Source organism: Arvicanthis niloticus, chromosome 2 (assembly GCF_011762505.2).
Source record: "Arvicanthis niloticus isolate mArvNil1 chromosome 2, mArvNil1.pat.X, whole genome shotgun sequence".
Taxonomy (NCBI): Eukaryota; Metazoa; Chordata; class Mammalia; order Rodentia; family Muridae; genus Arvicanthis; species Arvicanthis niloticus.
Window position 1 is genome coordinate 10,195,019 of NC_047659.1, and position 536,091 is coordinate 10,731,109.

The 536,091-nt window shown below is 46.9% G+C and overlaps 5 protein-coding genes, 1 non-coding gene and 1 pseudogene across 31 annotated transcripts in view; 1 reads left to right on the forward strand and 6 right to left on the reverse strand.

Moving 5' to 3' along the window:
* Positions 1-104,578, reverse strand: part of Garnl3 (GTPase activating Rap/RanGAP domain like 3) — a 144,364-nt gene extending 39,786 nt beyond the window's left edge. The window contains exons 1-15 of one of the 8 annotated variants that reach the window (XM_076928519.1): positions 104,442-104,578; positions 81,436-81,606; positions 62,438-62,507; positions 41,701-41,775; positions 33,387-33,486; positions 31,547-31,665; positions 25,582-25,646; positions 24,483-24,546; positions 20,741-20,767; positions 15,059-15,134; positions 14,343-14,441; positions 10,853-10,956; positions 7,074-7,182; positions 4,385-4,430; positions 3,545-3,651 (exon numbers count right to left, since the gene is read on the reverse strand). In XM_076928519.1, coding sequence (XP_076784634.1) covers positions 3,545-3,651; positions 4,385-4,430; positions 7,074-7,182; positions 10,853-10,956; positions 14,343-14,441; positions 15,059-15,134; positions 20,741-20,767; positions 24,483-24,546; positions 25,582-25,646; positions 31,547-31,665; positions 33,387-33,486; positions 41,701-41,775; positions 62,438-62,507; positions 81,436-81,578 — 1,204 coding nt within the window. In that variant the 5' untranslated portion in view covers positions 81,579-81,606; positions 104,442-104,578. Of the gene's footprint in view, positions 1-3,544; positions 3,652-4,384; positions 4,431-7,073; positions 7,183-10,852; positions 10,957-14,342; positions 14,442-15,058; positions 15,135-20,740; positions 20,768-24,482; positions 24,547-25,581; positions 25,647-31,546; positions 31,666-33,386; positions 33,487-41,700; positions 41,776-62,437; positions 62,508-63,576; positions 63,683-81,431; positions 81,607-102,785; positions 102,898-103,094; positions 103,318-104,365; positions 104,390-104,436 lie in introns of those variants that run through there. The other 7 variants (XM_076928524.1, XM_076928520.1, XM_076928525.1 and 4 more) reach the window with 7 other exon arrangements.
* Positions 104,579-106,228: 1,650 nt separating this feature from the next.
* On the reverse strand, positions 106,229-358,410 carry Ralgps1 (Ral GEF with PH domain and SH3 binding motif 1). 13 transcript variants are annotated; one of them, XM_034496560.2, is made up of 20 exons: positions 358,184-358,409; positions 317,117-317,237; positions 312,407-312,514; positions 300,911-300,961; positions 258,259-258,342; positions 249,587-249,676; positions 246,956-247,048; positions 233,046-233,172; positions 146,288-146,425; positions 144,323-144,416; positions 140,133-140,200; positions 130,964-131,090; positions 129,816-129,973; positions 127,697-127,748; positions 119,270-119,353; positions 118,053-118,158; positions 115,956-116,048; positions 115,686-115,791; positions 113,785-113,876; positions 106,229-110,584 (listed from the first exon to the last, which is right to left on the reverse strand). In XM_034496560.2, the coding sequence occupies exons 2-20, from the start codon at positions 317,171-317,173 to the stop codon at positions 110,555-110,557; spliced, it is 1,758 nt and encodes a 585-aa protein (XP_034352451.1). In that variant the 5' UTR covers positions 317,174-317,237; positions 358,184-358,409; the 3' UTR covers positions 106,229-110,554. The 13 variants fall into 13 exon arrangements, with proteins under 13 accessions (XP_034352451.1, XP_076784645.1, XP_076784641.1 ...); XM_076928530.1 differs by having other exon boundaries at positions 119,270-119,350; positions 358,172-358,409; XM_076928526.1 differs by having other exon boundaries at positions 358,172-358,409.
* LOC117704755 (small nucleolar RNA SNORA48) lies at positions 184,085-184,225 on the reverse strand. Its single transcript, XR_004606288.1, has one exon. It is a non-coding gene; the product is annotated as a small nucleolar RNA SNORA48 (small nucleolar RNA).
* On the forward strand, positions 188,433-219,766 carry Angptl2 (angiopoietin like 2). 2 transcript variants are annotated; one of them, XM_034496564.2, is made up of 6 exons: positions 188,433-188,890; positions 200,630-200,704; positions 200,781-201,646; positions 214,217-214,410; positions 215,681-215,951; positions 218,101-219,766. In XM_034496564.2, exons 3-6 carry the CDS (start codon positions 200,830-200,832, stop codon positions 218,298-218,300), a joined length of 1,482 nt encoding a protein of 493 aa, XP_034352455.1. In that variant the 5' UTR covers positions 188,433-188,890; positions 200,630-200,704; positions 200,781-200,829; the 3' UTR covers positions 218,301-219,766. The 2 variants fall into 2 exon arrangements, with proteins under 2 accessions (XP_034352455.1, XP_034352454.1); XM_034496563.2 differs by lacking the exon at positions 200,630-200,704 and having other exon boundaries at positions 188,434-188,890.
* Positions 358,411-388,097: 29,687 nt separating the features above from the next.
* On the reverse strand, positions 388,098-410,721 carry Zbtb34 (zinc finger and BTB domain containing 34). Of its 3 annotated transcripts, XM_034496297.2 has the most exons (3): positions 410,599-410,702; positions 407,564-407,683; positions 388,098-394,446 (listed from the first exon to the last, which is right to left on the reverse strand). In XM_034496297.2, exons 2-3 carry the CDS (start codon positions 407,593-407,595, stop codon positions 392,922-392,924), a joined length of 1,557 nt encoding a protein of 518 aa, XP_034352188.1. In that variant the 5' UTR covers positions 407,596-407,683; positions 410,599-410,702; the 3' UTR covers positions 388,098-392,921. The 3 variants fall into 3 exon arrangements, with proteins under 3 accessions (XP_034352188.1, XP_034352189.1, XP_076784654.1); XM_034496298.2 differs by lacking the exon at positions 407,564-407,683 and having other exon boundaries at positions 410,599-410,721; XM_076928539.1 differs by lacking the exons at positions 407,564-407,683; positions 410,599-410,702 and adding an exon at positions 410,242-410,577.
* An 18,906-nt stretch (positions 410,722-429,627) lies between these two features.
* Positions 429,628-450,263, reverse strand: Zbtb43 (zinc finger and BTB domain containing 43). Of its 4 annotated transcripts, XM_076928540.1 has the most exons (4): positions 450,075-450,263; positions 446,093-446,153; positions 443,322-443,383; positions 429,628-433,674 (listed from the first exon to the last, which is right to left on the reverse strand). In XM_076928540.1, exons 3-4 carry the CDS (start codon positions 443,377-443,379, stop codon positions 432,248-432,250), a joined length of 1,485 nt encoding a protein of 494 aa, XP_076784655.1. In that variant the 5' UTR covers positions 443,380-443,383; positions 446,093-446,153; positions 450,075-450,263; the 3' UTR covers positions 429,628-432,247. The 4 variants fall into 4 exon arrangements, with proteins under 4 accessions (XP_076784655.1, XP_034351893.1, XP_076784656.1 ...); XM_034496002.2 differs by lacking the exon at positions 443,322-443,383 and having other exon boundaries at positions 450,075-450,225; XM_076928541.1 differs by lacking the exon at positions 443,322-443,383 and having other exon boundaries at positions 446,093-446,216; positions 450,075-450,205.
* Positions 450,264-533,053: 82,790 nt separating this feature from the next.
* Positions 533,054-533,181, reverse strand: LOC117704758 (small nucleolar RNA SNORA48; annotated as a pseudogene).
* Positions 533,182-536,091: the final 2,910 nt, after the last annotated feature.

Genomic DNA, 536,091 nt, shown 5'->3' on the forward strand with positions numbered 1-536,091 from the left:
TGTCATTGATCTAACCTCCTTTCATGGGAGAGTGCTTCCAGCTTAAATTCCCAAGTCTGGATTTATGGATTTCTATGACTGTAGGCATGTTTACCTTCCTGTTCTTGTGGGACAGTAAGCTTCCAGAGCAGAGAACATATCTGACCTTTTCTTTCCCTCTAGACAGGGTTTCTCTGTGTAGTCCTGGCTATCCTAGAACTCACTCTGTAGACCAAGCTGGCCTTTAACTCAGAGATCTGTCTGCCTCTGCCTCCCAAATGCTGGGATCCAAGGTGTGCATCACCACTGCCTGGTAGCTGTGGAGTCTTGAGCAGTTTTGTTCTACCTTTCTGGGGCTTCAGTTTTTCTACCTTACACAATGTGTACGATCCTACTTTTATAGAGGGCCGCTGTCGTTTAAGTGAGATAATGCATACACACAGTACAGTGCTAGGCACATTGAACTGGGTAAGTTTTCGCATACAGAGGTCCAATGGGAAGGTCTGTTAACAGACTGAAAAATAGAACTTGTTGGGAACAAGGCATTCCCTAGATACATTCATTCTGTCTGCTGGGGCCAAGTTGCCATGTGTATTTCATGGCATCTCTTAGGAGTTTTTGAAGTGTGCATGCCAAGTTGTTTTCTTTTTCTCTCTTAAAGATTTTCCCCATTAGTATCTCAGAAAACTACATTTCCCCGTTCTTCCTTTCTTTCTCTCTCTCTCTCTCTCTCTCTCTCTCTCTCTCTCTCTCTCTCTCTCTTTCTTTCTTTGAGATAGGCTCTCTCTCTATTTCCCTTGCTGTCCTGGAATTCACAAATTTCCACTTGCTTCTGCCTTGTCTGGCCACAAAACTATATTTTAAGTAACCAATTTTGACAGAAGGAAAAGACCTGAGTTTTAAATTGAACTATTTAGAGCTATTTTGGATTTTTTTACCTGGCTGGCTTCCTCCACTCTGCTAAACCCACTGTGGAATTCAAATAGCCTTCTAGTCTCAGGCTTCCATTGTGTTGTTGGCTGTGTAGCCCATTGGTCCTACAGACCTGTGCTCCAGCACTGCAGAGCCTCCTCTGTCAGACCCGTGCTCCAGCACTGTAGAGCCTCCTCTGTCAGACCCGTGTTCCAGCACTGCAGAGCCTCCTCTGTCAGTCAGACCCATGCTCCAGCACTGCAGAGCCTCCTCTGTCAGACCTGTGCCCCAGCACTGCAGAGCCTCCTCTGTCAGACCCGAGCTCCAGCACTGCAGAGCCTCCTCTGTCAGACCCGTGCTCCAGCACTGCAGAGCCTCCTCTGTCAGACCCGTGCTCCAGCACTGCAGAGCCTCCTCTGTCAGACCCAAGCTCCAGCACTGCAGAGCCTCCTCTGTAACCTGGGCTCCTTGCACTCATGATTCTCAACTTAGATATATTTTTAAGACAGCATTTCACAATGTAGCCTGGCTGACTTCAAACTCAAGAGATCCTTCTGCTTTTGCCTTCAGCTTACTAGGAATAAAAGCACTGCTACTATACCCAGCCCCCTAAAAGCTTTACCATCAGGTCAACTGAATCCCACTTTCATTTCTCCCTAAGATGCTGAGGGTGCTGATGTGCCACTCCTAGGCCTACTTTTGCTATTCCATCTTAATGTATGGATTCCACTTACAAGTGGGTCCCCACTGTTGTCCTCTAAATATTCTGGGGTTAAAGCACTACAGGCCTGGGGCCCCAGCTGTGCTGTCACTACCCCATAGCACACTTATCACTGTGTCTGGCTCTTTTGTTCCCTTTGGCTGATAACTGCTATAACTGCTTCCTGTTTGTTTCTTGCTTCCTATTTGATGCCCTGGGCTTGAACCACATGAAAATTTCCAAGTCTGGATGTTTTGAAAATGCAGAAAGGAGCAGAATCACCTTTGCCAAATGGTTTGCAGTCTGCTGCTTCTCATGCTGGGGACAGAGCTTTTCCCCTAGACCCTGCTGTGGCCAAAACTGGGAGCTGACAGTGGGGTTGGCACACAGCCACACACCCTTAATGGCTTCTTCCACCTCGGGAGAGGGTTGGGAAGCATGTGGAGACCTCTACAGGGGTTCCCAGAGGGATTAACACTGTCAGCCAGCTTGGCCGAGAGTGGAATGTATCTGGTGACTGGAGTTAAGTGACATTTATCCCTTCAAGTGCAACTGAGATGGGTAGATAAGACATGGAGGAAGGGGAGGTGGCTCAGGGCCGAAGAAGCACTTGCTGCAAGTGGCCCACACTTTTAATTCCAGCACGAAGGTGGCAGAAGCAGGCAGATCAGTGAGTTCAAGGCCAGGCTGGTTTACATAGTGAATTCAAGTTAGCCATAGTTACATAATGTGACTTTGACTCAAAAAACAAAACAAAACAAAACAAACAAACAAACAAAACCCATTTCCTGCTCTAGTAGAGGATCTGGGCTTCATCATCAGTACCCACATTGGGCAGCTCATTACTTCAGTTCTAGGGAAATAATCCAGTGCCTTCTCTCTGGCCTCCATGGCACCTGCATACATGTGCACATACATCTGCTCAAGTGTACACACATCCACATAAAATTAACCTTTATGAGAGAATACAAAGGAAAGATACTATGTCATCCAGCACCTGACTGGCCTGCAGCATTAGTTTTGGCCAATTTTGAAGGAGACTGAAAACTAGAAGCTGAGTAGTGTGAATTGTTGTGGGATTCTGTCAGGTTCTGGGCTCAAGTGATGCCACCTTGGGGCCGGGTGACCAAAATGGACTCAATGAGAGGACAGGAGCGTTTCTAAATCTGTCAAACTACATGGCAACAGTGACAGAATTAGGCACTGTGTGTGTGTGGGTGTGAGGGACAGGTGGATGCCTGCAAAGCAGCTGCAACCCCTACTGTCTGGCAGGAGACTGGAGCTGGCTGCAGAGGGCAAAGACTGAGTAGTACTGCCAGAACTCCAGGGCTGACAGACTAGGCTTCTATGAAGAGACTGCAGTGGATGAAGTGACTTGATTCTGATCAGTAGGTCCTGATGGGTCCAAGCATGCTCTGAGGAGGGTGTGGCTCATGTCTGTCATACAGAAGATGAAAGCCCAGAGGCAGGCCCTGGGAGTCATCAGTGAGCTGAGGTGCATTTGCTCTGGCTTGCTGGCTCTTGCGGCCTGGGATGGTCCTACTCACTCCATGAACAAACCCACCTGCCTGCACACTCATACAACCCAACAGCTCTCTGTCCCTAAGCGTGAATCATGACCATAGATAGTTCCCTAGCTTTTCTCAAAGACAGATATACAATGATGGAGACTCAGAATGATGGCATCAGAACTCAGGGCACACAGGCAGATTAGGGGCCTCTGGCACCGGGCATGGTGAAGGGATAAGCTGCAAAGCTGTGGGCAGGATGTGAGGAGCGGCTGAGAACCTGGAAGAAAGCCTACCTAATGTTACCAGAAACTAAACATGGGTAATGGGTGTACTCGAATGTGAATGGCCTAACAACACTTCCCTATGCAGTGGCCTGGGAGAGTACGGAGAACACATTCTTATATGGAACAACCGACAGAAGCATTTCAAAATGAGAACTTACATTTCACAAGCAAAAAGTCCCTGAATTCCTGGTGGTCTGTAAACACCGGAGGGGATGGCAAGGGTGGGCCAAAAAGTGGCACACTTTCTTCTGAAAATATTTTCAGCCTATGTAGAAAACATTCCAGAATTAGTTGGTGCTCTTCTTCAAAGATCAGTAACATTTTTGCAAGTCAATATGTTCAAAAACATATGTAATAAGTGAGAAAGATTCTTCCCAGAGGAGACTATGTCATCTCTGAGTACTCTCTCCTAGGAGAGAGGCCAAGTCTTTAGGGTCTAATCCACCAACCCATGGATAGGCTGAACAACAGCAACGGTGCCCTGAACAGCTGCCGCATAGCAGGCAGGGTGTTCTGGATTTCAAAGCTTGCTGAACATGCCAGAGGTCACTGTGTTCTTATTCTACACCAGGCTCAAGGTGCCTGGGGGATAGCCATATTCACAAACCCTCAAAGTCAGTAAGTGACTGAGCTGAGGTTGACCCCACTTCCCCTAAATGGTGGGAATTGACATTACTTTCACAACATCCTTCTAATAGATTCATTTTGAGAAACAGAAGGACAAGTGGGCAAGAGGCACCCTGACCAAGGTCAAATATAGACAATTTCCTCTCTAAAGTACAAATACCAAACTAATCCTGACCGCTGGGCCTACTGTACATAGCAATACTACATGGAGCAAAAACTTTCCCTGAAGAGAAAGACAGAATATTCTAGAAGGTGAGAGTGTGTCTAATGAACCCCATAGGAAAGCACATCAGGGTCATCTGAGGGCCAATACCAACTGGTGATACAAATTTTAGACTTAGAGCAACAACAGAGATGAGGTCATCACGTACCTGTAATTGTCATTTTGCTGGTCATACCTCACTAAGGCAAAAATATCTGTGGGGACAGTCAAGGCAACTCATCAATACCCTTGATGCTCACACCTGACAGCTGTGCCTGACAATCCTTCCTGCAGAAGTGTTCTTGAGCAGACCTCCCTGTGGCTAGGCACCTACTGCTCTCAAGTTGGGACAAAACTCTGCCTCTTTACAAGGGACAGACACACAGGGGAGCCCAGCACCTAGTGTTAGCATCTTGTGGTCTTATACTGGGAAAATGTTAGGTGAATCCTCCACGGCTGTCAGAGGAGTTCATAAGGAAATCCGTGGAAAAGCCAAGCAGCCAGCAGAACCAGAGGAGCAGTTCCTGACACGGGTTACTCATCTATGTCATCACACGTTGTAAAATGGGGAAACAATCTAAATGTTTCTGCTGTACACCTTCCCTCTCCTCCTGCCTCTGGTAGACAAAACAGACCAAGCCAATGTGGCTGCTGGCAGCTTCTGAGCAGAGGCGCCGGTGCTTGGGATGAAGCCTGAAGTGTCCAGAATAGCTCAACTTCTCGGGGTGTGGACCAGTGGCGGGCAAAGCACTTGACAAACACGTGAGAGGCCTGGCTTCCACCAGCGTTTAAGAAAAAAAGGATAAATGACACATTCTGGGGCTTTAATCTCAATCAAACTCTTTAAAAATAATCAAATAGCTCAACTACCTGCACTCAGTAGTGCTCCTCTGGCCTGCCCTCATGTCTCACTGGCAACCCAGGTGCTGACTGGGGCTGAAGGCAGCAACTGTCAGGGGCACCCACTCCTGTACTCTGCAGGATTAACTCACACCGACCACCTTTAGGTTCTCTTCAGAAACCCACATGCCCAGGCCAGTGTGGAGAATGTCTAATAGGGAGCACCCTAAAGTGTCTCTAGCTATCCAGCCACCTTGTCTTCTGGGGCTCCACTCAGAGAAGCCGGCTGTCACCATGAAAAGGTGACAGAATATTAGTGCCACAGCCCAATTAACAGGGGACATTTTGCTCTAAGTAGGATGAGCAAAGGAGATGTTTTCACCTTAATTATGATCCCCTTCCCCTTGTGGAAGGAATTTGGCCATTTCAACTTTTTTTTTTTTTTTTTTTTTTCGAGACAGGGTTTCTCTGTGTAGCCCTGGATGTCCTGGAACTCACTCTGTAGCCACCACCGCCCAGCCCATTTCAACTTTTAAACACTTCCTTCGAGCTCTGTTGTCTGGCTTCAGGAGACAAGTCAGTTTCACTGGCAGGCACCTGATGCACAGTGATCTGTCTCCCAGTATTTTACTGGGGTCTTGGGAACCGGAGCAGCGAGACTTCATTCTGAGAATGCCCACTAGATGTGCTTTACTTACTGTGGCCAACCTTCAGGGCTGCTGCCTTGAGTTTGGCTCTCAGGGTCTGTAACCATGGCAAGTGGGCCTTGGCTGAGGTCTGGCAGGCAGGATGAACACATGCCCTGGGGTTGTCTGGGTCAGCACTGTTGAGGCTAGCCCCACCCCCAGCATCTACAGACAGTGAGCTGAGCAGGGTTAGGGTACATGAGTAACACTGTTAATGTTACCATGCCCCATACTTCTATTTAGCTAGATTATCAGAACAATTTCCCACGGTGACCTCCTGCCTCAGCCTCTCCAGTGCTGCCATTACAGATTATCAGTCTACATGCCCAGATATATATTTTTTCCATGTTTGAGAGAAGGTATGTAGCCCCAGCTGGCCTCCAATCTGTGATCCTCCTGCCCAGGCCTTCAGTGTGTTGGAACTACAGGCATGCAGCAACAGATTTTATATTTGACATCAGCTTCCCACTCATTCATTACCAGCGCATAACGGGAAGCTCTCCTCATTTCACAGACTTCCTGAGGAAAGAGAAGGCATTCTGAAAATCAAAGCTGGGTGTGGTGGCATGCACTTGTAATTTTAGCACCCAGGGGTCTGAGGCAGCAGGGCTTTAGTTAGCTGTGAAACACAGTCTTCTGACCTGTAAACTCACAGCCACAGTGCCCTGTACTCTCCTAGCCATGGACATCCCACAGTGGGATGTCAAGGGGCTCCTGAGGCCCCTCCTGCAGGGGTACAAAGAGTAATTTTCAGGCTGGAGAGATGGTTCAGTGGTTAAGAGCACTGACTGCTCTTTCAGAGGCCCTGAGGTCAATTCCCAGCAACCACATGGTGGCTCACAACTATCTGTGATGGGGTCTGATGCACTTTTCCAGTGTGTCTGAAGACAACTACAGTGTACTCACATAAATAAAATAAATATTTTTTTTTAAAAAAGAGTTGTTTTCTCAGTGGTGTAGTCACTAGTAAGTTGCCTTTACTCAAATAAATGACCATTTGCCCCAGTTTTTAAAGTATCCCTCGTTAGATACAGGTGAGAAAGCAGAGAGGCCTTGTTGAAAAGAAGGGGTGATCAGGAGAGGGAGAATGCTAGGAGGGTAATGGAGGTGTGGTGAAGGAACCCTGTATGTGTATAAATTGAGAAACACAGTCAAACAGTCCCTAAGAATTCCTACCCACTGCCTCAGAGGCGGGGAAGATGGGAAAACACAGCGCTTGGGCAAAACTGCCCAATGTGGGCGCCAGCCTAGCTGCTCAGGACCTGCCTAGTCCATGTCCTGTGAGGCCCTGTGAGACTGTTGAGCTGGGGCATTTATGAAGACCCAGGATACGTGTAAAATGGGAGCGGATCATGGAAGGCTTAAAGGCGGGAGAGGACTCCTCTCCTTCCTGGAACACAATGGTGACAATATCGTTTCCAATGTGGCGCTTCCTTTCCACCTGTGAGGACGAGAAATGACATGGTGAGAAGAGCTGCTCTGACAAGGAACACTCAGTCAAGACACTGTAGCAAATGGCCACAGCCCAACAGCCTGACAGCCCGACCCCTATGTGGCCTTGACAAGCCACTGGGTTCCTCTCCTAGTGCAGGCCTCATTTCCTCTCATCAACCCTTTAACTAAAACCCCCTCACCAGCCTGAAGGCCTGTGTTCCCTCCACCAGAAGACTGTAAGTGGATACTTCTCCAGAGACGACATGTCAACTGTAATGACCACAGGAGAAGACACTCAGTCTCACTAGTTACTGGAGACGTGCAAGCCAAGCCAAGCGGCCATGCAAACCAGTAGGACGAGAGTATAAAATAACACACTGGTGCAAGGAGAGACCAGCCCTTTGTGTACTACTGATGGGAATGTGACATGGTGTGGCCCTCTGTGTATTACTGATGGGAATGTGACATGGTGTGGCCCTCTGTGTATTACTGATGGGAATGTGACATGGTGTGGCCCTCTGTGTATTACTGATGAGAATGTGACATGGTGTGACCCTTCTGGAAATGATGCAGTGGTTCCTCAAAGAATTAGATGTAGATTTACCAGCCCAGAGAAATGGCTCAGTGTCTAAGAGGACTTACTGAGTTTGCAGAGGACCTGAGTTTGATTCCCAGCACTCACGTCAGGTAGCTCATGACTGCCTGTTGCTCCAGTTCCAGGGGATCTGATGCTTTCTTCTTGCCTCTGAGGGCACTGCATACATGTAGTGCACATATACATGCAGGCAAACACCCATACACATGAAACATTTAGAAAGTAACGAAGCACTCTAGCACTCTGGAGGTGGGAAGGGGGATCAGGAGTTCAAGGCCAGTCTGAGTTACTTGAGGTAGTATCTCTAAAAACAAAAACAACAAGGATGGAGAGATATCTCAGAGGTTAAGTGGGCATTCTGCTCTTACAGAGGAGCCACGTTCGGTTCTCAGCACCAACGTCTGTGGCTTATAAAAACCTGCATTTCCATCTCCAGGGGATCTGATGCTCTCTTCTGGCCTCTCTGTACTGTACTCATGTGTATGCACACATAATTAAAAACAAACAAGCTAACAAACAAACAGAATCAGCTCTACACTACAATGCAAACCCTTGAAAACAAGCCAACCACTAGATGTCAGTTTCTAAGGACCATTGGGGCTAGAAAGATGGTTCAGTGGTTAAAAGCACCGACTGCCCTAGCAGTTTAATTCCTAGCACCTACATGGTGGCTAACAACCATCTGTCACGTCAGTTCAGTGGATCTGTTGCCTCTTCTGACCTTTGTGGACTCCCTAGTGCACACAGAACACTTACATACACACAGGCACACACATGAATACACACATGAATAAAAATTAAATATTGAAGAGATTATGTATTACAGTACATAATTAATCCGTGTGTACCTACTGCTCCATCTGTCATGTGGTGTGGGCAGTGTTGGAGACCGCTGAGAGTTGGAGAGAGGATTGTAAGGCATTCCATTGGAGTCAGTGTATCTGCTGTGTGTAGGGTGCTGGCATTGATGCTTGAACCCAGCACCTCACATGTTAGACAAACACTCCGTACTTGAACCCCAACCCCAGTGTAAGTTTTCTGATGCCACTGTTGACATGTACGAGGTCAAGAACATTGAGGATGGAAGAGAAGATGGTGTGGTCTATCCTCTGCAATGAAGAGGCCTAGCAGCAGAGACATGTGTCTTTCCAACCAAACAGAGAAGACATCTTATACACAGCAAGTCTCAGCTACATGTGCTTCCCTGTTTCAATAGACCTGACCAGAGTTCTAAAACAAGGACAAGTTCAATGCTTTCATGGTCCTCATAGTAGCCCATGAGACCCCCCCCATCAGCTACTTTTTCCAGTCAGACCATAGAACAGCACGTCCTATTTCATCCTTCCTTGCACGTTCTCTCCAGAGCGCCTCTACATCACAGAACTGCAGAATCACCCCCGGTACTTATCTGCTGTATGCTTTACCCCTTTATTAGAATCATTATTTTACATGTTCAGTGAAAAACCTTTCTGGCCCCTTTTAAGTTTGTATTTCTTTGCTGAACAATTGCTCATTTATGTCAGTGACATTTATTCATGGAGATGCCTTCTCTCAGTGCATAAAAAGGTGGTAAGAGTCTTATACAAGCTAAGCATAACTCTCCAACTCTGTCAAGACCCAGTAGCTGGGCCTGGGGAGATGGCTTGGCAGTTAAAAGCACCTGTTACTCTTAGAGAGGATCTGGATTCAATTCCCATGTACTCACATGGTGGCTCACAACCTTCCCTCACTTTAGCTCCAAGGGGCTGCTCCAATCTCTATGTAAACACTGCAGTGCAGTATAGACACAGGCAGAACACTTACATACATTAAAACTAAGACAAATCCAGCAGCCCATATTTGTTGTACCTAAATTCTAACAGGTTGGATTTTTTTTTCTCCTAAAAAATGGCCAATCTCAGGATTGGGAAAGGAGAACTCTGGGGGGACATTCCCAGCATGGCCAGACCATGTAGACAGTCATGGTTAACTTCAACATCAATCTGAAAACTGTTCCTAATACCACACAACCATCTGTCTTAGGATTTCTCTTGGTGTGATAAAACAAAATCAACCAAAATCAACATGTGGAGAAAAAGCTTTATTTCAGCCCTCAACTATTGCACTTCGTCATCTGAGGAAGTCACAGTAGGAGCTGATGCAGAGGCCACAGAGGGGTGCTGCTCACTGGCTTGCTCCCCATGCCTTGGTCAGCCTGTGTTCTTATAGCACAAAGGACCACCAGCCTCCACATCAATTATCAATAAAGAAAATGCACCACAGGCCCATCTGGTGAAGCTCCCTCCTCTCAAATGGCTCTAGTTTATGTCAAGTCGATATAAAACTATCTAGTATACGAACATATCTCATGTTCTAGACTCCTATTCTGACAAGGCCAAAGGCACACTGAGAGAAGTTACAGGGAGAAGACTTGTTCAATACAGAACAGTCTGCAAGGTGTCTCCTTATGGTTTGAGCAGGTCTCTCAGTGCTGGAAGTCTGACTCCAAACATGGAGTTGCTAAGGGATGGGGGCCTTTAAGTGAGATGGTGAGGTTGGGGGCAGTTAACAAGTTTCTAATGGAAGTTCATTCTTGCTTAGTTAGGTCTGTCTGTAACCTAACCTGGATTTCTCATGCTTCCTCTATGCCATGTGATCTCTTCTATGTCTGTATCACATGCTAACCACTGTGAGGGCCTCACTAGAGTTCAGAATACCAGCTCTTGAAACAACATGACTTTGAGCTACATAAACTTCTCTATAATGTTCCCAGGCTCCAGGTATTTTGTTATGACAACACAGCATAGACGTGTAGTCTTTAAAATCATAGTTACACATGTACAAGTACATACATGTGTACACCCACAGGCTCACTACTATCTCTGATCCAGTCTTAAAGAGGCAGAGGCAGAAACAACAGGCTTCCTACACCTTGTTTGCAGTTCACACAGACTATAAAGAAGTGCATTGAATTGGTAGCTGGTAACTGACATGGAGCTCACTGTAACACACCTCATCTCTACTCGTATAAAGCACTGCAGTGCTCAGCCACATTCAGTCACATCATGGTTTGTGTTCTCAAAGAGCCAGAGGTCACACATACCTGTTGTCTGTTCTCTTTGGAATATGGCAACATGGTGGAAACATGAAACATGACCTCATGCCCTTGGTACACAGTATAGACTGAGTTGATCCCTGTGGTGTTATCTGTAAAACACAAGAACATAGTCAGTGGGCAGAGTTTTACATGGGAATGCAGATTGTTGTGGATTGATTGCTGTCTGTTTTTCTGCCCTGTACCCCATGCCTGTACTTAGGTGAGGTCAGGTGAAATCTTAATTAGTTAGATAAGGCTACAGCCTGTGATTGGGCAGTGGAAGGGAAGGTGAAGCTGAAAGTTTTAGAGAGGGGACATTGAGAGAAAGAGAAGGAGAAGGAGAAAGAAAGAAAGAAAGAGAAGGAGGAGGAGGAGGAAGAGGAAGAGGAGGAGGAAGAGGAGGAGGAGGAGAAGGAGAAGGAGAAAGAGAGACAGAGACAGAGAAAGACAGAGAGACAGAGACAGAGAGACAGAGACAGAAATGGGAGAGACAAGATGTTACCTGAAGGAGAGGATGAAGAACCAGAACCATGTGGTCCTAGGAGCCATAAGTACCTTAGATTTCTTAGATAGCTGATTGAATAATGTAGGGCACATCTGTCCAATCCAGGTGTGCAGCTTGTATCTACATCAATTGAGTTGAGTTCTTTGTGTGGGCATTTTGGGGGTTGAAGATTTAAATTTGTTATAAATCTGGCTGGTAAATTACAAGCCTCTGGAGTTTTCATTTTACCTGGAAGAGCCAGTGGCAGCCAGTTTCAGCAGGCTAGCCTGGGGTGGATGGCTTGGGAAGTGAAAGCCTTTGCTGGTGCCTAGCCAGCCATAGTGTGGATTGTTTTTTAAACTACACACTACAACAGATGGAGGCATACAGTTCCCAGTACTCTCTCAAAGACCTGGGTTTATCAGCTGTTGTGAGCAGGAGAGGATCACCTGAGGTAAACTCTTCCCACAAGGCTCCTACTCATACTACAATCCCTCCACTTCCTGTGATAACAGGGTAAGGATACAGTAAGCTGTGATGCTCACAAAATCAAAGTGAGGTTTCTGAAGAACTTTGTGGTGATTAAGGCACAGGCTCTGGAGGTAGCTGGACCAGCCTGAGTTCTCACTGGCTAGGTTACTCCTTTCCCTCCTCAAATGTAAGGGCTTTATCATTTTTTGTAATTTAATTTTTAAAGCTTTGTTACTTAGTGTTTGCATGTGTGCACAAGTGTGGTGAGCCTCGGGTCTATATACAGTGATTTCTTCTGTTGCTCTCCACCTGATTTTTTCTTCAAGTTTGGCTGTTGGGTTTAAAGCAATATATTAGTTATATATTGTTGTGTAAGTTATTCCAAAGCTTGGTGGATTGAACCAAGGCCTAATACATTTTTTAAAGATTTATTTATTTTTATTTTATGTGTTGGAGTGTTTTGTCTGCATGTATGTCTGTGTACCACGTGTATGCAATGCCCATGGAACCCAAAAGAGGGCATTAGATTCCCTAGAACTGGAGTTACAGATAGTTGTGAGCTGCCATGTGGGTGCTGGGACTTGAACCCAGGTCCTCTGGAAGAACAGCCAATGCTGTTAATCAGTGAGCCATTTCTCCAGCCCCCTCTATATTTGTTTATTTGTTTGTTTGTTATTTATTTACTTGAGATTGAGTATCTCACTGAACCTGAAGTTCACTGATTTGGCTTGAGTGGCTGGCTAGTATGCCCCAGTAATCCTCCTGTCTCCATCTCCCTAGTATTGGGATTACAAGCATGTACCCCAACCTGGCCTTTAAAAAGGAGTGCTGGAATTACCTCAAGACCTCATGCTTACATGGACAGCACTTTACCAGTGGAGCCATCTCCCTGACCCCCATGCTACTTTTGATAAGTCTCCCCACTTTTTCTTATCCCATTTCTTAATTTGAAAATCAACACAGAGAAGACAGCAAGACGGTCCTTGCAAAGCGCTTAACATGGCAGAAGAGCTGGTAATCAGAGGGCTCGGGAAATGGTACTCAGGGCCCCTACAGTGAGGCTGAGAGCGATGGTGATGAGCTCACAGGTGCTCAGGAACACATCACATACACGACAAAGTATGTCAAGGGGAAGCTGGTAACCAAGGCCTTTCCATAGCTGTCCTCACATGGCTGTCAAGCTCTGAATCTGTGTGCACTGCCAGGAAGAGAGGCTGTCAGGCAGTCAGGCTACCTGGACAGGAAGTCTGTCACATTTAGGCTACAGGAGCCTTGTACCACCTGCCTGACTTTCTTTGCAGCTTGACTGAAGATCAAACAAAACGACAAACACAGAAACACAAGGTGCTGTCAGTGTTCCTCTGCTGGAAGCTGATCTAGAGGCGCAAGCCTGAGCTTGCCGCCTAGTCCCCTCCGACCACCTCCTAGCTTCCCCGGCCTCCCCTTCCACACCCAGATCTCCACCAGCTACTTAAGGCCAGAGACTCAGAGACTCCGTGAGATCCTTCTTCCTCTTATCTCCACTTTCTAGTATCACGGAATCGTGGGCCTTCTACCTCAGAGCTGGGATTTGTACACTTGTCTCCCTGCCAGCCTGCCATGACAGCCGCCTCCCCACCCCCATTTAGACTGTGGAATCTGGTTCTCTAGGGGCCCCCTGGCTCCCCTGGCCTGCTCCCTCTAGATTATCTTCCCTGCAGATCTGCCCTAAGGGGACCTAGCTGCTTTCCTACTCAGTGACAGGGAAAGGGGGCTTCAAACTCCCTGCAGGGCCACCCCTCCCCTTCTTTAGTCTATATTGCAACCTTCTTAGTCCCTCAGCTCCTTCCAGCCAGAAAGACATTCTCTTACTTTCTAGAACATGCCATGTTCTTTCAGCCTCAGGGACTCCGCAGATGCTCCCTATTTGAAATTCTTTTCTCAAGACTATCCAACTGTTCCCACTCATCACCCCCATGTTCCCCCAGAGAAGTCTTCTCTAATCCCCAGAGTCGGCAAAGCGCCCGTGGGCACTCTCTGTGCCTCCTCAATCCTGTAAGCACCAACTGCCAAGCTATTTCATAACCATCACACGTGTGACGCCTGTGCTATCCAGGGGACTATAGGCTGCTTGCAAGGCAGGGATCATGTTGAGCCCAGCCCAGTCCTGGCATACAGATGGTGCTCGTTGGTAAAGGCAGCTATGAAACAATGGAGACTTGTGTTGTAAGGCAACTTTATCGTGTGGCTCTCACTAGGACAAACTGCACTAGTGACTATGTTACCAGGCTCTATGACCTCATGCGATCCATAACAGACGTGGTCCTTTGCTGATGGAAATGTCACTCATTTGTATATTGGTTGTTTGTATCTCCTGCTGCTTCCTGTGGGTTCCAAGGTCTGATTAGTCTTAATGAAAGGAGTTAATGCCCATGCCTGGTGATTCATGATTCATGTCATACTGGGGATAATCCCCAGTCTCTCCACTTTCTGGCTTACATGTTCACCTCTCTTGGGTATAAGTAACAGAATTTTACTAATTTTGACAAGGGATATGCTTACTTTTGGTGTCCAGACCACCACGGTAGCCTGTCCAGCCCTTTAGAGTAATGGTGTCACCGAGGAGATTTATAAACTTTTGAAAAGCTTCACTTCCAGTTTCTGTAAGAAAAGGAACAGATGTCAACCACTGGTCCTCATTTTCTAACCATAAAGAAATCACAGATAATGAGGTGCTGCTGATAAGTATAGTATCAAAGGATGAGGTCACCTCGCCTTCTACCCAAGGGCTATAAGGAAGTCTTGTAATTTTCAGGAACCCAAGGGAAGGCAAAACAGAATCAGATGAACCAGACCTGGGGCATGCAGTATTGTGGGTGCTATTGTTGCTCTGCCCAATGATAAACAGGGCTGTAACATGAAAGACACAAATTCAGGAAGAGGATACTATCTTTATATTCACTCAACCAGAAGCAGCAAGGAAAGATCTTGTACTCTGTAGAACCAGATTTTCTAAATTTTCCAAAATTTTCTAAATTTTCTCATGTGTGTTCCCCACACCCATGTGTGCTCTCCAGTGCCCATTGCAGGGACTAGTAGGTGTTACGTGATCAGTAAAATACTTAGCGAATGAATGAAGCTGGTCAAGAACCACCTTATAAAATTCTATAAACTGCTTCCTGGTATTGGAGATTCCAACGCAACCAGACATTTGGTTTCAGTGGTGGGAAAGGCAGAGGCAGGGGTGCCCTTGGCAGGGGTGCAGAGGGGATGCTTACCATTGCTGAACATCTCATCATCCGTGAGCTGCCCGTCTTTGGCAAAAAGAACCCCAAATTTGAAATTCACAGAGCCCTTACAATGAGACAGCAAAAGACATACCAGTCAGTTTCTTCACTAAGGCACATCTAGTTATAAGCTACAGTGTTTGCCATTAAGGATCACTGTGGTCAGCAGAGTGGATACTTGGGGGATTCTTTCCTCACCCACTGGCCCCAGTACTGACCAATGTTAACAAGTCACTCATTTGTTTTTTGTAGGTTACAAATAGCAAAGAGATGAGGTGATCCATGTTTGTATCAGTGAACCCACTTGTAACTTCATTACTGATGGGATCAGGAAGATGCTAGGTCCATGCAGGGGCATCGTGGTGCTTCTGACAAATGGCCACAGGCACCCATGGGTCTGGCACCATGTTCTCATCTACACATCAGTAACAGTTCCCAGAAGAGCATAGGAGCTAACTGTAACCAAGAGCCAAACATAACAATCTTAGGCTGACGTCTGGTAGGCTCTTCTAGAAATAGATATGGAAATTGTGGGCAATTTATACGAAAAGCTCGCTCCCCTATTCCTGAAGATATTTAATCTGAACAAATTCAGATGTGCGAATGAAAGACAAAGCAAGCCAAGCAAGCAGTGGCTATTCCTAGTCTGAGCTTATAATTCTCAGCTATGCAGACGGCTGTAACAATCTGACCCTGAGGAAATAGCAAGCACCAATGTTTGATGGAAGCTGCTTCAGGAAAGAGCGGAAGACAGAGGGATGGAGTCAGGGAGCAGGAAGTAGGGTCTCAAACTGTTACTTTTCGAAGACTTAGTTATTACTTATGTGTCTGTATTGCTATAATTCATTATAATGCTGTATTATGTGGTGGTTATAGTCATTATATAAGTGCAGGTACCCTCGGAGGCCAGAAGACAGTTTTAGATCCCTTGGAACTAGAGTTTCAGGCAGTTATGAATTATTGGATGTGAGTGCTGGGATCCTAATCTGGGTTCTCAGCAAGAGCAGTACATGTTCTTAATTGCCTAGGCATCACTCTAGCCCCTCAACTCTAGGTTTTTAATGATCTTGCCCTTAACCTGGGCAGGAGATTTATAAATTATTTTCTATACTTTGTGTATGCCTAAATTACTTAATAATCAAAGAGTCCATTGTTGGAAGAATATCAATACCACATGGCTGTCTGACCCACCACTAAATGAAGGGTTCTGGATGTTGGTAGTCAAGGTGTGGGTGGTGAGTGGGGACAGAGGTGAGAGGTCAAGGCAGGGTGCTGGAATTCAGACGTGGAATGGCAAAAGTAAGAGTCTGAAAGTTCAGCCTGAGCTGGTGGCTCAGTGACTAAAGTGCTCACCACACGTCCAGAGAACTGGAATTCAGATCCCCAGAACCCACAGAAATGCCTGGTAAGTTTGGTAAGGTGCCTGCCATTCTAGTTCAGGAAGGCAGGGGGTGGGAGGTATTCACAGAACAAGCTGGCTAACAAAAGTGGATATATCAGGGAGCTTGGCATTTGATTAGGAGATCCTGCCTCAGTGATTAAGGTAGAAGAGGGATAATGGAAGAGTCCTGACATCAACATAAGGCATCCATATGTGTGTATACATGAACCCACACATACACACATGGCATATGCACACACTTATGAAAAGAAGACTCTGAAACTCAGGTCTGAGGTTTGTGCTTCTAAACTTTCCTCTGTCCCAGTACACCTTCTGTAACAGCGGCTTTCTAGATAGACACATAAACAGGGAGGGCTGGAGGTGTTGGATCCCCTGAAGCTGGAGTAATAGGAACTGCTGGGAATGTAACTCGGGTCCTGTGAGGACAGCATATTGCACTTAACCCCAAGCTATCTCTCCAGCCCCAGTCTCTGTAGTTTTGTCAGGACTTTGACTTCTTTTGAGTTTCTATGGCCATGATGTTTCTTCTTTTTTTGGAGTAATGACAGCAGTCACATATCTCTAAGATGCTGGCACCTCTTCTGTTCCTGAACCCTCATAAAAAGAAGCCTTGGCAATGTGTAGTCTAGCAGAAGACTGAAGCAGTGAAACAGTGGCCCTCTATACTTTGGTGTCCAGGCTGACAGTATCAGGAGTCCTGGAGGGGTTGCTAGGAGATGACTGGCTCCCAGCCCAGTGTTCCAAGCTCAGTAGGTCTGGCATCTGGCTTGGAAGAAGTTTGCATCAAAAAGATTTCCCTGAGATGTTTTCACTGCTGGTCCAGGAAACAGACTCTAAGAATCAGTGAACAAAAGGAACTAACTGGGAGGCTTCCAGGAAGCCTGGAATTGGGTCCAACTGAGCCAACAGACAGTAAACATAGGGCAGAAGGATTAGGGATACTAGCAGCTCAGAACCAGAAAGAACCCACAGGCCACAGACAGGGAAGTCCAGGAACAAGAGATTTGGCCAAGGCTGGTCATAAGTGAACAGCAGGCAGACCTGGGATCTAGGTTTTTTGACTCTTTTCCATAGTATTCCAGGACAGGTCTGCACTGAGCAAAGATGAGAGCACAGGCAGAGATGTCTGTGGCCAAAACTTTATGAAACTTCACAGGGATATTCTGCGACTGGCAGCATGCTACCAGTACCCCAGCTGAGGCCTTGGAGGGGATGGAGTTGTGAAATATGTTATCAGGTCACGCTAAAGCACTACAAAGTCACTGGGCAAGGAGGATGCAGGATGGGGATTGTCTAGTTACCCTGGAATGACAGATAAGATTTTCATCCTTTAAGGTCATGTACAGGGAAAGGACCATGATTCCAGGTTTGCCATGATGAACCTGGCCTGCATTTCTTTTTCCTGATGTCCAGCTGCTATTAATACTCCCCTAAGGAGCCCCAGTTTAAATGAGAAATTATGTAGAAGCTTCTGCTTCAGGTGGACATTTCAGGAATGTTGTCTTGGGGCTCAATAGTGGTTTAAATATGCTTGGTCCAGGGAGTGGCATTATTAGGAAGTGTGGCCCTGTTGGAGTAAATGAGTCACTGTGGCTTTGAGACTCTCCTCCTGGCTGCCTGAGGATCTAGTCTTCTCCTAGTTGTAGCTGGATCAAGGTGTAGAACTCTCAGTTCCTTCTCACCATGCCTGCCTGGATGCTGCCATGCTTCCATGCCTGGCATGATGATAATGGACTGAACCACTGACACTGTAAGCCAGTTTCAATTAAATGTTGTCCCAATATGAGCTCATCTCTTCACAGCAATGGAAACCCTAGCTAAGACAGGATCTATTGAAATAACCTGCTGTCTAAGGCTTCTCAGCTGATGCCCATGATGAACAGAAAGCATTCATCTGTTTTCAGAAACCAAGGTGTCGGTCACCATAAGGAGCTGTCTCATACTTTAGGAGAGGCAGTTTGATCTGGGACTACCTGATCATAACAGATCATTTTTTGAGTTGTTATCTTCTGGCACTGAGAACCGAACCCAGGGCTCCACCATGCATGCTAGGCATGTGCTCTACCACTGAGCTCTAACTCCCAATGGACCCCACTTTGGAATAAGTCACTAAACACATCAGTGCTTCATGAGCACTGGATTTGGAGGGATGCAGGGAGCTTTCTTGGCCCCATGTTCAGTCTGCACTACTGCAGGAAGCTGCCTATTGGAGAGTTAAGGTACTGATTTCCTCAGGACCCAGTCCTTGCTCAGACACACAAACTGACCACATTTGTCATTTCTATTTGTTTAAAAGTTAAAATATTTATTTTATATGTATATTTGTTTGCCTGCATGTATGTGTACTACATGTGTGTTTAGTGCCTGTGGAGGCCAGAAGAGGGTATTGGAGTCCCTGGAACTGGATTTACAGATGGTTGTAAGTCACTGTGTGAGTGCTAGGAATTGTGGACTCAAGTTTTCTGTAAGAACAGCCAGTGCTCTTAACCGCTGACCCACCTCTCCAGCCCCTAGTTCTAATTTTATCTATGGAATTAATACTCCAAATTATATTCCTTCTTAGAAAAGTGAAATCTGAGCAGAAAGTCCCAATGAATCCAGAAGAATCATTGGAACTGAGGAAGGATGGCCTTATTTAAACAGCATGGCTGATTCCTTGATTCTGTTGCTTGGACAGTGTCCTGGCTAGGATTATGCTAATTTGACACATCCAGAGTCACCTGAAAGGAGGAACCCTCATTGAGAAAGTATTTCCATAAGATTTGGCTATAAGTCATTTTCTTCATTAGTGATTGTGGGTGGTGGCCCATCTCACTGTGAGTGGGGACATCCCTGGGCTGGTAGTCCTGGGTTCTAGAAGAAAGCAGGCTGAGCAAGCCAGTAATAAACAGCACCCCTCCATGGCTTCTGCATCAGCTCCTGCCTCCAGGTTCCTGCCCTCTCTGAGTTCCTGTCCTGACTTCCTTCAGTGATGAGCAGTGATGTACAAGCATGAGCCAGATAAACCCTTTCCTTCCCAACTCTTGGTCATTGCGTCTATCACTAAGACAGACAGCCTTCTGTATTTATAGGGCTCTGCTTGTTCGCAGTTTACTGGTTCCACCAGTGTGTACTACAGCACAGGACATTAATCTCTTGTGGAGACACCAGTCTGTGTAGTCATGAACATATAAAACATGGGTATCACATCTCCAACTTCACTTTACTGAGCAGCTAATCTTTCAGGAACATCACCTTCTTCGGTCTTTTTTCCCTGACCATCATTACAACTACTCATAGTTTATCACTAGGATGGATAGAGTCAAGGCAAATGTACCAATTGATTCTAACTGTGGGATTAAATGGGAATGCTTGGGCCACTCATCTCTCAGAAAGCTCTCATGGATGATGACCTCTGCTCACCCCTTCCCAAGTTATCAACAAAGGACGTTTTCCTCTTCAAGCAAACAGCCCCTTAGTAAAGAGACAAGATTGAGAAATAGAGATCTGGCCTGTACAGTGTAGGCCAGGAACAAAGTGGGTGCTGCCACCGCACTGCAGTGCTCATAACAGATGCACGGAGACACATTTGAATTCAGGACATTTTATAAAGATGTGTCAGCTAGGTGAGGTGATAGACTAGGCTTGGGGTATCAGGGAAATGGAGGAGTTAGGATTTTACTGAGTTTGGCCCAAGCAACTAGATATATGATATATGATATATGATATATGATATATGATATATGATATATGATATATGATATATGATATATGATATATGATATTTCTATTTCTGCTATGTGTAATATGCACAAACCATCATCATCTCCCTACTCAGTTATCTGGTGATAACATGCTGTATATTTCTCTCTCTCTCTCTCTCTCTCTCTCTCTCTCTCTCTCTCTCTCTCACACACACACACACACACACACACACACACACGTGCACAGCCACATACACACACCCACTCACACCCACTTAAAATGGGGGTAACAGAATGAAGCCTGCAGACATCTTGGGCATCTGGAATATTAAGAGAGTGTGGCTGACGCACAGACATCCTATTTGAATGGCAATGAGCAGCTCTTTACAATGTATTCACAGATGTATGCAGATTTAAGCATATTTGTCTATTTATAGATAGCTGTATGGAAAATTCTGCAGGAGACCTTGGACAGCCCCTTTAGTTAAGCCTCTTTGTGAGAACGAGCTCACACTGCAAATGCACCGAAGTCTGACTCGGGGAAGGCTGTGCTCACAGTGAAGGGGACAGAACAAATACACCACTTACCTCTTGCTCTTCCAGAACCAGCAAGTCCTGTCAAGCAAAGATTCAGGAAGTTATGTTTATATGTCATGGTAATTAGTGGATTTTGGTTTTCTGTGAGAGCCAAGCATTACATAGTCACACAATTTGATGTTATGACGTTTTGGAAATAATTGAAATTGGTTATGGGATCTTTCTTTAAGGGAAATGAAAACAAAAGTAATCAACAACAGAAAACAAAACTCTGGCTGGACTACACACCCCTCAGGGAACTCTCTGACAGACAGTGGTGCTCATCCCTCCCTAAACCAAGCAAACTTCCTTTAATAAGGAGATAAGATTGAGAAACAGAGAGCTCAACATGGGTGTCAAAGGCTGAGAGCCAAGGTCAAGATGCAGGCTCACATATATCCTATTGCTTGACCAACACTAAGTCAGCTGCCTGAAGAGACCCTCGCCTGAGATCAGCATGGGCCAGTGGTGACCCTAGTGAAGCCTGGCTTTGAGTCCTTGCTCTGCTACCTGCAGCTGTTTTGGGGTACAGATTATTTTGCTTGTGTCTATTCCTTCCTTACTCATGGTTCAAGGATAAACACTATTTTGCCCTGTGCAGGTCACTATGGAGAATGACAGGGTGAGCACGTGTGGGGGATGCCTTTCATACGACCTCAGGCCCCCGTCCCTTATCATGCCCAGTTACTTCCCAGTAAACTTCTGAAGAAGCTGGGAAGCAGATACCAAAGGCTCTACAGGGGTCACTGAGTAAGTGCAGGTGGGGAAGGTGGATCCTAGGAAGCCATGGCTACTGGTGAGAACAGAGAGGAAGAGACCCAGGAGAGGTGGACAAGGCTAAGGGACCCTCAGCCTCCATCTCAACTGGGGAGCTGACAACTTCTAAAGAAGTATGCAAGTCACATAAAATCTCCCATCTTTTGTAACAGAAGGACTCTTTTGTTCAAAGTTCAGCCATCTGAATCCCAGGGAAACCCAAGCGTGCTCTGTGTCTTATGCTTTGGGACACACTTCACTGCAGGAGACTCTCTTCCATAATTCCCTTTGATTGCAACCACCTGGCCATGGAGCCCATCATTCCAGAACTACAGGTAAGGAATAGGAGACTCAGTGGGGCCTGGGTAAGGTCACATGGCCTGGTTCTTCTGACACCTTCAAGGGCACAGTGAATAAGACATGAGGGGCTTCCCGACTGCCTTTAGTCCAGCAAGTCTCAGAACTGGGGCATTTAGCTATAGCCCCTGGCCCGGTGACAGGGCTTTCCTCAGTGACCAGGCTGTGGGAGAAACCTTGCAACAGGAGTCCTCAGGGTCTCAACATTCAGCCCTGGTGGCAGGAGGGATGTCACAGGCTGCCAGGTCACACTTCTTTTTGCAGAAATTTTTGTTTTGGATTCTATCTGCTTAGAAGTGGGTACTCCTGCCAGGCATCGTGGTCTACCAATGTTCTACTTGACAGCATTCAGAATTTTAAAAAACTCTCATTTCTGGATTTGTGGGTACCAACTAGGTCTCTTCTTGTTGTTTTTCCATTTGTAATTTCAGCCTGGAAGGTCTATTTTGTACCAGTAATGGTGTTTCTTAAAATAGTCCGATTATTTTTCTTTGTGTCTGTTTATATATGTCTGTGTATGTATGTAGACATGTATTTTCCCGTCTCTGCCTTTCATCTTGCTGCAGGAGGGCCACAATGAAGGATGCCGGCTACTGCTCTAAGTGGGCTCTGGGGATCTGAAATCAGTCTTCAAACTTGTGCCAGCTCCTGGTATTGTTTTTATGGAATTTTGATTTTGATCATTAGTTTGTTGCTAATAGTAAGTTTAAAAAATCCAAAATATTAGATTTAAGAATGCATGATTTTCTAGGCAGTGGTGCTGCACACCTTTAATCTCAGCACTCAAGGGGCAGAGACTGGTGGATTTCTGAGTTCGAGGCCAGCCTGGTCTACAGAGTGAGTTCCAGGAAAGCCAGGGCTACACAGAGAAACCCTGTTTCAAAAAACAGAAACAAAACCAACCAACCAAAAAAGAGTGAATGATTTCACATGGACTTAAAAAAACCAAGAAATGCTTTAAACATTGAGATTCATTCTGTTGATTTTTATAGATTCCATGGTCATCAGGAAAGTTAGTACAACTATCGAGACGCAAACGTGATGGTGAGGGGCAGGAAGGCAGCCAGCATACATATGCACACTTCTCCAAAGCCAACTTAATCACACACATTGCTTCTGGAAGGATTTGGGTCAAGAAAAATGTAACTGCATCCTAGCAAGGAGAGGCAGAGGGACAGCAGTCTTCTGCTCACACTGAGGCTGGTTCAGCTTCTGCTCACCCTGTGAGTCCTGTGACTGACAGGGCTTCTAACAGAAATGTGTAGATGATGGGTGGCAGCTTTGAAAGCATGACTGTCATGAGAGAAAGATACCCCTGGGCAGCTCCTCCAGGACTCTGGGGCGGGGCCTTTGGGATGGGCTAGTCATGATCAGAAGGAATGAACTAAGAATCTGGTCTCATAGCCCAGTGTGGGAGTACATTCCTGCTCCCCAGTCTTCCAGAGGCTAAGAAGGAAGGACATGAGCTTGAGGTCACTCTGAATTATGAGTGAGTTCTAGGGTACCATGGGCCATATGGTAAGACACTGTATTTAAATAATCCAAGTTGTATTATGAAGTACTAAAGGCACATTGCTACTGATATAATTTATAATTATAAATTTATAATTCTAATTTGTTTTTAAGGTTGCCATAGTTACTTTACGCATAGCACAACTTAATTTGCTTAGACTAACACACTAAATTTTGCCTGAGTTTATTCTAGCAGGGTAAAAATACTATTTGTGTTTTGTTTTGTTTGGGGGGTGTGTGTGTGCGCGCGCGTGTGCGTCTTGCAGCATAGAGGACAATCAGGACAACTTATGGGAGTCAGTTCTCTCTTTCTACCATGCCAGTCCCCATGGTTGAAGAAATAGTATTTTACAATTTAAATGAAAGCAAAGGCATGAGAATATTCAACTCTGTATGTTTGGGTTAAGCTAAGTTGAAAGGTAATGAGTGGTCTCAGTTTGAAAGCTCACCTTAAAGGCATACAGAAAAAAAAAAAAAAACTGTATCCATTCTGATCAGTCCTCCACAGCCCACTTGAGTTATTTCCCCACAAATGAACTCATTTTCCTTACTCAGCACAGGCCCCTGTTGCCTCCTGGACACAACTCCAGGCTGCCTCTCCAGCTTCTTCCTTGTCTCGTCTCGTCTCGTCTCGTCTCGTCTCGTCTCGTCTCTTCTCTTTCTTTTTCTTTTCTTTTTTTTTTTTTGGTTTTTTGAGACAGGGTTTCTCTGTATAGTCTTGGCTGTCCTGGAACTCACTCTGTAGACCAGGCTGGCCTTGAACTCAAGAAATCCACCTGCCTCTGCCTCCCAGGTGCTGGGATTAAAGGTGTGCGCCACCACTGCCTGGCTCTTCCTTATCATCTAGCTCTGGGGCAACTCACCTCCTTGAAGCTCAGCTTTGCTCTGTTGACAAGCATCCTAGTGAGGATGGCTACAGTTTTAGATTTCAGAGTTAAATTGATTACAGCTGCATGATGAAGGTACAATTGATATATATGTAAAACATTATTTAAACCTGACAACCTGACCCCAATTATGACACCACATCTCCTTCTCCCTGGGCAGGCTAGCCTGCCCTACCGTCCTGGCAAGGTAAGATAGAGTCTATGCAAGTTATGAAGTCATGAAGTCCCAAGGCTTCCTTTACCTTTTGTATCTCGGGATGAAAAATTTCCCTAGGTCCTTTCTCGAACTTTTCTAGGTTCATGGCACTGAAACAGAGCAGACAGAGTGAGCCAGTGAGACAGGGACTAAAGCAATAGAGAGTAAGGCATAGTTCTCTGGATAGCTGATATTATTGAGAAAAACCATGGTAAATTCTCTGAAGGGCCTGTCACACTGGAAATGCAGATCAGCAAGTGAGGAGAGAATGAGCGAATCCACAAACTTCACCAATTGCTTCGTGTAACTGTCCCCCTGGGCACTCATCAGTTAGAAGCAGTCATCAGGGACTCCTCGCTGTTCTCCCAGATTGCTATTGACTTATTTATTGTCTGTCATTGGCGATTTCATATAATATATGATACTCTTTACCTCTGAACTGCAGAGTCATAGAGACCTAGGTCTAAACCTTGTAGTTTCCTAGCTCTGCAGAGTCCCTCCTGCTCCTTGATGCCCTGACTCCTCATAGGAGAGTGGAGACAACTTAGGTCAACTTTGTGCTGTGGAGTTAGAGTCACTGAGAAAATGCTGGAAAAGCAGCAGTGTCTGACAAAGAAGCTACTGTCACTAGGATGTAATATCTTAGCTGGGGACAGAGTGACAGGCTCCATCTGAGTGATAGCCATGCCCGGGAGAGAGATGAGAGGGAGGTGGGAAGCCAGGGGCAGCAGCCAGATGTGGCAATCCTTTCACTCACTGTTCAGTGAAGAATAAAGCATATACCCCAGGGAGCCGTTGCTGGCATCTGGGTTTCTATTGCAAAGTATAAAAAAAACCTGAAAATGATTTCTTGATTTTTTTTAAAACCTGAAGTATCCAAGTGAACACAAGAAAAAAAATAGTGGGCAAAGAATGCAGCCTAGAGAGATGCTCAGAAGCCAGGACCAGGTAGGTGTGCAAGGTGTTGGCTCTGAGGTCCCTCTTTGAACCTTCGTTTTATCACCTGTAACACTGACAGTCCTGCTATCTGGGGAAGACTCTAGAAGCCTGGCATGTCAATCAAGGAAAGCTATGCACAAGGATCCTAGGAACAGGCCATCCATACAGGCCTCCAGGTTGTGTGGCCTCTGTCTGTGGATACTCACCTTAGGATGGACTTCACAGACAGCGTTTTTGTGGGGCTGTAGGGGAGGCATAGTTTTTGCGTACCCTGGAAGAATCAAAGTACCAATGAGTGATGAATCTAGCACCCTTCACCTCTGAAGAGCCTCACCTGCTCACTGAGGTGTGACCATGCCTGTGCGCTCACATTCTTAAGGGTGGGTGTGGAAATAAACATTCTACATAGGGAAAAGAAAACCCTGCTCCAGCTGATCACACCCCTCCCTCTGGTTACACATTTTGGGTCCTGAGTAGAACTCTTCAACACATCAGGCCTTGGTATCTTGGTACCATAGTAGACAGCTAAACCATCTGCTACAGTTTTGATATAAAACACACAACTGCCCATGTGTTGAGGACTGTGTCTCTAGTCTGTGGCACTATTAGAAGGTGCTAGAAGCTTTAAGAGCTGGATCTAGTGGGAAGTCTCAGGTCACTGGGGTGATGTGCTCTCAGAGGTGGGTGTAGAACCCTGATCTCTTGGTTCCCAGCTGCCATGAGATGAACAGCATCCTCCAGCTGTAAGGACCCTGCTCTGAAGTGTCGCCTCATTACCTGCCCCAGAGCATGGACAGCTGGTTAAGGTCTGATGCTTCCATAGCTGTGAGCCAACACAGACCTTTCCTTTTTCCATGTCTGTAGTCATCTTGGCTTAACAGAAACCCATGAACCACACCATCCAATGTTGGGAGCTGACTTTTAGCAGAAAGCGGCTATCAGCTTTGCAGCCATCTTGAGCCATATACCCTGATGTGAGACTTGTTTTTCAACAGCCTACAACAGCTGAAGCACACTCTGATATCCAACATATTTTGTTTTGCTGTTTACTGCCCCCAGCTGCAAGGCGCACATGGTAGCCACGCCTGCAAGGCATGCAGTTCACGTGCTGTCCACGTGCTATCCATGCCATACATGCCTATAAGGTGCACGTGGTATCCACGCCTGTAAGGCTTATATCAACACCTGCAAGGCACGTGGTATCCACGCGCCTACAAGGCACGTGGCAAAAGCGTATAAATAACCCAGATTTCCCTTCAATAAACGAGACTAGAGACTTGATCAAAATCTCTGTCTTGTCTCCATTCTTCGCCTCTTCCCCTTTATTCCCCCCCCACCCTCTCTTGTTAGACCCTGACCCGCAGACCGGAGCGGAGCGGCAGCTTGGGCCGGAAAACAGTGGCCGCCAAGCGTGGAGTGGAGAGGAGAGGGCCGCAGCAATCCAAATCTGCCGAAAGGGGATTTGTTTGGTCTCTGAGCTAAAAGTCAGTTATGGTCAAAGTTTTAAAAAAACAAAACAAAACAAAACAAAACAAAGTCTTTTGTTCAATGAGACTCAAGTACCATGTCACTAGGTCAAAGACCTTTAACTAGGAATCACTCAAATCTTCCAGCAAGGTTTTAATAATGTGCCCATTGCAGAATTACTTAAGTCATTTATTCATTTAATGAGAATGCACTGTGACTAACTCGTAGGAAGGGCTGGATAAATTCTTATCTATTGAACAGGACCAAGGAGCTGGCTGAGTATCCTGGGTCCAGACCACCCAGACCAGATGATCTGGTCCTGTCTTCTCTCCCTGCCACTTACACAGGAGTTCCACAGAGAGCAGATGAGGTTATCAAACAGAACCCACTCAAAAGGCTTCTTGGTAATTCTGGCAAATCATAAAACTGGCATCACTAACAACCAGGGGAGGGTTGAGACGTCTTTCCAGGAAATGAACAAAGAAGTAAATACTTGTCCTGTGGGTTGAGGGACACTTCAATCAGCTTCTCTGTCCAAGCCAGGATCAAGGGCCTGGGAATAGAGTTCCTTTTCCTTTTTCCAGCCTGTGATCTCTGTTAGTAAAGAAACCAATGTACAAGAGACCTGACTCTCATCTCGCCACTGGCCATGAACAATTGTCCCCATGCAGGGCCCTCAGCTCTCTTCCTGGGTTCTTCACTGGACTAAACTTGCCTTTTTGGTACAAATTAGAAACACTGTCACACTCAAAACCATGATGATAGTAGCTTCCTTTTTAAACTTCCCAGGTCCCAATATCAGGAGCTGGGCCCTTCCTGTGGTGTCGCTGTGCACTGGCCCCAGCCTGCACTGTGTTCAGCTACATAAGAGGCTAACCTGCTCAAGATGGCCTCAGCTCTGTGCCTCTGCTTAGCCCCCTCTGTACCATCTTCTCTTCTCAGCAAACATACCAGATATGACTCTAAAGACAAGCCCAGAACAGCTTGTATTAGGTGACAGTGACACCTTCATGAGTAACTATATGGACAGGAGCCTGAGCCTTGCAGACTCTGGCCTTGTGGTTTTCCTCACTACACCCTGGCAGAACTCTCCCTTCCCATTTCCTGTTTTCAGCTTTCTAGAGTCAGTACTCAAATAAAACCACTCTATTTTCTGGTGCAAATATCAAATGCCATAAGTAGAAGCCTGTGTCAGTACATATCAGGCACCAGAGGTGAGCACTGTGCAGATTCAGAAGAACAAGTTGGACATTACCTGGTTCGTGCAATACATGTATACACACGCATGCCTTCATGTGTACATGTGAGTACATGTGCCTTCACATACCTATGTGCACTTGTAGAGACTCCCAGAAGCGTGCTATGATAGGCTGAGCAGACAGATTTTGATCCTCCTCTGTTCACCTGCTCTATTGTCTGGATGGAGTTTCTACAGTGAGTTTGAGTTGTTTCTATATTCAAATCATCACCATGTGCTTAGATTGAGCCCAGCTTTACCCTGCTGGGCTTTACCCTGGTTCTTTTCCCAACACCTAAAAACCCAAGCATAGACACACGAAAGGACTGCTTACAGTAGGGTTATAATACATTCTGCTGTTCTAACTGCATTTAACCTGAAACCGCATGAACCTGTGTGCACAGGGGCTGGGCAGAACCTATTGTACTTCCCACAACCCCTAGTGCTAGCTTCCAGTTCCTGGAATTTGGTAACTGGTTTCTGTCAACATTCTGACCTTATTCTTCTCACCTCCCTTTGATGTATCCATTTGTAGCTAGGAGCCAGCACTGTTAGCCCACAAGTTCAGCACCTACAGGAGAGGCTTTGGATGAAGGCATAGGCACTTCTCAGTGGAAGACGCTAATATTCCTGATGGCCAGCCCTGCGCTGCTTTCACAGTGGTCTGGGGACTTGAACCTAACCCTCACACTTCTCTAAGAGTGGTCAAGAGTAGCCCTACAAAAGACTATTGTTTGTTAATTCTGACTCCTTCTTCCTGAAATACTCCCATCTCCCTTTCTCCTTTGCCAGTGCCTACAGCCTTTATCCTTCCGATCCCCATGTGCAAGCTCTCCCTGACTTCATCTGCAGGGTCTCAGCATCTTCATTAGCTTTGTTCCCTACAAGGTGGTGACCACAGTCGATATTAACACAGACAACTGCTTCAGAAATAGAAATAAGTCAGCTTTCCCCTGTACTTGTCCTGCCTGCCCATCCTGAATACCCAGCAAACATCTAAGATAAGGACACAGGTGATATCAAGAAGAAAGAAGATAGGGTGTCAAATAAGTTCACTCTAGAAAGGCAGAAGAGGTGGGAAAGAAAGAAGGAAAAGAGGCAGGCTATGCGGTTAGATGCCAGGCCATAAGAGCATGGCAAAACTGCATTTTTCCCTATAGTGACACCTAAGTGAGCCCTGTAGGCAACACGGCACTGGAGCAAGAGGCTTCTTTCTAGGCAGGACCTCCACAGGAGTCTGAAGCCCATGTGGCCCCTGTGGAGACATGGTGAAGGGCAGAAGCTGCCAGCATGGATGATTGGCAAGATACAGATATGGACCAAAGGCCATGGCTTGCAGGGGTGAGCCCTGGGTGAGTTATAGAGCTGAGGCCCAGAGGAGGCAGAGACCTGAGACTGCCAAAGAGGAGCTTCATAAGGGTCAAACAGCAAGACCCACAGACTTCAGCAAACAAGCTTTCCCAGAACCTGAGACACCGGAAGGGACCAACCAGTTCTATACCAGGGTTCATGGAGTGGGGCATGCATCTCACTGTACATAATTAATTCTATATGTAAACTTCTTACTCAAATGTGTTCTGCTCTCATGGGCTCTCAGCTCTCTTCTCATATACCTAAAGATCAATTGTTAGAGGAACAGCAAAAGGGAAAGTCCAATTATCTGCCCAAAACTACAGTCTTCCTGAAGAGGACCCTGAAAGCAGAAGGGTCTCGAATGTTGTAATAAGTAAGTAAATAAATACATAGATAAATAAATAAATAAATAAATAACAGAACCAGAAAAACCAGAAAAAAACCAGAAGTCACCTGCCTGGTGTAGAAGATAAGGGGCTGGATGAAGGCACAGTAGTTCTTCACTAGGAGAACCACGGGCACCCACTTGCACGTATACCCCACTCCTACTCACATGGGGCTCCTAGAGCATTGATGGCTCTGCTTGTCACATAGGTGTGCTGGAAGCAAGATTATGGCCCCATTTATGGTGGTGATATGGGGAGGAGATGTGTTGGTCCTTCCAAATCTTTTGAGTCATTGGAAAGCACCTGTCCCTGTAAGCCTTGGTCCCACTATAGTCCCTTGTTGTGAACATGCCTCTTATGGAAATAAGTTCATGAGAAACACCAAAAAAGAGTTTGACTCTGAATTTGCTTCATAAAAAAAAAAAACAATTTCTGAAAATACTATAAAAGTTTACTTAAATGGGGCAGCAGCAGCCAGAGCTGTTAAGGTGGGCCAGCAGCCAGAGCTGTTAAGCTGGGCCCTGGAGTTATCTATTCATTCAACACATACTCCTGGAGCTGTGCTGCTGTGTCAGGCATTGTGATACATGGGGAGGACACTGAGGGAGACATGAGTGTACTTTTGAGTGAGAAGACACGGAATCAAAGATTTGGTCTCTGGGAGTTCTGGAGTATACTTGGTCTGTCATCTACATGGAGGGACTTTTGCCAGGCCATTTAATTTTTGTAATTGCAATAGCAGTGAGTGAGATTTGGGTAGTTAAGAAAATAGCTAGTGGTTCTCAACCTGTGGGGTCACCTAAGACCATCAGTAAACACAGATGTTTATGTTATGATTCAACAGTAGCAACATTACAGTTATGAAGTAGCAACAAAAATAATTTTATGGTTGGGGGGGGGTCACCACAACACAGGGAACTGTATTAAAGGGTCGCAGCATTGGGAAGGTTGAGAACCACTGGTCTAGCATATAGTAAGTGCATAATAAATGTTAGTTTTTATTCTTATTATTATTTTAGCTCAGTATTTTAGAAGTACCTAATCATAATTTGTTGAATTAGTAGTGGTTTCTAGAAATTTTTCCTATTTTTTTTCTTTGTGAGATAGTCTCATATTTGGGGAAATGACATCAAACTTGCTATGTAAGTGGCCTTGAAACTCCTGATTCTCTTGCTTCCAATCCCCAAGTGTTGGGAGCACAGGTGTGTGCCATCACAACTGGTTTATGCAGTGCGTGGATTGAACACAGGATTTCATGCAAGCTAAGCAAATCCTATCAACAAAGCCCTATCCTCAGCCCGTCTTTCTAGGTTACTTAAAGTTGTTACTTTATTGCTATACATTTATGTGTACATGTTGGTGTGTAGGGGTGCGAGTGTGTATGTTTTAGGACAGCCAAGGTTACACAGAGAAACCCGGTCTCAAACAATAACAACAAACCCAAAAGTTATAGCTAAGACTAATGAAGCAATATGTTCTATGAAACATACTGCCATTTCCCAGTTGCCAAGACTTATGAAGTGGCTGTGTCTGAGCATGGCTTAAAGATGGGGAGAAGCTGAGCTTGGAGGCCCCAGCACAGAACAGTGGGATTCTTCCATCTACAGTGAGAGGAATCACCTGACTGACAAGGCACTAACTGAACTGAGGTGGGGTGAACTGCAAGGCCCTCCCAGCATGGGTGCTGACCAGGCAACACCAGCGTACAAACACAAGTCAGGTACTCACTGTTTTCCGCCATAGAATCGCACGATACTGAGGGACACGCTGATTATTCTGGTCAGAAAGGGTGACAGACAAGAAGAAGGGGCTCTTCTCTGCATCATTTCCAATGTAATTCTGATGGACTAGAGAAGAGACAGTCGGTGAGGACCCAGCTGGTTCCTTCAGACAGAAGTGGCCAGCCCTCATATGCTATCCCAAGACTGGCTTGGGTAGGACTGACCACTAATCGTGCACCCACTTCCCTCTACCAGCAAGTGGCTCAGAAGTGAACACGTGATTCATGGCGGCTGAAGCAGGATGAGAAATCTGCCGAGAGCCTTATGGAAGATAACATCCCCTTCTTCTGGATGTTGTAGAGTCAGATGATGTCTGGAGCTACTGCAGCCATTGTATGGTCATAAGGCGGGCAAAGCCATCACACTGGATGCTGGTGGCATTCAAACTCACAGCGACCCTTTGCTGTGGAGCCAATGCTGTGGGCACTCCATGCACAGTCACAGGAAGATGACTGGTATAGTTCTGTCTTGGTAAATGCTTCTGTATCTCCCACCCACCTAAGTAACCCTGCCTGGCCACACTGAACCTTTTAGAATAATACTGTAACAGTTTTCCTTGTTTTTTTATGTGCAGCACATTGGTGTGTGTGTGTTGCACAAACGTGGATGTGTGGGTGTGCATGCCTGTCTGCACACTTAGGAAGCCAAGAGAGGATACTGGGTGTCTTCCTTCAGTGCTCTCAGCTTTACTGCCTTGCGACAGAATCTCTCACTTAACTGGATAGTCTCCATTTTGGCCAGGTTGCCTGGCCAGTGAACTCCTAGTATCTACCTATGTTTGTCTTTACAGTGTTGTATTGCAGGCATGCTCAGCCATGCCCAGAGTTTTTACACAGGGCTGGGGATTTGAACTCAGGTTGTCATATAGCAGTGCAATTGCTCTTGCCATCTGAGCCCCGTAACTGGTTTTTAAAAAGACATCACTCTCATTTCCTGGCTTGAACATCAAGTTCCACAATGGATACCCCATGGCACATCTCTGACATTTCAAATTTCATCAGTTCCTCTTTCTCCATCCCCAGTTCTGCTCTCATCAGTGACACATCTACCCTCCATCTTTCCATGTGCTCTCTCTAAACGTAGCCTAAAACTGTGAGTGACAGAGCTCTCGGTGTGAGTTAGGCACCAAGTTTTGTGTGATTCTTGGAAATCTCATTGGAAACTTTGTTTACACCTATAGGGACGGACTAGAAACAACCCCACTTTACAGATAGAGAAGCCAAGTCCAAGTCCCAAGGCTAATGAGAGCAGAACCAAGTTGCAAACCTGGTCTATAAGCTCCGTGAGGGCAGGGGGCATGGTTCACTTTGCACTGCCCCTCACAGCTATATATACTGTCCACCAGACAAATACTTGTCATTGGTGAGTGAATGTGACAGAGCCCGCAGTCTTATGGCCAAGAGGTTGCTCAGGAAACCATTGTTCTCCTTCAGGTCTCAAATGAGATGTTTAACACTTATGCAGATAGGGTACTGACCTTGCTAAGTTGAAGCCTTTTTTCCATCCTGAAAATTCTTATCTCATTCCTATGAGCTAATTCCTTCTTAAGCAGGAATTAAAACAGCATCAAAACCCCACCCCCACAGCACTCCTCACAACAGACCAACCCACAATCAAGAAAGCTCTGATTGAAGCTTTTAGCCCACGCAGCTCACTCTTGACCTTACTGTGCAGTGCTCTGACGCTGTTGTCCTGAATTATTTCATTCTACTCATACACGGTGTTTGAAATTATTATGCAGGTTTTAACATCATTTTTTCCCCCAGTCACCACAAGGACATAATTACCTTGTCCTAAAAAGTACTTGAAATACCACCGGGTGTGGTACTCTGGGTTTTCTAAGTGCACGTCTGTCCTTCGCCAAGTGCCTGGCAGAGCAGCTGCGTTCTGTATGGAACAAAGCAGAGCTGTGTCATTAAAATGTGCACTCAGAAAGTGAGCATGAAGCTAGCAATAAACCAGAAACTCAAGAACCAGGGTAAAGAAAGTCAGCATTAAAAGCACACACATAAGGGCTGTAACCACATGTTCTCACCAGCAATGGTGCCCAGCGCAAAGTCATGTCACAGAAACAGTCTAGAAATCTTCAGGGTGCAGGAGTAAAAATGAGGGAACTAGTTCTAACAGGTGTAAAGTTTTCTCTTCTCTGGTGTATGGCCTCTGAATACCTGGGAATTGGTGTCCCCTAGGCACCAATTCTTGCTCCCCTATTGCCAGCACATTTCATCCAGAGGACATTTGTTAGCATCTTACTCATGTTCATTTGCTTTCTAGAATGTGGAAACGCAGCTTAACAATTACCTAGTTGGTGTGTAAGATATGAACAAACAGAATGAATAACTCTATTAAAACACAGTCATTATTAATGCTTTGCATGTGTGATGATTAATCCTGGTTGCCAACCTGACTGGATCTGAAATCAACTAAGAGGAACGCCATTGGGCACATCTGTAAGAGGTTTTCTTGATTAGGTTGTCTGAAGTGGGAAGAACCACCCATAAATGTGGGTCATACTTTCTGGTGGAGGCCTGAAAAAAGGAGGTCTGAGGAAAAAGGCCTTTTATACTTTGCTATCAGATCAACTACCTTGTTGCTGCCCCCACTGCCGCTGCTGCCTCGGTTATTCTTTGCTGATATTAGAACACGGAAGACCAGTGGATCTCCAGGAATCCTCCAGGCCTTCAGCATCTGACTGGGACTGATTGAGGTATCCATCCTTGTGGACCAGGTAGCTATTGGATTCTCAGCCTTTCCAGTAGGAAGACAGCCATCACTGGAGTATTAGATCATACTGTGTAAGCTGAGCTAACAGATCTCCTTTTAACAGACACTCATTCCATCACTTCTCTTGCTTTAGAGAACTCCAATTGACAGCTGAACTGCCCCCACCATCCACACACAGCTATTTGTTCTTTCTTTATCTCTCTCCCCACTGTTTTTCAAGACTGGGTTTCTCTGTGTAGCCCTGGCTGTCCTGCATTCATTCTGTAGACCAGGCTGGCCTTGAACTCAGAGATCTGCCTGCCTCTGCCTCCAGAGTGCTGGGATTAAAGATGTGCACAAACACCTGGCTTGTTTTTTTTTTTTTTTAAACAACATGGAATCATAACAAATCATGCAGTTTGAAGGATTTACTTTCCACTTAATATGTTTTTACACACACATAGAGAGATGGGGGAAGGAGAGAGAGAGAGAAAAAGAGAGAGAGAGAGAGAGAGAGAGAGAGAGAGAGAGAGAGAGAGAAAGAGAGATAGATAGATAGATAGATAGATAGATAGATAGATAGATAGATAGATATCAGGGTTTTTCTTGTTTGAGATGGGGTCCTGGAACTCATTATGTAGACCAGGCTGGTGCCCTGAACTCACTGAACTCCTCCTACCTCTGTCTCCCAAGTACTGGGTTAAAGGTATGTGCAACCACACCTGACTATCAGTTTTTAAATGGAAATGATGTTTATCTACCTATTAGATAAAGGAACACAAATATAAACACATTAAGATTACATTTTTGCTATTAAATTGTTAAGAAGGAATGCCAAGGTCTAGGGACACCAGTGTGTGTGTGTGTGTGTGTGTGTGTGTGTACACAGATACATAGGTGAGCCAAGGGGCATCTTACGATGTTCTTTCCTATCACCTCTAACTATTCTTCTGAGGAAGGATCTCTCCCTGAACGTGCCTGCACTGCTCATCTAGGCTGCAAGTCAGCCGCCCCAGTGACCTCCTGTCATCCATAGGTGCTGAGATCCAAACCGTGGTCATCATGATTGTGCAGCAGATACTCTTAAACCACTGAGCCATCCCTCCTTTCCCATTCATTTTAGTTGTGTGCTTTGTGTATGTGTGTGGAAGCATATGCCATTGAACACATGTGGAAGTCATGACAACTTGCTCTACACACCATGTGAGTTCTGATGGACTCTGGTTGTCAGGCTGTCAGGTAGCATCCTTACCCTGAGACATCTCACTGCTCACAGATAGCATCATTGCCCTGAGACATCTCACTGCCCACAGATAGCATCCTTACCCCGAGACGCCTACCCTGAGATGTCTCACTGACCACAGATAGCATCCTTACCCTGAGATATCTCACTGCCCACAGATAGCATCCTTACCCTGAGACATCTCACTGCCCACAGATAGCATCCTTACCCTGAGACATCTCACTGCCCACAGATAGCATCCTTACCCCTTAGACGCCTCACTGACCACAGATAGCATCCTTACCCTGAGATGTCTCACTGACCACAGATAGCATCCTTACCCTGAGATGTCTCACTGACCACAGATAGCATCCTTACCCCGAGATGTCCCACTGCCCACTTCTCTAGGTTGAACCCACTCCTTTATTTGGTGCTCACTCCCTTAAGAATTAACCTACTCGCCGGGTGGTGGTTGCGCACGCCTTTAATCCCAGCACTTGGGAGGCAGAGGCAGGCGGATTTTTGAGTTCGTGGCCAGCCTGGTCTACAGAATGAGTTCCAGGATAGGCAGGGCTATACAGAGAAACCCTGTCTCAAAAAACCAAAAACCAAAAATAAATAAATAAATAAATAAATAAATAACCTGCTCAAATGATAATGGCCTTAATCCTATTTCTTCATATTTATTGGTCATTTATGATTTTTTTATTTTGCGGGATACCTGTTACATCTTTTGTTTCCCTAAGCATTGTGTAGTATTTTTAAAATAATTTTTGAAGCCTTTGAAACACAGTGCAAATCATTTCTTCTAATTAAATTTTTACTCCAAACTTGTTTATGGCAATTTTGGCCTCAGGGATGTTCTAAACTTCTCAGCTTTGCACCAAGTGACTCTAGTGTGTTAGTGTTGTATTAGAAAGACGTCCCCGTCCCCATATCATTATCAATCAAGCTGCTCATATTGATATGATAAAACATTATCAATAAAGTTATACCATGTTTTACATGTTCTCTCATACTTCACTGTCATCAGTTGGATATATATTATTAAAGATCAATTTCCACTAACACTTTGTCAACTAATCCAGATCTAATTATTGAACAGTCTGTCACTTCTTATTTTATTTTTAAAAGGATTCATTTGTTTTTTATTTGTGTGTGTGTGTATGTGTGTGTGTGTGTGAAGTTGTGTGCATCATGTGAGCACAGATGCTCACAGTGGTCAGAGGAGTCCATAAGCTCTCCTGGAGCTGGAGTTACAAGTAGTTGTGAGCTGCCATGTAGGTACCAGGAACTGGAGCTGGGTCCTCACCAAGAGCAGTGAGTGCTCTTAACCTCTGAGCCATCTCTCCAGCTCCTCTTTTCCTATCTTCATGAGACAGTAAATCTTACCGTGAACATGTGAGTCTTGATGCCAGGCTGAGACTGTGTTAAAAGTTATTGGAGAGAAGCTCTATGGAGTTTACATAGTGCCATGCATGGAAAACAGACCATCCAGGACATGTGTTGTGATTCTGTGACATGTGACATATGACATGCTTCCGTGACTTTCTAGATGGTTGTGATCAATTCATACCATGTTGAAGTTTTCTTCAATTTTGAATTTACAAAGAGGCTTTCAATTTTTTTCTTTGCCAGATCTTTGTAGACTAGATTAAATGGAGGAGAGGGCACACTGCAATAGCTCTTCTGATGGTGAATGGTTTTTAGATTGCTGGACCTCCCTATTAGGTTATAATATATTCTCTAAACTGACCACTGGACTTTTAAAAGGATGGGTGTGTTGGAGTTGTTGCTAAGGGGATCTGCTGGCCTCTTCCCTCCGTGTGTTTCTGCCATGCTTTCAGGCTCACACTACCTTATGAGGTGAATGAGGAAGCTGTCTGTGCCATGGCTCTGGGCATGCTGACATCTGCCAAGTGCTCTAAACTCCAAGTTGCATGCAGAACCTTCCAGCTGCCTTTGTCTGGAATCACTATAAACAGGTTTATGAGGAAACCGAATGCTGCCCAAGCTTGTGCTGCTGACCAGCAGATCTGGGGCTGAAACTCTTCCAGGCATACGTGGGTTTTGCTTGGTTTTAAAATCTTACTTATTGCATTATTGTTTGTGTCCTTAAAAAAAATAACCTGGGTTTTTAACTCACTAGGGAATAAAACTGAAGGTTAAAGTTTGTTTTTTTTTTTTTTCAGAGACAGGGTTTCTGTATATAGTTCTGGCTGTCCTGCAACTTGCTGTGTAGACCAGGCTGGCCTTGAACTCAGAAATCACCCAGCCTCTGTTTCCTGAGTACTGGGATTAAAGGCGTGCACCACCACCATCCAGTTAAAGTTTCTTATTTTGTCTTAAGATTTTTTCTTGATTTTCCTCAAAAGCTATGTTTATACATATATAAATTAGTTATATGGAAGTAATTTTAAGCTTACCTAAAAGCTATAAGATAACAGGTGTATGCGTATATGCGGAAGTCCGAGGCTGATGTTACCTGGTCTCTCATTGAACCTGAAGCTCACTGATTGGCAAGGATTTCCAGACAGTAAGTTCCAGGGATCCATCTGTCTCTAAACCCCATACCACTGCTGGGATTTTCTGTGCCTGTTGCTGCGCCTGGCTCTTTACATGGGTACAGGGGGCTGAGCTCAGGTCCTCACATTTGTACAGGTATTCTGCTGACAGAGCCATCCATCCAGAACACACACTTCTCCCTGAGCCACTGAAGACTCAATTGCACAAGTAAAAGCTCTTTATCCCTAAAAATGTCAGTATATAGTTCTCAGGAAAAGGGGTCTTTTCTTGTATAACTAGAACATAGTCTTTTTACTGGTGCTGGAGTTTGAACCTTGATCCTTCTATATGCTAGGTAGGCAGGCACTCAGCCATTGAGCCAAAGCACCAGGCCTGCAATTCAGCTTTATCAGTTCTGAAAGTTAACATCTATGTAATATACCATCATCTGTATTCCACACTTGTCAACATACTCAGTGCTGACAAAAGCCCCCGGCTTCAGCACATGATCATTTTGTTGCTGGGTCTCATTTAGATTCTCTTCATAACACTTCAGATTTTTGTCTTCTGTGACACTGGCATTTTGAAGCACATCGTGTCCTCCCTTCCTTGCTTTTTTGGTAGAGCACTCTCTATCTCATGGCTGTCTGATGCTTCTTCACAAACAGATCCAGGGTCTTCGACCCCAGCCAGAACACCATGTGGGTAAGACTTGTCCTCAGCTCATCTAGATAAACCTACTTGAGCTGCCTATGTGCTCCCTGTTGGAGAGGTGAAGTGTGAGCACCTTATGGTGTTTCCTCTTCGCTTTGACCTTTTGGGGTGACTCAGGAGCAGCAGTGACTTGGCTTATGTTCCTTGGAGGATTTCTGCGTGATTCATTAGCTGCAGTCACTTGTCTTTCACCATGAGTCCTGGCAGCACTCCTGCTCCACAAAGCCTTCCATTATGCAACCAGGTCCATGCAGCTAAGGCATGATCCTGGGGAACACTGGCCAGGGAGCTGGCTTCAGCCACTCAGACTCCAGAGAGGTTGGTGTCATGGTTTCAAGGCTCTAGACCCTAGAGATCGCCAAGAGAGCTTTGAGAGAACTCTGGGACCCCAGCACAGCCTTCTGGACCTTCCAGGCCCCAGGTGCAGAAAGCAGAGAGGCTTTTTGGAGCAGAGCCTTAGCTCAGTGCTCCTCAAATGCACTGCAATGTGTGCTTCTGACTCTGGCCAACACGCTTCCCCAGAGCTCTCTAGGTGGAGTCTGTGACTCTTCTCCATTTTCCTTCCTTTTCTCTTTGTTCTCTCTCTCTCTCTCTCTCTCTCTCTCTCTCTCTCTCTCTCTCTCTCTGTTTCTCTCTCTGTCTCTCTCTCTTCTTCCCCTCTTTCTCTCCTCCCTCCCTTCAGCACTGAGGACCAAAGCCATGTCCTCCTGCATTTGAACAAGCATGCAGGTAATTTTGGTAACAATGACCTTTGGTCTATAGACAATGTTCTAGACCAGGGATTTAACACCACAGAGTTTATGAAACCCGATGCTGGGTCAGCTCTCTAATGTAGTAAAAATCCTATGTATCTGTACTATAAATTATGTTTAAAATGTTTTCCCCTTATCATCGTCTATGTTTTATACTTGTAAAAATAAAACTCTGAGAGGGGCTTACATGCTTAACTGTAGAACCTTTGAAGTTCCTGCCTTGGAGCACACATGCCCTCCCTGGGTACCCCAGGGCTGAACATGGCAACTGCAGAACAGAAGAATCCAGGGAGAGGCAGGGCTGAGAGCAATGACATATTGTGTGCCTCTACTGAGTCAGCTGGTAACGGTGAGGTTGTTTTTAAGGACTAAAAAGTTATTTCACATGTATCTTCACTGAATACCTAACTGAAATTGGGAGGGGGGACCCTAGCATCCAAAAGTTGTGTGTCTCACGGGACCAGACACCTTCTCTCCCTTGTTAAATGCACACAATGAGAAGAGACACGAGTGTACATAAGAACTGACAAAGAAATGGAGAACAAAGCAGCCTCTGTCCTCTAATGCTGGAGCAACAGGCACCTGCAGCCATGGCTTTGGTGTGGGTGTTTGGGATTGGGACTTGGGTTCATGTTTGCAGAGAAAGTGCTCTTACCCCCTGAGCACTTCTAGTTCAACTGCATCCTATCTAGTAGAATACAATTCTGCAGTAAGCATTCCAGTGTGCAGCTGGACTGTAACTCGCAATCAGTCTCCAGGATAGAAATTAGGGTTGTTCTGGGTCTTCCCCTATTTTAAATATTGCCATAATACCCCAAGAGGAATTGCTAGGCAGATGGTACATTCGTTGTTATTAACTGCTCTTCCCCCAAATTGGGTTTTCACATCCCCCAAACGGTAGACAGCCTTCTTGTGCTGACAAGGGTAAGCGTATGAAGAGCTAGAAGGCTGTCTCCTCTGTTTTGCCGTCAACTAATTGACATAAGTGGGATGGGGGGAGTCTCCTGTGGTCCACCCAGGGCAATGCTCATTTTAATTAATAATTGGAACGAGCACACAGATGGCAGGACAAACTCATCTGAAGGAGCTGTAAAGCTGCTCAGTGGGGGAGCTAATAGGACAGGTGACAGAATCAAGATGTCACAAAACTCCTGACAATTCATACTGTGGGATGTGTTAATGAGATTACACTCAGTGTGGACCATGCAAAACCTTGTGCTTAAGTATAAAACCCAAACCACTCGCGGTGAGACCAGGTGCCGCAGAGCAGGGCCATCTCTACCCTACTCAGCAGAAAACTGACTCAGACAGGAAGTCACATTAGTGATAGGCTAAGATTTAAATCCTAAAGCCATCTCAACCACACTCTGATGCTGCCTTGAGTCTCAGCAACAGTCTCCTGAGCTTGACTGTCAGACAGAGGAGGCTTGCAGTTCTCAGAGGATCTCTTGTAAGGAACAATTGGGCCCCTTCTTCTACGGCTCTGTGGGGCAGACCCAGTGTCCTGCATTAAGTCTTCTACGGCTCTGTGGGGCAGACCCAGTGTCCTGCATTAAGCTGTGAGGACTTAAGTTTAAAGGCTCTGGGTCATGAGAACAGCGTAATGGTATAGCACTTTCCTAGAACGAATGAGGCCCTGGGATTGTTCTCAGCACTGAAAAGAGACTGTAATAAAATAAAATGTCTATTTGGATGTGCTAATTGCCCTCATTTGATAACTCCATGAGATATATATGTATTGAAAGTTTACATTGTGTGACTCGGGATGTAGCTCAGGCAAAGAGCTTGCTTAATATGCATGAAACCCTGAGTTCGATACCCAGCACTGCATGAACTGTCATAGTGGTGCATGCATGCCTGTAATCCCAGCGTTCTGAGGACATGTAGGCCGGAGGAATCTTCCTTAGAGAAACCAAGATTGATTAAAGAGGCTGTGGGTCCCCATTTAGGCTGCTGGGGGCAGAGCAGTCCCATGTGTCTACTTGACTTTACCATGATTTTTTGAAAAAATATGTAAAATTACCAGCACCTTCTGTGACCCCATTGATGGTATTACCCCTTCACGTCTGCTTTGTGCAAAGCTCTGGAAAATTCTTATTTGTCCCTTCCAGGGCTTAGTTTAGGTAACTCATCTGCACCCATGGGGTTTCTGTCCACTGCCACAGCTGAGCACTAGGTGGTGATAGAGGAACTGGGCATCCTTACCTCATCTGTAGAGCCATTTTCCACCCGGAATCTTCCTGCTCTTTGGATGGCTCCATCAGCATCACTAGAGATGAGCTGGGGGGAAAGAACATTCAGTTAGGTAGCTGGGCCTCCATTTGAGAAGTTCCTGAGTCTCCCTCCTCGAAGCGGCCCCATCTACCAACACTAACTGGTGGACCCAACCTACAAACAGACTCTCTGGGACCCTCAGGGCCTTAGGAGTCTGAGAGAAAGTCCCACCTAGAGGGAACATTTTCCTAAACTGAAAAACATTAAAACTGTGATCCATGGACAAACAGTCTTGATCCACATCACATGTGGACAAATAGCAGCTCACAGATGGCAGACGCCAAAGCCAAGCCCCAAGCTCAGCCACCTTCCCAGGAAAGCCTAGAGAACAATTAGTGGCTGGCACAAACTCAAGGCGTAACCATCAGAGAAAGCTCTTGGGCTTCATTCAGTTTTAAACAGTTTCTGGAAGGCCAATGTGGCCCTTTTAAGGCCAGCTGTGTGCAGCTTGCCAGTAGACTGTCTTTAGGGAGCTCGGTGCTAGAAAGCGGTGAGCAGAAAGGAGGCTGGAGCTTGGCCTGGTCGTCCTTAAGCTGCTCTCAAGACATCTTCCTTCCAGCCTTCTCAGAAGCAACATGGAAAAATGGTGCATATATGGTTTTCAACTGTTAGAATCTCCCTGCAGTTCATAGCAAAGGTCTGCCAACAATGTCCACATCCAAATGTATCAGAACACACTTGCTGCCACCACAGGGTCCTTCTCCCCGCTAACTCATGCTCTCTCTCACACCAGAATATAACCTCTTATGACTGACTGCTACTTCATACTTCCACCTTTGCTTAAAAGACATGAAGGTGGGAAATAAAGAATACATTTTCAGAACCACCCACACAAGCAAATTTTACCATATTAAAGGATCTGAAAAAAAAGATTGGAATACTTTTCTCATGGTAAATATGAAAATAGAAGGCACGGGGATCTTTGAGTTCAAGGTCTACATAGAGAGTTCCAGGTTAGCCAGGTATGTATGAGATTCTGTTTCAAAAGACAAAGGGGGTGGGGTGGGGTGGGGTGGGGTGGGGTGGGGTGGTATGCTAGAGAGATGGCTCAGCAGTTAAGAGCACTTGTGGCTCTTGTACAGGACCTGGGTTCAATTCCAAGCACCTACATGATAGCTCACTATCAAATGTGATTCTAGTTTCAAGAGATCTGATGCATTCCTCTGTCCTCCACAGATACTAGGTATTCACATGGTACACAATACACAAACTAAAATCTAAATGTTAAAAACAAAGAGGACATGAAAGATGGCCCTGATGCTTAGATCACTTTTTTCTTTTTTAGAGGACCCAAGTTCAGTTTCCAGCACACACATGGTGGCTCACAAATGCCTGTAACTCCAGTTCCAGGGGATCCAGCCTGTTCTAGCTTCTGTGTGCACCAGGTACGTATGTGGTGCACACACATACATGCAGGCAAAACACTTATATGCATTAAATAAATAAACCCCCCCAAAATGAAATTGTATCCAGTTTTCCTTTATTGTATGCTCCTATATACCATGTATTCTTAGCCCCTAACACACACATTCTCATTTACCTTATGTAAGAACACAAAGTAGGTACTAGTATTAATCTTAGTTTTAGTGAAGAAAGAACATCACAACTAAGTTATATGACTAGTTGACAGAGCAGAGCTTAGATGTGACAGTGGCAGCTGGGCCTCAGAAGCTGGCAGCTGCTCTCCAAGCTTTATCTCAAGAAGGTCCAAACAAGTCAGGACTTACTATTAATCCTCTGCCTGCAAAGTAACCTCTGGTCACACATGGCAGGTGTCTATGTCAGTGGCTGGCTATTGGCAGTGTATAATCCCACATTGTCTTAAGGCAGAACGTGGGCAATGGAATTTCACCTTGTCCAAACAGGTCTGAGCCCTCTTGAGTGACAGTGAATGTCTCTTTCCTCAAAAGCTTTAAGTCATACTGGCAAGTAATGTGTAGTTGATGGTAGGGTTTAGGTCATACATGTTAGCTTCCCTCTAGAAGGACTGAGGGCTAAGGTCATCCATGTGATCAAATCCACCAGGAAGCCAGCCAGTCACTCTGCCAGTGCTCTGTGTGTCACAGCCAGCCCAAGCCAGGGTTCCACTGGAGAGGACATTTGGAAGCTCTATGTGGAGACTCACATGGATTCTTCTTATGCTGCCTGTGTCCTTTTGGCCATCACAAACCTAAGTGTGCTAACAGCTCTATCAATGAGTTCCATGAGCCTTCTAGCAAACTGTAAAAATGGAGGGCACTCAGGGCACAAGCTGTGCGGATGGGGTCAGAAGGAAGGAAGAGTCTGAGCACTGACGTTCTCTGAGGCCAGTTCTGAACTGTGAGTGAAAGGGCCTGAGAGATGGCTCAGTGGGGAGACCCATTTACTGAGCCAGCCTGGCAACCTGAGATTGATTCCCAGAAGGTACAAAAGGGAGAAAAGGAGATTCTACAGCGTTGTTGTCTAGTCTCCTGCCCACACATATACATCAAGGCACGTGTCTCCATACACAAACACACAAGTGAAGTACAAGTGAAAGACAAGGTTAGGTCTTCAGGGACAGCGGACACCCACTCACTGTTAAAAGTACAGGGAACAGCAGAGAGGCCACGAGTATGGAGATGCTGCTGCAGGCTGTAGCAGGGCCTTGGGATGAAGTATCTGGGGGTGGGGTGGGGGGTCACACCAGGACACGGAAGGAGCAGAGTGCCACAGTCAGTTAGTTCACAATGTCTCTCACGGTGAGAAGAAGGAAATCTAAGTTGGTAAAGTCCTGGCCACGTGAACCTCATGGTAGACGGGAGAAGAGCTGCTGCCATTCATGATTCACCCATACGTCCAAGAATGAACATGAACCATATTTCCCACTACATCCCCAACACTGCCAAGCATGAGCAACTGTGTACTTTCCCTTTGCTGTGATTAGAACAAGCATAAAGCTTGTCTCAGTTCGAGAAGTCTGAGAAGAAAGGAAGAACACACTTCACAATTTAATAGCTGGGAAAGAGTTAGTTCCCTCTGAACTCAGGGTTATGAAATCCAGAAAGAGACTTGACTCAGATCTCAGACTACGACTCTTGCACCCCTACTTGCATGGCTGCGGCTGCCTCTTAACCAACACAGACTCATACACCCCTGCTTCCTTCCAACCCTGCTTCCATGCAGTGGCTGGTGGATCTAGTAAATCCCAAGAGTTTGTGGCCCACAGTCCCACCTCTCTGTTGTCTCTCCTCTTCCCTGATTTACAAGCTACTGCTCTCGACCTAGATGGCTCTGGCCCTCCTTCTGATCTACCCAAGTGCCTCTTGTTTCAAGATGCCTTCCCTGACCTCTTGCCTGGGCAAAGGACCACTCAGCAAAGCTGCACTTTATACTCTTCCCTATGATTACCTGATTCTCTGGGTCTCTCTTTGGGCACACCCTTTGTTCCTTAATAAGCTCCACGAGCTGATTCATCTGTGGTCACCACAGCATCTGCAGAGTTGAGCCCTCTGTGTGCTGCAGAGTAGGGGTTTATTGAACATCTGTAAACAATAGATGAAGGCTGAGATTCTATGGGAAATGGGGCTGGTCCCTGGAAGGCTTGTTAATCATGTGAAAAATGTCATCTAGTGGTTGATCACACAGGAAAGAACAAAGAGAAGGAAGAGCCAAGCAGCCCAAACCATGAGTGCAGGGTGAAGTCAGCCTGGAGAATCCCTAACAGACTCTTGTGGGCTTAAACAAATGCCACTGAGCATGTTCTAGAGGGGCTTCCCAGACAGACCGAGGTGGAGCACTAGCTGGGAAGGAGGTTGTTCTAGTGACATGCAGGCTAGATGCACAGTGGCAGTCCCAGTGAGACTTACCCTGTCCCCATTCTATAGCTGTCTAGGGCCTATAAAGACTGTCACACTGGATAATAAAGAGCAGAGTGCCCCAGATAACTAAAGGACCAAACCCCCAACATTACAGAAAAAAAATCTTTTACCACAGAAGAAATGCTGTTGCCAGGTAGCCTTCCTTATCTAATTACGCCTCACAGACATCTGCTCTGGCCTATTAAAAGCACAGAAAACCTGGCTGGCACAGAAAATCAACACTAAGCATTTTGTTAAAAGATTGGACTCAGTATCCCCCAGAACCCATTAGAATGTCCACAGAACAAACCCATAAGTCCTCTCTTCCAATCCATCTCAGGGGCACAGTGGTCTATGTGCTATAAGGTCCACTTTCTTCCAAAATGCCATAGTCGTATTTGAACACAAGGCTGGACTTCATTTCCCATGAGGTAGCTCATCACCTGACTTGATTGTCTCCATCAGCAGGTGTGTAGAAGCCCTATGTGGCATGTACAGAAGTGTTTCTGTACCCTCAAGAGGGGTATGCCTTTCCCTGGCCCCTTTCCTTGACTCTAACAATAACCCTAGAGATCAGAGAGGCCACAGAATCTCATACAAAGATGAGAGAATCATCCTGGGTCTGAGTGTGGGGAGCATGGCCACCAGTCACTCACAGTAGCTAGCTGTGTGTGAGGGAGAATGAACTCATCAGATCTTGCTTTACTGTTCTTCTGTCTGTAAGGGAGAAATCACCCCCTTCAATAAGTTCACCATTCAAAACATGGAAACTGACCTGAAGCATCAGAACATGTGTATTTAAAGAATTAAGAGCATAATGGGCTTTGCTATGTAGCCCAAGCTATCTCTGAATTTATGATCCTCCTGCCTCAACCATGTGAGTGCCAGGACTACAAGTATGTACCTCTACAGCTGCTCATAAGTGTACAACTTCTCAATGCATTTATTCAGCTTTAAAATATGAAGCTAATATTGAACAATCCTATAAAGTACCATATAAGAAAAAAACTCTGGAAGCTCCTATAAAACTGTATAGACCCTATTTCAGTATAATGCAACTGAAGAAGAGCTTCCGTTTAAAGAGTAAAGCAACTGGAAATTCAACACCTACACTGGAGGAATAGCAAACCTGCGAACTACTTAAACAGTGAGGACAACGAGGGCAGCCACAACACGCGGTGCCACAGATGTCTTCATTATAAGAGAACTCACGTTCCAAAGCGACTGAACAGGAAGAATGAGAGCGGGGACTTAGGCATTTGCTTCTGCAAGATATGAGAACAAATGGCAGAGCACAGCCAGGGAAGGGAGGACAGGGACAGGAAAAGGTCAGAGAGCAAACTGCAGGATGAGAAGGAAGAGAAGTGACAGCTTAAGGTGACCATTACAAAGCCAAGGGCTGGTGAGGCAGGATACTCCTACATCCCAGCTTGGAAACTGAGGCAGGATGACCGAGGCACCATCCTCAACTACAGTAACTCCTGCTTAAAAAGGAAGACAGAAGTGCCCCTCCGAAGTGAAGAGAATACAATCACCAAAAAGAAAGGCTAAGTTTAATGAGATGGACAGTTATCTAGGTGAACAGTGAAAATCAAGAGGAGAAAGAAATTCCAATATGTCAATAACTGTAAAAACGAAAGACGCAGCTGTCAGGACACTACTACAGAGATGGTTTGGCTCTTATGAGGAGAAGCCTAGTGCCCACACACTTTAGTGACACAGCTGGGTCAGGGCATGTCAATGACACAGAAAGCAGGAAGCTTTCTTAGGAAAGAGCTTGCGGATCAGGGTAAGTGAGTCAATGCATTTATTACATGTTTGATTTCAGAAAGAGTCCATCTAAACAATATCCATTTGCAAAATTAAAAAAATTAATTTAAAAGAAAATAAAACAGAAAATATTATTAACTACCATTTAATAAAAATGTTATTAGTTTTATATTAAAGGCAATTAAATGACAACCTTCTTAAAAATTAATGCAAATATGTACTTCCTCAAAACCAGATTCCTTTCCGTTTTGCTTAGCTGCTCTGAGTCTCTGGGCTGTGGGTGGCTTCTGTTCCCCAGCAGCTCTGTTGGCCTGCACTGTGCCCTTGGCATTCAAGTGTACAACCGTAGGAACACGTTACACTCCGAAAAAAACAAATTTCCAAAAGGTTATGTAAAGAACATCTTTAAAAATAGTGTTTCATCTTTCCCCTCCGTTCTTTGCCCAGGCTGACCAGCTCAAATCCAAGTTTCATATTTGCTGGTTCTGTACCTGAGGGCGGGGTGGGGGGGTCCATCTGGGGTCTACATCTCTAAAGCAAAGACAACAAAAGCTAGAGGCAAGAGATTCAAGTTCAAGGTCAGCCTGGGCTACATGGAGGGTTTGGAACCAGCCTGGGCTACTTAGAGAGACTTTAAAAAAAAGTACTGTGTCTGAGTAAAACAGATGAAGATTCTATCTGCATCTAAGTGTGCAGAGAGAATTCAATAGTGTAAAATGTGTAATGAGCCCAGAATCGTCCCTGGACATCGTAGGCATGCGGCAAATTCTAGTCTACTATATTACATGCTATTGTGATAATGGTTAATATAAGATCTTCTGATCGCTATTAAAGCACTAATTATTGTATTGCTGATGAAATTGTCTTAATGCTCCATTCAAAATCTTGGACAATCTGTTTAAACATTGGTATATTTGGCAGAAAGAAATGGCGAGAGCACATTTTCAGGACCTGTACTGATGGATACATTAACAAAGATAAATGCAGCCTGGTTCTTGCTCTAGAGGACCCCGATGCTATGGTGATATGAGAGGGACAAAGGTGTATAAACAGATAAATCACAACTCAACCTGGTTAAATGCCATAACAACAGAAGCCAGCATAGGGTGCTGTCTGGAGGAGGTCAGAGGAAATGGAGACCAGCTCTGCCTGAGGGAGCTTTGAAAGGTTCCAGTGCTATAATGCAATTTATTCTGCAGTTCTAATGCAATTTATTCTAGTACAGGATCTCTGAGAAATGATTTTCAATATACGCAGGCTTATAAAACTGTAAATATTGGTCTAGAAAGCAGACTCCTTTGAAGTTTTATATGCAAATCACACATACCCTACACACATACCTTGCTGAGAACGTATTCAGAAGGGAACAAAGTTTTAGCTCTGTATCAATAGAAGAGTAGAGGCTGCAGTGTAGCCCAGTCCGGGGTCTGTCCCCAGCGGTGCCAATAAACATAAATGAAAAGGGTGGGGACAGGCAGGAAGGTGGCCAGATGGAGCCATGCTGCAGCTGTGCGTGGTGCTGTGTGGCTCATGTCCTGATCTGTTGTGTCTCATTTCCAGTGTGTGTACATTGCATGCAGAGAGGGGTAAAGGGCATGCTCTGGGGTGGAGGGGTCCCCTCTGGCTGTCTCCTTGCTGTTGGTCCTGTTCCACTGGGACAAGAGACAAGGCAGCAGCAATGTGGGAAGCCTGGCAGCCAGGGAGCTCAACATCTTGGTGTTTCACTAAGGCATCCTTGAATCTATGGAGAGATTCCAGGGAGACAAAAGAATCACCGGGAAGCTCACAGGCCAGCTAGCCTGGAACTCACAGTACAGTGGCAAAAACCAAGGAGGCAGCCTCAACATGCTTGCTGTGTCCGTATACATATACTTAAAAAGCTAGGGGTGATCTTTTAATTACATTCTTACTTACTAGCACTTCTGTTTTTTTTTTTCAAGAAAACAGCAGGCAAGATGGGGAGAGGGCTCTTTTCTAACTACTTACAAAGAGAACTTGGAAGAACAGTAAAGGGATTCTGCAGAACTGAGGGTCAAGAGCCTGAGAAAGAAGTCTGCCCAGAGGATGATGTTTTGAGAAGCAAGTAGGAAGCTACTCTGTGCAGAACCCAGCTCCACTACCGGCAGGAGTAGAGCAAGCAGGCCAAAGTGAGATTCAGCAGGCTGGAATGGAGGATACCTTGGTACCCACTATGTACTTGTAGAATTCAAATCACATCAGATACTGGGGCCTAAGGTTGTGGAGGAAAGGTGTGAGCCCAAAGGTCTGACAGAAGTCAGAGCTTCATGGCCTTGGTTATCTCCTTGATGGTGCTTTGTCAGGCTCAACAGATCCTCAGTTAATATGCCTAGGGCCAACAGATCATCTATTGCTTAGGGAACTTACTCCTGAAGTCACATTCACAGACTAGCTATCTGTGTGATCACAGACTCTTTCAAGGGCCATTTGCCTTGAGACACAAATGGCTTGATGATTTGATCACCTAGTTAACACAGCACAATCTGCATGAGGGTCAGGTGCTGGAGGCATCCGCTGCTCGAGAATGTTCCAAAGAAGGAAATAAGGAGTCAGGACTAAGAAAGGACTACTGTGTTACCAGAGATGGTGACAAGGATGAGCAGGTCAACAAGCTTATCAGGGGATGAACTAAGGAGTCATGAGGTCTCTCTGGAATATGGCTAGTTAATGAACAGTGACTACTCAAGCTGAAAAGAAAACAATAGAAAAGTGGCTTTCCATCGCTGGCATTTTCTCAAGCTTTTGTAGGGAGCTGAGCAAACACTACTTCTATACTCCTCTTCCAACCAAAGCCCCTGCTCCATGTGATTTCCAGAGCCGCTGGATGAGATGAGCACAGAAGGCCCTGCCTGCCCCCACCCCACTGCAGACCGCTACAGGACAAATACCAGCTAGCTGCTGGAAGTTATGAGGAAGCTTTGTGTAAGCTGTCTGCGCAGCTGCTTGGATCAGAGAAGCTCCAGTCCAAGAGGCCAGTGATGTCTGAGGGCTGGGTGGATATTCTGAATGCAGAAGATACAAGGTTTGAAGAGCTGCTTTGTTTTGCTTGAGGGTTGTAGGAAGAAAAACAATACAACAACCCTGTAACAGAGCCATGAAGACACGTGACCTCCAATCCTAAAATGAAATGGAAGCATGTGTGCCTTAACTAGTCTTTACTATAAAACTGTAGCGAAGCAGTCATTCCCTGAGGCAGACAGAGGACATGCTCTCTTTATAACAGCATGCGTGGTGGCACACAGAGCCCACGCTCATGGATAGGGCCGGAGGCTGCAGTGACCTCAGTGGATGATGAAGGGCTTTCCTGGGGAAAGGAAACAGAACAGGTTTTAAAACCTAAGCAGCAAATCTAGGAGCAATTGTGCTTGCTTGTATCGCCACATGGGAGGGCAGGGCTGGAGGGGCAGGAGTTTGAGATCAGCTTGGGCAATACAGTGAGACCCTGTTCCTTAAAAGTAAGAGAAAAGTGAAGCAGGGGTGAGCCTCAATTTAGATGCTGAGCAGAACATGAAAAGGGACAGATTGAACTAGAAGCTGGGAGAAAGGAAAGCTGCGTGAGCCCAGGGGATGGGAAATGCCGCTCTCTTTTTTTAACTCTGGGAATGGAACACAGGACCTTGTAATTATGCAGCAAGCACTTTATGAAGTTATTTCCCTGGCACCTTGATTCTTATTGTAAAGGTCACAGCCAACAAATGAAATTAGACATAAATAAGAAATAAGAGATCTAGAGAGGAGATAATGCTGTTGGTGGAAGAGTGTCCATTATTCAAAAGATGACACTTGTTTTTAAGTACAGAAGAAGAATAAAATACAAAAGCCTATTTTGTATGTTAATGTAATTGCTAAAGAGACACACACTAAGTCTTCGCAGTGACTACCGTAGGCTACCGTAGGATGATAAAGATGGACTTCACTGTCCTCTCTGTGCTTTCAGTTATTTCAAACTCTCCTATAGCCAGCATATATTCGTTTCCGAACCATAGAAGAATATTAAGAAGTATATCCACTTTTTATGCCCATATGCATATACACAAAAGTAAAAAATACTATTAAATGTAACTGAAAGAAATCACCAGACACTGGATTTTTAGCAGAACTCTAGCCACCATATGGACATTTGGCAGCGAGCTTGGAGCTTGCTGTAGGTACAATGAAAAAGTAGTCCCCATGCTAAGCAAGTCAAAGAATATCTGCAAATAATTACAAGGCAAAATATGACCAGCATCCTGGAGAAGTGCATAGACATATAAGGTTCCAGAGAGTGGAAGATGAGTGGTCCATTGAGGCAGACAGGGAAGGATGCATGACAGAGGCTTGGCAGAGGCACACGGAGAAGAACATTCTAGAAGGATGGGAGAGTATGAGGAGATCTGAGAGGCTGTAATAGTCACAGGTAGAGGACTGTTTGTTGGATCTTGGGCCCATGACCTAAGGCTCAATGATGGATAAGAGCAGGTTGTAGAGTCCCTGGAACATAAACTTTATTGCCTAGGACCATGACATTAAGGGACTGATGCTGGTCCCTGTTTGGCCAAAAGCACCAGGATCTTGCTAGAACTGTACAAGGGCAAGCACCCTGTACAGCAATAAGGAAATCAAAGCCCCACACTTCCTGTTAATTCCAGCTGAGGGTGCAGTCAAACTAGATTTTATCTAATCCAGAACCTTTGAATAGAATCTTTTAAGTCAGGGGAGCCAGAAAAAAAAAAAAAAAAAAAAAAAAAAAAAAAAAGCCAGGCCAAAGAAAGAGGAAATGAAACAGATGGCACCCAAAAAGGAGTGTGAGAAGCACGTCTCTGTCTGCTCTTACCCTACCCCTGCCGGAGAGCAGGCAAGACATAGCAAGGAAGTAATGTCATTTTCAAAATGGACTCTCCTAAAAATGCCCGTCTACTCCAGACACAGTGAATTGGGATACAGAGCTGAAGCACATTGTTGTTAGGTATTATAAAGTTTAGGGGGTACTGGGACAAGGTAAGATCACAGTATTTTGTCTTTTATTAAAGATCTTGGCTTACTGGCACTAAGTCCCAAGATACCTGCCAGAGGCCAGTTAACAGACGCGCACAGTTCTGAGAGCCCACAGCTCTATTTTCAGAGTCCATGTGAAGACAGGTTGACAGAAGACATCTTTTGTCACCCATTTTTAACAGCACCATATGAAGTAAGAGAGCAGTCATCACTCTCATGTCCATGGCACATTGTCAAGTTCTATGGATTTGACAGCAGACACACATGAACTCAGAAGAGAACATGGGGCTTTTCTGAAACTTTCAGAACTGAAAACACTTTCTTCCCATCAGAGCAGTGCGCAAGGCAATCACATATTTCTGCCAAGACAAAGATCTGCTTTTAGGGGCTACAGAGACAGCTCAGTGATTAAGAGCACTTTCTGCACTTGCAGAGGACCAGGGTTTGAGTCCCAGCACCCACATAGGGCAGCTCACAACCACCTGTAACTCCAGTTTCAGGGCACTGGACATCCTCTCTAGCTTCTGGAGGCTACTACATGCATATAGTGCAGACAAGTAGGCACACACACGTACATAAAAATCATATTTTAAAAATTGCTTATGGGGCTGGAGAGATGGCTCAGTGCTTAAGAGCACTGACTGCTCTTCCAAGAGGTCCTGAGTTCAATTCCCAGCAACCACATGGTGGCTCACAACCACCTGTAATGGAATCAGATGCCCTCTTCTGGTGTGTCTAAAGACAGCTACAGTGTATTCATATAAATAAAATAAATAAATCTTTTAAAATTGATTATGGTCACAACTGATGGTCCACACTACTAAACCCTGGCCACAGATCTACAAGCAGACACAGGCACGCGGTGGGCATGTAAAGGACAGAACACACCAGGGCACATGATGGGGGAGGCCACGGCTACAACCAAACAGACATTAGAAGAGACTGTGTTCAGAGACACATGAGAACTTTGCCACAATCCAAGTGGGAAGCTGTTCTATTCCATTTCTTATACTGAAGAATTAAACAAATAATCAAAGTGTTTGCAGTCCCTATCTCGGGTTATAAAATATAAACTTGGACACACAGATCATGATTTCAAAGTGTCTCTCAAGGTAGAGCAGGGCACCATAGCCTACCACTGGAAAGGCCACAATGCCAAAGAACACCATGAAGCTGAACGAGCCAGAGACAGGGATGAGCCAAGGTGTCTTGGGGAGCAGACAATGATGCAGAGGCTCAGATCAGAGAGCATGGCCTGAGGAGGGAATCGGAGCACATAGGAGAGATCTGTGGCCTAGGGGAGAGCGTGAGTGACACTCAGACCACAGAGGCAGGGAGCAGGGAGAGTGGCGATCATATTGCCTGGACCTGCTGGCGTGGGGGTGACAGTCTTGAGGTTGGCATCATCTGGTATTCTTACATGGTGTGTGTGCAGCTCTGGTAGTCTTGTGCCCCAGTGATCCATGTCACTAACCAGGCCTTGGTGCTCAAGATGATCAGGTGGTATGCTAAATCTCATGTTTTGTTGGCCCTGGAAAAATGAGTCACACAATTGTACTGTAGAGAAAAGTAGGGCGGCAGCAAGAGTCAAAGCCATCTTATACACCAGATAGGTGTTAGTGGGAGACAGAAAGACTACGCTGTTCAGGGCTAGATAAAGAAAATGCAGTTTTGTTTACATCTCACTTCATGTTTTAAAGAGGGTTTGAGGAAGCTTATGGAAATACATCTTACACGAAGGATAAAATTAGATACACAGCACAAGAGGGTAAGATTAGCATGTGTGTTATAGAAGGCAAGACACAAAAGATAAAGCTCTAAGCTTCCTGGAAGCCACTGCAGAGAAACCCCTTTAATATGCGCCGCATATATGCAGTGCCCAGAGAGGCCAGAAGAGAGCGTTAGAGCCTTGGGACCTGAAATAACAATTGCTGTCAGAATGTGAGCTGTAGCCTAAGACACAGACCTGGGTTTAAATGTTACTTCTGCCATGTATTAGCTGTGGGTCCTCAGACCAGTCATGCATGGGACCCATTCAGGACTCACACATGTTTTCTAGGCATCTATAGGATGAAGCACAGCCAAGCAACACCTACCTCATCTGGTTGTCTGTGAACATTCATTATGCAACTGCATCTCCATGTTCAGCATAGCACATGGTAAGCATCCAATAAATGTTAAAACTAGTAATAACTAAGTAAAGTCATAGCCACAACAGAAGACATCTGAAGGCCCCTCCAGTACTATTCTCATAATTGAGGTCCCTCAGGGAGCTGACCTGCTGCATAAGGCTCAGACACAAGCCAGATACACTGGAGAGCATCTGCTCAGACGGGGATTTTAGTTGTAGAATGTTTAATTCTTGATATTCCTGAGGGAAATATGCTGCTATCTTCTCTAATCTCTCAGTTTGGTCATGCTACGTGGAATATGATTTTGCTCATAAAATTCTCACAATTTCCCCATAAACAGAAGGCATCATCAGCTCCAAACGGAGAACAAAATTGCTCTGTTGGGGATGCTGAACCAGCAGCTAAGTTCCTCATTAGCAAAGGATCGTCTCCGGAGAACAGTTCCCTGAGTTGTAGTTTATATTTGTGCCTGAGCAAAAATACAAATGGCTCCTCACCAAAATTTGAGGGCGGGTTGTGTGATAGCTTGGCCAGAAAGGTGCTTTCTAAGCAAGCATGGGGATCTGAGTTTGCTCCCCAGAAGCCATGTTCAAAAAGCAAGGCACCCAACTAGATGTCTTATGTCACCAAGTATGTCTCCAGTGCTGACAATGGGTTACATCTTGCTGAGTCATTGGACGAAAGGGTCCCACAGACACCCACACCCCAAACACTATTGTTGAGGGTATTAGTTTTTCTCTCCACAATCTGGTGGTAAAGTTCTATCGCTGAAGACATTACTTAGTTATGTCTTTGAAGATGGAGAAACTGAGCTGGTGCCCAACTAAAGGCTGAATCCCTGCTGATAGTATTTGTAGGACTGGAAGGTACTTTACACACTACTGGAGGGAGGGGAAAGTAATCATTAGTGTCACATAGCTGTGATCCATCTGACCTATGAGAGCAAGCAGTTCACAGGCTATACCAGTATAGCAGTGGTATATGGTATGGGCCTGACCAACCACTGTGTATGTTTAATATTGGATGTAAGGCCCACTTTGTGAGATGCAACCCATACCTGAATGGAGAATCCAAGACTAGATAGGTCATGGGCCTAGGGAAAACCTACTACTGTTACCGTGCTCAAGGAACAGTGATAAAATGAGAGATATACAATTGTACAATGTGCAGAGTGAGGGGCTTCTTGGACTTAAATGTATGTCTATCAAACCTCTCCCCTCAGGGCCAAGAAATATATACGGGAAAGGATAGAGGATTGAAAGAGTCAGAGGCAATGGGCGACTCCAAGGAGCCAGTGTCTTCCAGACACGACAAGTTTGGGTGAAGCATATGTGACCTTACAGAGGCTGTGACTGTGTGCAAAAGACCTGCACAGATCCAAACCAGACAAAAACCCAGCACTGAGATGCAGACACAAAGTCCCACCCTTAACCAAGAAACTACTTGCAACTGATATCTGCGGCAAAGGGAAGTGCGCGTGCACACACACACACACACACACACACACACACACACACACGTGTGCTCTCTGTTTTTTTTTGGTATATTTTGTCTTACTGAGGTTTTCACTTTAATTTTCACTTTTTGTTTTTTGCTTTCTGACAGAAAAAGAAATAAAAAACATGATGTTGGTAGGCGAGGAAATGGGGAGAATCTGGGAGGAATTGGGGCACAGGAAATATGCTCAAAATTCGTTTTCTGAAATTTTTATAACAACAACAGTAATAAAAGCTGAGTACAGTGATGTGTGCTTGTGTTCATTCCCACTTCTGAAGACACATAGGTGGGAGGAATATGGGGGCTTCCTGGTCAGGCAGGCTAGCCTACTTGTTGAGTTCCAGGACAAGTGAGAATCACTGTCTTAAAGAGCAGTGTGGAACCTGAGGAATGCCACCTGATGTTGACCTCTGGCCTCTATACATGCATACACATATGCACACACACACACACACACACACACACACACACTTAAACAACAATAAACTCTGAGGATCTTCTAATATGAAAGTCTGCAGAGATTTGGAACGGGTTCATTGTCAACTATTCAGACAGCACACATGCCAGACATCTTTTGAGGCCACTCATATAAAACCCTGCCACCTTTGGAGAGAAGCATCTCTCTGCTTCATTCTTGCACAGCAGAGCAGCATGCATACTTACAGAGAGTGTGAGCTCACTCACTAAGACACAATGCCAAAAGGAATGGACAAAATTCGTATTTATGTGAATCTAAAACCACTTGCAGATGGTGACTTCCTGGCAGCATCAAGAGGCAGGGGTGCATGACAGTCTGCAGCTGGACTGCATTGGGCAGAGGTCTATATTGCATTCATATCATTTATCTCTTCTACCACATCAGTTTCCTGTCTATCCAGTCAAAGGCCAAGAACAGATCAATAAAAGCTACAAACAATCTTTTGCTGCCCCTGACAGATTTCGATAGGAGGTGATGAGAGATGGCTGATGCTGTTCTAGCTGTGCCTTGCTTGGACTGTTGCCAGGAGAGACTGGAGTTGCAATCCATCAGAAAGAAAAATGGCATCTGTTGAGGCAGGATGGCCAGCAAGCTAATGAGTCTACCTGTGTTGGTGGTAGTCAGAGGGGCTTGGTTTCTTTTCTCATGAGTTAGACTGCTCTCCAGTTTCTCTCAAGCTAGAACTCTCATTCTTCAACCAGTGTTATTGAGACTAATGCTGCTCCATGCTTAGTACAGGGTTATATGAACAAACAAAGGGCTAGGGTTCCTACCTGGAGAGGCTTTCTGATCTGCATCCTTACTTACAAGACCAATGAAAGTGGCAGGGCCTACGAGTCCACTAGCAGGGGAAGAAAGTTTCATGAGATGCTTTTAAACAATCCACTGCATGAAAGAATTCCGTGTGTACCGTGTGTGTGTGTGTGCAACCTGTGTATGAATGCATGCATAGAGGTCGGAGGTGGGCATCGGTGTCTTCCTTTGCTCTTCACCACCTGATTCTTTGAGATGGGAGTCTCACTGAACTTGGACCATTGACTGGCTAGATTGGCTGGCTAGAGAGCCCTCAGGTCCCACCTGTAACTGTTTTTCAGGGCTAAGGTTAACAAGTGTGTGCTGCCACACCTGCTATGGGGCGCAAAGGATCTGAACTTAGATCCTTAGCTGAAAGCACTCTCCCTGCTAAGCTCCCTCCGCAGGCCACTACCACTCAAGTTTAAGCTGTCCTCCTTGGAGATAGCCTGCCCTCACCACAAACTCTGTTGAGGGAACGGTTCTAGAGGCTCACTTGTATCAAATGACCCTACTACCCTGATACATACCCAATCTAAGGGGGATTAATCTATAATTTTCTTTTTGAAATTTAAAACTCAAATTCAAAAAATGAAGAGACTATGGTGGGAATTAAGAGTTGGAACCTATGTGATCCAGGGAGGTTGGGAAACTGACACCAGATTGAATAATAAAAAAAAAAAATATGAAAAATAGTATATACCAGTCTAGTGTCAGGCTCTAGAAATACAACAACAGTAAAGAAGACAGACATGGCTCCCCCCTCACTTGCAATGGATGGGAGAGTAGTGGCTAAGTCAACTGCTGCCAAGTTAAGGAGCAGAGGGGGTTGGTGTGGATCTCGAGGGGTGAGCTTGGGAAGACAGCATTAAGCTCAGGCACGAGAAGCACTAGGGAAGTCCTTGCAGAAAGCAAGTGCAGAGGCTTTGGAGCATGGAAAAACTGAGGCTGTTCTAGAGACCAGTGAGGTCAGAAGTCAAAGCATGGTGAGTAAGGGCAGGAGACTAGAAAGGGCAAGGTGGAGTAAGGGTCACAAGGGTCACAGGGTCATAAGAATGATAAGGGTCAATAGTCCAAAATGAACCACAAAGGCAATCAAGAAGGAAAGGGTTGCACATTCGCAACATTTTAGACTATCACTGTGCCGGAAGACAGGCTTATAGACCAGTGAGGTAGAAGACAGAGCCCCCATATTAACCCACATATATGGCCAACCAATGCTTTTGAAGAGTGCTGTGACCTATCATGAGAGGAAAGGACAGTCTTCATCATATGGTGCCAGGAAAGCCCAGCACGCATTGTATGCATGTGTAAAAGAGTGTAAAAAAAGTTCTCCACTTACACATATACAGAAGCTAACTCAAATGAATCAAGATATGTAACTATAAAACTCTTAAGAGAAAGGGAGCCGGAGAGGTGATGGTTTGGAGAGAGTGGGACAGACAAGGAGAGGAGAGGAGAGGATGAGGCATCATGTGACCTGAGGAGAAACAGCACTCCTGTTCCTGGAGGCCCAGTTGTGTGTTCAGTGCTTTTTTCCAGTGAGACTTGCCCAGACACATCCAGCAAGTTACTCCATAGTGGAGCCAGACTGAATGCCTGCTGCTCAACCCACATGCTTCTTGAAAGGAAACAAGCTCTGGGTACCACAAGGGGCACCGCTGAGATCCAGGTGGTTCGCAGGCTCGGGACAGGACACAGAGAGGCAGCTGCTTTCTGACAGTTGACAGGCCCGACTTATCTCTCCACTCTCCCTGAGAACCCAGCATGGTACCTGCCACATGGTAGGTCTTCAAAAACTCGAGAGAAGGCTAGAGAACCCTGTCCTTAGTCTACAGAGATCTGGGCTTCTTATGACATTCATGGCTGACCGACACCTGTGGAGTGAAGTTCCAAGTCTACTCCCATTACTGAGGTGAATGGCCATGCTTAGCTCTGCCCAAAGATTTCTATAGCTATGTTTTTTAAAGGCAACATTTATGATAATTTTTTTCCTGGCACTGTTCTCTGAAGTCTGAGTTCTGTGGTTCTCAATAGTCTTTCTCATCCCAGGTTAAGAAAAACTAGACTCATTTCCCGATGAACAGAGAATATACATCTCATCTGGGTTTGTTTTGTTTTGTTTTTAACCAGACAGTAGGTCATCACACATGGACATTTCACAACAGGAGATCCAGCCAACTGCATGGAAAATATTAGGGGAAAACTGTCTTTTATGAACATGTGTGAACTGTTTTCTTGCTTTCCTCTAACACACAATAACCACTGGTTCTATGGCATGTACATTGTGTTAGGCATTGTAAGTCCCCAGGGGTGACTTAGTGTAAGGGGCATATGTGTCAGACATATGCAAAGATGCTACTTTATGTCAGGAGCTTTAGCAGCCTTGGCTTTTGGTACCCAAGGGAGACCTGGAGCCGATCCATCCATAGATACCACTGTACTGTATTACAGTACAGTGGCACAATTGAGGCACAATTCTTAGGTCCTGAAGCTGGATTTCTGTTCATTCCAGCCATCAGTGTAGATGCCATTTCATATATATATATATTAGGCACAGTGTAATTTTACAAAAGGAAGGGAACTGCTACACAGAGAATGGTTCATCGTTAAGTTGGACTGCCATATCCAAATCAAAATGGTGACTCTGCAGATAACATGCAAAGAAGATACTTACAAAACAGTTAAATGGATAAAAGGATAATGCAAAATTCATTGGATAATTTTATTACAACCACGTAAAAGTAAAATGTATAGCTTTAAAGAGCAGAGGGGCTGAAGAGAAATGAAAACACTTGCTACAAGGTAATGAGGCTGTCCATCGAATTTTAAAATATATTTAAATTTAATTAAAATATTTATTTATTTATTTATTTATTTATTTATTTTTATGTGTGTGACTGTTTTGCCTGTATGTATGGCTATGTGTGTGGGGGTCAGCAGAGGGAGTTAGATTCCCTGAAGCAAGAGTTACGGTCGACTGTGAGCCACCATATGGGTACTGGAATTTAAAACTGGATCCTAATAACAGCAAATACTCTTAATTGCTGAACCATCTCTCAGCCCTATTTAAATGTTATGTTATAATATTTGTAGAGGACACACACACACACACACACACACACACACACACACACACACAGAGCTCCAGAGGAAAATCATGAACAAATGGATGAGGAGCTTTCTGTCCATTGGCATCACGTTCCAGTCAGGGCTGACTGGTGACTCCTCAGCTGTGAACACTGGCTCTCCAGGTGTGGCCCTGGGGCCAACAGCATGAATTGCAGTCTGGGAACTTGTCAGAAACTCAGACTATGAGTTAACTCCAGTGCTACGTTTGTAACTCAGCTTTCCCGCTGACTCTGATGTCTGCTTAGCTCATCTGCGGCTCTCAGGGAACATTCTGGTATTCTGTGCTTTGCACACATCTGCGGAGTTCATCTCTCACACCCAAGGTGCTTCCCTAAGCACCACCCTCAGTGTGCACGAGGGCTCCGGACCACTTCTTGGACCCAGTCCGGTCTTCATCTGACTATGGCAGTTCTACCTCTGCTACTGAATTTCAGTTTCACTACTGAGGCAGGTTAACATGGAAGATGCTAAGGGCTAGGTGCCATTGTCTTATCTCATCCTCACAGCAAAGCTATAGAAGAAAATGTTAATATCCCTATTCTGTGGATGAGAAAACTGAGGACAAGAGATGCTCAAGATCATGTCTATAGCAAATGGTGAAACAAGAAAGACTTCAGAGCACACACTGAGAAATCACACCATTTTACTGATGCCTGGTGACAGAAGTCTGTGGAGGAGTGGAGACACGAACCGAAGCCTGCTTGCTGTGTCACCACTACTTCCTGTGGCCTCACCTCTGCCAGGCAGGCCATTTGTTCACTGCTCTCGTGAAACATCATTGCCATGCATGTCTGCTCTCTATTCTTTGCCACCCTCCCATATCCTACCACCTTCGTCCTTCAGGAGGCCTTCCAAGTCACCTCCCTGAAGTTCCCTTGTAGGGTGGGTGACTCCCTCCTTTCATGCTCCTGTCATGTCACCTCTGTATCTCTCTCTATTTGCCTTCCTACTCTGAATTATACTCTTGCCCAGGCTCCTTGAGGAGAGCAGTGGTCTGAGTCAGTGCGTAAGGGGTTAAGGAAGACTTAGAACAGGCACTAAATCAGCTGATGTATTTTTGATGTGGCTATACTCATTCTTTAGATGACACACTGAACCTGCTCAGCTGAGGGACAGGAAGCCCCTGAGAACAGGGACCAAACCTTTCACTTATTTTAAACTTGCAAGATGTTCAGCCCTGGGTCAGGCGCACAGTCCAGTCTGTTATACGCGCTTAGAATCAAGCAGAGGGCCACTAGCGCTCGACTTGTGTAAGCTGCTCTTCCGGTTAAAGCCTGTAAAGGTACAGCTTGCATCGACAGTAGGAATCTGGCTACTGAGCTAGGAGACAGAAACAACTCATTCTTCATTGACAGAAGAGTAGAGTTAATGACCAGTAATAACTAGTACAGTTTATAAGCACATTTTCTGAAATTGGTTCAGATCCCATGCAGTTGGAAAACTAAATCACTATCTATCTTAAAACCCAAGTCTATCAATGCTTTCATTTTATTTCCCCTCTTTCATGAGGAATATATACTCTAAAAATCATATCACAAACTCTAATGTCTCTTGTTATAAAAAATTAGATATTTTAATTTCAGACATTTATCATCTGTCACAGATACTGATCTGGTCCAACTAATAAGCTTATAAAAGGAAAATACCTCATACATTCTAACCTCTGTCCCACACCCAGAAAGCAAAGATAGAATCAGAATGTCAATGGTCATTACACTTTTAAAACTAGATCTGTAAACTTTCAGGAACAAGATAATATAAAAATGAAATGTTACCTTTCTTCATTTACAGATTATTTAATTCTATGCACTGCTTAGTAGAGAAAAATACCAAGCCATAACATATTTTTTTTAACAAACTGGAAGATTAAAAGCAATGACAATGTAAAGGAATAAGGGTGACCAAATGACCATAACCTTTCGTCATTAATGATTCAAATGAAATCTCGACACAGCACACAGTCTAATAGGAAATATACAACAAAGGGTCGATAAGCTTGGCGATCGCCTCTAAGTCTGAATCAGTGCACTACTACTGAGCAGACAGCATTAACTTACCAGCTCCACAGATCCATAGTGTTTCCTACTGAAATCCCCACGTCTACAGCCTAGGTCTTCTGAGACAGAGCTGGAACAAAAATGCTTCATCAGTATTATACATAGCGAGCTGGCTACACACCTTCTGAGAAAGAGAAAAGGAAAAGAAAGAAAGAAAGAAAAAGAAGAAGAAGGCTGCTATGGAACAGGTCTGCAGTGCCCCGGCGCCTCACTGCAGGGGAGCAGCCTTGCAACAGACACTGGCTCCAGCAGCCATTGCAGAGTCAGGCTTCTATGAAGCCCTCAGTCAAAAGAAAAATGTCCAAGTCATCCCTAGAAGTATAGGGAATGACTGAATTAAATATTTAGTTCATTTGGAATCAATTGAAATTCCCAAAGCTATTGGCGGCTTATGATCTCCCTCGGTATTACCGAAGAGGGTGGCAGCCCTGCAGGAACTTGAGGCAAGGGACAAAGCTGCTGAACCAGATCGTGCAATTATCTTTTGCTTAAAAGAGTAGAGTCTCTTTGTCCCAAATATACAACATAAAAATAACCAGCATCATTTAAAGCTGTATTTTAAGGAGGAGACAAAAATTCCCAAATCCTCATAGGCTCCCCTCCCTTCCCCCAGCTTTTAATTTAAGCTTTTTTTTTTTTTTTTACGTGTTAACATGAGAGGAGAGAGAGAGAGAGAGAGAGAGAGAGAGAGAGAGAGAGAGAGAGAGAGAGAGAGAGAAACTAACAGAAAATATAAAATCTAACATCTGAATATATTTATTTTTGAAATGGCAGCAACTAATACTTCCCACCCTCCCCTTCCTCCCCACCCAAACAGGCTTAAATCAGATAAGCAAACTCACATGCCATGGTCCAAGAACAATTAAAACAAGGATGCAAATTCTTACTGCGTTTGCACTGCATGCATAGCTCCCCTCTCCGAAGGCACATATCTAATTGGCTACTTAGTCTACCTAGGACTGCACACAGTAGCCATGAACCCACAGACAGCCCCCCAGTACCAACAGTTTTTGTAAGTTTGGCTTGACCATGTCATGCAAACAGTTCTAATAAAACAAAAAATAAGATTCTGCAAGAATCATGTTTCACCAGTTCTAACTGGTCGGACTATCGCATGCAGAGACAGGTGCACTCGGTACCTTTTCATCCTTCCTTACAAGGTAGCTACATTTTCTAAATTACAGCCCTCCTGGCACATTCGGCAAGAGACTGACTCTGATGTTCAGCATCCACAGAGCTGACTCTCTGCCAGGACACTATTTGATAGGCTCCAAGAAAGACAGCATGAGAGAAATGAGATTAGAGTCTAATGGTATTCTGCCTCCACCATTTCACAGAGATGGCTGAATTAATCTTATATGAGAAATTTAACCTTTTCTTGCCCTCACTCCTTTAGCTTAAACTGTGTGGCATATCAATGACAGCAGTCTGGGAGGGGGTGTCTAGGCTACCTTCCTGCTTGGATGGGTACGCTTTATGCCCCTCACTCAAAACACACACGCAAAATCTTTAAGAGAGACTAAAACAATTTTCTTCTGTGGTCTATTCCAGTCTGGCCTCCCTGGTCAGAAAACACTCTTGGAGGCACTGTCCTTGTTTTGCATTTTGGTTCCAAGGTCCTTTCCTGTAAGGCTGGGTCACCATGGGACAGAAGATGTTCTTGAGAGCTGGGTCTCTGCACAGCAAAGACCAGGCAGAATGAATGCTCTGCCCAGACTGCAGCCCTGGCTACCGTCTCAGTCAGGACCACAGTGAACTCAACCTCAGTGGCAGGTCAGACTCAACAACCCCTAACATGAAGAAAGCAAAGATAGGGGTTCTGAGCCCCTCCCGGGGCCATCTTCAGTACCACTGAAGGGGTTCTAGACATGGTGCCAGCTCCTTATCTTTGTAAACAACCACAGCAAAGATGGCAGCTCTCAGTCCCACAACCACATGCTGCTCTAGAGTCCCTAGATGTCTCTTAGAGGGGAAACAGCATCCCAGGAAACAACCAAGGAAGCCACAGCTGTAGGACACCTGCTCCTGGCTGCCCTTCCCTCCCTCTATCACACTCCATCTGACGTGAGCTTGCTCATGGTAAGAACCAGGCCTAGGCCACGTATCATGAACTGTAAGAGGCATTCAAAGTCGCTGTGTCAGAAATCCCAGGGTGGATATGCAATAAGCATGCACGCATGATGTATATACACCCCAGATAGATCTTCCTGGCTAGTGCCTGACAGCATGCCTTATACATACTAAGACAGGTTGCCTGGTGCCCTTCTTCCTGATGGGCCTTTTCAGTCTCTCCATTTAGGAAGGGCTGGCCTACAAGGTAGACACTGCTGTGTACACTAGATTGACAAACCTACTTCCTTTTTTAGACTCACTGTTGGACTATATTTGTTTTTTCTTGTGATGAGACCATGTGATCTAGCTCTGGTCAAGACAGGATAGGACGAAAGTGGCATATACTGTTTGAAGACCCATTCCTTGGAAGGTACAGTGTGCAATAGCCTCTCTGGTATAGTGGGGACAAGAGACTTAAGGTCTGCAGCAGGGCAGAGCTTCAAGATAAAGAATCTAGGACTCTGTGTGCCTGTGTGGATGGCATCAGAGGTAGATGAAAGGCACATTTACAGAAGAGTCTTACGTTGAGTGCTATGACAGAATCATGTACTATGTGGCCCAGATTTAGTGGACAGACAGAAATAAAGACTCTAATCTTGGGGGCTAGAAAGGCAGTGATCTGCCTTACACACAGCAAAATATCTGGCAAAAGTGAGATCAACAGCAACTTTCAGAAGGTGGACCACATACCTTCTGAAGCAGCTACTCCTGGAAATAACCCGACAGAATTAAGAGTGAAGTCATGTGCTGGCTCATGCTGGCTTCTTCACAGGGAAGAGAGCAGGTTCTAGAAAGACCTACATGGCTGTTCTGGTGTGTTTTCGTTATTAGCTTAACACAACACAAGAGCTGCCTCAATCAGACTAGCCTGATTGTGGCCATGCCTGTGAGAGACCGTCTTCACTGATGATTGATGTGGGGGGGCACCACCCATAGGAGCCTGGGCTGTATAAGCCAGCTAGCTGAGAATCAGCCACGAGCAAGCCAGCAAGCAGCACTCCTCTATTCCTGATTCAAGTCTGTCTGGGTTCCTGTATTGACTTCTCTCAACCATAGCCCACCACCTGGAATGGTAAGCTGAAATAAGCCCTTTCCTCTCTTAAGTTGCTGTGGTTAGAGTGGTTTTTACCATAGCTACATAAAAACAAGCTAGAATAATGGATTTAAGTAAAGATAGAAATACAGTGCTCTACCACTGAGCTATATACCGTGTGTGTGTGTGTGTGTGTGTGTGTGTGTGTGTGTGTGTGTGTATTGTGTGTATTAATTTTCTATTTTGGAATAGAGTCTTTTTAAGTTACCGAGACTGGCTTTGAACTTGGATCTTCCTCCCTCAGCCTCCAAAATAGCTGAATAACAGGCCTGTACCACTGGTCTCACCATAATAAGTAACGTTTTGTGTGGAATGCCTGGAGAGGAGGGGCTTTCCGACATAGCTGCTTTGAATGATCCACTACAACCTAAGCAATAGGATTCATGCCCAGTTCCCACCATGAGCAAGCTCGGCAGCTAGCAAGAAGTGTAAAGTAACTTCTGTAGAGGGGGATGGAGAAGATGCACAGACCAGGATGACTCTATGTCAGGATAGCAATCCACTGTCTGCTTTGAAAGCAGTTTTCTTGGAATACAGCCACACCCACGGGTTACGGACTGTCCATCTGCTGTGGCATTACAGCAGTGGACTTAAGTAGTTCCAACAGACACCCTGATGGCTTATAAAACTCCAGCTTTACTAAGTGGCTCTTGAAAGAAAACAAACAAAAGCCACACTGTCATCCCTTGTAGTGGTCTCATGAATCCCTACAGTTGGTCTCAGGGCCTTAATATCTACAAAACACTCAACCTGACTTCCCTGGAAAGCTCTGCAGTAATGCAGATTCCTGGTCCTGGTCCCAGAAACCAGGTCTCTGAACACAGAGAATCATGTTCAGCCCATCTGCCAGCCAAGCAAGCAGCCTAGGGAATTCCATTGCAGGTGGCCACAGGGGATGCTTTGAAAACTGCTCTTCCAGATGCTTCTGGAATCCCTGGGAAACCTGGTAACCATGCTATAGTATGTTCATAAGGAAGCACCAGGCCTAGGTTCCTGTCGATGGGAGAAGGTGGGTGTTCTCCCTCCAAGCACTGCTGCAGCCACAGACCTGGGCTCCTAGCCTTTCTGGACATCAGTTCCCTCATCTTTGAATTGTGGGTGAAAATATCCTGATGAAGAGGATTACAAAGACTCCATAAGGACGAGCAGCCAATATGCTAAGTTACACTACATGAACGCTCATCTGAGTGCTTGCTATTATTATCGCCTCAATTATTAATCTCAGTTTCTCTCAGGTGTTTAGAGAGATCCAAGAAGAGGAACTTGGCATAAATAATTAATCTTTAAAAGACTTTTAAATAAACTCCTTCCCTCATGCATCAGTAGGAAGAGAGCCTGGTCCGAGTGGCAGGTTTCCTGGGACTAGACTAAGGGGAATGTATCCATGTTGGCACCTATCTCCTCCTTAAGAGTGTTGGCCTAGCAGGGTGACTTCAGTTAGAAAATACTCAAGACCTACTGTTGCCATGACAGGAGAAAAGACAAGTGAAGCCTGGTTAGAATGGGCCACCAGAACTAGGCAGGTGCAGACAGGAACCAGGAAGCTTCCAACTCCTTATGTGCCATGCTGTCCAGGCTCTAAATAGAAACCCTTCTGTTTCAGAAAATTGATGTGTAAGGATGCTGGATCACACTTTGGAAGCTTGAACAGTGTGGAGGACCTCCATGGTAAGTCTCTACATATGGCCTAGGATGGAAGCAAAGCCTTCTGCTCCACACCCAGGCTAGAGCAGCTGCTATTATGTAAGTCAGATTCCTGGAAAGCAGGATCAGGCCCTCTGCAGAGTCAAGAGCTGCTAAGACTGAGTAAGAAGACAAGGGGAGATGGGTCATTCCCAAGGGGAAGCTCCCCACAACCCCTGCTGGCCCTGAGATCAGTACCAACCCTCACAACTGCTCAAACCCATGCAGCCACAGGAACTGGGTCTCAGACCCAGTTAATGATTAAAATCATCAGCATCAATAAATACTCTCTCTAGGTCAGTGATGAGACTTTGTGAGGAACACCAGGCAGTTTTCTGAAGTTCACCAGTAGGAGAGTTCACTGCCGAGAGCTTCAACATAGGCCTTAGCCCCCGACAAACACATGGCAGGACACAGATGGAAAGGCTCCCCCACTGAAGGCCAAGTAAACTTTTTAATGGTGCCAGACTACAGACTGAGGCTTGGAAGGAATCCAGGGTTCCTACCAACAGGTACCAAAATAGCATGGTATATAAAAGACCAGTTGTCTTGCTTTCTGAAATATAATAGCAGACACAGAAAAGCAGAGATGTGATTGTACATTAATTTCTAATGATGACATACAAGACTTCTAGTGAAGGCCTGGGATATATCAGAAAGTAGGAAGCAAGGAGGAAGGTTTCTGGAGTGAATGCATCCCCCAACTCAGGGCCCTTTGATTATTTTATTTTTAATTTTTATTTTTTAGTGTGCATGGGTGTTTTTTTACACATACATGTATGTGTATCACATGTGTGCATTCCCTAAGAGGCTAGAAGAGGACATTGGGTACTCTGGACTGGAGTTATAGATGACCATGAGATGCCATGTGGGTGCTGGGAATTGAACTCTGGTCCTCTAGAAGAGCAGACTGTGCTCTTAACTGTTGAGCCATCTCTCCAGCTTGCTAATCCCCTTTTTTCCCCTTGAACACTTTGAAATACATTCTCCACATAATATTTATGTATCCACTAAGTTCTGAGAAAGGCATGTACCCAGAGTTCCTTTGAACTCTGGTTCCTTAGCATAAAGAGGCCTGTAATAGACAAAATACTGTCGACTGATTATATCTGCCAAGACAGAGTAATCAGCCCTTAATATTCTGCATCACTAGGTCTGTCAGATGATCCTGGGCCAGAAGGCTGAAGATCAGATGCTCCAACATTCTGTAGTATAGGGACTGTCCAGGTGTTCAGCGGTCTCTATAAATTGGCTATGTTTTAGAAGCTATGCTTTGTGCTTCCCATAATCTCAGTTAACTCAGTCATTCTGGATTTCTGATGAGGTTGAAAATTTATAGTCCCATAGCCAATCCTTGCTATTTACTTTCAGAGAAAAGATTTGAGAGGATAGTTTTCAGCTGACATTCATTCTAAAGCCAAGAAAAAAAAAAAAAAGCCAGGTTCAGAACTAAGTCTTTTATTTAGGAGAGATGACAGAGGTTCTGCTTAGTCAACAAAATGATGGACTGGGTATTAGGTCTATCTTGCACCTTACTGACATAAATTAGTATAGTTATGCTCTAGCTGTATTTTGAGAGAAAGTTTTATTTTAACAGGAAGGGTGATATGTAGGAGGAGTTAAGGTGGGAGGAGTACAGAGAGAAGGAGTAAGGAGAGGAGGAAGAGAAGGAGAGGAGGAGCTAGGTGATGAGAGAGAAAGAGAGAGGGGGGCCAGACATGGAGGCAGATGCTCACATGTCTCTGCCAGTCAAAGATAGTTGATATATCTAGGTTGGGTATTAGGTTACACTTCTGATTGATATTGAGCATTAACAAACTTATAAAGCCTTTGGTTGACATTTAAAAAATTGTATAAAAGCAAAAAGGAGAAGGGGGTATGGGATAGGGGTTTTCTAGGGAGGGGAAATGGGGAAAGGGGATGGCATCTGAAATGTAAATAAAATATCCAATTAAAAAAAGTGGGAAAAAAAGAGGCCTGTAATAAATCACTGCACAGACCTCCTCGCTAACAGCCTCTACCAGTCTTTAAAACTGCTGATCTGGAATGAAAAGTGGTGACCACCACCAATTCTGCAGAAGGTGTGAAGAGGCTTCCACACCTGCTCACTGCAGCAGAGGCCATTTTTGGTTAAATGAGATATGCAGCTACCATATGATCCTGCAATTATACTGGGGGCATTTATTCCAGAAGAATGAAAATATTATACACACAAAACCTGTATGAAACACATTCAGTTTATGTTTATTAATAATAGCTTCAAACTAGAGACAATCCAGATGTCTTCCTAGAGGCAAAGAATAAAACAATCTGTAACATAGCTACACCTTGGAATACTATTTACCAATTCAAAGGACTAAATCCACTGTGCACAACAATGTGGGTGACTGTTTAGAGAGCTATGGTGAGTGGATTTAGCCACTCCCAAAGGTTTCACTCACTACAATTATACTTACATTTTTCTTTGTTTGTTACCGTGCCTTATATAGCCCATGCTTGTCTTGAACTCACTATGTAGCTAAGGATAACATTGAATTCTTGGTCCTTCTGTCTCCACTCTTGAGTCCTGGGAGTATACCTATGCACCCCTAATCCTGGCTTTATTTAGCATCCTTGAAATGACAGGGTTCTGGTTATCACAGCCCCACCATGGGGATGGAACTATCCTGCTTCTTATCTGTGGTGCTGGATACAGTCCTTTAACCATGAGATCAAACTGCATGTAGAACTGGGGTGGTTTAAGCAAAACCAGTAGGTTCCATCTCTGTTTCCTGCCTGAGATGCTGTATAATGCTGTACTTTATAGTCATGCAAGATGTTTCCAACAGCATTCTCTGTGTTAGTTCTCACAGCTGAATACAAATCTGATTATACGACAAAACAGTTTAACTAAAACTATTGGGTACAGTGAGACACAGCCATAGCTCTAGCTTCCTGGTAGGCTGGGCAATCAGAATGCTGGAGGTCAGCAGTTCAAGGCCAGTGCAAAATCCCACTTCAAAGAAAAAGAACAGTTTAATAAAACAAAACAAAAACACTGTAGTGCTGGAGACATAGCTTAGTGGCTAAGAATGTTCGCTGTTCTTCCAGAAGACCCAAGTTTGGTTCCCAACACCCCCATAAGTGGCTCATGACCACCTGTAACCCCAGTTCCAGGGAATCTGACACTTTTTTCTAGCCTCAAAAGGCACCCATGGATATGCCTCCCCCCATCTCTTTCTCTCTATGAGTTTGAGGGCAGCCTGGTCTACATAGCAAGGATCAGGCCAGACAAGGCTACATAGGGAGACCCTGTCTCAAAAAGAGATCATCATTACAACACAACACAACAACAAAAGAAACAAAACCCCTGTATCTGACACTGGAGGGCACGAGCTCAGTGGGTAAAGTGCTTGCCACACAAGTATGAGAACTTACATTCACCCATGTTAAAACCTAGCACAGCTGCACACATCTGTAACCCAGCACATGAAAACCTAGCATAGTAATACACATCTGTAACCCAGCGCTGCAAGGGTAGAGACGGGTGGATCCCCAGAGCTCACTGGTCAGCTAGGTTTAGTGAGAGACTCTGCCTTTAAAAAAAAAAAAAAAAGACAACCACCATCAGAGGAAGACAACTTATATTGACTTCTGGCATCCACACTCATGTGCACATATACAAGCATGCATGTGCACGCACATGTGCGCGTGTGTGCACGCACACACAACCTCAGAGTCTACAGCCCATAGGACTTCCAAGGATGCTTGCCAAGTGCCTGTCACTAGCACATCCACTCTGTTACACACTCCTCAGCTCAAGACCCAACTTTTCAATGACAATGTTGGCTTATGTGAAGTCAAGACCAGAGGGCTTTTTGGCTCAGAGTATAGTATGTTTGGAAGAAACATTGTTCCACTCTGGCATCTATACACTCTATGACCAAGTGTTAATATAAAAACTATAATCAGCCAACATCTATGTTGCTAACCACCTCCCTTAGCTGCCTGAATCTTTGAGAAAATACCTCTGTTCTGGTTAGTTTTCACTGTCAACTTGACACAATTCAGAGTCACCTGGGAAGGGGAAACCTCAACTAGAAACTGCCTCAGTGAGACTGCCTGCAGCCATGCCTGTGAGAGTCTGTCTTCACTGATGACTGATGTGGGAAGGGCTAGCCTGCCATGGGCAGCACCATCGCCAGGGCCTGGGCTGTGTGAGAAAGATAGTTGAGCATCCAGTGAGCAAGTCAGTCAGCAGCACAGCAGCTCACGGTTTCTACTTTGCTTCCTGCCTCCAGGTTCCTTCCCTGATGTCCATCACTGACGGACCATGACTTGGATGTGTAAGCCAAAGAAAATCATTCCATTTGTGCTTGGTCTCTTCATTAATCAGGTTGAAAAAGATCTCAAAAGTGAACCTAGATATTTTTAATCTCTTCCATTATGGTCTTAATTTTTCTAACATATAAAATGCACCACCATGATGTGCAGTCTCACTCTTTCCTTGCAAAAGTTTTAAAGTTTGCTCTAAGAGTATTTTTTTGCTTAAATATAGAAATGCCCAGTTTGCAATGCCAGCTCTTTGATATGCAGCTTCAGGAGTGGGATCTTACGCACCTGCAACTTTAACAAAAATATATTCCATCCACGATGCTATTACAGCCTGCACAACACTGACAGCCGCCTTTCTCACCCACTGGATGCCAGCACAAGGCATTTCTCTATGAAACCCCACAAACCACCCCTCTCTGTCTCCTTTTCTTGGGTGGGATGGAGGGGTTGAATTCCAGAGATTCCCAGGTCCAGAGACTTAGGCACCATCTGGCGTCCACCCCAGTGTCTGCGATTGAGTGATCCTTACCAGCTACTTCAAAAAGCTCTGTTTACCCACACTCTGGCCCGAGGGTCTCCATTCTTCCTGTTAAACAGGTTTTCTCTACATCAAGTTGAAATGCATTGCAGCTTAATTTCCGCCAGCTGGTCCTAAATCTACACCCTTTCATTTTTCCTAAACTTCCTCGCCATCACTGACGCCCCCAGCCACCTGTCTAGTCTGGCTCTGCTCCCCTCTCCCTCCAGCCCTCCAGCCACACAGCCTTCCTCCCTTTCTTAAACTTGCTGAGTTTCTTCTTGCCTTAGGGTACCTAGAGAGTCCTCTCCAAACTTTGCCTTCTCCATACCCCTTTCCCTAGGCTAGAAATTACAAAAAGAGATTTGATTAACATCTGTCTCTCCACCAGAATTTTATCTTGCTTTTGTTCAAGGCTGAATCCTTAGCATTTGACATAAACCTGGCAGAGTTGTCCCTTAGTAGGGGTTTTGTTTATTTGTTTTAATAATGGTTGAGTGGGTCAATGAATGAATGTGTGCATGCAGGACAGCCAGTCCTTTGAGGTTGCACAAAACAAATTAAGGTCACTTTTATGGCAGTCTTTCTCATACATGAAAGCTGCCATGCCCTGGAGGTTTCTCCTGCATGGGAGGTTGGGAGTAACACTGGAGACAGGTCAACCACACTGCAGAAATGACTAAGGATGGGACAGGACAGACCCACAGAGCATTTCAGAGCCCTCTCTATAGAGTCAGAGCCCATCCCTGTGCTCATGACTCCACAGATCGTTGGAGGGAGCTGAGTTACACAGTGTAGACATGAAATTTTATTTTGAATCAGACATGAAAATATTATAAGTGCCTCAGATTAATCAAAACAAAAGCATTTCAGATGTTAATACCAGACCAGTAGTGTGACTGAACAAAGAACAGACAGTGTGAGCTATCACAATGGCCAAATGTCACTTCACCAAATAAAGCTGGTGTTGGGACTGGTGGCTTTCCTAAGAGGCAATGCACCTGATACAACACTAGGAATTCAATAACCTGCAACATCAGAATGAACCCAGCTGATCTGCTTCAGAATCTTGTGTTTTTCCTGGGCAGTGGTGGTAGTCCTTTAGTCCCAGCACTCAGGAGGCAGAAGTAGGTGGATCTCTGAGTTTGAGGGCCAGCCTGGTCTACAGAGTAAATCCAGGACAGCCAGGGCTACACAGAGAAACCCTGACTGGGGGTGGGGGCCAGTTCTTAGGTTTCATACATATAAATTATAGCTTAATGAAAAATCTAAAGTCATGCAAACAAAACAGAACTAGGAAACAAGACTTAAATGAACTAGTATCTATACATTTGGAGGCATTATATACTCATAAAGGTTGCCTGATAATATTTATCTCTGTCTAGTCCACAAGTAACTAATGCCATGACCTTTGGCAAGAAACAGCCACTTCATGGGCACCAGTAATGACAACAGATTTGATCAATGAACTAATTTAACAAGTGTTGATCACAACATTTTCTGTTGAATTTAATGAGAAGATGCATATGAAAGAACTTATGATGGTGTCATAGTTTGTGGAAAATGTAGGAAAGTTAAAATTTATATACAGATGGTCACTTTGGGAAAGTCCCTAGATGTCAGGGAGGACATTTTTCTTTCTCACTCTGTATGTTCTCTACCTGATGCCTGCAAATTGAACTGGCCAAAGCTAGAGTAAGGGATTAGCAGAGGCAAACACAGCCACTTTTAATTCTATACAAATGGAGGCTTGAAAGAAAGGAAAGGAAGAAAGCCCAAAGAAATGATTAGATCTGGGAACCTATTATCACTTTTAACATAGTGTGGTGAGGAGACAAAACGAGAGAGGTTTGACACTTCCATGTGGACACTGGTGAGCATGTAGAAAACGGATGGTGGGCTGGGCTCTTTGGTGAGGCTTGTTTATGCAGACTCATTTTCAGTCTCCATTTTGAGAACAGCCGTCCTCTCGGCTCAGGAGAGAGGAGGGGCAGTTTCACATGGGGAGATAAAGGCCCTGCTTTCCTTAGAGACAGGGAGAGAGCTTCCTACATTTGTTTTTTTCTCAGTTACCTTCAGCTCAAATTATTCCTTATGTCAAAGTGGCATTGTGACCCCTCTGTGGTCAATCCCAATATGTCAAAATGTAGTCTCAAACATAACACAGTTTGCTGAACTGACATGAATCTTGCCTTGAGTAACTGAGGAGAGAGATGGCCCTAGACTACCTTTCAAAATGGTTTTGGTATTGTATTTTGGGTGTGTGGACTGGATTAGATCTACTGCATGCTGATCTATGCTCAGTTTCCCTCTAGGCACGCCCAGACCACGCTGTGGGGAAAGCGGCTCTTTCTTGGTGCTTTTACAGATCACATGTGAGCCTAAAATGCTTTCCATAGCACTTGCTCTTTAGGCTGCTCTGTCCCAGGGACTCTGAAGAAAATGAAACTAGAAAACTCACAGCACAGGGTGTTTGGGAGAAGAGAGGATGTTCTTCAGAGTAAACAGATAAATTGATCACACAGAAAGACAGGAGACAGAAGTAAGTATTAGAACTAAGAACATACACTGCTTTAAGAGACAACAAGAAACAGCAAGCCACTCCCTAAGGTCAAAGCAAGATTTACAGAAATAAATGCTGTAAGGTGAATTTTGGGTGGGGCCACTGACATAAAAAGGCACACTACTGCGTGATCAGTATTCACACTATGTCCTTATGATGTTCTGGTTCTGTACTGACAGCACCCCAAGTGGGTTTCTGGTCCTTATGGAGTATAAAACTGAAAAGGGCGTGACTTGAATAGTCAAAGGAGTGCCATTCTTAGCAGTGGTATAACCTCCTTAGGGAGAAATGGTAGCTTTTGGAGGTTATTCCTGCAGGGGCTGCAGAGCTCAGTCCTGAGCTCTGGGCATCCAGAAAGGGGCCAGGTTGTCCTCACAGAGAGCAAGGCCATCTTCTTGCCTGTTTTTAGGTCACACAAAGCAGTATCAAGTGAGTCCTTTCTGTGGGTTTCAGTCAGCAGCATCTTTAACTCCATGTCAGTGACTTGCCTTCCCACTTCAACTCAGGCCACTTCCCTCCCTCCCTCCCTGTGCACTTCATCACCTCTGGGCCTACAAATGTGACCTCAGTGCTAATGTAACTCCTCACAGCAAAACCGAGCTCAGATCTTTCCATCTGCAAACTATAACTTTCAACTGCTAAACACAGGTCAACACATACCCTAGCAGCCCCTCTGAACATAGCACACCCTAAATCAGACTCTGTCCTGATCTCATGAGCCAGACTACTACGTATGTCCTGCCACCTGAGGTCTCTTCTTTCCTATCAGCATGGAGCTAGTTCCCTCTGCAGCATCAACTTTTCAAAACCATGTGCTAGTATCTGTGTATATGGATTTTGTTCTTCAAAGGGGCAGTATGTGCACCTTCTTCAAATCTCAGCAACACACAGATGAGAGCAGAAAAGCCTCCCTTCCCCTGCCCCATCTGCCCTGCCCACAGCAACATGGATGGCTGCTCATCTTATTGCCAGACATCCTGCTGTCCACACTCACAAAGAAGAGAAATACAAATCCACCTTCTTTTACTTCCTTCTAATTTATCATGGCTGTGTGTTTTGGTATGTTTGAGGGGTAATGTGTGGAGGCCAGATGAAACTTTGTGGACTTGGCTTTCCCCTTCCGTTTTTATGTGGATCCTGAGGATGGAATCCATGTGCTGCCAGGCTTGCACAGCAAAAGTGTTACTCACTGAGCAATTCCACCTGTCCTTCCACCTCTTGTTCTGCATATGTGGTGCATGTACAAGTTCACATGTGTGTGGATGTGTATACACATGCGAGTACTTGTGTGTGGGCATGCCTGTGGAGACCAGAGGTTTACATCAGGTATCTTCTTCAACCACTCTCCATATTATATATCAAAGCAAAGCCTCTCAGTTGAACCCAGAGCTCACTGATTTGTCTATTTTAGCCAGTTTGCTCCAGGAATCTTCTGTCTCCACTTTATGAGTACGGGGTTATAAGCAAGCCACCATGCTTACCTCTGAAGTACACTTGTGTGGCAAGTGCTTTTCCCACTAAACCATCTGCCAGCCCACTCTTTCCTCCTCTTGGCACAAATGGCAGCACAGTCCAACTAGCTTCTGCACGTACAGGTTCACATCTATTCAACCAAATGTGGGTTGAAAATATCTATGATCCCTACCCCAAATTGTCTCAGCATCAGTACTGAACATGGACAGACCCCTTTCTCATTTTCTAAATAATACAGCACACATTTACACAGCATTTACATAGGGTTTATGAGTGGTGTCGGGAAGACATGATGAACAAGGAAGGAGATACATACGTTATAAGCAAACTATGCCCATACATGCAAAGATTTTGCTGTCTGCAGGAGCCCAAGTTTCCTACGAGCATCTTCCATGGAAAACAAGTCATAAGTGCATACACCACACTCCTTATAACCTTGTTGGAGTTTGACTTGGTGTACCTTGGTGGTTTTTCCTAATCCAGTAAGTCTCCTGCATTATTATGACTGTGTAGTACTCCATTGAATCAAAGTGTCCTATTTTATCCAGTCACTCCTCTGGTTACTTGGCTTCTGGTATTTTAGGACTATGGATGAGGCATCGGCATACTCCTGTGGACCCCTGCGGTCCCCCCCCCCCCCAGTCTTGCCTTCCCTCTGTTATTTCCATTGTGTCTCTTATTTCCTTTAGCATAGACCCACATTGTTATGAAGCCCCTCAACTGGCCTCTTTGCTTCCTCTTAACTGTCACCTCATAAATGTTAGTGGCTACTTGCATGTGCAGGGACTCAATGCAGATAAGTCAATTGAATAAGACACAGGAGAAAGTTGGCTGGAAACCACCCTGGCCTTTCTCTTCTCCATGACTGCAGTCAGAAAGGTAGTGACGGCAGTCAGGCAGATAGAAAAATGCACATTTCCTTCTTGTCAGTATTTTGCTGGCAAAAAATAGGCCAAGTTCTACAGCCAAACAGGTTCCTTCTGCTTCCCCTCAAGATCAGACTCTGATCAACCCTGGGGGGGGAGATGCACACGCAGAGGGACAGATGGTTGCTCGGGTAGTGGCCGAGAGAGCTGTTGTCTCATGACTGTCAAGCTCCTGCAGGGAACAGATAGACAGACCTCTATACAAACCTCTAGAAGACTCAGGTGGGTTTTCTGGAATGGAAACAGGAGGCAAAGTACAAGTCCCACCAGCAGCCGCAGATCCAAGAGACAGTGGGCAACTAGAGGGGTCTCGTGAGCAGCCCAGTCCCTTCCTGTAGTTGGAAGGATTTAAAGGTGATAAACTCTTCACCCAAAAATTCCTCAGTGACATGTTCAGTGGGCACCCTTGCAGCCCCAGACATAAAACACTCAAGTCAGACTCTCCCCTGCCTCTACTACAGGATTCCTAGACTCTGTCTTGTCATTCAGTTTAGGGCCATCTCCTATATCCTCTTTCCTGTAAAAACACACACAAAAAATAGACTACCTAACTGTCAACCAAAGCTTATCACCCAGCACTGTGTTTTAAGATGAAGTGGCTTTTCATTAGGAACATGTGTGGTCTTTCAAAGCATTTGAAAGCTATTTTTTAATGCATGCATTAAAAAAAAACAGTGCTCAGTAGTATGTATTGGTGACAAACTTTCAAATACATGGTACTTTTCTTCAGAAGATCAAAGGTAAACTATCACTGAGTCCTGGGAGAGAACTGAGTCTGAATTACAGACTTCTCAGAACTGCACCATTACCCCAATGGGGAAGACTACCTGGCAAACAAGAGCTGGAAACAGAGGGACATCCAAATCCAACCTCTTCCCTCATGACTAACATCCTTTTAGGAAGCACAGCCCAGAATGGCCATCCTGCTGACAATTTCCTTTGTTGTCTCCCCATAGATTGAGCTATAACACCTCTGTGAAGAAATTTTATCTCATGATCTGATTAATCATAGACTGGAAAAGAGAAGAACCCCAGAAAGTTGCACCCCTGCATTCCCAGTATGCCTTGCTTCTCAGAAATGTGTCATGGCTTCCTGATCAACATAATCAACCAGTTCTCACTGCTAAGACTTCTGATGCATGTATCACCTTTGCCCAGATTCCCGGCTCCTAGCTCTAGGAATTCTCAGTAAGCAGACACCACCATCTATGTTTTTGACCAAACCTCCCCAGTGATGTTTGTGGTGAGCCACACTACCTCTCTTCTACCACCAGCTTTCATGACCTAGTTGCATCTTGTCTTCTTGCCTCCTGGCCTCTCCTTTTCTTCTTCAAGGCTGCTCTGTTTGCCAAGGCTATCACACTGACCCTTAATGAGGGACACTCCCTGGGAGACCAGGAAGAACCTGTGACCCAGGCTGGATAACTAGAGCCCTTCCCCAGAGTCTTCTAACTGGAGAGAAATGTTCTCCCCTGAGTCCCAAAGCTATAAAGATAATCTGGGCTGCCTGGGGTCACATGGCAGGTGTCAGGTGAGAACACATGGGTGAAGGAGTTAGAGCTGGGATGAGGGGTGAAGGCAGGGGCGGGAAAGTAAAGGAAAGCCATCCTGACAACAGCGCTGCAGTCCCTGGATCTCCTTATGCCAGAAGCCACACACCAGATCTGCTGCTGTCATCAGCCTGGCTATATGAGGCTTTCTGCCCCCTTTCCTGCTTAAGCTAATCCAAGTCAGGTTTCTGTGACTTAAACTAGCTGACAGCCCCCTCAAGTCAATCTTTTACCAGCCTTCTGACTTCCTCTTTGAACACCCTTGGGATGTGACTAGTCTCTCTCTCTCTCTCTCTCTCTCTCTCTCTCTCTCTCTCTCTCTCTCTTTTCTCTCTCTCTCACACACACACCTTAAACAATTACTTGTTCTCCTTAAGACCCACTCAGAGCCTCACAGTGCTCCTAAAATTCAGTCACCATCTCCCAGTGAGTCCCTCTCTGACTCTGCAGACTTCCTATTACTCTTTGACAGCTGAGCTAGCCAGAACACATCATTCCTCAAACATACTCCAGGAGCATCCTGCCTGAGCCTTGCCAGTGCTGACACTGCCTTCTAGAACACCCCTATACACCTCTGCCTATTTAATTCTACTGAAGAGAGAAAGTGGGGGCTCCTACTGCCTTGCAAGGTCCATTTCACATTCCCCAAGTCTTTCCTAAGTAGGCCCAATGTCTATATATGCATGGATCTTCAGCTTGATAGCACTTGCCTCATGCTCTCGGTTTGGTTCTATCTTAGGCTCTGTGTTGTCACATCTTAGGGCCCAGAGTCAGAACTCTGAGGCTCACCTCCCTGCTACCCATGCATATTCAGGTCCATCCTAACCTTCCTCTAAAACACTTCTGAGCTCAAATACTTCTTCCTCAAAACACTTGCTTTCCAGCAGAATTCAGCCACCCCACTAGCAATGTAGTCCACTGGGTAGCAGCTAACATCCCACCTCCAAATAGGCCCTGATCCTTACTGTATTAGCCAGTCCCCACCCCCTACCCCTGAGCTGCCAGCTTGGGTGGCTACTTCATTTAGTTTTCTGACTGTCCAACCACCTTCACCCATCCCTTCATATGTTACTAAATGGTGCATTGTGGAACTTGTAGTCTATAAAGGAGACCTCTCAGGCCCTGCTTACTAACTAACTCACATGAGCTCTGTTGCTGGATGGTTTTGGATTACCTTCATGCCCAATTCCCTGCCCTTATAGAAAAATGGGGGTAGGAGGCCCAACCCTATTTCTTTGGGCACTGTTGGTAGCTGAGGCCCTGGGTGAATTGTGTATTAAAGTACAACTTAAAGCTCTATTTCAATCGAGGTAACAATAAATTTTCAATTGCCAAAGAAGTAAATTAATGGTGCTATGGGTGTGGCTTTGAATGGCAGTGGTGACTCAACTCAGTTTCCCTTTGGATACACTAGAAACTGGAAATCAGGAAGTTCTCTCTGCATATTGTCTTTCACATTTCCTCTGAAGATTCTGGAAGCTATCAATGGCTCCTACTGCCTAACAGTGGGTTTAGATTCCTCAGCGGGGCATGCAGGGGCTTCAGGATTGATCTATGCCTATTTCATCATGGTGGCTACAATTGTCTCAATGTTAGTCACAGATGAGAATCATCTGGAGCTTATGACCAATTCTAGACATCAGCACTTTGGAGGGACAGTGGAGACTTCTGTAGATTCTCCATAGGTGACTGTCATGCACAGGCCAGGCTAACAATGGCTAATTTATCACATGTGGACAATGCTGAGATGCACTTTCCTAGATGCTAGCCTTTTCTGTGCACTTGCCAATGTTCAAAGTAGCCTTGGTGCTCATCTTCTGACCACGCTCCTCCCACAACACTGAGCTCCCCTCCCCTCCCCAACAATACTCACTTCCTAGTACCTTGTCTGATGTTCCCCTACAGCTTGCTTCTCTGGCTCCTTCCATATGTTGTGAGTTCCTTGGAGGCAGGTACCTGAAAGTGTCCCCTTTCATCCCCTCCAGGTCCACAGAGCCCCTAGGGGTAGATCTCAGACCCAAGTTGTTTCTTACACTTCCTGGATCCATGCCCTTCCACCTGCTCCTGACTGCCCTGACACCCTGGGTGCAGCAAACATGACAATTATGTGTTGGATGGACCATGCATTTCCCCTGTCTTGAAGTCAGTCGTCACATCACTGTAACTCAGTGCCACTGATTCCCGTGAAGAGCTAAGCTTCCCTTTCCTGTAACACCTTCATTCAACCTTCATCTGAAAAAATATCACATCCTATGGCAAAGGCCTTGGAGCATACAGGAAAGCATAGGGCAACCCCAAGGCATTTAGAAGTCTCCTGATGTAGTAGGTATTTTACAGTTAGTATTAATGTTTCTTCTGTGTTGAAGTTATTTTTTTTCTTTCCACAGACAATCTGATATGGATGGGTAGAGAAGATAACTGCTCTTCTACACAAGGCTACTGCAGACACACAGAAACTTTCCTGCATAGTTACTGAGTCAGACAGTCCATTTCATGGCACTTTCCCTAGCCTGTTAGGACTCTCCTTTGCAACAACACACGTGAGTGACTATCTGCCTATGAGCTATAAGTCCCCCAAGGCAGGAACGGGCCACTCTCCTCATCATGCCCCATACAAAGCTTGGCTAAAGGAGGTGCCCAGTGAATATTGCCGAATATGTAAGGAAGACACCTCAGAAGCAGAATGTTCTCCCAAGTCCCACCCCTACCCATGTGAAGAGACGGTGAACAAGGGCCACAGCAAGACACTCCTCTTTTACTTACTTACAGGTTGACCTGGGACTCTAGTTCAGGATCTTTCGTTGGCCAAGTCTGAAGGGGCTGGATGCCGAAAGAGAGAGATGACTTCGCTTTCCAAAGGAGGGTTTGTGCCAGCTGACTCCCACAGGACCCCTTGGTCAGCGGATCCATCAGTGGGCCTGGAGGCTGAGGTGCTGTGCTGAGAGAAGGAGAGGGTTATGGTGCTGAGACTCAGAGAAGAGGGCAGCCCCACCATAGCCCAAGAACGACAGCCCTATTGGTTTAGGAGAACATCAAGGCACAGTAAACCCTCAGGTACCAATCGAGGCTACATCATGACCTGTTTGTGGTGTTTCTCAGCCACCTGTTTATGGAGGAACTGCCTAGGATCATTCAAATCCCAACTCAACTATGATCACATCACCCATAAAGATAAGTCAAAATGATCTTTCTATGATTTGGATGTAATCTGAGTGTCCTTAAAGGGTTGGTACATTGAAATTTAATCTCCACTGTGAGTATTAAGAATTTAATCCCCACTGTGAGACATTCTGGCTATAGCATGCAAAGGTAGAACCTTTGGGAAGTGGTTAGGATTAGATGAGGTCACTGATGTTGGCTGGGCCCTCATAAGTGAATCTTGGTTGCCTTAGAGAACAAGCTCAGAGGTATGTATGTACACACACACACACACACACACACACACACACACACCCTGCATAATCTCAGAATTCTTTCAGAAAAAGTATCACCATGTGGCCCCTCCTACGTTAACTGTGTCTAGTTAGGGTTTCCATTGCTGTGAAGAGACACCATGACCATGATAACTCTTTGTTTTGTTTTTCAAGACAGGGTTTCTCTGTGTAGCCCTGCTGTCCTGAAACCCACTCTGTAGACCAGGCTGGCCTTGAACTCAGAAATCTGTCTGCCTCTGCCTCCCAAGTGCTGGGATTGAAGGTGTGCACCACCACTGCTGGACGACCATGACAACTCTTACAAAAGAAAATCATTTCATTGGGGCTGGCTTACAGTTTCAGAGGTTTAGTCCATTATCATCATGGCGGGAAGCATGGCAATGTGCAGGCAGACATGGGGCTGGGGAAAAAGCTGAGAGTTCTACATCTTCATCTGAAGGCAGCAGGAGACTGTGTTGCACACTGGGCAGAGTTTGAGCATAGGAGACCTCAGAGCCTGCCTCCGGAGTAACACACTTCCTCCAACAAGGCCACACCTACTCCAATAAGGCCACACCTCCTAATAGTGCCACTCCCTATGGGCCAAGCTTTCAGACACATGAGTCTATGAAGGCCATACCTATTCAAACACACACTCAAACATCCACTCCCTGGCCCCCACAGCCACTCATAGCATAATGCAAACTGCATTTACTCCAACATCAAAAAGTCCCCATAGTCTATCATAGTCTCAACAATGTTTAAGAATCTAAAGTTCAAAGTCTCTTTTGAGATTCATGAAATCTCTAAACTATAATCCCCTATAAAATCAAAATAAAAAAAGCAGATCATATACTTCCAATATATCATGGCACAGGATATACATTACCATTATAAAATGTAATGGAAGCACAGTGAGGAAATACTGGACCAAAGCAAGACCAAAAACCAGCTGGGTAAATTCCAAACTCTGCATCTCAGTATCTTTTGTCAAAGTGCTCTTCAGATCTCCAACTTCTTTTATCTTTGTTAGCTGAAACACACTTCTTTCTCTTGAGCTGTTCCTCTCCCTGTTAGCAGTTTTTTTTTCAGCAGGTATCCCATGGCTCTGGTATCTCTAACCTCTTGGGTCTCCAAGGCAATCCAGGCTTCACCTTTACAGCTTCATACGATGGCCTCTCTAGACCTCTATGCAGGGGCACCCTGCCACATACCAGGCCCCAGTGGCTTTCTTTAGTTGTAGAGGGAGATTCCATAACCCCTTTCTTCTATTCTCAACTCTAAAGCCAGAACCTGGTGACCAAAGCTGCCAAGTTCTGCAGCTTGCTGGGGCTGGAACATGGCCCCCTCATTCAATACATCTTCACCAGCTTTCTGTTTTTGATAGTTCCCTTCACTGCCTAAGCTTGGCTGTTTTGGAACTTGCTCTGTAGACCAGGCTGACCTTGAACTCTGAGATCTGCATGCCTCTGTCTCCTGAACACTAGGGTTAAAGGCTCCTTCTGCTGGGGAGTAAAGTCATGTACCACCACTCTTGGACCTAAACTTTTCTTTAATCCCTTTTCACAAGATGAAAGCTTAGCCGGGTGACATCTTGCCCTGAGGTCACCACTTTCTTAATTCCATTTAATACCTTTAATCTGTTTATCTCCTTGAACACAAAATTTGGCTCCCGATGCCCCTTTAATCCTTGAACCATACATTTTGTATTTTTCCTTGCTCAGTTTGCTAAAACATTAGTTACTATGGAAAGAGTATATTCTAGGTTATTTTGAAATTTCCTTTGCCAATACAATTAATCAAAAACTCTTCACTTTAGCCTCAGGAAAAACTTTTTGGACAAGGGCAAAAGCAGCCACATTCTTCACCAAAATATCACAAGAGTTATCTCTAGGCAACATATTAAACATCTTTTCCCCTGAAACCTATTAAGCCAGGCCTACACAGTTCACAGCACCACTGTCTTCCATGTTCCTACTAGTGGCCCAGTAAGCCCCACTTAAAACATTCCATTACTTTCCTAATCCAAAATTTGAAAAATCCACATCCCTCCAAATGAAAGCATGGTCAGGCAGGCCTATCACGGCAATACCCCAGTCCCTGGTACCAACTTCTGTCTTAGGTTTTTCATTGCTGTGAAGAGACACCATGGCCATGACAACTTCTATAAAAGAAAACACTTAACTGAGGATGGCATACAGTTTCAGAAGTTTAGCCCATTATCATCATGGCAGGAAGCATGACAGACACCATGCAGGCAGACACAGTGCTGGAGAGTTGAGAGTTCTAATCTTAATCCACAGGCATCAGAAAGAGACTGTAATTCCACACTGGGCGTAGCTCAAGCATACACTTCCTACAGTAAGGCTCCACCTCCTAATAATGCTACTCCCTATGGGTCAAGCATTCAAATACAGGAGTTTATGAGGGTCATACTTATTCAAACTACCACAGATTGGAACTGAGAACCAAAATAAACCACATTTCTTTTATAAAGTTACCCAGCCATCAGTATTTTGTTATGGTAATGAATACTTTATATCTAAAGATCCAGTGGGCGTTTTTAAAAAAAATCACCAGCTCACGTATATAAAAGGCAATACGACCGAGCAAGGAAAGCTATGTCTCCAATGCTTTGTGAGACTCGCAAGGGTGGGGTCTAATGCCATCAGTCCCATTGTCCAGCAGTACTCTTGGTTCATCTAATGTCAAGTTTAAACAGCCATGAGGGATAGAGAAATGGCCCAGTGGTTAAGAGTACACGCTACTCTTGCAGAGAACTTGGATTCTATTCCCAGCCCCCACATGGTGGCTCACAACCACTTGTCACTTTAGGAAATCTAGTGCCCTCTTCTGAATCAGGAACACAAGTGGTGCATAGACACATATTCAGGCAAAACATTCATATACATAAATTAAATGATTCTAAAAAAAAGTTCTAAAGCCACGACTAGCCATAAAAAGACTCAAGACACACGGACCTGAAGCCCTCTTCAGGAGTAACAGTATCTAGTATGTAAACAGCGCATGTCTGTTGACATGACAAATGGATTGTGCATAGCAATATGCACTGAGAAGGTGCCTGTTCTTTTTCAGACAGCACACAGAGGGACGTGGTATAGGCAGTTCAGGGAAGGAGCGGCTGGTCTGCTAGGAAGACAGCAGTCATGTTCTCTCTGGTTGGAATGATTTCCACTGGCAGCATCTTTGCTCACCTCAACCTCACATGAAAGACAACGGAATCCAACTATTGAGAAATGGAAAAATAAAAAGGAGTGAGAACATGTCACTCAGGTACCTTGTAGCCTTGTTCCAGGGCCATGGTCACTCGTGTTTGGTTCAAAATAAACCATTTTCTTAATCTCTTTGGAAAAAAAAAAGGAGCAATCTTTAAGAGCATTTGGTCAAGAGATGCTTTTTAAACTGAATTTTTCTGGAAAGACTGTGGCAAGGGAGTAGGCGGGAGGGTCAAGGCAGTGTCACCTGTGAGGGATCTACACTGGGAGTAACATGCCTGGAGGCCCAGGAAAGCACCTCCTCTGGGTATTTGGAATCAGACAGGCATTGTCCACTCTGAGCTGCTCCAGAAAGTTCTAATAAGGTCCCAGACTGAAACATGCTTTTTAAAAAAAAAAAAAAAAAAAAAAAAAAGTCATTCTAGACCCATGCCTAATGCAGAAGGAATCCACATCCACCTGTGCCCCTCATGTCCCTCTGACTGTTCTCTTGCTAAGACCCTCTGGTGTTCTTTCTTCGTGAGGGATGATCCAGCTCTTCCCATCACCTTTTCTGGCTTAGCGAAGCCACCTGCTGTACAGCTGTCACTAGCCTCCCCTGTTTACCTTACAGCAGCTAAGCAGATGCAAAGGTTCAAGCCTCTCACCTGTGGCAAAAGGTAAAGAGCTATTCTGGTACATGAATAGTTCTTGTGTGTGTGTGTGTGTGTGTGTGTGTGTGTGTGTGTGTGTGCATGCTTGCATGGTGTGTGTATGTGTATACATTTGCATGTATACAGGACTGTGTGGAGGCCAGAGGCTGACATCAGGTATCTTCCTTAGTTTCTCTATATCCCTTTAAAGAGTTATTTATGTGTATGACTGATTTGCCTGCATGTATATATGGGCACCATGTGTATGACTAGTGACTGCATTTGTGAGCCACCATGTGCTGGATGCTGGGAACCAAACCTAGGCCTTCTGGAGAAACTCTTAACTGCTAATCCATTTCTCCAGTCCCTACATTGTATGCTTCAAGCCAGGGTCTCTTACTGAATCTGGAGCTCACTGAATGCCTGCACTGGATGGCCAGGAAGATCCAAGGATCCTCCCGTCTCCGCCTTCCCAGTCCTAGGGTTACAGGCATATACTATAAATGGCTGCTGCAAATGTGAACTTGGGTCCTCGAGCTTGCACAGCAAGAAGTTCTCTGAGCCAGCCCTGCCTCTGGGGCTCAAGGTCACCAGAGTTTGTTGTTGCTTTGGCACTAAAACAATAAATAAATAAATAAATAAATAAATAAATAAATAAATACATACATACATAAGGTAGAGCTTCAAAACAAGGGGCACATTTTCTTCTCAACACTTGAGATTTCTTTCCATTACAAAGATCAAACTTGCATGCAGAAGGCTGACAATGTGCTCTCCAAGCCAAGCAAGGGGTAGAGGAGCATCAGGAAACTGAGTGAGGCTTCAGGTTCAAGCAAAGTCCTATAAAGGGACAGCTGGCTGAAGCTGTGCTGCTCATCTTGCTGGCCACGTTGACCACAAATGGCTACTAAACAGCTGAAATGGGGACAGTCCAAAGGGGGCTGGATAGGTGTAATGTTTGCATACAGTGGTTCTGGAAGACTTAGGACAACTGACACACACAAAGCATCTCACTGGTAATTTCTCACACTGACTACATGTTGAGTTCTCTGCGTTACATCTATACACGCGCAGCCCAGAGGTTAACGTTGGATGTCTTCCTCTGTTGTTCTCTACCTTATGTTTTGAGACAGAGTCTCTCACTTAACCTGGACCTCAGTGATTTGGCAAGACTAGATAGCCAAAAAGCCCTGGAATCATCCTGTCTCTACCTCTCAGAGCTAGGATTACAGGTAAGTCCTGCCGTGCTCACCTGGCTTCTTATATGGGTACTGGAAATCTGACCTCAGGTCCTCATTTTTGCATATCAAATACGTTATTGACTGAGCCATTTCCCCAGCCCTAGGATTCTTTTTAATGTGGCTAGTAGAAAATGTAAAATTCCATATGTGACTCATTTTCTCTTTCAGACAGTGCTGCTCAAGGAGAAATGGTGCCTTAAAGTTTTCTCTATCAGAGATAAGGAGCTGGTGATCATTGTCCTGCAGCGTCAGTCCTTGGCTGAGGACCACTTTCTTATTAGGGTTTCTGTAGCTGTGACAGAACACTATCACCAAAAATAAATTGGGGAGTAAAGTGTTTACTTCTTCTTACAGGTTGCAGCCCATTGTCTAGGGAAGTCAGGGCAGAAATGCAGGCAGGAGGTGATGCAGAGGAGTGCTGCTTACTGGCTTACTCATCATTGCTTGCTCAGCCTGCTTTCTTATAGCACCCAGGACCACCAGCCCAGGGATGGCTCTACCCACAATGGCTGGACCTTCCCATATCAATCACTAATTATGAACACGCACTATAGACTTGCCTCCAGGCAAATCTTACAAAGGTATTTTCTAAATGGACTCTACCCAAATGACTCTAGCTTGTGTTGATTTGGCATAAAACTTGAAAGGATAAGAGACCCCTGCTAACCTGACACACCAATGCATTATTAAACAATAACCTTTCCTTTCCTTTTATGTTAATCCCCAAGATCACATAATAATATCACACTATAAATACAGTATAACTTTAAAAGTCCCACAGTCTTTTGTTTTTTGGTTTTTTTTTTTTTTTTTTTTTTTTTTTTCGAGACAGGGTTTCTCTATAGCCCTGGCTGTCCTGAAACTCACTCTGTAGACCAGGCTGACCTTGAACTCAGAAATCCGCCTGCCTCTGCCTCCCAAGTGCTGGGATTAAAGGCATGAGCCACCACTGCCTGGCTCCCACAGTCTTTAAATTCTTAATACTTTAAATTCTTAATACTTTAATCCTAGCACTTTGGAGACAGAGGCAGGCAGGATCTCTGTGAGTGTGAGGCTAGCCTGGTCTACATAGTATGTTTCAGGACAGCCAGAGCTACATAGTGATGTCATGCCAAAAGTAAAACAAAACAAAGCAGAACAAAACAAATACTTCAAAGTTCAGTCTCTTAAAATATCCAGTCTTTCAAAGTTAAAGCATCTCTAAAATATCTGTAGACTTTTTAAAATATCTAAAGTCTCTCTGAAACTCCAAAGTCTCTCCAAAACTCCAAAATCTCTAAAATTTCAGTCTTTTATCTGTGGAATCCAGTACGATAAAAAAGTAAGTTAAATACCTTCTTATTCCAAGAGTGAAGAAACAGGGCAGTTACAATCTTCAACAGTGTGAATATCAGTCTTTGTGGTCTGGGACTCACTCAGGATCCTCTGGACTACCAACATCTTTGGTATAACTCCGTTTCTCTAGCTCTGCCATCCACAGTACATTCAGGCAAGCTCCACTCCAGAGCTGCTGTCATCTTTGTACCATGGTACTGTTATCCCCAAAATGTTGGGGTCTCTGCTGCAATTAGGCTGTATTTTCACCAAGCCCCTCCTGGGCTCTTGTAAGGGACTCTAAGCCTGTTACATGATACCAAGGTTCAACTTCAACTTCTTTCCATGACTGTCAATTCTGGAGCGTCAACTGTTACTGAAACTGTACATTCACCAATGGCCTCTCTCAATACCAAGTTCCAACTGCTCTCCATGACCCTTTCATGCCTTCAAAAACTGAGAGACTCTTACACATAACCAAGTTCGGCTGCCAGCATGAGATGCAGCCCTGCCCTATCTGGACCACAAATATTCCCAAATTTACAATCCTAGATGACACTGGTCTCTTCATAATCACTGCTGATTTCTCAGCTTCAGCTAACCACTATCAACTGTGCCCATAAATTGGGCACTTCAATCCTGCTTGTCTCTTGTTAATTACAGCTGACTCTTAAGCTCCAGCTAATTGGACACCATAGTATCTAACACAAAATATCAAATGGTCCCTATAGTCTTTAAGCAACTCTTCAACTTCCCTCTGAAATTTCACAGCATGGTCTTCATCATCTGTATCCCTCAGTATTATCTTTTATGTTTCTACAGAGGTTCAATTAGCTCTCAACACTCAAATGCTTCCCCAGCCCAGACTTCTAGTCTTTCGCAATCCTCCCTGAAACATGGTCATTCTGTTATAGCATTGCCCCACTTCTGGTACCAATTTCTGTATCTGCTGGTGCTCCTAATTCTGTGACAAATACAACTTTGGGAATATAGGATTTATTTCATCTTATAGCTTATAATCCATCACCCAAGGCAGGAATCAAAGCAAGAACTGATACAGAGGCCTTGGAGGAGTGCTGCTTACTGGCTTGCTAAGCCTGCTTCATTATACACTCCAAGATCACCTCCCCTGGACCTTCCCACATCAATCACTAATTTAAAAAACTCACTACAAACTTGCCTACAGGCAATCTTATGCAGGCATTTTCTCAATTGAAAATCTCTTTTTCCTAATGACTCTAGCTTGTGTCAAGTTGACATAAAACTAGCCAGGACAGCTACAGCTAGCAGTGATCTAACACTCTGGTGCTCAGAGCTCTCTGGCAAGTAGGCAAGGCAGCTGCAGGTGTGAGAATGTGCTCTTGTGGATGGTGGAGCTGTGTTGAGAAGGTAGAGGTGGGTGTGGAGAACACAAAAATGGTAGACGGTTCTAGGTCCACTTGAAAGACTGAGAACATTGATGGCATTCTCTTTAGCTGACAGTTTGCTTTCCTTAGTGGAATCTCTGATCTTTACCCGATGATCTCTGATATTCTGGGACTACTGTTTTTATTTACTCTATTTGTTTTGCTATTCACACCCAACATCTTAGACATCAATGCAGATACGGAATGATACAGAAAGAGTTAAAATACTACATGAATATTTTCTTAGCTTTTAAATTTTATAATACTGGGAACATTCCAACACACTACTTTCTACTCCTTAAATATTTTACTTTAAAGACCTGACAACAATATCTCTTTGAAAGCCACTGTTTTCATTTTGACCTAGCTTTACCCACATGGGTTCCACCGTTTCCATTTTGACCTAGCTTTACCCATATGGGGCCCCTTTTGTGCTGTGATTCTCTTCCATACTGTTTGGATTCTGTCTTGTCACTGTTCATTTTCATCTGCTCATTCATTTCTTTTCATAACTTTTTAATTTTAAAAAGTAGGTTTCCTTATCCCTGGAGTATAATTTGTCTTTATTGTCTATGTAAAATATTCACTCAAAGAACTTGTAAGGAAATGGGATGAACTCACAAAAATAGGCAAAATTGTTCAATAAAAGAAAATTTATCAAAAGTAAGAGAATGGCCAAAGTCCACAATGCGACTCTGGAGTTTGCTGGTGGTGTGTGTGGACACAGGGAAAGAGACAAGGAAATTCCCCATCTTATGTAATGTGAGGGAAATAAGCAAGAGTAGTTTGTGGGCCTAACCTGCTCACAGTTGACTTAAAGGGACAAGGACTGGCAGGTGGCTCAGGCAAGACTGTCTAGGAGGCATCTTCTTTATACTACCCACCTGACTAATGAGAAGAAGTAACTTCATCTGAGAAATGGCTGAGTGAAGGATAAGCACAGCTTAGATCTGAACTTCTTGAAAGGTTGTAAAAGTTCATGTGAACCCGCCCATAAAAGGACCCACCAAGTCATGGCAAATCTCCAGAGAGCCTCCGTGATGGGGCTGGCTGCCTTATGTATATAGAGAGGAGGATATCAATAAAGCTGGGCAGAGGGTCAGATGTGCTATCTTCAAATCTACCCGCCATTTATTCAGTGATAGTCCGGACTGTTCTCTTCATCCAGATGGTATTCATAGCTAGACAGGCATGGCCAGGCCTGCTGAGATCTCATGATGTATACAGTTTGCCATCACAGAAAAACCATAACCTCAGCACAGGAGGCATCTCCACTGGCAGGAAGCAGGCGTGACAGCACAGAACAGGAAGCTCAGCCTCAGCTCTGCCCTCCAGCCTGGCACATGCCTCGCCACGCTCATCACTGGCTGTCAGCCATGTTTCACTAAGAACCAGTGGTGGCTACTCCTAGTTTGTCAACTTGATTGTATTTGGAATGAACTACAATCCAGAAATGGAGGGCACACCTGTGATCCAGATCTTGAGGCTGGAAGACAGGTTTCTGACCTGGATCTTGACAGAGAGATCTTGAGGCATAGTGGCCATTAAAATCTTAGGCCCAGGCAAGGTAGTACACATCTTTAATTCCAGGAGACTGAGGCAAGCAGATTTCTGAATTCAAAGTCAGTCTGGAATAAAGCAAGTTTTAGACCCAGGCGTGGTGGTACACACCTCTAATCTGGGCTATACCTTCTGCTGGAGGCCTACATAAGGACGTTAGAAGAAGGAAGATTCTTCCTTTGACTGCTTGCACTTGCTTGCCAGCACATCTATTGGAATCTACATCTACAGAGGACCAGCTAAAACAACCAGTCTTGTGGACTGAGCAACTACTAGATTCTTGGACTTCCCATTCACAGCTGCCCATTGTTGTGGTAGTTGGACTACAGACTGTAAGTCATCCCAATAAATCCCCTTAATATATACATTCCATAAGTTCTGTGACTCTAGAGAACCCTAAGACAGAGCCTGAGGAATAGAGGGAGGCACACCCACCCACAAGCATCTGTGATCTCCCACACTGCTTGTGCTGACCATTCACTGAGGAAAACCTTACCGAATGTCAATCAGGATTTGTGCTCATCTTCAAACCAAGCTTTTGATGTCTGGGCTGACAGCCATCCAGTGAGAAGTATTCCCTAAAGAGCTAGCTGCAGCAGCTGCGGATGAAACATCCGTGGACCTCAGCCAAGTCCCTCCATTCCCACCACAGTCACTCATCTCAGAGCCTTTTTATACTTCATGATGATGAACTACTCCGGTCATGCACTGGCTTACCAGCATGTGGTCTATCTCATGGTACTAGGATGTCAGCTCCATAAGGGAAGGAACCCTATCTGCCTGTTCACAACATTTCTACACACCTAGCACACAGAGGGACTGTGTGAACAATTTGTCTGATGAATCAATGCCTAGGTAGATGCCAAGAGCACAAAAAAAATTTTTATTTGGAGGAGGAAAAACATCCCAGGAAGCTTGGGCCTTTCAAATCTCTTTGAAAGAGATTAGCCATGTCTTTGGTCAGGCGGCTCCACTGTCTCAGTAGTCTCTTAACAGAGAGCTGCTTTGCTAGGACTGAGCTGGATGCACAGAGCAAAGGCAGTCCACTAGTGGCACATTGATCCAAGCTTAACGAGTGGAAGAGATGTGAGGATATACTTATTGCCTGGCAATGCCTCTCTCTGGTCAGAAAATCAACAGATGTTTTAACACAATGTCAGGCAAGTTATCAACAGCAAGAGCAAAGTGTGCTCCCTCACAGTGACCTGGGAAGTCTGTGCTCATGTGCTCAGTTCCATCTGTGCTATGCCATCACTTTTTATGCCTAGAGAGCCCAAGTCAGTTGTCTATCTGAATCTGGGGTACAACTGGCTTTCCAAGCTGTTGTTGCAATAGCCGAAGAGAGATGCTGCCTCCAACTCACTGTAATGTGACCCGCATCATGCCCTCGTCCTTACATTGCAAGAGTTCAAACTGCAACTTCCCCTTTTTCTGTGGTGAGAGTCAGGCATGATTCAGATTCTATAGACCAGAGGGGTTTCAGAGAGGCTCTGAAATGAAGCCAGAATGAGAAAGACAGGCATCACTCTGCTCTGCAGAGGGCAAAAGGGGCTCTGTGAATAAGGATTCAGCTGCTTTTTTGATTCCAGAGTTTTCTGAAACTGCAGTAACAATGGTGGAGGTCAAGGCAGAGTGGGCAGTAAAGTTCTGTAGTTAGTGACAGCAGTAGCAGAAGTTTACAACGTCTTGACTTAGCTTTCTATGTCACTCAGTATTTCTGGTGCCAGAAAGCAAATCCAGAAGTGTGCATATTCTTGGAGAACTTTCTATCCTGCCCTCTAGCCCCAGTTCTTTCCCTACTGGTTTCTTGTTATGAAGTGGAATCTTTCTTTCCTGATGACTGCAAAGCATCAGGAGAGTACAAACTAATCAGCCCTCTGCTTCTTCCGGGACACTATAAACAGTTCATTCTTTGTGTCCTTATTAACCCCCTCTGCTTATACTGAGAAGGGCGGATTCTGTTATCTGCAACAGATTACTGTTCCTTTGGCCTTTAGAGTGTTTGTCTGATTGGATTGTTACAGTTTGTCAAATTGGCTTAATAACAGACAGAACTCTATGTGGGGTAGGACAGGGTTCAGATTTCTTCTAATTGGAACAATGTTCAAAGTCCATGAGCAGCAGAAAAAGATGGTGTACTTTTATTGAAACACATAGGAGTGCAGCCCTGAAGTAGAAGAGGAACTTTGCTTCAAGCACTAAGTACTTCCCTAGCAGGAAGAAGTGCTAGAGGACAACCAGGACACAGTACACAGACTTCCCAGGTCACTGTGAGGGAGCACACTTTGTTCTCGCTGTTGACAACTTGCCTGACATTGTGTTAAGTTGTCTGTTGAAAACTGTGTGATCCAAAAGTGTGCTGAAAAGGTAAAATGGCTGAAAAATCTGCATCTAGCTGGCAATGTGCTGACATGTCCAACGACAGAAACTGAACCACATCTTAAAGCCACTCTAGGCACTGGGTATTAGTGAGCCCTTATACACTGAGTTCTCTCTGCTTTATTAATCTCATGCCCACTGTGATGGTAGATGGAGCTCAGGGTCACACACCCTGTCAGCCCCATTCCTTTATCATATAACACTCTTTCAATGTGGAAAGGCCACCATTATCTCTTTGTGAATTTTTGTATTATTTTTTTTCTTTTCTTTTCCTTCCTTCCTTCTTTCCTTCCTCTCTTTCTTTCTTTCTCCCTCTTTCTTTCTCCCTCCCTTTCCTTCCTTCCTTCCTTCCTTCCTTCCTTCCTTCCTTCCTTCCTTCCTTCCTTCTTTCTAACAGATGAAACACTTTCCCATCCCAAAAGCCTTCCCTTTACAGGATAATCTATCCAGTATAAACATCTTTACAAAAGCCCAAGTCAACATAAACGAAACATGAGTTTTCCAACACATCCTGACACTCCTGCAGAGGTGACTAGTGGTTGTTTCCAATCATCTCCTGTCATCATCTCCTCCCTATTCCAAAATAGTCTTGCCAAAGGCCAGCAATGACCCACAGGAGTTCACGTGGTGGTTACTTCTTACATGATTTGGTTTGACTAAAAAAACCCCAACACTCCTCTTTGCATAAACTATGACTTTTTACTTATATGTGTATATTAATTACATAAACATGGTGCATATGGATATACTGTCTGCATCTGTGGGGTGCACATATATGTATGGGTGTGTGCATACACGTGTGTATGTGGCAGTCAAGACTGATGTGAGGTATCTTTGATTTCTTGCCACTTTATATATTGAGGTAGGGTCTCTCCACAGGATCCAGACATTGACAATCTGGCTAGTGGGCTAGCCAGCCTCTTCTGGGTGGAGGTGGGCCGCCATACCACTGGAGATCTAAATGCGGGTCCTCATAGTCGCATTGCTAGCAAGTACTTTTTCTACTGAATGATCTTCAGCCATATATATTGTTTTCCTTAAGATCTTCTAAAAACTTTTCAATCATATTACATATTCCTTATACAAAAGTGTCCTAAAGTCTGTTATCCCTTAATTCCACATTTTAACCTTTCTTTATTCCAGTAATTCCAATCAAATGAAATCAAATGAAAGGTCAAACAAAAACCAAAACCTTGCTACATTCTTTCAAATACTTATTACCCAAAGACCCAACTCTACGTCACTTTATCAGGCAAACACCAAGCTCATGGGACTGGTAAGCTAGTGGGCAGGGCAGGGCAGGGCAGGGCAGGGCAGGGCAGGGCAGGGCAGGGCAGGGCGTTGGAGGTGGGGGTGGGGGTTGTAAAGAGATCAGCTGTCAAACTCAATGACCTGAGTTCAAGCCCTAGATGTACTTGACAGAAGGGGAGAACCAACTCCTTACCAGTCATCCTCTGATCTGTACATGTGCACTGTGCTGTGCACATGCACGTGTACAACTACAAGTGTGCACACAACTCCACACTAAATAAACAAAATGTTAAAGAAAGTACACTAAATTTTAATTGGTCCAAACTGAGATGTGCTCTAAGTTAAAATACACATTAGGGTTTGAATGAAAAAAAAAAGTAAACTATCTTGGTATTCTAAAATATTTGCTACATGTTAAAATGATAATATTTTTGACATACTGGGTCAAATAAAAGAGTCAAATCAGTTTCGTTTATTTTTGTTTTCAACAGTATGGCCACTAGAAAAAAATAACTTCATATGTAACTTTACACACTGGTTGTTTCTCAAAGAAGCAATCTGCAACTTTTCACTGAAAGAAATACATATTCTAGATAGCTTTCCAAACCAGAAGCACAGGTTGACAGTGGTTCCCTCTACCGATTCAAGATGTTCTGATACAGTTCTGGTAGACAGTTTTCTCTCTCAACTTTTGTCAGTCTGAATGTTTGTGCACTCTCCTGAGTCTCTCCAATTCACGTGCTGAAATTTAACCCTGGCCTGATTAGTATGGAGAGAGGACCATCGGGGGCTTAGTCAGGCATGAGAGCTCTCCTTGTGCAACTCCTAAAACAGACAAAGCTTGTTGGCTTCAGTTAAGTCTCTGCCACGTGACCACACTTCTAGCAGGCTCTGTCTCTGAGAAACAAGCACTCGTCAGTTACAAAATCAAGTGGTGACCTAAGTTTGGATTTTACAGCCTTGGGAACTGTGAAAGCATATATCTGTGGGCTACAAATGACTGATAATGTACTCTAAATGGTCTATGCCAGCAAGCAGCTCCACACAGGACAGCCTTCTACTTAAGTCTCTTTGGAGTCCGGCTCCTATCTGCTCTGTCCTCTCAGTCCCTAAGGTTTAGGTACAACCCGATGTGTTCCCCCACCCCCACTCCTGCTGCTGCCCCCATATGTATGAACACTGCTTTAGTGTTTCCCAGCAAGTCTTGCTTCAGAGGACTCAGCTCTCTCATCTGCCTACAATATTGCTTGTCAGGCTTCATCTCTCTTCAGATCTTCAGTTCTGGAAACCAGACGACCAAACCTAATTTTTCATATTAACCTTCTACAGCAAAACTAATTTAACTATTGTCTTCCTCCAAGAAAGGAAGCTGGTTTGCATTAATTTAAAATCTTAGTGAATAATGAAGGTTGGTTTTGCTTCCCCTGCCCTTAGGAAAACAGATATGATATGAAAATTAATTTTTCTTCTGTTGGCCCTTGGAGCCCATTATGTTGGCCCGATGCAAGATGGCTTTTCATAGTCTTCCCTAAGAAGACTGCTGTTTATCCAAAAGAAAACTGTCAGTAGCAGATTTATTTATGATTAAACACTTAAGGCCTAGACACAAACAAAAGAACAATGATGTAATACCGAGGAACTAAGGACTTCAAAGGCAGTGCCATGTAAGTGTTCATTACCAAAGCCACCCCAAACCCAGAAGGACCCTACAAAAGTGACAACAAGACCCAGAAGTCAGAAGAAACATATGGAAAGAGGAGAAGGCGGCTGCATGCATAATGGATAACTGCTTGTTTCAGAACCCAGTTTGGCCTGGAAAGCAACAGGAACAAGAAAGCATTTGTCTTGGCATCAGATTTGCTCTTGAAGATGTGGGCTTTCTACATGACTAATGAGGAGGCCGTCATGTACGGAGCAATATTTGGAAAAGCATAAAATATGTTTTCCACTCATAATTCAAACTCTTCTGTCTAGTGGGGGCCTTGCAGCCACTGTGGCTACACTTAGCAACTGTAATGTAATCACGGAGTTAAGAGTCTTTTAGAACAAGAACTAAGTCATAGCACCAACCTGATTGTGGCTATGGACAGCACCCTGACGCCTGGATTTTAAGAAGGCTTCCTATATCTAACAGCACTCTGGTCAACCCCATACCTACTTCCTTCTGAAAAGAGCACTGTGCTTTTTTCCTAGGAAGTCACTACCTCTTAGTCTCTATGAATGGAAATTATTTACCCATCAGTTCTGAGTTAAGTACACGATCCAGGTCTGACCATTTGGTTCAAGGATATTCCGTAGCCAGTAAAGGTCACTTCATACAAGTACTGAGAATAAAGCAGTATCTTTCTAGACTAGAAAAGGAAAACTACAGTAATTAACTTTCTTTGCCTATCTTGAGAATAAAGTTGAGCTGGTTAGCTTTTGTCAACTTGACACAAGTTATCTTCAAAAAAAAAAAAACCTCAGTTGAAAAAATTCTTCCATCAGAGTTGCCTTTACAAATGGGATGTTTTCTTGATTGATGGCTGATGTGTGAGGGCCGGCCCACTGTGGGTGGTGTCAAACCCTAGGAAGGTGGGCCTTGGCTGTATTAAAAAGAAAGCTGAGCAAGCCCTTAGAAGCGAGCCAGTAAGCAGCATTCCTCCATGGTCTCTACTTTAGTTCCTGCTTACAGGTTCCTATCCCATTTTCTTTCAATGATGGACTATGATGTAGAAATGTAAGATAAACCATTTCTATCCCATGGTGCTTTGGGTCATGGTATATATCACAACAATAGAAAGTAAACTAGGATAAAAGTCAATGCAGAAAACAAAGATGCAGACGACATTATTGAAACACCTGGACCACCTACCTACTCCCAAAGCTTGATCCTACCCAGTGTTATTGCAACTGCATGAACCAAAGCTGCTCTTTTGCTTGCCATTTGTAGCCTTTGATGATATTTTAAAATGTACTCATAAGGCATGGATGCAAGCCAATCAGAAATGATGACGGTGTGTTATTAGTCTTGGGTAGATTTCAGTGTAGATTACAGTTGAATAGCCAGGAGTGAGAAGGACCTAATCTAAGCCATTATCTTTCATCTTGAATTCAGACCATGGAAATGATACTGGCACTATAAGACACATAGAAATATGAGTGATAAGCAGCAAGGATGAGGCAGGCTTCAACAATGCTCTTAGGAAAGGAACATAGTTGCTCACTAATAATGTGCTTTAAATTAGGCCTAGAGAAATGTATTGGTAAAGTGCTTGTTGTGTTAGCATGAGGTCCACAGTTCAATGCCCAGAATCCATGTAAGAAAGCTGGATGAGATAGCATGTGCTTGTAAGTGCTGGGAAGATGGAGACAGGTGGAAAGTTCCTAGGCCTCACTGGTCAGCTAACAAAGCCTAACTGGTGACCTCGTCACCTCCTGGTAAATGAGAGACCCTGAGTTAAAAGAATAATGTGGATGGCTACTGCTATTGCTGCTGCTACACTAAACACAAGGGCACACACACATGCATGTATGTGTGCACTAACCTGGGCCCATGGCCAAAGAGTATACATGGGCTAGACCTAGGCCCCCTACACAAAAGTAGCAGATGTGCAGTTTTGTCTTCATGTGGATTCCCTAACAATTGGAGTGGGGGCTGTCTCTGACTCTAACTCCGTTCCCTGCCTTTGGATCCCTTTCTCCTAAGTTAGGCTGCCTTGTCTGGCCTCAGTGGGAGAGGATGTGCCTAGTTCTGCTGCAACTTGATGTGCCAGGGCAGGGGGGTACCATTCTCTGAGGAGAAGGGGAGAAGAGAAGGGAGGGAGGGGTTGTGAGGGTGGGACTGGGAGGAGAGGAGGGAGGGGCTGCAATTGGGATGTAACGTGAGTAAACAAACTAATTAATGAAAATAAATAAATGACCTTATACGGAACATGAAGAACATGAAGAACATCTAGGTGACCAGCTACAGAGGTTGCTGGGAAAAAGTTTCTTGCGTTACCATGGAGGACTGGCTTTCAAAGAGGGAGGGACTGAGGAGGGGGCGTTGAGAGGAGCTGGAGGAGAATATGATCAAAATACATTATATGAAGTTATCAAAAAAATTTTAAAAAATTAACGAAAACAATTCCCTTGGTAAACTTGACCCTGACAGGTAGGTAACCTGCTAACGCTGCGGCTCACCCAAAGCTCAGCCCACGTGACACAGCTCAGCAAGCGAAGAATATTTAACATAACACAACTTCATTACTTGTCTTTCTCGATGGTTAGAAGTGGGTGCAAAAAAAAAGCAACAGAATCTTAAAATACCATGTACCTGCCTATTAGTGTCTTACACAAAATAGATGTGGCTGAGAGCTTTCATCAGAAAGTTAATCATTCTGTCCACAACTGTCAGTCCCAATGTTTCCCCGACTCCTGGAAGGAGCACTTGACACACGTTAGGTCATTTAAAGCTCACATCAATACAAGTTGCTTAAAAATGCGTTAATCAAGATTCACAGAGGGCTAAGCAACTTTCCTAGATCACATGCTTGACTGAAAAAGGCACAGACTTGAGCGCAGGTCCTTGGGCATGAACACCAGCTGATATGCCTGTCTATAAAATCATGGTAAACACACTCTGGGCAGGTTGTTTAACAGAGCAGTGTCTTCTCTGAGGCCTCCAAGTATACAAAGCTAGTCTTTCTTATTACTACCAGCCCGATGCCCAATGCCTGGGCCATTTCTTGCTCCTTCACTTTCCTTAGCTTGCTGTGTTTGCACACCAGTTATCAGAACCGACACAGGATATTTAGTAAAGAGAACTGCCAAACTGTTAATGCTGCACAAGTGCACACTCATGTAGACACACACATCCACACGCAAAGATAAGAAGATGATTAGGTAAATATGGTTAAAAGTCATTCTCAAAGTGCCTAACCATGAGGTAAGGGTGTTTAAACTTCATACGGTTGGCCATGAGAAGTAAGAGGCACACAGATGTGGCAAGGCTTTCCCTCCTGGTTGTGTTTCAAAAGCAGCCGACAAGCTCTCAGACAGCCGCAGGCCTCTAGATCAATGGGCTTGGTATAAGGAGCCATGCACCCATTTGGTTAAGATGCAGACAAGAGGTTCTGATACCCGGCCAGGATCGTGAGGTCATTTGGATTACTACTGAATTAAGAAAGTTGTTTTTAGAACAACAAAGATAATGGAGAATTACTTTATATGCTAACTTTATAATTTAATTAAACATGGAGAAACTGTAAATGAATATTTATCTATTTTAAACTAAGGGATTCTTTTACACGAGCATAAACAAGAGGAAGAAATCAGTGGATCTAAAGTTCAAGATAATAGTCTACACACATACACTGGAAAACCACCACACAGAAAGTGAAAAGGCAAATAACTACATGGAAAAAATATCTGCTACATATTTACCCCGAATTTCCCCTTAAATAAAAAGAGCTTCAATTCTATAAGGAAAGGATAAATGTTCCAAAGGAAAATTATGATTATGTATACAAATATCTTAAAATAAGTAAAAAATATGATTTATGAGAAAAAACTTTATTGCTAAATAAAGAAATTCAAATTAAAACAAGGTATCTCTTTGGCAACTCTAAGGACAATGCCTGGAGTACACTCTGGAATCTTGCTTGAGAAGACTTTAAGAGGCTTCTTTGTTCTGACCCATAATTCCTGTCACTTTCATGATCTTATCTTATGGACCAGTGATGTCTTCACACAGAAATGACTACACATAGGTTAACTGCATCTCTAGGAAGAGTGAAAATAGTAAAAGATGGGCTAAAAATAGTTATACATCCATACAGTAGGAGATCACACAGCAACTGAAATTTTTTCTTAAGGAATATGTAAGGATTTCTTCCATTGTTTATGATATGCTGAGTGAAAAGTCAATTAAAATGATAAATATTCATGGAGAAAAGGCCAATTATATCTATAGTAGGATTACGAATCAATAAACTATCTACTGGGTGTGGTGGGCTTTAATCCCAGCACTTGAGGGACAGAGGCAGGCAGGTCTCAGTGAGTTCAAGGCCAGCCTGGTTTACATAGTGAATTTTAGCCCAACCAGGGCTATATGCAACCTGTCTCAAAAACAATAAAGCAATCAAGCAAAAAACAATAAAACACTACCACCAACACCACCATCAAAATATTGTAATTATCCTGTATATATTTTTCATGCATTTTCAAATTTCATTTAATAAATTATTTTTTTAGAAGACAAAACTAATCCTAATTATCTTACTAGCTACTAGATAATGTCACAGTGTATCGGAGAACAAAAACACCTGGAGGCTTGGAAGTCATTTAGTCCTTGAAGAATCTGGTCATGAAGACAAAGGGGAAGGAAATCTAATTTCTATGCCAGCACTGTCCACTGTGGTTCGAATTTCTCAGTCCTCCTCACACTCTTATCAGAACTACTGGAGCAGGTGTGTCAAGGACTGAGCCTGAGGAAGCCAATTAATGCTGATGCAAATCTTGCCGAGGTGGTAGTGCTGGGATCAAGGTGGTTTCTTACATTCATTGAAGGCTAAGCACAACTCAACACTCAGGTGACTTATGGAAGTATTTCCCACAGCCACAGGTGTGTGGCTCCCGGACTGCATGGGCTGCATTACATTCTTTCATCTCCAAAAGTTCTGTAGCAGCACTGTCCTAAGCACTCTGCCTCAGACCTGAGAGATTCTCTTTGCTCCAATCTCTTGGTATACCTATTCCTATTCTTCATGTTCAAGCCAAAGAGATTGTTAGCTGCCTGGGTCTCTTATCTAAGGGAAATGTTCCACGCAGGTCACCACACAAATATTTAGAACGTTCTGATCACACGAAACTAAGCCTAGAGTTCAAGAAAGACTTTCAAAAAGAATGATGAGCAGTTCTACAGCCTGAGGCAGGAGTGACCAAGCCCTTCAGAATTTGTGATGGACCAGGCCTGAGCCAGCTGTGGTGATAGAACAGCAGCTAGGACAGCCTTGGTATCTGTCCTCACCACACAGCATCAGAACTGCTGGAGCAGTGTGTTAAGGTCTGAGAAAGGCCAATTAAGGGCATCACACCTTCCTTTAAGGATCTTGGCTAGTTTGCTTTGTGCCTTAGCAAATGAACTCTCTTTCCCACCTCAGTGGAGGTTAGAGTCCCACATCTTTTTCTTCTCCTTGTCCCTACCCATGCATGCTATGGCAATGAAAAACTCCTCAGGGGTGCAAGCAGCAGTAGGCTAGGGGGAAAGGGGTTGGCCTCAGGATACCCTTCCTAAGGCCATTACAGAATACTGATGAAAATCTGGCCAGGATGGTGGTGCTGGAGTCATCCTGAAAGGAAGGAGTCCACCTGGAAGCAGGACCCATTTCAAGTTACAAGGAATGCCTTGGAGGTGGGAGTAAGCAGGGCACAGGCATTGGCATCAGCTGCAAAGGGAAGGGCGTGTCCGGCAGCAGCCAAGCTTCACCTAAGGCCAGGCTGACTCCTCAGGAGGGCGCCAGTTAAGGAAGGTAAGTCCGGGAGGGGCACGGACAGCCTGGGAAAGAGAAAGGACCTAGGAAGTATGCAGGGTGGCCCCCACCCCAACCACAGATGGGCGGGGCCATCGGCAGCAGGTGTCCAGGCACCCGGGGTGCGAGGATGGATTATAGAAAGCAAGAGGAGCCTAAAGGGTGTCCTTTTGGGGGTTGAGGGGTTCCGACCTTGTCCTTGAGCATTTAGAAGCAGGCAGGTCGCGTTCTCCACAGCCCAAGACCTCCCTGAGCCGTGGTATGCAGGGTCTGTCACAGGGCCGAGGCTTGGGACGTCCACAGCATCTGCTGGCCGGACACAGGTCCCCAGCCTCCCGCTGGGCACTCCCTCAGCGTGGCCCGGCCGCTCTACCGGGCTCTGTGCCGACTCCCTCCCACGCCGCGGCCTCGCCACGCTCTGTCCCCTCACACCGCCACCCCCCACGTGGCCTACTCCCCTCTCCCGCCCCTAGAGGCTGCACCCCTCAGGGGCAACGGTACCTGGGACTCTCAAAGCTGCACCCCCTGCGCCGCAGCGCCGCCCTCTTCTGCCGCAGGAGCGCAGCGGCAGCCCCGCCGGGTTCCTGCTCCATCGCCCCGGGCGGGGGCCGACGGCTCGGGCACACTCGGGTGGGCTCGGGCCTCGGCGGTGTTCGGCCGGACGCTCAGCTAGAGCGCCGCAGCCCACGCCCCGCCCCGCACCACTCACCGGACCCAAGCCCCGCCTCTGTCCCGCCCCAAACTCCAGCCCAGCCCCGGGACCTCAGGCCCCGCCCCGAACTCCAGTTTAACCACTCCCTCATACTCTCCGCAGGGTCTAGGTCCCGCCCCTACCCTATCAGGTCCCCTTAACCCTCCTCAGGCTTTAGGCCCCGCCCCTACTCTAGCAGCCTAACCACTCCTTAGGCTTTATGTCCCGCCTCCCAGCAGCCTAACCACGCCTCAGGCTTTATGCCCCGCCCCTACTCCAGCAGGTTCCCACCACCACTACCATGCCTCTGGTTTTAGGCCTGCCTCACCTCTGCCCCGCCCCCATTCTAGCAGGCACGCCTCTACCGGACCGCCGGCTTTAAGCCCTGCCCCTAGCCTAGCCAAGTCCGCCTCATCTCTCCAGAGCTAGTCTCAGGCACCGCCCTGATCTCCTACCGTATCCACACCCTTAGGCCCTTTTCGAGGCCTTGGCCCTTCCCCTGCCTCGCCCCTAATCTAGCAGATCCTCCCTCACCACTCAGTTGGGTTTAGGCCCCGCCCACTGTCCACCTCCAACCCAGCCTATCTGAATTAGGTTCAGGTCCCGCCCCTGTCCGCCTTTGCCCCGCCCCAATAAGGCAGGTCCCTTCTCAGCTCTGCTCAGGCTCCACCCATGCTCCGCCCCAAGTACCAATCCCTTACCTTTTAGTGGACTCAGGCCCCACCCCAAACCCTTATCTAGTCAGTCCCTTTGCCCTTCAGTTTTGCCAAGGCCCCGCCCCATCTCCTAGCCAAACCCACTTCACGCCCTAGTCGGAGCACAGGCCACGCCCTGAGTTTCTGATCTCCGATTCCCTGGCCCTTCTCAGACCAGTGCAGGCCCCACCCTACCTCACCCCAAGCTCCAGGCACGCCCCTTCCGAGCCAGCCTCACCAAGATCTTCTACCCGCCCTCTCTCCGCGCTTCTGTGTAGCGCACGCAGGCCCCCAACAGCCACCGGGCCCACAACTTCGTCGGGTCCACGGCCCACCACTCCTGCTCCTCACCAAGATTCCCAAAGATCTAGGCCCTGCCCACCTACCCCTCCACCACAGAGCGCTCTATCGGCCCTCCACACCACAGTTCTGCTTGCTGGCTTCGCTGCTGACCCACCTCACCTCAGCACCTCTGGTCCTTTCTATCGTAGCACCGCCTTCTTTTGGGGGCCGCCTTTCTCCACGTCCCGCCCACAGGCATGGCCCCCGACTCCGGAGCTCCGCCTCTTCTCCCTTGAAGCTGAGGTCTGTACTTGGAGTAATTCTGCGTCTTTCTAGTCCCTTGGCTATTTTGCCCCAAGAGCCCTCCAGCTTCCCCGCCTACACTACAAGCTCCGCCTATCTAGCCCCGCCCATGTCACCTCTTCCTCACTTCAGGGGTGCCTGGATGGTGTGGGTCTTCCTGGCCGAACTACGGTCTACTATGAGATTTGCGCTACCTCAGGATATAACCGGTCAGCAAAAGGAGGTACTGCTGTCTCCTGGTGGCTGTTTGTGGTGTCTGACACAGTGAGGCTGAGGGGAGTTTTGGCTGGCTACCAGTTGTGGGTTCAGGTTTTCATTCATAACCTTCCAATTTTGTGATATACCCACCCTCCATCCCTCATTTCCTCCCGAGTCAAACGCATCATCTCAGAGTCCTTTAACATTGCACTACGGTTGGGTGTGTAAACTCATCTGAGTGAATGTTAAGGATGGCTTTGCCATCTATTGCCAGTTCGGTTTCTGTTGCTGTGATCAAAACAATGACCAAAAGCAACCTAGGGAAGAAAGGCTTTATTTGGCTTACAGGTTACAGCCCCATCATCTGGGAATTTAGAGCAGGAACTCAAGATCCAAAGCAGAAACTGAGGTCTGTACTTGGAACAATTCTGCGTTTCTTGTCCCTTGGCTATTCTGCCCCAAGAGCCCTCTAGCTCCTCCGTCTACACAAATCCCCGCCCACGCCCATTTAGTCCCCCCTTGTCAGGTCTTCCTCACTTCTGGGGTGCCTGAATGATGCGGGTCTTCCTGGCTGAACTGGGGTCCACCATGAGGTACTCAAGTTTGGAGCTGGAAGAATGACGAACTCAAGAACTGAATCAGGACTTACAGATCGTCCTCTGGCTTGCTCATCTACTTTCCTTATTCAGCCAAGTCCCACCTGCCCCAGGGTACTACCACCTACAGTGGGCTGGACCCTTCACAGCACCCTCCCCCCCACTACCAAAAGCCCTCACAAACTGGTCTACAGGCTAATCTGACGGAGGAAACTGCTTAATTGAGAGTTCCTCTTCCCAGGTAAGTGTAGGTGTGTGTTAATTTGTGCAGCAGGGCTCTTTCATTGTGGCCATGAGGTTCTGGTCTCCCTTGATGCTGCACATTCAAGCAGAGACTGGAGCAAGAATGGGTGTGTATGCCTGGGAGCTGCCACTGGGATCCCCAACGAGCGAGTTCTCTTCGTTCATGTGCTCCGCTCAATGGCGCTTGCTCCCCCCACCCCGACCTCCAGCGTTATTTCATACCCTTCCCTTTACCTCTAATCAAACGATGCTTTTTGCATCAAGACTTCCTCCCCGACGTATCTTTTCAGATATCACGCTGACTGGAATTCTCACTCAGTAATCTCTGGTTGCCTGCTTTTCCCTATGTGCATCCTGTCCTCTCTGGCTCCCTGACCCCCGCTGTGCCCGCTCCTACTGCCAGCCTCCTTAATGCTCTGCAGCTTCTGATCTGAAAACTCTCAAGGCCCCCTCTGTCTTCCTCTCCAAGAGACCCACAATACTGTCCTTGTCCTCTCCATCCTATGTGTTTACACACTAGTTACTCTCAGCTGAGCCCTGGGCAGTCCATGCCTCCTCCACGTCTGCATGTAGTACAGCAGCTGCCTGCCAAAATGACTGCATGTGACGCTAATAAATGGAACGATATTCATTGGAAAACACATTTAATTTCAAAGTAAACAAAGATGTATATACATTAAAGTATTTAATTAGTGAAACAATTATCAGTGTAACAAGCTGAAAAATACAGCAACTTGATACAAGACTGAGGTAACAAAATACTTCACCAAAAATCTAAAGAATCCCAAGGAGGGATGATGTTCAGTGGTTATTGCAGATGAGACAATTTACAATGTTAGAGAAAAGTACTCACACAACTGCATGCAGGGTCTGTTGGGAAAGAAAAGACAGCTTGGGGAGGTGCAGCAGATTTAACAAGAAACAAAGTAAGATGTAAGAACTCATTTTCAGTTTACTTGGAAGAACACGTAAGAATTTGAAAACTACTCTCTATACAACATATTGAATGCTAAGTGGGAAACCATGCATTTTGGCACGAAATTTATTAAAGAGTATACCTCACTAATAAATGAATCACTATTATTTCATTTCTGAATTATCACAGTCCTTCCAAAATGGCAGATGATCTTGCTGCTATGAGTGGTAATTTGGGGCTGTCCACAGGACACACACTTGTGCAGCAGCAGGTTACAAGGTGGACCAAAGTCCAAGTCCTCGGCTCCCAGGGACACCCAGCTCCCACTCATACTGTATTTGAATGTAACACTGAAGTTACAGATTAAACGGGCAGGAGGAGGGGCTGTGCATATGGCAAGCACTCAGACCCTACTCTCTCATTCTGCCTTTGGCATCCTCCCTGTAACCCCTGGTTACTCTTGAACACAGATCTGTATCTGGCTGCTCAGAGCCAGCCAGTCTCCAGTGTCAGGACTCCCACTAGTCCTCAATGCAACTTACTCTCCCAACATTCCCATTCAGTCTGAAATCTTCCTGGAAGAACCACTGCACAAGATTTGTATTCAGGGGTAGGGGAGAGGCAGGGCCTTGTGAAAGTTGGTGTGTGGGGTGATTATTTGATCACTGACTGGGAAGTTCTACAAAGGCCAAAATTGGATTTGTCTTGTTTCTAGCCATTTTCTGTCTGGGTAGAGCCTGGTGTGTAAGAAGTATTCACTTGAGATATGAATAAATGTTTATGGAATAAATACACTTTCAAAAGGGCTTTGTGCAGGTAGGGTTTTTTTGTTGTTGTTTTATAACATGAAATCACCCAACATATCAATATGACATACGGCCAGTTTAAGGGTCACACAAGAGAAGCTGTGCTTTTGGCAATATTCAATAGAGGTTGCAAAGCTTTGGATCCCACATGCAGATTAAAGCAGCCTTGGCTTATAAATGGCTTCCCAGTTTTACAGATCATTTTCCATCTGAAAATTGATATTAAAAAATAAACAAGACAAACAAACAAACAAAACCAGCACACCTTTCTTAGGCTCAAGAGGCAAGAGTAAACTGATGGACTTGAAACACTGGCCATCTTGCTAAGAAGGAGAAATACAGAGAGCCTGCTGGCAAGACACAAATGTGTCTACCTGCTCAGCGTCTTGGTCCAACAAGTACGCAAAGCATCTGGTTAGGCAAGGGGAAGACCGAACTCTCCTGCTGGCTTGTGTAGGAGAGTGTTTCTGGTGCTTCCCACCAAGTCCAGTATCTATAAGGTATCTTGCTTGCCAGCAGACACTTGGCTGACTTTGAGTTACAAAACTTGTACACTGGAGAGGGACAGTTACTCCTATCGTGAGTGGGCTTTTCTTGGGACTTCATAATACTACCGGCTGCCCATCCCAGTTTCTAAATGGCGTTCTACAAGCCTCAGTTTGGGGCGCCATGGTCTGTCTTCGAGGCAGTAGCTGGCACCACCACCCACAGTTTCACAGTATTTGTGTGCTATGGATAGTGGAACAAAAGTGCAGAACAGCTTCCTTTCCAGGCTAAGAATCTACCAAAAGATTTCTGTCTCCGTCACATGACCTGGCCACCTCCCCTGCAGCCTTGTGTGACAAGCCAGCACTGGGGACGTCAGCACTGAGCTTGTATGCTTGGCCTAAGGCCCTGCTTGAAGAGCCAAGTATCTTTTAACTCCATCTACAGGGTTCTCCTGCCCCCTTCAAGGCTCACAGGAGTCCTACAAGGCTTTTCACTAATCAAGTGCAAGTAGTTGTCTTCAAGAGTCCATGGTAAGAATGCTTGTGGGAGGGGAGTTTGGCTTCAATTAGGGAGATTAAACACTTTGAAAATAATTGTGATTGTGCTCTTTCAGATTAGGCCTGGAAGAAAACACTTGTGTCTCATAAGACAAATCTGTAAAGGGCAAAAAGTTACCTTAGTGGGATGGAAGTTCTGGGGCTTTTGATGTCTGACATTGCACATGTGAGAACCCAAACATGAGCTCAAGGACAGATGCCTAGAGGAGACAGGCAGCTGATGGTCTGGCTTTCTAGGAGTTAACAGGCAGGCTCGGGGTTGGTATAGGTTAAAGTGTGACTGCACATGGCTCTGCTCGGAGTGTCTGACCCCCTCATTCATCTTCTGGATTCTAACTGGAGCAGATGTTGGTAGAATCCGGTGCACACACCTGGACCCCTGGTGGGGTGGATGTGCAAGGCAGCTGTGGTCAAGGTTTGATGCCATCGACTTTACCACACAGAGTTTCTCTCGGCATGAACATATTCAGGCTCTGCCCATAGGACGGTTAGCTTCAGAGTACAGCGAGGCTTACCAAAACATACTACCATGGCGACAACTACTTGCCCCACCAAGTCATCCATGTTTTTAGAGAAGTGTCACCATTTATTTATAATACAGAGCTTTCTGGTGGTAAGTTCATGGTTATGGTGTTGTCTGCAGCTTCTCCATTATTGTGTGGGACGGTTTCATGATTGGTTACTGTGTAAAACTATGATACCCACAGGGACCCAGAAATTCAGCCTTTTCCAAAAAACTGAGATTTTCTTCTCAGGGTTAGGGTACCCAGATTCAAGGAGGAAGAGGGATAGAGAGAATCAGTGATGACAAAGGGCAATATACTTGAGTTAAAATGTGCAAAGTGAAAATCACCTTATTTATGACAACAGGTGACAGATAAAGGTCCTTGTTCATGAATGCAGAGGCTGGACATCTCACTCTCTAGGGTTTGGCTCTCTTGTCACCTGGTCATCAACACCTGGGCCCTTGAACTTGGATGAGAACTTGCTGGTGACTACATTTAGGGGCAAGACTGAGGGGGCTTAAGGCCTCCGTGTCACTCAGCTCCCTGTGTGATCAGGAATCAGTGTGGCTGGCCCTGGCAGTGGTGGCAAGGGTGAGAAGACAGGAGCACAATTCTGCCCTGTGGGAAAATGCAGGGTGGCATAGCTTCTGACCACCGAACACTGTAGGGGCCTCCAAGCTGCTGAGAGAAAAGGCCCCAGCTTCCCACACCAGCATGGCAGGAGTGGGTGAGATAAAAAGGGCCCAGAGGCCCATCAGGAAAGCTCATGGAGGGAACAAGCAGGCCAGTGCCCAGGACACGGTCCTGAAACGGATTCTGCCTCAGGCGGGCTGACAACAAGACCCAGGAGGCCCTGGGGCCCAGGGAACAGGCCATCCAGATGAATAGCACCCATAGGAACAGAAAACAAGACGCAATTTAAGGCATTGTTCGTTTACAGTAAAAGAACTCAAGGGACCCTTAACACGGAGCTTCTGGACTCCCTTCAGACTTTTCTTAGAGGACAAGGCTGTAACTAAAGCTTTAAGCAGGGCCTCAAAGCCAATAAGTGTGTGATGTCACAAGTCTTGTGCCAAAATGTATGTTTCTCAGAGAGTTGACACTCATTCGCACAAGCGCGTGCGCGCGCGCACGCGCGCGCACACACACACACACACACACACACACACGTAGAGTACACACACACACACACAGAGGATGCTTTGGGGGTATACAAAATCTGAGGCGGCCCTGTGGGCAAGTGGCCTGTGCACTTGGGGTGTAACAAGCCTGTCCAGCAGCTCATCTCTGCTCTCCAGACCTCTCGAAGATTAACGCCATCCACTCTGTGTGCAGCAGAAAGCATGGAGAACCCAACATGGGTCAAATGCTCCCCTGATGCAGAAGCAGCTGGTGGACAGACGATGGCCCAGAGAGGGAGCATAGGGGTGCAGTTTGGGGTCTGACAACCACCTGGTGGGGTGCTGCTGCAGGATGATTCATGAGAGTTGCTGTGGGTTGACAGGTGGATCTCACACTGGGAAGCCATCCAGGACTGTAAGGCCACAGCCATATTCCTCGAGTCCAGCTATGAGACTCCAGTGCCTTGGCCCACAGCTTATGCCCAGAGCTGCTCTCTTCCACCAGACCTTGTCTAGGCTCTCAGAAGCCTTTGCAGTCACACCACGTCCTGCAGATACTCATTCAAATGACATAAGGTTTGCAGGTACCTAGAAGAGAAAGCTCACTCTTTTGTCAAAGTTTCAATCCACAGAAATGAACAGGGGTAGGGTAGTTCCTACAGTTAGGGCCATGCAAGTATGGGGAGGAAAGGACATGGCAATAATAGCTTCCACTGGGGAGTGACTGCATGTGCCAGGCATTTCTCTGACTACTTCATATGCACTGTTTCTGGAGCCCTCACTTGAACTCTATCAGGCAGATGCTAGAAAGGTTGCCATACTGAAGACGAGGAAACTGGGGCTTATACAGGCCAAACAGAGAGTTAGAGCCAGGGCTGAGACACTCTTCACCACTAGCCTCTGAGCCAAAGACAACTAACTGGGTTTGGGGTGTGGAGGATAGGCCCTGCTGAAGTAGGGTGAATGTATCTGGAGGGGAAACTAGCCTAGAAGGTGGGGGATGTCTTAAGGGATGGCAGGGAGCAGCACAGGAGGAGGAAGTCTGGGGAAATCATGAACTCCAATACCTTCCCCCAGCCTACCAGCCCCACTGTAGTACTTCCCTGCCCTCATAGTCGCCTCCAGACCCCCAGCTCTGAACTTCCTCCCTTGCCATTACTTTGGTGTTCTAGTTGGTACGATTAGACATTATTTCATAAAACAAACAAACAAACAAACAAAATAAACCCATCTTGGTGTCCGTTTCACAAAATGAGAAATCAGAACAAGATGCAGTTGCAAGAATGCTCACAGCCTCAAAACAGGGAATCAGTTCTGAGATGACAGGCAGAGCTGACAGAGAAGTGCAGCAGTGCCCTGCAGCCACATGTGCCAGCATTGTGGTGCAGAGGAGCAGGGAGCAGCAGGGAGCACACAGCATGGCTGTTATTAACTGAGGTTTTTAAATTGTAAATGAGGGCTGGAGCATAGATCAGTGGTAGCACTGGCCTAGCAGCTGAGCCCTGGGTTTCCTCCTCAGGACAGGGAAGGAACACACATCAGAAGAGGGAAGTCAAGGGAGGGAGAAACCGACTTTAGGGGGAGGGGAAGGTCTCAGGACCTGTTGGGGTTTCTAGGTTTGGGCTGAGGTGAGTATATGGTTGTTTCTCTACCGCTGTTTTTGGCTGTTGTCTTCTCTGGTTGTTTGTAGCCCAGGCTAGCCTCATGATCTTCCTGCCTCAGCCTCCTGAGTGTTGCCACAGCTAGCTCTACTGCTGTTGCTTCTTACACATACATTATAAATAAGCATACATAGATTCAGTGCAAACAGAAACAGTCTTCACTGCAGACTCTATGTGGAAGGCCACACTTCTGCAATCCTGTTCTCCAGAGGTTTCCTCTCTCAGGTGCATAAGGACTGATTAAGTACGCCTCTATTCTCCCATTGAGTAATGAGATTGTCCCCATGTTTTATACATCACAGTATAAAAGCAAGTTAGTAAAAAGCAAATTGGAAATGTAAAAGAAACAAAGTATAAAAAGAAAATTCTTCTTTCCCTAGGTCTGAAAACTAGAGACAAACACATGGCAGGACTTTGCCATGGCATGATGTATTGTCATACTGTACTGGCATACCATATCAGCCAGTGCATGAAATCCCACTTAGGAGTCTTCTGGACAACATGAAAGTCTGCCGCATGAGTTTGCTGCACTTTCTGGTTGCTGTTATTCCTCTGAGTGTGAACTCACTCAGGGCTCCCCTTTCTGCTCCTGGCTGAGACTGTCTTGTTTCCTGGCCAGGTGCCTACCACAATGTTGTCAGGCAGACCTAGAACCACATGGCCTCTTGCATACAGGTCCTGGGGCTGCCCATGAACAGCTGGTGAGCTTCAGTTTGCTGTGATAGCTCAGGGAAAGTAAGGGAGCCCAGAGCTGATGAGACTGGAATGGAAGATGCAGGTTTTCCTCTTAATGCATCTTCAGCAGCAACCTTGTTCAAGCCCTGAGATGGCAGTGGGCCCAAATCACAGGTATTCCCATCACAGAGATGGGCAGTGACACTGATGTGCAGATATAAGTAAGCTGGGCCGGGAGTGTATCTCTGTGGCAGACCAACTACCTAGCATGCTTGAGGCCCAGGGTTCAACTTCAGCACCACTGAAAAAGACTTTGTCTGTCTATCTGCTCATCTATCTCACAGGTAAGCACTCTAAAATTATAGAATTATAGTTTCTTATATATCACTGTAGAGATTTTACATGAATATGCTCACATACATATTGTAAATATTCACATACATTTAAAAGCACATGAGATCACCCTCCAGTGCCTTTTGGGCCTCCTTAGACCTGCCACCATCTTACTGATAGCTATCTGGTGTTGCTCAGGGATCTCAGACAGGCTGGAGGTTTCTGGTGTTCTTCTACCATGGACAGTGCCACAACGAGCATGCTTTGCTATTTGGTCTTGAGGACAGAGTGTGCACACCTGCAGTCCCACAGGTCAGTGTGCTCCAGGGTAGTTTACTTTGGGCTTCCTGTGGCATCAATGCTGCCCATGTGGCATGCAGGGAGCAGGACGATGGAGGCTGCCATTCCTGTCACAGGCCTGTCCAGCAGGGGCTGTACTCCTGGCTCTCTCTCTGTCTAGTACAATGACAGGGACTCTCAGTCAGGAGCTACAAAGTCAGAGTTAGGGATCAGGTGGACTGAGTTGGATTCCAGCTCCACTACTTACTCACTAAGGGATCTTGCACAGTTGTCCTTCACTTCTGAGCTTCAGGCTCCTCAGTGTACAATGGAAGAGAGTAGGAGAACTCACATCATAGAGACATGGGAACACTCTGCCAATGGGTGCATGTAAAGCCATGGATGTCAAGGAGAGGGGTGGGAACAGCAGAGGAAGAGGCTAGACCAGGACCTAGGTCCAGTAGCCTTGCCTGGCACATGGATGTCCCTAAATATTTTAGATGTTACTAGGACACTCCCCAGTAGTAGGCAGAGAAACAGACCTATTGGTCAGTTTTCTGTTTTCCAATGAATTCAGCTCTGGGGGACAAACTAAATAGATGCTAGAGCTGGAACACTGGGTAATATCACATTTGCCACCTCACTGTCCCCTAATGGGTATGTGGAAAAGATAGAACATTCTGCTTTAAGCCAGGCTTCATTCGTGCAAAGGTTGCCTTGACTCATGAGAAAAATCTTAAAGAGGGGTGCCTGGGAGCAGCCCTAGTGGGCTCTGAAGGAAAAAAGGGAGACCTTCTTTCTAAAGGTTTCCGGTGACACATAAGATCTGAGGGATGTTACCTGAGGCCTGTTGCTTTTACACGCATCATCCAAATGCTTGTGCCACAGTATCGCGTGGAAACGGGAGCCCGTCTGGAACTTGTAAACATTGCCTGATGGGGAAAGGAGTCCCTGGTTAGGAAGGACACACAGGAGGGCTGGCCCGAGTGTGCTGTGGGAGCATGAGTCTGGATGAGTAAGGAAAAGCTGCCATAGGCTAGGGTGAGCCAGCACTGGCAGGTCAGGTATCTTTGGACTAAGACCCTTAACAACCAGGTTCCCAGCAGTTCTCAAACCAATGTTTTCAAGCATATGAAATAAAATAGAAAGAAAATCACCGATACCGAGACTCAGTACTAAACTACCTAAACAGTGTGATGTGATGTGAGTCTGTCTGTGTGTCTGTATGTATATCCTAGAGCTGGTCTAACACCATGCTGGAATTTCAAGAAGAGCACCAATGAGGTCCTGAGAGGTCTGCAGCTATGCTTGCTGTGGAAACGCCTGTAATTTCTCTTGGGGACACAACCCACAGCACTTCTGGAATTCTTACCACATGATGCTTGTATTCATAAAGAAAGGAAGACATTACTTGTTACTGAAGACCAAGATATAATTTTTCATATATAGTTTATAGACCCTTTAATTCTATCAGTGGTATTGCTCACTGACCTCATGTCACATTCCCCCTGTGTGGGGACACTGCTTTCCTCTAGGCCAGCAGGTCTCAGCCTGTGGGTTGTGAACCCTTTGGGGTTGCATATCAGATATTTACATTATGATTCATATAGTTTTTCAGTAGAAAAACTATAGCTATGAAGTAGCAACAAAATAATTTTATGGCTGGGGGATCACTATAACATTCAAAACTGTATTAAGGGTCATAGCATTAGCAAGGTCGAGAACCACTGGCTCAAACAGGAGTGGCCTGTGGTCCCCACTGCCACCAGGGCTCACGGAGCTTCCGTGGGCAAAACTTTACTTCTAATGAAAACCTCATTGGTCCTGGCCAAGGCCACTGGGGAAGTGGCATGAGAGTAAGAACACCTGTGTATGTAGCTGACACACATTCAGTCACCCCGATACAGAGCAGAGGCCCTGGCAGTCTACTGCCTCGCTACCTGCAGGGATCCTTGAGGTGGTTGGGCACCTGTATTTCTCAGCTGCAACCACGAGAACATGACACTTATAGTCCCCTGGACTGTACCCCCATCATCCGTCCCAGGGAACTTGCTAGAAATGCATAGTCTTGGGTCTCTAGTCATATCTGCAGACCCCAAAGACAAACTTTAATTAGCATGATTCCCCAGATGACTTGTCTGTGCTTGAACTCTGTACTCGAAAGTTCTGATTACTGTATGAGCATGTGTAAGCTTCTAACCGAGTGGCTGCTGCTGTTTGATTTTTGTTCTGTAACTTGGAATACCAAGGAAGTTGGATATGGACTGCTGGGCCTGTCAGTGAAGACACGGTTCCTGGGCAGGATGAGACGAGGCCATTTCCCTCCTTTTAGCAGGGACTGAGAGGGAAGCAGGGAAGATCAGCCTGGAGCTTTTGGAAGTTACATGGGTTCTGAGTTGCCACTGGACCTGGACACTCCAGTCTTATAATAAAGCTATGTCGGGAGTCCCTGAAAGCCAGGAGCCAAGACCCTTCTGGTCCCAAGGTTTTGCCTCATCTCACATTGGTTGCTATTTACTCCAAGACCTTAGGCTACAGACTGAGGGAGGACAGACCCATTAAGTCAGAGGCAAGGCCGCTCTCACTGCTCAATGGAAGCACTAGCCAGAGTCTAAGCAGCAAGAAGGACTAGACTGGGTGCTGTGCAAACCTAGGGTAAAGGGAAAATAATGATGTCAGAGCTTCAGGGTGCACATCTGGTCAGAGAGGGAACAGAGGCTCCAGCCCAGTTTGCTACCCACCTTTGTCAGGGTTATTCAGCTGGAAGATATCTGGGTGCTCGGGATCATCAGGCAGCTGTACCATCCAGCCTGTGATGGAGACCTTCTTGCCAGGTGTAGATTTATACTAAAAAAGAGCAACAGTCAGCTGGGAGGCCTGGGCCACACCCTGCCCTCAGCAAGGGAGACTAGCATGGACCAGACAAATGTCCTGCCCACCCTAGCCCTTGCAGCCACAGCGGTCACTCCCACTAGAGGAATTCCAGCACGGGCAGTCTTCAGGGGACTTACATGTTTTCTGTCTGTGCCCCGCAAGGACTTGGCTCCATAGTAAAGGAGGGTGGATCCTGAGAGTACAACCCAGTACCTGGTCCACGAAGACAGCTGCAGAAGGACAGGCAGAGTGGTAATACTGGGGAAGGGAGTGGCCTCGGACTGCCAGATGGTGGACATGGCCATCCCGACTCATGCCAGCCCAGGCCTCCTCTTCTTTGGCCCTCTGCCATCCTTGACAGTGCCAGCTCTACCCGGTTCCGGGAGATATTCTCTCCTCTCCAACTCCTTCCTTTCTTCCCCTTGTGGAAGGTGCCTCAGGGCATAAACCCTGTGTTTGGGGAGCTTGACCCAATGGTATACCAGAAAAACAGACACCCAAAGTTCTGCCTAGAAATGGAATGCTTGTCATGGGCTGCGCTGACAGACCGAGGCCTTCAGTGGTGCTTGCAGGTCTGCAATGTCAATGTAAGCACCCCAGTCTGGAAGGAAAGGACCACACCTCCCAGGAGCAGGTTAGCCAGAATCATGATATAGTCCTCTTCCTAGTGGGAACAGCTGTCTTCCAGCCTTTCTCTGACACCACAGGATGCACAGCTACAGACACATGCTCAACTGAAAAAGGCTCACATCTTTGCGTATCTTTTTTTTTTTTTTTTTTTTTTTTTTTTGGTTTTTCGAGACAGGGTTTCTCTGTATAGCCCTGGCTGTGGAACTCACTCTGTAGACCAGGCTGGCCTCGAACTCAGAAATCCGCCTGCCTCTGCCTCCCAAGTGCTGGGATTAAAGGTGTGTGCCACCACCGCCCGCTTTTACTTATCTTTAAACACTTATCTTTACTGTTTGTAAAGAAGGCAGACATTTTCCATTCTCTTCCATTTTTACTTTAAAAAAATGCTAGTCCCTGGCTGTTGAGATGGCTTAGTGGGCAAAGGTACTTGTCCCCTACTCCAAAAGTGTTATTTATCCCTGGGACTCAACTGTAAAGCCAACACTTTCGGTCTGTCCTGTGACCACTACGTACGTGTGGTGTGGTATGAAGAGGGAAGAAGTCCTTCCCATGGGTTTGACATGGGGCCTCATGCTGTAGGAAGCTCTGGCTTTTAGAGAGCAATTCCAGCCAGCGCTGGGGTGTAAGCTCTCCACCTTATCCATCGCCCAGCCATCTAACTGGCAACTAGAGACAAGGACTCTCAGAAGACCTGCAGAGGGCAGGTGACAGGACCCTGGCATCCTCACAGCAGCTGGAGTCTCTAGACAACTCTGTAGATAGGAGTCAGACAGAGCAGATACGATGAGGACAGGCAGCTTGAGGATGAGACTGTCACCCAAGGAGCTGAGGCTGTCATGTGGAGTCACGGTGGCTGTGGCATCCCAGTCTGAAATGAATCCTGGTGGCAGGCATGATGATCCTCCTGATGCCTTGTCTCTGTGCTTTCCCTGCTGTAGCTTGCATGCTAGGGAGTCTACATGGGAGCACCACATAGTGGGCCACACTGCCTCCTGGAGCTGAGTGTCCAGGCATTGTCTACCCTCTAGATTATCACCATGGCTCTGACTTGCCCATGTACCCACAGGCTGGCTCTCTGCCACAGATGGCCCCCAGGAGGAAATGGAGTATCATTCTAAGTCACAGAGAAACGGAGGCCTTTCCCTGCCCAATGGTTACAGCTAGAGGTAGGAGCCTGAATGGAAGGTGTGGTGGTCTGAATAGGAATAGCCCCCATAGACTCACATGTTTGAATGCTTTCCCATACATAGGGAGTGGCACTGCTAGGAGGTGTGGCCTTGTTGGAGGAACTGTGTCATTGTGGACTTGAGCTGTGAAGTCTCGTATGCTTAAGCTAGGCGTAAGTGGGGCAGTTCCTGCTGCCTGTGGATCGAGGTGTAGCACTCCCAGCGCCTTCTCCGCACCGTGTCTGCCTGCATGCTGCCATTTCTCCCACTATGACAATAATGGACTACACTTCTGAAACTATAAGCCAGTCCCAATTAAATGTCTTCCTTTATAAGAGTTGTCATGGTATTCTTCACAGCAACAGAAACCCAAACTAAGACCACAGGTCTCTAGACCACCTGAGCCCACACTGCCTATGAGGAATGCATGTGACTTACTGCAGGCTTCCGGCCTTCCTTGAGCAGGGTTTTCCGTCTCAGAGGCCCCTCCATAGTGGGCACAGTGGCTGAGCTTCCCACAGTACAGGTGCAAGGGCTTGTGGGGCTAAAGGGAGACTCTCAGTTAGATACAGCCCCAGAGCAGCTGAAACCTGGGACCTTCCCACTCATCGTGCCTCCCGGGATAGTCTATGATGTTCCCATAGTCAGAGGACTCTTGGGGTTGGGCCAAAGCCACCAAAGAAAGAGTAGGGTAGGCTTCCTTAGAAAGCTCTCACCAAGCCCTTCACTTCCTTCTGCCTGCTCCCTGTGCTCATGCCTAAGGTTTATACCCTGCAGCCCAGCTCTGCCAGGCCCTCCTCATGTTAGCAGGAGGGTGCAAAGGTGTCAGGTACAGTGGAAAGGAGGAACAGAAGCCCCGCATTACCAGCCTGCTCTCCTTTCCTCCTGGCTTTCCTTTCACCCACTTCACTGAGATCAGGCACTGTCTTTGTGACAATGTCTAAGTCTTGTCCCATGCTTTAGAGTCTTGTGCTCCTGCTTATTGGATGTCCACAGGCACCTGGCTTAACCAAGCTGGTCACCAAGCCAGTAGTGAGGCCAGACTTGGGGAAGTCTCTTCCCTTACTCATGACCTGCCACTTAGTTCCAAGGATGTTGTGGTCCTAGGTCCTAATCATGTCTGGTTGTCCATCCCACCTCTCCACCAAAGCCACTGTATTTCCTTTTAGATGACAACCCAATACTGTCTCCAGTTCCTGCTTCCATTCCTGCTGCCCCTCTCCCATAGCCTCTCCACCCACACAGTTCTCATTCTCCACTAAGCCTCCCTGGGTCCCACGGTGGTTCCAGGCAGGCAATATCCTTGCTCCTGCAGATGTGGCTCTGCCCGCCTCCCCAGCCGCAGAGAGGAAACCCGTCTCTGGTTTCCTACACTTATCCTCACTGAGCTCTCTAGCCCTGATGCCTCACAGCCCTAGGTCTATCCTGCTGGGAGCTCTGGCCCTAAGAATCCCTCTCTAGTCATCTGGCTAATTCCCATCATTCTTCCAGCACTGTTTTCTCTGATGGTCCCCTCCTCTCTCCCAGAGAGAACCATACCTCTCTGGAGCAATCAGAGCACCAGAGATAGTGTTATGATACATCTGGCACAGAGCCTTTCCCTCACTGAACATCCCCAAACCATCTGTCAAATGAGAAAATAAACAAATGTATACCTGTAGACACAGCTCCGAGTTCTGGGAGAATTCCGAACTGGAACCCGCCAGTTAGGCCCCAGTGTGGCATAAAGACGTCCCCTGCTTCAGAGGAAAGGGGGTAAATTTTAGTCAGTCTGGAAAACCCAGCTGATTCTTAAGGAGGCAAGAACATCCCAGGCAGTGTAGGTCAGCCCAGCCCCTCCCCTCTTCCTCCTTGTTTCCTTGCTTCCACTACAGCACATCTGGGACATATCTGGAAGCACCTGGCCAGGGAAAACTCATCCCACCAAATCTCCATCCAAGAAAACACGAGGGTCTCACTGGACAATTTCATGAACATTTTGACTGTTTACCCTTCTCCCAGATTCTCCATTGAGAATCTGAGGTGAGCCGTTTATCAGAAATGCCATGTTGTCCACAGGTTCCGAGACAAAAGCACGCACGGCACAGAATGCTGAGCAATTTTGCACATCTGGCCAGGTCTGGTGCAGTGACATTCACTAGGATGCTTCTGGATCCCACTGCTACACTTGACCTCTGTGAGTCTTGGCTGACTCCAGTGTCCCTGAAATTGCCTCTGGAACTTGATGGCCTCCAAGGGCTCTGGCTCCAGGGCCTCCCTGTGGGCTTGACCTAGCTTCTCTCTCTCCCCTGTTCCTTTTTTTTTTTTTTTTTTTTTTTTTTTGGTTTTTCGAGACAGGGTTTCTCTGTGTAGTCCTGGCTGTCCTGGAACTTTCTCTGTAGACCAGGCTGGCCTCGAACTCAGAAATCCACCTGCCTCTGCCTCCCAAGTGCTGGGATTAAAGGCGTGCGCCACTGCCCGGCTCTCTCCCCTGTTCCTTAATCAGGGGAATGTACCACTTCAGTCCCACTCCTTTGGGGTGGGAGGCAGGCATTGCCTTGCCCTGTCTTTCCTGGTTCTGAGGGATACTCTATCCCCACCTACAGCTTCTCTGCCTGATGGCCAGCGGATGACAGAATTGACTGTATAAAACCAGATAAAGTCTCTCCTTCTTGTCCAAATATGTTCTCGTTGCCCAAAGTTACCCTGGGCTGCTGGTTATTGCCAGTGACTCTAGCTTGTGTGTGGCCTGAGGACAGCCTGTCATTGCAGCATGACTATCACACGTGACTTGGTATCTGTCCTCCAACTAAGAAGACATTTCTGATGGCCATCTTGGGTCTACTGTTCAGGAGCCCAAATTCAGGGCTGGTCATCTGTGTTGGTGGCTCCAGGATCCTCCTCTTCTGTCCTTCAGCTCCTCCTTGTTAAGTGCTGGTTAACCGAAGGCCTTGAGATAGCAGGTCTCTAGGCAGTCACAGGCTGACCCTGCTCTGCCCCCTTCTCCTCCATCCACAGAAGGCTGGGAACATGCCGATACACTCTTCCTTGAGACCCATTCATCTGCTGTAATTGCCAGTGGGTGGAACATGTAGATATCACCACTTCCTGTCCCTGACGTATGTCCAGCCCTGAACCACAGCTGCTTTTAGCCCTTGCCGAACAGCTGCTCTCCTAGGTGACTGTCCTCCCCAGCCATTGGCAGGAATGTCAGAGCCAGCTCTGACAATGGCTTTCTGAAGTGCTGTCTCTCTGTGTTTAAGATCTCTACTCCTTCCTCCGCTCATCAGCACTCGCACTTGGAGCTGCAGCTTCCTCTCTACCATCCTCTTGGAGTCTCCTCCCTATGGCTCTAAGGTGGTTTAGGAAGCCAAGACTGTCTGAAGTTGCCAAGGTGGCGAGCAGGAGGCATTGCCTGTTCTGAATGAGACCTGGGTCTGCATTCTTGACAGATGTTGTTAGAATGGACATCTGTCAGAGAGCAACCTGAGATCCCCTTCTTCCAAGCAGTCTCGAGACTGGTAGGCAGGCCCTTTTCAGGGGTGTCCAGTGTGAGGGACTACACATGAACAGAGACACCGAGATGCCTCACTCACTGAGGTCACAGAGACAGACCAGAGGCTAAAGTGGTGGTGTGCTCATGTATGGCCTCTGTGTTCACTCTCACTGTGCTAGTCCAAACAGCATCATATTATCCTTCCTGTGCTGGGCCAAGCACCGCTACATTATCCTTCCCAAAGGGAGAAACTGAGGCTCAGCAAGCAATGAGGATCTACTTGTCCCAGGTCTAAGCCTCATAAACAAAGATTTGGATAAAGGTCTGCCAGGAGACATGACCTTTTATAGCGGAGAGGCAGGGGCTGAGACACGGGGCCCACTCTGGGCACTGGGTCCACCCTAACTCTGTGTCAGTCCTTGCTAGCATTCCACTCTCCACGTGCTGCCACTGAGTGTCACAGATCCCACAGGTCTGTGTCCATGTCCACAAGGCTAAGTGGCCAGGAAATTCTTAGGTCTGAGGATCTTCTCAGATCGGGTGGGGCACGTCTTTAGTCTGTGCTCTGCATGGGGCTGTCCAGTACTGCGCCGCTGCTGTCTTGTCAGAGTCCTACAATGTGCCATCCACATGCTTTCAAGAACACACCCAGTCCACCCTACAGAAGGAGTGCTGCTCTCGCGTCAAATTAAGATGAAGACACTGAGGCCAGAGGAGATGCTGGCCTGCTGTTGAGATGGAGATGCAAGCATCCACAGGTAAGGCCTGCTTCCAACATGGGATGAAGGGCTTCACTGTCCCACAGGGAGAGTGGACACCACAGCCTGCCCTTGGAACCATGTGGCAATCCCAGGTGTGAAAGGGCAGCATAATGCTGGCCAACTTGGAGCAGCCAGGATCTTCTACCCCAGGAACCAGACAGCCTGTCCTTACTGTACTAAACTACCACAAAATGCAGAACAAATGGGCAATAGTATTTAATAAGGCCCATAGTCATGGGCTCTCTCATTGGGCCCCCAACTCCAGAGCCATAGGAATCTTTCCTAGGATCATTCTGAGAACATGTAGCTGAACACACATTCTCAGACTCCCTCCACTTCAGGATGGATTTACTGTATACCAGACCAGAGGCTCATGGGACATTTGCTCTAGGGAAGATGTAGGCAAGCAACCAAACAGAACAGCTTATCCCACAGGGTTCATAAGACAATGACAATGATGATGATGGTGATTAGATGAGATGATGGCTGCTGCTGGCCTAGAGAGGAGGTGGGGAGGAGGATGGGAGTGAGGAGGAGACGGGGCGGGCAGGCAGTGCGTTCAGCAGCACTCACTGCCTCACTTAACCACAGAGCCCTACTAGGCAGGCACTGCTCCTGGCCCTGCCTCAGAGATAACTCTGAGGCCTGTAGGTGGGGAGTCACTTTGCCCAAGGCCACAACCCTGCAAGAGGAAGCCCAGGTGGAAGCAGCCTGTACCACCAGCCTCATGAGCACCTGGGCTGAACAAGGCATTGGCTCCTAGGTTTGCACCAGGTTGTGGGTGTCTTGAAGTTGAAATTCATGAGGCAGCTGCTCATATAGGAGGTAGAGGAACAGGAGACGTCTCAGATGACAACCAAGCCCTTGGAATCTTGGTCCTAGCAAAAAGTTACCCTCCTACACCACTCTCTTGTCTCAAATTCCCAAAACTGCACTGGAGTGATGTGTGGAAAGGCCCACGTGGTTCTGCGCACTAACTGTGCTGACTTCCCTGGTGGCTCGCAGAAGCTGCCAGTCCCACAGGGTCACTTACAGGTGAGTCTCTCTCATTCACGGGCAAGAAATGCCAGCCTGACTCCTTCGGAGCCCCATCTGAAGGACCTCGCTCTCCTTGTGCACATGGGTAATGTCCTAGAGTCACTAAATAGTGCCTAGAAACCATACTGGTAAACGCTGCATGTTTCCCTGAGTGGCTGAGGGTAAATCGAAGCCAGATTTCTCTCCTGGCCATCGGGACTGAGTCAGGCTGGAAATCTGGCTCAGTGGCTGGACAAAAGCACTGCATGTGCCTAGGCATCGTGAGGCATCTAACACCCTCTGGAGAGGTTCAGAAACGTGGGGTACAGTGTGAATAGCAAGCACCCCAGAGAAGTAGCAGGAAGGACAGGCAGACAGAAGGATGGCCTATGCATTTCCAGACAGTGGCTCTGAAGGAGTCAGAACGAGAAGGTGTAGGCTCCCCGTGAAGAGGCTGCTGACAGGACCCAGCCTTGATTACCATGGCTGAGGTCAAGCTCCAGGCCCAGACCCCTATGCCCAGTCTTCTCCAGAGGAGTCTGCCAGGAGCCTCACTCACCTCTAAGGAAGTAAAGCAAGATATGCTGTCTTTAGGGAACCATAATTAACCCAACTGGGCTGCCAACCTGTAAGCCTGGGCAGGGAAGCTCAATCCATGCATATGGGCAAACCTATAAATGCCAGAAGCCAGGGAGCCTCAATGAGGGCTGAGATCCTGGGCTCTGTCACTCAGAGGTGGGCTACAGCGGAGGGAACCGCCTGCTCCAGAACTGGGCCTAATTCTCTCCAAACACTGCAAAACTTGGGGTTTGGGAGACTTGACACATCCTGGAGTCCTCTGACCATAAGATGCGTGTCTGAAACCATGCTGGGCGGCAGACCTGGCACTCTGTTGCTACCATGATTCCCCTTGTTGGTTCTCTTGTAAGAATAGTGGGTGATTCCACTCACCAAGATCAACAGGAAACCTCACCCAGGGCAGAGACTGCGTCAACCACCTTCCAAGGACCCTCCCCAGACTAGTGCTACCATAGAAGCCAGCAGTGGTTGGTGGAAACCGCCTTCATTCCAGTCCATACAGTCTATGAATGACAACCTGTGTGCTCCCCACTCTGGCCCTTGTCTCTGGCAGCTTTCTTGTTGGGCAGAAGCACCCACTACAGCACACGGCTAACAGTCTACACCAATCCCTCCTGCGGCAGCTCTATGCTTGGGCTAAGTGTTGATCATGCATATCTCTATTGTACAACCAAGGAACTTAGACTCAGATAAACCAAGGGCTCTGGTCTCAAGATAGCAGAACATATTATAGAGAACCTTCTCCTGAAACCCTGAGCATTCACAGGCCACCTCCCCCCCCGCCCCCCCCAGGTCATGACCTAGAACCCACTTTCATACTTATACCCCAGGACCATCACAAAGGCTCACCAGGGTTCTCTTCAGTAAACTCCTTCAAGCCTGTTATCTACCAACTCCTCAAGAAGCTGCTTGAACCTGCAGCTGATGTGGGTCACCCCACTGGACAACCACTGTGCGTGGGGTGTTGAACTCTGTGTCCCCACCCCCTGTAGGGGGGGAAGACAACCCTCTACTGTAGAGAGCTGTACTGCCCCTTCCTCTCTTCCACTAAAGGGGCTCACTCCCTGGAGGGTCCTCCTCTCCTAGCCTGCTACTGCTCACCACTGCCCACCTCCATTGCCCACTTATGCCCACCTGACAATGTCCGTCTGGGAAGAGGATTGGGGAGAATTTGTGATGACTTCTGACACACTTGCTATGTCACTTCTTCAGAAACAATCAGTGATCATTTCTGATGACATCTTTAGGAATGCCAAACGCCAATTATTTTTCTGAGTAGAAAAGATAGACTGACACATTGTCACACGAGGGTGGCAAGCCTGGGAAGCAGAGATAACGAGGGCCAAGGACAGTGCGTGTTTCCGCATTTCTGTCTCTATTCACCCCGTAACCCATTTCATTCCTCCTTTAAAAGTAGCTTTTTGAAAGACTTTGGCCCTAAGGGTAATGTTTCTCTTTTCATCTTTGAGCCCACACTTGCCTTTCAAACTGAGTATAAAAGTGGCTGTTGGCCAAGCCCTGAGGCTGCCTGGTCTCTGGGGCCCGAGGCTGGCTAGAACCCAGCCTGGTGCTTACCTCCAGCCCTACTCTCCAGTCCATTGAGTGCTGCTCTGTTATGTATCTATGAAGCACAACACACTATAGGCTGGCAGGGCCGTCTCCTCAGGGAAGTGGTGTACAGTGAGGTTTCCTTCTACCTGTGCCCCTGCGTCAGGGCTGTCTGATAAAATCACACAAGACTGGGCACACCCTCACTCTACTCCCTGTTCTGCCATCTCTCTGCCATTTACATTGGTGTCTGGCTCTGTTCCACCCTGGCTTGGATAGAGCTCACAACCAGGGCTTGGGGCGGTGGGCTATGGGTCAGGGGCTAGCCAGTTAACGACTATAGCTTCTGGACTCTATCGAACACTAGCTACGCCCCCACCCCTCTTCATACCTTCATTCCTTTGAGGGGGGCCAGCTCCCTTCTGCACCCTCATCCCCCATCTTCTGCCTTTGCTCTAGCAAACACTACACCTTAAAGTATCAGTGGGGATCTGGTAGAGAGGCTCTTTCTGGCAGGTGCTGCTGGCCTCTGGGACCAGTCAGGGGGAGACCTAGAGTCCACTCCTCTATGAAGAGAAGGAACACATGGTCTGGAGGAGACCTGGGAGTGCAGAGGATCCAGTGGGGCTGAGCATTGGCTGCCTGACGGTTAGGATGAAGGGGGCTCAGGAAGTGACAAGATGGTGACTGAGCTGTGAAGAGACAGAGTGGTGCTCTTCTGTATGCCCAGTTTATAGGAAGGCCCAGACTGCTCACAATCCTGTGAGGAGCAGACTCTTTGAAGCAGGCACAAGAGCAGATACATGGTAGGAGCAGACTTCTAGTTGGACCCCTGGTAAGGGTCAGCTAGCTTCTAGCTCCTCTGGCCTGCTTGGGACTGGGTTCTGATGAGACATAATCATAGCCCCACTGGTATCTCCTCAGCCAAGAAACAGTAGGCCAAGATCCCCTCTGTGCAGAGTAGATGAAAGGCTGCTGGGCAGGGCTGTTCAAGGGCTGGGCATATGCATAGAAGAGCCAGAAGGAAGTCGGTGCTCAGAGGACAGTTTACTTGAGAGCATCTGCTCCGGACATTCAGTGACCTAGATCATACAAAACACTGCTGCCTGCAGTGGTCATGACAGCATATGACATCATCTCCACTGTACAACAAATGCTCCCTTGCCACCCTCTCTCCTGCTGGACCCACTCACAGTCAGCACTAATAGGGCCCACAGAGCCTGCCTGCGTGGCTCCCATGCAGACATCAGTGCTAACTAAGCAGCTCCTGAGTGACTGATGAGTGAGGAGGAATGGATGAGTGAAAGGACAAACAACGGAGAAAACACACAGGTGTACTGCTGTGGGTCTCGGCACCATGCCTAAGCGTGCCACTGGAGTGGCCAGTGGAGGTGCTGGGCTGCCTGTGGCCTTCTTTTACAGGGTGGCCCCAGGAATCCCCACCTGGACCAAGAGTTTTGGAGTCTGTCCCATGGGGCCTGTGGGGTTCTCCTTTTGCAGCTATGAGGCTGCAGGCACTCTATGCATGGCAGTGCCTAGACCCTATGCACAGGGAACACTTAGCCTGGGCCACCAATGAGCTTCTCTGCCCTGTAGGAAGTGTGCAGATAGGACGATTTCTTCTGGACACTTTTCAATTACAAGCACTGACGCTTTAACTTAGAAAACGAGTGCACACACACAGAGCTGCATGTGTGTATGCTCTGTGTGGTGTAATGCATACCACACACATGTGAATGCAGACACTCAGATAATCAGGAGTATATGAATGAATTAAGGATGGGTCTGCCTGTGTGCATGCGTAAGTGTGAGATTTGTGTTTAGTGTAGCACACAGAGGTGTGACAGTGAAATTATACATATGTAACTGGGTATAAGCACAGTGTATATGCATGTGAATGTGTGAATATGTGTGAGAAATTGTGCATATGTATGTGTGAGAATCTGTAACTGTATGCATGTGCACACATAAGACTGTGTAACGATGGCCACGTCATAGATAGACTGTATGTTACTTTGTGCATATGTACTTGTAGGAGTCACAGATGTACTGGAGGAGGACCCATCCTGAAGGACAATGGAAACCTGCAACTTTGGAACCCTTTTCATCACTAGTTTTTTCCGTGTGTCCTCAGACCTCTAGTCACCACCTGCAGTGACAAGTCTTCCTGGATTGCTGATGGTGGCCCAAGAAGAACTGGGACATGGAGTACATGCTGCAGGTGAATTCCTGATGACAGCCTGAGGGGAGCATGGATACTTGGGACAGAGAGCTGATGGGAATCACAACCACACATGGCAGCAGGGTTCAAAACGTCCAAGGTCTGAGGCTGCACTGGTGCAATACTCTTAGATATCACTAGATGGAGCCACGTGCCCATCTCAAGACTTCCAACAGGACTCAGGCTTAGAGGTCCAGGACTCACTGCAGGCCAAGCCGGCTCCCAGGTCTCCTCTAGCTGGCTTGGACGAGGGAGCAGGCGGAGAGCACTTTCTAAGCCTGTGTATGCATCCACAAATGCATGAGTGTGTAAGTGAATTATAAATGTGTCCACCTGTGTGCATGTGTAAGTGTGAGATTAGTGTTTAGTGTGCACACAGAGGCGTGACTGTGTAATTATGTGTATGTTATGTATGGGTAGGGCAGGGGCCCCTGACTCCAGCTCCCTGGGCCCTGAGAGGCCTTTCTGAGGCCACACTCACCTTTCCAGCCCTGCAGACATTTCTTCACTAAACTCTGAGCTCTCACTACTGCCTGGAAAAGGAACACAGATCAGTGAGCATGGCAGCCTCCAAGAGAGGGGCCTGTTCTCCTGGGCTCCCAGTCACTGGGCCCCAGTCCCCAAGCTCACAGCATTCTGACCCTGTGGGTCACATAAGGACTTGAGTTTCTATTGTTATGTCTGTCTCTTCTCTGGGGAGGTTCAAAGACCATTCAGGCCCACCATTCTCAAGAGCACCCTCCACTCCCTTCCCACTACCTACCCTCTGGCTTGTAAGGCCAGGGTCTTCACATTTGTCTGCACTGCAGTCTGCCTGCTGCCCCAGGGCCTCTCCTGAGGGTATAGGCAGGGTGAGCACTTCTGAGATAGAGACAGGTAGATGGATCTGCCTGCACAGAAGATGCAGGGAGATTGCAAGGAAGGGTCAGCGCAGTCCCCTGCCCACAGAGTCACTGCTAAGGCCTAAGTTAGGATCCTCTGCCTTCCTATTCTCTTCCAGGCCCATATTCTGGAGCTGCGCATGGTCTGCTGGGCCTGAGTGGTACACCCTGGCTCACTAGGCCTGGTGTTAAGTGAGCAGCACACTGCTTCCCTCCTGGCATGTGCATCTGTGAGCCTGACCTCTGTACTGTCTTAGACTTTGTAGGCTCTAAAGTTCAGAACCCTGCCAGAAAGATCTCAGGACTGGGTAGTGGGAAAGGGTAAAGAAAGCACCTGGCCTGAGGGGAAGCCTTATTCCTGCTGTATGGGGGTGTGGGGGGGCCAGGGTAGGGGCAGCCTAGCATGACCTCCACCAGGGCACACGCTCTGCCACTCTCTCAGAGCTCTCAGCTCAAGCAGAAAATGTCTAGAGTTCCATGACTTAATGAGCCAGAGCCAAACAATCTTGTGATCTCCCCTGGATGCTGGACAGCACAGCACCTGACTCACTCTCGAGAGCAGCAGCCCAGACTCAGGCACAGCTCAGAGTTTCCTGGATGTCAAACAGCTGCTCTGAGCTCAACTGCGCACTCATGGAGCCTCCTAAGAACCCAGGTCCCATCCTAAACTCTAAGACGAGGTCCATGAGTGGAGCCTACAAGGCTGAGGGATCAGTGCCCAGGAGCACAGTAAAGGGCCCGGAAGAAGCCTGATTACCATTCCCTAGCTCAGGAGCCTGGACCACTTCTCTCAAGCCGTAACTATGAGCCTAAAATGCAATGTCCACACTTCCTACACTTTGCCTGGGTCCAAACAGGATGACCTCTTCTTAAGACATAAGGCAGATATTACACTTGTCACAAAATTTCTAAGCGGCATCTGCCTTGTGCTAAAACTGTCCCTGACTCCCAGGACTGGCCTGACTTCCCAGGACATGTGGTATGAGACACCCACCTGGTGCTCTTGCTGCCTAGTTCTCCGAGCTCCTGGCCCTCTGCCCGCTGTCTTCACCAGATCAAATACCAGCCCACCACCACTGCTAGGAGGACTCTGCTACTTAAAGCAGACAAACACAGGCACACTGGAAGGCGAAGGCCATCAAGAGAGCACTGGGCTGGTGACAGCAATCATAGGATAGTGTCACCTGTCACAGATGACCCGAGATCTCTGAATGCAATTCCGTGCTAGCCTCAGCCCTAATATCAACATTTCTGTGCTGGCAACAGCAGCCCTGTCTCTGTAACTCCGTGGAACATGCTCTTTTCCTGCTGCTGTCCAGTAGGGTAATGCCATCCCTGAAGCTCACATCTTTGTCTCCCCTTCTACCTCCTCTGGGTAAAGATAAGCACTCAACAGGAAGCAATGGGCCACCCACTCACCTACTGCTCCAAGCAAGCTCTGGACTCCCTCTGGGACATAAATGCCACCAAGGTAGCATCTGGCCTCAGGAGGTTGAGGTGGACTCAAGTCTAGCATCCTTCTTCAACCTGACTATCTATCTGGGGACCACCAGAAGGAGAAGGCCAACCCAGGGCTCTTCCTGCAGCAGAAGACTCTTGTAGGGAGCCATTCTTTAAGGGTGAGGGGCCACTGGGCACAGTACAGTGACACAGAGACAGACACAGAGCACAAACTGGGCCTGCTGCCCCTGCCTGTGTGCACAGGCCAGCGACGCTTACCTAGGGAGAGTCCGTTGGTGATGGCGGTGGAGGAGGTGTGGGTGAGGCCCCTGCGGGGGCTGCGGGACTCTAGGACACTGTCGTCCAGCAGGTGCCTGGCCTTCTCCGATGGGAATGTTGCACTCTTACTTTCAACTACACTCAACTGACACATCAGACTGGAAAACGGAGAGGAAGAGAGAAGCAGAGCTCCTTATCCTGGGAGCACAGTGGCGCGGTGGCCCCGGAAGCCAGAGCCAGGGACTTACTGCTGGAGACATCTCTGCCCAGAGCCCACTGGTGGACCAGTCTCAGCTCCTTCTTATGGTGTGACCTTGGGCAAGTCACATCCTTTTTCTGAGCCTCAACTTCGCTCTCTGTTAGTGGAGACTAATGCTGCTTGCCCTGCCTGTGTCCCAGAATGAAGGTGAGATTTGTGAGATGAGGCCAAAGCGACAGGCCAGTCGGCCATCCTGAGGCGTGTCAGAGCTTTGTGACCTCTGCTAGACCTACAGTGAGCATGGCAGCAGCTGCTCAGAGGTTGCATGGCTCAGTTGAGAAGGTGACCATGGGTGTGCGGCAATGTCTAAAGAGGAAGCACCTGGGACCCAAAGCACTTTGTTCTGCTCGTGGCTTTGAGCTCCACAAGGACCAGCCAAAAGAAATGGCATTTGTGCCTTAGTGCTAGAATGCAGGTGGAAGGAAGGATGGAAGGAAGGGAGGGAGGGAGGGAGGGAGGAGGGGGAAGGACAAAGGGTGCCCCTTATTTGGGAACCTGTAACCAATGCCCAAGGGATACAGGCATAGCTTTCCCCAGCCATGGCCCCATGGCTGAGGACCTATATGTGTCCCAGCTGTGGACCTCAAAGGGCCAGTGAATCAGCAGGTACTGAGACACCCCTGCTGCCCTGAGGATAGTCTCTGGTGTCTGCTGGATTCAGTTCTTCCTAAATAAGCTGTCGACCAGGTTCAGGCACATTTCTTTACTAGCTAATGAGCCCAGGTCCCTGCTGGTGGCACACAGACTGTAGCCTGTCGCCCCTCTGCATTCCCAGGCTCATACCAGCCTTAGGAGAGCGTGTATACCAAGAACATCAAGAGCTTCCAAATGAGGATGGGGAAGGACCCAGCCTTCCTTCACCCAAGAAGAGAGTTTCTCAGTCACCCACTTGTTGCCCAGGCTGTGGCTCTTCCTGTGTCTGGGGACTGGCGGTGTGGGGAGGCTGCTGGCCACAGATGCATCTGGACAGGTGGGTCTTCGGCGGAACCTGGCTGAGCTAGAGCCGGCAGAGGGGCCTATGGAAAGAGCAGAGAAAGAGAGAGTTAGCAGGAGGTGTGGGGGTGAGGATGGGGCAGAGGCTCAGGGGAACTGGGTTCCAAGTTTGTAACATGGACCTTTCTCCAGTTGTTCTGTGTAAGACAAGGCTCACGTGAAGCCTACAGCAGCTCCCCACCCATCAGGTACTAACCCTTCCCTCCTAACATCATCAACTCCCAGACTGAAGGCCTGAGGTGCCCAGGTCCAGCTGCTGGGCAGCTCTGCCAGGTGGCCGGCTGATAACCCATCCATAAGAACAGAACCAGAAGCACAACCTTAAGTCCTTCCTGGACTTTGCAAGCCCAGAGAGGTATACGGGGGGTCTTGAGTTGGGCCTGCTGGAACTGTACCGATGCCTCTGTCCACACTCTTGTCCCTGGCCAGGACCTGCATGTTGGCATTGGCTGCTCTGAGGTTCTGCCTCTCCATCACAGGTCTGCCCTGAAGAGTGGGCCATCCTTCGAGGCTGTGCCTGTGTGGTCACCAATGCCCAGGCTCTCAGTTGGCCCTGCAATGCCCTGAGGAGGATCCTCTGGCCTACATTCTGGGACACAGGATGCCTCTGCTCCTGAGGAAACAGCTGCTGTACAGAGCAAGAGAGGAATGAGCAGCACGAGGCTTTGTTTTGCTTCTGCCCTAAGAGAAAATTCCAGAGGGTGGAGCCCTTGTTTATCAGCAAGCATAGGAGGGTGACGGGGCCCCACTGCCTGAGTCACTGTGCTCCCACCCTGCCCCTGCTCTCTAAAGGTCAAATCCCAAGGATCCTCTGCAGGAGGCCTGGAGTAGAAGCTCAGAGGTCCTGGTGTTGAAGCAGAAATGACTGCGGTGATAGTCAGGGCCGGCCCCTGCACCACTGGCACGGTGTTTTGGGGCTGTGCTGCGAATCTTGAGGTATGACCCTTGTTTGCCCCGTCGGATGAGGAGAAGGCAGGCTTATAGATCTACTCCACACTGGAGGAGGATCCTAACCCAAGTATGCAGCAGGCCTGTAGGCTGGGGAGGAATGTCAGGGGTTCAGAGACAAGTGCTGGGCACATGTCCTTGCGAGAGGACACCCACTATGTATGGGTTGTGAGCAGCACTCACAACATTCATGGCCAGCTTGCAGACTCCAGCACACTTGGTATCAGGACGTGGGGAGCCCTAGAGCTGCAGCCAAGGTCGTACCATAAGAAGCGGCTGAGCTTGCCTGTAAGCAGCCACATGGCCATAGTAGGCTGCCGCCTCCCTTGGCCACTCTGACGATGCTCACTCTCACTTGGCTCCATGGAGCTCTTGCCTTCCAGCTCTGCCCATGCTTCGAGTTATCACAGCCTTTCAGAGTTGCCTTGGCTGCTTCCACTCAACTCTGGATTCTCTCTCCAAGGCTAGGCCCGGATGCAACCCTTTCCTTTCTGCTTTGGAGCCCTGGGAGGCATGCCTGGCCTCAAATGCCCCTGAACCGGCTGGGGAGAGTGGGTGGGGGGCCCAGCGGAAAAGCCTTGGCCTCTTGGGCCTATGTCAGGGCTGCTGTTGCTCTCTGGGCTCAAGGTCTCAGCCCCCTCCTCCCCCACATTCTCCTAGCATTGTTGACCAACAGCCTAGGTCTGACGTGCAAACAGAAGAATTTCCATTCGGCTGGGACCCAGATGAGGGGCCTCTGCCAGTAAGTGACACCCTCTGCTACCCAAAAGGTCTCATGTTCCTGCCCCTCCAAGCCTGGGGTGGCGCCCAAGTGCCAGTGCCAGGACACGTGCCTTCTGAGCTGGGTGGCCAGCACGCTTGTTGGTCCTGTCTTCAGGCAGGGGAGGGGTGGTGGCGAGCTGGAGCTCTGGTCTACACAGCAGAGGAGATATGGCACAGACAGCTGGAAAACCTGACCATGTGGCTTGACTATCTCAAGGGCTGCTCTATTTTCCCTCAGCATAAGTTTTCCATGAATAATCTTTAAAGCTCTTTAAGTGGCTGTTTCTTCAGCAGTTTTATGGACCATATGAGAATTGACAGTTTCTGTAGGCAGCCAGATATGCTGAAAAAAAAAATCTGGTTTTCATCACAAGAAACCAACATACTGCCCAACAGACCACTCATTGATTGGAATAGGAAACAAAACAAAACAAAACAAACGCCCTTCTACTGACTGCCTTGGAGCGGCCAGGATCCCAGATAGTGTATGGTAACAGAAAGGGACTCTGGTCCTGGAGGCAGGGAAGCCTGGGCTCTCATCTGTGTCTGTGCTTACAGGCTGAATGGCCTTGGGAGGCCACTCTAAGCCCTGGATCTACATGAGGGATAAGCCTGGTCCTTGATGCTTCCCTACAAAGAGTTAAACATACAGTGTCTCTCTTTTTGCCACCAATGTTTAGGAAGCCCAGACTTTGGGGCCGCCCCAGGCCCAATACTAGAGCCATGTCACAAACAGGAAAACTCATGACGCTCTACCTGCACAGGAGTAACAGTCAGCAGTCAAGAGGGAAGAGGGGGCAACCAGGGAGCTTCACTCAGCAGGAACACACTCTGACGGGAGGATAATCATGGTCAATACTGCAAAAGCACCACTTCCACTAACAGCAAGACAGGATCAAAGATGCGGATAATGATACCCTCTAACATTGACCTAGCATCTGCTCCCTGCCAGAACTAACAGTACACACTTTGTCCACTTGACATGTAAGTCTCACAATATCACAGAGCTTTTGGGAACATAGGGGAGGGATCAGACAAGACTTCTGCAAGATTTGACATCCTGCCTGGTAAGAGCCTGGCACGGGCAATGACACAGGTAGAAAGAACAGTGTGTGCAAAGGCTCAGAGAGAAGATAGCAGGGCCCCAGCAGAGACTTGATCCCACAAAGTAAGGTCTGGTGATGTGCTCAGACTCACATGTTAGGAGGAGTAACTGGATGTAGTCATGACTGGAAGCTGTAGGTTTTGAGGGAGAGATATGTACAAGAAGTGTCTGGGTGTTGGCCAGGCACGGAGGGAACTGAGAGTAACCCTCCATGTAGAGTAATGTGCACTTGGGGCACAGATCTGGGGGTACATGGAGAAGTCCAGTGTGGGGCCAACATCTGGAGGCCACTGGGCAGATGGGAAAGGCTGAGAGGAGAGCCCACACTATGGGCAAAGAAACCTCTTCTCAAGGATTTCTGGCCAGGCTCTGCTCTGGGCTAGCACTGTTCCATTCCAGCTGGCCTTTCCAAATCTCACACATTGGAAAGTAATGGGAGGCAGCTGTGGCATAGGGGAAAGTAGTAACTTGAAGTCACAAAACTTGGGTTCCAGTCCCAACCCTAGCCCCAGCTGGACAGGGGCTCCTGCCATCTCTTCCTTGGTGTGTTTTCCCTAGGCACTGCCATTGTGCCATCTGGATCTCTAGTCAGTGTGACTCTGAGCCTCTAGAGGCCAGGCTGGGCTGTCACCCAACTCAAGGGTTCTGTGTTCTCTGCTTCCCACCTGCTCCTGTGGATATCCCTCCTTTGAGAGCCGGAACTCAGCCCTTTTGGATCTGCCAGAGCCCTACAGCTCTTGGGCCACCTGGCCTTTACAGTCTTTGTGTGGAAACTGCTATAACCATGTCTCTGGCGGAGCCTGGGAGCCACTCATTTCTGTGCTCACACATGTTCTGCTTCTCACATGCAGCTCCTGTGGGTCTCACTGGGAGCCAGGATCTGTCTCTATGTACACAATCCAGATCATTTCCTTTGGAGAAACACCGCTCTCATCTCTGGGCTGAAGTGGCACAGTGCTCTCCTCACAGCCTCACAGGACACAGAGAGGGAACTTCGAGTGATTGGAAGCTCTTGGCACTTGAGGTGCTCAGGCATCTGCAGAGCTATAGAACCAGACAGATCAGGCTGGAGTCTTGTGCCACTGGCTTCTAGTCCTTGAGCTCTCTCAGAGGACCCTATTCTGAGCATGAGAAAGGTTTGCAGAGGAAGGGTGTTAGAGGGAGGGAGGCCTCACCTCTTGCCTAGGCTCTCTTTTCATCAAGTATTTCAATGGTGCGACCACACATACCACAAGAGCCTTGAAAGATGTCTTCACACTAGGGCCAGGGCACTGTGAATTAGTGTCTCATTCAGCCCTGAGAATGTGAGGGTGACAGCAAGCTAGGGCAGCGGTGGCCACAGGATGGTAAGCTGCACTCTCAGGTGTGCTAGAATGGGGGGCGGGTTGCCTTGGCCTCCTGTGGTTGAGATGCTCTAGTAAGAAGACTTGTACAGCATGGAGGATTTGAGTAGATCTTAGCAGGAAGCTGCTGGTGGGAAGGTGGCTCTGAGGGGGGCTTCCAGAAGTATATTTGTATCTGCCAAGGTTGAGGACATTCATGCATGTGTCCTGGAGAAAGGACAGCTTTATAACTGCCCACTGTTACAAGTGGGGCTGTGAGTAGCCAGTTGAGGGATCTAGAGAACTGTTCAGTGAGAAAGAAGGCCATGCCGCTGCTCTGTTGCCACAGACAGCCAGGCCGGAAGCAGCCCAGTTGGATGTGGCAAGGGGACCGGACACAAGGTAAAGTTTGAGGTTCTGATTCCTACAAACACCTGTGTGACAAGGTATCTATAGGAAACTGGGTATGATGACCTATCTACAGACCCAGCACTTGGGGAGAGAGGAGGAAGAACAGGAGTTCAAAGCCATTCCAGACTACACAGGCGCAATATTATGAGTGCGTGCATGCGTGCACACACACACACACACACACACACACACACACACACAGAGAGAGAGAGAGAGAGAGAGAGAGAGAGAGAGAGAGAGAGAGAGAGAGAGAACCCTACTTATAGGAAAGGCAGAGACATGCAGGTCTATTGTCCACGGCAGGTCTTAATGCCCTGAACAAGTAGACAGGATAACAGGAACAGAGCCAGGCCTTATTGTACCCTTCATGCTCCATGTGTTAGACAGAGGTGACAGACCTGTCCTGACCCCCAACCCATCAGCTGGCTCTGCCACTTCCGTGATGTGTGAGCCTGGGTGAGCCCTCCAGGATCTCTGCCTACAGTCTGGGGTGGAATAAGAGTAGCAAAGGGCACCCGTCTGCTGGGAGGACCCGGGACTCGCCAGGCAGCCCTGGGTTCACTCCAGCGAGCACACAGGCAGACTTGGAAAGGTGCTCCGTCCAGGTCAGCTACGGTGAAGCTGACAGACAGAGGGATTTCCTTATGCAAACTGCCTAGCATGCTTCACAAAAGTCCTTGGCTGCTCCAGGGAATGGCAGGGCCTCTGACCATCTCTCCTTGGACATGGGCCAGCCTCAGAGGAAGGCTGAGGTGAGACTGCCTGGCTTTGGAGGCTGGTTCATGGAGAAGTTACTTCCCAGTTTTCTAGCTGCCCTCCCATTGTCTGCTCTGGGGACAGTCAGATGCCAAGCACAAGCCTGCTGTCCTCTGGAGAAGCCTGGGCCACTTTAAGAGGCTGCAGCTGTGTGCTGCTGCTGCTGCTGCTGCTGTTCCACAACAGGTACCAGGCATGTGAGTAACAACCCCTCCAAGTAACTCCAGTCCCAGCCCTGCCTCCCCTGATGCTGACACACTGAACATAGTGGTATGTTCTGCCCTAAGTTCTAAGATGGCACTGGAGCTTGGACTAGATGGGTCCTGGAGCTCAGGTCTTTGGGTCCTGGAGCTCAGGTGGCAGACTCACACTGTCTCTCATTTAGATGGCATCAGAGCCTGCCTGAGAGGGCCAGGAACTAACATTCCCAAGAGGCATTGTGCTGGTAGCAGCATTTTTGGCATAGCAGTTTCTGGAGCTCTTGCCAAAGCCCTGTGATATGAGCCGGCCTGAAGACTTCCTGTGCCAACAGCTCAGAGATGCTGCAGCCAGGCTCTGCGTATAGGTCTGCTGGCCTGGCAGTTGAGCCCTTGCCACCAGGTAGTAAACATGGAGACAAAAAAGTGTGCAGGAGATCAACCTTTAGGTTGAGAGGACAGAGACAGAGGCCAGGGTCGGGATTTTCCTGGGCTAAAGCATGGCTCTGGAACCTTCAGAGGAAACCTGTCCCCAGGGGAAGATGTGTGTGGGAAGCCTGCAAGGTCTGGAACTGTCTTCACTAGCTCCAAGACATACACAAACATCACTTGCCCTTGGGGGCTGGGGTGGGCGACATTATGAACATTACATGTGATTTTTTTCTCTCCAGGAAAATATTAGTTCATTTATATAAACAGCATCCCACGGAGAGGGAAACTGGAAACGTGGCATCCCTGGCCATTTTTTTTTTTCTCCACAGATCAAAAACAGAGTTAGTTTCCTCTGTTTCCTTTCTCACTGCCTTCTTGTGGGGACAGACTGCCCACATGGCCATTTCCCCAGAGCAAAATGGGGGCAGCTCTTGGCAGGGTTCTGGGGCCGTCAGAGGCCAAAAGAACAGCTGTAGCTCAGGCTGCTACTGATGTTAATCAGGTTCCTGAGAAGGCCATGGCTGCTGCTACCTGTGCAGGGTTAAGCTCTCCCAGTCCTTGGAGGAAGCTGGTTAGAGAACAGTCATAAATTGCCCCTCCCCCCCCACCAATGTGGTCTGTTCACACTGGCTTCTTTTTGGCTCCAAACATGCCTGTCCTTGCCTACTTGTCTTTTGCAGCCTGTCTCCCCAAGTAAGACACAAGCTCCAGGAGGCTGAGGCCCCTGTCAGGTACCCAGTTCATAGCAAGTGCTTGTTACCCACAGACCTGCAGCCTAAGAGCTCTGCGTAAATGAAGGTACGCCTCTAAAGGCTTTTCCTTGGCAAGTGTGGAGGTATCTAACTGCTGGGCACAGCTCTGAGCTGGAGCCCAGCCCCTCCTGAGGAGCAGAGGGAGGCCACGTTCCTCCCATTCTTGGGACTGCAAGAGGCACATTCCTGTCCCTCAGTCCTGTGGAGTTCCCGCCACGTAGCTCAGTCTAAGTGCCAAAGTCCAGAAGGCTCTCTTGGAGCTGAGCCTCCGACCACCCTCTGTGGGAACCCTGATATGCCACGACCCACGCTGCAGCAGGGCTTCTTATCTTTCCTCTGATACTTCAAGGGGGAAACCTGAGTCACTGAATGGCTATGAGCTTTCTAGAAAGTCACTGGCTCTCTGGTGATCAACATAAACCCTGACATCCTGCTTTGGGGCTAAAGCCAGGGATTTGGAAAGTTGGTGGAAAACACTCCTGTGAGCAGAGCTCCCTCTGCAGTGCAGGAACTGCTGGGCTCAGCACTTTTCTGGAAGGTTGTGCAGAGTCAGCAGCCAGCCCACACTGGAGCTGCCCTCAAGGACAGGTGCCCACAGGGCCCAACAAGAAACTCTGAGGCTAGGGTTGAATGGGTGGCATTGGAGTCACCTAGAAGTCTGTATGCCAGGCTCTAGGAATTCCACACCCAGCTCTGTCTCTCAGGGAGAAGACAGTGAGTACACAGGTGACTGAGGGTTAGGCCATGCTGGCTACTACCACATAAGGGTATGATGTAGGGCCTACATCCCAAGAACACACTCCACAGCTGCACACATAGGCAAATACAGGAACATGTGGCCATATGTCATCCTACACAGAAACCGGGTGGGTCTGTTTGGGGTCCAGAGCTTGCTGGCCCAGTGAAATCAGACCCAACTGGGGTCTTGGGCAGTATTACCGTGGAGGCTAGTTCAGTGATGGAATCACATTGACAACCACAACATCATCACAACTCGCCAATGAGAGGGGTCTGGGCTAGACTCTGCACAAGTGTCAGCAGCAGCCCTGTGAGTAGCATATATACTGCACCCATTTTACAGGTAAGAGTGTGCAGGGCTGAGCATCTCAGAGAGCAGTTTGCTTGGGGAAGAGTTCTAGAATAGTGACAGATCAGAAAGTAGAAACCTGGCCAGAACCATAGCTCTCTGAACCACCATTGTTGATGGCCATTTACCAGGGAAGAGACAGTAGGCATTTGAGGAGACAGTAGGAGATACTTAACACAGGGGTCTAGAAGATGCCATAAACATACAACCGTAGATAGCACTAACTCAGCAGCCCCGGTGGTTCCAAGGGCTGCACCTTTCAAGGCTCTTGAGAAGAGGTACAAAGAACTCTAGCTTATCACCCAGAGATAGCAGAGGCTGGCACAGAAAAAAAGCCAAGGGCATATCCCAGAGACAGGGCAGAGGCTACGCAGCAGGAAGCAGGGCTGGAAGGAAGCTGCCACAGAGTTTCTTGAGAGTTCTGTGGGCCTAGTCCTACCAACACACACCCCAGCCTGAAGTATGCAGAGGCGACCTGAGTAGGCCGAGGTGGAGGGATGGCTGACGCCGGGCACTAGCTCCCACCTACTTCTTACACTGAGCACTTGAACAGGGACGAAGGGTTCGGTATCTCCATTTTATACACAAGGAAAACATGGCGCAGAGGGACAAGCTGCTTGGCTAAGGTACAGCGGCTCAGAAGCCAGGTCGGAGTGATGGAGAGCTACAAGCAGGGGGTTGTGCTGCCAGAGGTCCCTCTAGCCTCTCCCCAGACAGCGGTGCTGATCAGACCTAAGAGCTGGGTGCACAATGACTGAGGGCCACTGTTATGACACTAACAACCAAGCAGCTGACACCAAGCATATTCTGACAGTGGACAGGTGTGAACAGAGCACAAGACTGGCCTGTGCTCACCCCAGCATCAATAAGGCTACGGAGGACCAGAAAGACAGGCAAAGCTAGAGCCTCGATTTGATGGCAGATTCCTAGGATCCCACTGCTGGTGACACAGTGCATTTCCCTCAGAGATGATAAATCTAATGTATCTGGTACATCCTGGCTACCTCCCCCCCCCCCTTGGGGCATATAATTCCAAGAGTTGGAGCAGGCTAAAGGACAAGGGTTAAGGTGGTCTAGGGGAAGATCACCTTGTACATGCTTCTAGTTGGGGAGCTAATCTCTTGGGGTCCCACATTATCAGGAGTCTGGCAGGGTGGTGGAAGATGCTGTAAACAGGGAGAGTTGAGCCTGCCATGCAGTGAACCCAACTGTGTTCTTGGACTCCATGTAGGGCCTATCTTGGCACCTGTCTAGGCTGTGAGCAGTTCTGTACCATTTGAGGAGCTATGATACCTGCAAGATCTTCCTTGGAAGAGACTAGTCTTGGAGAGCTGCTTCCTGGTTCGATTCTGAGTGACAACCTGAAACCAAAGACGTTCACAAAGTCAGAGAGGCCCAGGTCTACCATGGGATGGGGGAGGGATGTTCAAGAGTATATTGGTCAGAGAACTCAGGAATACAGTGAAATCTGCTTCCGGTCACAGCTCTTCCTCCTACTGATGCCTCCCAAAGCCCTTGCTTGTTTACCCACAACTCTGTGACTGAAGCATGTTATTGAGCCTAGGAAAGCAAGGAGAAAGGCCATGCAGCTTCCTCAGCCAAATTCATGGCACTGCTGGGTGGCAGGCAGGGATGCTAAGATAGAAATAGGCTCCAAAGGGTCAGACTGGTAATGTGAGAGTATCCTTTTGTGGCATGGAGATGGCCCAGGGAGATGAAGGGAACCTCCTACCTCCTTGTGGGAAAGGGAATGCTAGGTGATCCTGGACCTTCCAGCCAGCAGGAGAGGAACCAACCTCCTCAGCTCCTCCGCATATGTGGAAGGAGAGCTAGTGAAGAATCTCTCAAATGGTATCAAAACAGTGGTCCAGCAACACCTCAGACCTTGTCTCACTGGAGGGAAGAGAAAAGGAGTGACCCCATAGGTCACCTCAGGAGGTGGCCTCTGAGCAGAGGAGGGGCCTATAAGAACATGAACTGAGTTCAACAGAACCTGAACATTAAGGTGATGAGACAGAGGAAGCAGACGAAATGGGAAATTGTGACATGGAACCAAATCAGAAATGGAAACCAGAGCAGGCTGGCTGAACATCTCACAGGAAACAGACAACTTGGGGAGTACCGGAGTTGAGGAGCCAATCACAACTGCTGGGAAGCAGCTCGAGGAGGAGGAGGAGGAAGAAGAGGAGGAGGAGGAGGAAGAAGAAGAGGAAGAGGAGGAGGAGGAGGAGGAAGGCAGAATGGGTGTGGAAGAACTTGAAGGTTTAACCAGCAGGGGCTGGTCTGCACTGGGAAAGGCACGCTGTGGGGTCTGGGCGAGCTGGGAAAGGCCATTCTCTTGGAGGCTTTCTCATTGAGCTTCTGAATTTCATGGACTTCAGCACCCACCTGGCAAAGCAAGAGGGGAAAACCCAGGCAGGCATAGAATTCTAAAGCAGAAGACCAAGCTCAGCTCTCCAGGGGGAGGGAGGATCCCAGCTAAGCAAGGGATAGATTTCAAACAATGGCTTGACGGGACAACAGGTGGTAAGAATGGAATTACAAACAGAATTGCAGGGATTATGGATCCTGAGCATGGTTTCCATGTTATGTACTCAGAGGGTGGCGTCCAAACATAACACAACTAAAACCTGGAGGCTGGTGAAGCCCAGGTGGGGGAAGGGCCATCCTCTTTATAATCTGAGGCAGCTGGCAGTCACAGTAATGACCTGGTCACAGGAAACACCCAGACTCAGGCCTCTTCATGGTTTTCCTAGTTCATTTTATGAGTCTTAAAAAAGCTGTTTTAGGAAATATATTTTTTTTATTTTAACTTTTAATTATGTGCATGTGTGTGTAGGTGGCCAAGCAGGCCAGGAGAGGTTGTTGGACTCTCTGGAGCTGGAATTACAGGGAGATGTGAGCTGGCTGATGTGGGTGCTGGGAACTGTACCCTGTGTCTTATGTCAACTTGACACAAGCTAGAGTTATCTGAAAGGAGGGAACCGCAATTCAGAAAATCCCTCCATAAGATCCAGATGTAAGAAATTTCCTTAATTAGTGATTGATGGGGGAGGGTCCAGCCCACTGTGGGTGAGGCCATCTTTGGGCTGGTAGAACTAAGTTCTATAAGAAGGCATGCCGAGCAAGCCATGGGAAGCAAGCCAGTAAGCAGCATCCCACCATGGCCTCTGCATCAGCTCCTGCCTCCTGGTTCTGTGTGAGTTCCTGCCCTGCCTTCCTTTGGTGATGGACAGCAATGTGGAAGTGTGAGCTGAATGTGAGTGTGTGAAGTGTGAGAAACCCTGTCCTCCCCAGCTTGCTTCTCAGTCATGGTATTTCACTGCAGTAATAGAAACCCTGAATAAGACAGATCCCCTGAAAGAGGAGTAGGCCTCTTAATCACTGAGCTCTCTCTGCAGCCCCAGGAAGTAGGATTTCTTGCAGTAACTAAATATTAATGTAAAGAGTGATCATTCCTTCCCTTTTATTTAGTTTCCTTTTGTCTGGTTGAATTAAATGTAAGATGTTTAATTACAAATAGCAAGGAGAATAGTATGATCCAACCAAGTAAATTCTGTCCTTGCATCCCTTCATTTACTCACCCTTCTCTATGTATAAAGCTCCCATGCACAGTCAAATATTCAAACTCCTTCATGATGGCGGTGCATTCTAAGTGGTGGGATTGGGTCATTTTCCTAAAGCTGATGCCAGACTAACATAGAGAAAGAGACGACACTGGCTGGGCCTCTTGGTAGAGAACCGACAAGGCAGATGCTGGCCAGGTATGGGAAGAGCAGGGTCACCGATGTCCTCAGGTCTTGCATCCTTGGCATCTCACCTCTAGGTGAGAGCTGGCCACAGTGCTCAGTGCTCTGGCAGAACCGCACACCCTGCCCTTGTCCTGCCACTCAGAAACAGGGCCTCCTCAGAAAGAGGGCCTTCCATGCTGGGGCGGGAAGGCCGCCCTCCTCCCTAGGTCTGCCCAGTTTGGTCCAACAAAGAGCCTTTATGAGCACCAGGCTGGCTGTTGTTTAGCACAGAGGGGTGGGGGTGGGGGCGGTGCTCCACTTCTTCAGAATGGAAGGAGTAATTACTCATAATCTGCAGCTTGTCCAAAGATTGTCTCATGTTCACAAGTATTTATAGGCCATTTTTCTCCTTAAAGTGTATTAGTGTTAATGAAAAACTACTGTCTCTTTAATGGCAAAATTGGAACATGAATGGAAAACATTATACTAGAACCTAAGTGGGAATAATTTTGCACTCCAGGCCACTCTTCAGGAACAGCAAACGCTTTGTAAATAAAATGAGCTCTGTCTGTGATCGACGCAGATTGAGCGTGACCTCTGGCCTGCATCTGTGCTCCCATCACATGAGCTAGCGCACACCTCTGCACTGGTCTTCATTTTGATGGATGCTGGGACAGCAACAGCGAGGGCAGGATGTCTGTTTCCAAAGATGACTGGAGCCTCGAGTAAAGTGCTAAGAGAGGCCAGTCTCCAGGCCCCACCCCATGACCTGGATCCCAGCTAGAGCTCGGAGCCACTGCTGTTGCACTGGCCAGGTGGGGATGCCTGAACAACTGTTCCCAAATCTGTTAAGCGACTGGTGGCCATGGTTCTGGGTCACTTTCACATGCTGAGATGACACAAGATCAGGCTTTCAACACAAAGCTGCGAGGGATTAAGCAGTTCTAGCTAAGAGGAGTCAGGAAGCACAGCAGACAGAAGCAGCCAGTGAGAAGGCAAGTGAAAGAGATTCTGTGACAGTGACATTTGGGTGGCCAATGATCAATCACAAAATGGCTGACATTTGTCTTGATGTAGGTCAGAGAAAGCACTGAGAAGAGAGTATGTCCAGCTAAGATGGGCAGCCAGAGTTGACTTAAACCCCACTCAGATCCTGAGCCATGCAGGATGCACACTCAGGTGCCACCAATGAAGGGAGAACTGCAGGCCAGAGCAGGGTAGACAGAGATGCATTGGGCCTTGGGGTTTTTTCTGAGAAGTACATCTATTCATAGAAGCATGGAGACTGTGCTTGGGGCCCTTGGCTAGTCCTGCAGCGAGCTGAGAGACCCAAGGACTACCTGTGTCATCCAGCTGTGAAACAGGACCTTGGAGAACACTGGCCTAAAGATATGACCAGCTGACCTTCTATCTAGTGCCAAGGGTCCTCTTGAGAGCCTGCATCATGCATGGCTATGGAGCCCACATGGGTTTCCCAGGCCACATGGGAAGGTGGGGCGTGAGGGCTGTATAGACAACACTGTTCTGGGGCCTGGAAACTCTCAGGCCACTTCCCAGTTGAAGTAAGCCCACATGGGTTTCCCAGGCCACATGGGAAGGTGGGGCGTGAGGGTTGTATAGACAACACTGTTCTGGGGCCTGGAAACTCTCAGGCCACTTCCCAGTTGAAGTAAGGACCAGGTCACCTGCAGGCGCCTGGGTGCTAAAGACAGCAGTGGATGGGCAGGCTACTCAGGACGGTCGAGGACTTACTTGTAATTATCATCTTCTACAAACTTCTGGAGCTCCTCGATGTAGCGCACAGACTTCAGGTACTTTTGCACATGTGGCAGGGTAGTGAGGTGATCTGCAAAAGTCGGAACAGAACTCAGAGGCCTGACTGCCCCAGCCCAGGGAACACGGATACAGACACACCTGGGATCTGGAGGCTGCTCCACTGTCCTTGGGGCCAGGACCTAAAGGAAGGTCAGGTTTGAATACTGCCCTTGTGGAGAGTGACCTCAGCATTTGGCTGAGAGAAAGAGAGAGATGCTAAGGCTGGGAAAAGATAAAGCCCTAGCCTTCAGAATACACCAGAATCACGTGTCTGTGCCCAAATAGACTTCCAGTGATAGCGCTGGGTTGTCTCCATCTGTGTGCCATGAATGCATGGCCACCCAGCCAGTACGCAAGTCCATCCCAGAAGGGAGGCTCTGCGCTAAGTGACAGACATCTGTTCCAGCCTTCACTTTGGCCTGTGTTGGACAAAGGCTGCTCCCACCATACAAGATGGCAGCAGTGGGCGAAGGTCCTGTCACTGACAGGAGGCAAGGCAAGGTTCTACTCAAGCCTGTGAGGCTGTGTCACGGCTTCCTGGAGCGACTAGGCCTAGCCACTTTACTCTCCTTAGCCACTTCCCTGTCACTGCACTCCTGAGAATAGGGGCAGCCATGAAAGGAGAGAGGCTGTGGGGAGGGAGAAGTCCTGGTGAACAGCAGGGGCCTTAATCTTCAGGTTCCTCTAAGTCCTTCTTGCTGTCATCACCTCTGACATGAGGACAATGACACCTGTGTCTGAACTGGTGACAGCTCACACAAGTCCAGAGCACTGTGACACAAGTGCACTTCTAGGTATGGCTTTGTTTTCATGTGTGAGCAATCCGTGGGGAAGAGGAAGCGACCTTTCAAGACAAAATGGGCACTTAGACTTGCTCCCTGGTGTGACTCCAAGGCTGAGTCTGTGGCTGCTCTGCTGGTCTACAGACAACGGTGAGGGTGTGTGAAGGGAGAAAAGCTGCCTTACGTTGTGGACCTATCTTGCCCTGAGATGTGGTGGTGACCCATGGCTTTCCTGTGTTCCTCCCAAGCAGAAGTGGCTGGCTGTCTTACACCGTGTGACAGACAGGACTCTCTTTTCTCACCCCCATCTGGTACACTCAGACTTTTCTTCCTTTACCCTGCTGTGAGAGCCTGCTTACAGCTCTGCTCCTCACTTTCCCTGTCACTGCAAACCTGTGCCCGGATCGAGTTGATGTTCCTTCTCACAAAGTACGAGGGCACCTGACTTACAGTCTTGTGTAAAATCGGTGCTGTGGACAGCATTCTGACTTCCAGCTATAGGAAGTCTCCAGTGAGCCACTCTATGCATTCCAGGCACCTACTGTCCTGCTCCCCCTCTGCCATCTGGCCATATGCAGTAAAGCCTGGACAGTTGCTTACCAAATCATTACCCCATTCCATTTAGGCCCACAGATAGATTACATGGCCCAACCTCCTGTGGCAGAAGTGATGGCAAGTCTGGCTCACAAACCACCCTTGCCTGCTTCTTTCTTCTCATCTCTGCCAGCCTAGTACAGAGCTTATGGGGGGTGGGGGGGGACTCAAATGAAGAGCCACAAGTAGAACAAGTAGAAGAAATCTGGACCCAAATCCACTTGAAGAAGAGCTGTCCGAGAGCTCCCCACCAGGCTCCTGGTGGACAAATAACTCAGAGGCAGCCAGACCTGAGACATGCCACTCACTGGACAGTCAAACTGTGTTCCTCATGTGTAACTACGGAACAGAGGTATCTAGTTTGCAGTTGTTGGAAATGCATAACAGGCCTAGTCCAGGTCTAAAGCTCAAGATATCCCACTGGGGCTTTGTGGGGCTAACCTGATTCTTGAAACTTTCTGGCCAACAGGCTGGATCCAGACTGCAACAATGCAAGCTTTTACAATCCTAGCAGGAAGGTACTAACCATAGCTGCAGGAAACTTGTAAATCGGCGATGATTCGGAGGATGTTGTTCATCTGGTTGGATCTTTGTTCGTTTTCCATGATGCTGCCAGAGGCAGGGTATGCAGAATCAATGTAGATCAAGTCCAGAAGGTAGATTCCTAGGATTAAAGAAGACACTGAGTTATGGTAGGGTACATTACAACCCTAGAGTTAAATAGTCTCCTCAGCAAGAAGGTATTAAGGGCAACGTGTAGAAATGGAACATACTATTTGGACTTGAATTCTAACTAACTCATTCTTTGTGCTCAACTATACATCAAACATTTGAGCAATAACCGAAATGGATAAGATTCTGGCAGACTCCAGCCTGTCTAATTTGCATAATCTTCAACAAGGTTTTGTACCTATAATCCAAATGGAAAATAACAGCCTATTTTTTTAATGACTGGTGAAATTTAATAACCAAGCCTAAGCTGCCATGCCCAGCAGAATGGCTTTTGTGGATTTTAGTTATTTACTAGCTATGTGTCTAGCTGCCCCTGCACATGTGTATACATTCATACAATTGTAAATAAGGAACAGAAGAAGTTAAGAATGAGATATTTCTCTATATAAGCAAAACAAAAACCAAAAAATAGTGGTTGGCAGATTTCTTCTGAGATGTTTACCAAGAAATAAGATGTGATGCAAAACAGGAACTCTGCTGGCAGGTGATGAGCAGGGAGGGGTTGGGAATGGGAGTTCCCAGACAATTCAGTTGGGGGAGAATGTGGAAGGGCAGGGCCTGGCTCTTTGGGCTGAGCCTCTACATGGGTACCCACTGCCTGACTGCAAAGCTGCACTATAGACTATCTGGAGATAGTAAAGAGAAGTGAATGGCGTGCCCTTCAGGGAGCCCTCCAAGAGCAGCTCCGATGTATAATGCATGAGGGCCTGGGCAGGAGAAGCCATGCACAGTACAACTGAAGACAGAAGATGATCAGCACAAGGAGAAATGGCTGGTGTGGATGAAGACATACCAATGCAGAAGATGCAATGATTCCAAAGCTCTATGCATGAAACACCACCACATTTGAACACATAAAGCAAGAAACCACCAGGGATAAAAAGAGAATTTATAAAATGCTTCAACTCCCCCAGCAGTGGTGCACACCTTTAATCCCAGCACTTGGGAGGCAGAGGCAGGTGGGTCTCTGAATTCAAGGCCAGCCTGGTCTACAGAGTGAGTTCCAGGACAGTTGGAGCTGCACAGGGAAACTCTGTCTCAAAAACAAATGAAAACAAAACCAAACAAAACAGACAAACAAAACCAGCTATGTCTTGTGGCATGCTACAAACCATACAGAAAGCCCAGTGAGTTAAAAAACTCAGTACCACGCTATCCACATCCTCCAACCTTACAATGTCCACCTAGGAATGAAGTACAGAAGCCCCACCATTGGAAAGTGTGCACACATAAGAAACTTCTAGGTTAAAAATAGATCTAAAGTTAAAACAATCTGTCTGCACAACGTTAACAACTTAAACAAAAACAAGACTTCTCTGAACCGCAGCGCTGCCAGAGCTCTGCGCTTGAGTCAGCAGCCTGCAGATGGGCATCTGATGGCCTCCACATCCACATCCATGTCCACAGACCAAGATTTCCAGGTTCTCCCTTACTCTCAGATTCTCTGGGGCTGGAGAGATGGTGCGAGCATGCACTACTCTTGCAGAGAACCTGAGTTTGGTTTCCAGCCTATGACAGGCAGGTTGTAATTGCCTATAACTCTGGCTCCAGGGGGTCTGGTGCCTCTGGCTTCTGCAGGCACATGTCCCAACATGTATACACATACATCTAATTTAATATGACAAAAATAAATCTTTGAAAAATGGAAGATTTCTACATTTGATGACTTTAAATGTAGTAAATCTTAAAGAGACCTTCATTAACAGAAAATGTTAGCTTTAGAATATCTAACTTTGCTATGATTGTATAGTAAATCCTGACCAATGTCAAATATTACAAATGGCAAATGTAATGCCGTATAGTTATATTTTACATTCACTGTATATATTTTTATATATTACATTAATTGTGATGTAAGACAGTTTGAAGAAACAATAAGAATATTTTTTTTTTGTTTGTTTTGTTTTATTTTTTCGAGACAGGGTTTTACTATGTAGACCGGGCTGTCCTGGAACAAGCCTATAGACTAGGTTGAACTCGAACTCACAAAGATTCGCGTGCCTCTACCTCCCGAGTGCTGAGATCAAAAGTGTGCGCCACCATGCCAGGCACATGGCTGCTTTTTTATTTATCCTTCCAAACTCCCACTCTGTAAAGGAGGAAATCCAAGCTCAGAGAGGATGTGAAATTGGCTTAAGGTCACACAGCTGCTAAGTTACAGAGATGGGAATGGAACCTCGGCTTCCTCCTCCATCTCAGGCTTCCTGCCACCAGGGAGGACCTCGGGTGCTGGATACAATGAGTCACTCGTCTGCTTTTAAAATAGCTTCAATTGTTCCGGGAAACCATTAAATCACAGAAGCATCTGCTAGTTCCTCACAGGCCTCTGTCCATTTCCTTTCCTTCTGATGGTACTGTTTTCCAAATTTTAATAATTAACAATAATTTCCCTTGAATAAACATTCTAAATGTGGTGGGTTTGAATTCACAGATTTATTCTTTCTCTTGAACTTAGTTTTTCTTGCTCTTAAAAAAAAAAAAAAAAAAAAGAGTAACTCAGTTGCTTCCTTGAGGATTCATGGCTATACTGAAAATCCCATTATGGCTGAGACCACCAAAACAAGCAGCATCCCTCAGTGCTTGTGTAGGGGTGGAGGGATGTGGGCCATGGGGTGGGGTGGTTCCAGATGCAGTGTGCAGACTCCAGCTTGGCTGACTCAGAGGCCAGCCAGCCAGCAGCTCAGCCCAGGAGCAGGGCAGGAGGTGGGAACTGAGGTTTCCTAGGGTCTGCTGGGAAGCCCTGTCCCTTCCTAGACCAGCACCTCTGGAAGAAGGAGACTGAAGAGATGAAGGGCTGCACACAGTCTCACTACTGTGTACTAAGATCTACAAGAGCTCTGCAGGGATGTGGCTCCCACATTCATCCTACTGGCCTCCAGAGCAGAGTGGCCCTTGCTCAGACACAGCTCTACTTGGAGACTCCCTTGTGTTGCACCAAAGGGACAGTGGCCCAAGCCTCATTCCTGAGCAGTGCTCTACAAACCAAGGCCAGAGGAGTTCCCCAACATACCCTGGGGAGGGGCAGGGCTTCATTACTGTATGACAGTCAGTTCCTGAATCCCTTTTGTTAAACTCCCAGACTCTAGCACCTGCCTGTACCTCAGACCCTGAGTTGTTAGACTCATGTTATAGTGGTGAGTGACTGGGGACTGAGTCTTGTAAAGCTAGGCAGGGAGACATCCACAATTTTGTACTCCCTCAACAAACATGCTATAGAAATGGTACACTGTTGTGAACAGTGCACAGATCCAGGGAAGCCTTTTCTGTGTTGTACTAGTCAACCACAGGAGATACTTCTATGCCCACAACATAAACCAAATGCTTGTTTGTGTCCTTTGAATCCTGATGGCTGACCACTCCCTGACAGGGCTCTGGCTTGAGTCCCCAGAGCAAAGCACACAGAGCTGCCTGGTGAACATGAGGAGAAAAGAAGACTGTGAGAATGGGTGTGTGTGTGTGTGTGTGTGTGTGTGTGTGTGTGTGTGTGTCTGTGTTAACCCAGACAACAACCTGATGAGATGCTTCTCATCACTCTTATAGTTGAGGAAAGGTATCAACTCAAGAGATGACCAGAATGGGGGCTAAGGCTGCAGCTGCAGCTCAGTGGGTAGAGAGCTTGCCTAGCCCGCACAAAGCTCTAACTTTGTTCATCCATGTTTCATAGTGAGACTCTGTCAAAAAAAAAAAAAAAAAAAGGTCTTGACTCAGGATTACTAAGCACTTACTATATCCTGGTCCTAAACTGAAGATGCCGTCAGACTGTTGTGTAAGGATAACATGGCCACCAGGAAACCATGGTCCTGTGTCTACGAAGGAACAGAGGCTACAAGAGGCTGCATTACTTTCTTGAGGCCACACAGTAGGAAAGTGGACAAGGCAGGATCCACATACAGCTCTGTCTGGCTGCCATATTGTTAGTCTCTGTTACACTGCACCAGGCCACCTGGAGTACCTGGAAGCAGGACGGGGACATATAACAGCTGAACCAGGGCATGGGTACCCAGGCTCTGGCTCTTTCTCCTCATTTCTACTTTGGGATTAACATTGTCCAGAGGGTCTTAAAGGAAGGCTGTGGCTCCTTCCTCCTGTTATACATCCTAGGCCTGCCTGAGCACATGGGTCTCAGGTCTTACATCAGTGGCCCACCCAGACCTGGGGGCCTTGCCAGCTCTGCCACATAGACCCGCCAGGAGTAGCAGAGGGATGGCCATGGGAATGATGGTCTGGCTACAACTGCCATAACCATAGAAGGTAGGTACCCAGACACCAGCCGTGTGGGACCACCCAGTAGCTGGACCAGTGCTGGGAGCCCATCTGGTCGGGATAGTACAGCTCCTGTTCCTATTTAGACAGTGACTACAGCAGATGACACTTTGCTATTGGCTTACTACCACAGACAGTTATTGGACCAGCCATTGGCTTTGGCTGCAGTGGGAATGGGTGATGCCAAGGGACTGGGCTAGACTGTGAGGTACTGACACAGTGAGGGAGGCTTAGGTGATGGGAACAGTCTTTGTCATGTAGGCGGGGGAGGGGACATGTTGCTGGTCTCAGGATTCCTTTACTCTCATTGTCCACATGCTATATGTTAAGAAACTGAGGCTCAGGAGGAAAAAGGAGTAGGACAGATCCCCAGCTTCCAAGAAGATGGGGTGGAAACTCAGGTCTATCTTGGACAGAAGTGCTAGGGGTGGGACTGGGAGGCATGGGCTAGCCCAAGGAAGAGGGTCCTAGCTTGAGCTGGAGGTGGGAGAAATGTGACTGTGGCCTCTCACCTGGGGGCACCATCACACAACCATGCCCACTTGCAGAACAGCCCTCCTTTGAGGCAAACGGTTCCCCCAACCTTGCCTGTGCCACCTTTGTGCCCGCTGACAAAGGAGATGCCTTCAGAGAAGACCCCTGCTTGGTGGTGTGCAGAGGCTTCTGCAAGCCAGGAGCGGGCAGTCCAGCTGGGCCAAGGTCCACGGCTGGCCCGGCGCCTCACAAGCCCAGGGAAGACTCACTGTACCCTTGTTCTTCCTGGCCACTCTGTCTCACTTCCAGGCCCAGTCTGGTTTTGGTTTTTCTCACACCGCTATCTTTTCAATATGGAAAATTCTGCTGTGTGAGGGGAAAAGAAACCTGCCCGGCAGGAGAACACGCCACTTTTCCATTTTACCACTTTCTATTTTCTCTTTCAAAATCGGAGATGAAAGACTTTTTTCCACACTCTTTTTGCTCTGTCTGAAAAGATGACTTTCGGAATTCAGAAATGAGGAGCTGGCACCCAGAGCTACACTTGTGTGGTTCCACCCCATAAACCATCCTGGTAAATACCAAATGAAATAACAGAGGGCCTGCTCATTAGAGCTTGCGTGGTTTGCTTTGGTCTTTAAGACAGCACCAAGCAGACCCACTGTCTGCGGGCAGCCCTGGCTCTCTGAGAGGACGGATATGATTGTATTAATTAATGCCTGTCAATTAACATCTGTCATGCAATGTGGGAACTTCAGAATGAATCCTTACTTAAGTCTAGGCCTTATGGAAAGTTTGTGTCTCTCTGACTGCCAGAGAGACAAATGTTTCCCAGGCCTTCAACACAGGGCAGTCACGTGTCAGGTGGGGAGAAGCCATGGTCTCTGGTTTGAGCACATGGCCTTGTTAGAGATTGCAAATGCCCGTGGGCCAAGTCCTGTAGCCGGGACAGAACCCCAGAGTGCAGGAGAGTCTCATCCCCTCCAGACTTCCTAGGTGAAATGAGGGCATAGCCTCAGGTTTCCTCAGGAGAGCTACAGGTGAGAGCAGATGAGGGCTGAGCCAGAAGCCCCGCAGCGAGCCCTGAGGCAGAGCACATCAGAAGTGTGTGAGCTCAGGAGGCATCCATCTGTTTACTGTTACTGGGCTTGTTTTGCGCTGGACACTGTGCTGTGCAAAAAACTCTCACTTGATCCTTCAATAACTTTATTGGCAAAAGTAAAGAAGCTAACACGTTGGTCTGCCCAACACCCTACTCCCCACTCTTGGAAACAGCCTGGTTTTCCTTTGGGAGAAATCATACCTCCCACACTCAGAACCCATGTGCTTGGTGGGTCTGGAGCAGTTCCATCCCCTCCTCTGCCCTGGGAGTGAAAACAAATTTTATAAAATAACCATACTGAAAAGAGGGGAAAAAAATCAACAAATTGTTCAGAGAAGAAAAAAATAAAACTGTAAACTATCCACATATGATGTAAAGTTGTGTAACTGAGGGAAAAGAAATGTGGCTACAAATACTTACATTAACACTTTAGATAAAAAGGAAACTATTTATAGAAATAGAAAAACAAAAGGAGCACAAATAAAAACACAAAAGCAGGGATAACTCTAAAAATTTAGATTACATTTATGTATTGCTGCCTGCGTGTGCACATGCACACTCTAACAATGCACATGTGGAAGTCAGAAGATAGCTCACAGAAGTAGGCTCTCACCTCCTGCCTCACGGGGTCTGAGATGGAACTCAGGTGGTCAGCCTTAGTGGCAAGTGCCTTTCCTCACTGAGCCATCTTGTTGGCCCATAACATTTCTTAAATCAGAAGTGACAAATAAGGTGACATTTAATTCCTGAAAAAAAAAAAAAAAATGGTGGTGGCCTATACCCTTAGTCCCAGCAGAAAGCAGAGGCAGGCAGGTCTCCGAGTTTGAGGCCACATTTTAGAACAGCCGGGACTACACAGAGAAACCTTGTTTTAGAAAGCCAAAAAATAGAAAAATAAAAAAATAAAAAATAAAGCAGTCAAGTCTTTAATATATGTGATTAAGGGGGAGAATAAACTTATAAAAGACTGGCATATAAGCAGGGACGAGAAGGGAATGATTCCAAGTATGCAGGGAAGTTAAGAAGTTATGCTCTCTAAATACCTACGTTTCCACCCATAGATCTGGGCTACTCTCAAAAAGCTTCCTTTTTGAGGAGGGCAGGCATCCCTGGAAAGATGAAACCGGCCAAGTGCTGAGAATAAGGCATTACACACTTGCACTTGTTGGGGGCCGACTTTTAGCAGAAAGCGGCTATCAGCTTTGCAGCCATCTTGAGCCATATACCCTGACATGAGACTTGGATTACAATAGCCTACAACAGCTGAGCACACTCTGATAATCTTGGTTTAGATACCTTGAGTGTGTGAGATTAAAGGTGTGTGAGATTAAAGGTGTGTGACTTAAGAGTATGACTTAGAGATCAGATTTAGAGACAAGACCTAAGGGCATGATTAAAGGTGTGACCAAAAGGCATGGCTTAGAAGTGAGATATATAAAAGGCAGAGGCAGACAGAGATGAGAATCAGACACACAGACAGAGGAGACACTTTTAGGAGACACTTAGAGGAAGAGAGACTGAAGAATAAAAGGGATTGAAACACACTCTGTCTGGTCTCCATTCTTCGAGTCTGCCCTCACCCTCTCTCTTGCTGAACCCCGACCTGTGGACCAGAGCCACAGCTTGGACCAGGATACAGTGGCCACCAAACGTGGGGCAGCCCGGGCCTGAACATTTTGCTCCGGCCGCAACATTTTTTGGCCACCCGAACGTTGGGCTAGTGCAGCTTCCAACATTTTTTGGCGCCCAAAGTGGGGCAGCCTAGGCCCCAACATTTTTGGCGCCCGAACAGGGACTCCAGCTTAGGCCTCAACATGCACTAAGTACGTGATGTAAGAGGCCTGCACTGCTTCTGAGGCCATGCTGATGTCTGTGGTCCATGCTGCTGCTGGGGCCATGTCTGGGTCCACAATCCTGCTGCTGCTGGTTGTGCTGATGTCCGTGACCTGTATTACCACTGAAGGCTGTAAAGATGTCCTTGGTCTGTGTTGCCACCTGAAACCATGTTCATGTCCCTGGGCTGTGCTACTGCTGGGGACTCTGTTGGTGTCCATGACCCATCCTACCACAGGAGACCATGCTGAGGTCTGTGGCATGTGCTGACACTGGAGGCCAGGTGGATATCTGTGGTCAGTGCTATGACCAGAAACCATGTAGAAGTCCATGAACCATGCTCCTGCTGACTATAAAGGACAAGGAAGCTTCTTTCTGCAGTGGTGTTGATGACTGAAGACTCACATTTGAGAGAAACAGAAGGCTTCTGTGACAACACCCCCATATGTGCGCACGTGTGCGAGTACACACACACAACCTAGAAGGAAACCATGGAGGAGAACTCGTACAAACTGTAGTGAAGAGGCTGGAGTGTGGCGCTCCACAGTAGATGGCTCTGGCAGGGATGCAGGTGGTGGGAAGGGCTCACTTTTAAGGGCTGATCACCAGGAGTGTGACCTTGCTTCAGTTACTGTACAGACAGCACAAACTGGACTTGGCAGGTTTTTGTTTTGTTTAATTCTTTTGAGCCACAGTGTTGAGGGGCAGACTTGGAAGGACTAGGAAGTAAGGGTGATCAGGGTGCATTGTATAAAATTCCCAAATAATCAATACAAATACATTTCTAAAAGAGAGAGACTGAGTACTCAGCCCTCAGCAAGACATCTGTATCTGTTCCCTCCCTCATCTCTTCTCCAGCTCAGGGCACACTGTTGAGAGGGGTGGAGAGAATGGTAGGTGTGAGAGGACAGAGAGGAACACTGTGCTACACTGTCTTCTGACATACATGGCTATACCATGCTGTCTTCTGACATAGCTGGGTACAGCTATGGCACATGAACTCACAGCAGCTTAAGGTATCTACAACATAAGATCAAGCCAGCCAAAATCCTGGCACAGATGGAAGATGACCTGCAGGCTCCACACCACACTGGGGAGGGAATATTTATCTCCTGAGGATGTTGTCTCTGTAGCTCCCATGCTCCAGTGGATGGCCTACCCACTCACCCCTGGGCAGCTCCACATGGCCTTGGTGGGTTACTTTTAAAAACTTGCATGAAATTGGAAGGAGCTATGGAGGGGAACAAAAGGAGGAAGTGAAGGCAGGAGATGGGGTAGCTGTGATCATCTTTCATTGTATATATGCTAAGGAAAAAATTAACAAGATAGATGAAATGAATGTCTGATAGAAACAGCTGTCTTCTTGAAGTTGTGTAAAGAAGACACAGGAAACTTTTTAATAACCAAAAAACTCTTTCAATAACTAAAAAAAAAAAAAAAAAGAAAGAAAGAAAACATTGAGAAAGTTGCTAAAATTGAGAAGCATGATGTCGACTTGATTCATAAAACTCATCCACAAAGCCTCACGAGGAACTCGGACACTATCCCAACAGTTTTAGAGCACAGAGGAAGCCAGAACTATCGGCAGTTCTTTTTTTAGGACTGGTATGTCTGTTGTAGTAAAACCTGGCAGATTTGGCACAACAAGGAGACCACCTGAAGAATGCAAAGAGACCAGATGATAACATTCCCCACAGAGCCATAGACCATCACAGAAACCCCAGCACCAGCTATGAGAAGCCCTCTTTTGAGCTGCTAGTCAGGGATGTCCAAGAGACTCCCAAAATATTGCAGACTACTGCTGTTACATTTGGTTGCCCCTCAGAGGTAAAAGGAGAGTCCCTATTGTTGAAAACACTCTGGACACAGGATCCAGAGGACTCAAGCTGGCTCTTACTAAAGCCTCCTCCCTGAGGACTAGCTTTCCTGGTACCAGAAGGTACATACAAGCTTCCAAAGAAGCAAGCAACCAATGGTCCTGCCCAGCTGTTACTTATGAACCACAACAGTGAGCATCATGGCATGATAAGCCTAGGGGTGCAGCAGCAGACTCACACCTTAGTGTTAACCAATAGCTCTCTAGCTGCTCTGAAGACAGGCTCAACAAGAGGGAAGTCACACCTGGTTCCAGAAACTTCCCTGGGGCTAAGTCATGGTTCTTGTTCTTAGAGGAGAATCCGCCACAACTTTACTAAAACCACCTTTCTGCCCTCTCCTTTGAGATGACCCCTGAGCTTTGGAAGGAGGGTCTAATACAGCTTTGCCACTTAGGGCTGAGCACTCTGTCGTGTCTGTAGTGTCTTACTCTCTTCATGGTGACAAATTGTGGGTCTCTGTTAGTTTTGATTTTAATCATGAAAGTTTTGTGTTCTTACCTAGTAAGTCAGACAGAGGGAGACAGAAAAGACAGAGGGAACACACACCTATCACTCAGCATGTGCACACCGATCATATGGAGCTCAGAGGACAGCTGTCAGCCACTGTTATTTCTCTTCTACTGTGTGGTCCCAGAGATGGAACTCAGGCTTGGTAACAAGCATCTTTACCTTTACTTTACACACCTCTACCTTTACTTCAATAAAATGGATTACTCAAAAGAGGAGTAATAAGCTTGACATTTTTCACATTTAATTTTAATAATGTAGTATAATTTTTCTATCTACTGTTTATATTCATGGATCTACTGGGTTCTTTTTGAGTTTACTTCCAAATGTTTGATGGTTTGTGCTGATCTGTTTTTCCATTACATTCTCCACATAATGAGTGTTGGCATGTATGGTACTGGTGTCTTAGTTTGAAGTTAACTCTATTATTAGGACTAATGGTTCTTCAGTTGGTTATCCTAAGTTGTGTCATTGCATAACTGTTATAGTAGCTGATCATGTTCTCTGTAAACAGGAGCTGTGCTGTGTGTGCCTTCATTACTCCACATGTGCTTTATCTCATCCCACTGCCTTGTTCGCCTGACGTGCAGACATGCTACACTGCTCCACCTACTCAGACTTCAGTATCAGTGAGACGTTTAGTTTTCTCTCTCTCTCTCTCTCTCTCTCTCTCTCTCTCTCACCTTCTTTACCATCCCCTCTTTTGTTACAGCATGGATACCACACCACAGGTCAAGACTATGTGCAGCCTGGCTCTACAATCTTCAGATCCACCACTGAGGTGCACAGAATAGGGCTCAGAGAATTGGATCCAACTGGAGCCAAAGTTGAGGCTTTATTTGCATGCCTGACCCTTAACTTCTACTGTGGGGTGGAAGAGACTAGTTGCCCCTGGCAGCACCCTACTCCACAGCCACCCTGTGGGGGCAGCACTGGCATGTCATCTCCAAGCTAACCACCCTTCTTTCTCTGAGTTCCATAAAGAGTATCCAGAGGTGCAAACGTCATCAAAGGAAATGGAAGATGACTCCCAAAGTGAAAGGCTCGGAAACCTGCGCCTCCATTGGGTAGAACGGCGTCTGCCACGTGCCAAGCAAAACACTCCCAAGCTTGTCTTTCCAGTGCTGGCTCTGGGATCTGCTACTGTGCACAGAAAGGCTCCCTGAACGTCCCAGGCCATCAGGATTTCAGCCAGGGAGTGAGCTCATAGACGGCTGCTTTAATCGCCAAAGTATTTTCCATTTCCCCTAATACACTCACAGATCTGTGGCCACTTGGTACCTAGTCTTTAAGTACACCAAAATAACAAAGCTGCCGCCTTTATTCATGACTCAATGGAGACTGTAACGGACCCCATGTTCTGGGCCTCCATCATCAATTTCCCTGCATTCTCTGGGGAATGAGCAACAGATTTTTTGCAGGTCTAGGTAGATGAACACTGATCTCTACTTTCTCAGAGTGGATCTTCTGTTCTCTCAGTGAAGGTCTCTTCTACATACACTCACTTATTTGTGGTTGTCAGGCTTAGAGGGTTGGAGTCCTCCATTTTTGTTCACAGTGAACGGATACATGCAAATCCTCCCCAGGAAGTTTTAGGAAAGCCATTTTTAGTGGTTGTGGGTACAGTACAGCAGGGCCATCTCCATGAGTCCCACTCTTCTCCCACTATGGACTGAGCCTGATGCTCATCCAGGTCTAGACTGCCCAGGCCTGACCTCGGCTTCCCAGCCCACTCCTATGGCAGGACTGCAACCCAACCAGCAGAGGGAGCCCAAAGAAACTAGTGTTGTGGCTGTTCTGCAAGTGGGCCAGCACTGGCTAGGCTAGGTCAGGCTGCAGATTGGAAGGCCTAGCCACATCTGTACCCCTTGTGTACCAGAACTCAATTTTCTTAGACAGTGACCCAAGACACTTGAACCCTGGGCTCTGCCTCCTAGGTACCTCCTTGAAATCTATACTGTTTGTCTATTTATCCAGCAGCACGTTTATCCTGTTCTACCTCCCTTCCTAACAGCGCACTGCTGTCCCAGTAGGATTTGCTGTTCACGCTGATCATCAGGATACCCTTGCTACACAATCAGAGGATGCTCTGGGGTGAGGCAAGCAGCCACAATAGCAGGGAAACATGGCTGCTCACCACCTGAAAAAGCCAAGTGCCTAAGGGTAAGGGACAGGCCTCTGTGGAGAGGGAAGGCTGCAAGGACACAGCTCAGTTGGTTATGTCCACTGTCACTGGTCAAGGGTATTGATACTACAGATATTCACAGAGTGCCTCCCATAACTTAGTCATAGGGGTGGAGCACCAGACAGGGCATGGCCCCTGATCCCAATAGCCTGATGAAGAAAGGCATTTGAAAGAGGCACAAAACATATGAAGCATTAATGTCCTTAGATGAGACAAAAAAATGGGTTAGTTGTGTCCTTGACATCTGCGGTGTTTGCTAAGGTGTTCTTCCTTACCTCCACCTCTCTTTAACTCCAGAGGGCGGCCTGCTTCAGGTCACTGGCCGCACAGGATTCCAATGAAGGAACCTGATGGCTGCAGTTATGTCTGATGCTCATAATTCCACACGCACACTGGAGGGAAGCTATGGGGGCGCCAGACATCTGTGCTCAAGATCCAGCATTCTAATTTATGACTGATTTGGTTGCTGCCCATAGCTCACAGGCCTTCATGGAGACTAAGAGGCTGCCAGAGTATCTGAACAGAGTGGACATTCAGTAAAGCTACTTGAAAAACAACAGCAGAAAGAACTTGGGAGGGGATGGGGATGTGTAACTGACCCTCACAGGTCCTCCCTCAGTTTAGTTGTCACTAAAATTCCTGAGGATAAGAGACAGAAGGCCTCTCATTCACTGGACTAGGGTGAGGGTGGGGGTGTGTTTTTGCTACAATCTATAAATAAACTCAACACACTTGAGGGTAGATGTGCAGGACGGACACCGAGCAACTGAGCACTGGGCCTTGTCTCTCTAAAGGGCTTGCCCTTACTCTGAGAGGTTCAGAGCTAGAAGACTAAGACGCTTGGGTAGTAGTGCCTGTGGGCTGCTGGGCAGGAGCTGACCTGGGCCTCTGGCGTTCTTTGTGCTCCCTCTGCTCACATGCACTTGCGGTTGCTACTGGCAGGGGAGGATGGGAGTGTGCCCAGAGGGAAACCCAAATGCCTGTCTGCTGATAAACCTCAAAGCCCCATAGATTTCACCACATCCAAGGATACAGTCCATGGAAAGAAAACCCAACAAAGGGACATGGAAAGTTACCACTAAGTCATAGGCTGCAGAGTACAAGGCCACAGAAGCAGCTGCTTTGTCCCCTCACGAGCTTGGTCCAGGCTCTGGGACACAGTATTAGAAATACTGCTCAAGAAGACAAGGCTCCGGAATAGCTCGCTGGCAGAGGTGAGGCTGTAAGATGGGGACTGGGGGATAACAAGTTAGAGCACACGTAAGAGCAAGGCAGGGCCAGCTCGGGGCTTGCCTCACACACGAAGCCTAGGCTTAGATCCCTATCCCTAGCATTACAAAAACAAACAAAAAAGCCAAAACTACCTTGGAGCCGAAACAACATCAAAGGCAACAAGAAGCCAAATGGGCATCGTGGGAAGTTGCGTGGTGGACGTGGAAGGCCAGCCTGGCAAGTCACACCAGTGCCATGGAAAGGGACAAGGGAAGGAACCTGTATGAGGAAATGGGGGGCCTGGAAACAGCCAGGGCACAGCCTGTCCCCCAAAAGAACTCAGCGTGTTCCAGGAAAGAGCCCTGTTCCTAGACACATCCTAGCTAAACATCTAAACTAAAATAAAACCAAACGTGAACAAACAAGTCCAGAGAAAGGGAAAACCCTGAACCTATGGAGGTGAGCCCTGGCCCTCCAAGCAAGATTTGGGCTCTCTTTGGCCTGCTTCTACTGAACCTCATATTCCACCAGACTGGCTGAGAAATTAAAAAACTCATGCTGGTCCTTCCAGCTACTTCCTGCGTAAGGAGAATGCAGGAAGAAGAGTTCATCTACAAAATGTTAGTACATGTTGGGTGATCACCAATTGCTTTAATTCTTTGGTTTATTTCTATGCTTGTTTGTTTGTTTTGAGATAGGGTCTCATATAGCCCAAGCTGTGTTACAGATAGTGACCTCGAATTACTGACATGCCTGCTTCCATATCCCAGGTCCTGAGATTATAAGCCTGTGCTACCGTAACTCCTGGCTTGTTTTTTTTTTTTTAGAAGAAAAATATTTTCCCTTACTAATTATGGTGCTTAGGTATAAAGACCCAAAGAAGTACTGTGTGATTTCCGATAGCATAAAATGTGGGCAATGCTCATTTTTTCCATATAAATTCATGGAAGTGCATAATTCATTGCAGACCAAGGCAGCTGACATCAGTTCTGAATTTGCCATTAGTGGGTCACATCTGAGGTGTACAGCCTTGTCAGAGGTCTGTGAAGGCTGGCAGGATGCCCACACCACTGGGTCATAGAGCAAGCACTCAGGAGGCTTTGAGGGTTGCACGTGACCTGGGTGATAATGGTAAGCTGGCTCTGAGGATGGATGCTGCTGACATATAAGGTAGGCCATTGCTGTGAAGACCAGTTTCTTCTTCAGGGGCAACGGTGCTTTGTGCCTACTTCCTATGTGTAGAGCAAGGGTGGGAAGCAAGAGTACCCACTGCTGCCTACTCTCTCTACATCTATCTCAGCATCTATCGAGGCTGACAACAGTGCGGGATCAGTGCATGGCCTAGGGCTGCCACTGAGGAGATTCTCATGGTGAGGGACGAGTAACTGGCTGCAGGGGACACTGAGCTGGAAAGACCACAGTCTACACGCAGAGACCTTGGGAGGGTCAGGGCTCAAAGGAAGCTCCTGTACCAAGAGCCCAGCCTCAGTACAGGGAGGAAGCATGGCTACAGGATAGTAGAAGCTCGGGCTGCTGATGGACACCACTGAGCTTGGAGCCGAGACCTACACCTGCACTGTCTCATGGAGTCCTGATTCTTACAGAATGAAAACTGAGGCTCCGAGGGTCTAGGCGGCTAGTCTAAGGGCACGGAGTGGGTGTGCAGCACCAAGACTGTCCTTAGGTCTGATTATGCAGTGTAAGAGCTGATCCACTGGTACCCCTGTTTATTCTGCTTTGTTATGGCCCTCTGTGACACATAGCCCTGTGCCATTGGAAGACTGACCCTGAACCAGATCCTGGGCCTCAGAGAATTGTTTCTTTAGCTGACCTACCTACAGCCTGCAAGGGAAACATCATTTCTCTCACTGACCCTGTGAAGGACACAGACTTGGAAAGGCAGGAGAGCTTTCCAACGTCTCCCTAGCTAAGCAGTCAGAGGAGCCATGCTTTGGTTCAGGCTAGCTGCAGTCCTGCTTTCAGCCAGCCAACCAGGGCTAGTAGCTTCAGGACTGCTTTTCAGTCCTGAACTTTCAGTTTCACATCGATGCCAGGTACAGGGTCCTGTGGTCCTTGACCTGTGTGACTGAGAGTTTAGTTCTGAAGAGTGGAGCCACAGAAGACTGATATCCTTCTGGGGACTAGAACTGTCTCTGGCCAGCACAGGTCCTATGACTCAGTTCCAAGTGTGTATGTAAGCAAAAGCTCAGAAGCCAGAGCTGAACTATAGCTGCTGTTGGCTTCTGGGGCCTGGCCCCTCTGGGTTGCTGGGCACAGGTATTCAGAACTAAAGGCTTTCTTTAAGAAGAACATCCACTTGACCAGCACTGCCTTGCATGGACCTCACAGCCCAGCCCTAGGAGCTCTCTCATCTCAGGCACTAGAAGTCAACAGTAAGACACCAGTAGGGACCAGTGAACAGGCTAGGCTTGGGAGTGGAAGGCCAGCCAGGCTCATGAAGGACAGCAGCTGCTCCAGGATCAAGTGTCCTGTAGGAAGCCAACCTAGAATGGGTGGGGCCCTGGAGCCAAGAGGTCTATGAGGAGAGCCAGCTCCCTTGGCTTGTTCCCAGTGACCTTAGGACACTTCACCAGCCCTCTGACCATGTTTTGGCCTTGGAAGCAAAAAATCAGAGATGAGGGTTTCTTTCCTGCAAGGCAAGCATGAAATGAAGCAAGGCGTGGATCTCCCCAGCACTGCACAGCTCAGTAATACCCGAGCACTGCTGGTGACATCAGTAGAAACAAAGGGCCTGAGTTGCAAGGAATGGATGCGTGCCTTAGCTTCTGTTCCTACACCATAACCCCCTTTCTGTGGCCCCACATTTTGCTGTGTCCATAAAAAGGTCCAACTTGACATGCCTGCCTCGAGAGCAGCTTGCTCCTCCCTGCCCCGCCCCGAAATGCACCAAAACCAGGCTGTGACAAACCCAATAGTCCCAGGAAGAGGAGGTCCCTGTGGCTAGGAGCTCTCTATTCTTCAGGGCAGCACAAGGAGCAGGGAGACCAGGCTGGCTCGAGATAACCTCACCCCTCTGTGCATCATCTGTGTCTGTGCTCTGCTCTGCTCCTAGTACATTCTGGGCATGAAATGGAATAATCCCAGTAAGCTTTTAGGGTATTTGCCATATGGCATTTTGTTCATTCAGTAATATATTAAATTTTTCATTCACCAAGCAGTTGGTTGAACCAAGCAGACTCCATTCACCAAGTCTCTACTTAGTTCTATCCCAGCTTATACACAATAGTGAAGGCCACCAGACACACCACCACTTCCGTCTGTCACTGGCTGAGCACCGATGACATGCCTGTATGTATTATTTCTCCCTCCCATGAAAGCCCCACAGCCAGCAGGGAGTTGGACCCTTGGGAATGTGCATAAAGTGACCCTGGTGGGTCACAGCTGGGGCATTCTATTTCATCAGAACTGAAAATTCTAGTCTTGTAAGCAAGAGAAACTCTGCCTACACCAAACCTAAGTAAGAACTGTTCCACCCCCCACAAACGTGCTTGTTTCTAAGACACAGACTCTCAGAAAGTATCCTATCATTAGTGGCCCGGTTCCTGGTGGGCTTGTTCCTCTGAAGTGGCTTGGGCAGTGATGAGCTGGTAACCAGTGTTTAAATGCACTGTTACAAACCGGAGTCTCTGTGCTCAGCACTTGGAGAATGAACATCCCAACTTTAGAAGGCTATTCTGAGAGTCAGGGCTACCTTATGAAAGTTTTCAACAAATCAATAATAATGAAAAACAACAGCTGCCACTGCAGCTACTGCAGCATCAGGGAACATCCCTTAGCGTTTCCTAGTTCCCAAACATTGTGCTAAAAGCCTTTCCATTCTTTAGTCAACAAGTATGTCTTGAGGAGCCCACTGTGTTCCTCAGGCCAGCATAACCCCCGCAGGGCCACAGAGGTGCCAGGTAGTAAATAATGGCATGGCATGGCATAACCAAACTATCATGGTAACAAGGGGAGGCCAGCCCATGCTTTGCTCCAATCTCTGCCATTACATATATTTTCCAATTGGGGAAACAAGGGTTGGGAGGTTATATAACATGTCTGAAAGCCAGACCCTGGCAAGTGGCAGAGCCAGGTCCCAGATCGCATTCTGAGCCACTATGCCAATGGCTGAATCAGAGATCAAGGGCACCCACAGAGGGCCGACAGACCAGTCATCGAACAAGGCAAACATGGGCCTAGACGGTGATGTCTGAGCTGAGATGGGGTGTAGCTCAGTTAACAGAATGCCTGCCTAGCATGCAAAAGACTTCAGATTCAATCCCCAGCATCCCAGATACCAGGCATGGTGAGAAAAGTCCATAATCCTACAATTCTAGAAGATAAGAGATCAAAAGTTCAAGGTCACCCTTTGGCTCCACAATGACAGTGAGACCAGCCTGGCATACATCAGAGTCTGCCTGAGAGCAGCAAGAATACTATCACTCTATGCTGCCCTCCTGGCTGAATCAGAAAGCTGGAGAGCCTGTTTACTTATGGTCACCTCACCCTGGAAGCAGACATCAAGAGGATGGAGGAGGTCTCTGCAGCCTTTAAAAGCAGGCAAATGAATTTAGAAAACTTACTGCCCATTTATGGAAGACACTCCCAACAGGGTGTCTTGGAGGAAGCCTGGGTGCCAGATGCGGGGTATCACAGGGCTTAGTGGGTGAGTGTCGTCCCGGCTCTCAGGTCAACTTTGTGGTCTGTGAAATAGTGAGAGCAAAGTCTGTTGGGAGGCTACCAGGAGACCATACAGACAAAGCACTTTATGTAGTTAGTGCTGGGCATGAAGCAGGTGTTCTGAAGGTCACGGTGGTCCTCTCCAGAACAATCAGAGTTACAGGCACAAACTGAAGCATCTGGAGCAGAAGGTGGATTCTGAATTCAATTTGTGTTACTATTTCTGCTTCCATCATGTGTAGATTCCTCCATGGCTTTTAGCAACATAGCACCCTGCATAACTGTATTCTTTAAAAACGTTTTTAGATTACTATATGTGTATGAGTGTTTTGCTCTCATGTATGTCTGTGCATCAGATGTGTGCCTACTGCCCATGGAGGTCAGAAGGAAAGTTGGATTTCCTGAAACTAGTTACAGAGGATGGCGAGTCACTATGTGGGTCCTGGGAATCAAACCCTGGTCCTCTGCAAGAACAGGAAGTATTCATAACCTTTGAGCTGTCTTATCCAGCCCCCAATTATTGTATTCTTAATAGAGGCAACACACACACACACACACACACACACACACACACACACTTCATAAAACTCACCATTAGTGGCATTTAGTTCGTCCAAACAGCTGGGTGTTTCCATGCTTCATATACTATGAATGCCATGAGCAAATTATTTGTGTTTTTGTTCAAATACCTGTGTTTTTGATTCTTTGGGGGATATACTAGGGTTGAATTGTTGACTCAAGCTACTACTGCCTTAGTTTTTCTCTATGACATTGTGGATTTGCCATGATAATCACATTAAGAGAAACAGGTATCAAAGTAAGAGAGCTTGCAATGTCACCTAAGATCATCAGGACAAGAATCACGTAGGTGTGCACCCTGGGAAGCTCAGTAGGGGTGCTCCTGTGCTGCCCATTCACGTGGGATCTTGCTGGGCTGAGGCTACCTGAAGATCAAAAGCTCTTTTGACAGGGAGAGACCAACTTCTAGTCACAAGGGGACAGAGGTGGCATGAAAGAAGTAAGGCTCCTGTCCCAGGACTTGGGAATGGAGAGCCCTGGACATGACCAGGGTGAGACCAGAGCCAGCTCCCTGGGAGGACTAATAAGCAAGAGACTTTGTCTATCAGGGGCCCCAGTGTGGAGGGGCTCCATCTTGATAATTAGGGAGTGCCTAGGAAGAAAAGAGCTGGTTTTGGTGTGGTTTTCTATCTCTGTCTTGCATCATACATCCTGTTAACTTTGATGTGCTCTAGAATTCAATTGAGATGTAAACACTTCCCTGGAGTCTGCATCCACACTGGAACCACCTTGACCAAATAAGAGATGTCTCCAAATCTATTTATAGTTTAAACATCTTTCAACTGTCTTTCTTTTTAAATGTGTGTTGTAGCTTCCACCCAAACAAGGAAGAATGTCCATCGCTATTAAGGGCTCCATGATAGGGGTATCAAGGGCACCATGGTATGTGGCTGGGGGTGGGACAGGGTGGGAGATACAGCAACTCTGAGCAGAGTGAGAGAAAGAGAGATGCAAATGGAAAACTATAACCCGCCATGTAAAAGCCATTACATCATTAATTGAAAACCAGCCCAAGCTGGAGAGCTAAGGCAGCTGTGGAGAAACTGGGACACAGATCCAGCAGCATGAGAGGGGAGGGCTTTGGGGAAAGTTCTAGGGATTCCAAAGCCAGAAAGAAACAGTATCTTTTGACTAAGTAATCCCACCCCTTGGAATTTATTCTGAGGAAGTAATTCTGAAAAGAGATGGGGGCAGGGGAGAGGAGAAGAAAGCATCTTAGACACAAAGTAATTTAGTGTATGAGAATTTACCACCAACAACAAAAAAATAGAAACTAGAGATGTTTTGATGTCAAACAGCAAGAAAACAGCTAAGAAAATTAAAGCATATGACAGAATGTAGGAACACCAGATTCTGGGGGTGGGGGTGGGTGGGTGGAATTTTAAGTACTTTAAAATTTCTACAACACTGGTACACAGCTGTGTGTGAATTTACAAACTGAATTCATCTTTAAGATGAACCTGTTTGTAGTCACTGATATTTACTGACCAGGCATAAGAATAATTCTCATCAGGCTGACATCTCCCCCCCCCCCCTCTCTCCCATATACACTCACGCACACTCATACACACACATGGATAGTACTCATGCACACTCATGCTTACACACACACACACACACACACACACACACACACTCACATGCACCATGTTAACAAAGAGTCTAAAGGCTGTGAACAACAGTGGTTTTCTCCCAGAATATGAGACTCCCAGAATAATAGGGACTGCCACGCCTTCTGATCTGTTACTGACCTGGCTGGCTATCACGTTCCTAAAGCGCCTGTGGCTCATGGGTGTGTAGATGGGCCCCACCCTACCCTCCAGAACACTGTGTAGTGCCCTCTGTCCATCCTGTCTCTTTCCAACATGCTCCCCTCCCAAGTGTTTTAGCCCCATCACCTGAACAGTTCAGTGGTTCTCCTGAGCCCTGCTCTGAGGCCTGTGGGTCCATCTCTGCAGTCCATGAGCCCTCGGTGATGGACGTGCTGGACAGGAGATGGTCGCCAACTCTTTGACCCTACACCCAGAGCTTGGAACCCATGTGCCCAGGCTGCTCAGTCAGGACAGCTGACAGTCTGTCTACTCCCTCTTGGAGGCACCCCATTCCATATCAGTGGGGATCTGCTCTTCTGCTCACACCCACAAACACCCCAGCCCATTAGCCTGACCCCTAACTCTCCCTAACCTGTGTGCCCCAGGCTGTGGGCTGCAGACACTGAGGGTGACTCCAGGCTGAGGGTGACTCTAGGCTGGCCTTTACAGACAACTGAGACAACCCAGGCATCGAGTGGGCTGTGACTGGGCATCAAACGGCAAATTTGGATGAACAGGTTTCACTCCAAGGTAAACATGGAGAAAATTTATGTTGGATTTTTCTATATTTAAAATATTTTTAGGGCTGCCAAGATGGCTCAGAGGGTAAAGAGCTTGCTATATAAGCCTAGCTACCTAAACTCAATCCCCAAAGCCTTGGGAGGTTTGGAAAGAGACCTGATACCGAAAATCTGTCCTGACACCATGTGCTTCTGTCGGCGCTCCTGTCCTCTCTTAACAAAGAAAGTAAAACAAACATTTTTGAAATACATTAAGAAAACAACTTTAAAATGTGGTAATAAATGGCTGTCAATTATCCTCACAGCGGCTTGGGGGCTAAGGGAACATAATTTTCATATTATGTCCTGTTTACATTCTGGTATCCCTTTCTCCAGGAAATGATGCTGAGAGTTGGCAAAAGCAAAAAACAACAACAACAAAAAAAAACAAAACAAACAGACAGACAACCAATCAACCAACAAACAACAACAAAACCAAAAATCAAACCAAAACAATAACAAAAAATAAAAAACCAAAAAACCTGGTAGCCTCTTGAAAGTCCCCAAAGTTTCTTGATAAAGTTTCTCTCACCGGCCCATGAAACTCTGGGGCCCTGGCCTGTGGTCACGCACGGCTCTCTAGGCAGCAGGCAGGGTGCTGGATGGCACAAGGCAAGCAAGAGCTGGAAACCCTTAAGGGCTGTTGAGCAAAGAGGCACGACAGCAAGGGAGGGAGGCAGTTTTGCATGGCTATTGGCTGGACAATACTGTAAAGTTGAAAACATTTCTCCAGCTAAGTTAGTGATTTTAGTCTGGATGGAATCTCAGGCTTGTCATCATTTCCTCATTTTTCCAGTAGAGCTTAGGAATTATGGCAGGTTTGTCACCCGAATCCCAATCCAACTGTCACCTTTAAACCTGGGCACTTCTGTGCTGGTACCAGTCAGGAAAGCCCCATTGTGTGTCCATCACAGGGGGCATCATCCAGCTGCTACACAGAGTGCCAGGGCAGCAGGAAGAAACAGCTAGTGTAGAACCTGGCTCTCCTCAGTGGGGCCCATAGTCCACAGCACAAGCTGCCTTTCTGCCTCCTTACCGCCTTGACAGAGCTGCTTGTCCCTGTACCTGTGTCCACCCATCCCAGCTGTTGTCTTCATAGGTGCCTGCCTTCCTCACACATGGTCTGGGCTCTGGCCCCTACTGTCTGTACCCTACTCTCCCATGCCACTGCCTGCCTCTGCCCCTCACACCACACTACTCCTGCTTGTCTATTTCAATGTCTAGATCACATATTTTTAAAGAACGTTTTTTGATGAAATGGGAAAATTATGATCATTCCAGAAAATAGAGTATAGTGAGGCCACGTGTCATTGTATCTCTAAGGACTACTCAGTCTCGGGATTTGAGCAGTCCTACACGTGGCTATATAAATGCTCTTTGTGGTCCCTGGGGATGTGAGAGGGTACCAGCCTGGGTGGGCATAGCAGCATAGGGAAGGCCCAGGAAGTGGACCTGGATTATAGGGTCTAGACAGGACCAGAGCCTGGAGACAGATAATCGCTGCTGAGCACCTGTCCGTCAGGGACTCACCTGCCTCCCTGCCTTCAAGATGCTCCAAAGCCAACTCTTGAAGCAGGAAGAAAAGAGAAAGAACAGGGCTGGCCTCGGTGAGAAGGAAGGGAGAGGTAGAGAAAGCCTTCCTCTGCTCCTGTGGACTCTGTGCCATGACAGTAATGACAGTAATAATAACTGTGGTGACCAGTGTGTGGAGTCACTATGCCAAAATGGGGCCAAACCTTCAATGTGTGCGTGCATCCCAGGAAGGTGGAAGGGAAATGTGGACTCCTGTCTATTTTAATATGCACTTTAAAACCCAATAGTTCATCAGTTCCTGAACAGATAGCAGTAGCACAGACTTCAGGAGAAAGTTACCAGAAATCACGAGGATGGCTATGAATGTGGTCTTGAATACACTGTGCTCTTACTGACCCAACTCACAAGCTGCTCTGCCTGGGAGTAGGCCAGAGAGCTCAAGGCTTAGCGCAGCAAACCTGGTGCCAAGCCTGCAAATGGAAATGGTGAGCAGGGCCTGCTCGGTGCTAGCATTTGGGTCTCCGCTTTCCAGGTCCCTGTGGAAAGAGGCAGGGCCGTCTTTCCTTCTCCGTTGCCTGTTCTCTGCTAATCCACACATCTTAGCCCATCTACCAGTCACACGTAGTCCACAAAAGATGCCCTGACACTGAGTCAGGCCACTAGCCATTACACTCTCTCCTGGCTTGCCTGCTGGCCCTGTTGCTCTCAGTACCTGCAGGTCATGCAGCACAGTTGCTTGTGTAGAGGTTGGGCTCAGGGGTGTTTGTACAACTGCTAGTAGGGTTCTTGCCTGAGAAGGGGCCTAGGTAACAAGGCACCAGAGTGTAGGCTTGGCCCTGGCCCTGAAAACAACAGCCTAGAAATGGCAGCTTGGCCACCTCTTAAGGCCATAGGCTATGTCAACAGCTGCCTGAGCACAGGAGCAAGGACTGACTTGTTAATTCTTGCCTGCTCAGTCTGCTTCATGTCATCAGAGGACAGTGTGACCCACCTCCTGGCCAAACTTTCCTGAGAGGCAGGGCAAGCCCAGACAACATACTGCTGGCCCTGAGGTCTGGCCTCAGTCTTCAGGGAAAGATCGTCTCCCATCTTTGTGGGAACACAGTGCTGAGATGCAGGGTGAGATTTCGTAGGAAATTATAGGAAGGACAGAGGGACCTGGGAGCCTACAAATCAACAACTGGGGGGGATCTCACACAAGCCCAGGACCAAGCCAAAGATGAAAACATTGACTCGAGATCGCATCAAGCTTGTAGTTGCTGTAACGGCTTTCCAGCAATGCTCACTGACAACATGAGCAATGGGCTCCCGAGGGGACCTACAGTGGCAGAGCTCCTGCTAGCTTCTATACTGAGCACAGCCTGCAACCGTGAGGGCCACTAGTTCTCATGTGGCCCTCTGAGGAAGGTGAGTCACACATGTGGACCTGCTGGTGTGCGGCAGGTCACACAATGAGTAAAGTGTGGAGACGCAGACCCAGCTTCTCTGTTCTTAGCTGACTAACTGCTATGGGACACTATAGCTCTAGAGCTGGCACAAAGGACTGTCTTTCCAGGTGCATCTACTATCAGAGAATGGCTACTCCGTGGCTCATCTGTGGACCATTCCCTGGGGGATCTGTGTCTTCTTCACTAGCACTGTGGTTACTAGTGGTGGCTTGATGGCCGATTTTTGTTTTAGATACATTTACTTATTTTATGTATGAGTACACTGTAGCTGTCTTCAGACACACCAGAAGAGGGCACTGGATCCCATTATAGATGGTTGTGAGCCACCATGTGGTTGCTGGGAATTGAACTCAGGACCTCTGGAAGAGCAATCAGTGCTCTTAACTGCTGAGCCATCTTTCCACCCCCCACTGATGGCATTCTTAATCATATACAGAGCTGTACAGGATTTGGTTCTGGCTTCTTGCTTCAACTTTACCCCCACAGACAATGCAACCAGGTACACATCCTTACTTTGATTCATGGCTTGTGTGATGGTTTGTATATTCTTTGCCCAGGGACTGACACTATTTAGAAGATGTGGCCCTGTTGGAGTAGGTGTGCCACTGTGGGTGTGTTTTTTAAGACCTTCATCCTAGCTGCCTGGAAGCCAGTATTCTGCTAGCAGCCTTCCGATGAAGATGTAGAACTCTCAGCTCCTCCTGTACCATGCCTGCCTGGATGCTTCCATGTTCCCGCCTTGATGGTAATTGACTGAACCTATAAGCCAGCCCCGATTGAATGTTATCCTTATAAGAGTTGCCTTGGTCATGGTGTCTGTTCAGAGCAGTAAAACCCAAACTGAGACAGCTGGGCTTGCTTGTTGGTAAAGGGCACCTTCTACTTGGTCTAACATTCAAGAATGTACTAGAGACTAGTACTAACACTAGTGTGTTACACCACAGAGAGTTTCTATTCATGAAAGAAGCACACTCTCTATGTCAGTGGTCCCTCTACCTGAGCCAGGCCTCCTCGCTCTTCAGGTCAAGGCCCTGAGCAGCCCTGCAGAACTCTCATACCTTGACACTGGGTTAGCATGATCATTGGAAGCTCCTGGCATCTTCCCTCTCCTTTGTGATACTCAACCACTGTATGATTAAGAAATCTGTTCTTAATGCACTAGTGACTATTGACCTCTGGGAGCCATGTGTGAGCTGATATCATTATCCCATGATTCCTTTAGGAGGCCCCTGTTCGTGGAAAGATCTGGGGTCCAGAAATGAAACAACTTGCTTAAGGTCAAAGGTCTGATGGTGGCAGAGGGGACTGAAGGCCACATCTATTCAATCCCTTTACTCTCTCCACTGCTTATTCAACACCTGCCCTAACTGGGCATCAAGCACAACAGAGTCCAGCCCTCCGCTGATCACAGCATCTCCTCAGCACCCAGCCCAGACAGAGTTTGCTAAAAGGTCTCAGGAAATGTTTCTTCAATGACAGAAGACACACAGGGTAGAATCCTTTTCTGCAACTGATGGACATCATCTGGAAGCTGCCAACTCGGGAGAAAGGGTCTGTCTGAACCCTGGGTGACCCACAAGACCAGAGACAGCACCACAGAAATCAGGAGCCAACAACTCTGGTGGTGAGCAACAAGAAAGCTGACAGCTGGCTGCCTGCACTCTCCACACTGCTGTGCCTCACAGGATTGGCTTCTTCCTCATTCACACACATTCCATGTCACCGAGGCCATACAAGTGACATCTGTAATGTTATGTCCCCAGAGCTCTATAACGAAGGACAGGCAGCCTCTCTCTCCCTTGGCTTTGGGCTAGTTGAAAATTTGTACACATCCTAAAACTGAAGCAAAAATGTCCTAGCAATCAGGCATAAGAGCTTGTGCCTATATCCCAGACACAGGAAGCTGAAGTACTGGGGCCTAGGAACTCAAGACCAACCTGGGTAACGTACAGATGCCCTGACTATATGCTATTGCTATGGCTATCGATTCCCATAGCCAACCACTGAGGTTGTCCTCAACTTTGGAGTCTACTGGTTTCTACTTCAAAAGTTACCACTTCTTCCCCCATGGAGGATGACCAGAGGATGGAATGCCGTGTAAGAACACAGGAACCAACAGTTCATGATATACCTTGTCTGCCAGGTGCAGGGAAGGGCAAGACAGACTTTCCTACAATAAAAGATCCCTCACTTGGACAAACAGCTTCTCTAGACAACTCAGGAGACGGTGAAGGGGAACACTCACACATATGAAGTCTCTTGGGGACCAAGCAAGCTCAGCATTCCCCACACTCTCTTGCTTGCATCTGATGGTCACTTCCTATCTCCTGGGGACTGTTTTATCACTGCTCCCCAAGCAGGCAGTGAGGCTGGGAAGGCTGGAGTACTTCCTACCATAACACTTGCAGTGAGCCAGAAAGGAGTGAGGAGGAGGAGGTCTGAGAAGGGTCCCAGCAGTGGGCCAGAAAGAGGGTGGCTGAGAACTGCCCAGACACTCAGGCTTCCAGCCAGGGTTTCCTACACTGCCATCCTTCCTACAGCAAGGCATCTACACTGCTCAGGACCTCCCTGCTGGCAAGGCTGGGGGTGGGGATGGGGCTCTCTAATTCATTTGGGTATTACTGTTGGGTAGAAGTTCTTTTTTGGCACCTAGCTGGCAGAAGCTCTCTTGGACAACTGCAGGCCTCTAGACAGCTGTGAGACGTTCAGGAGGCCAGACCAGGTATTCCCAACCTGGGAGTCAGGGAGAATGATCTAGGTCATCACAAGTTTAGTTTATATCCACTGGGAGTGTGGACAGGAAATAACTGGTTCTTTCTAAGCACACACCTCAGCTGTGCTGTGTAGTCAGTGTCCTCTCTTCAGTTCTAGGCAGCAGATCCCTAAATGAAATGTAGGCTGCATTCTGTAACTTTGCAGTCACTTTCTGGTATCTTAAGAGTCTTATGGCAAAACTTCAAAATGTAAGGCTTGATTCTGTTTATTTGAAAACTTGACCCAAATTCAACCCAAAGTTCATCTCCCTTCACCTTTTGTCCCCTCCTCCCACCTGCCATCTATTTATAGCCTAGTAACCAAGGGGGCTGGGATGGGGTTGGAGCTGAGAAAAAAAAAAAAAGCCTCTGTCCTTCACCAAGTCTCCTGCCCTGGGTTTTTGGACCTTCCCAGTCCCTTCAGACTCATGCTCTTGTTGCAGGTGGCCTTGCCCCATCAGGGATCCACACAGGAAGTGATCCAGGTCTCCTAAGGCTGCACTGGAGTTTGTCCTGGCTCCTCTATCACCAAAGGCTAGCCCAGTGTCCTTGCCTTTCCACTCATGGGGCAGGTTCCAATCCTTTCTCTGGCCTGGGGTGGGATCCCTCAGCTCCTGCCCCTCTGCCGTCTCTGTACCCCTCATACAGAGCTATAGTACCTTCTGGGGTGGATCTTGGTCTCCTGGCAAGACCACAAAGAATTAGACAGTGCATATGGAGCCCACCTCTTCCCAGCTGCCCATGTCCATCCAAGTCCACTTTCTTACAGGCTTCCAAAAATATCTACAGCAGAAACAGAATAGTGTCTATGCTCAGTAAGACCCAAGGTACCAGCTGCCTGCCTCTTCATCCTTCCCATCATGAAGGAGGACTAGAGAAAGGACATGGATACACAATGCCCTGCTTCTCAGAAGCTCTCTGTGATGGTCCATTATAAGAGTCACCTTGACAGAATCTAGACCACCTGGGAGACACGATTCTGGGCATGTTGGGGTGGGGAGGTTACATTAAATGAGATGGGAGAATTCCCTACTGTAGGTGTCACAATTCTTTAGCTGGGATCCTGGGGTGTATAAGAAAGAGAGTGAACTGAGCATGCATCCTGAACTCTGTTTCAGGAGTATGGATGTCATGTGACCAGATGCTTCAAGCTTTTGATGGACTTGAACTGAGCCAGAGTAACTCCTTCTGGTCAGCTGGGGGTCTATGCAGGACAGAATACTATGGCTTTGTTGTGACAAGCATATAGTCTCAGCTGTTCAGAAGCTCTGGCTAGTTTCTTCATTAACACAAGCAGCACAGGTTTTAAGAGGGAGGGTGTATTACAAGGATAAAGTAGTGAGGGTCTGAGTTGGTTCTGGTAGCTAGATGACACCTATGACCTCAGTAGACTTCCGAGGTTCCCAGGCTCATTTTCTTCAAAGTGGGGATTAGAATAAGCACACTCACACCAGGAAAGGACAGAGCTTCCCCTTCCACCTGGCGCAGGCTACCATCAACTGCATGGTTGCGTGGCTGTTACTGTAACTCACAGGCAAGCTTAGGAAAAGTGACAGTTCACTCTAATTGTCAACTTAACTGGGATGGAATCTAGGAGTGGCAGCTCTTGGAGTGTCTGAGGGAGGGAGTTTTCAGAGAGAAAACTGAGAAAGGATGAGCATGGTGACTGTGGATAGCATCACTGCACTGGCTGCTGTCCGGTCTCAGCAGAAAGGAGAAAGCAGGAAGACCTGAGCACCAGACTGAGCCACCTAACAGTCCACTACCACATGCCCTCCCACCACGAGGTGCCGTCTCAGCTCCGGTGTCTACTGTGATGAAACACCATGGCCAGAGCTTCTTGGGGAGGCAGGGTTTATCGGGCTCAGCTTCCAGATCACAGTTCATTGTCAAAAAAGTCAGGACAGGAACTCAAACAGGGAGCGAACTGACGCAGGAGGCAGGAGTTGATGCAGAGGCCATAGAAGGCGCTGCCTGCTTGGCTTGCTCAGTCCACATGGCTGTGTGTCTCTATTAGTCTTCCGTTGCACAGGAATCCAGAAGAGGTAGGTTCTATGCCAGTGAAGGAATGGACTTTCTTGCAAGGTGAAGGCCAGCAGGCAGACAGCAAACGCTTCCTAGTCCCACATCCTTGTGTACAGGGTTCCAGCAGTGCAGTGGTGTGGCAGAGATTAGAGCTCTGTCCTTCTGATATGTCTTTACCCAGCTCAAAATTCCAGACTACAGGCATGTCTTCCTCTCCAGAATACAAGTAGATATTCCTACTTCAAATTCAACAAAACTCCCTCACAGGTATGCTTTCCACCTTCAGATTTTAGTTAATTCCATGTTTCAAGTTGCAATCAGGTTGACAACCAAGAATAGCCATCAAAGACTATAATCTCTCAATCTGTGAGCCAAAATAAACTCCTCCTTCCTCAGTCTGCATTTGCCAGGTGTTTTATTAGAGCATGAAAAGAAGAACAAGAAGAGTCTTAGGAAGGATGAGGATCCAAAACCCTGCGGCGTCATGTCCTCGAGCTGGCCCCACTCCATACATCAACATACGTTCTGCTGAACAGATAGTCTTTTTTTTGTTTTTTTTTTTTTTTTTTGGTTTTTCGAGACAGGGTTTCTCTGTGTAGCCCTGGCTGTCCTGGAACTCACTCTGTAGACCAGGCTAGCCTTGAACTCAGAAATCCGCCTGCCTCTGCCTCCCAAGTGCTGGGATTAAAGGCATGCGCCACCACTGCCCGGACTGTTTTAATTCCAAGATTTAGTTGATACTTATTATTAATGAGGTGTTCTGAACACAGATTTAAGTTGCATTTAATCCAGCAACCAAAAGAGAACATGGAACTTGAGAGAGAGAGAGAGAGAGAGAGAGAGAGAGAGAGAGAGAGAGACCCCCATGTATGCATGTATGGAGGTGGGGGCAGAGGCGGGGTGTAGCCACCATCCCTGAGGGGCAGCTGGCTAGCAGGAAACTGTTGCTTCAGACGCCTGGCAGAACTGAATAAGCTACACGGCAGTGTGAATGCTTTCTTTCTTGAGTGAAGTTTCTCTGTGTGTGCTGAATCACAGTATTCACAGGGGCACAGGACAAGAACACTAAGTGGATCCTAGGCCTAAGACATGGGTGGGGTAGGGGTGGAGGCAAGGAGGCCTGGCTAGGCCAACACTCAGATAGGAAAGGAACCTGAAACCAGCTTTGTCAGTCCTTAAAGTCTGTAGTGGGTACTGGAGTATGGGGGTGGTGGGGATGATGAGTGCTCTGACCACAGACCTCAGCCAGGGAGAAACCAGGCCCAAAATAGGCTGGAGCCTCTGGGCGTCAGCTGGGATTCACCCCTTCCAGCAAGTCACAGCTCAAGCATTCTGTTTACCAAATGCTTCTGCACACACAGAAACGGGGGAAGGTCTGGGTTCTGTGTAAAAGGGGGTGGCGAGGGTCTCAAAGGGCGGATTTCAAGGTGTTGGAATCTTATCCGAAACTCTGTGCCAGAGCAGGCAGCTCAGGGCCAAGCTGGCAGAGGAGAAAGGAAAGGGCACTGTGGAGCCTGCCCCTAAATGGTCTATCATGCTGGGATACTTCCAGCCTGGCAGGTAGCAAAACAGGGGGGAACACCTGCAGGGGTGCCGCCTCAGCAGGCATCTGAGCTCCCGTGAGTGTGCGGACACCCTGCTCTTGCCAGGGCTTTGTGGAGGAAGGCAGCAGATTCTGGGGAATCATTGCCCCCAGGGCCACACCCAGTTACGCTGCTCTTCTTTCTGCAAGGAAGGGGCTAAGGGTAAGGCAGGGAGAAAGGAGGCTTTCCTGGGGTACTCAGGACCCTCTTCTGCCCTCTCCCTGAAGCTTTCTCCCCATGGGCTCCTTCCTGCCTTCTCTGTAGATCTATGGAGGGGGTGGAGTCAATGTCACCGAAGCCCAGCCACAGTGAAGCACCTGGCAAGCACAAGTCCCCAGTGGCCAGGCTTGTAAGCTGGTGCCCCTCGTCCCACCTTACAGAGGACATGGAAAGATGAAGAGGTGACAGGAAGAAGGGTGGGCAGCCTGTCAATGGTAGAGCTTGGGTCCAAGAAGTTACACTCTATACAGCATGCTAGCCTGCCTGGCAGGACACAATACTGGCTATCAGGACAAGAAAGAGAGAAAAGCCACTGCACAGGCACTTCAGCTACCCATCTTCTGTCATGTTGGTCACACGCCAGCCCCGAACAACACAGGTGCCATTTCCACCCCTTGGTTTGGAGAGAGAGAAATGGAGACCCATGCGTTAAGCTACTTGCTCAGGGCCATTCAGTTGGCCATTCAGTTGGCAAGAATGAACCCAGGGTTCAAACCTGGCTCCCTATGACTCTAGTGCCCAACACTGTTCCACCAAGCCCTGTATTCCTTTGCCCATCAATGTATGTTATGCTTTGGGCGGGACACTGGGCCCTTACAGAGGGAACTAGGTGGCCCATCTGTCCCTCCCAGTGCAGGTGCTGGGAAAGGAAGTACACATGCTTACCGTCATGACCAAATGCTCCCTCTGAAGCTGACATGCACCAGCTGAGCTGTGCTTCAGAAGGTATTATTTGGTTAATTGGCAAAAGTGATTCCTATGCACAGTCACTTTTTCCAGCTCCTTTTCTTTCCTAGTGTGTACCAGGAAGATCACTGGAAATCAGGAACAAATGACAAAATCAGTCACATGAATTCTGGTTCATAGGCCAGTTATTACCATATGTCTTACATGCTAGGTTTCATCTTAGAGTCAATGACATCAGAAGATGAAAAGCCAGCTCCTAGGAACTATTGGGAGAAACCAAGCAGTGCCCTTCCTGTTTGGTGCTGGACCAGTTCTGCATCGGAAACAACGTTCAGCAGCAGGGCAAGGGCACTGCCTGGCCAGCCCTAGCTCATGGGTGCTCCTGTGAATTTGCCGAAACTAAATGTGAATTTTGGGTCACATTCCAGATCTACTGAGTCACAGTGTCTGTGGTAGGCCCATCAAACTGTGTTCATGGCTCAGTGAAGTCTGAACCATTTGAGGAACACTAATCTTAAGCTCACTAAAGTCATAAGCACAAAGGATCTAACATCAGTCGAGCCACTGTGTGTGTCAGCCACACATTTCAACCTTGGCACGAACTCTGGGCATTACAAGTATTACTCTACTTGGGTATGGTGGCACACTCCTATAATTCCAGCACTCAGAGGGATGAAGCAGAAAGCATAAATTCTAGACCAACCTGGCTACACAGCAAGTTCCAAAGCAACCTGAGCTACACAGGGCCCTGTCTCAAACAAGAGCAACAAGAAAAACAAACAGCTATTCTACAGAAAGACAAATTAGGGAGTCAGGAGCAGCCTTAGGTTGCCCCACATTACCTTGATGGAAACATCTGTCTGGAATGTAGACTTTGGGTCTCCAGGGGCCCAGATCTAAACTCTGGCTTGGTCACTACTGACTATATGATTTCACCCCCCAAACCTCACTGAGCTAAGCCTCCTCAGCAGGGACTATGGGAGATAATGGAGAGACCCTTTCCTGAAAGAGCTTGTTCTAAGGATGCAGTGGGCTCATCCATGTGGAAGGCCTTCCAGCAGGCCAGGCCCACATGAGCATGACACAGAATGCAGCCTTCACGTAAGAACAGAGATGCTCTAGGCACTGTACCCTGGAGCTCTCACAGGACAGTCTTTCAGACTAAGATAGAGGCACTCAGAAAGCACTACCAGGAGGCTGGTGCCTCAGGTGGTGAGAAATGAGAAGCTGGCTGGGGGGTTGGGAAGAGAAGACATTGTTAACTAGGGAGAGTGAGCATAGCAACACCAAACACAGCTGCCTGGGTTTATGGGGCTCCTGGACAGAGGCCTCCCCGAAGAGTCACACCAACACTAGTCTGCTGAACATGACTGAGTCACCCAGTTAGATCAGTAGGGTTGGCCACAGAGCACATGCATCTGTGCATCTGGCTCTGTGCAGAAGGCCTTACAAGAAGGGATGAAAACTGTAAAATACTGGATGTTTAAAGAGACAACCTTGTCATTTTCTATCCAATTGATTAATTATCCACAAGAGCTTGCTCCTTGGTCCCAGCAACCAAGGCTTCTCTGGCAAAAGCAGATCATCTAGAAGCTGCAGTGCAGGCTCTGTGACAATCACTCATGCGCAGCACTGGCCACCATGGGACCACTCTCACTCCTGGGATGCCTTCATTATCAGGCTTTTTCTAGAAACCCTCATTTGTCTGCCCATCTGCCTCTGATGTCCCAGGAAGGTTAACAAGGTTAGAAGGAGCTGACTGTCCTCCATAACAAGGATTTTAGCGGTACCAGTAGGAGGGTTGTAGCGGCTCCCCAACACCACCCATCACACCTTTCCCTGGAGGGCCTGTCCCAGACTAGAATCCAAAAGTTTACACTGTATGGGAACAACTTTAATCAGATTTGGAAAATGTCTATGAGGTTGTGACTGTAAGGAAACAAAACTGTAGGAGTTTACTTCCAGTGGACCTCAGTTTCCCTGTAGGGACAGGATGCAGGTCTGTCACACAGTAGGACAGAGCTTGGGTTCCAGAGGTAAGCATTCCTGAACAATATTGTTCTGAGATAAACTGAAAGCCAATCAATGGAGAGTCTTGGCAAACTGCCTCGAGGTTGACAGGTCACCAATCTCTGGCACTCAGAGGATACTTAATCAGCATTTGTTGATTAAATAACAAACATGCTTGATATCTGGGTGGTGTCCTCCTCAGGAAAACTTGCTGCTTTGACTCTGTCCCTGGACAAGTGGATGGAGAAGTCAGGAATGAACTGGGTGCATCTGAGCGGCTTCACACCAAGTGCAGCCCCTTCTGGTGGCTGAATACACACGTCTGGCCAGTGTTTAAGAGATACCGTATCCTAAGAGTTCTCTGTGGTGCCTGGATGCCCTCGGCAACACTGGACAAAGCTCTGCCATGAACACTCCTGCAGACCAAGTCTTCAGACTGTGTTCACTGGAGCCAGAGAACATGGAGCTCCCTGTTGGACTCAGGGCAGCGAGTCACAGGACTGACACAGGCCTTCAGGAGGGGAGGGAGCAGCTGGCTTGTGTCAGCTATTTTATTAGATCTGGGTGGATGGAGGCTGCAAGCATTCCACCAGCTTCCTGAAGCTCGGACACTCCTCTGAGTCTGCCTAAGCCCAGCTGACCAGGACAGGAGGAGGGGCAATGCCTTTTCATCCCCAATCAGTGAAGCCTCAGCTCCTAAAACTGCCACACTTTCTTCTGCCTGCCAAGTCTTCAGTGTTAAAAATGTGCCATGCGCTAGTAAGAAACAAACGGTTTAAAAGAAAGAAAGAATGAAAGGATGAAAGGGAAAAAGAATGAAAGGTAGAAAGGGAGGGAGGGAAGAAGGAAAAAAGGGAGTGAGGGAAGGATGGAGGAAGGGAGGGAGGGAGGAAGGGTAGCCAGACAAATATTTTGGGGAAACAAAGAGAGGTATGGTGGCACACACCTTTAACCCCAGCACTTGGGAGGCAGAGGCAGGTCAGTCTCAGAGTTCGAGGCCAGCCTGGTCTACAGAGTGAGTCCCAGGACAGCCCAGGCTATACAGAGAAACCTTGTCTTAAAAACAAAACAAAACAACAACAACAAATAAACCACACAAAATGGTTCTGCAAAGGGAACAGTTGCATCTGCTGCCAGGCCAATGGGCTCCTCATGGCCATGCAGGCTCAGGCTCAGCTCCACTGCTTCAGGGCCAAGGACACCACTTTGCCAAGTTCCAGTCTGCTTATCAGTAAAGTGGACCTGATCTATGTCCGTCTTTTCAGGTTTCAGAGATTCCTGTTGCTATGACATGACAGCTGAGACGATCAACTTATCAGCAGGAGAGGTTCATTCAAGCTTACAGACTCACTGAACACAGTTGCTCGCCTTGTTGCTGTAGGTCAGCACCAAGGCTGCAGAGGACAGGGCAGTGGGGGTGGAGGGGTTGGGGGGGGGGAGAACACTGTGGAAGAGCCCTGGTTACATCACGGTGGCCTGGAAACACAGAAAGAGAAGATGGCAGTACTTACTTGGATGGAAAAATGACCTAACTTCCTCCCATTAGGCTGCACCTATATAGGTTCCAATAGCACCATACACTGGTGAGCAGTCAAGGTCTAAACTATAATAAAACAAGAAAGGGAACGATCTCTGGAATGCACAGCTTGATGCTCTAACGAACCATAAGAAGACAGCCCAGTTTCCTTTTCTTAATGTTCAGGTGGTACTATGAGGAAGACTACTCCCAAGAGCTTGGCCTGACCAAGAGCACAGAGGCAGGCCCTGCCGGAGATGCACCACGTGACTGCATTTATGATGGGCACCAGCGTGGCTGGGAGGATCCTAACAGCTGTAGCGCTGGAGAGGACATTTGAAACAACTGTCAGAAGCCTCAGGAACAACACTGAGGGACTGGGCAAGAAAGTTACATACACGGAAGCCCTAAGATTGCTGCACAAATTCCCCTCCAAAACTTAGTTTGCCCTAAATCACACATGTCTCATGTGGGGAGACTCTTAGGGATCATACGTTAAAATTGTAGCTGGAAGAAAGAGATTTCAGCCATTTGTTGGAAGGTGGAATTTGGAGTTTAAGTCCTACCAAAAGCCGTTTGTTAACAAGGCTTTTTGACACCCCAAAGGTGACATCCTACATTAAGCCCACAAGATAAAGATAGGGACAAAACCAAAATAAACCCTAAGATAGTCAGGTGTACTCACTACCAGCTATGACAACGCACACATTCTCACAGAGGATACACTCTCTTCAACACGCCAAACATAGTGAACAGCTACAGACACACAAAGAAGCAGGAAAATGAGACACATGGGAAAGAAAGCAAGCAAGCAAGCAAGCAAGCAAGCAAGCCCTCCTGTCCCATCCCCAACCTGAGTCAATAAACCCAGACTTGAAAATAGCTATTATAAACATATACAAGAGTTTCAGAAAATAAAGGCCAGAACCCAGGTGCTCTCAGAAGAGAACCTGTAACCACGCAGAGACTGCAGCAGCATGTGCCCCTGCCGGGTTCTGGGACTCCTGAGTATAGGTGTGATGTCACCTCAAATACCACAGTTGGCAAAGTTGGCACTGCTGGGCAGAGGGCCCCTTACAGACGGGCGGGGCATTGTCTGACCACTCCCTCTGATATAGGGAACAGAAGCTTTGCTTGCCTTGTCCAGACAAGGCTAGAGATTTTTTTTTTTGTGATGTGGAGAAAATGTGGTTTCATTCCCTCCAGGGGATACTTGGAAGCCAAAGGCAGGTGTGACAGGCCTGAGCATCGTGTACTGACAGACCTTCAGTGATAAGGCTATCTGGAGTTCTGTCTTCTGGAGACCAGCTGACTCCTGCTTGTCTGACCCTCAGGGTATGCCCCCACCCCTGCCCAGCACTGTTCTGGCCAGGCCACCCAATGTTGCTATCAGGCAGGTCAGCTCTCCTGTTCTCATGGCCTTGGGGCCAGCTCACCTATACCCACACCTCCAGAGCCAGCTCCACTGTGCTGCCCAGTCAAGGTGTGGGGTCCACTCTCCTGAGTGCTGCACCCCCAACTCAGGCCACTTATGGCAGAGTACGGAGTAGCAGGACCAGCTTGCTCACACACTTCAGCTGGCTCACTGCTTAACCATCACCACCAGGGTCAGCTCTACTGTGCTGCTCAGGCAAGGTGCAGGGCCTACTCTCCCAAGTGCTGTAGCCAACAAGTGGGCAGGGCCAGCCCTCCCACTCTCAGGACCCAGGGGCCAGCTCTCCCCACTGGCACAGGGGTTGACGGGTAAGGGGGGCATCATCCCCACACCCAGGCCACCTCATGGCAGACCAATGATTGGCAGGGCCAAATCTCTTATGCTTTCAGCCTCAGGGCTGGCTCACCTGTGGTGCTGCCTCCCCCCGCACCCCCCTACCACCACCAGAGTTAACTCTGCTGTACTGTCCAGGCAAAGTGCAGGGTCTACTTTCCCAAGTGCTGTAGCTGGTGAGGGGCAGGGCCAGCTCTACAGAGCTCATGACCTGTGGGCAGCTTTTCCAACTGCCAGAGGTGGTGAGGGTGGGGGTAAGGGAGCACCGTCTCTGTGCCAGCAGATGAGTGGTATGGTCAGCTTTCCCACACTTGTGCCCATGGGGCTGGCTCACCCATACTCTTGCCATAAGGGCCAGCTCCACTGTGCTGCCTGGATGAAGCACATGGCCTGCAGGTGAGAGAGAGGGCCAGTTCTACATAGTGCCACATCCAGTGAGGGGCAGGGCCAATCATACACAGCCTTTGGACACCCACATGGTCCCCTGATGCCCCAACCAGGGACATCCCCATGTTCTCTACTGGTAATATGAGCCATGCACACGGATACTGACCCCTGCCTCTGCATAGCCATGGACTCAGACATGGCCCTCAGAGGCAGCTTGGGCTGGACTTTACCATGGCCCCAGATGGTGGGGCTTGTCGTTCACAACAGGCTCCTCCCCTCCACCCTCGAGTCTCCAGTTCCATCTCTCTCGGTGATGCTCAAGCCACTCCACATCTCTTTCTCTCCCATCTGACACCACATGCGTGCACACTATGGTGGCTCCTGCCACAGGCTGGCCACATGGCTGCTGAGCCCCTGGGTGATATCCTCTGTTGGTGCTTTGTGGCATAGCAGCAAGTGGGTATCTATGGGCTGCCTGCACTGTGCACTAGTGGGGAGGTCTGTGGGTGGCATGGTGGTCCACAGGTCTCTGTCTGTCTTCCTCCTCCTTCACTGCACTGCCTGGATTTGATTTGACTTTTCTGAGTCCTAGGCATAAGACAGCTTTGTCCACCCAGCCAGGCATCAAGCTAGGATGAGCAAAGGACTGCCAACTGCTCTGCCCCTGACTGATATAAGAACACCACCAACAAAGTGTCTCTTTGCCCACTGCCAGGGGTTTATCCTCTAGTTTTTGTTTGCTTGTTTTAAATCTAGCTGTTGTGATAGTGTACATCTTTAATACCATTACCGAGGAAGCAAAGGCAGGAGGATCTCTGTGAGTTTTAAGGCCAACCGGAGCTACTCCAGAGTTTTAGTTGGCTAGAGCTAAACAGCCAGGATCTGACTTTAAAAAAAAAAAAAAAATCCAAGCTGGGCAGAGGCAGGCGGATTTCTGAGTTTGAGGCCATTCTGGTCTATAGAGTGGGTTCCAGGACAGCCAGGGCTACACAGAGAACCCTGTCTTGAAAAACATCAATCAATCAATCAATCAATCAATCAATCAATCAAGTGAAAATTATAGAATAAAAAGTACAATACTTAACAAAATGTTTCACTTGAAATTAATAGATTGATACATAGAAGAAAGGTCAGGTCAGCAAAGCAGGAACTAGAGAAAAGATCCAAACTACATGGGGGGTGTGGGACATACAGACAGATGCCCAGTGACAGCTGTGCAGATGGGGCTGAAGGAGGAGGGGAGAAAATGCTGCAGGAGAACATTTAAGAAACAAAGCTCCTCTCCTAGATAGAGTGAGAGGGGAAGCAGCCATGGTCCAGTAGCCTCAGTGAGCACCACGAGGAACCAATGCTAAGAATATCACGTCTAATCACATCACAATCAAACTTCGAGGAGCCACAGAGAAGAGAAAAACTTCAAAGAACACAGAGGAAAAAATAAGGTCAGCTGTAGCCAAATGTGATGGTCTCTGCCTGCCATCTCAACACTCAGGCTGAGGCAAGGGCTCTTATGATCCAAGCCAGCCTGGGCTACACAGGGAGACCCTGTCTGAAACAACAACCAAGGCTGGAGTGGTGGCTTGGCAGAGAGCTTGTCTTGCATGCAAGAATCAATGGGTTTGATCCCTAGCACCACATGAACCAGATGTAGCAAGGCACACCTGTGAGTTCCAGCACTCAGGAGCTGGAGATGGGAAGACGGGAAGTTCAAGGTCATCCTCGACTACACAGCTAGGTCAGTCATTTTAGGATACAAGAGACCCTGTATCAAAACCAAAAGCAGATGAGGAAACGTCTACACAGGTACTGATCTCCCAGTTAAGGAGGCACCAGTAATTATTGCAGCCAGCATTTACAGGTTGTACACAGCCAGAGTGTCTTAAACTAATGTGTTACAGCTCATTTAATGTTTTAAAAATGTTTTTATTTTATGTGTGTGAGTGTTTTGCCTCTATGTGTGTCTGTGCTCCAGTGAGTTCCTGGTCCCCAGGGAGACCAGAAGAAGGTGCTGGATCTCTGGACCTAGAGTTGCAGATGGTTGTGAGCCATTACTTGGGTGCTGAGAGTCACACTCAGATCCTCTAGAAGGCAGCGAGCACTCCTGCAGCCAAGCCGTTTCTTCTGCCCCTTGTTTAATTTTATAATAGCTCTCTGAGGTAGACTCCCACACTATCCCCATTTTACAGGTGAGGGAAAGCGAGGTTCAGAGGTACTTAGTAGGAAAAGTAGAAATTGGCTCTGAAGCTTGAGCCAATCCCCAGAATTGGTACCTGGTTGCTTTGGGCCACCAAAAGGGCAAGGGTTGTGCAAAGATGAGTGGGACAAGGCCACTCTGGTGCTTTTGAAATTGTAGAAGCTTTGAATTATGCAAACAGCAATACCATGATAATCCACATGCAGTCCTGGAGACTCCTTTTGCCATCACCTAAGTTCTATGGCCCACAATCTGTATTTCTCACCAAATAGCTACAACCACAGCCTCCAGCTTCTGATGCCCAGCCTGTGGTTCCAGGAGCGGACCCCTCAACATTGGCCTTTTACAGAGACGATGCCAGCCAGGTACTGCTAAAAGCCTGTTACTTGATCCTTGGGATTTAACCCCACCTGTCTAACAGAGCCTCATCTCTCCTCAACCAAAATGCTCTTCTCTCGGCTCCACTGAAAGAACACCTACCTCATGGTTGGGCATGGCGGTGCATGTCCATAATTTCAGCACTAAGGAGGCTTAGGTAGGAGGATTTTGAGTTTGAGGCCAGTCTACGTAATAGTATCCAGACTCAAACAAAGCGAAATACAAGAGCACCATATAAGAGCGCCTGCTCTTGTCCAGGGTCTTCTCCAGTTACTTCTGTGGTCTAACAAATGACATCAAATGCAGTAGTCTGTAACTATTCCATTAAGCCGCAAGCCAGGAATTCAGATGTGGCTGAAAACAGTGGAACAGTGTTTTCTCTCTCCTTTACAACCAGGACCCAACAGGGAGACTGCATGGTTGAGTGTAAAGTACAGGTGAGGTAATTCGGTAGTTAGGGGCAGGAATCATCTGGAGGCAACATTCCACATGTGCCAGTAGAGGCAGTACTATCTGTCATGTGCTGTGAACCCTGAATTTCTCAGGCTCTGGCTTGCTCAAGGATCTGTGAGAGAGTGTCCCAGTGGACAGAGCAGATGTCACTTGGCCTTTAACCAAACACCTGTTCTCTGGCCTTGGACATCAGGTCCCTTCACTTCATGCTACTGGTGTTACCAGTATAAACTGGTACCACACATAGACTTGTAAGGATGGAGAATGGATACCACCTCTCAATGGGAGGAGTGTCAGAATCGCCTGGTAATCTGGAGGATGCTGGGACTATCTTTGAAGAAGCAACCATAGTATCTTTACCCATTCCTCCTAGCCCTGACTGTCCCCCCTCTACCTCAATTGCCTATTGGGTCTGAGCCATCCTATGGGATTGGGCTTAGAGACTTCATCTGGCAGCTGGCCCTGGCCGCTGCATCTCCCTGTAAGATGTACCCCCAGCACGCAGCAGTTTTCTCACAGCCCAAGTATTTGCTGTCAGAGGACAAGGGCTTTGGCTAACAGCAGCATCTTCATAAACACATCCTAGAAGTAAGAGGGGGCAGCCCCTCAATGTGCTATGTGACTCACGCTGCAAAATAGGACTCATCTACCAAAGGAATGGTGTTCAGCTACAGGACCTGGGCAGAAAGCAGAGCAGGTGACATCTTCATCCCCTGGTAGAAAAGGACTTCCTGCCTAGCCCAGCTCAGCTCTCTGGCTAATGGTGTCCTGTAAGGTCTGTAGTTTCTTCTAGAAAGAAAAGAAATTGACAGAAAAAGGGAGGGGCTAGGTAGGCTGAGAAGAAGCAGAAAATAGAATTTGTTTCCTGAACAAAAGGGTGGCAGTCTAGGGAGAAGGAACCACAATGGGTGTGTCTTTCTAGAGACTAGGAATATATCCCATGGTACCTTGCCGTAAGAGAGGGCCACTGAAGTTTCCTCCTAGTTTGTACCCAAATGTTACCACCACCACTAACACTTTTCAAAGAAGAGTCATCAGTGGGTGAGCCTGTGCATGGGACTTGGGGTCTCCCCCTCTCTGTACCCCTGCAGGATGCCAGTGGCCTTCCACTGACCAGCTCGACAGATGTGATACAGCTGAAGGGTGTTGGCCTGGCATCAATGGCAACCTTCTCCATCAGTCTGAGCGATCCACTCACTTGGCCAGTCACAGCTGACAGCTCCCAGGGACTCCACCTGTGTTTCCTGAACAGTCCCCCAAGTCGCAGCAGAGAACTGAGGCTGGCAGGGTCACATAGGGGCTTAGGATTCAAGTCCAGTCTACCTGACCACCCAGTACACAGAGTCCTTGACCCTGTAACCGGACTTTCCCAGGTGACCCTAGTAAACCCTGCTGTGCTATTGGAATGTGGCTCACTTATGCTGCAGGGAAGGAAGTTCGGACTCAGGGAGTGGGTAACAGCTTTCCTCTAGTTTGGTCCCCAACCCAGCATGGTACTTTCACTGTCCTAATCCACTACCACATCTCCTTTCCAAACCACTTCATCTCTGCCTTCTGCAGAGATGAAGTGGTTTGGAAAGGAGAGTGTGAGGAGAAGGATGCTGAGAGCTTAGTAGGGCAAACAGTAAGCAGGGCTCCCTGGACTCCCAAGCAGCCACTTGCACATGCGAGCACAAGCGCTTTGCCTACACAGGGCACCCCAGTAACATCAGGCTCCAGGGAGTGGAGCAGGCTGGTGAGCCAGGAACAGAACTGGCCAGTCTTCCTAAGCCAAAGAAGGAGGGGGCCCGCCCAGGCCGCCAAAGCCGGCAGGAGGGGCTGGGCCAGCTGGGGCTGGAGCTGGTGTGACATCACCAGGCGGCCCGCCCCTGTCTGGAGCTGAGGGGAGGCCCAGAGCTTTTCTGGGGCCTGGGGGATCCTCTTGCACTGGTGGGCGGAGAGAAGTGCCTGCAGCCAACCAGGGTCAGGCTGTGCTCACAGTTTCCTCTGGCGGCATGTAAAGGCTCCACAAAGGACCTGGGAGTTCAACTGAGGCTGCTGCTGTCGGCCTGGGGATGGACCCTAAGCCCTGAGTGGTGCTGTTGGACCCAGGACCTACAAGGACAATGCACTAAGGCAGCTGAGGACCACACTGTGAGAGAGCAGATTGGGAGCAGCCCCAGTGACACCAGAGGCAGCCTCATCCCTAAGAGCTTCCGAGAGCAGAGACTGCTGCCAGCTGAGGCCAGTAAGGCAGGACGGCTCGGCAACCAGTCCAGCCTGAGACTCGGGACCTCTCGGGAGGCCACGGCCAGGCTGCCCCACTGATGGCACCGTGAAGCATGTGAAGCACTGCTCCAGGGCCAAGCAAGAGAGAAGAGGTAAGGGGCCAGCTCTCAACTGCAGCAGCCAGGGGAAGAGGGGCTTGAGATGGGCAACTCTGACTCCTCCAGCTTCGTTGTGCAGCTGGACCCCACAGGGGTCATACCTTGCTTTTGCTGGGAGTCCAATCAAGCATCTGAAGAGGCAGAGAACTGTGCATACTTGGGCAGGGTGGTGTAGAGGCACAAGCACATTGGGCTGGGATGTTAAGGACTTCATTGGTGAGCCCCACTCACCTCTTTCAGACAAAGAGCTTCTGGGGTGAGCCGGTGTGGCTGTTGGACACAGGGAGGTAGCTGGGTATGTGCATGTGTATAGGTGCGTCTTTGAAAGGGCAGCAGGCTGAGAGCTGCAGGGGAGTGGAAGACTGCGTAAGTTGTGTTCATGCTCAGGACTCCTGCACACCCAGGCTAGAGAATGTGCTGCGGCAGAAGCAGACGTAATGCAGACCTGAGGCAGTGGGAGCCTCTGCTCAGAAAGTGCCCTGGGCCAGGCTGCCAGCGTGCCAGGAGCAGAGGCGTCCTTTGCGGGACAGAACATGTCACCCACAAGTTTCTGTCAGTAGGACTGGGGCAAAGTGCTGCCCTGACTTTCCCTCAGGATACAAGAGATGGACCCTAGGTCTCCAACCAGCAGGATGTGGCTGAGAAACTGGAGGACATGCTTTCCTAGCAGCCTAGTGAGGGGACACGGCATGCACCACATACGGAGTCCCTTGAAAGTGCTCAGCATTGAGATAACATTTCCAAACAGAAATTCTCTGCTGAGCCCTTCCCTCTCCCTGTGACATCTGTGTCACGGGTCAGCTACTGCCTCTGCTGTAGGATTAGGAGAGTTCCCAGAGGCCAGTGTTGTTACTCAGAAAAAGATCCCTTTTCATAGGGGTGGGAAGACAGAGAACACAAGTTCCAAAGCTAGCTCAATGCTCTCTCTCCACATGGGTTCTTCTGAGCACATACAGGCCTAGTATGGCAGAGATTGTGCGCTGGCTCCTTGTCTGAGCACTGTTAAGTGGCAGATCACAGCTTTTCTAAACCTCAGTTTCCTGATCTGTGAAAAGGAGAGCTGAGAGCAACAGCTAAGCAGGCACCTGCAGCTACCCCACAACACACACCTAACTACCGCTGTCTCACAGGGCCACTTCAAGTCACACATCACTGCTCTCTAGGGGTGGCCCATGACACCTTAGTTCTCAGCCCAGTGCCTGTGTACAGAGTCTCTAAAAATCTAGTTACCAGTTATTGAAAGCCCAACTGTCAAAACTGCCCAGAGGGGAGAACAAGTACCCCACTTCTTTCCCTGGCCTGGATACAGTCTCTAAAGCAGTGGCTCTCAACTTGTGGGCTGCAACCACACCAGATATCCTACACATCAGACATCTGCATTACAACTCATAACAGTGGCAAAATTACAGTTAGAAGTAGCAATGAAATAGCTTTATGATTAGGGGGTCACCACAACATGAGAACTGTATTAAAGGGTATTAAAATACCTTTACTTTATATTTTATTTATCATATATATTATTCATATATTTATATTTTAAATATAAAATAATAAGGGTATTAAAATGTATTAAAGATACTTTGCATCTAGGGCTGGGCTTTGGGGCTACCTGTAGCATTCCTGCATCTTAGAAGTACACTGTAAGAAAACATACAACTAGACCAAAACTTCTAACATCACTCTCACAGGCAGGATGCTATCCTGCATCACCCTTGGGTGACACTGATCTGCCTACTGGCATCCCTGTCACAGCCACAGGGATAGGAAAACGGAGCTTCCTTGGTCCCACAAGAGGACCACCGGCTGCACCTGTCTTGAAGTTATAGCGGGACAAGCAGAGAACAGACTCCAACAAGCCTGGCCATGGTGACTACTGCCACACAACACTAGTGTATCTGAGTCCAGGGACAGAGGGCTCCTGGGTTCTCAGAGGCATTTGGAAAGCGGCTGTGAAGTACATGCTTCCAGCCCAGGCTTCTGGCATGGGTGACACTGAAGGTTTCCTACTGTAGTGTGGACTTGGTGGCTTTCTGGCCTCTGCAAAGGTTCTGACTGACTTTGTGAACCTGGCTAAGACAAAAAGATTACCACTGGGCAAGGGGAACACAGTGGAAAGAGATAGGTGGACAGCATGTATGATTCTGGAGACTCTTGCCCAGCATGGCTATGGGCTCACAGGCAAGAACCCCACAAAAGTTGCCTTCTGGGCTTAGCGAGCCTTACTCCATCTTTACCCCCACCCTAGAAAATGAGTTCCTGTTTTAGCACCCCCTTTTCAGATGAAAGAATGAGGAAAGCTAACTTGCCCAAGCTAACAGTCATGTGATCCATGGGCTTTGAACCTAGCACTGTGGTTCCAAAGCCCACTCCTCTTCCGTCCTGCTCCACTACTCCACACAGTATCCTAACCTCTCTGTCCTGATGCTGCCCTGTGACCCTGGTAGTCAAGTCTGCTTTTGCTGACCTTAATCCCTTCGAGAACAGTGTGCTTCCCTGGTTTCCATGGTGCCTTCTGTGTGGGGTCCACATCTGCAGCACTGGAAGCAGAGTTGCACGTCCACACTGTTCCCAAACCTGACACCATCCTCTACACCCTGCATGTGGAGGACAGGGCAGTACCTTGGGTTCTTCCACCTGACAAGATAGGCATTCTGGCAGGCATTCTCTCGTCACTACTCGGGGGAATCCTTTGGAGCTGCTGTGTGGGAGCTTAGCATCTACCCTGGGCCACACCTAACAGCTCCTGAGGAAGCATCAGGCATCTGGAAACAAACAAAACAGACAGAAGGTCTCCCAGAAGGGCAGGTATATTCAGCCTCTGGCCTCTCACTGAATCATGGCCTACTTTATCTGGAATGTTCTCAACTTAAGAGAGCACATGGTAGAACTATTGTATAGAACCCAAGCACACTAGGATGTGGCAGGCAGACTGTAAACAATCCCACAAATCCCAGCAGATGGCATGAGTCATAAGAGGTGGCCCGGGGAGCTGAGAGGGTTCCCCAAGGATACAGAAATAGAAACTGAGGCTCAGGAACACAGTCCATCTTCCATGATCTCTCCATCAGTGGCCCAGCTCACAGCTCACAGGGGAAGAATCCCAGCTCTAACCTGTCCCTCCAGCCCAGCTCACAGTCTGGTACAATCATGCAGCAGAGATCTCTGTGAAGAACTGATGTATAGAGAAGCGAGTCTTTCTTGTAAACTTACGGAAAACACCAAAGAGGTTACTCAAGCTCAGGCAGCCTGGAGTTTGTGGTGATAGACAGTGCACATCAGAATCCTTATTTGGGGGAAGTTTCTATAGCTAAGCTGTATGCTGCTCCTGACAGGAGCAGGGGGTGGGGGTAGGGTGAGGGTGTTACAGCATCCGCTTCCATGTACACATCACCGTGAGACACATTCTGATCACAGGAATGCTAAGATGCTGGGTGTGGAGCCAGGCCTCTGACAATTGAGCCATTGTGCAGGTCCACTCCCTGGTGAAACTGGCCTGTCTTGAGGCCAGCAGCCCTAGAGACGTGGCCTCTGTCACTCAGTCCTCAAACAGGCAGATGGAGACCACCACAGAAACGCCCAGAAGATTCCCAGTTTCCAGAAGGCCCAAGCCTGCCAGGGTGGATACTCCAACCTCTGCCGTGGAAGGTTGTATTGCCTTTGCCCTGCTGAATGATTCTCCAGAATCCACCCTAAACAGCAGAGGAAATCTGCAGAGTGGATGAGTCCATGAGCAATGAGACAAACCTTAGGCACTTCCCCTCCCCCTATATCCACTACCTCTAGTCCCCATCCTGGTTGGGTCATGGGGCCCCTTGGCTCTCCTGAGTGCTGCCACTTGAGACAGAAACGCCTGCTGCTGTGGGCCCCTGGAGCGCAGGGCCCTCATCTCTTTTTTCCTGATCTGTCTCTTATGAGTAGCCAGGAGAATATGAGGAACAAACACAGTCCTTGGCGTCTAGTCACCGAGGTACTGCACTAGCATTCTGAGGTGACTCTAAGAAGCTCACACTCTGGGGCAGCCAGCCAGCCAGTACAGTCTGAGCTCTGGGTGCTGGGTGGAGATACCTGTTCTTGCAAGCTAGAATAGAGAGGAGACTTCTTCACACAGAAAGTAGCCTTAAGATGTCACCTTAGGAAGAAAGACAGATGCATACCAGGTAGGATTGTGGGAAAAGGTTCTCCAGGCAGAAAGCATGTGAAGCTACTAAGATGTGTGTAAGGGAGCTGACTTGATGCCATGTGAGCTTTACTTAGACCTGAAAGTGCATATGGAGTGAATTATAGGGTAGTGTATTGGCCTAACACACCAAGTGACCTGGGCTTAATTGTCTAACACTCACTTAAACTGGGCTCTGGCACACAGAGGCTGACAGAGGATCTGAAGTCTCGTGGGCATACCAGCCTTGGCCAGCCCCTGGTCCACTTGGACTACATGAGCCTCTGTCTCATACCCACCCAGATGCAGGGAGTCACTTAGGAGCGTATGGGTAAGAAAGCTGGCCGGGAGTCCACCCCTACCATCTGGCAGCTCTGGCTCCATGTGTTCATCTCTGAGCTGGGGATGGCCACAGTCCCTACTTACAGAGTGTCTGTGCTGGTGAAGGAGGCATCTCTGCTGGCTGAGGTGACCTTTTGTGTCAGCTACTCAGCTGGGCTCAGAGGAGAAGCTCCAGGCAATGCCCAGGATTTCCAGGAAGCTGCCTGGGGCAGTGGTGTGTAGCCAGCCTCAGACACCTCCCACCCTGGCCCCCAGTCCAGGGCTCCAGAGCACACTAGGCACTACAGGAAGTGCAGCAGCCAACTCAGAAGCTGGACTCTCAAATGGCTTCTCCAGACACTCCCTGCTTCTGCTTTGCTCTCTGTGACTCCTGGCACAGAGGGTTTGGTGTGTGGACTTTGGGGGAAATCTCAAAATGGTTCCCAAGTAACACAGCAAGAAAAAGTAACAGCAGTATCCTCATCGCCCTGGCACAGGCACCCAGCTCCCTGGGCCTACCCACATCCCCTATGATCTCACGGCGTGACCACAGTCTGCCTCTACACATTCAGCTTTCCCTGGAAGCCAACGGCTCACCCGTGGCATGTACATGAGCCTGGGCCTTCAGGCTTGCCCCACCCCATCTCCATCACTCCTGCAAGCACAGCTGGAGGATATAATCCTATCCTCTCTGCTTCTCTGGTCTGTGCCTCTCTGCTCAAGTCGCCTAAAACAGAGCTGACCCAGGATGGAGCCAGCCTGATAGATGGGAAGGCTCAATGGAGAGGGACTTATATAAAGGTCTGGCAGTTACTAAGCTGAGGAAATGAGGAGCTGGCTGCAGGCTCCCTGGGGCCCTCATGGTCTCTGGTGAGGGATGATTCACAGGATCCCGGGCTAAGAAGGGTGGCAGTTGGAGACTAGTTATTCCCACCCTGGCCTCCAGGCTTGGGGTGAATCATGGAGGACAAATGATACACAGTTCCTTCTCCAGGTTGCCCAAGGTGAGTCTACCACTGTTCGTCTGGGATGCCCATTCTGGGGTCGTTCCACTCACAGGATGAAGAAGCTCTTTCTAACATCCAACAAGACTCACCCTTGTACTGACTTGAAAGACAAGTCTGCTCAACAGTAAGAAGCAACTGCATCCTGGCCATTAGACAAACAAACAAACAGGAGTCTTTTATTCATCCTGGTGGAGAGGTGACCTTGCAGTGAGGGCATGGGGCTGGCACTGATCATCAAATATGGTTCTGGTGTTTACTCCAGGCGACCTAACATCTTGGAGCCTGGGCTTTCCTTGCTGCTCAATGCAGGTGTGATCTGCACCCTAGGTCAGGAGTCAGTACTGTGTTTCCTGGGTGCTAGTAATAATCACGTAGTACCTGAAGCCATCTACGCACAGAGCTGGGAAAGACAACAAGACAGAGCGGGGTACATGCATGAGAACATGGGGGTAAACACATGAGACTACTGGGGTACACACATTAGAGTATGGGAGTACACACATGAGAGCATAGGGTACACACATTGAGAGCGTGGGGTACACACATGAGAGCGTGGGGTGCACACATGAGAGGGTGGGGTACACACATGAGAGCGTGGGGTACACACATGAGAGCGTGGGGTACACACATGAGCGTGGGGTACACACGAGAGTGTGGGGCACACACATGTACAACAAAGCAGACAGCCAGTATCCACACTACTACTGCCACACTCCTACCCAATGGCTCTGTTAGAAACTCACTCTGCAGCTGGTTCCTTCCCCATCTTGGGTCAGCAGCGGGCTTGGGAATCGCTCTACAGGCATGCCAGGTCTCCCAGCAGCTTTTATAGTGACAACCATTTGCTGCTGCTCAAGTTTTTGCTGGGCTCTCTGCTGTCCTGATCTTGGACTTGCCATCTCCATTCATGCTCTGACTCTTCAGACTCACTCAAGCACAGACGCTGAAGGGGAGGGCCAGCCAAACACACACGGGCCTTGTGGCCTTGGCAAAGGTCACGTCTTAGGTCTCCAGTGTGGCTGGGATGCTGTGCTCACAGCTGACAATGAAGTGCTAAGCTGGGGTAGAGCAGGGTACTCTTCCAGAACACAACCCGCACTGACCAGGAGAGCTCCCAAGAGCCAGTCCTGCAGACCCCAAGAGCACCTCTAGCCTCCTCCTGCCTAGAGGATCAGAAGGCTTGGGGTTTCCTGTCATACTGGCGCCTTTCACAGAAGGCCTACTTTGGTGTTCTGATGTACCTGCTGCCTGGTTCTGCTACTTCACAGTTCCATGACTTAGGCCAACAAGTCATGGTCTTCAGTCTCAGCAGTGCCTCCCGCCCCACACCCTTAGCCTTGAATGCATCTCTGTGGTAATTAGATAGATGTGCCAGGGCTGTGGATATCTATGGCTCAGCAGGCAGAGTGCTGGCCTAGTTCTCACTAATCCACAGCACTGCATAAATGGGGCAGTAAGACATGCCTCCAGTCCCAGCACTTCACACAGAGCTGAGAGCCGGCCTGAGGCATGTGTGACCCTAGCTAAGAAAAAAGGAAAGAACGCTAGAAATACACAAGCTCACAAAGACCATGAGTGTGAGAGCTCACCAGCAAAGTTCCTGAGCATTTCAGGGGGAATTGCCCTGCTGTTGCTTAGGATGCAAGTGTGTGCCCCAGCACCTGGCCACATGGCTGTCCTGAAGCAATGGGCCCGTCCCAGTGGGCTGCTTAGAAGATTCAGTGACATGATATAGACAAAGTACCTGGTTCCCAGAACTAATTGGCTGGAGTTATTTTTATTATTTGAACTTTACTCATTTCAAATCTTTGTGATAAGAACTCAAAAGGATATGCCAAGCCAGTAGCTTCTGCCGCTGGGCAGAAGACAGCTCTGTATTACCAAAATGATACTTCATCCCATGAAGTAGTCCAATGCCCAGGCTACAGTGCTGTGATGGCCAGAGGGATGCAGACGCGCAGTGTGTGGCCCCATCACACAGGCCGAATGGGGACACTCAGACAGACCACAGGAGGCTGGGTGAGACCCAAGCCCAGGGAGCCTTCCCCACGTGCAAAGGCTGTCCTGCCACGTGGTCACTGTAGCCTTGCTGCCAGGGAGAGGGAAGCCTGGCACAATGGAAACTCCTCACCACACAATGTGGAAAAGCGATTCCGATTGGTGTTTTTATTTTAATTTCTAAGCCAAGGAAAACAGTTGGGTTTGCTTTTCTTTGTTGGTCATGGGGAGAAAGCAAGGAGGGGCACTTTGCCTAGAGTTGAGCTAGCCTCCAGCCGTAATGCTGGGGGGTTACTTCTCTTGGGATGCAATTAGCTGAATAAATATCAAGAAAGCAAAGTAAACAGACTCATTACTGCCCATTCAGAACTGCCAAACTAGCAAAAGATGGTCTTAGGGAAAACAAATGCTTGCTATGGAGGCTGAGGGATGCACCAGAGCACAGCCCGGTTAAATCCCTTGGTGGTCCAACTTGGACCTGGGTGCCTAGGCAGGACACCCTGTCTGCCGGGATGTTAAGTGTCTCCCTCCATTGGTCACTAACACTGCTGACTTACTTAGAATGAGGATGTCAGCCCCCAGAGGGGACTCAGTTCCTTGAATTCCTTTCTGTAAGGCACCAGACTCCAAATAACCCTACCAAGCACAGGCTCATGTAGATGTCCAGATTCTTCCAGGACACTTGGTGACTATCATGACTTTCTAAACTTTCACTTCCTTATCTGTAAGTCAGGTACAATACAAATACTGGATTCTGGCTTTGAAATGATCGGAACATGTGTGAGCAGCACTTACCGAGTTTGGTTTGCTTTTTAGTCTAATGATGGCAAGCTACGTTCTTGTAGGAAAAGGGGTTCAGTGATCATGTCTCCAGCCAGCCGCCAAGTGGCAGCACTGGCAGCTGCCCAGGATCAGAACTTGGTCTGAGCAGCTTTGTGACTTAGACCTGGGTTCTCTATGAACTGGGTCATTAGTGGCCTTTCCTCCAAGAGGACAATAGCATCCAATCCACTATCTGTGCTCCTCAGTGGTGCTTTGCTGTGCTTGTTAGCACGTAGCCATCACAACATGCTACCCTCATGTTTCTCTATCCAGTGTGCAATGGGAGCTGAACTACCCCATTCCACAAAGGAGGCCAAAGGCACGAGCAGTGAGGACCCACAGTTGAAAGGGACAGAACCCACCATAAACAGGACAGCACATCCTCCAGGTGTGGATGCCCAGGGATGTTTAGAAATCAAGTTTTCTCTCTGGTGCCAAGCTGCCTCCATGGCATTCTGACAGCTTCTTGGCCACAGCACAGAGGTGTTTGTCACCAAGTAGGCAGGTGAGTTGCCCACAGAAGGTGTGGCAGGAGGGCCAACCCTAGCCTGGAGCCCAGCTTCTCTCCATTCTTCTACAATGGGGGCGTGACCAGCAGCTCCCAAGGAACCAAAGCTTTGGAAACCAGGCAAACATTGTCAAGCCATCCTGTTTCCACTGAAGCCCCACCTCTCCACAGAGCTGCTCTCCATTAAATACCCTCCTTGCCTGGCCCAACAGGCCTTCTCTCACTGTTGGAACCAAACATGGGCTCTGGACTTCAGTAGAAAACAGCCAGTAGAGCCCCATGGAGAACAGGTCTGTTCTGCAGCTGCCCACTGGCTGGTTCATAGTACAGCTTGCAGCCTAGGATTCCCAGAAGAAGCTTCCATGGGTTCCTGTAGCACAGCCAGTATCCAGTAGATATGAATATGAAATGTACACATGATGATGCTGGTGGCTTTCAACTGCCATCAGCCATCAGCACAGGGCTGAGTTCTAGTTGTGTCACCTTCCAGCCTTGTGATCTTGAGAGTTGAAAACCAAGTCCCAGTCTCCTACCCTGTGATATGGGATTAAGAATATCTAGGTCTGGTGAGATGGGCCAGTGGGTGAGAGTTCTTGCCACCAAGCCTGATGATCTGAGGTTGATGCCCAAGATAGACATGATAGAAGGAGAGAACTGACTCCTGCAAATTGTCCTCTAACCTCTGCAAGTGTGTATGGCACTTGTGCCCCTACATGTATACATGCAAATAAATATGTTGTAAAAATTAAGAAGCAGAGCAGCTGCCATCAAGGACACTGAAAGAACACAGAGAAGAAGCCCCAGGTCAGGCACGTGATGACATTCAATCCACGAATGCTATGGATGTTACCAGTGAATCTGACCCATGACCTGCACTGCACAGGCTGTTCACCTCTGTCCCACACGGGCTCTCTGCTTGCTAGTTTTGTCTCCACAGCTCTCCACTGCACTGCAGCTCTTGCTGACGGTCTCTTCACACACCCACCTACCACCACCACACATTGACCAAGTGTCTCTACTCTGGGTCAGGCTGTAGACATTACAAATGGTACAGGTACCAAAACTGACTCCCCAGAAGCACTGACAGTTGAGGAGAGGGACAGCACAAACCTGGTGACAAGGACTCTGAGGGGAAGTGGGGGTCACAAACTTAGGTTAGTTTTGGAGGTGGGAGAGAACATGTCATTGAGAAGGTGAGCTCTGAGCAAAGGCATGAAGGAGAACGGAAGTGAGCGACAAACAAACAGGGAGAGGTGGATCAAGAGCGGAGTCTTTAGTGTACCCGAGAGCCTGAGGGACAGCCAGGTGGCCTTAGTGTACCTGAGAGCCTGAGGGACAGCCAGCGGCCTTAGTGCACCTGAGAGCCTGAGGGAAAGCCAGCTGGCCAGAGTAGCTGCAGGAAGTGACTAAGCAGGGAATGGACCAGAGATGAAATCTAGGAGGGAACAGAAGCTGGGCCAGGGAGTGGGGGGCCAAGAGTCCTCACCTTTCTCTTTAAGGTGAGAAGCTGCTGGAGATTTTGCACTGAAGAGACTCCAGACTCCATTGGACTTTTATAAAGAATCCCTCTGGTTGTCAGGAGGCAGGGACAGGGTTGCAAGTTAGGGGGCAGCTGCAATAATCCAGGTACACAGTGAAGGCAAGGAGAATAGGTGACAATGGGGAATGCCTGAGGACAGCAAGGGCATTGGGGAGCCCTTCTAAGCTATGGCTACCACAGCTCTGTGGTGCATCAGAGGCTGCAGTTAGAGACAGAAAGGAGCTAAGGAGCCCAAGTGACTAGAACAGTTGCTATTTGCTAACAGGAAAAAAATTGGTGGGTGTGGGGTAGGGGTCGGGGGAGAGCAGGCTGGGAGGGAGGTATGGGGAGGAAGAAGACCTCCCACAAAGACCCCTGAAAAATGGGCAGAAGGCAGGGACTGATGGGGTCAGGAAGGGGAGAAGCTGTCTGAGAACTGAGTATGGGCAAGTCTCTGAAGGGTTTTGCCAAAGAGAGAGGAAGACAAATAGAAGAGTAGCTGGAGAGAGGCAGAGAGAGAGAAAGAGAGAGAGAGGGAGAGAGGGAGAGAGGGAGAGAGGGAGGGAGGGAGGGAGGGAAGGAGGGAAGGAGGGAGAGAGGCAGGGGTATAGGAAAACCAGACTGGGAGACTGCTGGGGCGGTGCCCTTCGGGGGCCTGGAGGAGGGCTGCACACATCAGAGCATCCCTCTTGGCCTGTCTAGCCCCTACTCATCCCTCAAGAGACAGTACAAAGTTCACTTTCTCAGGGAAGTGCTCCTGACCCCTCTATTGGGTCAGGGCCCTGTCATAACCTTTCACAACACATGACTGCTCCTTCTTATAGTTCTTGGGAACTCTGGTGACGTGGAAGCCCCGTGAGCCTGGCAGCCATATTCCCAGCATCCAGTAAGCATACTGCCTGGCACACATTTATGTCCGAGCATATGGGGAAGGGATATATTGTCCAAGAAACAAGCCAGAGACATGTGCCTAACTGAATCACTCTGTGATGATCAGGACCCTGAAGACACTGGCTGTTACAAGAATTTGGGTTTGGAAGTTGTCAGATTACTCCTGTTTGGGGCGCTACAGATAAAACAGAGACACAGCCTTCTTCTGACACTGTGCACTACTGAGTGAGCACATCCCACTCTGTGTCTGGCAGCTCATTCATTTAGCTGAAAAGCCTTCTCAATGCTACACTCTAGAGACAGGAGATTAAGAGAGACCCTGTATCTGCCCGTACAGAACTTAGATCCAGAAAAGCTGAGGTCAGACAGCTGGTGGGCAGAACATGGGGGAAGGTCAGAAGGTCCCAGGGCAGGGGAGGAGGACTGGACACTCCTCCAAGCCCCACCATGCCCATTGCCAAATTCCTGGGCTCTGGGTATGGCAGACCTCTTTTCCTCTCTACCTCTGCAGGGCCCCGCCATCTATCGATATTTCCACAACTGTTCTCTCTGACTGCAGTGGAGTGGAATGTAGCCTCCCCAACAGGTATTTGGGGAATGTCCTACCCTGCACAAGCCACTGGCAGATGGGGCTGTCACTGACCTTATTTCTCCACTCTCAGGCTTTCAGAGACCTCGTTCATAAAGACCAACCAGCACACCGCAAGGACCATGAGGCCACTGTGTATAGCCTACTGGTGGCTTGGACTGCTGGCCACTGTTGGAGCTGCTACAGGCCCAGAGGCTGATGTTGAGGGCGCAGAGGATGGTTCACAGAGAGAGTACATTTACCTCAACAGGTACAAGCGGGCAGGTGAGTCCCCGGACAAGTGCACCTACACTTTCATTGTGCCCCAGCAGCGGGTCACAGGTGCCATCTGTGTCAACTCCAAGGAGCCTGAGGTGCACCTGGAGAACCGTGTGCACAAGCAGGAGCTGGAGCTGCTCAACAGTGAGCTGCTCAAGCAGAAGCGGCAGATCGAGACGCTGCAGCAGCTGGTGGAGGTGGACGGCGGCATCGTGAGCGAGGTGAAGCTGCTGCGCAAGGAGAGCCGCAACATGAACTCCCGCGTCACGCAGCTGTACATGCAGCTCCTGCACGAGATCATCCGCAAGCGGGACAGTGCGCTGGAGCTCTCCCAGCTGGAGAACAGGATCCTGAACCAGACGGCCGACATGCTGCAGCTGGCCAGCAAGTACAAGGACCTGGAGCACAAGTTCCAGCACCTGGCTATGCTGGCGCACAACCAGTCAGAGGTCATCGCCCAGCTGGAAGAGCACTGTCAACGTGTACCTGCAGCCAGGCCTGTGCCCCAGCCACCCCCAGCCACTCCACCTCGGCTCTACCAACCACCCACCTACAACCGCATCATCAACCAGATTTCCACCAATGAGATCCAGAGTGACCAGAATCTGAAGGTGCTGCCGCCCTCCCTGCCTACCATGCCTGCCCTTACCAGTCTCCCATCTTCCACTGATAAGCCATCAGGTAAGTCCTTTGGGGAGCCCAGCTCACATGGGACTCTGAGCCCCTCAGCCTGGGGATACAAGTGGCCATGTGAGTCCCAAGACAGTTGTATAATCCTCTAGCAATCCCTTGGGATGGGCTGATGGGAGCAAGGGATGGCACTGCTCCAATAAGGTGGTAGAAGGAAGAACCCGGAAGCTAGAAGCTATGGGGGGTATGTGTCGGCTTTGGTCTCTGAGAGGAAAGAACCCAGTCCTGGATATTCTGAGGCTTTGCACTCGCCCTGCCTTAGTGGCTAGGTGTATCACCTATGAGCTCATATGCCTGTGTTAGCCCAGAGCTAACTGTCTGGAAATGTCACATTGTAAACACCAGGCCAGTGGAAGAGTTCTATTAGGTTCAAAGTTAATGCTTCACGGGGACTAGGGGACCAGAAGGAAGTTTCCTTTGGCTAGTTGAGGTCTAGTTTTCAATAAGGCCTCCATACACTCTCAGCACACACGTTGTGGGATTCTCCGGACACTGTTATGAAAGAATAGGGTCCTTGGGAGCAAACCCTGGGAAGTGTAACCAAGACACTGCACTGGGATTTTCCTGAGGGTCACTTGATTAGGCCTGCAGCTCCTTAGGGACAGGATGACTAACCTGTTCGTGGGCTGAAGATGCTCAGGTGGAACTGGGCCTCTGCTCCAGACACACGGAAACAGTTACAGCTTCACAGGAGGACGTCATGAAAATACAATGTGCTATGATGTCGCTAGGGAGCTGCCAATATTGCCTGTACCCTCCACTGACTTGGTGAAAACTCTGGTCCCTGGTCTCCAGGGACCCAGTGTGGGGAGGTGGCAGATGTGTGAGGACTCTAGCAAATCCTCAGTGTAGGGGAGCAGGCTGGAAGATTCCTCTCCAGGGCCCAGCTCCTGGAGTTAGGCTTCTCCTTTATCTAGGCAGTGTTATTTTCCACATGTACCAACCGAATTCATCTCTGAAAACATTAACCTAAGACTGTGCATGGGGTACCAACTTCTTTGTTGGCAGGGAGATATTTTTACTGAAAAGATCCTTTGTGCCTATTTCACACTTTAAAAAAATAAACCAGTATGGAACTGAACCTGTGTGTATGAGGGTGGCCAGTGGGCAGATAAAAGATGAGCAGGCCAGTGGGGGCAGGGGAAGCTAGGCTCATGACACAGCATCTGTCACAGAACCTTGGAAGAAACACTTGGACTAGGTGTAAGTGGAGAGCAGGTGTGAGGAGTGGATCATCCTGGATTGAAATCTTGCTTCTTTTATTGGTGAGGTCTGGGCAGGAGGCAACTCACCCTGTCTCTGGGTTCCTCATCTAAGTCAATGAGTAGGCTTTATTTCAGTCTGTTCCCAGCTGACAGTTTTAGGACATGAAATACTGCAGAATGTGTGCATGGCACTGGGCCCAAGGTAAACTGAGCCTCTTTTGATTACAGTCTTCGCATCTTAACACAAGGAGACTGGAGTGAACAGTCTGTCTTCAGCTCTGTGTTCAGTGCCTGATACACATGCCATCTGCGCCCACACCTGGTTTACAGCAGAGGTCAAAGGCAGGGGGAGTCCGTTCTGTGTTCTGACAGAATACCCAGTGTCATGTGGACACTGCCCTTCGGCACCACATGAAGGCTCAGATGTGCTTACAGCCAGGCTAGTGTCACAGTCACCAAGACCTCCTTTCAACCTGGGATCTCTGGTCCCTAACTCAACCATCTCATGACATTCCTGAGCTGGAACATTTGGGGATAAACACCTGGATCTGCCATGGCCGTCCTTCCTTCTTCCCTATTTGCTCAGGAGAAAGCTATTTAAATTGGCTGAAGTGCAGCTCAGTTGATAGTGTCTGCCCAGCACACTCGAAGCACTGAGTTCAATCCCTGGTAACGCAACAAACCAGGCATGATGCCATGTGTATGTAAGCTTAGAACTCAGAGGAGCAGAAGTTCAAAGTCGTCCTTGAACTTCTCTACATATGGAATTCAAAAACAAATGTACAATAGTTATTTGTTTGTTTTGTTTTAAACTCTTCTGAGCCTTAACTTTCTTCATGTGAGGAGACAGGAACAGAGTTACAGCTTCACAGGAGGACGTCATGAAAATACAATGTGCTATGATGTCACTGGGGGCTGCCAATATTGCCTGTGCCCTCCACTGACTTGGTGAAAACTCTGGTCTCCAGGAACCCAGTATGGGGTGGCTGGAGGTGTGTTAAAGTGTCTAGAATCTGCCCTTCATCCAATTACATCTATTCCTCAAATTCTGCATAGCAGGTCTGACGAGATTTCTCTGGAAGAACCCAAATTTCTGGAACACTAAGAATTTATGAAGCCAGCATACCAAAATACCAAGAATACAATGAGCATTGTCTGGCCACTATGCAGAACACTCCAATGTGCTCAGTGTCCAACAGAAAGGCAGATGAAGGACTATGGAGTCACTGAGGTAGTGTAACCAAGTCCTGCTGGACAGCGCAAATGACTCAGAGATGAAACTTCTGTCTTGCATCTTGAAGGCTTTGTAAGTTTACCAGGTGAACCTGGGAGTAGGGACACCAAGTTACTAGTTGGGCCCTGATGGAAATGGATCTGTCCAAAGTCCCAAGGGCATAGCCCTGCTCCTAGCCTCTCAAATGGTCCTGGCACAGCTGTTGATAACCCAGAACAGGCTGTGGCACCTAAGGCAGACCCCTGTGAGTACCCATGCTCATTCACAGAGCATGAGAGATGACCTGTGTGTACTGTAACATCTCTCTCTTTCTCTTTATGTTCACCTCAATGCTGAGTGTCCACACAAGGGCAGACAGAGTGGGGAGGGGGGTGACAATGGAAAGGCCCTACCTTTCCTGGGTTTGGACTAATCTATTAGGAAAAAGAAGATGGTCTCCAGTACTGAGCCTTGGTCCGACCAATGGGCAGACGGTGCTTATCAGCCCTCTTCCAGCTCAGGCAGGTCTGGTCCTGAAAGACAAAACCCCTCTGTGTTTTCCACAGAGAGCCTTGGCTTGCTGCCACCACTCAGCCAGAAACATCTTTCCAATCAAACACCTTGCACTCAGCCACCACAGCCCTTGGCTTCCCTCTAGGAAGTTCAGAGCCATCAGTCTTTTGTTCCGTTGTTGTGGCTGCCCAGGAATCAGCACACCCTTCTCTAGAAGGCCAAGGCAACCACAGCCCCTCATCTGAAGCTGAACTCATGACTTGTTCCCAGCCACAGCCAGATAGCAACAGGCTGGCCTGGAGCCAGGCAGTACCTGCTAAGGTCTAGGATGAGGGCTCCAGGAAGGTCCTAGCCTAGCCTCCCTGGCTTGACACCTAGGTCCTACCTCACTCGGGACTGCTCAAACTAGGAATATTTTGGTTTGAATGGTGCTTATACTACTGCCTGAGCCAATGGCCAGCCCATAGCCCTCTGCTGTTAGAGGACAGCTTCAGAGGTCATTCTCTAAGAAGCACAGTACTGCCAGCCACCAGTAGTACAGCATGGCTTTCCTAGAAAGATGTCTTTTAAAACCAACAGGGGCTGTGGAGACTGAGAGGAAGCCCACCTGGTCTCCACCTCTGGACTGTGTGTTCTTTCCCCTGTATTGTACTTGCTTTTTCCTAAAATGTTTTCTTAAATGAGTTAAGATTTCCAAAATTCATGATGGCAGACATTTCAAAGAACATTCCTTGTTAGCGTCTGCCTAAACAAAAGCCACTTGAGGCAGGCGGTTCCAGGGCCACCTTCCTTACATCCCCACCCCCAGAGGTCTGCTGAATTGTTCACAAAGGCCCTTCAAGTGTGGCTCATAGCTATCCTTCCACCCCTCAGGCCACATTCCAAGGATGACAGTGGCTGAAAGCCCTGGCTATTTGCAGAGATAAACTATCAACTTTGTGACTGTTAGAAGTTGGGCATCTGGCATCTCAGGGCCTGGAAATCCCAACAGTTTGGCATTTGGCAAGCCAGAAGTAATCGAGAAAATCCTGGAGATTGGGCATCTGTGGCCAGCTTGCTAGCTACACAAATGGATCACTGTGGTGAATTTATTTGGTTGACTGTACAGTACAGTCACAGCAGGCCGCCAAATCATTTCTGAAAAGAGAAAGCAGAACTGAGCTAGCAAGTACTGCCCCGCTGGGTGTCTAAACCATCATGTCCACTGAGCCTGATGGCCAAGGCTTGTGATGAAGATAATGACACTCATTAAGGAGGGCTGCAGGGACCTGCTCACGGGACACTGGAGAGGATCCCTTCCTGACTGCCCATCAGCTTCAGTCTCCCTGGGGTGACTGGATCCAGATTGCCTAGGCAACGGCTGAATCTCAGAGGAGATGGAGTGCTGAGCCCAAGCGCGATGGCATCCATGCTCTCTTTAGGTTATCCCTGCCTTCTTTAGACACAAAATTTTTAAATTTTGTATACATAGAATAAATTGATAAGAAAATCAAATATTATTTTAAATGACAAAGACAGTAATTAATTTTTTCCTTTTATGTTGAGATTGAGTGGCCTATGTGATTTTCTTAAGGGTAGTTTCTTAAAGACCAGCAAAGGCAGCATGTGGTACAGGGCCTCCGTTACACGTGGTCTGCTCCAGACATCCCCACAGAAATGATTTCATTTTTAAGATTTGGTTTGGGTACAGATGACCATCTGCCATGGAGGTCTCTTTTTTTCAGGTTCTCAAGCTGAAAAGTGACAAAGAGATGTAGCTTACTACATTCCTGTGAAGATGGGACAGGTGGTGGCAGGTAGACCAGGGAAGGCCTTTTACCTGTCTGCTTAACACAGACTCAATGTCCTAAGAAGTACCTGCTCCCACAGGAGCCCACCACCATCTACTGGGGGGACAGATCCCAAACAACCCTGACCGTGTAGAAGGAGGAGCCTGGGGCCAGAGTCAGCTCTTAGCACCAGTCCCAGACCTCTGACTCAGGGGCTCTGAGGAAAGGACAAACTGGCATAGGAGACAGATGTCTGGTTAGCTGGTGACAGGCTCTCTGAGATGTGGTAGCAGGCGCTCGTACTATACTCCAACAGAAATATATACAAAGGTTTTTAGGAAGCCTAGGCAGGATGAAGAAGTCTTTGGGAGCTGAAAAAGGCTTTCTAGAGGTGACAAGGGCCTGCAGGGCTGAGGCCCTGGAAATCTGCTCTCAGCCATGGTAAGCAACTGTCAGGGAACCATAAAGACCAGGCTCAGGGCTAGGCAAATGTCCTGTTTCAGACAGAGAAAAAGGCCAAAATGCCACAAATTACATACCAAGTGGCTTGTGGTCCAGCCCCAGGATAAAATGGCAGGACAGAGGATAAAGAGAACCTTGTGAGCATGTGAGAGATAAAAAGTGACAGGGAAAGCCAACACAGGATCCTTAAGAAGAGCCAATGAAGCAACCCCTTCCTCAGAAAGTGTCCGTAGACTGGCTGACCACAGGACCATCAGCCACTTGTTCAGCATTTGTGGATTCAGAGTCCTGGGTCTGATCAATTCTTCCATGGTGTGTCCGCACTCAACTGTGAGCCCCTCACATCCAATGCCTACCTCATCCAGGCAGCCGTGGAGGTTACCAACAGCAACACCAGGGAAGGCAGCCTCCGTCCCAACCCCCAGAGCACAGAGGGCTGCTCACCTCTACACAGTGTGGCTTCCAGGACCCTGCTAACCTGAACATTGTTCTCTTTCTCTCTTTTGCCCCCCTATGGTGTGGGTGGTTGAACCCAGGGCCCAAAGAATGACAAACACAAGCTCTGTCACAGAGTTCCACCCCAGCCCCAGCCCTTTCCTATGCTATTTTAAACTCCCATCTCCATTTTAGACCCAGCTGCCTGCTGGAAACCTGAGTGGGCACGTGCTTCTCAGCCTGCAACTAACACTCAACATTTCAGTAGAGCAGTATTATTTATTTTGAGGTCAAACAGGCTGGAGCCCCTGCAAACTCTTCATGAGCCCTAAGAGCTCTGGGAGACCTGGAGCTGTATCAGATGCACTCAAGTGCACTCACCTCACACAGCCAATATAATTTTTACTGTAACAATTCTGAAAGGGGTTGAATAATTCTGCCTTTGAAATTATTTGGCCAGCAGTAACTCAATTAATTTATGGTTGGCTCCAATTTCTCAGCAAATATCAGGCGTGCTCAGGAATTCTTGGGAAGTGAGAAAAAATCTAACCTACAAATTGTTTCCCAAAGTAATAACATCTTTTATAGAGGTGAAAGTTACCAATCAGTGAATCTGACAGATGGCAGATACACTTTGTAGAAATTTAATCATAAGCTAATAAATTTTTATTTTGTACTTTTCTTTTCATATCTGAGAACCAGTGAGATTTTTTTTTTCTTCAAACAGTTAGTGAAGCCCTCTAAACTCTCTGCCTGAGGCCCTCAATGCTAAGGACAGAGTGAGTTCATGTGCATCCCCACTGCAAGGAAGAGACAACACACACACCGCCAGCACTGACAACCTGCAAACTAACTAGTCCTGCAGTCAGGTCACTGCTTGCACTCTGCTTCACCGAAAGGTAGCCATTGACATGGACAATAATTTTGCCAAACTTCTTGAAAAATGAAACTCAAGAATTATTAGACAAAATTGTTCCTCATGTCCTTTACAGGATGTGACTTCAGGCCTGCTTGTTGAGGACACCCAGAGACCTGGGTATGTCTCACGCCTATGAAGTACATTTGCCCTGGCATTAAATGGGTAAATTTGAGTAGGGCATTTTAGATCCATTTTTACTATCTAGTCATTTCTGTTGGCAAAGAGAATTCATGGGCGCAGACCATCAATGAGAACTGAACATCTCACAGAGTCCTCACACAAGGAAGGTGTCTTGGTGTCTAGGGGGACATGAGAACTAAAGCATTCTCAGGAACACTTCCAAGGACACCTCCACAGGTCCCAGGGCCCTCTATTCAGCCTCAGGCCATCAGGTCCTTAAGAGAAGAGCCATCACCTGCTAGCCAGCTCTGGAAGGCTCTGCTCCTTAACTCACCCTTCAGGTGTGCTGCTGCTGTAGGTGCTGCACTGTGCCTGGTCAGGACCACTGCACCAGCTACAGGGCCTGGGTCAATCCAGCTGAAGCTGGTCATCCTCACGTTACAGAGAGGACACAGAAGATAATAGTACACTTGAGTCTAGCCTGGCTGCCAGCCTCAACTTGCTTTTACCAGAAAGACAACCAATGAAGTACTCCCTGTTTTTCATGGTGGCTATGTGCCTTGTATCTGTGATGTCTCCATCAGGAATGCCAGAGACAAGAAGTGGACTACCACCCCAATCACCCCTAGGTGATTGCTGAGAAACCAGAGCCAACCATAAATTGATTGTGTTACTCCAGGCCAAATAATTTCAAAATTCCCAGGGCTGATCCCAGGGTACCAAGGCTGAAGGCCTGCATATCTTGTGTTCCAGGTAGCCAGCATTCCTCCCCCATCCCCCATCCTCAGCCTCAATCTTGTGCTTTTCCTGCACTGCTGCCTCTCTCTAGGGAACCACATAGATCTGCTTGCCATGGTAGCCGCACTGCTCTTCATGTGGAACATTCCGACTATGGTGTAAATATGGTCTTTATGGAGGTGAGCCTGGGTGCCGCCGAGTTAGTGTTGGCCTGGTGCTGCGGGCAGAGCTGCTTCTCAGAAGGGAAGCCAATGCAAACACCGCTGTGCACTCGCTCTGCGCCAGAAGATGCTTCGCCCATTGCACTTTGAACATTCATTCAGCTGTACTCAACAAAAACATATTCTCATTTTCTACTGCAGCGCAGCTCTGTAGCCTCCACTGATTCTGACTTCTAAAGTGTGCCTAGTGGAATACTTATTAATAGACATAGACACACAGATACATAGAGACACACACACATGCACGCCTGCGTGTGTGTGTGTGTGTTACAATATATATACTTAGTTTTGGAAATTCAAGAGCAAGCAGCATGTATGTCTCAAGGAAGGGGGGTTGACCCACTTCCAACATGTCACACTTGTATCTAAGGAGAGAGACTATCGAGCCCCTGACCTGAGATCCACAGGATGGCTGGTTTTCTTTCCCTGTGTCACAGCAGTAAAACTAAGGCAGGAACCTGCCTGGAGTCACACTGTAAGAAAAGTCACCAAGATCCGACTCCAGCGTCTCCAACACAAGCATCAGTAGTCTTTCTCCAACCACACACTACTCCAGCCCCAGACTCTTTACCAAAACCTGAGTGCTCTGCTTGGCCCTTTGTGGCATCATCCCAGTGCAATACTAACAGGTTTGTCACCAAGTTATTTATATGCTGCCGTGTTGAATCCTCACTGCATTATTTATATGCCTCACAGATCAGTCGCTGCTCCATCCCTGTTACACAAAGGCTTCTCATCACAGCAGGGTGTTGGTGCCACGTTTTCTTTTTTCTTTTTTAAACATTTATTTATATAAGTACATTGGAGCTGTCTTCAGACACACCAGAAGAGGGCATCAGATCCCATTACAGATGGTTGTGAGCCACCATGTGGATGCTGGGAATTGAACTTAGGACCTCTGGAAAGGCAGTTGGTGCTCTTAACCACTGAGCCATCTCTCCAGCCCAGTGCTGCCTTTTTCAATGCAGTCTATACTTTGAACTGATTTTCACTTGCTGTTTATGCTGATAATTTTCCCTCTTGCTTACGTTAACTAAGCAAAGGGGATGTGTTTGAGTGTGGAGATCTGCCAGGCTTCCAAGAGAGCCTCAGCTATTTAACGATGGCCTGAGTGTTGTTGGCATTCTGTCTAAACTCCACTCCCACAGTTACCTAGCAACAGCTAGGTAGTCCTGGCCCACTATAAAAGGGGCTGCTTGCCCCTTCCTCTCTCTCTTGCTCCTCCACCTCTTGCTTCTCCCAGTCCTCTCGCCCCTTCCCTTCCCCCTCTCTCCATGTGCTCATGGACAGCCTCTACTTCTACTTCTCTCTCTCTCTCTCTCTCTCTCTCTCTCTCTCTCTCTCTCTCTCTCTCTCTCTCTCTCTGCCTCTACTGCCCTCTTAACTCCCCTCCCCATGCCCTGAATAAACTCTATTCTATACTATACTGGTGTGTGGCTGGTCCCTCAGGAGGAAGAGATGTCTCGGTGGGCCCTTTCTGAGACATCCCCTTCCCCCATACCTCTCCACACACCCACAGAACATATTCTATATCTCTTTATCTTTTTATAAATACATCAAGTGTTATACAAACTGCAGGGTATGTGCAAGGCAGAAAACATGAGTGCTTCTACATAATTTCAAACTATTCCACGATTCTAGAAGGCCTTACACAATGACCAGATTTGCTACATACACACAAAGGAAACTTCAACATCATAGGACACCAAATAGGCAAAAGACAAAGTAAGCAAATGTAGGGGAGAAAAATAAGACAAAACCCAAATTATCAACAAAGACAAAAATAAAGGGGTTTAACAACCTGACAGATATATAGTCATTAGTATGCCAAGATCAGAGCCAGGCCTCTAGTCTCAAGTCCCCTCTGGTTGGGGAGAAAGAATGGTGCATCAGAGTGAACACATTCCTAAACAGATCATTTGAGGTCTTAGACTGCCATGTCTCCAAGGGCCATGTAGCCTTGGGGTGTCCCCTAAGGTCTCTAGGCTCTGATTTTCTCATTTGTAAATGAGGCAGTTATAACTACCTAATAGGAGCATGAAAAGAATCAGCAGTGTAAATACCTAGGCAAGGCCTGCAACAGACTGAGGCCACAGCAAAAGCCATGCTTAGGCTCCAATGCCAAACTGTTACTACTGCTTCTCCAGACAGGCCTTTCTTAGAGTGAGGTGTTCTTACCGGGCCTCAAGAGTCTACTTACCTTCTGAAGCATGTCCAAAATCTGTATAAGCCTGCATTTTTCTTCAATAAATTATTTATTGTATATGTGTGTATGTATATGGGTGATATTTGTTGTCTTGTATATATGCATGGTTTTGTATTATGTGTGTGAAATTTATATGTATTTACACATGTGGGTATGGGTGTATGAGTGTCACGGCATGCATGTGGTAGTCAGATGACATGCTAACACACTGCCTGAGACAGGTCTCTCTTGTCTGTCACTCTGGATGCCAGGCTAGCTAGTCCCCAAGCTTAAGGGGCCTCTCCAGTCTTTATCTCCCATTTTGCCGTAGGAGCACTGAGATCCCAGGCGCATGCCACCACAATGCTCTGCAACGGTTCTGGGGCCTGAATCAGGTCCTCATGCTGCACAACAAGCCCTTTACCTTCTGAGCCATCTCCCAGGCCTTTCTACAAAAATATTACTACTTAAAAGATTTTACTACTAAAGACCTCAAATCATTCTAAAATACTAATCTTAAAAAAATAAAATTAAAATTAAAAAAAAATTTTAAGCTCATTTTCAAGAATGCCAGAGGCAAAGCTAAACTGTGGAAGGCAGCACAGATTTGCAGCTGTGATACCAGCCTATCACCTTCCCAGTGACCTCCAGGGCCTACCTATATTGTACCCCTTCAAGAACAGCCTCTGCATCCAGCCACCCCCAGGAGCTGGGTGGCTGTGCAGGAAGAAACCTGGCTGCTGGCTTTGGTGGGGTTATTCTGTAGTCTCCCTTGCCTTCTGTCCTCTGTCCCAGCATGCTCACTAAGTCCTCCCTGTCCTGCTGACCTGGTAGAAAGCTGGGAGGCCTCCCATGCCACCGGCGCTGCTCCAGCTGTCAGGGACAGACTCTCATTCTCTGTCTCAGTCCCTGGAGCTTGGGCCAAAAATAACGATCTTTTTCTCTTTTTTGAATGTTCCTCCTGAAGATCTGGCTTCCCCTTCCCCAGGACGGAAAGTGGGGGCAAGCAAAAGCAGGATGTGGCATCAGGGAATAAAGGAGGGGAGGGAGGGGAAAAAAGAAGGGAGAAAGAAAGGGAGGGAGGGAAGAAGGAAGGAAGGAAGGAAGGAAGGAAGGAAGGAAGGAAGAAAGGAAAGGAAGGAAGTGCTTGTGTGCCATACATTCTGTAAAGGCTGGGTACCTGGGCACAGGCTGGGTACTTGGGGAACCTGCTTATCATGTGTGTAGAGAAAAGGCAGAGGTGTAAGAAGTCCCTAGAGAATGAAGAAAGAAGAGCACTGACTGTCAGCCCAGCTGAACTTGTACAGAGACTGACAAAGAAGCAGATGGTTCCTGTTCCCAACAGGTACTCCACACTGCTTGCAAGGCCCAGGAAGGTTCCCAAATCTAAGCTTTAGCCCACAAAATAGGCTAGCTCAAACCAAGTGCCAGCCTCCAGGAAGCTGCAAAGCTAGGGCTGTTTGGGAAAAGCTGGGTGAACCTACCACCCACCGGGGGCTACCTCCTCACCCATGGAAAGAGGAAGAGAGGATCACCAGAATCATAGCTAGGAGTGCTGGTGAAGCCTGGCCACCAGAGACAGCCAACACTGGCCTGAGCCTGGAGAACTCAGTGTTGAAGTGTTGGAGTCTTACTCTGTAAGGACTCCAACCTGGAGTGTTGGAGTCCTTACAGAGTAGGACTCAATGAATAGCTGCCTTTATTGTTGTTTTATCCTTGTTTCCTGAGACAGGGTCTCATTACTAAGGCTGGCTCAGAACTCACTTTGTGGCAGATGCCGACCTTGAACTTCTGATCCTTCTGACACACCAAGTGCTAGAATGACAGGTGTGCACCACTACAGCCATTTATTAAATGGTTATAGAACGAACACACAAAGTAGGAAGCAAGTCACATGTCCTAGCACATTTCATCTTAACCACTCTTGGTCTGAAAGATGTTCTGAGAAGCACGCAGCAAAGTATCATGACAATTTTAAACTACGTAGTCCACTAGGTAGGTATTGAAACCTCCAGAAGTCGTCTCCAATCACTGTGGAAGACCCCAGCTTGACTAGACTGGATGACTCAAGTGTGTACCTTCTTGTAGTGTGAATAATCTCAAAACATAGGATATCACTGGAGGACAGAGCTGTGCTCAGGGGCTGAAAGACACATGGCATCTATAGGCTCCTGGAATGATTTTAGTTTCGCCTGCTAAGGAGAGCCACAGATTGGATTTGGCAAAGCATTGCACTGAGCCCACATGACACTGAAGAGGTTGCCATGATCTTAGGCACACATCTCAGTGCACCAATGGGAATGACTTCTTTAAAAATCACTCAAAGAGGAGTTGGAGAGATGGCTCAGTGGTTAAGAGCACTGGCTGCTCTGCCAGAGGTCCTGAGTTCAATTCTCAGCAACCATGTGGTGGCTCACAACCATCTGTAATGGGATCTGATGCCCTCTTCTGGTGTGTCTGAAGACAGTGACACTGAATTCACTTAACAGCTCTGAATGAGAAAAACAATGACTCATCTACAAAGAAAGACACCAGGGGCGAGAAGCCATGAAGTGTTCTCATGGGGGAGCGAGAGCAGGAGTGGGGCTTGCATCCAGGCCTCCTGATGCTTGGCCTGGGCTCCTGTTTTTATAGTAGATGACTTCTCAAGCTTAAAAAATAAAGACCTGCCCCTTCAATATGTGTTCCTTAGCTCTCTGTTGGAGTATATGCCTGTCTAGAGTATAGCTAGGGTGTAGCCTGAAAGCAGACGGTTATAACATATACATACTGTGTCTACAGGGCCATGGAGAGATTGCCTGCAGGCCCTGGAGGATGGTCACAGCACCAGCTCCATCTACCTGGTGAAGCCTGAGAATACCAACCGCCTTATGCAGGTGTGGTGTGACCAGAGACATGACCCTGGAGGTTGGACTGTCATCCAGAGACGCCTGGATGGCTCTGTCAACTTCTTCAGGAACTGGGAAACCTATAAGGTGAGACCACTGGGCCTGTATGCATTGCCTGCAAGGTGACTGCACAGGACAAGGACAGGACCATTTCTGCAAAGCTATCTGAGTGGTAAGGCCAGGCCTCTCCTTGTCTGCTGTTCAGGAGAGGATGGAGTAGAGACAGCATCTTACTCCCAGCCAGGGCCTCTATAAGGTGGATCTGCTCTTGAGATCCAGAAGGGGAAGGTCCCAAGGCTCCAAGGGCCTGAGAAGCTCTCTAAAAGCCACGTGTAGGGACCTCTGACAATAAGTGGGTCCGTTCTCTGGGACTCCCAGTTCCCAGGATATTGAATGCTTCTCCTTGTAAGTCAAGTGCAAGGGATCCCCCACACCTCCCACCCTGCTCTGAACCAAGAGTAAGGATGGTATGAACAGCTCAGGCCAATGGACACATGTCCTGTGTCAAGGACTGTAACTATGCCCTGGAAGAAGGTATTGCTCTAAAGTCACCTTACAGGTGAGAAGGGAGAGCATGCTGCGCGTGGCTTACAGCCACAGCGTGGTAAAGCAGCAATGGCAGCCAAGGGCTCCCATCAGCCCCGATGCCTCTGTGTGGAGTCCTGCTACAGCTTCTCCAGTCTCCTCCATCCTGGCTAGCCCTGGGTAGCCTGTGGACTTCCTGCTTGTCCATCCTCCGAAGCCTAGCCCTGAGTTCCTCCTTGTATTTTTCCATTCTCTCAAGGAGACAGTGAAGCACAGCAAGTGCTCATGGGCCCTATGGAGGCTGACAGTGCTGGGCTCTGAAAACCACTCCAAAGACTTTGGGGGCCACTGCTCAGCTGGTGCCCCAAAGCACAAATCAAATGAGTTTCAAACCTAGAAGGGCCAGGTGGATGCCACATGCCTACCACAACTCTTAGCCCTGATAGTCTATGCTAGAGCTTTTGTATAACCGCACACATAACCCATCTCCAGAGAAGGCAACCAAGGCATGGGGGAGGCACTGGCTCTTGTCTAAGCAATGCTGGCTGCATACCTCCTGGGTGCCAGGCTCTCAAGTGACCACATCTTCCTGCCTTTGAGAAGTTACAGAATCCTCAGGCAAGGACAAGAAACAGGCTCACATGATGGCAGGGAAAAGGTGTGCTCCTCCGATGTGTGAATGGCACAGATTGACAGTTAGAAAGGTTCAGTAACTCACCCAGACACAGAACCCTATACGCAGATAGCAGGGATTGGAGCCCGGGCCTGCCTTATGCTCTGACTATTCCCGGGACACAAACTCCTCACTCGTGCTCTCCTGGGTCTTCCTCAGCAAGGGTTTGGGAACATCGATGGAGAATACTGGCTGGGCCTGGAGAACATCTACTGGCTGACAAACCAAGGCAACTACAAACTGCTTGTAACCATGGAGGACTGGTCTGGCCGCAAGGTCTTTGCAGAGTATGCTAGCTTCCGACTGGAGCCAGAAAGCGAGTACTACAAGCTGCGGCTGGGGCGTTATCATGGCAACGCAGGCGACTCCTTTACCTGGCACAACGGCAAACAGTTCACCACCCTGGACAGGGACCATGATGTCTACACAGGTAGGAAAAATAGAACCAAACCTAGGTGTTGAACAGGGATGAGAGATCCAGTAACACTAGAGGCCCTGACTCCAGGGCCTGGGGCAAAAAGATGCCATTGTGACAGGCAGCTTCAAAGTCCCTCTCTTCTTCCCACTGCCCTCAGTCAAGTGACACTTACAAAAATGGGAGCAGAGGTGCACAGATCTCACAGATGAGGGCTACTCTGGGCCAAGGCACCCATGCTTCAGGCTTCTCAACTCCTTCTGAGAACGCATGTTCACAGTCCACTGAGTCTGTCATGTGTTCCATATTCCAAGGCTGGCGCCATCACCTCAGCCATGTATCCTCAGTATGCTGCATACTCTTGAATCCGGAAGTAAGGACAATGCCCCCTAGGTCAGGGAATCGTACGAGAACACTTGTCTCAGTATCTGGTTAGGATGCAGCATGCAGTAAGGAATCTGCATGGTGACTCTCTTACTGGCTACCTGTAATGTGAATGCCATACTGTAAGAAAGCCACCAAGAGGAAACCAGGTAGTAGAGAAGTCATTTGTCCATATTAGATCCTCAAAGCCAGGTCTTGATTAACCAAGAAACAAAGAAGAATACAGAAAAATCCAAGATGCCCAAGTAGGCTTAGTCCTAAGTATAAACACCCCACAACCATGTTGTCTATTCTAGCTTATGGCTTTGAAGCCTATCACCCAGGAACATTTTGTGAGGTGCAGAGGCCCTGTGGGTTAGCTAGTCAGCAAGGCTCAGGGCTCCAGAAGCCAACACTACCTCTGGACTGAGTCTTCCTCTGTTTCCTAGGCAGGCCTAGCCCATCCTGCCTAGCTACCCACTATGTTCTGGGACCTTGTCCCTTTGAGGAGTGAGCTCTGGAGGCTGTCTCAGAAACAGCTTGTGCTTCAAGCAATCCCTGACACTTGCATATTAAGTCAGAGGAAACTCATCCCAGGTCCCTAAGGCAGCCACACTGTAATGGACAGTTTGCACAAACTTCAAGGGCCAGGTGGAACAGGACCTGCCTGTCCTCATACCACAGAGATCTAGCTGTTTATTTTGTCACTGAACTAACTCTGCTGTAAGGATCACAGAAAAGCAGGCATTGCTTTGTAGTATGTGTGTGGGGTGGGGGTGGGGGTGGTGTCCTCTGAGCCAAAATTACAAAAGCTTTCAGCAGAGGCAGAAGGATGGTCTTCATGTCTGATACTGGGCCATGGCCCTATAGCACGCACTTGGAAGCTATCATAGGGAGGAAGGAAACGGTCAGACGGGTTCAACAGTCCACAGGGCTGAGGCCAGGTGTGGATAGGGAGAATGCTGGGAGCTCTCCCGTCTGCCCAACGCAGTACTGCCACTTGGTCCTAGTGGTGTTAGGACATGGCCTAGCAGAAGCCAGAAAAAGTCTGGGAAATAAGCGATGGCTGGGGTTAAGGCCCACACTTCAGCTGAAAGCTGCCTGCAAACTCCTCACCCCTCCTCCCATGGGACACAGCGCCTCCTTGAGGAAGGGGTGACTCTTAGGACCAGACCCCAACTATGTCCAAGTGATTGGACTCTTCTTGTCCTCCCTCTGTGGGGTACCATGCCCCTGCATGCCTGCTTGCACCTTGCCCATACTTCTTATTGAACTGCTTGTCCTTGGCAGCAGAATGCGGTACAATGTGATAATGCCAAGGGGGTCATGGAAATATCCCTCTTTTACGAAATAACACAAAAAGTTATCTGGATGGAATTCAGGCTGGGGAGGCCAAGAAGGGCATTTCATCTTGAACACTTTCCTCATCATTCTGAAAGAGTCTTTTCCAGCCCTTTCAGCTCTTAAGAAACTGTCAGAGAGAACCGCGTCTCCCCTTCCTGGCCCACAGCATGCCACTTCCATTTTCACCCGAGTGGAACCCAGGCCAAGGGCTAAGCATGGCCCTTGTTTATCCTCGCAGCAGTCCTGTGTGGTGGGCATTATTTTTGTCCTTTTACTGTGGAAAACAGAGACTGGGAGAGGCTGAGCTGCCTATCTGTAACCACAGCAGCTCATCATAGGACTAAGCTGCAGAGGCAGGCCTCCTACTGAGGGTTCTGTGAAGACCCGGAGCACACACACCACAGACAGGGCAAACCCACTTCCTTCTAAACAATCCTGATACCATTCTCTCCTACAGGAAACTGTGCCCACTATCAGAAGGGAGGATGGTGGTATAATGCCTGTGCTCACTCCAACCTCAATGGAGTCTGGTACCGTGGGGGCCATTACCGAAGCCGATACCAGGATGGGGTCTACTGGGCTGAGTTCCGAGGAGGATCTTACTCGCTCAAGAAGGTGGTGATGATGATTCGGCCCAACCCCAACACCTTCCACTAAGCTCTCCCTGGCCACTAACACCATCACCTGAAGCCATCCCAGCCGTGCGACCTCAGCACAGCTCTTTGCTGGCCCAACTCAGCCTGGGAGGACAGAGTGTTGGACTCTGCTTTCCAATGTGGCTCTGTCAGATGATGGAAATGAACTGTGTTCTCGGTCCCTCCTGCCTTCTTTTACACCCAGCCGCTCCTCGTACTCTAGGACAGGACAGAACTGCAGTCTTCCAATCAGTTAAGTTCCTTTAATAAAAACACAACTGCCAATACTGCCAGATATGACAGACATGCACACGAGCCACCACGTGTATGCTCTTAGACACACATCACACGTGGGATGTCTAGACACACATATGGATTTCCACATATACTTAACTTTTCCATGCTCAGTTCTTAGGGGCTTACCCCAGCACCACAGCTTTCCGCTTAAGACAAAGTACACCTCATTGTCTAAGGACAGAACAGGCCACGTAGCCCTGATTTCGAAAACTAGTCCTTGGTACTGCCTGGATTGTTTCCAGAATGTCTGCAAGCTCATCTCTCACAGAGGGGTTCCTGGCCTTCTCTCTATTGAACCCCCTTGGGCATGTGATCAACCACCTCCCCTCCTACTGTTGTATGTTCCCCTCTCAGGATGGCTCAGCACCGTTCCATCCAGTTACCCCTCAGCCTGCACCTCCTGTGCCTTAGTCTCTGGATGCCCACTGGAAGTCAAGGGTCCTCTTCTCTCTTCTCCCCCGGCCTCTCCTTTTCTGCCACACAGACCTTTATTTCTGGCACAATTCATTGGCCTCTGGGCAGGAAACAGTCTAGGCTCAGGTTCTGGCTGGGAACGGGAAAGAAGGCCAGGCCAAAAACCACAGTGGCAGCCGCAGAGACCTGTATTTAGTCTTGCACCTTCCATTCATACTTTAGCCTCTACAGAATTTTAACCTCTACACAAACAGTGCCCTGCTTTGCCAGAGATACTCCATTGGAGAGAAGTCACTGCCAATAGGTTGGGACCCCAGACGGCTGCAGATTTGAGGTCCTGTGCTCATGGGGAACAGTCTTCACCCTGTCACCAAGTTACATCTCCTCAGAAGATGAGGCCACAGAAGGAAAAACTGACTACTTTCCATGAGTTGCAATGCTCTCAGGAGCGCCTGATACACTGCAGCAGGGTGACTTCCTGAGTCCCACTTAGAGTTACCAGATGACTGCCATGCCAGGGGCAACAGATAACTCAAGAAGGTGAGACCCTCCCAGTGGGTGCGTGTGCCGGGTGTGTGAGGTGCAGGGCATTTGGTACTGTCCAAATCTGGGTGCACTGCCCTATTACCTCAGCATTTCTCCCAGTGTACCATGTAGCATGTTCTCTGTATATATAAAAGGGAGGTTTTGTTTTGATTTTGTTTTTTAAAATATATTGCCAGACTATCCTTGTAATGACACAAATCTGCAATAAAAGCCATCAGTGTTGTGTGGATACACCTGCACTGTGTGTTGCTCTTCTAGAATGCCCTCCTGGGGCTTCTGTTAGTAAAAGCAAGAGATGCAGTAGCTAGCACACATAAGGCCATCAAGACCACACCCTCCTACCTGCCCCATCAGGTCCCCACACCAGGGCACCTCTGGCCAGTGTGGCTCTCTGCAGCAAAGCTTCGATTTCTGGCTAAGTCTCAAATGCCAAGTAGATCCTCCCTCACAGGCTAAGCAGTTAACACCAGGGGCTTCTCAGAGCTGTTCCTGTGTACCCAACTATGGCTCAGGCCTTCCCTTACCCAGCCTCCCCTGGCCAAAGCTACTCTATCATCTAGGCCAAACCTTCTTAAAGACTAGTGCAGGCAACAGGCTCCCACGCTGCCTGCCAGAACTGTCTCCTTGTAAAACAGACTAGGGAGGGAAACTCTAGGATGATGAGCAGCTCTAAAACCATAAAGGAAGAAATCAAGGGCAAAAATGATCAAGACTGATATCAAACAAGAGAAGCCTCTGAGCTACACACTACTATGTATATTAACTCCAGATACAGAATTAATATTCATACCATAGCCAAACTCAGATGCAGAAGGTATAAGCACTATGGCAGAAAACTTAGTAACATTTATGAGTGACTTAGATATCACAAGTGGTTGATAGGTAAGAAAAATGCCAGTAAGAACAAGGGCAGTACCCTAAATAAAGAATATGACAGCACATGCTGCCTCTTGGGTTTGCAAAGATGGAAAGAAATTCATGTTGATAAGACATGGAGAAGTATCTTCTGGTTTATGGACAGAACTAAAATGTGACTCAAGTACAATGGCTTACATGGCCATCCTTACCTGCCGTGAGAATGCTCCTCCGAGCGAGGTCGGGGTAGTGATCAAGTGTTTCCTGAAAGCCAGAGCCTTGAAGCGGCCTTGCTGCTTTCTTAGACAGTGGAGAGGGAGGCCAGCATTCCTACCTTACAGAAGAACAAGAACCGATCCTACAGAAACTGCCCAGAAGGTACGAGATGACGGGCACTCAACACAAATTCCTAACTTGTTCCCATCTCCTGTAGTTGTTGGGGTGACTGTGGAAGCTGGACACTACCTGAGGACAATGTCCCAACCTTGGTGCAGATGCCAGCCACACCTCCCACATATATGGAGCTGGAGTGAGGAAACAGGGCTGAGGAAAACAAGGCTCATCCCTCCAGATCCCTGGTCTTGGGGCCAAATCCCCAAACAGTTTTGGTCTGGAAAGCCAGGCTGAGCAGTGTGAAGCAGCTTCTCCCCAACCTCACCCCAAAGCATCTGAAATTCAAATGAAACTGACACCAACTGTTTTTCCCAAACCTTACCCCAGCACTCACATCCCAGTTTGTATGTGTACACATGTATGCATACATGATGTTGTGTGGTGTGTGAAGAGGTCAGGAAAGGGTGTTAAGTGCCTTCCTCTATCTGAAGCTCACTGTTTTGTTAGATTAACTAGCCACGAGCTCCTGGGATCTACCTGTCTCCAACCCCCAGCACTGGGGTTATAGGGACTTGTAGCCACCACACTTAGCTTTTATGTGGGTACTAGGGATTTGAACTCAGGCCCTCCTGCTTTCACAACAACTCCTCTTACCCACTGAGTAACCTCCCTAGTGTCCAACCCTAGTCTTACTCAAATCTTACGGTGGGTATGTGATGTTTGCAGAGATAGATACACAGCCTGTTCTCCTAAGGGGGAGGAGAGGTCAACTCAGTAGTAGCAAATTGGAGCCTGGAGAAGGGGCTGTGCTCAGGATCTTGAATGTAAGTTCACATACATAGCCAGGCAGCCTCCTGGGCTCTGCCTGCCAGAGAGTAATACTCTGACCTTCTTCACCAGGAACATTGCAGACCCACAATCACACAAGTTCCAACAGCACCAAGTTCTCTCTCCTTAGCGGGCTCACCTGTCTGAAGCTATGGATAAAAAGCAAGAGTCTACTTTCCTCCTTCCTGTCCCTCAGTGTCAATCTCAGCCACTCTCTGGAACAGCAATGCTGAGTGGTACCAAGAAGCCCTCCCCCCATAGGCTGCTGCTTTGAGCAACACTGAAAACATCCTTCAAGCTTCTGGATGCAATGGTGGTGTGAGTGCACATGTCCTCAGTGTTTGGGTCCCCACTCCCATCTTCCATCTCTGTCCTATCCCAGGCTTGCTAAAGTAAGAGAACTGAGAGGAGGCAGAGGGCACTGTTACATGTGCAAAAGGTGCCCAACTGTGGTGGTTTCACCTGAGAGCCCACAGACTACAGAGACAGCGACAGCTACTGAGGGTCACCCACTCCAGAGCAAGAGAGCACTCTGCAAGATAGTGCCTGGAAACAGCTTCTGCAGCTTTAGCCAATGCCCTCCTATGATCTGTGCATTCAGTGACAGGAAAAGACCCTAGAGGAGGGAGTGTCCTCTAGCACTTCAGAGAGGGTAGGTGGCCCCTCACCCCAAGCCAAGCAGCAAGAAATACCAGGATGAATGGGCTCACCATTCTCAGAATAGATCCCAAGTCTAAGGACCCAGGCACCAAAGCAAGGAGGGGAGTCCAGGCCCAGAGTTTAGCCTGGTGGGGCAGGGGCAAGGCAGAAACCTAGGGCATAGCGGGGAAGCAGCATTTCTCCTTCAAGGACAGGAGCTGGGGTAAACAGAAGGAAAGCCAAATACCACCGAGAGGGGAGGGGATGAGCAAGCTGAGTTTTTGAACTCAGCACAAGCACTGGACGAAAACCAGGTAACTGCAGAAGACACCTCTGCACCCCCATCCCAAGCCCAGAGCACACCGGGCTGGTGGGAGAGGCAGTGGAACTAGCAAAGCAAAAACCCAGCAAAGAAGCCCACCTTGTATCCTGCCAGGCTCCAGGCATCCAGACCAGATCTCTACACAGAACCACCTGGAATAGGGTACAGTTCAAAGGGACTGGGTTTTCTCATTGAAGAGACTAAAGGGCCTGTGTAGTCTCAGCTTCATCTGGGGACAGGGTTGAATGAGAAAAACAAAAATAAAATAAAATAAAATAAAATAAAATAAAATATCCACAGAGAAGGCTTGAAAGGTACACAGAGGAAAAATGAGGTTGGTTTCTTCTTACACCTGGCTGAGTCCAGCTCACTTAATAAGTGGGTCACATGAGGACATGAGGTATTTCAAAAGGGTCCGGAACCAGAAACTGCCTGGAACATCTTCAAGAAACAAGGAACAGCCATCTGTGCTCCAGTTCCCTCCCTTCCTGTGGGTCTCTCTCTGGGTTTCTCACTGGGGATTCATCTACAGTCCATGCACACTACCTGTCGGAACCATAGTGCCAAGCAACCCTCCTGAGCACAGGGGTCCCTCCTGGCTGAGTGTCAGCATCTCCATTCCAATGCAACTCCTGGACAGAGGAGCCAACTGGCTAGCCTGATCTACACCAATCCTACCTCAGAGCCAGCTGGGTGGAATGAATACTGATGTTAGGGATGAGAGGCAAGGGGCATCCTCAAGTTCTCAGGAGAGGAGGAAGAATCACAGGCAGAGTGTACATCAATAAAACTGTTCAGGTACACTCCAGCTGTTACTAGTCCCCACTCCCTCCAGGATACCAGCTCAATAGACGCCATGCTGCTACTCATCAGATGGGGTCCTAGTCTTCAGGCCCGCTGCTGACTCTTACCTCTCCTGAAATGAACACCCACCCTTCCAGGCCTGGTTGAGTCATTGAACATGACCTCTAGTAGTGTCCTAAGGGCCTCAGCCTGCTCTTTATGGGTCTCTCTGGATACAAAAGCAATGTCCCCACTGCTGGGGTCTTCCTAGCCATATTTTGTTCTGGCTAAGGCTCATGCCATCTCCCACCTATTGCATACTTTCTATATCAGAACTACCATGGAGTTCTGATATACATACATGATAGTGTATGTCTCTCAATGTTCCCAACTAGAGGAGGTGGTCTATATATAAGTACCCTCTCTTCAGCACAGAAATCTGAGGCTCACAGATGAAGGTGATATGTAGCCGGAGACACTCAGAATTTGAGTACACAAGTCAGTCTGATTCCTGACTCAGGCCTACAGCCAGGGAGGAGGGAGAGCCCTGTGGTTCCTATTGTCTCATCTCCAGTGTGCACCAGAACAGGAGTGGCAGCTGGCCAGGTATTGGGAAGCCAGGGCACAGATATCTGCATAGCTTACCTTGGCATAACAGGCACAGAGTAACAGGGGGCAGTGACACAAGAAATTTTACTGTTCCTTGGGCACTCTGCCAGGGTGAAAGCCACTGGGCCCTGTTTTTCTCTTTTCTTCCATCAGAATCAAGAGCCAATTGTCCTACACCCTACAGACTCAGCAGTCCTGACCTTTGGCACTATTTACAGCTGGCCTCCATCAGCTAGTAACTGGATAGTGGTCAAGCTAGTTGATCTGGCCACCACTACCAAACGGTCTGCTACCCACAGTCTCAGATCCCAGAACTAAGCTAGAACCAACCCTTACCCAGGATGCTGCTCTTTATGGATACATACCTTGCTATAGAACCAGTCAAGTCCCCTGTCTTCTGGAGCTGGAATATCCTGACCTAATTTAGCCCAGATACAGAGCATTGTTCTAATCTGTACTGGCTCCCAAAACACTTCCACTGGGATCCTTCCCCCCATATCCCAGCTGGCTGAACTCCATGATAGTTCTGATGAAACTGGCTTCACAAGCTCATTAGGATATGCTCCCTTCCCTCTGCTTCAGTGTGTACTGAAGCTAAGGGACATTCCATGATAGGAGAGGGTACCTTGGTCACATCTGCCTGGGGACTTTGCAAAGCTGGCAGAGGTCAGAATCTGGGAGGTGGCTCATGTGGAGGAAGCTGTATAATGACAGAGGCCTGCAATCTCATCTCAGTGACAGAAGGGTGACATCTCAGTGTCACCCTTTTAAAGTATGGAATGCTGAGCAGGCTCCAGGCAAACATTTAGGCCAGCCTGTTCTCCATGGGCAATGCATACAGGGAGAGGGGGCTGGGAAAGATAGCCAGAAAGCAAACATGGGGTTAGTAATACCTGTTGGAGAATTCAGAAACACCTACACTCTAGGCTGGAGACTGAACATCTGAGAATACTGCGGTGCATAGGGGACTGAGAGAGAAGGCTCTGAGAAGGACAATGTATAAAGAGTGAGAAAGAAGGCTGTGGGCGGCAGACCATGGGGCCTTCTCAGAGGGTGTCTGGACAGCAGCTGTCTCCATCCTAGAGTTCCCCGTGTTTATGAATACTCCACTGGGCAAAGAAGGGCACAGATGACCAGGTGCCCCACTGTGTTACCTGAAAACAGGGAAGCAGAAACATCACAGCTTCTCAAATGAACTATCACCCAAGTAGCTGAGCAAGAATCATAGTGTATACATCTGCAGTCATTAAAAAGGATCCATGACACTGGGTGGGGAGAACATGTAAGGACAAACAAGATGCATGAGAAGCTCCCATCTGGTTAAAAATTAGCTCAGGGTTGGAGCATGGTGTGACCCGCTGATAGGGAGCACAGTGTGACCCGTTGATGGCTGTGGGCCGTGTGGATGGGTGCACACTCCAGCTTCCAGCAATGGTGCCTTTGGGAGGAGCAGAGCAGCGTTCACAGTTTACTTCCTAGACTTCTTTGTACTGTGGATGATCTTCAGAGCAAGCAATAATTTTTAACAACTTTTAAGAGTGGGTATACCTGCCGGGCAGTGGTGGCGCACGCCTTTAATCCCAGCACTTGGGAGGCAGAGGCAGGCGGATTTCTGAGTTTGAGCCCAGCCTGGTCTACAGAGTGAGTTCCAGGACAGCCAGGGCTACACAGAGAAACCGTGTCTCACCACCCCCCCAAAAAAGAGTGGGTACCCAGTGCCATCTCAGAGCACAGCCTTTCTGGGTGGTCACATAGGAAGGAATGGAGTCTCCCTCATATGCCCAGAGCCCAGGGCATACTTGTCTGCAGACACAACCCTCCTCAAAGGCAACCTTCCAGGCCTTTCCAGACCCTAGTGATCATCCCTAGAAACCTTCATTCTTACAGAGCTGCAGTGGTAAGCACTGTAGAACATCTTCCTGCACGTCAGCTTTGGGGAGGAACTGAGCTTTGTCACTGCATAGTTCCCCACAAGCACACAGTGACAGTTCATTCTTCATTCCCATAAAGATGGAGCAACAAAGAACATCATCAGAGTGAGGTACAGACCAGCTACTTCATCTTCTCAGTGTGCTTCAAAATACCCCAAAACTACCTTATCATCTAATAGTTTCTATGCAGTGGGAATATAGGCATGTCTGAGGCAGATGCCTCTGCCTTCAGCTGTAAGACATCAGTCAAGCTGCAGGCTGGGGCTGAAGTCTCATGTGCAGGCTCAGCTCTCGGACAGAATCTGCTTCTCTGCCTCTGGGGCTTCTCCATAGGACTGCAGAGCGTAGGCTGGAGTCCTGTAGGATGGATAACCCCGGAGTAAGAAGGAACGGGCATAGTATTTTATCAGATCTCTGAGTCACTCCATCATTGACTTTATTCATACCCTACAGCTGCAAAATAAGCTAAAAATAGTGCCTCAGAGCAAGGGGTTGGGAGCTGGGTGACTCAGCACCTGTCTCATGAATTATGTGACTACTATTAATGTTACTTTCTCATTAGAGAGACAAAGGCTAAAGGAAGTCAGAGGAATAGGTTCACCATGATGTTGAGTGACATGAAGCACCAGTCACACAAATTATGTGACTACTATTAATGTTACTTTCTCACTAGAGAGCCAAAGGCTAAAGGAAGTCAGGGGGATGGGTTCCCCAGTGAGAACCCAGGTCCCTGCTATGAGAATGTTCTCTAGTGCACAGCAGCATGCTTAAGCCCTTACCTCATTTTGTAGGCCTAGACAAAACCTGACCCAGAGCAAAGCTGAAGGCAGTTCTATCTCCCATCCCAGCCAGGCTGGGAGTCAACATGCCCTGAGGGCTCCTCTCCTGGCCACTGTTTTCCTCCCTCTGTTTATCTCCATGGAAACAGAGGTGGTGAACTAAGGATCTTTAGGCTAGGTGGAACCCTAGCCCCAGCATGAGCTCAGTTAAACTTGGTATTCATCTGGCCTATGGTTGTGTAAACAAGTGGTCAAATTTACAAATTGGGGGTATTTGATAATATCCACTGGCCCCTTGCAATGTCCTGGAGAAATTTAATTTTTAAGGTAACAAATCTAGAGGCTGTACAACTAAAAGTAATTTTCTCCCTTCTGGGAGAAAGCAATATGCAGCTTACCATAAAATCATGGGAAAGTATCTTTGAAATCACTTGTCTGGTTGAGCTTGGGCTGAGAGGGAAGTACCTTCCTGCTTGCTGGATCTCAGGAGGGCTTGGATGGCTGCCTTGAGGAAGAAGAAACATGTCTAAACAGTCTCTCAGCTAGAGAAGGACCGCAGTCAGCCCTGACAGGACTGTGGGCACAGTGGCAGGGACGAGAATGCAAGGCACACCCATCACCCGTCCTGGGACCCAGCTTAGACATTCTCAGTGGCACTGATATCCCCGTTCCATTCTTAAGCCCCAGCCAAGCAAGAAGATTCCCAACTAGAAAGCCAGGCTGGGACAGTAGGAGGCAATTAGACAGAAGAATGGGAGGAGTCAGAGAACAGACCAGGTTCGCAAGGGGAACAGCAACTGTTGGGCAGGAGCTATGGAACAAGTGAGTGTTTCTGGGGGATCCTCCGAACACATGGGGTGAGGACTGAAAAAAGACAGGGCTCCTTCGAGTAGGTGGGTTCTTCTCTGCTGTACATTAAAGGAAGAGATTTCCCAGTGCTGGTCAATTTGGGGTCATCTTCATTACTCCACAATATGGATGTGCTGCTGTTGGATTTAGTCTGGGGCAAGGTGGCCGGCCCCCACTGGGTAACAGCTATTCAGATAGAAGTCTCTAAGGACAGTATGCCTCAGCCCTGCTGGCACTGGCTGCATCCCCTGCATATACAAATTCTGCCCTGTCCCATGCTCACTCTTTCAACTCCATGATAAGAGGAACCACAGTCAAAAGCACACCTGAATTCTCAAAGCCAAGACCAGGCTGGGTGTGGGTCTCCATCAGGTGACAGGGCTACGTTCATTTGGCCTTGGGTCTTTCTAAGGCTTTGCTCTGGGATGGATGAGTCGTCTCTGAAGGCCTTTCCCTCCCCCTGGTCCTCTGAACTGCAGTGACTCATCATACACTCACACAAGACCCCTGGCAGGTCTTCTCTCCTCCATCCAGCATTCCTGGAAGCCACTCAGTGTGCTATAGTCACAATGATGTATGTAAAATGCAAACCCAGCAGTGGCTTTGCTTAAAGCTTTCATGTCCCCACTGGCTCTAGCCAGCCAGGTCACAGCCTGGGCTCCCTACTCTTAGTGTCTAGCCCCTCAGGGATATGTTGCTCTCGTCCCATCCAGCCTCGACCTCTGACACACTCCCTCTCCATCATTCTTGACTCTCTAGCCAGTTTTTCTGCCAAACATGATTTCTCAACTCACTGCGACCCAGACAAGGTGTGCTCTCAGCTTCTCCCTTCCCAATGTTCAGCTTACTTCTCATTCCTTGCACACAACCAGGGCTCAGGGCCAGTCTGTGGGATGTGACTGACCCCACACAGTATCCACTGAGGTGTTCATTTACTGTTCTGGGAGATCCTGAGCATCCAAGTGTACAGGTTGGTTGGTTGACAGGTTGGTTGGTTGGTTGATAGGTTGGTTGGTTGGTTGACAGGTTGGTTAGTTGGTTGGTTGATAGGTTGGTTGGTTGACAGGTTGGTTGGCTGGCTGGCTGGCTGGCTAGTTTTTTAAGGTTCTTTAATTTCTGGCAGTTTGACCCAGCTGCTGGCAAAGAACTCACCTCTGTTCTAAACTTCAAATTTTGTATTTAAGAATAAATGCTTTAATTTCCAAATGGAAGGGTTTGCTTGTCTGACTTTCCTTCACACACTCAAGGTCTGGGTAAGTTTCCCAGAAACTTGTTTGTATCCTCCTGCTATTTAGGGCTGTCAGGAGGCCTGGTTCTTTGCTCCTTGAGACATTACAATTTTCCACACTGCTATGGTACTTTGAGATTGGCACAAAAGCATTTCGAATCCATCACATTCCTAATTTTATTTAGCTATTTCCTGTAAGAAATAGTGAGGAGTGAAAAACCAAATACCTCTAGATCAAAACAGTAGCTCAGAAGGGAGAGGTGGAGCTGATCCCCCTACCACCTCCATCAGAAGCGGGTGCATCAGAAGGGAGGGGCTGTCACACTGACTCAGGGACAAACAAATAGTCTATTTCCCTGTATTATTTCACATTCTGGAAGGAACTAATATGAAGTCTGGTTTTGCTTTTAATATTTTTTTCTCTCGATGTTTTATTTTAATTTTTAAATTTATTTTATGTGTTTTGCCAACCTTTGCACTATGTGTGTGGGTATGGAACCTCAGAGGCCAGAAGAGGAAGCTGGATCCCTGGAACTGGAGCTATAGGTGTTTGTGAGCTACCATGTAGGTGCTGGGAATCAAACCTTTATTCTCTACGAGAGCTATCAATCCAGGCCCACAGAGTTTTTTAAATCATGCTTTACAGGGTACTCGGGATACTAAAGTGTGGCCAGCTGTCTCTGAAGTCTGGAGGAGTGAAGGAGCAGGGTCAGGCTAGGGACAGCTGTGAGGACCTGTAAAGCCATCTTGGTACATGCACACTCCCAGGGACAGGTTAGCAGAAACCTACCCTTGTGGATAGAGATGGACCCCTGCTGCAGCAGAGAGCAGATATTATCAGTGGGGCCTGGAGCATCAGGGACTGGCCAAGCATTTCTCCTCCCACCCTGGAAGACATCTGTAATGAGATCTGTGGGGGTCGGGGGTGGGGGACATTTTGTTCCTGTATCTTCCTTTCCAGGCATTACATAACTGCTCCCATTTAGATAAACATATCCACCCTAGAAAGGTTGTGTTTTCAAAAGGATCCAAGAGGCAGGACTGGAGCACGGCAGTCAGACAGCAGATGGAGACCCAGCCCCATCAGGACAGATAGAGGATCTTATTTCATGTTCTCTTATGCACACATGACAACGTGCCTGTCATCCTGAGAATGAGAAGCAGTGGGCACAGGCACACCCTATTCCTCCCCTCTGACTCTTCTGAGCTAGGGTTGCTCTGCTTCAAGACGAGAAGTATAACTTAACTGTGTCAGGAGGAAGGAAGCCACCTGAAGGCTGAAGGGGCAGGAACATGGCCACTTGAGGGGCTCACACAGAGCCAAAGCAGGCAATCAGAGGACTTGGGGATCCTCTGTGAAGCACCTACTAGAGAAAGGCGATCCAGGGCAAGGTGGGCTATTTCTATCCAGATATGCCAAGCGGCAAAGGTCCCAGAGGCCAGAGCAGACTGCCTGATGACCCAGGAAACCCCAAGACTTATCACAGGAAGAGCCACAATCCACAGAGACCCAACAGGTAACTTGTTAAGGGACAGGTAGGAAAATGATGACCTGAATTGTAGAGCTGGGGAAGGGCAGTGTCAGCTTTTAGAGCTGTGGCCTGTCCATGTGCACCAGCCTTGGCTCTGCTACTGCCCACTTACATGACCACCGGCAACCTCAGTGTCTTAGCTACTGAGATCATACAAAGAGACAATGCAGCTAAAGGGCTAGGCATGGAAGGTAAGAGACACACAACAGCTCTCACAATCATTCCTAGAAAAAATGCCCCTTGGGGAATAGAGGTAAGAAGATGGAGGTAGGCAGTAGTTCATGACCACTCTTGGCTACATAATGACTTCAAGGCCAGCCTAAAATATATGAAACCATGTCTCAGAAAAAATAGAGAATTGGGGGAAAAACATACCATTCTTGATGACATTATAGCACTTACTGTGCCTGAACACACTGCACCCATCGTCCCTCCCCTCCCCGGCACCTTCGTACCAATCCCTTTCCTACATGACAGTCTTGTCATCTACAGGGCTGTGCACATGAGTATGCACTCTCTCGGGACAGCCACCAAACGCACACACATGACAGCTTACAGCAAGGCAGAAGAAGAGAATGCGAAAGGAGATGATCACACTGGGGGAGAGGAAGAGAAAGGAAAAGGGAGAGAATAAAAGCAGGCCTCTCACACTGAGTAAAGCCAGGGAAACAGAAACAACTTAAAATAAATCCAAACCATGGTCAAAGACTTATGGATGGATGGATGGATGGATGGATGGATGGATATATATATATATATATCCTTACACCATCAAATTAGAATGTCACTGACTATAGATAGGTATATCTATATATCACCAAGAATATTACTGCCAATTAAAAACATAACAATTGCTTTATCATCAATTTCAGAGGAGTTAAAATGTGGAAAAAACCCACACTGTATATTAATTAAATGCAGTAAATTCAAAAGCAGAAAAATAATGTGGCAAATTCTGAAAATCCAAAATGTAAACTTTAATTATTTGGGAAGATCAACAGACTGTAACAGGGCATATGAGAAGAGGAGAGGAGAGGAGAGGAGAGGTGAGGAGAGGAGAGGAGAGGAGAGGAGAGGAGAGGGCAGGGGAGTGGAGAAGAGAAGAGAAGAGAAGAGAAGAGAAGAGAAGAGAAGAGAAGAGAAGAAAAAAGTAGGGAGGGGCAGCAAAATAAACTAACAAGGACAAATATACCTGTGATCCCAGCATCAGGAAGGCAGAGGCAGGCAGATCTCTGTGAGTTTGAGGCCAGCCTGATCTACACCTTGAGTTTCTAGGCAGCCAGAGCTACACAGTGATTGATACACACAGACACACAGACACACAGACACAGACACACACACACACACACACACACACACACACACACACACAAAGATTCCCTCTTCTGGTGTCTGTGAAAATAGAGTACTTATATACATAAAATAAATAAATTTAAAAAAATCATAAAATAGATAAGTTTCCTATTTAAGAATAAAAAAACCATGCAAAGAATGCTTACAGATGCTGCTTCAGACGCTGCTGATGTCTATGTAAACTGTACTAGCCTGAAGCATAAAGGGTCTCTTCTAGAAAAGCCTTTCCTTCCCTGGTTATTAAAACTGTTTCAGATCAGAACAAGATTGGCTTTCTCCTGAAGATCAAACTACATACAGCATTTTTCATATATCCAAACTGGCAATATGAAAAGGAAAGAAAAATAGATTTGAAATGAAAATGTCTACCAGGTAGTGTTGGTACACGCCTTTATCCCAGCACTCAGGAGGCAGAGGCATCTCTGAGTTTGATCTGACTGGATCTCTGAGGACAACCTGGTCTACAGAGTGAGTTCCAGGATAGCCAGGGCTACACAGAGAAACTCTGTCTTTAAAAAGAAGAAAGGAAGCAGCAGTAGCAGTGGCAACAACAGCAGTGACAATAGCAGTAACAGCAGCAGCAGCAGCAGCAGTAGCAGTGGCACGACCTTGTCTTGCTTCAAAACAACAATCTTTAAGGTGTACTCTGAACACATATGTTGAACTAGTTACCTGCACTTCCAAGAAGCCATGACAAAGCAATAGTCATACGCACTATAGTCACACAAGTTTTTATAGCACAAGGCCGTTCATTTACCAAAGACAACAGTGTAAACAGTGTAAACAGCAGCAGAGAAGAGCAGGACTGAGCCTGACAAACCCAACTGACAGCACAGAGCCACAGTACAGACACAGACAGCAGGAGGCGTCTGACGTGAGTAAACACATCTTTACATATGCCAAGAGGAGTGAGATACAAAGCAAAATATCTTTTAGTGGATAACTAAAGAAACTTTCTACTTCTCCCAATTCCAATAATGAACACAGTATTTTATAACTGGAAATTTTAGCAATTGTTACTAGAATTTCTTTTGCTGAATTTTATGAGACATATAAATAATGACCAGAAAACGAGAACAGAAGGCTTATGCCTAGGTCCCCCAGTTTGGAAGGATCTGAATGAACCGGCAAGATATCATGACCTGCTGACCTCATGATCCATCTGGGGTACAGCCTGGAAGCCTGGGGCTCTCACAGTGTGGGAGGCAAGGCCCTCAGAGTCCAGGTACATAAGACAGAGTCACCTTGTTTCCACCTCACTAGTGTTCCTATCCTGGGAAACATCAACAGCCTAGAAGCGTCAACAGCCTGCTCCAACCAAGGAGCCAACCAAATCACCTCTTTATCCATGATCCCTGCTGCTTCCTGGAAACATCTCAACTAGAAACTGTAAAAACATCTTATTTGGCCCTGAGCATGTTATGTTGCCTGGAAAGTTAATAATATAATACGCCAACTGAGACTCATACCTAGATAGGGAATGCTGGGCACCATCTTCAGACTTCGGATGTAGTCCCGAGTTCGCTTGTAGTTGTCTTCTTTGGACATCAGGTAGTCCAGTTTCTCAAAAGTGGTCTTGTCTTTGCGATTCAAAAGCTGAGATAAAAAGAAATTATCTGAGAGGGGGGAAAAATCAGAAAAACTGATAAAACAGGGCTGTGACAAATGGCAAAAACAAAACAAAAACCACCTGAATGTGTGTCCACAATATATCAAACCCTGATGGAAGTCAAGATGCTAAAAGGCCTTGAAGCTGCCTTGTCCACAGGCCACAGGATATTCACCAATATACATCCAACACTGATCTCTGTGGGGGCAAATACTGTACAATAGCACAGGAGTCATTCTAAAGCTCTAGCCTGCCTCTTCCCCCAAAGCCTCATGCTGAAAGATGCCATCAACTACCACATGAATCAAGTGGATGTGCCATGAGGACATGATAGTGTTGCAACTCGGGGCTCTCCTCCAGATTCCCCCCACATCCTGTGTCATAGTTCCCTGGGCATGATGTTTCACATAAAGAACCTTCTTTTGTTTAAGCAGCCATTTGCAGAGCCACTGGTTAAGAGACTCAATGTGAGCAAGGATATAAGAAACGAGACACAAGCTCTGTGATGACCGAGTGCTTGGCATGTGAAACTACTGATCTGGGAGAGAGGATGGCTCAGTGTACACACTGAACCTTCCAGAAAGGGGTGGAGACCTTGACTCCTGGAGTCTAAACCCGATGCTGAGGACTTACATACAGTATAGCTATTTGTCACATGCCAAGTCAAAGACATGCATCTTCAAAAGCAATGGCTTTGAGGAAAGAAGTTTAGAAGCCAAGCTTGAAAAGAGGGGCTGGGGTAGGGCCACCAGGATGTGTGGTTTGGGCATAACATGAAACTAAGTGGGGTGTTCTCCCAATTCCAGCTCCTGAGACTGATGAACAACGGTTAATGGCTAAGGGCAGGAGTGTAAATGAAGAAGACTTTAGACCTGGTATGTCCTTGCCAAACTTAGTCCTGAGATTCCAATGGTCTATGTAAGGACATCAACCAATAGAACTGCCATGTCCATCAGACTGAAGCAGGCCACAGAAGCAGGCCCTGTCCAGCAGCCCGTGCAGCAGAGAAAAGTGGAACAGGGGCTATCAGCACCAGGAAAGCAAAGACAGCAGTGCAGCTCCTGGGACCTCAGCCTGCAGGACCAAACCTTGGGTGCAGGTGCCTGGTGCTCAAGAGAGCCCCAGCCTGCTTTGGGAAGGCTCTGTCAGATCCCTCCATCCTCAGTCTCTGGAGCCAACAATGATTTAGCCATGGGAGAGCCCACTGAGTTTGGGTAGTGACAGCCCAGGTACAGCACAGGGGAGGCAGATATATTTTAGAGGGAAGCCTCCAGGGCTGAAGCAGCCAGAGACTAAGGAATGAGCTTTTATTTTTCTACAAAGACGTTTCGGACACACAAGGACAGGGACACTATACAGATGCTAGGAGCAACTCTGCTTAACTGGCTTGTTTCAGGCTATTCATCACAGTAACAAGTGGGCAGGAAATGATGCCGTCCTCTACTGGCTGTGTGGAAGCACTGTAGTATACAACTCAGCAGACCTCTGTGAAACCAAAGGCAAAAAGAAGCCGGGGCTGTTGCCTGTACTTGAGGTTCACCATCACTAGAACTGGGTGGCTTGTCCAGATATCTCTGGGACCCATGGTTCAGTGGAGAGCTGGACAGACACATGGTCTAGCAGCACAGCAGGTGAGTGAGTAGAAGGTGACAGAGCAGTGAGTAGTCACCTATCAAACAGAGACGTCCCATCAAGAAGAGCTATACAGGGGCTGGAGAGCTGCTCAGTGGATAAGAGCACTTGCAGAGGACCCAGATTTGATTGCCAGCACCCACATGGCAGCTCACAACCATCTGCAACTCCAGCCACAGGGGACTCCAATGCCCTCTTCTGGGCTCTCAGGACACCACAAATGCAAGTGGTGTACAGACATACATGCAGATAAAACACCCATACACATAAATTAAATAATACCTTTAATGTTGAAAAAAGGCATATATAGAAACATCATTTGATTTTGTTTTGGTTTGTTTTTTTATTTCAAGACAGGGTTTCTCTATGCAACCAGAGCCCTGGAACTCGCTCTGTAGACCAGGCTGGCCTCAAATTCACAGAGACCTGCCTGCCTCTGCCTCCTGAGTGCTGGGATAAAGGTGTGCACCACTGTTACTTGTAGCTTTACGCTACCGCTTTTACTATGGGAGGTAACTGCAATACTAGCCCCTCCCAGCTTCCTTTGAATCTGTGGATAAAAGACACACACACACACACACACACACACACACACACACACACACACACACAGTTTGTTCCTTCTCAACTTGCTTTAGAACACAATTGCTGGGCGTTACTATCTCTCACCTGGAAAAGCATGCCCTTAATATTTTTATCTCCACTTCTCCCACCAGCCCTAAACTTCAGTGGCTAGTCCCACCTAGCCCCTACCACATATCCATAACCATCTGCCTGTAGCAGTGGCCCCAGGCCCCAGCTCTTCCTGAGACCTCACATGGCTGCTGGCTTCTTCTCCCTCCAAACTGTGACAAAAAAAAAAAAAAAAAGCTCCTCCTTTCCTTCCTTGAATCTGCGTTTTCCTCCTGGGACCCAGAAGTCCCACCTGTACGCTCTGCCTAGCAATTAGCCCTCAGCTTTCTTTACTGACATGTCAAGAACCAATTGGGGGAACAGGGCCTTGGCATCAGAACCACCCCTTTCACAGCACCACACCTGGCTTTTTCTTTTTTTAACTGATATATGACAACTAAAACATCACTGACTTCTTTGAATCATCTACATTCATCCAGTTGTCATACAAATCCTGCTGCCTTCACTCAGACTAAGGCTGAGCCATTTGGACAGCCACACAGCTAGCTCTCTGGTCCCAGCTGAGCCACTGCCTATGTTCTCCACCACGTCCAGTCCACCTACCAGGAATTCGACCCCTGTATGAGCAGCACCTCAGATTGCTGGGTGCTTAGACTGTAGGTCTGTCACCTCTGTCCTCCCTGGACACACACACCCAGAAAGGCTGGATTTTGTGAACCTCTTAAATGGCTCCATTCTGTACTTACAGAGGAAATCGGGTCATGATCTGATGTCAAGAATAATTAATAAGTTGCTTCAAGAAGAAACTTAGCAGATTTTCCCATGATGTGTTTGACAACCAACTGAGAATTTCCTCTATTAAACTGAAGGAATTAATCAGATAAAAGAGGACATAGGACACAAGAGTTGGGAGGTCCTACTCAGTAACAGTAAAAGGGATTCTGGGACACTTGATGAGATGCAGGTCTTAGAAACAACTGGTCCACATGGAACAGCTCAGAAGAACACCTGCCTGGTAGCACATCTGTGACACAAGGGATGGTTTATGCAATAAAAATAAACAACTTTAAGATTATATAAGTCTGGGGAATGGTGGCTAATATGGGAAGGGAACTTTTACAGTTATCTATCTGTGTGAAGACAATGCGTGTGTCTACGAAATGAGCTTCTGGGACTGAACTCAGATCACCAGGCTCAGGCGAAAGTGTCCTTTTCTGCTGAGCCAACTCACTGTCCTGAACTTTTTTAAAAAGAGAATTGGAATGACCAGGTAAACTACTCAAGAAAGCACAGAGAACTCCTTTTTCACCTTCTGACTGAACAGTGAACTGAACAGTGTACTCACACACTGTTAGCCACTAGGACCCTGACTACTCATTGAACAAAGATGGCTGAACTATTGTGATGGAGAAATGTGGAGGCTGGACCTAGAAAACTAAGCTACTATGTCTATATGTTGCCTAAAGTAGGTGAATCAAGAAACCATAGTAAATGCTCATAGGTGGAGCTGTGGCACAGACTCCAAGAAGAAACCACCAAGCTGGAAAGCTTCCCTCTAAAGAGGGAAGGAGTGGGAGGGGCCGGGTGGAGAAGCAGGAGGATTGGGGGTGTCAATGAGCCTTTCAGTACTTGGCAATCTTTCTAAATTAATGTGCATGTATTATGCTGATAAAAATTCTTTTCAGATCTAAGCTTTTAGCTTATTCAGAAAATAGTAGATTTCACATTTTAAACTTTTACTACAGGTGTAGAGTCAGCAACTGTGACCCTCACATGAACTGACGGTTTCTCAGATTTCAGCATTTATATATATAAAAAAAAAAAAAACCTCAGGAAAAGGCCATCAGAACTACATGTAAGGAAATCCAGCCCTTGCTCAACCAGAGTCAGACATATGCTCAGGGAACAAGGTAAGAAAATGACATTATGAAAAACCTCAGCCTGGGACAGCCAGAGGACTCAGGAGCTCAGTGTGGAATAAGTAAGGAACAAAATGGGGCATTTTAGAGTATTTTTCATCTCTTTGGCTATATAATATCAGTCGAGAAAAAAAATCTACACCCCAACTCTAATGGCAGCTTCCTGCTGTGCTGGAGAACACTGTCTACAAAGCGCGCTATCATCCCAACTTCCTGCAACGCGAGGCCGGCTGCTTTCGTGTCTCACTTGGCAAATGACGCCTATGAGGGAACAGTGGTGCTGGTCTAGCTTGCTCTCCTCTCCCTTCCCTCCCCACAGAAGGAATCAGCTGGAAGGCAGTCACAGGACAGAGCAACAGACGGACGAAACATCACAATGACTGGGAACCAGGTATGTTAGACACGTCTAAGCCTCAATAATCCTTAGAACATAAAGGAAAGAAAAGGCTATGGATTGTTGACAAGACGTACTTGAGCTCATAGCAGGCTGAACCATTATTAGCAGAAATCTATATTGAAAGGAAAATCTATGCTGACAAAAAATACTTATAATTAAACAAAGATATACCAATTAAATGAGCTGAACATTCCAATCAAGAGGCTAGAAAAGTGGGGAGCAGGAACACCTTAAAAGGCAAACTGAGAAATTGGTGAGTTAAAAAAAAAGAATGCTGACCCCTACACTTCCGGCAGGGACCAGACCCCAGAGCCATTTTATAAAATGTCAATAAGACAGAGTGAAAACAGAAAGGCAGGAGCAGTTACCTACTGTTAGCACTGAGACAAGTCCAGACCACACTGTCAACGTGAACTCCAATTACAAGGTAAGAACGGAGTCCCGAGTAGTTCATTTTCACAGTGCCTGGTGACCCCTCCAAAGGACAACTGAGACTGAAAGGCACAAAGGCCCCAGGAGGATCCAGGCCGGAGAGATGCCCCGGGCATGAGCTGCTCTCCTCAGGCTTCCAGGGCTACAAGTGGGCACCTGCTATTTGACACCCATGAGCTCCTCCCTGGTCTGAGAAAGTAGCTTAAATGTGGAGCTTACACAAAAGAAAAGTCCCTTCAATTCCAACTTATGAGGACACTGGCCTTGTGTTCCTTTGCCTTGAGGGGGGGAAAATACCATTTCCTCATACGTGGGTCTGTTTCCAACAAAGGGCCTGTTGCTCCAGATATATTTTTTAAAAACTGGCTCCAAATCTTACTTCAGTTCCAGCATCCGCTGCTGGCTGGTGCGGAAGGGATGCTCAGTCCTGGTGGGTGCAGGGGTACAGTGTGGAATCTGCATGGAACTAAACTGGGGTACTTTTCTAAAGTAATTCTTTTAAACCTCTGTCTATTTAGTGCCTGTTTCTGAAAGACAAAAAGGCTGCCAAGTCCCATCCCAGTGCCACACATCAACCGCAATGGACAGCATTTATGGCAAAGCTGGTACTTTGAATTTTAGTAGTATTTGGGCTGTTTGCCTTTGTCTACAGCTATTCTAAATCCATACAGGCAGGGTTTTTTGTTTCGTTTTGTTTTGTTTTTTGGGTTTTTTTTTTTTTTTTTTTTTTTTTTGGTTTTTTGAGACAGGGTTTCTCTGTAGTCCTGGCTGTCCTGGAACTCACTCTGTAGACCAGGCTGGCCTCGAACTCAGAAATCTACCTGCCTCTGCCTCCCAAGTGCTGGGATTAAAGGCGTGCACCACCACTGCCCGGCTTATACAGGCAGAAATTAACTTATAGAAAATAGTCATATAAACAAATTTCTGCCCATAAGCAAAAGGTTTTGTCTCATGGATATGTATCACTGACAATAATCTTGGGAATCCTGATCCTGATTAATTTGATATCCATGTTAGAGAGGATTGTGGCACTTCCGACTTGGGGGTGGGGTGGGCTGTGACACTGTGGTAGTCTATGTTAGAGATGGCTGTGACAGTGTGGCAGTCTATGTTAGAGATGGCTGTGACAGTGTGGCAGTCTATGTTAGAGACGGCTGTGACAGTGTGGCAGTCTATGTTAGAGATGGCTGTGGCACTTCCGACTTGGGGTGGTGGTGGGCTGTGACACTGTGGTAGTCTATGTTAGAGATGGCTGTGGCACTTCCGACTTGGGGTGGTGGTGGGCTGTGACAGTGTGGCAGTCTATGTTAGAGACGGCTGTGACAGTGTGGCAGTCTATGTTAGAGATGGCTGTGACAGTGTGGCAGTCTATGTTAGAGACGGCTGTGACAGTGTGGCAGTCTATGTTAGAGACGGCTGTGACAGTGTGGCAGTCTATGTTAGAGATGGCTGTGACAGTGTGGCAGTCTATGTTAGAGATGGCTGTGACAGTGTGGCAGTCTATGTTAGAGATGGCTGTGACAGTGTGGCAGTCTATGTTAGAGATGGCTGTGACAGTGTGGCAGTCTATGTTAGAGATGGCTGTGACAGTGTAGTATCTGCCTCTGTGATGCACTTACTGCACCCTATGGTTAGCAAATCTTGGCAAGTACTCATTCTGTATTTCTAAGAACCAGAATTCCATCTTTAAAGCAACCCTTTAACAGTTGCATGGAGCCGGGCAGTGGTGGCGCACGCCTTTAATCCCAGCACTTGGGAGGCAGAGGCAGGTGGATTTCTGAGTTCGAGGCCAGCCTGGTCTACAGAGTGAGTTCCAGGACAGCCAGGGCTACACAGAGAAACCCTGTCTCGAAACAAAAACAAAATAAAACAAAAAAACAGTTGCATGGACATACAGACACACCTACAGGCACATTTACATACACATTCTGCTTACACTTTCATGGGACAATTTTCATCATGTATTTCACTTATTATTCATTTACTCTATTCCACTCCTGGCAATTTCAGGAGACAGACCCTAAAGAACTTCCAATTCTACACCTGGGAGGCAATGATCTGTTTCCTAACACACACTGGCCAAGGGCTCACCTGAGGCACAGTTCTGCTATGTGAGTGGGCAGGCATTCTATCTATGTTCAGCTGAGCACTGTAGAGGGCCCAAGATGCAAGGAAGCTACTGAACACTTCATGAGGCGTCAGTCAGGAGGAAGTGAACAAAACCATTCTGAGGTGGGGAACCTTTAGCATAGAGGCGTCTTGAGAGGCACCAGAGGCCACAGAAGGCAGGGAGAGTGGTCTGGAGGTAGGAGGACTGAGGGGTGTTTGAGGGAACAACAGTTTGGCTAAAATACAGCAAGTATTGCTTTCGATAAGAACATAGAGGTAAGAAAGGGAGGGAAACTTGCCTTTTGGCAGTCTGGTATTAATATGGCCATGGTTATGGCCATGCCAGGTCACATGACTACCATTTTGCCAGCTTATTCTATTTTCTCAGCTACTTCAGCTCAACTTGCAAACAGGGTACCAATCACAAGCCAAGAAACATGATCACTGAATACTTGTCAAGAGTGGGAGAGTGCACTGACAGCGGCTGTGTTAACAGGGCATTCCTCTGGCCAGCTCTCCTTTGTAGCAATACATGACTTGGGGCTCTGAATGGCCATGTAGCTGGGGGAACTAGATGATGAGTTGGCAAAGGCTGGTTTACATCAGATGGGTATGAAGTGTGGGTAAAACTGTTTAGTGTTTGGATTCACTGTAAAAAAAAAAAAAAAAAAAAAAAAAAAGCCTCTATTAGGTTCTTTGTGCTCAGTAAAACACTCAGTGCCCATGAGTGGCACACCCCAGGTGTATCACCCATGAGCACATACCAACCCTCTAATTCAAGATTAGAATCTTCTCTTTATTCAAAAGCATAACTGAAAAAGAGGGCTGGGTGTGTAAATGGTTAGATTGGCTGTATGAGAGCATCGGCACGCACTGGAGCTGCTTTGCAGGAGCAGTGAGATGTGGGATCAAGCAAGGTCAGGCAGTGAGCAGGGCAGGACAAGAAAAACAAACTCGAGCTCTCTTTAACGAGGTGTCCAAACCCTAGAGCTGTGTATAGAGGGGAGATCACTCCAGCATGTTATGAGAACAGACTGGTAAGACCAGAAGCAAAGAGATTGATGGAAGTCAATGATAGTCCAGGTCATACATACAGGGTCTGCTTTCAGGGATGGCAGCTTCTGCAACCCATTTAAGAACAGCCAAGGAAAGCTGAAAATAAAGCTATATGCTGGGCAGAGTGCTGAACACTTCTCACTCATCTACTTTAATCCTCACCATCAGTTGGAGGCTGAGTGTGGCTCCTTCTTAGTTTCCAGGCCTCTCATTTCTTCTCTGTAGCCTTGACCTCTCACACCTATAAAGCTGCATGCATTCAGACCCCAAAGCACAGCCAAATGAGGCTGGATAAAGATTATCATAGTTGTCTTCCCTCCCTTTGGATCGTCTTGACTGCATAGTTTCTGTTGAGGTAGTATGACAACAGATGGCTGTACACAGCACATTTGTAGCACCCCTGTGGTGAGGCCTGAAGCTGGACCTCTCCCCTCCAAGTCTGGGCCCCAGCACCAAAGGCCTAGCCACACTGGATCATCTTAACAGCTGGAGGCCCAGACTCTGGGACACAGTTCACATTTTATTTTTAGCCTATGGTGACTTCTCTTTCTTGGCTTACTGAGTGACTCTGCTTGTTGTATTAATGTGGCTGTATTTTATGCAGCATTACTGCATTCACATGGTGTAGCAGAAGACAGGGAAGGAATGCCTTATCCCTCATCATCTCAGCCTGCTACTTGCCCAAAGGTCCAAAACACAATTTGTGAAGATAGTGTCCTAGCTTCTGTCTCTGTCCTGGAGTCATGGTCAGATTTCAGACATGCAGCATAGATGAGGTGAAAGGAGAACACATGGAGGGCTGGGACTGGCTGGAGCAGGCATCACAGCAGGACTGGGGCTCATGAGAGAGGTCTGGCATCAGAGGACACAGTGATGGTTGAAGCCCTCGAAGCAGGTGTGCACTGCTTGCCAAGGAAAGAAACATCAAGGCGAGGACCAAGGTCAGAACCTTATAGAAACTGCACATCCAGTCACATAAGTCAGCTGTCAGAAGTGTGGAAGAAGAGCTAGCCTGGGGAAAAAAGGCTTCCAGGAGGTGGAGGATGGGCAGTGTCCAATGCTATAGCACTGGAAGGCAAAGGGCGAAACACTGGCTTCCCCAGTCACAGTGTGCAACTTTTGAGGAGCAGCTCTGGGCTGGCTCCTGCTCAATGACAGGAGCAGTGGCCTGGGGCTTCTACCATTGTCTTCCTTGGCCTACCATCCCCCCATCTGCCTCATCTGGCTCAGCTTCCACCTAGACCAAGGCTCAGAGCCATCTGAGACTGGCAGCCCAGGCTTCCCCCAGCCTCCTCTATTGTGCCACAGGAGAGCTGCCAATGGTGCTGCTGAAGACACAGGGAGCAGCAGTGCTTCCTGGATAGTGGGTCTCAGATACAAAGCATAGGAATGCCACACATCTGCCAGCCTTGGTGTCTGCTCTTGCTCTTGTATTGTGACTTTCTAGGTCCCACCCAGCAGCCAGGCCACCGCCCATCAGTGCTGATCTCCACGCCAAGGACTTCAGTTTTCACTCTGCTGCTGTATGTGAGTCAAACTCTGGACCAATTCAGTAGGAAAGAGAGGGTCACTCTGGGCACGTGCATGTGGCACATGGAATCTAATAGGTGATTGCTCTACATTCACAAATTCCATGGCCTAGATCTCTCAGGAATAAGCTAGCCTCCTCCAGGATTATTCTGGTTACAAAGAGAATCTTGGTAGCTTACCAGCTGCTAGGGTTCAAACCAAGGGATTCCCCTTTCCTCACCCCACAACAATCGAGTCACAGGGACTCCTGGAGGCCTCTCCTCAGAACACTCTGCATCTCTCTACTCTCTGATCCCCGTTCTACCCACTTAGCTCCTAGACTCTGCTCTCACCACTCACTGGTCGCCTGGTTTCTAGTCTTGGTCTCCATTTCTCCTAAGTTGTTTTCTATGCATTAGTGTAGTGATTAAAAACACAAAAAACAACACTCAACGAGATTATGTCCACCTCCTGTTCAAAGCCTTTCTGTACACTTAGAATGGTACCCTCTGTCCTAGGCTGATCCCAGCCACACTGACCTGTAGGTCCCTAGTGACCAAAGCTCTTCTCACTACACGTCTGGGCACCAGCTATCCCCACCCCTCACCTTCTGTAATTGCTCCTGCTCTTGTCATCAGAGCCTTGGCATGAAGGCCACATTGGGGGAGGGCTCCCCGGAGCACTCACACAGAAGCTGCCCTCCTCCATCCACACCCCCTAAAGTCTGCTTCCACTCCTGCCACACTGCTCCTTGCTCATTACTTATACATTCAACCAACATTCCTTGATCACTCTGTGCCAGCCAGGGAAGCACATGTTAATTTCCAAGAACAGTATGCATCTTCCCAGATTATAGGAAAGCAAGAGCACAACGCCTGAGCCCTGGAACCTGGCTAGGAGCACACATTCAATAGGTATTTGATCTGTAGAATGAATGAGAGCCACAAGGGCATGTATGCTCAGGAAACCAGAATTGGCTAGTATAGTTTCTTGCTTAGGCTTCATGGCTTTGAAGAGGCAGTCTTCCAGAACGGCCCCACCTCTGGAACAACAGTGCTTGTGTTTTTCCAGGCCGACCATAACTCCCTGTTTATAGATCCAGTCGCCATTTATTCAGATCCTATTGTGTGCAGGCCTGTGCTCAGTTTCAGTCAGTTCTGGCCATGGGCAAGCTCACTGGCTACTGTGACCTAGCTAGTGTCTGACCGACCAGTACTAAAGGTCACCCAGAGTTTAGCCAGGCTACTGGCCTCCTCCCTTCCTGTGCCTGGACACCGTCACCTTCTATATAGGTCTTCCAGATATCCAGGGTTTCAAAGCATACCAAAGGACAACACTCAGAGGCAAAACCTGCTCAGTGGCCCAGTCATGTGCAGTGGGCCAAGCACATTTCTTATCCCCACTTTCTAAGGAGGGTATAGTCCTATCTGCACTGTCCTGATGTCCGTATACCGTCTACCATCACAGGAGCCCACATGGGGGCAACCAGATTATAGGGTCCAACAGGACCAGGCTGTGTCCCATTGGTGCTGGCACTTACTACTCAGAGATCTTTGACTACCCTACCTGTTAGAACTCAGTTTCTTCTTTTGCAAACAAGAACTATGAAAGCACCAGCCACTTGGGCTCCTGGAACCCCTTGTTCCTACATGCCCTGTGGGCCCATAAAGTCTCAGGGGTCCGAGCTTGAGGAACACAAGAAAGAAGAAGCAACATTTGTGTGGCCAATCTCATCACCAGACATTAATGGCAAAAGAATACAATTAAGGATGACAAGTAGTTCAGAAAGTATGTGCTGGGGGGTCCCAGAGATTGAAGAACAGAGGAAGAAGCAGACAAGGTGGCAGAGAACATGGCTGCTCTACCATGTGTAGTGACAGAGCATCATCCTTTCCACAGGGCCTGGGGACGATAGCTGAGAGGGGAAGAGGATGACTTTGGGCCCCACTATTCACCAATGCTCTGTACCAAGGCTGATCTTGAATTAACAAGGCAGCTGAGTGGCAGGGGAACAGGTCTGAATCTGTAGCTGACCCAGTGGCTTGGAATCCTGAGGCTATAATCCACACAGTGAGCACAACCTCCTCTCCCTGACACTTCTATTCCCTAGAATATTGTGTCTTTCACCTTCTGCCTTGGCAAGTAGTCTTCTATAGCCAGGGAAGCAGCCTGGCTGGCAGCCCTTGGATATAGTAGGAAGGGTTTTTAGGAAAAGAGAGAAGACTACATCCCCCAAATCTCCTGATTATTGGTAAGATAGAACCACAGTTCCCTACATTCTGTCAGCCACATGCCCCAAGGTGCCAGAGACAGCAGTCCTGTGTGAATGCTTGGTCCAGGCTCCTCTAGACACTGTAGGGGGTCACTTTCATTACAGCATAGACCCAAAACTGCAGTGCAAGGACATCCCAGTGAGCCGTAATTGACAAACTTCATGGTCCTAATGCTACTCTGACCTGACACTCTCCATAGCCCCAGCAGCAGGCAGAACCCTCTGGGTATACAGAAGCTTCCCTGTGGGTCCTGCTTGTCCTGAGTAGATCACCCTTCTGAATAAGCTGAATATAGCCCCAGCTGCTCCTATCATTTGACTCACTTGGCCCTCCCCCAGGAGGTCCTATGAGTACAGCATTGCCCACAGTCAGGCTACGCACACCAGCAGAGCCAAAGCTCGGGCCTCTAGGTGCCTGCATGAGTCCAGCAGCCCAGTAAACAGTAAGCACCTTGACCATGGAAAAGTTATTTTAAAAAGAGTCTCCAAAAACTTCTGAAAAAAAAGCCTCCTTGCTCAGATGGCCTTAGAATTGCAGGGCTGGCAGCAACTGCAGAGACAGAAGCTTCTACATTTGCTCTGACCTCCAAAACTACCACTCATCCACAACTTACCCAGAAGCCCCAGATGCAAATGGGCTGCTCTGGTGGAGGTTGGGTCAACTGCTTGGTACCCTCCCTTCTCTTTCAGCTCTAGATGGTCCGTAAGACAACTCTAAGGGCCCCTAGGGTCCCTAGGGCCCCACAAAGCACTGACAGAAACCCACTACTCCAAGCCAACTGTCAAGAGCAGAGATGAGGAAGGAGGCCCAGGTCCTGAATGGCATATGAACAAAAACCTAGTTTCCAGACTCTAGGCTGACACATCTCACTTCACTCTACTACAGCCAGGCATCTACAGGATTAATTATCCTTACGCATCTTAAAGACCCCTGAGCCAGCCAAGTAGGAAACAAGAGTCCAGCCCAAGGCTGGCAGAGAGAAGGTCGGAAATGAGTTGAAGAAACATGTCTAGCAACTCTGTAGAGTTCTGTCAGTCCCTGGGACATAACAGGTCTTGAGAGGCCCAGGCTGTGGCCCTGGGAGACTCTGGACCAGGCAGGCCAGGGGGTAAAAGCTAATGAGCTATAGAAACAGTGAAACTTCCCCCACGTCAGGCCCTGTGCCAGCTAAGAAGGATAAAGAGGTCTGAGATATTTTTAAAGTATTTTTGCAGCAGAAAAACTTTCCTACAGACTCAATTATATAACTATCAGACTCCACCTCTGAGCTGAAATTATCCAAGGCCTCAGGATAAAAAAAAAAAAAAAAGAAAGAAAGAAAGAAAGAAAGAAAGAAAGAAAAGAAAAGAAAGAAAAGAATTTTTTTTTCTATATGAGGGTCATAGACTTCTCCAGAGAACTCTGAAGTACATGACCAGTGACCCAGGGCAGCTGCAAGCCATCAATCCCCAGACCTTCTTAAGGGCACTTTGGAACTTGCCAGAGATGAAAGACTGGCCAAGCCAAGGGCAGAAGTCACGTGCTGAGCCCAGCCCGTATAGATGATGTTGACAGGCCCAGGAAGATCTGTTAAGGGCTTCCAAACCCAGCCACATCAGCACCCTCCCCATTCCCTGGAATCAAATGGGGGCTGGGATCACTGATTCCATGGGGGATGTCTAGAGAATATCTCTCTAGTTCCCAGTGACTGTCCTGCCCTTAGCAAAGCACACAGGTAAGTGAGAGAAAGCCTGGTGTTTAAGCCCTGCAGACATTCAGCAAGAACAAGACAGCCAAAATCAAAGGGACAGACTGAGGGAAGTTAACTTACAGCCCAGGTTTTTGTCAGCCTGAAGATGGGAGCACTTTGTAATGCTGACACCACAGACATGAGAGAATGAAGGTTGTTGAGTTCTAGAAGTTTCTGGGGAGAAAAAAAGATATGGAATACATTATTTTGCTGCCATAGACAACAGAACCAAAAACATGCTTGAGTGTTGCCAAATGTTGTTATATTTATGCAATTCAGTTGCACTTAAAATATCTCACATAGAAAATATAGTGTAGGAAGTTCATAGGAAACATATGCTTGTTTTCTCCCATTTTTTTCAGAAGGTGCATCTCCAGTTTTCATGATCTGACTTGTTTGACTGCTGGACAGAATCATGGCTCAAGCCCAGACAATCCCTGTTTTTATAGCTGACTCTGAATCTCCCTCAACAGGCTCCTGTGCCAAGGCCCCAGTGTGGCAGCAGCACCGGCAGCATATACAGCGAATACCTTAACCCTGGATGAGAGAGGGGCCGGGAAGATGTTATCAATCTGCATAATGGTTCTCCTCTGGGAAGGCAATGCTGGGGGTACCCAGGCCCTTGACCATGAGCCTTTGAACCAGGCACCATGAGTGAGGACACATGGTGTCACTTCCGTCTCAGTCAAGTTCTTACCATAGAGAGAAGGCTACAGACTGAGACACAGCAGAGTCAGGCCAGAAAAACATAGTTTCTCCATTCTTGCTTCTTAGGCTTGAGCATCCTTGCATCCTTGCTCATGGGATAGGTCCCATTGTTTGGTTGGTTGGTTGGTTTTTGGTTTTTTTTTTTTGATTTTTTTGAGACAGGATTTCTCTGTGTAGCCCTGGCTGTCCTAGAACTCACTCTGTAGACCAGGCTGGCCTCGAACTCAGAAATCCGCCTGCCTCTGCCTCCCAAGTGCTGGGATTAAAGGCTTGCGCCACCACCGCCTGGCCTACTTGCACTTCCTTTGGCAAGTTACCCAGGCTTTCTACATTTCAGTAATCTCAGAGTTAAGCTGAGCATGGTGACTATAGTTTCTGTGCCACCTGAGATGGAACATGTCTCATGCCAGGCAGGTCTCTGTCTTCTTTACCTGGAAGGCTCATCTCCACTCCCTCACTACTTGTCCTGGGTACTTTCAGCCTCAGGAGGCCCTTCCTCTACCATGTCTTTCCTAAACATGTTCTCAAAGGTCTGTGCTGACATGTGTCCTCTGAGTGTATGGATGAAGTATTATCTACCACCCTGCACCTGGACCTTGCACAAAGCCCAGCTCAGTAAGCAAGATAAATAGATAAAAGCCTTTGAGCCTGGCCCCACAGTTCTGCTTCTACTTGGAAATATGGCTCTGACCAGACAAAATCAATGCTTCACTTAAACATCTTGTAACACTCTGACTGCTTCCTGTAAGAACAGATGTTCCCAGGGAGGCTTCAGTTGAGCATCTGACTTGCAGTGTCTGCCACAGACTCTCCTCCCAGAGTGGCAAAGCCTCTAGGGCATTATCTAACCATTCCTTTCTCTTTTAGAGACTAGAAAACCAACACTCAGGGAGGGAGGGAACCTAACCAGGACACACACGGTGCACAACCAACATGATGATTGTCAGTAAGGTAAAAGGCAGAGGTTAAAGAGGGTCATTGTGGGCTCCTTGGGTGGAGACATCGCTCATTTCCAAACAGAGGCCCCACGAGCACTGAAGCATGTGCAACATCCTCTTCTGACCCAGCCACAAGCAGCACAAAACCAGTACCAAATGTTTCCAGAGAATCTAGGACAGTGACCTCTGTCCCCGACAGTGAGACTGCTACCCTTAACTTTGGGGGGGGGGGGGGGGGACGACAGCAACTGGGCTGAGGCTGTACATAGTGGAGAGTTCTGTTCTGCTGGCTAGAGCCCTCAGCTTGTACCTGTCACCTCTCTTTACTGCCCCTTCCTACTGTGCAAATAGAATGATACCCTGTATACAGTGACTTCCACCACATTGGCACAGCAGCTGCCACAGAACCCAGCACCGAAGGCCCTGAGTCCAGGGCAGCTCTGGTCTAGGATGCTGGTAGGAAGATAACACATGTGTACTTGAAGGGATCTATGAACTAGGTATGAACAACATGCCAAGGACACTCTGGTAGACCCAGGTAGTGGGAGCAGGGTACTATCACTGAGTATGACAGTGTCCAGGAGAGCCACCACATGACAGCCTGACAGGCAGAGATGAGGAGAGAGGAGAAGGAGGGCCTGACTCAAAGAATGAACAGAGCCTATCAGAACAGAGGCAGCAGGGACAAATGGTTCAGCCCTTTTCTCAGAATGCGTGTGGGGATGCTGTGGAGGTAACTGCAGGACATACCTAGGTCAAAGGCACTGGGCCTAACTACAATACATCAGCCCCCAGCACTGGCAAATCCCAAAGGGGATGGATGAACTCCAGGGAATCACTGGGCCACAAGCGGAGACCAGAGTCTAAGTAAGGGGACTAACTGACCACAGAATTGTAGGCTGAGAAGGGGCACATTTCTAAGGCACCAGCAGCCAGGTGGATCTCACAGCCGGCTCTGCCTAGGGAGGTCAGGCCACAGCCTCCCACCTCTGTCTGGCAGGCTCAAGGTAAAATGTCTGCCAAAGTTCTGAGAAAACATATTTTGAGAAATAAATAAACAGCTTACCTTGGCTATTTTCACAAAATGGCTCAGGATTTCTGCCCTTATTTTTAAAGTCTGTGCTGTTAGAATTTCTCGTACGACCCAAAAACTGACCTGTAGAGTTAAACACACACATACACACACACACACAAGAGAAGTGGTTAGATGCCAGGCTGCTCATATGACCCTTCGCCCACCACCATCGTAGGATTTCCAAGAGGCCAGGCAGCTTTGAGAGCATGGCCTAAAGTCACACGAGGTAGATAGTTCCATGTGGCACCTAATTCCAGGTGGGCCCCATCCTCCCGCCCTGCCTCCTGGAGCATAACACAGTGGAGATAGACACTCTCCTTAACACCGAGAGCAGTGCTGGGCCCCAACACAGGTCAGGGTCTCTGCAGCTACCTCAGAAAATAGTGAGATGAGACAGCCTTGACTCTGCTCAGAAGGATCCAGATGTGGGGAGAAGATGGAATAAAGAATGGATGAACAGATGAAGGACAGACAGATGTTCAGACAAAGGGAACTGTCTATTTAGTACACCTTCCATAAATTCACATCCCCAGCCAAGCCCAACACAAGGAGGATTTGCTGATATTTGCATAGCTGCAACACTTCACTTTGGTTTTCTGTCTGTTTGGTTTTGGCTTTTGGTTTTTTGAGACAGGGTTTCTCTGTGTAGCCCTGGCTGTCCTGAAACTCACTCTGAGTTATAGACCAGGCTGGCCTATAACTCAGAAATCCGCCTGCCCCTGCCTCTGGAGTGATAGGGTTAACGCCACTGCCCAGCTCAAAGTTCACTTTCTAAAAGAGGCTTGTCACTGATAAAAGATGTAAAGTCCTACTAGGCCTGAGGGGTTCGGCTCTTCTGGAGGTGGCACAGACCAGGCATGAAGGTAACTTTGGTGTACAGCTTCATTTATAGCTGGCCTCTCACTTAAAGCCTGTTAGTGGCAACAAGAAAGTTGTCTATCAACATGACGCTGACTTACAAGCACAACAAGGAAACACAGAAAGCAGCCAGCAAAAGAATGTTGGGAAGTACTCAGTGCTTCTCATTTATGCCTTATTAGAATCAGGACAGTGAAGCCTGGGAGTAACAGGACATCTTGGCAAAAAAAAAGGGATGTACAGACAGAAGGTGCATGGTGGGAAAGGAGGTGAGATGTGGCAGCCCCTCACCTGATAAGGAAAGAGAGTGAAGGACAGCCTGATATTAACAAAGACGCTGAGCAAGAACCCACCTTCTTCTGACTGAACTACTGCCGCTTTACAAAGGAAAGCGAGAGATGCTGAGAATCAGCACCAGGCCCTTTACATAAAGCAGGAACATCACAGAGATGCTGCCTTGGTGTAATTAGTCATGGCTGCCTGGAGGCCACGCCTAGGTTTCCATAAAACCATTTTTTCCAAGGAGTTGTCAAAATTAAGTTCAGACTCAAATGCTTACCAGTTGTTTCTGAAAAGAGTTATTCTGAGCACCAAACAGAAGCTTGTAAAACTTGTATTTAACATGTGCAGTTTCTATACCACATAATCTCAAGTATGATACCAAAGTATCATACAAATATGTGTAATTCAACAGATTCCTGTGTGGCAAATCTCACACGTTTTCCTGGCATGGTTCTGGAAGGGACAGGGCAGAGTAGGGACCCACACACATAGTGTGCAGAGGTTCTTAGGCAACAGGCAATTCAACAGAGCTGCACAAAGCCCTACTGTGTGTAGAATCCAGGCACTGTAAGTCCATATCTGGCCTGCCATGGAAGAAACCAAAGGAGATCAAGCCTGACATTATTCTGAGCTGGAAGGTAGTTGTAGTAACTTTTGTGCACATACATGTATTACCCATGTATACATTCATGGCTATATTTCTCAATGTAAATAAAATTGGGGGAGGGTGTTTGAGACAGGGTTTCTCTGTGTAGCCATAGCTGCTGTGGAACTCACTCTGTAGACCAGGCTGGCCTTGAACTCAGAAATCCGCCTGCCTCTGCTTCCTGAGTGTAGGGATTAAAGGTGTGTGCCACCACCACTTGACTGTACGTTAACTAAAACTCATGTGAATTCATACTGTTGTTCGCAACTCTAAGCCATTAGCGTATGGAGTGTCGGTTTTTCACTTGTCTGCCTGTAATTCCCACATCAGAGAGAAGGTGGTTCCCAGGGCCTGCCACCCACACCTCAGCTGTGCAATGCCAGCACACACCCGTCAGCACTACTTCAGAATTCTCATCCAGCTTCAAGAGCATCTACTCTAGGAGCCCTCCAGCTATAAGATGAAATTTCTAGGGTGAGTGCGTTGAGGGCTTGGTGCTATAATGTTCTGTGGGCTGTCATAAAGACACTGTCATATATCCACCATTACCATAGACGGAATTATCTCATCCTCTTAAACATACAGATCTGGGCTGGAGGTGCAGTTCACTGACAAAGCTCTTGCTTGGCAAGCAAAAGTCTCTGAATTCAATCCCTGGCACTGCAAAGAAAAAAACTGCCAACAGAAACTCCTTTGTGCTCCACCTACTCAGACCTCGCTCCTTCTCAACCATCTGACAACTATGGCTCTAGTCTCTACAGTTTTACCTTTTCCAGAATATCTAAGAAAGAAAACAGAAAGCAATAGGGAACCGTCTACACTGGCTTTCACCTTGATGCACACAGTGGCAAGTCCCGTGTCTACATGACATCACAGCTCATTCTAATTCTTAAGTAAACACTATCCCATGTGTTTGCCCACACCCTGCGGAAGGACATCTCACATCCTTCATCTTTGACAACTATTAACAAATTAACAAGCTGCCATGAATACTGCTATGCTGCTCGCTCTTGCTCTCTCACTCTTTTGTGCTCTGTCTCTCTCTCTCCTCTCCCTCTCCCTCTCCCTCTCTCTGTGTGTGTGTGTGTGTGTGTGTGTGTGTGTGTGTGTGTGTGCCACATGCCCCAGGTCCTCTGCAGCTTCACTGTGATTCAGACACAGTGGGAGACATTGCTGTTCTGTGCCCCACCCCCGCCCCCATGATGATGGACCCTGAACATCTCATACTTATTTGCTGCTGCTGTGTCTCCTCCTCCTTAGTGATGCTGGTGAATCTTCAAACTATATTTTTTCAAACAGGTACTTTGCATACATGGCTCCCAGTCTGTGTTTGTCTTTAGGATTTCTTTTAACCATGTCTTTTCCACAATGGAAAAATCTTAGTCTTTTGTTTTGTTTTGTTTTGTTTTGTTTTTCAAGACAGGGTTTCTCTGTGTAGCCCTGTCTGTCCTGGAACTCACTCTGTAGATTAGGCTGGCCTCGAACTCAGAAATCCGCCTGCCTCAGCCTCCCAAGTGCTAGGATTAAAGGCGTGCACCACTACTATCCGAATCTTAGTCTCAATAAATTGCCAACTTACTGATTTTTTTCTCACAGATCATCTTTTGGTTTCTAATAGCTACATCAAACCCACAGGCACAAAGACTCCCTGCTGTGTCTTCTCCTAAAAGTTTACATCTGAGTATCTTATCTATTTTGAGTAAATTTTATGAAAGGCTTAAAGTCTGTATCTAAATTAATTTCAACAGAGACATACAGAGAGACAGACAGATAGACAGAACTCTTCAGCTGTCGCAGCACAGATGGAGTCTACATTCTGCCCCATTGGCCTGGGTGGCCCTGCTCTTCTGTCATCAGTGAATCTGTAATGTTCATCTCTTTCTCCCAGCACACACTGATTATTCTAGGTCTCTGTCTTCCTCACAACCTTCAGAATGAGTTTGTTGGGTTGAACAAGCAGCAATTATTCTAAATGTCAAGTGGGAACTGACATCTTAATGACACGGAGTCTTCATCCATAAAGATGAAGCAAGCCCCTCCCTACTGCCCCTCCCTATTTCCTAACATCTGCTCCAATTACTTACATCAGTGCTTTGTAGCTTTTGTAAAAATAAACACCTAAGTCTGTTTGAGTCCTGGTGTTATTACAAACAGTGCTTCCAACCTTCAGGTCCCAATCTTTCATTGCTTAGCACAACAAAAGCAACCCGTTATGTGCAATGAATGCCCTTGTACCCCTTGCTTATGCATTAGTGCCAGGAGAGTTTGTAAAACTGATTTATTTTTAAATTTTTCTATAGACAGTCATGTCAACTGAGAATAAAGACACCTCAATTTCTTTCTCTTTTAGACAAATATCTTTTATTGTTCTTGTCTTATTGTGTGTGCCAGAATACCACATAGATCTCAGGGGACATGACCAGTGTCTTCCTATTAAAGATCACCTGGGATTAAGGATGCTATGGATTCTTCTAGAAAGTCAAAGAAGTTCCCCTGTGTTACTTTTTCATAATCATAAACATTGAATTTTCTTCCTCCTTCTCCTCCTCCTTCTGCCTGTTAATACAGTGCTTACACTAAATTTTTGAAAACTAGAAAAGGCTATACATACATGGAATAGCCACCATATGGTCATGGAACAAAATAAGCTTTTATATCTACAGACTATTGTTTAATACATAAAACTATCACTGATGTAACTTATTGTTTTGATGGCATAGCTAGTACTCGGAGCTGTGTGGGTGCACAAGACGTCTCTTGGGAAATGCCATAGCAGTATTACAGATGAACAGAGAAGAATGGTTGTGGGTCCAAAACACTTTATTCAGTTAGTCATACACAAGTAAAAAACAAACAAAACAAAAAGCAAATGGGGAGAGAAAAGGAAAAGCCTAGATTTTAAAATAGTGGGCTGGGGAGATGGCTTAGTGGTAATAATGTTAGCTGTGTAGGCAAGATGACCTGAGTTCAAGTCCCTAGCACCCACATAAAAAGCTAGGAACAGCTGTGAAGAGCTGAGATAGGAGGATTGCTGGAACTTACTGACCAACCTACTTGGTGAGTTTCAGGCCAGTGAATGGTCTCAAGGGGGTGGGAGAGAAAGAGAGAGAGAGAGAGAGAGAGAGAGAGAGAGAGAGAGAGAGAGAGAGAGAGAGAGAGAGAGAGAGAGAGAGAAAAGAGAGAGAGGTGGACTCCACCCAAACAATGGCACCTGAGAGCAACCTCTGGCCTCCACGTGCACACACATACACAATGGGTCTTCCTCGTCACCAAATTTTACCTGTCTCCTTCAGCAACTATGACATCTCTGCAGATGAACATGGCCTTCCACCCCTTTGCCTCTCTGACTGCAGTAACTATCACCCCCAGCCCCTTCTGTCACCTCCTTCCTCACCTATGTTCTCACTTCAAACCCAAAACCTCAAGTCTCCAAGTCCTTACTCTCCTTTTCCATGTTCAGTCCCCTGGAGCTCTTTCTCCTCTAAGGTAGATTGTTCTTGCCATTTGTCACTCACTCTAGCCCCTTCTTTGAGAAGTCCCTTGCCCCTCAATCCTTTCAGCTGTGTGCATGGACAGATGGCCCACATGTCCTCCCATGCTCCCACAAGCAGGCTACAAATGGAATAGAAGATACTTAAATGCCGTGTGCTCTCACCTGGGCCACTCTCAGTGCTTGGGGCTCTCTCACGGTCTGGAACAGTCAGCACGCTGCCCACCGCATGCCCCTTTGTCTCCATTCTTCTAGATGATCAGCCACAGGTCTCATTCTGTACCTCTAGGCTGCCTACAGTGGCGTCTCCCTTATGACAGCTCCCAGGACTTCACTTTCCCATCTCATCTAGGCCTCTGTCACACAGACCCTGGCTCTCCTCACCTTTGGCTTTCCCTGGCATCCTGGCCCCTCTGCCCTCCCTCATCTGCAGAGCTGCTGTGGCCGCATCACCTACTCCTGTTCTAGCATATGTGCTCTGCTTTGCTGTGTACCTATGGTTAGGACCCATGGGCTCTCTAGATCTCTTCTCAGGTTGCCCAAGCCCTCCTTCACTCCTCAAGTGCACTTCCAGATTCTGCCCTTCTGTCAAGTTCTTCCTACTCTTAGATCCCCTTACCCAGCAACATCCTTCGCACACCTAACTCTCTGCCCATGACAAATGTCAGCAGTCCTCGGTTCTCAAGTCCCCTCGAACACACTGTGGCCCTGACACTCTGAAGCCTTACCTTCCTTTACCCAGGTGCCTTGAGCCACAGCACTTTCTCTCTGAAGCTAAAGAATCATTTCCTCTGGGTTGAATATAGTTTCTCCATTTCATCTTCAAAACCCACATGGGATGATCCCCGAGGAAGATGAGTGAAGAAGCCAGAAGCCGGTCCAATATCCCACAGCTATCAAGCCATGCCTAAGGCTTACATCCAGCTGTGTCCCTTCACACACTTCAGAGCAGCTCTGAGCCCCCAAATCTAATGCAAGTGCATGTACGTGTACTTCCAGATGTGCTACTGTCAGATCCTCTCAGTATCATAAAGACCAGGGTAAACTCTATGGCATAGGGACACATCGAAGACCTTGGAGGAACCTGGCTAAGTTCTAACATCCTGCTTCTGTATGAGAAAAGCCTGAGGCATTCAGATCCCACAGAGGAGCAGGCAGGCTACGCCTCTCATTGCCACTGGGTTTCTGGTTTGGTCCCAGAATCCCAAATGCTCCAGCAGTTTCCTTCTAGCCTTCTGACCTCCAGGCTTTCCGTGTAGCCTCTGAACCGTCTGCAGCCCATTCTCTGCCAGATACCACTCTCTGTTACACTTACAGCAGCTCCTTAAAGTCGGTGTTGTTGATATTCCTAGGTACCTCTAAGAGCTCAGAAGCTACTAGCTCGTCTCTGGAGTCTAATAAGGTGTCTTGTCTTCATGTGGCTCAGTTCTACCCATAAGAAGACCAATGAGCTCATCCAAAGAGAGCAGTCCCAGCAGTGGGCCAAGGCTGGCCTCTGGCCAGTTTTCAAGCCAGAGCTCCCAGGCTGTGTCCAGAAGCTGCTGGCTCTCTATGAGCCTGCATTTCCTTGAGCATGTTTGAGAAAACATGGCTTGACTGCTGGCTCACTGCACCACTCGATCTGGGATGGACACAATACAACTGTTTGCCACATGGGTTGTACTGTCTTTGCCAAGCTGACCTGGCACCCCTGTGTAAAGCAGATTACAGAGTCCCCAAGAACCCATCCTCTGTGAGTTCCATTGCTGGCCCAAGGTAGGGGATAGGTTGGCTCTCAATCAAAAATTTTTGTTAAAAAAAACTATGAATCTGACAGTGTATACATATCTGGCTTTTTCTTCTCCTCTTCTTCTTCTTCCTCCTCCTCCCCCTCCCCTTCTTCCTCCTCCCCCATTCATCTTGTTGTGTGTGTGTGTTTTGTTTTGCTTTTAAGACAAGGTTTCTCCATGTAGCCTCGACTGTCCTAGAACTTGCTCTGTAGACCAGGGTGGTCTTGAACTCAGAGGTCCACCTGCCTCTGCCTGCCAAGTGCTGGGATCAAAGGTGTGCACCACTACACTGGGCTTTTTTTTTCTCTCTCTCTCTCTCTCTCTTTTTTTTTTTTAAGAGTAAGGTCAGTTTGATAGGAAAAGATTTACAATATAAAGAGAAATCACTTCTCTATTCAAACAGACTGTGCAGCCCTCCCAACACAGAGGCAGTTATGCTGTGCTCGGCTCTTATCGGGCCTCCTCAAACAAACAAACAAACAAACAAAGCATGCCCACCCCAGCCTTGATCTCAAATTATAAGCCAGTGCTTGTCCCAGACTCCTGCTGCCCATGGATGGATGCAGAGGCACAGAAGGCTAAGAGGTTGAAAAACAGTGATGTACAGGGTCAGGCATTTCCGAGAGGGAAGGCCCAGATGAAACCAAGACTCCAAGGGAATGTGGGCCCCAGAACCCAGAAGGCCAGTCACACAATTATGCAACCTTTAGGTCACTGTCCTCACTGGAAACCAGAAAAACAAAGGAAAAAAAAAAACTGAGAAGAATCCTGTGTGGAGGTCTGGTTTGTGCAAAGGGAACCATGAGACGGTTTACTATCAAAGCATAGCACAGGAGGTTCTGGGGGAGAAAGCAGAAGCACTGGCCCCTTCAGTTGGTCCATTTGCCTCTGAGCTTCTCATTTGTTCCCATGAGCCTAAATCTTTACACTGCAGGAGAAGGAGGCTCTTCATACTTGAAGCCAGAGTTCTGGCAGGACCAAGTCAGACTGCAGCACGTGGGCCAGGTGGGTCAGAATACGAGGAAGTACACTTCAAGCAGTGTCTTCTAAGCTCCCACTCACTGCTTCACGCGTGGTTACTGAGGGTCCTTTACATAGGAACCTGACACTGACGAGATGGCAGGCTTGATGATGAATTGGACAGACAAGTCCTCACAGAGAACACAGAACACACAAACACATACAATTAAACTGGGGACTACACGGAGAAAAACAAAAATGGTTGCAATGATGTGTTTGATGGGTGCTCCTGCAGAAGTGATACAGGAGTTAAACAGGAAGGAAGAGTCCTGGGCCAAGAGTACAGGACACGGGACAGAGGTATGGCAGAGAGGGCAGACCCTGGGACTGGAGCCTGGAGAAAAAAGGAGGCAGAGAAGCGAGGCAAGTGGGAAAGCCATGGCTAGATCCCCTGCCCAATCAAGCAGAACCTGAGCTCCTGTGGAGTGGCTGCAGCACAGAAGAGTCTGCCTCACTCACTTTGTAAACTACACTGAACAGCAGTGGGCAGTCAGGAAAGAGAAGTGGGACCCAGGGCCAGGAGGCTGGGATTGGCCCCTGAAGGGCTTCCGGCACAGTGGGCTGCCATGAGGACAGACACTCCAGGGACACTGCTTACCTGGTTGAACCTCCGGGTAAAGGCCACGACGTTCGGGGCAAGACTGTGTTTCTCCTTTTTACTCCATCCGCAGCTGGCCAATTCCTGGGAAGCAGAGTCAACAGAATTCAGTCAGGATGCAAAGCCAAAGGGCATGTGCCTGTCCTGTGAGCACAGAGGTGGGCAGTGCTGCCACCCTGGCTATGCCCAAGCTCACTGGGGAGGGGAGAGGCCACGTCTGCAGGTGACGGTGCAGCAGCCCACTAAGAGAAAAGGCAGAAACACAGAGTACTCTCCCCCACCGTTGTACCCCATTTCCCAAGATTTCTCTGCCAAAATATTTACTATTGTCACTCTGCCAGCCTCTCTGGGATGAAGATACTTTGTACAGTACAAATTGTCTGAGGGGGGTGTCAATGCTTAAACCAGCAGGACTCGCCCATCCTGGACATGGCTCCAGGGCTCCAGGCTTGAAATGAAGATCCAGCTGAGGAATCTCGGATTTTATTGTCACACAACAGCTTTCATTCTCGCAATCAAGCAACTAAAGATGCCCCCGGGACTACCTGGATTCCTTCCTGAAGCTACCCTCCCATTTTTTATACAGAGACAAGACAGAAAAGTACCACCAGTGCAGGAGCATGTGTCCAATCTCCCAGAAGGCTTGGCAGTATGATTTGATAAGTCAAAGTAGCTAAGTTCTACCTCTCAGCAAAGATGGCTCCTGTTTGGATGACAGAAGCCATCATGTGGGGGTCCTGTCAAGGCAGGCAAGCACAGGGTCTAGTTTATCAACGTCAGTCTCTATTTGACACGGGTTGTATACATGCCCCTCTTCTAATACTGCGCATGAGACACCTCAAAACTGCATTGCTGTACACATACTCTTCTCTGACCAAACCACCTAGATGCCTGTTAGCAAGCCAGAATGACCACCTCTACTGAGCTAAAAGCATTCCCCTTTTAGAACAATGGAGTTAAGTTTCTCCTGCCATTTAATGACCATTAGACAGAGAGATTCTATTAGATCACACTTCAATTATATCCAGGCATAAGGCTGGGGGCCCAATCCAGCCTAAATTTGTTTAAGTACCTAAACAATAAGGCAAGCTGTATCCTTGGAGTGAACTTTTGGGGAGAATCCCTTATTTACCATCCCATGCCTGTACATACTAGGCATGCACATGACTAAAACCAAATGCATCATGAGAAAGGACGCGCACAGACAGCGTGAGTTCAAGGACAGCCAGGGCTATACAGAGAAACCCTGTTTTGAAAAACAAAACAAAAACAAAAAAAAAAGAAGAAAAACAAAGTTTACTCATGTGGCCGCTACCACTCTTGGCATCGTGTTTCTTCCTGACATCCACTATTACTTTGCTCTACATAAAGTTTTCTGGCCGCTTTGCAATCTGTGAATAAGAGGCCAAGAACCTAGGAACCAGCACAACAATTCAGAGGCTATAAGAAGATCAAGGCAAGGCCATCAAAGGCCCAGCATCCCCAGCCTGTGCTGTGGGGTGTCCTGACAGAGAAGAGGGGAGAAACATTCTCTAGCTAGACTTCTAAGACCTGCTGGTTCCAGCCAGGCCTCCACCATATTAGCCACTTTTAAAAAGTATACACGCAGAACATTTTAAGATCTTCAGTGAGAATCAGCTGCCAATGAGCTGGAACAAACATGGAAGCTGGGGTTGGAAGAGTAGAAACAGAAAAAGAAAACAATTTGCTGGCTGAACAGTTATATTTGAAGCAAATGCTCATCAGGGCATCTCAGGACCCAGCGATGAGTCCCAGCAGGCACACGTGGGAAGTTAGCTAGAGCCAAATTGTAGCCTGTGTGACTGAAAAATGAACTGCCTGGACATGGGCATACATGAAGACCAGTCAAGAGCTGAGATACACCTCTTCCTGGCTGTCTCACATAGGCAAACAACCACTGTCACCCCCACAAGGACGAGTCAGGACCTGGTCAAGTCTTTCTCAACTTCACAATTTTAGATCCCAAGTCTGACAACAACATCAACTAAGACTAGCATTTGACAGATGCCACTGGAGTAGATGCGTAGGTAGTGCCTACCCAGGCAGTACCCCCACAGGCAGTCCACACACAGGCCCTTCATGCAGGTTTTCTCATAAAAAACCATCACTTCCTATTTTAATTGGTGATAAGTATTCATTCTCCTGAATGAATGCCATGACTCTACTTCTCAAAATTACACCTAAATGAATCTCTTGGTGCCATAGGGTTTACCTGTTTGCTGTCTGCACCTTATCTGAAATGTGTACCTGGATTCATTTCCAGTGCACAGTTCATCTGCCTCAATGACATTTACTTCCACTGTGCGGCACATACCATTAAGCACACTGTAGAGGGATTTTAATTCAGCAGCATGGCTGCTCTGGCAAAGGATCATATCCAAAGACCTTCTAGGTCCATGAGATCTGGCTGGAATGCAGACATGTTCTGGATTACAGTATGATCTGCCTGGAATACAGACAAACTCTTAGTATACACCATTAATCCCTAACAATAAAGGTAAGGCTATATAAGGAAGCAGCAATGTTTGAAAGTGACATCTAATAAAGAGGCAGACAGAGTTATGAGTCAGAGGAAAAATTGACAGAATGAGTCAAGAGAAAGATGAGTCAAGATATGCCCAACTCACACAACAATAGCAGGAAGAAGGACTAATTAACAGCAAGGAGAGAGGAAAAGGGGTGGTATGGTATACGGTGTGTGTACATGGCAGTTTTACCAGGACAGTTTTACGGAGACAGGACAGAAAGAACAAACTAGAAACAGGTGAAGGCAGAACAAGCCAGAGAATGAGAAGAAACCTGAAGATTAGAACATATTGCCAAAGTTAGTATGAGGCCAGCAGAGCAATTCAGTCAGAAGCCAAGAGAAGCTGAACTGAATCAGTCAGCTTGGAGAGTTGTTTCAGCCAGAACAGCTGAGTTAAACCAGCCAGCCAGAGTTCAGAAAGATCTAAAAAGGGAGAGCTCATTCAGCAGTAAACATCTGAGATGACAATTCCATCTGGCAAATAAAAGTTACTTTTACAGCACATATTATATTACTGCCCTGCTACATTCCTGGGAACCCCAGTCAATGCTGAGAAACTGCAGATTTTAATCAAATATAAAACTTGTGCATTTAAACAATGTTCAGGAATTAGACTGCTTAGTGTCTAATCTCTGATGTGTTTCTCTCCATGTGTTCCTGTATTCAAAACTAAACAGCAGTAGCAGTAAGTGTGTGCATGCCTGGCAAGGCTGTATGTGAATACGCATAGGTATGTGTGTGTTTAATTCTGACTCCATGTTCTTATTTCTGCACCATGACAATCTGGGAAGACACCTGGAAGGGAGGTAGTACAGAACTAGCCCTGATCCTGGCTGTCCATACCACAGTGACACGGATATCTTCCCCAGGGGTGGGGTACATACCACAGTGAGGGTAGCAGGAACTCTGCTCAGCACCAGCTCCAACACCAAGTGCTTCCTTCCCTCTCCGCTCCCATTACTGTTTTGAAATGGCTTCTATTTCTCTTTTCACCTATGTCATACAGGCAATAGTCAAGGAGAGTACTTTCACATCTACTATGAATTGATTCTGTTTGAATATCTCTGAGGCCTTGATTTGAACACTGGTGTTTGGTGGAGAGGGTGGGGTAATCTGGCAGTTCTCTAGGAAGCCTTGTGCAACAGGAGACAGGATACCTTTCAGATTAAAACCTCATGGGGCTGGAAAGATGGCTCAGTGGTTAAGAGCACTGGCTGCTTTTCCAGAGTTCTTGAGTTCAATTCCCAGCAACAATATGGTGGATCCCAACCATCTGTAATGGGATCTGATGCCCTCTTCTGGCATTCAGGTGTACATGCAGACAGCACTCATACATAAAACAAATAAATAAATCTTTTTTTAAAAAGTTTAAAACCTCCACTGTGTCTGAGAGGCACTTTGACAGCCTGCACTGAGCAAAACTGTCAAGTAGAAAGGCCTTACTCTGAATCCCAGCCTAGCATCCTGAACCAGAGTCCTGAGCATTGGTTCCATCCCTGAGGATGATGTGGATGTTGGCAATCTCCCTGAGCTGTAGAGGGGAGAGCAGGAGGAAGATTCTGGAGCAGGGTGGTGGCATACTGGGCATGCGCCTGGACTACAGCATGTATTTCAGTGTCTTTTGAGGAGATGAGGTCTGAGAGCTCCTTGGCACTGAAGCCTCCCAACTTCAGCACAGAAAGATTTATCAAGATGTCAGACAGAATCAGCCCATTCTATCTACACTAAGCCACTCTCTGGGCCAACCTCCTTGGCACTCTTTCTCTTATATGTTTGGCCTTACAGGATTACAAGAGATTCCATCTGTATAAAGTGTGGTTGGAAAATGTGAAGAAACAGAACAAAACTGTTCCAGTGACCAAGGCCTAAAAGGGCCCATGCTACAGAACTGATTTGACTGTGATCAAGCTAACACTGACCAAAGGAGACAAAACTGGCTCTAACAAAAAAGGGGATCTGGGTTGAGGCTGGGAAGGTCTGGCAGCTCTAAATCCTGGATGAGCCAGGGTTGGCATGGTCCTCCCAATGCCCTAGATCTACAGAGCATCTAGACCAGCTAGATCTGACCCTGGGCTGAGGTCAAGAGGCATGAAAGGAGGCTAAGAGTCTCTGAGTCTTGCCTTCTGTCATGTGATTCCCTGAGTCCACCGGAAAATGGAAGCTGAGAGGAGGAGCTGTGTACCACTGCAGGGCTCCCTCCCAGAGGCCACACAAGCTGGCCCCATCCCAATTCAGCCTTCCCAGAGACCTCCTCTTCTTTCTCTCCTTCCTGCTGCATGTTGTGTGCATTAAGCCTCACTCACTAATAATAATATCAGATGTTTGGCACACCCCACCTATCTCCTTCAGCCCCCTTCCTTCTCCTCCACAGTAGACTCTCCTGAACTGCCTTCCCTCTCCCTCCTACCATCCTCATGCCCTGATCTCCTGCCACTGGTCTCTTGTCTAGCAATGTCAACTCCTGACTGGGACACCACAGCCCTGCACTGTCCCATGAATTCCTCTATGCCATGTCTTTGCCTGACTGTCCTTGTCCTCCGTCCCATCTTCCAGGCACTCTTTTCTGATGCAGGTCCCCAGCCCCGCCTGGATCTGTTCATGCATGCCTTCTACATCCTGCTGCTTGCTTGGCGATCACACATGTGCCATAGGCTTCAGCCCTGTGCTGGCCATGTTCCTGTCCTGAGCTCAACGAAGACTCCATGTTCCTTGTTGGATACACCTCCCTTGGTTCCCACAAAGCACCTCAGTTTCTGCAGGCCTAGATCCAAAAGGCGTGTCTACAGAGCTGCCATATACAAAAATCTCAGCAACATGGGATTCATTTACACATTCTTTTTGCCAGTGAAAGGCAAATGTTTATTACTAGCACTGCCTATGGAAAGATCTCTAACTGGCACAAAAGCACTTTCCTTGTAACATTCTCACCTAGTGCATTCTTAGGCAACAGTAACAGCCAACATTGGTCTTAGCTCATCTGACATAGCATCTCTGAGCCCCACAGTCAGAAGGTGAGCCCCACCAGATTTGTGCTTAGGGCTCTGTAAGTCAGACACCATGACTGCCCTAAGAAAGGAATAATTCTGAGCATAGAGCAATGAGGTAATCTCTGAAAGAGGAGTCTTTGGGAAGGGTGACATCCTTGACAACCCTCCCCCCATGGCATCTCAGCCTCCAAGCCATAGGAAGCTAGGATCAACATGTGGCCTTCCAACTGTGGCTTAATTCCAATGTCAGGCTTCTCCAATGCATGCACTCTCAGCATATCCACATGGAAAACATGTCACCTAAGAAAGAGTCACTGGCTCAGACCTCCAGGACCACCATGAATCTGGCACCAGTCACAGGCACCATGTTACGTCTGTGAGCCACTACAAGCTTTATCCTGCCTCCTCCCACCCCACCTTCTGACAGAAGGAAAACAAAGACCACAGAGACAAAGAGAAAAACTGCCAGGTTCATTCATGGAGTTTTCAGAGGAGCTGGCAGACAAAAGCCAGGAGGCCACTGAGAAGTTGGAGCAGGGCCAGTGTAGACAGGAATGGGGTCTGACTGAGTAAAGGGAGTATTAGAGCCCTCTGATAGAGGGCTAAGAGTGGGTTCATGAGACAGACAAGCAATAGAGGGACCAGCAAGTCCCTGAGGGATATACAAGCCTTGCTGCCCACAGGAAGTCATCTTCGAAGAGGTGTACAGATAAGGAATGACAAGCTCCCAGGAGACATTCCGACAGATGTCTGGCAGAGAGCTGCCCTTACTCTCAGGAGTAAGTGCTGAAAGCATGTGCACCACAGAAAGGCTGGCGAATAGTGGTTAGAGAGTCAACCGTACCTGCTGACACCTTCCCTCTTTAGCCTAAGACAAGTCATTAAGTCTCCATGACTGTCTTTACTTAGTCATCTGTAAATGGCCCTGAATCTATGGCTATTGTATCCTGAACAAGCCAGACCTCATCTGAAAACAGCCTTGACAGCAGCACTTACCACAGGTCTAGATGAGCCAGCATTTGTATGTGCTTGGAACAAAGACTAAATTAGTAAGACAACACTCCCAAGAACAGGAGCAATGGACAGGCAGAAGCAGGACCAAGACCCTAGATTAAAAGTCATTGGGGTTCTAGAACTCCCTGGTACCTAAGAGGGCCCACGTCAGCCAGCACGAGCTGCAGGGTTCCCTAGGCACTCACTGTAGGCCCACAGATGTGCTTGATGTCAACTCTGCATCTTGCAACTGCTCTCGATCATCAAGCACATCATCATCCTCACTCAACCTTCACCTCTGGACCTCTGATCTCTAAAGAGAAAACAGACAACAAGCAGGCAAATGACCTGTCCAGGCAGCAGACAGGCAGGGTAGCAAGACTCCATCCTTACCTAAGCCCAGGGAGGGCTACTGGACTCCACAGGGGCTCCAGCAAGTATGGGTCAATAGGGCTGTCACCCCCTAGAAAACAGGACAGTCACTTTGGCTATTCTGTGCCCTAATGACTTTATTTTGTAAAACAGAGGTTTTCTCCATTTTGAGTTCAACTGTCAAGGTAGTTTGACCTCACATCTGGTTTGCACAAGAAACAAACCACTAACTGCCCAGCAGCAACAACAGGGTACAGACTTATTTATATAAAATATTACCACCTACCAATATATTAAATTGTCAGCAATACATGGACCTGTCAAAACCTTTCAGAAATCAGACCTGTGAACTTACCAAAACATGATGCAATCCCTTGTCCTGGGTCATATCAAAGGGTCATAGAACACTGGATCTAACTGTTCATCTTTCATGGGAACCTGACTGGCTTAGCTCCTCCTAGACTGGACAATGTCTGTAGTGGGTGTTTCCAGAGGTTTAACAGAGATAAGAAAGCCCATACCAACATGGGCTCAAGTCCTAGAGTAAACAGAAGGGAAAAGGAAGAGAGCCAGCCAAGTATCACTTCTCAGCTTCTTGACTGACTGACGGCATTGAACAGGCCACTCCCACTACCATACCTTCCCACCACAATAAATGGAACTCTTTTAAACTGTAATACAGAATAAATCTGTCCTCCTGTGGTCACACCACCACCTGACCATCGGGTGCCTGCATCATATAACCAATAGACAGTGCACTCCCAACTCTGTCCCCAGGGCTTCAACTTGATGCGACAGCATATCCCTGCCTGAGTTGGCTCACTAAATGCACCCACAGCCCTGCACCTCTCACTCTAAGACTAGGTCATGCCTTCTCTGATCCACTGGCAACTACTCCTCTTGTCTGTGGCTGCTGTCTACGTCTGCCTTAAGGAAGGCCTTTTTGACTCTTGTGTAGTCTATCTCTGTCTGTGTCTGTGTGTGTCTCTCTGTCTCTTTCTCTGTCTCTCTGTCTGTCTCTGTCTCTGTCTCTCTGTCTGTCTCTGTCTGTCTCTCTCTCTCTCTCTCTCTCTCTCTCTCTCTCTCACACACACACACACACACACACGACAAACATGTGACCTGAGAGTTAGTAATTAAGATTGGAATAGAAGAGCTATGCTTGCCAGTGGCCATGTCTGCCAAGTGAATCAGTAGTTTTTAGTGAACTGAAGACAATGGAATTGGTGTCACCTGTGATTTTTCTTGTGACTCAATAAATTCTGCTATTATGGAAAGACACAAACATGTTCACCATTTCCAACAAAATATACTTATGACAAGGTGCCATTCAGACACCCAGACAGGCCATAACTTACCATGGCAGTGCCTAGGCAAGAGCTTCTAGGGGTCTCAGCATGCATCAGAGCTGACTTAGGGATCTACCAAGCCAGAAAGGGCTATGTGGCCTCTGGCTGCAAAGGCTGAATATAAAAGATAAAAGGGATTTTAGCCATGAGCTAACAGCTCTCCCAGGAGCAGAGATTCAGTGCAAACAGCAGCATTTACTGTGTGCCAAATGCCCCACGGGCTCTGGCAGGCATATCTCCATGTTACCCATGGGCTCTGGCAGGCACATCTGCATGTTACCCATGGGCTCTGGCAGGCACATCTGCATGTTACCCATGGGCTCTGGCAGGCACATCTGCATGTTACCCATGGGCTCTGGCAGGCACATCTGCATGTTACCCATGGGCTCTGGCAGGCACATCTGTGTGTAACTTGCTAAGTCTACATAGTGACATGGGTTACGCGTCATCTCCACTTGGTTAGACAAGGCTCAAAGAGACTGCCACTTACCTAAGGTCACAGCTAGTAGGAAGTGAAACTGGTCCTCGCCAGGTCCCCATCTACTGAGAGGGCACATCCAGAGCTATATGCCCTCCCTAGATCTGAACATAGTAGGAACAGTTAGTTATGTACATGTGCTACTGTTCACATAAGTCTGAGTCTTTCTCAGCTGTCATGGTCACTGAGACTAGCTGTAGTCAAGCGTGGGAGAGCAACTGGCTTGGTCTGTCACTGAAATTGGGTTTCTGCCCATCACCCATCCTTATGACAAACCCCCAAACCACCGACAGATACTGCTACTCTGAATCCAAAGCAGGCAACACATGTGAGTGACTCATTGCTCCTACAAGGCCTAGTATATCCCAGGAGGAAAAGCTCACAGGAAAGATAAACTCAAGCTACCAAGAGAGTCGGGGTGGAAGGGCCCTAACCATCAATGAGTGACTCCACAGGATCTCTGGAAATCAGCATGTGTGTGTGTGTGTGTGTGTGTGTGTGTGTGTGTGTGTGTGTTTAACCTGGAAACAGAGCCCCTAGGTAGACTGTGGGAGGAGAGGCTGCAGAGGTGGTGGGGTGCACTGGCACTGTGATGTGGGGAGTGGGGGGAGGGGCAGGCTCAAATAGGGTCCTAGTTACCTTACCAGGAGCAAGAGGAAGATGAAACTTGGGCAGAGGACAGGGCTCAGACAGCAAACTTGTCAGGGGAAACAGGGTGGAAAAGTTGAGGTTTCCCTCTGGCACTCCAGAATAAATCTCCACACTTGCCAGAGTCTGAGGTTCTACACCCTGCAAGTCCATCAATCTGACCTAGCTTCATGCAGGAGGGGTACAGTTCAGTGTCCTGCCCTGGCCACACAGAAGGGAAAGAATACACACAGCTTCAAGCCACCAGATACAGGAGTGAATCCACAGCAGCGAAGCTAAAGACCAGGGCAATGGAAACTTAACCACAAAGCAGAGGGGGTATTCAAAGATGATATGCCACTATAAGAAAACACAGCTGGGCACTAGTGGTGCATACCTTTAATCCCAGCACTCAGCAGGCAGAGGCAGGCAGATCTATTTGACTTTGAGGTCAGCCTGGTCTACAGAGTGAGTTCCAGGACAACCAGGTCTACACAGAGAAACCCTGTCTAGAAAAAAACAGAAAGAAAGAAAAGAAAACATAAAGGACTAAAAACATTAAAAAAAAAAAAACATTTTAAATTTGGTAATATTTTAAAAAAAATAAGGACACACACAATATACAAAAAAAAAAAAAAAAAGTTACAACTCAATAATAAGAAAACCAGCCTCAAAAAATGGCTCAGCAGCTAAGAGCACTGACTGCTCTTCCAGAGGTCCTGGGTTCAATTCCTAACAACTACATGGTGGCTCACAACCATCTGCAATGGGATCTGATGCCTTCTTATGGCACACAGGTGTACATGCAGATAGAGCACTCATATACATAAGATAAATATAAAAATCTTGAAGAAAGATGAGAAGATCATTCAATTTTCTATAAAAAAGAAAAATAAGCATTTCTGATTTTTGAGAACCTTTGCCTAAGAGGATGTATGGAGGACAGGTAACACACAAACTGATCCCATACCTAGTGTGTGCTTTTATAGTCACAGATCATCTGTGAGTGTCAAGTCATGCAGCCATTTGGGAAGGCGACTGGACGCCAGTGACCCCTACTAGTAGGTAGGTGTGCACCCACTGAGGTCCTCTATCTACCTCACATCATGTGCGCCTTCATGGCATCCACATCCTCTACTTCAACCAGCCAGTGAGGGGCTAAACAATCCTAGGCTACTCATGAAACCAAAACCACTCAGGCAAAATACAGTAGCAGTGCACACATCCAGCTGCTTTAGGCTAAGGAAAGGAACCAGCACACAGAAGTGTCCCATGATCTCAGTCCTGAAGACAGTCTGAAAAGTTACAAGGGTAAGGGTAAGGTTGAGTCGCTGGCTACAGGGACACAGGACACTGACGACGAAGCCACAGAAGGGAGCTGTGGCAGGCAAGTGTTTCTCCTGTGGCTATGCAGTAGCTGACAGGACAACATTCATCTCTCAAACTGCAAGAAATTAAGCCTCCCTCTCTAAGCACAGGGAAGCTTGAGAAAGTCCCACAATGGCAGCTAGGCAAAGGGCTGAGGAGCAGTGAGTTCGCCCTAGAGCAGGAGAGCAAAATCCAGAGCAATGAAAACATGATATGAATGGAATTAAGACAGAAAGCTTAGACATGTCTTAAAGACTTGATGAAGGCAAATAACAATAGACAGAAGATGATTATAAACTCAAAACCAAGGAATTCCTCACTGTATATATTTGAATATTATACAGATCATTTACTATTTCTGTATACACACAGTAATTGAGCATGGTATATTTTAATATTTGTACCCTTAGGTACATGTGCATATACCCATCACTGAGAAATTAACAGACAGAAAGAAGACAGCTGTGGGCCCCAGAGAACTGTACACCCAAGGCCCACTCTCTTTAGAATGGCCTCAAGTCATCAAACAACAAAACACAACCCAGGCTCATCACTCACTGGACACCAAGGAACAGGTGCCATCCGTAGTGTCAGTGGTGCTGTCTGTGTCTCTGCTGCAGTGACAGTGTCGGTTAGTTTACCATTTTTCAGGTCTACCTAAGGGAGGCATGGTGTTCTGAATGGGAAATTCAAGGCTTGGTCAATGGGAAGGTGAGCTGTCCAACAATTCCAGAAAGCAGGGGGTAATGAAAAGAGGAGAAATAAGAGAGAATAAAACAGGAAACCCAGGTATCAGTGAGTTAAAACTCCAACATGGCCAGGAAAGAAAGCAGTTTGGTTTTAGGTTTTCTTCTACAGTTTGGAAGGGAAAATGATGCATGGCATCCTACCTTTAAAATTAAGTTTACTCCAAAATACACAATGCTACCATAAAATCACATCCTTGTGGTCATACATTGTCTTAGGGTTTTACTGCTGCGAACAGACACCATGACCAAGGCAACTCTTATAAGGACATTTAATTGGGGCTGGCTTGCAGGTTCAGAGGTTCAGTCCATTATCATCAAGGCAGGAACATGGCAGCACCCAGGCAGGCACAGTACAGGAGAAGCTGAGAGTTCTACATCTTCTTCTGAAGGCTGCTAGCAGAATACTGGCTTCCAGGGAGCTAGGATGAGGGTCTTAAAGCCCACACCCACAGTGCCACGCCTACTCCAAAATGGCCACACCTACTCAAACAGGGCCATACCTTCTAATAGTGCCTCTCCCTGGGCCGAGCATATACAATCCATCACAATCCTCCCTGGCCCCATAGGCTTGTTCAAACATATGAGTCTATGGGGGCCATACCTAAACATAGCATAATGCAAAATACATTTAGTCCCACTTCCAAAGTCCCCACAGTCTCAACAACGATGAAGTCCAAAGTTCAAAGATTCTTCTGAGATTCATCCAATCACTTAACTGTAATCCCTAAAGCAAGACAGGAAACCAGCTGGGCAAACTCCAAACTCTGCATCTCCATGTCTGATGTCAATGTGCTCTTCACATCTCCAACTCCTTTTTCATCTTTGTTGACTGCAACAAACTTCTTTCTCTGGGGCTGGTTCCACTCCCTGTTAGCAGCTTTCCTCAGCAGACAGACCATGGCTCTGGCATCTAGAACATTTTGGAGTATCCAAGGCAACTTCAATGTCACAACTTCTTGTTTCAATGTTTGGGCTCTACACATGATCTTCTAGGATTCTCCAAAGGGTTGGTGTCACTTCTCCAGCTCTGCCCTCTGTAGCACTCTAAGCTCAGGTTGGTCCACTCCACTGCTGCTGCTGTCCTTGGTGATCATCCCATGGTACTGGCATCTCCAGTACACTGGGGTCTTCCGCTGCAACTAGGCTTCAGCAATAGCCTCTCATAGGCTCTCTTCATGGTGCCATGCCTCAGCTCCTTTACATGACCCCTTCAGTCCTGGGCCATCAAGTGCAACTCCCCTCCCCTCCCCTCCCCTCCCCTCCCCTCCCCTCCCCTCCCCTCCCCTCCCCTCCCCTCCCCTCCCCTCCCCTCCCCTCCCCTCTCTTCTCCTTCTCTCCTCTTCTCTCCTCCCCTCCCCTCCCCTCCCCTCCGCCCTCCCTCCCTCCCTCTCTCTCTCTTTCTCTCTCTCCCCCCCCTCATCTTTCTAGGAGGAGGAAGAGGGAAAGGGAAGAAGGGAGAAAAAAGATATGAACAAGATAAAGAAAAAAAGGAGGATACTAGTGTTAGGCAGATGTGAGAGGGTTCTATTTTCACTCATTCCAGACTTAGAGTAGGTCAAGGAAATACAGAAATGGAAGCTTCATATACACTCATGCCCATGGATCGTAGAAGGAAGAGAGAAGACCTCTGTAGTAAATAGGGAAAAGGTAAGTTTTTTGGGGAAAACTTTGTCCAGGATGAAGGAGAGGGATATCTGTCTCCAGGGGCCTGCCTGGTAAACTGGCCTAGCACAAAGGTTGGAAGCAATGGGGGTCATGCCCTGCAACTATGCAGTGGAAGAGGATCCAGGCAGCAGGAAGGGCACACACAGAGGCCAAGTTAGGAGCCCCTCAGCATGGCTGAGGATATCCAGAGCCCATGTGACCGAGGAAGAAGATGGGACAGTAGAGGAGTGAAGAGGAGACAGAAAGCCCCAGACCAAGCAGGCATGGAATCATCTCTTGAGGGGAAGCCTCACCTGAGTGTTAGGTGAGCTATACTGAGATAACAAAAGCAAGAACAACAGCAGGGTAGGTCAGGCACACTGGCTATTTCTGCTGTGCCCACACTTGGCTGGTTACACAGCAAGGGGTACACATACTGTTTCCTGGAGGAGTAACTCTTCAGCCATTTGAAACAAACACCTGCTGGAAGTGGATAAGGAAGGAGACAGCGTCCAAGAGAAGGCAGCATGCTGGCTTCAGGACTCTTGCCAGGCACATCCCACAGGGTAAGAGGACAGCCAGCAGGGACAGAGTTGGGTGTATGCATGGGAATAGTCACTGAATGAGCAGAAGCCATCTGTCTTTCAGTCCTTGGCTTTCAGTCCTGTTCATTCTATAGAATAACAACTCATTTCCAGCTACTACTGTTTCTGCAAATCCTTAACTACTGTCTGCTGGAAAGCATGCACTAGATTTAGGGTCACAATGATGCAGATTTCCCAAAACATTCCCTCTGCAGTCCTTGTCTGCACGGCTCTGCACAATTAGATCCAGCTGTCAGTGCCCTGGCAGTCAAGAGCAGCCCTGCAGTCTCTGGTTCAAGTGACTGAGGAGGGGCCCCAATTAACAGAATTTAGCACAGCAACCAGCAGGCCACAAACCAATGAGCCCACAGGAAGCCCACAGGGCTACATGTCTATTTTCACCCTACCACTGGGGACAGGATGGGACATAACATCTTTTACATGTTCTCTTTAAAAAAAAAAAACAACATTTAGTTCTCTTGCTTAGAGCCTCAGTAGGTGTTCACTAGGAAAACAGTGAACAACACAGAGCACCCTTCAAATAACCAACCATCCAATCACCATCCAATTGAATGGCTCACACTTTTATCCACTGCCCTCACAAGAAGCCATGAGACAGGCTCCATTACTGCCCCACTTCACAGAAATCTGCTCACACCCCCATTTGTAGCTAATGTGAGACTCAGAATTAAGCCAAGTGTGCTGGCTGCTGAAGCCAGAGCCCACAGTGACAAGAACTTCCATCTCAAATGTGTGTGCACAGGACACCCACTGCTGCTCCAACTCACTGCATCTGTGCTTTCCACAAGCCTCTGTCCTTAAAGCATTACAACAAGAACTTTCTCATAACTCCACTCTTTTTCAGAATCCTGATGCCCAACAGTTTCAAGAACGTTCTTGTACAGAACCAGGCCATATCTATTCTGCTTCTTCTAAGGTTCCAATGGAAAACCATCACTCAATTCTACTGAAGTTCTCCCTGGAAAACCAATTTATTTGCTGGACAGTTACAGAGCATGGTGAGGGGTTACTAACAGGACTGTGGGCCCCTGAAGTAGGCACACTGGAAAGACTTCCTGTTACACAGATGATGGCTCTCCCATAACCACATGGATGGGGCTCCCTCTCCCTGATCTTCTCCAGCCCTCCCACAAACCATAAGACCAGTATAAACTAGGGCAAACTTTAATTAAAGAGGCTAGATGCACAAGTGAGAGTCTAGTGACTCTCCCACGTCCTCCTAGAGTGATGGTTCTCAACATGTGGGTCTCAACCTCTTTGGTAAACTTCTATCTCCAAAAATATTTACATTACAATTCATTACAGTAGCAAAATTACAGCTATGAAGTAGCAATGAAATCATTCCATGTGGGTGGGGTGGGGGGGCACCACAACATGAGGCACTGTGTTAAAGGCTGAGAGCCACTGGGAGGTCCAACAATCAACAAGCCCACCTATTGAAAATCTTTTGAAAATCAGACCCATCTGATCTTATGAAGATGGCGGCTGCCCTGGTCAGAGAGTGATGCTGCAGAACAGCATCCGACCGACATGTTTTAAGTGTTTGTGGCTGTTTGGCCTACGTGCATGCCTGGTGCCAGGAAGACCAGAAGAAGGCACTGAATCCCTTAGAAATGGAGTTACAGACAGCTATGAGTTGCCATGAGGCTACCAGGACTCAAACCCAGGTCCTTCCTCTGGAAGAACAGCCAGTGCTCTTCCCCAGTGGGCCTTCTCTCAGACTCTTCACCTTTCCTCTGAGCATCAGGAGGAAATGTTAGTCTCCTAACTGACTGCTCTGAGTTTTGGCAATATCTAATTTGTGTCTCCCTGTTCCCAGGGGAATTTCAGCCTGGTCAGCATACTTTTCTGCACAAAGGCATTGTGTCCTCGTTGTCACATACTGTGGGAAACACTTAACATCAGGGAGAACATAAAGTATTCTCTGGCATCATGTGCTTCTGAGGAAGCTGTGGTTCTTCATGTGGCCTTCTGTGTTGGTCCAGATGAGACTTTGCTAGTTGATTAGTGTGCTAAAACCACATAAGAAAAGGAGGGAATTAACCCTGTGGTTCACAGTCATGTGACTTTCTAAGTGCACTTTCTAACCCTTTTCTAGAACATATAATTCATGCTAACAGGCTTACTCAGTACGGAAAGTCATGGGCAGACTCTTTAAGCTCAACAAGTCTGTCTCAGAAACTTAATCCTTTGAAACCTGAAGGGACAAAAAAGACGCCAAGCCTGGTCTGAGTTTCATGTCTCAAATTCACATGGTAGAAGAAAACTGACTCCTACAGTTTTCCTCTTGACTTCCACACGTGCTGTGGTCTGTGCCCCTCCCCCACAGTAGACACATGTTTAAAAGATGAAGAACACTTATAAGCTCAGTGAACTCTATGTTGGGCTAGCAGCCACCACTTCCCAACGGAAACAACATGAAGCCAACAGGCACCTCTTTACTGAGCCCAGTGCTCACCCTGCTCCCCACCCAGCTCACCCTCAAGCCACCACAGCAGTTTCTGTCTCCAATGGTTGTGCAGACAGACAGAAAAGCAAGGGGAAAAGGAAAAAAGGAGGCAGGATAAGGAAGAAGTAGACTTTACTATTTATTGTGCTTTGTGGGAGAGAAAGCTAAGATTCACAGAGAACAATTTAATATATGCAAATTAATCAAGGTAGGTAGCATTGACTGGAGGAAGTCTACTGGGGTATGATGGGGCGTAAAGAGACTTCACTTGGAAGAAAAAGTGCCTGCACAACACAACACAGCCAGAGGTGGCACGGGGACTAAAGGCTGGTCAGTCTCTAGCGCCATCCCCAAAGCCCTGCAGCAATCAAGCACGGCTGGCAGCTGCAGGACGCACTGCAGGACTAGTCAGTATTGCCCAAGATAAGTTTCACTGAGCACCTCACACTAAAAGAATCCTCTCCCACCCCAGGACCATGCCTTTGGATCACAGCTGCAGTCCCAGCTAGAAGAGGATTTCTGGAAGTTATGCCAGGCTTTTGATGAGTTCCAGCAACGGCTGCACACCACCACACCCACAAGGGTGCGAGGCTGTCTTGATGAGTGTACTGTTTGACAATGACCATGGAAGGAAGGCCCTGTCTTACAGACCAGCAGGAATGGCTCTTTCAGAAAAGCCATTTCCTCCCTAAAAGCAAGAGGGAAAACCAGCCCTTCAGATGTTTGCTCTACACAGGAACACTCATTCAGAAGAGTATGGAAACCTTTCAGGTGCTGGAGCCATCAGCCTGCCCTGGTGTGAAACCGCTGTTTACATGACAGGGAATGAGACCTCAGCCTCATTTCCAAGCACAGGCCCAGCCTGCTGTCCCTATTCTCGGTCACCTCTGGCCAGAAGCAGGCAGCCTGCACATCTTGGGGGCTGCTTGCCTTCAATGAGGAAAACAGACATCAATTCTGGACACAGTTTCAGTGTGGTCAGAGGTTATAATGGGACTGGGGAAGCAAGCATGATGGACAGCTAGAATACAGGCCTAAGGGAAATCAAGAGCCTGGGAGGAGGAGCAGCAGGGAAAACACAGAGGACCAGGAAAGCACCCTCATGTGGCCTGCACGTGCATCTTAGAGATCTGGGGTTGAGCTACACCCGTCAGGAAACTACTACAAAGTTGAAATACACATGCATGGAAACATTAAAGCTACTGGTGACGAGACATTAGGGAAGAAAGAGTAAATGTGGGTGCAGAAATATACTCTGAAAAATAAATGTCAAAGCCCAAGGTGGGAAGAGAAGAGTCGAGCCAGGAAGGCACACTAAGGTACAGGTAGAAGGGGGAGACAGGAAAAGAACAAATAAGGAACACATAAGGTGACAGGCAGGTGTCCCACTGCTAGCATGACCAGCATGTGCCACAGAAGAGGTGGAAGACATTACAAGTCCAAGGAAACAAAGCGCCTTGGGCTTGCTCTGGGTCCTGCTGAGGAGAGCTAGATGCCTGTCCAGCTGCAAGAAAGCTCGGCTCCCAGGAACTGCCAGCTCCAGCACCAGCCAGCCACTCACAGTAAGCCTCCTCCCACCAGTCTTGTTTCAGACAATGCCCGATCCACCCATTGCCCCTGACCTTTCCTCTCCTTCATTACTGTGTTCCAGCTACTCCATTTCCCCAGGACACCCCTTCTTTCTGTTTTTCCACATTACAACAGTTCTCTGGGCTACAGACAAATGGGACCCCTCAAGGATGTTCTGCCAATTGCCCAGCAAGGAGTGCTGGCTCCTCTCCCAGGTGGACCTCAACTTATCTTCTTTTAACGTGGCCTCTATAGCCACATAGGTAAATTTCTTACCATTCCCTTAGACCATCGATTCCTTGCTCAATCCTGGACCCCTAGCACAGCAGGCAGAGAGCCTGACAAGCGGTCTGTATCTTGTCCATGTGTGCTGAGAAACCAAATGGTAAGCATGAGACTCACTACCCCACATGCCCCAGGAGTGCCTAAGCCAACACAGGAAGTTAGTGATTACATCCCAATCTCTAACTCCACCCCAAGACCCCAGACATCTGGATATGTGCACACTGGCTTCCTCCAAATGTCACTCAGACTTCAATTTGCTGAAGGCCTGACCTCAGCAAATCTAATGTCAAGACTAGTCAAGCCTCTCTGTCTACTCATACATCAGAGACAGCTGACCCAGAGACCCTCACAGGCCCCACAGACACCTTGGGGTCATGGTGACGTGACAGCCACAGCCTAGGTGGGCCCCAAGTGTTGTGGGTCCAAAAGTCGAGGAAAAGGTATAGAAACAGCTGTGTTCTGAGCAGGGGTCAGGACAAAATGGCTCAAACTCTGCTGCACAGTGAAAACCAGGGTATAACTAATCTCCCTTCAAGAGTGAGTGTTATGCAAAGGGGAAAAACTCAAGCAAAACACAACCGGTCCTATGAGTAGGATCCAGGAAGTCACACTTTCCACCAAGGAAAGCTGACTTGAGTTCACAGCACCTATGCTCAGGAGCAAAAAACAATTTCCAGCCATAAACTGAAGCTTTGCTTGAAACTGCACTTGCAGACAGGCCAGGGCTTTGGAGCTCTGCATGCCCTCAAATTGGGCCCTGCCAGCAGCTGTCTAGTCAGAAGGCAAACAACACAGGCTATCTTTAATGACAAGCAAACACCAATGAATTTCGGAGCATGTCTGGTGCTTGCTTTTATAGATCATAAAATTATCTGGCTGCTTCCTGCCCAGGCTGACAGGCCAGTGAGGCAAGCCCAAGTATTTCCAGGCATCAGGCTCTGCCAGGACCATTCTACAGAGGTGGGCTGTGGAATGGGGATAGGGAACAGCCTTCCCCTTCCACACAAACCAATTTGTGTGAGCTAAAAATTGTAGTGCTAAGTATTTGTTCTTTAAGCTTCTTGTGGTTAAAAGACGGAGTAAACTTTGTTGTCCCAAATTGAGTCCAGGTACAAATTTATTCAAAAGTTACCAAAATGGCTTTTTATGTGTTAACCAGATCTGAACAAAGGATTGAAACACAATTCCTCTGTTAAACATAAACACTGTCTTCACACTTATGGAATTCTGAAGTCCGTAAGAAGACTGTTCCTTATCTGTACTACTGATAACTGTCCTGACTTCCAGACCATACCCTTCCCTATCCTCAGAGCTGTCATGGCCACCTGTAGGAAGGGTCTCCGTCCACTTCTAAGGCATCTAAGGAATACTTGTCAGAATCCAGATGAGCCAGCTGTAGGCAGCTGGGACCCTACAGGGGCTGCTCACACCACCTAAAGCCAGCACTCAGGGCACTCATAGAGAGCAGGGGGAATCCCAGAGAAGGGCCTCTCCTAATCTCAAGGAGCTTGGGAAACGTCACTTCTGGACAGCCAAGTGTCTCCAGGATACCTAAGCCCCATAAAACCAAAGGCTTTGTTAGTAACTGGGATGACTGGGAGGCTACTAATCTGCAGGGGTCTCACTCAGCAGTGAGCTCAATCACAGCAGCCCTGAGCCACCTCCCAGCCCCTACGCAGAACTCTCCATATAAGGAAAGTGAAAGGTACTGTCTGAAACAGACAAGGTCTCAGAGCCCCATGTCTCCAAAATGTAGACTGCCTATTAGGTTCAGGGAGTCCTCCCTGGAGGACACCAGCTCCCAGTGCTAGCTCTTCTCTGGAACCTGCCCCTCACCTGGATCCCACCACAGTGTGGAAAGTGGACAGCCATTCTAAATGACACATGCCATACCACAGTGGGTGATCACTAGCTCTGGCTGGAAGAATGAGAAATTTAGGTGGAAGGAACAGAAGGAACTGGCCATCAGGACATCACCCAGCCTGAAGAGCCGGCTTCCAGCACTAAGGGATTGTAGATTCTCATGGTATTCTTGGTGCACAGCTTGGCTTCCCTGCTAATAAAGTCAGGGCTGTGGGCTAATTAATTGCCCATGGATGTGAAGAGGGAGGGAGGATTTTAGGTAGGTTCCTATCCCCAAAGCACAATGAGGAAATGTTTCCAGGCTTTGAAGTGGGGTGGCAGCTTGAAAGAAGAAAAAAGCCACCCTGAACCCTGAAGCACAGGGATTGGAGGATCTGATACAAATTGTCCATGACTGCACAGCAGCAAGGTCATAAGGCCCATGTCCCAAGCTAGGGAAGCCTGAGGAGGAAACATGCTCCCAACATGGCAGCTGGCAGGTCAGAGGAAGACATGTGATCATTCTAGCAGAAATATTAGAGCTGGGCAGTGGTGGTGCACGCCTTTAATCCCAGCACTTGGGAGGCAGAGGCAGGCTGATTTCTGAGTTCAAGGCCAGCCTGGTCTACAGAGTGAGTTCCAGGACAGCCAGGGCTACACAGAGAAACCCTGCCTCAACCCCCCCCCCCAAAAAAAATTAGAATTGGACCCCACTATCAAAGGAGTTACAGACACCCATAACCATCTATGAAGGGTAGTGTTGTTTCCTGAGCTCCCTCAGGGATCAGAGGACACAACCAGGGCAATGGGCATGGGGGAACCTGAGCTGCTACCACAGAGAAGAAAATCAGGTACACTAAGGCAGAGGAGAGGCCAACAGCATTGGGAAAGCAGGATGTGGTGGTCTGAATAAGACTGTCCCCATAGGCTCATAGACTTGAATGCTTAGTCACCAGGGAGAGAAACTGTCTGAAGATTACAAAGATCAGGAGGTGTGGCCTTGTTGGAGGAGTTATATTACTGGGGGTGGGCTGTGAGGTTTCAAAAGGCCAAGCCAGATCCAGTCTCAACCCCTCCTTCCTTCCCTCCCTCCCTCCCTCTTCTTCCTCCTCTTCCTCCTTCTCCTCTTGTTCCTCCTCCTCTTCCTTCTCCTTCTCTTCTTCTTCCTCCTCCTCTTCTTCCTCCTCTTCCTCCTCCTTCTCCTCTTCTTCCTCCTTCTCTTCTTCTTCTTCCTCCTCCTCCTTCTCTTCTTCTTCCTCCTCCTCTTCCTCCTCCTTCTCTTCTTCCTCCTCCTCCTTCTCTTCTTCTTCCTCCTCCTCCTTCTCTTCTTCTTCCTCTTCTTCCTCTTCTTCCTCCTCTTCCTCTTCCTCCTCCTCCTCCTCCTCCTCCTCCTCCTCCTCTTCCTCCTCCTCCTCCTCCTCCTTCTTCTTCTTCTTCTTCTTCCTCTCTCTCTCTCTCTCTCTCTCTCTCTCTCTCTCTCTCTCTCTCTCTGCTTCTCACTCTGTCTGTTTCTGTCTCTGGCTCCATCTCTCTTCTCTTTCCCCCCGACCCCCTTTCTCTCTCTGCCTTCAGATTGGGATGCGGACCTCAACTACCTCTCTAGCCCCATGCCTGCCATGCCTACCTTGCCTGCTGCCATGCTTCCCATATGATAATCACGAACTAATCCTCTAAAACTGTAAGCAAGCCCCAAATTAAATGTTTTCCTTCATAATAGTTGCCCTGGCCATGATGTCTCTTCAACAGCAAGAGAACAATAACTAAGACATGGAACAAGGCTGACCAGGGAGCAGCGCACAGGACAAAGCACCCAGTGGCTGTTTCAGAAACCTTAGGTGAGGTTTATGGTGCCTCTCAGTGGAGTCCATCTGGCTGTCTAACACCGGTGGGTCTTCTGGGAGGGGCCTGCAGGGGTCCACAACACTATGTAACCCCCCCTCCCCCAGCACAATCAGCTTTCGTGACAGAAGTGCTCCCTGAGGGAACTTGCTGAGAACTGGAATGCGAGGCCCTGGCCTTCCTAAACTCAGACCTGAGACAAGTCTTATGTGTACATTTTTGCCTGGGTGATGATGACAGACACCAGAAAGAGAAGTAAGGTGGGAAAGGAGCCTTAACAGTAGCCACTCACTGTGTGTCCCAGCTGGGGTTGGGGGATGGGGACCCACTCCCAGCACCTCAGGAGGTTAAGTCTGCTAATGGACATACGTTGTACGGAGATGCTAATGAAGATTTAGATTTTCCCTAACCTGCCCTGGCTGACACCACTAGCTTGTAGTGGAACAGGGCCTCAAAGCCAGCTCAGCCTGTACCATAATCCATGCTGCAAACATACACAGCACAATTTCCCTAAAAAAAAAGATGCTGGAGACCCTTCCTTCCTTGACTGTTCTGGGAAGCAGGTCATCTTAGCACATCCCAGCGGCTACCAGTGGCACTTCTCTCCAGGCTGAGCTCCCAGGCTCCCAACTTCTCTCATTTGAGGCACTACAAAGCTACAACAGCAAGCAGCCCCTCAGGACCCACCTGGATGGAAAATTTGAATGAAATAACATTTCTCCCATCATAATCATTTGCCCGCCTCTTCCTCTCTCTTCCATATGCAAAAGTCATTTATCAACTTTCTGAAAAGAATCAAAAGAAACTCAAATTGTGACAATAAAATTGACAAACAACCTACAATGCAGAGCACAGCTGTTACATGGGGCCTGCAGCTGGTCACCTGACCAGCCCTATGTCACATGGAGCCTGCGGCCAGTCACCTTTACCAGTCCTACGACCACAACCCCTCTACACTTCATTCAACCTCCTCATTCAAAAAAAGGGATAAGATTTTCTAACTCCTGAGAATGTTGGAAATGTTCAATGGATGGATTTTATGTGAAAGTCATTATAACAGAACTGCTCAAACAATTACAAGGGCCATTCCTATCAATTATGAAGTTGAAAGCTAGCAAGATGGCTCAGAATATTAATGTACTTACTGCCAAGTCCTATAACCCTAGATCTGTCCCCAAGACCCACGTGGTTGATTTCAGGAGAGAAGCAGTTCTTTCAAGTTATCTTCTGCTCTCCACATACTTGCTCTGACACAGAACTGTCTCCCCCTCAACCAAACAAACAAACATGTGTGGAAGCTGGTATCAATTGAGAAAAAACAGCTACATTTCCTCAGAAGAGTATTTTGGAAAATAAAGACTCTATCCCAAAGCTACTGTCCCAGTGACTGAAAACTGGATCCCATGAACTCCAACGGCAACAGAGACCTGAGGACGGACATCACAGGGCAAAAGAGCCACCAGCTGCAGAGTACAGGACAAAAGAGAAGTGAGTAGTTCATCAGGAGAACACCCACTGCTGTTTCACCCTTCCACAAGATGGATTTCTGGCAAAGATGCAAACAGCTGACATGCCGCCCACAGGAATGGACACAGGCGACAGCTCTGCTGAGGAGAGGCTGAGCAAAGCTCATAATGAAGGTATCTGGGGCCTTTCCTCTGCTAAACTATTCCAGACAAGGCCAGAGACCCTCAGTAAAGGGCACTGGCCACTCAGGCAGAGGACCCACAGAGCAGCCAGCAGTACCTGTCACCCCAGTTCCAGGAGATCCAACGCCCTCTTCTGGCCCCTGAGAGCACCTGTACACATGTGGTATGCACACATACATGCAAGCAAAACACTGATATGCACAAAATAAAAATAAATAAACCTTTAAAAAATGTTTTCTTTCTTTTAAAACCCTTTCTAGAACAATGCAGCATATCACCCTCCATGGCATCGTCCAAAGAAGTGAACATCTCATGTGCACACGAAAACCTGGAGATGAATATTCATAAGATCTTTCTCCACAATTGTCCAGACTGGGTAGTAACAAGACATAAGGGAGAAAGTCTGGTACAGCCAGACAAAGAGGACGAATTCTAAGAAGAGAATGAGCACTGGTATCACTGAGTTTAAGAAGCAACCAGGTTGAAAGATGTCCTGCAGAGGCCAACATCTGCCACTGTAAAGGGATCAGTTAGTGCAGGAGAGAGGGAGGGTGGTGTGGAGAGTGTGGAGGACTTTCAGGGCACTATGCTTGTTTGCTATGACTCACGTGTGTGTGTGTGTGTGTGTGTGTGTGTGTGTGTGTGTGTGCTGTCACACATTTACCACAGTAGATGCTGATGTGTCAAAACTGGTTCACTGATTCTAACTCATATGCTGAAATAGTTGGGTGTGGGGTGCCAGGCAGGAACTGAATGGACCTTGTGCTCAGTTTTGCTGTGAACTGGAAACTTAAAAAATATATAGTTTGAGATTTTATGTGTATGATTGTCTGAATGTATGCCACGCATCACATGCATGCAGTATCCTCAGAGGCTAGAAGAGGACATTATACCCCCAGTAGAGTAACTATAAGTGGTTGCAAACTGCCATGTGGATACAGGCAATTGAACCCAGGTCTTCTGGAAGAATAGCCAAAGCTCTTGACAGTTGTGCCATCTCTCCAGCCCCAGCTTCTTTTATTATTATTATTATTATTATTATTATTATTATTATTATTATTACTTTATTTATTTATGTCCCAAATGATGTTCCATTCCAAGTCCTCCTCACAGAGTTCTCCCCCCATCTTCCCTCCCCTTTGCCTCTGAGAGGGTGCCCCTCCCTAGGGCAAGTCTCTATAGGATTACAGCCTCAGTGTCTTAAAAATAAATTCTATTTAAAAAGGAAAAGTTGGACTGGAGAAATGGCTCAGCGGTTAAGAGCATTGGCTGCTCTTCCAGAGGTTCCGAGTTCAATTCCCAGCAACCACATGGTGGCTCACAACCATCTGTAATGGGATCCAATGCCCTCCTCTGGTGTATCTGAAGACATTGACAGTGTACTCATATACATAAAAATAAATCTTTTTTTTTAAAGAAAAAGTTAATGAAATTTGTATAAAGAAAACTTATGCCCAAGTGGTTCTAGAGTGAAGTCTGTAAAATATTTAAGCAAGAAGTCAAAATGATTTTCTACAAATTCTTTCATCCCAACTTCTGCTAAGAAGGAGATCATCATTACACTGACACAGTAAGGTACTGACATGGTGAGGTACTGACACAGTGAGGTAGTTCTGTGGGTTAAAGCACTTGCTGCACAGATCTGATGACCTGAGTTCAAGTCCTGGAACCCACAGTACAAGGAGAGAACTGACTCCTAAAAGTTGCCCTCTGACTTCCACATTCATGCCATAGGACGTGTGCGTCCTCACCTACACACATCTCTCTCTCACACACACACCAATAATTAAAATAAAAAATCAAATATTATACTGTTACCAAAACTGAACAAGAAAACTACAAAAAAATCTATATATTTTATATACATAAAAAATACCAATATACCTTATCATGAACAGATACAAAAATTCTTTAAAAAAATAAAAAAGACTTAATGAAATGAATCTGACAATCTACCAAAAGACTTCTATATCATGCCCACGCAGGACTTGCCAAGAAACACAAGGTTGGTTTAACATTTTTTTTAAAAGTCAGTCCGATCTAGGCAATTTCTCAAATGGAGTCTTCCTATCATATCATGTGAGTCTAGGCTGTGAGAAACTGACAATTCAAGCTGACCAAGGCACAGTGTGTCTCCATGTGCTTATATCTTCCATAACTCATTCTGGTAATCAGAATATTCTGTGAGCCTTGCAGAGAAGTGTCTCAATTTGTAATCAAGTTCAAGACACTATGGGCGGCACCATCCCTAGGCCGGTGGTCCTGAACTGCTTAAAAAAGCTAGCTAAGTGTGAGCCTGTGAGCAAGCCAGCAAGCAACATTCATCCATGGTTTCTGCTCCAAGTTCCTGCCCTTACTTCCTTTAAGAATGGATGGTGACCTGTGAGCTGAAGAAAACCCTTTCCTCCCCTGAGTTCCTTTTGATCATGGTATTTGTTCCATGAAAGGAGATGAGACTACAACATAAAATGTTCATGGTCCAAGTGACTTGCATCATTAAGATGTTGATTCTTTCCAGATCCATCTATGGCCTCAAAGCAACAACAGTCAAAATCCTAGCAGGCTTTTGCTGCAAAACATAAACAAATATTTCTGAAATTCACATAGAAATGCAAAAACAGCCAAAAATTCCAAACAGCAAACTTTTAATGATAAAAGTCGGGGCATGGAGAATGAAAGGGCGCCACAGAGAGCATCACTGACAAGGGGGTAGTTTCCTGGGCACACACTGTGATCAAAACTCAACTCATTGACTTTGCCATGCTTAGTTTGTTATTTACCAACTGTGCCTCAATGAAACTGAAAAATGACGTCATTCAGTCTCAGGTCCAGTCTTTTGTATTCACCATGTCAGCATCCCATTCTGCAGGCAGAAAAAATACAGATTCAGAGGTGCCAGGTGGCTTAAAACAGCATTCATCTCCTCCGGGTGCTGAAGTATTTGGTCATGCTGACAGACATGCTTTGGGATATGCCTCTCATCCAGACAGTGAGTGTTGACTACATCTATGGATTTTCTCATTCTATTCTTCTCTCTTCTCAAAATGAAGAAATGAGTTGTGGGTCCTCTGCATACACAATCGCCTGTGGGTACCCATCATACAATGAGACATAGTCCACCACCTCTCCTCTTCTGCTGTTTCTATGTGTCTCTGTCTCTCTGTCTCTCTGTGTGAGGGCGAGGGAGGGGGGACATGTACCATAGCATACTCAGAAGGTCAGAAGACAGCCCTGTGGAGTTGGTTCTCTTCATCTGCCTTTCTGTGAGCTCTGGAGATCAAACTCAGGTCAGCAGGCGCCTGGTGCAGCAGAAGCCTCTACTGTCTGAGCCGCCCTGAAGGCCCCTCACAACTGTTTTACAGATTAGGAGATGAAGAGGAAAAGGCACTGTCTCGGCCTCACAGCTAGAGAACAGCAAGCCAGGTTCCTCAAGCACATCTTGCCAGCAGGGCTTGCCACCCTCTCCCCCATTAAACTGCCTGAAATCAAGCTGTTGCTCCTGAAGCCAGAGCCCAAACAGACTGTCCCTCCCCTGCTGTCCCTATCACCAGCAGGAGCCAGCCCAGCTGCTCAGTGTGAGGCTCTGTTTTGTGTTGTGAGCAAGGCCTCTGTTTAGTGTTGGGTTATTAATTCACTTAAAAGGAAATTTGGTTTCTAACCAGTACTCATGTCATATCCATGCTCAAGAAAAGAGAAAAAAAATGAGTCTCAAAGTTCCAAAGTGCATTAATTCTGATGTGCTGCTGGCCAGGTCTACAGTCAGACCTGACTCCTGTCTCCACCAGGCCTCAGCTGAGGAGAACCCTTTTCTACTGTTTCCAGTGTGACAAGAGTCACTAGACAGGACAATCTCTAGAGACCAAAGAACAAATGACAACTGCAAACGGAGAGCAACAACAGAAGAGAGAGGCCTTCGGTTCTTGCTGGCATCTACTGTGATAAGCTGTCTAATCTCCATTCCACCTTCACCCTTCAGTCACAAACACAGGTGGAGGGCGTGATCCAGGCCCTAGAGAGATTTACATACTAATAAGGTACCTGAAGGCCAGAGGGTGGAGCCGATTAAACATTCCTCCCCAGCCCCTCCCCCCTCCTTATTTAACTCAGGTCCACCCTGGGTTTTATGGGGTATGCATCCAGATCCATCCACCATCCGCCATGTCAATAAACCGGTTTTGAAAACACAAGGACTTCCTCGTGTGTTGGGGCTGCGCCACTGTGAGGAACCATGAGGAACCGTGAGGAACTGTGGAGAGGCCTTTAGTTAATGAGCAGCCGGGCTCAACTTCCAGCTGGAGGAACCCAGGGCATTCCCAGCTGACTACCCACAGCATGGCAGGAGGAACTCTGGGTTCCCCAGTCATCATTTTTTCCTACAGCTGGCTCCTAACGTGGGGCTCGGACAGCCGCGCAGCCACAGGAACTGATGGGGCTCACCTTCCCGCAGTATCAGTTCCTGTGGCTGTGTGGCTATCCGAGCCCGATGTTTGGGGCGCCAGCTATAGGAAAAAATATGGCTGGGGAGGAATGTTTAATCGACTCCACCCTCTGGCCTTCAGGTACCTTATTAGTATATAAGTCACTCTAGGGCCTAGATCATGCCCTCCACCTATATATGTGACTGAAGGGTGAAGGTGGAATGGAGATTAGACCTCGTGTTAGGCCCGACACGAGCCCTGTGCTAGGAGCTGTCTTCTCACTGGGGGACAACTGGGCTATCCTGCTACTTCACTCTATAGTTTGAACAGAGGGAGGCAGTACTGTATGGACAGCAAGCAGGAAAGAGAGTCATTACAGTAGTCTCACCCTAAATACAGTCAGCAAACAGCACTGGGCACCGCAGGTCCCAGGAGATAGGGAAGAGCCCTGAATGTGCCGAGTCCTGAGGTTATAATCTAGGAAGGAGGCAAACTGAACAGCAGGCTAGTCAAATGAATACTAGTGGGCAAAGGTGTCTAACAAGGACTGTGTTAAAGGAAGTCACAGAGCCCTGAAGCTCTAACTGCACAACTGCACCCCATCTCCTGCGGCACCTGCACACTCCAGGTGAAAGGGGCAGCCTTCAGGAAATGAAACAGGAGGGAACATGAGGGAGAGCTGCCGTGGTAGGTTAGCTGTTACAGAGCCCATGGGATGCTGGCCTGCCTCCTGAGCAGACGAGAGGAGGGAAGACTCTAGGCAGGTCAGGAAGACCGCCAGAGAAAAATGCCTTTGGCTCCAAAGGAAAAATGGGAGCCAGGGCTGATGAGGGCTTTGCCATCCATGAAAGAAGTGTCTGTGGCTTTGATGGGTAACGTAGAGGGAAATGGTCTGTGCACATTGCTCAAAACTTGACCTGAGAGAGGGGTTTCAATGATGTCAGTGAAACCTAGCTCCTCACCACAGGCGACTGCCTGCTGGCAGCTCTCCCCCCTCTCTCAGGGCCAAAGAGAATCGAGGACACGCAGGGTTTGTCCCACATCCAACGTTGATCTCGGCTCTCTGGAATGTCCATGTCTTCAGAGCAGGCAACACAGCCAGACAATAGGCCCAAGAGCCAGCTCCTGACACATACAGCAGTGCCTCCCTGAGCCCCAGTGCACCCCTGCTAGGGAACTGTGGGCCTGCACTGAGCCCTGAGCTCCTGCAGTCCAGCCTGTGTGTATAGCATCTCACAGATGGCAGTCAGGTCTCCAGCTCCACGTGAGGGGAAGTTGAAATCATTCTTTAAACCATGCCCTTTTACCTCAAGCATTTGGTTCTCAATGCCCCACCTCTTCACTATCCAGAGGCGGTCCTCTCCAAGGCCTCAGACAGTGAGACAGGAAGACGGTGAGTCTGTCTATTCAGACTTCCCTACCCTGCTGGCCTAAAGTTAGAGGTGGCTAGGTTAGAGGCCAAACTCACACTTTTTTCCTGGTTGTGGGTTTCTCCATAGTGTTGTCTGTTCTCTTGCCTTTTGGTACAGCTCTACCTTCCCCTTCTTGCCCTCAGATCCTCATCTCAGGGCCTTTGTCCTCAACTTCACCTCAGGCCCTGCCCCACAGCACAGCCATCACCTACTAGCAGTTACCAGACCTCCCCCACCCCCACTTCTACCTTCTCCTTCTCCAGAGTCGCCCCTGCTGCCCCTCTGATCCTTTTAGCCTCACTCCCCACAGGCTCACACTGCAGTTCCGGAGCTGTGCTAGGATCATCCTACTCTAGGATCTGTGGCCAGGCCCCACTCCTGTTCTCTGCTTGCACTCACAGCAGCTGGAAGCGGCCCTCACCAGACTTCCCATTCTCACTGCCACTCTCCAGATCCACAAGCCTTCAGAATCCTAACCATCCACACCACTCCAGAGAGGTATACTGCAGAGTAGACATCTAAAAAAAACAAAAACAAAAAAACAAAAAAACAAAAAAAAAAAAAAAAACAAAAAAAACCTTTCTCCTTTTAAAAATCCTTCAGCACTAAATTCAAACTCTGGAGCCAAGTCCACCTAAGGCCCCCTGCCCTTACACGCTCAAGCCAGAGCCAGAGTATCTACCTGGCCAGTCCAGCCCCTTTCATAAGTTCTTGATCCCTGAAGATGCCCAGGGCCCTGTGTTTGGCGCTGTGTGTGTACTGAGTATCTGGACTTAGGCATTGAGGCTCTTTTCTTGCCACTTCCTTAGCTGTGGACCTCACCATCAGTCCTTGTCCCTTGAGCTGTAGCCCTGATCTTGCAAGAGAGACCTGAACACACTCTCTGTGATAACCAGCTTGCACAGACACACGGGAGCTGTGATATTCTGCTTCTGCAGTGGTCTGGGCTGCTGGCCGTCTTGGCTCCCTCATTCACCCACCCCACACCACGCTCACTGCATGTTTTCCCCAACCCTCCAGTGCCCCGTGGCCGGGCTACTTCTTGTCTCCTTTTATTTGCATGTCTGTCATTCTTGCCTCTCTGGCCTTGGCACAGCAGACTGATGTATGACTGAGTAAAGGTGGGTCAGACTACTGGGAGATCTGAGTATGGGCACCATGGGGAGAGGCGGCCAGAAACTGTGAGGACTCCAGGTATGGAGACGTTTTGCATCTTGCTGAATTTGGTGCTTGTGATGACTTGTTTAGTGCCAGACTTGTTGGACACTCAGCCTCTTGCGACTGTCCCAACTGCAGCTGGTGACAGAACAACACAGACTTCTGAGAAGTTCTTGTCTGTAGCCAGCATCCTTTAAATGACGCCCTGGAGGAGCAGAGGATGGAAAAAAGGCCCCCAGAACACCAGGCAGAGCAGCACTGAATGCTGCCAACACACTGTCTTCATTCCACGTGAAACTCCCTTTTCAGGTCATGATGGTTAATATCCTCAACTTGACAGGATCTAGAGTCACCAGATGACAAGCTACTGGACAAGTCTCTGAGGGCAGTTTTAAAGAAGTTGTCTCCTAAACGTGGCCGGCAGCAGCAGCCCATGGCTGAGAGCCAGCACTGATGAGAAGGACAAAGAGCCGAACATAACTGGTCACCACTCTTCCTGACTGTAGATGCCATGAGGCCAGCTGCTTCACACTCCATGCTGCCATGCATGGCACTGGCAAACCGTGGATCAAAATAAGCCCTCCATCCATCCTTGAGTTGCGTTAGTCACATGATCACAGCAGTGAGAACTAACACAAACTCTCCTTTCATCTCTGCCTCACCAACGAGATACCACCCTTTCCTACTCCTCCATGTTCAAGGCTTCTCCTGGTACAAGCTCCTCCTAAACCTTGGACTGGCTGGCATCTGGACAGCAATCCCAAGGGCTCCGTATAGATGCACAGCCTCTCTGCTATCCAAGTGCTGTGGCCTCCAGGGTGCTGCTCCTGCATAGGCTTTACTGAATAATCCTGCAGTGAAGACTTCCCATCCACAATACACAGAGCCAGCTCAGACTGAGCAGCAGCAGTGACCACAAACTACTGGCACTGACCAAGTTCCTGTGTATCTGCTTTAAGTTAAAAACAAAACAAAATCACACCCTCCACTGTCATGCACAAGGAAACTGAGTAAGTGGTGGTCTAGAGTCTTAGCTGGGATGACAGCAGCCAAGCCCATCCCAGTTCTGATAGATGTTATCTACAGGTATTAAGCGGTAGCTCAACTCTGATAGGGCCATGGGCTGAGCAGAGCCAAGGCCATGTCCATTCCCAGCTCAGTCTGAGAACAGAGATTTGCCATGGTGTTTCTGAGAAACTGTGGGAGCCTCAGTTCTGTGGGCTGGGATGTGAGTGTGACACACTCGGTAGGAAACACTATGTTCACAAAATGCTACTCCGAAACATGCCAGGATAAGCAGGCTGCAGCCACCAGGACCCCTCAGACAGACCCCTTCATGGTGTAGCATCGCCCGAGCCCTGACAGGCAGGAATCCAACCAGAGCCTGCTACCCAGTTCATCCGGGTAGTAACAACATCCTAGCTATAAGCAGTTATGCCACAAAATTACATGTATGTTTAGTTGCCGGCTCTATATAAAACTGAACCAGCACAATCATGTCCTATGCTTGTGACCTCCACATTCCTTACACTCTGCTAGTTACCCTGAGTCCTGGGGTGAGGCCTTGTGGTTACCCCCACAGAGAAGAGCACAAGTTACAATGCTACATTCCAGGCCCAGCAGTGGGAACCATTGAATTCAAATCTCCAAAAGGCTGAGCTCACCAGGCAGAACCCCTCTTTGGGAAAAGTGGCCACTGAGTACCCAGGAGACACTGTTCCTGAGCTGTCCTGGCCTAAGCCAGCCAGAAAACACAGTGCCAAGATGCTTCCCCTCACTGGGTACTGCCCCTTCTCCACTCAGTCAGGACAGATCCCCTCAGCAGCTGCTGCTCCAGACACTGGGATTACACCAGGGCCTCTCTGAGTACAGACCTCCAGAACCAGCTGCCTGTGACCACCTTCTTCTGAAGACCTTGGAAGCAAAGAAAAGAAGAAAGGACGATGGAGATGTGTGACAGGGAGGAGGGAGAGACAACCAAAAGAAAGGAAACACTACAAACAGAACCACAAAGTGGGAAACTTGAATCAGCAGTCTGCAGGTTAGTGGCAATAACGGCATTGTTATTTTAAAGCACTCAACCACCTCCATCCTGTGTGCATGCACATACGTGTGTGTGTGTGTGTGTGTGTGTGTGTGTGTGTGTGTGCGCACAAGCACATGTGTTAGGACAATGCAGGAAAAGTAACTAATGTTGTTAGGAACTAAAACTACCATTGTCAAATAAAATACAAGAAAATCAAGATCATTAAGAAACATCAGGCCCAACCCCCAAGAACCCAGAGGAAGCAGGGATCCCAGGCGCTCTAACTCAGGCAGTATCTTAGGTAAGCAGACAGCAGGGCCCGCCCTAAACAGGGAGTAACTGGGACCCACGAGGACCCAGGAAGTCACTCCCGTCCCGGAACACTGGTTCCTTCTGGTCTGGGCCAGAGCACTGAGCAGATCTTGGGTGGCAGCTCTGTCCCCAACCTCCAAGAACCCAGAGGAAGCAGGGATCCCAGGCGCTCTAACTTGGACAGTGTCTTAGAAACTAGTTCTCAGATCTGAGGCCTGGATCAGACCTCTGCCAGGTCTGCTGTTGTGTGGACCCCAGATTCCACCTGAGACATACTGGAAGGTCCACTCAACCCAGAGCCACAGAGGAACAACTGAACTCAGAGCGTCAGACAACATATCCTGAGATATTCTAGAGGAGACACTGCACCCAGAACAGCAGACACCTAGCTGGACTACTACCTTGGAGGCACCATATCCTGAGGCATCCTAGAGGTACCACTGTAATCAGTGCAGCTGGAAAAGATCACAGAGACATCTGGACACCTAGGAGATCAGACACAAGCTAGATAACTGGAAAGACAGGCTTCAGTCAGAGACAGCAAGTACAGGCAGCACTAGAGTTAACCAGATGGCAAAAGGCAAGAGCAAGAACGTAAGCAACAGAAACCAAAGTTACATGGCATAATCAGAACCCAGTTCTCCCATCAGAGCATGCCCTGAACACCCCATCACACCAGAAAAGCAGGAATCAGAATTAAAATCACTTCTCATGATGATGATAGAGGGCTTTAAGAAAGGCATAAATAACACTCTCAAAGAACTTAAGGAGAGCACTGGTAGATAGATAGAAACCCTTAAAGAGGAAACACAAAAATCCCTTAAGGAATTGCAAGAAAATGCAATCAAATGGGAAAAGGAATTAAACAGAACCATGCAGGATCTAAAAATGGAAGTAGAAACAATAAAGAAATCACAAAGGGACAATACCCTGGAGATAGAAAACCTAAAAAAAAGATCAGGAGTCATAGACACAAGTATCACCAACAGAATACAAGAGATGGAAGAGAGAATCTCATATGCAGAAGATACCATGGAAAACATTGACACAACTGTCAAAGAAAATGCAAAATACAAAAAGCTACTAACCCAAAATATACAAGAAATCCAAGACACAATGAGAAGGTCAAACCTAAGGATAATAGGTATAGATGAGGGGGAAGACTCCGAACTTAAAGGACCAGTAAATATCCTCAGCAAAATTATAGAGGAAAACTTCCCTAACCTAAAGAAAGAGATGTCCATAAATATACAAGAAGCCTACAGAACTCCAAATAGTTTAGACCAGAAAAGAAATACTTCCCACCACATAATAGTCAAAACATCAAATGTACAAAACAAGGAAAAAATACTAAAAGCAGTAAGGGAAAAAGGCAAAGTAACATATAAAGGCAGACCTATAAGAATTACACCAGACTTCTCACCAGAGACCATAAAAGCCAGAAGATCCTGGACTGATATCATACAGACCCTAAGAGAACACAAATGCCAGCCCAGACTACTATACCCAGCAAAACTCTCAATCATTATTGATGGAGAACCCAAAATATTCCATGACAAATCCAAATTTACACAGTATCTCAACACAAATCCAGCACTTCAAAGAATAATTGGTGGAAAACTCCAACACAAGGAGGGAAACTACAACCTAGAAAAAGCAAGAAAGTAATCTTCCAAAAACCCCAAAAGAAGATAGTTACACAAACATATCTCCACGGATGTTAGCCCAAAAGCTTGGATTATCGAAGACTCAACCCACAGACCACATGAAGCTCATGAAGAAGGAAGACCAAGAGGGGATGCCTCAGTTCTACTTAGAACGAGAAATAAAAATGCTCAAGGGAGCAAATAGGGAAACAAAACATGGAACAGAAACTGAAGGAGGGGCCATCAGGAGACCATTCCACCTGGGTATTCACCCCATGTACAGCCACCTAAGCTAAACACTGTTGTGGATGGCTGGAAGTGCATAATGTGAGGAACATGATATAGCTGTCTCCTTAGAGGTCAGCCAAAGACTAACACACTCAGAGGACAATGTTCACAGTTAACCACTGATATGATCAGGGGATTCCCAATGGAGAACTTAGTGAGAGGACTGAAGGAGCAGAAAGGGTTATTGACCCCAGGAGGAAAGCAACAATACCAAACAACCAGAGCCCCCCAGGGTCTAAACCACCAGCCTGGGAACACATAGGGAGGAACCCAAGACTCCAGAGGTATATGTAGGGGAGGACGGCCTTGTCGGACATAGATGGGAGAGGAGTTTCTTGGTCCCATAAAAAAAAAATGAACACACAGTGGGGTGGGGGGGAATGTGAGGGCGGGGAGGGGATAGTGAGGGGGGGTAGGTGCAGTCACTGCCTCATAGAAGCATGAGGAGGGGGATGGGAGAGGAGGTTTCTGGGTGGTGGGAGGAAGTAGGGTAAGAGGATAAAATCTGAAACGTAAATACTACAACCAATTTTAACAAGTGAAAAAAAAAGTCGTCAGAACCAACATCTTTAAAAAAAAAAGTCAGCCCCCTGGGGGTGGAAAATTTTTTTTTTCTCTTGATACTAAAACTTGTTCTGAGAATTGTATATTGCAGAATACACAGCCTTGGTGTATCTACTCATCAAGCATACTGAGCAGACCTGCCCAAACCTCTGATGTCCTGGAATTCCATCTGGATTCAGTGAAGACACAGCATCAGAGGCTTATCAACTTACTCTTCCCCCTACCCCTCTTCTAAAATCTCAACGCCCTTAATCAGCTTGAAGAAGTTAAAGAAGAGTCAGCGCCCCTATTCCCTGAGCTTGGGGACTAATGTGGTTAATAATGGTCTGTCTTTCTAGGGAAAAGTAGTGGTTTTGTTGGAACAGGGGGGATTAGCTAGGACTTATTACATAGCCATAACCTATTGGTAGAAATCTGTATAATTATTATCAAGATGAAGTTATAATTTCTTAAATGGTACAAAATTTACATTGATTTCAAATTTAAGGTTTTCATTGGTATGAGCCTCTTATTAATATAAAAATGAGATGAATATTGATACTCTCATGGGCATTGTGCCTGTATAACACATTTAGAAATACAAGGCCTAGACCCAGCCCTTTTTTAACTTTTTTAACTGATTTGGGACGGTTAACCTATGAGTTAAGGGACTATAGCAAATTCATGGTTTTGAGTTTATTGTTAGGGTGTTTGCCATATTTTATTTAGAAATAGCTGAGAGGAGTGAACAGACAACAGTCCAGGTTACCTTACATGGATAGTTGGTTTTCAAAACATCAGAAGTCCATAGAACTGACACTACAAATATTTATATATTAATGTTCATTTTGATTAGAGACCTGTCTGCTCCTGACAGCTTCCTGTCGTGGATTCTAAGAAGAAACTGAGCATCCTTGGAGATACTCCAGTTGTGCGGTAACAGCCACTAGGCAAGAATTGCCTCTCTCCATCTACAGACAAATTACTGTCCAGAAAAGGACACACATGCAGAATAGTCGACTGGTTATATCTGCCTAGACAGAATAATCAGCCCTTAATAATCCTGCATCACTAAGGTCTGTCAGATGATTCTGGGCCAGAAGGCTGAAGATTTGATGCTCCAACGTTCGGTAGTATAGGGGCTTTTCAGGTGTTCAGAGGTCTCTATAAATTGGCTAAGTTTTAGAAGCTATGCTTAGTGCTTCCCATAACTTCAGTTAACTCAGTCATTCTGGATTTCTGATTGGGGTTGAAGACCTATAGTCTCATAACCAATCCTGGCTATTTATTTTGAGAGAAAAGATCTGAGCAGATGGATTTCAGCTGACATTCATTCTAAAGCCAAAAAGCCAGGATCAAAAGTAAGTGTTTTAGTTAGAAGAGATGACAGAGGTTCTGGTTAGTCAACAGAATGATGGACTGGGTATTAGGACTATCTTGTACCTCACTGGTACAATTAGGAATAAGTATGCTCTAATTGTATTTTGAGAGAAAAGTTCTACTTTAACAGGAAGAGTGATATGTAGGAGGAGCTAAGTGGGAAGGAGTACTGAGAGGAAGAGATGGAACAAGGAGAGAAGATGAAGAAGAGGAGAAGCTAGGTGATGAGAGAGAGAAAGAGAGAGGGGGCATGGAGGCAGATGTTCACATGTCTCCACCAGTCAAAGATAGTTTTTATATCTAGGTTGGGTATTGGGTTACGCTTCTGATTGAGCATTACCAAACTTATAAATCCTTTGATTAACATTTTTAAAAAATCGTATAAAAGCAAAAAGGAAAGGGGGGGCATGGGACAGGGGTATTCTAGGGAGGGGAAATGTGGAAAGGGGATGGCATCTTAAATGTAAATAAAATATAAAATAAAAAAAAAAAAGATGTGGTTGCCCATAACGAGTAGATCCTTATGTACACCAAGTGATGCTATGTGAACCTTGCTCCCTAATTTAACTGATCAATAAAAGGTTAGAGCCTGTGACTGGGCAGTGGAAGGAGAAATGTGGGACTTGAGGATCCAGTGAGGGGCTGCAGGTAGAAGAAGAAGTAAAATAAAGAAGATGGAGGTAGCCAGGCAGTGGTGGCGCATGCCTTTAATCCCAGCACTTGGGAGGCAGAGGCAGGCGGATTTCTGAGTTTGAAGCCAGCCTGGTCTACAGAGTGAGTTCCAGGACAGCCAGGACCACACAGAGAAATGTGTCTTTTATTCAGGCTAGCAAGAATTATAAATTCATTTTATAATTCCCAAGGGCAGCACTCATTGGACTCAGTGGGTTACAAAGTTAAAAAGGAAGAGGAGGACAAGAAATTGGGAAGGAAGTGTGTTGGGAGAATAGCAGGGGAGGAGGGAGGGAAAAACTGGGGTGAATATGATTAAGTTACATTGTATATACATATGAAATTGTCAAAAAAAAGTCATTAAAGGTTTTGTTTTAGAAAAAAAAGAAAAGAAAGAAACATCAGGATGGGGCAGCTGAGAACTGGGAAGACTGAGTCAGCCTCTAAGACGTGACAATGGCATGTAAGGAATGTGCTCAGCCCTGAGGGCCCACCATTCCTCAGTCACAGACAGGGAATGGAACATGCCATCGTGTTCCCGGGTCTGCAGAGCAACGTGGCTTAGCTTATGGGTGAGGGTTCTTTGGCTCAGTGCAGGTTATCTGCAGTGTCTTCTCTGGGGACTGACTGACACATGAGTAGCAGCTGGTACATCATGTGGAAGTGTCAAGAGGAAGCTAGTGGGAGTTCAAGGTTTGCCACCTCAGCTCAGCATCCACACAGCTGCTGGTGCTCATTCTCACAAGCAAAGCTCAGTCACAGAGCCAAAGTGGCACCTGGCAAAGACACTGAGGGAACAGCGACACTAGCTACAAAGTTGAAGCTTTTCTCCTAGAAAATAGCTCCACCCAGGCTGCATTTCACCAAAAAAAGACTAAAAACAGCAACAGCACTCCAGCATTACCCTCTTCCATGCAACTTGGCATCTAAACACCATCTCAACAAAAGGGACCCACAGTCCCGAGAAGGCCTGATGCAGGCCTTGGCACCAAAGCTGACACAACTCTAAGCACCTTATTGGGCCAAAAAGCATGAAACAGTCAACACCAGCGGAGTCATGTTAAAAGGTTTCAGGGCCAATGCTGACACTGCCTGTCAGCCAAGGACAGGACAGCTTCTGCAGCAAAGGAATGTGAACCAAACTGATAGAAACACACAGGAAGTATAAACACCCACAAACTCATTGCAAAGGACTGCGTACCAAGAACAAACAGAACACACACACAAACCATCATCACTGTCACATCATCACTGTCATATACACATACATACACATACATACATTCACACATACATCCATATATACATACATGCAAACACACATATACATACATACAAACACACATATACATACACACATACATCCATATATATATACATACACGCACATACACATATATACATACACACATACATCCATATATATATACATACACATACACACACATACATACAGTGATGCCAGCTGCAAGGGTATGAACACAGCTCCCATCACTTTTTCACTCGACAATTAGCTCCTGCACTCACATTACTGTCTGTTAATGAACTTGTCTCATGGGAAGCTGAGCATTAAACGACATTGTACAGGTAGTCTTTGATCACAGAGCACAATGCCCAGCATGTACCTAAAGCTTTGATGGTTAAGCCTTCCAGAACCCCAGTCTCTGTACCGTGTATTCTTCATACATTCCCCATGTTTAAATGACTTTCCATGGGTGATACTCACCATCCCCATTCTATGAATGAGGAAACACAAACTTAAAGAGGTAAAATGTTACCAAAGTCCCAATGACTAAAGTCTTAGAATCACACGGGCTCTGTGACAGGCTGCCCCAGTAATTCCTACTTCCCAGTGCTCAACCTTGTGTACCTGCCTCACTGAATAGGCTGATGTGTGAGTCTAGTAGAATACTGTGGGAAGGGCAGGCCTGGACTCCAGGGCCAGGCCACAGTCATTATGGCCTCTACCCTGCTTCTTTAGATAGCCTCTAGAGACAACACCACAGGAATACTAACATACCATGAGGGCCTTTTAGTAGCCTTATGCAATGTTCTGTATGACATCAGTCAGGATAACTTAGCAGATGTCAGGTGGAAACCACAGTGGAGGCAGGTCTCCAAACCTGGCTGCACCTTCACCTGATTACAGCCTCCTATAAGCCCCTGAACAAGACCACCTATCCAGACCATTCTTGAACCCCAGTCTGTCTGGTGGCTCGTCACCCAGCAACAGAGAACTGATGTGGCACATCACAGCACTCCCTTTCTTCAGTACATAAAAGGAAGTGAGGGTCAGCAGGAGTATCAGAAGGCAGCTAGAAGAAGCCAGTGAAAGCCCTGCCCAAGACGCCTGTCCCAGAATCCACACTCACCTTGCATCACCCAACAGCCAGGCACATCAGCACCTGCACATCTGCAAGCCCGTACACAGGCAATGGGCCACCGAGCATCAGATGTGGAGGGCAGGGACACAGAGGCAAGGGCCTGAGTGGGTGGGGCTCTAAGCACCACTCACTACTGAGAACTACCTTCTTAGCAGCACCAGAAACTCAAAGACACATATGGCTGAGTACTACATGGGGCTTCAGGTCTCTCCTGCCTCTCCACTTTCGTCAAAGTCTCCATGACACATCTGTGTGCATGTAAATCCCACTGCCTGGGATACTGTTCCAGAAGCACCCCCGGATGCCATCCAACAATGTCTGAATCTCTCCATAGTTGCAGTTAGATGGAAGCCCTGAAGAAATCCAGTATCAAGAATCATGGCCCTGCTGAGCCATCTTCTTAGGCCATGTTTCTCAACTCCACACTCACAAGTGCAATGTCAGCAGACAATAACTTCCTAACGTTGGGAGGAAGACATGAAGAAAGCAGAGATCTGGGGCCACTGGCATAATGGCCAACAAGGAGAAACAGCTGGTATCTCCTCCCAAGAAAAGCCCAGAAGCCCAGTCAGCTCTACTGCCCTACTGGCAAAGGGTCAACAACTACTTCCTAGACATGTGCTCCCTGAAACCATACCCATAGCTACACCAGCAAAGGCTGAAGCCATATGATCTGCAGTAGTAGGCAGGCAGATGGCCTGAGTCAAGTCCTGGTTGTATGGTCTGCAGCCACAATTACTTGTTTTATCTGTGTAGGGCTAAACTCAAGAGTAATCTAGATCAAACCAGAAGAGCATGCCTTGAATGGCCTTGAGGTTTCACAAAGCCACTGCCATTGCTTTTAGAATGTGCTCCTGGGGTTCTGAGCCTTAGCTACAGACCACTCACTCAGAGCACATCAGAGACCCCACTCTAAGCCATGCAGTTGGAGCCTCCAGCAGGGAGTCCAGGATGTGGACTTTGCTTTTATTCCTTTTCATTCTGTGCAGTCAGGCCTGAAAGGTCTTGGCCACAGACCTGTTCACCTGCTGGCAGTCCAGCCCACTCACCTGTCACACATGAGCCTCTGCTTCTCAGAAAGTCTGACCTACATCATACAACTGCCTTATTTATGCCCTTCCACTCTGGGGTGGTCCTACCACAACGGGGAAGGCATCCTCAAAAGGAAAAGTTCCAGTTTTTGGTCTGCTAACAATAACAACAGCAGCAAAGAAGTGAGGTGGCTCCCAGGTCCTTCCAACCATAGTTTGAGAATGAGGAATGGCCTCCATTTTTGGGTAACCTGCCATAGGCCCTAGTATTCACACCTGGGTTGCTCTAAATAGTTCACAGCAGTTGGCTCTGGCTCTTCACTCTCTGACAGTCACCTTAGTATCAACTGGGTTCCAGGACTGACCCAGAGGTGAAGATTTATCAGGTCCAGGCAGGGGTGCTAGTCTGGGAAGCCTGTACTTGGACAGCTATCCTAGTGACTCTGAGACTTATAACTCTAAGATGAAATATAAAAGGAAAACACATGCACTTTAATGTCTGGGCACAACCTTAAGATGTCACCTGGCAAGGCTCCCTGCATGCTATAGTACCCCAGAGAAGGGTTTCACCTGGCCCTTGTTGATGAGTGTAGATATAATGCTGCCCTGACTTGACTCCCGTCACACTTGGACAGCAGGGGACCCCTGACAGACTGAGTCATCACCCTTGACATTCAGGTTGTAGAACAAAGCCTCAGACGTCTAAAGGGCTCCAGATCAAAGCTTTGAGAATATAATCAGAGGTAGCCTCAGCTACCAGGAATGGTAGCACACACCCGAAGTCTGAGCACTCAGGAGGCAAAAGCAGGGTGATCAGGAGCTTAAGGTCATCCTTGGCTACACAGAAAGTTCAAGGGTAGCCTGAGATATATTAAGATCATAAGACCACATCTCAAAAAACTGAGTGAAAAAAAAAACAGAGAAATCTGGAGAGAGCTGGCTGAGAAGGAAGGCAACCATCATATGATTGCAGCCAACAAAGCTCCCGGAGGCAGAGAATTGCTAACTAGGAACAGTGAACTGTTCACATTAGGATGAGACAGGGAAAGGCAGCATCACTGTGAAAACAGCAGGCAGAGCTAAGCCCCAGTGTGTAAAGCCCAACTAACATAGCCACTGTTACTGCACAGCAAGCCTGCAGTATGGAGTCTTCCTGTGCTGGAGGGCTGGGCTATGGTTGGCCTGGGCACTTTGGCTCCATTGAAAGCTGAAGTCACTGTAAAGGTAGGTGTGCTCTCACCACACTGCAACTGCAGCAGGCCTCCAGGCTGTCTCCCTATACCTGCAGCTCACCCAAGGCCAGGCGGTATCAGCAGTTTCTGCTTATCCTGACCCCTTGCCCATAGGTGACTTCACACTGGCCACATGACTAAACTGGGCTAGAGAGAAAACTGTGTTGTCAGTGTGGGAAGCTGTAAATGTGGATCCTTTGGGGAGGTGACATGAGACCACACATGCAGACAGGAGAGGGAGGAAGATGGGAAGTAGAGCTAATGGTAGGGACACTTACACCCAGTAGCTTTCCCTGTGTGAAAACACCATGGGAAGGTTCTTGTCTCTGTTTGGCTTTCTGAAACGGATTTGTTACTTGCTAGCAAAGAAAAGGAACTCTGGGTAAAATAACTAAAACCTCTTCACTAACTGGAGGATGTCATTCGTCCTCTTCATTTCTAAAGACCCAAATTGACTCTTCCCCTTATCACTTCTAAAAATGCACATATGCTTTTAATATAAACATGTGAGGTTTGCTGTGGCAACTAGTTTCAAAAACAGAAGCAAGGCAGCCACCAGGATGTGACATCAGCACAGAGAAAGCTCCAGCCAAACAACCCTCATGTGCCTGGGACAAAGAGGCAGGCTGCACAGCACAGACTGGGGCAGCAGCTGCTCTGCTCTGCCAGACTGGGCCAGATGGGACTTTCTCAGCAGAACCCAAATCCCAACTCAAAATGGGCACATGTATCTGTGAGGCTTCAGCAGATCACCCTCCCCATCCCCAGTCCCAGTGGGATTACATGATGGTACAGACCTCTGGCTGGATGGCTTTGAACACGGGGATGTCCATCAATGTGATCTGACTCTATAAGAGAATAGGGATACCTGGTTAGAGGCTTTTAGATAGAAACCTGATAAAGAGAATCTTGAGCATTCATGGGGTACCATGTAATGATTAAACAGTCATGCACAATGGGTAATATTTAAACCAGTTTAGACGTATCTGTCTTCTCAGATTCATCATCATTTCTTCATGATAAAACACGTGAAATCCTCCAAGCTTTCTGCAGGACATAGCTCACCCTCTGCACTAACACAGGCTGAGACTTCTTTCTCCCCGGATCAGTCCCTCCCCACCCCATCCCTCTTCCCAGACTCCTTCACTTCAGGAAGCCACATTTCCATATACATAACATATAAGAGAGACCATGTGGCACATGTCTTTCTAAGCCTGGCTTGCTTCACCTAACAGAATACTCTCTGGTTCCACCTGTGTTGTCTTACCTGACAAGAATTCCTTCTTTTTTATGGTTGAATAATAACCTACTGTGTGTGTGCACCATTTGATCCATGCCTGGTTTACCCACTCCATTTGTTTACAGGTCTTGATACTGTAGACAGGGTTTCAATAAACAGAACGCTAGACTACTTTGCTGGCTTTGGAGATGTAGCCAGTGCTGGTTGCTGCAACCCAGAGCAGTTCTTCAGTTTTCTGAGAAACAGTGTCATTGTTTTCTGTAACGGCTACACTAATGTGCGCACCTAGCCACGGCACACATAGGAATTCCTTCCTCTGCATCAGTGGGTGCTGTCCTCAACTTTGTGGTAGCAGCCATTTTCCTAGAGTTAACGAGCTCTCATGGATTTAAGTTGCCTTTTTCTGCTGACTTCTGGGCATCCTTCCATGTTCCGTGGCCTCCTGCATGCCTTCTCTGCAAGCCCACCAGATCCACTGATCAGTCATGAATGCTGTCATCTCTCTGGGTTTATTTTGGTTTCATTTGTGCTTTTTGCTAGTGAGCTTTCTGAAGCTCCTTATGTAGTCTGGATACTAACCTCTTGCAGAATGTATAGTTTGCAAGTGTTTTCTCTCATCCTGGAGGCATTCCTTCACCCTGCTGACTGCTTCTTTTGCTGGGAGAGTCTCTGTGTCTGATGTAACCCTGTCAGTCCATTACTGCTTTCATGTCTTGCCCTCTTCATGCCCCTAGAGCAGTGGTTTTCAACCCTCCCAATGCTGTGATTCTTTAATGCAGTCCTCATGCTGTGTTACCTCATCTATAAAGTTATTTTCATTGCTACTTCATAACTGTAACTTTGCTGCTGATATAAATTATAATGTAAATATCTGCTATGCAGGATAACTGATATGCAACCCCTGTGTGGGTTACGACCCACAGGTTGAGAAGCACTGCCCTGAAGCATAGCCTGTCATGCATGTGTATTCTGTGTCATGAGTGTATTCTTCTATTACTTTCAATTTCAGGTCATCTTAATATATTCAGAGTTACTTTTATTGTTGATGAGAGATAGGATAGATTTCTGTGCTGCCCTCTCTACCACATCCCTCCTTATAACTCTCTGCCCGTGCCTTCCTTTTGAGTATGTGATTAACTAACAGCCACAGAACTGATCACAGTCATTTGGAAGTGAGGCAGGGAGTAAGATGAACATTTTAGTCTGGAAATATTTATGATACTTGGCTTTCTGCTTCAACTATGAATTATTTTTCTAATTTTAAAAACTTCTAGATACAGTGTCTTTAAATTTGCACAATAGAGATACTACTATTCAAATTTAATTTTAATTAAAATTTGACTTCTCTTCTGAAGTCTCTACCTCCCCAAAAGTACATGGTAGAAAACTAATGGAGATGTGTCCACAGACCCATCTGAGACCCTGAACTGTTGATCATTCATTGGCCCTTGGTGAGCTCAGAGCAGAAGCAAAGAGGCAGCTCTGGGAACTTGCAGGCAGTGCAGCATGGCCGCCCCATTCCTACTGCCCTCTGCACAAAAGGAAAACAGAGCAGGGCCCTCCCATAGTGTGGGGAGTGGAACTCAAGATGGCACCTGGCTGGGTGCCAGACGCCCCTGGCGTGTTGGTTCACCATTTCAGGAAGCCTGGGTGGCACATAGGCTAGGCTTTACTGTGCATGCATTTCGCTTGTTCATTGTTACGTAAGATTGGGCCATGTGACGTATGCGCTCAGCACCAATCAAGAATGACTGTGGCAGGTTCTGACTGGAGAGGACACAGATTTAAGGGCTGGGAGCTAGGGTTTTTGGGGGCCTTTCGCGATACTTCAAGGTTCCTGAATAAACCGTGTTGGGAAGGAGATCCCGTGTCCGTTGTCTTCTGTCTGCTGGTCGGTTCAGGAGATGACACCACAGCAGCACACAGGTGCTGATGCCACTGATGGGACCAAAAGCAGATCCTCATTTGGGGACTGGGGCCAAGATCACTTCGTGACTTACCCATCTTTGTGTGACACATGGAGCCAGGTATAAGTCACCACATGCCTCTGAGACAGGGAGGAGGACCATGGGCCTTTGTGACACTTGGTCTACTGAACCTACCCAGTGGGACACATTCAGACCTTGCAGGCTGCATGGTAGAATTCAAAATAAGAGATGCAGAATGTCTGATGTGACAATAATAAATTGTGTGTGCATGCATGGGGGGGGGTGGTAATGACAAATGTAGCTGATGCTGATACAGAGACAGGCTCATGTACTAGCACATGCATGTACAGCCCAAACGCCTGGACATAAGGCCCACCATTTTGGCAGAACATTCACATGCCAAAGTTGCTCTACAGAGAAGGAAACAGAGGCTGTTAGACTGAGCCACCAAAAATCCTTATACCAAGAAAACACTGGAGAAAAATGGCAATACATGTTACCTGTCACCAGAGCCAGGGCACAGACATAGAACTATAGCCAGGTTCTGGCACAATTTAAAGGTGGTCTGAAGTTAGTGAGTTGCTGAAAAGCACAAAACAACTGACCACAGCATAGCATCCTCAGAATGGAACAGGAGGGAAATGAGCACGACAGTAAGCAGCCTTTCCCTCCCAGGGCACAGAGGGAAATAATGCCACTAATGGTACCAAGAACAATGAGGCACCTGACGGAATCCCAGCTCCTGTGCTTACCCCATGGTGGCAAGGGTTGTAAGACATCTGTATACCTTGGATCCAGTCCTCATGATGTGGAGAGAGGCTAGTGAGTGTTATAGGCCCACAGAGCACAGAGCCCCATCCTGGGCAGACCAGACAACTGCTACCTTTTCTGTTATATATACACTGGGGTTGTTAGCCATGTGCTACTACACAGGGAGCAGAAAGACCCTTTGAAAACATGAGATTTGAAGCCAACAGCTTAGGGAACCTTGAAAACCTCCCCTGTACTTCTGTCCAGTGGGGACCAGCAGTGTGTGTGCAATGACACTAAAGAGAAAGCCCAAGGCTGATGGGAAAATGAGATGTTCTCTCCTATGGCTATTTACTGACAAGTTGACTACAGAATTTCCAGCAATGACAACATACCAACCATGTCTCTTTGAATGGTCTGTTGCCAGCCTGATGCCAGCTCAGGCTGTCAGATTGAAACTGTACTCGGACTGTCTCCTCAGACACATCAGCAGTGGATGTGGACACAGGTGATGGGTAAACGCTTGCTGTTCCAGCACAGGGCCTGAGTGTGGATCCCAGCATGCTCATACATGCTGGACATGGCAGGATGTGGCTTCAACCTCAGTGCCAGGAAGCAGGGACAAGGGGATCCCTGGAGCTCCCATGACAGCAGATGAGCCTAGTGTGAGCCCCAGGCCAACAAGAGACCCCGTCTCAAAACATGAAAGACGGAGAGCAATCGGGAGGGACACCCAGCATTGACCCCTGGCCTCCGTGGCCACGCACAGCCAAGTGCACAAGTACACACAAAGAGGAAAACAAAACAACAACAAAAATACCAACAGTGCTGCTCCCAAGATGGGGCCTGTCTGTTCCAAACATAGAGAGCCTGTGTTTCAGAGACCTGCTCCATTTCTACCTCTCCACTCTGACTAGAATGGATGCAACATCCAGGGCAAACCTCTAGCAAGACAACTACCCAAGGAAAACTCCCCAAGTCACCAATGTCACAATACTTTATGAGCACGCCAAACTTGTTCAAAGGCTGCTGCTGAGCAACCCTTTCCCAGCAGTATGAGGGCTGCAGAGCTGACGGGTACGCCCACGGAGCTAGGGGCCTGCAAGGTGAGGCCAGGGGCCATTCCCCACCTGTTTCCAGGTACCAATTCACCCAGCAGAGAGCCTGAACAGGAAGCACTAGTCAGACCTCAGGTCAACTGGCCAAACCTGCTATGTTTTTCCTCATCCCCAGGAACCAGGGCCACTCAACACTGAGCCAGGCTCTGAAGAGAAAGAAGTACCCAATCATCTCACACTACATGACACCACTGCATTGGGATGAATGAATGTTACAGCCTGGATGGGACCTATCAGAGCACTGTACACCCCCCACAACTCCAAGAAAAAGTGGTATGACATGGGAAACTAGCTGGTTAGCCAAAAAGAAAAAAAAAAAATTATGATGAATATACAGATTCCTAACAGTACCACACTAAATTCTCACATACGAGCCGTAACCTTTATGTAAAGCTTTCTCAAGACCACAATAAGCAAACAAAAGTTGTTGGCTAATATTGTACTGTATAATAGAACATACCTGATAGTCTGCCATTAGATCCTTCTACCAATGATTAGCTTCAACCACTCACAGTCAATTCCAACAGTACTCTTGAGTTAAGAGCTCATGAGAGCTAAGGGAAGCCATCGGCAGAGCAATGGTAGCCATGGCCAGTGCCACAGCCACAGCCATGAGATCTATCATCAGAGGTACAAAGGCCATGACCAGAGCTACAGAAGCCACAACTCAAGCCATAGGAGTCACAGGAGGCCAGAACCACAGCTTCAAAAACCACAAACTACAGCCACTGAAGCCATAATCAGAACCACGGGAGCCGTGACCACAGCCCAGGAATGACAAACACAACCATGGAGGCCTCGACCATGGGAGTTACAAGCCACTTGTGAGTAAGTTATGGACATTTACGTATTCTTCTCGAAATGCTTAGCGTGTGCTCCTAAGAGCAACACAGACCACACTCTTCCCTAAGGTTAAATTCAGAGCAAAATGATTGTGTCCAGGAAACACAACATGATGAACAGAGCATGAAGCTACTAGCTGTTCCCATACTGATAAGTAGCAAGCTCCCCTTGGCCCTGCCATGCCCCAGGTTTACATATTATCTCCTAGAGAGGGAATGATCACATCACTGACAGAACCCTGAGAAACATAGGAGAAGCACAGTCATATAGGACTTTTACAGAGATCTAGGTGACAATACAACAGAGACACAAACAGAAGTGTAGCTAGATATTGGACCATCAGCTATAGTGGCAACATTCTGAAATAGGGATTGGATTTTAAAATCATGGTTCTTCAAACATCTGAATGTTATATATGCCTCTATTAAGATGAGTGAATGAAGATGGCCATAGTGGCTCACACATTTAATCCCAGCACTTGCGAGACAGAGGCAAGCAGATCTCTGATTTCAAAGTCAGCCTGGTCTAGAGAGTGAGTTACGGGAAAGTCAGGACTACACAGTAAGTGCCTGACTTAAAAAAAAAAAAAGTGAAAGGTCTATACACATTGGCCAGATACAACTAATCCCTGCTAATGCTGGGTTTTCTCCTGACATTTCTGTCATTCTACATATTAAGGCTATTTGCATCTCTTCACATATTCTCACAAGAAGTTTCCTCCATTAAAGCATTTGTATGCTGATGATGACTGTTGTGTCCTTCCAGAACTCGGGTTGCAGCTGCTGTCATGTGTACACGCACGCACGGGTGTGCACGCACATACACACACTGAGGATCCACATGTTTCTGTCATATGAGTGCGCGCGTGTGGCGTGAACACACACACAAACTGTGGGTCCACATACTACTATCATGTGTGCGCACACACACACTATGGATCCATAAGCTGCTGTCATGTGTATACGCACACACTCTGTGGATCAACATGATGCCATCATGCACACACACATCTATGGACCCACACACTCATCGTCCCTTGTAACTGTAGGTGGTATGCCCTACACTTTCTTGTACCAGGGCATCCCTTCCTTTCCCTTTCTTTCTGTTATTTAGACACAGTCTCACTATGTAGCTATGGCTGTCCTGAAACTCACTATGAAGACCAGGCTGTCCTCCAACTCACAAGGACCTGCCTGCCTCTGCCTCCTGAGTGTGAAGATTTAAGGTGTGCACCACTCTACCCAGCACTAGGGAACTTTTCCCAACTCTGTGGCTGGCTTATGTATCTGCAGCATGTAGCAATCATGTCACAACATGTCAAAACCATGTCAGTGGTTTTGAGATTTCTCATGCACACTTTTAATTAAAGAAAATTCAACTCCTTTTTTAAACATGGTTCCTGAAGATTTGAAGATGAACAAACTGAAACATCTAAACCTCTTGTAAAGCCCAACTGTCTTGGTTAGGGTTTTACTGCTGTGAATAGATACCATGACCAAGGCAACTCTTACAAGGATAACTAATTGGGTCTGGGTTACAGGTTCAGACGTTCAGTCCATTATCATCAAGTTAGGAACATGGCAACATCCAGGTAGGCATGGTACAGGAGGAGCTGAGGTTTCTACATCTTCATCTTAAGGCTGCTAGCAGAATACTCACTTCCGGGCAGCTAGGACTAGGGTATGAAAGCCCACGCCCACAGTGACAAGCCTACTCCAACAAGGCCCCACCTCCTAGTAGTGTCACTCCCTGGGCCGAGCATATACAAACCATCACACCAACTAACTCTGTTTTTGAAGAAACTCCATTTTGTGTGACACCAGGGGCAAACTCCAATCCCAGGTAGAAAATTAGAGTTGTCCTGGGCAAGCATCCTATGGCAACCCACCCCACCCCCCCTTAGCAACAGCCAGTCAAACTACAATAGCAGGGTTAAGGTACATAGAGAAACTTAAGACATCCTGCAGAAAACAGATAACTTAGCCATCCTGTTTGTCAGGTGGTTTTTGTCCCCCTGTTCAATTCCTGCAGATTATACTAGAAATGCAGTTTTTAAAATATTCACTTGCTGTCCATATGGAAATTCCCCACATTTGCTGTAACCACAATAAAAACCCTGAACCCTAGACTCAGGGCTCTCACTCTGACCCACTGCGATGGCCAGAGTCTGAGAGACCTTGCTTGCAGGCTCATGTGTTTTCTAACAGAATTGGCTCCTTGGTGGTTTTGGGGTACCTGAAACTTGGGCATAACACCCTAATCCTTAACCCTTAACCCCCAGCCTCTAACCAAGACTAACCAAAATAAAGGAGAAAGAGGAGAAGGAGGGGGAGGGGTAAGGAGAGAGAGAAGAGGAAGAAGAGAGGAAAGCTGAAGAAAGACAAGACATAAGTTAGCCTGGGTAATGTCTCCTGAGTAATGAGCAATGCAGCTCTGGTGTAGTTAGTCACAGTACACGTAAAAAAGGGGCTTCCTCTCTAGGTGTTGACTTTTCAGTAGACTAGAATGACAAAGTAGACTGGAAAAACAATTGCACCTGATGTACAAAGCCTTTGTGAAAAGGAAACTGGAAAAGGCTCATGAACCTGTGGAGTCAGGTGCCGCCACAGACAGATTAAACCACTGCAGTGGACATCATGGGGTGGGGGTATCAGGTGGACCATGAGGAGGTGAGGGCTTCAGAGCCAGCACTAAACAGATGATGCAGAAAAGAACACTGACTCCGAGGGCTTTAGTTTCTCTTTAAGAAGGTGTCAGCTAGGGTTCTATTGATGTGATAAAACACCATGTGGAACGAAGACAACTTATAAAAAAGAGGGGCTTGCTTACAGTTTCAGAGGGCTAGTCTATGGCTCTAATGGTGGAGAACACGGCAGCAGGCAGGCAGGCGTGATGCTGAAACAACACCTGCGTGCTTACATCCTGATCCTCAGACAACAGGCAAAACAGGGAGACAGAGGCTTTTGAAACCTCCAAGACCACCTCTTCCAACAGGCTGATGACCTGGTTTGGGGGAAAGAAGCACTCTCATTCAAACCACCACATTCCAACTCCACGGCCACAAGCTTGTAGCTACATATAATAAATAATACAAAATGCATTTAGTTCAACTTCAAAAGTCCCCATAGTCTTTCATGGTTTTAACACTGTTTAAAATTCCAAAGCCCAAAGTCTCTACTGAAACTCAAGGCAATCTCTTAACCAAAACCCTTGTAAAATCAAAAAGCAGATCACATACTTCCAACATACAAAAACATAGCATAGCATATACGTTACCATCCAAAAATCAAATACAGGAAATACTGGACTAAAGTGAGACTGAAAACCAGCAAGTGAAACTCCAAATTCTACATCTCCATATCAGATGTCCATGGGCTTAGATACTTTTTATTCCCCCACTCCTGTTCCACACCCTGTCTGCCCTCTGCCAGGTATCCCACAACTCTGGCATCTCCAGCATCCAGCAGGCCTCTAATGCAATGGAGGCTAAACCTTCACAGCTTCATGCAATGGCCTCTCTGGCCTCTGTGAAGGAACTACCCTGACAAATGCCTGGCCACAGAGGCATCCCTTCACCTGGGAGAAAGATTTCACAACCCCTTTCCTGTATTTCTCTTGACTCTAAATCCAGAACCACAAGGTCAAAGCTGTCAGACCCTTTTGTTTGCCTAGGATGGAATGGGGGGCGGGGGAGCTCCTTGAATTACATTAGCATAAACTTTCACTTGATGAAGGTTTCCCTTGACATAAACTCCTTATTACAAGCTGCAGGATTAGCTGGGTGGGTCTTACCCTTCCCTACTATCCTTGGTCTTTAAACTTCTCATCTCCCTAAGCACAGCACTCGCTCCAGCATTCCATTCACAGATACTCTTTTTCCCTCAAACTGTACATTTTGTATTTCTTTTTGCCACATTTGCTTCTTTTCACTGTACATCTGGATAAGAGTGACCACTAATAACCATGTGACACTGGCAATACACTAAGCTGTTGTAAAATCTCTGCCAACATTAATCCAAAACTCTTCAATTTTGCTTCTGGCAGCTCTTTTGGACAAAGGCATAAAGTGACCCACATTCTTTGGCAAAATATCTATCACAAGAAAGGTCTCTAGCCTAGGCGCTCTTTATTCCCTCTGAAACCTCTCATACACCAGACCTCCACAATCCACACTGCTCTGTCTCCCATGCTCCCACCAGGATGATCCACTGAGCCTGCTTATAGCTAGAAGTCCAAAGTCCCAAAGTCCTCCATATTTTCCCTAAAATAGCATCTTAAGCCAGACGTCAGCAGGCTCCCTGACTTCAGTACAACTGACACTGTGGCAAAAGTACTATTCAGACCTGGGAATCTCCGTGTAGGCAGCAACCCCTGCCAAAACAAAACAAAACAAAAAAACCAAAGACCTAATCCATCAAAGTCCTTCTGGGAAAGTCCCTAAATGTACTAACCTTGTTTTCTGACTTCTGTAGTTCTTTCTAGCCAACCGATCTTGTTAGCTGGAGTATGACAATCCAAGATATAATTTTTGTTCTTAAAAGCTCACCATGTGAAGACTCAGGATTGCACTCAGGTCCCAAATGCCTAGGCAGGCTGGCTAATAAAGACTTTCCACTGGTTTGAAGCACTGTGTGTGAGTGGCCTTCTCTGGTGGATACCTCACATCATAGTAATACCCCAGTGCCTGGGTGCCAGCTTAGTCACTGTTCTATTGCTTTGAGGTGACACCATGACCAAGGCAACTTACAAAAAAGGAAACATTTAACTGAGGGGCGGGGGCTTGCTTATAGTTTCAGAAGGTTAGCCCCTGATTATCATGGAGGGGAACATGGTGGCAGGTTAAGCATGGTACTGGAGCAGTAGCCTGATGCTCAGGCAGAAAGCAGAGAGAGACTGGGCCTGGCAAGCTTTTGAAATCTTAAGTCATCTCCAGTGACACACCTCCTCCAAACAAGGCCACACCTCCTAACCCTTCCTAACAGTTTCACTGACTCGGAACCAAACAACCAAATATATGAGCTCAATGGGGCCACTGTCATTCAAACCACCACGGAAGGTCAGACAAGATGCCTCATCTCACTGCAGTGAGGACTCGATTCTTTCAGTATGGAAGCACCCACTATCAGCACATTTTGGACACAAAAGTCAAGAGAAAAGTCAGGCCCGGTCCTTAAGCTAATCCTCCTGTACAGGAAACATGAGTGATAAATCAGGTCGCACACCAATGTTACATCAAGTAGTAACGGCTGTTCTGAAAAGCACAAGCAGGAAGGAGAGATGAAGGCCCTGATAGCCCAGGTAACCCCTCACAGAGGACTGATAGCCCAGGTAACCCCTCACAGAGGACTGATAGCCCAGGTAACCCCTCACAGAGGACTGATATGAACAGAGGCTGAGGGCACAGCTAGGCTGAGGCCAGAGGCTGTGAGAGTGGGTTGAAAAAGTGGCTAGAATATAGCTGCAGAGGCAGGGGAGGGGCAGGAGAAGGCATGGCCAGACTCTAGGGTGGGACACTGTAGGCCTCAGGAGTATAGCTGGAGCAAGAAGCCATTAGAACGAGAACTGGCTGTTGTTTAAGATTTATTTTAAAGTATGTGTGTATGGGCAGGGTAGGGGAGTGTTCCTACAGAAGCCAGAGTTGAATTTCTGGTAGTAGAGTTACAGAGAGCTGTGAATTAGCCACCTGACATGGATATGAGAGGAAAACTTGGATCCTCTACAAAAGCAATACACACTTTAACCCTCTTAACTACTGAGTCGTCACTCCAGAACTTTTAGACATACTGAAGGCCCTGCAGAGCCTGACTAAATGAATATGGAAGCCCAGGATGGCACAGCTGCAAAGTATGGATCATTGGCATGGCCCTGTAGTTAGCATGGACCCTCCATACAATGGGCGGGTGTGTCAGTAACAGCCATGGCTTTGCAGAGAACTACAACCCTTGAAACAATGCTCAGAATCAGGCTTGAAGTCACCCAGCACCAGCATTCCCCAAGGGAGGCCAGCTCTGCTCCACTAAGGGATCATGCCTTGTCAGACAAGCAGTCAAACACAGGCTGCAGGAGATGGTACATAAACATGCAGAAGGAGGGAGTAAATAGAAAGGAGGGAAGTAAATCATACATGCTGTGTCCACAGCTGCAAAGTGTAGAGAGCAATATGGCTGGCTTTGTGAAACATGTCAGCAGCAGGTCCAAATCTTCACCAAATGTGCCTGTGTGCCGTGTGCTGTGTGTGCTGTGTGCTCTGTAAACGGGCTGAGCCCTGTTCCTTCTGTTCTCTGTGTGCTTCCCAAAGCATCCTTTATCCATCACATGCTCTCCTAACGTGAACACAGGTGTCAGTCCCAACCTGTGACTCCCTTTAGCACCCCGTCACAGCACCACTGCTCCCACCAGTTCCATGTCACTTACCGCAAACTCCTCGGGAGTCACTTTCAGAACGTCGAAGACGACAGCATCGTAGCTCTTGCTGGCATAGTCGCAGCTCTGGCCCTCCAGCGAGTCTGAGCTGCTGCTGCCCTATGGAGAAGGCAAAGAGAAATGCCACCTGGCTGGTCTGGCCTGAGGTTGCTGCCACCTCAAACCACAACAGAGAGGACACGATGAACGGTATCTGCTGCTTGTCACTTTGCTCTGTGCTAGGCTCTCAAACACTACACCATCTTAGTTCTCTACCTATACATGCTGTGATGCCCACTATACAGGTAAGCAAACTGAGCTGATGCTATGTCTCCGAGCGTTTTTACCCATGAAGCCAAAAGCCAGAATGTGAACCCATTTTTCTATCTGAACCCCCAAATGAGTTGGATCATTACCCCTTACTCCTGGCCAGCAGTGTAATGACAGGAGAGAGTCAGAGCCCAGCGCTGGGGTGTAGCTCAGTGCAGAACACTCGCCTTGCATGTTCAGTGTCCAGTTCTGTCCCCAGCATCCAGCAGCGAGAAAGGAGCCCTAGCCTAAATCCCCCTATGAAAGTCCTCCAGACTCAGGAACCCAGAGAGATTTCCATTCTGTTTTTTTTTCCTTTTTTATTTTTAAAGATTTATTTTATTTATGTATATGTATGTGTGCCATGTGTGCACAGGTACCCAGAGAGGCCAGAGGCATCAGCTTCCTTGGAGCTGGAGTCAAGGCAGTTGTAAGCCACCTGACATGGGTACTGGGAGGCACACTCAGGTCCTCTGCAAGAGCAGCCAGCACTCTTCACTTTGCAGCCATTTTTCAGTCCATGTTTCCCAGCTGAAGTCAGCAGGACACTGTAATACACGTTAACTCTGCTCAGAGGGTCGCTGCACACACAGGGCTGGCTAGGAGCTGAGAGATAATTGTGGAGCTTCAGCAACTGGTAGGGAGCAGGGTCCCTCTGGTCAGGGTCACAGAGTCCTGAGGGGAGGACAGGGGCCTCCCAAGGGAACCAAGGGGAAACTCCCCAGTCTGGACAGAGGTCATGAAGCCCACCCCTGAGAAGGTGCAAAAAGTCGGACACACCTTCTCTTTAATGTGACTATACTTCATCAAGTTCCTCCTGGGCACTCGTCATGCTTACTGCCAAACCTGTGCCCGTCTATAAATGGTTTACTCATCTCAAACCATGGAAAGGGAGTTCATTCCACCATCTTAGAGCAGAGATGAGGGAATCTGCTTTTGTGATTTTTTTTTTTTTTATTTCACTTTCTAGGATGGCTGTATCTGGGAAAATGTTGCAGTCTTACTGGAAACCAGGATACTTAGGGGTCACAGAAGAAAGCTAACAGTTATGACGTCAGAGAGTCATATAACAGTGTAACGTCAGAGAGTTGAGAAGAAATGCAAGCAGCCCACCTTGATGCCTGGGCCTGAGGTGTCTATAGGTGAGTCTCTTCACACTGGAACTCTACCTGGCCTCAGAGGACAGCACCCTGTACTCTGCAAGCACACAGGCCTGGATGAACATGGCCTCGCAGATGCTGGCGCCTGGCCTCAGGCACTCACTTCATTTTGCCAAGTCTCATCAAGTACAAAATCATATTATTAAATCCCAAATCCAGGCCAGACAGTGGTGGCATATGCCTTTAATCCCAGCACTTAGGAGGCAGAGGCAGGCAGGCAGACTTCTGAGTTCGAGGCTAGCCTGGTCTATAGAGTGAGTTCCAGGACAGCCAGAGCTACAGAGAAACCCTGTCTTGGGGGGGAAAAAAATCCCAGAACAGCACCACAGGTTATTCAACAAGCCAAAACCACCACTGCCAACACCTCCTTCCCCAGACATCCTGGCTCAGGGTGTGACAGGTGTCATTTTAAAAGTTCGTTAAATGGAAGGCTTTGTCCCCTGAGAATAATCTAATCTGAACAAAGCTGAGAAGAAACAGACTGGCCCTGTACTGCTGGAAAGAACTGGCCAAGATCTAGATCCATAAGCTTCACCTGCTTCAAGACATGATCCAGCCAGGCTGACGGGGCAGTATGTTAACAACACCAACTCAAAAGTCGGGGAGAGTGGGTTTGAACCACCCATCTGCCTAGACAGAGGAACCACAGTTTCTTCTCCACTCTGTGCTTTGGGTTCCTCACCCAAAATCTGACAAAAAGGTGCATAGCTGACAGTGTTACTGTGGAAGCCTGGGGAGCACACCAAAAAAACCCAAGCTATGGTGATCTGGGTGTGCATGGAAGAGAAGATGCCATTCAGGCACGTGGGGATGCTAAGCACTTCAATTTACAGGTGTCTATTCATTCCAAAAACTTACAGCCACATACATGGAGGCTCTAAATCTGTAAGTGTTCAAACTCCACGCATATAATGTTTATCATAAAGCCTGCATGTGCATATAGAGCCCACAGGTGCATACAGAGCCCGCAGGTGCATACAGAGCCCGCAGGTGTATACAGAGCCCGCAGGTGTATACAGAGCCCGCAGGTGTATACAGAGCCCGCAGGTGTATACAGAGCCCGCAGGTGTATACAGAGCCCACAGGTGTATACAGAGCCCACAGAGCCAACAGGTGTATACAGAGCCCACAGGTGTATACAGAGCCCACAGAGCCAACAGGTATATACAGAGCCCGCAGGTGTATACAGAGCCCACAGGTGTATACAGAGCCCACAGGTGTATACAGAGCCCGCAGGTGTATACAGAGCCCACAGGTGTATACAGAGCCCACAGAGCCAACAGGTGTATACAGAGCCCGCAGGTGTATACAGAGCCCACAGGTGTATACAGAGCCCGCAGGTGTATACAGAGCCCACAGGTGTATACAGAGCCCACAGAGCCAACAGGTGTATACAGAGCCCACAGGTGTATACAGAGCCCGCAGGTGTATACAGAGCTCACAGGTGCATACAGAGCCCGCAGGTGTATACAGAGCCCACAGGTGTATACAGAGCCCACAGAGCCAACAGGTGTATACAGAGCCCACAGGTGTATACAGAGCCCACAGGTGTATACAGAGCCCACAGAGCCCACAGGTGTATACAGAGGCCACACGTGTATACAGAGCCCACAGAGCCAACAGGTGTATACAGAGCCCACAGGTGTATACAGAGGCCGCAGGTGTATACAGAGCCCACAGGTGTATACAGAGCCCACAGGTGTATACAGAGCCCACAGAGCCCACAGGTGTATACAGAGCCCACAGGTGTATACAGAGCCCACAGAGCCCACAGGTGTATACAGAGCCCGCACGTGTATACAGAGCCCACAGAGCCAACAGGTGTATACAGAGCCCACAGGTGTATACAGAGGCCGCAGGTGTATACAGAGCCCACAGGTGTACACAGAGCCTACACGTGTCGACCCATATATCCTGAGCCCCCTCCAGATGACTAATACCTAATACAAAATCAATGCTGTGCAAACAGTCACTGCTGCCATTTAGAGAACAATGACAAGACAGTCTGCACATACCTGGTGCAGAAGTGATTCTCTTTCTGAACATTCTTGATGCATGGTTGGTGGTCCCATGCACAGAGGGTTGAACATACACAGAGTAGTGTGTGACTATACACATCTATACACACACACACAAGAAGAAGAGAAGAAGTATGCTTAGCTCTAGAGCGAGTGCAGGTTACAGACACAAACAGAAGTGTGGTTCCTCTAGTTATCGTAGTCTGTTCCAGGGATATCAGGCCTTAGGGCATTTCTTCAATGCCCCAAACCCTCAGGTACAGGGTACCTGTTGAATCAAAAGCAGCCCCAAACCTATTTACAGGTGAGTGACAGTGGTGACAAGGATGACTCAGCGCTCCAGGAAACTACTCTGGCCTCCTAGGGAATGGCACCCACTGGGCTGGAGAGATGGTCCAGTGGTTAAGAGTGCAAAAAACCTGGAGTCCAGTTCCCAGCACCCATACCAGGAAGCTCACAATCACCTATAACTCCAGCTCCAGGGGCATATGATGCCCTCTTCTGGCCTCCATGTGCACTGCAGCCATGTGAACATACACATATGATTTAAAATAAAAATTTTTAAAACTTTTAAAGGCATCCATAAGTTTTTTTATTTCAAGACTAGAGATAAATCCAAGAAAAAATTTTTGAAACACTGATAAGAAAATGATCCCCTGACTCTTTGCTGAGTTAATCTGAGCTCATTTCAAAACTGCCTGTGGGAAGCTCAGCCTCAACCCTGCATCACCAACATGCTGAGGAGCTAGAGCTACAACCCAGACACAGTGGCACCAGCCTCAGATGACATCCCTCCTCCTGGGTGACTATGTCATTATTGAGCTTGGAAAGCAAATCCCAAACCCCTCACAGAGTGCCTGCCGAGGCCGCCCGGGCCACCAGCTCCTGCAGCCATTTCCTAAGAAGTAAGGTAAATAAGTACAGGCCAGCTGGACTAGCTTCTGTCTGACCTCATCTTGGAATGCATAGCTTATTTATAATAATTAACAGTGGCTTTTCCCGAGAAAGATCTGATCCCTTCTTGATACCAAAATAGAATGTAGCACTTGCCATGGCTGGACTGGACAGGTATTTGTTTTTCTTTGAAGAGAACAGCTTCAGAAAACACCACCATCCACAGGGCTAACTGGCTCCTAGACCTCTCGTCTGGAGTGGCGGGCCTTAAGAAGGCCTGTATTCATGGCTAGAGCCCCATGTCATGTCTCCCTCCTGCTACCCTCCCATAGCCCTCATACCTGTGGAGTGGCAGAGGTGACCAACACGCTAGCCATCAGACCATTCCTCTTGTACATAGTCTCCAGGCCACAGGGAACTTCGGCGCCACCTCTGCTGGTGACATAACCTGCCGGAGAGGTCCTGTAAGGCAAAGGTATCCATAAAAATCTGCTCTGAGCCCACAGGATCATGCCATCTTCCAACAGAAAGGTGTGAACTGGTAGCCTTCAAGCTCAAGCTTAGAGCCTGTGCCTGTTTCCCTCCATGGAAAATGGTGTGTCTGTGCCATTACTGAGCTCACACAGAAGGCAGCATGTTTAAGACAAATACCTGCATCCAACAGCTGTATAGCTTCTGCTTCCTTGGCTCTTCCGGTAGCACTCACCCACATCTATATCCGACCATCCTGCCCCTTGCAGACCGCTGGGTCCCACCTATGCATCCATCCCAGGGTGTGCCTTGACCTTCACAAGCCCCAGAGTTTGTTATTCCAAATGAGATGAAGGTTGGTGAAGAACTGGACACCACACTGTGGCATCACCATGGACTACGTGCTGAATTCCTCCAACTCATCTTCTCCTTTCCACTATCCCAAGGAAGGCCTTTTAATCCTGCCCATTTTCTATGGAGGAAAACTGAGGCTTATAGAGGTAATGCTCTGGTGCATTTGCTTGTTCTATTCAGCAGCAGCATGACCCAAGAGCCGCTTGGCGACCAGGTCTGATTATTCTGCCTGGACTGCTCATGTGCACATGCTCCAGAGAGCATCTATCACCTCCCAGAACACTGAAAATCCCCAGCAGCTTCGCGGCAGAAAAGGAAAGATCTAGGCACAAGGTGGAAGCTGACTGCACTTCCCGGAAGGTGGGTACCTTGAGCTGGGGTGGAAAGGGGGATGATGGCTGGGAGACAGCAGGAACAGCGCCCACAGAAAATAATGCAGCCTAAGTGAGAGCAGCCAGACCAGACCCTGCTGTTCACGACAAGGTACTGAGGAACGATATAACTGTCATCAGGGAAGGGACAGAGAGGTGAAGGAGGTCTGCTGGGAACGTGATAAACTTGTCTCAGTGCATGGTGAATCTGTGGCAGATGAGAAAGTCCACCCTGGAGGGGCTACGAAGATGCTTAGAGGTTAGGAACAGGCACTGCTTTTCCAAGAGACCCAAGTCTATTTTCAAGCACCCATTTAGATGGCTCACAACTGCCTGTAATTCTAGCTTCTGGGATCCAATTCCATGGGGCTCCAGGGCCTCCACATACGTATGCACATGCATGTGTGCATGCGCATACAGATGTACACACATCATACACACACACACACCTAATAAGGGGAAAGCCCCCAGGGAAACACAAACCAAACCACAAAGACAGAACTTAATACCAAACAGGATGTCCAGAATTAGGACAACAAAACCCAAACCAAACTAGACTATACCTAGTGTTTTGGGGGAGTGAGGTGGGGGTAGGTGAAGTCTTGGGCATTGCTGGTGAAAAGACAACTGGTATAAGCTCTTCAGAAAACAATTTGGTAGCTTCTTGATTCGTTAAAACAACCCAGTGATCTGATTCCCAGGCGTCTACTAAAGCGGATGAACACATCCACACAGATACCCAGAGGATGCCTGTCACAGCATTACTCCTCTCAGCAAGCCTGGAACCAAGTCAGATGTCTATCACCCAGTGAGTAACAAGGCAGTGGAGCTAGCCACACAGCATGCTACCACTCAGCTATGAAAAGAAATGAGACGCTACCACAAGCCACAGCATGATCAAACCTCAAAAACATTACACTAGTGAAAAAAAGTCAGATTCAAAGGAATGTACAGTGTGATTCCATTTTAGGAAATTCCCAGAAATGGCAAATTTATACAGGAAAGTGCCCATGGCAAGAGACTGCACACAGACACAGAGTGCTTTTGAGGTGATGAGAGTATTCTAAATCTGGATGATGACAAGTGCAACCCAAAAACATGGGACCTGGGGCCTGGGACCTGGGACTATTAAGCTGTAATGCAATGTATGAGGCACCCTGAGCTTCATGATGGGACCTAACCTGGCCTGCTTGCCATTCCCTTTGAAGTGACAGAGTGAACACCATGACAAACTAAGAAGAGAATGTCAGTTACTATGGAAGAGATGGGACCCAGATCCAAGGAACAACTCTCCCAAGTAGAGAGTAGACAGGGCCCCTTGACAGAACCTCCATGAAGGGCACAGGGGCTCCAGAATAGGGGTCCAAAACAAATGAAAACTAAACCCAGCTCAAGAGTGCAACAAACCAATTTAAGGCCACGCCTCTTAGGCTGCCTCAAACCAGCCCAGTCAATCTGCTCCAAGTTCAAGGCACTTATCTGCATGTGCCTAGCACTCTATGGGTATCCTTGGGGCAACCAGGCCTGGCCCCCAACCTTCTGAATACAGACCAAATCAGAAGCTCTCTGGAGTTGTTCTGGTGACTGGCTTCTTCCAAAGGATGCTACCATGGCCAGGGAGATGGCTTAGTGGGCAGGGGCATGTGCTAACTAACAAGTCTAAGGACCAGAGTTCAATCCCTGGGACTCTCTTTGTAAAATGAGAGAAGAGATTCCTTTCAAGTTGTCCTCTGCCCTCCACATGCATGCCACGTCACACGTTTGCTCATGCGTACACATATACACACACTCTCTCTCTTCCACATGTTAACGGGAGAGATGTGCTGCCATCCGCCCTCCCTCCAGCCCCATTTGCAGATGGGCTCTGTACACACCAGTGTCAGAACCCCTCCTGGGGAAGGCACTGGCTAAGCATCACTTACATCTTTGCCACAAGAGCCCCAGGAAGAACAGATCACTCAGATCAGACATTAGGAATTACTTGGATTTCTGGGAAACTGAGGCCCCATGAGTTCAAATCCTGGACAGTCTGCCAGGGCCTGAGTTTGCACACGTCATGATACTGCCTCCCACCACAGGACAGGAAGGGCATGTGAAACACTTCTGCAGGCCAGGTCAGCTCTTACTCCTTACTGTAACACTACTGTCCGCTGTTATTACTACTGTAGCAGTACTGTCAGTGTTAGGACTTAGTGTGGCATTGTGCCCTTCCCTTACAAGCTTCTATTTACACGTTCCCATTCTCTTGTCCTATGCAAACAATTAGCTTTATTTTTGTTTTTTTGTTTTGTTTGTTTTTTGAGACAAGGTTTCTCTGTGTAGACCAGGCTGGCCTCAAACTCAGAGATTCACCTGCCTCATCTTCCAAATACTGGAATTAAAGGCATGTACCACCACTCCCTGGGAAACAATTAACTTTAAACATTAAACACACAAACCAGGACTCTGTGCTTTGTGAAAGCATGGCTTCCACTGCTGGGAAAGACGTTACTGGTAGTGGGTTCCAGAGAAGCCGGCAGAGTGGTAAAGCACAAGATCCTCTCGTCTAGGAGTCTGGACCATCCTCCCCTTCCACTGGCCCCAGTCTACCTGGAGAGGATGTCCTGCCCATGTGTAGCCCATCATATTTTCCAAGGAAGGTGAAAGCTAGAAAGAAAGCCTAAACGCTTGTTTCTGCCTGACTCCTGCATGTCCTGCATGACAGAAATAGCCTCGCTGATGGACAGCAGCTCTCAAACAAGACATCTATCTATGTGCAGAAAACTGCAGTAGCAACACAACTCTCATCCAGGTCAGGTCCTGAGGCTGCTGAGGCTGGAACCTGGCAGGAAGCAGTGGGCAGATAGGCTAGGGCATAGCAGAAGGACATTGTAGGCTACAGGGAGGAGTTCACGGAGGCGTACAGGCAGCAGTGTGGGGGTTGAGGGCTTACAGGTTTTCCTGGTGGTACTGGGAATCCTGTAATATTTTATTTCTATTTAGTGTACGTGTGTGCATGCGTGCATGTGTGTGTGTCTATTTGTGTGTGTGTCTACATATGTCCCTATGCATGTGTCTCTATGTGAGTGTGTGTGCACACACGTGTGCACACGCATCCTGTGTATACTCTGATATACCCTCAGAGGCTAGAAGAGAGCACTGAGTCCCTTAGAGTTAGAGTTACAGGCAGTTGTAGGGCTGGGAACTGAACTCAGGTCCAGGAGAAGAGCAGAAAGTCCTACTAATCTCTGAGCCTTGTCCCCAGCTCAGCATGCATGGATTCTGAAGGAATGGGGCAGATTTGGTTTCCCTGCAGCATGAAGAAGTGTGTAAGTGGGGCATTGAAAGGGTCAACATGGGCCTACTAAGAAGAGCCACAGTGCTAGTATGAACAATGAGATAGGGTCTTCCCGGTCAGAGGAGAGGAGGCAGGGCTCCGCAGGTGAGCACAGCATGGGAGACTGGGTACCTAGAGAACAATCAGCAGAGGCCCCTTCTCACCTCCTCAGCTGTGTCCTTGGATTCCCAGGTGTTGGGAAAGCCCAGCAAGCAGGACAGGAGCTTGTGTGGCCATAGCATCAGTGCCTGCCTCTGTTCTCCCCTCAGCTGACAAAAAGTGAAGTGTCCATCAACCCTTGTTCTATGCAGAGGATTCCAGCCCTGGACCCCAAGGATGGCAAATACAGCTTGGCCCTCAGTACCTCTGCCACAATTTGTTGCACAGAGGCTTTGTCCCAGACTCTGGAGACAGAATTTGTGTGCCTTCTGTAAAGACCATTTGTGGTGTTCTGAATGAAAACGGCTCCCATAAGCTCACAGGGAGTGGCACTATTAGGAGGCGTGCCCTTGCTGAAGGAAATGCATCCCTGGGAGTGGACTTTGAGGTTTCAGATGGTCAAGCCAGGCCCAGGGCCTCCCTTCCTGCTGCCTGTGGATCAGGATGCAGAGCTCTCAGCTCCTTCTCCAGCACCATGTCTGCCTGCATGCTGCCATCCTTCCCACCATGATGATAATAGACTATAAACCTCTGGACTATAAGCCAGCCCCAAATAAACGTTTTCCTCCTAAGAGCTGCCATGGTCATGATGTCTCTTCACAACAACAGCAATACTAAGATACCATTTTGCAGATGTAAATACAGTGACTGAGGGAGATGAATTAAACTATTATGTGTAGACATATTTTTTTCACATCTGCACTCTCTGTATCCATTGGGAAGGCACTATCGGCTTCTTAGTTTGGGCATAGGAGCCTGTACACAAAACCCCATCCTTCCCACCCTTCCTCCACCTCTCTACCTCTCAGCCCTCCCCCGCCATTTCTCCTGCATACACAGGCAAACGCGGTCTTGCTGCCAACCCTCCTGGAAACCCAAACAATGCAAGAGTAAAAGCAGTTCTCATGATGTAATTCCTTAAGAGCGTGGCAGCTGTTATCAGAACCACAGAACAACCCCACGTCTTTCTCCTCTCATTACAAGAGTCTGGTCTTGGTGGGGAGGTGTCCTAGAGAGGGAAAGGAAAAACCCAGATGCAGTCCTGGGTTCCTTCCAGGCAAAGTGTTCCTCAACACTTTCGGCTCAGGAAACCACAAGATGGCCTGAGAAGAGCAGGCCAATGAGCAGATCCTGTGGAGAATGCAGAATAATCACTCTTTCCTAAGACAGTAGAAGCCATTTCAAAGAAAATGCACACAACCAGGCCTGCCCAATTACAAGAGTGTTATTTTTTCCAAATGTTGGAAACAAATATAAAAATGGATCCCAGAGTAGGAGAAAGAGCCGCATCCAAGGGTGAACTGGGATGTGCTGTCATGGTCACTGCACAGAAGCTGTGTGGAAGACTAATGGGGAGGAGCCTGAGCCTGCTCTGCTTATGCCCCTCCTCCAGTACTCTCTATTTTAGGAGTCACAAGCATGGGCCCTCTTAAAGCAGAGCCACAGTGAATCACACGTTCGTGGACAATGGCCCATGGAAGCCCCAGGATGCTCAGAGGCTTTAGCTCTGGGAAATGCAAGAGAGATGAGTGAAGTCAGATACCCACAAGAGCCCTGGGAACGCCCTTGTGAGGTGCCTCCACCTCAGAAGCCTGGGAAGAAGGTTCCCTTCTGTGTTGTTAAGGAGAGGGTGTCTAGATCAGGAGTCTAATGTTCTGGGCCCCTCACCAACTCAATAGGGCCATCACTCAATCCTATGCTTGATTTTAATGATTCAAAGACCATCTGCCTTGGGACTAAGCAAGCAACGTTATCTGGAGGAGAGGGGTAAAGTCTCTGCCAGGCAGGTGCAGAGATGCTTCTGTGCATCTCTGTAGCCAAGTCTTCTCCCAACACCCAAGCCACCCAAAGCCCTCTGAGCAGTCCCCCACTGTGTCCCTGCCTCCATCCACACAGTGACCCTTCCCAATGTGGATTTAGAAACTACCAGGCGTATAGTAAAGGGGTGCATTTTCCTACACACAAAACCTAGATGGGAGCCCCTTTACGCAGAGAGCCCTGAACTGGGATGCCTGGTGCTGACCTGGCTCACAATTAGGCTCTCCATCTCGTTGGCCACTCCTCCTCCTGAGACCAAGCTGTTCTTGAAACCACAAGGCAGGGGAAGGGTGGAGGATTTAGAAAGGCAGGTTCCTTGATAAACACCATAAGCACTGTCCTTGGCCCCAACTTCCTAACAAGTAGCTGGGCACCCCCAGAGGAGGGACCTGTACAGAGAGGACAAGGAGTGGAGAGAAGGCACAGACAGGCTCACAGGGTCTGTCACCTGTGAACAGAGGCGAAGGTGGGGCTCAACCAGCCCTCCAAGCTCCTGCAGCCCATCCCATACCCTACAGAGCCCTGCTGGGATGAGAATGTCTAAATGTCCACACGTATGTGAGGACAGGTAACATTTTCACAACCTTCCATAAATTGATTTTGCTCTCCACTGCATGAAGTGCACCCCCATATTTGCTTTCTCCTCTCCAAACCTTGCTGAAAGAAACAAGCAGACTTAAAATATGAATGAATGGTTTCAGCCCTATGATCCGGGGAAGGAAGACATGAATGAACAAACAGGACTAGCTTGAGGGGAAGGAACTGTGGGTGCCATGCATCCAGTCTCAAAGCTACTTGCTTTCCACCAACAGCATCCAGCAATGAACACAGCAGCACAAACCAGAACAGACCTGGGCAGGAAGTGTAAAGAAATGTACAGAAGTCACCTGAAGAAAACTATGAACTCTCATTAAAAGGCTTTAAGGGCCTAAGATGGCTCAGGGGCAAAGGCTCATGCTACCAAAGCCTAACAACCTGAGTTTAGTCCATCCGTAACCTATCCTCAGACCTCCACACATTCGCACTCAAACACACACAAAATAAATACACGTAATGTTTTTATTAAAGGGTTCTGGGGGCTGGAGATGGTCCCATGGTTAAGCGTATTCACTGCTCTTGCAATAGACCCACGACCACAGCCAACACCAACATGGTGGCCACATATGTAACTCCATCTGTAACTCCAGTTCTGAAGGATCCAGCACCCTCTGCTGGCTTCCACAAGCAGTGCATGCACTCAGAACACACATTCATGCAGGCAAAACACCCATACACATAAAATAAAAATACATTTAAATCTTCCTTTTAGCCGGGCGGTGGTGGCGCATGCCTTTAATCCCAGCACTTGGGAGGCAGAGGCAGGCAGATTTCTGAGTTCGAGGCCAGCCTGGTCTACAGAGTGAGTTCCAGGACAGCCAGGGCTACACAGAGAAACCCTGTCTCGAAAAACCAAAAAAAAAAAAACAAAAAACAAAAAACTTCCTTTTAGGGGCTGGAGAGATGGCTCAGTGGTTAAGAGCACTGAGGTCCTGAGTTCAATTCCCAGCAATCACATGGTGGCTCACAGCCATCTGTAATGGGATCTGATGCCCTCTTCTGGTGTGTCTGAAGACAGCTACAGTGTACTCACAATAAATAAATAAATAAATAAATAAATAAATAAATAAATAAATAAATCTTTTTAAAATCTTCCTTTTAAGAAGATTTAAAGACCTTTCACTCTCTTGGAGACAATACCAAAAATCCATCAATTCTCCAATTAATCTATAAATAAAATAAATGCAACTTGCTCAAAATCCAAAGAGGATTCCTTTTGAAACTCAAAAATTGACTCAAAATTTTTATCTGGAATTATAATTAAAAGTAGCTTTTAAAGTCTCATGGAAAAAAAAAGTATAATCAGAAGCACATTGTCCTGTCATGAAGTCACAGCCAAGAAGAGGTCCTGAAACAGATGAATAGATCAGCAGAGAGGAAGTCCCTTGCAGAGCAAGCTAGGGTGTCAATAAGGATTGCTATACAATCAAAAGCGGTTCAGACAGCAGAGGAAAATGCATCATTCTAAAATGTTGATGAAACAATGTACTATTCACGTGGGGAGGCCAGGACCTCACTAAAAACTTTATCTAATATTTATAAGAAAAGTGTTTGCCAAGCATATGGCACACACCTCTATCCAAGCATTTGAGAGGCAGAGGTGGATCTCTCTGGGTTCTAGGCCAGTCTGATCTACAGAGTGAGTTCTAGAATAGCCAGAGTTACATAGTCAGACCCTGTCTCACAACAAAACAAAACCAAAATCAAACAAACAAACAAAAACAGACCAAAAAAGAAAAATTAAAACATTTGAGGAAAAACAGATTCATGTGTTTTTAGTCTTGGAAGGAAGAAGCCCTCCACGAGGGTCACAAGAATGGCAGGAAGTCAAGGAAACCAGTGACCAGCACGTGTGCGTGCGTGCGTGCGTGCGTGCGTGTGCGCGCGCGCGCTTTCTGTCTAGCTTCCTATGTTGTGGTGGAACCTGTGGCCAGCTGCACACAAGGCAGATCTTCTGCCACTGAGCCACCCATGGCCCAACTAGCAAATTTAAATATGTTAGCAAAGCTTAACTTCAGGTAAAAAAAGGAACATGGAAAGACCAAAGGCAGCTAATAAAGCCAGAAAAAGGTTTGTGGGATCACATGGCAGATGATGAATTAGCAGCTTTGATGTGGACGATCCTCTGGGAGCCCTGACTGGACTCCTGGCAGACATGGCACCTTCAGGCCTGGAAACATGAAGATCCACAAGAGCTGAAAGCACAGCATGAGGCCTTGGCAGGGATGTCAGGACAGGTCACCAGGCCTGCTCCAGGTCACTGACTTTAACCCACACATGTGCTTCTGTGCCCAATTAGACTGCATGTCTGTGGCAAGTTCTGAGCAGCAGATCAGACAATCGAGACATCGGGACTTACAGATAGGGAAAGATGCCCACAGCTCAGGGGCCTGCTCAAATCAGCACACTCACTCAGCCAAGAAATATTTGCTCAAATCTTGTTAGTACTGGGCACTATCCTGGACTCCAGGGGCACAGCAGCAAGGAAGAAGCCGGAAACCCCTCGGTAATCAGCAAGTGACCCGTGATAAAGAAGAAAGCTAGGGAGGTCCATGAGCGGGGCAGGAGAACTGGCTTCCAGTGGGCACATCTAAGAAAGTGCCACTTCCACGTGCCTGAGGCTGCTGATGACACATGCGCATGCATGATGAAGACATACAGAAAACTTGCTAAACTAACATCCCTGACCTCCAAAGAAACCTCCATGTGCACTTAAATGTCTACCGTTTTGTACACGTCAATGCTGTTTATTTATAATAGGTATGGAAACACTTAGAGCAGCACAGCACCTAGCTGGACTAAAGACAGCCTCTGAGTGGAGAGGCCAGAGCTCTGCGTGGCAATTTGGTGCCACCTAGTGGCCAGATGCTTAAATGACTACTAGTACTCCAACAGTGTCAAGTCAGATTCACCAAAGTGTACAATAGTATGAAGTTATATCTGCCCTCTGGGCAGTGACAGTGAGGGACTAGAATGTCAGAGTCAGGGTGAAATTTGTTTAGCTGGCTTAAATTTCAAATCATAGGTGTTTAATAATTAATTTATTTTTACAAATTACTTCATGCAACTGTCAATATTTGGCTGTTCATCACTGGACTGAGGTGGAGTGGGCTGGCAGCACAGAGCCCAGGCCATTAGCAGTTAGTCTGGTGGACTAATAAAGGAGTGCCAGGCTGTGGGATTTCTCAGAATGTGGGGCTGGTGTCATTGGAAGTACCTGGAGTGAGACTGGGGAACCTGGAGTAACATGAAGCTGGTGGGGCCTCTAGAAGGGAACCGAGAGACCAACAGGCAAGAATCTAACCACACTGCACAACAGCACAGCTAGGTTCTTCAGAGTGAGGGAAGTGGCTGTGCACACGCATGCACATGCATGCACACGCGCATGAAGGCCAGCACTTAGATCCTTAAGTCCCAAGAAGAGACTAATCTTATCTTGGCAGGGATAGGCTGCAAGGAGGGACCACACAGCCAACACATGCCCAGCTGTCCTTATGGAAGAAAGCCATTTTATCACAGGAGAGGGACAGCAGGAGTGCTGGGTACCTGACACAATGACAGAGTGCAGCTAGCACAGAGGAAGAATGAGCTAGGTGGGGCATGAAGCTCAGTCTGTCAGCAGTGCCTAGCGCGAAGCTCTGCGTTGGAAGCTGTTAAACAGTTACAAGTTTCTTGAACCACCAGAGAGACCTACTGTATATGAGATGACGGGCTCAAGAGAAAGGCTAAGACACACCCCTGTAAGGAGGGCTGAGGTGAGGAGATGGAAGCTCCACATCTAGGACCTTCAACACAGGCAAGGTAAGCACAGGGGCACAGTTATTCTGCTACAGAAAGATGGAGAAAAGGCTCAGTTCCATCTGTGTGTGTGAGCCTGAGTGTGGCACATGGAATCGGTATCCCCTACGCAGCAGTGGCTGAAGATACAAGTTAGTACTATAACACGAAGAATTAGAGAGATGGGTTAGCAGCCATGGCTAACAGCATGTTTCATACCCCGTGCGGGGACTTGAAGCCATGGCTTTTGTTTAGCCATTCTACTGGGTTTGGCTATGCATTCTCTTCTCAATTAAAACAAGAGATCTATTTTTTTTTTATTAAGAACATTTAAAATTAAAGAACATTCTAGATAAGTAACTACACCTTTCTATCATTTCTTCTTTTGAGATTGTATTTGTAAACATAGCTGTTTTAAAAAGAACACATGAGGCTTCTGGAAGTGAGCCTAAGATGAGGACCCCAGCCTGGGCCATGGGGCCTGAGGGGGAGGGAGGGGGCAAAAGTAACTACTGGCCTGGTTAAGGAGCAAGCCCGAGATGACCAGTAGTCCAACACCCAAAACAACCCCTGCCCAGTGCCTGGTGCCACACTGTGTGGGCAGGGTATAGTACTTCTGAGACCACTCCTGAGATGATCCCAGACACCCAGAGACTGCGGGCGCCACTAAGAGGAACAAGTAAGTGGTGGAGAAATGGGAGAGAGAGAGAGCAGAAGACATGTGCACACTGAAGAGAAGCAGACTCAAGGGTAGTGAGGAACAGCCTGACATGAGTAGCCAGTGATGCCACCTGAGACTATGCTGAGGTCCTGGCCTGTGCTGCCACTGAGGGCCATGTCTGGGTCTGTCACCCTGCAGCAACAGAAGTCTGATACCACCAAAGGCTAGGCAGACATCCCTGGTCTGGGCTGCCTCCCAGGACCATGGTGATGTCTGAGAGCTGTGCAGAACTGGCCCCATCCTTTGCCTGGACACCATGGGAAAGTTGGCCCTAAGAGCATGAAAGCAGGAAAGCTGACCCTGGCCCTAGCCAGCTGGAGTACCCAGGAAAGCAATCCCCATCCCCATACCTAGTCCACCTCACCTCCACACATCACCCCAGGAAGCACAGTGGAGCTGGCCCTAGTTCCAGGTTGCAGGTGACCTGGTCTTGAGGGTATGAGTATGAGAAAGCTAGCCCTGCCATTCATCTCCTGTGGCATGAATAAGAGAGAGATGCCCTCCCCCCTTGCCCCTTGCCACCTACTGCAGGTAGGTGAGCTGGTCCGAGGTCATCAGAGCAGGAGAGCTAGCCCTGACCCTCACCTGCTGTAGCACTCAGGAAAGCAGGCCCTGCGCCTTGCCTGGGCAGCACAGTAGAGCTGGCTCTGAAGGCATGGGTGTTCACAAGCCAGACCCTGAGGGCATGAGAGCAGGAGAGCAACACTGGATGATGACTAACTACCCAGGGCAAGGCTGGAGAGCTGGCCCTGGTGGGTGCAGGAGAGCTGGTGGACTGACCAGCTCAGATACTACCCAGGTCCAGATCTAGCGCTTTGAGTTGGCCCACCCCAACATGTACCCCCACCAAAGAATCTCTGGAGCATGTGAAGAAGCCAGTCCTACAGATCCAAAACTATAGGATATCCATAACACAGGACAATAACAGGATAGCCAAAAGGCATCCCACAGAGGTTCCAGTATTAATAGTGGAGCAGAAGCCAGAGGCTTCAAACCACATCAAAGATTCATTGCAATGAACATTTGCAAGCAAAGAAGTGTGGACAAAAGGGTGTACTGTGGGACACACTACAGCTTTCACAACAAGATTTTTTTCTTTTAGAGAGGAAGTTGCAAGGGAGGAGGGCAGGTCTGAGGGGGCAGGAAGATGAGTGGATTGGAGCACATGATTTGAAATTCACAAAGAACCAATAAAAAAAATTTTTTTTTAAAGAGGATGTGAGATAATGGTTGGATCATACTGTTCCCACATGGCCCCTCTCATTTCTAGGCATTCCATTGCTCCTGTGTCTGAGCCAAACTCCATCCACCGCCCTATAGGCCTCAGTCAAATGTGGGAACATGGGAGAGTTTGCACAGAAGAAGGCTGTGGGTAACTAAAGGTCTTAGGCTATTTCTCTGGGTGATGCCTGAGTGACCCTCTTCTGGGCATCTTGGAAGGATGGCCATAACTATGGCCACACCATGACCCAATCCAGTAAGGAATAGTCCATGACTTATTTGAGAGTGCTGTAGAAGTCTGGATGTAGTGCCAGCTGGAGATGGACACAGCAGAGACACTTGCAGGAGGGCTGGCCTTTCAAATACGGCACTACACCCAGAACAGATGAAGGAAAGAGGCAGTGCTCTCTGCCAAGGCTGCTATGCATGACTTTGCTCATAGCTGGGTGTAGGGTATGTTCTCTGTTCACAACAGGCTACCCATGTGGGATAAGCTGGTAACCTGTGACCTCACTAGGGACATACATCAGCCCAAATGCCCTGGAGCTGGCAAGGCTGGGAAACCCCTTCCAGCATTCAGGCAAGTGGGTGGTGACTGCACCTCTCAAGCGACTAGTGCTAGTAAGACTCACAGCAGATAGCAGAGAAGGACTCATATTCAGAGCCAGGCTGACTGGGCTCACCCCCTCTGCTGCTTGCTTGCTGTGTGCTTTCTAAGAAATCCTTAGCTGAGTCCTCGTCCCTTTATGCCCCACATGGTAAACCAAAAGATCTTTCCAGCATCCTCCTTGGGGAACCAACTCCACATAGGTGGGTATGTTTTAGGGAACCCACTTACATGCTACTTCAATTCCCCTTCTGCTCCTCAGGATCAAGGCTGACAGGGCATGAAGCCACTAGAAGAACCTGGAAGTGCTGTCCTGTCATGGCCTTTAATATTTTAGTGGCTGTTCCTAACTCAACAGAATCTTGACACTTGAGGAAAACACTTTGCCTCTTCCCCTACTCTTTCCTGAAATTTGAGGATGGGCACAAAGGGGTGGAAGCTGGGAGCCAGAACAGAGCCCGTGTTGGTTTCTGTGCAGTAACAGTTATTAAGCAGCTACAGTGTAAGCTGCCTTCAAGGAGCTGAGCATCTAGCCAAGGAGGTAAGGCAGAGCAGACTGAAAGATAAAAATGCAAAGCATGACAGGATGCAGAGTATAGCCAGGGCCATGAGAGGATGCTCATCAGGCATCTTGAGTACTAAAGAAAAGAGTGTTCGTGAATTAGGGTGAAAGGAGTGGGAGGGAAGGAACAGCACACTACAGTGCCTAGAAGGTGACAGTCACACCTGTTCAACCTCGACTCCCTCGGCCCCATCACTCCAGAGCCACCGGAAACTCATACGATCATCTGAGCTCTGGCCAGGGGTGTAAGGCAGACAGCTCGGGTGAAGAAAGGGGTTGACATGGACAACGAGATCTGCTCTCTCTGTGGTGAGTGCACACATCCGAGCGAGTGTACACGGTGTCTGAGTAGACAGCAACAGGGACAAGAGCGACAGCTGTCAGAGTAGCCACAAGTGTGCACCAGGAGGAACAGAGACAGATGGGAAAACTCTCAACAGGAAAACCAGAGGAAACCCCACCATAGCTTGATCTGGGACAGAGTGTGTCAATCATACTGTCACCGTAAAACATCACCAGAGGTGGCAGATTTACAAAGAGAAAATATTTGACTCATAGTTCTTCAGGTTCCAGTCCAAATAAAGTGAAGGCAGAATGTCACCAAGGGACCATCAAATTAGGGCAAACTACTCTCCTCATCAGCTAGGAGGCAGAGCTAGAAAGAAAGCAAAACATAGGCTCCCATAAGCCCCATCTTGGGCAGACCCACAGCAGTAACTTACCAGGACCCTCATGCACAGGAAACATTCAGCCCACTACGAATGTGCTTATCAAGGACGCCTGATGCTCCCTCAGCCTCCCAGGCCCATTTGGGAGACTGTCTCACTAACTACAGCCCTGCTGGTTCAAGTGCACAAGAAAGCACCTGCTTGTTGTGACTTAAGGAAGACCAGTGCAGCCATGAAACCTCATCCAATCTCCTTGCAGAACGCTGCCATGAAAGCTAGTGTCCTACAGGGTTATGACTTTTTTTTTTCTAAGCCCATGCAACTCAGAACAAATTAACCATAATACTATGAGGTCTAGCTTCAACCTATTCTTTGAAATGTCATATAATTTACCCATGGATTGATATCTGGTATTATTGTCCTTGATGGATACTGTTCTTTTTTCTCAACTCACTTACTATGATGGTTTGTATATGCCCAGCCCAGGGAGTGGCACTATTAGAAGGTGTGCCCCTGTTCCAGTAGGTGTGTCACTGTGGGTGTGGGCTATAAGACCCTCATCCTAACTGCCTTATAGTAAGTATTCCGCTAGCAGCCTTCAGATGAAGATGTAGAACTCTCAGCTCCTCCTGAACCATGTCTGCCTGGAGCTGCCATGTTCCTACCTTGATGATAATGGACTGAACCTCTGAACCTGTAAACCAACCCCAATTAAATGTTGTCCTTATAAGAGTTGCCTTGGTCATTGTGTCTGTTCACAGCAGTAAAACACTAAGACACTTAGTATGCAGGGTTGGCATGGGAGATTGGCCTCAAAGAAAAACACTAAATGTATCAAAACCAGATAAGAGTCCAAAGGCCCAACCCAGCAAGGAAGGAGCTCAAGGGCAGAACAAAGCCCCAGAGCGGCCCTCGAGCCATCCCACTGCAAACTTGTCTGCCGAACTGCTCCAAGGCGCCCTCTGTGCACACCCTGCACTCACTCCACCCAGCTCACTCCAGGTGAGGAGCTCACTTGTCTGTCTCAGCTTGCCTTCAAACCAGCCCTACCTCCCAACTCAGAGGGGACCTATGTCTGAAACCCATGATTACTTAGGGCCTGGGGTCCATCCCCAGCTCTCAGGCAAGCAAACCCTGTGGCATCCTCTCCACACTCACACTTTGCTCTCCTGACAACACCTGCCTCTCTCCCATCTACAAGAGCAAGCAACACACGGTCTGTGCACCAGCCTGCTTTTCTACCAGCTACCACTGCCCTCCTCATTCTTCCCTCCCAGCAACTCCCACCTGGTACTGAGGTGGCACGGACAGGCCCTCATAATCCCTTCCTGACTAAGGGTAGTAACATGAGTGCCTTTTACCTCCAGTCAGCTGGCAGGGCTCACAGCCCCTCATCTAAACCACTTTCTCTAGCCTTGACATTCCCGTCTCTCCTAGTCCCCTGGCCTCTATGAGGTCTGTGTCCTCAGTTGCCAACTTCTCCCTAGTTTCCCACTACTCTTCTGTCCCACCATCATGCACTCTGATGGAGCACCATAGAACCCTCCATAACCGCACTCACCCAGGGACCACTCCCACCGCAGGCCTCCACACAGGCAGAGCACCCCTTCTGACAGGACTCTAGCCGTGGTGCACCTTCTTCTCCATCATCTACTATGGCTAGTTTATATTTTTTTTAAAAGCGCTTTTAACATACATAAATTTATTTGTAAATGTATACCCTGAAGTACACTTTACATTTAAATACACTGTAAAAGGATTACAAATATAAGATTATAAAGATATGAGTATGTTAAAAATAACTGTATTTTACTCGTTTATGAAGTACTTTATTTAGTAACAAAAGCAGTTTTCTTAATGTTTATATAAACTTGTTCACAGAAGTACAATGTATGCAGAAGTTTACATGATTCTCAAGAAATTCCCACTTCCAACAGCACGTGTGTAAAGATCTCCAGCCCCTACACGCCCACCTATAACTCACTGCTGTGGGTTTTGTTAGTACAGATTCACCTTGTTTCCTCCTAATCTATACAAGGGTGTCTGTGTGGGAATAAACACTGTGCTCGCCCAGACTTCCCAGCTGAGCTGATACATATCCAGGGTCACCAGTCTACAGGATCCTAATAGGATGTCTGTCTGTCCATCCTATGACTGGCAAGCTCTGGCCTTGCTTCCCATTTGGGCAATTAGTGTCAGCACTGCTGCCAGCCAGCACTGCAGAGCAAGGCTTCTGGGACACGCCCACCTGCTTTCTGCATGCCAGTTTCAGAGCTGGCTTGGTGGAGAGTAGGGGTGAGGCTGTGTCTGGTTTTTCCTGGTGCTATGCCAGCTCACATTCCCATCAGCAGGAATAGAGATGTGCTGCTCTGTGGTCCTGACGTCATTTCCCCCTCATGTTAGCCACTCTGGTATAAAGGCATTCACAGGGTAAGCACCACTCCTTTAGAGAAGGGAACAGTGACAGTTAGAGCCCTCAAACTTACAGACTGAGAGGTGAGTCAGAGCAATGGAGACTATTGTTGCCACTGCTGCCTAAATATCATTTCTTCATAAAACCTGAGGAGAGGACACTAAAGCACTGTGGGGGAGAACAGACAGGTCAACCCAACTGCAAGACATATACAAAAAGGCAGGATATATACACCCAAAAGCTGGGAGCAGTGAGGCCTGGACCAGACCTCTGCCCGGCCTGCTGAATGATCAGCCTTGGTGTATCTACTCAACAAGCAAGCTGGGCAGACCTGCTCAAACCTCCGGGAATTCCATCTGGAGGCAGCGAAGACACAGCATCAGAGGATTGTCAATTTGCTCTTCCCCCCACTCCTCTTCTAATAATAATCAGCTTGAAGAAGCTAATGAAGAGTCAGTGCCCCTATTCCCTGGGCTTGGGGACTAAGGTGGTAAATGTTGGGCTGTCTCTCTAGGGAAAAGTAGTGGTTTTGTCGGAATAGAGAGGATTAGCTAGGGTTTATTGCATACCCATAACCTATTAGTAGAAATCTGTATAATTAATATCAAGATGAAGATATAAAATTCTTAAATGGCACCAATTTACTTTGATTACAAATTTTAAGGTTTTCATTGGCATGAGCTTCTTAGTGATATAAGAGTGAGATGAATATTGTTACTCTCATAGGCATTGTACCAGTATAACACATTTAGGAATACAAGGCTTAGACCCAGTCCTTCTTTAACTTTCTCTAACTGATTTGAGATGGTCAGCCTGTGAGTTAAGGGACTATAGCAAATTCATGACTTGGAGTTTATTATAAGGGTGTTCTCTATGTTTTATTTAGAAATAGCTGAGTGGAGTTAACAGGCAACAGTCCAGATTACCTTACATGGATAGTTGGTTTTCAAAACATCAGAAATCCTTAGAATTGACATGACAAACATTTCAGTATTAATGTTCATTTTCATTAGAGACCTGTCTGCTCCGGACAGCTTCCTATATTGAATTCTAAGAAGAAATTGAGCATCCTTGGAGTTACTCCAGTTGTAGTGAGACAGCCACTAGGCAAGAATTGCCACTTTCCTTCTACAGACAAATTACTGTCCAGAAAAGGACACACTTGCAGAATAGTCAACTGATTATATCTGCCTAGACAGAGTAATCAGCCCTTAATAATTCTGCAGCACTGAGGTCTGTCAGAAGATCCTGGGCCAGAAGGCAGAAGAACAGATGCTCCAACGTTTTGAAGTAGAGCGAGTGTCCAGGTGTTCAGAGGTCTCTATAAATTGGCTAAGTTTTAGAAGCTATGCTTTGTGCTTCCCACAATTATAGTTAACTCAGTCATTCTGGATTTCTGACGGGGTTGAAAACTTATAGCTATTTACCTTAAGAGAAAAGATTTGAGTGGATGGTCGTCAGCTGACATTCATCCTAAAGCCAGGTTCAGAACTAAATGTTTTAGTTAGGATAGATGACAGAGGAGCTGGTTAGTCAACAAAAGGATGGACTGGGTATTAGGACTATCTTGTACCTCACTGGTACAAATTGGCATAATTATGCTCTAATTGTATTTTGAGAGAAAAGTTTCATTTTAACAGGAAGGGTGATGTGTAGGAGGAGCTAAGGTAGGAGGAGTACTGAGAGGAAGAAAAGGAGAAAGAAGAGGAGAAGAAGGAGGAGGAGAGGAGAAGCTAGGTGATGAAAGAGAGAAAGAGGGGGGAGACAGGGAGGCAGATATTCATGTATCTCCACCAGTCAAAGATAGTTGTTATATCTAGGTTGGGTAGTGGGTTACACCTCTGATTGAACAATTCCAAACTTATAAAGCCTATGATTAACATTATTTTTAAAAATGTATAAATGCAAAAAGGAAAAGGGGACATGGGATAGGGGTTTTATAAGGGGGGGAATGGGGAAATGGGATGGCATCTGAAGTGTAAATAAAATATCTAATGGAAAAAAAAAAAGAGCTGGGAGCAGGATGGAGGTTACCCTAGTATATGTATGCTTTGTTGTTGTTGGTTTTTTTTTTTTTTTTTTTTTTTTTTTTTTAGCTTTTTGTAAAACTAACATTTAATAAAGATTTTAAAACAGAATTTATGAGGCCCAAATTCACTCTTTACCATTCTGGAATTGAGTGGGTCTCACATACTCCATTGTTCATCACTGCTTGCTAACTCCAGAGCACTACCCACAATCCTCTCCACACACACTAGTCAGCACCCACCACCCCTCACCGCCCTTCAGTCACTGACCCACCTTCTGTGTCTGACTCTGCCTCTTCTGGATGCTCCATACAAATGGAATCTAACAGTCTGCTGTCTGCAGCTCAGGGGCCCACACCCTGCCATCCTCCTAGCCACTCATCAGTTGATAGGAATTTCTGGTGTCGTAGGTTCTATTATAGTGTAGGTAAAGGTTTTTGTCTGGGCATCTGTTTCTTGGATATACACCTCAGAATGGAATGGCCTAGGTCACATGATAACACAAGATTCAACTGTTTCAACATTGCTGTTTTCCAAAGACTAGAACAAAGGTGCCCAGCAAACTGATCCACAGAGTACGAGGAGGTAGTACCTCCAAGGAGCTGCCCCGAAAGCAGCTCAGGTAGGTTGCATACCTGCACAGCACTCTGTAAGCCAGAAGGTACATATCCAGACTCACTGGAGGGCTAGAGATGGCTGCCAAACCTCAGCTCTTTGGAGAACATTCACATGCAGGAGTATTGCTTTGAGCTGGATTCTGCTCCTGCCTTAACTGTTATGACTTCACACTGTCTCCTTTCAATAATTATTTCAGGTTCTCTTTTACAGTCACAGTCCTGGAATGGCTCCTCTCCGCTGGTCCCTTCCCATTGTCATGCCTGTGCACATGACTCTGGGTCTGAGTCGCCTCCCAAATGCTGAGCATGCCTTCTATCAGATTTGCCCACAGAACAGTGTTAGTGTGGGTGTAGCAAAAGCTACGTATACAAGGTGGGTGCTGGACTGCCTGAAACGGACCGGTTACAATCAGATGTCAATCATACTTGGCTGGGTACTGAACATTCCCCCGGCCACTGATCCTTCCCCACAACTGGATGGCAGTGCTTCACTGGCCCCAGGCAGTTTCCCTGCGCAAGAACTCTGTCAACATGGTATTCTTTCTCTCAACGGTTCTTAGGCAAGGACTCACAGTATGTCTTCCTTTAAAACGAACTTTCACCAAGGTGTTAGGTGTTGGAACATCTTTGCTATTTTGTCTGGTTCACGAGGAGGCTTATTACCTGCAGAATGGAACTTTCCTCTGGTTTAAATTGAGGACTCCTTCTAAGACCCCTGTCCCGGCCTCCAGCTTAAGCACTCCAGAGGACACACACTGGCCATCCTCATCCAAACATCTCCATTTCCTTCCTCCTGGTCCAGGAAGCTTGGCAACCATTTCTCTCTTCTGATGCTGCCATGTGTGATTTACTTCCTAATGTTCTTTGGCCAGCACATTCTTTCTCTTCCCACCTCCTCTCTCATCTTTCAGAGCACCTCTGACTTCCTCAAGAAGAGGCAGATGATGAGAGAGTTGCCCCTGTTTACTCAACAAACGTCCTTAGGGGTTGACTCTTCTTGGTGCATCTCTCTAGTGTTAGTTTTTCTGCCTTTTCTACCTGATCATTCTTTGTTTGCTGGCTTGCTTGTTTTGACATAGAGTCTTACACTGTAGCCCAGGTTGGCCTCAAAGGTTTTAGATTGAATGGAAAGACCAGAGCTCTGGCAGCCATCTTAGGCCATGAGGGTAGCCTCAGACTTAGAAAGCACTTTGGTCTCTGACCCAAAATGCTCCTTACCTACTTTGAGCCAATAACCTTCTAACATCTCACACCTAAAGAAAGAACCCTGTATCTCACGTCTTGGTTTTTGTGGAGTTTGTTTGTTGGCTGGTTTGGTTTGGTTTTAGTATTTGGAGATAGGCTTTCTCTGTCTAGCACTCCCTGGGTGTCCTGGAACTCACTCCAAAGACCAGGCTGGCCTCAAACTCACAGAGATCTACCTGCCTCTGCCTCCTGAGTACTAGGATTAAAGGCATGTATCACCCCTGTAGTTCCCCTCATGGGCCCCTGCCCCAGCTTCTCTTATCTTTATAACACTTGCAACCCAACTATGGTGGTTTGAATAGGAGTGGCCTCCATAGACTCATGTTTTTGAATGAGTGAGCCATAAGGAGGGGCACTAGTAGGAGGTGTGGCCTTGTTCGAGTAGGTGTGGCCTTGCTAGAGGAAGAGTGTCACAGGCGGGAGAATTTTGAGGTCTCAGAAGCTAAAGCCAGATCTAATGGCTCAAGGTCTTCTCCTGCCGCCTGTGGATCCAGATGTAGAGCTCTCAGCTTCTCCAGCACCATGTCTGCCTGCAGCTGCCATGCTTCCTGCCATGACAATAACAAACTAAACTTCTGATTTAGACCTAATTAGTGAGCTAGCCCTAATTAAATATTTTCTTTTGTAAGAGTTGCTGTGGTCATGGTGTCTCTTCACAGCAATAAAACCCTAAGACATCAACCCAAAGAGTTTAACAGTTAAATGAGAAAATGGCTCACAGTAGCTCCAGCCGTTTGTTGCTTAGGGTCCAATACCTGCTTAACTGGATTTAGAATCATACTCAGAAGTCTCTGAGAACATCTGCAGACGGGTTTAACTCAGGAGGGTTGTGGCAGCACCATCCCATGGTCTGGAGTCTGGGGCTGAGTAAACATGAACCAGCAGCATTTATCTCTCTGCTTCACACCATGACCACAGCCTCACATTCCCACCATCATGGTTTCCCTGCTGTAGTGGACTGTATCCCTTAAAATGTGAGCCAGAAGAGGCCCTCCTTCCTTATGGTTCTTCTTCCTCAGGCATTTTGTTACAGCAATGAGAAAAGATAGCCAATGTAAGCCATCTTCATGCTCCATCAACAAAGTCTAGCACAGTTTTTACACATATCAAATAATCAAACACCCTAAAAGAAGAAGAACTTTCTGTACAAATCAGGGTGCTTTCACTACAGGAAAGCTAGCCAGACTCAAAATGGCCAAACCCCAATTCACTACCTTCTTCCTCCCCACCTACTATTCCTTTCAAATTCCATTTCTCAGTAACTGGGCCCACTCACCATCTCCTGTCAACAGAGCAAAAAACAGACATCACCCTCCTTCCTCACCATATCACTATGCAAGGGTCTACTACCTCAGCTTCATAAAACAGTCAACCATGGCCAGGATCAGGACCCACTAGCTGGCACCTGAACTCTGGCAACAGCGTCCCTCATCCCCTGGTCTCTGCCTCCTTCTCACCATCATCCTTGCACTACAGCAGGATCAGCTGTAACAGGGCTTCAACCAGCCTCCATCCATCCCAGGACAAGGACTAAAAGAATGCTCACTATCCATTGGGCCCTCTCAAGCCCCCTGCCACCCAACTCCTCCTCCCAATTTCTCAACCAGTGACATACTCAACTGGCCTGACTAATATACCAGCTCACCCAGACTTCTATGTGGCTGCCCAAATGCACCTCCAATTCCTGCACCCAGAAAGCTGAAGCCTTTCTCTAAGACCTGAAGTTTTATGTGGTCCTATGAGCTTCTATTTCTACTGTGTGGCCTCCTCCAACACTGTCCTGTCCTCATTTACTGTCAAGACCACAGGGTCCCCAGGGCAGTGGCACAGTGCAGAACCCAGTTACATGCTCCATAGATTTACACATCATGATTAAAAACCACTAATGAGCTCAAGGTGTCCTCGAATACCCTCAAGAAGCAAGGGGGCAGCCAGTCTTCTAAGTGGAAAGAAGGCTAGCTGCTCTCCTGAAGCCAGAGAAACAACAGCTCAGAAAGCAATGCTTAGCTGATAGCTGGAAAGTCCAGAAATCAACTTCAACAGCTAGGACATAGCGTGGCAGAGGTTGCTAGCTCAGACCAAGCAGTGCCATTTCCTGGGACCAGCATTCATCTCTCCCTTGTTCTCAACACTGGCCACAATGGCATTTTCTTGCTTCCAACTCTTTTTTTTTTTTTTTTTTTTTGGTTTGGTTTTTCGAGACAGGGTTTCTCTGTGTAGTCCTGGCTGTCCTGGAACTCACTCTGTAGACCAGGCTGGCCTCGAACTCAGAAATCCGCCTGCCTCTGCCTCCCAAGTGCTGGGATTAAAGGTGTGCGCCACCACCGCCCGGCTTGCTTCCAACTCTTAAGTACTGGATGACAGGCATGTGTCACCACACTGGGCTGTAGTTAATATTTTACATGCTGATTTGTTACTGCTTCGTGCTCCGGCATTTAATATTGTACAAGACAGAACAGGGCTGGTTTTCATTGCACCACAGCCAGCATAGTGCTGGCACTCACGAGCCTCAACAAGGACAGGCCAAGTAAACAGACAGATGGACAAATGGGTCTGGCAGGACAGATGAAAATGGAGTAGTAGCAAGGCAGCCATTTGCCTTCAGCTGCAGGTATGGTCTGACCCCCTCCAGCTTATCCTTGGCACTCATCCAATCCTGAGCTTCCCCAAGGATGCACAGACACCAGGAAACCCCTCAAGGTAGATTCTGGCTCCACATTTGGTGGTTTGTTTTTCCAAAATACAAGCTGTCCTCCCTATCTCAAGAGCAAGCAGCACTGGATATGCTGGTAAAATGGGTTCAAGGCTCTCCTAAGACGTTCCCGAGTTACAACAGCCCAGAACCCTGATGAAAACCAGAGACCAGAAATACTGTTTCTTATAGGTAGGCACTGTCACCAAGCTAGTCAGCAGAGCCTCACACCAAGTCAGGGCTAGCCCTGCTCCCTTCTAGTCACAATGACAACTCAGCTTCAGAGTCTGTCATCTGAGATAAACCCTTAACCACCACCATGGTTTATTAGCTGTCACGTATGACCTCCTGGCAGCTGTTTGCTACATGCAAACGGATTTACTCACATGACTGAGAAATCAGGACAACTGAGCATGAAAGCTGGACAAGTCTCTGCCCTTGTGTGGGAAGGGAGGAAGCATTGTCCTCCAGACCGACAGGCCACCTGATGAGCACAGAGGCCATGGGTGCTGGGTGCAAAGGTGCCCAGAGATAAGGTACATAAGAAAGCTAAGTGAGGTCACAAGGAGGCCACATACCAATCAGCAAACCACCTCATCAACTTCCCACAGAAGCCAAACCTTAACTCTGGTCATCAGGCGCCAAGCACACACACACTAATGATCACTATCTCACTATTTACTACAAAGTCAGCATTCGCTGGTCCTAACACACTGAGTTGAACTTAACTCCCCAAATCCAATGAGAGGAAATTAAAAATAAAGTCAAGCAAACCCGGAAAAGGTGCCTTTGTCCATGCAGCTCCATTTCCTCACTTGCTGGTGACTCCACAAGGTTAAGTGTCAGATCTTACTCTAAGGTGTCTGGGGTGTGAAAGAGGCACCTAGAGGCAAAAGAACCCCAACTCTCTCATAGTCTCACCCCAGATAATGAACCTCTCTGAGCTTCCACTGTCTTCAGTGAATCACACCTACCCTGCCCAATCAACACAAGGCAGAACTAACTGCCATTAAGACACTGAGCATTGTGAAGTACTCCAGAGTATATGAGAGAAGGAGCCTCTGACCCAACATGGAGTCACACCAGTCCATTTTCTTCAACAGTTCATTCCTCACTCATTTAACCTCCAGATACCCAAGCAGCAACCACTTATTTAAAGAGCTTTCTTGGGCTGGAGGGGGTGGCTCAGTGGTTAAGAACACTGACTGCTCTTCCAGAGGTCCTGAGTTCAATTCCTAGCAACCACATGGTGGCTCACAACCATCTGTAATGGGATCTGATGCCCTCTTCTGGTGTGCCTGAAGACAGCAACAGTGTGCTCATATAAATAAAATAAATGTATCTTAAAAAAAAGAGCTTTCTCTTTTCTTTTCATTCATTCATTTATTTGAGACAGGGTTTGCCTGTATAGCCCTGACTGTCCTAGAACTCACTCTGTTGACGAAGCTGGCCTCAAACTCAAAAATCTGCTTGCCCCTGCCTCCAGAGAGCCGGGATTATGCCAGCTCACTTTCCAGTTCTGCAAGCCTGACTAAAGGCCAGCCTAGGAAAAATAAATACCCAGAAAAAAAGAAAGAAAAGGAAGAAGTGAAGGAAGGAGGGGAGAAGTTACAGAGAAGACAAAGTGAAGGAAATGGTTAAAACAGCAAAAGTCACTAACTCCATATAACATTTTATTACCACAAAGAGAAACAAGTTCTTCTGAATTTATTAACTTGTTTTCCATAAATATTTAATTCAAAAATGTACTAACTGATCTCCCTTGTCCTACTTACCAGACTTCACAGAAATAGGTATGAATTATTAGACCCAATAAACATGAACTTTGGATGCTCTTATTGCTCCTCCTTTCCCAAATGAGGGGGTTTCCAAGAGACCTTTGACTGTCAAGGCCAAGCATCTAAATTTCCTTCTGATTGCCAGGGGCTGCAGAGATGGCTCTGTGGTTAAGAGCACTGGCTGCTCTTCCAAAGGACCTGGGTTCAGTTCCCAGCAACCACATGGTGGCTCACAACTGCCTCTAACTCCATTTCCAGGGCATTTGATGCCCAATTCTGGCCTCCATGGCCACAGCATGTACATGGCATACACTCACACAATATATACAGGCATATACACAGATACAGATACACACGCATACAAATACACACAAGAGAAAGAAGACTGTTACATTCACAGTCTGGAATCATATAACAATGAAACAGAAAGGACCAAGACCAGAAAGTTCCTGGACAGGCCCATCCCACAGTGTCTCTCTCTCTCTCTCTAGAACTACCTGTCCTCCTGAGAAAGACCTGCATCTGCCAAGCCAATACAGAAAGAGGCTGCACCTTTCTGGATGCACTAGCCAGCCCCAATGCCAATGAATCTGAACTTCAACATAGTCTTTGAACAATGAGTCACATAGCTTTCATATGTGATCACTGGTAGCCCCCAAAAGGCATCCCAGAAACCGTAACTATGATGAAAAGAGAGTCTCATCCTAGCACACACGTACAGTTGCTCTTGAGCAAGCCTTCTGGCAAGTGCTAGCTGGTATCATCTCATGGAAACCTAAAGAGGGCCATGTTGAGGGAGGCTCTATCACATCTCCACACAAATGAGAAAACAAGAGGTGGGGCACTTCCTGAAGGCCATGAACTCAAGAGCAATGCGGACACTGTACCTCAAGCACACCCCTCAGCCTCTCTGATGCTAGCTTAGGAGACAAACTTCCCCAAAAGAGCAGATGACAGAAGTTCTGCAGAAGAGCAGAAAAGTGTAGGACCTGGGTCTGTATGATCTCTGCTCTCCTTGCTGCAGATGAGACAAGCCCACCTAGTGGTCCCTGAGGAAAACTCATGGAATCCATCTGTGCTCAGGTAAGTAGGATGATTCTGGAGTACAAACTCCTTTAAGAAGAGGTAGCCAAGAGGAGAGACTAGATCACAAGCCTGGGAGGAGCATCCTCAGGATGGATGGCTGAGGGCCATCTGATTAGCACCATCAACACTGTGCTAAGACCAGAAGAAACAGTCAGAGAGGCAGTGCTCCTCCAGACAGCTTCCTTCCAGGCAGGGTGCTAAGCGCCTCTCTGTACCCTACTCTAAAGCCCCAACTGAGAGAATACTCATCTTACAAGAGAGGGAATACACTTGCTGTGGGTGATACAGGTTGTCTGTGGTAACTATGATGTCAACCCAGGTCAGCCTACTCCAGAGCTTGAATCTGCTTGGCCACTTCATCCCATGGCTTCTGTGGTGGTTAGTCCCTCCAGTCATCCTCCATTTGCACTAAAGGGCAGGACAGAACTGAATCATCCCCATGGGTCTATTGTCCGGTACAACATAAAGCCCATAGCAGGAGCTACAGAGTGGAGGGTGAGCACTCACCTGGAGAAAGATCAATGAGGACTCACAATGACAATTAAGGAAGTACACCCTGTGAGTCCTGCAGATCCAACCAACACCCTCTTGGCCATGTCAAAGTCCACAGGCAGCCGGGCAGTGGTGGCGCACGCCTTTAATCCCAGCACTTGGGAGGCAGAGGCAGGAGGATTTCTGAGTTCGAGGCCAGCCTAGTCTACAGAGTGAGTTCCAGGACAGCCAGGGCTACACAGAGAAACCCTGTCTTGAAAAAAACCAAAGTCCACAGGCTGGGGTAGAGAAACGGCTTAGCCATTAAGAGAAGTTGCTGCTCTTCTAGAGGACCAGAATTCAGTTTCAAGCACCCCCATAAGGGAGCACAACCACTTGTAAGTCCAGATCCAGGGGACCTGATAACCTCATTTCTACACTCCACTGTGCTATATAGCTCACATAATATACTCCACTGCACATAAACAGTACACAAAAACTCATACAGACACACACAGATAGATAGGAGAGAGGATAGATAGATAGATAGATAGATAGATAGATAGATAGATAGATCTATCCTTTTTAAATCTATAGGCCACCTAGTCATCTCCTAGGCCTCCTTCCTCCAGCCCAGCTACTGGCAGGCTGAGAACGAAGGGAACAGAGGTACATGTCAGCAATGTAACCAGCCCATCTGCGGGCCTGTTTTCCCACAGCTCTGCCTACTCTAAAGACTCCACGGGATAACTGTTGCAGCCACACCTGTAACCATAGACCTGTCTTTGGATAAGCACTTGGGAATTTGGATAGAGTCCAGAGACTAGGATGACTTAGAGAAAAACCATAGGCAACCGCATTTGAGACACATCTCTCATCTGAAGAGAGGTCTACGTGCCATGGCCAAAAAAGCCTATTCTGGGTAGAGCCTGGGACTCAGCAGCAAGCAGACTTTCTCTGAGTACTAAGAAACACAGGCATAACACCATACATACAATAACTCAATGCATGGACCACAGTATGCACATGATGACAGTGAAGAACTGAGTAGCTTTCACAAAGGAGGAAACATAAAGCCAGGTAGTGGTGACACACACCTTTAATCCCAGCACTCTGGGGGCAGAGGCAGGCTGATCTCTGAGTTTGAAGCAGCCTGTTTTACAGAGTGAGCTGCAGGACAGCTAGGGTTATAAGAAGAAACTCTATTCCAAAAAACAAAAACCAAAAAAACTCAGAGCGATAGACACCATATCCTGAGACATCCTAGAGGAGCCACTGAACTCAGAGCAGTGGACACCTTATCCTGAGACATCCTAGAGGAGACACTGCACCCAGAGAAGCGGACAACTAGCTGGTCTGCTACCGTGGAGACTCCATATCCTGAGACATTCTATAGGAACCACTGTACTCAGAGCAACTGGAACTCAGGATTAAAAGATCACAGAGACATCTGGACCCTGAGCAGTTCAGACACAAGCAAGATAACTGGAAAGGGAGGCTCCAGTCAGAGACACTGAGTGCAGGCAGCACTAGAGTTAACCAGATGGCGAAAGGCAAGCACAAGAACGTAAGCAAAAGAACCCAAACTTACATGGCATCATCAGAACCCAGTTTTCCCATCATAGCAAGCCCTGAACACTCCATCACACCGGAAAAGCAGGATTCAGAATTAAAATCACTTATCATGATGATGATAGAGGACTTTAAGAAGGACATAAATAACACTCTCAAAGAATTTAAGGAGAACACACAGGTAGACAGGTAGAAGCCCTTAAAGAGGAAACATAAAAATCCCTTAAAGAATTGCAAGAAAACACAACCAAACAGGTGAAGGAATTAAACAAAACCATCCAGGATCTAAAAATGGAAGTAGAAACAATAAAGAAATCACAAAGGGACAATACCCTGGAGATAGAAAACCTAAAAAAAAAGATCAGGAGTCATAGACACAAGTATCACCAACAGAATACAAGAGATGGAAGAGAGAATCTCATGTGCAGAAGATACCATGGAAAACATTGACATAATTGTCAGAGAAAATGCAAAATACAAAAAGCTCCTAACCCAAAACATCCAGGAAATCCAGGACACAATGAGAAGGCCAAACCTAAGGATAATAGGTATAGATGAGGGTGAAGACTCTCAACTTAAAGGACCAGTAAATATCTTCAACAAAATTATAGAGGAAAACTTTCCTAACCTACAGAAAGAGATGTCCATAAATATACAAGAAGCCTACAGAACTCCAAATAGCCTAGACCAGAAAAGAAATACCTCCCACCACATAATAATCAAAACATCAAATGTACAAAACAAAGAAAAAATACAAAAAGCAGTAAGGGGAAAAGGCAAAGTAACATATAAAGGCAGACCTATAAGAATTACACCAGACTTCTCACCAGAGACTATAAAAGCCAGAAGATCCTGGACTGATATCATACAGACCCTAAGAGAACATAAATGCCAGCCTAGACTACTATACCCAGCAAAACTCTCAATCAATATTGATGGAGAAACCAAGATATTCCACGAAAAAACCAAATTTACACAATATCTTACCACAAATCCAGCACTTCAAAGGATAATTGGTGGAAAACTTCAACACAAGGAGGGAAACTACAACCTAGAAAAAGCAAGAAAGTAATCTTCCAACAACCCCAAAAGAAAGTAACTACACAAACATAATTCTACCTCCAATAACAAAAATAACAGGAAGCAACATTCATTTTTACTTAATATCTCTTAATATCAATGGGCTCAACTCGCCAATAAAAAGACGTAGACTATCAGACTGGATACATAAACACGACCCAGCATTTTGCTGCATACAGGAAATGCACCTCTGTGAAAAAGACAGACACTACCTCAGAGTAAAAGGATGGAAAACAACCTTCCAAGCAAATGGTCCCAAGAAACAAGCTGGAGTAGCGATTCTAATATCAAATAAAATTGATTTTCGACCAAAAGTAATCAAAAAAGATAAGGAAGGACACATCATATTCATCAAAGGAAAAATGTACCAAGATGAACTCTCAATTCTGAACATCTATGCCCCAAATGCAAGGGCACCCACATACATAAAAGAAACTTTACTAAAGCTTAAAGCATACATTGCACCTCACACAATAATAGTGGGAGATTTCAACACCCTACTCAACAATGGAAACAAAAAGTAAACCAAGACACAATGCAAGTAACAGAAGTTATGAACCAATTAGATTTAACTAATATCTATAGAACATTTCATCCTAAAACAAAAGAATATACCTTTTTCTCAGCACCTCATGGTACCTTCTCCAAAACAGACCATATAATTGGTCACAAAACAGGCCTTAACAGATACAAAAAGATTGAAATATTTCCTTGTACCCTATCAGACCACCAAGGACTAAGGTTGGTCTTTAATAATGACAAAAACAGTGGAAAGCCCACATACACGTGGAAACTGAACAACGCTCTACTCAATGATGATTTGGTCAAAGAAGAAATAAAGAAAGAAATTAAAGACTTTTTAGAATTTAATGAAAATGGGGACACATCATACCAAAACTTGTGGGACTCCATGAAAGCAGCACTAAGAGTAAAACTCATACCTCTAAGTGCCTACAAAAAGAAACTGGAAAGAGCATACACTAACAACTTGACAGCAAACCTGAAAGCATTAGAACAAAAAGAAGCTAATATTCCCAAGAGGAGTAGACAGCAGGAAATAATCAAACTCAGGGCTGAAATCAACCAAGTAGAAACAGAAAGAACTATACAAAATATCAACAAAGCCAGGAGCTGGTTCTTTGAGAAAATCAACAAGATAGATAAGTCCTTAGCCAGACTAACCAAAGGGCACAGAGACAGTATTCAAATTAATAAAATCAGAACTGAAAAGGGAGACATAACAATAGAAACTGAAGAAATTTTTTAAAAATCGTCAGGTCCTACTACAAAGGCCTATACTCAACAAAATTGGAAAATCTGGATGAAATGGACAATTTCCTACACAGATACCAAGTATCAAAATTAAATCAGGAGCAGATAAACCATCTAAACAGTCCCATAACCCCTCAAGAAATAGAAGCAGTCATTAAAAGTCTCCCCACCAAAGAGAGTCCGGGACCAGATGGTTTTAGTGCAGAATTCTATCATCAGACCTTCAAGGAAGACCTAATACCAATTCTCTTCAAACTATTCCATCGAATAGAAACAGAAGGAACACTATCCAATTTGTTCTATGAAGCTACAATTATGCTCATACCTAAACCTCACAAAGACCCAACAAAGAAAGAGAACTACAGGGGGCTGGTGAGATGGCTCAGCGGTTAAGAGCACTGACTGCTCTTCCAGAGGTCCTGAGTTCAATTCCCAGCAACCACATGGTGGCTCACAACCATCTGTAATGGGATCTGATGCCCTCTTCTGGTGTGTCTGAAGACAGAGACAGTGTACTCAGATACATGAAATAAATAAATAAATCTTTAAAAAAAAAAAAAAGAAAGAAAGAAAAGAAAAGAAAAAAAAGAAAGAGAACTACAGACCAATCTCTCTTATGAATATTGATGCAAAAATACTCAATAAAATTCTCACAAACCGAATCCAAGAACACATCAAAGCAATCATCCATCATGATCAAGTAGGCTTTATCCCAGGAATGCAGGGATGGTTCAATATTCAGAAATCCATCAATGTAATCCACTACATAAATAAACTCAAAAAAAAAAAAAAAAAAAAAAAACATGATCATCTCACTAGATGCTGAGAAAGCATTTGACAAAATTCAGCATCTCTTCATGTTAAAAGTCTTGGAAAGATCAGGAATTCAAGGCCCATACCTAAACACAGTAAATGCAATATACAGCAAACCAGTAGCCAACATCAAACTAAATGGAGAGAAACTTGAAGCAATCACACTAAGGTCAGGGACTAGATAAGGCTGCCCACTCTCACCTTACCTATTCAATATAGTACTGGAAGTCCTAGCCAGAGCAATTAGACAACAAAAGGAAGTCAAAGGGATACAAATAGGAAAGGAAGAAGTCAAAATTTCACTATTTGCAGATGATATGATAGTATACTTAAGTGACCCTAAAACTTCCACCAGCGAATTCCTAAACCTGATAAACAACTTCAGCAAAGTGGCTGGATATAAAATCAACTCAAACAAATCTGTAGCCTTCCTCTATTCAAAGGATAAACAAGCTGAGAAAGAAATTAGGGAAATGACACCCTTCACAATAGTCACAAATAATATAAAATATCTTGGAGTGAATCTAACAAAGCAAGTAAAAGATCTGTATGACAAGAACTTCAAGTCTCTGAAGAAAGAAATAGAAGATCTCAGAAGATGGAAAGATCTCCCATGCTCCTGGATTGGCAGGATTAATTTAGTAAAAATGGCCATCTTGCCAAAAGCAATCTACAGATTCAATGCAATCCCCATCAAAATTCCAAAGCAATTCTTCATAGAGATAGAAAAGAACAATTTGCAAATTCATTTGGAATAACAAAAAACCCAGGATAGCAAGAACTATTCTCAACAATAAAAGAACTTCTGGGGGAATCACCATCCCTGACCTCAAACTGTACTACAGAGCAATAGTGATAAAAACTGCATGATATTGGTACAGAGACATGGAGGAAGATCAATGGAATAGAACTGAAGATCCAGAAATGAACCCACACACCTATGATCACTTGATCTTTGACAAAGGAGCTAAAACCATCCAGTGGAAAAAGGACAGCATTTTTTTAATATAATTTTCTATGCATTTATTTAAATAGTAATCAAATATTTATTAACAACTTATAATTTTATCTTGTTTCGATAGATAATAATTTTTTCCCAAAACACTTTATTTATCAGTATTTGTATAGACATACATACTTATACATGTATACATATATACATACATATATGAACAATAATTAAATAAGATATATTTGAAAAGTATTTGAACAATAATTAAATAAGATATATTTGAAAAGTATTGGGGGTTGGGAAGAGTGGGAGGAAGGAGAAAAAGAAAAAATTATGTAAATACAGTGCTCATATATGAAATTCTCAAAAAGGAATCCATTTTTTAAAAAATGTTCAACGGATTAACTTGCATTTTACAATATGAGAACAAATATGACCTATAATTATGCTGAAGGGCATTTTAACTCACTACAAACTTTGAAATTTAAAATGAAATCAATAAAAATTATTTTACCCAGCATACTAACAAAAACCACAATAACATTTTATAATTCAAAGTATTTCTGAGAACAAGAAAATGGATTGTCAGAAGCTAAGTCAGCAGAGCCAGGGGGACACTGTGTGTTATTTCTTTTCTTTTCATTTCTTTTTTTTTCTTTTTTTTATTATTATCAAATCATAATTTTTACTTTTTAACACAGGGGTTATAAACACAAAAATGCAGGATGTGGGGAAGGGGATGACACAGGAGCATAGATGTTCAAGGGGAGTACAGATATCTTTCAGAACAGGGTATCAGCTGGGTGAAGGTTCAGGAGTCAGGTCACTATGACTCTGCCTATGCTTCACTTGTCCTTATCTAAGTTGGTACTATCTGCCAAGGCTGCCTATTTACAAGGTCTATAACTACTCAAGCTGGTAGATTTCCACAAAAGCTGCCTGTTTACAATAGTTTATAGACATCTGTTTCAGTGTTTTTCCATAGAGACCCAAGACTTTGTGTCAACAGGCATGTATGTCAGGCCTATTGCTGATTTTAGGCTTATGACTGATTTTAGGCCTTCAGTGTATAAGCAGGGCTGCCCCGACATCTCCTCCCTTCTCCAATTATAGAAGGGCTGTGGCGATTCTAATCTTGCCAAGGTGGGGATAGAGGCCTGACCTCCAGTAATTAAAGGGGACCCTGTAATGGCTCCAGTCCTCCTGTCATTGTCCAGTGAGGCATGAGGGCCATACCCGAAGGACAGCATTTTCAGCAAATGGTGTTAGTTCAACTGGAGGTCAGCATGTAGAAGGATGCAAATCAATCCATTCTTATCTCCTTGTACAAAGCTCAAGTCCAAGTGGATAAAGGACCTTCACATAAAACCAGATACACCGAAACTAATAGAAGAGAAGGTGGGGAAGACCCTCGAATACATAGGCACAGGGAGAAAGTTCCTGAACAGAACACCAATGGCTTATGCTCTAAGGTCAAGAATTGAAAAATGGGACCTCATAAAATTGTAAAGCTTCTGTAAGGCAAAGGACATTGTCAATAAAACAAAACAGCAACCAACAGATTGGGAAAAGATCTTTACCAATCCCATATCCGATAGAGGGCTAATATCCAATATATACAAAGAACTCAAGAAATTAGACTCCAGAAAACCAGATAACCCTATTAAAAATGGGGTACAGAGCTAAACAAAGAATTCTCAACTGAGGAAACTTGAATGGCAGAGATGCACCTTAAGAAATGCTCAACATTCTTAGTCATCAGGGAAATGCAAATCAAAACAACTTCACACCACACCAGTCAGAATGGCTAAGATCAAAAACTCAGATGATAGTAGATGCTGGCGAGGATGCGGAGATAGAGGAACACTTCTCCATTGTTGGTGGGATTGCAAGATGGTACAACTACTCTGGAAATCAGTCTGGTGGCTCCTCAGAAAATTGGACATACCATTACCTGGGGATCCAGCTATACCACTCCTGGGCATATACCCAGAAGATGCTCCAACATATAACAAGGACATATGCTCCACTATGTTCATAGCAGCCTTATTTATAATAGCCAGAAGCTAGAAAAAACCCAGATGTCCTTCAACAAAGGAATGGATACAAAAAATGTGGTACATTTACACGATGGAGTATTACTCAGCTATTAAAAATAATGAATTCAAGAAATTCTTAGGTAAATAGATGGAACTAGAAATTATCATCCTGAGTGAGGTAATCCAATCACAAAAGAACACACATGGTATTTACTCACTGATAAGCGGATGTTAGCCCAAAAGCTTGGAATAGCCAAGCCTCAACACACAAACCACATGAAGCTCATGAAGAAGGAAGACCAAGTGTGGATACCTCGGTCCTACTTAGAAGGAGTAACAAAAATACTCAAGAGAGCAAATATGGAGACAAAGTGTGGGACAGAAACTGAAGGAGGAGCCATCTGGAGACCATTCCACCTGGGTATCCATCCCAGGTACAATCACCAAAGGTAGACGCTGATGTGGTTGTCAGGAAGTGCATGCTGACAAGAGCCTGATATCGCTGTCTCCCTAGAGGTCTGCCAGAGTCTGACACATTCAGAGGCCGATGCTCTCAGCTAACCACTGATCTAATCAAGGGTTTTCCAATGGAGAAGCTAGAGAGAAGACTGAAGGAGCAGAAAGGGTTTGTGGCCCCATGAGGAGAACAACAATACCAACCAACCAGAGCTCCTCAAGGTCTAAACCACCAGCCTGGGAGCACATAGGGAGGGACCCATGACTCCATCTGTACATGAAGGGAAGGAGGCCTTGTCGGGCATAGGTGGGAGAGGAGATTCTTGGTCCCATGAAGGATGAACACCGAGTGGGGGGGAATTCGAGGGTGGGAAGGTAGGAATGGGAGGGTAGGTGGGGGCACATCCTCATAGAAGCATAAGGAGGGGGGATGGGATAGGAGGTTCCTGGGTGGTGGGGGGAAGGGGGATTGGGGATAAAATATGAAATGTAAATATAATATCCAATAAAAATATTTTTTTTAAAAAAAGGAGGAAAAATGGAGGCTGGGGAACCCCTCCCCAGGTTACACAGAGAAGTCATTGTTTCCTACTCACCTCCACTGCTGGGCCCACTATTTCATTCTGTAACTATCGACTGGAGTATCACACAACCTGGAGTTCACACAACCTGTGAACATGTTAAGGCTATATGTCTATATGCCTGCATATTATGTCTCCACGCTCACCTTTAACTGTCCAGTGAGCATCCACCGGCAAGGGCTGGAGCCCACTTGGGGCTGTGAGCCCCGGCAGCTCAGCTGCCCCAGGCACCCACATGCCCTGCATGCTTTGCAAGCATGATGTCTTCTCTTCTCACAAACCCAAGACAGATCTGATTCTCATCACCCAGGACCAGTGAGTAAACTGCCTCTATGTCATACAGCCAGGAAGTACCACAGCTTGACTCAAATCACAGGCTAAATGGAAAATCAGTTTTCAACTCTGGGTGCAAATCCCCTTTCCTTTCTCTTTCAGTTCTCTGCCTCACATTCAAATACACAGTCTGCCCTTTAACCTACTGTTCACTGGGACCAGGGCCATTTCATCCCTAGAGAAGAAAAAGGGACATCTCTTGTTAGTTTTCTAAACAATGACTACTAGGCAGGAATGAGTAAACACCATGGGGGTGGGGGGATGGGGGTAAAACCCAATGCTTACACTATCAGAGGAATTCTATGTACCAGCTGGAGCAGTCCCACGGTTGAAACTTTTTCAGACTACAGTCAATAGATACACAAAGGGGACAGGTGGTATGTACAGACTGTTGCAAGAGAAAGAATATAGAACAAACAACCAGTCACAGCAGCCCCCTCCAAGAAGAGGACTAGGAACTGCCAGCTTAAAGCAAGACAGACACCTAACATCTGATCCCTGCTTGCTTAAAATAATCCCTGTAATTTGTTTAAACTTGTGAGATAAAAGTTTTAAATCGGGCTGGAGAGATGGCTCAGTGGTTAAGAGCACTGACTGCTCTTCCAGAGGTCCTGAGTTCAATTCCCAGCAACCACATGGTGGCTCACAACCATCTGTAATGGGATCTGATGCCCTCTTCTGGCGTGTCTGATGACAGCGACAGTGTATGCATATAAAGTTTTAAAGCACTATTTAAAAGAACTGACTGTGAAAAGAAAGGCTATGTGAACAAACACACATGAGTGCCGTGTGCACTGAGACTGCATACAACTGGAGGGCAGCCTTGTTTTCTCTCTCTTTTTAAGTAGCTCACTGATAATTTCACACAATCTTTTCACCATACTCAACCCAACTCCTTCCAGACCCACCCTTCCCTACCCACCTAACTCTGTGTCCTCTCTGTTCTTGCTTTAAATCCATCAAGTCCAGCCTATGCTGCTCATATATTCTTGGATGTGTGGGACTGGACTGGATCGTGGAAAACATGCCAAGGACAACACGGAAAGAAAACTGACTCTCACCTCTCTCAGCAACTATCAATTGCTAATGGTTCCTGAGCCAGAGGTGGGACTTCATGCCCACCTCTCCTCTCCATGCTGGAATTTGGTTTGGCTTAGGTAGGTCTGCACAGGTCTTGAGTATATTGTCACAATTACTATGAGTTCCTATGTGCAGCCGCCCTGCTGTGTCTGGAAAACACTGTTTCCTCACAGTCATCCACCACCTATGGCTCTTACAGTCTTCCCATCCCCTCTTCCTCTTTAAGGATCCTCGAGCCTTAGGAGGAGGGATGTGATACGGATGTCCCATCTAGGGCTGAGCATTCTGTCTCTTATTCTCTGTACCTTAACAAGTGTGTCTCTGTGTTAATTGTCATCTACTGTAAGAACAACTTCTCTGACGTGGGCTGAAGGATGTTCTTCTCTACAGGTACAATGATAGGTGTTCGGAGTTCTTACCTGGGGCATATGACCTATCTAGCCTCAGGTTCTTGGCCCATAATGGTTCCAGATATTGGTCATCACGTGAAGTGGATCTTAAATCCAATCAGAAAAGGACTGGTTACTACCATGACATTCACACCACCAATGCACCAGTGGGCGTGTCTTGCCAGGCCAGGCACTGTAGTTCACAGGGTTCACAGTAATGACCACGTTTCTCCTCTGGTGAACGTCCCAGCCCTATAAAACTGGCCAATAGGAATAAAGCTTCCAGCTTGGTCTCTCTGTGGTTTACGATTCAATTATGTGGCCTCTTCAGCAATGGGATCTTAACATCAAGTTCTGAATAGAGCCTATAATGTTTGAGGGTCTAAGGAATCTCTGACTAAAAGAGGTAACTTGAGTCCTAGAACTGAACTTTTTATTTGTTTGTGGCATCCAGTGGAGCACTGGTACCCTGCTATAGAGTAACCCTATTTTAGCTTTGTGTGTGTGTGTGTGTGTGTGTGTGTGTGTGTGTGTGTGTTCTTCCACAGATGAGTAACAGGTTTCCATGACTTCACCATTTATCCCTCTCTGCATTTTCCCAGCCTGCCCTTCCATCTCTCACCCCAACTTAACTCTTCCTGCTTCACAGCTTTGCCGTTCATGCTGGAGCTCACACATTCCACTGTAACGCTGTGATATTACTTTCTTTGTCCCAGACCAAGTCTCATTATGGCCTTAAAAGCACAGAGATCCGTCTGTCTCTGCCTCCTGAATGCTGGGATTAAAGACTTCCACCACCACATCCGCTGTGACATTCTTGTGCAACAGACAAAACACATGCTGAAGGCACAGCAGACTTGCAAGCAGGGGAGACGGTCAGCCAGACTGGTTTCCTAGACAATGTCCTTCATCTGCTCCTCCCACAAAGATCTGGTGACTCCCAACAGTAGCAATATTGCTGTTTTATTTTCTGAAACAGGCTATTATGAGTGCTGGGAACTGAACTCAGGTCCTCTGGAAGAACAGGAAGTATCCTAACCATTGTGCCACCTGTTCAGCCCCTAGACAGCTTTTTTTTTTTTTTTTAAGTAAGCCATGGATCACTGACTTCTGCCCTCCTGCTTTACTGGAAAGTGTTAAGATTTCCAGCTTGCCAATCGGAAGCTAGAGTTTGCACTCCTAAAGATCGCACTGCCCAGCACTCTCCCAGCAGCTCTGGAGAGGGAAGGAGACTTGTTTGAGGTTATATAAGAGGCAAAGGCCTCAGAATTCCTGGTCCTCATCTCCTTGTGCCACATGCTGTTCTGAATAACCATATTGGAAACTGGCAGCCAGGGGGTGGGGCAGGGAGAGAAAGGTCCCAAGACTGGGTGCCATGTACCTACAGTACATGAAATAGCTTGTTGATTCTTCACAAGAAATTTACAAGGTAAATCATGCTTGTTCTTAATTTTTACAGCTAAGGAAAGCAAAGCTCTGAGAAAGTAAAAAAGCTGGTGTTAGGTCACACAGCAGAAGGAACAGTGGGAGGCTTCAAGCCAATCTGCCTGTCTCCCAAGTCAGAGCTGTAAGAAACTGGCTGGGGACAGATCACAACAGTTTTCTATTATGCAGTTTTCTCTCGGCTCTGAATGCTGTTGCCCTATTAACAAATTAAAAAGCCAATTATGAAAAAATAAAGTCAATTATGGAGCAACTCAGAGGTTAAAGGTGCCTACCACCCAGCCTGAAAACCTGAGTTTGATCTTGGAACCCATATGGTAGAAGCAGAGAACAGACTCCAGCAAGTTACCTCTGACCCCCACATGCACAAAAACACACATAAATTTATCAAATACACATAAAAATATTTTTAAGAAGGAACAAAAAACTAACCATCTAATTTTCTGATATGTGTTCTTACTGTCAACCACCAGGCCTAGGGCTTCATTTTAACACAAAGGACAGGAGAAAAGCAGTCACTCAGAGACACATAGCTTCTGCTAAGACAGGGTGGAACAACTCACACATGCTGCTTCTAGACCTAGCACCTGCCACACAAGTGCTCCCCCAACAAGAGCCTATCCCTGAGACATCTCCATGATGCCACTGGATCGCCAATGCCAATGATAGCAAGGGAAGCCAGCATCATGGTATTTGGTCCTCCAAAAGTCCCAGGCTTCTAAAATGAAGACAAATGAAAGCTAGCAAAGAATTTTCTGTGCCTTGTCTTCAGTCCATACAGCACAGGGTGAAAGTATTGCAGGTTAGATTGGCCAAGCACTAGTGAGGAAACACAAGGTACCCAAAGGTCACATACAGATAAAGGGTACCTCTGGAGCACAGGGGCCCTATCGGATCTCTCCCTTCTGTCTCTATAAACACCTAATGAAGGTCTGTTGTGCTCTTCATCCTAAAGTCTTCTTTCTGAAATGTGGCAGAATCAAACTGGTAGTAGGAGCATTCCATTCCATGGGCTCTATTATAGGCCTAATCCATTAGTAAGAGTCCATAGTGGACCTGGGGTCTAAAAGTCAGCCAACAACTAAACACGCTTCACTATCCATTGATCATGGCTCCCCAGGCTGCATTCCTGCCTAGGCTTCACAGGGAGTACCATAATCTAAACCACCTCTAGTTTGGAGGAAGGAATTCCCCAACACAAACCTGATTCAAACTCTCAAAAAAGAGACCTTAACTCACCTCTGACAAGTAATTCCCCTCTGGCTCTTGGAAGATCACAATTAGGCACCAGGGATGGTCATTTTGCCAACAGCAAAACACTCAAAAAGGCAAAAATAACTCCCAGGTGTCTGTCCCAGCTCCAAAAAGCTGAGTTCTTGCTCTCATTCCGCCTATTCGCCCCCATCACGAATTTTCTATGTTTTTGAGACCAGCACTGTGAAGATTTGCATGAGCATCTGCTACCAGGAGCCAACAATCCAGAACCCTTTCGAGCATCGCACCAACGACTACTCTTGAAGAGCACACATTTTACAACAGCTGATCAACCAATGAAACCCAACCACCCCGAAATCCAGCCAAGCTCCTTCAACAGCAACAGGGGAGAAAAAAAAAAAAAAAAACCAAAAACAACAACAACAACTAAAAAGCAGTGCGCCCCACTTAGGGCTCGGTTTGGCACAGGAAAGCAGTCGGCCTATTAATGAGGGCAGCTGCGATTCTAGTGCGACTCAGCAAAGACACAGGCTGCCCTGGCCCGCCCCTCTAAGAGACAACCATGGACGCCTCCAGAGCACGCAGAAAGCCCAAAGACTGCGGAGAGGGCAGCTTCTCCCTTCTCCTGGATGGGTCCCACTCACCCTCCGGCTACTCCTCAACTGTAGCCCCGCTTCCGGACCTGCCAATGACCCTCAGCCCCGCCCCCTGCTTCCCCCCGCCCCTACAGGGTTTCCCCAGCCCCGCCCGCTGCACCTGTGCTTTTCCCTAGACTCTCCTTGCAGCCCCTCCCATTGCCGCCACATGCCCCGCCCCTCACACCCGAGCCCTTTCCCAGCCGCTTACCTACACACAGGTTCCCTTTCTGGTCCCTGGGACCTGAGCCCCCGCCAGACCTCACGCCTCGCGCCAAAGCTCCGCCCTCACGCCAAGGCCCCGCCCCCGGTCTCTCAGGCCGCGGGACCCGCCTCCCGCACCTGCGTCCTTCCCCCCCCCCATCGCCATCTCCCCCCAACCACACACTGTCATTCGCGCCCCTGGGACCCGAGTCGGCCATGGTCCCGCCCCCCCAACCTGAGGTCCCACCCTCGAGCCGAGGCCCCGCCCCACCCCCCACAGACCGGGGATCCCGTCCCCCCCCCATCCCGCACCTGCAGCGGCCCGCGCCCAGGGCCCCGCCCCACCAGCCGCTGCTCTCACCGCCTCTCTCACCGCTGCAGTCCGGGCTGGCTGGTCACCTTGACGAGGGGCGCAGTGGCTGCCGCCGCTTCTTCATGGCCCTGCGGGAGGCCTAGCGGCAACGGCACCTCCGTTCCGAGACCGGGCCCGGGCCGGGCTGGGTTGAGGTTGAGCCAGGCGCAAGCTTGAAAAGCCGAGCCGACGCGGGAGCCCAGCCGGTGCCCAGCCGCAGTAGGAACCGTCCACTCCTGGGCCTGAGCGGCGGCCGGCTCAGCCAATCAGCGCGCGGCACCATACTGGGATTCTCCAACCAGCTTGTTGTAGAGGCGGAGACACGCAAATGAACCGGCTGGTTGCACCAGTGCGCAGCCGCTGCAGCATCGTTCCCCCACCGGCCGCGGCCTGCGCTTCGGTCTTGCAGACGCTCAGGCTTGCAAGGATGCTCCGCTGCTCTCGTCGGGCTCAGCCGCCCGCCACGCCCACCCCCTGCCTAGAAATAGACTCAGTCTACAAACATCCTTCCAGGCCTCACCCAGTGTTCCTCTTAAATTCCTACCTAGAGTTTATCATTTTCAACAAAAAATGCCTTTGTGAGCAAGACATCATCACCTTAATGCCCATTCTTCGCAAACATATCCAGAGGTTTCTTTATGTGATTCTAAATCTGTCAAATTGACAATCACAATCCAGTAACACACTTCAAGGCCCTTGGGGCTGATCCATGTTTTTCACAACAGGTAAAAGTTAGGCCTGAAGAGGGTCTTGCCCAAGACCATACCATTCAAAGCTGGAAGGATGGGCCTGGAAGCTGTCTCCCTGTACCCAGACCCTTTTATGACTGGGCTAGGCAAATGCAGTGAGCAGAGAGAGGTTAAGTCATCTGGCTTAAAGGCAGAGATAATAAGTTACAAAGACAGTGGAAGCCAGGGGGTGGCTGTGAGGGCCCAAAGTCGGACCCAGGGCAAAATTCTGTTATGTCTACCAGAGAAAGGAAGTAGGATGCTTCTTGGACATGTGGACAAGATCAGCACTTTGATAACATTATAATTTGTGGTGCTGTGGCGTAGCTTATGGAAAGATTTAGATACTGCACTATTTAAAAGAAGGGGGGAGGAACAATCGAGTCAGCAGAAATTAAACCACTTTAAGTGTGAAGTGAGGGAATGGGGTATCTCTGAGGCAAACGTCTGATATTTTGCATGAAGAACACCGTGATGCCCGAAGAATAGCCTTAACTGTTTCCCTTAGATAAAACAAGAGATGCATAGTATGGAGGTTCTTTTGGAAGATTCTGGTTCTTGGTGTGCATGGTGAGAGCTAAGGGCAAGCTTGAGGAAACTTGGGGAGATGGCTCTGAAGGTAAGAGTGTTTGATGGTCAAGCAGTAAGTCAAGTACTCAGAGCATATATCAAAAGCTGGGCATGCTGGTAAAGGTACCTGTAACCCTAATGCTTAGGGTTTGGGGGGTGGAAACAGGAGACTTGCTGTGACTTGCTGTCTGGGAGATAAAGTGAGAGACCCTGTGTCAAGGGAATAAGATGGAGAGTGTAAAGCAGGACACTTGACATCCTCCTCTGGCCTCTGCACAAGTGTGCACCACCTGCACATACACACACCGCACACAAAAGAAAGACAAGTACTGTAGTTATTTTTATAAATATAAATAATTATAAGGCTTAAAGGGACTTGCTGCCTGAGTCTAAGGCCTGGTTGTGCCAGCAGCTAGCTGTGTGCACACATACACGTTACTTTTGCATGCCTCAGTTTCTTTATGGCAGATGAATGTTGAGGAGGCTGGAGAGATGGCTTATCAGTCAGTGGTACACACTGCTCTGGTAGAGGACCCAGGTCCAGTTCCTAGCACCTATATCAGGTGTCTTACAACCGCCTATAATTCCAGCTTTAGGTTGATCTCTCACCTCCGACATCTACCTCTACAGGAACCTGAATTCGTGTGCACATACAGAGACACACACACGTGCGTGCACAAACACACACAGTTTTAAAAGGTAATTTTAAAATATTTTTTTTTAAAAAAAATGACTATCTTGCCAGATGGTGATGGTGACAGTGCATGCCTTTAATCCCAGCACTTAGGAGGCAGCAGAAAGTAGATCTCAAAGTTCGAGGCCAGCCTGATCTACGGAATGAGTTCTAAGACACCCAAGACTATATGGAGAAATTCTGTCTTACGTTTTTGGTTGTGAGCCTAGCCTTTAATGACTGAGCCATTTCTCCAGCCAGAGAAACGCTGTGTTGAAAAACCATAAAAAAAAATTAAAAAATTAAAAAAAAAAACAACACTTTAAAATAGTACTCTTTTCAGACAGGCTGTTGGAAGAGTGAAACCCAATAATATGTGAAGGAGGGCCTGGCACTTCTCAGGAGCTCAAGTACAGCTTAGCTACCATTAGTGTGCCTGTGACTTTGGGCACACACAGGTATTAAGCCCAGCATTTGCGATATACACATGCTAATGACCTCAGGTGGCTAATCTTGATTGGCAACTTGACAGACTTAGAAACACCCAAAGAAACCTCTGGGCATGCCTGTGAAAGATTTCCTAGACTGCGTTTACTGAGGTGGGAAGACCCATCCTGAGCGTGGGTGACTCACTAGCCTGGGCTGACAGCAAAACTTGTCACCCTATGCTTTTTGACTGTGATGCAATGTGACCAGCTGCCTTCTGCTCCCGCCACCAGGTCTTCCCTGCCACGATGGACTGAACCTTTAAACTGTGAATCCAAACAAACCCTTCCTTTCCTAAACTGTTTTATCAGGTGACTTGTTGCAGTAACATATGTAATGACTACAGCAGCTTTATACGCGAACTGGAGGTGTCTGAGTTACAGGATGTTACAGAAGCCCTCCACAAAAGCACTCCCTCAACTATGCACTCAGCGCCATGCCTGCTTTCTTTGATGGCAACTAGAATTAAAGTCCAGACTAACTGGCTGCTGATGTTACACTTAGCCAAAGACGTGGAGGGAATATACACCAAGATTACTGAAAACAGCCAGTCCGTGCTGGCAGATGCCACAGGATTACCCCCTGGGACTAGATTCTCAGGGTGCTTCATCACGAACTTGAAAAGGACCAGGTGAGTGGATTTAGGAACATTCTCAGAGCATGGAATATAACATTCTGATAAGGGTTCCAGCAACACTGGTGTGTCTCAGAGGGATAGGAAATGTGTCAGTCAACTCTCAGTGAAGAGGCAACCTCTACTGTTGGGAGCCGACTCCTAGCAGAAAGCAGCTATCATCTTTGCAGCCATCTCAGGCCATATACCCTAACAAGAGACTTGTTCTCAACAGCCTACAACATCTGAGCACACTCTGATAAATATCTTGTTTTTCCCCACATATCTTGTTTTGTTGTTTAATGCCCCCAACAGCAAGGCGCACGTGGTAAAGTGTCTTCAGTTGTGTTCCCCTGCTTGTCCACGCTGCAAGGCACGTGGTAAAGTGTATATATACCCATTATTTCCTTTTAGTAAATGTGACTTGACCACACACCCTGTCTTGTCTCCATTCTTCACGTCTCTTGCCCCTCCATCCCCACTGTCTTTCTTGCTAGACCCTGTTGACTGACCCAAATGGACCGGGTCACTTGGCCCCCAGACATGGGGCAGTTTGGGCCGGGACACTCTAGTGTCTTTCTTACGCCTTGACAGATGGTAGATGGAGGCATGCTACAGTTACTATCCAGGCAGTCCTTCCTGTAGATTCCAGTTCTCTAGTGTGAATTGGCCTGCTCGGAGAACATTATTTCTAACCTGAAAATGGACACTTGTGGACATATGCAGAACAAAACCTGAGTCAAACAAAGTCTAAGTTCCCAGCTGAGTTCAAGAGTATGGTGTGCGAGATTGGAGAGACAGCTTGGTGCTTAAGAGCTCATGAAAAGGACCTGGCTTTGGTACCCAGCCCCCACAAAGTGACTCATAGCCATCTGTAACTCCAATTCCAGGGGATCTGACCCCCCTCTTCTGGCCTCCTGAGCACCAAGCACACACATGGTGTACAAACATACATACAGTCAAAAGCATACACATTAAAATCTTTTTTTTTTCATGGTGGTCTGCCTTCTTGTCTCAGCTCTCAGCACTAATTGCCCTTCTTCATTTGTTGCTGTCTTTTGCATCTTTGTGCTTTTTCTGGTGACTTCACTGTGTCAAGTGGTCCCTAGACATGCTGCCCCAACTAACTGCTTATCTTAATTTCTGTTAAACTGCTTGCTTGCACAAAACTTGCCCCTACAGCTGCTGAGCAAGATAACAGGAGGTTGATTTTGCTTTTAAAAGCTGTTTGCTTTAAATGTTTGGTGCTACACTTGAGTCCTGAATGCTTGAATGTAGTCTCAGCTGTTTGGAATAAGAACATTCAGTTGGCTACAGACTGTATATAAGTGGACTTCTCTGGTAGACTCCCTGAAATGCCTCATAGTGTTTCTAAGAGGAAGAGAGGGGTAGAGAGGGAGGGAGAGACACACAGACACACACACACACACACACACACACACACACACACACACACGAGAACTGGGGAGGAAGATGATGGAGGAGGAGAAGATGACAGAGAAGCAGAAGGTGGAAGGACAAGGATGTGACTTGGAAAACCCAAAAGTTATAAAGGTCTCATAGCTGGGGAGTAGAGTACTATAGTGGTGACTCTACCCAATCTAGGCGTGCAGCTTATATTCATAATTATTGAGTTGTGTTTTCCTTGACCTGTCTTATTTGGGTTGGAGATTTACAGCAACACACCTCCACCCCCTGGCTTTTAACATTGTATTTTAATCCTTTAGTCAGCCACATTAAAAACAGAAAAGGCCAGCAGGTATCTCAGAAGGTAAAGTGCCTACCACCAAGCCTGATGATTGGAGTTCGATCCCACATGATGGAAAGAGAGAACTGAAGACTCCTGAAAGCTGTTTTCTGTTGCTGAAGTTCCTTCCCTGAGGTCCCAATAACACATTGAAGTGTGATCCCTGGGGAATTCACTCTGGGGAACCAATGAGTTTATTATGCTTGCTTCCAGAGCAATGAGTGAGGGGTTCTGGGCAGAAGCATGAATGACATCAAAGCAGCCCTACCAGAAGCCCTGTGCCCAGCATGGATGATGACTGGATGATGACTTCACCGAGGCCATTCTGATGGAAACCCCTTTCTGAGTGAATGAGTGACGTCCGAGTGAATGGGTATTTTGACATGGGCCCAGCCATGTCAAGGACACCAGGCCTTGGGCCCACAGTAGCTGGCAAAGCCATTTCCCATATGGGTTTTCCCAGGCTCAAGGCTTTCCTCAGGGTTTTGTGTGTGAACGAGTGGCCAGTGTTTGAAAAGTCTAACAACTGCAGCTTCCTCCTCCTCCCAGATGTTTACAGCTTGAGTGCACCCCACCTGACCCCACCTTTTATGTACATGTGTCTGTGTATCTATCTGTCTCTTTCTGCATTGTCTTGCTGCCCCTAGTCAGCATTTCAAGGCTCAAGCCTGGAGGACGAAGAACCTCCCCTAGTTCTTTCCGACCCAAGTGCTCTGGCCCTTCCCTGGGCAACTAAGACAGAATTGCATACCACTAGCTGGAGGGAATGGCTGTTGAGTCAGGTGAGAGTTCCATGACCTTCTCCTCCCACTCCTTTTAGGAAGAAACATCAACAGTTAACAGGCCCAGGTCTGATGATCTTTTGCAAGCAGGTCTAACTGAACTCCTGAATATGGCAACAGTCTACGGCCATACCACCCTGAACGTGCCCGATCGTCTGAATATGGCAACAATATGGCTCAGAGACTGTCCTGTACAATAACCTCTGACGTCCACCTGTCTGTCACTACATGTACACACCCACACATAAATACACAATAAATAACTAAACATAACTTTAAAACATATAAAGACAGAAAAGAGGAGTAGCACACATCTTTAATCCCAGCACTTGGGAGGCAGAGGCAGGTGGATCTCTGAGTTTAAGCCACCCTGGTCTACAGAGTGAGTTCCAGGACAGCCCAGGATACACAGAGAAACCATTCCTCAAAGAACCAAAAAGATGACAATGATAATGATTATGATGATGATGACAATGTTGACAGTAAAGGAAATTATTTATATCTAAAGGTAGTGATTTAATTATGATCAAACCCTTATGTGAAGGTTTGAAGAAATGTCACTATTAGTCTAGGCTAGCAACAAGACAAAGTATTTAAGCAGCATCTACTAGGTAACTCAACTCGGCAATCTCTGAAACCAGCATCATCTGGCATCCTATTGATGGAAGCAAGACTATTAAATATACATGTCTTTAATTTCTATAGGCATGGGAGTATGTTTCATTTATAATAAAAATGCCTTTATGGAAATGAACTCAAAGAATAAGACATAAATTCAGCTGTGAAACTTTATGGAAAGCACCTCTATTTGACCTACTTTCTGAGGCAAAGAATTATAGACAAAAAAAAAATCCCTTAGTGTATATTAAGCAAATAAATGAATATGGTGTATTTGCAACTGTCCCTCTCTCTTAAACACATACACCACATACACACACTTACACTCACACTCATGAACTAACTGGGACATCAAGGGAATGAAGAAAGGACAGATACATGGACACAAAATAACTGAGATCACTGGGGTCAGGTGGGCTGGGCTCTCTGATGGAGAAGCTACAGCACCCTGGAAGTTCAGCATGTCTTTACATACAGTTGAATAGGGAGGCAGGATTCATTTTATACAACTGAACGGGGAGTCCAGTTTAGCGAATCTTGATAGCTACAGTCTCTGTAGGAGATGAGTCTTCAAGCTGTAACCGTGGGAGTGGGAGGTGCTCTGCATACACTGTCAACATTCACACTTAGACCAGAGGAAGGTTGTGCCACACTCTGAGCCTCACCAGGAGAAAAACATATTTGCCATTGTGGTGGTTTGAATATACTTAGCCTAGGGAGTGGCACTATTAGGAGGTGTGGCCTTGTTGGAGGTATGTCACTGTAGGGGAGGCTTTGAGACCCTCCTCCTAGCTTCCTAGGAGATAGTCAGTCCTCTCCTGGCTGCAGTTGGGATCAAGTTGTAGAACTCTCAGCTCCTCCAGCACCTTGTCTGCCTGGACACTGCCATGCTTCCTGCCTTAATAGTAATAGACTGAACCTCTGAGCCTGTAAACACACTAATTAAATGTTGTCTTTTATAAGAGTTGCCTTGGTAATGATGTCTCTCACAGCAATGGAAATCCTAAGACAGAAGTTGGTACCAAGAGTAGGGTATTGCTGTGATAGGCTTGACCGTGTTTTTGTTTAGAGGAATGTAGATTTGGGGACTTTGGATTTAGAAGGCAGTGGAATGCTTTAACTGAGGCTTAGTGGGCTATCCTAGTGGGAATATGGAAGACACTCGTGCTTGGCCTGGGGAGTGGCACTATTAAGAGGTATGGCCTTGTTGGAGGAAGTGTGTCTCTGTAGGGGTAGCTTTGAGACCCTCCTCCTAGACAGTCAGTCTTTTCCTGGCTTCAGTTGGATCAAGATGTAGAACTCTCAGCTCCTTCTCCAGCACCCTGTCTGCCTAGGCACTGCCATGCTTCCCACCTTGATGATAATGGACTGAGCTTTTGAACCTGTAAGCCAGCCTTAATTAAATGTCCTTTATGAAGAGTTGCCTTGGTCATGGTGTCTCCTCACACAACGGAAACCCTAGTTAAGACAGCCATTTTGTGGGGGCTGTGGGGTCCTACACATGGCCATGCCTATGTCAACAACACACGTTTACTCAGAACTTCCCTCAACTGTTACATAAACACACAGATAAAATGAGTGTGTGAGAAACTCAAAGCAATACTGAGTACTGCAGATATCCAAAGGCTTTTCATTATCTATACATAAACTAGGAGATACACTGCTCTACGGGCAGCCTGCTCCAGACTCATCAAGTTCTGGGGATCCTCACCTCACCAGTCATTCTTTAGAGACCCCTCAGTGAGGGTGTTTTCCTTTCTTATCTGTTCCCCTCTTGACTCTACAGATGGCATTCTGTGCCTTTGAGGCTGTGCCCATGGCCCTCGTCTTGAAGCCACCAACCATCACCTCAATCATAATTTTAACTCTCTTCTCTATACCTGGAACTCCCAGACCTTTGTTCATCTCATTTACATATTAGACCCAGTTCACACATTTCATTTTGAATAAGAAAAAGAAGGGTTCTTTTTTTAAATTTAAAGTCGTTATCTTATTATTACATTTAATCCAATCATTAAATTAAAAATAAAGTCAGATGGGTTCACCTGATTAACCATCACAAAGAACAACCTTACCAGGAGGCATAATGGCTTGACCTAGATATTCCTTCCCAAGGAACACTAAGCAATGGTACTTCCCATGGTAACTGATTTTTTTAAATTTATTTTTCTTAATTTTATAATTCAATTAGAGAATGCCATTATCATGTTTGTCAGTATTCTCTCTTGTATATTAGCACATTAATTATACATAATAAAGGAATTTGTTATGCCATTCTCGTCTATGTACACAATGTAATTCTATCTCATCCCCATTCCACCGCGGTTGCTCTCTCTTGTTCCCTTTCAACTGTCATTGATCCCCTTTGTCTTCCCAATCTCCCGTCTGCTCCCCCGCTTTTATTTCGATGACCCACTTTGGTTTTCATTAGGATTGCTTATAAGAACCTGTGTGAGGGATTGTATACAGGAGTCCAGGCTCCCAGTACAGTGGCTACACAATTAAAGAAAATGTCTCCCTCCTCTCTAGTGACCACTGCCTAAGGATCGCAGAGAGGGGTGGGGCCCTCATGAGTCCCTCCCCCTACTTATCATTATCTGCCTATCCGTGGTGATGGGAGGGACTCACAGCTACTACTCACTCCATCAAGACAGGCTGTTGAGAGGCCCAAGCTTGTCCAGATCCCGTGCAAATAAGCTGTGAGATAAAGTGTGTGAAGTGTAAATATGACGCAACATTCCAGGGCAGCAGTCTTCCTCCCTCCGGCTTTTAATCTTGCAATGTTCTCAAGGGTTGGAGCAATGAAGACGCGTGTATGGGCGAACACTCTCAGGATATTATATGATATGACATGATGAATATGATAACTGATTTTTTTTTTTTTTTGCATTACCTTTCTTTTTTTGTTTTTTTGTTTTTTGTTTTTCGAGATAGGGTTTCTCTGTATAGCCCGGGCTGTCCTGGAACTCACTCTGTAGACCAAGCTTGCCTCAAACTCAGAAATCCGCCTGCCTCTGCCTCCCAAGTGCTGGGATTAAAGGCGTGGGCCACCACTGGCCAGCTAAAGATTTATTTATTTTGCCTGTGAGTACACAGTCACTCTCCTCAGATACCAGAAGAGGGTGTAATGTAATATCCCTTTACAGATATTTGTGAGCCACCATGTGGTTGCTGGGAATTGAACTCAGGACCTCTGGAAGAGCAGACAGTGCTCTTAACCACTGAGCCATCTCTCCAGCCCTTGCATCACTTTCTTTAAAAGATTATATTAAATGCAGGTTTATTGGGAAGCTGCTCTCCAGCAAGTTCACTGGACCCAAGGACTGAGGCCAAGGGAGTCTCCATGGTAAGGGAGAGAAAGGTGAGACGGGGAAGAGAAAGAAAGAGCACACAGAGAGATAAGAGGAGAAGAGAGAACCTTACATCACTTTTTATTTGTTGGGATTTATGTTTACAAAACAGAGAGAGACAGAGAGACAGAGAGACAGAGATGCGAGAGAGACTGTGCATATGTGGGTACATGTGTTCTTGGAAACCAGAAGAGGTGTCAGCCCTCCTTTGTAGATGGAGTTACAGGCATTTATGAGTCCCCTGATGTGGATGCTGGTATCTGAACTCCAATCCTAATGAAACAGCAAATGCTTTTAACCCTGAGCCATCTCTCCAGTCGTTTTCTTTTCTTTTTAAAGAAAGGGAGATGGCTTAACATTGGGTGACTGCCAGTAAGTCCAGCACCACGGGATTTTATACTCTCTTCCAGCCTCTACAGGCATTCCACACACATAGCATATAGTCTTTTTTTTTTTTTAAAGAATTATTTATTTATTTTATATGAGTCCACTGTAACTGTCCTCAGACACACCAGAAGGTGGCATTGGATTCCATTACAGATGGTTGTGAGCCACCATGTGGTTGCTGGGAATTGAACTCAGGACCTCTGGAAAAGCAGTCAGTGCTCTTAACCACTGAGCCATTTCTCCAGCCCTAGCTTATAGTCTTAATCAGAGACATACACATTACAAATTAATAATAAATAAATAAATAAATAAATAAATAAATAAATTTTAACTAGCAGGTTTCCTTATGATATTTTCATACATAGTTCGATTGGACTGAAACGCCCTCTTTCTCCTCCCCTCCCCCATCTTTCTGTCCCCTCCCATTTATACCCTTTTATTCCCAATACCCCCTTTTAATTTCATGTTACTTACATTTTTTCTTAAAATTTTATTTATTTATTATGTGCATTTTTTCCTGCTTTTATGTCTGTGTGAGGATACCAGATCCCCTGGAATTGGAGTTACAGACAGTTGTGGGCTGTCTTGTAGGTGCTGGGAATTGAACTCAGGTCCTCTGGGAGGACTGTCAATGCTCTTAACTGCTGAGCCATCTCTCCAGCCACATATCATTTATATTTTATTACCTTCTTTTTTCCTCTCTCATGACCCCTTTTCTAGTTTCCTGGCATACACACACTCTCTCCCACCCAGATACATATACATAAAAATGAGAACCTAAGATCTGCAAATGAGAGAAAGCATGCCACATTTGTCTCTCAGAGCCTGGGTTAGCTCATTTAATATAATATTTTCTAGTTTTATTTTTGGATGTCACTGTTTCAAATATCCTTTTATTCTGTCTGCAAAACATAAAAGGAGGCTGGGCATGGTGGCTCATATCTTTAATCCCAGCAGAAGCAGTCAGATCTCTGAGAGTTTCAGACCTGCCTGGTTTACATAATGCGATCCAGGACTGCCAGAGCTACACAGTGAACCCTTTCTCAAAAAGGTGGGGAAAAGTAGAAGGAAAAGCACAAGCCATCATGATCATCTCTTGACAGAATGCATGGCAAGAGCTCCCGAGCTGCAATAACCACCTGGATACACAGTCACAGCCAGGCAAGAATGCCGTAACTCTTTAATCCATAGAGTAATATGTACTGGCTTAGTGTGTATGATGGGGTACTATCTTTAGACACACACAAACACACACAATGCAGTATAAAAAATGCATCAATCCTTATTGTTAAAAATAATCAAGTCTTCAGTAGGCCATTCCATCAGGACAGCTACTTCTGGCAACACAATACTCAGTGAAAATATTAAATGCCATTTGCACGGGTCTAATGGCCAGTTGAGGTTTTTATTCAGGGGAGCACGGGGGTACTCTTTTCTTGATAGTTGTGTTTGTGAAATTAACTCCTACGGCAGAAGCAATATTGTATATATAAGATGGTTGAGATTACAATCCTAAGGACATAGTGTTCCTGACATAAGCATTGCAGGAAAGGAAAGCTCTCTTTCCCTCCTCTTCTTCCTCCTCTTCCTTCTCCTCTTCCTCCCTCTCTTCTTCTTTTGAAACAAGGTTTCATTCATGTAGCTCAGACTAACCTCAAACTCCATATATAGCTTAAGGGTGACTTTGAACTTCTGATCCCTTCGAGTACTGGAATTACAGACATATATCACCAGTTCCACTTTTAAACAGTACTTAATTGAATTGAACCCAGGGCTTCATGCCTGCTACCAACTGAGCCACATGCCCAGCCCATGCTGAGGTAAAGAGTCTAATGCTATGAGCAGAACATGACGTAGCAAGACATATCCTCTGAAGACTAGGCCCATATTGCGAGGTGAGGCTTGTCAATTTCTCTAGCCAATTTAGCTTTTGGGAAGTAAGTGCATACGTTAGAGCTCATACATGGCCTTCATCCTTGACCCTGTGGCCATTTGAACATTGTTCTATCAGAAAAGATACTTGGGAAGGAATATTGACTAACATGGCATTTGTCAACCAGTCCCTCATCTGTAGTGATGACTTCACAGAGGGCATAAACATTGTCCATTATTTGCAAAGTGCTCACAAGCACTCCTTCTACATTGTATGAATGATACTTTGTAGTCTGATTCTGATGATCCTTAAAATAAGCAGAATAGTAAAGAAAACACTGTGAGAAATCCCAATCCAGGCCTTGTGAGGCCTTGCAGATTCCAATCTGAACTCTACTATTGCTAAAGTCAATAGCAAGCCACACCTGCCAAGCATGTGAGTCCATCGCAGACCAGCCAGCCCTTGTTAAGCAGCAGCATAAATGACTCCAACAGTAGAACATGCTGGCTGAGCCCAACTTCAATTTCTGATCCACTGAATTACAGGGAAAACAAAATAGTTACTGTTCTAAATCAATAGCTGGGTTGTTACATATCAATAGGTAATCAATACAAATATCTTCACATTCTGAAAGCATTGTGAGAGATCTATCCACACACCTCTTCCAGATTTCTACTGTGCTATGGTTGTCTTCCAGTCCTTTTCTTTATAAATCTGACATCCAGTCAAACCATTAACCATCGACCATGAACCTTTGTACATCTCTTTCTGGCCATCTCTCAGTGCATACAAATATTTAGTCCAAGATTTCTCTTAACACCATTTCTGAGAGACACCCTTGAGTAGGTACAATGATTGGCCATGTTTTAGGAGGCCACTTCCAGTTGATTCAAAAATAGATGAATATTGAGTTTAAGTTTGGATTGTGCTATTGTCAGGGGGAAGAGCATTGATGGGGGTTAGGAGGGTAAGACTAGGTCTTATGAGATATTTAGGATTGCTGTTTAATTATAAAACATTTAACTATCTTGAGTCTAAGTCACTTTGCTGCTGCAGCTGACCTGCCTGAGTTCCACTGAGACCAGAAGCTGCAGTCTCTGGTACTTAGCACCCAGGGGATTAAGTAATGTAGCCTTTGTTCTACATCCGCAGGAACTGAGCAGCTCTAACTCCCAGACTCCTAGTTGAAGTTGCAAGAAGAAAAAGGAGCACTTTGAAAAGTGATTTTAATCATTCTTTCTATAACATTTTCTATGAAAGTTCTCTAAAAAAGAGGTTGGGGGGGATCAGGGCCTGTCTCTGCTCTTTGTCCTCAGCACTTACACATCTTTCAGAATACATGCTCACATGGTAAAAAGTTCATTACAAGTTTACACATAAATTTAAATCAGAAATTGAATAAGAGGTTTACAACAGAGAATTTTTGTGTGCATGTGATGGTTTGTATATGCTTGGCCCAGGGAGTGGCACTATTAGGAGGTGTGGCCTTGTTGGAATAGGTATGTCACTGTGGGCGTGAGCTTAATAACTTTGTCCTACCTGCCCAGAAGCCAGTCTTCTAGCTGCCTTCAGATGAAGATGTAGAACTCTCAGCTCCTCCTGCACCATACCTGCCTGGATGCTGCTAGAACCTCTGAACCTGTAAGCCAACCTCAATTAAATGTTGTCCTTATAAGAGTTGCCTTGGTCATGGTTTCTGTTTGCAGCAGTAGAACCCAAACTAAGACAATGCATATCCATTAGGAATAATTATCTAGCTAAACATTCATCATCTGTCACCAGCTCTACAGGTTCATGGAGAGTTTAAAGACCATAACTTTTGTAACTAAGTTATAAGTGAAGTTTTGTATACATAAACCTAGTCAATATTTTATCTTCTGTCCTTATACCTATAGTAAATTGTTAGTTCTCTTTCGGTGACCTTTGGTTAATGGGTTTTACAACCTTTTGGAATATGCTCTTAAATTGTAGATACCTGTTTGCTACCTCAGAAGCAATTGACCCATGACACTTGAAGACTCACAGAGTTCTCCTTGCAGTTTTGATTATCAGAGAGGACTTAATAGCAGTCCTATTATAAAAGAACTTAATAATTATTAATATAATTTTAGGAATTCTTATAGGATCATCATTAAGACTTAAGAAAACATCTATTTGTCCATATAGCATCACTACAAGACAGTACATCTTCATTGTTCTGCAGAAATCTGCTCAAAATGGTGGGCTAATGCTTAGTAACTACTATATATATTTAATAATAACAGGAAAACCATATTAATAGCAGGAATCTTTCCTAAAATGAAATCTCATGGGCCTTGTCTGCAGGAGCAAATCCATCATAGATTTTAATCTATGGCAGGTGGAGCCGGGCGGTGGTGGCGCACACCTTTAATCCCAGCACTTGGGAGGCAGAGGCAGGCAGATTTCTGAGTTCGAGGCTAGCCTGGTCTACAGAGTGAGTTCCAGGACAGCCAGGGCTACACAGAGAAACCCTGTCTTGAAAAACCAAAAAAAAAAAAAAAATCTATGGCAGGTGGAACCATCTCAGGAAGATCACCTGCTAGTTTTTAGCTTCTCCTTGATGGCTCCTGGCATGCTACCACACAGGAAGAGGTAGTTGTGGGTGTTTGGTTCAGCTATGCATGCAACCTTCTGAAGTGGAAATTTCTGGTTTTGTTGGAGACCCAGTTGTATCATGTGATGTTTTTCTGGAAATTGTCTTATGAGAGGATATTTTACTGAAGTAGACATATGGGAGGATGTCTTGCTGAGAACTGACACGTGGTATTTTTTGGTAAGCTGCCTGGTGAAAAGGCATGTGATGTTTTACTGGAGTGGATGTTTGAGAGAACATACGATGTTTGGAAAGATGTAAGTATAACTCAATAGACAGTGGACAACACTCTGATTGGCTCACCTTGCTGGTCTTCATTGGGATTCACTGTGCTGGTCTTTGCTGATGACATTATTGCATTGGTTTGCCTTGCTTTCTTCTCTGATCTTCACTTGTGACTTCATAGAGAGAAACACAGCAAAGAACTCCTGGTGGTGGTCTGGCTGCTTCTTGGGTCTTCAGCAAACTTGTGAAGAATGGAGAAGCCTTGAGGTTTCTTCTGGATCAAGTTGCTGCTGATGTTTTGCTAGTGGACTGGACTGCAGACAATGAAGATTGGAATTGCCCCAAACAACTACTTCTAAACAGGTCCGAATTCCCCTTGTCCTATTAGCTATTCTCCTTCCCTACCTTTGAGTGGACTATAAGGGAGGTTGAAGCATTTAAGAAACCTTATTAAAGTAGGTTTTGAGAAACATAAACCTACAACTTACACTTTCTAAACAGTCTTTGGAGCACTTTTTCCTCTGTTCATTCCCATCTGTTGTTGGACTACTGCTGCCCACGTCAAACAATAAGGTTATGCTTGGTTCGTAATGAACTGATCAATTATATGGTTGTGTGGAGCCGACAGAAGGCGGCTATCATCCTTGCAGCCATCTTGAGCCATATACCCTGACAAGAGACTTGTTTACAACAGTCTACAACAGCTGAGCACACTCTGATAACATCTTGTTTTAAATACCCAGGATTTTCCCTTGGGTGTGTGAAACTTAAAGGTGTGACTTAAAGGCATGGCTTAGAAGTGAGACATATAAAAGGCAAAAGGCAGACAGAAAAAATTATTAGACACTAGTACTCGAGACAGGCAACTTGGAAGAGACTAGCAACTTAGAACTGGGATTAGGATTTGAAACTTACTACAGCTGGAACTAGGATTAGGACTTGGGACTTAAACTAGGAACAAGAGACTTGGAGAGAAGAGAGACTTAAGAATAAATGGGATTGAATCACACTCTGTCTGGTCTCCATTCTTCATGTCCGTCCTCACTCTCTCTCTTGCTGAACCCCGACCCATGGACTGGAGCAGCTTGGGGCAGTGCGGGCTCTAACAATTTAGCCCCAAGGCCTTTGGCAGTGCCAGTTCCAAATGACCATATGTCGCGACATTTTGGCCCCCAACATGAGGCATCTTGGGTCGCAACATATGGTCATTTGATAGTCCAGTGTTAAATGTCCAGTGTCAACAAGGTCTCAGTTTCAAACTAGAAGTGACCCATTAAGGAAAAAATGAAGTTTTTGAGACATGTTTTTTCTGTATAGTCTTGACTATCCTAGAACTAGCTTTATAGATCAGGCTGGCTTTGAACTCATAGAAATCTGCCTACCTCAAACTCCCAAATGCTTGGATTAAAGACATGCACCACCACTGCCCCAACAGAAAAAAAACTTTTAACACTTGTAAATTTTTAAATTATTTTTATATCTATCAGTGTTTTTACCTGCATGTGTTTTAGTGTAGTGTGAGCGTGCACAGCCCTCAGAGTACAAAGGAGGATGCCGGATCCTCTAGAACTAGAGTTAAAAAAAAGCTGTTGGTCACCATGTAGGTGTTGGGAACCAAACCTGGGTTTTTGTTTGTTTGTTTGGTTGGTTGGTTGGTTTTTCGAGACAGGGTTTCTCTGTGTAGCCCTGGCTGTCCTGGAACTCACGCTGTAGACCAGGCTGGCCTCCAACTCAGAAATCCTCCTGCCTCTGCCTCCCAAGTGCTCAAAAAACCAAAAAAAAAAATGTTTATATGTATGAGTGTTTTGCCTGCATGGATGGCTATGCACTGTGTGAATGGCTGAGCAGACCAGATGAGGGCATGGGAAATGAAATTACAGATGGTTGTGAGCTTCCATGTGGGTGCTAGAAACTGAGCCCAGATCCTCTGCAAGAGCAGTCAGTGCTTTAGCCACTAGTCATGTCTGTATCCCCTCCAAGAAGAAACCTAGCAACAAAAGAGGATTCCACTTTGCAGAGCTACTTGCAGTCCTGTCTCCTGTTGAGCTTGGCGAGGTCTGCAAGGAGCACCCTATCTGTTGATCCTAAAGTTGCTGTGTCAACAAACAGATCTAGCATAGCAGCCTAGATCCTTCTAGACCTCTTCTTTGCCCTGGGTCTCCCTCAAAATCAGCAGCCCAATGAGATACCTCGTAATTGCTTTAGGGCAACTCACTCAGATATAACATATTTTGCCTCCAAAATCCCAAGTAAGGGGGCAGCCACCTTAGTGGCTGTCTTAGTTTGTGTTTTACTGCTGTGAACAGACACTATAACCAAGGCAAGTCTTATAAAAGACAATATTTAATTGGGTCTAGCTTATAGGGTCAGAGGTTCAGTCCATTATCTTCAAGGTAGGAGATATTATCCAGGCAGATACAGTCAGGCAGAACTGAGAGTTCTACATCTTCATCTGAAGGCTGCTAGCAGAATACTGACTTCCAGGCAGCTAGAGTGAGGGTCTTAAGCCCACACCCACAATGACACACCTACTCCAACAAGGTCACACCTCCTAATAGTGCCACTCCCTGGGTCAAACATAAAAACCATCACAGTGGCTAACAGCACTGGCTGCTCTGTCAGAGGACCTGGGTATCTTCCTAAGGTATCTTAGGAAGATAAAGAATGTGTCCACTGAGCAGGATAGCCATCACTATTTTAGAGTGATGTGACTATCCTCAGGTGATACTTCCTCATAGAAGGCTTACTTGGGGACAGTCATTAGACACCCAGTGGACACTCCAACCACTCCTTCCTCCACTTCCTCCCAGATAATATCATTCTGCCCAGTTGCATGTGGTCTGTGGTCTTATGTACATAGAGCATTGGATGGTAGTTAAAGACAAGATGCTATCTAGGCAGCTATGGGGGAGGAAGCCATCAGTTATGCTGTTCTGGAGTTACCCAGAGTTCCATAAGAGAGCCCTCACTCAGTCTCTGCAAATACGTCCAGGACACACACTGATTCGTCAAGCTTGACTTATGTGGCATTGCACTCTGGTCTGTCTGTGGTTGCCTGCCTAGGGTTAAGAGGCATTTGCATCTCCCCAGGAAAGGTTCATGCAACGGCATCTACAGCATTTGCTACTTCCTATTGAACACTGATCATTGAGGACTGGCTCCTCCACGGTGCCCTGACAACTGGCACATATGCACACAGGCTGTGCAGTACACATTTGAGTGACAGAGTATCTGAGACTTGGAAGAATGCCCTATAATCCTTCTGCAGCACCGGAAGATGGGAGTTTGTGGCCCCACCTCCGGAGAGACCATCTGCCTCTTTCCTTCTCTCTCCTGGGAGCTTTGTGAGGCAGTTTATCAGCTCCCAGGTTCTGAGGGGGTATGATCTTCCTAGGGCAGCCTCTCAGCACAAACCTACAGAATCTGCTCTGCAAACAACATCGCTATGGTCTAGATGCAACTCCTTAGCAACTAGGGAAAAGGACTCCCCACAATGGTCAATGGCCTCTTCCATTTGGGTGTGGCTCTTTTTGCTATCTAATAGCCATGGGGAGCCTAAGTCTTTGGGTGCTTCCCTTTTTACTAAAGCAATAAACCGAATCTAAACTGATACCAACACAATCTACATATGTGATGGACCAGTAGGGGGTTTCAAGACAATCAGAATTCTCTGTGAATGATGGGCTGGGGATATAGTTCAGTATGCAGATTGCCCATCTAGTATACACAAAGTCCTGAGTTCAATCTCCCAGCACACGTAAATTGTATAAACTGGGTGTCATGAATGTAATCCTAGCTCCCAGGAGGCAGAGGAAGGACAATCTGCAATCAGCAATTTGAGGTCATCCCTCAGCTACATAACAAGTTTAAGGGCAGCCTGAGCTGGGAAAGATCTCTATGGATAAGACTGTGAGAGAAGAGAGAGGTGAGAAAGTCCCAAGACAAGACAAAAAAAAAAAAAAATGTGTATGACTGACCATGCTAGGTTAAAGCAAGTTGCTTTAATGGCTGTCTTAGTTAGGGTCACATGATAAAATAACATGACCAAAGCCGGGCAGTGGTGGTGCATGCCTTTAAGCCCAGCAATTGGGAGGCAGAAGCAGGCGGATTTCTGAGTTCAAGGCCAGCCTGGTCTACAGAGTGAGTTCCAGGACACACAGGGCTACACAGAGAAACCCTGTCTCAAAAAAAAAAAAAAAAAAAAAAAAAAAAAAATAGCATGACGAAAAACAAGTTGGGGAGGGAAGGCTTAGATTTCCACAATGAAGGAAGCCAGGACAGGAACTCAAGCAGGGCAGGAATCTGGAGGCAGAAGCTGATGCAGAGGCCATGGGGTATTGCTACTTACTGGCTTGCTAAGCCTGCTTTCTTAAAGAACCAGGACCAGCATCCCAGGGAGAGCACCACCCACAATGGACTGGGCCCTTCCCCATCAGTCACCAATTAATCAAATGGCCCACATGCTTGACAGTGGAGGCACACACCTTCAGTTCTCACACTCTGGAGGCAAAGGCAGATCTACAGGGTGAGCTCCGGGACAGCCAAGGCTACACAGAAACACCCTGCCTCTGATAAAAACAAAAAACAAACAAACAAACAAACAAAGAACTCCACAGGCTTGCCTACAGCCTAATCTTACGAAGGCATTTTCTCAATTGGGGTTCCCTCCTCTCAGATGACTTCAGTTTGTGTCAAGTTGCCTCTGCAATTTTATAAAGAAAGAAGGCTTTGTTTCTAAATTACTGCCTGAGTTACTGTCCCAGGGTTTATTTTGATTTGTTCCAATAAATTCCATATACAGAATAGTGTTAGCGACAACAGAAACCAACTGTACTGTGAAATAGGAATTTGAGCTCATAAACTTTTTATCAGTGCTCGGTGATGGGGTGGGCGGGGGCCTCTTGTTGCTCATAATATGTCCCTTTTAGCATATCTGAGTCTAGGCTGTGAGCTCAGGAGCCTCAGGATAGCCTTAGGACAGGGGCTTGTCACAGGAAGAACCAATTTGAAAGCAGAGGTTTAAAATTGTAGTCTCTTCTTCACTTCCAGCAAACAAAGACTGGTTAGACAGTAAGTTAGTCACTATGGGGACTTCCTAAATCAAAAGTTGATTTACAGCTATGTCTAGTGCAGTAAGATCTTCAAAGAAAAAAAAAAATCTCCTTAGCCATGGCCTTCAGATTGCTTTCAGACTGAACGCACCAGAGGGTGCTCTTGAATTGGAATATGTGTGTGTGTGTGTGTGCATTATCACATATATATCATATATTATCACATACACACATGATTTAATTCAAGAGCAGCCTCTGGGAGTATTCAGTCTGAAAGCAACATATAATCACATATACCATATATATGAATATATATGTATATATATATGTGTGTGTGTGTATATACATATATATACATACATATATATACATATACATACGTATATACATATATACATATATATATGTATGTGTATATATATATATATGTATATATATATATATAACATATATATATATATGTTATATATATATATTATATTATATATATATTATATATATAATATATATATAATATATTATATATTATATATATATATGTTATATATATATATATATATATATATATATATATATATATAACAGTAAACAAAGTGCCACCTGGACCCCTTGAGACATTTTAGCAAATTAGCAACCCTACAGAGGGAGTTTGTGGGGAACCCTGATTGACAGCTGGCTGGCCAGTCATAGGGAGGTCCAGAGTTGTAGTTAGTATCTAAAGTGGGGAGGGGACTGAGAGAGAGCTCTGTGATTAAGAAGACCTGCTGCCGCTGCTGCTGCTGCTGAGGACCAGAGTTCAGTTCACAGCACCCATCTATGTTGGTCCACAGTCATCTGGAACTAACAGTTCCAATGCCCTCTCCTGACCTCCATTGGCACCAGGCAGGCATGGAGTACACATTACATACATGCAGATAAAACATTTATACACACAAAACAATATAAATAAACCTAAAAGTAAAATCCCTAAGTGGAGGGGAGTCAAGGCCCACATAACTCCAGGTAGGTAGTGTCAGGGTTGATTCACTGGATGCCTAGTTTATGTCCAGATAGTTAAAAAAAAAAAAAGTTATTGGTATAAAAGTAACTTTCCCTAATTTGGTGTGAATATGGTGAGCCAAAATGACTAAGGTGCATGAATCCACTGCTATCCAGCAAGTCTTTGCTTTCTGTACAAGTCACTCCGGCAACTTACAGATAATAATAATAATAATAATAATAATAATAATAATATAAATATGGGCAAACATCATATACTTTAAACAATATAAATAAATCTAAAAAAAAAATCTAAAGTCAGTAACCATGACAATAACTAAGTTTTTATGGCCACTGCTCATAGTGTGTGTGTGGCTGAGGGAGAAGCAATGGCTTTGAGGACAGAGATATGGGTCAGTGACAAGGTCTGTCCTTAACATGTGTGGATAATCCTGCATTCCTACCCAGAACTAAAATTAAATGTGTAAAAAAATAAAATGTTGGCTTTCTGCTATGGAGACTTAAGTCAGGTCTTTGGCAACCAGGAATATTTTCTATTCTATTAATGAAACCAGCAACATTTTAGTAGGTTCCCTATCTGTTTCAGCCCGAGCTGCCCCACGTTTGGGCGTCAAAAATGTTGAGAACCGCACTAGCCCACGTTTGGGGGCCAAAAATGTTGGGGACCGCTCTGTCAATGTTGGAACCTGCACTGCCAAAGGCTTTGGGGGCTAAATTGTTAGAGCCTGCATTGCCCCAAGCTGCTCCGGTCCTCGGGTCGGGGTTCAGCAAGAGAACGAACACGAAGAATGAAGACCAGACAGAGTGTGATTCAATCCCGTTTATTCTTCAGTCTCACTTCCTAGTCCAAGTCCCAAGTCTTGAGTTCCTAGTCCCTAGTTCTTAGCTTCTTTCCAAGCTCCCTTCCAAGTGCCTAATACTTAATAATCATTTCTTCTGAGTTCTCTAGTCCAAGTGTCTTCTTCCTCAATGCCTAATTCCTGCTCATTTCTTCTGTCTGCCTCTTGCCTTTTATATGTCTCACTTCTAAGCCACGCCTCTAAGTCATGCCTTTAATCATGCCCTTAGGCCTTTTCTCCAAATCTGATCTCTAATTCACACCCTTAAGTCACACACCTTTAAGTCTCACACATCCAAGGGAAAATCCTGGGTATCTAAAACAAGATGTTATCAGAATGTGCTCAGCTGCTGTAGGCTATTGTAGTCAAGTCTTTTGTCAGGGTATATGGCTCAAGATGGCTGCAAGGATGATAGCCGCCTTCTGTTGGCTCCCCACACCTATCTTGTCCTAGATTCCTTATCAGCAAAATTAAGTGTCAGTTAACCTGTTCATTTCCATATGGGTAACAATTGCCTTTTGTTTGTTGTTTGTTTTCTGGATTTATTTGTGATTTCAGTGAATGCAGGTGTATCTGTGTAAGAGTCTGTTGCGTGCGTGCGTGCGTGCGTGCGTGTGTGTGTGTGTGTGTGTGTGTGTGTGTGTGTGTGTTTGCTGGAGCATGCCACTGGAGACCAGAAGAGGATGTTAGCCTTCCAGGATTTGGAGGTTCAGGCAACTGTGAGCTGAATTCAGGTCCTCTGAAAGATCAGTAATTAAGTGTTCTTTATCATGGAGATCCTCCCTCAACTTCCTTTTGGTTGGGTTTTGTTTTGTTTTGTTTTGTTTTGTTTTGTTTTGTTTTGTTTTGTTTTGTTTTTGAGACTGAGTCTCATGGGATCCAGATTGCCTTCAAGTTCCCTATGTAGCTGAAGATACTTTGAAGTCCTGATGCTCCTGCCTCAGTTTCCCCAGTACTGGGATTTCAGACACACACTATGCTCGTGGCATTGTTACTTTGTCCTTGCTGCCCATGGTGGCTATTTCAAGATCTCATTGTCCTCCGGGAGTTCAAACTTTGGTCAACCACTGAGCAAGCAGGATTCCTGCTACCTGCCTGAGCCAATTCACTGTGTCCAGACTTGTTGGTAAGTGTAGTCATGGTAATAAAGTCAGCCCGGCCCCAGAATTATACTCTGTCTTGCTTCGTCTACCCTTGCCAAACACACGCCCCAAGTATTTGTTGATATTGGTGATTATGCTCAGCCTGGAGTATTAACTATCTCCTTCCAAGCCACCCTTTTTATTCTGAAGCATGCTCAACTCTGAATCTATACATCTACAATTCTATTTTTTAAATTTCTGTGTATGTGTTCATGTGTGTTCATGTATGTGTGTAGTGTATATGCCCAGGTGTGCCTATGTGAGTAGAGCCCTGAGGGCCTTTCCCTTCTATACCCAGATAAAATTGGTCTTACTTTTATTGTTATTCCTCGGGTGCTGTCCTCATTGTTGAGACAGGGTCTTTCACTAGCCTGGATAATACTGAGCAGGCTGGGCTCGCTGGCCAGAAAGGCCCAGGCACCCTCCAGTTCCTGCCTCCGTAATGCTGGGATTGCAAGCATGCCCTGCCATGCCCAGTTTTTGGATTTGTTTTCCTTAACATGGATTCTGGGGGTCAAACTCGAGTTCTTACTGATCGAGCCAACCAGAGCCCCACATATAATTCTAGAGGTGACTAAATGATGACTGGAGTGTACCTTGAAAAGAACAGACACCCCTCTAACAAGGGAGCCATCTTGGTTTTCAACAGGAAGATGTCTGTCTTTGCTCGTGTTTGTGTCTGAGAGCTGCTTTCTTTCCATGGAAGAGACCCTTAGGGGTTCGTGACTCTCAAACTTATTTGAGTCTGCCTGGAAGCCTCACGCAGGGCTTCAGGAGGTTCCAAATCAATGTTCTAATGATTTTCATAAGAAATAAGTTAAGTCTCTGATTTCAAATAACATCTTAATCCTATAACCTGCCGAATTACACTTGGGAGTGATTTTCATGGACGTTCACCCCCTAGCCCATGAAAGCAGCTGAAATCAAAGTGGAGTTGCCATGTCAGGCGTAACAGAAATAAAACCAAAAGGTTATGCAAGAATGGTTCTCATGTGTGACCTCCCCATGATAACTGTCACAAAAGACACAGCCTGATAAAAGCCACCACAGTCTTATGCAAAAGAAGACATCTATGCTGCAGCTGTCCCTTCAACCTCTGTCTGACTTACTCTAAATACTAAGCACTGTGGCCAAGGATTGTTGTTTGGAAATAGCTCCTTCAATCTCTCTGCGTTAGCCTTTTGCCTTGCCTCAACCGCTTGAAACACGCTCATAGTATGTGTCTCCATGGAAACTGTCTCCTCTCCCATACCAGTGTTATTCCCAGAGAAAACCAGGCCTTTCACGGTAACCTGAGTTTCTCTCAGCAACATTCTCCCTGACAATATTTGCTGTGTGGCGCATACCTTTAATCTCAGCTCTCCGGAGGCAGAGGCAGTGTATCTTCTGAGTTTGAGGCCAGCCTGATCTACAGACTGAGTTCTAGGACAACCTTGTATTGAAAAACAAAACAATAACAAAAAGGAGTGGTGAGTTTTATTTAGTTTTTGCTGTTGTTGTTGTTTTGTTTCATTTTTAGGTCCATCATGAAATCCCTTTGGTTCTCTGAACATGACTTGAACCTCAAGCATTTCCTCTCTGTTTGTTGTCTGTCTGATCATCTGTCTGTCTGTCTGTCTATGTATATAGTAGGTGAGGTTCACTCTTGCGTCTGCAGCCAGAAATCAATGTCATTCTTCTGCTTCATTTTTGAGACAGTTTCTCACTGAACCCTAAGCTCTCCGCCTCTGCTGGGCTGACAGGCCAGGGATCCTCCTGCTTCGACCTCCGAAGCTCTGGGCTCAGGGTTTGAACTCAGGTCCCCATGCTTGCATGGCTGGTTTTAATTTTTGTGGTCCTCAGCCCCGCCTCATACATTTTCATTCTGTATGTGCTCCTGTACCTAGTCCTTGAAGTGGCCTCCTGACACAGCGCTGTGGTAGGCATTCATCAAAAATGGGGGTGCATGAGCACTTACCCACATATGATGCTGAGGCACCTAAATTCCCAGCCAACCAGTTTCCATCAGAAGAGGGTCAGCAATGTATTCAAACCAGATATAATCAATCAAACCAAAATAGTCAACTTTCTTCCAGAATCCTGACTTTCAGAGATCAGTCAGGGTCCACCAGGGAAGACAGAAGTCACTTTAGTGATTTCAACAGTATGAACTGAATATAGGCAATGAGTCTGAAGTCTGAGAAAGAAAGGTGAACAACCAATCAGGAAAGGCACTGATGTGAAAAGAAGCTACTAGGCTGGCTAGGGGAGGGCAGAGCTCTGAGGGACTCAGACATTTGGAAGAGGGATTCACCTTAGGATTAGGGAGGATGGATTAAATTTCTATTGATATGACTGGCAAACCTTTCTTTTAACATCAAGCCTAGGGTTTTCCTCCCTCGGAGCGTCTACCATTCTTGGGGATTCCCTTTCCACTCTCCTTTAACAACTATACCCTTGCTCTTCGAAAAAATTAACTGATGGGCTGGAGAGATGGCTCGACGGTTTAAGAGCACTGACTGCTCTTCCAGAGGTCCTGAGTTCGATTCTCATCAACCACATGGTGGCTCACAACCATGTGTAATAGGATCCAATGCCCTCTTCTGATGTGTCTGAAGAAAGACAGTGTACTCACATACATAAAGTAAATAAATAAATCTAAAAAATCTGAAATCTAAAAATGCTGGTGGTGGTACATGCTTTTAATCCCAGCACTACGGAGGCAGAGGCAGACAGATGTCTGTGAGTTCAAGGCCAGCCTGGTCTACAGAGCAGAGCATGTTTGTTATGAGGGTGGAGGTCAAGGGTGTGTGGTACATTCCCAGAGTGCGTGGTCAAATTCCAGAAATGAGTCAAGGCATGGTCAAATGTTTACAGTAGTAAACAGAAAAGAACAGATTTTTAACCTTGTAACAAGATGGCTACTACTGCTAACTTTATAAAGAGAAAGGGTTTAAACCAGACTTGGGGGTGTATGATTGGATCCCAGTGCTTGGGAGGTAAAGGAGGAAGCTCAGTAGCTCAAGAGTCAGCTTGGGTGACTTGGCTGCAAGAGAGCCTGTTTCAGAGAGAGGACTGGGACGAACATGAGTGTTTATTCACTTAAGTTTGGGAGGATCCAAGTGCAAAATCAGGTGGCCACGGGCTTGTCCTCTGCTGATGAGGCACAGCGAGGCAGAAGCATCTCAAAGCACGGAAGAGGAGAAAGGATGGGGAGGGAGAGACCATGTACACAGTCACCTAAGAATCTCCCATTGGACCCCACCACTTCAACGACCACAGCTCTTCAAGATCCCACCACTCAGGGCACGAGCTTTGAACTGAGAATCTGAAGCACACACCACCTAGCAGAGTCGCTGTGAGGATTCAAGAAATAAAGCAGGAGTGTGTCTCAGGCCGTCACCTGGCACCTGTTAACTGGTGCATAAGTGGCAGCTAGCACTGTCAGTACTACTAGGAACAGCTACTTCAAAGTATGTGTTAAACGTGCTACACTCCAGCATTTCACGAGGGACTCCTTCGAAGTCCACTCAGCTACACCCAGATGCTATCAGTCTGTCTCTACACCCAGCGGGCAGAGTCCAGGTACCTTTCTCTGTACATCACTGGCAGGTTCCAAGGTCTAGAGCTAGTCTCCAAGGCAATATAGACCCTGGGCAATCGGTGGGCTGGCCTTTCATTGGCCAGTTCTATGTAGAAATGTTCTGTGCAGGGCCTTCTAATTGTGGAGTTCTACATCAGAAGCTGCCTCTGTGTTGGGTGAACTGAGTTCTGCTGCCTCCCCGTGGCCACAGCGAGAAAACTACATTTCCTAGTTTGAAACCAGCTACAACAAGCCTAATACACGAGCTGTAGCTATTGTGAGCTATGTTCTCATTTAACTGTTATTCTTTGGATTCGGCTACAAGTGTTGGAAACACTAGAGAAGCCATGTGATGGTCACACGCTCTTTTAAATCTAGCACTTGGGAGGCAGAGGGAGACTGAGCTCTTGTGAGTTTGAGGCCAGCCTGGTCTCAGAGCAAATTCCAGGCCAGCCAGGGCTACACAGAGAAACCTTATATCAAAAAAGAAAAAAAAATCCTAACATATGGCCCCAAAACCATCTTTATTTTCTAACTGCCTGTATTTAGAGTTTATGTTGTCTCATTAAATATTAAGTATCCAATAAAAAACCCAGATAGTTATAGGTGGTGAGTCAGCATGTAGATTTTTTGTTTTGTTTTTTGAGACAGGGTTTCTCTGTGTAACCCTGGCTGTCCTGGTACTCACTCTGTAGACCAGACTGGCCTCGAACTCAGAAATCCACCTGCCTCTGCCTCCCAAGTGCTGGGATTAAAGGCGTGCACCACCACTGCCCGGCCAGCATGTGTATTCTTATATAATGCATATATTACATTTACATATGTGTGTACTCTAACCTCAGCTCATACTTTTGCCTCATTCATTTTGATTTGGTCTGGTTTTTAAAAGATTTAGGAGTTGGTAGTGGTGATGGTGTGTGTGTGTGCGTGTGCATGTGTGTGTGTGCCTGCCACATGTATGCAGCCCCCACTTTTTGTTTTCAGGCACTACAAGATTTCGTGTAGCTTAGGCTCCCTTCCCTTGCTGTGTAGACTAGGATGACCCTGGTTCTTTGGCCCCCACCTCCCCCTGTACTAGGATCACAGACTAAGCCACTGCACTGGATCAGATACAGTTCCGTAATTCTTTTTTGTTTAGTTTTTCTGTGCAGCCCTGGCTGTCCTGGAATTTGCTCTGTAGACTGAGTTGGGCTCCAACTCACAGAGATTTGCCTGCCTCTGCCTCCCTAGTACTCGGATTAAAGGCTGCGCCACTACCACCCAGCTTGCTCTATAATCAGCTACTTAATTTACCTGACTTTTGTTTCACGATCCTGTCCCTTTGTCACCTGGCTGAGCCTCCTCTTTCAGACTAGGTTTTATCTGGCTCCTCTTCCCTCTGGCAAAAATCCCGGTTCTCAAGGGCCCTTACAACCCCCATCTTTAAAAAAATACATGGAGGTTAGGGCTGAGATGTCTTAAGAGTATAAGCACTGTACAAGCATGATGACCTGTGTTCTATTGCTGGGACCCTATGAAGATAGTACAGAGAACAGAGAACCAAAAGTTGTCTTCTGACTTACATGTGCTGCAGTGTGTGTGTGTGTGTGTGTGCCCACCCATACAACATACACACCTTCATATATTAACTAGTTTCTAAAACTGTGTGTTTATGTTAAGTGCCACAACAGGAAGTGGAGCCTTTCAACAGAGCTGGTGGCAACAGGCCTATTCAGGGGGCCAGGGAAGGCAGGGAGGGATTGCAGAAGAGGGAAGAAGGCAACCCGTGGTTGTTATCATAACCTGGTAGTAGCCCCCCATTTCACCACCAGCCTAGCCACAGCAGAGCAGGCAAGAAGGGCTGAGTAGGTTAGCTTGGTCAGTGCTACGGTGCTTGCCTACAATGTGTGAGGCAGTCACAGAGTGGAGAGATTTGGAGAAGCGATTAAGGGCGACAGGAAAGCTGAGACCAGTAACTGGCTCAGCATGTCTCCTGTGTGCAGGGGCGGGCACAGGCAAGACAGGAATTCCTGTCTCTATCTGAACAGCCCAGAGGCCTGGTCCCCTGGGGAAGGGAAGCCAGAGCACCCTGGAGAAGAATCATCTGTCCAAGCAAGGACACTTCTCGTGAGACTTGGTGAGGCCTCAAGGAACTGCTGTGATGGAATCTAGCCTCAGAGCCCAGATGTCTCCCCGTCAAGGCAACAGCCATCCTTTGATATTCATAGCAATACTTAGAAAACTGAGGGAAGAAAGTGAAGGGGTTGAGAAGAGAGGGAAAAAATCATTGAGGAAATCCTCTGAAGCCAGCTCCAGGGACCCAGATGTATAATGAACGGTTCATCCGAAAGGGACTAGCTTAAATGACAGTCATTGGCAGTAACTTGATTGCCAAGGCAGCAATCCTCCAGGTTCTACCAACACTTGTCCAAAGTGGGTCCCATAGTTGCAGTGGTTAAAAGTCTGAAGCGGGGCTAGGGATGTGGCCAAGTTGACAGAATGCTTGCCTAGAAAGCCCCAGGTTGGATCTACAACACCACATAAAACAGATTTGGGAGACGAGGTACATGCTTCTAATCCCAGCAATCTAGAAGTAGAAAAGCAGAAGGGGCATCCTTGGCTACATACAAGTTTAAGTTTAAGTCCATCCTGGACTATGTGTGACCTTATCCCCCAAAATAAAATAAAACCCTAAAGTGAAGAAGAAGTGCAAAAAGAAGTTATGGGACTTAAGTCCATGATCAGGCAAAGGCAAGACTCAAAGTCGGGCCTCTATTCACATATAAGCTAATGCAGGCAGGTCCCAGTTAGAAGGGAAGCTGGTTCTCAAATAGGCCTTCCATAGCACATACCAACTCAGTGTCACCTGACTATGAAGGAGCCCTGCTCAAGTGGGAGAGAACTTTCCAGCAGCCTGAACACACAAGCAAGAAACCATCAACTTACAGAATCATGGGGAGCCATGCTGACCCATGCTTGCTCCCCAGTCCCACCGCCCTGTTCAGCCTCCTCACTGTGGTACAGGGTCTGCGCTAAGAACATAAAGCTGTTCAGGGTTTGTGCAATAAAGAGCTCAGGCTGAAGGGGTGGAGATATATTGACTAAACAGTCCTACTAGTGGCTGTGCAGTACAAACAGAAAGCAGAAGCACTCAGTAAGTCTATTGTGAAGGATCTAACCTTGCAGGGCTGCTGCAAGGAAGAAAGGCTTGAGATGGGGAGGTGAGTGGGAGCACAGAGGAATAGAAGGGGGATGAGTGGGAGCATGGAGGAATAGAAGGGGGATGAGTGGGAGCATGGAAGAATAGAAGGAAGGAGGGATGAGTGGGAGCATGGAGGAATAGAAGGAAAAGAGGAGTATGAGGAAGACAAGGAAGAAGAGTAGTTCTGGTCATTGTCAACTAGCTGAATAGAGTATAGAGCAACCCACTGCACTGTAAGCTGCACGGGACAGGACACCCCAAGGTTGCTGTGTGTGTGCTCCCAGAGCTGGATGGGGAAAGCACTCAGCATGGTGAACACTGAGGATGCCCCTCGTGGCCACACAAGGAAGGACGAGAGCACCACAGTCCTTGAGTCTTCCTGGGATCTATCTAGTCTTTCAGAAGCCAGTGGCTAGAGAGACGGAGATGCTCGTCAGAGGCGGGGGCGCTCCTGGAGGACACGGGTGGGCGTGGGACACAGACACCACAGCAAGGTTGCTCTAGCAGCATTTTTATTTACAAACAGCAATTTCCATTGAATTTATTACCATAAAAAGGCCATTTACAAGCAAAGAACAAGAATTTAGAACGAAATGAAGCAGCACTGAAATATTCATGTCACAAACCTAAAGCAAAATGAATACGAGTAAAATATCGTTTGAATAAATAGTCTTCAATTCATGCTATAAAATAACCCTTAATGGCAAGTTACTAGTTGATACAGCATCCGCTTAGCTAGCTTCATTTACTTCACGTGGTGATGAAGTGTGGTGTTGAGGTTACCAGTTTATATTGCAAGATAATGACACCATGTAAAGTCATTCAAATTGCTCAGCCATTTGTAACAGAAGACTACGTTAGCCCTACTGCTAAAGTGGTAAGAGGTGGTTTCCCATTAGGAAAATGGTCGTTCTCAGGGGAGGCAGGTGAGTTTACCTCTTGCTCTCGTCAGGGCAGCAGCCTGGAGCTTGGTCTCCCAAGTCCTGAGGCCGAATTCACAGCATGCTTGTCACTTCAGGGCAGTCAGAGGTCTGTACGCTCAATCTGCCACTAGGGCAGTGAGCAATGCTTGCTCCAGGAGCTAACCAGGAGCAGCAATAGCCCTGTCTGTGCCAGACCCAGGGGGGCACCTGGAGTTGGCAAGCCCTGGCAGGAACAGTGGGAACTCTGGCACTTACTGAAGACGACATGTGTGACGACCATTACAAATTTGGAACAAAGTGAATGACTTCTCTGAACTTTGAGTTCAGCTGCACTGAGTAATGAAATCTATGATGTAAGAACTAGATAGTCTCGTATAAAGAGTTTACATAATTCCCCAGTACTTTCGTATATAAAATTTAATAAATAACCCTGACCAGGCTAGAAGCACCATTCAAGGGGCATGAGCCCCTGGAAAATAGTTTAGATGTTGCATATTTGAGTCCCTTTCAGTGGAGGCTTCAAGGAAACCATTATAGAATCTAACAACAACAGTAACTACAAAAACATAGCAGTAACAATTGGAAAGCTTAAAATAAACACAGCAGCCCAGGGCAGGGCCCATTCACACTGACATTTCCCCTAGCCCTTGCTTTGTGTTCTCGTGGATTCTCCCCAGAATCTAGGCTGTTAAAAATTAAAACCACACACACACACACACACACACACACACACACACACACACACACACACGCAGGCCTGTGGTCTGGGCTAAGGTAAAACCAAGAGGCGGGTTATACTTGCCATTATTAGAAGAGGCATACACTTATAGATCTCTGGGAGATTTAAAAATTACCAATTTAGTTCTACAGTATATTCTGCTTAACAGTGAACCAACAGCATCCTTTCTGCTGTTTAAACACGCGCGCACACACACACGAGAGAGAGAGACAGAGAGAGACACACACAGATAGAGAGACAGACAGACACAGAGAGAAAGACAGAGAAACCCACCAACAACAAAAACCTGCCAAAGCAGAGCCAACTGATTGGGAGGCTTTTCCACTGACCAGGAAAATGAACTCATGTTTGTAACTGTATTTACAAATGGTTTCTAAATGTATTTACAGCTTTAGTAGAAACAAGAGGGCAGAGTACTGATGAGAACAAACAAAGATTGAAAACCACAAGTGTTAGCAAAAGTATAAAACGTCTTCACAGTTTGTGCAATGGGGTAATGTTGCAGGGAAGGGCGCTGTGGCTGTCTTCACATTGTCTAACGTGGAAAGGTAGCTGAGAAGAGACTCAATCACGCACAGGCCTGTATGAGAGCAGGACATCCTTCACTGTAAAGGATGTCTTCACATATTGTTTATCTTAGTGGACTTGTGCATCGGCTATAGTGAGAGACCTAACCTACAACTGTACAGGGACAGGTTTGCTGTCCACAAGGAGTTACACAGTGAGCTTTAGGAAGAGAGGCCTACTAGGTGGCCATGCTGCCTCTCCTGGCACATCCTCACGTGGCTAGGCACAATTAGCCACTGCCGCTCTGTCTGCACAGTGGGCCCTTGGTGGCCATGCCCACTGGTAGGCACCAAAGGTGATTGCACAGACAGGCTATGAAGCGCTGTGCTGGCCTGGGCGCTGCCTCCCTCAAAGCCCTGTGAACTTTACAGTACTGTGTTATGGCTTGAGAATTCATTCTTAACACTGCTAGCAGTGGAGAGGGTAAAGTGTTAGCAACACGAATGGGAGCAAGCGCAATCTGTAAAACGCGGAATCATGATCATTTAAAACTCAAATCGGTTTTCTGCCCTTTTAACGGTCCCATTACAATGTTTGAACCTGAACTGTACAATCAAAGCAATGTATATTTTTGTCAAAGACAATTTTGGATAAGTCACTCTTTGGTAAACTCAAACCAGCTAAACAAGTTGACAAACACAAGAACTCCATGTCTGTGAGTTCCGACAGACAGTGACAAGAGCCAGGACATGGTCGTGCTGCCCGAGTGTACTAGCCTCACCACAGAAAGCTCTGGAAGCATCTCAGAAGGCCCCAGGCCTAAGTAAAAAGGAGGCTCCTTCCCTGAGCTCAATGTCTCACGTCCTTAGATTTAGGGCCTTTCTTGTCACAAACTTAATTGATATCACAACACGAAAAAAAGTTTTGCATTTAATTTTTAAAAAAAAAAAATCAAAACCAAACGCATTCATATAAGGAAAATGAAAAATCACAGACATTTACCTGAAACCTCAGAACACACTTAAGTAGGTAAACACTTGGGGCCCAGCCTCCCCTTGAGGCGTTCAGCTTTCTCAGCTGAACAAATGCTTCAGGGAGAGAACAAACCCCGACTTAGGCAGTTTGACGAGGAAAAGGCATACCGTATACCCGATTATAGCAAGAGCCGCTCCGCTCGGGGAGCAGCGGGATTAGTCATCTACAGGAGTTAACACTGAGGTGAGGCGAGTTCACATCTGAGCAGATCCTGTGTGCCAAGGAGGGGCTACTGAGGCCACCGGGGCTGCTACACACAAGGGCTAGAATCAAACGTTTTCTTAAAAACAAACAAAGAAACAAACAAACAACAAAAAATTTCCCCCCAAACCCATCATTCTTGGTATCCTAAGAGCCAAAAAAGCATGGCAAACCTGCAAACATCTATTTCTGTATTCCTTAGCTCCTAGCCTTTGAGGTTGGTCCTCAGATTCTGGGTTTCTGTTTGTTTGAAGTCAGGTCTCAGAGCTCAGGTTCTCAGGCAGAGACTATTGCGCTGCAGTCTCCTGGCAGCCAGCTGCATGACTGGCCCCTCTACTGCTCCCTAGACTGTCCTCTCTGCCTGAGTCTACAGCACCAGAGCCATTTGTGAAGCCTGTTGGTGGAGATGGATCTAACGGCAAACAGAGACATTCTCCAAAGCACTGACCAGACACAACTCGGACAGTAACCAGTCTGCAGCACATGCTTTTGAGGTTTCTTTTCAAGCTGTGAACTTGAGAGGAAAGTAATTAAATCATTACTACTGGTAGGTTTCACATTTTTCTAGATGGATACTGACCTAAGAGATACTTAACATAAAAATAGCACCACACGACCAAAAATGGTGAGACAAACGCAGATCTGGTGACACACAGAGGATCTTAGAGAGTTCTGACTTTTTTCTTTAAGCAGGAAACACTGAGTAGGAAAGCCACTGGGGCTCTCATTAGCACACAGAATACTAAGATAGATATATTGCTTGCAATTCCCGTAGAGTATATAGCTTTACAAAAAGTACAAATTCCAAGTTCTGCAGTTTCCCTGGGAACTGCATAGAAAAAGCTGCTGTGCACCTGAACTGGCTGAGAGGAGAGAGAGAAAAAAAAAAAGGAAACAAAATATCAAAATCACAACACTGCTTGGAGAATTTTCTAACAAGCTCTACAAATTCCTGTCCTTTAGTCAGAGTGCTAACTGGAGGTGGAGCGATTTAGTTCCCTGGTATGTCTGCTTCTACAGTACAGAATGAAGGTAGAGTTGTAAGCCAGTAAAAACTTGGAAAACCACTGCTCCTTTGGGGTTGGCTAATATAACACTACACTGTGTAGAAAGATCAGCACCACAGGTTGTCCAGTGTACCTGGACAACAAACAAAAATTCCAAAATGGTTTCCCACTACAGTTGAAGGAACCTTATGGCATTTGGTTTATGTGTTTGTTATGAAGCAGAGCTACGAACACTGTGATTTGCTTTGCTTGCATTTGGACACAATGATTACTATACATGAAAGTCTACTGACATTCTTCTGTAAGGGAAACAAAGGGTTAAAACTAACATAGTGGGTGGGGCTGAAGCAAAGCCAGAGCTCTGCTCACATTGTATTAAATTATATATTCCTCTTACATTCACCTCAACCAGAATAAACTCAACTTTGAGAATTATATATACTATATAATAACCACTTTATTATATATATATATATAAATTGTCTAACTACCCCCTAGAAGTAATTTTAAATTAGAAAAGATTACCCATTTGTACCAGCTGATAGCATCCTAGCCTCTCACCATAAAATTGCACTGGGCCTAGCACCCACAGTGAGTGCCTGCCTCTTGGCAGAGAATGTGGGGTCAACCAGTTGGCATAGCTGAATCACTGGCAGAGTTGGGAGAAGCATTTAGCCGAAGAGGAATACTGTCAGCCTGTGTTTTCCCTGGATACGTTGCCCTTCATGCTTTGAGCTCCTTGGGGGAGGGGAATGGAGGGGAGGGTAAACACAAGAAGTACCCCAACCAGAATCTTCAGAGAAACTAGCGAAAAACCGAGAGATTTCCAGATGGTGGGGAAAAGCAAAGATTACAACAAAGCAAATCACAACGATGCATTGACTGATGTGCTTTGTTCAGGTGCTCCTTAGTCAGGCGCATCAGACACTGTGTGGATTTCCAGGCGGGAATCTAGCGCCATCTCTGAGGCTGACGCATCACTTTCGAGTTTCTGTTCTACGTACACATCTGTTCTTTCGGGGGACTCCATTCGACCCCTGCCCTCGGTGACACCCGGGTGGTTTTTCCGCAGGTGCTGGTTAAGGGTGCCCTGGAATGGAAAGCACTTCCCACAGACCTCGCATCGGAATGGTTTGTCATCAGTGTGGCCCCGGATGTGATACTCCAGCTGGTCCTTTCGCGTGTACTTCTTCCCACAGAACTTGCACACAAAGGGGGTGATTCCCATATGCAGCCGCATGTGCCTGTCAAGGCTCCCCTTCTGGTTAAAGGACTTCCCACAGTAAATACAGATCAACCTCTCGTTATAGGGGTACCAGTAACCTCTGGCACTCCTCTCCCGGGGACTGCTCTCATAACCTGGATTGTTTATCATGGCTTCACTGTCAGACCCCTGCACCACACCCTGCAGGTCACTGTGCAGGTGAACAGACAGAGCCCGCTTCTGGCGGGCCCCACGGCCTCGGAAGCAGCTCAGCATGGACCTGGATGGACTGGAATTGGTCTGACTTCCAAAAGCCTCTGGTACACTGGACGGCTGTGAAGCTGTCTGGGAGTAGGGATACGCATGCTGGAGTACAGAGCCGTAGGCGCCCACATTCACGGCCACAACTTGTTCCCCATCAACCATCTCTGTGTGGTAGCCATCATCACCCAGGGAAGAGCTGTCGGAGCAGCTGGGCCGGTCAGACTTCTCCATCTTCACTTTCACCTCAGTGATCTGGCTCTCTCTCACCAACAAGTCCCCTTGCTCGTGGTCCCCTTCTATCTGAATCTCATACTCAGACACACTCCCACTGCTCCCCCGATCTGAGTGTCCCTCTTCCTGTAAGCGGCTCCGAAGGGCTTTGTTGGGGGTTGTCTCCATCCGGAGATCACTGCTGACTGGAGGCTGCCGTACCTGAGGGCAGTATGGAGGGGAGATCTCAACAGGATTGGTGAAGAAGCTGCCATCTTTCACCCCATTGCGGCTCTCAGAATTCTCCTCAGCACCAATGGTAACGGAGTCAACGTCTCCCACGCTGATCTTTGAGTGGATGCTCTCTAGGATCTGTGTGCACTTGTCAATGACACACTGCATCTGAAGAAAGCTGGCTGCGGTCAGAAAACTGACAACATCCTTCAGCTGCAAGGACATCCTTCCAGTGTAACAGAAGGAGAGCAACTGCTCGAACACACTGGGGTTCTTAATCACAGATATCGACAGGCCGCTCATAGTGCTCAATGCTGAGTGGTCCCGGAAATACGGGGAGCTGGCTGCAAGGACGGCTTTGTGGGCTCGGAAGGGCTGACCCTGAATGTGGACGATGATGTCACATAGCTTCCCTTGCAGGCGGAGCTCATTTAGTTGGCTCAGAACGGTGCTGCTGTGCTCAGGCACATCAAACTGAATGAAACTGCTGCTGTCCATTTCTCCTGACACGAGACGTAATCTGCAGAGACAAAGAGCACCGTAATTCGCCAGGGCGCCTCAGCAAGAGCAGCAGCATGAACAGGAGCTCACTGCAGCTCCGCAGCACTACCGCACTACAGTCTGCCTGGACTTAGTCCTCTTGCTCAGTTTTATCTTCCATCTCTCCATTCATTCACCTACAGCCAAATAAGTGAATGATCCATTAGCCCAGTGTCACTCTCACTTTCACTCAACTTGATCAAAAGTAAAGCACTGCATGCACAGGAGGCTGCCTCGGCTGAGAAGAGGTGCTGTTCTTCAAGAACATTCCCATCCACCTGCTGCTGAGGGTCTCTGAAGGATCCTACAAAAATGCTCCAATTCATGTACACAACAGCTGCATTGTGTACTGCTGTGTGTGGTTTATGTCTGTGTACATGTTTACATATGCACCATATGGGCAGGAACATGTGTGAGCATGTTCATTGGAGCTAAAGGTCAATACTGTTTGTTTGTTATCTTGGTCTCTATCTTAATTTTTGAGAGTAGTCTCAAACACAGCTGGGAGCTCATCAACTGGTAAGTCTTCCTCGTCAGCAAGACAAAAATATCCATCTGTCTGCTGCCCACAGCGCTAGGACAACTAACAGGTACATGTCCCCAAGCCCAGTTTTTAAATGACTATTATTTATGTGTATAGGTGTTTTACCTGCCTGCATGCCTATGTCCTGTATGCACGCAGTGTCCTCAGACGATAGGATTGAATGCTGGCTCCACTGGGACTGCAGTCACAGACGGTGTGAGCACTGATCTGAGTGCTAGGGGTCAAACCTGAGTCCTTCAGGAGAGCAGTCAGTGCTCCTAACCACTGCTCCAGCCCCCAAGTTTGTTATTACATTGTATTTATTTATGTCTGGGGTGCCACAGTGCACATGTAGAGGCCAGAGAACAACTTTTGAAGTTGATTCCTTCCCTCACAAAGTTCTGGGAGATTAAACTCAGCTTGTCAGGCTTTGAGTGGATGCTGAGCTCTCTCTCTGCCCTCCCTTGGTCTTTTCACATGGGTACTAGGGATTAGAACTCAGGTCCTCATGCTTGTGTGCAAACACTTTACTGAATGAGCCATCTCCCCAGCTTCTACTTGTATATTTCCAATTGGTATTTTTTAACTGTCTACTCACAAGGAATGGAACAAACTTTTTTCCAGTGCAATCTTGATATGAGTGAGTGCTAGGGATCAAACCTGAGTCCTTCAGAAGAGCAATCAGTGCTCGTAACCACTTCGGTCTTTCATATCTTTCCCTACATATCTGTAGGACAAGCAATACTCAGTCTCTTATAGGAGAGAGCTATTTCAGGCAAAAGCATGAAGAATGATGAACACATTGCTAGTGCAGGGGCCCTTCAGTGATGCCCATAGAACTAGCATGCTTGGGACAACTGCTCCCAACACTCCTGGCCTGGAATCTGCAGCTCTGGACCACTTAAAACTCCTGACACTGAAGGGGCCAGTGATATGGCTCAGTGGGTAAAGGCACTTGCCACCAAACAAGACAATCTGAGTTCAATTTCTTCCATACAATGGAAGGAGAGAATAAATTCCCAAAAGCTGTGCTTTAACCTCAAGTGTACTGTGGCACACACACACCACAGCTGCTGAGGTAAATAAAAGACTAGATCCAATAACATTCTATTTTTTATTTTAAAATCTAACCAGTAAATTTTTTTTTTTTTTTTTTTTTTTTTTTTTTTTTTTTTTTTTTTTTTTTTTGAGACAAAGCCTTAGTCTGGCCTCACACTCACACTCTTCCTGAGCACTCTGCTTGGCTCCTAGGAGTGTGCACCATCACACCTGGCCAACCATCAGAAAGTGAAATGATCCTCACTAAGAACTGAATTAAGAGCAAAAAGGGCACAAGAAACAGTTTGCCTGTGTGTCTTAACTTACTTGAGCTCTAACTCACAAACCAAATGGACAGACAAGAGGAAAAGCAAACACGGTAAAATGTTACAGCAGCACACAGCTGTCAATGGCTACTGTAAAAACCTGTCAAACCAGGCAGTAGTGGCACACGCCTTTAATCCCAACACTTGGGAAGCAGAGGTAGGCAGATCTCTGAGTTCAAGGCCAATCTAGTTGAAGATTGAGTTCCAGGACAGCCAGGACTACACAGAGAAACCCTATCTCCAAAAAAACTAAAAAGTCAAGTTTTTCTGCAGCTTTTAAGTTTTTTTTTTACAGTAAAACATTGAGGAGTAGAAAGCATTATCTACAACAAAAAGTACAAGGGAGTTGGTGCCTTAACCATTGTAAGCAATAAAAAGTGAAAGTAACGGACTCCACTCAGGAGGCTAGAAGGCACAAGAAACAGACAGCTCACTAGCATACAGCCACCCAGGAAAGCAAGGGTGAGGCCAGTCTACACTAAGACTCTTGCAGAACAGGCTCAGTCAGTCTGACTGGGTCACATCAGCATTTTCAATCTTGTAAGAATGTGAGTTAAAATATTTTAGTCAAAGAAAAATGTTGTGCTTCTATTTATCCTAGATTGAAATCATTTTGAAATCTGCATGAAATGGACATATTTTTAGGATAACATAAATTGGCAGAACTAAATGAAAAAGACACAGAAGTGCCAAGACACAAACGATCTCCAGGCCGTTCACATTGTTCTAGCCGCGTATGGAGACATGGAAGACAACGCTGTGCGTCTGGTGCAAACCTGACACCAGAGGAAGATAGGCAGCTGAAAGAAGTCTGTTTCAACTAAGGGATTGTAGGCCCTTACAGGCAAATGCCAGGGATTAGGACTGAGCAGCTAAGGTTAGGGCTAAAATGATCTGGGCACCAGAAAGGCAAAGGAGAATCTCACATTGACATCCCGCCAAAAACTCACCTCAGAAGTAAATACTCATTCAGAGTAAGAAAACAACTTGATAAGCAAGAAATAAAGCACTACTTGTAAAAATATAATACAGAGTAACTACTGCAAAGCAATAACATCATCCTGATAGAGTCTTTGTCTCTTCCCAAAAGTATTAAATGTATTCAACAAAACAGGTGCTGGCCCCAACATCCTTACCTCCTGTTAGCACCGCCACAACCTTTTCTCTCCTTTCACCATGTGGATCCCAGGTATTGAACTCAGGTCATCAGGCTTGGTGACGAGCACCCTACCCACCGAGCCATCTCACTGACCCATTATCTTAATAAGGAGTTTTTATATGGCTAAGTGAAGAAACACATCTCGGCTATGAGACGTAATGCTATAGAGATGAATGCTGTCTCTAAACTGAATTCATAAATACAGGCCAATGGAATCTTTTGTTAAATTTCTTTTTAAAAAACAATTTAAAGATGTATCTATTCTAGAACACTGATGTCCTGTAAGAATACAAGCCACATGTTTTCAGTGTTTTTCAAGTTACCAAGCCTTCATCCAAGCCTCCCCCACCACTACAGCACAGTGCTGGATACAGAACCCAAGGAAGGCCCCACTGCTGTGCAGAGCAGTGCCCTAGCCTCCTGCACTGCTGAGAACAGGCCCACTGCTGGGTAGCACCTAGCCCACCTAGCAGTTGTGCTTGTGAAGTAAAAACAAAACAAACAAACACCTTAATTTAACCCAACAGAGCAAACATCATCGTGAGGCATTTTAAATTCCTCACCACTTCATGCCAAATAAACCTGTCTCAAAAGAAAAAAGAAAAATCTACCCAGATTTAATGTACAACATGTACAACTGGGCACAGGCATCAGGGAAGTCATACTCCTTTCACCATAAATCCTGGTGATAACAGGTCTTCTTCAGAGTGAGGGTGTGGTCACAGAAGGCCAACTGAGCAAATGCTACTTGAATTACGATCAAAGGGATGCAGAAAGGTTATCTAGATCTGTGAGGGTGTAGGAGTCCTGCAGGGAAACTCTCTCTACAGAAGGAATATATCTCAAGAGATAGAGCAGAGTTAGGAAAGGAGGACTTGCTGGACGCTCCTCTTCAGCAGGGACCAAAGAAGCTGCTGGTGACCATGGACTTCACACCAAAACCTCAGGACAATCACTAAATAGAGGTGGTTTGGGGAACTTGATAAACCTCTGGCTAGATCCTTCCTGTATAGCATCAGTGGAAGAAATGTGGAGGTATAACCATAGAAATAAAGCCTTTTTATATCTTAAAAATGCTTGCAAAGAAGGGGCAGAAAACAAATTATGAAAATAATTTACAAAATACATAGCCGAGAAATATGAAATTCACAAATAATAAATACCAAAGATCACAACTGAAAACTCCATAAATATGAGCAGATGCTTCTTAAAAACAAAGAATAAAAATAGCCTTTTAGACAGAGAAAAAACAATCATTTCATCAGTAAACAAACAAATTTAAGAAGAGATGCAATTCTTTCTCCATTTGGCAAGACTTACAAAAATACACCCATCACCTAGAAAAGGTCAGGCCGTCACCCGTCTCATGGCATTTCCCAGCAGAAGGTGTTTAAATAGCAAATCAAAGGCTGGAAGGAAGGCATGGAGTCCTGGGCAGCAGCAGAGCACTCTGAGATGGAGCATAAGGCTACAAGGGCTTCTGCAAGGGCTCCTCTAGTGGGATGGCTGGCATTAGTAGGGCTACATGAAGCAGCACATGGCCAACACTTAGAGGACTCCATCTTTCTGCAGACGTGAGTGGAGGTGCTCCCCTCTGCCTCCCTGAGCATGAGACGGCAGACTCCTCCCAGAGTGCTCCCCTCTGCCTCCCTGAGCATGAGACGGCAGACTCCTCCCAGAGCTGCTAACAAGCAACACTCAAAAGCTTTGGAAGTAGGCAATGTGGTTCACAGCTAACTTCAGTTCTAGGCACATTACCAGGCTAAAGAGAACAAAAGGTGTGATTAATTTCAAGTTCTATATACCCCATGGCCAGATCTGTCCTAATAGTCCCAGGACAGAACGCAGAGGCTTTGTCCGGATCTCAGTTTCACCCATGACCCTCAGCTCATTAGGACCAGCTTCCTAGCTCTTCCCTGCATGGTGCAGGCCTACTTTACATTAAGTAACGTTTTCAAATACGTTTGTCTTTAAAGTAAAAATGTATACATATTATAGCACTTCAGAGCTTAGGAGAGAAAAATATAAAAACAACAAAACTCCCCCCAGTCCAGGGCTCTCTTCAAAAGGAGTCCTCAGAGAATCCTGAACATGTACTTGCATGTGCTAGGTCCTAAGAAATGTAACTAGGTCTGCAGAGATGGCTCAGCTGCTAAGAGCACTAGCTGCTCTAGCAGAGATGGTCCAAGTCTGGTTGGGTTCTCAGCACCCACACAGCAGCTCACAGCTATCTGTAATTCCAGCTCCAGGAATCTGATGCTCCTTTCAGTCTCCTTGGGTACCTGTATGCATGTGATGCACATACAGTTGTACTTTTCTTTTTCTCCAAAAAACATATTTAATAGACCTTAAAATCTTCATTTACTCACCAACCTCATTTTTTCCAACTTCATAGATCTATAGACACCTGTGTAACAATGTATTTAACCAATGTCAACTGATGCAAAGCCAGGAAGCAAACTAATCAGCTATCACACAGCACGGTGACATGTTACAGATGTCTGGGCTGGCTCTCTTCAGACACACCAAAAGAGGTCATCAGATCCCATTACAGATGGTTGTGAGCCACCATGTGGTTGCTGGGAATTGAACCCAAGACCTCTGAAAGAGCAGTCAGTGCTCTTAACCACTAAGCCATCTCTCCAGCCCTGGCTGGTGTGGGTTCTTTTGAGACAGAGTTTCTTTGTGTAGCCCTGGGTATCCTGTAGCTTGTTCTGAAGACAAGGCTGGTCTCAAACTCACTGAGATCTGCTTGCTTCTGCCTCACAAGTACTGGGATTAAATGTGTGTACCTCACTATCACCATCTAATATGTACTTTTTTAATATATATATATTTAAAAAATATATATTTTCCCACAATTTAGAAAAAATCCTAGAAACCACGTAGCCTAGAAAGATAGAAAAGGAAAAGGTGGAAAAGACAGGAGGATTGCTGTCCATGGTGAGTTCCAGGCCAGTGTCTCAAAAACAAAAATGCCGTCTTAAGTCATAGCTGCACAAAATGCTCTGTCATTCCATAGCTGCCTGCCTCCGGCAGCTCAGCCATGCTTGCCAACTCCAGTGTCTCGCATGTGTCAGGAAAAGGTGCACTCTTGGGGTTGTTGTGTGGGTCTCAGTGTGCACCATACCTGTAGTGTGGAGTGTGTCAGTTGACTGGGGAGTTTCAGTCAACAGCAGGTTACTGGTGGTTGAGCTTTTAGAGAATCAATAGGTACCATAGGTATTGTTAGCACCTTTAACCCCTGTGCTGTTGAAGAGTCAACTGTAAACTTGGTATGATAGTGCAGACCTGTAATTCCAGTATTGGGAGGCAGAGGTAGTAGGGTTGGTTGCCTTGAGTTTGAGGCTAGCCTGGGCTATAGAATAAGACTGTCTCAAAAAAATTATGTATAAATTGTTGGCCGTCTGCCTCAACCTCCCCAGGATCTTGGACTCTAGTGCATGCCGCTGCACCCTAACTTTTCTTTTTCCTTTTCCCTTCTTATTGGGTTTTTAAGACAAGGTTTCTGTGTAGACCAGGCTGGCCTCAAATTCATGAAGATCCACCTGCCAGTGCCTCCCTAGTGCTAGGCTTAAAGGTGTGCACCTCTGCCACCCAGCTCCATGCTTTTTCTTAATCAGTCTTTGGTGGCTGTTGCAGAGAAAAGAAAAGAGAAAAAAGAAAAAAAGAAAAGCACCATGTATGCCTTATTACATATGGGATTCATACTTCTTCTGTGCACATGTACACACTTTTGCAAGTACTGTTTCTATATTCTAAGTTTTTAAAAATAATTTTTATTGCATTCATTTATTTATTATTTAATGTGTGGGTACATGCACATGTCACCATGCACACGTGGAGAGAGAGGGTCCAGCTTCTGTGGCCAGTGCCTTTGCCTGCTGAGCTGTCTCTCCAGCCCCGAGCACTTATTTTAGACCAAAGGCTTTTCATGTGCTGATAATTATCACCAATTTTCCCTCAGGATTGCTTACATGAAACGGCTTAAAAGTGGTACCTTGGAGCAGCATGGTGTGCCTCAGTAGTAGTGTCTCCAAACTACAAAAAGGTCCTGGGTTTAATCCCCAGTATCTCTTCCTACCAAAAAAAAAAAAAAAAAAAAAAAAAAAAAAAAAAAAAAGTACCTTTTTTCTTTTCATAATCCAAACATCATAATCATGAATAAATCATGAATAAAGTTTTTTTTGTTTTGTTTTGCTTTTTGGTTTTTTGTTTGTTTGTTTTGTTTTTTCGAGATAGGGTTTCTCTGTGTAGCCCTGGCTGTCCTTGAACTCACGCTGTAGACCAGGCTGGCCTCGAACTCAGAAATCCGCCTGCCTCTGCCTCCCAAGTGCTTGCTGGGATTAAAGGCGTGCACCACCACCTCCCGGCCTATGAATAAAGTTAAAACATGTTTTGGTAGAGTTTTTGTCATTTTAGTTGTAAGTAGCCTTTGCCCGTTTTTTTGGGTGGGGCGGGGGAATGTTTTTGTGTTGGTCCAATTTGATTAACAAATTAAGTAATTTGGAGCTAGCCCATTATCGAAACAAACAAGCAAACAAAGGCATTTCCTTTCAATCTGCCATTTCCCTGTGGCTTTTTAGAGAGCGAGGTGCGTTATTCATCATACATTTTTATGTAGTCATGTACATTTGTCTGTCTGTGCCTTTGTGGCTTTTGGAACTGATGTTATGCCTGGAAGAGCCATTAAACCAGTGTTTATGACTGTGCCCAGCTCTTTTAGCTGTTCTTCTGGTGATACACAAAAAACCAAGTATTTTCAAAATACTATTGTAAGAATATTAATGACATTCAGGAGAAAGGCAAAGCCAGCTGAACACTGCTTCCTGGTTTGGAGACACTAGCAAGCAGGCGACTGCTTTGAAGGCTTCAGGAGCTGTGTTCTGCTTTGCCAGGCTTTCATGTCACTCTGCAAGTGACCTACAGGGACACTCCCTGTAAGAGTGTCCTTGCTTCTTTGCCTCTTTTGTTCACACCCGTGTGAAGGAAGAGGGCTAGTCACTGGTATCTCTTTTTAGCTCGGCATGTCTGTTTCTGCTTGTTCTGTCCCTGGCTTCCCATTTCTGCACGGTGCCCTTTTCTTCCAGAGCTCCCTCAGGTAAAACCGTCACCGTGCAGGGAAACCTTGGAACTGAGCTTAGCATCAGGTCATCTTGCATTTTAGAGCGGTGCACTGTACAGCATCTGCAGTGGTGTGTCCTGAGCTGTCTCTGGTGAGACCTCGCAGAGCTTTCAAGTAGCTTTACTTACTAACCTCACTGCCATCCAGTCTTCTGTCAGGCCTTTTGTTCCCTTCTCCTTTGGTCTGTGGGAGGAATGGTAGTGGACAGACTAGCCCCTCTCCCCATGACAATGCCACAGTGCTAGCTAGGGTCCTGTGAGTGGCTTCCCTTGGTGTGCCCAGACTTCTCCCACCTCAAGCTGTTACTCTGAACTTACCTTATCATTTAGACCTCCCTGGTGCTTGGAGCCAGGGAGGGGGGCCTTCCTTAGCATCCTCAAGGCTCACTCAGTGTGCACACCTCTCAGTTAACTCTTGTTCTCTGACCTGCAGTCTCAGTGCTGCTTTGTGTTTTCTTAAACTTGGGCTGAACCTGTGTTGTCTTGGTGGCATCTTGTCTCTAAGATGTCCACTTTGAATCACCAAAGAGCTGTCACTTGAGCCCTAGGCTTTGTGGTTTCTAACTAATTAAGGCTTTTGTATAGAGAAAGGGCTTTATGCCTAATGCAGGTATAACTAGCCAGATAAAAGGGTATCTGAAGAATCCTGGGGCATCAACACTGATCTTGGAAGAGGTTATGAATTTTATTAGGAGCTGTCCCCCTCCCCAAATGTTTTCTTGATCATAGCTTTACATGCACAGGTCTGGTTTTGTTCCTTTCAGAAATGGTCTGCTGTTAGCATAGGCTGGCCTCCTGTCTTCCTGTTGCTATGCTGGGAGAAGAGGCATGAAATGTGATTTTGATATGGAAAGAGTATGCTTTGAGTGTTTGTACTTTCGAGGTCTGTTACTAAAATGCCTTTGTTATCTTAGTCATCCATAGGAAGGTGCTTGCCACTTGTCCCTGTCACCTTCCTTCCTCTTCTGCCACTGCTGCTTCACTTCTGCTTCTGGGCCCACTGAAACAGGGAGGTTATCCCTATAGGAAGTCCAGGCAGCAAACATGGAAACATATTGGGAAAATCAGCCTCTTGGAGTACCAGTACCTGCCTCACTGGGGGTAAGCCATGCACTGCATCCTTCCTAGCAAGAACCCACCATGGGACCTCCACAGGATAACCTGGTGCCCAGGAAGGCTAGAGACTGTGACTACAGGTAACTCTGAAAGAACAGGAAGATTATCCTCCTACTGGTTGAATAAGCAGAAGAGAACCATGAAGATATCCAGCACTAGCCAGTTTCAGCTAATTCTTTGTGTGATTGGAGCAGTGTTCCATGTTCTTATCCACAGCATAGCTTTCACAAACAAAAACAAAATAGCTATTAATGGCACCATGGGGGGTGGATCCAGTTTATATGTGCTCGGTTTTTAAGAGTTAAAATATGACTAGTTTTTTTTTTTTTTTTTTTTTTTTTGCCTATTATAATGTGCTAGGAAGACATGATTAATCTGCTAAATTAAAGAACACTGATCCTAATGTTTTTAGTGAGTGGAATAATCAAATTCATTATTGTTTTCTGAAGCAGCTGCAAACTTAATCTAAATGAAAAACGAATATAAATCACATCTCTGCATTATCAAAAATGAATTTGATTCCCATCTCTCCCTGGGCTGGGAGAAAGCTACATTAAGCCCATGTCAAACTGCAAGCCAGAGACTTCTGTGAGTCCTTGCATTCCCTGTGGTTTGCTGTGTGTAGGAGCTGTCGGGTGAGTATTTCCTGTCAGTTTAGAGAAATAATTTAAGTCCCTGGTTAGTATGCCATTTACTGATTGCAATTAAATCTTAGTGCGGCACAAATGACAGGCTAATTTTCTTCATTTACAAAGAATTCCAACAATCCAGTAAAGAGGCATCTGCAGGCAGAGGATGAGAAGAGGCAGTTCAGCGACTACCTTCAGACGGCCATTGACAGAAGCCTTTACGTGTGAGAAACATGGAGGCCTCCTTGATAGAAAAGCACATGCATATCAGAGGAAGGAGGTACTGTTCCCCCCTTCAGTTCAGCAAAGGTGAAGTAGGTTAATGTTTGATGCGAGTAGTTGTGGGGAGCAGCTGGGCACTTGGTAGTCTGGGCAAACCAATGGGCACTGGGCACCTCTTAGAAGATGCCTTGGCATTACAGGTTGAAATGCAAAAAACCTCTCAGTTCTTCTGCAAGGAATTAGAAAAGAGAGCCAGCCCAGACATCTGTAACATGTCACCGTGCTGTGTGATAGCTGATTAGTTTGCTTCCTGGCTTTGCATCAGTTGACATTGGTTAAATACATTGTTACACAGGTGTCTATAGATCTATGAAGTTGGAAAAAATGAGGTTGGTGAGTAAATGAAGATTTTAAGGTCTATTAAATATGTTTTTTGGAGAAAAAGAAAAGTACAACTGTATGTGCATCACATGCATACAGGTACCCAAGGAGACTGAAAGGAGCATCAGATTCCTGGAGCTGGAATTACAGATAGCTGTGAGCTGCTGTGTGGGTGCTGAGAACCCAACCAGACTTGGACCATCTCTGCTAGAGCAGCTAGTGCTCTTAGCAGCTGAGCCATCTCTGCAGACCTAGTTACATTTCTTAGGACCTAGCACATGCAAGTACATGTTCAGGATTCTCTGAGGACTCCTTTTGAAGAGAGCCCTGGACTGGGGGGAGTTTTGTTGTTTTTATATTTTTCTCTCCTAAGCTCTGAAGTGCTATAATATGTATACATTTTTACTTTAAAGACAAACGTATTTGAAAACGTTACTTAATGTAAAGTAGGCCTGCACCATGCAGGGAAGAGCTAGGAAGCTGGTCCTAATGAGCTGAGGGTCATGGGTGAAACTGAGATCCGGACAAAGCCTCTGCGTTCTGTCCTGGGACTATTAGGACAGATCTGGCCATGGGGTATATAGAACTTGAAATTAATCACACCTTTTGTTCTCTTTAGCCTGGTAATGTGCCTAGAACTGAAGTTAGCTGTGAAGGACTCAGAGTGTAGGCTGGAATACTCTGGGGCATGAGAGTCCAGAAAGGGCAGGCTGAGCTTAGGCTACCCAGTGGGCAGTAGAAAGAATGGAATGGGAGTGGGAAGAGACTAGGGACTGATCAACACTTTGCTAACTGAAGAGAAGCGGCATGACAAAGCCGGAAGAAAAAAAAAAGTTGAGAACCAAAGACTACACTAACTGCTCCTCGGGAAAAGAGGCCCTAGTAGCAGCAGGTCAGTGCACATGGTCCTCACTCAAACACCATTGCCAATGACTAGGATGGAAAGCAAAACCCAGCACCATGCCTAACATCACATGTGAGGAAAACAAGCACAGCTCGGTAACATCCTCATACACTACAGCCTGTGCCACAGACAGCCTACAAACAAGGGACTCCTAAATGTCACTTGGACAGATCAACACATGCACACTGATCATGGGTAATCAGAATGATCCCCTATGACACCCAGAACAGAAGCAGAGCACAGGCCAGGCAATGGGAGTCGTCTCACACCCAGAGGAGCTCTTAGGCAGGGAGCCCACAGCTCACAGTATGGGTCAGCTGATACATCCTAAACCAAGCCTGTAAGTCATGACCTCTGGACTGCCACCCTCAGCTGTACCCTTAGCACTCAAGGTGACCTGCTGAAGACCCTGGAGGTGCAGGACAGGCAGGATGCAAAATCGGCAAGGTGGCGGACTCTCCTTTCACCTGGGAACGCTGCTGCTCTCCAAGACGCTACACACCCTTTAAAAATGTACAGTTTCCTTCCAAGTAGAGAAAGGAAGGCGGCAAGTCTGGAAGGGGCTGAGGCACTAAGAAGGACCACTATTCCCAAGCAAGATGCCTGTGATTCCAAACCCAGGCAGAGAGCAGCAGGGCTGCAGGAAGCATTGTGATGCTGATGAAACTCAAGGCAAGAAAACAGGGGGAGGGGAGGAAGCGGCATTCTGTGATGGATATTCATGAAGGGCGCTTCCTAATTTAAAGGAAAACAAGTTTAGAGTTCTTACTGCATTAATTCATGTGCGAGAACATTTTTATCCGAACTGCTACATTTCTGAGCGAGGCGCTAACACTCTCCAGGTCTGCCCAGATACACTAATTTGGGGAGGGTGTGATTTGTCTTAGTCAATGCAAAACATTGGAAGCTGCTTCTGAGCTTTCCACCCAGGAGAGGAATGGCTGCTTCAACCTCACCAGCAACAGTGTGCAGAGAAAGTTCCTCCAGGCAACAGACACAGATGCTGCAACTATTCCCACTGTACATACAGATGAGGAGACACTCTCCAAGAGACAAGGAACTTTCCTAGGGTCACTCAGCTAATAACTGACCCAGCCAGGAACTGAAATGACATTTGTCTCTCTGAGTAAGAAGAAAACTTTAACTCGGGCTTTCTGGTGAGATGTGTGGCTTTTCTTGGTGCTGATCCTAATGACCAACTTCAAGTAGAAAGACAAATTCCATTCAAGATAATCTGTAAGTCATCCGGTCTGACATGGTGGTAAGGGGCCATGATTGGACAAACAAGTAAAATAAGTTTCAAAATTTGACTGTGAAATGCTCATTGTTTTTATTCTGTCAAATAAGTAGGCCCCAAAAAGTGTTTCAAAATCTTTGCTTTTCTTTTAGAGATGGGGTTTTGCTATATTACCCAGTTTGGGCTCAAACTCCTGGATCCTCCTGTCTCAGCCTCCCCAATAAGGTACCAGGGTTTTGCACCACTGCTCCTGTCTAGACGTTCCACGTTGGAATCATGAGCTGAAAGGATGCTTCACGCAAGAGTAAGCCTCCTTAAAGCAAAACTTTCAATACAAAGTAAGGTGCAGCAGCTTATCTGCTCATGGCTGGCTTTTTAGGAGACCTGGAAAAATACACACGATCCACTTCTTATAACACACGGATTAGAAAGGCTCACCTTGAATTGCATTCTTCCAGGGTGCTTTCCATGCCAGCAACATCAACAGAAAATAACCATTAGAAGCTTAACTGTGCTCAGTTGGTGACCTTCACTAAGCTAAATTCAGCAGTTTGTCAGCTACAAAACATTAAATGGACACAATTAAGAAGTTGAAAGCATGAAACAGAATTTAAACTAAAATAACATGAAAATTAACGGAAATATAACAAAATGATGGGACTCTAGGTTTATAATGTTTGACATTCTTGCTTCAACTGAAAGGCAGACTAGATATGTACATATGGGTCAGGCAGAGCTTGACAGCCCATATCCATCCCACTCCTAACACACCACACCTAATCATAACAATAAATGTCTTCAACAGTTCCTAAGGTTTGCTATCTCGGTTGTATGCCATTTTCATTAAAAAAATCCTAGTGGCTGTGGAGAGGCTCAGTCTATACTAAAGTGCTTCCTCTGCAAGCATGAGGACCTGAATTCGGATTCTCAGCACCCATGTAAAATGCCATGCACAGAGCTTCATGCTTGTAATCCCAGCACTGGGGAAGTGGGGACAGGAGAATCTCTAGGGCTTGCTGGACAACCAGTCTGGCTGACCAGTGAACTCCAGATACAATGAGACCCTGTCTCAAAAAATAAAGTGGAGATATGAGAGAGGTAGAAAAGCACACAGACATACAGATGCACATGATGCTGTAAAAACCCTACAATCCAGACTTTACTACACATTACAAATAAGAAGTCAGGCTCACACTGGGGACGTAATTCAGTGGTGGAGCATTTGTCTAGCATGTGTAAGGACCGGGGTTAATTAACTCCTCAGCACCAAAAAAGAACGAAAGACAAGACACGCTCAGCAATGTGAGAAACGGCTCACGTTCATAGCTAGTGGGTGGCTGTGCAGAGTCAGACCCAGGCCTGCCTGGTCCCCTGACTTTCTTTCCCCACAGCCTTAGACTTAAGAATTACATGATTTTTCTTTCCTGATTAGGAATAAACACTAACATTTTACAGAATTTATTCTGTGCCTTCTGCATCTGAGAATAAAACTGAGAACACCCACCTGGCACTGTAGCATCAAACACCAGTAGTTACAGAGGACACAAAAGCTCATAACTACTAAGAGCTTCTCCTTTAAGAAAAAAGTTGTTTACCAATAAAATCAGGAACTACATGAGGACCGATTCTCAAAACTCCAGTTTCAGCATCAGGTAGCAGGAATCTGAGAGAAGCATTAACTTACATGCTGTGACTTCAGACAAAACTCCTGCTCTGGCTGGGCCAGGACAAGCTCAATAACCAAGGAAGCTTGCTTCGGAGTCCCAGTGCCACAAAGACATGGGGGTAGGGCGGTGAGGGAACACCCTTTGGAGGAAGTGTATCTTCAGCAGGGGCTTGAAGGAAGTGAAATGGAGAATGTCCTCGGAGGCCTGGAACAGCCCTACAGGCAGTCATACGCTGGCCAAACTTGGAGAACAGAGGCCGGGGAAAGGTCAGGTTCAGGTGAAAGGGAAAAAGCCAAACCTAAGAGACCCCTGAAAGGGGAGTGGGGGAAGTAGCAAAGGCTGGACACTATGAAGCAGGCAGGAAGGACATTGCTTAGCTCTCAACACTGCTGATTGCCATGTCCCCTAGCTCACAGGGTCCTAGCCTCTATTTCTTCCACGTCTAACAACCCTGGTCTCTTCTTCCTGGAATATCCCTGCCTCTAGAATAGTTTCCACTTTGGCCTAGTGTTCAAGATCTTTCAGGAACCAAGCCTAATCAACCCTTCCTCCTCCTCTCCCATCTTACCCCTCCTAGGCCAAGAGGCTGCACTAATCACTAACTCCACAGGATCCTTTTCCCCCATCTGAATCCCACTCCCCCTTAACCAGCCCTCACTAAGTCCTTAATGACCTCTACCTCTCCTACTGAAGTCTATGGGACACAGCCTTGTCTGAACACCCACTGTAAAGCCTCGGGAGAGTCACCGTAGCCTTCAAATCTTTTCGTCCACCACTCACAGCATTTTGACTTTTACTAAGCAAGCACACAACTATTTTTTTTTTTTTAACTTCCTATACTAAGTTTGGCGTTAGCATAAAGGAAGGATGGGGGAGGGTGAAACCTCTGGAGTCAGAGACCAACTAAGAAGCTGTTGCAATAATCCAGATGTGAAGCAAAAACAGCTTAGACTAGGGAACAAAGAGAGAACGGCAAATACAGACAGAAATGTTTGCATGCAAAACGCTCCACAGGAAAACTACGGACCACAGCAAGGAACCATGAAGGATCAGTAAGGCTATTTCCAAGAAAACCCTTCGGGGAATCCTTTTCAACCTTCCAGAGACAGAATGCACGAAGTGGTTAAAAAGTCTTCATCTGGAGTGGGAGACTTCGCCCAGCATGTCGAACCAGGCATAGACCTTGCAATGTCAGGTCGTCACAGCATGAAGGGTCTGTGGGGAGTTCATCTAAACTCTCAATTCTTACGTGGAGAAACTGAGGCCCAGCATGAAAAAGACTTCCTGAAAACCTCAAGATGGAGCGTCCCAAGAACTGAGTAGCCCCCAAACCGTCACCTGGCCTAGGCCAGCAGTGTTTTACACGCCCCCTCCCCAGTCCGTCCCCAGTAGTGCACCAGTGGCCACGCAGACCACCCGGGCCAAGCTTAACACGCGCCGCCTGTTTACCTGGCACAAGGCGGTGGCCAGAGGCAGCAGCTCCTGGACAGCCTCCCGCTGACCCCCCCAGGCCGGGCCTGGCTCTCCCGGGACAACGGTCACGAAGACCCCTCGGTACCGGAGGGAGAGCGAGCCGCCCGGGGCGGAGGCTGGAGGGGGTGCAGGGCAGCTGCCCCGGTTCGCCACCCCTCGGGGCCAAGCGCCTGGCCTCCGGCAGGTGCCCGGGCCTCAAGACCCCGCCCGGCCGGCTCGGGCACTGACCAGGCAGCCTCTCGCCCGCCCCGCCGCGCCCACGGGGGAGGTCGGACAGCTGCCCCACGGGCCGCCCCGACCCTGCCGCCTCCGCCCGCGGCCCGCTAGCCTCACCTGGGCTGCGCGCCGCGCTCACATCGCCCGCCCGCGGCGACCCCTCCGCCGCCGCCGCCGCCGGCGCCAGGCCCTTCCCCGCCGCTCCCGCTGCCGCCCCTGCCCGCGCCCCCCGCCCCCGGAAGCGCTTCCAGGCCCCGCCCCCTCGGCGCTCGCGCTTCCGGGCAGGCGCGGACCCGGGCGGGTGTTGGTACAGCCGGACTTCTCGCGGCGGGCTAGAGTCTGGTTGGAACCCCGGTTCCGGGCCGGAGCTGCAGGCGGACCAGTAGACGGGCGGGTGGCTGAATGGCAACCCGGCTCTGGAGACTGAAATCCCCACTCTGCGGCCGGTGGCCTTCCGCCCGCCTTCTCCTGGACGCCCCCTGCTGGCCGGAGCAGGACTCGACAGTGTGCACCCGGACCCTAAGACTGTGGAAGATCCACAGTTGCGACCGACCTCCTTCCTCACTACTTGAGACTGATAGTCAGTGGGCTTCTGCTGGAGATGATGAGCAGAAAAAGACCTCTGGCCATTTAGACACAAAGAAGTGCTTTCTGCTGTCTCCTTTTTAGGTTCTTTATTTCTATTTTTATTATTGGGTTTTGTTTTGAGACAAGGTCTTAAAAACAGAATTCCACTATATAGCTGAGGCTGGTCTTGAACTCAAAAAGATCTGACTACCCAAGGTTACATTACAGGGATGAGCCCCCATGCCCAGCTTCCTGAGCAGGTTTTCTCTTCTGCAAAAAGGCTACTTGGCTTTAAAACAAATGAGCCCACAGGCTGGAGAGATGGCTCAGCAGTTAGGAGCCCTGACTGTTCAGGTTCAATTCCCAGCACCACATGACATCTCTCATCTGTCTGTAACTCCAGTTTCAGAGATCCAACGCCCTTTTCTGGTCTCCTCTGACACTAAGCATGCACATGACATACATGGATGCAAAACACCGATACACATATAATAAAAATGAGTAACTAAAAAATAATTTAAAAAAAAAGTTTCCAAGAGTAAGATCAGCAGATCCAGAGTATAGGAATGCTTCTTGTCAGGCTAGACTCCTCGGGCGAGACATCTGGGCTGGTCTATAACGTCCACAGCAATGAGATTCTGTTTCCCTGTGAACTCAGCCTTGGGGCTCATCATTTTAATAACTGATTCTTACTAAATGTAAAATGTATGGGTAACAATCTGTATATATATATATATTTTTTTTTTTTTTTTGTAACCCTGGCTGTCCTGGAACTCACTCTGTAGATCAGGCTAGCCTCAAACTTTGAACTCAGAAATCCGCCTGTCTCTGCCTCCCAAGTGCTGGGATTAAAGGCATGCGCCACCACTGCGCGGCAACGATCTGTATTCTTGTTTGTGACAGTGTTTGCATGGGCTAAGGACAATGGAGTCTAAAATGTTCCTAAGTATTTGGCCTTCCTGTCAAGTGTCTTAAAGGTATTGCCCACTCTTACTATTTGACCCCAGTCCACTTTGCAGTCTTATATGACCAAACCGGTTTCTATGTGGGCAAATGTTGAAGTCCTTAGAGGACACACAGGACTCAGCTTGGTCTCATCGGGATAAACACCTGATGTGTTCCATCCACCTGCCTCCTACGTAAGCAGTACTGGACCAGCAGGGGGAGCCTGACTCTTTTAACAGATCCAAAATGTCCACTTCTAGAACCTCACATTATGTGAGAGAGTTCCTTCTCTGGAGAGGAGTTGAATGAATACACACACACACACACACACACACACACACACACACACACAGCCAGAGAATTCTCTTCTTTGGAGACCTACCTCTGGCACATACACACACACACACTGCCTGTGTGATGGAGACAGGTGGTAATTCTGACCTGGAACTTCTCTTCTGTGAAATGATAATAAGGCTGGGGGCGGGGTGTGATTTGTTGAGTGTCCACCCCCAACTCCCAGAAAAGAATGTCAGTCAAGAACACTATGGTTTAAGAGAGAGGCAGGTCCAGGGCCAAAGCAGCACTTAGCTACACTGGAGCTCCCGATTTTGAGGCAAGGGACTTAATACTGGACTGTCTATCTGTGAAGAGGCAGCAGTAATACTGGGAAACCGAGGTACTCGATCTCAGCTTCAAATCTGGGTTACAGGATGTACGCCATACTTAAATATTCTCACTCCCCACAAACCCTCACGGTGTCTCACTATGTAGCCCTGGCTGGCCTCAAACTCATAGGCCCAACGGCCTCTGCCTCCGGAATGTTGGGGTTAATGGAGTCCACCACCACACCTGGTACAGTAAATATTCTTGATCAGCAAGAAACAGGCTAGTAAAAATAAAACCGGGTGTTGTTGGTGGTGCAGGACTTTAATCACAGCACTAGGGAGGCAGAGGCAGGAAGATCTCTCTGAGTTGGAGGCCAGCAAGTTCTAGGACAACCAAGGCTACACAGAGAAACCCTGTCTTGAAAAAAACAAAAGAAAGAAAGAAAGAAAGAAGAATTTGGTAAGGACCACTTCCAGCACCCCCCACCTCCAAACTATTCCAACATAGCCATTCTCACAAGAGAGATGGCTTGTGCTCTCCTCAACTCCTGGCTCACCCTGCCTCAGACCTGAGCCTTTCTGACACCCACTGACCCCTGAGCCCTGCCTCCGACATGTTCTGCCATTGAATTTTCTTCTCAGCTTGCTCTCTGGTTTCCCATTGATTCACCGAGCCTGTTCCTGATAATTGACTTTCCAGCACCGTCCTTTGTAATTGACTCTCTTGGTCTTCTGTAGTTCTTTGAAGTAATCACAGTGTGATTAATTAATGCCCTGTACAATCGTGTGCTAATTATCTGCATTACCCACCGACTGTCTTATCAACTACATAAGGATGAGAACTCATTTCTTTCCTATTTCTTCATGCTTGGTACTTAATAAATATGTGTCGAAATAATAGGAACAACCACCTGGTTTTGCTTCTAAGATTATGTTCCCAAGGGCAGGGACTGTTTCTGTGTGGGGGCGGGGAGGTGTATGTGCAGAGATGTGTGTACATGTTCATGTGTGCGTTAAGTTTCAAACCTGGGACAAGGCACTGAGGGAGTCCAATAGGAAAGACAAGGCTGCCTGCCATACTGCAAACAGAATCAGCTATCTGTGATGCACCTGCCTCTGCCTCCCTTTCTGCTGGGATTAAAGGGCTGCGACACTGCCTAACTAACCAGGACTTCTTAAATGGACTACTATAATTCACATGCTTTGTCACATGCAGCCAGGAAAGAGGAGACACCTGCAAATCTAGCCTTGTTTAAAACACTGACAGCGGGCCCCAGTGTTATAAGCAGGCAGAAACCCGCTGGGCACACCCTGGATTAGAACGCAGTGAGCAAGCAGCACAGGAGAACATTCCTGCAGCCACGTGTGTGTAATGCAAAGCCAATCTCCTGTCCATCAAACATCAGACCAGGGGCACTGCTGGCCTTCACTCAGAAGTCAGAGGGCTTTTCGGGATGGCTTTGATGGCCAAGGTCTTGTAAAGACACCCTGGAAGATGGAACCTTCTCTTTGCTCCAGGCAGATCTCTGCCAGAGCAAACAGTTAACCTTAGATGTGAGAGGAGTTCACCCTTCAGAGTTGAAAGCTGTTGAAGAATAAAAGTCATGACATGTGATTGCTTGGGGGTCCTCACCTAAAATTTCAGACAGAAGCATTGCGAAGTTGGGGGGGGCTCTGTAATCGCCCCCTTTCATAGGCACTGTAGGAGGGGCAGGGACACCCTTTCTTGCCTTTGTTTGGATTTCCTTTTAATCAGCTTTAACTAGAGACAAGGGTTGACCGGCTTCTACATTTGTCCGTTGTCCCTGTGACTCCTTTTTTCATTTGTTCTTCGTGTGTACTCGGAGTGTCCCAGTTCTGACTTTGATCCTGCCTCCTGGGGTCCTCACACGTGCTTGTTCAGCCTGCTGGACCAGGAACTGAGGGGAGTCCCTCAGAAAGGCGAGGCTGCCATGCTGCAAAGCAGAAATCAGCTGGCTGTGCAGCCCCACAGAGCCTGAAGACCCCGCTGTGAGGTTCCTGTCACATGCTCAATCATTCCACAAATGCTTACTGAACATTCACTAAGCACCATGCGTTCGGGAGAGATGCTGGGATCTGGAAGTGGACAGGGCAGAAAAAAAAAAAAAAAAAAAAAAAAAAACCCAAGCTATGACGATACATACGTGCAGAGACATAAATGTGGACACATGTCACAGGAGAGAGTGAGAAGAGTCGTGGGAAAGATAAACCGGAGATGGAGAATGTCCCAAGTGACTGAACACCAGCCAGAGTCCTACCCTTCCTTTTGATCTTGTCCTTCTGTGCAAACAGGAAGCTTACAGGTGCCCAGGAGCAGTGTTCTCGGCAGGCCCTGTGTTTCTACACTTGAACTTCGCCAAAAGACTGAGAAGCAATTAACTGTCTACCTGATAATCTTCCTCCAATGACCCTAAGCTGAGCCCTGGGAGCCAGCCATGCTCTGATCTGTTTTCTTCTCCTTGGCTTCTTGCAGAGCCTGTTCTTTGGGAGCCTGTATATATGTCTCCTGGTCTCAGCAGTGTAGCCATCACACATGCTTAATGCTGACCCATCACTTTTTCTAATTCCGTGCTTGCATTATTAATAGACACTTGGACTTCCTTCGTGGTATCTCTGAGGCTGGGCATGTGCTATGGGAATTACTTGACTCCGTGAAAGTGAATCAGACACTTCAAACCTCAGTTTTCTTGTCTATAAAATGGGTCTGTCAGTATGCCTGGCCCAAATGGCTGTTAGGATCCTATGATATAACAGAACTGGTTTGCAGAGCCTTATGGGTGCTGAGTCAGTAGGCACAGTGGGCTTGTGAGGGCCTGAGATGAGGGCAGCATGCCCCTCAGGTGGTGCACCCTGATTGTCTCTTCCCTGCCCTGTGTCAGCCTCCCCTCCCCACGCTGACAGGCTGTCCCTCTCTGCTCCCCTTTCATCACAAAGCTTAACTCCTTGGAATCTTTGCCTCTGGCCACTTCACGAAAATGCTTTGACTGATCTGAGCTCTCCCCCTTCTCCTTTTCTCATCTGCCTCAGCCTCTCACAAGTAGCCTGTTCAAAGAGAAGAGGGGTCTCACTTGTCAGTCAAGACTGGAGAAGGCTGAGCAAGGGCTTGCAAGGCCCTTCAGTTTTAATGCCTGGCTTTGACAGACACTGTCTTACAGTCTCAGAGAACAAGTAGCCATTTTGGAACTCCCAGAAACCTTAGCACTTGGTGTCAGAGAAGCTGGGAGAGCAGTTCATCCAGGGGACTCCTTTGAACAGAGAATGTCCGACCCTCTTTGACCAGCTCTGCTTCTGCTGAAACCAGAACCCATGTTTTTTTTTTTTTTTTTTTCCCAGCATGGAAGCTTGGGGAATGTTGGAATGACAAGTGACACGGAAAGCCTCTCCCTAATACCTGCCTCTGTACTTCCTGGACATTCAGACATTGGGTCACCTGTCTCTCCCACAGACTTTCAGATCTAAAGTCTTATCAGGGGTAAAGCAGTAAGTTACAGACCCAAAACTCACTGCTTTGTTTTTGTTTTTGTTTTTTGTTTTTTGGGGTTTTTTTTTTTTTTTTTTTTTTTTTTTTTTTTTTGGTTTTTTTTTTTTTTTTTTTTTTTTGGTTACATCAGGAAGAGTATAATGTATGTGCGTATACTGTCACTCTCTTCAGACACACCAGAAGACGGAGGGCATTGGATCCCATTACAGATGGTTGTGAGCCACCATATGGTTGCTGGGATTGAATTCAGGACCTATGGAAGAGCAGTCAGTGCTCTTAACCTCTAAGCCATCTCTTATGGAGGAGTATAATGACTTGGGTGTTTGGTCAACGAGCCAGCAAGCTATGATTCTTCTGCTTTGGGCAGTGCTAGATCAAGTTCAGTTATGTCCAACTCACTTGGGACCATCCCACTGTGTCCTCAGGCTATCTGCTGGTTCATCTTTCAGGCATAAGCAGTCGGAGGTCTATTCTTAGACAATCCTAGTGTGCACTGTTGTCAGGGCCTGGGCTTTGTGTCCCACCATGTCTCCTGAGTTGCATTCAGTGCCAAGCTGGGCCCAAGGCAAGTTATTAAGCAATGTTTTCAAATAAGGGTCATGAGAACATCAGAGGAAGGTAGTAGGCTCACACCTGGAGGACCCAGATTCAGAAGGCCCTCCTGGGAGGGCAACGTTCCAGCAACCTTGCAATAAATAGGCTAGCATACTCCATGCTCTCTCTACACGGCTCTTACCTCATTGTCCTCTCAGAGCTTCTAGAATCAGTGTGCATGGGACAGAAGGGGATGTAGCTCATCCCGCTCTCTTGTGTCCCACCTTGTTCCCTTGAGACAGAGTCTCTCTCTCTGAACCTGGAGCTAGACTGGTGGTCAGCAAGCCCCAGAGATCCTCCTGTCTCTGCCCTCCCTCCCCAGTGGTAGCTGACTGGGGTGATAATGCCAGTGGCCAAGTGCCCAGTCCTTTTTTAACCTGGGTTTTAGGAATTTGTACTCAAGGCCTCACACTTACACCACGGACACTCTTGCACACACAGCGTTCACCCTAGTCCAACAAACCAGAAGCAACAATATGTTCCAGGAACCCACCCAGAGAAAGCCATTCTTTTTAATGAAATATGTGGCACACTTCATGTTACACTGAGTTTCTACATCTGGGTTCTTCCATGGGTTAGACAAAAAGATAGAAAGGCTTCCCCCCCCCCCCCCCAAGGACCTAAACTCACCTTTCTGTCTAGAGGCCCAGGAACTCAGAGTAGAAAAAGTAGGCACAAGTTTGCACCCAGCCCTGCCTTTGCTCAATGGTCAAGTTATATCATTTGAAGTACAAATCTCTCCAAATACCCGGAGTTACAGGTCGGCAAGGCTTGTCTGTGGGGAGTTGAGGATCAGGTCTGATGATCTCAGATCTGCAACCATCTACGGTTGATTAAAGTGCTCTAATGGAGCTAGAAATACCAAGTTGGGGACCATCTGATTTAAAGAGCAAATGCAGAGGCTGAAGGACGACGAACTATAGAGTCTTGTGCAGCCTGGCCAAAACTCAGGAACGCTTGGTGTGAGAGCGGCCAGAGGCACCAGATTCCGTCTGTATTCTGGTTTCTACGAACATCAGCAAAACTGGAAGGAACAGGGTTCCCCAGATTGAACCCATGGAGATCAAACATCCCCTAGACACCCCCCTCCTCTTCCCACAGAACCCTCAGGAAGGTCCATAGGCTCTTTTGTGGCTGGCTGGGAGCGCCCAGGTCCTGGAGTGACAGTGAACGTAGTAGACAGCATGCATAGGTTTAACTGGCTGGGCGGCACTGAGGGCTTAGTCAGTCTTTCCTGTGTCCACAGGGCTATAAACACTCCCAGGAGAGAGTGCTTGCTCCTCTCCTGTGAACTAGGGGAGAGTCTGTCCCTCAGGGGCTATTCCTCAGATTACTGTCTGAACAAGTCCTGTGTTATCAGCCTCACGGGAGGTCAAGAGGTCAAGCCTCGCACCAGGGCGCAGCTGCAGCCAGTGTCTTAAAAAGCATGTAAGCATCTTGACTAGGGCAGCTCAGGGTCACACTTGGGGGGTGGGGGGTTCCAGCCTCAGATTTGGGAGGCTGTCCTTGCAACCCTACAGAAATCCCCCAAGTGTCACTCTGTTCACAGGACACCCTGCCTCCCAGGCTTTCGGGCACCGGAGTAACAAGTAAATTGACTTTCATCCTGACCTAGACTGGAGGTGGGGCTGGGGGAATTCTTTGGGGCCTGGACTACTGAAAGGGGTGGTCTGTGGCTTCGTGAGGCTCCTAGGTTAGCAGAACATCACCAAGTCTGTCCTTTAAAACACAGCCGAGCCAGTCATTTCTCTAAATTCAAAAACAAAATAGAGCCCGAGGGTGGAGAGACCTGATGAAGCAAAAACAATCCAGTCATAGGCACGACTTTAAATCTTTAAATCAGATGGGCTCCAATCCCAGTCACCAGGGCTGTGATAGCCGCTCTCCCCAGGCAGGAGGCAGGGGCCTCTCAGTAGATTAGGATATCAGGGAAGAAACTGCAGTATGGCAAAGCCAAACTTCATCTCTCCGTCAACGCTGAAGCCTTGGAGATGGCTGGCTATGCAAACTCCAAATCTGCCTGCTGAGTGAACTCACAAGACGAAACAGGAGCAGTAAGGGTTTGTACAGTTTTGGCTCTCTCTCAAGACCAGAGGAGACAGAGACTGTAACTTCAAGCGAACAAGAGCTCACTGGCTGCCTTGCTGGAGGTGCAAAGAACAGAAGCAAGAGGCTCTTTGAACCTTTCAGCTCCTCACATATGCAAATGAAGCCTGCAGGACAACTCAGCCCAGACCTCCCGGTGAACTTCGGGAGTCCAGGTGCTGCTGAGCCTGAAGGAGATGGAAGGTGTTTCTCAGAGGAAGCGGTGTTAGTAGTATCCCTGGTCACTGTGGCTGGAAGGAAAGACAAAGTGCATCCCCAACACAGGGGACTGTCTTAGCAATGCTCTTGGGTACGGGAAGCTGAGGCAAAGTCCAAGGAAGAGAGGACTAGACGAGAGGAGGCTGGAGAGGCAAGGGAGAAACCAATCAGAGAGTCTAAGACCACAGTCTGGAGAGTTTAGGTGTGGTTTCAGAGTTGAGTGGGCTGCTGCGGGGAGGAAGCAGGGGGGTCTGGATGGGAATATAGGGGGAAATGTACTGAGGAGGCCAGGCTGGTGCAACGAGCTGGGTGAGAGACAATGAGGACAGGGCGGGGGCAGCTGCCTTCTAAGATGAAGAGTCTGACTTAATGGAGTGTGTGGGAGAGATGGCACTTGTGACATTTTCTGCTAGCCGCCCTTCCCTTCAAGACCATCGTGAAAACTGGGTGCAGTACAGTGGCTCACACCTCTAATTCTGACACTTGAGAAGCCGAGGCACAAGGATCGCCATGAGATCCAGGGCAGCCTGGACAAAGTGAACCCAGTCTCAAAAACAAAACAAGAAACAAACCCACAAAAACAAACAAACAAACAAACAAAAATAGACAAGTCTCCTTAAGGGAAGGTAAGTTTAGAAAGAGCTTCTGTAACCCCTGAGGCTGTAGGTTAAGGACAGGCTCTCCAGCAGGCTACAGGAGTGGTTCATTTTATCTTCATTTGATCCACCTCGGCTCCTAGAGGCTCACCTTACAGACACCTGTTCCACACCCAGGCGATACTACAGTAACAAATCTGTAATTAGTCACTTGACCTGTGGCATAAACACCATGTCCGAGGTCCTAGCATTGCACCAGGTTCATCTTTCCGACAGCTCAAATCAGCGCTTAGTAAATCCACTCCTTGATCTTCAGCCTGCAAGCTGCTTCGGGTCATGGCCTTGCACAACATCAGGGTGTGAGGATCGTGAAGTTAGATTACTTTAGGTTTCTGGACTGGCCATGCACTTCAGTCTCTGAGCCTCAGTTTCCCCTTACTTTTAAGCTGAGTTGTAGTGAAGGTCTACTGAGATATTACAGGTAAAGAAGAGGGCCAAGAGCATGGCCCAGCATGCTCAGCACGAGATGCTCATTGCCATGGTAACCCCATTTTCCTTTCCCCATTAGGTTCCCACAGCTTCTTTCAAGCCTCTGCACTTGCAGGTTTCTCTTTCACACCACTCCCTCTGGGGAGGATGTCTCTTTTTCTCTTCAGTTCAGACTCTGCCTCATCCAGAATCTGGAATGTTCCACCCTGTTCCACCCTCAGTCCCTAGCATTAGTGTGTCCCAGCCTAACATCTCTAGGGAATAAAACGTAGAACTGTGGGGGCCTTAAAATACACCAATTAATTCACACATCCCAGTGCCTAGAGCTGTATTTAGTGTTAGTCTCTGTCTATGTTGATCTCTGAGACAGGGTCTACATATGTAGCCCAGGCTGAACTCAAATGCATGATCTTCACACCTCAGCCTCTGAAGTAAGTAGGGTTGCAGGTGGCTTGGTACTAGATTCTTCTGTAATTTTTTTTTTTTTTGGTTGTTCATAAAGCACAATTCTGCCTCCTAGATGTAGCATCCTTTGGGAGACCGATTTATTTTAAAATAAATCATTACTGACTTATTTTGTAGTTTGTATGTTCTTCTGGTGAATTCCACAAGGATGGAATACAGAGAAACCTAATAAGTAAGGCTTACCTGTAATCCTAGTGCTTTGGCGACACAGGCAATAGTGCTTTGGCGACACAGGCAGGAGGGTCAGAAGTTCAAGGCCAGCTTTAGCTTCATAAGAGCTCAAAGACATCCTAGGCCACAAGAGTCAACGCCTTATTTTATTTTTTTAAAGGTGGCGGGAATGGGATAGAGCAATAGCCTAGCAGTTAGAGCACCTGCTGCTCTTGCAGCGGACCTGGGTTTGGTTCCTAGTACCCACATTGGGTCACTCATAGTAGCTCCAGGGGCTGGCCTGATGGCCTCCGAGGGCATCTGCATGTACTTGGTATACATTCATATACTAGACTGTCATAAAATAAAGTGGGGTGAGAAAATTCTGAGAGGCAGAAACAGGAATCGCCATGTGGGATTTTCGTCCTTTCTACCCTGAGTTGATAGTAAATGTTGGGTTAACTAAAGATAAAATAAAATAAAACATTTTTTTAAAAGCTATCCTATGGAAGCTACCCAGCGATCACAGGAAGTGGCTGTAACTCAGGTCTTTTCAGGGCAGTGAAGCTTGGTGGTTGAGATCACACCCACAGCTAAGAGTATGCCAGCTGCCACCCACAGTCAGCTTTGTTTGAGAACTATTCTCTTGAGTTGATGGTTAGGTCTATTTACAGGTCTGGATTGGAAAAGTTTAGCTAACTGAGGAACACACACAGAGCAAAAGGCCAATCAGAAAATGTCCATTTCTTGGTCTACTGGAATGACTTATATAACCTCCAATATCTATAGGCCTGTCCCTGGGCCAAAGCAGGAGGTCTATAAATACTTGGTAAGCTGGGCATTTCTATAATCCCACCTACTTGGGAGGCTGCGGCAGGGGATCACTTTAATTCAGAAATTTAAGGTTGGTCCAGACAACATAGTGAGAACCTGTCTCAAAAAGGGATATGGCTCAATTGGTAGTGTGATTCTCTCGCCTTCAAACAAGGTCCCAGGTTCAGTTCCCAGCAGTAAATAAACCAGGCCCTGGATTGCGTCCTTGGAACTGCAAAACGCTACAGAGGCAGAAGGAAGAGGATCAGAAGTTACGGGTTATCCTCTGCTATACAACGAGACGAGACGGAGGTGAGCCTGAGCTATATGAGACCCCGCCTTAGAGAAAAAAAAAATCAATAATAAGTAAACAATAAAGGAGTGAGTTTTAAAACCTCAGACTGGCCCCTGGATACTGTGGTATTTATCACAGAGACTTTGACATTTTCTCTGTGATGATGCTAGTCAACTGTATGTTTGTTTGTTTTTTATCACTGCTGATTTTGTAACAATGTTTTGATATTTTAAAATTGTGTGTGTGTCTGTGTATGTGTGTGGGTGGGTGCGTGTGGGTGCACACGTATATATGGGTGGAGGCCAGAGGTCCACCCCAGGTGCTGTTCCTTAGGTACCATTGGCCTAGTTTTTTGAGACAGGGCCTAGAGCTTTCCAATTGGGCTAGGCCGGCCGGCCAGACAGCAAGCCCTAGGGTTGCACCTGTCTCTACCTCTCCAGTACTGACTTTTTCTTTTCTTCCTTTATCTTTTTTCCCCCATGGGCTCTGAGGAATCAAACTTGTAGGGCAAGCACCTTACTGTCTGGGGTATCTATCCCCCTCCCCCCAAACTCCGAGACAGTAAAGTTTTCTTGACTCAGCCTATCATGTGGTGTGGAGGAGGCTCTGTAAAATATTCTAATATCTGGAGTGATCCTTCCACATGGGAAGATTGGGAACAATTGCTCTGACACTTGTCCAGCCACTCCCAGAGGAACTGTACAGAGCTGCCCTGGCTGGGCTCCAGTGTGAGTCACGGCGCTCACAGTTGCCTCTTCTAATTTCAGGCATTCAGAAAAAGCGTCTGCCGTGCCCCCTCCAGAGCCAATCCACAAGCAACACAGTTTCTATTACATGTGCCATCCCTTGCCCGGTCGTCTGGCCCAGATTCCATACTTTCCAGTATAAACACTCTTTCATTGCTTAAAGCCCAGATTTGGGGGTGGGGGGGTGGGGAACAACCACAATTAGAAAGGGATCCAAAACTAACTTGATTCTTGACCAGTTGCCTCAAGTTTGAGGGACAGAGGAAGAGTCAAATAATAGAGAAAGAAGCACCTGCTTCAGGAGGTGCTCACATTTCTCTGGAAGTATGCTTTTCTACTCAAATTTCCAGGAGAATAGTTAATGTAACCCCCCTCCCCCTTTAAAAAATTTTTGGCTTTTTGAAACAAGATTTCTCCGTGTAGCCCAGCAGGCTGATCGGAACCCTCAGACACGCAGTGCTGGGATTAAAGGCTTGCACCCAAACCGCCCTGTTAGAGTCTCTTTTCTTGATAGTTCCCCCGACCTCTTCTTCCTGATTGTACTTAAACCAGAATCCTCAGGAACCACCAACGTTGTTCTCAAGAGAGATCTCTCATTGCCTTAGACCAATTAGTTAGGTCAGCTGGCCAGGAAGCCCTAGGGATGTGCCTGTCTCTATCTCCCCAGTGCTGGAATTTGTTTTACCCATTACTGCCTCTCCTCCACTCCGGGGTGAGGTTCTGGGGATCAAACTCAGCTCCTAATGTCTCTAAGGCAAGCACGTGACTGACTGGAGTCTCCCCAGTCCAGTAGCAAAGTTACCTGTTCTGGTATGAAGTCTTTCACTTGGGTTGAGAAGGGGACTCACATTTGTCTTAGAATTCTCAGCCAGCAGGGATTCCGAAGACTTCCTAAGTTTATCAGGTGCCGTGCTTTCTAAGAAAGGTGTTGGGCTGTAGTACGGGGAACTCAAGTGTTCCACCACAGAGTCGAGTCCTTAACCCTCCATCTTGCAAGGTTTTTTTGTTTTTGTTTTTTGTTTTTTTTGGAAACAGAGCCAAGGCCAGGGTAGGCAGGGGTTGGGTGGGGATGGTGAGATGGTTCAGTGTGTAAAGGAGCTTGTTGCCAATTCTACCTGGGTTCTCAGAACTCACATGAAGAACTCCTATGTCCTCCACATGCACACCATGGCACGCATACTCCCCCAACAATAAGTCAAAAAAAAATTTTTTTTTAATTAAAACAAAACAAAAAGGCTATGAGAGCAGGCATAGTGGCCCACACCTCTAACTATTTGGGAGGCAGAGCAGGCAGATCTCTGAGTTCAAGGCCCAGCCTGGTCTACAGAGTGAGTGAGTTCCAGGATGGCCAAGGCTACACAGAGAAACCCTGTTTTGAAAATCAAAACAAAAACAGTGTATGGTAGTAACTGGTGGATGAATACCACATGGCTCACCTGCATTTAGAAAAGACAAATAAGAAGAAACCTAGCAGCATGTATTAGCTGTGAGTCAGGACTGAGTCTGGGATGACCATTCAGAGATGACTACAACGTGGCTTCTCAGGTGCGGTGGCACACACAGGCAATCCCAGCTATTTGGGATACGGAGGCAGGATTAAAGAAGGTTCAAGACCAGCCAGGCAACTTGTCGAGATCCTGGTTCAAAATATCAAAGGGCTGGAGATGCTGTTTTGTAGAGTGCTTTTCTAATATGTATGATGCCCAGGGCTGGGTCTCTAACTCCAAAGTAAAAGAATAAATACAAATCAAGGACGGCTCATGTTCCTGAGGAGCCTGCTGTCCTCTCAGGGCCATGGGTGCAGGAGGATGAGGAGTGGTGACCTCTGAAGATTGCAGTTCAGTGACAAGTGCCACCACAGAGTGATGCTCAAGGTGCAGTGGGATCACTGAAAGTGGGTGGACTTTGGGGGCCCTTCTAGAGTGGGGTGTCAGAACAGAACGTTATTTTTTTTTTTTACAAAGCCTCAGCTGATAAAAAAGACCCTTCTAGATGGGCAGTGGAGGTGTACCTTTAATCCCAGCACTTGGGAGACAGAGGCAGGCAGATTTCTGAGTTCGAGGCCAGCCTGGTCTACAGAGTGAGTTCCAGGACAGCCAGGGCTACACAGAGAAACTCTGTCTTGAAAAACCACCCCCCCCCCAAAAAAAAAAAAACAACCTCCAAACCTTCTAGAAGGACAAAGCCTAGGTAATGGAAGAGAGGTGGAGCAGAGCAAACCATCCCTGCAAGGACCAAGAGAAGCTGAAGGGAAGCAACAAAGGTCAGGTAAGTGGTCTGGCTTGGAGGCATCAAGGAAGAGCTAGGGTGTCAGGTGGAGCTTGCCCAGCAGCGGCAGGATCAGCGCTGCTTGGAAAAAGACATTTTGGAACAGTCAAGGCTGGGAGACAGGTATAGAACGGAGGCTGCTTGGAACACATAAACCTCCTGGGACCCAACAATGCAGAGAGCTAAGCAAGGTTGGTTAGTACTGACTTGGTGATAACCACACTGCTAGATAAGCCTGTGATCTTTGATCTCTTGATACCAGCAGGCAGTGGGGTTTTCTCTGGATGCTCTGAGCCTTTGGCTGGAAGTCTCTGGATGAAAGGTGACTCAGGTAGAAGGCCAGTGGTACACAAGCCATAGGCTTCCTGGGTTGCAAAAGGGCAACCTACATGTGTGTGCATGCTAGAATTCGTGCTGGAGTGTATGTGTTTGCAGAGGCCAGAGGTCAACCTCAGATAGCCTTCAGGAGCTGTCCACCTTGTCTTTCTTTACAGGACAGCTTGTAGGAATTGGTTGGGTCTCTACTTCCACTATGTGAATTGAACTCAAGTTTTCAGATTTGGTGACAAAGGCCTTTAGCTGGGCTCCACCATGTTTCTTGAGACAGGTTCTGTCAATGGAACTTGGGACTCGGTGAGTAGTCTTCTTGCTGGCTAATCAGCAACCCAGCCTTCCTGCCTCTGCATCCCCATTGTTAGGACTGCAGTTATGCCACCACACCCAGCTTCTCACAGAGGCCCCAGAGCAGCAAGCCCTTCTGACTGAGCTACCTTCCAGCCCAGGGCCAGGCTACTGAGCTCCTTGGTTTTTATTCTCTCAAGCCAGAGTCCTGCCTTGCAAGGGTGGGGACTCAGTCCATGTTATCAGAGTGAGGGAGGAATGATTGGTCCTGGCAGGAGAGTAAGCTAGAGGTAGACTGAGCCCTGGAAACTGAGCTGAAAGGGAATGAACTGCTGATGTCTCAAGTCTTACTTGTCCTTGGATGGCAGAGTTCAGCAACCTAAGAAGGACCCATTGCCACCCACCGCACCTCAGCACCAGGAGGGTAGTTCAGCTCAGGCCACTGCCTAGTGTCAGAGCCAGACCTCAGGACTCTGCTAAGTGTGGGTCACCTTTACAAAGCTCACCCTTTGTGTGTTTAATTTTGGTGCTGGCTAAACACGCGATCTACCACTGACTCATGTCCCCCCCCCCCCCCCCGCTGTACAGGAGAAGGGCTTAAAACAGCTTCTTTCTTGAGGGAGACAACTCCTCCCTAACAGAAGCTGCTACCTATGGTGGCCTGGAAGGCAACTCTACTCCATAATCCAAATGCTTCACTCATTAAGCATGGTAGGGACTTGGAGCCAGTCATATTCAGCGACCTCGATGCTCTCAGGCCAAAGCGGCTATGGTGTTCAGTGGGTTGAGTAGCTAGAGAGAGAGAGAGAGAGAGAGAGAGAGAGAGAGAGAGAGAGAGAGAGAGAGAGAGAAGAAGAAGAAGGAGGAGGAGGAGGAGGAGGAGGAGGAGGAGGAGGAGGAGGAGGAGGAGGAAGAAAAGAAAGGAAGAGAGGAAGAGAGGAAGAGAGGAAGAAAGAAAGAAAGAAGGAAGGAAGGAAGGAAGGAAGGAAGGAAGGAAAGAAAAGAAAGAAAGAAAGAAAGAAAGAAAGAAAGAAAGAAAGAAAGAAAGAAAGAAAGGCTGAGAGCCAGGCATGGTGGCTCCTATCTGTAAAGTCAGCAAGCATTTGGGAGCAAGTGGCTTTGAGAATTCAAGGCCAGCCTCAATCCTGAGGGATTGCCAGCCTGTTTACAGTCCCAACATCGATCATGACTGGAGTCCCTAGTGGTTGACGGTCTTTTTTGAGAACCCTAATAAGTGAAATTTTATCACAGCATTGCTGACCCCAAAGTAACAGGATGGGCAGTTCTGGAGGGAGCTTTGAGCTTCCATTCATCAAGGTTAGCTGCAGGATTTGGCAGGCTAGAACCCTCGGGGGAGTGACTACTATCTTATTAGGTTATAAATACATTTAATAGCTTTGGTACTGGCTTCTTATTCTGGAGTATTGAGGAAGAAAAAAAAATAGAACTCGTAATCACTTGAGCCTGAGTGTAAAGTCACTATTTTTAAGCTGTACGTTGACCTGCAGTATTGATTCTGAATGCTCGCCCACCCAGGACATTTCCACTTCTACTGCTATCTACATGCAAGGCTCAGCTGGCCCATCAACTGCTCCAAAGAAATGAAAGTGATCCTAGATTTGAAACTCAAATTGTTTCGTTTTGACTCAAACTAGACCAACTAGTTCAAAGAAAACCCCAGAGGCTCCTCAAGCTCCTCCCATCCCCACCTCGGTGGTTTCTCAGTAAAGGGTCAGCATACCCACTTTCCCTCACTTTCAAACAGGCCTTTGTTTAGGTTTTGTAGAGCTGGCCGTGGGGCCTCTCATGCTAAGTGTTTTACCATTGAGAGCACACACAGCACTGTAATATGAGACAGGCCCTTTTCTTCATGTATCTACCCGAGAAAGAGCATCTTTAGTCATTCACCTCATGAGGACTTCCAGGATGGCAGGCTTGAGCTTACCTTGTTTCCAGCTGCTGAATGACCCCTGGGTCCATGGGACTGTACAGGCCTTCCAGCTACCAGCCACCAGGACTGTCTCGAGGAATGCTTTGGTGGCTTAGTGGGAAGCGGTCCTTTGCTGACTAGGAAGGAAGCTAAATAAACCTGCACAGGTGCTGCAAGCTCCATCTGGGTGGATAACACCCTTAGCATCTACCCGCTTCTGTTCCCACTCCTGCCGCCCCATCTCCTCCCTGTGCTCATGTGCCATTGTCTCTAAGAGGCTGCCTCCCTGGGGTGGGAATGATGTGTGCTGCATGGCTGCTTCTCAGGTGACCTCTGCTGCACTGCTGTCTACCAGGATCTCGTGGAAGGGGTGGCAAGGGGACCAGAGGAGTCACCATGATGCAGATGCTGTTTGTCCATGGCCAGAATGGATAGGCCTTTACCTCAAAAGGAGGCTAGACTGGGTCTTCTGGAGGACTTCCCCACCTAGAGACGGCTGAGTCTAGGCAATCTGGAGCTGGCTTTAAAATCAGCAACAGGGCGGTGGGGCTGGGGGGTGGCTCACAACAAACAGTGGTAACAGAAGGTTTGTGTGGGAAGATGGGCTAAAACAAGCAGTGTCTGTGGTAATGAGCTGTTGTTAGGAAGTATGTGGGGCCTCTGAAGCAGGCTGCTGCCTTTCCAGGGCCGGGCTGTTTGGGGAGAAGGGATGCAGGAGGGCAAAGCAAGGACTGACTGAGGCACATGGGGACATTACAGAGCAGAGAAGCCCACTAGTGTGTGTGGCAGCCACACTGGCCTGCTCTTGAGTCTTGGCACCACTCCCCCGTGCCATCCAACTGCTGTCCTGTGAAATGAGAACTTGCGAAGTATCAGCAGAGGTCCTAGTGAGAAACAGACGGTAGGGTGGTGAAGCACCTGAGGGCTGGCAAAAAGCAGGGAGACTGGTCAGATCTGGAACTGGAAGGGACAAGGAGAGGGTGTGGTACCAAACCTCAGCTGTCTGGAGCTGTGGCCTTAGAAGGGGCGGCTGTCCACTGGCAAACTGCACCTAGAGGGAGCCAGGTGTAAAGTCCCCTAGCTTCTCCATCACACTCTTTCCACCTGGTATCTCTGATGGCTCCTGACCATAAGCTAAAGGCCAAGGGGCCAGTCAACCTCTTCCCAGGGGGAGGATGGAACCAGGGAACACTCAGAATATCCTGCAGTCTAAATTTGAAATTCCACAGTCATGGCAGGTGGGATTGGATGAGATAACCATCGGCACCCGTTCGTTCCTGAGGTCAGGCACTTGCAGCTCCTGTAGTAGTCTTTACGTATGGAAAGGTGATGACGCAACTTTAATATCAGACTACAAAAGCCAGAACCAAGGCGTGAGTGAAAACAACACGACTTTGTACAAAATGAACAGGTAACATTTATTAAAACTTGTCATACAAAAGGACATGGTCTCTTCTATAAGAAGAAAATATTAAACAGTAACATTCAATTAAAACCACGCTGTACACTGAAGACAGCAATTCTAGAAAGAACTATTTAACTTCTAAAACACAGGTGGTTCACAAGTATCCATGATATGCACCTAATGACAACCTGCTTATCATCCCATGGGTCTGTGGCCTAAGCGGTACCTGACTTGCATAAATAAAATAATTTTCTGGAAGAAACATCGGGAACCTCATAAAAAGAAAGGAGGCAGCAGCAACTGACGTGACACAGGCTTCAAGCAACATTTAAAAAGAAAAGAAAAAAAAATCACATTTGCAAACGGTGTTCCAGCATCTTCCCACGGGGCACTATCAGTAGGTGTGCAAACTAGTACCTTTAAATATGTAAATAGCGATGTAAAGAGAGAGAAAAAAAAGAAAACAAAACCCAAAGCAACCCAGGATTCACTGGATAAAGTTAGTTTACCAGTCAAAGCAGTCTAGATCCCAGGAACCCAAGGGTAGCCTGGCCCGAGGTCCTCAGCATTCCCAAAGTATCTGAGAATTTAGGGAGCAACCACATCTGTGGGTGAGGCAAAGCTCCACCCCGGCCTGGGGACTCGGCCCCCATACACCTTTCCAAGAATGTTCTTCAACTTCTCAGGGTATGCCACCCACTGTAGCAAGCGGCTTTCCCAACAGCTAAAAGCCTGCCCAGGGTCAGAGGAGTTCAGGAAACCTGTCCTGCAATGGAGGGCAGCCTTTAGGGCAGGCTCGAAGAATGTGGGCGGAGGGGGTGAGAACAGAAATCCCAGGTCATGGGCCAGGGCTCAGGAGAGCACAAGGGCAAACCACAACACAAGAGGAGCTCCTGTGACATGTGTCTCCAGGACTGAAGGCATGGTGCCTGCAGATTATGAAATGCGACCAGCAGGGCCTTGAAGCCCTTTGTATGAGGACTGGAGAAACCCAGCCAAGGATCAGAGTGGAGACATACACTTGCTGGAGGGCCACTGTTGGAATCCCTGAAACACTGGACAGTGCTGCCCACCACTAGTCAAGCTCTTTTGGAAGGGTGAGGATTTCCTAAGGCAGTGGAGAGGGAGAGACTAGTACTGTAACAGGGCAGGCTGCCAGAAAGGCTCTCTAATGGGAAAGGCAGGTCAGAAGCTTCATCTTCACCTTCTGGACCACGGACATGCCCCCTCCTCACAGGGTCTGCCACATTCCAACCGGACACAAGCTTTGCCAGCAGCATGACAATGTACTGACTCAGTACAGCCTGAGGACCAGGTGTCCCTATGGTGTTTCTTTTACCCCCAAACTCTTCCCTGCAAGGGTCTCAGCTCTTGTATGAATAGACTGCAAGGGGATCTGTTCAACAGGCAGAAGGCGTGAACATGAGGGTTGCTTCTGACAACAGAACGGCTTAAGTGCCTCAGTGTAGAAATATTAAGAAGCCAAAACCACTTCGCCCTCACCCAGCCCAGAGTCACCCCTAAACCCACTGGCCTGTCGTGTGACGAGTGGGAGGCGCATGAGTGTGACTGTACATCTCTACTCACTTCTCAGGAACAAGGGGGCTGCTGACTGGCAGACACTGCGAGACCATCTGAATGTAGCAAACCACTAGGAGGTAATACCTAGTTTCTAGGTTTTAAAAAAAAAACAACCCTACATCTATACTTATAATAAAGTTTTAATACAAAGTGCTTTTGTATGCCAAGACTGATACAGTGTTTATAACTAGATACCTGTTTTGTAATCTTGATCACAAACATTTACTGGCGAGTCCATATTTTCTTTCCTCTTTCCAGGAAAGGGTCAAAGGTACATCCTTCGTGTCAGAGCCTTAAGATCAGAGGCTTTTGCCAGAAATGTCTGTCATGTTAGAGAAAGCCAAACTTTAAGAATAAAACAGATGATTCAGGAGCAAAACCCTGCCCTACTGTCTAGCTAGTTCTGACACAGCCTAGAGTCAGAGGGAGTCTCAATTGAGGGAGTGGCCTGTGGGCATGTCTGGCCAACTGTCTGGACTGTCAATATTCAAGTTCCTGCCATGAGTTTCCTCAATGATCGTAGTGTGAGCTGACAAACCTTTTCCTCCTAAGCTGCTTTGGTCAGAGTGTATTATTCCAGTAAAGGAAAGCACACTAGACCCCTACCCGGCAAGAGCCTCAGGCCTGTCACATTCTTAAAAGCTTTCTCAACACAAGTTTTCCTTCCAACCTAAAACATCTGACCATGCAGAACAGACCTCAAGGGCAGCCTTGTCCTTTGGGAGTGAGGAGGTGATAATGGTGGTGTGTGTGTGTGTGTGTACATGTGTGTGCACGCGCGAGCGTGTGCATAAACTACTGGGACTTGTAAAGACAGCTTTCTCTGCGAGCAGGGAACACGGATCTGTAGATAATGTTGCTTAGTGTAGGGCTCCTCTCCCTTCTGAAGCCACGCCCCAGCTCTCACAAAGAACTGACAATACTGTGAGCGCAACTCTCAAACAGCACTCCTCACACCAGTGTTTTTAAGATTCCTTTCTCAAGCTTTCTGTTTATAAGTTGCTGCCTCTTACTCGCTGAATATGGGAACGTCTTGCTCACGGGGAACTCTCAGCCATGCATTCTGGCTCAGCCTCATGAGCTGTGTGTGATCCCTGGCTGCCTTTGTTGGGAAGCACCATGATCTAAGGCAGGGGAGCCACAGGTCACTGCTAGCCAGCACTGTCACGTGTCACTGCAAACTGGTTGTCTCCTGCCATTAAATGAGGGAAGCTTAGGACAACACACCAACTAGAAACACCTATCTCTGGCACCCACAGACTTAACCAATTACAATTAAACAAAAAATTGTGCCTTATCCAGAGTCTGCAGCACGGTGAAAGCATCTCCTGCTTTGGACTCAGAAGTTCCGTCTAACAATGCCGTGGCTTTAGCTAGAACCTTTAGAACGAACGGATGAAAGTAGACAAAAAAGAGCTCTGCTCACAGCTCAGCTCAGGAGTCCTTGCTGTAGCCTTGAGGGGCGCAGCATCCAGTGATGCAGCTACCAAAGCAAAGCCCAGAAGCCCTGCAGCTACCAGGAGAGAACAAAATGCAACAAGACCTCGGGACAATGGTGACAGTCAGCCACTGACACCTGGGCAGGACTGGTGGGTTAGATTCTATCACCCAGTGCCTGCCTTAACCACTGCTGGCTGGAAGCGCTGTCTTGCCAGCTGGGCACTGGGTGAACTTATCCCCATCATCCATTCTAGGCCAGGATGAGAACATACAGATTTGAGAAATTAAATCTTTTAATTGGCCTACTTAGAGCTGGTCTTTCAGAAATATCTTCCTTTTTTTTTTAAGCCTCTCTCATAATAGCAAGTGGCACGCATCATCTGTGCCCAGATTTGCATTAATTACCATAGTTTATTTTTGTGCATGCCACTCAAGGGCCAGACCCTATTTTTAGTTAGCCTCAGTTGTATTCTGCTCAGCCTTTGCAGCTTCATAGGACTTGGTACAAGAAGTCACATGCCTGTGGAAACTGTCCCTCCACATAAATCTCTTTGCACAGATATTACACTCATAAGGCTTTATGCCTGTATGAATTTTCATGTGGCCCACAAGATGGTGCTTCATTTTGAATTTCTTACCGCAGACACTACAGCCGTATGGGCGAAGCCCAAGGTGCATGCTCATGTGTCGGTCTCGCTGACTTTTGTGCGTGAAACTCTTCCCACACTGACAGGGATACAGCTTGTCGGTGGCTGAGAATCCTAAGTGAGACGCCTCTTCCTTTATTCCCATCGCCATTTCAATACTCTCACTGTAGCCTGAGGCAAGGGCAGCCTCCTGTTTGTGTCCAATGAGATTCCCACCCAACTTTTCTCCAGAGAACTCTTCCATGGAGGAGCCATAGAAGTCCACCTGCTCGTCATAGCTGCTGCCCTCTGCTTGCTCGTCAAACTCTACTTCCACTTTCTTCTCCACAATTTGGAACTCCTCCTCCGCTCCCGAAGGCTGGGCCCCATGATCCGTCTGCATGGTATTGACAGACTCGGTGACCTGGTGTTCATCGTAGGCAGCGTGCACATCCATGCCATCCCACGCCTGTTCCAGGCGCTCAGGCTTCACATGGATCCAGCGCCTATGAGCCATGATGCTGGGCTTGCTATACAGAGGCCGGGTGTAGTGGAACTCGGCGCTGTCATTGGTCCCCTCCTCCCCGTCCTGGCTGGCCATCTCAGTGCTCAGCCGGTCATGCTCCGTGGATGAGTTACTGGGCAAATACTCGTGCTCGGTGACCTGAGATGACAGCTCATCTTTGGTGCTCTCCTCTTCATTCTCGCCATCCCTCAGTTCCTGGGCTTTGGGGAAATCTGTGTGGCCCCCAGAGCCCAGCTCAAAGCTCTCCACCAGGCCGTTGTAGTTACTGCTACTGGGAGACTGGTGGTCACTGCCATGGTTTAGCTTCTGACACAGGACAGTGGGGTTTCCCTCCAGAACCTCGGTACACTTGTCCACCACATGCCACATCTGGAGGAAGCTGGCTGCTGTTAAGTAACTAACAATTTCTGGAGCAGGCATGACAAGGCGTCCTGTGTAGCTAAATAAAAGAATGTTCTCAAACACTCTTGGGTTCATCACATCAGGCAAAACAATTCTCCTACTGTTTTTCAGGAGTACTTGGTCACAAAAGTAGGGTGAACTGGCAGCAAGAACGGCTTTGTGTGCCTGGAAAATGTGGCCTTGGACAACAATGGAGACGTCACATAACTGTCCTTGCTGGCGCTGCTGGTTTAGTTTCTGCAGAATGGTGCTGGAAAAATCTGGAAACTCTACTTGAAAAGAGTTCGTTCCAGGCTCCATTTCATCACCAATCTTGTTTAGTGCTGCAAGAGAAAGAGAAGTCAGTAGCAACCCCAGCCTTGAAGAAGCCCATCTACGTCCTCACCCAGTACTAAAAACACTAAGACAAGTCCCCAGGTTCCATCAAGTCCCCTTGCCTCTGAGCACTCACCCATCGGCGTCAGTCCCCTGAGATCACCTGCAGAAGCTGAGGGTTCCCAAAGTCAGAGCTCCCCCCACCCCCAACAGCAACTCTCTATTTTGCCCTGTCTGTGAGACGACAGAATTTACAGTGAATGTATCTCCAAGCCCAAAAATTCTTTCAGCAAAACAAACTGTTGCTAATTAAAACAAACACAAATCTTATCAAAATAACTCAACTATAATCCATGGACTCCCCACATTTACCAAAGCTGAGGAAGGAACAACAGTATAGTGGGAGGCTGGGTGTAGCTGGGGTATGCTCAATCGTACGGCTCTCTAAGCTCCACCTCCATGTACACTCCAAAAGGAGAGGAAAAGAAAGAACTGAATTGTGGGAAGTCAGAAATGGCCATGCAAAGGTTCTTTGACAGGAATGAACCAGATCACAGTCCCATAAGCAAAGGACAAGTGCTTGGTTCCCCAGGGTCCAGGTAAAAGGATGGGTGTGGCAGCTGACGGATGCAATCCCTACTGCTTCAGGGTAAGGACAGGAGGATCCCCTCACCCCAGCTCTTGGCCGGCCACTTTAGACAATCCAGTTAGCTCCAAGTTCAAAAAATACAGCAGAGAACAAGAGGATGACCCACAGCTTACACACACACACACACACACACACACACACACACACACACACACACGCTTGTATGCGTGCACATGTATAGACACAAAACGGGAGCACAGGACTCGAGTTCAGGAAGAACTGAGGGAGACGCTGCCTCACACAGTCAGAAAAGTAATAGACTCGGTCTTTAGCACTAGGAAACACTCACTTCTGCTGAGCAGTGCAGGTCAGTCTTGGGGTCACGGAGGTGAGGACTTCCGACATGAGCAAAGCGAGGTTTCTATCTGGTTGTTTCTATACTGCTGAAAGACTTACAGACCTACTAGGAAGTTGCTACTATCCCTGCTACTAGACTTAGAAAACAGTAAGGACAGCCTGTGCTGCTGCTGGAAACATCCGGTGGATACTGCATGAGACAGTTGCACGCAGGACTGGCTCCCTTGTCTTGAAGTCCTGCTGGTGGCTCTGACTGCAGTGTATTAAAGTACACAGGAACACCTAGAGTAAAGGCTGGGGAGACGGCTCAGAGGGGAAAGTACTCCTCTGCAAAGTATGAGTCTGGGAGTTCAGATCCCCAGCCCCCATGTAAATGTAGGTTGAGTGTGCTGGCCGCCTGTAATTCTGGTGGAGATGGATCCCTGGAGCAAGCTGGCTGGACTGGCGTAATGGGGGAGCCCCTGGAGAAGTGAGGGAAGGCTCAATATGCAGGTGAGAGTGACCAAAGACACATGAGTGCACCCATGAGCATACACTCTTCCTAACCCCCACCCACCCCATCTATCACTGCCATGTATCACCTTGATCTAATACTATAAACCAATCATCCATAAATACCAAGCTTTCTGAGTAACATATAAAGAGCCAGACAACTCAAACAAAGCTCAAAAGCCATTCTTCTTTAAGCAACTTAGTTTATATGATTATTTTTTAATGTGAGTGTGTGGAGGTAGGACCTTATGTGCAGGTAGACCAGAGGTCAGCATTAATCTGTTTCTCTGGGGCTTTCATTTGTGATGTTAAGACAACCTCCAGACTGGCTAGCCATTCAGTCCCAAAAGATCCAGCCTGTCTGCCTCCCCAGTGCTGGGACTACAAGCACACACCACCACTCCAGCTGTTTATGTAAGTGCGAGGGATTGAACTCGGGTCCTCATGTTTGCTGGGCAGTTCACCAACTGAGCCATCACTTACAGTAGTTCTTAAAAATCTTCCTTATAACCCTTGTACCATCCTTCAGTTTTTCAGAAGTCATGCTTGAGAGACAGGAGAGATGATAAGTGAAGAAACTGAGGTGTTTGTAACAAACACTTGCTCTTAACAAGTCTGGCACCTCACTCTCTCTCATCTCCCTACCCCTCTCCCCCTGTAGTCCTGGCTAACCTGAAGCTCTGTAAACCAGACTGAAAAGCACAGAGCCCAGCCTGCCTCTGCCTCCTGGGTGCTAGGACTAAAAGAGTGCATCACCAGGCTTGGCTCTCCCCTTTTCCTCCTCTGCCACTAAGCTCCAGACCAGTCCCCTCCCTGAGCCTTCCAATTATTCTGTAAATGCAGGGCTTGCTGTTCTTTTTTTTTTTTTTTCTTTTAAAGGTATGTATGTATGTATGTATGTCTGTATGCATTATATGTAAGTACATTGTAGCTGTCTTCAGATACCCCATAAGAGGGCATCAGATCTCATTATGGATGGTTGTGAGTCACCATGTGGTTGCTGGGATTTGAACTCATGACCTCCGGAAGAGCAGTCAGTGTTCTTAATGGCTGAGCCATCTCACCAGCCCAGGGCTTGCTGTTCTTATGTTCAGTTATTCAAGCTTTCCTAAAGTTAAAAGCTTGTTTTAACTAAGCAGAGAGATAAAACCAGGTCAGTGTTAACTCCAAAGGCCACGAGTTTTTCCTATCACCGGGCCTCCTCCAAGGAGACTAGAATGCTAGGCCAGTCATTAATAGTGTTTAGATAAAACCATGCTTTTTGGACAAAGCACTGCTTTATGGTTTTATTATCCCAAAACATTGCATAATAACTTAACAGAGCATAAAACTGTTTAGGTGCCTAGTCTGTAAAAGGGAAGCGGCCCATGAATCTGCATGGTGGACAGGTGTCTATGTAAACTGTAGAGCATCATCTGGGTAGAGAGCCTCTAGGCATTTCTCCCCACAGCAGAACGCTGGTTTGGAAAGGGTAAGAACAATGCTCCAACAGAAGCAGGAGTGCAATATCACAATAGCTGTTTTGTGATCACAGAATTGCTACTTGGAGGTCAGACTCCCTTCAAGATCAACTCTGGACCATGCTGAGAATATCCGGACTTTAAGATAGGAAAGCACCACAATTGCCCCTCCTTCAGGGTTAAAACACCGTATGAAAGAGAAGTGGGTGGAGGTTATTGGGGGTTTACTTACTACCTCTAGATTAAAACAATATAAAACCCAGGCCATGGGTAGAGATAAGACATTCTAAACATTACATACTATTGTCCTTTCCTTTAATAGTCAATTTAAGTGGGTTTGCCAGGAGATCACCACTGCAAGGAAGCAGATGATACCCTTTAAGATATGCTAAGGAGGCTGGGCGGCGGTGGTGGTGGTGGTGGTGGTGGTGAACGCCATTAACAGTGTTACCCATTAACAGTGTTACTCATGTACCCTAACCCTGCTCAGCTCACTGTCTGTAGATGCTGGGGGTGGGGCTAGCCTTCTCAACAGTGCTGAACCAGACAGCCCCAGGGCATGTGTTCATCCTGCCTGCCAGACCTCAGCCATGGCCCACTTGCCATGGTTACAGACCCTGAGAGCCAAACTCAAGGCAGCAGCCCTGAAGGTTGGCCACAGTAAGTAAAGCACATCTAGTGGGCATTCTCAGAATGAAGTCTCGCTGCTCCGGTTCCCAAGACCCCAGTAAAATAGTGGGAGACAGATCACTGTGCATCAGATGCCTGCCAGTGAAACTGATTTGTCTCCTGAAGCCAGACAACAGAGCTCGAAAGGAAGTGTTTAAAAGTTGAAATGGGCCGGGCGGTGGTGGCGCACGCCTTTAATCCCAGCACTTGGGAGGCAGAGGCAGGCGGATTTCTGAGTTCGAGGCCAGCCTGGTCTACAGAGTGAGTTCCAGGACATCCAGGGCTACACAGAGAAACCCTGTCTCGAAAAAACAAAAAACAAAAAACAAACAAACAAACAAAAAGATATGCTAAGGAGATGGGAAGAATAATTGCCCTTTATGGAGACAATATACACAGCACAAAAGCTCCTCCCTCACTGTAGCTACAGTTTGCAGAATTTCAAACATCCCGTCTATTTTTCTACCTTTCTGTCTAAATCCAAAAGCATGCTTGTTCTGATCCTAAGCTTTCTTACCCTCCTCTTTCTCTTTCTCATTCATCACCGTCCTTCCAGCAGCTCCTGAGGCTCAGTCTACCTGTCCTGTTCCCACCCATTCTAGTAAAAGGTTCCTTGAGCTTCCTGGATTGCCTTAAAATTGTTTCATCAAGGAGACAGTCTCTGCTAAAGGAAACTGGAACCCCAGGTGGATGGCTGCAGTGTTGGCTCAACTTCAATGCTGTAGTTAATGCATCTGAGCTCACAGTTAATTCTAAGCTGGGCACAGAGGGGCACACCTGTGAGCTCAGCACAAAAGCCTAGGCAGGACTGTGAGGCCAGAAGTGAGTATGAGATAGGCCATGCATGTTTAGCTGTGTCAAGGTGGTACCTGACCCTGTCTCTGAGGATGGATGGATGGATGTGGCCTGGCTCCGTCATTTCTGAACTTGTAAACACACTCAAAAGTGGCTATAGTTTGTTCAAACTATAGCTGCTGTCTCCAAGACTCACTAAAAGCCAGTAAAGCAGCTGCATGCAAAGTGTGGGTGACTAAGACTGTCAAGAAGAGCACTGTCATTCTTACAAGGCTATAACCTGGCAGAGGAGACAGACACGCCAATAGTCATGCAAGGCAAAGCCTGAAACACCTTCGGAAGAAACCAGGGTGGGGTTGCACATGGGTGCTGTCTTATGAAGTCTGAGGCACCAGACATCAAGACAGGCTCGCATTCTTCTCACATAGCAGGCATTTACTAAAGTTATCCAAGTAATATGAAGCACGAGCAGAACTCCGAGATCCTGAGATGTGAGCCACAGGCTCTAAGACATCAGATACACTGACTAGCACCTCAAGTTCCTGCCCCCAGCAATCCATCTTCAGAGAAGCAGTGACATCTCATCTTGTTTGCTAGAGGCGGTGTCCTAGTTAGGTTTTATTGTCTCTGCAACCTAGACCCAGCTGAGAGGCGATACCTGAATCAGATTGGCTTGTGGCTGTGGGGAAGTGCCTGGATTACTAATTGCTGTAGGTGGCAGCATCCCTAGGCAGAAAGTCTTGGGCTGCTTAAGTAACTACAGAGCATAAGCCGGTTGAGCTGGAGAGTGAGCCAATAAGCATAAGCAGTTTTCCATGGTTCCTACCCTGTGTTCCCTTCCTGGTCGGGGTGTGACCTGGTAGTGTAAGTTCTTCCCAAATTACATTTAGACAGGGTTTTATCATGGTAACAGAATGAAATGATATTACACCACTGAACCTCAGCATTAAACGTAAGGGCTGAGGCAGCATCAAGTATGTTAGATTAGGTGTTGTGAGGTTAATGTGTTGTTGGTCTAAGGCAGGAGGAAGTCTGAAGTTGGGGCTAACTGCAAGGCCTTATCAAATGTAGTCTAGGTTTGAGAAATAAAAACAGTATGTCTGGAAAACAGAGATGGGATTTACAGAATTGGGGGGTGGGCAGTGAGCCATAGTGGTACCATCAAAAAGAGAGCGAGTGAGAGAGAGAGAGAGAGACTACACACAATCAGTATTTGCTATCATATTACTATGATAACCTGAATTGAGTGCAACAAAGCCAGGTGAACAAGGATTCCACAAGGCATTTCTCCATAGGGCGAGACCCTCATGAACAGCACTCAGCGACAGCAGAGTGCCTGCCAGCCGTGTGCCAGACACCTGGTTCCAAGCCCAGAAACCTCCCCCAGCCCCTAAACAATGAAAACTACAAGGGACCCCTTTCTCACCCACTAAAATGGCATGAAAAATACACCTCCCCCAGCCCCTAAAACTATGAAAACTACAAGGGACCCCTTTCTCACCCACTAAAATGGCACAAAAAATAAAGAGATATTAACAACTGTCAGTGGTGTCCTGTGGAGAACAGAGCCCTATGCACACTGCTGGTAGGCATGGATAGTATAAAAACCGCAGAAAGGGGGTTGGAAGTTTCTCAGACAAACAAGGATACAGACCAGCAATTCTACTCTTAGGCATACTCAACAGAAGAGAACACAATGTCCATACAAAGCGCATACGTCCATTAACAGCATCATACAAAAAGCCTAAAGCAGAAACAATTAAAACAATAAAATTGTGTGTTGAATGTTAGTATTCTGTCTAAACTCCACCTCCACAGTTACCTGGCAACAGCCAGGTAGGCCTGGCCCACTATAAAAGGGGCTACTTGCCTCCTCCCTCCCTCCCTCCCTCCCTCTCTCTCTCTCTCTCTCTCTCTCTCTCTCTCTCTCTCTCTCTCTTTTGGGGGGGGGGGAGGCGGTCTTTCGAGACAGGGTTTCTCTGTTTAGCCTTGGCTGTCCTGGAACTCACTCTGTAGACCAGGCTGGCCTCGAACTCAGAAATCCTCCTGCCTCTGCCTCCCAAGTGCTGGGATTAAAGGCGTGCGCCACCACCACCCGGCCCCTCCTCTCTCTCTTACTCTCTTATCCTCTTACCCTCTTAATCTCTTACTCTCTTGCTTCTCTGTACCTTTGTCCCTTCCCCTTCTCTTCCTCTACATTCTGCCAGGGACCCTCTCTGGGACTTGTTTCCCCACGTGTGCAACCACCCAGGCAAAGGGCTTGGCTGGTCACGCACTCGATGAAGGCTCTCTCTTTCTCCGCCCAGGACCTGTAACGTGAGTGTTAGTGGTGCCTTCCGCCATAAGCGCAGCTAACATGAATGGTGCTGTACTACGGGACTTGTGCCTGCTTTTCCTGGCCCACTGCAGACTCTTTAGCCGCCAGAGGCACTGGGCAGTGACTTCCGGCTGCTAGTAGGGAGTCCTACCCTGCCGCCACAACGGACCTGACCTGCAGTACCTATGCCCTCAGCTGCTGGCCCATAGCACAACCCGCCAGACGCATGCCAGAAGCATGATCGTATGCCACTGTTGCCAGCTTTCTTATTCTGGTCCTAGCCAAATGTTTCTTTGCTAATACAAAAATGTGCTTTTCTCTACCTATACAACCTGCCAAAGTTACTTAAGACTCTTTCCTATCCTGTCTTAATAGATTTTTACTACTGCTATTAAATTCTATTCAGTTACAATTAATCTTCATGGCTCTCAATCCTGTCAGAAGTCTGCTAAAGTATATTTAAGTTTATGGCCAACAGAATTCCCAAAGCCTCTAACAGTTGACCCAAGATGGTTTCAGAAGACTTGGACACCTAGAAGATACAGCCTGGATTGTATGTGATGATACTGTCACTAACACAGTGGACAAAATTGAATGCCCTGAGTCAAATGACTTGGCTAAACCAAGGTAAGTCATTTCTCATGTCATGTGTATCCATTCCACAGAAAAAAAAAGTCCTGCATCTTCTGTGCTTGAAAGCCAAACTGACTTCACCCAAGAGACTATGGAGACCACGGGAACTGTTGGCTAGTGGACTCTGTCATTTTTTAAAATAATATATAACTGGTAGATTATTGTTTACTCTTTCTCAGACTTCTAATTACATTGACAGCTAGGTTTTCACAGATATTATCTGTTACCTCATTACCTAACCTCAGCTGCCATCAATGAAATGCTTCATAATTCCTCTTCTTGTTATGCCACTGTCCTAATATTATCTGAGTTCCTATAAACTTGCCTAACTCTAATAAAACATTCCACTGTACGGTCCAGCAAAGGTTCATCTTAAAGACTGCTCCTGTTGTTAACTCATGCTGTTATCTCTTTTGTAAACTTACAAGCTACATGAAACCCACTCAGATCTACCTCTCACGGACCAAATAAAGATGCCATCCAGATAAGTACATCTGCCTAAAGTTCCCACTTACTACCTATTCCCTCTGGGTTTCAAATATATATCTTAGAAATTTTTTTCTTTCTCCCAAATGTACTTAATCTTATTCCCTACATCTTGTCAAGTCCAGGTACATCCAGAACAGCTCCAGAGAAGCAACCCCCAGATGCTCTATCTCCTGTCACACACACAGCTGCTTCTACTGGACCTGTTCCTTCGGACCTATCCTCAGATGCTCCATAGACCCTGGACAGCAGGAAACAGCCAACTCTCCTAAGACCGGACAAACATCCCCCATACCCGTTCTTCTAGGTTCCCCCTAGAGACACGTCACCCCAATGCCAGCAGGAAGTAGCTAGATATCACGATGACCCTGTCCACTGCTTTCTAATTTTTCTTTTTTAATTAAACCAAAATGGGGGAATGTTAGTATTCTCTCTTAATCTCTTACCCTCTTACTCTCTTGCCTCTAGCTTCTCTGCCCCCCTTCCTCTCTCTCTCCACATGGTCATGGCCGACCTCTACTTCTCTTCTTCCTCCTCTTCCCTCTTCTTCCATCCTCTTCCCCCCACCTTTGCCCTATCTCCCTTGGAACTGTGTGGTCTGGAGTGGTCTGTTCTGGGCTGCGGTCGGACATCTAGCGCGGACGACTGACACTGAAGAACAACTACAGAGACACAGCACATCCCATCTAAAGGATTACCTGGCAGGAGGAAAGAGGGCTGTGAACCCTGGGAAGAAGCCAGGGCAAAGAAAGCTGCTGGTCCAGCATGCAGCAAGCTCTGGGATTTTTTTTTTTTTTTTTTTTACAATCAGCATAATAAAGAACAAGAGAGGTCGGGCATGGTGGCTTTAATCCCAGCACTTGGGAGGCAGAGGCAGGAGGATTTCTGAGTTCATATCTCAAACATTCCATTACAAGACAGTTCAAGACATACAAAGTGGATCAGTTGCAGTTAGAAGCTAGAGGCAGAGAAAAGCAGGACGTGGTTAACAACTGAGTGTCTTGCCAGCCATGATGGCCCGTGTACACCTTTAGTTCCGGCAGAGGCAGATGCAGGCAGATCTCTGTGATCTGAGGCTAGCCTGATCTATAAAGCAAATCTAGGACAGAGAAACCCTGTCTCAATCCCACTCCAACCTAAAAAAGAACTGGCTATCTTGCAGGGAGATCAGAAATCCTACAGTTCAGTTGTAGAGAAGAATATGCATGAATATGTGAATATACTAAAAAAGACCTCTGAATGCTCAGTGGGTTTAAGATAGTAGGGGCTAAGCCCAGGGCTTCACATGTTAGGCAAGCAGCCTTAGGCTTCATCTCCAGCCCACGAACTGTTTCTATTAAATTATTTTACAGAATAATGCAAGGTAAACTGAGGTGCCAATGTCCAATTGTTTCTTTTTGAAAACATATGCTCAGTTTTGCTTTGTGAAAGCCTCACACTCCCAATCCTCCCACCTCAGCATCCTGAGTGCTGGGACTACAGGTGCATGCCACCACACCCAACTGCCAATGCCAACTGTGAAGATTTGTGACTGGGTACTGTACACTGTTTTACCATTTTGTAGGAAATACCTTGGTTGGGTAGCCATGGCTATCAACACATTGACAGGCAGGATTACGGTAAGGGAGCTGTTGACACTCCTTAGCACATGAATGAGGGAGGGTCCAAGCCCATCTAGGGGCTTCAGCTATTTCTCCCTCATGACCCCACCCCTCACTCCCCAAATGAACTATTGGAGGTGAGAGGGAACTCCATAAGGCTGCTTCCTAGAGGTCATCGGCCATGCTGGAGTAGCGCTTACCCATGTCCTGTAACAGCCCCTCACCCACGCTCTGTAAGCAAGCCCCACACACTCACTGGTTCGACAAGTTGGCCTTTGGTGGAATAGTCCTTGGTGCCCTATCTGGGATCGCATCTCCCTAGGAAAAGTCAATGCAACATTGGGTAACTAGGAAAATCTGATCATTTATACATATGTAAGTATGGACACAAACACAATCGTCTCACAGTATTTGTGGAAGTTGGTTCTAGGACTACCCCTCAAATATCAAAACCTGCGGATGCTCAAGCCCTCTGAAGAAAATGATGCATAGTCACATGCCGCCTGCTCATGTCTTTAAGAATATTTTGAGCCGCCCAGCGGTGGTGGCGCACGCCTTTAATCCCAGCACTTGGGAGGCAGAGGCAGGCGGATTTCTGAGTTCGAGGCCAGCCTGGTCTACAGAGTGAGTTCCAGGACAGCCAAGGATATACAGAGAAACCCTGTCTCACAAAACAAAACAAAACAAAACAAAACAAAACAAACCAAACCAAAAAAAAAAAAGAGAATATTTTGAACCATCTCAAGATCACTCATACTTCCTGACAGGCTGTGTAAACAGTGTCAGACTGCACTGCTTAGGGGACGGCAAGAAAGTCTATGCAAGAGCAATAGTTACCTTCTTTTAAAAAAAGATTATTGTATTTTAAACCATGTGTCCATGTGTCTATGCATAAGTTTGTACATGTGAATGCAGGTACCTTTGGAGACCAGAAGCTGGTACTAGATCCTAGGAGTTGGAGTTCCAGGCAGCTACCCAACATGGGTGCTGGGGACTGATCCTCTCTTCGAGAGAAGGATGTGTTCTGAGTCAGTGAGCCATCTCTCTGGCCCTCCCTTTACATTTTCAGTCTGTGAAGGGTGACCTCCACAGACAGAGAAGCAGCTTGTGTATAGAATGTTTCACACAGACACTGTACCAGACTCTGCACACATAGCACTTGACAAGCTCTACCTCATTGGTCCTGCTCGAAACAACCCTTCATAGTTACTGCGGCAAGATCAAGAGGCCAACCCATTTGCCCAAGGTCATCTACTAGGAAGTAGTGAGACTTAAGACAAAGCACATATTCAGGCCAATCAGAGTCTGAGAGATGGGGTGCAGTAAGACAGAAGGGAAGGCAAGCACCAGTATGTTTCACAAATTATTTAAATAATCCTTACTGTGAAACAAGGTCTCATTATGCTGTTCAGGATAGCTTCAAACTTGGGCAATTCTCCTGCCTCAGCCTCTTGAGTGATGGAATTATAAGGCAAGTACCACTGTATCAGCTAATTTAGATTATGAGCAAACCATTAATAATCTTCAGGGTATTTGTCAACATCAGACTTGTATGAGCAAACAATTTTATGTCACTTTCACATAGTTTCAAAGTGCCAACAGCAATAATGATTCTTCTAAACTAATTACGCCAATCCCAACTCATTCATCATTTATAGAAGCTATATGCTCCCCGGCTCCCTCCCCGTCCCCCCTTAGTTTCTCTGTGTAGCCCTGGCTGTCCTGGAACTCACTCTGTAGACCAGGCTGGCCTTCAGTTCAGAGATCCACCTGCCTCTGCATCCCGAGTGCTGGCATTAAAGATGTGCGCCACCAGCACCCAGCGGCTACTACATGGCTTTTAAAAGCGGAGACAGGAGCTGGCGACAGGGCTCGGTGAGGAATGGGGCCCGCTGCCAAGTTCAACCCTAGGACTCACATGGTGGGTGGAGAACTGGCTTTCACAAGTTGTCTTCTGACTTCCACATGTGGTGGGCACAGGCCCATGCACATATAAAGTAAATAAAAGTGTAATAAAAATTAAAATAAAATCAAAATAATGCAGAAGGCAAAGGGCCTTGTATTGAAGACTCCCTTGAATCAGACTGCCTCTATCACCTCTCCATGCTGATGAGCTGAGCAGTAGACACTATTTATTCTTCAGCTAAGAAAATTATGTATCAAATCTCAGACACCATTTCAATAGGGACTAAACACCCTAAAAGAGCAGAGACAGTAAGGAAACTGGGAGGCAGACCTACCAGCTCCTGTACTGAAGCCCTCTAGGGATGTATTTAATCAGAGCATATGGTGATTTGCATACTCACTGTAGAAGGCACAAGTAAGCACAGGAAATGTTGCTTTAGGAAATTTTAAGCCCGCACAAATGTAGAAAATACCAACACCCTGCGCCTACCAAAATTATTCTTGTTTGTCAAATGCCTTGCATCCACAAAACAGCCGGTAAGCCAGGACCTTAGAGCCTCAACTTCCTACTGGGTTCAGAGAGCAAGCAGAAGCTCACATGACAACACCTGCTCAGGCCACAGTAGCAGTCCGGGGTGGGGGATGGGGGGAACCTCAGAAGTTTAACTCCAACTCTAATGAATAGTTTTATAAGTAAAAAAAAAATCATTTGGCAGAAACTTCTCTCTGAAATGAAGGACCAGTGAGAAGCCTTAAAATGTACAGTATTTTCTCTTCAGAGGAATCATCTAATCTAGCCCCCAAAAAAGCTTGGCAAGGGGTTAGAGCATGGCTACGAGCACTGGCTGCTCTTTCAGAGGACCCAGGTTCGATTCCTGGCACCTACATGTCAACTCTCAATTATTTCCAGTCCTAGGTGATCTGACGCCCATTTCTGGCCTCTGTGAACACCAGGCACATCCATTCTGTACAGGCACACATGAGACAAAACATCCCCACATACAAACAAACACATTTTTAAGTTAAAAAAAAAAAACTTGAAAAACTACATTGTTTTTGCTGATAGGAAATTATTACAACATACAGTCCTAAGAATACCTTTTTAGTAAATGTGTAGCTTACCCAAGAGCAAAGCTTCGTTCCCAGGATAATGTTCCTTATGCCATGGCCATCAAAGAGCGGTCTGAGTGAATACAGACAGAGAATGCATTTCTCAGTTTTGCTTTAAATTAAATCACACTCATTTCTGAAAGGAAAAATCACATTGAAAACTTAAGGTGCTGGGTTTGAGAATGCTCACTGGTTAAGAGTTCTTGCTGCTCTTCCAGGGGACCTGAGTTCAGTTCCCAAGACTCATGTCAACTGACTCACAACTGCCTATAACATCAGCTTCATTCAGGGGGTCCAACTTCTGGCCTCCGGAGGTATCCAATACACATGGTATACATGCACATACTCACATATGCAAATAAAAGTAAATCTTATTACAAAGGGAACTTGTGTGTACATGTGCCTCCCTGATGAATAGTATGAGGAGCAGACAGTGATTACGGCTGCTGCTGGCCAGTCAAAGTCATCCCAGAATGCAAGGGCCAGCCTGAGCTATACAGCAAGACTCCATCAAAGCAAAAATTTTAATTAGGAATTTTCATTCTAGAAGCTCTTGGCCTCTGCTTCTGTAGTATTTTTAAATAAAGTTTTATTACACTTTAACTTGTTTTCCTGTGTTGTGTCAGCCTTGGAGCTGGCACACAGCACACATGGAGGTCAGAAGACAACTTGTCCTCTCCTTCTACCTTGGGAGCTAAGGATCAAACCCAGATTGTCAAGGCAGTGTGAGCAGGACCAGGCCATTTTGTACTGTGTGACAATTCCTGAACTAAAGTGATGTGTTTCTATAGATGCTTGCCTTCCTGTCTGGTCAAACCAAGAATGGCAGGTCAGGAAAGATGCTTATTAATCAACTCATACTTAATCCCAGAATCAACCAACACAGAGCCAAAGAGAAACTTGTCAATCTCCTTCCTTCCTCCTCACACTACTAAGGGACTGTCTGCCATGGTTCTCATGCTCTCCTCAGCCTCTGCCATGCTAGTGTCTACATTACCTGTACAGTTCGTCACTCTTTTAGAATATGTTACCCCAAAGAATAATCTGCCTCAGTGGCCCACCTCATCTCCAAACCTTTCAAAGGTGTGGAAACCCTGGAGAAAGCTCCCTGAAGTAGGTTGCTTCCCAGGACCCCTGTTACTGTTTCCTTCCCATCCAACTCTGGCCTCCACTCCTCACCAGCTTTCCAGGTGGTCTACCCATTTGTTGCCCCTTTCCCCAAAACCTCAATACTGGGTCAGAGTGTTCTGGTCAGTTCCCACTGCCTTTAAAGCAGCTGAGTCTAAGGACACTTACTTCCCTCAGTTTACTGTTAATGACATGCGTTACACCCCTGGAAAGGACTTCTGCTAGGGAAGAAAACCAAGGCAGCATGTTGTCTACGTCTGTAAGAATTTTGAGACCCACTCTTGAGGGGTTTGGTGAGCTAACTGGGTTAGCTAAGCAGCCCAGTAGGAACATTCGTTTCCTTACAGTTCGGAATGACAGCTGGAGCTGGCAGCCCATATAGAAAACCCAGCTCTTGGGAGGTCAAAGTAGGAGGATCGGAGTTCAGGGAGCTACCCTGGGCTACACCAGGCGGGATGTATGTTACAGTTTTAACAGCTGTGGCTACTGAGGTCATGACTAAAGCACTCCTGGCAAGATGAATGTTTCTGATGACACAAAGGGTGACTCCACTTGGAAGAACTATGGATGCAACTCTGAAGCAGACTGTATTCAAAAGAGTGGGACTTGGAACATCTCAGAAAGCCCGTCCGTTTCATGGGCACTTTAATTGATGGATCTTTGTTTATGTTTTTCCGGTTCTAAGACCAATACAGTGTGCAGAGATTTTATTCTTTAAACACTTTATTCAAAGTGTTTTTAATTACGATAAAGAAGTCCAAGTGCTGGGAATAAATTCCACTCCAAGCAATGTTTCTTTTGGTGAAACAGAAAACACTTGATGGCATCTAAGAGTCAGTGAAATACAATAAATAGTAAGTCAACTGTTAGACATATTACAAAGTTTGAAGCCAGGCACCATGGCAAAAGTCTTTAATCCCAGCACTCAGGAGGTAGAGGCAGGAGTATCTCAGAGTTTGAGGCCAGCCTGTCTGTATAGAGAAATCTTGTCTCAAAAACAAAAAACAAAACAAGGCCAGGCATGGTGGCACAGGTCTTTATTCCCAGCATTTGGGAGGCAGATCTCTGAGTTCAAGAGCAGCCTGGTCTACAGAATGAGTTCCAGGACAGCCAGGGCTACACAGAGAAACTCTGTCTCAAAAAAGCAAAAACCAAAACCAAACTAACTAACCAACCAACCAAACAAACAAACAAAAAACAAAATAAAAAACCAAATGCTTGAAAAATGACCTTAAAGGCAAGTAAGGTTATAAAACAAAAAACAAACAAACAAAAACCCCAAAACCCAAAAAGGCCTTGCCTATGAAAAAAGAACAGGCCACTTTTACTCTAATAAAGGAGTATTTTTCCAGCTGTACAAGCTCTTCGCATGTCAAAGCAAATGTGTTTCAGGTTGCCCCTCAGTAGATCTCTGCATTGACTCCAAAGGGCCAGGGGGAAGGGAGGTGAAAACTGCTGCCACAAGATTTAAAGTAACTCGGGGTCCCAATCTGCTTTCTAAGCTTCAGCTGAACTTGCTGCCATGAAGGGCTTGGCTTGCATCACTACAAGGGATTCAACTAAATGTTCCAAACCACAGTTTAGTCATGTTGACATGGCATCATTCACACTGCTGTGCACAAACCATCTCTTAAAACTCTGTATCCACTGAACAGCAGCCTACTTGACTCTGGCACTTGATAAATTATGTTTTCATGTCCTGTCTATCCCAGATACTCCACTCCAAAAGTTTCAGTGTTCGTCCCTACAGTGTCTCTGTCTCAGACAGTACTTTGGAAACAAGCAGGGAATGAATTCCTATTAGGTTTCTAAGTTCTTCACTAAGCTGCTCCTAGAAACTGCTACTGTGCTAAGTTAAAGGTCTCAAAGGCAGATGGAAACCTGGTCCTTCCTAAGCCTGTAGATGCCGGCCTGGTTAAACAGAGCAGTTCCAAACAGTCCTGGAGGCCACCTGGGGTTCCTGGAAAGAGCAAAGAGTTATGGAGACCAGTGTAAACCACTGGGAAGAGAAGTTCAAGATTCATTAAATTGCCTAGATCCTGAGATGGGCCTTCACTGTGAAGGCCAGTAGCTCCTGACACTTTGTTAGGTTTGGTGACACTTGTCAGAACGGAGACCAGACTGTAATCAGGCCACCGGTAATGTTGCCTGGGCAGGGGAGTTTCACAGGGTCATGAGTCACCTCCATAGCTCAGAGGTCCAGGCAAGGCCCGCCCTGCCTAAACAAACCCAGTTGGGAGGGAGAGACACAAGCGCACACACACACACACACACACACGGGGGGGGGGGGGGGGCAGAGACAGAGACAGACAGACACACACACACACAAACAAACAGACAGACAGACAAATGGCCAAGAAGTCGGTGTGACATTCGGGCTCAACCAGAGGGCGTCCCGAGGGGGCAGAAGTAGGGTCAAAAAACACTGAAGCCCGGAGGAGACAGAGGTAAAAAACAAAGTCCAAAGGCTGTCAGCACCAGAGATGCAAAGTGTAAACTCCAGCTGACAAGAGGCCAGGTGAGGACAAAAAACAGGTGACAACGGTCTGACAAAGAGGCGAAAGTCAGAGCAGCGAGGTTCTCCTTCGCGGCGTCAGTTCGCGCGTGGGTGGCTCGACCCCGAGGTCGCCCCGGGGGCGGATTCCCCAAGCGCTCCAGCCGGCCGTGCACCTGCTGCAGGGTGACCTTGGCCAGGAGGTCGCCCGGGAGGCCGCAGGACTCTAAGCCGGGGCGCTGGGGCTTCGGAGTCACTAGCACGGTCCCGCATCACCGCCGTCGGAGGGAGCGCAGTGTCCCGTGTCGCGAACACTCGTGACCCCGACCGCGACCTCCCGCGCGAGCGCCCAGCCTCCCCACCCTGCCGTACCTCAAGACGGCTCCGTGCCCGTAGCTCCAGCCTACCGGAGCGTCCCCGTTGCCGTACGAAGGCCTTATTCTCCGCCGCCACCGCGGGGACAACTTCCGCCCGAGCCTCTCGCCCCTCGGATACGCTTTCTGATCCCGCCCCCGAAACTGCCAGTGCTTCCGGAGGCGTGTCGGCGGTTCTGTGGTGTGCGCATGCTCCAGGAGTCCTCTTGGGGCGGGGCTTCAAGAGAACTGGCTCAGGGGGCTGGCGTCTGCGCAATGGTCTCGAAGAGCGATCTAATTTCAAGTTCGTAGCTCTTTAGACCTAAGAGACAGGTCAGCGTGTAAAGGCGCTTGTTGCCAGGCCTTATGGCCTGGCTTCTATCTCTGAAACCCGTGGTGGAAGACTGACTCTTGCAAGATATACACTAACCTCAACAGGCGAAGTATGGTAAATGAACGCTCAACCCCCCCCCCCCACACACACACACCAAAATAAAAAAGTAATAAAATTTCAAGATGGCTTTGAACTCACTGTGTAGCTTAAGGTGGACTTAAATCCACTCGTACCTGCATCTGTTGAGTATCGGGATTGCAAGGATGTGTCCCCATAGTTGATGTAGGGTGGATACTCCGGCTGGACCAGATACATGTTTGTTAATGTCTATGTCTTAGGTCAGACAGTTTCCCAGGGGTGCACGCCTACTTCTTGGGCTCTGGAACTCAGACGTATTCAGAGAGGAGGCTGGGACTCTCGAAGAGAATTATTCAAAGAAATTCTGGGAGGCTGGAGAAATGGCTCAGTGGTTAAAGTCACCCGTTTCTCTTCCAGAGGACCTGGGTTCAATTCCCAGTGGCTCACAACCTCCTTAACTCCAGTTCCAGAGCATCTGTTTCCCTCTTCCGGCCTCTACTGACACCGGGCAGGCAAACAGTACCCAGACACATATGCAGGCAAAACACGCATACACATTTAAAAAAAATAAAAAAGTTCGGGGAAACAAAACGGAAGAAAACAAATACTGAAGCACAGAACTGGGAACAGGTGCAGAACATCTTGCTAGGGGAAAAAATGTGGGGATTAAAGGAATGGCTCAGTTGGTAAATCCTCTGCAAAGCATCGCAAACTTGAGGACCTGAATTCAGTTCGCAGAACCATATAAAAACAACAGGTGTGGTGGCAGGATTTTAATGCCAGTGCTGCGGAGGCAGGGATCAGTGAGTTTCAGAACTGGGAACCTGCCGAAAAGGAGTAGATGGCATTACTGATAACGACACTAGGAGTTATCCTTTGATCTGCACAACTACCCACACATCTGTATATTTACATCTGCGTGAACAGACACACAAATACACACGCAGATAAAAAAAAAAATGGGGCTGGGGCTGGAGAGATGCCTCGGACGTTAAGAGCACTGGCTGCTCTTCCTGAGATCCTGAGTTCATTTCCCAGAACCCACATGGTGGCTCACAACCATCCATACTGAGATATGATGTCCTCTTCTGACATGCAGGCATACAAGCCAATAAAGTACTCGTATACATAAAATAAACAAATCCTTTAAAAAACAAAACAAAAAAAAAAAAAACCAAAAAAACCTGGGGCTGGAGAGATGGCTTGGAGGATAAGCTCGAATATGAGGCTGACTTGGGCTACCTAGATACTTCTGAGTCAACCTGAACTGTTGGTAAAGCAGTTAAGAATCGGGGCAGCTGCTTGGCGTCATCTGGAAGGCTACACTCCGTCTCAGTCTTCTTGATTTGCCTGCCTTAGTCCTTGTCATATGGTGTGCGTTTACTGATGCTTGAAGTTCCCAGCTTGAGGTGTGCTTGGAGCCGGGAAGAAAACTGAGAAAAGTGGTGGATCATTTAAGGAGTATATTCAACTCTACACTCAAAAACACTTTCTCCGAATCCTCCCGCAGTGACCTCTACGTGTTCATCCTCTTTTGTCTACTTGTGGCAAGGAATTGATCACAGGCACTGCCTGATCCAGTACCATCAGCCAATCATGAGATGACCGAGATGGTTTGGGCCAAGTCTGAGTCATCCAAGAGACCAGACAGAGCTCAGTCGAGCTTCCCCAGGTTCAGAGAGCCACAGCGGCTCCCCGAACAAACTGTTTTGATTTGACCTCATAGTTCCTAGGGAAATTCTTGGCAGCATTGCTGGAGGTCGTGTGTCTTAATTGGTTTAAAAAAAAAAAAAAAAAAAGGAAGGAGGGAGGGGAGGCTAGAACACCTACCTTGAACCCAAATAAAAGATTTTTTTCTTTAGCATTGCATCATTTATTGCGTGTTTATGTGTATGAGTGCCTGTGTCACGGTGTGGGGCTGAGGTCAGAGGACAACTTATGAGAGCTGGTTGTCTCCTTTCATGAGGGTCTCCCGGATTGAACTCAGGTCGTCAGGTTTGGTGCTTTATTTGATGACTCATCTCACTGGCCCCAGAGTAGTTATTAAAAGATGTTTTAAAGACAGACTTTAAGAGACAGAGAGGCACTTGAGAAGAAAGTAAGACATACCGAGAGCACGGGTATGGGCTTCCCAAAGGAGGTTCTCACTCCATTGTCTTACAATGATCACATATGGGGTTTGAGTGAAGTTCGAAGTTATTATCTTCAAATATTTATTTTCAAGATATACCTGACAGTTTTAAAATTGTGTGTATGTGCCCGTGGATTGGGTATTGGATTCATTAGAGCTGCAGTTACAGGCAGTTGTGAACCACCCAACACTGGGTTCTGGGAACTGACCCTGGGTCCTTTGAATGACCAGGAAATGCTTTAACTGTTGAGTGGTGCCTCCAGCCCCTTAAGTTAGTTTCATTTGTAAAGGCCACTTAAATCGATAGATTCCTCTCCCTACCCAGTATGTTCCTTATTTGCTTGTAGCCAAATGTATTTTCAATTGATAAGCCTTTTCAAACAGAAATATTAATGGATGGGATTTAAAAGGATGACCATCTCCTAAGGAGGTTGGGAGTGTGCTCCAACAGTGCATGAAACTTTAGCTGTGCTGTTCAGCTGAGAGCCTCAATGTTTCTGGTTAGCAAGAACCACCCTGGACTAGTTTCAGCATGAAAGGACCACAAAGACAAAAAGGAAGTCTATCAAGAAGCTGTTGTTAACTCCAAGGTGGTGGGTGACAACAAGAATGTGTTCATTTATCTGTGGACAAGGTCTTCAGACTGGCTTCTACTTGCTACATAGAGGAAAATGACCTTGAACTGCTTGCCTCTGTGTCCTAAGTGCTGGCATCAGGGGCATGAATCATTATGTCCAGTCTATGCAGTGCTGAGGATTGAACCCAGGGCTTCATGTATGTCAGGCAAGCACACTACTAGTTGAGTTACAACCATATATATTATACATATATATAGTTTCACATATATGTATATATGCTTACATATGTATATGTACACATTTGCATCTATAGCTACATCCACCTCCACCTCTATATCTATACATCTTGAGCTGTGACTATCTGAGCTTAGATTCTCTCTGCAGGTGAGCCAGTTCTACTCCAAATGAATTCATTCAGGCAGACTCTGCCTAAAGGGACATCACCAGCCCAGGAGCTGCTCTCCTGACCAGTCGGAGGGTCTAGCACTTTAAGCCTTCTCTTGTGTTTTCTTTGCTAATATTTGAGTGTCCAATTCAAGCCAAGATAAGTCCAAAGTCAAAGAGTAGGGAAGCACATTCTACTTTCAAAGGGCCCTTTCACGACAGTCTTGGACATGTGGCTATATCGACCTATTGAGAACAATACATCAGTTGACCCCAAGCTTTTGTGTTATGTCAGTGTGAGTTTCTCCTGTACGTAAGAAGTAATCATTATGGCCTATTTCAGTATAAGGTGCATTTAGAGTGCATCAGAACATCACAGCTGAGGAGAAAACACTAAGACCCTGTCTTCCCTGGCTGGCCACTTGTGTTTGTGTGACTAGGTGCTTTCAGTGTATACTAGGGTTGAACAGTCACTAGCACTATGCTACAGGACTGCACCCACATATCAGAAAAGAAGGGAACCTCGTACAACAGGATATACGTTAGATAAGGCTTTCCATCCTGATTCAATGGGAAGAGGAATCTGAGAAGGGGTCAATAGTAGACATTGGGAAGGTTGTACATCTCTAAAGAACTCAGCCAGTGAGGAATTCAGGACAGGGCAGAGAAATGCAATTAGGAATACAAAAGCCTAACTGTTCTGTACCAAAATGGCATGCTGGCCACATTTGCCGTTTCTCTAGGCTGATGCTTTGTGCAAGGCTGTAAAATCGGCAGCCTCATTTGTCTCCTCTGAGTCTCTAGCACCCATTATGACGAGGGGATCATTGTTTCCCACAGCCATGTGAAACATATCACTGTGACTCTTGAAAGTCTCAGACTCAAAAGCCTTGGAAGACTCAAGGTCTGGGTTCTCTTGATCCACAGAATGTCTGAATGTGCCTCAACGGAGTTCCATTATCTGTGAACAAGAAAGGCAAGTTGTCCACCTCCTCCTTCCACCCCTCCACACAGCTCCCACACAGTGGTGAAACAGCAATGTGGTAAGCCCAACCAATGCACTTGTTAGACAAGGAGAAGAAAGGTGTGGGAGGGCAGGACCACCGGTGGTCCACAGCAGCTCTGAAATTCCACTGGACAAATATTGCTACAAGCTCAAGTTTCACTTCTGTTGTTTCGGTAAAATACCCTGACAAAAATCAGCTTAAGGCTATAAAGGGTTCATTGCAGCCCACATTTCCAAGTTATTGTCCATTGTATTATGGAAGTCAAGGTAACAGAACTTAAACGCTAGCCATAGCACATCCAGGCAAGAGTAGAGAGAAATGATTGTATACATGTCACCTGCTTGCTTGCTTGCCTGTGTTCCACTTCATTTCTCCACTCTTACTTAGTTTGGGACTCTTGCCCTAGGGAATGGTGCCACCCATAAAGGGCTGGGTCTCCTTACTCTGATCTAAGAAATCTCTCATTGACACTGTGTTTTGAGGTGATTCTAGATTATGTCAAGTTGACAATTAAACTTATTGCAACCAGTAAAGGGCTTGTCATGAAGATCTGCATTGATCCTCAGAATCCATTAAAAAAAAAAAAAAAAAAAAAAAGCCAGGCATGGAAATGTATGCTCATAAATCCCAGTGCAGAGGCAGAAACACGCATATCTCAGGGGTTTGCTGGTTAGTCAACTTAGTCAACCTATCCTACTTGAAGAGTTCTAGGCCAAGTGAAGAGACTCTAAAACAAAACAAAATGTAAATGGCACCTGAGGATGACACTTGAGGTTGACTTTTACACATAAGTGCATGTGCACCTTCCCCCCCCCCTAAAAAACACATACATAGGCTCAGATACAGGGTCATTCAAAGATAAAAGATTCAATATTTGAGTGTAAGGACTGTTAGGGTGTCTGTGATGTTAAATCTATCTATCACCTCAAACTTGCTTTCTTTTTAAGATTAAAAAAAAATCATTAAAAAAAACCTACATATTTCTGTGTGTATTTGTGTGTGGCTATGTGCATGTGAGTGCAGATGCCCTCAGAGGCCAGAGGCATTGGATCCCTCTGGAAGTGGAACTGCAGGTGGTTGTGAGCTGCATGACACTGGTGGTGGGAACTGAACTCTGGTCCTTTGTAAGAGCCATATGTACTCTTAGCCACTCAGCCAGGTCTCCTATCAATTACATTGAAAGGCTCACAGATGCTTGTAACTCCAAGGGATCTGACATTCTCTTCTGGCACACATAGGTGCACACACACATCACATAAATAAGTCACTAACGTTGTAAGTTACACTCTAGAATAGATTATTAGCTTTCCACTGACTCTGTAGTAGATGACATCTCTGCAGTGTAGGATAGGATAACAGTTGCCTAGGTTACTCTGTTAGTCTACATCCTCCATCTAGACCCCTTCCCTCATTTTCTACCACTTTCCATCAAATTGTGACTCACCCACTGGTTGGGTCAGCTCCCCCCTGATTCAACCCTTAAGTCTCACATCTGAACATTGAATTAATGACCGTGTCTTCAGTGTATGTGTCATTGGGGCTAATTCATAGTCACACTTGAGTAGTGATCAAGGTAGCTTGAGCAGATGAGAGACTGTGAGGCAACCACCACTCATCCTCCATTTCCAGGACCTGGGGTTGGTGTTTGTGTGCATCCATGAGATGGGAGCTCCCAGTTGCATGGAACAAGACGGGTGTGACTGGGGAAAGAATGTACTAAAGGGGCTGAGTAGGTCACACAGACTTTGGGAAAGCTGAGATTCAAGCTTTGTAGTCATGTAGCCAAAGCCCTTGACAATCAGGATAGAGGACTAAAGCTATCAGTCATTGTCATAGCCACGACTATTGCCACTGCTAACTGGACACCCCTGCAATGTTGTTGTTTCGGCTGCTTTGGAGGCTGGTTCTCTGCCACTGCACCCCCGCTCCCCCAGCTACCTGTGATCAAGTCAGAGTGGTGACAAGGTAATGCATAGGGACCAGACATTTTTGTGTTAAACATAGAGGGTGTGGGGGTTTTAGCGTCCATATAAAGCTATGCATGCTCAAGCCTTTGTCCCTCTCCGTGTTTTTTGTCTTGCTACCTTTGAAGGATGAGAGCCATGAAGGCTCTCTTTGATCAGCCTCTTCCCTCAGATCCTCTCCATCTCCCCCTCTCCCAGCTCTGTGTGCCGGTGGGGGTGGGGGACTATGTGGGTGGACTTCTTTGTCTCCTGGCTTTGGTGTGGCCCATGGGAAGAGATTCCGAACGAACAAACCGGTGGGAGGCAGGATTGTGTACGAAGGGATTCTTTGGGGCGCCCTCAGCTGCAGACTTGTGGACTGGCCGCAGTATTTGCCTCAGCATGGACTGTGGCCCTCTACTTCTAGGACCCCTGCCTGGATCCCTTCAGACCTCATGTGGAGGTAGTTAGTAACTTTGGTCTGCTGAATAGTTGATTCCCTTTTACTTTTCCTAAGTCCTTCCTAAATCTTTGCAAATAAGCCCATTACTGAATGCTCCCTCATCACCTAGCTGGAGGGAACTAGTTAATTTTCTGATGAAACCCTTAGGGAAGCAGGTAAAAGTTCCCAGCTCCATGAATACCCTCAACAAACATGCACCAATACATGGAATTTGCCTCTCAAACCCCTGAACAGGAGGGAGATGGAAGGGACTGTTGGGGGTTCCAACAAATGCAAAGCACATGGCCTTTCAAAGGGCAGCCCTTGTTGTCATGACAACAGCCCATCATGTCAATTTCTCCTTATTCTTCAAGAGTGGAAAGACATTAGATTCTTTTCTTTACATTTACTTGACTTATTTAATTGTTGGTGGAGGGACACATATGCCATGGCACTCAGAAGTCAAAGGACAACTTATAGAGTCCAGTTCTTTCCTGAAGTGTGGATCTGGGTCCCAGGAATCAAACATAGGTCTCAAGTCGTCAGACTTGGTGGCAAGTGTTCTCTCATACACAACCTCTCGCAGGAGCCCTAAGATAAGATTCTTAAAGAGGTCTTCTGGTTTTTAATGTTGGCTTGATTTTAGAGTTTTTGGTTTGAGCTAGGCAAACAACAAGATGTTTGAAACTGACCCAGGGGTCACCAGCCCTTAGTCTCTGGATACACAGTGTTCAGTTGGGTCTCAGGTTCTACAGGAAAAGAATCTGTACCAGCTACGGGTGAGGCCCTTGGGGGTGCTCCTGCAGGAGATCACAGAAGCCTGGTCATGCCAATCTTCTGCACAAGGGCTCAGTGGTGGTACCCACAAACTGGTGTCCCCACGGTGGTACCCACAAGCTGGAGCCTAGAGCCTTCCTACATTCTGGCTGTGCCTGCTCAGTCTATCAGGTCTAATATGGGTGTCAGCAGAACATAAATTAAATCCGAGAGGCTCTAATTTGCAAATGAAACATGTTGGGGCAGGAACTAAATGGAACATCCTGTTTTAATCAGGTTTTTAAAATGTTTTAAGAATCGTGTTAGCGTGGAGCCTTAGTGCTATTGTTTCTTAAGCAACAGTATGCAAATGTGATACCCTCTAGTCTAGATGTTTTGAACAGCCAGGGCATTTGTCTGAATGCTCTTTAAAGATCTATAGATGTTAAAAAAAAAAATCTGTAAAGTAGAAAAATGACACCACCTTCCAGCTGCTCAATGGGGTAACTCCAGATGCAGCTTTCTTACAGAAGCTGTCTTTCATCTTGTGTTTGAGAGAGGTACAAGACAATTACGCTTGCCTTAATCTTTCTGTATACGCCTGTGGACAAGCGTGTGTGTGTGTGTGTGTGTGTGTGTGTGTGTGTGTGTGTGTGTATGTGTTTATTTATTTAATGAGCATTTACCTACTGCTATTTAAACATTCTTCAAACAGTTCAATGAATTCTCTCCCTCTCTTTTCAAATGTGCGAATTCAAATACACAGGGGAAAGGACTTCATGGAGGCCACACAGCTAGTAACTGGTAGAGAAGGGAGCCTGGTTTCTGAGTCTATAGCTGTAGGGCTGTGAAAGGGGTCTTGGTTTTTGGTTGAAACTCTGGCTGGAAGTAGCCCAGAGACCCTGCAAGGGACGAGCATCTATTCTGCTGCGCTCCCAGAATCCAGGCTCCTGACGCGTGGTATGAAACTCATTAACTTGCACTGTTCAGTCACACAGGGCAAGGTTCCTACCAGCCCCTCCACAGGTAGAGGGCATGACTACAGGCCTCAGCCTCAAGAGATTTACATACTAATGAGATACCTGAAGGCCAGAGGGTATAGCCAATTAAGCATTTTCCCCCAGACCCTTCTCCCTTTCTCCCTCCCTATTTAACTCAGGTCTGCCCTGAGTTTCACGGGGTGGGGGGTGAGGGAGGTGTGGGGGGGTGCTCATCCAGACTCAACTACCATCCGCTATGAAAATAAACCCTTTTGGAACCCTGGACTTCCTCGTGTCTTTTGGGGCCCTTCCCTGTGTTCCAGCCACCAGGTCCCGCATATAGCCAGAGTCATCTTGCTGCATGGCTTCTGCAGCAATCTTCTGGAGCTCATATAGAGCTCGTCCATCTAGTTGGACTTTCCTCTGTCCCTCGTCTTGTCTCCAGATATTCACATATTTCACAAGCATCTGTTATGCTGGGGAGGACTCTCCATTGAGCTGTTCCAGTGTGATCCCTTGCAATCCAGGAGAGAAAACTAGAAGAGAAAACAGCCTCAATTCTTCCCTGGTGGACATCATAGGGTGAACCAGGAGAGGTCATAGAAGGGGGCCTGGCCTGGCCAAGTCTAGAAGGGGCTGTATTTCCACCTTTCTGTGCTTAGCCTTTTTTTTTTTTTTTTTTTTTTTTTGATACAGGTTCTCTCTGTAGCTCTGCTGTCCTGGATCTTGGTCTGGAGACTAGCCTGCCTGGCCTTGAACCCTTGAACTCACAAAGATCCTCCTGCTTTTGCCTCCTATGTACTGGTATGAAAGGCTTGTGCTGCTACCAAGCTCTCTCTCTCTCTCTCTCTCTCTCTCTCTCTCTCTCTCTCTCTCTGTTTATTTTATTTATTGTTTATGATTGCTTTATCTGCGTATACACCTGCATGCCAGAAGAGGGCATCAGCTCCTACTACAGATGATTGTAACCCACCATGTGGTTGCTGGGAATTGAACTCAGGACCTTTGGAAGAACAGTCAGTGCTCTTAACCACTGAGCCGTCTTCTCAGCCCCTCATGCCTGGCTCTCTATGTTTAATTTTTTTGAACCACTTTTTTTGTGCTTCCCACAGTGGCTGCAGTCTTACTTTCCTACCAGCCACACATGAGGTCCACCGGACAATTTTGATTCTTAGCTTTAGAAACACGGGGTTTCCTGTTTATTGGCATGTGCCCTTTGCTGAGGTTTGGTCTGTTGCTATGAATTATAATGGTAAATTCTGTACTAAGTATAATGCTAAATTCTATGGATTGTGATGCTAAATTCTGTATTCCATGGTCTAATTGCCTCAAGAAGAGTGAATTCTCACACATACCAGCTTTTGTTGTGCAAACCTTGCTCTTACATTTAAAACTATTGGTTGAATAAAAAATGGCCATGATTACTGGAATGACTAGAGAGGTTTCACCTACCTTGTTGGGGATCTTGGGAGAGAGAAGAGAGAAAAGGGCACAGGAGGAGGAGGAAGGTTCCTCGGGGGAGGTGTATTGTGAGCACTTGGCCATGAGGGTGGGACTGTTGGAGTAGGAGGAGCCCAAGCAGAATGTGGCAAGTGATATCTTAGGGTTACTGACAGGGAAGTAGACAAACCAGCATAGAGGGTTGATATCTGCCCAGCTAATGCTTTAAGGCTTATTATCAATATAAAGGATTTGTGCCTTCTATTTGAGAATTAAGTGATCTAAGGTGGTGTAGAAATCCTCAAATAATATTTACTGCAACACCCATTCTAGTAGGAAGTAGAACATTTTGGCTGTTTCCTCCCTCACTCTGATGTGTCACCCAGCATGACCAGATCATGACATGAGCTTGGGAGGGAAGACTGTGGTCTGCAGGTTGGAATTATATTGTTGCTTCTGGGGAAAGCAGTTCTGTTCCATGTATCTATCAAAAAAAAAAATTGCCCAATTGCCCCATATTACTTTTTAAAGACCTATATTTTGGATCTTAAAGGTTCCTGGAAGGCCTATATGTTAACGGCTTAGTCCTGTGGATCCCTGGGAAGTGGTAAGACCATTGAAAGGTAAGGCCTGATGGGAAGTCTTTAGGTCATTAGGGGACATACCTTTGCAAAGGATTGTGGGGCTCTAGTTCCATCCCTAGCCCCTTCTTTCTTCCTAGCCACAATGGTGGCAGTTGTGTCTTGTTATATGTTACTGTTACAGTATGACATCCTACCACAGGAGCAACAAATCCAAATGACCATGGACTTGAAGCTCCTAAGACAGTAGTCAAAATAAACCTTCTGTCTCCTCTTTCTTTCTTTCTTTCTTTCTTTCTTTCTTTCTTTCTTTCTTTCTTCTTTCTTTCGTCTTCTCTCTCTCTCTCTCTCTCTCTCTCTCTCTCTCTCTTTCTTTCCTTCTGCTGTGAGGATTGAACCTGGGACCTAATGGATACTAGGCAACTTCTCTACCATAGAGCTACATCCTCGGCCCTAAACTTTCCCTCTTTACAGGTTAATTATTTCAGGAATTTGTTCCAGTTATTGAACACTGACATAAGGAATCTGTGCTCTCCCTGCCACTCTGCAGTACCTCTGTCACATGTCAAGCCTCTGAGTGTGAGGGGCAGCTCCTGTCTCTCTCTCTTTTTTTCCACTGGCCTTCTACCGATGCCACTGAATTAGCATAGCCAGTGAGGAAGCCAACACCTATTTATCTGTTGTTCTTAGCGATTTTGGGCCATAGTAATTTATTTTAAAAGTTTGATTGGGTGTTGTGGAGAGATGAGTCAGTCAATAATGTGCTCTCTGAGTTAAGAATAAGAACCTAAAGGGAGGTGGGGTCAGAACCCTTACCCCCAGCTGAGAAACTATTGACAGTTGATTGTATCTGGGGAGGGAGATGTTTCCATTAAGAGTGTGGTTTCTAGCAAGTCAACCAAGCTCCAGAGGATAGCCCTACACCCATGGGTTTTTTAGGCAGTACAAACTGGACTTGGGTTATTTTAAAAGGTAACCATTAAAAAAGGATATTCAATTGGGCTTGGGTGGAGGGGGTGGAGAGCAGGGAGTGGATCTGGAAGGAGTTAGTGGTGTGAGGTTGGGTGAGAATACTCAAAGTACACTGGATGCATGTATGAATTTTTAAAGAATTAATACAAACATTATATTAATAAAATGGGCTGGAGAGATGGCTCAGTGGTTAAGATCACTGGCTGCTCCTTCAGAGAACCCAGATTTGGTTCCCAGCACCCACACAGTGGCTCAAAACTATCTGTATTTCTAGTACCAAAGGATCTGACACCCTTTTCTGTTCTTTATGAGCACTCTATGCTTATAATGTGCAGATATACATGCAGGTAGAACACCCATACACATAAAATGAGACTAAATCAAGCCAGGTGGTGATGGCACATGCATTTAATCTTAGCATTTGAGAGGCAGAGGCAGGCAGATCTCTGAGTGTAAGGACAGTCTGGTCTATTCAGTGAGTTCCAGGACAGCCAGGGTTATACAGAGAAACCCTGTCCTGCAAGAATAAATTAAAAAAAAAAAAAAGAATTAATTTAAAATTTTTGGTGTGGTGATTTAAATGAGAATGGCCCACAGGCTAACATGTTTAAATGCTTGGTCCTCAGTGGAGGAACTTTTTGGGGAAGATTAGCAAGTCTGGCCTTGTTGAAGGAGAAGTGTTACTGGGAAGCTGTCGAGACTTGAGGTTTCAAAAGCCCATGCCAGGCCCAGTCTCTCTCTGCCCGCCACCTCCTGTGGATCAGGATGTAAACCCTCAGCTATTGCTTTAGTATGTCTGCCTGTACATGTGCCCTGCTATGATGCTAACCCTCTCAAACTGGAAGCAAACCCCCAATTAAATATCTTATTTTGTAAGTTGCCTTGGCCATGGTGTCTCCTCATGCAGTATAAAGAATAGTGACTAAGACCCAGGGAGAGCTTCATAACGGCAGGGAAACTCTGATGGTGGGCAGCCTAATCTGGGCAGGAAGTCATGAAGCAGAGAGATGGAATCCCAGAGCCCTTCCCCACTGTTCCCCAGTGCTTCCTCTGGCAAGGCCACACCTCCCCATAACCTCTCCTCATAGTGCCACCACTTAGGGACAGAGTGTCCAATCATGTGAGCCCATGGGGGACATTTTTAATTTGAACCACCTGCAAGGATTTGGTTAGGATCACTGCCCAGCCCACACAAACATGTAAAAAAGTGTTTCAAATACTATACTAACTTACATATTTATGTCAAACCTCTCATTCTAGTCTTTTGTGGCTTATAAAAAGAGGCCAAAGTCCGCAGTCTGGGTATTTGAAAGGACTGGAACGGGGTTCACAAGCTGTGGAGACCCAGGCTGTGTCTTATCTCCTTGCCCAGCTCTTCTCTCACCCGACTCCCATCATTTTATTAACTTTAATTTTTTTTTCGGGGAGTTGGGGATTTAGCAGTGGTAGAGCGCTTTCTGAGCAAGTGCAAGGCCCTGGGTGCGGCCCTCAGTTTGTGGGGGGAGGGGGAGGGAGACGAAATAAAAATTTCGTTTTGTGTGTGTGTGTGTGTATGTGTGTGTGTGTGTGTGTGTGATATGTGTGTATGAGTGTGCATGCTCACATGCACACATGCTACAGCACATGTGTGGAGGTCAGAAGACAGCTGGCGGGAGTTGCTTGCATAGGTCATCTTATCCGTCCCTCTTCTTATGTAGACCCTAAGAGATCCTCTGCTCAATTACCCAGCATGCCCTCAGAAAAGGGGCAGGCAGGAGCATGAGGAGGTATAGCAGCCACGCACACTCGAATTCTTTCCTGTCTGGACCTTGTTCATTGTGAAGAGTAAATCCAGTTGGTCGTTGTGGGCTGGGTTCCTAACTCTCCGGGCATCTGGTTGTGCCTCTTGGTCTTTCCCACCAATGGCCTCCTCATTGCTCCCTCAGCCAATGATGTGTGGGGGAGGACCTCCCGTTCTTCCCTTCACTCTTACTCAGCTACAACGCCTGATGTTCCCAGGCGCATGACAGACAGGATAAAACATCTGTTGTGCTCATTTCTTGGATGTTAGGGGTGTTTGTCAAGGAGCAGACAGATCCAGGATGCAATGGGAAAATCCGAGATGGGTGCGGGGAGCTGTCACCACGGGGCCTGCCGGCTCAATCTGGATCGTAGGATGCGCATGCCGAGAGGCTGTGAGACTCATGGGCCACAAGTGGATTCAATGCTCAGGGCTCTGCGGTGCCTCAATCCCCAAACAGCCATTCTCACAAAATTGTTTTCTTCTACCAGCAGTCAGACCGACAGATTGCACTGTGATCGCAGGTGGGTGGGGCCATATAAACAGCATCAATTCAATTACAAAACAAGGTCGTAGTCACACGGAAAAAGATGCAGTGTGTTGACAGACAACGTTGACTGTATGATCGGGGTGCCAAGCCAGCTAACTAGTGCTGGGTTCTGGGCCTGACATCACAGCTGCCTTCGGGTGCCCAGGGTACTCAAAATGTCATCCAAAGGCACTGCATGCAATGGCTGCTTTCCCCTCCCTCCCTCCCTCCCTCCCTCCCTCCCTCCCTCCCTCCCTCCCTCCCCCTTCTTCCCTTCCCCCTCCTTTCCTCCCTCCCTTTCTTTCACTCTCCCTCCTTTCCTCCCTCCCTTCTTACCTTCCCCTCTTTCTCTCTCCCTCTCTCCTCTCCTCTCTTCCTAATTCTCCTGCAGTCTACCCTACGTGCTTGAGTTACCACACATGGTAGAGAGAAGGAGTTAGAACAGCCATGCCGGGAAAGCAGAAAGATCAGGCCTGAGAAGTACAGGACAGAGAGACAGCCAACATGTAAGAGTCTGGGATTGTGGCCCAGGAGGGCTGTAGGTCTGAGTCTGGGGCAGCCAGGATGGAATATAGGTTTTAGTAAGTAATAATTCAGGGCTATCGGAGGGGAGGTGTTAGCAATGTGGAAGTTTGGGAGTTAAACAGCCATTGAGCTGTTTAAGGCATATTAAAATAGAAATAGAAGTCTCTCTCTCTCTCTCTCTCTCTCTCTCTCTCTCTCTCTCTCTCTGTGTGTGTGTGTGTGTGTGTGTGTGTGTGTGTGTTTCATTCGGGGAAATCAGAACATTGGGTAGATAGCTAGGAATGTGCACTGCCACCACTGGTTGACTTAGAGTGGATTAATCGGCTAATGCGACGAGGATGGCTTTGTTGTACTAGGCAAACGCTCTACCCACTGAGACACTTCTCCAGCCCAGCCTCTCTTTTAAGGGTGGGATTGAAACCTCTCAGCTCTAGAATTAGATAGCTGCAGATTTTCACCTTGTGTGCAGTTCTCTTGGGGGAACTCAGCTGCTCTGGCCTGGGTCTTATCCCTAGGCTTGTTTGTGTAACCCAGATGTGGGAACCTGATTCAACCACTCTAGGCCATGGTGGTTTGCTCAGATAAACAGGACACGATTAGTGGTACAGAAATGGACACAAGGTCTACTTTAGTACAACGAGATGTGAGGAGATGCATGCTGAGACACAAGAGAAAGACTATTCTTTATTTGAGTGGCTCTCCTCTTTATCTTGTAGTCTGGGGTGCTAGTTTTATTTCTGTTGCTGTGAAAAATATCTTGGTAAAAAGACTCTTAGGGAAAAGGTGTTTATTCAGCTTACAATTCCAGGTCCCAATCTATTGTTTTGGAAGTCAAAACAATAGAATCTTGAAGTAGCTAGTCCTGTTGAGGAGAGACAAAAGAATCCATGCATGCTTGTTAGTGATCAGCTCATTCTCTATACTTACACAGTTCAAGATTCCCTGTCTAGGGGATGGCATCACCCACAGTGGACTGGCTCTTCCCATATCAATTAAGAGAAAAATGACAATCCCTTACAACCAGATCCAAACATTCCTCATGGAGACTCTTCCCAGGCACTCCCAGGTTGTGTTGAGTTGACAGTTAAAACTAACCTTTGGAGCTGGTAGGTGGAGTTGTGAAGCTCCGAGATGTTGAAGTCATTTCGTTGCTCTGTAGGGAGTAGCCTCAGGAAGCTTCTAACATGGGTTCCCTATTCGGGGTTAGACATGTGCATTGCATCTCGATAGAAAAAGTCTCTCACACACGATGTCATGGTGACAGGAACTTGAGGTGGCTGGTCACATTGCAACTGCAATCAGAAAGCAGAGGGGTGTGAGGGTGGGATGGAGGAGGAAGCAGAGGGGTGTGAGGGTGGGATGGAGGAGGAAGCAGAGGGTTGTGAGGGTGGGATGGAGGAGGAAGCAGAGGGGTGTGAGGGTGGGATGGAGGAGGAAGCAGAGGGGTGTGAGGGTGGGATGGAGGAGGAAGCAGAGGGGTGTGAGGGTGGGATGGAGGAGGAACGCAGAGGGGTGTGAGGGTGGGATGGAGGAGGAAGCAGAGGGGTGTGAGGGTGGGATGGAGGAGGAAGCAGAAGGGTGTGAGGGTGGGATGGAGGAGGAACTCGGGTACCCATTCTCCTTTGTAGTCACAATAGAACCCCAGCCCATTGCTGGGGCCACTAATATTCAAAGTGGGTCTTCTCACCTCAATTAACCACTCTAGAAAACCTCTCAAAAAAAGACCAGAGCTTTGTGTCCTAAGTGATTCTAAATCCTATCAAGTTGACATCAAAATCAACCACTACAGGGAGAATTTTAGGTTCTGAGACCAATGGTACAGGTGCCACTAGCCAGAACCTTCTGTCAAGGTGGGCCCCTCCTCCTTCTCATGGCTGAATCCTAAGCCAGCTTTTTTTTTTTCTTCCATTTTTGGTTTCTGAAAATCGACCTCTTGCTTAGGGCCCTTTCACCTGTGATCTCTTTGCTTAGGGTGACTTCCATCTTCATTGAGCTGTTCCTATTCATTCCAAGGGACCCCATGGAGGTGTCTCTTCCTCTGGGAAACTTCACTGACCTCTCCTTGATTACTAGGGCCGTCCCAGAGCTCGTCCATACATTCCACAGACAGCTTTGGGCCTACTGTGCACCAAGCCTATACACTGGGGAATGAATGGGCATGCTCTTTGCCTTCTACTAGGTTCCATCTTAGCTAGCGAGGTGATGAATACAAATTTTGAGAAACTGAAAGTAGTCGTTGCAACTGGCAATAATAAGTTCATCAGGGAAACAAAGCAAGGAAGCACAAGGGAGCCTGGCAGGGCGGCTGGACTTTAGAGCCAGGAGACAGAGGCCTTGGGTGAAGCGTTGCCATGCTGTGGAAAGCATGTGGAGGACAAACAAAAGGAACTCACTTTAGGTGGAGGGAAAGCCCCTGGAAAGAACTGAGTTCAGAAAGAGCTTGGTGTATCTGAGGATCAGGTAGGCCCCTGTAGGATGGAGGGATGGAGAGGAAGGGATACCAGGTGAATCTGTTAAAGCTCCTGCTTCATCCAGTCTGTGTAGTGCCTTTGGGAACGTGGCAAGGATCTCAGAGGCTATTTTCAAGCACCATCAGAGTTGGGTTTTTGCTTTTTGTTTCGGAGGCTGTATGGAATCTAGGGATTAAGTCTCATGCATGGAACGAGCTAGAGCAGGTAAACAGGAGACTCAGAGAGCTTGGCGAGCAGCACTTGCAGGGGTTTGGGAAGACAAGAGAAGCTAGGCCTAAGGGAGATGTTAGGTCTCAGAAACATGGAAGACAGCTCACTGAGGTACCTGTTTAACACATCTAAGTGGATCTGGCCACCAGGTTCTCCCAGCATCCCCCAGTCTCTACCTGTTACAGGGCATGGTCAGTATATGCAAGCCTCTACTCCATTCTTCTTCAGCTCAGGGGCTGGGCTGTCCTTCCCCCAGCTGCCCTTCCCTATATAATCCAGCCATTTTAGTTATCAGGCCTTTGTCTACCCTTTACTCTCTTGGCTCTGCCCTTTCCTCACATGGCCTGGCTCAGGGCCTTGTTCACTCTGGACTCCCAGATGTCCCTGCCTCTGGCCATGTCTCCCTTTTGTCTACAATAAGCCGTCTGCTCCACCATTCCCAGGATAGCCATGTCCTTCCTTTTTTATTTCCCCCTTTCACTCCAGAGTAACAGGGAAGAGCAGAAAGTTCACGGAAGCTCATGGTACTTCTGAGGTGGAAAGAGACCCTAGAGATGCACTATGGGGAATGTAGAGGTTGTGGGGCGGTGTCATTGAAGTCCTCCTGTGTTGGGGTTTTCTCTCATTTGTACAGTGCGGGGGTACCCTCAGTGAGATCATGAGCATACGTTATCATGTAAGCCAAGCCTCCTCACAGTGAACACAAGGATAGCCGCTATGATGGATAGCCCACCATAGTTATTGCTTTGGGTTGGGTCCTCCAGATTCCAGGGTGCTATTTCTCTCTCGATGCAGGGGGAATGACCAAGTGTGCAATTGGACACTCTGCATCAGGCCAAGTTTTCCTTGCTTTCCCTCCTTTAACCCTTTGCTTAGAATTCAAATTTAGTTACTAGTTGGCCTCTGGCAGAGCTGCAGTTTAAAATACGGCCAGCAGATGGCACTGGAGGCTAAGGGAAGACGCCCCTCCCTTCGGCCTGCCTGTCCGATCTTGGCTCTCCTTCACTCTTCCCTTGAAGAGATCTTAGTTTAGCTCCTTGATTGCCGTTGCTACAAGGACCTGCGGTCCAGCCCTAGGAAGCCTTGGAGACGCAGACCCTTCACTTCAGAGAGAAGTAGACAAAGATCCCAAGAGCCTGCTGGGGTTCCTGAATGCCACCTTCAAACCGTTTGACCTCTTTTCTGTGTCCTCTCTTCCAGGAAACAGCCAAATAGAGCAAGAGCGACGTCTCAGGCAGGAGGGTTCTCTTAGGAAGAGCCACTTCATCTGTTAGGGAGGAACTAGGAAACCTCTTACAGCAGGCTGCGACCTCCCTGTCCATCCTGTGTAAAATATGAAATAAGAGTTTTAATTACCGAGCTTGGAAGGCAGCCGACATGTTTAATATTTAATGTCTCCAATGCCTGTGCCCCAGGCGTGCCGGCACTGACACAATTGGGGTTTCCCTTGGGTTGGTTCTGAATGTACTTGGAGACCAGCCAGGCAGCCGCCTTCCCCAACACCTGGGAGCCTCCTGTAGCCCAGCCTGGGCCCAGGCCTGTCCTGAGCCTCCCACCCCCTGAGGGACTCCTGACAGGAAGGCCCAGTGAGGCCTGTTTTTCCACCCCGGGGTGGACATCAGGTTCTGGAGCCCCTGTGAACTAGCTAGTTAGTACCGAATCTAGCCCAAGGTCCTGGCAGAGAAACTCGAGTCAGTGCAAGATGGAACCACAGGAGGGGGCCAAGGCAGATGAGCCTGAGTTTGAGGGTCTGCTTTTCTGCAAGACATTTGGTCTCTTCTCTGGGTGTCACTTTTATTATTCATAAAATGGAGAGTGTATTTCCTGCGTTCCGGGTTGTTAATGTGTCGCTATTTTTGAGGTTTAGCATGTGTCAGAGCCCTGCTAAGCACTTCACATGTACCACGTCTTCCTCAATACAACAGCCTTTGAAGTGGCTAAGCTGGAACTTGGGCACGAGGCCTCCTGATTCCAGAGCTTGTGACTCCAAGGGCTTTGAGCAGAAGAGCTTTGCGGGGTTGGAGAAATGTGAACTACCCAGTTCCAGACCCTGTGCAGTGGCACCTTCTGTTTGCTAGGCACTGGGGACTTGGAGCAGCACCCCAAACCAAGCCACTCATACCACGATTATGTGCCCCACATCTCATTCCTACACAGAGGTGGGAGGCACCCAAGCTGTATTTGATTAGTTGATTGGCATTGTCAAAATAGTAGAATTCCCCAGGCACGGTGGCACATGCCTTTAATCTCGATACTTGAGAAGCAAAGGCAGATGGATTTCTAGTTCCAGGCCAGGCTGATCTTCACAGTAAGGCCCTTTTGTTTTGCTTTCGTTTGTTTTATTTATTTATTTTTTTTGAGACAGGCTTTCTCTGTGTAGCTCAGGCTGTCCTGGAACTAGCTTTGTAGACCAGGATGGCCTCAAACTCACAGAGATCTGCCTGCCTCTGACTCTGGAATGCTGGGACTAAAGTTGTGCACCACCACCAATCAGCTGGCCCTGTCTTTTTTGTTTTGTTTTGTTTTGTTTTAAAGTAGAATTCCTGGAGTCATTTGAGTTCTGACTATGTACATTGGTTTGGTTTTAGACACAAGCGTCATCTCTTGCCTTGTTAACTGTCATCGGCTAGTGTCTTGGGTTGCCCATATCCTTAAGCAAGCATAGCACACAGTTTGACAGCAAGGACTGAGGTGTGGAGAGGCATGTCCAAGCATTGAAGCCATTCACCTGAAAAGGTGCCATGACATACAGCAGGCTTCATCAACTCTGTAGCATCCGAGAGGAACAGTTGGGAAAGAGCCTCATATTCTAACCTCAAGATGGCCGTGGGACACAAGAACTGCAGCCATGTTGAGAGTACACACCCTGTGCTCCACCTATTTAATTTCGAGATGTACACCCAAGATCGGGTCTCACGTAAATGTGTAAGAACATTTGTCCAAGGATTTTCCTCAAAACATTGACCAGTACTCACTGAGGGGTGGAATTAACAAAGATGCCATAGTCATATTCAGGTTCCTCCTCATTATATGAGGAACCATTTTCCTCTGAAAAATCCCGTGTGGGCAGGTGACATCACTCAGGTGTCAAGCCGGAGGAACAGCCTCCCTCACTGTGCCCTTTGACCTCCATATGCACACTACGACACACATGTGAGCACATTCACACAAATACATGCATGCAACGAAAGCATTACAAATTGGAAATTACACACAATTTAGCCTCTAAAGGATGGATTAGCCCCGTGTGGCATAGACAACTGATGTAACATTGAGTAGCTTAGACTATGTAGTGTGGCCCTGTTTCACAACAACAGAAAATAAGGAAAAACAAAACACGAGGGGAGGTTAGTTGCCCAGTACCACCACTTTGCAGCCTCTGCTGTTCAGACCCCTTCCCTTGTACCCTTCCTTCAAGTTTGGAAAATGCATTTCTCCAGTGTGGCCTGGAGGTGGCGCTATTGCAGTTGGTCCATGAATGAGGCAACAGCCTGTTCGGTCAGGGTTGGCAGGTCCTCTATTCTGGGAAGGCCTGCTTACCAGCTCTTGGGGCAGTGGAGAGCCTGGGAAGAAAGGCAACAGCCGCATGTGAAGAAAGTATCGCTAGAGGCTCATCTTGTATTTACCATCTCTTCCTGTCTCCAGGACAACGGTAGCCTGGTCTCTGCACAGGTAATTCAGAGCTGGGATTCTAGGATGCCGTAGCTAAACACTTAGTTAACCCAGTGGAGGAAATCCCGCCTCCACCCTCTCTTTCTGTCTTTCATTATTATTATTATTATTATTATTATTATTTATTTGTGCATCCATGTGGGTGTGGGTACATGTAGAAGCCAGAGGACAGCCTTGGGTGTCATCTTCAGGAATGTCACCCACTGTCTTTGAGGAAGACAGTGTACCTCACTGGTCAGGAGCTTACCAATGAGCTAGACTGGCTGGCCAGTGAGCTTCTCCAGTGCTGGGATTGCAAGCCCAGGCCCCCACATACTGTGTTTTTATATGGGTCCTGGGTGTTGAGCTTCACTCTTGCAAAGCAAGCAAGCACCTTATTGACTGAGTGGTCTCCCCATCCCTGGCTCCTTTTATTCTGGTGAGGTCTGGGGAGAGAGACCTCATGTAACCTGTTCACAAGAGTTTCAGGGCGGGGGTAGGGGAGTCCATGGCCTTGGGCTGTTGAATGAAGGCATTTCGGGTAAGACCATCTCCAAGATTAGGGACATGGCGCTCACTGACTGATCCTCTGTTGCTTTCTGATCACTGATGCCTAGGTCTGCAACAGTCCATGGTGGTGGCCGTGAGATGAGGTAAGAGAAAGCAGGCATGGAATGGACTTAGTGCTGCTTTCTTGTAAGGGACATTGATCTATTGCTTACAGGATGGGAGCATTGATAGAGAGAGTTAGGAGTGTTCATAGAGTCAGAGGACAGGACGTGGGGTTAGGGGTATAGAAAGATCTGGAGCCAGGGCAAGAGCACAGACTTTCCTTCCCCTCTTGAGATTGGCCTTCCCTGCTGTGTTCTACAGGAGAAGGGGATGGGCACCCACTCTGTAGAGATGTGTCCCCACTCCAAATTGCTGTCAACCACTCCCAGCTGGTACCCAGTGTCCTTGTGTTCCAGTTCTGTGTTCCTAGGATAGAATCCCACAGGTCTCTGCTGCCGCCTTTGAATTGCATGATTTGATAGATTTGTGGTATTGCTCACATTCCCTTGAAATCTTCTTTCATCAGACAAAGGAATGTCGCCCCTCTTCCAGCTACATGTAAATTCCATCCCCTCCCCCTTTGTCAATGGGTGAGAAGCACAGCACAGCTGGACCTTGAGGCTCCTTAGGCACAGCCTGAGACAAGGGTTTAGGTGCAGAGAGTTGGCCTGGGATATGGTTCTAGAATGCACAATAGGGGCTAGAGCTATCTGTTCCTCCGAGGGCACAGAATCCCTCTTCTCACCAGAAAATACCTCCCTCCCGTGGAGAGGAGCATGGGACCCATCAGCTCCTACATCCACTGGGCGAATGATATCTCTGGGTGGTGGAGCAGCTGCGGGTGCATTTCCATGTGTTGTTGGAGAAGCGAAGAGACCTGTGGAAGGAGCTTGAAGGAGATGCTTCCAATGCCAACGGCTCTTGTTCATCACGGCTGCAGCTGAAAGTAGAGGCCAGGGAGATGTGGACTCAGGAGTCTGGGGTACACAGAGATATGTCCTTTACAACGTGATGTTCCTCCAGAGTCAGTAACTGTTGTATTGTGAAACCCAGGCCTCTCTTATGAACTCTGATCTGTGCACACAGTTAGCTCTACAGTGCCTGACGTTCTGGATGCCTCTCAGATCTGCACTTTGAACAAAGCCAAGTTCATTTACTTCTCTGCCAGACCAGCTCCACCTTCAGATTGCTCATCACAGCATCCACCCATTGCCTGGGGTTCACAGTGTGTGTGTGTGTCACCCATTGCCTGGGGGATGTGTTCACGGTGTGTGTGTGTGTGTGTGTGTGCACAGTATGTGTAATTGTAGGTGAACATGTGGAGGCCAGAGGTTGGCCTTGCTTATCCAAGTTGCTTTCCATCATATTTTCTGAGAAATGGTCTCTCATCACTGAAACTGGAACATGTCAATTTGGCTGGATTGACTGGGCAATAAGATCCATGGATCCTCTTGCCTCCACATTCCTAGAGCTGGGATTACAGGCAGATAAGGCTATTCCCATCTTTGACATGGGTGATGAGGATCCAAACTCAGGCCCTCATGTTTACATAGGAAATATTTTACCAACAGAGCCCCCTTCCCAGCCTCCAAGGCTCATGCTTGACCCTCCTGTCTCTCTTACTCTTCTATGTACTCAGTCAGCAAACCTCTGGATTCTATCCATTTCCTCCCTCATACTCCAGTTCTCCCTTCGTTTCCTCCTTCCCATCTATCAAGTTAGCGTATACACGAAGAGAGGAACAAGATTGAAGGTTCCCTCTGCTGACAACAGCAGTCACTTATGCTCTGACGACAGCAGGAGATACTGGTGAGCGTTTGGAAGCTGGTGTGACAGAATACATTACGGAATCACACACTTTACCCCTTTTGAGCCAGAATCTCATTCTGTAGCCCAGGCTGAACCAGAATCCACTATGTAACCTTGGCTAGGCTTAGACATACAATTTCTGTCTAAAATATGGAGACATGTCCTTGGCTTCCCTGGTTCTGGGATTACAGCTGTGAGCTGAAGCATTGAACTATAAATGTTACTGTCTAACCAAAGGTTCCAGACCCTCCCCAAACAGTGCTGCCAGCTGCGGAGGTGTGTGAGCCCATGGGAAACATCATCATCCAAACCACCAGAGTGACTATACAAGGAATGATGAGCCTAGCCCTGTGAGAAGTCCTGGTCAGAACTGGCAACTGTGGAGGCCAGCAGCAGTTACAGACCTGGTCCTGTGTGGGGCAAATTCCCAATTAGGCTGTGTTGACTGGGCCTTGGAGGAAGAGCTCGAATCATTCCCACATTGGGCTGGATATGGGTAAGGGATGAAAATACCAAGAAGTCTATGTGAAACAAGAGTAACTTTATTATTTTAAGTTTGTGTCTGTGTGTGAGGGGTGGAGAATGCATGGCACAGCCCACGCGTGGAGGTCAGGGGACAATCATCTGGAGTGGGTTCTCTCCTTCCACCTTTACATGGGTTCAGAGGATCAAGCTTAGGTTGCCAGGCTTGTGTGGTATATACTTTGCCCACTGAGCCATCTTGCCAGTCTGGGATCAATCACTGAACCTGGGTAACGGCAGTAAAGATGGACACAGACAGCAGGTTCTAGAAATCTTCAGAAAGTTAATCAAATGTGTGGATGGGGTGGGGCAGAATCTCTCCAGACTCTGGCTTACTGTCCCAGGTATGATGGTACATTCTGGAAAGGAGAACCCTGCAGTAGGGCCATGCTAGAGGTGGAGGACATGTGTTAAGTGGTCTCAAGTTGAGTTGAAAACTTCAAACCATGTCCTGGAGGCAATGTTTGGGGTATCCAGGCACCCTTAGGCTTTTCTGAAACCCTCCTTCCCTGCACCAAGTTCCTGAGCCTCAGGCCATATATAATGGATCAGGAAAGGCTGTTCTGGTCTGCAGAGGGCAAGGCTGGGATCTGGGAAAGGAAGGCAGAGGGAAAGGGTAGACACAGATACAGAGGCCGTCCTGATGGGCGACTGCCCCTGCCAAGATGGGGACTTCAGACCACCCAGGTGAAGGTTTATCACTTGAAGGACAGGCTCCTGTTACTGACCCCCATGGACAGCCTTTGTTTTGCTCCTTCTGAAGCCTGGTTGTCCACCACTTACCTGATTTCTTTGGGAGAATCTCACAATCTTCCAGTGACCTCCTTTGTTTGATTAGAATCATTTAAATGGGTTTCTGCCCTTTGCAACTCCCAAAGCCTCTGCAAAAGGCATGGTCTATACACGGCTTTGTTTTTTATATCTCTGAAAACAGGTTCTTGCTGGATATAGTACAGACCTTTAATCTCTGACCATTCTGCTCTGCATAGTGAGTTCCAAGCCAGGATATATAGAGAGAATTTTTTTCTCGAAAAATAAAAAATAGGAGGCTGGAGGGTTAGTAGAGTGCTTAGAAGCACTGTGTGCTTTTGCAAAGGGCCGGCGTTTAGTTCCCACCACCTACACAGTGGCTTCCAACTGTACGTAATTCCAGTTCTAGAGGATCCAGTGCCCTCTTCTGGTTTCCTCAGGCACCAAGCACACACATGGTGCACAGACATACAAGCAGATAAAAGATATATATATATATATATATATATATATATATATATATATATATTTATTTAATTAAAAATACAAAACAAATAAGAATCAAATTTAAAAAGCCCTTAGTTGCCAACTTGTCTCTCAGTTAGTTGTAAGATACTGAAACTAACTTTGTGAGGCAAATTTCCCAATTACTATCTTTTTACTCTCCAAATTCATCGACCCCTCCCCCATGTAGTTGCTCATGAACTCCAGAATCAAATTTTCAAGGTAAAACCCTGTGAAGATTTTTATTGAAATTACACATCAAATTTATAGATTACTTGAGGGAGGATTGACACATCCACAATACTGCTCAAGGACCAGATCCTTTCCTCCCTTGACTCAGGGCTTAAAAAAATAGACCTTCATCCAATTTCAACATATATCTTTGCACATATTTTGCTAACCACATTGTTTGGGTCCCCTGGTGCTTTCCAAGTCGTCATTACTGGTCTTCAGGACAGGAATTGATCTGGATATATTTATTGCCTCGTGTGAGTCTCTTCATTCAATGCCCTAATTAGTCCTTGTGCTTTTCCAGTTTATTCTCTGGCGTTTGCAGGGTGAACAAACACATTATCCGCAAATAACCATCATTTTAGTCTCTGTCTTGCCGATATGTACAGACTGCTTTTCTTTTTTGTTATCTGATCCCCTGGCATGAAGGTGGGTGACGGCTGTTATGGCTGTGACGGCTGCCAGCCTTATAACACTGCTGTCTCACATGACAAGAGTTCTGCTGGGTCCCAAACTGGTACCTGGGAGCTGACTGTTTTATGGAGATTTGGGGTCCAAGTAACTTAACAATGTGCTAGGATGGACAACAACAAACTTAGTCCTTTGCTTCAGAAGTCATTAGAAAACGTGATGTTAAAAATATCTGGTGGCAATCTAAGAGGGAGAGATAGTGCCATTAATAAACATTGGAAAGGGTTTATTTGATTTACATTTTCAGATCTATCACTGAGGGAAGTCAAGGCAGGCACTTGCAGGCAGGCATGCTTGCTAGCTCATGCAACATTACCTCAGCCCAGGGAACTTATCCGCTGCCCAGGAAGTACAGTAGAAGCTGCGGAGGAGTGCTGCTAACTCGGTCACTTTCAGGCTAACACTCAGCTAGCTTGTGTACATGGTCTAAGATCACTCGCCTAGGGAATGGTGTCACTCATAGTGGACTGGGCCTTCCTAAACAAATTAACAACCAAGACAACCTTCACAGACAAGCCTCTAGGCCAATCTGACCCAGCTCATCCCTCAACTGAGACTCCCTCTTCCAGTGACCCTGTACTGAGTGACCTCGACAGTCAAAGTTAACTAGGATAAGTAACATTTCCAACCTTAGTTGAACACTGCTCCTTTTCCTTCATGCCATATGGGTTAGCAGTTTCTAGAACTGGTCATAGGGAAATGATGCAATTTCTATGCTAAGACTCACTGTGAAGAGGCATTTGCTTTGACTTCTGGAAGCAGAATGTTGGATGGAAGTACAGACTTTTTTTTTTTTCAATTCCTGCTTTAAATTTACTTACATATTTAACAGACTCTTGCTATGCTTCCTAGGCTGGAGAGTGGGGGATATTATAATATGCAACCCTACTCCTGATACTAAGTATAGACTGACACCTTGATTAGCATGGTGCAGTATAGCTCTGAATTCTCAGGCTCAAGCCAGTTTCCTTCCCTAGCTTCCTAAGTGCGGGTTATAGATGTTGCATACCTGGTTAAGTATTTTCAGAAATTCGAAACAGAAGTTAATTTGAACAAGTGGTTTTTATATGTCTATGGAGACAGCCATGCAACCATCCTCTTTTAAATCAGTAGAACCTTACCACGATGCATAAAATATCACACGAAATCACAAGACTGCCTGACTGTGAGATGTTAACAGAATAAATGGGGCACTGTTGAGCATCCTGCACCACTGCAGAGCTCCTAGGGTGCCCCTGTCATATCCAATGGGCTTCTGCTTAGGTGCGGTTTGCTGCCTCCTGGTGGCTGTTTGCTGTTATGAATTATACATCTGTGGGAACAATGCTGGCTCAAGTTGGTCCAGACTTTGGGACCAGAATTTCCAGGGATCTTTCCCACTGTCCAGGATCAATTTTGACAATTGATCTTAAGAGATAGAGTTGAAAGATTCTCAAAATACAAGGGACTCATTCTCCCTGATCTAGTGTCCTCCCTGCCTTCCCTTGAGTCTAGTGTCCTGGACTATGTGTTCCTTCATATCCTCTTTGTTCTTAGCTTGGGAAACTAAGTTGTTTATTCAGCCCCCAAGTGAGCCCACGGGCTCACTAAAGTTCCCAAACCAGCAGCTAGCTCTGCCATCAATTTATTTTAGATTTGTAAAAAAAATTTACTCTTTTTGTGTTAATTTTAAAAATGATTTATTTCTTTTTATTTCATGTGCACTGATACTTTGCTTGCATGCATGTCTGGGTGAAGGTGTTAGACCCCAGGAACCGGAATTACAGATAGTTGTCAGTTGCCATGTGCTGGGACTTGAACCTCTGCAAGAGCAGTCAGTGCTCTTAACCTCTGAGTATTCTCTTCAGACCCTAATAATAATAGTAATTATTATCATCTTAACAACAACAACAACAATAGATTTTCCAAGATAGGATTTCTCTGTGTAGCCTTGACTATCCTGGAACTAGACCAAGCTGGCCTCAAACGTAAGAGATCCACCTGCCTCTGCCTTCTTAAGGCTGGAATTAAAGGCGTGCACCTCCACCACCCAACCTAGAATTATTTTTTAAATGTCATATCTTATTGGGTGCTTACTGTGTATGAAATGCTCAACCATGGTTGTCTTAGTTTCTTTTTTTGTTGCTGTGATAAAAACCCTAAACTCAAGGAAGGAAGAAGTATTTTAGCTCAGTGTTCAAAGTAGAGTCCGTCTTGGAGGGAATGTGGAGGTAGCAGGAGCCTGAGGCAGCTGGTCACATTACATCAGAAGAAAAGAACAATTAATGAATGCTGGTGGTCAGCTAGTCCTCCTTCCCTTTTATGCAGTCCAGGGTCCAACCTAGGGAATGGTGCCACCCATAGTGGTCTTCCCACTTCAGTTACTATGATCAAATAGTCTTGCACAGCCATGCCCAGGGTCCAACTTCCAAGTCAGCCTTCAATCTTGTCTAGCTGACCATTCATACTAACATCACCTTAGTCTCCAAATGAATTATTTCAAAATTAATGCTTTCTATTTCTCTAAATTGGATGTTACTATCAACTCTATTTTGCAAGTGGAAAAGAAGCATAGAGAGGTTACACGCTTATTCAGGTCACCCAGCCAGCTCCTGTTATAATAAGTAAGAAAGCCAGATTCAAAGTTGGTGCTTTCTTTAAAATGCATGCTTCTGGGTCTATCTGACTTGCCCTTCCTTGGCTTCTAGAAATATATTTGGGGATGGTGTACCATTCCAAACCTACCTGTTCCAAATCTACCAATATAATTTGCATTGCTTTGCACATAGGAAAGATTTATTTCAACCAAGTTTTTCTTTCTGTGTGTTTCGTTTGCCTTTGGTAACAAGACTATATAAGATTCATAAATTGAATGGGAACTCTTTTCCTGTATAAGTCAGTGCTCTGACCATCAGTGAAGAGTGTATTCTGTATCTCTTCTTTAAAATGTTGGTCACCTCATCTGCAAAACCATCCTGGTCCCAGAGCCTTTGACACTTATTCTAGTTTGCATTCTGTTACTCTGACAAAACACCTGTCAAAGCCAAGTTGGAGAGAAGACCGTTTATTTCATTTTACAGGTTCATCATGGGGAGGAGCAAAGGCAGGCTCAAGGCAGGAGCTTGAAGCAGGGACCATGGAGGAGCACTGCTCGCCGGCTTGCTCCTGTTCATCCACCTTTCCGATACTGCCCAGGCATGACACCACCCATGGTGGCCAGGTCTAGGCCCTCCCACATCCATCAACAATTAAGGAACAGGGTGTCAGACATGGCCACGGGCCAATCAAATGGAAGCAATGACTCAGATGATGCTCTCTTCTCAGGTGTGTCGATCTGGCACCAAGATTAGTCATCTCGATGATTAAGCTTATACGCTAAATTATTAGACTTATCTAGTTTCCCACTTTGAGACCGTTTAGGATTTCTGGAGATAATCTTCATACTTATCTTGAGTAGTTCAGGCTTACTACCTAGCTATACAGCATTAATACATGGTTAAAAAACAGCAAAATTGCAAGTTTGTTGTTTGCAAAACAGTTTATTTGAGTGTTTATGCCTGCAGGAGTCCTTATTATGACCACCTACGTTCTCCTGTAAGGTGCCTACGAACTGTTCTTTTTTCTTATGTCTCTCAAATGAGTCCTTTAATAAAAGACAAAGCTAAATGTCTTTTAAATACTTTTGAAATCAGTTTTTTCCCATGGATATTTTTGGATGATAGATGTCAGAGATTTACTAGTATGTTAGCTTATGGATATATTAATAGACAGAGAATCACAAAATTATTTGGTGACTTATCTAAGTGTCACAGCTATGTGGTGAAGCTAGCCTCTAAATCCAGCAGCTTCTACTTATTATTTACTGAATTTTCCTATTTTATTTTATTTTATTTTGCCTTTTCTGATTCATTGAGTCAAATGCTTGTTCTATTTATCTGGGATCATTCTTATTTGTAAATAAGCATCCCAAAGGGACCATAACTAGTGCAATTCTTGTTCTTGATTGCCACTTGACCGATTGGGAGTCACCCGTGAAGGTGTGCTTCTGGGTATGTGAGGGCATTTCAGGGAAAGTTGACTGAGAGGGAAAGACCCATCTCCGAACAGCCCAGACATAAAGAGAGTTTAGCTGCCCTCTGATTTCTCTCTAAGTAAGCATGTCTGCTGTTGCCACGACCATCCTCAGCTGGCAGGAGGGAGAGCCAGGTTAGGATCGGGAATCATTCAGCTCTCTGGACTAAGTAGCCTCTGGGCTTTTTGCTCCAGTATGTAAACGACCATGGCTGGACTGCCCAGCTCCCACTGAGTAAGCCAATCTAATAAAGCCCCTTCTACAATATGTGTATATTGCAGGATATTTGATCACACTGTGAACACCAAGATTGTGTTGTTTACTGAAAAAAAACCTGTTCTCTAGGTATGGTGTGGCTCAGCCCTTAGTACACACTTCTAATCCCAAACAATGAAGGTAAAGTTTGTGCAAGGAAGCAGCCATGTTTGAAAGTGATGTATAACTGAGTGGCAGAAAAAGTGATGAATCAGAGAAAGATTTGACAGAATAGGATCTGTCCAACTCTTACAGGAAGAGAGATGAAAGGGAAGCTACTTGAAAGGCACAGCAGAGAGAGGGAGGAGGCAGTCTTTACTGGTACAGTTATAGGGAGACAGGTTGGAGAGAGATCAAGCTAGACATGGGTGAAGACAGAACAAGCCAGAGAATGAGGAGAAGCCAGAAGATTAGGTCATAATGCCAAAGTTAGTTTGAGGCCAAGCAGAGCAATTCAGGAGAAGCTGAGAGAAATCAGATTGAATCAGTCAGCTTGGGGAAGAGTTTGAGCCAGAACAGCTGAGTTGAACCAGATCAGATAGAACTAGGAAGGGGTGAGCTTATTCAGCAGCAAGTCTCAGAGGCTGAAAACATTCTAGGCCTAGATAAGATTGTATGGAGGCTAGAAACTTCCAGGACTACATCTAGGTTAGCAGATGGAGGCAGTAAGCTCCAGAGACAACAATTACATCAGGAAACATCAAACACAGTGTATGTTCTATGGATTCTGTTTCTCTAGAGAACCCTGCCTAAAACAACTAACATAACTCCTTAGCTCTAATATTATTAATCTCTTCACAGAATCATCTTATAATTAATGGCTTCTATTAGATTTCTGTGCTCAAGTTCATGCTTTTATTAGTTATTATTTCCTTATGCTTATTTTGAGTCATTTGACATGGTTCTCTCTCTTTTCAACATAAGCCCTTGTGCTATGACTTTGCCTGTAGGCAATGTTATAGCTGCACCTCACAATTTTAGGGACATTTTTGTTATCACATATTATCTGCAATCATAATGGATTTCACTATATTTTTATATGTATATAATATATTTTTAGCACATTCACCTCAAATTACTCTCACTGTTCCCTTCCCACTTCTGTTAATGCTTTCTCTTTCCCCAGTCAGCCTGATTCTACTTGTTTGTGTCTTTACGTATGTTTGGTGTGTGTGTGTGTGTGTGTATGTTTGGTGTGTGTGCTTAAAGATCCTGAATACTAAGGTTACAGGTGTGAGTCACTACAGCCAACAAGAAGTACTGTTCAATTCAATATATTTGGGGATTGTATGGTGTGTCCTGTTACTTGTTTTGGGTTTAATTATTCATGGAGGGAGAAAAAAACACTGCACGATCTCTACTCTTCTTGCTTTTTGTTTTTGAGATGGGGTTTCTTTGTGTAGCCTTGGCTGTCCCAGAACTCCCTATGTACACCAGGCTGGCCTTGAACTCAGAGATGTGCCTGCCTCAGTGCAGGAATTAAAGGTGTGTGCCACCACTGCCCAGCTGATCGTTACTTTTTGAAAATTTTTTTTTATTGATTCAGGCACCTAATCCCACTCATCTCTCTGTCCCCTTGTACCTGGCCTCCTCCCTTGACACCTCCTCTACCCAAAAGAAAAACAAAATTTCCTTGTGAAAGTTGTAGTGGTCACACTTCTTTGCTTGCAAATGTTTCTTGTGATGAGTCATTGGTCTGGTTCAAGGCCTCTCTGGCTTCTGCTACACAATCAATACTGGGTCCCCACCAGGACCCCTCTTGGATATCCTATTGCTGCCCTGTGTCATGGAGATCTTGACATTTTGGATCTGTAGGACTGGCCTCTTCACGTGTTCCAGAAGTGCATGGATGGAGTAGATGTCAGGGTGGGGCAGCTCAAAGCCTGGATCTGGGTCTGGGAGGTATCTGAGCTGGTCAACCTGCCGACTCTCCAGCACTCACACTCCTGGGGTGAGCTCTCCAGCACTGCCCTGCCTAGTTCATCCAATGCTACAGCCAGCAAGGGGTAGAGCCAGCTCTCCCATGCCCACACTTGGGGGCCCTGTTTATCCATGCCCTTGCTGCCAGGGAAGCACAGCTCTACTGTGCTGCTCAGGTGAGGTGCAGGGCCTGCTCTCAAGAGTGCTGCAGCCAGTGAGGGGCAGGGGTAGCTTTCCTGCCTGCTGTAAGAGGCTAGGGGGGAGGGAATACATCTCTCCCTTGTTCATGCTACTGGTACATGCTCATGGTAGATGAGTAGCTGGGCCAGCTCTCCTATGCTCACACCCTCAGGACCAGCTCACTCACAACCCACACAATCAGGGCATCCTGGGCATTATGTGGGTCCACTCTCCTGAGTACTGCAGCTTGCAAAGGGCATGGCCAACTTTTATATAATGTCCAGGTGAGGAGAGGGGGCAGTTCTGCACAGCCCTCAGACATCAACCTTGCCCCAGGTGGCAGCCCAGACCAGGGATGTTGATCTGGCCTTGGTGGTAACAGATCCCCGCTGCTTCAGAGCCATGGACTCATACTTGTTTTTCATACTTGGTCTCTGGTGGCAGCACAGGCCAGGACCCCACCATGGTCCCAGGTGGCATTACCAGCTCTCACATCAGGCTGTTCCTCACTACCCTCAAGTCTCCAGTTCTGCCCCTCTTAATTTCCCCATATCCTTCTGTTTCTCTTTATCTTCCATTTCTCCATCATCTCCTCGCTCCTCTTAGTGGTACCTGGGGTCTCGGTGTCTGGGGTGGTCTCAGGAGTGCTAGGCCCCATTCATGGAGTGTGGCTCCAGGCAGGGATCTTCTCAGGCATGGTCTGCCCACCCTGATCTGTACAGTGCCAGACTGGTGGTCTTTGAAGACTAGCTCCCCATCTGGGCTCCATGGTGCCATGATTGGTGGTCATCTCAGCTTGCTCCTTCCCTCCCTCTGACATGTGACAGCAGGCAGAGGTCATCTCATCTTCAGTCTCTGCTCTTTTAAAATCGTTGGTGCTCACTTGATACAGCCCCTGACTTGTCTCACCAAGTGCTCCAGGCATACTTGAAAGTATGAGCAGTTCAGTATTCTTGGGCAGAAAATGACAAACAAGGTCCCATTGAGTGCAGAACTGCTCGTGTCTCCCTCGTCTTCTGATTTTCTCCCTTCTTCCTCTCTGTTGCTGATCTTGGCTCTGTCAGGCAGGCACTACTTCACGTATCTTAAAGAACTGGAGTTAAAGTAAGCACACACTCAGGGCTTCTGCATCTCCTTGGTGAGTGTTACCTTTATCTTTGTAATTATATTAAAGTGGGTTTTTCGTAGAAAGTGTAAGTTGGATTGTTTGTGTGTGTGTGTGTGTGTGTGCGAATATGTGCACAAGGACACACACATGCTACTGCATGCATTTGGAGGTCAGAGAACAACTTATAGGAGGGGATTGACTTCTACCTTGTAGGACCTGGAGATTTACGTCACCTTGTCAAGTTTGGTGGCAAGTGCTTATACTACAAAGCCACATCGACAACCTCCTCCTCCGCTTCTTCTTTCCCCAAACAACTGCTTTGTATACTTTTATTTTTGTCATAGTTGGGATGAAAATCAAGGCCTTATCCATGTGAGGCATGTGCTTTGTCGGCTGGATGTCCATGGATATGTCTAAGTGGGTTTTTTGGCCCCTGCATTCTTTAGCATTTTAGGTCACTGTGAAGCTTGTGACTTGGGCCACATAAAGAAAGAGGAGAAAGACCAAGGGCACCTCTCCCCACTTTTCCTGTTTCATCTGACAAGAAGCACAGGTTTCCTCCTGGGGCTCTGGGGTCCTTGCTATACCCTGTCTCCACAGGACAGCATTGCTTGTGGTTCATCCTGGGGACAGAGAAAGGAACAAGGAGACACAGCCCTGACATACAGGGTCCTGGCTCATAGAGACCCCATGATGGCTGGTCTTGGGCGTTAACTTTACTAGAGCTGGAATTAAAGGCCTGTGAGGGACCTTCTTGATCAAACTATTTGAAGTATCTTATTGGGTCCCGTATTCTCTCTCTGTGTTAACATTGCAAGCTCAGGGTAGATTTTGCAAATGGAATTGCAATATAGTTGCATATATTTATACTGTTAATTAATGTTTCCAAATTGTTCTTTAAATTGCCTTGGCTACTGTGTGTCACACTAGCAGTGTTCTTATAACAGGCTGATGAAATGGCTCAGTGGGAAAAGAGGAATGCTGTTGATGTGTTGATGACCTGGGTTTGATCCACGGGACCCACACAGTAGAAGGAGAGAACCAATTCCTACAAGTTCTTCTGACATCCATATTGGTGCTACATGGGCACACACACACACACACACACACACACACACACACACACATCAATAGAGAGACAAAAAGACAGATAGACACATACAGACAGATATACACACACACACAGAGATAAACAGAAAGACAGATACACACACATACAGACAGACACACACAGAGAAAGAGAGAGACAGAGACAAAGAGACAGACAGAGACAGAAAGACAGACACATACAGACAGATAAACACATAGAGAGACAGACAGAAAGACATATACACACATATGCAGACAGAAGACAGATACACACACACACACACACACACACACACACACACACACACACACACACAGAGTAATTTAAAACCAAACAAACGTCCCCCAGCCCCTCGTCAACAGCAGATCTACAGCTTTTCTACAGTTTTCCATCTGTTTCCTGCCTGTTCAGGGCAGAGGCACTATTTTGCTGAGCTGACTTCAGGCCCCACGTTTTGTGATAAAAGCTAAGCATCTTTTAATGTATTCTTGGCCATTTATATAACCTCCTTGGTAAGTAGTCCCTTTCTGTTCTTGCCCATGTTTCCGTCTGGTCATTTGTCTTTTCACTATTGATTTGGTGAAATTGCCTGTGTAGTTTCTGCTGTTTATTGAGGCTCAGGTTGAGACTCATTACTTAATCAATTTGTCCATATGTTTCGTGAGCATTTGAGAAACAATGTATCCCCTGTTCTAATTCTACGGAGATATATCACAACCATCTGGTTAATTTTGTTATTTAGATAGCTTATATGATCTTTTTAAAAATATTTGATCTGTTGAATTCTGAGGTAGGACAGGTGTTTTCAGATCACCCACTCTGGCTGTAGCTTTCTGAAGCTGCCTTGTGGTTTAGTGTTTCTCTCTTTCCTTTCCCTGTTCTCCCTTCTTCCCCTTCTCTTTCTTCCCCTCCCACTTCTTTTCTCTCTCCTCCTTTCCTCTTCCCTTCCTTTCCCTTCTTCCCCCTTCCCTTCTCCCTCCCTTTCTCTTTATGTACCCCCTCTCTTCCCTCCCCTTTTCTGCAGATGCAGCTGAATGACTCCAGGCCCTTTTTGTGGTGCTGAAGACCACAGCCAGCCCTGCTTCCACCTGGACCTGCAGCATTACGAGACATCACCGCCCACCATGGCTTCCAGCCAGTCAGATGCAGAATGTGCAGCAGGACAAGAATAAAGGATGTTTTTAAAAATTCAGATAATCACTATGGATCCCAGAGTGGCCTCAAGCTGGTGATCCTCCTGCCTCAGCCTCCCAAATGTTGGCATTACAGGTATGTCCCACCGTGTCTGGGTGAATCTTGCTTGTTTTTGACATTGTTGTCATGTTTTGTATTTCCTTCACACACCCCACATACCCAATTTTTGGCTCAATCTTTTTCTCTGATCTCTGGATAGCCATTCATCTCTACATTACTAGTTTTTATTTTGTTCCCTGGTTGGCCTGGAACACACTATGTAGACCAGGCTGACTTTGAACTCACAGAGTTCTGCCTACCTCTGTCTCATGTGTGTATGTATGTGTGTGGTATGTGTATGTGGTATGATGTGTGTGTATGTGTGTATGCAGGTGTGTGTAATGCAGTGTATATGTGGTGTATGGTATATGGTGTGTGCTTTGTATGTATGTGTGTCTGTGAGTATGTGGTATGTATGTGTGTGTGGTATGTGTGTGTGGTGTGTATGTGGTATGTCTGTGTGTCTATGAGTATGTGGTATGTATGTTTGTTCATGTGTATATGTGTGTGTGTATGCCTATGAGTATGTCATCTGTGTGTGTATGTTATGTAGTGTTTTATGTATGTGTACATAGGTTTATGGTATGTGCATGGTTTGTATGTTTGTGTGAGCATATGGTATGTATGTATGTGTGTATGGTGTTATGTGTGTGTGGTGTGTGTATACTGTGTTAGTATGTGTGGTGTGTGTGTATGATGTGTCTGGTGTGTGAGTTTGTATGTTGTGTGAGTGTGTGAATACTCCACTAAGTTCCTTTCCCAGCACTGGGGTTCTTGGGTCTTCTGTAAATCATATTCTGAGTGGGAGGAGAGCCTAGCAGCACAGTGACTCCTCCAGGGCTCTGCAGTAATGCTTCCCTCTCACACTTAGTGTGATGAATTACGTGTCCGCCGACAACCTGCTGTTCTTTCCCCATCAGGAGCCTGTTTCATCTGCTGGACATTTACCGTGATTTTCCTTGTTTTTCTAGTTGCTGGTTCAACAGTGTTATAGGGTGTGTAGGTGAATTTGTGGCCAAGCCTGAAGTAGTAGATACAACACACCAGCAGGCAGAGAGGGTGACCGCTACCTCTCTCACTTCTCGCCGTGCTCTTCGTGTGAGAGGGATCACAGTGGCCACCAACATGTTTTGTAGTGTGACTTCTGGAGGCTGCTGTCAAATTGTCAGCTAGAATGAGGGGCATGTGCCAGGGTCAGGGGCATGTGCTGGGGTCAGTGGGACCAAGGGGAGGAAGCCTTTCATCTGAAGGTCTGTGGACACCCAAGAAAGAAACTCACCTTGATTTCTAGTCAAGCGTATCGGCTCATGACAGAAGAGTCAAGTGACAGCTCCCATCAACCCTGCTCCCTGCCTCTGTTTCTTCACCTCCTCTCTGGGCCTGGGGCTTACTATGTCCCATAATGCATCTCCCTACATCCAAGAATGGAGGGGAGGATGCTTCCCAGTCACTGACAAGGTCCTGGGAATATAGTCCATCAAGTTTTCATCTTAACATCTCTTTAGGTCTGACAACATTAGTGTGACCTTGGGAAGAGTACATGGAAGTACAGAAATAAAGAAATGAATAGAAAGTCATAAGATTAATCTTAGAGAAACTTCAATGGAATCCTAGATTTATACACAACAGACAGACGAGAGAGAGAGATCGTTATGATCAGTTCTTCTGTTTTGAAGCCATGTGAAACATTCAAAAGAACAGCAGCCATTACACAGACAATTTAACCTAGGCCATTTAGGGAAATGGAAGAAAATTTGTCATCAATAAGTAAATATACATAATAAATATAGCCAGGTGGAGGTGGTGCATGTCTTTAATCCCAGCACTTGGGAGCCAGAGGCAGGTGGATCTCTGTGAGTTTGAGGCCAGCCTGGTTTAAAGAGCAAGTTCCAGGACAGGCAAGGCTACACAGAGAAACCCTGTCATGGAAAAACCCCACAATATATATGTATATGTATAAGAATGTGTATGTATATGTGTGTATGTGTATATGTGTATGTATATGTATGTGTGTGTATGTGTATATGTGTATGTATATGTGTGTGTGGGGGGGGTATAATCAATGTTTAGGAGATGCTGACTTCTACACAGGACTGCCTGTATGTACAAATCTTTTGTGTATTCATGTGTGTGAACAAGACCTATGTACAAGTAATGAGCCCAAGTAAGGCAGTTGTGTGTGCTCAGAGGTCAGAGGAAGCTGTGTGGCATCTGCTCTATCACTTTTGTTGTCTTCTCTTGAGAAACGGTCTTTCACTGAACTAGAATAGCAGCCACGAATCTCGATCCTCCTGCGTCTGCCGCCCACAGTGCTGGGGGGCTATAGGCACGGGTGTGGTCACGTTCTTTTTATGTAAGTACTGGGAATTCAAACTCAGGTCCTCATGCTTGTGTAACGAACGCTTTTACCCACCGAGCTGTCTCCTAGCCCCATATGCACAAGGTTTTCACCTTTAAATTTGTGTGTATGTACATTGTGTGTGTGTCTGTGTGTCTGTGTGTATGTTTGTGTGTGTGTTTGTGTGTGTGTGTGTGTGTTTGTGTGTGTGTGTGTGTGTGTGTGTGTGTGCTGGAGTGCTGGAAAGACATCTTTTGAAAATTAGTTCTCTCTTTCCACCATGTATATATCGTATGGGTCTCTGAGATGGAACTCAGGCCATCAGGCTTGGTGGCAAGGACCTTTAGCCTCTGTGCTGTCTCGGGGGAATAATATAGGGACTGCTATTGTCCCATTCTATAGATGACACAATTAAGGCCCACAGGGGTTGGAAGTTTTGACACAGTGCTCGTGGCTATGCAAGCAGTAGGAGATGATATAGACACTACATTCCAACTCATGCGACACCCTAACCTAGAATCTCAAGACACTCCCAGACTGCAAAGCTCACAATGCAAATACCACCCTTTCCTTGAAAGTAATAATTAAAATAATGAACCTTTCCTAACTCATCTGGGCAGGGCGACATTCTCAAACGTCAGCCTGAAGAAAACCGTTTATCTCAGCCCCCTCGATCAGATGGACCTAGTGGCAGAATCAGCTTTGAATACTCAGAGATCCAAGATCTTCCCAGTCCCTGTCAAGTACAGGAGCAGGAGCATGGCACAGCAGACACATGGCTCCAGCCCTGGCTGGCAGCCTACCCAGAGCCCAGAGCTCTGGGAGCCACCTCTGTGTTCACAAGAGTTCTGAAGTGTGAGGCCAGCTCATGTGGCAGCTGCCGGTTGCCACTTCTCATAAGAAACCATTTCAGTGACACGAGAAATATGTGCTTGCTGCAGCAAAATTAAATGACAACAGAAGGGAGGAAAAAAGTCCTCAAGCCCTACCATGCTCATGGCGTCACACACCCTGTACTCCAGCTCACAGCTTCACACACCCTGCTGTACCCCACGCTCAGGGCTTCACACTCCCTGTGAGTTTGCAGGCTGGTCGTGTAGCTCAGTGGGTAACACTTGTCTAGCACATGTGCGGTGCTGTGCTTCATCCCCAGCACCACAAAAAAGTAGGCTTGGAGGCACATACTGGTGATTCAGCACTAGGAGGGCAGAGGGGGGAATCAAAAGATCAAAGTTATCCTTGGCTACCTAGGGAGCTTAAGGCCAGCCTGAGACTGCCGGGAAGAAAGGAAGGAAGGAAGGAGGGAGGGGGAGAGAGAGAGAGAGGAAAGAAAGAATGATTTTTATCTAAATTAGGATTAACTACTTAATTAACTACTTAAAATTCTCTGATACTATAAAAATATTTTTGGGGCAAATTTCTTAGTATGCTTATGCATATTTACTGGACTGCCTTAAAGGCTACATACGATTCTCTTCATATGTGAACAGCATTTTCAGTAGCAATATAGTGTAAGCCTCACTGCAATTTTTATTTTCTGGTAGACACACCTAAAAAGTACACTGAGCTGGGTGTGGTGCACATGCCTTTGGGATATACTAGCCAGCCTGGTCTACAAAGGGAGTTCCAGGACAACCAGTGCTACACAGACAAGCTGTCTCAAAAATTCAGGGGAAAAAAGGATAATAAAACAAAAAATTTATAATAAAGGTTTTCCTAATGTCGATTACTCTACAGAACATTACATCACAAGGTCAACATGCAAATGATACAAAACTATTGCGATACTTTGCATTCTTGTAAAGTATTAAATCTTTAAGGTCTGATGTGTATTTTTTTTAAAACTTTTTGATTAATTCTCTGTGAATTTCGTATCTTGCACCCCAACCCCACTCATCTCTTCGTCCCTTGGTATTTGCCTCTGCCCATAGCATCCCCGCTCACAAAACAAAACAAAGTAAAATAAAACAAAATTTATAAGAAAAAAAAGAGAAAAGATAACAATAATCTCGTTGTGGAAGCTGTAGTGCTTCAAGATTGCTAAGTCACAGAGTTTATGCATTTTCCATTATAATTGGTATGGCCCAAGGTTGACCATGTGGTTCAGCTGTAGAATGGTTGCTTACACATGTGAGGTCCTGGGTTTGCTCTCCACAATAGTATACGTGTGTTTCCAAGTTACCCTCTTAGGAGATAAAATCTTATTCTGCTTTGACCAAAGTGGTTAAGAGTGATCATTTTCCTATACTCCTGCCAAAGTAGACAGCATCCCTTCCGTCTTCTCCTGCCTGTGTCCTGTGTCCTGCATGTTGAGCACAGAGCCTTGAACATGGTAGGCAAGTAAGACAGCTACCACAGAGCTGTAGCCTCAGTGTCTTAGTCAGTGTCTTAGTGCTGGAAAGAGGTGATTGATCCTCACATCTCTCATAAAACAAAGCACTTAACTGGGGTTTGCTTGCATTCAGAGCTTTGGTAAACTGTTGTCATAGTAGGAAGAGTGGCAGCATGTAGGTAGACATGGGGCTGGACTTCTATATCTGAATAGGCAGGCAGTGGGAAGAAAGAGACTGCGTCTGGCTTTAGTATTTGAAACCCAAGCCGCCGGGCGGTGGTGGCGCACGCCTTTAATCCCAGCACTTGGGAGGCAGAGGCAGGCGGATTTCTGAGTTCAAGGCCAGCCTGGTCTACAGAGTGAGTTCCAGGACAGCCCGGGCTATACAGAGAAACCCTGTCTCAAAAAACCAAAAAAAAAAAAAAAAAAAAAAAAAAAAAAAAAAAAAGAAAGAAAGAAAAAAGAAACCCAAGCCTATGCCCAGTGACACACTTCCTCCAATAAGGCCACTCCCTGGCACTATTAACCAAACATTAAAATCCATGAGCCTGTGGAGGTCATACTTATTCAAACCACCACATTCCACTCCCTGGTCCCCAAAGGCTTGTAGCCGTATCATAGTGCAACAATGTATTCAGTCCAACTTCTAAAGTTTCCACAGTCTATAACAGCCTCAACCTTGTTTAAAAGCTCGGAAGTTCAAAGTCTCTTCTGAGATTCATGAAGCCTTTTAACTGTAACCCTTGTAAAATCAAAATCAAAAGAGTGGATCACATACTTCCAACATACAGTGGCAGAGGGAGCACGGTGAGGAACTCCTGGACCAAAGCAAGACTGAAAACCAGCTGGGCAAACTCCAAATTCTACTTCTCCATTTCTGATGACAAAGCACCCTTCAGATCTCCAACTCCTTTCAGCTTTGCTGACTGCAACATCCTTCACCCTTGGGCTGCTTCCACTTCCTGTTAGCAGCTTCCCTCAGCAAATATCCCATGATTCTGGCATCTCAAACATCTTGGGGTCTCCAAGATAATTCAGGCTTCACACAATGGCCTCTCTGAGCCTCCATGTACGGATGCCAGGGCCTGGCCTCAATGACTTTCCTTAGTCATGGAAGGAGATTCTATAACCCCTTTCTTATAACTGTAATGGACTTTCTGTGCCCATGCCAGTTCTGAATAAAGACATGGAGACATATATTGATTTATAATAACTTTAGGCCTAGCTTACTCTTGTTCCCAACTAGCTTGTATAACAAGTTAGCCCATATATATTAATTTATATTCTGCTGCATGGCTCGTTAGTTACCTTTCCTTCAGTCTCGGTTCTTCCTTCAAGTCTCCCTGGCAAATCCCCCAGGCCTGACTCTTTCCCAGAGTTTCTATGTCTGCTAGGAAGTTTTCTTATTCTCTCTTCCTTTGCTATGGTTTTTATTGATCAAATCAGAAGGTGAAAGAGGGAGTGTTTAGAAAGTAAGATGTAGCATATAAATAATGATATGAATAACAGTATATAATAATAATACTGTATATATAAGAACATAATAAGTATATGAATAACCATACCAAAGTCTTGTCTGCACTCAGCTCGCTGTCAGCACAGAAATCAGTATTTGAGTGATACAAAGACAATTTTACACGGTGCACAAAAAGATCACCCCCACACTTTCTGGTATCCTTGACTCTAAAATGAGAACCATGTGTCTCCAGCTGCCAGGTTTGCTGCTTGCTGTGGCTGGAACGTGGTCCCCTTGTTCAATGACATCTTCACCAGCGTTCTGTTGTTGATGCTTTCTTCCACAGCCTGAGCTTGGCTGACTTGGAACTCATTGTGTAGGCCAGGCTGGCCTTGGACTCAGGGATCCTCCTGCCTCTGCCTCCTGAGTGCTCCACCACACTGGAACCTAAGATTTTCTTTGATTCCTTTCACAAGTTGGAAGCTTAGCTGGGTGGGTCCTGCCCTGAGGTCACCACCCCCTTTATTCCACTTAGCTAAGGTTTTTAAAAACTTTTTTCTCCTTGAGCACCGAACTCCATTACATTTCCTGATGTTCCTTTTCTCCTTAAACTGTACATTTTGTATTTTTTCCTGCTTAGCTTCTCCTTTTTATTATAGATCTGCCTAAGACTGGACACTAATAACCTTGTGACACAGTCAATACTAGGCTGTTTTGAAATCCCCTCTGCCAGTGTCATTAATCCAAAACTCTTTAACTTTGTCTCAGGCAGACTTTTCAGACAAGGGCAAAAAAGCAGTCGCATTCTTTGCCAAAATATCATGAGAACGATCTTTAGGCCACATACTAATATTATTCTTCTCTGAAACTTCATGAGCTGGGCCATTATAATCCACATTGCTTTCAACACCACCGTGTTCCCTGCTCCTACTAGGCTGGGCCACTAAGATCCACTTCAAGCATTCAACTGCTTTCTCAAGCCAAAGTCACATTCCACCAACAAGAAGCATGGTCAGACTTATCACAGCAATACCAGATTCCTGGTTCCAATTTCTGTCTTAGTATTCTACTGTTGTGAAGAGACACATGACCACGGCAGCTCTTATAAAAGAAAGAATTTAGATGGGTCTGGCTTATATTGAGAGGTTTAGTCCATTGTTGTCATGTCAGAAAGCATGGTGGTACCTAAGCAGACATGGTGCTGGAGAAACAGCTGAGAGTTATACATCTGGATCAGCAGGCAGCAGGAAGAGAGAGACACTGGGCCTGGCTTGAGCACCTGAAACTCCAGAGGCCACCCTCAGTGACACGCCCACTCCAGCAAGGCCACACCCACTCCAATAAGGCCACACCTCCTAATAGTGCCACTCTCTGGAGACCAAGCATTCAAATCTGTGAGCCTATTGGGGCCATTCTTATTCAAACCACCATTCACAGCCTGTCTACTTTTTTGAATCAGGGTCTCACTATGCTGTCTAGGCTGGTCGTGACGTTGCTGCTCTGCACTCCGCTCCCAGATTTTATGCTTAAGACTCTTTCAAAAGTTTCCCAACATTCCGCTATACCTTCATCATTGTACACTGCAGGCATCTTTTCTTTTTGGTTTTATTTTGTAGTTTTTGAGACAGGGTTTCTCTGTGTAGCCCTGGCTGTCCGGGAACTCACTCTGTGGACCAGGCTTGCCTTAAACTCACAGAGATCCACCCGCCCTTGCCTTCTAGGTGCCGGGATTAAAGGTGCACATCACCACTGCCTGACTCAGACAAACATCATCTCAGAGTAATCCTTGACCTCCTCCGGCTGTCACTAGCCACTAGACCGAGGATGTGTTTGGCTGTACGAGTAAAAAAAAAACCCAGGGAAAATAGCTCAAGCAATCACTTATTTTCTCCTATAAAATGACTAAGGAAAAGTGTTCATCTGCCCTACAGGACCTTTAAGTACTTTCTGTGTGTCTCATTCTTAGCTGCCTTTCTCTCCTTGTGGTTGTTCATTTATGATCAGAAAGTGACTTCTGTCACCACAGACAGTGTCTGTGCTCCCACCAGGAGGGCGAGAGAAGTAAATGGCACCAGCTATTTCTTGTCCAGATACCTCATGAGTGCCAACATTTCACCAGCAGAACTAGGTCACATGGTGTGATGGTTAGAACATTCACTGTCAGCTTGACTGAATTTAGACTCACCTGAGAGACTCATCAGACAGACTTTCCTGCCTTTGGCTTCTCACATCAGCATGGCCTCGTTATGACAGCTTTCTCATATTGATCAGCTTTGTATCACAGACCTTGGAGATCCTTGTAGATCTTGAATGAAGCTGGTGAAGAGAACTTTTTAGAAAGAATGTTATAATAGGGAGCCAGCTCCTGACCTGGTACCCACCTCTGCCTGAGTGTGGCTTGCTTCTAATGGTTAAAATATGGCAAAAGGAAGGGATGCTGCTCTGGGGACTTGGCTAGAACTAACTTGCAAAGGAGTTGCGTGTTTCTCTTGCTAGGATTCTTTCCCTATTGCCTCCCTCAGCTTGTGAGTTTTGCTGAAGCAAGCTGCCATGTTGGAGAGGCTTCAGTCAGCGTGGCCACAGTCTTACAAGTGTCGGAACCCTGCCTGGAACTACACGGAAGCAGATCCTCCCCTGCTGATGCTTGCCACGACCATCTTCAGAGACAGACTACACCTCGAAGGATCTACATCTGGGAGAAGTGTGAGATGCCAGAATAAATCTTGCCAAGTACCCTGCATTTTGAGATAATTCGTTAGAGTCATGGCAGCTCCTATCTCAGCTCCACTTTTTTCCCCATCAATTAATTAATTTATTCACTTTACATCCCGATCCCAGCCCCACCTCTCCTCCTAGTCCCCCTTTACACATCCCCTCCTCCATACCCTCTCCCCTTTTCTGAGAAGGGGAGCTCTCCCCCGGGCATCAACCCACCCTGGCACATCAAGTCACTGCAGGACTGAACACATCCTCTCCCACTGAGGCCGGACAGGGAAGCCCAGCTAGGGGAGAAGGAGTCACAGGCAGGCACCAGAGTCAGTTGATGGAGGACCCACATGAAGACCAAGCTGCACATCGGCCACATGAGGGCCTAGGTCCAGCCAGTATGTCAGCGCCACCTTTATATCCTTTAGCCACTGCCTGTTCACATGACTAGAGGGTGAGAGCCCTGTGACTAAGAAGAGCGTAAATGTCACCCTCTCTGTCCTTCTGATTTGATATTTAAGGATTTTTTTTTTGCACAGTTTTTTTTGAGAGTTTTACACACACACACACACACACACACACACACACACACTGCCTGGTGTCCCCGTTTCTTCCTCCTGAACCCCTTCTTCTTCACACCTGGTCTATTAGAGAAAACGACTCTCTCCTACAGCAAGTGTTGCCATTGGCTCCTCAGGGAGGGATGGTGCCTTGTGGACACCTTCTCTATTCATGCCGGGTTGGAGGGCGGGGCAGTAGGAGGGGCCAATCTTGTGCATGTCGCCATGGTTGCTGCATGTTCATGGTTGTGATGGCAATTTCCCCATGCCCTGGCTCTTAAGTTCTTTCCACCCTCTCTTCTGTGGTGTGTTTTTGTAGCTCTCTTCATTTATATTTTAAAAAGTGTGTGTGTGTGTGTTCATGAGTATATACATGCACATGTGTGGAGGACTGAGGTCTAACTTGGGTGTCTTTCTCAGTCACACCACTTTATTCTTTGAGACAGGGTCTCTTAATGATCTTTGAGCTCACTGACACAATTGGACCAATGGCCAGTTGGCCCAAGGTTCTCACTCTGTCTTCTTTCTCAGCACCGGGATTACAAATTGACATCACCACACCCATCTCCCTGCATGCATTCTGAGGATGAAACTCGGGTCTTCCTGCTGTGCAGCAAGTCACTGGCTGAGTCTCCCTGGTTTCTCTTTTTCCATTGTCTGGTGTGCATTGGGGACTTCCTCTCAAAGGGAAGGGAGGACAAATAAGACTTTGTTGCTATGAAGATTGGTATATCTATGATGAATGCCTCCCTCTACACCCCTGGTGCTTCCTGAGTCCAGGGAACTGAAAACTTGCACAGTGCTTTTAAGGATAACCGAGCTTGCTCTCCATCCCTGATACTCAAAGGAATGGTGCCTGGTGGCAGCTCCTACCTGGGGTCGTATAGGTGTCCCCAGCGGCCTTAGAACATCTCAGGGGAAGGTCCTGGGTACTCAGCCTGATGGGCCACTCCACTGACTTGTTTCAAATAGCCCAGCCTATCCTAACACTTTCTTTATATGGTATGTATGTAAAAAATAGTTAATATGTGGGCATATTCATGTACACGTGTGTGTGTGTGTGTGTGTGTGTGTGTGCGTGCTCGCGCGCATGCGCGCGCGCACATGAATGCAGAGGCTAGAGGTCAATATTGGCTATCTTCCTCAATTATTGTCCACTTATTTTTTTTTGAGACAGTCTCTCACTGAACCTGAACCCTGATTCAGCTAGCCTGGCTGGCCAGCAAGCCTCCGCAGTCCTCCCTCTGGCTTCCCGGCAATGAAATGCTGCCTGGTGCTGCCTTGCCCAGCTGCCCAGCATTTGGTAACTGGAGAGCTGAACTCAGGCTCTCACGCTTACACAGCAGATGCTTTACAATCTGAGCCATCCTTCCAGCCCCCTTCCATGAAAGTTAAACCTGTCTCTCTGACTTCTTATTGCTGCTGAGTTCGGAGCCAAGGTTTCATTTGCTATCTCCCTCCCAAGCATCAACTCGCGTTTCAAAAGGACCAAGCTTTGATTCATATTTGTGAAGATCCGAAGCACATTTGATGGAAGGGAAAATCGGACCGGATGTGTGCTCCCCGAGAATGGTCTGAGGGGCTGGATGGGTATGTAGTGCATGTGTCTCACTTTGTGCCTGTGTTCCTCCGTGTATCCTCAGTAGTGGGCATGCCTCTGAGTGAGTGGGTGGCCCAGCCTACAGCTGTACAGTCTTCTGTCCTTTTCATGACTCTAGAACCTCTAATCCTGGGTCTCCTTCTATCTTCCTTCCTATAGGCAGGTCCCTCGGAGCCTGGGCAAGGGCCTAAGAGTCCATCAGGACCTTCCCTCAGAAGCCCAGAGAAGGCCTGTTCCTTTCAAAGTACTTGCTGACAGGGGCCTCACCTGGCACTGTGCACACGGGGTGCTGAACAGCATCCCCCCCGCCCTGAGCTGCTCCAACCCCTACTGCTTCCCAGCTTCCCCGATCTCTGTTCAATGCGTGATTTTTTACGATCGATCTTATATCCGGCACAATCCGATTTATGGCTCCTGCATCTTATGAAATTACACAGATGTTGCCGCTCTGCTTCTCTCCAGGACAGTAAAAGGCAATAACGTTCTTGCAGATTTCGACAGCAGGCAATTCAATAAAGGGCCATGTATATTTTATAAGTACAATAAAGACGGAGGCTGTGTGCCCGCATTGCGGCCCGCCAAGGCCCAGCGAAGCACCGGCCGGCAAGTGCCCTCCCCCTTCCTGTCTGCTTGTCGATCAGAACTCTTCCCCATCACACAGGGGACCTGGGAGATTTATCCCTTTTCTGATCCATTATTTAAGTTCAGCTCCAGGGACCCTACAATGGGGGCTGTTTAAAATTTAAAGGTGTTTGTGGAACTTAACACTTCCCTCCTCCTGATTCACACTATAAAATTTTATCTATATTTTTGTTGCCCCATAAAATGTTTCTATCTTATCGGACGGCTTGTCCTTTTATGGGCAAAACCATAAATACCTGATGAGGTGAGGGTTGGTGGAAGGTCTCTCGGAGGGGCTCAGGGGAGCTGGGAGAAGAGAAGCCTCCCCTGTTCTGCAGCCCCTGGGTGGCCATGGGCCAGACTTCATTCCTCCCCTGACTCAGTTTCTCCATCTTCCAGTTGGAAAGGTCCTGGTGCTCACTGCCTGGGACTGCTTTCAGGATGTAGAACCTGGCCTGGTATGTGCTAAGGTCCTGAGGTGGGGAGCATGGAAAGGCAAAGCTGGTGAAAATCCCTGGACCAGAGTTGTTTCCTCTTCAGAGTCAAGATGACATTCAGGGCCAGGATAGGCTGCAAGCAAGCTCTGTAGAACCTGCCAGACACTCATCTCTGTGTCCTTACGGAATGGAGATGTCACGGCTCCTGTCCCATAATTGTGTTGGTATGAATTACATGACTCAATGCTGGTCATGTGGCTGGCCCTGTACCATAGTATCCTCCTCCTAAATGTCAGGTGTCATTATCATTCTCTATATTATATGTCATTATTATTAGAAGGCAGGGCTGGGATTAGGAAGAGGGAAGCCAAATACCCAGGGATAAATAGAAGGGGCACTCCTTGCCTTCAGCCAGCAGAGCGGGCTGGGTGGCCGCACGAGAGCTCCTCCTAACACTGGCTGTCCTGTAAGGCCTGTGGCTATGCCCTAGGCCTGGCTCAGGTCTCTGGGACTTTTCCAAGTTTTCCTGGTGCATTGACATGTCTGACATGCAGCCCCTGGGTTTGGGCATTGGGAACAGCATCTATACCCTAAGCTAAGCAGCATAGGAACAAGACAGGACAGAGCCTTTGATGGTCCTAGAGCCAAACCAGGCTCATCCACTGCCGGTCATGCACACTGATGCCAGCTCTACGCCTGGCACTGACTGGGCATGGAGAATCATACTTAATCTCTGGTCTCAAGAGGCACCCAGTCTAGTTAGGTGGACAACACACACAGGCATGGAGAGAGTGCAGGGACTGCAGTGAGAAGCACAAAGTGGGGATGCAAAGGGGGAATCAGACAGCGAAGGGTATCAGGAAAGGCATCATTTAAGGGAAATCAGAAAAGACAAGCAGGGGGTTGCCAAGTAGGAAGGGTTTTCCTGTTGACTGGCATGCACCTGGGCACCAGTGGGCTGGCTTGCTACACCAAGACGACATGCATATCAGTATCTACTGGAAGAGGTCGAGGTAGAGGTATGGGTTCTCTGTGTGGTTAGGAGCAGTCAGTAGTTCCTGGGAACACTGGTGGGATGGGTGTCCTTTGAAGAGAGAGGTTCTCCATGCAGAGCTCCAAGCCCGAAGTTTTGCAGTTGGGCACCTCAGCTGTGTGCCAATGGCCCTTTCCTTCCTTTCACAAGTCAGATGGTGTTGTCCTGGTGTGCAGTGTGGGGTTTCTCAGACCCACCTCAGGAAGAGCCTGAGGATGCAGACATATGTCTTTATCTGGTTCTTCCTGCTCTTGCGGGCAGGAATGAGGCATGAAGAATAGCAATCCTGTAATAACAGCAAAGAGTTGAGTTCATCTGAACTCCAGGGCTAAAGAGGAATGGGCCGCAGTGTAGCTTGGAGAATTGGAGGTGTGCCACCCCAGGGAAAGCAGAACCATGGGAAACATGTCCTTTTAGCCAAAGGCAGTCATGGGGGAGGGAGGAGTTTTGCTGCAAGACTTCAGTAGAGAGAACACTTCTAGCAGCTGAGTGAGTGGCTGCCTGTATCCTGAGAAAGGTCCTGATTCTTTACCCCAGCCCCTACTGCTGCTACTGCCTCACACTGTCTAAGGGATGGTTGGGTCCACATCCCAGGACAATTACAGAATGGCCACCTTGCTCCCATTAGGATGTCTCCTTCCAAAAAGAAATAAACAGGCAAATAAAAAAAACCTTGCCAAACAGGCTGGTATCGGTGGATATTGAAGAAACTGTGGCAGGTAAGGACAGCACAGCTTTTACCATCGTCACTTCATATAAGTCACAGCTCCACGGCACCAAGTGCGGAGGGTTACGGTGGGAATGTAAGTGTTGTACTTGTCATGGGATGTACAACAGTCTCACAGAAGGTTAGAAGTTGTACTAGCGTATGACTGGGTGATTTTTCTTCTGGGAATAGACCCCAGTGGATTAAAATAAGGACTTAAGGCAAGCTTTGTTTATGTCTTTATAGCACCATTACCACAAATAGCCACGAGTTAGAAGCAACCCACCTGCCCGTCTATAGATGGATGGATAAGTGCAAGGTGGTACAACACAATACAATACAGTACAGTACTACATAATACAGTAGCATGCTGTTTCACCTCAGAGAGGAAGGGGATTGTAGAGCTGGGCACAGTAGCACAAGTCTGTAATCCCAGTGCTGCTGTGATGTGCTGGGAAGCAGAAGACAGAAGAATCCTTATGATAGCCCAACAAGAGATCCCCTCGCAAAGGAAGTCTGTGAGAATGGACACCTGAGGCTGTTCTCTGACCTCACACACGTGCCTTGACACACATGTACCTGCATCTGTATACATACATGCACCTGTGTCACACACTCATCAGAGACACTCATCATATACGCGCACACTTAAAAGGAAGGGCATTGTGATACAAGCTGTATTGTGAATGAAACTTAAGACACCATGTTAAATGAAAGAAGCCAGGCATAAAAGGTCAGATGCTGTGGAGTCTGAGGCACAGGGCCCTTAGAGAAAGAAGTCAAGCTCATGGAGAAAATGGCACAGAGGTGCCAGCAGAAGAGGGACTAGAGAGTTAAGGTTTAATATCTGGAGAGTATTAGTGTTGTGAGGTGTCTTAGTTAGCTTTAACTGTCAACTTGACACAGCCTAGACTCACCTGGGAGTCTCATTTGAGGGACTACCCAGACCAACCTGGCCTGTGGGAATATCTGTGAGGGATTGTCTTGACTGTCAATTGATCTGAGAGGGCCCAGTTCACTGTGGGTGGTTCCATTCCCTGGGCAGATAGTCTGAGCTACATAAAAAAGCTAGATGAACATGAACCCGTGGGAGCTAGGTAGGCAGCACATCCCTCTATGATTTCTGCTTCATGTGTCTGTTTTGATTCCTGTCCAACTGTCCTCCATGATGGGCTGTGACCTGGAAGTGTGAGCCAAATAAACACTTTCCCCTTTTAGTTGCATTTGGTCAGAGTGGATGACGGAGAGCAACAGACGGAGATAGAACATATTGTGAAGGGTTCTCGAGAAGGACGGTGGCAGGTGTATTTGTCATTTGCAGCATATTACACAACAGTGTGAGCGTATTTGGTACAAGAACAATACACTCAGTGTCGGTTAGGGTGGTATTTGGATGTGGATTTTTACCACAATCAAAGTAAAAATAATTAGAAAAAAATTAAGACCTGTAAAGATGCCCGGGTCATCTCCACTGGACACAGGAGCAGCGTGTAGATGCCTTCAAGGTGCTCATTCATCTAGAAGCAAAGGGACAACAAGAAAATAGGAAGGGTGCCACTGTGATAAGTAACCATCCACTGCTGTCAGTTTCACTGAAGTTGGAATTGCCATGGAAACGCAGATGTGGGCAAGTCTATCAGGTGTTTCCGGGAAGGTTTGACTGGGGAAGTGTCACTCCAAATGTGGGTAGCATTTGCATTCTAGGACCAGACAGAATGGGGAAACAAACAAACAAACAAACAAAAACAAAGCAAAACAAACCAACAAAACAATAACAACAAAACAAGCTGAGCACAGACATTTTCTTCTCTCTGCTCCCTGACTGCTGACATGTGACCAGCTGTCTCCGGCTCCTGCCCTGTCTGCTCTGCCACGATCTGCGGAAGCTTCAGTTTATTTCCTCCTTCCTTAATTACTTCTGTCTTTACAGTTACAGCAAGAGAACAGTAACTACTACAGAGAATAGGTGCCAGGAAGCGGGGTTGTTGCTAGGACAGGCACGACTGTGAGGTTTTGCTGTGCCTGACCGGGCTCTTCATGATCTGAAGGAGGGATGTGGGAGAGTTTGGAGTTGTGGCCTACAGAAGCCCTAGACTTCTACTCCTAGAGCTGAATAATACATCACCACGGTGGGGATTTAAAAGACCAAAATGTCAAGAGAAATACAGATGGTAGACACCCAGCATGCATATATATGTATGTGTATGTGTATGTGTATGTATACGTATATATAAATAAATAAAGCCTGGCTTCACTCTACTTGTGTCTTGAGAACTTGAGTAAGGCTGAATTTTAAAGCCTTTAAAGGTGGAAGAAATGTCAAGATTGGAGAGTTTTTAGGTTAGGACGTAGCTACAGTTCACCAACATCACCCAGGACTACAGCGCAAGACAGCAGCCAGAGGAACAGAGAGATAAAACAAATGTGAAGGTTTAGCCTGTGGTGGTGGCACGTACCTTTAACCCCAGCACTCAGGAGGCAGAGGCAGGTGAATCTCTGAGTTCGAGGCCAGCCTGGTCTTCAGAGTGAGTTTCAGGACAGCCAGGGCTACACAGAGAAATCCTGTCTCGAAACTGCCCCCCCACCCCCCAAGAAAAAGAAAGAAAGAAAGGAGCATGAGAGAATTTGTTTAAAGTTGCAGAGATGCAGAGGCAAAGAGGGCATCCATGGCATGGCACTGAACAGTTTGTGTCTTAATGCATTTTACCTAAAGCCTTGAGCTCAGCACATGGATAATTGGAGAGGTGCCCTGAGGGCCGGCCCCACACAGGGAAGGTTCTAGCTTGTAACAATGTAATTTCAGTTGAGAGGAAAGAAACGTGACAATTCTGCTCAAGGGTTCTCTGCTCCCAAACAGCCATCTTAGGAAGTGCTTCCCAAGGGCCAGCTACTGAAGGCACAGAGAGGCCTCCTGGGGTCTGGTGGAAGGTGACAGAAAGAAGTCATGGAATGGGGTTTGTCTGACTCCAAAGTTTTGTCCTCAAGCCAGGGTGGGAGCTCTCTGTGGTGAACAGCTCTCTCGTTCTGTTCTTGTGGCTGATTCCTTAAAGTCTGTCTGGTCCTCACATGGAAAGAGAAACACATTCTCAGAGAGGTTTTAATGGTCTCAATTTCCAAATCAAATCTAGAAAAATCTCAGCTTTGCTTTGTATTTACATTGAGGGTGAGGGAGACTTGAGGGGTACAAGGGATGAGAGAAGCGGCAAGGCCAGGAGAGATGGAGACAGACGGGTGGACAAGCAGTGGAGAAGCCAAGATGGAGGAGGGCAGCTGAGATGTAACAGGGAGGTCACACATTGTGTTACTGTGACCAAACTCGGGGCAGAAGCACCCTACGAGAAAGGATCAATCCATTAAGGCCAGGAGGACGTGGTGGGACAGCACCAAGTGACGGGCCAGGAAGCAAAGCAAGAGGCCTATCAGTGTGGATGCCTCCCCCCTCCCTGACACTGATGCAGTCTGAGCCCCCAGGGTGCTGGATAGTGCTACCTGCAGTCATGGAGTTCTCTTTTTCAGTCAATCCTCTCTGCAAAGTCTTCACAGAACTTCCCAGTGGTGCGTCAATATAGGTGATGTGAAATCTAGCCATGCTGTCCATGAAGACTAGTCACCACATGTGTACATGTGTGACATGTATAACACTCAACATATGAACACTTCAACACATACACAAATGTATGCGCTGGACACATGCTCACACACAGGCAGGGAGGTTGTATAACTAGAGACAGCGTGTATGCTTGCCCCAGAGGAGTGCACTGGCCAGTGACTACAGGGGTGAACACACCGAGCACACGGTGATGAACTTCTGGAGGCATTTCTCAGATGGTGTCTCATTGCTAAGCCACACATGACTGTACAAGTCTGTCTGGATGGAGATGGAGAGAGCAAGGGATACAGGAAAGCCCAGAGACACTACAGAGGAGGCAAAGACCCAGAGGCTGGGCCGGAAGACAGAGAAGCAAGGAGAAAAATGGCATAAGGGCACAGAGATGAGGAAGGATGGTGGCCCACAGAGACACAGAGACAGAAGTGGGGCTGGCAGGTGACAGGAGGGACAAAGGAGAGAGACAGACAGATAGACAAAAGGACAGAAAGATAGAAAGAAACAGAAACCGTGAAAGATAGAGAGATAGAGACAGACATAAATATACACCAAGAGACACAGAGACAGATAGAGAGATAGAGACAGACAGAAAGAGACATACAGGAGGACAGACAGGGAAATAAAGATAGACAGGTGAGAGAGACATAGAGACAGGGAGAGGAAGAGACAGAGACAAAGACAGAGAGTAACAAGGCTAGAGAGAGAGGCAGAGACAGAGGGCTGTGTGGAGAGGGGAAGAGAAGCCTAGCCTCAGAAGGAGAGGTGGGGAGGGAGATGGGAGCTGAGGGATAGGAAGGGAGGCTGGAGGGAAGGCAGCTGAGGCAGAGCTGGGGGCTCCTGACACCCAGGGTGGCCATCATCCCACTTAGAGGAAGGCCCCCCTGCTGCCTCCATGGTCTTCACCCCTCTACCCTGGCACCGACCAGCCATCAGATACGAGGGAGGAACTGGGTCCACAGATTCCTCACTCAGAACAGAATCATTAATGTTTCCTAAAAAGCTTTTTAGCTGTGGCCTGCTCTGCATGTTATTAATTTCTTTATTACAGATCTTATTTTCAGAGGTCCCTGGGGACCCATTAACAACGGGTTTTTATGGGAAAGAAGTTGGTTAAAGGGGTGGGAATAACGGCTTCTCAGCCCTGAGTCAGTAATCGAAGTTGTACGGAGGATAATGTAGGCTGTTTTAATTTCCAAAATAGCAACAGTTCAGACACTTAATTGCAGTTTTATGCTCCCCTTTTCATGCTGCCGAGTGTAAAATATGTGGCTAGTAATATATAACGGCTAACCACTGAGCCACAGACTGGCCTTACCATCGTAGCTCCCCTGGAGCAGGGGCCGGGAAGAATAGTGTGTGTGCACGTGTGTGTGTGTATGTGTGTGTGTGTGTGTGTGAGAGAGAGAGAGAGAGAGAGAGAGAGAGAGGTCACTCCTGCTTCTGCTTCTGTCTTTCCTGAAAATTCTTCTCTGTATAATACATTTACATCACCACCCTCCCCCCAGGAGCTGAAGAGATGGCTCAGTGGTTACAGGCATTGGCTGTTCTTCCCCAGGACCCAGGTTCAGTTTTCAGCACCCACACAGTGGCTCACAACTGTCTGTAATTCTAGTCCCAGGGAATGCGACATCATGCATGTGGTACACAGACGTACATCCAGGAAGAGCACTCATACACAAAAATTAAAAAGAAGTAAATCTTAATTTTCTTTGTTTGAAACAGGGTCTCACTATGTACCTCTGTCACTATGCAGATGAGGCTGGCTTTGTACTCATAGAGATCCTCCTGCCTCTGCCACCTGAGTGCTGGGATTAAACCATATCTGGCTCATAAATCTTATTATTTTTTTTTTAAAAAAAAATGTTTTCCACTGGGTGGTATTGGTTGCACACACCTTTGATCCCAGAACTTTCGAGGCAGAGGCAGGAGGAACTCTTGAGTTCGAGGCCAGCCTGGTCTACAGAGTGAGTTTCAAGACAGTCAGGACTATACAAAGAAACCCTGTCTCAAACAACAACAACAACAATAACAGCAGCAGCAGCATCAACAACGACAACATGAGAATTGTTTTCTTTTCCTCTTATCCCTCAGCTTACCCTACAGACTGTGAGCACCCTGCCAGGGAACCAGACGTCCCATGATACAATGGCCCCTGCCATAAGTTCCCTCCCCATCCTCCCCTGACTGACCAATTCCTTGGATCTTTTCTTGAGAATTTCCCTTGACTCTTGTAAAGAAACTTACCCACCATCCTTGGTGTCGTCCCTGTGAGCAACTCCAGTTTTGCACTGAATTCATCTGGCACCTTTGCCTGCTTGGGCTTCTCTGTCTTGTAGCCACACCTAACCTTCATCATCTTAAAAAACATGGAAGAGTCTTGTGGCCACAGGTGACATTTAAGAAGTCTTTTCTGAATGGACCTTGGGGCCCATTCACAGCCAACATGGTCCCTTGGGGATCAGGGACTGTGCAGGTGCCAAGGTCACCCCAATGATGACTGCATGAAGGTAATCACTGGACCTCATAAAGTGAAATGACTTATCCTCTGGGTGTCAGCAGCAGGCCCTGTGTGGTGTGTGTATGTGTGAGTGTGTGTGTGCATGTGTGCTGTGTGTATGTGTGTGTGTGGTGTGTATGTATGTGTGTGTACATGTATGTAGAGGCTACAGGTTGACAGATGATGTCTTAGCACTTTCCACCTTTTTTTTAAAGGCAGATTCTCTTATTGAACATGGAGGTCACGAATTTGTCTAGCCTGCCAGTGATCCCTAAGGATCTTCCTGTCTCTGCCTCTTGTCCTGGGATTATGGGCATATCTGTGTCCCCTTAACCCCCACCCAGTGGGTGCTGAGGATCTGAACTTGGGCCCTCACTCTGACACAGCAAACACTCTACTGAACAAAACATCTCCATACCCCACTGCCACTGTTCTTTGATGTTGTGGTCTTGGTGATCATGTATGAACCTGATGCTGAGGCTCTGAGTGGCCCCCAGTCTGTATTGTTTCTCTGTTCCACAAGCAGCCATCTGCTTTCTGACCGGGAGCATCCCAGACCCAATGCAGGATGTTCAGCAAAGGACACACAGAGGAGGAGGCCGCCAAGAGGCAGCAGCATCCTATGGACCTCTCTCCAAACTCTCTTCATGGTCCCACCTCAGCAGCTTCCAGTGCTTGGCTTCTGAGATACAATTTGAGCCAAAGCATTAGTAGGCTTACTTGATGACTTTGTTTCTTGCATGCTTGCGCACAAGTACACACAAACAAACATACTTATACAATATGATAATAATAATAATAAGTAGAATTTTCAAAAGAGAAAGGGATAAAGAGCCAAGAAAAATGGGATTTATGAGTTTCCTAAGCAACCCCTCCCCTACAACAAATCTATGTTTTCTTGGAGCTGGCAGTTGAGAGTTCTGAAAATCAAATCCAAAATCTGATTCTGTAGGTCATTAAATAGCAATGCTAGTTCAATTCCCAGCCTTGAGGGACTCATTTTAAAATTAAGTTCAGGCTGAGAAAGAGTGGGGCTCAGAAATTTGGAATAGGGATACCTGGGAAGAGTGATAGAGGGTCAATTTTGAGCCCCAAATCCCACCAACCCATTTGTCTGTCAAAATATTCCTTCTACATTCTGAGATTGCTTGCCTTCTGCCTGGAGACTCTATAATGGCTTTTTTCCTGAAGTGTGTGTGTGTGTGTGTGTGTGTGTGTGTGTGTGTGTGTGTGTGTGTGTGTGTGTGCATTTGTGTACATATGTGTCTGGAAGCCAGAGGTTGGACATCACGTGTCTTCAGTTGCTCTTCACCTTATTTTTGGAGACATCTCTTGCTGAACTTGGAGCTTATCAATGAGGTAACCATCATAAACTCCAGTGATCCCCATAAACCTGTTTCCCCAGCACTAAGACTAAAGGATACACTAGCAAGATCAGATTTTGGCAGGTTCCAAAGTCAGGTCTTTACGCTTGAGCATCAAGAACTTCAGCAACCAGCCTTCTTCCCAGCCCTTATTCTTGCAACAGAAAGAATGTCTTGCAGAGTTCCCATCCACACCCTTCATTGTTTCTAGATTTAGAACCAGACTCAAGGCACAGCAAGCTTCAGAGAAAGGAAGCATTGCACAGAGAAAAAGGAAATGCAAGATGTCTCAGACTTACACTGACTTGGGAGCATACTCTAAGGGGTCAGACCACAGCAGAAGAAGGTAACCTTGGAGCTAGCTAACTTGATTATATGGATGTATCCCAGTTTGCTTCTTTGTTGCTGTGATAAAGCACTGACCAAAACAACTTGGGAAGGAGGGGGCTTATTGGGCTTACAGGTTGCAGTCGTCTTTGAGGGAAGTCAAGGCAGGAGCTGAAGCAAAACCTCAGAACTTCTGCTGACTGTCTTGCCTCCAAATTTGCTGTCTGCTACCTTTCTTACCCAGCCCAGGCCCACTGCTTAGAGATGACATCACCCACATCAATCAGAAATCAAGAAAGAAAAATTGCTTCATGGACCAATCTGATGCAGGCAATTCCTTAATTGGGGAAGGTTCCCATTTCTCAGATGTGTCAAGTTGACAGCTGACACTAGGACAGAGAATGGAAGTAAAGATCCCAGATTTATGACAATTGTTTCAGCAGCTGACACATTCAGTACTTAGTATGGCTCACTTGGAGCAAGGATTTAGTTTCATGACATCCTTCATATACTATGGGCAGAAGAAGTGGGGTTGGGTATGATGTCCAAGAAAAGAGAAACCGGAATCTCTAATGAATGTATTATTTAAAGCTCATTATTCATGTTCTCTCTTGCTCTGTCTCCCAGGAGGCCCCAGATGACAAACTAACCAAGGCTTTAGGAAATACATTGGCAAGATAGATGTGGTCAGATACACTAAGTTCCAGCTCCTTGGGAATCTAAGGAGGAGGATGGCTTGGGTCCACGGTATGTGGCCAGTCTGGGAAACTAACAAAACGTGTCCAGGGCTGGAGAGATGGCTCTGCTGGTAAAGTACTTGCCTTGCAAGCACGAGGATCTGAGTGTAACCCCCAGAACCCATTTAAAAATCCTACCTGGTGTGGTGGTGAATGTTTGCAGTTCCAGCACTGGAGAGGAGACAGGAAGATTCCTGGGGCTTACTGGTCATCCAGCCCAGACTTATTGATGAACTCTAGGCCAGACTTTGTCTCAGAAAGCAAAGTAGATTGCTCCCGAGGAACACCTAAGGTTGACCTCTAAAATACACATGCATACACACACCACATAAAAACCAAACCAAACCAAACCAAATGAAAGGCAAACCTTGGTGAGGGCACACCAGCAACACCGAGGGGCTCCACAGTTCATCTTCCCTGTAAGACGGACAGAGCTCTTGCAATGGTGTTTTGAGAATTTTCTCTTGGGGTGGAGGAGGAGTTAGGTGACATATACCTGCTTTCTTCTAAGGTCTCAACAACAAACCAAAGTTTGATCCCATGAAAGTTTTCTCTGGGGAGCCAATGAGTGTATTGGGGTTACTCGCAGAGAACATGGCAACTTCAAAGCAGCCACACTGGAATGATAACTCCTCCTGAGCTGCATAGATGGAGGCCCTTTCTCATAGCCTTCCCCAGTCCATATATTCTAGCCTCTTCCCTAGACCTCTAAGTCCTCATGCAGTTTAGACAGAACTGCTCATGAACGGCTGGGAGGAGTGGCTGGATACTCGGGTGAGGGTTACCTCTTCTTCTAAGAGTGAAGGTCAATCAATGGTTTACAAACCATTGGTGTTCTGCGAGCAGACACAGCTGGTCTCATGGAGATGGCGGGTGTTCTCCTCAGAGGACAGTGCTATAGAGCAACTGGGAAGCCATTTCACTGGGCACACAGGATCCCAGGGTGGCTGGGACCGAGAGTGGTATTTTGCAGAGAGAAACAAGGTGAATATCAGTTCTTTGTGCAAACCAAAGCAGTGTTCAGGGCGGCCTTTAGCATCAGCTGAGTGGCTGTGCTCCTGGAACTACGAGACATGGGAAACCTATTAAAATCTCTCTTGGTTCACTCTCATTGGCATGGCAGTCACTATTTCAAGTCATGGCTTTGCTGGTGTCCCACACAGCATTGCTTCTGACCAGAGCTTCAGACCACTTCGTGTCAAACTGACTCAGTGTGCAGAAGGCTGTGTCCTGTGGGATCCCTTGATTCTGCACACTCAGGCATATCTTATGGCAGTGGCCTTTTGAAGACTCAGTAGTGGAGATTTAATAACACACACACACACACACACACACACACACACACACACACACACACACACACAAAGAAGCCTCAGTAGTGACACCAGAGGTGTGGTGGCCCCCTGTAGTGCTAAGGCAGAGTCTTCCCAGATGGGGATATACTTTGGATCATCAGCACCAGAATTTGTCTTTTATTCTTGTAATGTGATTTCTTACACTGATTGGTTGTTGTATTATCTGGAATTAAGGGTTGGACATGGAAATGGCTGTTTCTCACTATTGCCCCAATGGTCTATGAAGAACAATGTTACTTGCTAAGTAGCTGGTGTCCCTGACAGTTTGGACTCTACTGGTCTTGGGTCCAAAGGGCTCCCACTGGTGGCCATGATTGTGATGCCATTGAACTGGCTGAGCCTGCTGCCTGGTTGCATGAGTTCCTCAGGCCTGTGAACCACCAGACAAGGGAGGGTTTACCATGCTGGGTAGATGGATGGACCTTGGAACCAATCAGCAGTCTGGGCTCTCACAAGGGAGTCAGGGCAGAGATTATTTGGGATACTCCCATACCCTGAAGTTAGAGTTAATGGAAAGATGAAACATCCCCTCCAATTGCTACGTCTTGTAAATGGTACTATTTTGTCCCCCAAGGATCCATGGTGTTCGGAGGTTTGGTGTTGGGAGGTGAAACCTTCAAGAGCTGGAGCCTAGGGGAAGATCTTAGGATCTGGAGAGGCAGGCTCAGAAAGCAAGAGTCTATAGCTCAGAGGACAATCTCAGGGGTCATTTCTCACTGTCTCTTATTGGCCTAGAACACACAAGTAAGCTAGGGCCACCAGCCAGCAGGACCGGGGTCCATCCCTCTCTGTGTCCCCAGTGCTGGGATCATAATAACAACCCTAGCTTAAAGCAAAGCAAACAAAACCGAAACAACTGGGCACCAAACTCAGGGCCCCATGCTTGCAAAGCAAGCACTCTACCAACGAGCTCCCTCTCCACACTTTAGTTTTATATCTGTTCAGATGTAAAATTTAAATTTAAATTCACTTGTAGTTATTCGTGTCTTTCTAGAAACACAACCATTCCCCACTGGTTACTTTGTTCATCGTGTTCCCTTAAAAGCCTTTTAATTTCTGGAAAGCCAGTCGTACCCTTGCTTTCATTTCTGAATTTAGTAATCTGAGTTTCTCCAGGCTCTCAGTCAAGCTCTGTGATTCATTAATTTTGTCAATCTCCCCAAAGACCTCGGTTTTGGCTTTTTTTTTTTTGTCCCGCTGGCTATTGAGTTGATTTCCACCTTAGTAGTTATTTCCCCCTTTACTTCTTGGAGTTTGGCTCTTATTCACCCCTCATTTTCCCAAGCTCAAAGATCAAATCATTGATCAGGACTCGTTCTTTCTATCAATATGTGCATCAATAGCAGGGCTTTCCCTCTTAGCATTTCTTTATCTAAGTTTTCTGTCTTAGTCAGGATTTTACTGCTGTGAACAGACGCCATGACCAAGGCAACTCTTATAAGGACAGCATTTAATTGGGGTTAGCCTACAGGTTCAGAGGTTCAGTTCATTATCATCAAGGCAGAAACATAGCAACATCCAGGCAGGCATGGTGCAGAAGAAGCTGAGAATTCTACATCTTCATCTGAAGGCTGCTAGCAGAATACTGGTTCCCAGGCAGCTAGGATGAGGGTCTCAAACCCCATGCCTACAGTGACACACCTACTCCAACAAGGCCACACCTCCAAATAGTGCCACTCCCTGGGCCAAGCATATTCAAACCACCACATGTGCAGTATTACATATTTTCCTCTTCTTCCTTCCACCTCCTCTTTCTCCTTTCCTCCCTCTACCACTCCCTCCTTCCTTCTCTCTCTCTCTCTTTCTCCCCTTCCTCCATCTCTGGGTGTGGTCTTACTATATACCCCAGGTTAGTTTCAAAATTACCAAGTAGCTTAGGCTGGCGTTGAATTCACAACAATCCTCCTGCCTCAGTCTCCTGAGTACTCAGCTGTGCCTAACTGCCTCTTGAAGTGTTTTCTAATCCCCTTGTGATTTTTTTCCTCCAATTCATTAGTTATCTAGGTAAAGCCATGTCATTGAATTTCCACACATTTGTGAGTCCTCAAATTTCCTTCTGGTGTTGATCATAAATTGTTGCCTTGTGACTGGAGAAAATATTTTGACCCAAATAGTTTTAATTTGTCGAGACTTGTTTTCTGGCCCAACAGATGATCACCCTGGGGAATGCTGTGTGGTCACTTGACAGGAATGCACACCCAGCTCCTTGGAAGGAGGATGCGGACCCATGTGGGTTAGGACTGACTCTCACTCAGCACTTTCACCTCATCCCTTTGTTGAATGTTGTGGATGTTCTACTCATATTAAGACAGTTGTGGTTGTTGGATTGTCTGTTTTCCCCTTTAATTGTTAAGTTTTTTCATTTGGGGGGAAGGAATCTTGTGATTAAGTTTGTACATGTTCATAGCTCTTATATTTCCTTTAAGGATTGCCATTTTTATTATTATAAAATGGTCATTTTTTAAAAGATGTGTTTATTTTATGTATATGTGTCTGTGCACCACACATGTGCAGATATCTGCAGAGCCTGGAAGAGGGTGTAGCATCTTCTAGAACTGAAGTTACAAATGGTTGTAACTCACACCTGATGTGGGAGACAGCACTGAACCAAGGTTCTCTAAAAGGTCATACGCCCAGCCTGACTGCTGAGCCATCTCTCCAGCCCTAAAATAGCCTTCTTAGAGTGGCCATGTGGCCTTCACCTGTAACATCATCCCTTGGGACTGAAGACGGGAGAATCATGAAGGCCATCCTCAACTACACCATGAGTTTGAGGTCAATTTGATCTATACAAGACCCTGTCTCAAACAAATGAACAAACAAACAACAAACTAAACCACTTTTTCTTCTTTTTTTTCTCTTCTTGTCTCTTGTAACAGTTTTTGTCTTTTTTCTTTCTTTTTTGTTTGTTTGTTTGTTTGTTTGTTTGTTTTTCGAGACAGGGTTTCTCTGTGTAGCCCTGGCTGTCCTGGAACTCACTCTGTAGACCAGGCTGGCCCTGAACTCAGAAATCCGCCTGCCTCTGCCTCCCAAGTGCTGGGATTAAAGGCGTGCGCCACCACTGCCCGGCTACAGTTTTTGTCTTAAAGGCTGTTGTGTGTCATCTTAGGACAGTCACTTCCAGACCTTTTTCTTTGCTATTTGTATCATATAGCATATATCAGTGTATATATATCATATATCATATAGCATATATCAGTGTATAGCTTGATGAGAGTTTGGCTTTCACAGATGGTAAATAGTTAGATCTATCTATCTATCTATCTATCTATCTATCTATCTATCTATCTATCATGTGTGTGTGTGTGCATACATGTCTGTGCATGTGTGTGTGTAAGGGGAGAGCCTATGCTATGATGCAGGTGTGCAGGTCAGAGGACACTTGCAAGCATTGTTTGTCTCCTTTCATTGTGTAGGTCTCTTGGATAGAACTCAGGTCCTCAGGCTTGGCAGCAAGCACCTTTACTTGCTGAGCCATATCCCTGGCCCTAATCATGTGATTTTTTTCCCATCCTCCCGGTTCCTGGTTCTGATAGGAACATTCTGTCCACTTCCATTTGCCGAGGCTGACATGGAGATGCTACACTGTAAGTGCTGCTGCGTGTTGGCTCTGTGTCCTGTGCCACCTTTGGGTCACTCATTCCTCCCTTGTGGCTTCCCTTCCTCTTAAATACGCTTTCCTAGTGTGCGTTCCTGTTTGCTTGTCACCCTTCTCACTTACTTGTTGGAGTCATTTCTTCCGTGGTCTCCCTGGGGATTTGAACGAACAACTTATCATAATACAGTTCATTTTAATATCAGTTTAATTACAATAGTATGAAATTTTCAGCCTACAAGGCCCCTTCCCCTTCTTCTTGTCTGTGGTATGACTGCTCTACAAATATAGTGTTTCTTCTCCACTCACTGGCCATCAGCACAGACTCCATTGTTGCTTTACTCTGTTAGGATTTAATATAGGAGAAAAATTATTGAAAAATTTACTTATCCTTTTATTATGTTGTGATCTTTCTTTTATATCTCCATATATCTCTATATCTATCTATCTATCTATCTATCTAAATCTATTTATTATTTGGAGTTTTGAGACAGTTTCTCTGTGTAGCTCTAGCAGTTCTGAAACTCACTATATAGACTAGGTTGGCCTTGAACTCACAGAAGTCTGCCTACCTCTGCCTCTTGGGAGTTAGTTCTCTCTTGATACCTTGTCTGATCCAAGGGTCAAGCCCAGATGGTCAGGCCTGTGAAGCACCTCTACCGCCTGAGCCTTCTTGCCAACACCAGACTTTATTTCCACACATGAACTGGAATCACCACTGGGTGCCTTCATGCCTACTGGTTTCCACTGTGGCTGACAGGAGATCAGCCGTCCGTTATACTTAGACTCCTTTGAGTGTGCTGAGTTGCTTCCCTTTGATGCCTTCTCGTTCCTTACCTTTATTTTCCAAAGGCTGATGATGTTTCTTGACATGGATCTCTTTTATACTAGGTAATCTGAGGACCACTGATTTTCTCTGATGTATAGGTTATGTTTGCCATCAAATTTGGTTGGTTTAAGGCCATTGCTTTTCCAAGTCTCAGTCTCTCAGCCTCTCTCTTCCTCCCTCCCTGCCCACCTCCTTCTATAATTCCCACTTGTGTATATGACACACTTGGTGATGTCTCAAGAGGTCTAGACTCTGTTTTTCCCCATTCTCCCTCCCTGTGTGCCCCCATAGAGAATCTCCACTGATTATGTTTCAGGTTTGTTTCTTCTGTCCTCTCTCTCAGATCGACATCTCCAGTGAATTCTTCAACGTGGCTCTTTGACTTGCCTGACTCCGGCATCCCTGCCTGGGTATTTCCTATACTCTCTCTCTCTCTATTGGTTTTCTCTATTTGGCATTATTCTCATGCTCCCTCCAGTTTTTAGATGTGGTTTCTCTTAGTCCTTTGAACATATTTGAAATAGCTGATGTGCAGTCTTTCCCCATAAGCCTAACATCTGTGTTTTCATAGGAATGGTTTCAGTGGACTGAGTTGCTTCCTGTTTGCAGCCATATTTTCTTGTTTCTTCGCGTGTCTCAATTTTGTCCCAGGAACTGGATTTTTCCAACAATTTAATGTGGCAACTCAGGAAATTTAGTCCCTCCTTCCTTTCCCTGTTAGATATACCGTGATTGTTTTTGGTTGTTGTCTGTTTTGAGTTTTGTGAGCTAACTCTGTGAAGTCTATATTCTTCATTACACATGACCACTGATATCACTTATGGTTAGCTTAGTGAACAACTAATAAGTGAACAAAAGTATTTTTGAGATACCTGGAACCATTAGAAGCCTCCGAGTCATTTGTTTTTTACATTTATTTATTTATTTATTTATTTATTTATTTATTTATTTTGTATGTGCATGTGGTGGTGTGTATGTGCACGAACAAACACACCACAGAACACATGTAGAAGTTTGGAAGACATTTTGTACGAGTTGGTTTTCCCATTCCACCACGTATGTTTCAGGGATCAAACTCAGGTTGTTTGGCTTGGAAGCAAGCATGTTTACCTGAAGAGCCATTGTGCCAGCCCCAAGGTCTCTGAACCTTTCAGAAGGGTTATGTCTGTGTGCACATTGGCCTTGCCTTCAATTCTCAGATGGTCAATATACAACTCTACCTCTCAGCCACATCCTGATTGCAAAGAACTTCCATGGTAACTGGAAGTGAGAGCCGAAGTCCTTCTTGCATCTTTTGTGATCATGAGAACTACATGCACATAGCCATCGTCACTTCCTGGGACATGCCAACGCTTTTTCATGCCCTCTTGAGTGACAAGAAACAAACACCAATAAGTGAGATCATCTGGAAAACCCCAACAGGTTCAATAGGGACTGTTCACTGGGAAGAGGGTTTCAAAGATACTCAAATTGGTTCTTCCCTTCCTAATGGCTGCTGGGCTGTGGGTCTGCACTGCAGTCCCAGCAGAGAGGCTGCTGAGGAGCTGAGGGACACAGATGAAAGCAGAGAAGGTGAAAACTCAAATAAAGCTCTCTGTTCTTGCCTAAAACTGGCTATTGCAATTCTTTTCCGGCTTAAGCAAACACTCCGCAGATTGCTGCAATCCTTTGGTTAATTTCCAGACATCTGAAAAGGTTTCTTTTTCTCTGACTCTCTACCCCCAACCCCCACTAATGTTCTCATTGCTTTTATGGAAGAAGGGATTTTCTCTGCCATTTTTGGTGATGTAACCTTTTTCTTCTTAGGGGTACATAAAATAATAGGTTTGTTTGTGTAAATGTTGATGACATCTTAGATTAGATGAAATATGGCAGGCTGCGGTCGTATAATGTAGCTAATGGGAGAGTCAATAGTATGATAGGCAAAATGCTAAAAGAGGACAATATAAATTAATATTTCCATCTTTGTGTTTATTATAGGAAAACGCAAGAGGTATTGATTAGCTCTTGACTTTGCTGTGTCAATCATTTGTGTCAAAATTTATGGAGAGCTACTCAAAACAATATAAACAGAATATATAACTTAAAAAAAGAGTTATTGCCTGTGTGTGAGCACACGTGTGTGAGTGCAGGCCACAGCAGAAGGGCAGAAGTTAGGGAACAATTCCCAGAGTCCGTGCCTTCCTTCCACCATGGGATCTTGGGATCAAACTCAGGTGCCCAGGCTCTCACAGACAGCACTTTTACCTGGTGAGCCACCCCCAGATTAGTGAAAGCAAAAATAAAATGACTGGTTCAGTAGAAAGCAGGAAAAATGTCAGGCATGGTGGTGGTGCATGCCTTCAATGCTGGCACTTGGGAAATGGAAGTCAGAGGTCCAGGATCTCCTTCCTTGGTTATGTAGTAAGCTTGATAGACTAGCTAAAAAATAAAACAAAACTTGGATGTCTGTAACACTTTCAGAAGATACAGTCCGGCATGGTGCAACATCTTTCATCCCTGCACTCAGGAAGCTGAGGTAGGAGGACCACTATGAGGTCGAGGCCAGCCTGTTATAGTGAGTTCCTGGTCAGCCAGGGCTATATAGAGAGACCCTGTTTCCAAACAAACAAATGTTGACAATAGACTACACAAACTAATGCAAAATTCTGGTAGGGAATGGAGGATGCATGCTTTTCATATAATGTTAAAATGTAACAACAGAAACATACATAGAGATTGGGGAAATTGATAAGTTAATTTCACTAAAGAGGGTCCTGTGCATAAACCACAGATCCTACTTCAGGCAACCGAGTTCTGCTGAGACACACCAGAGAGTCTCCATCACTGCAGATATTAGAACACAACAGACTTCAAATGCCTTTTTTTAGAATAACCAGAGTGACTGAGACTAATGGGACAGAGTGTACAAAATGAGTCAGGAAACCAGAAGGAAGCAGCCATTATCTGCTAAGTTACACGGTAATTCAGTTAAAATAGCCCCTCTCAGGGCTGAGATTTTTAATATTTTGCAAGGATACAAGTTCAGGTTCAGAGACAGTAGACGAGAAAGGAGCCTGAGAGATTTGAGAGATGCTATGAAGTTACCTCGTAAACTTGTGTGGAATAGATCCCGCCTTCAGAAATCTCAAAAGAATTATCTTTGGGAAGAAATAAAAAAGTCCATGTAAAACAAAAGCCACTGACGTATTTGAACCAGGTTAAAGGTAGAAGGAGAGAACTAATCCCACAACGTTGTCCTGTGACCTTTGTTTGTGGTCTGTGGCATTGTAACCCTCTACATCACACATATACATTAATAATAGGTGGGGGAAATTAAGATTTCATTTCCAGTGGAGACAAAACCAACTGAATGTTCACAAAAGATACACGAGATCGGTCTATAAAACAAACTCTTTTGTTGATTTAATGAGATCAAATAAAAATAATCTCTAATAAATAGTGCCTAATAAATAAATAAATAAATAAATAGTGCCTAAATAATGATGGGCTGTGGATATGATTGGAGAGGCACATTATTGTAGACAGTGAGGCCGCAGACAAGTAGTGAAGTCAGGTGGAATTCCAATCAGAGACACAGCAACGGCTTTTGCAGGAATTCAGTCCACTATGATGACAATCCCTGCAGGATAAAAACCAAGAGGCTGGGCAATGGCTCGGTGGGTGAAGTGCTTGCCACACGTGTAAGGGCCGGAGTTTGATCTCTCACACCCAAACGCTGGTGCATGCCTGTAATCCCAGCATTCAAGAGATGAAGATGAGAGGATTCCTGGGGCTCTCTAGCTGGTTAGCAAAGCTGAAGCAGCAAGCTCGAGGTTCTAGATTCAGTGAGAAACCCCATCTTAAAAGAAAACGAAGGAGGGGCTGGAGAGATGGCTCAGCAGTTAAGAGCACTGACTGAGGTTCTGAGTTCAATTCCCAGCAACCACGTGGTGGCTCACAACCATCTGTAATGAGATCTGATGCCCTCTTCTGGTGTGTCTAAAGACAGCTACAGTATATTCACATACATTAAATAAATAAGTAAATAAATAAATCTTTAAAAAACGAAAGAAATAATAAGATGGAGAATGATCAAGACTTTCAATGCCAGTCTCTAGCTGTCACATGCACTCGACCACATACACACACCTACACCCGCCCAACACGCACAAAGCAAGAAGAACCACAACAGTGCCTTTTCCTTGTAGATTTTTTGTGATGCTGAAAGTTGAACCCAGAATCCGGTATGTGCTAGGCAAGTCTTTGCTCCTGAACTGTTCCCCCAGAGCCAAGCAGCCAAGACAGCCTCAAGGAGCAGCAAGGAGGGAGGGAGCACCGTGCTCACCGTGCAAACCTCGAGGCATTTAGGAGTCGATGTGATCCAAGGTCATCTCTGCCAGCCCACAACCAGAAAGAGAAGTTTCTGACCAGTGGGGTAGCTGTTCTTGCAGGAGCCAGTGGGAGCTTCCCGTGGAGCAGCTATTTGGAGACCTGGTTTGTTTGCATCGAGGTGATGGAAGACAGAAGAGGTTGAAGGCTCAGGGCTGGCGGCTTTAGAATTGAGTGCTGATGGTCTCCATCTACTTTGCTGGTCACAACCCACTTCCATGGCTATACCTGCTTACAATGAAGGCTGAAAGAAAGGGTCCAGCTGAGACCCTCAAACAAAAGTGGACAGGTAGGGTGAAGAGCCAATGGCCTGGCTCTTCTCTCTGTGGATGTGAAGATCTGTGGAGTGTGCACACTCTCTTTAGCCTTTCCTCCTCCTCTCTTCCTTTCCCCATCTCCCTCCCTTCTCTCCGATCCTCATGAGGGTTAGAGGGCTTTTGATCCTCCCCCAGTTTTGGTATGTCCCTGGTTGGGACACTACCGGACACTCAGAGGCAGCTGAACTATTTTGTGTATATTTTTGTGCAGGATCCTTCAGTCTGTTGGCACTCAGCAATCATGAGATGGTTTGTCCATGTTGATGGTGTAGCCCTGGTTCATTCATTTCATTTGGAGAACAGTAGCTGGTGTTGGAAGCAACAAGCCCCCAGGCCACACATGCACTCCGAGTAATAGACAGATTTCTGATTTGTTGGAACTGCAAATGATCTTGGTATGAACAACTATGTGATAACAGAGGATGACCTCGGGGTCTCATCAGCAAGAATCCCCACTTCCCCTCATCCTCACTAACACTTGGTACCACTGGATGTCAGATGCCACATTTGTAGAATGTAAGAAGGGACATTTTGCTTGTCTATTTTTTTCCTTTCCACTTATTAGTGAAACTGAGTGTGCTTTCATTTTCTTATGGGAAATTCTCATTTTCTCCTCTTCATATTAGCTGTTCATATCTTACGCTCACTTTTCTATTAGTTGTTTGCCTTTGATATTACTGTGCTGAATATCTTTATGTAATCTGAATATTAAACTGTTTTTAACGCTCTGAAAATGCCTTCTGCCTCTTTGACTTTTAAAATTGAAGCAATAATAGTTCAAAGTTTATTCTAAAGTATGCGTTATATGCTATGAATTTACAGGATACTGTGTAGTGTTTCAATTAAAGTAACTTATTTATCGTGTGAGTGTGTGTGTGTGAACACAGACATGCCTGTCGTGGTGAGAGTGTGGCAGTTGGGAGGACAACACACAGAGGTTGGTTTTGAGGCAGGGTCTCTCTTGTTTCTGATGCTGTGTGCTGCTGCTAAAACTTCCTTTCAACAGGCTCTCAGTCAGGATCTCATCTCCAGCTTAAGCTGCTGGTCACAATCTTTGTCACCTTTGCTGTCGTGATACAGACGAAACAAAGAAACAAACTAAAACCTGACAGGAGGGCGAAGAGATGGCTTCCTGGGTGAAAGTGTTTACCGTTCTTGCAGAGAACCTAGCTAACAACTGCCTGCAACCCTTGTTCCAGATGACCTGATGCCTTCTTTTTGTCCTCATGGGTACTTGCACATATGGTGCATATAAACTCATGCAGGCAGGCATATACACACACACACACACACACACACACACACACACACACACACACGGAATAAATCTTTAAAACTTCCTGACAAGGCTCCCAGTTCCAGGTTCCAGCCCATCGTTTTGTGGAGGCCACAGCAGGAGCTTGAGAAAGTTGGTGTCTACAGACAGGAGACACAGCAAAGAACTTATGCTCAGTTCACGTTCTCGTTTGCATACAGCCCAGGATCCTAGCCCAGGGAATGGCGCTGCCCACACTGACTTAGCCTGATCGAGTTAATCATCTCAGTAAACCCGATCAAGACAATTCTCCAGCAGCCTCTCTCTGAGGTGATTCTAGACCTCGTTAACTTGACAGTTGTGATTGACCACACACAATCCAAATTGGAGTTCTTAACAATATGGTGTTCATAAAAAAACCTGGGGAACAGTAAGTAGTTTCTGCACTTGCAGTAGCCAGAAATTAACTCAATACCAAATGTGGAACAGGGGCAGTGCCATCTGTGTGCATGCATCAGGAGACGTCACTGCAGCCTGGGTCCTGAGCACACAATCTGTAACTGCTAACGGGGTCATGGCACTCAAATCCAGCAACTGCTGCCCAACCACGTCCACTCAGACTTCAGACCACTGTATGGTATGAACCGCACTGTATATTTACTGTATATTTAAATTTTTCTGTTCTCATAGAAACACAATGGCTTAATTGTAGAAAACAAAACCTAGTATTTTCCTACTGTCCCACCTCAGCTCATACCAACTTGGTGTGTTTTAGGGTTGTGCTGTGTTGGAGTATTTGATTTTAAAATGCACTGTTCAACTTGCTGGTGAGTTTCATAAAGGAATTGTTCGATGGGTATTGGCTTGGTATTAGGACAGAACTCCCAGCACTTTGTCAATTGGCCCTAACGATACAACTCTCATTATTCAGTTCATATTTATGTGAAGTCGTGGTTATTATTATTAAATCAAAATATCAATCAACTCTGAAAAACTTTGTTGACCCATATTCTGTGATATCAAATATTCAGCCAAAATAGAATTCTTTATGTAAAAATAAACAAATAAACAAAAAAACAAATAAACAAATCTAACTCACTAAGTATGCAAATCTGCTCATTTAAAATGTCATATAATTATATGTAAACTTTAAAAATGTTTTAAAATGAATTTCTTCATGACTTACTATTAGGAAATGTCTGGTTTATAGGTGTGTTTTATATATTGACATATCTGGGGTCATGAGAAAAGTTACATTAGTGGAAACTTTGAGCAAACCTAATTCCTCCCTGGTGTTAAGTTACCAGGTGGGTTAGGGAGAGGAACGTGAGCGACCTCTATAGGCCAAAACAGTTAATGCAGCTGACTCTTTCAGAGCAATATTAGCAAGAAAAACCACGACTTCCAGAGGCTTCGTAAAGGCAGACAGTGTGCAGAAATGATTCGTTCAAAGTCCACAGACTAAGGATTGGCAAAATTATAATTCAAATCCATCTCTGTCCACTCCCTGCTCTCAATCATACGCCAGGGAGAAATTTTGAGTCATTAAAAATTCTTCAAAGTGACTCAAACTGGCTTTCTCTTCTTACTGCCCCCCCCCCCCCCCCCCGCCACTCTGAGAAGTGACCTTTCACTAAGCACACAAAGCCATGGTGACCAAGGAATGGCGCCAGGCCTTTCTGCTTCCTTCCCTGGTATTTTTCATGGTGTATCCTTTCTGTCAAAGCATTCATGTTTGTAAGATCCAACAGTTTTTTTCAGGGCTCTCTGAAGCAGGCGCAGCGCTGTTGTTTTGCTTGTCTCGAGGCTTCAGAGATGCGCTCACAGAGATGGGCTCTGACTTGACCAACTTGCTCTCCTCAGCTGGTGAATAAATTGAGGGGTAAGCACATACAGGCAGTGAATGAATGAATGGTAATGGCGACAGAGATAGGAAAGCAAGCGATGAAGTCGGGAAGGATTCGGCGCCTGTAACTATAGCAACGGCGATGCTGCTGAGTGATAGTACTAGGAAGATGGTAACCATGGTAACCCTGCTGTTGAGGCGTTGTTTAGACAGACAGGCCCTCAGCTGCCCTTGTCCATGCCAAGTCTGACCTGTTTACTGTCCTGACAAGATAATGACCACAATTAGCAGGCACTGTTCCAACACATCGGGCCACACTCTCTTGTGTGGCCCATGAGACTCAGTAACTCCTGCAGCTGGGAGGGCACAGAGCCTGCCTGGATGTGAGTGCGTGTGGAAGGGAAGAGAAGCAGGGTGGAGGGCAAATGGGTAGGGTGTGGCTTTCGCAAAGGTTGGGGACTTCCAGAAATGTGGGCATGCAGAGGGTGTGTAGGTACATTACGCGCAGAGGGACAGTCCCATGCGTGTGCAAACCTCATGGTCAGATGTATGGGAGGCACGGTGTGTGTAATGTGGGGTGGGGCGGCGTGTGTGGTCTCTGTGCGGGGGGTGGGGTGGGTCTCTCTCTCTCTCTCTCTCTCTCTCTCTCTCTCTCTCTCTCGTGTGTGCGAGCGCGCGCGCGCGCTCCCGCCCCCGGCTGTCGGTGCAGGGGTCTTGGAGGGGGGTGCTCTGTCCCATCCATCACCCGGAGCGCATTGAGCCTGGCGGATATGGCGGTGTCACGGGCGCCCCGGCTCGCAGATCTTATCCTCTTCATTTCCGCCCGAGCCGAGCCCGCCCGCGCCGGCTCCCTGAAGGCTCCATCCATCACTGGGGGAGGGGGTACGGGGGGGCGAGGGGAGAGGGACGGCGGGATGAGGATCCGCGGGGCGGACACCCAAGAAAAGCTTGGGACGGCAGATCGGGCACTGGGGACAGGGCCCTGGAGACGCGTGCGGAGCTCAGGGCCCGCAGCCGGGCCCCGCGGGGTGACCTTGCCCGTTGCCCCGGAGGGAGGCCTTATTTCATTTCCCCACGATGCTGAGGTTTCTGCGAAGTGTCTCTCTCACCTCTTTAAATTTTATGGCGCTTGGCCCGTGGCCGCCGGGCTCGGCCCCGGGGAGGAAGCGGGTGCCGGGGCGGAGAGGCTCCGCAGGCCGAGGGGTGGCCCCGCCAGGCAGGGCGCGGGTCAGGCACGGGTCCCAGGGCCTCCCCGTTGTCTGGACCCCAAGGCAGGGCTTCCCTGAGCTCTTTGGCCAGGACATGCCCCTCTCTCTGGGGTCCTTTCCCACCGCACCCCTTCCTCCTGCTCTCAGGGAGTGTTGTGTGTGCGATGGGACCCGGATCGTGGAAGAGGGAGCAGGTGGGGCGAAGAGGAAGCCAATCTTAGAGTCCCAGGGGACACTAACTCCTGGAAGCTTCTGCTGGTAACGTGGTGTCCCAAGGTCTGAATCACCGTCAGTGGCACCGGGTCAGCCAGGCAACACAGAGGCTGTGGGTGTTCAGGGTGGTACCTGACTGGAGACCAGGAGACTAGGGCTTGGGATCAAGGACTGGACAGAGTGAATCTAGGCCTCAGCGATTTCCTGAAAAGTCTGTGGTGACTCCCGCCCAAGATAGATCCATAAGGGAAAGCTGTCGGAGGTGTGGGCAGGAGGCCTTAGCGGTGCTCTGAGGGGGTGGTAGTGATGGGAGCTACAGAAAACAGAAGACGCGTGTGAACAGCGGAGCGGTTTGAAGGGGAAAAGTGTGAACAGAAGACCGGGATTGACGGGGAGGGGCGTGGAGTGCAGAGGGGGCAGGGAGGGAGAAAAGTGTGAGTAAAGGAGGGGACTTGAGGGGGAGGGGTGTAAAGAGTAGAGGAAGGATGGGGGAGGGGCAGGGACGGAAGGGAGTGAAGAGCGGAGGGGACAAGAGGAACAGAAGTAAGAAGAAAAGAGAGGCCGGAGGAGAGGGATGTGTAGAGAGGACCTGAAGATGAAGCGTGTGGGCGGTAAAGAGGCTTGGGGACCGGGCATGGAGTATCCTTAGCTGAGTGTCTTGAGGGACTGGACTTGCAAATTTGTGCACCCCAGGGGAACTGGGGAAGTGCTGTCCCAGGACTTGTCCCCCCCTTCCAGGGGAGTTGGGATCAGAACACAGGTCTTAGATCTGCAGCCGACTTGATTTCTCCACAATTTGTCCCGGCTCGGCCGGAGCAGCTGGCACACAGTGAGCAGTCACTGCCTGTGACATGCATGGAACCAGAACCAGGAAACCAGACCCTCAACCCAGGGGATGAGAGAGTCTGTGTCTGAGATGTGCTCTGCAGAGGCTGTGGGATACAGGAGAAGCTGGACACAGCTGGAAATGGCCACTTGGGTGGAGGTTGCTGGAAACCTCAAGGATTGAATAAGGTTCTGGAACATTCTCATTCTCTCTCTCTCTCTCTCTCTCTCTCTCTCTCTCTGGAAGGAAATGCTCTGGATAGCGCTCCCCTGGGAGCTCAAACATTGCCATATTGTTAGAAGCAGTTGGTCACCTCCTCATGACCCAGTAAGAGTCAGCCTCCCTGGCATAGTCTCATGACCCACCTCCCACCATGGCTTTTGGAGTCCCGTTGGGTTGGTGCCGCAGTCTTTATCACAGGAGACCATCTTTCACCAAGTTCTATCTGTCCACCCCTCTAGGTCCCTTGTATCTGTCACCTCCTCTTTTCTGTCCTCCTGGTTCCTCTAGTTCTTCCTTTGCATTACTGCATAGTTCTCCCTCCTAGGGTCTCTAACTTCATGCTCTGAGGACAATCGAGCCTGGGCAGCTCCCCAGAACAATTTAGATGTTGTCTACTGTGCCTACACTGAAGCTGAAGCTCATAGCTTATTCAAGGCTGTCTTCTGCTTGCCCACCTTACTACAGAGGATAGGCTAGTTCATGCCTCCTGAGACTACCTTACTGTGGTTCCCTCTGCTCAAGGGCTCTTCCTCCCTCTCTGACAGGTTAACTTCTCATTGCCCACCTGTCTAGGTCTCAAATGCCCCTGCTTGCTGATGGCACTAGTTCTATTGTGCTCCTGCGGCTACAGTGGCCCCTTGTTTCCCAATGGCTGGAGACAGGGAATGCCCCTAACAGGAACCTTAGGATCTGAATAGAGACTTGCTGAATGAAAAAGGGAACCTGGTGCCCAGCGGGTCCAGCACCAGAGAGACAGCAGCCTGCTTCTGGCCTCTCCTGCGTCTCTAGGTGAGCAGAAAGAGGCTAGTGGTGGGTGTGTACACTGGCTTTTACTTGTTCTTCTGAACGCCCTGATGCTGTCTTCAAGGTCTGTGGGACAACCACCTGGAAATGAGGACTCAAGATTCAGGAATGTTCCACTTACTGCTTGTGGCTTTTGCATCTCATCTCAGAGGAGGACTGGTTGTCATGGAAACCGGGGTGCAAGAAGTGCCAGCTGGCTTCTTCCCAGGGTGGGAGGCTCACGCTGAGCAGGCTGCACAGCAGACTGGCTGAACCCGTGTGGAGGGCACCTGGTGCTGAATGACTTTTGGCTGAGCTGAGACTTCTCATTCCATCCTCACAGGAATGTGAGGGCCCATCCCTGCCCAAGCTGCAGTCCCCACAACCCCCCACCTCCACCCACATCCCCGCTCTGAACCTCTCAGGCTTTGCAGAGCCTGGGTTCCAGTGCTCACCAGGCTTCCGGTTGGTCGGTAGGCTACAGCAGAAGCTTTGATCAGTTTGCTTCTCTCTAAAATGGGGTTAACAGATGCAGCTGCAACATCAATTTTTGAGGAGACAGTGGCTCTGCAACCAAAATACACCAGTATGGCACATGAATAACAAAGGCAGAACAAGGTGAGACACTCTTAATGAACTCTGGAGCCTGCTAGAAAGGAAGGGGAGTCTTTAAGGACTAACCGTCCCCAGTCAAACCAACCCACCAACCAACCCACCCACGAACCAACCGAAACAATCCTACAAACCTCAATGTGATGGTTGGTTTTTAACTTTGAGCTGGCTATAACCTAGAGAGATTTAGAAATTGCACCCAAGTATGAGTGAGCAAGAATATTGGTAAATAAATACCTTACATAAAACTTCTTGGGTGATCACCCAAGAAGAATTCCTCACTTGAGGAATTTTCTAGATTACACTGTCCTGGGGACATGTCTGTGGGAGATTTGTCTTAATTGGTTTTTTTTTTTGTTGTTTTTTGTTTTTGTTTTGTTTTGTTTTCCGAGACAGGGTTTCTCTGTGTAGAACCTGGCTGTCCTGAAACTCACTCTGTAGACCAGGCTGGCCTCGAACTCAGAAATTCAGAAATCCGCCTGCCTCTGCCTCCCAAGTGCTGGGATTAAAGGCATGCGCCACCACCGCCCCGGCTGTCTTAATTGTTAATTGATGCAGGAAGACCAAGCCCATTGTGGGCAGCACCATTCCCTACTCAGGTGGTCCTGAACTCTATGAGGCTGAAGGCCAGATAAGAGCAAGCAGGTAGTGAGGGTCCGAGTGTTTAATGTGGTTATTCTTTCTCTGCTTCTGACTGTGGGTGTGACACTCTGAGTTCCTACCTTGATTTACCCTCAACAATAGAATGTAACCTGGGATTATAAACCCAGCAAATTCTTACCTCCCTTAAGCTAATTTTTGTCACTGAATTTTATCACAGCAACTAAGGTACATGGCAAGGTGATATAGAATTGAAATTTAAGCATGGAGTGGTGACAGACTGTAGTCAGGAATGTCAAGCCAAAGGTTACAATGATTTGAATATAGTCCAGAGGCTCAGTGAGAAGGGTAGACTTCAGGCTTCTACATTGAGTCTGATTCTCTTGAAAGGTTGCTTGCTTAATTCATCCAGGTGGGTAGCAGTTCCAGCCCCTCAGGAGCAGCTAGAAATGCCTCAGACTGTGCTTCCAGTATACACATTCAAAATGCTCACAGTCTGACCATCCTCAAAAGAAGAGCACACAGTCAGTGGTTGCCAAACCACAAAGAAAGGAACCATGAAGTGCGGCAGCAAGGCAGCAATATCCTTAGGCACCCTTACTACTTCGGCAGCTGGAACTGCCAAATCTAGAATATAAGATCAAGTATAAAATGTTTGAAAAGAGGCTATAAAATCTGTCTCCCCTTCCCCACCCCGAGACCTAAAAACAATCAACCAGAGGAAAGAAAAAGTTGAGGACAAAACAATGACATTTGGAATGACAGAGAGGCATCCACAGCTACCATAGGCTTCCGCAGGGAAGCCCAGGCTGGAGAGATGCCTCAGTGCTTAAGAGTGATTGCTGCTCCAGAGGACCAGAGCTCAGTTCCCAGCATACACAAGGCTGCTCACCTGCCTGCTGCCTGTAACGCCAGCTCATGAGATCTGATGTCCTTTTCTGGCCTCTACAGGCACTGTACTCGCATGCACACATCCAGACACAGGGATAGGTGCATAGACACACAATTTAAGATAAAAATAAAGTCTTTTAAAAAAGAAACCAGAAGTTACCTTTAAAGACATCTCAACTATGAAATTAATTAAATTAGATTGAGACGAGACAATCAGCAAAGTGAAACAATTGTTAATGGAGACTTTTATACTTGGTACAGATCTTTCAAGGATGAGAACAAAATAGTGTCTTCAGGGGCTGGAGAGATGGCTCAGTGGTTAAAAGCACTGGCTACTCTTTCAAAGGCCCTGAGTTCAATTCCCAGAAACTACATAGTGGCTCACAACCATCTGTAATGGGATCCAATACCCTCTTCTGGTGTGTCTGAAGATAGCTACAGTGTACTCATAAACATACAATAAATAATTCTTAAAAAAACAAACAAACAAACAAAAAACCCCCAAACCAGTGTCTTCATGGGGACTGAAAGCAGAAGTTTGCAGCACTCAATGGAGTTCAGGAGGTCCTAGGCCTGATCCTCCTCCCCTGAACAGCAGAAAATTAAGTTAAATTTCAAAGGAAAAGGAAATGGTTATTAATTTAAACATTATTATAACAGTAAAAAAATTTCTAACAACAATAAAAGTTTTAGTACCAGGAAGATGCAACAATGTAGCCAATAAAATAACCTCAAAACATGCCAAGATCTAATGGGTGGGAGTAGAGAGATGGGTAGAACCAAGGCCACCACAGGTCTCATTCTCTCTCTTCCCATCATTGCTACTCTAAGCAGAGAAGAAATGAAAACATTGCAGTTTTAAAAATATAAAATAGGAGCTACATGTGGTGGCATAGGACTTTGATCTCAGCGCCCGGGAGGTACAAGCAAGCAGGTCTCCGTGAGTTTAAGACCAGCCTGGTCTATATAGCATGTTTCAGAATAGCCAGGGCTAAATAGTGATACCTTGCCTCAAAAGTAAATCCATAAATCCAAACATTTTGTCTTTTAAAAATTGAATAAAAAGAGTGTATATAGTGGTGTCCCGGCCAGTGGTCTCCGGGTCAACACCTCACTGCAAGTTCTGACCAGCAAGTTAAGAACAGAAGATAGAGGAAAGAAAAGTATAAAATCTCACTATGGCTCCAGGCTGTAGAATTGCCTACTTATAAAAATCTAAAATAATCCAATATATAGAGTGTATATAGAATATACAGAAACGAGGAATAAGCAATATAATTTTAAATATAAATATTACTGTAGAGATTAAATATAACAAGAAAATATCCAAGATAGCTTTGTATTAATGGCTTTATGAATAGGTAAAATGGACAAATTCCTTGAAATGTACAACTTACTAAACAAACAAACAAACAAACAAACATTTAAAGGGCTGGCTGAAGAAGAAACAAATCCTGCCGCCTCATAAATTCTCTCAAAACATCTCACAGAGAACAGGCTGAGCTTAGGTGATCTGAAATGTCTGTGCCCTAGAACTACAAAACAGTAGCAATGACGTTGTTAATCATCTTACATTTTTAAAAGTTCTCACCTTGCTAAGAATAAAAGGAAATTTTAACTTGCAAAATTTTCCTTGTAGCCAGTAATCAGTAAAAAGCAATCATCCTTCTTATCAGAACCAGACCAGTGTCCCGGCCGTTGGTCTCTGTGTCAACACCTCACTGCAAGTTCTGACCAGCGTGTTTAGAACAGAAGGAAAGAGAGAGAAAAGAAAAGTATAAAATCTCACTATGGCTCCAGGCTGTAGAATTGCCTACTTATAAAAATCCAAAGTAATCTAACAGTCTGGCTTATCTGAGTTAGTTTATCAAGATAACAGGCTATAAGATCACTACTCATACTTAAAAAATTATTTTATGTGTATGCAAGTGCGCTTGAGTATGTGTGCGTGCACCACATGTGCATGCAATACCTGAAGAGGCCAGAAGAGGGCGTTGGATCTCCTGGAACTAGAGCTACAAAAGATTGCGAGTCATCCGGTAGGAATACTAGGGACCAAAAGGGTTCTCTGAGAGTGGTAAGCATCTTAAACACTGAGCCTGTAAGGCCCCCACAAAGGGAGGACCTCACCCAAGCCTGAGGAATTCACGGCCACCCATTAACTCACAAGACACTGAACTTGATGCAATCAGCAAGAGGTATATTTTGATCAACATGTTGAGGTCAAGACCCATGACCCATGCAGGGGCAGTGGGGTCTGACCCCGGGGCTTTGGCGACAGAGAGAATTTAAAGGCAAAAACCACAACCCAAGGGGGGAAACCACAACCCAGGGGGAGTGAAGGGGGGTTATTGGAGAGTACCTGTGGAAAGTCCCAGCCCATTATTCAGTTTGTGACAGGGTCCAAGGAACAGTCATGGGGAACATTTTGTATAGTCTATTCTCAAGGAGCCTATTCATAATCAACCATCTATCTTGTGGTCAGCCAAGTTCCTGAAACACAGAGCTCACGACCAAGCTGACCTGCACTCTTGGTTCTGCCCAGCCTGCTAGGAGATTTTGAAAATTTTAACCCTTTCAAGCCATCTTCCCAGCCCCTAGCATCCAAACTTAAATTACTTTTCTCCATAGTTACCTACAAAAGTATTCAGTTCAGAAAAGATAAAATTGAGAATAGTGGTAGAGAGAAAAATCTAAACATATGTCCAGTTAGAGAAGTGTAGAAAATGATTCAACCTTACTAAAAACATGCAAAGAAGACACAGGGATATTATGATTTATTAACTCTCCACAGAGTACCTGAAATAATCAAAATCCCAACCAAAAAATTTAAAATTATTTTATAATGAATTATAAAACCCATATAGAAAACCCAAAGCCCAAGACCAAATAAGTGGTGCTCCCCCTGAATGAAGGGGAAGACCTGCCCTGGATGTACTCCAGACATGCTCTGTATCTTAGGGACTGTCAGTGATTAAGGCTGTGGTGCCCTCAGTGGCCCAGAGAGAGCAAGTCCCTGGTTCCATCCCCAGCAGAGCAGACAAACAAACAAACAAAGCAGTATGTTGCTGTCATAAGGTCAGAGACACAAAATAATATAACCATAATACACCCCACACATGGAAACCTGGCATATGATGGTCTGAGATTTCAGATCAGTGTTCTGGGATAATTGCATCCATAAGAAAAAAATGAAAATTAGGTCTTTACTTCACCTGTGAGCAAATAATCATGAATGACTTTGAAAACAAACTATTTTAAAGTTTTTCCCCCAAAATAGGGTTTCTCTGTGTAGCCCTGACCTGGAAATCACTCTGTAGACCAGGCTGGCCTTGAACTCCAAGAGTCACCTGCCTCTGTTCTTTCAAGTGCTAGGATTAAAGGTGTGTACCACTACTGTCTGGTCTATTTTAAGATTTTTATATTTGTTTGTTTACTTATTGATTTGTTGATTGTGGACATATGTGTACTGTGGTGTAGTGTGTGTGTCTGTGTGTGTGGTGTGTGTGTCTCCCTCTGTGTGTTGTGTGGTGTGTTAGAAATAATTGAGAAAAGACAGACGGAAGAAAATTTAACAAAAGCCATGAACATTTCACAGGAAAGGACACTGATGGGGAATACGGGTGTATGAAGCTGCTCAAACTTAGGTGTGTGAGCCACTCACATTATTTAGGGCAAGTCAAATTCAAAGTGTCAAGGGGCTGGGGTCATGATGGCTCGGTTTTGACAGCACTTGCTGCTCTTGGGAGACCGGACTACTGTTGCCAACACCCACACCAGGCGCCTCACCACCTCTTGTAACTCAACATCCAGGGATCTGACATGTTCTGGACTCTGGGCACCTGCCCTCACAAGTACACATGATGCATAAAATTAAAAACTAAAAAACAAATCTTAAAAAAGGAAACACTGCACCCCACCAAGGCTACCAACACAGGGAGGCCGGTTGCTGTTGGGAGACATTGGTTTTGTCTCATAAACTTGACACTGAGTTGTCCTGGTAACTCGCAGTGCCCTCCCAGGTGGTGTGCTGGAAGGTTCTGGCACTCACCTGAGAACCTGTGCTGACAGGGAGACTCATTGCACCATGTTCCTTCCAGTGAAGAACTGCATACAGCTCAGATGTGCTCATCAGGAGATGAATGCACCAATGTCACACAGCCAATGAATAACCAGCCAGGGCACTGCCATTGCTGTTGGGTCTTGGAAGCTATAAGGGTGGAGTGTGGCCAGGCGTGACCTTGATCCCCTCACTTACCATCCTGCTTCTGCCTCCTGAGATCTAGGGTTATAGGCATCTATTTCCATGCCCTCATAAAAGCAGATTTCTTCTTTAACGTCCATTGAGGGCCAGTGACATGGCTCACTGGGTAAAGGGGTTGCTGCCAAGTCTGACGATTTGAGTTTGATTCCTGGATCCCAGATGGTAGAAGTAGAGACAATTCCTTCACCTCCTGAAAGTTGTCCCCTGACCTCCACAGCTGTACTGTGACACACACAGGTAGAAACACATGTGCACACAAATAAACATGAACATGAAAAAATACACATAAAGAAACTGAGTGTCTGACATACTGGTTCGTGTCTAACCACAGCACTCCAGAGGCTGAGGCAAGGGGCTTTCAAATTTAAAGACAGCCTGGACTACATTGTCAGAATCTGTCTTAAATAAACCAACCAACCAACAAACAAACAAAACCAAAGAAATGTCTGGAGTCTGTGTAGCATAACATCATTTATACAAAACTCAAAACCAAGTATGACTGAGCCACACATCATTTTAAGTGATCAGGAAGTTGGTTCCCCCATCCCTCCTTGTTCATAGCTTTAAAAAAAAAAAACAACTTAATAGATTCTTTGTAGATTTCACATCATGCACCCCAGTCCCATTCATCTCCCTGTACCCCTCATATCTACCCTTCTTCACCCTTGCAACCTCCCTCCAAACACACACACACACACACAAACCATCAACAACAACAACAAACAAACAAACAAAGCATAGAAAACATCTCATCATGGAAGCTGTGGTGCGTCACAGTGTGTCTCACAGTATATCCCTCTGTCCACACATCTTCACTTGCAAATGTTCACTGCAAAGAGTCATCAGTCTGGTTCCAGATCTCTGGCATCTGTGACACCATCAATATCAGATCCTCACTGGGACTCCTCCCGGTTATCCTGTTTTTGTCCTGTGTCATGAGATCCTGCAGCTTTGGGTCAGCAGGTCCGGCCCTTTCATGCATCCCAACAATTCACAGATGATATAGATTTTGGGATGGGCCAACTCAGAGCCGTAGATCTGGGCCTGGATGGTGGCTGAGCTGTTCAGCCCACCGGCTCTTCCCTTATCGCACCAGTAGGGTGAGCTCTCCAGCACTGCTCTGGCCAAGCCACCCAATGCCACCACAGGCAGAAGGCAAGCTGTTTCCCTGCCCTCTGGGACAGCTCACTCCAGCTCCAACAAGCTTCACAGGCTACGTGCAGGGCTCACTCTCCCAGTCTCATGACCCCAGGGCCGGCTCTCTCTGTTACTGCAGGTGGCAAGGGGGTGAGCATGAGGGCATCACCCCCACACTCACACCACCTCACACCAAAAGAGCAGAGGGGCCAGTTTCCCCATGCTCTCGCTCTCAGGGCTGGCTCACCCACACCCCTCACCAGCAGGGCAACCTCTACTGTGCTGCCTGGGGGAGGCACAGAGCCCCCTTTGCCTAATGTTGCCAGGTGTGAGAGATGGCACCAGTCCTTCACAGTGTCACATCCAGTGAGGGGAGGGGCCAGTTATGAGCAGCCCCTGGACATTCAGAGGCTGCCATGACCAGGAACACCCCATGTTCTCTACTGGTAATATGAGCCATGCACACGGATACTGACCCCTGCCTCTGCATAGCCATGGACTCAGACATGGCCCTCAGAGGCAGCTTGGGCTAGACTTCACCATGGCCCCAGATGGCGGGGCTTGTCATTCACAACAGGCTCCTCCTCTCCACCCTCGAGTCTCCAGTTCCATCTCCGTGATGTTCAGGCTGCTCCACATCTCTTTCTCTCCCATCTGACACCACATGCGTGCACACTGTGGTGGCTCCTGCCACAGGCTGGCCACATGGCTGCTGGGCCCCTGGGTGACATCCTCCATTGGTGCTTCATGGCATAGCAGCAAGTGGGTATCTATGGGCTGCCTGCGCTGTGCACTAGTGGGGAGGTCTGCGGGTGGCATGGTGGTCCACAGGTCTCTGTCTGTCTTCCTCCTCCTTCACTGCACTGCCTGGATTTGATTTGACTTTTATGAGTCCTAGGCATATACCATGCCAAGTATCAAGCTAGGATGAGCAAAGGACTGCCAACTGCTCTGCCCCTGACTGATATAAGAACACCACCAACAAAGTGTCTCTTTGCCCACTGCCAGGGGTGGGGATTCGGGGGTAAGGGAGTAGGAGATGGGGGGGTCAGGAAGTTTTTTAAGTAGATAGTTGCTTCAGGCAGTTACGCACTCATCGATATGAATGATCAAAAGCAAGTTAATGATAAACACAGCACAAGATGATGATTTTACATGCACACACACATGCACATATGCAATGCACACACATGCACACACACACACATGCATACACGCAGGCATGCAAAAAATACAAACAAACAGCAACAAACCTGGGTTTGAAACATGGAGACACACACCCAAATGGCCAGTACAGCAGAGGAGAATTCCAACCGCATCAGACCAACCTGGATGAGTGAATTTATGTGACAAGACATGGCCAAGCTTTGGAACAGAGATCACGAACATGACCAGCACTTATATGTGGTACTGGAGGATGGAGAAGACATGGACAGCAGGGGAAGAGACAGGCACAGAGACGATCTAAACACCCCCGTGCTCTTGCTCTGGGGAAATGGGGCTTCTCTGCTCCCCCTTCCACACAGAGAGTTGACTGAGACAAAACTGAGCCTGTATAGAAAATAAGAGGTGGGCAATGGCCCCTCTAAATGTACAAGATGGGCTGGAGAGATGGCCCAGTGGTTAAAGACAAATGTTGCTCTTCCAGAGGACCTGTGTTCAGTTCTCAGCATCCAAATGGAAGCTCACAACCATCCATGGCACAGTTCAAGGGAGTCTGACACCCTCTCTAACCCCCTCTGGCCTTCTCCAGCAATGTCAAAAAGGACTCAGAAGCATAGCCAAGCTCCCAGGAGTCCCCAGTCCTCCATCTACCCAAAGTTGGTTTTCTTGTAGAAGGTCACCCTTTCCCTTCTCCCTCGTCCCCTGGCCTGTCTGGTGTTCACTTCTTTTTGGAGACTTACTCATTGCCTTGCCAGTGGGGTGAGTGATGGGGAGATTTATCCGTGATGTTGAATCCATGTCCAACCTTCTCCTAACACAGGAGCATTTTCTCACTTGTGCCCAGGGTTTGTAAGCCACTCTGAGCGCTGTGCTCCCCTCTTCACAGGAAGGAGCACAGCTGGTGTCTAGGGGCGACCTGGGCTGGACTGAGACAGGGAGGACAGGTCCCTAACCATCAGGCTCCTCTACCCACTTTCCTCCTCTGTGTTCAGATACAGTGCCAGTGCCCACCAAGCAGCTTAGGGTAGGGCCACACCTCTCAGCCATGACTGAGTCCTCACCCTGGGTCCCCTGGGAATCTCCCTACCTGCCCCGCAGGACACTCCACAGTGCTCCTTGGCTCAGAGTCTGGGCTACAAAAGCTGCCCTGGTCCTGAGAAACGCAGAGTTGTAGAAAATATGGAGTGCTGTCTGTCTTTCATTCTTGGCACAGCTTGATCACATGGGTGTCCCCAGGTACTGCCACTCTACCTCCATGACCTTGAAGAGGCTCCCCCCCCCCGTCAGAACATCAATATCTTCATCTCTACAATGGGGGGGGGATGTCTCAATGCTACTTCGAATGAGAGTGGAGACTGGCTCATGAGCAGAGGAGCTGTCACTGCTGTTATTGCTGGGGTCACAGGTATTATTGTTCACCAGTGTTTGGTCAGGCATATTATAAAGCAAAACAGTCAACGCACATCTTCCGTTGACATTGGCTGCATAAGAAACACCCTTCCATAGATGCAGGAGCGAGGGCCCTGTTCCACGCAGATGCTCATGGCCGTGAGAGCCAAGATGGCGGGGAACCTGTTGTAGGAATGTTGTATATTGTCCACTCTACATGTCCACCACCAATTTCTTTTTGGTGTCTTTGGATTTTGGGGGGGGGGCTCATTATGTAGTTCAGGATGGCTTTGAACTTACTATATATAGCCCAGGCTTGTCTCAGACTCCCTTAGAGAACAAATAAGATGATAAATGAGGGCTGGGATGTAGCTTAGTAACAGACAGCACCAGTCAAGCAGCAGAGACCCTGACTAGCGTCTGTAGCACTGCTTAAACATACACACACACCATGTACACACACACACACACACACACACACAATGCTGGTGTGTGCACATGTTTGTGCGTGCATGTGTATGTGAGGGCCACAGGACAACCTCTGTGACCACTCCACTGTTCATTCAACTGTTTTAAATTATTATTTTATGTATATGAGTACACTCTCACTCTCTTAAGAAGGCATTGGATCCCACTACAGATGGTCGTGAGCCACCATGTGGTTGCTGGGAATTGAACTCAGGACCTCTGGAAGAGCAGTCAGTGCTCTTAACCACTGAGCCATCTCACCAGCCCCGCATCCAATTTCTCTTCTTAAACACCAGTTCAAAATCTGTCTTGTACTGAATAGGATGGTATTGAAAATTTAGGGGCTTTATATACTAGGTGGAGTGATGCAGGCGCTGGTATTCAGTTCCCCTACGGCAGTGCCGGGAGGTGATGAATCTTTAGGAATTGTGATCTTGGGAGAAGTACTGAGGTCTTGGGGAGCCCTGACTTCTTATAGTTCTCAAGAGGCCCTAATTGGGAGGGGGTTATTGTAAGGCCAACCTGATTTTCCAGATTCTGTGATATGGCTCTCTTACAGTTGCTTCTCCACGGTATGGAGCAGGAAATTGCTAGTATCATGAATGTCATGGTTCCCCTACTGCCCAACACCCATTCTCCCCACTGGCCATCTTCAGGACCTTTAGCAATCTCTTCTGCAAGCACTGGGAGCCCAGCTGGCTAGTCTGTGGACGATGGCCTGCCTGACTCCCGAGTGCCACCTTGTGGCCTTATGTGTGACTGCAGATTTAGTGTAGAAATTCTGGCTGGTCAATCTTGGGGATTTAGAAGCTAGAGAAATAGGGGGAGAAGAAAGAGAATGGGGTGGTGTCCGCAGAGAGCCAGATTCCGTGCTAAGAATGTTCACTGTGTCAGCTAATGAT

What these genes read in the sequence shown, in the direction of transcription:
- Zbtb34 (XM_034496297.2), bottom strand. Translation starts at nt 407,595, where the DNA reads ATGGAAAGCACCCTGGAAGAATGCAATTCAAG. An exon ending in CTGGAAGAATGCAATTCAAG is followed by an intron (nt 394,447 to 407,563) that starts GTGAGCCTTTCT and finishes TTGTCTCTGCAG; the next exon opens with ATTACGTCTCGTGTCAGGAG.
- Angptl2 (XM_034496564.2), top strand. Translation starts at nt 200,830, where the DNA reads ATGAGGCCACTGTGTATAGCCTACTGGTGGCTTGGACTGCTGGCCACT. An exon ending in GGAACTGGGAAACCTATAAG is followed by an intron (nt 214,411 to 215,680) that starts GTGAGACCACTG and finishes GGTCTTCCTCAG; the next exon opens with CAAGGGTTTGGGAACATCGA. An exon ending in GGACCATGATGTCTACACAG is followed by an intron (nt 215,952 to 218,100) that starts GTAGGAAAAATA and finishes TCTCTCCTACAG; the next exon opens with GAAACTGTGCCCACTATCAG.
- Ralgps1 (XM_034496560.2), bottom strand. Translation starts at nt 317,173, where the DNA reads ATGTACAAGAGGAATGGTCTGATGGCTAGCGTGTTGGTCACCTCTGCC. An exon ending in AGCCACAGCCTGGGCAACAA is followed by an intron (nt 129,974 to 130,963) that starts GTGGGTGACTGA and finishes TCCGTTTTCCAG; the next exon opens with TCTGATGTGTCAGTTGAGTG. An exon ending in ATGTCTGCAGGGCTGGAAAG is followed by an intron (nt 119,354 to 127,696) that starts GTGAGTGTGGCC and finishes TTTCCTCTGAAG; the next exon opens with CAGGGGACGTCTTTATGCCA.
- Zbtb43 (XM_076928540.1), bottom strand. Translation starts at nt 443,379, where the DNA reads ATGCGATCCCAGATAGGGCACCAAGGACTATTCCACCAAAGGCCAACT. An exon ending in AAGGCCAACTTGTCGAACCA is followed by an intron (nt 433,675 to 443,321) that starts GTGAGTGTGTGG and finishes TTTCTCTTGCAG; the next exon opens with CACTAAACAAGATTGGTGAT.